The sequence below is a fragment of the Pseudorca crassidens genome, chromosome 17 (assembly GCF_039906515.1).
Source record: "Pseudorca crassidens isolate mPseCra1 chromosome 17, mPseCra1.hap1, whole genome shotgun sequence".
NCBI classification, from domain to species: Eukaryota; Metazoa; Chordata; class Mammalia; order Artiodactyla; family Delphinidae; genus Pseudorca; species Pseudorca crassidens.
Window position 1 is genome coordinate 30,643,363 of NC_090312.1, and position 576,716 is coordinate 31,220,078.

At 37.0% G+C, this 576,716-nt stretch overlaps 2 protein-coding genes across 3 annotated transcripts; both read left to right on the forward strand.

Moving 5' to 3' along the window:
• Nucleotides 1–146,184: 146,184 nt before the first annotated feature.
• LOC137210515 (spliceosome-associated protein CWC15 homolog) lies at nucleotides 146,185–147,407 on the forward strand. Its single transcript, XM_067712406.1, is given in 2 exon segments — nucleotides 146,185–146,558; nucleotides 146,778–147,407. Coding segments are annotated over 2 exon segments (696 nt in total). The 5' UTR covers nucleotides 146,185–146,210; the 3' UTR covers nucleotides 147,126–147,407.
• Nucleotides 147,408–154,993: 7,586 nt separating this feature from the next.
• On the forward strand, nucleotides 154,994–404,941 carry ANGPT1 (angiopoietin 1). Of its 2 annotated transcripts, none has more exons than XM_067711490.1 (9): nucleotides 154,994–155,743; nucleotides 308,464–308,619; nucleotides 319,365–319,486; nucleotides 331,387–331,619; nucleotides 350,074–350,201; nucleotides 358,482–358,583; nucleotides 366,812–366,978; nucleotides 391,124–391,254; nucleotides 402,904–404,941. In XM_067711490.1, exons 1-9 carry the CDS (start codon nucleotides 155,447–155,449, stop codon nucleotides 403,062–403,064), a joined length of 1,497 nt encoding a protein of 498 aa, XP_067567591.1. In that variant the 5' UTR covers nucleotides 154,994–155,446; the 3' UTR covers nucleotides 403,065–404,941. The 2 variants fall into 2 exon arrangements, with proteins under 2 accessions (XP_067567591.1, XP_067567593.1); XM_067711492.1 differs by having other exon boundaries at nucleotides 331,387–331,616.
• Nucleotides 404,942–576,716: the final 171,775 nt, after the last annotated feature.

Consider the following 576,716-nt stretch of genomic DNA (forward strand, 5'->3'; position numbering starts at 1 on the left):
AACAAGTGTGCATTTTCAACCTGTGCAATAAAGGAGGAATTTCTGAAACACAATATTGACATTGTCTCTGGTTATTATGCATAAAAATTCAACTTGTCCCCCACTTATTATATGATTTCAGGCATTATCAGATAAGGAGGCATTTAGATTCCCAGGGCACATCTGTAGAGCTCATTTAGGAGGAGCAAAAGACAAATATGATGGGAAAACTTCTGTCCAAACCCTAAATCCAACAATCTAAACTCAACACTTACTGAAAAGTGCTTCTCTTTTTTTTTTTTTAAGAAGTGAGAAATAAAAACTCTGGCATAGACATGATTAGTCATATCCATTTCTAATGGTTGTACGGCCAACCCTTTTTCCTTAAGTAAATCACTCTGAGTTCTCTGTAAACAATTACAAAGATGCTTATCTTTGGTCAGAGTTTCCCTTCATTGATTCAAATTTTGTCATTGAAATGACCTCCCAGAAACCAGCAGTCTCCTATCATGAGGGTGAGATGTCTTTTATGTTGCTCTTGATCAAACCAAGAGCAAAAGCTTTCCTAAGGCCTTTGGTTACATATTAAGGTAGCATTTTCAGAAGTAAAGCTTTCCTCCTCCCTGTTCATTTCAGCTTTACACATTATAGTTAAATAACAAAATAAGGCTGGCTTAACCAGATAAAAACTGTCACTGGTCCACTAAATGAGCTACAACATTTTACTCTGTACTAAGCAGAAATCTGTTCTTAAAATTGAAGGGCATCAGAGGGCCACATGATTTTTCATGTCTGAAGATTAAGCAAAAACATTAAGCATGTTCTAGAGTAAGCAAGAATACTTTGAATCTAAGGCAAATAAAGGGTAAGTGAAGAGTTGGGCAATGTTTGGGGCAAAACAAAAGGCATTTATTGATATTTCAGTAATTATACAATCTTGTTAATATATTGATTCCTCATTCTAGTGACTGAACTCTTGAGTTGTGTGCTTGTAAGTTACATTTAAAAAGCCAAATCCAATTTGTGTAGTCAGAATGAGAAGTATTTCCTCTATTAGTGACACAGAAATATTGCCAATTAAAAGGGTACACAATAGTGCATCACCAAGTACAAGAAAGTTAGCTCTTTGACTGCATTTCTGATTCCTGCAGAAACAGTTATAATTCATTTGATCAACATACCCTACATCATGTCATTTTACGGAACAAGTTAACCAGATCCTTTAGGCTTCACTTATAATGGAAATTCAATCCCAGAAACAAAACAAATTTATATACTCATAATCACTTTCAAAAAATTGTTATAACAGGAAGATAATGTTAAACAGACTTACATTTATTTCTCTATATACTGATATTTACTTTTTAAAGCTCTCTTGTACCAGCACACAAAAAAAGGCTGTAGAATCATTTCATATGTTAAATAATAATAAAATTCTATCTTAATAAAAAGTTAAGAAAATAAGCTAAAAGCTCTAAATATTTAACAGTTTATAAAGACCTAATTTGTAAGGTCAGACAATAATTGAATCCAAATAGTCGTTATTATAATCATGAACATTTGTCTTGAGCATAAATAGGTCATAAAAATAGGCCATAAATATTGGGCTTCCCTGGTGGCACAGTGGTTGAGAGTCTGCCTGCCGATGCAGGGGACACGAGTTCGTGCCCCAGTCCGCGAAGATACCACATGCCGTGGAGCGGCTGGGCCCGTGAGCCATGGCCGCTGAGCCTGCGCTTCCAGAGCCTGTGCTCCGCGACGGGAGAAGCCACAACTGTGAGAGGCCCGCGTATCGCAAAAAAAAGATAGGTCATAAATATTAAAATGACCTATTAAAAATAGGTCATAAAAATTTCTAGACTAATCTCTTACGTTTTCCTCACAACACATAATCACAACATGAAAACACCTTGCAGAGAAATTTTTAAAACCTCTTTATTACACACACAGAACAAGTTATTGGATGTTAGAGAAAATGTGCAAGTAGTTATTTAAACTGAAAACCATTTCTGTAGACTTGATGATAGGACATGCTGACCAAAAATTTTAATTTGCACCTCTACTATGTACGATAGCTTTTCAAAATCTTTGAGTTGAAGACAAATAGGTGGATATTTTTATTTCAATCTGGGGGCTTTTGAGTGGTATCTCAGGGTCATTTAATACATCAGTAAAATGTTTCATTAGCATATCTGTATCAATGAGTTTTCTTAAAATTATCATGATACCAATGCCTTATCTTTTTGCTGAAAGGCCTTGCAAACCTGGGCTTGGAGCAGTTTTAGCTTGTATCAAACTTACAGTGACTCAGAGCCTGGGTGTAGACATCTTAGGACACGTAGATAGCCAGATTTATCAAGGAGATGACCTTCTGTGATGCACAAGGCCAACCTGTACTTTTAAGGCAGATATTTCATTGTTTTGTTACTTTTGATGCTACGCTATCAATGCTTTTTCAGTTATATAAAATCATCAGCATAAAACATTTCTATGGTACTAACCTCACCTTTATGAGATATATATGAATGCCTACCGTTTGAAAAGAATCTTTAGAACTGTAACCAATATATTTATCATATTCTGTTGAAAACCATTTAAAAAGAACTTTAGTATTTAAAAAGAACTGTAAGTTTTTTAAAATGATCAACATGATCATTTTCTTTTGTACCAATCAATTAATACTTTCTGGGTACTCCTGAGGTTTCTTTAATATTTTTCTTTTGTAACTAAAATATGGAATTTGGAAAATGAAATTACTTGAGACAAGTGCTCTTGAGTTAATTAGTGAGTTGTGAGGGATTAGGAATTGTGGAGAGTGCAAACAGTTTTGGCAAGGGGAATTGTTAAAGCATAGTCCCTAACTAATAAGTAATATTGTAAAAAATATTTAACAACATGGGAAATATTTACAAGATTAAGTGAAAAATGGATATAGAATATGTACAATACAATCTAAAAGCTGGACAAAAATAAGCTAGAATATTAACAATGATGATCTCTAGGTTATGGGAAGGGTGATTTTTATTTTCTCTATACTACATCTCATTTCCATTACCGTGTAGTGATTTAAAATATGGGCTTAGAGTTACGTCTTAGTTCTACCACTTACTTTGATGAGTTAAATAACCTCTTTAAATCTTCTTTTCTTAGCATGTAAAATGGACAGTAATATCTACCTTATAGGGTTGTTGTGATGTCTCAGTGAGATATTCATAGAAATGCTTAATGCTGTGCCTTGCCTATAGTAAGTGCACAGTAAATGCTAACTGGTATTATGTACTTTACTGAAACAGATTATTACAACTACAAAATATTTACCACTTCAAAGCATCCTCAAATACAAAGAATATTTTTAATCTAGGTGATATCTAAATAGTAAAATGACCACTTTAATTCAGGAAAATTATATGTATTTTTAAATTATTCTAAATGAATTTTGCAGACCTATTATACTATTAGTATATACAATACTAATATTGTTTTATGTTAGTATAATAATATACTAATAGTTTATACTATTTCAGAAGCATGTATGTTTGTATGTATGTGTGTTCCTTAATACTAGATATTACATAAAGTTAAAATTACTATCTAAAAATTCCAATTTTTCATTATGATATTACAAACCCAACTCTGTAAAATTTAAAAAGTAGTTATAGAAACATGTAAGTATATAAATCTTTTAAAATTTCCAAAACTTTAGAAAATCTCTATTTAGACATGAAAAACAATTATCTATGTGCTATATCAAAAATCATAAATAATTCATAAAACTAACCATGAATTATTTACGGTCTTACTGAATACTTCTCAGGATAATAAAGGATATATTCTGATAATCTAGCTGAGTGGCCAGAATTTTAGTTTCTGTGTGAGTTGAAAATTTGAAAAGAGAATTTAAGGGACTGAACTTAGCTTTCACATTCTGCAGCCAGAATGCTCAGAAAGTTTATTCTCTTCAAAGTAGACTTAGTTACTTAGCTATTCAGAGTAGATTGGCCCACATGTGGAATGAAATATGAAATTTAAGTTCTCTTCTGCTTTTTGTTGATGGTAGAATGGGGTCTCACAGAATTAGAACCAGAAATGATGTTATAATCAGCATCCAACAATCTATCTATCACCCCTGCCACCCATCATCCATCCATTTATCCATTTTTTCATTCCTTCTCTAAGTATTAGTTGAGCCCCTTTAATGTGACATGCATTTTGCTAATGTGACATGCCCCTTGTTCACAAAGGTGAATAAGAAACTCAAGGTACCTGACCCCAGGGGACTTACTATCTCTCAGAGGAATCATACAATAAACAAATGGACAAAATAAAAGCTAATAAAGAAATTAACAGGGCTTCCCTGGTGGCGCAGTGGTTGAGAGTCCGCCTGCTGATGCAGGGGACACGGGTTCGTGCCCCGGTCTGGGAAGATCCCACATGCCGCGGAGCGGCTGGGCCTGTGAGCCATGGCCGCTGAGCCTGCGCGTCCGGAGCCTGTGCTCCGCAATGGGAGAGGCCACAACAGTGAGAGGCCCGCGTACCGAAAAAAAAAAAAAGAAATTAACAGGGTGATATAAAAAATATATATATATATAATATATATTTGTTTGGGTGGGGGCTAGGATGGAAGATACTTCAGACAGGGTTGTCTGGGAAGCTTCTTTGAGTTGTGACCTGAGGGAGGAGACAAGAGCCAGCCAGAAAGAGCTGGAGGAAGAACCTCCCAGACAGGGAAAACCACAAGGCTTGGAAAGTAATCATGATATAATATTAAGTGGAACAATAATGCTAAACTGATTTATTCATACAATGGGACATGGTCAAAAGAAATATCTTGGATTCACATGCATCAACATGGAGAAATCTCAAAAAAACAGTGAATGGAGAAAGGAAGATGCAAAATCGTGTTCCTCATGATACTATCTATGAAACTGTTAAAAGCACAAAACATGTATTTGTTTATATACCTATATATTATAAAGCTTATATACATAAATGATAGAAATATATACCAATTTCAGGATTTTGCTTACTTCTGCGGGAAAAGAGGGAAAAAATGGAGAGTAGGACTTTAAAATGTTTATTTCTTTAAAAGAAAGAAACTTGAAGCAAAAAAACTAAAGTCAAGGGATGATAACGTGTTGGACTTTTTACTCTTTCCTGTATATTTGAAAATCTTGAGGATTAGAAAGTTTAAAACACAATACAAATTGTATAAATCTAATATTAAAACTAAATTCAAATACTGAGAGTATGATCCTAATGTTCAGAAACTGAAATGAAATATTCTCAAATGTTAATAGTCATTATCTCTGTGTTGTGGGATTGTGAGTGATTTTTGTCTTCCTTATTCTTTGCTCCAAATAGCAGTACACTGCATGGATTAAGAATGTAGGAAAAGGGACTTCCTTGGTGGTGCAGTGGTTAAGAATCCGCCTGCCAATGCAAGGGACATGGGTTCGAGTCCTGGTCCGGGAATATCCCACATGCCAGGGAGCAACTAAGCCCACGCGCCACAACTACTGAGCCTGCGCTCTACAGTCCGCAAGCCACAACTACTGAGCCCACGTGCCACAGCTACTGAAGCCTGCCCACCTAGAGCCCATGCTCCGCAACAAGAGAAGCCACCGCAATGAGAAGCCTGTGCACCACAACAAAGAGTAGCCCCCGCTTGCCACAACTAGAGAAAACCCACGTACAGCAACGAAGACCCAACACAGCCAAAAACAAATAAATAAATAAGTAAATTGAAAAAAAAAAAAGAATGTAGAAAAAGATACTGACCAAGAGAGAAGTGGGTAGTAAGGAGGTGTATTGCGGAGGAAGAACGAACAAGCTATAGCCATTCTGTCGTTTTGGTTTATGGGAAAATGCCTTATAGCCTTACCCTCTAGTATGTTCCATAGTCTTTTTATAAACATGTTTGTTCATTTGTTATTTTTCAACTTTATTGAGGTATAATTCATATAAAACACACTGCATATAGTTAAAGTGTACAGTTTGATACATTTTGAATTATGTATACCCCCCATAAAATCATCACCATAATCGCCTCCTAAACATATACATCAGCCCCAAACATTTCCTGATATCTCTTTGCCATCCCTCTCTCCCGTTTCCTTCTCTTCCCCTCCCCAAAACCACTGATCTTTTTACAGATATATATATAACTATGTGCTCTATTTTTGTCTTGCTTCTTTTACTCAGCATCATTATTTTGAGATTCATCCATGTTATTGAATTTATTAATAGCTCATTACTTTTTATTGATGAATAGTATTCCATTGTGTGGATATACCCCAATTTGTTTATTCATTTAGCTGTTGACAGACATTGTATTGTTTTCAGTTTTTGGCTATTACAAATAAAGCTGCTAATAAACATTTATGTGCAAGTCTTTGTGTGGGCATACTTTTTCTTTTCTCTTGGGTAAATAAAATCTATTTTTTAAATGTCCAAAGTAGAATATCTTCCATCTCACTTGAGATTATCCTGTGACATTTGAGTTTCCATGCTTTACATTACAGCTTTTTAATACCTTGCATTAAATTGGACCTAAATTTCCATGTCCTCAAGTTGATACTTGACAAATATCTCTTGGCTATCATCATGCCTTTGGTCACTACTTTGTTAAACAAACTTCATATTCAAGATTCTTGATTGTTTTCTTGGATGAGTTAGTCGTTTCAGTTTTTTAATCTCATGGTTATTCTGATTGTCTGATACTTATCAAAATAAATAATATTTGTTTTATCACATCGACAAAGCTGATTATAGAACATGCCTTTATATTGGCAGGAGAATGGGCTTGTTAATCCTTTATCCTATAATTAAACTTAGCTCCTACCCCCAATACTGGCAAACTAGTCAATCCTGGGCTTCCCCCATGGGAACAGACTTCCACGTGCACAGATGGAGCAGTACACAAAACACTCTCTCAGCTGCCTGGCACATCTCAGGAGGAATGAGTCCCATGGAGCATGCTGAGGTATGAGGTACATTTTTGAAACTCCCCATTCAAATATTTCATTTCTCCTTCCCCTGGGGGAAGAGTAAGAAGTGGGAGAAGACAGTGTTCCTCTAGGCAGAGTCCTTCAACATAGAAACAGAAGGAATAGGAAATAAATGTCCCTTCTCGCCACAGTAAGAGTTTCCTACAGTTCATGGAGCCCACACCTTTCAGAGTCAGGGAATGATGAATTCTTCTCATATGAAGTGGTTGCATGAGTCTGTGTTCCTCCATACTATGTCCTTTGGAGTCAGGGTCCTGGTTCTTTCTCTTTTTCCCCTCTACTCTAGATAGAATACTCAGCGCCACAGAGCACGGAGTGACTTTAAAGTGATTTTATCCTTGAATAAAGAGGATATGGCAAAGAATGGAGATAGAGGAATTTGTCCTTGGTTGTCCTGCCAGGAGGGAAAGCGCTAATCTTAACAAAACATTCCTCTGCTTTCAAAGCTTTCCCTTGGCACTGGAGGGAACCTTTCACTTACTTTTACATTCATTGAGAACTTCCAAGAAGGAGCATGTTTCTTTTCCCTCTGCACGTGAAGATAGCATTCCTGTTTCATATGACTCTTTTTAAACGGAGACAAGAAGATATAAAGGTTTAAAATCTGCCAATTTCAATGTGTGAAGCTTTCATGAGTTTGCTCTGCTGAAGCAGTTGATATCAATGGATTGCAAGTCCACTCCATTCTGGAGAAAGGATGCTTGTCTGTTAAGAAATTGCTTCTCTGTATTGACCCATCTGACTTCAACTTTATCTTTATCATGTTCCAACACTGATATTCTACAAGGAAGTTTTTAATCCTAAAAAGTGCTTTAATAAGAAACAGGAAAAGAATCAGCGTTTTGACTGAGGGTTACTTAGAATTTTCCCTTGCGAAGCTATCATCTTTAAGTTTGGAAATTTTGGTAGTATCTAACATGAAAGGATAAGTATGTGGACTATTTTTATCCCTTGAAGATCAAATGAGAAAAAGATAAATATTACTGTGATCCATCAATTTGTATCAAATTGAAGAATAGGCATGTGGAGAAGAAGTTAAATTCTAATCCTTGAGTTACAATTACAATCCATTCTACATGTTATGTAGGCAGAGAGAAAACCTGATCATTCTTACTTGAAAAGCACTTTTTCTCCTAATTTTCTTGTATAATGATTGAAATTGTTTTATCTCTGCTAATATCCTGAATTTTATTCAGTAAAGAAATATGATTTTCATGTTCATGATAACCACCATTAGGGACCAAAATAGTGCTACCAGGTTGCTGTAAGTATAAAATGGCTATTATTCTATTTACATCCACCAAAGTATTCCCCATTTTGCTTCGGAGGTAAATAGTCTCAACCCTGGCTCATAACATTCATACAAAAAAAGCTCTGCACTATGTCTCCTAATGTCACATTATGCTTTTGCTAAGGAGGAAAAACCACAACTTGATATATAGTGTTAGTTCGCTCATCAATTAAATAAGCTTCATCTAAAATGCTTCAGTAAGTTCTAATTGCGCATTTATAAAACAGTCTCTGGCAAAAGTGACATTTCAGATGACAGGCATTAATGACTTACTAGGAGTAGAAAAAAAGTATTCTGATCTTTTTCATGATTCAAAAGCAAACAAATCTCAGGTTTTCCCCAGAAAAAGAAATATGATGTGTTTTAATGTTTTCCTGTACTCACTAATTTTTTTTAACTACAGGAAAACATTGATTTGGATAATTCAGTCACTTATGTCATGGGTACTTCCCCAGGCCAATTAAGCCTGGGAATTTAGTTAGGATACAAAGTAATCAGAAGTCTTTTTTTCTGTGGTGGTGTCCCATCTTCTCTAGGGTCTTATTTGCTTCTAGCTACCAGATGATCCTAATTAATCTTGGTTCCCAGCTCATGCCCAGAGAGACCACATGCCACAATCCCAACAACCTCCTAAACCTTGTGGCTATTAAAGAGATTCCCCTGCGTAGTTGGGAGACTTCTTCCTCTTCATTTCTACCACTGGCATTCTTGCTCTTGCCTGATGAGTACTTTTTTTTTTTTCTTCCCATGGAAAAAAATGTACTTTTGAGCAAGGACATAGTAGATCTCTTAAGAGTTTTATTTGAAGTTAGATACTGATTTTAAGATCTGACAACTATATTAAATGAAGATAGATGAGTCACTTGTTAACAGGCATGTCGCAGCCCATGCAAACACATCGGTTGCTATTTGCTGTCCAGATAGATGCAGAGACTGGATGGAAACAAGGTATTTTTGTGAGGCTTGGAATTGCTATGTCTCTGACAAGGTGGAGATATTTTACGTGGTCGGTAATCCTGGATCCAGGTCATTATTTAACAGACATAGTTATGCGGGCAAACAGGAAACATTATTCTACTTTACACTTAAGTGGGTGCAACTAGTTTGAACTAACCTGACAAATAGTTAATATTGGTTTATGTCATGAGAGGAGAAACTTTCACTGATGTTATGTAACAAATTTACTGCGAATGCCCTTCATGAGGGCATAATGACAAAGGGTTGATCACCTCAATGACTCCCCATGAATGTAAACTTCTCTAATTAACTCATCTGTCTTTCAACTATGAACCCTTTAAACATTGTTTTTACTATCTAAATCTTACACTCAGTGCATAATCGATTTTTGTTATGGCAAATTATTTTCACTCAATTTTTAGTCACTTTTTTTCTGCTACTAACAATATATAAAACATTAAGCACACCACTGAAGAAAGTCATACTTCTAAATTGCTCTTTGAAGATTTGCATTGTATTGTTTCCCTTTCTCCTCTCCCTTCACATTCCTTTGTATACCTTATCTAAATATCCTTTTTTAATTGAAGTATAGTTGATGTGAATTATTTTTAATTTAAAAATTTTCTTATTGAAGTATAGTTGGTTAAAGGCTCTTAATTGCACATATAGTCAGCTTTCAGCATCCATGAATCCAAATCCATGGGTTCTACCAACTGTGGATCAAAAATATTACAAATAGGGCTTCCCTGGTGGCGCAGTGGTTGAGAGTCCGCCTGCCGATGCAGGGGACATGGGTTTGTGCCCCGGTCCGGGAAGATCCCACATGCCGTGGAGCGGCTGGGCCCGTGAGCCATGGCTGCTGAGCCTATGCGTCTGGAGCCTGTGCTCCACGACAGGAGAGGCCACAACAGTGAGAGGCCTGCATACCGCAAAAAAAAAAAAAAAAAATATATATATATATATAAAATAAATAAAATTCCAGAAAATTCCAAAAATCAAAACTTGAAATTGCCACACTTAGGCAACCAATTACATAGTATTTACATTGTATTTACGGCTATTTACATAGCATTCACACTGTATTAGCTATTATAAGTAATCCAGAGGTGATTTTAAAGTATACGGGAGGATGTACATAGGCTATACGCAAATACTATGGCCATTTTATATAAAGGACTTGAGCATCCAGGGATTTTGGTATCCGAGGGGGTCCTGGAACCCATCCCCTACAGATACCCAAAAGCAACTACATTTCTTAAAATTTATCGAATGTCAACAGTGCCCTTAAGTATGTCCCCAGCTCTTAGCACTCTGCCTGGCACACAGTTTGTGATCCATAAATATTTGCTTCATTTTATTGAAACATAATCTAAACATGGAATTAAATCCTTTGTAAATAGACAAAAATCAATCTCTTTTAGAAGAACATTCAAATATTTATTTAAATATACTTACTTATTGATAGCACAATTTTGGAAGTAGTTTAAGTAAATATCCCTAAACAAAAATTTAGAGACATTAACCAATTACAGTTATTCTGCCACTTTGCTTTCAATCAATGTACATGCAATACAATTTTAGGATATTCATGCTTAATGAACCTGGCTCACTTGTAGGCACACATTTGCTTAAATGAAACTTATGAGAATGTGGCTAACGTTATTTTATTTGACTTTATTTGAAACTCAGTGTGAATTCTATTTAGTTTAAAGATCAAACATTTGGATGCTCTGATTTTTCTGTCATGTACACATGTCGTTTTTTTATTTGCACATACCATTTTTTTTCTTAGCTAAACCCAGAAATGGAAAAGGCAAAAATACCGTGAGAACAGCGGTTTTCTTGTGGTATTTCCAGCTCACTGGAAGTGGAGTATACTGGAAATCACAGGAGACAGGCTTTTCCCAGGGGGCTCTAAGTCCAGTGACACTAATCCAAGACATTTGGTTTATTTAAAGCAGTCCTTTTAGGCTCATCTATCACTAGTCTCAAGACCCTGAATAAAACCCCTAGCAGTCCAAGAAATTATACACACGCAGCAGTCCAAGCCATTATACACATGCTCTGGCAGTCTTATTCCTCTATGTTACTTGTCCAAATACACAAACATTTTCCTTTCAACAAATATATAATAGATTTTCATAACTCTGAAAGATGGGTCTCCAAGTATGGGTTCTCTTTTCATGTGGAGGTTTGGACCACTTTTTCCAATAGCAGGATGGAAAGCAAACTACCTTTTAAACCATCAATGCTTTCATTTCTTCCTCTTTCAATTTAGTTGTTGTGATATGACACCACCACCACTAACTCTAGGCCAGGACATGCAAAATAATTTGCAACACCAGGGATGTGAACAGTACAACTGGGGTTTCTCAGTCACCAAAATTTCAATTTTTTAAAATAAAGTATGTTTTTCTTTTGGCCAAAGAGAAGCAATTGAAGGACAAAAACATGTAGATAGTAAGAAGGAAATTCAATTTGTTTCAATAAACATTTCCTAAACACCTACTGCGTGGCAGGTTCTGAGGATTCTAAAACGAATAAGACAAAAGTAGGTGACATTTGTGAATGCCGACTGTTTGCCAGGACATCTTCTAAGCCCTATATATAAATTTTTTCCTATAGATGTCTAACAACAACCCTGTAAGGTAAGTACTAGTATTGACCCTATTTTACAGAGAACATAGGGGTGCAGAGAAGTCAGTTAACCTGCTTAAAGTCACACAGGTAAAAAAATGGTAGTGCTGAGATTAAACCCATGTAGACCATTTTTAGAAATTAAGCTTTTAATCATTTAGTCTCAAAATATTGACATTTTAAGGTGAAGGCAGATGTGTAAATTAATTACACAATATAATATGATATGAACAATAATTAAAGTACAATCTAGATATAAAGTAGAAGGGGTGGAGGGTAGAGAAGAGAGTAAGGGAGGCTTCAAAGAAGAAATGATATTTGGGTGGAGATAGAAAAGTGGAAATGGAGTTCACCACATAGAACAGCTTGGGCAGGGTGATAGGATGGAGAAACTTGAGAAGAACAGCACATGAAAAACACAGATGCATGAAATAGTAGGGCTATGTTCTGGAAATCACAAATGATGTGGCATTTCTGAAACATAAGGCATTGATGTGGCAGGAAGTGAGTCTAGAGATACAGGCAAGTGCCAATTCACAGGGGACCTCATATGACATGCTAAGGGGACTATATTTTACCCTGTAAATCAGTATTTCTCAAGGTTCCCTTTTATATACACTTAGAGAGAGAAATAAACTCTGAGGTTGTGGCACTGTAGTCCACGTGATCCAAAGTCCTCAAGTGGGAAAAATTTTTGAAGCCTATGGTTTCGTTTAAAATTTATGCAAATTTGCTTTTGATTATATAATACAGTTGTGCTTATTTTAATATGTAAATTATTGTTTTAAATTATTTCTCACTCAAGAATATCAATGTTTTAGAATGATTTGCATGCTTTATCTATGACAAGGTACCCTGTGGTTGAGAAGTTCAGCTGAAGATGTTGGTGGGGCAAGAGGCAAAGCAATGATATAATCATATTTGCCTCTTTGACAATATTGAGGGGACAGAGAAGGAAGAGGAAAATACTCAGATCAGATTCGAATTGATGAGGGTGAGCCACACCAAGGCAATGACAGTGGTGATGAAGAAGAGAGAAGTGACTTTAGAAACATGTATAAGGACAATTAGTTAGTTATCAAATGGATGTAAGGGATAATGAAGAGGACCAAGATGAGGCTGTGTATCAGTTAATGACAGGGCAATCTCATCAACTGAGATGGAGAATGTAGGAGGAAGGCTTTCCAACAGTTTTTAGGAACTTCATTATATGGAAGTCTCAAGACAGAGACCCTAAATCCATGACAATTAAGAACATGACATTCTTAACCTTTTCACATTGAACAAACTTTCACTATGCTATTTTTTATTTTCTTTTCTAGCTTTTGAAAGTCTTTCCTCCTGGAATTTGAAAATACTATATGTGTACTATAAAAAATATAAAATTCAAAGATGTTATTATCAAAAAAACCAGAAAATAATAAGTCCCGGTGAGAATGTGGAGAAATTGGGACTCCTGTTCATTGTTAGTAGCAATGTAAAATGGTGCAGTCTGCGTGGAAAACAGTACAGAGGATCCTCAAAAAACTAAAAATAGAATTACCATATGGTCCAGAAATTCCACTTCTGGGTATATATCCAAAAGAACTGAAGGCAGAAACTCGAACAGATATTTGTACACTGATGTTCATAGCAGCATCATTCCCAACAGCCAAAAGGTTGAAACAACCCAAGTGTACATCAACAAATGAATGGATAGACAAAATATGGTACATACATACAATGGAATATTATTCCACATTAAAAAGGCTTAAGACTTAAAAAGGTTTAAAAGGTCTCACTTAAAAAGGTTTAAAAAGTGACTGGCTTATTTCATTTTTTAGACATCTGATGTATGAGACTATGATAAAATTTTTAAAAAGTCAATTTTCCTGAAACTGTTTACTAAATGATTGCTTCCCCATTAGTTGATGATGCTTCTGTAGCATGAATCAATTTCATATTTATACAAGGGAATATTTCAGGACCATGGCTTCTTTCATAAGGGCCTGTATGGATGGAGAAGCTATGTAGAGGTAAGAATATTGGCTTTGAGTGAAGTGGCCAGTGTTGAGGGCCAGATCTATACTTTCTAGCTGTGTGGTCTTGGGGAAGCTATTTAATCTTTATTAGCCTTGGCCTTTCTATATAGAAAATAAAAATAACAGTATTAGCCATTTTATGGGATTATTGCCAGGCCCGGAAATGGACGCCTTGCAAAGTACTTTGCATATAGCTAGTGCTTAATCAATGTTAGCTATTATTATTGCACTGCAGTTTGGCAGATATATATATATATATGTCACAAATCTGTCTTGACTCTGCTGTAATATATTTGGTTCCTACAATTTTCAAGCAGTTCATTATAAGGAAGTATCAAGGCTGAAACTGCATGACTGTGTAGTTTGCAGAGCTCTTTTTCATGCATTATTGATTTTCCTTTTGAGCTACACAATAACTCTAATACAAGATGTTTTTCCTCCCCTATGGAGATGTGGAAACTGTTAAAAGTCACAAAAGTTTTAAGGCCAAGACTTCGACTTCAGCTCCAAAGCATCTGACTTCCACATTCAGTGCTTTTTCTGATTTATCATGCTGCCTTCGGGAATAGAATCTCTCATATCATATAGCTGTGTAAACTGTGAACACACAGTCGTTTTATTTAGGAAAGTCTTAAGCATGAAAAGAATCTTTCTGATGCTTGTAGGGCAGTCCACATGTCCATAACTGAAATATCCCTAACACCTAAAGCATGAACAGGAGAGATTAAAGAGACCACTGGAATAATGTATGTAATGCAGCAGGTGCTTGATTTACCCCTGTATAAAATTTCAGGAGGATTAAGGAGTCTTTCTGTGAAAGTGGTGTCAAAACTAATTATAACACCTGACTCAAGACAGACATTCTTCAGACTTCTTTCTATCTGTGGGAGCTTTCTTGGCAGCCTGCTCTCATCACAAAAAGGTGTTGCAAGAGGGAGATTTTCCCTGAGCAGCCAAGTTGTACTGAAATTTCCAGAGGAGGAAAAGTGTGTTTAAAGCTTTCCTTGGTTGTTAAGAAGTAACTGGAACCTTCTTGCTGAATGTAAATTGGCCCTTTCTACTTTTCCTGCCCTGGTTTGTCATGGTAACAACTTTTTACTATAAATTAAATCTTTCAATTGAATCACATATGATAAACAAGTTATTTTATATGTTTACATAATTATTAATCATTTAGAATTGCAGTTACATAAAAAGTGCCACTTCTTGCCTCTATTACCCAGAATTAGCCATTCCTCCCAAAATGTTTTCCATATTTTCAACTTACTGAGGAAATTCAATCACCACATTTAAAATATATTGAGACTAAAAGTTTAAGTCAAAGTCTGTATAATCATAAATTCTCTTTGGAAGCTACAGCATGCAGCTTGGAAATAAGTTTCCATTTATTATGCAGAATTCTGAAAATCCGAATCAATTTCAATTTAGCTCTCAAAGAAACCTAATTTACAGGGAAAGATTAGCTAAATCATCATAACCTGCCACAGAATACGCTGATTTACACAGCCGTGAAATTTGTTTACTACAGTGGACAGCTGTTCTTGTCTGGTTTTGGTTTTGCTTCCTAGCTTGCATTAATTCTTCTTTTGGTACCAGTAACTCTATTACTTTCTGAAAAAGTGCCCCTTATACTACACATGCCTCTCTTAGCATGAACTCCATCTCTGGCTCCAGGCATGAGCATGTTATTCAAGCCCAGTTAGAGCATCTTATTCTCCTTGGCCAGAGTGATTACTTCAAGAATGGTATGTGGCCCAATCAGAGCGGAATGGCATTCAATGAGGATTTTGCTGGGACTTCAGGGACAGAAAGGCACTCTTTTCCACTGGGCTTTCGAAAATGTAGACCTTGAACTGTACACAACCATGTTTGTCAGCAGGAGCAGTCTGAGTGACACCAACATGCAAGAGAGCAGAGCTGAGGACTGGAAAGTAGCGGGGTTCTGGTGACCTCATTTGTAGCCTTGGATCAAGCCGGTACGCAAACTAGCCCTACTCCTAGACGTTAACCTTTTGACTTAATTGCTAAACACATTAATTAAGAGTTATTTCAAAGACCTTACAGTATGAAACATACTACAAATTGGCAAATATAATACAATATGATAAAGATTTGGTCAAAGCAACGTGCTATAGAGGAAATTAGGAGTACCTTGGAAGGGTCAGGCAAGAAATCCAGAAGGAGGAGATCCATTCCAGCTGAGTCCTAAACGAAGAACAGAAAGTAGTGATTAGTTAGGCCGTGGAAGATGGTGAACAGAGGAATGGATAGCCGTGAATGGTCCTGATTAAGAAAATAGCCTGTGCAAAATCCTAGAGAACAGAGTAGTGATGTCAAGTAACATTGAGTAGTTCAGTATGGTAGGATCAAAAATTTGAGAGGAAAAAAAAAAAAAAAAAAAAAAAAATTTGAGAGGAGAAAGAGTTTTGAAGTCATGAAAAATCAAGCTGGTGGAGTAAGCAGGAGCAAGATGAAGGAGATCCTTGTACATTATGTTTCTAAACAGAGATCTTGTGTTTTAGAAATCTGACTCATAGTTGTGTGGAGAAACGGTTTGAGAGGCAACAAAATTGAAGGTCATAAACCTTATAAGGGGAGAGATGGGCTATGTGGTCTTTTATAGTCACGTTGAGAATAAAAAGAATCAGATGGATTTCAAAGAGATTTCGGGTGGATGAAAAATCAGATCTTCTGATTGATTGGATGTGGAAGAAACCTGGGATGTGTTAGAAGTGATTAAAATACGAGATAGAGGTTTGGTAGTTAAATTCTCCTTCCATATTAAGGTTCTGCTCTCTGTGGAAGGACTGCTCCTTCTTTTCTGACTGTTCATAATAAACCAGCCACACAACTGCTCAAGCCTTATCCCATTATTTATCTTTCTGGCCTTCTGAGTGCCTGTATTACTGTTTTGTGGTAGTCACTGTTGGGGAAATAAAGCAATCCTGACCATAGAAGTCCTCTCTGTACCAATATACAAGAGAGAGAACACAATTTATTATTGGAAAGCTATTAACAGATTTATTTGCATTTAAGGTAGGATGAAAGTGACTACAAAGTATGGAGAGAATTCCACACAAATTTACACAGTAAAGCAGAAGAAATAACAAGAAACTTCTCTTATTGCCTCAAGAGACAAATGATGGTACCTGTGATTGTTACCTCCTGAAAGACTCCTGTGTTCATTTTGGAGATGTGTGTTTATAGTTCCAAAGTTCAGAAGGGCTGTGACCTTGCATTGCAGAATCAAAAGACTGGGCCTCTTCTTGGGCCTATTATGTTTTTAAGGCGACACCCTAAGAATGGGAGGGTGGGGAGGCAGCCACTTTCCTTTTCTTTATTAAACAAAGAAAATTTCATCACTTTACTCTTGTATCACCAAGCTCTCTCTGCCTGTTATATCCCAGCTGGTTCAGCCTGCCTCTGTGTTTTTCCCTGAATTTAATACCTGAGATTAACTTTGATATTATATAACCCAAATTTCAGGGTAAAAGACATATGAGACCTTAAGTCCCCGACAAGTTCAGAGAATAACAATGCCCCACTCAAGTGGATAGCTGACTTAGAAATTATTGGAGGTCCTATCATACTTGTTAATTGGGTACCTCCATGTGTTTGTTCCAATGTGTTTCCAATCAAGGGATGACATTCAATTCACCCAGGCAATGGATGCTTGTTTTTCCCTCTCTTCTTTTCCGTTGTCTCCTAGTGTCTTAATAAACTGCTGTAATGGCCATGTCCCAGGGAGAAGAAAGTAGCATGAGACTGAGGAATGTTTACTTTGTTCTCCTCTGGTTCATTTTACAAGTACCTTTCAAGGATGTGTATCAGAAAGGAAGGTAGAGAGGAGTGCATCCTCCTCAGGTACATAGAAATTCTTCCCCAAGTCAACAAACCTTCTCACTACAGTGAAATAAGGCGGCATCAGTGATCTGCCACCTCCAATGTAGATTGGCCTTTGGGTCCCACCTGATGCCTCCTCTTAGAATCCTAATGGGGATTTTGGCTGTTTTGCAGAAGTTTCTCTGCATGATGGCTGTGGTGAGAAGCTAGGCAGCAACTGCTGCTGTCCCTTTGGGATGTTATCCTTGGCCAAATAACCCCTGGTTGGTTCTTGAGAGGAAAAAAATCCTGGCATTGGGTATTGGCAGAGGTGGTCTGTAGTAATGAATTTACAAGTAAGGACTTTTACTAATGATGTAATAGGGAGACTGAGGAAAGGATTTTATTTGACATCACATAAATATCTTCCTAAAATATTTCTTTTAGCATTCTTGCTCTTTCTCCAAAGTCTTTTGCTCATATCTCTCCTTACCTCTCCTTCCATTTCTTTCATCTTCTCTTCCCCACCTCCCTTTTGACAACCCACTTCAGCCTTCTCTCCTTTCTGTTTCCTCTGGATCCTCTATTCTTTCCTTTTCAATTCTATTTATTCCTCTTTTGTCTTCTCCAAAATATATCCTCAACAGTAACATTGCTCAGTGCCACAAAGGATCCACCTTTCTTAGAAGGCTGAAAAGAAAGAATTGTATAAACCTGTGATTTAAGCTTTTCCTATCACTTTAAAAACAAGCTATTCTTGAATCTTACTTTGAGAACCTGTATGAAACTGTTTCTGTCATTATGGAATCAACAAAGACCCAGTAAACTCTAATACCTCTCGTTGGCTTTTTAGAGGGGGGATTGATCATGGAGTGGTATGCTGACCATCTGCAGCTAGCAACTTTTTCAAAGACTGGAATTACCATTGTTAAAATTAAAAGACCTCGACGTTAAAAAAAAGTATTATTGTCTTAAATATTTCAGAACATATGTGTGTGTGTGTGTGTGTGTATATATATATATATATATATAATCATTTAGACTTTAGCCTTGATGAGACATGTAGTAATGAAAAATGAATTGCTTATTTTTTGAATACTAATACTTGTCAATCCTGTAGTGTCCCTTATACAAATATAGCAAAACTTTCTCCTACAAAGTTTTTTGCTATTCATCATGTATTAATCAGGCAGTAGAAGGTACCCATCAATCACAGACTGTACTGGGTTTGACTCTCAGCTTGACTTTATCTCCTAGACTCAGTGTTCTTAACTTTAAAGTGCAAGAAATGATCTTCACAGGACTGTTTATAGGACTGAATTTGTCATGAATATTAATTTCATTTCTTTCTCTGACCTTGATTTGTGTTGTTTGAAAAAAAAAAAGTAGGCATTTGGTTTTCTTTTCCCCAAAATCAATGTAAATATAATATGAAGGTAAACTTACCTCATTAGCTGCTGAAACATTTATGCTATCTAACTTCAGATGTTAGAGCTTTAGTCATTGCTGTTGGAGGAGGCGTTCTTTCTTCATAGTCACACTCTTCTCCATGAAAGTTTGGATCTTTTTAACTTTATTGCAGCCATTCTGCCTAAAATAACACGATTTGTTAATCTTGCTAGCCCCAATTTATTTTATAGCTGTTTGCTTAGAGTGGATTTCATTTATAAACTCTCAAGATGTCAAAGAAATAAGGAAATTTTGGCAGTGTTCTGGATTCATGTTTCAAGTCTCTTCTGAAACTAAATAAATGTTTATTTCTTTTCTTTTTGACTACACCTGTAAACTGAAGGCCTGTGATGATTAACTATGTATCATTTCAGTTTGGATTGCTGATTGTTTTGGTAATTAAACGCAGATGGCAGAAGCTGGAGAAAAAATGTGTAGCAGCTGATTAGTGGAAGTAAATGAATTTGAAGATATTTAACTTCCAGATAATAGATGGGTCAAACACAGTTTATGCTTCACTGTGTGTACTTTTAAAGTAATTCCATACACGATGTTTGATAATGTATCAAGAAGTAGGTGTTTGTTCTTCATCTTCTTTTGCTTTCTGTCTCATGACAGAATGCTCATTTTCCTTGAACAGCTTACATGCCAAACATTAATTTCAGCTCAGCTTGGTTACTTGGGTCACCGGTGGCTTCTTGATAAGGATTTGCTTTGCCTGGGGGATAGCTTGAGGCTAAGCATTATGTGTTGCTCTGATTTTTCTTTATGGAGTTTGTTACTGGTTTTCAAAGCCAGCATTCAACGAAGTTCAGCTACCCTCTAAAGTTCATCTGTCAGCCTAAAACTTTTCATTTTGCTGCTGAAAAAAAGACTTCATCAGGTAAAATTAAGTTGTTCAGCAAGTTAGACATGTTTTAAACATGTTTATGCACTGATCTCCATTCCCTCTCAGATTAATGTTCATTAAAATTCTAATTCAGACTCCCCTGAAACTGTGAAACCAATTTGAATGGTATGGGTGACTCTCTAATTTCAGTAAACCTGTGTAAGGAGTTATTTGCCATGAAGGCTAAAGGATCCAGACCTAAATGTCAACTCACTAAAGCACTGAAAATTTATGTTCAATGAATGAAAGTCACCAGAAATAACCAAGCCTGTTTATAGTTTTCAGTCATTTTCTGAGAAATGTCTGCTGAAGTGGAAAAAGTGAGAGAATCAAAAGATATGCTAGACATTCTCCTTCGGAGGGTAATCTTCCTTTATTCAAGACTTTTATTAATGTTTTAGGAATAGTTCTACTTTTTTTTCTTTGTATATGTTTGCCTTGATAGAAAAGGGAGTACATATAATATCAATTGTTATTTATTATTAAAGATTTCTTAAGAACCAATCTGTATGGGTTGAATTGTTCTTCCCCCCTCCCCCGCCAATGCTGGCTCCCAAAATAGATGTATGTTGAAGTTCTAACCACCAATACCTCAGAATGTGATGTTATTTGGAAATAGAGTCTTTGCAGCATTAACCAAGTTAAGATGAAGTGATTAAGGTGGGCTCTAATCCAATACAACTCGTGTCCTTACAAAAGGGAAATTTGGACAAAGACACAAAGAGAGGGAAGATGATGTGAAGGTAGCCATGTGATGGCAGAGATTGTACTGATGCAACTGCAAGCCAAGGAATGCCAAAGAACTGCCCACTACCAGAAGCTAGGAAGAGGCAAGGAAGGATTCTACCGAGTCTCAGATGGAGCAAAGCTCTACCGACACCTGGATTTGGGCCTTCTAGCCTGTAGATTTGTAAAAGCATACACTTGTGCCTGTTTTAAGCCACCCAGTTTGTGGTACTTTGTTATGATGGCCATAGCAAAATAATACACAATCCATTACCTGTCATGAAAACTTTTCCTTGAGAAAGACATCTGGAAGAATAGATTAATAACAGAGAATCTAATACTCTGTTTTTCATTAATACATAATCTTTCACTCTATTTTTACATGTTTTTAAGTGTGAGATTTCTATTATAATACAAAAGCCACACATGTTCATTAAGGAAAATGTTAAAAACAGAGATAGGTGGTCTGACTGGGTCCTTCCCTGCCCTATAGTGTATTCTCCACAGAGCAGCTAGGGTGAACTAATTAAAATATTGATCTTGCCTCTTCTCTCATTAAAACACTTCACTGACTTTTTCATCTCAGAGCAAATCTATAGAATTTCAGTGACCTATAATCCATATACATCATTATAGCAATGGTTCTCAATAAACTGGGAACATTGGAAAACTGCTGCTGTTTGGGCTCCATCCTAAATTCAAACAGAATCTCTGAGGGTGCAGACTGAGCATGGGTATTTTGAAAACCTCCCTAGGTGATTCTAATGTATTCTAAGATGAAGAACCACTCTGTCACAATTTCTCCTATTCACTCCTGAAACCCCTTCTTTTTGCTCCTGTTATTTCTTTGACCTCATGTCCTACTACCCTCCACCTTTTTTTTTTCACTACACTCTAACCACACTGGCCTCCTTGCTGTACCTTATAACCCTCAAGCATGTTCTCACTTGCTTTGTTCTTCTTTCACTGCCGCCATCAGGTATTCATTCACATGACTGGCTCCTTCACTTCTTTCAGGTCTCTGCTCAAAGGAAACCTTACCAGTGAAGACTTTACTGACCCCTTTAAAAAATACTCTCCACATCCCATCCTCTACTCCTGCACTAGTGTTCCTTTTCCCCTTTGCCTTCTTTACTTTATGTTATTTACCAACCTCTGACACATTATACACTTGTTTACTTTTTAATTGTCTGCCGCATCCAACTCGAAAAAAGCTCCTGGAGGGCAAGAACTTTGTGTTGTTCACTGCCATATCTCCAGCATGAGCGACAAATAGTAGCCACTCAATATATATTTGTTGAGTCAAGAAATGAATTATGATAGGGTTGGTAAATATTTCGAGATGTGAATGAAATCATGTCCTAATGGATTCATGTAAGTTCTTTTTCAACTCCGGAGTTAACTTTGCCTATCAGAACTGTATTAATCATTTTATCAGAATAAAACAAAATAACACAACAAGAGAAATTCATAAACATTTTGAACTATTCTTGGTATCCTCCTGACATTTCTATTTCTACTCTTCATTTTCTTTTCTTGATATTTTAATCTGCTGCTTTTACTCCTACTTTGAAAACCTCTGGATCAGTCTTACCTACATCCTTTATTCATATCTTGAATATTGGCGTTGGCCCTGTTCTCATTACACCCATCCCTGCATGTTCTTTCCTGCTCCCAGTGGTTTCAGTGGTTCTCACTTTGGCTACCCTTTGGAATATCTAGAGAGATTAAAAAAATACAAATGAATAGTTCCCACCTTAGTCCAACTGAATAAGAATCTCTGAGTTGAGACTCAGGCGTTGGTTTAAAAAATTCCTCGGGGGGATTTCCCTGGTGGCACAGTGGTTAAGAATCCGCCTGCCAATGCAGGGGACATGGGCTTGAGCCCTGGTTCGTGAAGATCCCACATGCCATGGAACAACTAAGCCTGTGCGACACAACTACTGAGCCTGCGCTCTGGAGCCCTCAAGCCACAACTACTGAGCCCGCGTGCCAGAACTACTGAAGCCTGTGTGCCTAGAGCCTGTGCTCCACAACAAGAGAAGCTACTGCATTGAGAAGCCCGTGCACTGCAACGAAGAGTAGCCCCCACTCGCCGCAACTAGAGAAAGCCTGCACGCAGTAATGAAGACGAAATGCAGCCAAAAAAAAAAAAAAAAATTCCTTGGGTAATTCTAATGGATAGCCCAAATTTAGAACCACAGATAGATGTTGAAAACTTCTCAGATCACAGTTGGAACTTTCCCTGTGTTTTGGGGGAATAATATAAACAAGATGTAAGGTAACAAGATAGATGATGGATTGTGTAAATAAAAATCAACCAGGGAGAGACTGGAGGAAAGGAAAAGAATCAGCTATTGCAATACTCTAGGCAAGCAATGAGAATGTGAATTTAGGACGTTGGTGATGGGAGAGGAAAGATAGATTAGACAGACACTAGGGAGGATGTATCAGTTATCTATCGTTGCATAACAAACTATCTCCAAATTTAATGGGTTAAAAGACCAACAATTACTGACTTCGCTTATGAATTTGCAATTTGGCTAGACCTTAGTGGGACTGGCCTGACTGCTTCATGCGGTTTCAGCAGGATGGCCTCAAAGGGCCCTGAAGGATGTACTTTTAAGATGGGTTACATGTCTGTGTCAAACTGGTGTTGGCTGTCACTCTGAACCTTAGCAAGGGGCAAGGCTGAGAGTTTTTTTTTTTTTGCGGTACACGGGCCTCTCACGGTTGTGGCTTCTCCCATTGCGGAGCACAGGCTCCGGACGCACAGGCTCAGCGGGCGTGGCTCACGGGCCTGGCCGCTCCACAGCATATGGGATCTTCCCAGACCAGGGCACGAACCCGTGTCCCCTGCATCGGCAGGCGGACGCTCAACCACTGCGCCACCAGGGAAGCCCCTGAGAGCTTTTTAAGAAAAATGTTTGAGGGACTTGCCTGGTGCTCCAGTGGTTAAGACTCCGTACTTCCACTGCAGGTGGTATGGGTTCAATCTCTGGTCGGAGAACTCATATCCCACATGCCCTGGAGTCAAAGAAAAAAAAAACATTTAAAATGTTTTCGTTTTTTTGGCTTCACAAGTCTGACAAGGGCCTGGTGGGGTATACATTTGGAAAGATGCCCCAAACTTGGCTCTGAAGGCTCCTCCCGGGGAAGGCCAGCTCTCAGCTGCCTGCTCCTTCTGGGGTCCAAGCCCCAGGACAGAGAGGTCATCACCTCAGCGCAGGCAAAGTAACAGGGACAGCAGGGCGGCGGCAGGTCCGGTCCTGGCAGCCTGGTTGGGGCACGGCCTGTTCTCAGGGCTCCCTTCCTGCTGTGCTGGGCTTTGCCTCTCGGTCAGCGCTGGCTCTTGCAAGTACAACTGGCACTGGGGGCGTCTTGGAATGTTTCCTCTTTACCCTTTTGCGGCTGTGTGTGCAGCTAGGCCTCGGGAGAGGAGATCCGCTGGGAGAACGGAGGTTTGCGGGCTTCCTGGGTAAGGCTCTGGCTGGCTTCTCCAGGATGACGCCTCCTCCTCAGACTCATGTCAGGTCCAGTTACTCTGGTTGGGGCGGTCGGGGCGGTCGTGCTGCACCGACTGTCTCTCCCGGCGCAGCTCCCTTGCCGCCTCTCTGTCAGCAACGTCACGTACTCCTAACGGCGTTCCTCCGGGGGCTGCTCGGACGCTCGCTGGCAGGCCTTCTTCCGCCACTCTTTCGGCGTATGGGGAGCCCGTCAGGTGTTCCCGCCGCTTCTCGCGGTAACGAGCGGAAGCCTCGGGCCGCTGCCATTTTGTTTCTCCTCTCAGAGGGCCCCGGCGGTGAAGCCACCGCTGCACGACTCCCGCTCGCCTTTGGCGCCCGCAGGGGTCCAGGCTGAGAGATTTGATACCACTTAAGGTGAGTCTGTCCACGAGCCGCTCGGGCTTCATTAACAGCACGGAGGCTGACTTCCAGGAGCAAGCAAGCCAAGAGAACAAAAGGGGACGCGAGTTGCGTTTTCGTGACTGAGTCTGAAAAGTCACAGGGCGTCACCTGTGCTCTTGGTTGAGGCAGTCGCGAAGGCCAACTGCCATTGAAGGGAAGGGAACCTAGACTCCAAATCTTGATAGAGGGACAGGCAAGGTTGTAGAAGAAATATGGGATAGGAGATAGTGCGTTAGGCATTTTAGGAAACGACAGTAAGCCACAATCTTGCGGACTAATTGGAAGGGGACAAAGGGAAAAAGTGAAGATGGAAGGGCAGAAGTCATTTACGCAAAAGCAACTTCGAAGGTATGCTTATTTGGATTATTACGAAAAATAAAATAATATCATTAGCTAAGGATATGGGGAAATAGTTTGTAATATACGTTTCTAAAGGCTAGAGAGTAATTGTTTCATTTGCTTGTTTGAGTACCTAGATTGGACATGGACAAAGCTTTTGAAGGGCGATGGTAGTTTTCTAAACGCTTTTGGAGACCTTTGTTACTTAGGCTGTTTTTACACGTTCATCCTGTTAAGTTATTTGAATGCACACTTCAACTCAAACAACTGGTAAGGTTAGTGAAAAAATCAAATCAAACCAAACCAAACTTAAAACCATTTACTGAAACTTGGGTGACTTTTCTTTTAAAAGGAAAAGGTCATGACTTTTTTCTTTCTTTCTTTCTTTCTTTTTTTTAAATAAAATAGGAAGCCAGTCCTTCCAACTCACTATTATTTTAAGGGATTAATACAGAGAATTTCCTGACTTAACTGTAATCCATCTTCAATTATATGCTTCCAGGGTTGATAATACAGAATGGGCCCAGTGGAATCACATCTTTGTCTTAGGTAAATTTGTCATTGGTTAGAAGGGGCAGCTAGAATCATTTTGAAAAATGACCTTCTTGTGGTAGTCCCAGGGTCAGCTGCAATAAATATTGTGTGGTAACGGTGACTGTGATGAGTGGTATCTAAGAGAACACAGAACAGTGTTTTGGGTTCCTTTTGGCTCTTTTATTCCTGTTGGCAAACGCTCCAGAAGAGAGGTTCACACCCAGCTCTGCCTTGTCCATGTGAGTTTTTGGTTCACATGGTATGTGAAGGCAGAAAAATGAAGGAAAAGGGCATTGAGAAATCTTTTTTAATGGCTTCATTGCAGAGCTAAGTGTACCACACACTTTGGTTGCATTTTTTCCCTAGAATGAACTACTCAAACTGCTGCTTAGGTTTGTTGTTTTGCCAGAGCTCAAACTGTGTGAATCATGTGAAAGGGACATAATTAAATGTATCGGATATTTTAATACTAGGAAAACAGGTGAGTGGCAAAGCATATTAATGCATTTAGCAGAGAGTTATTAAATGCCTCCTATGTGCAAAACACAGTGCTAAATGAAATTAGAACGTTGTTCTGATTTGGATGAGCTTTGGATTCAAGAGTTGATTTTTGTAGCTGTCTTTTTTGTTAGTTCAGTATTTCACTTTTACTCAGCCGAGTTTACAAAGCAGCACATTGCCTACAGTTTGACTCATCAAGTGGCAGATTTTTATTGCTGCTTTCTCTTTTCTCAGTCTTTTCATTGACTGCCTGAATACACATCATAAAATCAGCACCATTGGCTTTGACGACATTTATTATAACAATGCATTTGTGAGAGGAAATGTTATGAGACCTGTGGCTTACAAACTCCTTGATCTATTTACTCCAGATGATTGCATCCTAATCCTTGCAGGGTGGGACAGGCCCTAAAGCTTACAGGGTGGGATGAGAGAAGTTTTAAATTATCAATCACACCTGGAGTGCACTGCTCCCTCTCAGTTATTATGATCCTCATGTTTATTACTTTTGTACCTTGTTCTCGCTCTGCCCAGCAGAAAGTTAAAAGTGTGCCGTGTGTTAGTTCTCTCGGAGGAATGGCCTATAACCACTATAACTTGAAAGGTATATTTTCTAAGTTGCTAAATTTTAATGAATGTGTGTGTGTGTGTGATCTGTCTGTTTTATTCAGATAAAATGTACCAGTCAGTATTTACTAAAGAAAAAGTTGAAGAATACATCTCTCAAAGATGATAGAAGCATAGGAAGAATTTTTCTTAGGTAGTATTCTTACGTTTTGGAAGAAGGCTCAAAATAGTAACATAAATTTTTGACAGAGGAACACCTTCTGTCTGCATGCCAGGCACTGGGTAGTCACTGGAAAACTAAAGATGACCAAGATTTGTCTCATACCCTTGGGGAGGTTGCAGTGAGAGTGAAGAAGAACTTGATTCAGATGTAGAAAAGGCTAATGCACCAGCTCATATGCTGTGGTATTTGGTAATCATAACAAATTTTGATTAATTAGGCAGAAAATATTTTATTTCCAGTTTCATTTCCTATAAAGAAAGAGAAGGTGTGATGGTAAAATGTATTTGCCTGTGGGAAGGATACAGGGAAGATATCCTGGAGAGGCAGATCCTTAAACTGTCTCTTGAAGCATGACTAGGGCTTTTCCAGGCAGGAAGAGCAGGACACTGTGTTCTAGGCAAAGAACAGCAGGGAAAAGGCACCGAGTAAGGAGAAGACACATGTGCAAGCAAAGTGCCAAACCCCAGGAAATTGTAAGAGAATGCTCCACAGGACAGTTGAGGGCAGCCCAGAGAACTTGGATGGTGTGAAACTTGGGGTAGAGGCTGGCAAGGTTTGAGGGTTATTAAGAGCTCTTGAAAAATAAAGAGGGAAAAGATATCAGTAGCTATTCAACAACAATGACAACAGCAACAACAGCATTTCTAAGTCAGACTAGGCAGGGGCAACCTAAAATAAAATCAGAACTTTTTCCCCTCGCCTAAGAGCCCTTGCCTGGTGAGTCTCCACGTATTTTTGTAACCTCATTTCCTGCCCTTCTCCTCCTTACTCACCATGAAGTTTTGTTTTTCACATATACTAAGCCTGATCCCACCTGAAGAACTTTGCTGTAGGTCAGTGGTTCTCAGTCAGGGGTGATTTTGCCCCCCAGAAGACTTTTAGAAATGTCTAGAGACGTTTTGGCTATAAGGACTTGGGGAGGGCTCTTGGCATCCAGCGATAACTGCTAGACATCCTACAGTGCACAGGATGATCCCCCACAATAAAGAATCATCAGTCCCAAAGTGTTAGTGGTGCCAAAGTTGAGAAACTTCTAGGTGTCCCCGTGGCATCAGGGCTCTTCATTTTGTCACATCCCTGTTTTATTGTATTTAAGCAAATTATCACTACTCAGTGATTCTTGTTTATTTGTTTCAATTATTGTGCATATCCTCTATCGGGACATAAGGTAGGGACCTAGAGTATATCCCTAGCTCCTAGAACAGTACCTGGCACACTGTGGGTGCTCAATAAATATTTGTTAAACAAATAAGTGAGTGAGTGGGTTGGCCCTTACCAGCTGTTTGACTTTGGCAAGTTACTTAAATTTTCTAATGTCCTTATATGTAAAATGAATTTTTAAAATATTAATGATTCAAAAGTGTTTGGAGAAGTAATGAGGTAATATATACTAAAGTACCTCACGTAAAGCAGGTGCTTAATAAATATTCTCTACAGCACTTGACAGTGAACCAATTATACAACATTGTAACAATATAACATATTATGATTAATTAGGCAGAAAATATTTTGTTTATTTCAAGTTTCATTTCCTATAAAGAAAGAGAAGGTGTATTGGTTGAATGTATTGACTGGCATCAGATTCCCTGGATTCGAATCCCAGCTACACCATTTACTGCCTGTAGGACCTCGGGCAATTGATTTAATCTCTCTGTGCTTCACTTTCTTCATCTGAATTCTAGGCTAGATGGTGGGAGGGAGGGACACGCAAGAGGAAAGAGATATGGGAACATATGTATATGTATAACTGATTCACTTTGTTATAAAGCAGAAACTAACACACCATTGTAAAGCAATTATACTCCAATAAAGATGTAAAAAAAAAAAAAATAGTGCAACTACCTCACAGCGATTTTAGCTTGGGCTCTCCCAAAATACTGAGTCTTCGAAGAAGGATTGTGTGTGGATGGTTTACTTTGGAAAGTAATTCTAGGGCTTCATTAGATCTAGAATCAGGGAGTGGAAGGGATAAAACAGGCTGGCCCAAGGGGTCATGATTGAGCCAGATCCTGATGTGGAAAATGGTCTGAGAGTCTACTGGGCCCTCCTTGTGAAACTGTAAAAGGTAGCTCAGGGTCATCTCCTTGAGAAAAGGGGGATATTTATCCAATAGCTCCCTGGCACCATTGGTCAGGGTTGCCCTAGTGGATGTAACCTCCTTGTACTTCCAATTTTGTGCAGGTGTCAGTGTAGCTAAGAGAGATGCCCCTGGCATCACACTCCGCAGAGGCACAGAGCTCTAGTAAAAAGCCAGAGACAGGTAATGTGGCTGAGGGGAGGCCAGAGAGGGAAGGTGGGCTGCAAGGATGTAAATGAGCATACAGATATCTAGGGCATCTGGCTGTTGTGATCATTGAAAAATAAGTATAGTATTTACAACAATACCTGCCACACCAGTGGTGCTTTATAAGTATTATATTAGTATTTTGATGATTATTATATATTAAAGTTCCTATTGACCTCCTCTTAAGGGTTGATGATGTTATTGTTTGGTAGAAAGAACACTAGATTGAGAATTGGGAAACTTGGATCCTATCAAGTCTACCTGATAAATCTGTTCTTTCATGTTTTTCAAATATGCTTTGGGTTCCTGCACATTGCAAGGTGCTGAACTTTTGCATTAGACTATAGAAAATGATTAGACATGGTCTGCCCTTGAGGGGCTAGAAATCTGTCAGTGGAGATAAGACAAGTATGTACATAGCTCAAACACAAGTCAGAAAGTAACACCACATGTCACTTATTCTAAAATGTGTATCCCCCGTTCCTGCCTTGAATTTAGTATCTCTGAAATTGAGTGTATTAATAGATGGCATCTTAATTTGATAAAATAAGGTAAGTTTCATTAGAGAGGTACCAACAAAATTCCATGGGAATCAAAAGAAGGAGGTGATTATTTCTAACTGGGGAGTTTAGGGAACTGAGGAAAGATGTAGAAAGTGACAGAAATAGTAGGCATATTAGTCAACATTAGAAAGTGCCTTTTTTTTTTTTCTTTCTAAAATGAGAGGCTTAGGCTAAACTAGGATTTCCTCTGTTAGTAATTTGAAGTCTTACCTGATAGATCTGGAAGCTTGTTGCAGCTGCCACAATCCCTATCCACATGTTCCTCATGAAGAGGTTTATCTGGACTTACAATTAGAAAGAGAGTCATTTGGCTGTGGGACTCCTGTGGGGCTTCTGGGTGCTCCCAGGGACTGTTAAATCCCATCATAGTTATTATCAGGCTATGGCATACCTACCAGTGTCTGTCATCTCCATGAGACTGTAAACTCTGTGGGACAGGGACTGTGTCTTTTGGGTGCAGAGTTTTGTCCACTCACCAAGAACTGTGCTTGGCATGTCAGTAGACCCTCGTAGGCACTAGTTGAATGAATGTCGAAAGGTAATAAATCTCTTACCAGAACCTACTAATACCTTGCTTGGATGCCCAGGTAAACATAAGCACCAGGTGAACTTAGGAAAATGGAAAGGTAGGTAGGTATTTTAGCTACTGTAGTTTGGGGTCTTTAAAACTAGATGATATAATACATTTTTTTCTGCTTTAAGAAATTATTTTTGTTGTTGGTTTTTTACTTGTGACTGACAAGTTCAAACAGACCCTTTTTTTCCTTAGAAAGCATAACTCTAGTTAAGCATTTTAGAGTAACTAAATGGTTAGACTAATTCCAGCCAAACTTGAATGCTCAGCAATGATAGAATTAGTACTAAGTCCAGTGCCAGCCATCTTGGTGACAAAGTAAGGAGAAGTAACTCATGGCTGATTCTTAAAATAATAAGTTTCACAGCTTCCATCTTTGGAAAAAGCCTTATGGATACCTCTGGTTCAGAAACAGTTTGATGAGACAGCGTTAGAGGAGAAAGAAAATGTCACATTTAACTTGTGAAAAATGTTGAGGGATAAACCAGAAAGATTCCCCATTGGTAAAACAAACAAGCAAGAGCTGGTGAACTGGCCCCAAGGAAGCCTGCCAGAGTCAAATTGCCTGAGAGACTTTGTAGACTCTTGTTCATTTCTATTTCATGTCGTTTTCCAATACCTCTATCATCTTTAATCAAGCATAAAATTAAACTGGGAAGCAATATTTTCTGATTTATATTCTATTTTTTCAATCCTCATCAGAGTTTAAAGTTACAGCTTAGCAAATATTCATGTCTGCAAGATAATGTTGTGAACTCTTCTAACCATGAGGAGATTGTACACTTAGGAAGAATGTTTTGAACAAACCAATATTATTACTAATCTAATTTTTAATAAAATATTATCATTTGAATAAAGCAAATAGTTTGAAAATGTTTGGAGCACTTTTGAAAATCTCTGTGGTACCTGTTATACGGAGCTTGCAAATTAGTTGCCCACAGTACAAATTCGGCACCAAAGTGTTTTGTTTATGTAGCAAGGGGTTTTTTTTAATACAAAATTTAAAATTCAGTATATTTTAAATAAAAATTTAAATTTCTGCCCTTTCTTGAAAAAATACAGGAAGTCTGCTAATCTAGGACCTTTTTATCCTGCATTTTTTCATATAGCCAACAAATATTTCCTCAGTGCCTACTATTTGGCAGGCACTAAATGGAATCACCTGGAAGCTTGTGGCAGCCATCTCTTTTAATAGGCAGAGTGATGGTTATGTGTATTCTTCAGTGTGCCACAGTGCAGGCCACTTCAGTGAGGTCTACTCTCAGTAGCTATTTATTTCATTCTTGCACAGTTGATTTTCTCATAATGGAGAAAAAATGTTTGTATTGATACCTGGCAAAGACAGCTGTCCAGTAATTTTTACTCTCTCAGAGTAGCGTTGCCGTTGGAAAATGGGTTTTTAATCAGGTAATACATTTCACAGTCCCCTTTTTATCTAGGTGATATGAAAAATTCTCACCAATGGAATGAGAGTGAAGTAATGGGTTTCATTCTTGAGAGGACTTTTTTTCCCCCCAACAAATTCAAGCTCATTTTATTGAAAATCATTGAGAAGCTAGTGGTAGTAAGGAGGATGAATAAAACACAGGCTCTATCCCTTCTTCCTGTGGAGAACACATTTAAACAACCAGTTTGAAGTGATAGCAGAATGAAACCCAGGTGGATAGATAGGACAACCCCTTCTGCAGACTAGTCAGCCTCCCTCCTTCCCCAGCTGCTCCTCTCATTGTCTCATTGTCTCATGAGCAAAGGTTTGTTTTTTTTTTGTTTATTTGTTTTTTTGAGAAGACTTAAGAAAAAACTTAGGCTTTCTTTACTCTCTTTTCCCCCTTTTAAAGGCTGAATTAGAATATCCGAGATCTTCAGAACCACAAGACGGAAGGAGCTCGGATCCCTGAGTTCCATGTAAAGAAAGTGAACCACTGAGCACCAACACATGCATGGACTGATACATTGTGATATATGATACCAACTAGCATTTACTTAGGTAAGACATCATGTTTTTTACCAAAATTGAGAAAACAAAATATTATTCAAGAGGGTGATATGTTTCAAAAATGGAAGAATTACCTGCTCACATCAGTAATTTACAATACCTACCTGACTCCTGCAGTGCTTTGAGTTTGAGAACCTTTCCCTTGATGAAACTATTCAGATCATTGGTTTCCCTGTAATTTCATCTTGGTCACCTTCTCTGTTACAGAGCAAATTTGATCATAACATTCAGAAAGTTGAAAGCAAAGTCTTAAAATTTTAGACAAAATGAAACGGCTTGAGAAATCATTTTCAAACATTTTGTATTCATTATTTTATCTATGGAATGCTGTAATGTGTAATGAAATTAAGGATTGATAGAATTGAAGGCTTTTTTTGTGTGTGTGTGTGGTACGCGGGCCTCTCACTGCTGTGGCCTCTCCTGTTGCGGAGCACAGGCTCCGGACGCGCAGGCTCAGCGGCCATGGATCACGGGCCTAGCCACTCCGCGGCCTGTGGGATCCTCCTAGACCGGGGCACGAACCCGTGTCCCCTGCATCGGCAGGCGGACTCTCAACCACTGTGCCACCGGGGAAGCCCTGAAGGCATTTTAGAACCATCTAACCTTGCCCTCTATATCCAATGTGTGGATTCTCCTCTCAGTTTGAGTCCCACTTTTTTGTAAGTACTTACAAAAGACAACTTTATCTAAGTTTTTCTTGTTAGAACTTTCTTTATTGTTTTAGATAAAAATCTGTCACCAATACCTACCACTGACTATAAGAAATTCTGTTCTCAAATGTCTATGAAGTCACATAGGATAAGTCTGATTTCTCCTCCATGTGCCCATACTATAGCTCTTTGGTTATTGGAAGATAACTGTTAAATGTCATGTCCACTACCCAATCTTAATTTTTCCAGACCAAAGATTCTGTTTTTTCCATTGTTACTCATATTTATTATGCTATCACAATCCTGGTTGGCTCCTCTAGAAATACTCCGTGAACTTGTAGGTATATTATTAATTATAGCCTATTTTTATTATCATTTTTCATTTGCTTTGGGTTATCCTCATCAGACAGTTGAAACATATTTGAACATGTTGTCAACCATATACCCTATATTATTCTGGTAAGTATAGCCCACTGTTTGCTATTTGTTGTTTGGTAAGTACAGCCCACTGTTTGCTATTAGTTGTTTCAGCCTAATTTATTAATCCTTCATCTGTCAGTTTGAAGTCTTTCTGAAGCTTTCCTACTATTAATACTTAAAAGTTTACAGTTTCTGCAGTTTTGGTCTGAGGAGAAAATTGATTTGATTTCCATGGGAACTTATATGTTTATTCTTTAAGCTTAAACTGAAATTTATAAGAGATTCGGAGGCAACCTCAGATTTAGGATTTTTTTACTGCCATTTTTTGAACAGATAATTATTTTACTATTTCTTTTTCATATTTTAAAATTACCATTAGGTTCCTGCATTTCTAAGTGTAATTTCTTATGGAATTTTTAAGCTTTGTATAGTCTTAACTTTGTTCAATTTGAGGAAAAGACCATTTTGTTTTTCAAAATATCTAATAGGATGCTTCATGGTTGTGATAGTTCACAAAACTTAATGAAATAAAAAAAAAATGAAACTCATTTTATAACTATACAGACTTTCCTAAAAGAGAAACCTCTTGTCTTATCTAGCTCAGACAACTTATTCTAGACTAGTAGACTAATATTGAAGTTTCTTCAAACAAATATAGGTATTGTAGTCCAGTTTAAAACTCTACAGTACATATCAAGCTTCTTTTCCCTTCAAGGGTTTCCCATTCCTTCTTCGTGATTTTAATTTCTTAAGGTGCGAGAAACCTGTATGGTGTTGGTAGGAGGGGGAATGGGGGTCTGTGTATATGTGTATATGATTGCCCATTTGTTAGTACTGGGAGGTAACCCAAATAGTCCAGGAGAGCTTTATGCTGGCTCCAGCTGCTAGTGACCTGAAAGGGTTTGGTGATCAGTTTTTAATGCCCTCATAGCACAGTGACCATAGTGCTGGCTCTATAGTGTGTCATACTGGGTAGTTGGGGTGCTCAGCTGGGCCTCCATGAAATTTCATGGCATAAGTGGTCCTTTGACCTTCACCCAGAGACTCTTCCACACAATTCATGCCAAGGTCCCTCTTGGGGACTTGTGGATTGACTAATGTGCCCAGCTAACATTTGTAGCCTCTTCTAGGTTCACAGAAAATTTAGGATTCTCTTCTGTACCAAATGTAACTTCAGAGAAAACTGAGGTTGGGCCTTGCCCTTTCCACCCTAGATGTGCCTTTGCCCCATCCTTGTGATCTATCCCAGATGAATTTGCAGGTTCTACTGTTAAGCAGCTCCAGGCAAGGAGTGGTTGCTAGTTTTCTAGATTCTAAGCCCTTCCTCCAGTTTCATGGGAGGGATTTTTTTTGTGGTTCTTTCTCTCTCCCAGTAAGCACCCAGGAAACTGCTAAGGTGAATTGCACTATTTCCCCTCCATTTCCTGTTCATTTTTTACAGCTAGAGAAACACACCAACTTTTCAAGTTTGAATATCTTTCCCCAGTCTCAGCCCGATGAGCTGTTTTTCAAGCCAGGTAGTTTATGCCACCCTCATTTATTGGTTGTATGTAGAGGAGATGGAAGGAAGTATGAGGATGTGGTCAATATATGGCACAAGTTGAAGCCACATCTATCAATCAGTTACATGCATTTATGAGACACAAGATGCTACTAAAAAACTGATGGGTCATGATGAAATCAAAGAGGAAATCAGAAAATACCTCAGGACAAATGGCAATGAAAAGAAAATCTTACAAAATCTTTGGGATGCAGCAAAAACAATTCTGAGAGAGAAGTTCATAGTGATACAGGCCTTCCTCAAGAAATAAGAAAAATCTCAAACAACCTAACCTACCACCTAAAAGAATTAGAAAAAGAACAAACAAAACACAAAGTGAGCAGAAGGAAGGAAATAATAAAGACCAGAGAGAAAATAAATAAAATAGAGTTTAAAAAAAACAATAGAAAAGATCAGTAAGACCAAGTGCTGGTTTTTTGAAAGGATGAACAAAATCTGCAAACCTCTAGCCAGGCTCACCAAGAAGAAAAGAGAGAGGTTCCAGATAAACAAAATAATTAAAAAAGGAGAAATAACAACCAATACCACAGAAATACAAAAAATCATAAGAAAATACTATGAACAATTATATGCCAACAAATTGGACAACCTAGAAGAAATGGAGAAGTTTCTAGAAACATACAGCCTGCCAAAATTGAGTCAAGAAGAAACAGATAATTTGAACAGCTGAATCACTAGAAGTGAAAAAGAATTTGTAATAAGAAAAACTTCCTGCAAACAAAAATCCAGGACCAGATAGCTTCACTGAGAAATTCTACCTAACATACAAAGAACGTATACCGATCCTTCTCAAACTCTTCCAAAAGACTGAAGAGGAGAGAACACTCCCAAAGTCATTCTATGAAGCCACCGTCACCCTGATACCAAAACCAAAGACGTTACAAAAAAAGATTATAGACCAGTATCCTTGATGAATATAGATGCAAAAATCTTCAACAAAATACCAGCAAACCGAATCTGACAACACATAAAAAGGATCATACACCATGATCAAGCTGGATTCATTCCATGGATGCAGGATGGTTCAGCATACACAGCTTAATCACTGTGATATACCACATCAAGATGATCATCTCAATAGATGCACAAAAAGCATTTGATAAAATTCAACATCCATTCATGATAAAAACTCTCACTAAAGTGGGTATAGAGGGAATGTATCTCAACATAATAAAAGCCATTTATGACAAACCCCCAGCCAATGTGATACTCAGTAGTGGAAAGCTGAAAGCCTTCCTGCTAAATTCTAGAACAAGACAAGGGTGGCCACTCTCACCACTTCTGTTTAGCATTGGAAGTCCTAGCCACAGCAGTTAGACAAGGAAAAGAAATTAAAGGTATACAAATTGGAAGGGAAAAGTAAAATTGTCATTATATGTAGATGACGTGTAGTCTATATAGAAAACTCTAAAGACTCCACACAAAAATTATTAGAAGTAATAAATGAATTCAGCAAGGTAGCAGGATACAATATTAATACACAGAAATTTGATACATTTCTTTCACTAACAATGAAATATCAGAAAGAGAATGTAAAAAAAAAAAAATCCCATTTAAAATTGCATAAAAAAATACCTAGGAATAAGCCTAACCGAGGAGGTGAAAGACTTACATGTTGAGAACTATAAAACATTGATAAAGGAAACTGAAGATGGTTCAAAGAAATGGAAAGATGTCCCATGCTCTTGGATTGGAAGCATTAATATTATTAAAGTGGCCATACTACCCAAAGCAATCTACAGATTTAAGCGAGTCCTATCATATTACCCATGACATTTTTCATAGAACCAGAACATATAATCCTAAAATTTATATGGAACCAGCAAAGACCCAGAATTTTCAAAGCAATCCTGAGGAAAAAGAACAAAGCTGGAGGCATAAACTTCCCAGGCTTCAGACAGTACTACAAACCTACAGTAATCAACACGGTATTGGCACAAAAACAGACATATAGATCAATGGAACACAATAGAGAGCCACAGAAATAAATCCACACACCTACACGCTCAGTTAATCTTCGATAAAGGAAGCAAAAATATACAATGGAGAAAAGACAGTTTCTTCAGCAAGTGGTATTGGGAAAGCTGGACAACCTCATGTAAATCAGTGAAGTTAGAACACTCCCTTACCCCATATACAAAAATAAACTCAAAATGGTTTAAAGACCTAAATATAAGACATAACAGTATAAAACTAGAAGAGAACATAGGCAAAGCATTCTCTGGCATAAATTGTAGCAGTATTTTCTTAGATCAGTCTCCCAAGGAAAAAAGAAATAAAAGCAAAAATGAACAAGTGGGGCCTAATCAAACTTAAAAGCTTTTGCACAGAGGGCCAGCAGGCACATGAAAAGGTGCTGAACATTGCTAATTATTAGAGTAATGCAAATCTAAACTACAATGAGGTATCACCTCACACCAGTCAGAGTGGCCATCATCAAAAAGTCTGCAAATACATGCCAGAGAAAGTATGGAGAAAAGGGAACCCTCCTAAACTGTTGGTGGGAATGGAAATTGGTGCAGCCACTGTGGAAGACAGTATGGAGGTTCCTTAAAACACTAAAAATAGAGTTACTGTATGATCCAGCAATCCCACTCCTGGGCATATATCTGGAAAAGATGAGAACTCTAATTCTAAAAGATACAAGCACCCCAGTGTTCATGGCAGCACTGTTTACAATGGCCAAGAAATGGAAGCAACCTAAGTGTTAATCCCCAGATGGATACAGAAAATGTGTGTGGGGGGTGTTTACATACACACACACACACACAAAATGGAATGTTACTCAGCCATAAAAAAATAATGGAATACACTGTATTGCCATTTGCAGCAACCTGGATGGACCTAGAGATCATACTGAGTAAGGTTAAGTCAGAGAAAGACAAATATTACATTGTGGAATCTAAAAAATAATACAAATGAATTGATTTACAAAACAGAAACAGACTCACAGACAGAAGACAAACTTAAGATTCCCAAAGGAGATGGTGGGGATAGGGGGGATAAATCAGGAGTATGGGATTAACAGATAAACACCACTGTATATGAATTAGAGAAACAACAGAGGTTTACTGTATAGCACAGGGAACTATATTCACTTTCTTGTAATAGCCTATAATGGAAAAGAATCTGAAAAAAAATGTGTAAGTGAATTACTTTGCTGTATACCTGAAACGAACACGGTATTATAAATCAACTATATACTGCAATAAAAAGAAATAGTTTCTGTGATTCCTATATTCTGTTCATTAGCTTTTGACCTCCTTTTTGCTACACAAATCTAGGCAGCTCTTCTACTCAGTTTACATACTTATTTTAGCAAGGTAGAAAAGATTGTGTAATGGCTACAGTAAAATCATCAACTTGATTTCCTCCATTTGATTCAGGCAGTATTTAGACTTTGCCTGACAGCTGCATTTAGTAAACAGTTTTACATTTTTCAAAAAAATGTTTATTTGAATGGATTGTCATGCCATTTGCCTTAAATTTATTTCTCAATTCAGTCAAAATGTTCAGTTGTAGCTAGCTAGCTAGCTATGTTCCTTCATCCAGGAAAAATGTAGCATATAAAATCACTGGAGTATCCTTAAGTTGACTTACTTCTGTATTTCAACACCATCACCTTCAATTCAATGTGTTTCACTATATATTTTTAGAAAGAATTGAGTCAAAGCCTTCTAATCTAAATGTTTTCTCCGGATATTAAAGAAAAATATTATTTCAAAAATCAAGTGAAACACTTTTATTAAAACCACACTTACATCTGAATTTCCTGAATTTGAAAGTTCATGATGGATTATGCCCTTTTTAGTATGAAAGGAGTTACAATCTAGAGGTGTTTTGGTGTGTCAACTTTGTATACATAATAATTCACAGTCCCAAAACTGGTTTGGTGTAACCCGTCTGCTTTTTTTCACTACTTGTTACTACTTGAATTATTCTAATCCCTGTCATTTATCTACTGATTATATTATTATTTTATGGCATTTATTATGCCAAAGGAATAACAATTAAACATGTCAAATGATTTCCGTGAAGAATATTCTGGCCAGCCCCGAAGAGAACTCATACCATATTAGAATTCGCTCAGTTCCACAAACATGCCAAACTCTTTCATTCTGTGGGGACTTTTGCTACCCCTCTCTTGGGATTGCCTTTCACCAACTCTCTGCCCTGGTGATTCTCTCATATTGTACCAGAAATGTTGGATCAGTCCAAGGCATTCATGATTACTAGGATTAGATTCATCCCATTCGGTATGTAGAGGTTTCATAGTGCTATGATATGAACCATTGGTGTATCCTTTGTCACTTTGTGGCATAAACATCTAGATCAGTTTTATGTAGAGATTTGTTTCATATTTTCTGCTGTTTCTCTGTTCCTCTATCTTGTTTTCTAAAGTGGGAAGCATATTAAATACTCTTCCAGAAGATGAGGCTGATGAGTTCAGTGGGAACATAGACAGCTGAAAAGAAGAGTTGCTCTTTCATATGGTCATTGCCAGGAAAAGCTCCTTAAAACCACTAAAAATAGACTCATCATATATTCCAGTCTGTGGAATAACATCATTTTGTGATCCTGCTAAGATTAGGGAAACAGTGTAGCAGTGATTCCTTTGAAACTATTGACAGAAGAATTTGGCATAGAATATTTAAATTATATCTATGACAAGGCACTTGGTATTCATGCCTAGAATCTGAATGTGAATTGTAAATATAGTTATAATAAAATAGTGTTTACACATTTTACTGTACAACTTTTACTGATAAATAAACTATGGACTTAGTTTTGGAATCAGTTCTTTGGGTCAGGCTATTTATTGCTCATTAACAACAATAAGAGACAAAGTCTTGACTTGGAATATATGTTATTATATGTATGACTATGTTAATCTCTCTTTCTCTTTGTGTTTGTAAATATATATTTAATATCCTTTAAGCAATATTTTTGAATTAGTATTTCGCATGTGTTTTTATATCAGCCTCTTAACTATTTAAAACGCCAATACACTTATCTAGAGTTATATGACAATGTCAATAGTAGGGTAAACAAAGCCATTGCAAGTTCCTAGTGATCTGCACATTACTTTTTTTTATAGTGAATTTTGCATATCTGATATCTCTTCGGCTGTTCCACCAAAATCCTAGTAATTAGACATGAACAAGGCATCTTGTTCATAAAATCACTGGCTTGATTTTATGATGAAAATCAATCAGTGATGAACGTTTGTTCAGTTTCTCTCCTATATAGGGTGATTTCCTTTAGTATATTTTCTAGCGACTCAGGTTATTGCAGCTATATTATTTATTTATTTATTTATTTTTTTGCGGTACGCGAGCCTCTCACTGCTGTGGCCTCTCCCGTCGCGGAGCACAGGCTCCGGACGCGCAGGCCCAGCGACCACGGCTCACGGGCCCAGCCGCTCTGCGGCATGTGGGATTCTCCCGGACCGGGGCATGAACCCGTGTCTCCTGCATTGGCAGGCGGACTCCCAACCACTACGCCACCGGGGAAGCCCGCAGCTATATTATTTAAAGGAGATAGTTGCTACCATCCCCAGAAGAAAATGTTTTCTGATGCAAGGTGTGAAGTAGAAAGATCATATAATTTGAGTTGGAACTTCTGGGTTCCAGTTCCAGCTTAACTGATGATTAGCAGAGTAGTCATTTAATTATCTGTGAAATGAGGATGATAACGGTATTTCACAAATTTGTAGAAGGGGCCAAATGAAATGTTGAATAAGAAAATATTTGGTAAAGTGCTAGGCATAAATTAATGTCATCAGTTATTTGGCTTATATCTTTTCTGTGTCCCATCAAATGGAATTTTATAGAATATTTCGTTAACAAGGGTGATTTTGCTACCAAGGGGGGAAAAATTGGTTCTTATGAGAGGTGAAAAAAATCTCACACTTTTTTTTATGTGTAAAACACATATGTAAATACAGCACATAAATAGATATCCAGTATATCTGTGTTTTTAAAATTTTATGAGGAGTGTAATTAGGGAAAAAAGTGCCTAGGAAGACTCTTTAGGGGGTGATAATACCAAAAAGGGTGAGAAATAGTGTTATACAGCAGGTATAAATCTCAGTCTAGGAATTTGGTGAGGAAGAAACGTAACTTCTTGTTTCTTGTTCTCTGTGAGCAAACTTGTTCTTTGTTTTATGCTCACCTTCTGCCAGGAGGAATAAACGTAATCTGAGAAGTTCAGGGTTTCATTTCCCTCCCTCCTTCCATTCCTGGAATCAAGTCTGTGTGCTGGGGAGCTTATGTAATAACAAGGTTTGGGGACTCTGACTCTGCCTTGAATTCTAAGATCTCTGTGGAGTTAGTTCTCTCTCTCAGCTACTTTTGCACCTCTCTAATGCACAGGTCAAAGCTGGCTGCTTCCTTGCTACTTGAGAACTGCAGAAAACTTGGTAGAGTTCTCTGAGGCCTTCTGCCTAGATCCTCCCTCCAGATATTTCTGCCCTGTTCCCCTTTTTGAACATGAGGAATTCATATATTTTGTCCATGTTTTGGGCTTTATCCAAATACAGAAGCCAAGAATTCCTATATATTTAGATTCCTCAAAACTTCACTGGTTTCTCTGTTAGCACTACCCCACCCCATGTTTCAGCCTAGGGGTAGATGGTAGGGTGGGGTAGGGTATACGCAGTATACATCTCTTTGGAAGAACTGTCTCAAAGCTAGTATCCCTTCCAGGTGTTTTAGAAATGTATTTTGAAGCTTAAAGGAAAAAAAACTTACTTCTTTGTATTAATACCCTTGTTGTAATAACCATATCCTGATGAAATAGCTGCGTTGTGGTATTATTTAATGGGGGGAGGGCCACGATATAAAATGGAAGTGTGTGGCTAATGGCTGTATGCAGGGAACATGTTAGACTTTATTAAAAAATTATTTCAGAATGTTTCTCTCACTCTGTTCATTCATCATATAGCAAATTATTCTTTTTTAAACAACAGTATTGAGATATAATTTATATATATATAAAACTTATCCATTATGTGTATAGTTGAAAAATTTTTAGTAAATTATATTAGAGTTGTGCAACCATTCAGTTTTAGAACATTTTCATCGCTCAATAAATTCTCAAAAGCCTGTTTTAAGTCTATCCTTGTGGGATTTTACTGCTAAATAGTGTTCTGTTTTATGGATATACCACATTTTATTTATCCACTGATCATTTAATAGACATTTGAATTGTTTCCAGCTTTTGGCTATGATCAGTGACTCCTGTGAACATTCACATGGAAGTCTTCATGTGGACATAAATTTTCATTTCTCTTAGGTAGATTTCTAGGAATGGATTTGCGGATTCATATGTTAAGTTTATGGTTAACCTTTCAGAAAATACCAAACTGTTTTCCAAAGAGTGGTACTATTTTACATTCCCACCAGCACATACGAGGGTTCCAGTTTCTTCACATCCTTGTCAACACTTGGTATTGTTTGTCTTTTGATTATAGGCATTTTGGTGTGTCTATTGTCATATGTCATTGTGGTTTTAATTTATGGTTTTAGTTAACAACTAATGATGTTGAACATCTTTCATGTGTTTATTAGCCAGTAATATGTTTTCTTTAGTGGACTAGCTGTTCAAGTCTTTTGCTTATTTTTTAATTTTGTTGTTTGTCTTTTTTTATTATTGAGTTATATGATTCATTATATATTCTGGGTACAAGTCTTTTCTTATTTTTATTTTATTTTTTAATTTTTTGGGGGGTGTACAAGTCTTTTATCAGATATATAATTATCAAATACATTCTCCCTCTCTGTGGTTTGTCTTTTCAGTTTCTTAATAGTGTCTTTATAAGAACGAAAGTTTTTAATTTCAATGCAGTCCAGTTTGTCAGTGATTTTTTTAGTGGCTTGTACATCTGTTGTCCTGTCCAAGAACACTTTCCCTAACCCAAGGTCACAAAGATTTTCTCATATATTTTCTTCTAAGAGTTTTATAGTTTTAGCTCTTATATTTCAGTCTATGGTCCATTTCGATTTAATTTTTGTATATGGTGAGATATAGGGTCTAAATTTTATTTTTTTTTTATTATTTGCAAATGTATTTCCAATTGTCCCGGTACCATTTTTTAAAAAAATTATCCTTTCTCCATTGAATTGACTTTGTGGCACCCTTGTGGAAAACCAATTGACTGTAAATGTAAGGTTTTATTTCTGGAATATCAGTTTTGTTCCATTGATCTATTCTATCTGCCTGTCATTACACCAGTACCACATTATCTTAATTATTATAGCTTTATACTAAGGTTTGAAATCAGGTAATGTAAGTTCTTCAATATTCTTCTTTTTCAAAATTATTTTGGCTATTCCAGGTTCTTTGTATTTCCATATCAATTTTAAAATCAGCTTGTCAATTTCTACAGGAAAGATTGCTGGGATTTTGATAACAATTATGAATCTACAGACAAATTTGGGGAGATTTTCAATCTTAATATTGAGTCTTCCAATACATGAATATTGAAATTGTCTCTTATTATTTTGACTTTCTTAATTTCTCTCTACAGTGTTTTATAGTTCTATATTTACAAAATTTTAATTACTTTTGTTAAGTTTATTTGTAAGTATTTATTCTTTATTGCTACTATTGTATATGAAATTTTTTCTTTTATTTTCATATTGTTCACTGGTCATGTTAATTTTGATTACTCAAGACCCCTGACTCCCATCCTAAAACTCCCTATTAAAGTCTCTGGCTAGTTCACTAGTCTGTTGTTTACCTCATGCAGGACTGTAACCTTAGACTAGCTGAGCTGCTGTCTGTCACTCTTTGCCTCCCACCAGGGTCACCGCTTTAAATGTCAACACCTCATATCAAAGGAACCCATTCTGGGGGAATGGGCAAAGCTAAATGATTGTTTTTGACAGTTTTGTCCAACTATGTAGTTAGTTTTCTGTCAGGCTCAAAGTTGGAAAAAACTTATTTTTCTGTTATTTTTTCTCTACATTTATTTCAGGATTTAAAACGTTGGCTATTTTATACTTAGCAACTCTTACTTTTTGTTGTTGTTTAGAACTTTATATCAGAATCAAGTGGTTATACATATTATTTTTACTAAATAAAACCATTTTAAAAATGTGTTTTATTTCTTATATATGATTTTGGATATTTTGTAGTATTTGAAAGATGAAAATAGTAACTAATGAATAACCAAAAGTAACTACACACCAAAGTCACTCACTATTAATTAGGTGATGTCACTATTATTTAAAAAAATTTTTTTTACTGGGGTTTAGCTGTTTTACAATGTTGTGTTAGTTTCTACTGTAGGTGAAGTCATTATTAATATAGCTTGGGTAGTGTGGCATTTTTCAATGGTTTATTTTTCTTTCCAAAGTTTCAAATTTGCTATTCCACTTCAGTGTTTAAAAAGCTGTCATAATTTCAGTATTTATTCTAAAAATGAGGATTTTCAGGTTCTTAGCTGTATAATTGATTCATTATATGACTGTGTTCCAAAATCTACGTACATGGATACGGATACTAAGCCAGAAATATTTACACAAGTTTTAGTTTACTTCAGTATTTTCATTCATTGAGATTAACAATTTATACTATTGTATAACCTTTAGGCCAAAGTTCTGAATTCTAGGGATCATAATAAATAAAATAATTTGCTTTATTCTTGACTAAATTAAGTACTTTGAATGTAGATATCACATTCTTTTAATAATAATACTCTAATAGTATTCTTCACAATACTTTACATAAATAAATTCAGTGTATGCATTCTCCACCCCACTCAGCCCCCCAATGTGAAAGTATCACATCGCATTATTAAAAAATTCGAAACAAAAGATAAAGTTGAAAGTACCTAGATATTAAGATAAATATATAAAACCAATAGCTTTTCCCCCATCTAATCAAAAGATATTTATTCTCTGTCTACATTGTACAACTAACTAAACTAGATGCTGGTGTGATGGTAAACAATAACAAGCATTATTCCTGTGCTCAAGGATTGTTTCACAGGGAGATAATCAACAAATAATGAACAAATAAATAATTCAAATAATTTGACTACTACAAAAGGAATTATCTGGATGAAGCAACAGAAAATAATGGGAAAATCTACTTTGATAGGATGGTTCAGAGGAAGGGCTTTTGGCTTTTTCTCCCACTGTTTCACTATTTTCTATTTATTTTTTATTATTTAAAGTTTTTATTTGGAATACTTCCAAACTTACAAACATTGCAAAAATAAGTACAAAGAACACATGTATGCACTTTCTCAGATTTGTATATTGCTAATATTTTATAGCATTCTCTTTATCATGTTCTCTAAATCTGTCATCTACACCTATCTATCTATCCATCTGTATCTAACCATCTAGCTCTCTTCATCATTTGTTTTTCTGAGTCATTTAAGGCCCATTTGTCACGGGCCATTTAACCTAAATAGTTTAGTGTGTATTTCTCAAGAAGAATAATATTCTCATATATAACCATAGTACAGTTATCAACTTGAGTAAAGTTAACATTGATGAAACACTTTTATCTAAACTAGTATTTCTATTCCTATTTTGTCAATTGACCTAATACTCTCCTATGTCCTAATACTTTCCCTCTACTTCTAGTAGAGGATCCTGCCTAGGCTCATATAGTATATTTAGTTGTCATGACTCTTTAACGTCTTTTTTTTTTTAAAGTAAATTTATTTATTTATTTTTGGCTGCATTGGGTCTTTGATGCTGTGCGTGGGCTTTCTCTAGTTGTGGCGAGTGGGGACTACTTTTCATTGCAGTGAGCGGGCTTCTCATTGCAGTGGCTTCTCGTTGCAGAGCATGGGCTCTAGGCACACAGACTTCAGTAGTTGTGGCATGAGGACTCTATAGCACAGGCTCAGTAGTTGTGGCTCACGGGCTTAGTTGCTCTGCGGCATGTGGGATCTTCGTGGACCAGGGTTTGAACCCGTGTCCCCTGCATTGGCAGGAGGACTCTTAACCACTGTGCCACCAAGGAAGTCCAGGGAAGTCCTCTCTTAACTTCTTTTAACCTGGAACATTTCCACAGGTTTTTCTTTTCTTTTATGACATTGACATTTTTGAAGACTATATAGTCCCTTTTTTTTTTTAAACAATATTCCTTACTTTGAATTTGTCTGATGTCTCCCCATGATTAGATTCAGATTATGTATTCTCAGTCAGAATATGTCATAGGTGATATTGTATCTTTTACAGGCCATTGCATTTGGAGGCACCCCATGTACATCTGCCCCACATTGGTAATACTGATTTTGATCACTTGTGGAGATAATTTCTCTATTTTGTAATAACTGTTTTCCCTCCTTATAACAAATAAGCAGGGACTACCCTGGGGGTCCAGTGGTTAAGAATCCGCCTTCTAAGGCAGGGGATGCGGGTTTCATCCCTGGTCAGGAAACTAAGATCCCACATGCCGTGGGGCAACTAAGCCTACTGCTCTAGAGCCCACGTGCCACAACTAGAGAGACTGTGTGCTGCAACTACTGAGTCTGCACGCTCTAGAGCCCATGCACCACAAATAGAGAGAAGCCTGCACACCGCAATGAAAGATCCCGCGTGCTGCAACAAAGATCCTGCGTGCCGCAACTAAAACCTGACACAGCCAAATAAATAAAAATAAGTATTAAATCCCCCCCCACAAGACAAATAAGCAGTCCGTAGGAACACATTTTAAGACCATGCAAATATCTTTCTTCTCAGCAAAATATTTTCCTGCATTTAGCCTCCATTAACATTTCTTTCCTGGTTCAGTCTTTACTGAGATAGTTGCAAAATAATGATTTTTTTCCCCTCCACTGCTCCCTCCATATTCTTCAGTCAGTGCTTGTCATTCTCCTATAAGCAAAACCCATCCTCCTCCTCCATTTAATTATTTATCTGATTATTATTGGTGTGGATTTGTCAATTCCTATTTTTCAATGGTTTATAATTCATTACTGAACTTAATATTGGTGCTCAAATTGTCTCAGATTTGGCCAATAGGAACCTCTTTCATCTGGTTCCTGTGTCCTTATAACACACCCATCATTTTTTTTTTTTAACTATTTTCTTACTGTCTGGCAGTACAGCTGTTCCAGACTCATCTAGTTACTACCCTGTTTTGTACCTAAAGTCAGTTCTTTCTCCAGAAACCATGGTCAATAGCCCTTACACAGTGAGAAGCAACCAATTATAAGAAACACGGGCCATTCGACTCTAAGATCAGCATTTAAAATAAAAGTTACATGTAATCAAAATTACCCCCTGAAAATCCCTTAGGAAGACCAACATATCTTCTAAGTGCTAATTAAACCCAGGAAAACAGAGCAAAAAGACAGATTTCATCTTACCAGTTGAAAATTTGTTAAAACTTGAGACATTTATAACAACATGTTATGGTTCTAGATCCAGCAGGCATAGTACAGTAATAGGAAGGGCTAAAACAGAATAAACAGTGATTTTTTTTTAAAAAGGGTTTAAGAATCACTCATTAATTTATTATAGATTATTCATTGAGTAATACGATATTTGACTTTTTCCTCTCATTGAACTGGATTCATTTAAATGTATTAAAGAGTTAATGTTAAAAAGTAAATTTTAAAAAGAAGTTATATATGAACATTTGAACTCAGGATGACCAAGGACTTTTTAAGTGTAAAAGCAAAAGAAAAACATTCAAGTAATATTTATTGAATAGTTATTCATTTCTACAGATGTTTTACCTTTCTCTTGAATTATCTTCCAAAAGCAGATTATGTCACAAACCTTGGAATGAAAGATTCTAATAAAAAAAGAGAAAAGAATTTGTATATATCAGAAATGTCTCCATGAAGCCTGCACTTTCTGAACCTTGTTAGCTTTATATGTTCACTGTCACTTCGGCTCATTTTCCCTCTAGTGCCTAGCACAGTACCTGACACATGGTAGGGCCTGGATAAATATTTTCTGGGTGAATGAATCAACAAGATGAGGGAGTTGAAATAAATGACTTGTAAATGCCCTTCCAGCTGCTGGATTAAAATGAAGGCTTTCTGACTTCAAGCCCAGTATATTTTTTGTGTGTCATCTGAAGGTGACTTCGTTTGTATCTCTGCCCTGATATTGGCTGTGATGAGCATCTGCAAACGCATTTCATTAATTTGGGCCTTCATTTGCTTGTCCTAGCATTAGTTTATATGCACATCCTCTAATGGACAGAATGCCAAAGTAGCCTGAGGACCAGTTTATTATTTCAAAGAAAATGTGATTTTAAGCCTCCTTCAGATTTCTGAATATCTTGTGCACTCACACCCTTGGGGTGACTGAAGTCTGGAGAAAGAAAAAAGATTGGAAATTACTTTGGAACCCTGGGAGCATGAATGTTACCAGTTTCTGTTCTTTAGTAGCTGTTAGTAATGATAATGAAGAAAAAGAATAAGGCTGCCAGCTTGGGCCTGAGGAAATGCACTGGGAAACTCCAGGCTAGCAGTGGCTCCTAAAAAGATGTTAATTTGAAGGAAACTTTATAAAATATCCACAGTGAAAATATTTCACAGTTCTTTTTTGTATATGAACAGATGAATAATTACAATAATAGTTATTGACTACTATTTTTTTTTTAAAATACTAAAAAAAAATACTTTTTTTTTAAAATACTGTTTTGTCAGGTTAGACTAAATGTGAGAGATTCTATCTAGTATTTTTTTTTTGCACACTGCCATATCTGGCTTATATTATTCATGTATAATTTCTGTATTTGAGAAGATACCACAGGACATGTGCATAGGTGTATGATACCTTTCCATTATAAAAGCCTAATGCTGTGAATACTAAAATGTTATTGCCAGTATTATACTATTGAATTTTTACAAAAAAACTGCTGGGAAGGATTGTTGTGCCCCTTTAATAAGTGAGGAACCTGGGTCACACAAAGCTCAGGCAGCTTGTCCAAGGAACACACATCTGTGAAATAGCAAAGCCAGGGGTTATATCCAGATCTGCCTGTCTTTGCAGCATGGGCTGCCCTTGACTTCTCATGGGGTTATGAATTCAGGCTAATTACCCAAATGTATCGAACATGAGTAATTTTTTTTTTTAGGTATAGAAGCCCTCATCCCCACATATTCTCTGTGTGCTTGTTATTGGCCATATAATTATAAATACACACACATCCCTGAGTGGGGAAGAGAAAAGAAAGGAGGAATACTGGCTATAAGACAGTAGGATACCTAAAAAAGATATTTTTAACATGATTACCTGATGTTGCTAGAAGATAGAAACTCATGAGTTATAAAATTGATTTTCAGTTTATTTTATGTTAACTCAGATCTTTCAGCTCCTGGCTTAAAACCTGAAATAGCTTCCGTTGTAGGCAGAATAGTGTCCCTCCTAAGATTCCATATCGTAATCCCTGGATCCTGTGAATATGTTACCTTATTTGGGAAAAGGGACTTTACAGATATGATTAAGTTGAGGATCTTGAGATGGGGAAATTATCCTGGTGGGCCCAATGTAATCACTTTATAAAAGTGAAAGAGGGATATCGAAGAGTCAGAGTGAGAGAGATGTGACATTGTAGCGATGGAATTTCTATAAGGGGTGCACGTGCTAAGAAATATGAATGTGGGCAACCTCTGGAAGCTGGGAAAGAAAAGGAAATGGATTCTCTCCTAGAGTCTCCAGAAGGAACACAGCCCTGATAACAAATTTTGGTCTTCTGAACTCAAGAACTGTAAGATAATTAATTTGTGTTGTTTTAAGTTTGAGATAATTTGTTAAAGCAGCAATAGGAAACTAATACAGCTTCCCACTGCAATTAGGATAAAATCCAAATTCCTCAGCCTTGTCTCTAAGCATCTTTAAGATCAAATCTTGCTCAGATCTCCTACCTTAAATCTGAACTTTGTGCTTTATGCTCTGCTCTCCACCAACACTAAACTGCTCAGAGTTGGCTTGTATAAATTCTTGCTTTCTCTGTCTTCTGGCCTTGCTTTTCTCTGCCTCAGCCTGTACCTTCTTCCCTCTTCTCTCTCACACCATCTCTTACCTACCTCAACCCCAATTCTACCCATACCACTGAAACAGGAGGGAAGTGGGCAGGGGACAACCTTTAAAAGAATGATGTAGCCATAGTACATGACGAAAACTAATGAGAACAAACCAGGTCCAAGATGGTAGAAGATTCGACTTCCAGTAGACCCTGAGCCTCATTATATATGCTCATTGTAATACATTAGCATGCTAAATGACACAGCCACCAGCACTATGACAGTTTTGAGGCTAACTGTAAAAGGCCAAAAAGTGGGCAGTGGCCCAATTCCTGGAAATCTCTGCCCCTTCCCCAAAATAATTAGAATAATCCTCCCACTCATTAGCCTGTGAAATTACCCAGCCCATAAAAACTAACCGCACCATATTTCGAGACCTCTTGCCTCTTACCTTCTGAGATGGCCCACACTGTGTGGAGTGTGTTTCTCTCTAAATCTGATTCTTACCTGTCACTTTGTCTCCGAATTCTTTTGCGACGAAGAAAGAACCTTAAATTCACCGAGAACACCTTAACTAATCAATACTTACATTCAGCTCAGGCATCATTACTGTAGGAAGCCTTCCCAGTATCTTCCTGTCTCTAAATAAGCACTCTCTTTATGCTTATGTGATTTATAAGAAATACATATTTGGTCATTCAGATGACCAAAACATATTTTTCATATATGTTTGGTCTTTGTACTTGGTTTCTGGCTCACAGCTCCTGAAACCCTTCGGATTTCCTGTGCTAAGAGCAATAAAAAATGTGTTTTGTTATGTTAATGAGGTGAGTTTTGGAAAACCCCTAGGTAACTTAAAGGATGGGGACTGGTTGCCTGGAGAACCAACCGTGCCAACCACATAATTAGAGAGTTGGAACTTTTCATTGCCTCCCCACTCCCTAAACACACAACACCTCTGGGAGAGGAGAGGGGCTAGAGATTGAGTTCAGTTGGCAGTGGCCAATGATTTAATCAATCATGCCTCCATAAAAACCCAAAAGGACAGGGTTCTGAGAGTTTCCAGTTTGGTGAACAAGTGGAGATTTGAGGAGATTGGCAAGCTCTGAGAGAGCGTGGAAGCTCTGTCCCCTTTCCTATACCACCCTGCGCATCTCTAACATTTGGCTGTTTCTGAGTTATATCCTTTTTTTTTTTTTTTTGCGGTACGTGGACCTCTCAGTGTTGTGGCCTCTCCCGTTGAGGAGCACAGGCTCCGGACGCGCAGGCTCAGCGGCCATGGCTCACGGGCCTAGCCGCTCCGCGGCGCGTGGGATCTTACCAGACTGGGGCACGAACCCGTGTCCCCTGCATCGGCAGGCGGACTCTCAACCACTGCCACCAGGGAAGCCCCCCTGAGTTATGTCCTTTTATAATAAATTGGTAATCTAGTGAGTAAATGCGTTTCCTGAGTTCTGTGAGCTGCTCTAGCAAATTAATCAAACCTAAGGAAGAGGGTCTTGGAAACCTCTAACTTATAGCCATTGGTCAGAAGTATAGGTAACAACCTGGGCTTGCAACTGGCCTCTAAAATTATGTGTGGGAGGGCAGTCTTGTAGGACTTGAGGGGGAGGAAAAATACTTCCCTCTAACTTTCTAGATTTTTCTGGCTGTTCTAAGAATTAAATTGACATGAGACAAATTAACAAGAGAAAATCAAATTGAATTTTATACATCCTGGAACCCCACCCCACATATAAGAGAGGTTCAAAGACAGAAAGATCAGACCATTCTAAGCTAAGGAATGGTATAGGTTCCTGGGGCTTCCAAGGACTGGAGGGTAATTCCAGGACTATAAGAAGAAGAGCAGATGTTGGGTAATTAGATGTTTGCCCTGCCATATGGATGGGCCACTCAGAAAAAATTTATCTCTGGTAATAACTCTTTTTCTGGGGAAAACCCTCAATTAAATTCTTCTAGGTAGTTAGGGGAGGGGCAAAATTTTCCTCTTCAACTCACAGGGTCTCAGTTGCCTTTAGTTCAAAATAATCCTTATGCAAAAGTGGCACATTTGGGGGTGGCTCATTTTGAACCCCATCAGACTGAACCCTTAACCTGTGAAAGCTAAGCTATCTCAGAGTTCATAATGTCAGAGTTGAGTTGAATTGTAGGACATGCAGTTGGTGTTGGTAGTATTGCTTGGTAGTGGTGGGGAAACCCTTCCCCCCATGAGTTGGAACTGGGATCTGGGCACTTTTACTCCCTTAATTCCACCTCCACCCAGTTGATCTTTATGACAGTATCTATCATACTGCATGAAAAAATCAGTTTATACTTTTCATGGTTTTGTCCCATGGCCCAACACAGTGCTGCTGGTACATAGCCAACGCTCATGAAATGTTTTCTGAATTAATGTGCTCAAGAAGTTTGCAAACTGAAGGTAACCGAGTTATTTGTAAAGAAGGAAAGGCCTTTTTGAAACTAGTCCTGAAAAAAGCAGCTATAAATAAATAAATAGTTTGATTGTTAGCCTGTACACCTATTTGTGTCCTAGCACAACATTTATGCTCTTGATAGACATAATTTTAAGCTCTTATAAAGGGGAAGGTACAACATACCAACTCATAAGATGATCCACATTCTATAACTGTTTATACCTGAACTATGAATATATCACAACTGATGTATCCAGAATTTTCAGTATGTACAAATAACTATAGGACATTTATCACATATAGCTCTAAATATCTTTTAAAAATTCATTTTCATTTTATTGGTATAGACAGAGCTTGGACAGTTCCAGGAAGAAGTGAGAGCCCTTGTCTCTTCACAGTACTAGAGATGACTTCTTAAATAGGCTGGGAAATTAAGGGACCCTTAAGAAAGCTAGAATGCAGTGAAAGAGAGGGTTTCACATAAGGGAAGGGTTAGGATCTGCCGGTGAAGACTTGCCATCATCACACTTGCTACTCCAGAAAAGCCAAGGATAAAAGAAACCACATAGAAATTTAAAAAAATTAGTATTCTGTTTGGACTGTTCAATTATACTAAGCCTATAGTTTCAGCTGGTAAGAACAATTATAATGAACAGATATACCCTGGAATTAGGGACAATTTATTTATCAGCTTTGCTTATCTGAGTCTGAGTTAGGTCCTCCAATGTTTGAAAAGCTTTGATGCCTCAACATGATGTCTGCCAAAGTGGTGTCTATAATGAGCAGCCAAATTCTCCGTATTTCAGGCACTTTCTTTTAAACTGCCTTTGAAAGAGACTGTCAAGTGTTGCATGCTGTATGTCAGTTAACACTTGGGGAGTGAAATTCACAAAGGGCACTTGTTATACCTTCACAACAAGGATATCTTTGCCAACACTTCAGAGCTATTTTAAGTTTTGGAGTTGTAAGTATCTCACTCTTAGAGGTGATAGTAGCTGACCCAGAACGCCTGGGTTTTAAGTGAGTTTGCACTTTCAAGACCTGCTGGCACACGTTGGTGTTTCAACTGCGTTGCATGCCCAAAGAATTGTGCCTTTTACTAATGTGGTTCCCTTCCGTCTGTGAGGTTTAATAATAATGACAATGACAACAAAATAAACAATGATAAATAACATTTATTGATTGCTTAATTACCCAGCCTTGTAAGCATTTATCTCTATGATCTCACTGAATATACATTAGAACCTAGAGGTAGGTATTATTATTACTCCCATTTACAGATGAGAAAGTTGAGGCTCAGAAAGTTTAAGTAAAATGCCTACGGAAATAGAACATAAGTGGTGAAATTGAATTTGCTCCCAGGATCACATGACTTGAGATCCTGGACTTTATATTTCTTTATTCTTAGAATACACAAATGGCAAAGGAAGAAAAAAAAAGTGTGTGTGGTTGGCAAGGTGGGGGTAGATGATAGAAAAAGTACTTTATTTCTCAGTATTCCTTAGTGGTATATTGTGTGTGTATGTGTGTTTACTTGCGTGTTTTTTTGTGTGTGTGTATGTGCATACTGTGTATGTGTGTGTTTTCCTATTGTCCAGTTTTCTTGGGTCCTCAAAAAGGTTGTGAGTACTGATAATGTGTGTTTTGTTCAGGTAACTTGAGGTACTTTTATATTTCTATGTCACTCTTGTAATCCATTTTGTTGCTAATATTTGAAGAAGTCTTAGCTCCTACAGATTGGAGCTGGGAATTTAATAGACAGTTCTTTACCCCACCTTGTTGCAAGTTGACTAGAGACTCACTTTGTACATTAGTGCTTTTGAGAATAATGGAAAAATAACGAAAAATCAAGGATAAAGGCGGGGGGGTCTAAAGACTGGGAAAATAAGCATCAAGCTCATTTTGGAGACAGTTGTGGATTGGCCTACACATTTCCCTCTGCTTTTCATTCATGTCATCGTTAATTGCTCTCTTCATTTGCTAAACAGATGAGTAGCAAGGAAGACAATAGAATTAAACTCCAACGATGAGGTCCCTTTTTCCCAATTCCTCAGAGTTCCTTTCAGAATAGGGACATTTAATGATGGGAGGCCTCTTCTGATTATCTGGAGCCCGAGTATTTCTACCTCAGCAGTCATTGCTTTCAGCAAAAGAAGGAAATATTTGTAAAGCGGTAAAGATCAAGTTAATTGACCACTTTGAAGAGAATTAATCTGCCACAGGAAGAGGGAACACTTCAAATTTAATCTCTTCTGTGAAGAGTTATGCCATGAAGTGCTGGCAAGGCACTGCCTTGCATTATTTGGAAGACACAAACTTTCTGTGCCCTTAGAGCTTAACATTGCCTCTACAGACTCCTTGTATATTCTCTTCAAGTACCTGACTTATCTCTCCCTTGACCTGCTTATCCATGTTATTAGTTTGCAGAACTGCTGTGATGTCTACCCATTCCTCTCTTCTTGGCTTTATGTTGTTAATTAGCTACCTCGTTAATCTTCTTGAGGTACAGATCTGATTAGGATATTTTGCTGCTCAAAAAACTTTAATGACTTACCTTTGTCTAAACAACAAAAGTCTGATTTTTCTGGCTTGACCTTCAGGACTGTCAGTGTACCTATCCAAACATTTTCTCTCTCTCCTCCCCAACTTTTTTGTTTTATTTATTGATTGTTTGTCTCTGTTTCTGTCTGATGAAAATTTGCTTCCCTGCAATGGAGAGTAAGTTCCTCAAGGACAGGATTTTTGCCTCTTTTGTTTACTGCCGTATCTCCAGCACCAACTGGTTCCAGGTAGGCATAGGATAAATTTATGCTGAACTGATTGAATGACTAAATGACCTTTTTTCACATTTCCTTGACCCTGTAACTTTATCTCTGCTCTTCCCCCAAAAAAAGGTTCAGGCTTTGTTCAGAACCTGTTAATAAACTAACAGTCTTGTTAAGCAACATCAGATTAGTCAGGATAAATCTCTCCCCTTTGTGAGTTCCAGCAAGTCTTTATATTCCAGCAGTTCTCGATCACATCATTTTGTCACTTTCATCTTTTAATTGTAATTATCTAGATGTATGTCTTATATATTATATTAAACTTAAAGCTCAGTAGAATAAAAAGCTTAATATATATCTACACATATTTATATACATCTAAATTATTTTTTATCTCCCTGTCTCCTCTCCTGCAGAAGGTTCTAGGATACTGCCTTTCATGTAGACACTCAGAAAAGCACTTGGTTAAGAATTTTATATTATAGTATCACTTATTATTTCATTAAAATAGTAAAATCCTTGCAGTGAAAGATATGTCTTTTAGTGCTCTTTTGTTATATCTCCCAGTCAACTGCAGGTTTAATGAAATAAGATGGGTTTCATTAATAGTCACTGAATTATTTATGTATACTGGTAAAGGACTATTACTCAGCGTATTTGGAAATAAAAATCATTTATATAAACACCCATAGAATGTACAACACCAAAAGTGAACCCTAATATAAACTGTGTACTTTGGGTGATAATGATGTGTCAATGTAGATTCATCAGTTGTAACAACTGTACCACTCTGGTGGGGGATGTTGATAATGTGGGAGTGTGTGCGTGTTGGGGGGCAGAGAGTATATGTCAACTTTCTATACTTTCCCCACAGTTTTGCTGTGAACTTAAAACTGCTCTAAACGTAGATGTAGAGAATGGACTTGAGGACACAGTGGGAGGGTAAGTTGGGATGAAGTGAGAGTAACATTGACATATGTACACTACCAGATGTAAAATGGATAGCTAGTGGGAAGCAGCTGCATAGCACAGGGAGATCAGCTTGGTGCTTTGTGACCACCTAGAGGGGTGGGATAGGGAGGGTGGGAGGGATATGCAAGAGGGAGGAGATATGGGGATATATGTATATGTATAGCTGATTCACTGTGTTATACAGCAGAAACTAACACAAAATTGTAAAGCAGTTATACTCCAATAAAGATGTAAAAAAATACTGCTCTAAAAAATAGTGTATTTAAAAAAACAAAACCAAAATATTCATTTATATACCTTTTCCTTTACTGCTAGAGTATAGGAGTACAGAGATTGACGACACACATACACACTCTTTCATAGGAAATCAATATTTATCATAATAATGGCTAACATTTCTGATGCTTAGGCACATACCAGTCATCTTAAACACTTACATTGTGTGATGAGTAGGTTTTCATTTTTAGATAAAGCTTAGAAAAGCTAAATAACTTGCTCATATCAGCAAGCTATTAGTTGGTGGGTCTGGAACCCAAATTCTGGTAATCTGACGTAGGAGCTGAGCATCGTAAGTACTAGTCTGCTTTCAGCAAGCCATACAAGAAGTTGTCTGGGATTGTGTGCCTCTGCTTTGCCCTCTAACAAAAAAACCTTTCTTTTAACACAAAGCCAAGAGGAGTGGAGGATGAGAAGGTAGTAAAATATATTTTTGCCTTTGGTTTAAACTTCCTATACATTCCAGGCAACAGAACAGAGCAACATTAACACTTACTTGGCTGAGGTTAATCTCATATTTATGTATTTCTGGAGAGGTTACAAAAAGATGTTACAGCACTATCCCAATCTACACAATTTTTTTGTTTTGTTTTGCTGCTTCTCAAGTCTACATATTTAAATATTTTACTGTTTATAGGTACGACCTCTTAGGAAAAAACAAAAAACAAGGATAAATGAAGATCAATTTCCAGCAGGCACATTTATTTAATAAAATAGATGCCTTCTAAGTTATAAGCTCCAATTCCTAAGTTGGTTATTGTTCTCAAAGGCATGCTTCTTCCGGAAGGAACATGTTTTCCTGCAGGCTCCTCTCTTTGTTCCTACCGCACAAGGTAATAATCTATGCAGCGGAATCTTGGCTTTGGTGAGACTTTTCAAGATGTAATCAATTGTAAGCAATTGAAGATTTCTGAAAATGAGATTTTCGTGCAGGCTTTAGTGAGTTAAACTCGGTTTCATGGTCTTGAAAGTAAATTATTGTGAGAGTTTCAATACAAGATTGCCAAAAAGAAACTGTAGAGTTGCCAGTGCCTACGTGGTTACCCCTTTTTTCTATTTTCCTTAACCGCTCCACATGGGAATATAATTATTCCTGCTATTGACATTTTATTACTGCTGGGTTTGAAGATGGATTTTTTTCCACAAAATCTCACTCCTTCAATAGGGACTATATGGATTGCCAACAAGAGGGTTCAGCAGGACCCTGTGAGCTCAGAGACCCATATGCACAGGCACCTGTTTCTCCTGAGATGTTACCAGTATCATTGGTGATGAGGAGCATGCTGCTTCCTAAAAAACCACAAAAGAGATTTTGCTTAGATTCTCTTGTAGGAAAAGAAGTTAGAGATTAGATGTACTGAGATTTTTTCAGCTCTGGGAAATTTATTTGTGTGTGTGTGTGTGTGTATATATATATATATATATATATATCACTGCCTTCTTAAAATATGGCATTGTCTAAATTAAGTCACTCTATTACCCAAGTGCTATCTAGTTTTCAAATCTAAGTGTAAGCAGAGAGGGGTGACAAATAGATTCAAATATCCTCTTAATTTGAGTACAGAGAGTGACAACCAAATGGAGGAAAGACTGAACCTATTGTATGATCCTAAAACTAATCTAAATTCTCCATCTTTTAAATATTTAGTATTTTCAGTGGTGTCCATACCTTCCAGAAATTAAAAAACAAAACCTCAAAACCAAAACAGGACTCTAGTTCTATTTATGGTTGTTCTCACTTCTCCAGAGCCAGAAAACACTAAAAGTATTGCTAAGTCCTACTTCTTTAACACAGTTCCTATAAAATGATAAATATTTAGTTAAACACAAAAGTGCTCATTTAGGTGTTTCAAATATACTGATATTTTGTCAACATAGAAGCCAAAAACTCTAGTTTTCAGTGGTCATAGTTTTAGAAGTCAGCCACACACCAGTAAACATCCATGTAAATTGAGTTTTGCTATTCATATACTAATTTATTTATTTGGTAAAATATATATTCAATGTTTTCTGTATGACAGGTGTTGTGCTTGTTACTGTATCCTGAATAGTGAACAAAGTAGATGTGATCCCTGCCCTCTTGGGACTTATACAGCCAATTGAAGAAAGCATTCTTTAAACAAAAATAAAGAAATGTAATTACACAAGGCTAGAAAATAAATGAGCAAGATTTAAGCACCTGTCATTGTATACAGGTAGATTTAGTAGCATTTCCCCCCTACTCCTTTACTAAAAACAGATATCCATTACCCAGAGTGAACATTTTGTTATGTGGCCCCACAGTATTATAATCATAAGTCATTTTTCTGTCACCTTCATCCTCTCTATAAGCCTCCACAAGTGTTTTGTGTGTTGGCCTTCCCTACTTTCCCAGATGATCAAGGAAATTCTCACTCAAACAACAAGATGTGAATAGTCAAATCAAAATGTGCTTTTGACTGGTCAAGGCTGATGTTTCTTTGACCGGCTGCCCAGTTTTCATGTTGAGTACTACATGTATCTCTGCAAATTGTCCTCCTCTATTCACCTCTTCATGGTCCACTTTGTCACCTGCCATCATCTGCTTTCTTCCCAGAGATTTTCTTCCCATCAGCTTTCCCTGCTAGTCAGTTTTTTTCCTGTTTCTAAACATATATCCCAATGTCTGGCATGATCTTCACACTTTTCCCAGTCACCTTACTCAGTTAAACCTGTCTATTTGGCAGACAAGCACTTTGGAACTTCATATCTACTCTTTCTCATGCCACTGACGTATTCTTTTTTTGGCATACAAATGTCAACAGGTAGGATCAAATGGAAAGAGGCCTGAAAGGTTAATTCTCCCGTATCAGCACCAGTTATAGGAAATGTATTTACAGAGTTACAGCTAAGTGGAGCTCATCGAATGAGCTGTGGTCTGTAACAACTATTAAATGAGAACATTTCTATCACAATGAAGACAAAGTTAGGTTGTTTCAGTGTTATGAGTCACTGGGTGAAGAGCAGAGCAAGTCAAGTCTTTGTCCCCCAATAAGAGCCCTTCAAACATGGGAGACCAACGTTACAGACTGTAAAGGTTTAACCAAAGCATGAGCAGCTGTTGTCAAAAATCAAAGGACAATTTTTTAAACACAGTTATTGGTCTTAATCAAATCCTTATTCAGACATGGCCAATATCAGTCTGTCATGACATATGAAGAAAAATAAACATTATAAATATATAAATGGAATAGCATTGTTCATTTTATTATTCAAGAAATTATATAATCAGTGACTCTGCTTCTAGAATGGAGGCTATGTAATTTTACATTAGGGGATCTTTTTAAAAAAGTTATAAAGGGAAAATGTCACTTGTTAGTCTAAGTTGAAAACAAAACTCTGAATTCTTTTTTTTCAAAATGGCTCCCATTCAAATTTACTCTCTTTGCAGGCCAAATTTTCAATCAGATTAATTTACAATGGGGAGAAGTTCAATTATGCATGAAGAAGATCTTTCTTAATAAAATATAAGAATTTGTTTAGTGATTGATTTACTTAAACTCATCTTCAAAAAATGATTTTAAGTGGCTTATAAAAATACATATAAGTCAAGAAGATAGAAGATAAATGAGAAAAAGATTAAAGAGGGAACAAAAACATTAAAGTAAAGCTGAATCAGGGATAAAGTTAGTGTTCATCATAATGTATAGGGTTGGAGTTTCCTAGTTGCGAAAACTGCATGAGAAGGTAATCCATTCATCTGTCAATGGACATTTAGATTGCTTCTAAGTGTTGGCTATTGGAAATAGTGCTGCTGTGAACATTTGGGTGTCTGTATCTTTTTGAATTAGAGTCTTCTCCAGATATATACCCACGAGTTGGATTGCAGGATCATATGATAACTCTATTTTTAGATTTTTAAGGAACCTCTGTACTGTTCTCCACAGTGGCTGTACCAATTTACATTCCAACCAACATTGTAGGAGGGTTCCTTTGTCTCCACATCTGCTCCAGCGTTTATTATTTGTAGACTTTTTAATGATGGCCAGTCTGACTGGTGTGAGGTGATACCTCACTGTAGTTTTGATTTTCATTTCTCTAATAATTAGTGATATTGAGCATCTTTTCATGTGCCTGTTGGCCATCTGTATATCTTCTTTGGAGAAATGTCGATTTAGGTCTTCTGCCCATTTTTTTATTGGGTTGCTTGATTTTTGATATTGAGCTACATGAGCTGTTTATATATTTTGGAAATTAATCCCCTGTCAGTAACATCATTTGCAAATATTTTCTCCCAGTCCACAGCTTGTCTTTTTGTTTTGTTTATGGTTTCCTTTACTGTGCAAAAGCTTTTAAGTTTAATTAAGTCCTATTTATTTGTATTTCCATTACTCTAGGAGACAGATCCAAAAAAATATTGCTGCGACTTATGTCAAAAAGTGTTCTGCCTATGTTTTCCTCTAGGAGTTTTATAGTATCCAGTCTTACATTTAGGTCTTTAATCCATTTTGAGCTTATTTTTGTGTATGGTGTTAGAGAATGTTTTAATATCATTCTTTTACGTGTAGCTGTCCAGTTTTCCCAACACCACTTATTGAAGAGGCTGTCTTTTCTCCACTGTATATTCTTGCCTCCTTTGTTGTAGTAATTGATTATAAGTGCATGAGTTTATTTCTGGGCTTTCTTTCTTGTTCCATTGATCTATGTGTCTGTCTTTGTGCCAGTACCATACTGTTTTGATTACTATAGCTTTGTAGTATAGTCTGAAGTCAGGGAACCTGATTCTTCCTGCTCTGTTCTTCGTTCTCAAGATTGTTTTGGCTATTTAAGATCTTTTGTGTTTACATACAAATTTTAGAATTTTTTCTAGTTCTGTGAAAAATACCATTGGTAATTTGATAGGATTGCATTGAATCTGTAGATTGCCTATAGTCATTTTAACAATATTGATTCTTTCAATCCAAGAACATGGTACATCTTTTCATCTGTTTGTGTTATATTCGGTTTCTTTCATCAGCATCTTATAATTTTCAGAGTACAGGTGTTTTGCCTCCTTAGGTAGGTTTATTCCTAGGTGTTTTATTCTTTTCAATGTGATGGTAAATGGGATTGTTTCCTTAATTTCTATTTCTGATCTTTTGTCGTTAGTGTATAGAAATGCACCAGATTTCTGTATATTAATTTTGTATCCTGCAACTTTACCAGATTCATTGATGGGCTCTAGTAGTTTTCTGGTAGCATCTTTAGGATTTTCTATGTATAGTGTCATGTCATCTGCAAACAGTAACAGTTTTATTCTTCCTTCCCAAGTTGGATTCCTTTTATTTCTTTTTCTTCTCTGATTGCTGTGGCTAGGACTTCCAAAACTATGTTGGATAAAAGTGGCATAAGTGGGCATCCTTGTCTTGTTTCTGATCTTAGACACAGTCCTCTTAATTTAATGCTCTGTTTCTATTTCTTCAACCTGTGTTTGTTTGTAGCTAATTTTTTACCTAAAATTCAATAAAAACACATCCTTTGAGTAAAGAGAAGAGTCTGCTATAGATAGAAAGAGGGAGAGGCCCACATAAAAATATACTTTCTAAATATTTATTATAGCGCTGCCATTAAGCAAGGCCTTCTCTATTTTAAAATTGCTGTTATTTGTTGGTTGGTTAGTTGGTTTTCAAACAAATTAAAGTCTTCCTGTATATCATTTTTGATTTCTAACTAGTTGACTGTGAACAGTTATTCAGCCTTTTTGATGTACTTTTAGATCTGTATTCAGTCATTGAGCATGTTTTCTCTCCCACTCAGATTCTTATTGACCGTAAATTTAACAAGCCCATATCTTTGCCCCGGTTCAAATGCTTGATACATATACTGAACAAGGTGTATCTGTCAACAGAGTCCAGTGGGCATAGACCTTCCACCAAACTGACATTAATACATTAGCCATGACCCTTTTTAAATGTTTGCATTATTATAGATAATCCTGCCTTTTTGGATAAGATATATTTTATAATGATTCCTATATGTGAGAGAAAGTAGGCAAAACCTTGAAGGAAATTTGAACTAACCCAGTGTCATGGATATCTGTAGTTGTTTTGTTTTGTTTTAACCCCTTCCCACCTTTTCTTGGTAGCCATACCTTGTCTTATTTGAGGAAGTACACTCCATTTCTGAATCCTATGATTCCACTAGAGTCTGTCAAACAGTACTTAGCTTTTTTCTTCTTCCCTATCTGTGTCTTAATCACAGAGGGTGATTAGAAGCTTCCACCAGGATTTTTTTTTTTTTAACAGAAGCTAAAGGAAAGTGCCCCTTTCTTTTGTTGGGTTACATTTAGGCAAATAGAGCCTGAAAGTACCAGGATCTTTTTTGAGCTTCTTCTCAAAAGATTAGTTTGAGAGACAGAAGTTAAAACAGAGAGAGGGGCAATTTAGAGGTCAGTGAAAGTTCAGATGGTTTCTCAATTCCTGTTTCCAGTTTTCCTGCCTTTTCTATTATTTGCCGTCATAACTCAATAGATGAACCTTTTGACCTAAGCTAGTTGAAGATAGGTTTCTGTCACTTGCAACCAAAAGAATACTGACTAGAATTTCCAAGAACATTTCAAATAAACATTTGCATCTGAAGAAATACTTGTTGCATACACATTTTCAGAGCTGAACTTGAAAATCTGCAGTGCATGTAGCTGTATAAATGGTAGGACACTTTGAAGGTCTTTCTGATTCTCACATAAACTACCCATCTGCCTCTAGTGAGCCTTAAGTTCTGAGTGTCTATACAAATCAAGGTTCAGAGAAGCAGAACAACTAGGACGTGCGTGTGTGTGTGTGTGTGTGTGTGTGTGTGTGTGTTAGCCATTTTATTTCAAGGATTTGATCTAATGCAATTGTGGGTAAGTGGCCTCTGTAAAGCTGTTATTTTCACATATGACGATGAAACTTGAAGTCCTAAGGAAAGATAGTTGGAAAGGAGAGGTGGTATAAAGTGAAAGAGAGCAAGATAAAGCTGGAAACCCAAAACACATAGTGAAGGAGAACAAGAATAAGCCCATGAATTTGTACTGAAATCCTTGCCATTTCTTATTGCCTCTCACCTGGATCGTGTGGGTCTCTTACAAAAACTAGTACTCTTTTTTTGGTCATGATTATTCTTTTTTTTTGAATTTTATTTTATTTATTTTTTCATACAGCAGGTTCTTATTAGTTATCCATTTTATACATATTAGTGTATATATATCAATCCCAATCTCCCAATTCATCCCCCCCTGCCACTTTGCCCACTTGGTGTCCATACCTTTGTTCTCTACATCTGTGTCTCTATTTCTGCCCTGCAGACCGGTTCATCTGTACCATTTATCTAGGTTCCACATATATGCGTTAATTCATCTATTCTCCCACCAGACATTTTGCAAGAGATGTTAGTAGAACAAAAGGCAGATTTTAGAGATGTTTTTCTTTGATATGCTGTAAAGGTGAAAAATCTTCAAGACAAGCTGCTATTTTGATATTTGAAAGATATCAGAAAGACTCAGGACCACAGAGATTGTAAAACTGCTAGTTTACCAGAGTATGTTTGTTAGGGGCCCACCTCCCCTCCAGGTAAATTAAATAAGGGAGGCATCTTGACTCCTCTACACCAGGAGGTCAACACCGGGGCTCCTTTAAATAGCAGTTTGCCCACAGCTTCTGGGACATGCAGATGTAGATGAGGTCCACGGTGTTCTTTATTCAGAACAGGTGATAGAGATTCAGAGAGGAGAGGAATTTCAGGTTAGTGTTTGAATTTTGTGTTTGAGAAGAGCAGATAACTAAATGCCGTAAAGTGGCACAGGAAAGTGGCTTGAACTTTAAGAATGTTCCTTTTCCTTTGTTCTCCCACTTCACCCTGCGATTTTCACATTTATATTAATGATCTCCACAATTTGTATTAGGTTATACAATAGAATCTGAATTTCAAATAAATGTCAAAATCAGAAAATAGGCCTATCATCCTTCACAGGCAGTGATGAATAAAATGGGCTTCTGTTTCTGTAGCATTTTGTCATATAAAGCACAGACCTTATTTTTCAAATACCTTGTCACCAAAATAACTAGCACATCTCATTAAAGACTCTCCAGGGTGCTGGGATTGTTGCAGGACGTGGTCATGTGGAAGAGTGAGCAGTGGACTGACTGGTGGTGCCTGGGCCTTGTCTGCCTCCTGCTGGTTCCAGGGATGACCTGTCACCTGGAAGTCTCTCCCCTAGCTGGACCCATGCTTCTCATCCAGAGAGTGAAGATATTAAACCGGCTGATCTTCAGTGTGCTTTCCAGTATTCATTTCTATCAAAGCTACAGTCATCAAAACAGTATGGTATTGGCACAAAGACAGACACATAGATCAATGGAACAGGATAGAAAGCCCAGAAATAAACCCAAGCACTGATGGTCAATTAATCTATGACAAAGGAGGCAAGACTATACAATGGAGGAAAGACAGTCTCTTCAATAAATGGTGCGGGGAAAACTGGACAGCTACATGTAAAAAAATGAAATTAGAACAGTAACACCATAAGCAAAAATAAACTCAAAATGGGTTAAAGACCTAAACGTCGTATCGGACACTATAAAACTCCTAGAGGAAAACATAGGCAGAACACTCTCTGACATGAATCACAGCAATATCTTTTTCGATCCATCTCCCAGAGTAATGGAGATAAAAAACAAAAATAAACAAATGGGACCTAATTAAATGCAAAAGCTTTTGCACAGCAAAGGGAACCATAAACAAAACAAAAAGACAACCCACAGAATGGGAGAAAATATTTGCAAACGATGCGACCGACAAGGGATTAGTCTCCAAAATTTACGAACGGCTCATGTGACTTAATATCATTGAAACAAACAACCCAATCAAAAAATGGGCAGAAGGGCTTCCCTGGTGGCGAAGTGGTTGGGAGTCCGCCTGCCGATGCAGGGGACACGGGTTCGTGCCCCGGTCTGGGAGGATCCCACATGCCGCGGAGCGGCTAGGCCCATGAGCCATGGCCGCTGGGCCTGCGCGTCTGGAGCCTGTGCTCCGCAGCGGGAGAGGCCACAACAGTGAGAGGCCCGCGTACCACAAAATAAAAATAAAAAAATAAATACAAAAAATGGGCAGAAGACCTAAATAGACATTTCTCCAAAGAAGACATACAGCTGGCCAAGAGGCACATGAAAAGATGTTCAACATCAGTAATTATAAAGAGAAATGCAAATCAAAACTACTATGAGATATCACCTCACACCAGTCAGAATGGCTATCATCAAAAAATCCACGAACAGTAAATGCTGGAGAGGGTGTGAAGAGAAGGTAACCGTCCTACACTGTTGGTGGGAATGTAAGTTGGTACAGCCACTGTGGAGAAAACTAAAAATAGAGCTACCATATTATCCTGCATTCCCACTCCTGGGCAAATATCTGGAGAAAAACATGGTCTGAAAAGATACATATACTCAGTGTTCATTGAAGCACTGTTTACAATAGCCAAGACATGGAAGCAACCTAAATGTCCATTGACAGATGAATGGATAAAGAAGATGTGCTACATATATACAATGAAATATTACTCAGCCATTAAAAAGAATGAAATAATGCCATTTGCAGCAACATGGATGGACCTAGAGATTGTCATACTGAGTGAAGAATGGCTGAGTAAAATTTGCAGAGTGGTGCCTTCTATGTATTCTCATAGAAAAACTAATCTCTTAATCATAGAACTAAACCCAAACTCCGTCCTAGGAGTTGAAAGTGCAGAGGATAATACAAAGGAGAACGAGGAAGTACAAACCTCACTACTGCCTCATGTCCATGAGGTGAGGCAGAAGATAAGCAACAATGTGTCTGAACAACAGAATGACCAGTGCTTTACTTCTACCTTCAAAACCTCCCACAAGATCCTCTCTTGTGGACACTGTAATGAAATATGTAGGGAAAGGAATTCTAAGATATATGGATTAGTTAGCTAGGTTGACACATTACAAAGTCACCACAGCATCAAAATTATTGAAATGGTTTGGCATATTCTAAAGAAGTTAAAATGTATGTTGTGTGTGTGTATATTAGGAAGGAAGTGGTGCTGTGAGTCTAGGATAGGGAGAGCAGGAAGTAGGTGTTAATAAAAGAAAAGGCATCTTAATGAAGCAGAGTTATCACTGTATTTCATATTAGAATATCACTTTGCAGAGTGATTCCTTTTTGTATGCATAAATTACTTGATGCTTGGATGAAATATCTAAAAATGTTATAAATACAATGTATTTTTGGAAGAGGATTTCAGGATTTCACCTGAAGAAGTGTATTTCACCTTCTAATAATTATTGGAGTTTCTCATGCTATTCTCTTCTGAATTGTGTATACAGAATTTTATGATCATGGTGTTTTGTTTAATTCAGGGATGGGTACTTTTGGCCACAGTTTGAGTAATTTTTACATCTTAAACCTATTTTAGTTTGTTCTAAGTTGGATAAAACGTGTAGCCTGAAGGGGTTTTCGTTTAACTTACAAGCCATGTGCTTTTGATTCGTTTATACTGAAGTCAATAACATGTTGCAGTGTAAGAATATTCTCTCTCTGTCTTTAAAATAAGGCTTTTTTCTTTAAAAGAGAAAGCTTTGTTTTTCCAAGAGTAAATGAACTTGGAGACCAATGATCTAAACACTGTTTGAAAACTGAACTCCATGAAATTAGGGTAGGCACTTTCCCTATTCGTATTTTTTTCGTGTCAGAGCTGTCAATCTCTATGCTTATTTTTTCAGCTAATTTTATTAACGTCTCATTTTGGTGTGGGATGTCTCCATTCATATACATTTTGTTAAGGACTATCATTATATTATTGTCCTATCAGAATTCTTTTGTTAGATGTGCTACTTACTAAAATTATTATCAAAATTCTTTTATTTTTATTTGCTTTCTAATTCTAGAATACCTCATTATTGCAGAAAGTGCATTTTAAATTCTGTTTTAAAATTATTGATTGATTAAATTGATAGTATTTAAATAATAATATCTAAATTTCTAAATAAATTTTATATAGAATTTTTTCATTGATATTTTTTCAGAAACTTTTTTTTCATACCATTGCTATAATTACAGTGGAAAATTAAAAAGCATCAAATGCTGTTCTTCCTGTTTAGATCCTGAGTTTAAGATTATATTATTATAGTATAAAATTGTCTTGAGGCAAATTGAAACAAAAAAACCCCAAAACAAACTAGAAATATTATAACAAATGACATATTTAACAATATTTAAACATTTTTATTCTTCTTTGACACACACTTATGTATTGTATATGCATATATAGGTATATATATACATATAGGTATATATACAGTGTATATATGCAGGCATACACATATTCTACTTAGTTTTTATACATGTATATGTTAATATATTACATATCTTTTATTTATATATATATATGTCTATATGTGTTATACATATAAATTCTCTAAGAATTATGTATACTTGCTATTAAAAAAAATTAATGCACACACTCAGCTAAACAATTCAAACAGTAAAGAAAAGATATTCTATCTTTCAGCCATCATGTGTTGAAGCAGCACCTTGTTCTATAATATTTTTCCATATACTTATGGGTGTATTTCTGGATTCTTACCTGTTCTACTGATTAGTCTATGTCCCGTACCAAAGTATGTAAAATACTGTAGCTTTATATTAAATGTTATTATCTGGCAGAGTGAGTCCCCCATCGCATATTACTTTTTCAGAATTCCTCACCTAGGCTTAGCATTATAATTATTTTTATATACAATTTAAAATAAACTTGCCATAATTTTAAAAGTTATAGTTTGAGGTTTTATTGATATTAAATTGAATTTATAGATTAATTTAGAAATAATTGACATTGGAATATTGAATCTTATCTCAATATTGAAAAATATTATTATATATCCCCTGCATATTTCTTGTTTATTCCTAGTTATTTTATTTTCTCATTTCTATCTTTAAATATATTTTTCTTCTACTTTATCTTCTGACTTTTTTGGAAATACATACAGTATTTCTCATAAGCTACTTATAATGAATATTCTTATATACATGGTTATGGTGCGAAGGAATAAATGAATTAAAATTTTGACTTTGGTTGTTTTTGTGTATGTCTTTGTTACCACAAAACCTAAAATATATACATATTGCAAACATTCTGAATGTTAACTATTATGTAGATACTTATCAGTTGAATAAATGACTTCTTTTTCAGGTGCTGTTTGGAGAATGTATACTCATTGTTAAAATTACCTCAGTTGGCTAGAGTGGATTACAATATAGATTCTCATTCTAACTTAAGGTGGTGTTTCATTCATTATAAATGCCCTAAGGACTAGAAATTTTGAAAGCTATACTTTTCAGTCATCTTGAAACAAATTTTCTTCTAGGAACCCCTTCAACATCTGTGTTATTTATCTAGATTGGAAAAGAATTACATCATTAAGAATTATACCATGTTATATTGTTGAGGTATTTAAAATTAATAAGGTCAAATGTATGAACAGGAAAAGACAATTAGCACATAGAATTCTATTTACATTGTTACTGTGAACGTTATTCTTTTAAAAAGTATGAGTTATTTATTTGAACTGCACTAGTCTTCTTTCTTCACTGAGAAATGTTTTTCCTTCTCAACTCATGACATATTTATTATATTTTTGTTTCAAAAATTGTATTTAAGAGTTTTATGTACTTCATAGTGAAACCAAGATTTAATTGCGTTTTGTATACTAAGTTTTATTGTAGAAAAATAATTTTGCATAAGTTTCTTCAAAGTGGGTTGCATTAGTCTGTTATCCTTTTGTAGCATTATAATTTACTCCTGTTTGTAAATATGCATCAGAATAAAAATACACGAAAACATATAAACATTTCAAAACCACAAAAATGACTAGCTAAAGATTAGTCGTAAAAGTAGGTCAAGACTTGAGAGGGAAAAGAAAGAGGAGTAAAATATTATAAAATAGACATAGAGTTTTCATATTCTTATGCCTGAGCATATAAGACTAATATGACAGTGTTGATTTAAAATTTTCATTTTGCTCTTTAGAAATGTTTTGGGAATCAGTGGAAAGAAAATCTTTGATGCTATGATACATTAAAGGAAGTAAGGACAAAACAGATTTAACACAGTAGGTAGAGAAATCAGGTAATTTTTAGTTATTTGTTATGCTTTCACATTTATCTTTCATCAACAATTAGAATTGCTTTTTAAAAGCTTAATCACTCAATCTTCAATTTTTCTTTTCCTCCAAGAAAAGAATAATTATTAGGAAGAACAAAAGAGAAGTAATGTCATGTTTTATGCAGCCATTGAATAAAGTGGGAAACTTACCAATAAATAAATCACTCAGGTTGTATTTGAGAACTTGATGGGATTATTGAAGCAGCTATTATTTTGAAAATAAAAGTACAAAACACAGTTTGTCTAATTCAAAGCACATGACAATAGGAAAATAACTATAAAAATTGTGAATATCTAGGTCAATTTAAATTTTGAAAGCTAAATACATATCAATTAGCACAGAACTACCAAGGAAACCTAAGTTAATAGTAACTAGCAATTAAACATCATATGTCTTTTAAACCTTTATTGACAATACAAAAACTACGGATTTAATAACTAACGAGGGCAGAATTTAAACATCAGTCCATGTTGCTTTTGCTTGTTTCTCTGACTTTTTATTGTAAATTTAGCATTTGTTTCTTTATCTGATTATTAATTAAATTATACTGCTATGGAGGATTTAAAGAGGCTCCATGTTTTTCTTCTGTGGTGATCTGCAGTCATCTTCCAAAGTACAGTGGATGATCTCAGTTTTCTTTTTAATAGCGTTAAATTTTAAATAAAAATTCATATGTACTTGGGAACTGGTATAACTGCAAGAGAGGTTCTGCTTGTTTCTCTCTTAAAAAATGCTCTTAGTTATGTGTAGTAATGATTTTTCCAAAATTTAAATGCCAAAAAGTTTTAAGAATAAAACAAAATGGTATCCATAGTCCAACTGTGAATACATAATTGAGACTGTCTTCAAAGACTAAGTCTTTAAATGGGAATCTGCTTTAAGAGAACCAGAAAGAACAGTAAGATGTGATAACAATTTGAATTAAGGAGGCCTGGGTGACAGACTATTAAAGAAAAATGGAAATCTTTCACAAAAACCTAAGCTGAAAGTTTACAAGCTATATTGAAGCTGCTACAATATGTAATACATGCTGAGTGTGTTTATAAATTAATGCTCTGCTAAAATACCTTGCTGTTCACTACATAGTTTGTGCATTTTGTTGTTCTAGTCTTGTAACAAAAGTGTTGCAAAAGGCCTTTGAAATTAGTTTGGATGGGAGATAAAACATGAAGACAGGAAGAGTTAGCAGATACAAATTTACAGTCACAATAAAATGTTTTTATTTACAATTTTTCCGCTATCGTAAGTATAGCTAAAAACTGTGATGTGGAGATCAAGTATAAATCTTAGTCTCATGATTTTCATGTGCTGTCCATGTGCGGTTATGAAGTAAGGCTATAGAAGCTTGAAGCTGTGAGATAAAAATAGTAAAACTCTTTCATTTTACAGATGAGATTCAGGAACTATCAATAACATCATATTTATGTCTGTGAGATAAAGTTGAATTCATGGAGTGAACAGATGATGAGAGAGAAGTACACAGGCATCCTGTGATAAAGAGCTTTGTTTGCTAAACCAAAAGTCTTTCTCTTTGTCCTGTGATAACTTCAGATGATGGGTAGAGAACTCAGGCTACAAGACTAGAGCATCGTGTGCTATGCTCTCAGAACCTCAGATAGGAGGAAATCTTGTTCAGAGAAGAGTTTGTTGTGGGTGGAAGCAAGGATTTTATTAGTTGGATCCACTTAGTGTATATGTGTATCTTTAAAAATAATCTGAGAATACTTTAAAATTTCATACTTTACAAAGAAGAAAAAGGCTTTGACAGTGACAGACCACATTATAGGATGAGAACTATATAGATATATGGAAATGGATTAATGCTATTTAAACTTTTGTATTTTCACAGTTATTTCCTCTTTTACATTGTACTATATTTATTGTGATTTCCTCTTTTATTTTCAGCAGTAATACCAGTTGTTTGTGTCTAACTTATCAACACTTTCAAATAACTATCTTAAGTTTTAACTGATAATCTGTATTTGTAAGTTATTGTTGTTTTTCTCCAGTTATTTCATTTTTTTCATTATTTTTATTATTTTGTTCCTTCTAAATTCTTTGGGTTTACACTGTTCATCTTTTTCTATCTTATTGATTTGAATACTTAGTCCATTTATTTTCAATATTCCTTGTTTTTCAATAAATGTGCAAAGCTAGTTTCCTATAAATACTACCTTACTATATTCTATATTTTTTTACATGTAGTATTTTAATTAAGCTCTAAGTATTCAGTTACAATATTCCCACTAACCAGTGGACTGTTTTGTAGTATGTTTTTGTGTTTTCTAGACATGTGATGTTTTATTTTATATCATTTTATAATTGATTTCTAAGTTGCAACAAGGACCAAAATCATAGTCTTTCTGATGCTGTTTAAAATCTGTTGTGGCTTTCTTCATGCATAGTTTCTGATCAGTTTTTCTTTATAAATTCTACAAGTTTGCTTAAAAATTTGTGTGTTCTGTATTTTTGGGGTTTGGATATGTTCTCTCTATTTATAATATATGTAGATCAGTTATATTATTCAGAACTTCAATATCCTTGTTTATTTTGGCTGCTCAGTTTATTAGTTTTAAAGAGAGATGTGTTACCATCTCAAACTAAAAGTACTGTTCACTTATCTCAGTAATTCACAGTTGCTAGTTGATATATTTCAAGATCATATATTTCATGATGCATAATTATATCATGATTGTTACATCGTCTTGAGCTCTCATCCATTTTATTAGTTTGTAATGTCTCATTTTGTCTCTTACAATTTTTTGCCTTAAATATTTATTTCCCTAATATTAAGATTGCTTCCAAGGCTTTCTTTTGGTTATGCTGACCTGGTATATCTTTTTCATTATTGCATTCAACAAATATTGAATGTCTGCTGTCAGGCACTGTTCTAGGCCCTAGATATAAAGAAAGAAATAGGTGATAATCTTGCTCGTCAGGAGCTTGTATTTTAGTAGGAAAACATATAATAAGAGATTAAGAAAAACTAGAAGTAAAAACATATTGTATGTCAGGTGGTGATAAGTGCTACTGAAAAATAAAGCAGTGGAGGAGAAACAGAATTGCTGGAAGTAAGTTGAAATTTTAGACAGTGTTGTCAGGAAAGGCCTCTGTTTTATTTAGGTACCCAGAATTCCCTGCTGGATGCTGGGCAGCTGCCATCCATACACTCTTTCAAGCATTTATGGATAATAAGAGGAAAGACACATAGGCACCAATGAGGTAGGAAATAGAGGTTATTACTCATTGTAGTAAGCAGCAAAAGGATTCCCAAAAGAGAATTAACTGAAATTCAATTGGGAGTGAAACAAGAAAGGGACACTGGTGGCTTTGGGTTTTTATTGTGGTTAGTGGATGGAGCCAGAATGGGGGCTCAGAGTCTTGTTGCTCAGATGTGGGGCAGAGGAGTAAATGAAAGCTGGGGACTTGAAAGCTGTCAGCAATGATCAGGCATCAGAAATGGGGTCATTGTCTTTATTATAGCCTCATTGGAGGGGGTGCGGTTGAGGAGACACCTATCCTTTAAAATTTTTTATCCTTTTTGTCATGTTACTGGATTGTTTTTAATTCAAGCTGGATATCTATGTCTTGATCACATAAATTTATTCCATTTCCTATCATTATTACTTGTGTCAGATAGGACTTATTTTCATCTATTTAGTATTTTTTGTTTTCTATTGTCACATATTTTTTTCTTCCTTACAATTTTACATTGGATGTAATTTATTTCATATATTCTGGCTGTTATCTCTATTGAAATCTTTTATTAGGATATATTTCCCTTTTTGTCTGAAATTTAACAAACTCTGTGGATTCTGTGTATTCCCCCAAACAAAATGTGTACCACAGCACACTTTTAACTTCTAGTCTCTCCTGCCCTGAATGCATAGTTAACCCAAAACTACCTCCCATGCTGGTATTTGTTGTATCTTATGAAATTTTAGTGCAAATTTATTAAGGATATACATTTTTAAAGATCATCATTTAATTAGAAAAAAGGCCTTATTAAATTCTGCATTCACTTTATTTCCCAGATATCTTCTTCCAAGATTAATCTTTCTGACTCATGTAGTAAAATCCTCCAAGAATTATTTCAGACAACATCCACATATATTAAACTTGACAGAAAGTATTTTTATTTTTCTTGGTATATAAAACTATAGATCATCATGTTTTTTCCTGGCATGCAGTAGATGATAAATAAGTATATATTGACAGTTGAGTAAATGAGTATGAAAGTGTATAAGGAGAATATTTTCATACAAAGCCAGAGAAACTAATGCTTAAAGTGAACGAGAATTACACAAAAAACCCAACATATCCCAGTGCTCTTTTCTTAGTTACATTAAGATCCTTAAATAGGAAAATAGATTTATTGTTCTTCATCCACTACAAGTTTCGCAGAAAAATAAAGTGGTATATTTATTTTTAGGTAAGTGTGGTGTAAATAATCTTTAATAATCCTAAATTTTACTTGTAAAGCTGTGGCATTTTAAAAATTTATTTTCTTTTTAAATAGCAGGGAAGGGATGAGTAGAAAGAGAAAGAATATAAGTGGCCTTTCCTTAAGTACCTTTTAAGATTTAATTAGAATATTTTAGGACTGTAAACTCCATGCAATTTTATGCTGCATTTTACTGCAGTCAGAGGACCTCTCAGATTTAGCAACTCCCTCTCATGTCCTCCCATTGGTCTTTTCTTATTACCTTTTAATCATTTGTTTGTATGTGTGTCTCCCTTATTAGACCACAAACTCTTTGATGAATGTGCCTTTCTCATTTACTCATTCAGCAGTTATTGAATTTTGTCTCTGTGCTAGGCACTGTCTCACGTATATTCAGAGTTCCTAGCCAGCTATGACATTGTACTCAATAAGAGTCTAAACTGAATTAATGAATCTTCTCTGCCACTTGTTTGGAACATTTCATAGCACTTGGATCATACATCTTTATTCATACACCTTTTGCTTAGGAAAAGTTCTGCAAATTTACACTAAAAATCCAAATGCCAATTTATTCCTCTACTTCTTGAAATACCATCTACAGAAATGTCTTTTTATCAGTATTTTCCTTAATAATTTTTTAAAAAAGTTTCATTCCCAAATTGGTGTATAGAGTCAATGCAATCCCAATGAAAAATCAGGGCAAAATTTTGTAACAAATTGATAAACTGATTATAAATTAACATGGAATGCAAAGGATCCAGAAAAGCCAAAGTATTATCAAAAGAGAAGAAAATGGAGGACTCATGCTACCTTGATTTCAAAACATTATGAAATAACAGTAATCAGTGCATCATAATGTTAGAAAAGTAAATCAATGGTACAGAAATAGACTTACACTTATACTGTCAATTGACATTTGACAAAACCTCCAAAACTATTCAATGGGAAAAGAATGTTTATTCTACAGAATAAACTGATACAACTGGTATTTTATATGGAAAAAAATTGACCTTGATTCCTAGTTCAACACAGAAACAAATTTTGAGATGGATCATAGATTTAAACATACAAGCTAAAACTATAAAACTTCTAGAAGAAAACAAGGGAGAATATGATTGTAACCTTGGGGTAGGCAAAGATTTTTTCGGAAAAAGAAAATCTATACATAAAGAATGTTAAGCTGGATTTCATCAGTATCTAAAACTTACACTCATCAAAAGACACTATTAAGAACATGGATAAGCCCCAGGCTGAGAAAAATATTTGTAATGCATAAATCATATTTATATTTTGAATGTATAGGACTTGTATTAAGAATATATAAAGAGCTCCTGGGCTTCCCTGGTGGTGCAGTGGTTGAGAATCTGCCTGCCAGTGCAGGGGACACGGGTTCGAGCCCTGGTCTGGGAAGATCCCACATGCCGCAGAGCAGCTGGGCCCGTGAGCCACAACTACTGAGCCTGCGCCTCTGGATCCTGTGCTCCACAGAGAACAAGAGAGGCAGCGATAGTGAGAGGCCTGCGCACCGTGATGAAGAGTGGCCCTCGCTTGCCACAACTAGAGAAAGCCCTCGCACAGGAATGAAGACCCAACACAGCCATAAATAAATAAATAAATTTAAAAAAATTAAAAAAAAAAAGAATATGTAAAGAGCTCCTGTAAATCAAAAATAAAAATAAAAACAATTCAGTAAAACAATGGAAAAATACTTTAACAAACACTTCACAAAGATATGTAAGCAGCCAAGCATATTAAAAAGTCCTCAACCTCATTAGAAAAGTGAAAATTAATATCATAATGAGATAACAGTTCACATGCACTAGAATTACTAAAATTAAAAATACTAACACCGAATTTTGACAAGAATGTGGAGGAGCCGGAGATCTCACGTATTATTGTTGGAAATGTAAAATGGCCTAAAACATTTTGCAATACTGTCATTTTCTTTTTAAGTCAGACATATGTTGATGGTCTGATTCAGCAGCTGTACTCCCAAATTTCTCAAGATAAAATAAATTTTCTCAAAACAGGCTTGTACAAGGATGTATATAGTAACCTTATTTGTAAGTGGCAAAACCCAAAAACCAACAGGAAAATAAGTAAATAAATTGTGATATTTCATGTAATGGGATATTAAAGAATAATAGGAAAGGAATGAGGGATTAGAATTAAAGAAATAAGGAATGAAATATTAAGGAGCAATAAAAAAGGGACAAACTGCTGATATATACAACAGCATGGATACATCTGAAAAACATTCTGAGCAAAAGAAACCAGACACAAAATAATATCTTCTGTGAATCTATATATATATAGTTCTAGGACCAGCTAAGTCTATCTCTGGTAAAATAAATTAGAATGATGGTGGCCTCTGGGGTTGGTGGTTGGGAGGTGGTTATGTGGCAGGACTGAATAGGAAGGAATATGAGGAAACATTCTAGTATGATGGAAATGAGCTATTGATACATTTGATATGGATATGGGTTACATGAGTGTATGCATATGTCAGCATTTATCCAACATGTAATAGCTGTGCATTTCACTGTATGTGAATTATATTTCAATCTTAAAACAGACATAGGGAATAGCTTACTTAAAAACACTTTGAAAAAAATATGTAAGGTATTAGAAGATTTTTGTTTTGTTTTGTTGATTAGACAGATGAGGTAATAGAGGCATCAACAGTTAAATGACTTGTCCAAGATGACATGATCTCTGTTAGACATTTTTATTACTGTTGCTTATTGCCAGACCCCTGGACAGATTTCTCCTCCAGGGCTTTTGAGCCCTGCAGGGAAGAACTATGCAAGTAGAGAAGAGGAAGTAAAGAGAAGGAGGTTGGCTGTTTTCTTCTATTTAAAGGGAAATAGTAGACATGTAGATCTGATAAAAGGAAAAGTGATTGAGGTAACTTAAGAATTCTGTTTGATTCAAAAGAGATTGATAGCACATGTACCACCCTGGCCTAAACCCTTCAACCAGCAAGCAGAACTTGAAAGAAAATTTTCAAGAGGTTCCTCCAAGGCCGATATATTTTTCTAATGCTATGTCTTATACTCACATTTTGAGATGCATTATTTTGGCAAGATTAAGAAAGAAAACTAATATTAGGAGCTAAAGATGCAGAAAAAGAGAGAAAGGAAACATTCCTTTGCTTAGATTCAAAATGGCCTTCTAGTGGTTACCATCCATCTGAATTGGAATAGATTCTGCTATAGACAAAATGGAGCTACTTGATTGGAGGAGAGCCAGAAAGCCTGCCTGCCCCTCCCAGTGCCTGGCATGCCTATATTAGAGTAACTCTGTAGTGTTGAGAGAGTCATGATATTAAAGGCAGAGACACGATTTATACATACCTTTCCAGCTCTCCTTTTACCCTAGAGCTTTACCTGAGAGACGTTGGTTTATTCTTTGTCCCCTCAGTATTGGCATCTTCGGTCTCCATTCTGATAGGCAACATCAGGTAAGAGGGCATCTAGCAGCAGAGGAAAGGAGAAGAGACAACCTTAAATAATGTCAGAGCTAGGAAATTGTTATTTTTGTAGAGAAAGATGGTAGTAGCTTAGTTAAATTAGAAATATAGTCAGTATATAAAATTTTTATAAAATTATTCAGGTCCTGTACTCACTTATGCAGACCATCATTATTGATATACAGATTAAATAATTGTTTAGAATTCAGGTAAGCATGTTAGCTAGATACCTAACATAGGTCTGAGTCAGAAGATCTGGAAAATAATAAATGAGCTTTAAAACAATTAAACAAAAGGGATATATTTGGTAGTTACTAATTAACAGAAAAATTTTGAAACTGAAGTTATGAAATCCCTAGATTGCTAAGATAAGAATACTTGTGTAATGATACAGCTTTCATAGACTGATACCTCTTTTGATACTAATTTTATTGGCAAATTATGATTTGCAACTGAATGAGCAATGAGGGAAGTGGGGTGAATTATGAAATCATAACCAGCAAAGGTCTATTTTTAAAGATTCAGTTTCAGTCACCCTTTACTGACATGTATAAATGATCCTTGAAAGTGCCTCTTGCCTTTGGTGTGTGTGGCACTGTGCTAAATTAACTGACCCATCTTTGATGAAAAGAGAAGCTTAGTTTTCTATGAATCACACATAGAAAAAATTGTTTTTCTAAAGAAAAATGTGCCAGGAAAACTAACCCTCTGGACTTGAGAATTTAAGCCTCTTTTTTTTTTTTTTTTTTTTTTTGTAGTACACGGGCCTCTCACTGCTGTTGCCTCTCCCGTTGTGGAGCACAGGCCCCATGGCCATGGCTCCACGGGCCTAGCTGCTCCGCAGCATGTGGGATCTTCCGGGACTGGGGCACGAACCCGTGTCCCCTGCATCGGCAGGCGGACTCTCAACCACTGCGCCACCAGGGAAGCCCTAAGCCTCTTTTTGAGTCTCAGATCCCCCCCAACATGATTGATGTACCCAAGCAGGAAAAAATGGTGGGTTACAAATGCAGGTCTATTCTGAGTAGTGCCTGATGTTAAGGAGTTGGTCGTAGTATTTGATCTCATCCTTCTCTCCTCAGTGCCATGTGGACCGGGTGTTTCTTCCTTACGGATATTCTGAAATAAAAAGCAATATTGCCAACTGCCTCTTAATTAAACAAGAAGTGCAGACTTCTAAACAAAGGATAGTCATAGTAAGAAAAATAGAATAAGGTGAGTTCTCAGCTTCTTTTTTGAGATTGTCTGGGTCTCTCTGTGTCATAGCCAAAAACTAACTATCAGAGGCAAATGATATATAGAATTTTATAGACTTGACAGCACTGAATTTTTTGTATGGATCATTTTTATAGTTTTGGCAGGACTGGGCTTGCTGCTATTCGTAGTGACTCCTGGTCACTTATCCCTTGGTTAGTATGGCCATATACTCAACTGCTTCTGTTCTTAGCAGTTAAGGAGGGGATGGGGAGTTCAACTGTTGGTTTAATGGCACTTATTAGGCAAAGTCTTGGAATGGTTTCTTCCTTTACAACCTTAGTTGTCATAACAAGCTAGTATGGGAGATACTGCAATTTGATCTCTGAGGTTCAGATCATAGGAATTGTCCAAAGAATAGAAGATAGAGGAGAAGAGTACATCTCAGTTCTTTATTGTCCTCTGAGATACCTGTTATCTCTGAAGCTGGAAATCAGGATCATATCCCTGGAAACCAAGCCTACTTACTGGGCCAGAGCAAAGGCTAGGCATGTCCATCTACATATTCAGAGTAACAAATGTCAAGCCTTAGTGTGTATGTGATCCATATATGATAATCATTGTAAGGGACTTACAGATCTCTACAAAAACAACCATAGCCAGTTAGAATGTAGACTGTGGTCTGACCATGAGGTTGAAGATCTTAGTACAGTTGGCTCCAGCAATGCTCCGACTTACTCCCTTGTGCTTCCTGCTCTATCTCCTTCAAAGGAGATTTGGCTTTAACATCTATTTATCTTTCTGGTCATTGCAACAGTCCTCTGTTCCCTGGTCAGAAATATATTTTTTAAGGTTTTCCAAGTTATTTATATACTGTAATAAAATATGCACCTTTCATTTAAACAAGTTTTTTTGAAGAGTTAAGAGATTGGACCACATTATCTGAAGGCATTAGTGACATGCTTTGTGTGTTGAGAGTGTTGATGCCTAAGGGAGTGCTCATGCTGGGTAAATTGTTCAGTACTGCAGAATGGTCAGGGAGCCAGTCTCCCTCAGAACAAATCAGGATAACCTTGAGCAAGTTAGTTAAACTTTCTGAGTCTTCATTTTCTTTTTTTTTTTTTTTGCGGTACGCGGGCCTCTCACCGCTGCGGCCCCTCCCATCGCGGAGCACAGGCTCCTGACGCGCAGGCTCAGCGGCCATGGCTCACGGGCCCAGCCACTCTGCTGCACGTGGGATCTTCCCGGACCGGGGCACGAACCCGTGTCCCCTGCATCGGCAGGTGGACTCTCAACCACTGTGCCACCAGGGAAGCCCTAAAAGAGTACTATTAAACTTCTTATTTCTTGTTTCAGTTCTCTCATACAAAAACTATATCCTCAAATATAAAGAAAGACTTAATTATCCTGAAATCAGAGTGCATTTTAGTTTGATTATGGCTTGTCTACATGCAAGATACAAAGTATATAATTGAGACAATCATCTAAATAATTAAGGGCAAATAATAATTTTGTCTTAAATATACAAACAATTATCCAGTTAGGGAAGCACAAAATTAGACAGCCAAATGAGATTCTTAAGTGATATTTTGATGATTTAAGTGTAAATGAATCATAAACATTAGTATTAAATTTCCTCTGAAAGAATTTTGTGTTTAAAATCTATGGAGAAGTATACTTGGCAGAGTATATTTTGAGTTTTGTTAAAACCAAAGGCACATGAAAATGGTTTGAGATAGTTTGCTGAAACAAAATCTCGGTCTCCACATATAGAAAGCGTGCAACTAAAGTAGCTAGCTGGTGGTTTGAAGATACAAATGTATTTGTCAGAAATTCCCTGACCATTACCCAGTCATTTATTCATGATTTAAGTGAATGTTGTTTGAACCCCTACTATGTGTTAGTCATTGTGCGGGGTTCTACATCTATAAAGGAGAACAAGAAAGTCTTGCCTTTCACCTGTTAGGGCTTATAGGTTCTTGAGGAAGTTAATTGGTAATAATGCCACTCCTCAACTCTCTGTAGTGGAGAGGGGACTTCACCTCCACTCCAAGGATAGAAAGTTTAGAAAGATCATCTGATCTTTCTTTCTGTCCTTTCTCTGGAAATCAAGGGACTGCCTCTCTTATGAATTGTATTTTATCTATTGAGAAAATAGATTAGGAGTTGAGGTGTAAGGGAGGAATGGCTTGAAGAAGGAATGGTTACTATTGCCATGTGACTCACTTGCTTCTCTCCTATTAGTAGTTAGGGAAGGAAGGAGAGAACTCAACTCTTGATTCAATGCCCAGTTGTGTGATTTACTAAATAGCATTCGCAACCTAGTTGACTTTTCTGGATGGAGATGTTTGCAAGGATAGTGTCAAGGAAGGGGAAGTTTAGAAGTGATGGATCAGAGAGTAGAGGAGAAAGAAGGAAGCAGTGGCTAATAGAGGAGGACGTATAAAGACCTGTGAGTTGGAGTCTAATGAAATTGAAAAGATCTATGGGAAAGTCAGAAAACTGTGGTCTCAAGAGTAGATAGAGGGCATTTCCAGTTTCAGAAGTGGAGCATTTCTGGGTATGTCCATGAGAAGGATAACAAGTGGAGTAAAGAAGATAAGTTCAAAGATGATTCTGTTTAGGTTTGGATGAATCATGCAGTAGATGATGACATTACTCACAATAGCAGGAAATAAATGGTTTCAACAGGTGCCAAAGATTTTATTGAATCAAGGGAAATGACCAGGAGGATAATAGAAGATAATGTCAGAATTGAGTAAAGAGTGTATAGTCAATTGGGGGGAATACCCTGGTGGTTCAGTGGTTAGGACTCTGCGCTTCCACTGCAGGGGGCATGGGTTCAATCCCTGGTCAGGGAACTAAGATCCTGCATGCCATGCAGCATGGCCAAAAAAAAAAAAAAGAAAAGAAAAAGAATGTATGGTCAATTGGCAAGAGCTTCAAGGGAACAGATGTATTATTTGTTTGTTTGTTTATATGAAGATGAGGGACTCATGAGCTGAAAGTTGTTTGGAAACCCCAAAATATGTGGTGTGTTGGAAAAAGAGATTCTACACTTTGGAAAACAGGGAGAACTTATGGAAAGAGTCGGTGTCCAGTTAAGTCAGTCTGAAAGAAATGATCAATTGGGAACAAGTGGTATAGGGGAATTTGTTTAACTAATAGGCAGAGAAGTCCATGTAATGAATGTAGGGAGTAGTAAGGTCTTTGTGGTTTGGGTCTTGAACTAGACTATTAAGTCCCAAATTTACTTTTACTTTAATATCAGGGGAATAAAATCACTAGAGCTCCTTAGCCTGTAATAACCAACATATTGCCTCAATTTACTTCATTTTATAGGTATAAATCTTGCACGAATATCCTGTTCTCAGTATATCATCTGATTTTCAAATGTCTTGGGTTTACTAAAAGCCTAAGTGCATTTTGCCAAGAAAATATCATGAGATTTTAGGCATGTTTATTTTTAGGAGAAATACAGTCCTTGTGTTTATGATTCATTTACACTTAAATAAAAATATTGCTAAGAGAAATCTGCGGTACATCCAAGTTAGTTCTTGTCATTTATGTATCTTTTTAAAAGAAGTCTTCTCTAAGTTACGTAGCTATGAAGATTAAACCATATCTAATTTGGAAAGTTAAGAGGTATGACTTGTCAGTTTAGGAAGTGACACAACCACATCGAACCTACACCACTAGAAAGGACTTTGGGAATCATTTAATCTCTTTATTATAAAAGAAGAAACTGAGACGCAGTGGGGTCACCTGACATACCTGTAATCACATGCAACTTAGGGAAGAACCAAACCAAATAATTTAGGTGGTTTTAATTAATGTTTCATTTAGAGCACATGAGCACTTAGCATAATAGGTGCCAAATGTTCAATGAACAGATCAGTGTCCCTGGGACACCACCTAGCAGATAAATGTGCTCTAGTTTGCCATTTGGCATATTTATTATCATCAAGTGAGGGGCCTAATGGGCTTTGTACCAAATTGCCTTATCAGGCACAATTACTGGCCTCTAGAAAATGTGAACTCAAAAATAACAAAGTGAATGAAGTGTTCAAATGTTAAAGAGATTTATTAGATTAATATATAAAGATATGTGTCATTTTTTGTGGCTACTAATAGGAGAATGTCTATGAATCAAAATGTATACATTACAATAAATAAGTGAAATACAACTGTTTATTACAAGTTCATGGAAAATGTTTATGGAAGAGAAGGATTTGAAAAGCTTTTTCATTAGGCAGTACTGCTCAAGGAAACATTCTGTGGAATCTTTGAGCAAACTGAAGATCTTAGAGCAAGAGGGAGAATTTAAGGAAGTGGACTTAATGAGGAGGTTTACTGCCAGGAAGCAAAGTATGGTGAAGGACCATAGGGTTACAGTGTGAAAATGAGCTAATGGCAAGAAGAAATGTTTCGGGAACTCTAGAAAAGGATTAGAACTTGAACAGAAAGATTTTAATGGTATGATACAGAGGTTTAGCTGTGTGACCTTGGACAAGTTACTTAATTTTAAATATTGTTTTTTTGAGATAATCTTAAAAATGCAGATAATCATACCTCTTTCAGAAGGATTAAATTAAATAATGTTTACTCACTCTACATACAGATCAAATTGAGCCTGGAGATGAGAAGTGCAATGAGATACTGAATTCTTGTGGGTTCTGTCCTTAGTTAAGAGGTGTTACTACAGTTCCTTTTTAACTGTAGATCTCAATCAGAGAATTTTCATACGTAATCATTTTCCTTAGGCCTTTTCGTTTCTGGGAGCAGTTTTTCTATGTGAACTATATTTCACCTGGAATGTTTTAAGGATAAAGTAAGCAAGAGTTATGCATGATAACCGTATTAGAGTGATCCTGACCACTTCCTTGGTGATACATGCTAGATTAGTAGAGTGTAGGTGAGAATGAGGCTATCCTGATGACCTGTTTCTTCATGTGTGTTGTGCTAGGAAAAGCACTAGACATAGAGTTGGAAGACCTAGGTTTAAAGAAGAAGCCTGCTTCTGCCACTTGCTAGCTGCATGACTTTGAATCTAATATTTCTGAGTCCTCTATAAAATAGAGATAATAATACGAACCACAAGTGTTGTAGAAATTAGATGACATAGTATATTACAAAAAACCTAGCACAATGCCTGACATTCAGCCAAATCTTAACACATATCCCTTTTCTCCCCCTTCATCCTATTGTTTAATTAAAGCAATCCTCAGATTCTTTAAAGAAGAACATATAAAGCCAAAAAAAGGTGGAGAGGGAGAAATACTTTTCTCTTAATCATCTAAGGGAACAGGAAAAGGAAGCTCATCAAAAAACAATTCACGAAGGACTATCAGTTATTCTCATTACATGTTAAAAAATTACAAACATTTTATACTTTGTAAACTTTAAATAATCTAAAGCTGTGTGATGATGGGTGTAACACTTTGGAATAGTACTTAAAATCACATCATAATTGGGTAACAGAGTCAAGTTGAATGTTGGAAAATCAGATTCTCTTCCAGCCCTGTAATTTTGTGAAATGATACCACAGAGAAATGGAAAGAAATGAAATTTATATATGACATGGGCATGGTAATACAGCATAGTGAGTAATCAAGTATCATAACATCATAGAAAGACATTACTGGAATCTTTTAAATTTCTGCAGTGCCTTCTTAACCACCGAGCTGAAAGTGTCTGTCCTGTTGTCTACATTGCTTCCGTCAAATGTGGGGCTGTTTGGAAATCTAGCCTTAGGAGTGCAATCCTTTCAGATGGCTTTGCCATCGTCACTTACTCACCATGTCACTTCCACTAAGTAGGGATTCAGCTCTGCATATAAGCCTGAAACTAAGTTATTGGTTGATTAATTGACAGGTAGCAGGCGAGATTTGTTTTTCAGTTAAGTAAACATCATATGGTTTCTTAGACATATGCATGACAGGATCAAAAACTTTATTTCCAACACTTGGCAAGATGTAATTTACATGTTATCTGGATAATTACAGACGAATGGCCTTTGAAGAATTAGATTGTTTTGGATGATTCAATTCTGAAGTCAAATCTCTAAGAGAACGAACAGTGTGAGGTAGTGAGCTTTTTTTTGCACCCATAAATCCCATTGATTTAATTCGGTGCTCACTGATATGACTCTATCAAAAAGGCAAAATTCAAACAGTATGTATGCTATCTTACGTTCAAATAGAAGTGCTCCTAAACTGAAACTAGCAAATTCATAGAGAATAAGAACATGTCCAATGTTGTGTGTGTATCACATAATTACAAAAAAGAAATTAAAAAATCCCCAGTAGCTAGACTTTGCATTCCTCATAAACACTGGCCTATAAAATCCTTGCGGGAAGGATTTCTGACCCACCTTTTTTTGCATCCATTATGTAGAGTGCAAAAATTTTTATTCTAGTGTCAGATACTGCAACACTGCAGTGAAAATTGTTCTTAAGTAATTTTTCTGTCAAATATTAAGTGAAGTCTCATTTCCTTCTGATCTAACTTTAACTTAAAGTAACACTTAAATGTGGTAGGTATAATAGTCTTTCATTGGCACTTGAGGTCTATACTTTTGCAGTCTCATACAAGATTCACCTTTGTTCTTTGGACATAGTCCCCATTTGAGGATAAAGCTTCATATGTTTTATAATCTGTCTATTGGTAAAGTACAAGCCTCCACTTTTTTATTCAGGTCACATTTTTTAAAAGACATGCTATTTGTTAGATATTCTGCTAGAAATCGGCAGTTCATTGGTGAGCAACCTACCTAAGGCTCTGGCCCTTAAGAGCTTAATAAGTCAGAGGGCAACTAGAAAATCCAGCAGGCTTGGAATTGTCTGAAGAAAGCAGAAATAATAATGGGTGATACTTATCAAAAGCTTCCTATGTAGTAGGCACTATTTTAAGTAATTAACAGTTAACTATTTTCATCCTAACAGTAAGCTTAAGTCAGTGTAATTATTATCTTCATTTTGTCTATGAGGAAGTTGAGTCACAGAGAAGTGAAGTCCCCAGCTAGTAAGTGTTGGTTCTGGGATTTGAATCCTGGAAGCCTGGCTCCAGGGTATGTCATTTTAACAACTCATGACACTGCCTCAGAAAGAGAAAGTGATTTCATGCAGCTTATTTTTCTTATAGCTAAGGTAAGAAAGAAAAGTAGTTGGAGATATGTATATATATATTTGCGTGTGTGTGTGTGTGTGTGTTTGACAAGAGAAATAATATGCTGAGATATTTTTTTCCTGGAACAAATCTTGAGTATGAATTAATAACATGAGGTTTGCCTAAAGCATATTATGTGACACACTGGAGAATGGCTCTAACTTTAATACCATAAGAGATACAGAAATGCTGTTTAACCAAATAGTTCTTATAGTAGCACTTCAAACAAGCAGAGGGCATTGTATTCAGGCACTTTGCTTCCTGAGGCTGCATAATATGAGGATAGTACTGGGACAATCTAGATTATGAGAAAACAAATACATTATTAGACTGTCTCTCTGAAATATCAGGTGTTTTAGGATTGTACAGGTGCTGGATTTCATTCCATTTACAAGCAAACCCTCTCATTAATACCTTAATTATACATATTCTATATTGCTGACTACCACGAGAACCAAGTAAGAGAGAGGCAAAAGGGACCTTCAGTGTGGGAAGTTGAACAGGTAGACTATTACCTCCTGCACAGAAAAAAGGCCAACTCCCTCAAAGATGGGAAATCAGTAGCATCCTTTGCTTCTTTCTACAAGCCTTTGTAGGCCAGGCCTTATGCTAGATGTTGGGTGTACAGAAATAAATATGATACAATTTCAAAAAGCCTCCAATATTAAGGAAAGCCAACAATCATTTTTCTAAAAAGTTTTACATTGTTTCAAACACTTACACTAGTTATTGGTTAAGAACTGAAAGTTCTTACGTCACAGCACGTGACTTTACCCCAGGGTTCCTCAATCTCAGCACTAATGACATTTGGACCGGATAATTCTTCATTGTGGGGGGCTGTCCTGTGCATTATAGGATTTTTAGCAGCATTCCTGGCCTCTACCAATTAGATACCAGTACTACCGCCACCTCCAGTTGTGACAACCAAAAGTGTCTTCAGGTATTACTTGTGGTTGAGAACCACTACTTTAATCTGAAAATATTTTAATTGCAAGATATTGGGCCCCCTAAAATGACAGTTACAATATGCAAATATAGGGAACTAAAACATATAATTTACTGTTTACTATTATTTTAGACCAACCATTTAAAACATTAGCAAATGCTTAATCCAAATATAGAAGCCAGAGTCTTTATTCAGGGTGAAATTTTCTCCTGGGAGTATCATTCCTTTCTCACTAATCATGGTTATTACAAAGACCTGAAAATTCTTAATCCCAACTACTAACGTCCTGAATTATTCTTCTAGCTCCTCAATTCAGATAGATTAGAGGAGGTATAGATGGTGTCACACACCCAATATCTGATTAGACTGAGCTGGGATCACCCATTAAATACATGTTTCTGTTTCCCATAACTGTAAAACATGTGTCCAAAGGTCTAGTAAGATAGCATACCGCTTATAAACTCTTTGTAAAATATAGTAAACACTCAACGAACAATTATTTAATATTTATTTTAATTTAATCATTTACTCCTTGCCTTTTTTCAAAAAAGATATAAGGCAGGTTTCAAAAAACACGTACTATAAACAGATAAAGAAAAGAAATGAGTTATTAGAAAAAGGGAAAGCAGTGCTATGAAAAATGAGTTAAACTGCAGCATGAGGTCAGCATTCAAGTTCATATTCTCTCAGTTGCCAACGAAAGGCAACAAATTTGACTTTTAGCGGACAGAGCAAAGAGGAAACCAAAACCAGTTACATGATTCAGAGTCTCAAAATAAAGACAAATTAGTTGCTCCAGAGAGGTTCAACTATTTCTGTTACTCAGCCAGAGAGAAATTTTACCTGCAGATTCTCCTAAAGGAGGCAAGGTGGTGTCCTGAACCATAGCTTCAACTATATTCACATAATAATAGATATAATAATGAGCTTTAAAAGGCAGTGTCTTATACAGGCTTTCAATGTGAGGTGATGGTGTAATGTCAAAGTTCAGCTTAGTGAAAAATTATCAGTACGGCATTAAAACAATGAGTAGTTAAATTGTTTGGTTTAACAATGCTGGCTTGGATGAAGTTAACTGCAAATAAGTTTGGAGGACTGCAGTACTGACCATCTCAGGAATTCACTATTTTTAATAATTGTTTCAACTGATTTTTGCTAAGTTGTGAGTGGCTATGAGGTAGAAGTTATACTGTCTAAGAAGTACTCGGAATGTAGGTACTTTACGTTACAAGTTATTTTCACATTTATATTCTTTTTTTTTTGCGGTACGCGGGCCTCTCACTGTTGTGGCCTCTCCCGTTGTGGAGCACAGGCTCCGGACGCACAGGCTCAGCGGCCATGGCTCACGGGCCCAGCTGCTCTGCGGCATGTGGGATCCTCCCGGACCGGGGCACAAACCTGTGTCCCCTGCATTGGCAGGCGGACTCTCAACCACTGTGCCACCAGGGAAGCCCCATATTTATATTCTTAACAGTTAGCCACACTGCGAGGACTAATATGCTCCTTCAGAATCTATGACCTACCAAGGCAATGTGCCTGAAAAGAAAGTTACCTCACATCTGCCTAATATTTGGCTAAGGTAGGCCTTTGGAATGGGAAAAGAATTTTCTAAAAAGTATAACCAAAACCCAGAACAACCCCCCCCACCCCCCAAAAAAGAGCTTAAGGCTTTAAAATTTCCATGTCATAAAAATTGGTTACACTAGTTTAAACCTGAACAGTTTTAAAGAAGACATAACTATAAACAACCATTTTTTTCCAAAAAATAATATTGGTAAAGCATCAGCAGAATATGTATCTTTGAGCTATGGATCTTCCTGACATATCTTGCAATGTGAATTTGTGTGGAAGATATAAAACGGCCGCAAATTCTTTGCTACTCTTCCCACTGAAACGTGATGTCAAAGTCCTTCCTCTTGTGTCTAATCAGGTCTTCATGTCTGTTTCGACTGATAGAAGACTTGAGAAGTGACATTCTTAGACACCTGAGGTTAGGTCATAAGAAGTCTTGCAGCTTCCACCTGGGCTCCCTTGGAATGCTCCTTTTGGGATCCCTGAGCTGCCTTATATAAAAACCCTGACTACCGATAGACTCCATGCTGGAGAGGCCATGTCTAAGACTGGCCTCAGCAGACCTTAGCCTTCCAGCCATTTCTCCCAAGGAATCAGACTTGAAAGTGAAGCTGTCATGACTCTTCAGAGTAGCCCAATCTGTCAGTAACATGTGGAAGGGAGAATTATTCAGCCAATCTCTAACCGAATTCATGACTGACAAATGTGAGATATCATGAAATGGTATAGTCAAGCCACTATATTCTGAGGGAGTTAACAATAGATAACAGGAACAACTTATCAACATAAATACAAACAGGATTTGACCAGTCATGTATCTGTAAGCCAGCTGAATTCAAAGAGGTAGCATGTCTACTAAAATTGATAATTTGGGTTTTGACTCATTGATACCCTTTTATTATTGAAGAAGACTAATGTTCCCCTTTGATGGTCCCTTTTGGTTCATAGTCAGGGCTTTGATAAAAGTCCCTTCCTCCCTCCCTCCCTCCCTCCTTTCTTTCTTTCTTTTTTAAAATATTTATTTATTTATTTAATGTATTTTGGATGTGCCGGGTCTTCATTGGAGCACACGAGATCTTCGTTGCAGCGTGCGGGATCCTTAGTTGTGGCATGCGGGCTCTTAGTTGTAGCATGTGGACTCTTAGTTCTGGTGATCCAGTGGGGAAAACTCTGCACTCCCAATATAGGGAGCCCGGGTTGGATCCCTGGTCGTTGAACTAGATCTTGCATGCATGCTGCAACTAAGAGTTCACATGTGCAAATAAGAGTCTGCATGCCGCAACTAAGAAGCCCACGTGTGTCAACTAAGAAGCCTGCATGCCACAACTAGGAGTCTTCCCTTCTTTCTTAATTAATTCTTAATTAAGAATTTCCCTCCAGGGCTTCCCTGGTGGCGCAGTGGTTAAGAATCCACCTGCCAGTGCAGAGGACACAGGTCTGATCCCTGGTCTGGCAAGATCCCACATACCGCAGAGCAACTAAGCCCATGCGGCGCGACTACTGAGCCTGCACTGTAGAGCCCGCAAGCCACAACTACTGATTGCACATGCCCTAACTACTGAAGCCCGTGCACCTAGAGCCCATGCTCCACAACAAAGAGAAGCCACCACAATGAGAAGCCCATGCACCGCAAGGAAGACTAGCCCCCGCTTGCTGCAGCTAGAGAAAGCCCACGTGCAGCAACAGACCCAATGCAACCAAAAATTAATTAATTAAAAAAAAAAGAATTCCCCTCTTTTTCTTCCTTCCTCCCTCCCTCCCTTCCTTCCTTCTTTCCTTCTTCCTTCTTCCTTCCTTTCTTCCTTTTTTGTTAGGTTATGCTTGGAAAAAGAAATTATGCCAAATCTGACTCTTACTATTTGAGGCTTTATAATGAAGATCATGCATATATATGATGGTCAGTTTTACATAAACAAGCCTGAAGGTAGTCTAAATATAAAAATGTTAAAGAATTGAAAAATATTTATTTTTTTGTTGTTGTTTTTTTCTTTTCAACTATTTCTTTTTAAAAATTTTCATTTTTGTATTGCAATATAGTTGATTTACAATGTTGTGTTAGTTTCAGGTGTATAGGAAAGTGATTCAGTTATACATATATCTGTTCTTTTTCAGATTCTTTTCCCACATAGGTTACTACAGAATACTGAGTAGAGTTCCCTGTGCTATACAGTAGGTGCTTGTTGATTATTTTATATATAGTAGTTTGTATATGTTAATCCTAAACTCCTAATTTATCCCTCCCCCCTACCTTTCCCCATTGGTGACCATAGTTTGTTTTCAAAGTCTATAAGTCTGTTTCTGTTTTGTAAATGAGCTCATTTGTATCATTTAAAAAATGATACAAATTTCACATGTAAGTGATATAATACAATATTTGTCTTTCTCTGTGTGACTTACTTCACTTAGTATGATATTCTCTAGGTCCATCCATGTTGCTTCAAAAGGTATTATTTCATTCTTTTTTATGCCTAAGTAATATTCCATTGCATATATGTACCACATCTTTATCCATTCATCTGTTGATGGACATTTAGGTTGCTTCCATATCTTGGCTATTGTAAATAGTGATGCAGTGAACATTGGGGTGCATGTATCATTTCAAATTATGGTTTTCTCTGGATATATGCCCAGGAGTGGGATTTCTGGATGATACGGTAGTTCTATTTTTAGGTTTATAAGAAACCTCCATACTGTTCTTCATAGTGGCTGTACCAGTTTACATTCCCACCAACAGTGTAGCAGGGTTCCCTTTCCTCCACACCCTCTTCAGCATTTATTGTTCGTAGACTTTTTGATGATGACCATTCTGACCAGAGTGAGGTGATACCTCATTGTAGTTTTGATTTGCATTCTCTAATACTTAGCAGTGTTGAGCATCTTTTCATGTGCTTTTTGGCCATCTGTATGTCTTCTTTGGAGAAATGTCTATTTAGGTCTTCTGCCCATTTTTTGATTGGGTTGTTTGGTTTTTTGATATAGAGCTGCATGAGCTGTTTGTATATTCTGGAGATTAATCCCTTGTAGGTCACAGTGTTTGAAAATATTTTCTCCCATTCTGTAGGTTGCATTTCCATTTTGTTTATGGTTTCCTTCGTTGTGCAAAAGCTTTTAATTAGGTCCCATTTGTTTATTTTTTTATTTTCATTACTCTAGAAGGTGGATCCAAAAAGATATTGCTGCGATTTATGTCAGAGAGTGTTCTGCCTGTGTTTTCTTGGAAGGGTTTTATAGTATCTGGTCTTACATTTAAGTTTTTAATCCATTTTGAGTTTATTTTTGTATATGCTATTAGATAATGTTCTAATTTCATTCTTTACATGTAGCTGTCCAGTTTTTCCAGCATCACTTATTGAAAAGCCTATCTTCCCTCCATTGTATGTTCTTGTTTCCTTTGTCATAGATTAACTGACTGTAGGTGTGTGCGTTTATTTCTGGGCTCTCTGTCCTATTCCATTGATCTATAAGTCTGTATTTATGCCAGTACCATACTGTTTTGATTACTGTAGCTTTGTGGTATAGTCTGAAGTCAGGGAGCCTGATTCCTCCAGCTGTGTTCTTCTTTATCAAGATTGTTTTGGCTATTTGGGGTCTTTTGTGTTTCCATACAAATTGTGAGGTTTTTTTGTTCTGTATCTGTAAAGATTTCCATGGTAAAAAAAAAAAAAAAAGATTTCCATGGTAATTTGATAGGGATTGCATTGAACCTGTAGATTGCCTTGGGTAGTATAGTCATTTTGACAATATTGATTCTTTCAATCCAAGAACATGGTAAATCTTTCCATCTGTTTGTGGCATCTTCAATTTCTTTCATCAGCATTTTATACTTTTCAGAGTACAAGTTTTTTGCCTCCTTAGGTAGGTTTATTCCAAGGTATGATTTTTCTTTTTTGATGCGATGGTAAATGATATTGTTTCCTTAATTTCTCTTTCTGACCTTTCGTTGTTAATGTATAGAAATGCAACAGATTTCTGTATATTAATTTTGTATCCTGCAACTTTACCAGATTCATTGATGACCTCTAGTAGCTTTCTGGTAGCATCTTTAGGATTTCCTATGTATAATATCATGTCATCTGCAAACAGTGACTGTTTTACATCTTCTTTTCCAATTTGGATTTCTTTTATTTCTTTTTCTTCTCTGATAGCTGTGGTTAGGACTTCCAAAATTATTTTGAATAAAAGTGGCGAGAGTAGACATCCTTGTCTTGTTTCTGATCTTAGAGGAACAATGGCTTTTCACCAATGAGTATGATATTAGCTGTAGGTTTGTCATATATGGCCTTTATTATGTTGAGGTAGGTTCCCTCTAAGCCCACTTTCTGGAGAGTTTTTATCATAGATGGGTGTTGAATTTTGTCAAAAGTTTTTTCTCCATCCTTTGAGATGATCATATGGTTTTTATTCTTCAACTTGTTAATGTGGTGTATCACATTGATTGATTTTCATATATTGGAGAATTCTTGCACCCCTGGGTTAAATCCCACTTGATCGTGGTGTATGATCCTTTTAATGTATTGTTGGATTTGGTTTGCTAGTATTTGGTTGAGGATTTTTGCATCTATGTTCATCAGTGATATTGGCCTGTAATTTTCTTTTTTCTGATATCTTTGTCTGGTTTTCATATCAGGGCAGTGGTGGCCTCATAGAATGAGTTTGGGAGTGTTCCTTCCTCTGTAATTTTTTGGAATAGTTTCAGAAGGATAGGTGTTAACTCTTCTCTAAATGTTTGATAGAATTTGCCTGTGAAGCCATCTGGTCCTGGAATTTTGTTTGTTGGATGATTTTTTTTTTTTTTTTTTTTTTTTTTGCGGTATGCGGGCTTCCCACTGTTGTGGCTTCTCCCGTTGCGGAGCACAGGCTCCGGATGCGCAGGCTCAGCGGCTATGGCTCCCGGGCCCAGTCGCTCTGCGGCATGTGGGATTTTCCCGGACCGGGGCACGAACCCGTGTCCCCTGCATCGGCAGGCGGACTCTCAACAACTGCGCCACCAGGGAAGCCCTGTTGGATGATTTTTAATCACAGTTTCAATTTCATTACCTGTGATTGGTCTGTTCACATTTTCTATTTCTTACTGGTTCAGTCTTGGAAGGTTATACCTTTCTAAGAATTTGTCCATTTCTTCCAAGTTGTCCATTTTATTGGCATACAGTTGCTTGTAGTAGTCTCTTATGATCCTTTGTATTTCTTTAGTGTCTGTTGTAACTTTTCACTTTTCATTTCTAATTTTATTGATTTGAGCCCTCTCCCTTTTTTTCTTGATGAGGCAGGCTAAAGGTTTATCAATTTTGTTTATCTTTTCAAAGAATCAGGTTTTAGTTTCATGGATCTTTTCCACTATTTTCCTGTCTATATTTCACTTACTTCTGCTCTGATCTTTATGATTTCTTCTACTAGTGTTAGGTTTTATTTGTTCTTCTTTATCTAGTTGCTTTAGCTGTAAGTTTAGGTTGTTTATTTGAGATTTTTCTTATTTCCTGACATAAGGTTTTATTGATATATAATTCCCTCTTAGAACCGCTTTTGCTGTGTCCCATAGGTTTTGGATCATCATGTTTTCATTGTCATTTGTCTCTAGGTATTTTTTTATTTCCTATTTGATTTCTTCAGTGATCCATTGGTTATTTAGTAGCATATTCTTTAGCCTCCACGTGTTTGTGTTTTTTACAGTTTTTTTTTTTCCTGTAGTTGATTTCTGATCTCATCGCATTCTTCAGAAAAGATGCTTGATATGACTTCTGTTTTCTTAATTTTACTAAGGCTTGCTTTGTGGCCCAGCATATGACCTATCCTGGAGAATATTCTTTGTGTACTTGAAAAGAATGTGTTTTCTGCTGTTTTTGGATAGAATGCTCTATAAATATCAATCAAGTCCATCTGATCTAATGTGTCATTTAAGGCCTGTGTCTCCGTATTGATTTTCTGTCTGGATGATCTGTACATTGATGTAAATGGGGTATTAAAGTTCCCCATTATTATTGTGTTACTGTTGATTTCTCCTTTTTTGGCTGTTAGCATTTGCCTTATATATTGCTCCTATGTTGGGTACATATATATTTACAATTGTTATGTCAATGATCAAGGGTTGATCCATTGATCATTATATAGTGTCCTTCTTTGTCTCTTGTAACAGTCTTTATTGTAAAGTCTATTTTGTCTGATATGAGTACTGCTACTTCAGCTTTCTTTTGATTTCCATTTGCATGGAATACCTTTATCTATCCCCTCACTTTCAGTCTGTATCTAGATCTGAAGTAGGTCTCTTGTAGACAGCATACACAGGTCTTGTTTTTGTATCCATTCAGCCAGTCTGTGTCTTGTCTTTTGTTTGGAGCATTTAATCTGTCTACGTTTAAGGGAATTATCAATATGTATGTTCTTATTGCCATTTTGTTAATTGTTTTGGATTTGTTTTCTGGTCTTTTTTCTTCCCTTCCTCTTTTATTCTCTTCTGTTGTGATTTTATGACTATCTATAGTGTTGTGTTTGGATTGCTTTTTTTGTGTGTGTGTGTTTATCTATTGTAATTTTTGGTTTGTGGTTACCATGAGGTTTTGATATACCAGTCAATATATATACAAGATAGTTTTAAGTTGCTGGTCTCTTAATTTCAAATGCGTTTTCAATATTCTGCATTTGTACTATCCTCTTCTCACAATTGCTGGTTTTGAAATCATATGTGTGTGTATGATTTCCTACCTTTACTGTATGTTTGCCTTTACTGGTGAGTTTTCCCATTTGTAATTTTCTTGTTTGTAGCTGTGGCCTTTTCTTTTCCACCTACAGAAGTTCCTTTAGTGTGTGTTCTAAATATGGTTTGGTGTTGCTGAATTCTCTTAGCTTTTGCTTGTGTGTAAAACTTTTGATTTCTCTGTCAAATCTGAATGAGAGCCTTGCTGGATAGAGTATTGTTGGTTGTAGGTTTTTCCTTTCATCACTTTAAAATATAATGACACTCCCTTCTGACCTGCAGAGTTTTTATTGAAGAATCAGCTGATTACCTTATGGGAATTCCCTTGTATGTTATTTTTTGCTTTTCCCTTTTTGCTTTTAATATTTTCTCTTTGCCTTTAATTTTTGTCAGTTTGATTAATATGTATCTCAGTGTATTCCTCCTTCATTACTCTGAATTCTTTTTCTGTAGATTGCCTATCTCCACTTCACTTAGTTGTTCTGGAGTTTTATCTTACTCCTTCATCTGCAACATATTTCTCTGCTGTCTTATTTTGTCTAACCTTCTTTGTTTGTGGTCTCTGTTCCACAGGCTGCAGGGTTATAGTTCCTCTTGATTCTAGTGTCTTCCCCCTGGTGGCTGAGGCTGTCTAGAGGTTTGTGCAGGCTTCCTAGTGGGAGGGACTGGTATCTGCCTACTGGTGTTTGGAGCTGGATCTTGTCCTTCTGGTGGGCAGGGGCACGTCAAGGGGTGTGTTTAGAAGCTGCTCTGGGCTTGGAATACTTTAGTTTGCCTTTGTGCTGATTGATGGGGCTGTGTGTTCCCTCCCTGTTGGTTGTGTGTCTTGAGGCCTCCCAGCACTGGAGCCTACAGGCTGTTGAGTGGCGCCAAGTCTTGGTGTCAAGATGGCAGCCTCCAGGAGAACTCATGTCAATGAGTACTCCCTGCTACCTCCTCCAGCAGAGAACTTGTGCCCACAGTGGGCCATAGCTGCCCGCTATGTCCCTAGGAGACACTGCACGACCAGCAGGTAGGTCTGGCCCAGGCTTCTATGAAGTTACAGCTTTTTCCCTGGGTCCTGATGTGCACGAGACCTTGTGTGTCCCCTATAAGAGTGGAGTTTCTATTTCCCCCAGTCTATGGAGTTACTGCGATGAAGCCCTGCTGGCCTTCAAAGCCAAATGCTCTGGGGGCTCCTCCTTTTGATGCCAGACCCCCAGGCTGGGGAGCCTGACTTGGGGTTCAGAACTCTCACTCCTGTTGGAGCACCTCTATGATATAATTATTTTCTAGTTTGTTGGCTGCCCAGCCTGCAGGAATGGGATCTGATTATGTTGCCAGTGTGCCCCTTCTCCCATCTCATTGTGGCTTCTTTTTGTCTTCAGATGTAGAATATCTTTTTTGGTAGTTTCCAGTCTTTTTTCTGATGGCTGTTCAGCAGTTGGTTGTGATTTTGGTGTTTATGTCAGAGGAGGTGCTCCCAAGTCCTTCTACTCCACCATCTTTTCTCCACCTCTTTCTTATTTTCTATACATTTTTAAAATTTATGGTGGGATTATTTTCATTCCATAAAAGCAGCTGACTGCATTTAGTTTCATGATAAATTCTGTTTCAAAGTGATTGTGAAAATTGGACATAGCGATTATCTGGCTGATATTTTTCTGCATCTTAGCTTTATATGTGTAATTGTGTTTATTTTGATGCTCCAGCTTGCTTTGATAAAAGACTTCTCCAAAAAATAACAGAATTTAAACAGTCTATGTGAACACCTCATATGAAAAAATTAAATGTGATTCTCTTGATTCATGTCTTAAATTGCTTATATTTTAAATTAAAATTTTTTTGATGCCTCTTGAGTCCCACCAACATATTTCAAATTGGTCTTTTCTTGACCCTACTTAATTATAAAAAAATGAGGATAGAATACCAATTTTTGCTGCCCTTTGGATTATGCATATCACTCAACTCTTAAACATTTTATATTTGAGAACTTAGGCTGGAGAATCTGTTCTGTCCTTTTCTTAGTCAGGCTGAATTTTTACTCCTTAAACACATACTACTTAAATTGCTTAAATACAAACTTGGCATGTGAAATTTAATGTAATTTTAAAATAGTTTTTAATGTATGTGTGTTATATGATAACATTACAACTGGCTTTATATTAGAAGTTGAGTCAATTATAAATACTTGAGAATTATAAATCATTCTTTACCATAGCTCATCAAATTAAATTATATCTCTACTGTGAAATAAGCTTACATGAATTAAGTTAGAAATGATATTTTTGGTTTATGGGCAAGCACAATTAAAATTCCTTTCTATTAGTTATTTGTTGTGAGGTGGATGGACCTAGAGTCTGTCATACAGAGTGAAGTAAGTCAGAAAGAGAAAAACAAATACTGTATGCTAACACATATATATGGAATCTAAAAAAAAAAAGGTCATGAAGAACCTAGGGGCAAGTCGGGAATAAAGATGCAGACCTACTAGAGAATGGACTTGAGAAAACGGGGAGTGGGAAGGGTAAGCTGTGACAAAGTGAGAGAGTGGCATGGAGATATATCCACTACCAAATGTAAAATAGATAGCTAGTGGGAAGCAGCCGCATAGCACAGGGAGATCAGCTCCATGCTTTGTGACCACCTAGAGGGGTGGGAGGGAGGGAGACACAAGAGGGAAGAGATATGGGGATATATGTATATGTATAGCTGATTCACTTTGTTATAAAGCAGAAACTAACACACCATTGTAAAGCAATCATACTCCAATAAAGATGTTAAAAAAACATAAACAAAAAAACCTGATACCTAAAAAAAAAATACCTTTGTAAAAGCATGTTTAATTATGCCACTATCTTTCTTCCTTTCTTTATTAGTGACTCCTTTTGAAAGGGAAAAGTCAGACTGCCTGAAGTTTGAAAAAATTTAAAGTAATTCAGTTGGTTTTTGAGATGCAATTCAGTGATTCTTTTAATTGTTTATAAATCCCAAAGTAAACATATATGCACAAATGTTCACGTAACGGAATTGCACTGAGAGTTTGCTCTAAATTTTTCTTGGAATAATTCAGTTGTCTGTAAATGGTTTTATAGGACTAAATATAATCTTTTAAAAATACATCATCAGAGTTTTCAAAAACAGTTACGTGTATGACTGTGCTTTCTTCCACATGTAGAGCAACCTCTTAAAACCATTTGCTTTGACACATTTCTAAATGTTTAAAATTAAAAATATTTCACTCTTGTGAAAATATGTGTTCCCTTTTTGAAAGCTTTGCCAAGATAGCTTAGTCCAGCGTAGTGTAGGGACACAGAGATGAAAGTGTGCCAAAGGTTTAGAGACTATTGGAACCCTGGGGTTTAAATTGGTTTCAATGATACAACCAGTTGATATCAATTGGTAATTATATATTTTTGAAAAATGTCAAAGCAAAACATGTAGATAATTATATATTTTTCTGATCTACTTAAAGTGTAATATTCTAAAAAGTCAAACCTCTCCAATAAAAAATCACTTCATTATAATTACAATGGGGATTAATTTTATGAGTAAAATGATTTGAGCTTAATTAAGACTATACTCTCCTGATAACAGTCACAGAATAAATTTCTTATCTTACTTAACTTGAGAAACTTTTGAGGATTCGTTTTTGTGGTTTTAAAATCTCACGTCTAAGTAGGACATGCCTTCCTTGCTATTAGCTGGGTAAGACAGTAACCTGGATGAAAAGGTAAATGGAATGTTTAATTAGTCTGAAGTTTAGGGCTTAGCCCTGCAAAGAGAGATAGATCTGAGTCTTGGAGCATAGTGATAGGGATTGAAATCAGAAGACTTGATGAGATGGACCAGAAACAACAGGAAAAATAAGGAAATCAGTGACCTAAAAACAGAACTTCAGATACACCAATGGCTAGGGAGTGGACAGCAGATGGACTGTAGCAGGGACAAAGAAGGGTCAGAGAAGAATGAGAAGATGATTAAAAATGTATTACAATTTTTTTCTACTATTTAAGAAATTATTTGCTTTATACAGTTTGCTTTGGTTCATTTGAACTTGAGCAGACTTGGGTGAGTTTATATGAAACTCCTTTCCCTTATCTCTCCTTTTCTTCTCCATCTTCCTATCATATTCTTCCCTTAACCAAATGATTTAGTATACTTTCTTGATTAAGGTGGCAACAATTTTTTACAGAGGGCACTGAGCCCAGGGTTTTTTTACAGAGAGCACTGAGCCTAAGGTTAATGCCAAAGGAGATTCTGATTCTTTGGAATATGCACTGGGAATAATAACAACAATTTGCCCTCAAGGAGATTGTTTTCGCTACTGAAAATAATAGAGAGATTAAGGACAGAGGACCACTGAGAATTCTTTTTTCAGAAAGTAGTTCAATATTATGTTTTATGGGAGAATTTATTTTACAGAGAAACAGATCAGTATAATAGATAAAACACTGGGGTGTAAGTTAGGATTCTTCGTTGTTAGGATTACAAAAATATTAAAGGGCCAAGACTGAGAGTGAGGTAGTGGGGATAGAAAAGAAAAGAGAACCACTTTGTATGAAAACATGGCAGAAATTTTGTAATGCCCTTTGGGGGAGAGAAGGGGGAAAAAGAGCTACTTGAATATTTCAAAATCTATATGCTGTGATAATGCTGATGTGATTATTGACTAGGGACAGAGCAGCAGAAGAAAAAGTCAGTTTTCTAAAAAGGTTTAAGATGGCTTTATAGATGGTTTGTTTGAGCCAATAGTGAGATCTATGATAGAAATTTATTATGTATACCAAGATAGATACACAAGGCAAGCAGTTAGATGAGAGGGTGAAATAAGCGATAGAGATCTGAGGCATACCTGAAGAGAGTCATGATTGAAGACTTTGGCATCAAAAACACCTTCAGAGTTAGAATATCAAAGACCATTTTGGAAGCTAGAAGGAGGAAATGAAAAAAAAAGAAAAGCAGTGTTCATAGAGGTAGAAAGGGAACCAGGATTATATAGCTGGATAAAGAGTTTGTTCATCCTTTTGTACCTATATCTGTTTTCTGACAAAACAGACATGATTTAGAGTTGATGTCTCATTGTTCATTTCACATAGAATACTGAAGTTATTTCAGTTCACCAGAGGACACAGAACACAAATGTAACACCAAGAAAGGAGTGATGATAGATTTGAACATTAATTCCCACATGTCACAAGTAAATTTCCTTTTGAGTCCAAATCATGTTGTCTGGTTACTGGAGAAGATTTACTGGCAGCAGTGTAACCCCCTGGACCTAGATGGGCTCTTTCTCCTCTTGCCTTCTTGATCCCAAACAATGGAACCATCACTAATGATTATCCAAATTAGAAAACAAAGCATCATCTTTGACTTCCTCCTTCCTGCTCTTAATCAGTTCCCAAGTCCTGCTGATTTTGCTTGCCAAATATTTCTCAGATCAGTCAGCCTCTTTCCAGCCCTGCATAGTTCTAGTCCTCATCCTCTATTACCTTAGCTAACGCAGTGGCCTACCACTGGGAACAGTCTGTCAACTAGAGGGTGACTCTGGTCCTTTTTATACTCAAAATTATCCACGGAGTTTCAAGAGTGGTCTATGTAAAACATAAAACTCTCCATTGTTTCTTCTCTTCTTAAATGTTTCTGTGGCTTCTTATTGCCTATAGGATAAAATCCAAATCATTAATATGACATAAAAGATCCTTCATAGTATAACCCCTGCTCAAACACCCCTGGTTCCTTTTCTCCCACTACTCAATGCTTTGCATCTGTGGTCTCAGTAACATAGAAATGCTTGTAGTGCACTCATCAAACCTCACTGCTTCCTGTCTATGTACTTTTAGTTATGCTGTCTCATTTGCCTTGAATGCTTTTCATTATTTTATGCCATCTGTCTTATTCTTCGATACTTAGCTCAGGCATCAATCTCCTTTAATACTTTACTTGCTTTCCTAGTTACCTGTTGCTGTCTAACAGTATTACTACAAATTTAGTGGCTTAAAAGCATACGTCCTTTATTATTATTATTATTATTATTAATAGTTTTTGTGGGTCAAGAATCCAGGCACTGCTGAGTTGAGTCCTTCTTCGGGGTCTCTCATGAGGTTGCAACCAAGGTGTCAACTAGGGCTGAGGTCTCATCTGAACACTCAACTTGGAAAGAATCCATTTCCAAGCTTACATAATTGTTGACAGGGTTCAATTCCTTGAGGCCTGTTGTCTGAGGGCTTTGTCAAAGTATGCAAGCTAAGACTGCAATAGAGAGAGTCTACTAGAGAGATGGAAACCATGATTTTATGAAATACAGTCATGAAAGTGAAGTCCCCTCACTTCTGCCATATTCTGTTGGTTAGAAGCAATTCACAGGTCCCACCCACACTCAGAGCTAGGGGATTACACAAAAATATGAATACCAAAGGTGAGAATAATTGGGGGTTATTTTTTAACTTGTCCACAACAACTGCCCTTCCTACCTGTGTTTCTCCCACATATGGATTAGGGATTACCTTTCTGTGCTTTAAACTCACCCAGTTATTGTATATATAAATCACATTATAATTATACACATTTTTTTCCTGCTAGCATATAAAGTCAGTGAGGGCAGAAATAATCTATCTTTGTCACTTCTGTATATTCATGTAAACTTTTATTGACTGATTGTTCCTGAGGCTATGAATAATTTACCTCTTTCCCCAGTGCTTAGTATGTTGGCTAATACATAGTAGACATTCAAGCAAAGTTTGTCAAATGACTGCTTAGATGAAAAATGCTATTATTGAGATAATTCAGGAGAATTTTATACAGTGAAAAAGAATTTCACTCTTAATTTAACATTCAGAGGCACTCCGTAAAATATCAGTAACCAGGGTTACAAATATCCACACATAAAGATAATTTAACAGACAGCATTATAATGCATGGGCAGAAAGGGATATCCCAAAGAGCAAGAGCTGTTCTGTGAATACCACGTCTCTGCCTTTTCTCATGTAGCTGAAGGTGTTCTGGATTATGGTGAGGAAATTGTACACTTGAAACTTATTGACTTCTCATTGTATGCCAAGGCCCAGCAGCTATGCCTTGTGAAGGAAAAATAAAAACTGTTTGTGCATTCTGCTTTCCATTTCTTCCCAGTCACCTGGCAGATTGCATGGCTGCAGCTGGGGAACTCTCATTTCTGGAGTGGTTATGTTCCGTTGTCCCTGTAAAATGAAGAATATAGTTTCCTGTAGAAACAATAGAATACATTTTGACTGGCTTCTTTGGCCAGCCTATAATAAAGGTCTAACTCATTAAATGACTGAAATATCTTTTTTGCATTCAGAGTTCTAGAATGCAATATGTGGCAAATTTGTTTATACCACTGTATTCTAACTACAGCATAGATTTAAATAGATTTCTGTAGACTAGCCTGAGGGCCCAAGCAGTAATTGTAAACCTCCATCTGAAATATGGTTCTCTGTGATATTCATTAATTAATGAACTAATAAACTTTGCTGAAGACTTTTCTATGTACAGCCAGAACATTACCAAGTATGTGGTTGTCATAGCCCTAAGTAGACGACAGTGCCACAATAAGAAGCATCTGTGTAAAGTGATTATTATTTAATGTAGAACTTGTGTCATAGAGGACATTAGCGTGCAGTGCTCTGGGACACCAAAGAGGGAATTTGCCTCATGGAGAAATTGAACCTGTCTTAAAGAATTAGGGAGAATTTATCCTAAGTAGAAGGGTATAGAGGGCATTCTAAGCCAGAGGAATACCACATGCAAAAGCTGTAAAGTTCCAAAAGGCATGTTGTTATTTAGGAATGACCAGAAGAAATCCAGTGGAGATAGACAATAAGAAATGATGGGAGATGTAGAAAATGTTGTCAGAACCTTGATTGAAAGTTACTGTGATAGAGTTTGAAATGTTTCTAGAAGGGATTCAGTGAAGGTTATGCAGGAGAGTGACTGGATATGATTTGTAGGAGCAGAAATATCCATTAGAAAGCTCACAAAAATGTACAAGTGAGAAATAACGATAGCCTTACTTATGGCAGTGCAGCAGCAGAGTTGCAAAGGAGAATATTCATGCAGGAGACAGTCCTGAAGTAGATGTAACAAACTTTGATGGCCAACTGGGGAGGCAGTGGCAGAGGACAGGATGGCTAATGGTGCTGGAAGAAATGGGGGAAAAATAGTAGAGAATAGTACAGTGATTTGTATTTGAGGAACTTAGGAAATTATTGCTCATGAAATATGGGAGAACGAGTGGATTTGGAGTGATGGATCATGAATAGGTGATGTTTGAAGTGGAATTACAGTTTTAAAACTTAGGAGCCTACATCATTTTCTGAAAATCCCTTCCAAGCATCAGTCTCTCCTTTTACTTGTTTAATATCTTGGGGTCCAATGGAGTGATTGGTTTTCATCTTATTCTCAAATGTACCTTCTAGAGAATAGACAATGATCTCAATTTGAAATCCAAGTCAGGCAGAATGACCATCCCTGCCTTGAGCCCCCACTCTGCTCCATGCAGACAGTTATATTCCACCCATTTGTTTTAATGAAAAGTTGTCAAGACCCATATCTTATATGACATATGATTTTGGCACCTAGAATAAATGGATAAATGAATGAATAAATTGGGTTCTGGTCCAAGATGGAAGTGTAGGAAGACCTTGAACTCATCTCCTCCCAGAGAAACACCAAATCTACACCTACATAAAGAGCAATTCCTCCTGAAAAGTAACTGAAAGCTGATCGAACAACTTCTGCACAAGAAAAGATAGAGGGAGCACATAGAGATGGGTAGGAGACACAGAGATATGGTATCAATGGGAACCCCACCTTTGACACTGCAACCTGCAGGAGGGAGGGATATCACCGAGGGCCCTGCGTGCAGACTCAGCCACCTTGGGAAACAGTGAAAAAACAGTGGTTTTAAAGGGCATCTAGACTATATGTGAAGGAAATCCATTTACTAACCCTAGAGCATCTGCCAAATGGGCAGGGAACTGCTGGAACTCTCTCCAGGGTTGGAGATGCTGCAGTTTTTGCATTCCTCCTCCACCTTGATAGCACCAGTGGGAACACAGTCCAGGCATTCTGGCCAGCTTGTCAAGGCTGCCCCAGAGTGCCCCAGGGCCCTGGCCCACACCAGCTACAGCCATCCCCCAAAGGCATCCCTGGCACAGCATCCCCTGGGTTCCCCTGCCCATCCAAGCTCCAGCTATCTTGCCAAGGCTGACCCATCAGGGCACACACTAGAATCCCAGGCTTACACCTTTTCTAACTCTAGCCATCCCACCAAGGCAGCCCCAATGCAGCATGCCCTGGGACCTCTGCCCTGGTTCACACCCATTCCGTCTCCAGCCAGCCAAATCTGCCCAGAACATGCAGTCTACATGGGGGATGTACCCACACAGTACCATGCCTTCAAGACTGGGAGAGGGAGGTAACTGTTTCACCTAATTCATAGAAACAAACACAGAAAATCAAACAAATTGAGGAGACAGAGGAATATGTTCTAAACAAAAGAGTAAGATAAAACCCCAGAAAAAAACACTAATGAAATGGAGATAAGTAATTTACCTGATAAAGAGTTTAAGATAATATTCATAAAAATGCTCACCAAATTTGGGAGGAGAATGAAGGACAAAGAGTTAGAAAATATAAGAAAGAACCAATCAGAGCTGAAGACTACAATAACTAAAATGAAAAACATGTACTATAGGGAATCAACAGCAGAATAGATGATACAGAAGAATAGATCAGAGATATGGAAGACAATAGTGAAAATCACCCAATCAGAACAGCAAAAAGAAAAGGGAATTTAAAGAAAAAAGAGAATAGTTTAACAAACTTCTGGGACATGAATAAGCATAATATTTGCATTATAGGGGTCCCAAAAGGAGAAGAAAGAGAAAGGGATAGAAAACTTATTTGAAGACCAATGGCTCAAAACTTCCCTAATCTAGGGGAGGAAACAGATATCCAGGTCAAGGAAATTCAGCAAGTCCCAAACAAAATGAACCCAAAGAGATCCACACCAAGACATATAAATAAAATGGCAAAAGTTAAAGAGAGAATTTTAAAGGCAGCAAGAGAAAAGCAAAGAGTCACATACAGGGGAACCCTCATTAGGCTTTCTGCTGATTTTTCAGAAGAATTTTGCAGGCCAGAAGGGAGAGACATGATATATTTAAAGTGCTGAAGGGAAAACACTTACAGTCGAGAATACTCTACCAGGTAAGACTGTCATTAAAAATTGAAGGAGAGGTAAAGCATTTCCCAGGCAAGCAAAAACTGAAGGAGTTCCTCACCACTAAACCAGCCTTACAATAAATGTTTAAGGGCCTTTAAGTGGAAAAGAAAAGGCCATAACTAGAAATAAGAAAATAAATGAAAAAAAGTCTCATTGGTAAAGGCAATTATATAGCAAAGGCAGGGCATCAGCCACACTTAGTATATAAGTTAAAAGACAAAAGTAGTGCAATCAGCTATAACCACAATAAGTAGTTAAGGGATACACAAAATAAAAAGATGTGAAATATGACATCAAAAACATAAACATGGGGGAGGAAGGTAAAAATGAAGTATTTTTAGAATACATTTGAACTTAAGCCACTATTAGCTTAAAGTAACTGCTATATGTATAGGTTGATATTTATGGACCTCATGGTAACCACAAAGTAAACCATACAATAGATAAACAACAAATAACACTAAACAGATTTGTCAAACCACAAGGGAGGGACCATGAAAAAAGAGAGGGCCTAAATAAATAAAGTCAGAAATGAAAGAGAAGTTATAGCCAATAATGCAGAAATACAAAGAATCATAGGAGACTACTATGAACAATTGTATGCTAACAGCTTGAACAACCTAGAAAAAATGGATAAAGTCCTAGAAACATACAATTTTTCAAGACTGAATCAGGAAGAATTAGAAAATCTGAACTAGACTGATTACTGGTAATGAAATTGAAAATGAATCAGTAATCAAAAAAACTCTCAACAAACAAAAGTCTAGGACCAGATGCCTTTCATTGGTGAATTCTACCAAACATTTAAAGAAGAGATGATAATTCTCAAACTATTCCAAAAAAAAGTGAAGATGAAGGAATGCTTCCAGACTCATTCTATGAGGCCAACATTACCCTGATACCAAAGTCAGACAGACACTAAAAAAAAAAAAAATTACAGGCCAATATCCCTGATGAACATAGGTGCAAAGATCCTCAACAAAATATTAGCAAATTGAATTCAACAATACATTAAAAGGATCATACACCATGATCAAGTGTGATTTATCCCAGGAATGCTGGATGGTTCAGTATTCTAAAATGAATGTGATATACTACATTAACACAATGAAGGATAAAAATTATATGATCATCTCAATAGATACAGAAAAAGCATTTAACAAAATTCAATATCCATTCATGAAAAAACTGTGAACAAAGTGGATATAGAGGGAATATTCCACAACATAGTAAAGGACATGTATGACAAACTCACAACTAACTTAATAATCAATGGTGAAAAGCTGAAGGCTTTTCCTCTAAGAGATGAGGAATAAGACGAGGAGGCCCACTCTTGTCAGTTTTATCCGGGTTAGTAATGGAAGTCCTAGCCACAGCAGTCAGACAAGAAAAAGAAATAAAAGTCATCCAAATTGGAAAGGAAGAAGTAAAACTGCCACTATTTGTAGGTGACTTGATACTTTTTATAGAATACCCTCAAGACTCCACCAAAAAACTATTAGAACTAGTAAATGAATTCATAATTAATTGCATAATTAATGTACAGAATCTGTTGCATAATTAATGTACAGAATCTGTTGTATTTCTACATACTAATAACAAACTATCAGGAAGAGAAATACCAAGAAAATAATACCATTTATAATTGTATCAAAAACACCTAGGAATTCATTTAACCAAGGGAGTGAAAGACCTATACTCTGAAAATTGCAAGACATTAATGAAAGAAACTGAAGATGACACAAATAAATGGAAATATATGCAGTGTTCATAGATTGGAAGAATTAATATTGTTAAAATGTTCATACTACCCAAAGCAATCTACAGATTCAATGCAATTTCTATTAAATACCCATGCATTTTGCACAGAACTAGAACAAAGTATCCTAAAATTTGTATGGAACCACAAAAGACCCTGGAAATCCAGAGCAGTCTTGAGGAAGAAGAATGAAGTGGGAGGTATCATGCTCCCTAATTTCAAACTATACTACAGAGCTATAGTATTCACAACAGTATGGTACTGGCACAAAAACAGACACATGATCAGTGGAACAGAATAGAAAGCCCATGAATGAACCCATGCTTACATGATCAATTGAGCTATAAGAAAGGAGGCAAAAATATATAATGGGAAAAAGACAGTCTCTTCAATATATGATGTTGGGAAAATTGTCCAGTTGTATGGTAGGACTACCATACAATTGGACAGCTATATGCAAAAGAATGAAACTAGACCAATTTCTCACACCATATACAAAAATATACTCAATGTGGATTGAGTTAAAGACTTAAATGTAAGGCTTGAAATCATAAACTCCTAGAAGGAAACATGGGCAGTATGCTCTTTGACACTGGTCTTGGCAGTAATCTTTTGGATGTATCTCCCCAGGCAAGGGCAACAAAAGCAAAAATAAACAAATGGAGCTATATCAAACTAAAAAGCTTTTACACAGCAAAAGAAACTTCATCAACAAAATAAAAGGGCATCCTACTGAATTGGAGAAGATGTTTGCAAATTATATCTGATAAGGGGTTAATATCCAAAATATATAAAGAACTCACTCATATAACTCAATATCAAGAAACAAACAAACAACCTGATTAAAAATTGGGCAGAAGACCTGAATAGACATTTTCGAAAGAAGACATACTGATAGCCAGAAGGCACATGAAAAGATGTTCCGTATCACTAATTATCAGGGAAATGCAAATCAAAACCACAATGAGATACCACCTCATACCTTTCAGAATGGCTATAATAAAAAAGACAAGAAATAATAGGTATTGGTGAGGATGTGGAGAAAAGGGAACCCTTGTGCACTGTTGGTGGGAAAATAAATTGGTATAGATCCTATGGAAAATAGTATGGAGGTTTCTCAAAAAATTAAAAATAGGACTACCATACAGTCAAGCAGTTCCACTTCTGGGTATTTTCCAAAAGGAATGGAAATACTAACTTGAAAAAATATATCCACTTGTTCATTGCAGTATTATTTACAGGAGCCAAGATATTGGTGCAACCTAAGTGCTGAGGCATAGATGAATGAAGAAGATGTGCTTATATAAATATACAATGGAATATTATTCAGCTGTCAGAAGAATGAAATCTTGCCATTTGCAACAAAATCGATGGACCTGGGGGTATTATGCTAAGTGAAATAAGTCACATAGAGAAAGATAAATACCTATGATTTCACTCATATGTGAAATCTAAAAAATAAAAACAAATGAACAAACAAAACAGGAACAGGCTCATAGGTATAGAGAACAAACTGGTGGTTGCCAGAGGATGTGTGCGGGGTGGGTGAAATAGTTAAAGGGGTTTAAGGGGTACAGATTTCCAGTTATAAAATAAATAAGTCAATGGGATATAATGTACAGCATGGGGAGTAGAGTCAATAATATTGTAACTTTGTGTGGTGACAGATGGGAACTAGACTTATTGTGGTGATCATTCCATAATGTGTAAAAATATCAAATCACTATGTTGAACACTCAAACTTATATAATATTGTAAGTCATTTATACTTCAATTAAAAAAAGAACAATTATAAACTGCAGGGTTTGCCATCTTCCCTAGGCTTTTAATTCTGTATCAGCCAGGATTCAACTGGAGAAGAAAGAGTAGGAATATAGATTTATTTTATTTATCTATAATACAAATCAAAGGATTAATTACAGGGAATTAGCTTGTGGGACTAGATAAACAGTTCTTGCAGGGCTGTCTTTGTGTCTGGTGCTGGCTTGACATTAACAGGATAGGCAGTCAGAAAGAGACAGTCACCAGCAGACTGGAATCCCATGAGGATGAGCTAGAACCTCATAAGGATAGACCAAAATCCATGTTTGTTCTTGCTGTCTGACAATGGGTAGTCTGCAGTAGCTGAGGCCCTGCCTTACAGAACTAAATACACATACCTGACCCAAGTACTGCTTCATACCAATGAGATCAGTCCCCAGACTGGAAAGTGTATATGCTACAAAATGGCTACTGCCGCTCTTTCTCCTCCCAAATCTCCCCTCTTGGCTTTGAAAGGATTTTTTATCCAATCTGGGCATCCTGTTCTACAATTTTCATTATTTTCACAGAAGCAAGAGAAGAGGCCCCTTGTTCTTCAATCACACTTGGTCAATTTCTAATCTTGGTGGGTAAGCCTCATGAAACAGCTTGTTGGTGAAAGCAACATCATTGTGTCAGTTATGCTCCTGAATATTTATGCTATCCAAACTCCACTGGCTCTTCACTGCTCATTTCCCAATCTTCTATTATTCCATAGTGATGACATACTACTGTGTCTTTCCAAGGCTTTCTCATACTTCTCAAGCTCTCAAATTCAGCCTCAATCTTCTAACTCTCAGACTATAACCTTGTCTCTTCCATCTCAGAGAATATAGGAAATAAAATCATGTGAAATCTCTGAATTTCTTTTCCTTCCTTGTGGCCTCAGAGCAAAAGTATGCTGAATCCTTTCCTATGCAAGTTACTTTTCTAAAACTGGTAATGGGACCTTACTACCTCAGTGATCTCTTCTTCCTTTTGAGTCTTTAATTTCTTCCGCTCCACTAAACTGACAAACATGTTGACATCATCCCTTTCCTTAAAAATGTATCTTGAATCCCACCCCTATTCCCTTTTTTAAACTAGCTTCCACCACAACCACTCTATGAAAAGTCCTAAAACCAAATAACCTCCTAATTGGCAAATCTAGCAGCCTCTTTTTGTTGTCTTCATCCCTGGCCTTTCTGCAACCTGTGGCCAAGTTTCTGTCTTGATACTGTCATCCTGGATCACTCCCTAGTCTCCTTTGCCATCTCCTCCTTCTTTACCCAGCACCTAAATGTAGGCTTCTCTCTAGATTCTCAAGATTCTTTCTTTGGCCTACTTTCTCTAAGCTGATCCTTCTTTGATCCCTTAAGATTTCAAAGGGCTCCCTTATGAGAATGACTAGAATAGTAATGTCCAAGAGAGATAAAATGCATGCCACATATGTGATTTTAATTTTCCTGGAGGCCACCCTACAAAAAGTAAAAGAAAAATTAATTTAACATACTATATTTAATTTGATATATCCATATTAAATATTTTAACATGTAATCAAAATTATTAATGAAATAGTTTACATCCTTTATTTGTACCATGTCTTTCAATATCCAGTGTGTACTTTACACTTAGAGCACATCTCAGTTTGGACTAGTCCCATTTTAAGCACTCAGTAGTCTCATGAGGCTAGTAGGCACTGTCTTGGACATTCCAACTCTGGAATCTACAAGCCTGTCCTGAATTCTGATTACCAGAGCTGGAATCCACCTGCTACTAGGATCTAACATTCATCCTTTTGTATAATCTGTCACTCAAAATGGTAGCAATTATCTGTAAAAACACAAGGCAAAGATTTTACTCCATTGCTCACATATCTTTATGGCTTTCTACTTGCCTAATGAAAGGCAGTATGATAAGCATAAATCTTGGAGTCACAGAAAATTAGATTTGAATCCAAGCTTCACCACTAACTTGCATGTAATTTAGAAGTTACTTAAACTTCATGAGATTGTTTTCTCATTTAACATGGGGAAATAATACTTCCTTCTGGGTTTGTTATAGGAAGATGTTGTTATTATTTCTCACACAGTGCACGACCCAGAGTAATATCATAATAAATGGTAACTAGGCCGTTAACATGACGTTCAAGTTTTTCCAGGCTCTGTTCCTAAATACCTTCCCAGTCTTGTGTCCTGCTCTGAGATCCAGCCCTGTACTCTCATGAATCTATGCATTCATTCCTTCATTCTTCAAAAAACATAGCCACTGTGAGCTAGGTCCCATGACTAAAACTTTCTTTAAGGAGTTCATTTATTCATTCATTTGTTCATTCAAGACAAATTGATTAAACATAGACTTTGTGCTAACTTCTTTTTAGATGCTTGTATAAATTACTGAATAAAACAGACAAAACATTTGCTCTCGGGGAATTTACATTTTATTTGGGAAGACAGAAAACAAAGAGTAAATATAATTAATTAGAAAATGATTTAGTGTGGTAGAAGCCTACAGTGCTGTGAGGAAAAATAAAGTAGAATGGAGTAAGCGAGATCGGAATGGAGAGGATTCTTTCACCCATTGTAAGTCCCTGGATACAACAGTTTCTCTTATGCATCCTCAATAGTGCATAACAAGTGTTTTGAACATAATCACTAAATAGAGAACAACTGAATTCAGTGGGAATGCTTGGGGAAATGAGATCTAATTTCTAACTAAACAGTTGTAAACCTGCACTACATGAACACTTTTTAATTCAAATTGGAGCCCTTTTGGTATTTTGTAGCAGGGTTCTTGGAGCTGGCATTTTAATGGGTACCTTTGTTTCCCCACAATTTTAGTCCTTCAGGTGGGGTATAGCGAAATAAGTATATGAGTGAGGTTACGGATCCTGTGCCAATTGGAACTGAGCACTCATGTAACTATGGATAGTTTTAGCTCCATGTTGCATTATATTAATAAGCATTATGCAAAAAAACATGGTGGGGCTGGTAGTTAGTCCAAAAATTTTGGAGTTTTGGGAGTAAGCAAAGTCGAGCAGCCTTAAATATGTGAATGTATCTTAGACCCTCCAAGAAGACTGTTGCATGTTAACTGTAGAAATCCTGATACATGGAGGAATTAGAGTTCAGGTAAATGCACATTTGGAAATGATATTCTAAAAAACAAATGGTAATGCAGTCAGAAGTGTTTAGACTATAAATAGGATGGTCATATAATTTATCTTCGAAAACAGACATTTTTGAGAATAAAATGTCACTGTTAATAATTATGTCAGGAAAACAGGCATCAACCAGGATTGTCCCCAGTAAATTGGAACATGTGGTCACTGTGTTTATAGTGCATCTTACATTCATATTTTTCCCCAAATACATTTTCCTCTTAGTTTCTCCAGCTCCCTTGGGAGGTGGGTCCAAGGGCAAACCCTGTATGAAAAGAAGTAGTAATAGCTATGCACTCCTTTTGGAGGAATATCTTTTGAAATCTTTAGTAACAAAATGTGCCATAAAAGAGAAAATTAAAACTTTGAGGAAATATGTATTAGCCTTTTCAAGCAAAATAAGGAAATGTATCATCCCTGAAGATATTAATTTAGTGAGACTTTTCAACTTAAGGAATTGTTTTGGTTACCTTTCCAGAGCTATTATAAAATAGGTAATTTTAGCTATATTGATGTATCTGTGGCTATGTTCGATATGGACATACACCACTATCATCAATACCTGTGAAGTAAGGTTTAAACTTTTTAAAAAATATTAATAAGAATGTAAAGTTCATGAAAGAGTAAAATAAATTTTTTTTAATGAATATATCAGCACTCACTTTCATATTTACATTTTGTTCATCTCACTGTAAAAATCTACACTAGGGCTTCCCTGGTGGCTCATTGGTTGAGAGTCCGCCTGCTCATGCAGGGGACACGGTTCGTGCCCCGGTCTGGGAAGATCTCACATGCCACGGAGTGGCTGGGCCGGTGAGCCATGGCCACTGAGCCTGCACGTCCGGAGCCTGTGCTCCGCAACGGGAGAGGCCACAACAGTGAGAGGCTCGCCTACCGCAAAAAAAAAAAAAAATCTACACTAAACTAAGGAACAGATCAAACTCCACTCTTCTGCGTCAAGTTCTATTTCTGTTCTTCATATTAACACACAAAGCCAACCAATAACTTGCCATTCTCAGAGTGGAATTCAGTATTCCTTACACTAATTATAGTCTTCTTTCAGGAAACAATTTTTAAATTCAGCATCTAAATTCAGGATCATTGAGCACTTTAAAAAAAAGAACCTTATTCAGAAGTGCTTCATAGCTAAATGGGGTAATATTTTTATAGAGTTTTGGATAAATGTTTTATGACTCTTGGAAGAGAAAAGTTCTAATTTTATTAAAGAACATTTTGTCCTCACATCTCCTTTCCAAGTTCAATAAATAGAGAAAGCCCCCAGTGTAAAGGCATGAAGTGCCTATGTATTCACCAGAACATAATTATTTTAAGGAGACAGTAATATTTGTAACATTTAAGGAAATTCATTATTAAAGTAAAAACTTCTCTGAGTTGAGTTACAGGATAATCACAATGTAGTTTTTCTGAAACAGCATGAACATCATGATTTGCATTTTCTGTTTCCTTTGACCTGATAGTCTGATTGTCTCTAAATGAGGCAACTGGCCTTGACATGTATAGACAGAGCACATGGTTACCCTGGCAACAGGTACCATGGACCACGTGTGACCCCTCTCCAAAGAAAATCTATGCCTCCTTTTTAAAACATAAAACAAAACAAACAAATCTGCTGTCTCCTACTTAAAACAAAATCACTTTTTTAAAAACACTAACAGAAAAAGATATTCCCAACCAATTTCAGCTTCTTTATTTGGCAGATTGTTTTACTGTGGATTTTGAAGTGGATCATCATCACTTCTTTGTGTTAATTTCATCACTGTGAATAATCCAGTTGATTGGGCAGATATAAAGTACTAAAACCCCTTTCTGGTATTCACAGTCCAAAGATCCAGCAGAGGGAGCCCACACATTATTGTTGTTTTGTAAATGTCAGTCTAAAATGATGATATAATTTTAAATGTTCTAGTATTAAAACTTTTGATACTTTTGGATTCTAGGATATCTACCCAGCTAAGTATAAATACTCTAATGTTATTTTGTTATTGTTGCTGTTTAAATCTACTTAAGTGCCAGTACTTCTTAACTTCTAATGTTTATGTAAGTAAACAATTTTTAGATCTGTTTTATGCACCAATTCATGATTACCCTGTGGGACAGATCTAACCTTTATTTCAGATTTCCCAAAGTTTTTAGCCATATCCACCGCTCCATACACACACATGCCCCAAAATATGTGGCTACAGACAACCGGGGCACACCCATGAAAAATATCATGGAACCGTTTTTTAACTGAGAACAAAAAGCATGAGGAATCCCTAGTTGGTTCCATAAAAAGAACACAGGTGGTTTACATAGCATTGTTTTCATGTCAAGAAAGACGTCTTTGAAAATGACATGTCTTCCATAGGAAGCCATGGGATTACAGGGCCTGCCTTGCTCCCGGAAGACACACAGAAATTCTGGGTGTTGTTCATCAACCAAGGAAAAATTATTTGCCCAATCATTCCTTCAGAGATATTAATTGATTTCCTTCTCTGTTCGAGTTACTGTTTGAAGTGTGGAGAACATAAACATATTAAAAATAGCCACCATTTGTTGTGTTGTTATGATGATATAGATACTACGCTACATCCTCTCTTCTAAGCCTTGCAATAACTAATTTACAGATGAAAAACTACATCTCAGAGAACTTAAATACATTGCCTATGGTCCCAAGGTTGTAAGTACAGAGCTTGAATTTGAATGCAAGTCTATAATTCCCTGAAGTATATACTGGTAACCACTATAAAACATTGCCTTCCTAGACTGAAGAGATTCACAGCCTATCAATTTAACTCTTGCTTCTACTGAAACAAGAATTTCTTGTCCTTAATGCAAAGACTTCTAGAAAGAAAAATAGAAAGTGGATAATATTTGAGTATTTATCATGAGCCAGTTGCCATGCTAGATGCCTTATTTATGTCTCATTTAATCTTTATAGCAACCTTCGTAGGTACATATTATCCGCACTTTACAGGTGAAGAAATGGAGGCCCAGGAGATTATATAATTTACCCAAGATGATACCGTGAACCCTGAATTTGAATCTAGATCATTCTGATTGTAAAATCTTCATTGTCATCCTGCCTGTACTTACACAATTATTTCTTCCAAGCAGTTCCTCAAAAAAAGAAAAAAATGGTTTCTCAAGTAGTTATTTGGAGTTAGCTCATAGTAAGAAGTATTTTTAAGGAAACTTTTTAAGCCTAAACTCAAATATTCATTCACAGTTAAGTTTTTTTGTTGTTGTTGTTGTTGTTGTTTGTTTTTTTTGCGGTACGTGGGCCTCTCACTGTTGTGGCCTCTCCCGTTGTGGAACACAGGCTCCGGACGCGCAGGCTCAGCGGCCATGGCTCACGGGCCCAGCCGCTCCATGGCATGTGGGATCTTCCCAGACCGGGGCACGAACCTGTGTTCCCTGCATCGGCAGGCAGACTCTCAACCACTGCACCACCAGGGAAACCCTCATAGTTAAGTTTTTTGAGGTATATATACATATATATATGCTTACATTAATTTTTAAAAATATGGTTTGTTTTGCATTCATCAGTTGATCTAAACGTTAACTATTAATTGAAACGAAGAATCATAGAGTTTAAAAACTGCATTGGGCTTTAGTACTCATTTAGTCTGATTCTCTTAGTTTATTAGTGAGAAAGCTGAGACCCAGAGAAATTGTGACTTGGTTGGTTTCCTATCATTAATCAGTGACAACACAGAACTACCATTCTAACCCAGGAAAGTACCATTTCCCTACTTTGTTACAAAAAGAATTTAAGATGAATTATATTAGAAACAGATCTAATCCTCGAGTCTTAACCTGGGTCATAACCTGATGTTGAGTTTAGAAAGTTCAAGTCATTTTTATGAGGCCAGTGCTGGATTGTACTCATAGCGTGAAAATAAAAATTAAGGTAAGTTTTATCCAGAGTTAAAAAAGAAAATTGATTCACAGCTCAAAATTTAATAAAATTAGTTTCAAAATTCTTTTAAGATCAGACTAATGAGCCAAAGACAATAAAATTTACAGAGATTTTTATTTGAGTAAAACAGCAAGTTGAGCCAGATAATTAATATTAAAACATTAAGTTCAGAAGACAGTGTGATTATGTCACTGGTTTATAATATTCCACCACTGACTTGAGCTATATATTTATGTATATTGTACATTTTAATTAAGCATTAAATATAGTTTTTTTTGTGACTCCCTTCTGTCATTTGCAAATGGACTGTTTCCACAGGTAAGTTTCAAAGCACACAAAGAGCACATATGCACAAGTGTACACGTGCACACACATAGTTTTTAAAGCAATCCATGACACCTTTGCCATGTGCTTAGAGTCACAGTAGCAAATTTGGTAAGTGAAGACAGGACAGCAGCTAAATGCTGATGAGATCCTGACCCCTGATATCTTGAACAGTTCTGAAAAAGTCAAGTCTCTTCTGGGGTAAAGCCATCTCGTTGGAAAGACAAGTTAGTTTTTAGAGGTCTTGCTTTCATAAAGGTCCTCTAATCCTGTCAATATATTCAGATGTCCATGATATGATCTCATGGACTAGTGATCAAGTGTAAGAAAGTCTGACTGAGCCTTAACTATGTTATTGGTTGAGTATATACCTCATAAACTTTCAGAACTCACCTGTGGCAGAGAAAAATTAGTCAACCACAAAGTAATCATTGTATGCTAGAAGCTATTCAAAAGGAATTGCGGATACAGCATATAGAGTAGCCTACAAGCCATTGGAGGAAATAAGGCCAATGGAAAAATACCCAAGATCGCAGACATTAAAAAAACAAAACAAAACTTAAAAACAATGTTTTAACTGTATTGTCATCCTGCTTTTAGTTATTTTTTATTTGTTCCCCATAGCTTAGTCCCTGATAATTGTAGACTTTCCATAATTGTTGGTTGAATGGATAAAAACTAGCAGCCAATATTTGCTGAGTGCTTTCTGTGTGCCAAACATTATAGTGAGAACTTCTGTCTACATTATCACACTTAAACCACATGGTAATTCTGTGAAGTATAGTTGTGGAAACTGAGACTTCTGTTACATACTCAAGGTCACCCAGTGAGTGAGGAAGTCAGGATTTGAAGCAAGATCTGTTACCCAGGGTGATGCTTTTAATAACTAGGAAATGAGTCCTTAAAGCAGATTAAAGTTGGAGGGTTTCCATCAGGAGCTAAACTGTTGGTGTACTCTCTAGTTCTGTTCACATAAACTTTATTTTTTTTTCAATGGCAGTGATTATAGCATGATCATACTGTTGCTACAATTTTTACTGGCTTATGTAAGATATTTTATTTGGTTTTCTATAAATGCCTCCTTAAGGAACATAGGGACACTGGACTTAAATGTAATTTCAGGTCACTGGTTGACCCAGCTCCAAAAATTCCTGTGAAAATGTTGCTTCCCACGGGTAAAAGATACATTCAGGATATAGGAACTGGTGTACAACATTTTAATTCTTGCTACAAAGCCCAGAGCTTCTGTGCATAAATGGACTTTGGATCATATTATGTTATAGCAACCTATCACCTTGGCACCTGGTTATTACCTTACTGACATTTAAATTCCAGGAGAACTAGAAAAATTACTTTTTTTTTCACTAAATAGTATTTTAAACAAAACTTAACTCCAAAGTGGGATTTGGAGTTCACCTCTGAGCTAATGGAAATGTGAAGAAGGTCTAAGACCAAGGTCAAAGTGGTCAAATAGCTTGGAATTTAGTCTGATATTTTTTCCTTGTTAATTGAAAAAGGGATTATTTTCTCTTGCCAGTGAGTGGCTCTTGGGTTGGGAATATTGTATAACCTAAGAAACCATCTTAATAAATTAGTCAGGAAACACATTGTTCGAACAATCTTATTTTTTGGCCTGTGGGGAGAATATATGGCTAAGTGATCCAGGGGGTAGGGTAGGGCAGGAAATTTACAAGATGAATGTTGGAGAATTGTATTCTTTGTGCATTCAGGATTCATCATAATTTATTGCACTGATGAAATTCCTATAAAACAACTTCTAGTATGTTGGATCTATAGAAGACAATTATCACCATTTTAGAATAGCTTACTACCTCGAAAAATCATTTGTTACACAACTGGATAAATTAGTATTTCTTCCTGATTCTCCTTCCATGATGCCATACAACAAATTGGCTCTGTTTTTTATCTTGAGTTCCATTTTCTCACAGGATACAAGTTGAGACAAAATATGTCCTAACTAACTGGCTATTTCTCTGTAGATAACCTCTTTAATTTGTTATAAATATGACTGAGTATCTTGCTTAGTCCTAGTTAGTCCTTTGAAAATAGCCTGGGTTGAATGTGATTTTCAAGAGACAGTCATTTTGAGATGGAATCTAGAAACAACTAGATTAAGCCACCTCTTTAATCACAGAATCTCCTGTTTGAAAGGTACCTCAAAGGTCACACAGTACAACCACATTAACTATAGTTTACCATTAACTACAATCAGTTAATATTCATCGAATACTTGCCAGTACCTATGCTCCAAAGTTGTTTAATTAAAAAATAAACATTTTAATTTTATGTCCTCTGCTTTTGTTGTCACTGCATAACCCCTGAAACAGTTCCTGCTCAATGCTGTTTGATGCAGCATGACAGTGGTCAGGCAGGGAACATGTCTGTGGAAAGTTTGATGGTAGTCTGGCATTGTGTAACCACTGATAAGCTGTTTTGCCTTGTAACCAAGCAAAGGGGCTTCTCAGGAGACAGGCTGTCTGGATTTAAACATGGCTCTGATGTTTGCTAGCTCTGTGATCTCCAGTGCTATACCAATGTCTCTAAGTCTTAGTGTCCTAATATATCAAAAGGGGTAGCAATGCACTGACCTCACAAGTTTGTTGTAAGGGTCAAATGCAATAATATACATACATGACTTAGCATAGCACCTTACCCATTGTATGTACTCAATTCATGCAACTATGGTTTATAGCATTATTACTGTTACTATCACACTATGGCCTTTGTGACAGCATAGTACCTGCCACATAATAGGTGCTCAGCATATATTTATCAAGTGAGTGAATGAATACATGAAGGAGATATCTTCTTCACTATGAGGTAAGTCAGTTAGCATTAGTGAATAGTCAATGCAAACGTTTGTTTTACGTTACACCTATGGGCACAACCCGTACTCATAAGTAAGTAATAAGGCTGTCAAACTTGGTCAATAATCTCTGCTTACTCTTGGAACTCTAGATCTTGAATACAAGGAAGCTGAGGTTTAAGGGGAAATGTGGCATGAGGTCAATTTACCCAGAAGAAAAGCAGTCGTCTTTGATGTACAGCTAAACATAGGAAGCTTGGCTCAGACCTGCTTCATGGCCCAAACAGGTTTGGTAGGTTTGAAGCAAATAAAATAAAAAAAACAGCTGTTGTTTAAATAAGGTCATGCAAATACATGGATTCACTGTCTTTACATTGATTTTAGTTAGTGTTTATATTTCAAGACCCAAAGTGGTGTTGGCTAATTTCCACAGTAGAAAATTGCCCTGGTGAATATTTTCAAGCAGTTTCTTTTCCTTCCTCATTCTTAGTAAAGAAAAAAATATTTAAATATCTGATATGAATGATTGAAACAAGCAAATACAAATGAGAAGGAAAATTTTATTGCAAATCATCAATAACATTACTAGACAAAATGACATTAATTAAAGAAATAAGATGCATACCATAAAGTTAAAAAAAAAGTTTTTCAAATATATTTTTGAAATATTGAGGGATTATTATATTTCATAAATTCTTTAAAACTTTATGTTATTATCTATTACTTTCATTATGTGTTGGTTTATTTCAATTCAACAACTAGTTTTTGAGCACTTACTCTGTACTAATGATTTGGTCCCTGAGGAGATTGCACAAATGGGGGAAATAAAGCTAGTTTTAGTTAAAAGATGGTAAGTGCTATGATGAGTAGGAGGACATTGTGAGAGAAACCAAACATAGGTTAGAAAGGTCAGAAGAAGTTTCCTAGAGGAGGTGAAACTTGAGACATGTTTTGAAAGATGAGTAGGAGTTAGTCAGAAGGTGGAAGTGGGTGGTGGGTTTAGAATAGGGCATTTCAGGTAATGGGAGCCAAAGACACATGGGAAGGAACATGCTGCTCTTGAGGAACGGCAAGTCATACAGGATTCTCAGGATGTGAAATGTAGGGTGGAGAGGGCAGAAAATAAGACAGGAGTAGTGGACTGGGTCACTCCACTTACTTTACTTCCTTCCTTTATTTCAAATCACAATATGCCAGCATTTTCAAACTGTGTTCCACTGCTTGTTAGTAGCGGTTACTTTGGAAAAAGATCATGAGTCAAATGCTCATGGGATATTCTGGGTTATACAATGTTATGTGTTTCTTTACTTCAGGTCTTTTCAGGACCTTTATTATGTCAGTGGCCTTTATGATGTAATAGAAGGATGTAGTATGCAGCATTTTCTAAACTTACTTGAACACAGATCATCTTGTAGGATTTGTGTTTCATGGAATGCACTTTTGACAACCACTGCTATAGACAATAGGGAGTGTGAAAATAATTTAAAATATGGGAGTATAGCTCATTCTAGTAGCAAAGCAGAAGGAGGATGTGAAAGGGGAAAAATTAGATGCATTCATTATGATGTCACTGTCATAGTCCTGGAGTGGCCCAGAGAGAGATGGGACAGGCCCGACCTTCATCAGTAGACAACAATAATGAAGAGAAGGTGATTGATTGAGAAGCACTTAGGAATCTATGGGAAACACAGGTCTGATGATTGCCTTCTCCTATTTAATTAGGAGGTTAAAATCAGCAGGATTAGGCAATTGATTGCATGTAAAGGGTGAGGAGAGGATGAATGAATCTATAATGACTCAGGTTCCTGATTTGGGAAAGTTGGTGACAAGTGGTACTTTCACTGAGATCTGAAATACTAGCTAGAGGAACAACTTGGAACTAAGAGTAATGGGAAGGAGACCTTTAGACACATTAATGTGCCTAGGGAACAAGTTGAATATTTAAGTGGATGCGGGAGACATGAGTATACAGTGGTAGTGCAGTCCCTGTGAGTGGATAAGGTTACTCATCCAGGGAGGAACATGTACCATTTTACCAGAAAGCAATTTGCAAAAGCTATGCTTTTCAGGGAATTGCTTTCAGAGAATTAGCCACTTAGAAAATTGCCTTTTGGCTAATTATACATTGGCAAATTGTCTATAGGCAAATTGACCTAGAGCCACCAGGAAAACTGTAGAGCATGCAGGGACTTCAGGAAAAAATGAACCTTTGAATTAAGAGACAGCAGAGAAAAAAAAGAAGCTCATAAAAGAGAAATGAAGGGCTATGGAATGCCACCATATTTTCACCGATGTGATAATTGGTACTGCCAAACAAATATTTATGTAAAAATGACTGCCTCAACAGAAGAATTAATACCAAACTGTTTTAAGTTGCAAGCTAGCTGGGAAGTTGTGCTTGTTCTGTAATGTGCTTAAATAAATGGTCCAAGGTCAGGATCAACTGAACTTCTTTATTTCTATCAGGAGTCCACTGTAACCCATGTCACCCATTGCTATTATGTATTTTTAACATAGCTCAAACTAAACCTAGATCTTACTGCCTATAATAGTGATGGCCATACGTAGATAGACACATTACATGCATATAACAGCAGCCAACATGTTTCAAGATGGAAATAATATGACTATTTTATTTTTGAGATCTCTTGTTTAAATAAGAAATGATGATGATTCTTGGATTCTAATTTTGTACTCTTTAGTAAACTCATGGGTTTCTTTAGCAATGGTCAGTTTATCTTTAGAATTAACTCTCATATAGCTTCTGCTGGGCTAAGACCTGTTCCTAGGATATCAGGTTATCACCAAAGAATAAGTGTGTGGCCTTGTGTGGGGGTACTGTGTGGCCAGTAGAATAAGCAGAAGACAGGGTTTCTAGTCTCAAGGTTTGCTTATTAAATTAGTTTTATTTAACGTTATTTTATTGTGATAAGAACACTTAACATGAGATCTACCTTTGTAACAAGTTTTTAAGTGTACGATACAGTATTGTTGATTATAGGGACAATGTTGTCTAGCAGACCTTTAGAACTTATTTATCTTGCATAATTGAGACTTTATGCCTGTTGATTAGAAACTCCCCATTTCCCCTTCCTTGCAGTCCTTGGCAGCTACCATTCTGGTCTCATTCTATGAGTTAGGCTATTTTAGGTTCCATGTAAAAGTGAAATCATGCAGTATTTGTCCTTCCACGACTGGCTTATTTTACTTAGTAAAATGTCTTCACAGTTTGGCCATGTTGGCACATATAACCACACACTGGATTGGTTTTAGTGAAAAGGGGGGAAAGGAGTGTATATTGAGTTACTTTTCAAATGGCTATAAAGCAGGAAGGACAAAATAGATCAGAAATCATAGGACAAAAAGCCAGGCATCAATAGTAGCTAGTCATTCTCTGAATTCCCTAAAGTTTGAGTTTCAATTATTTGGATAAATGATGAGGATCCATTCCTTAAAATGAAGGTCCTGGGTTGCAAGCATCTAAAAAGATAAGACAAATACTTGGAAATCATGTTTGAATGATATTAACATCTATAAATTAAAGAAATAGTTCTAACACTTTACCTAAATCCAGGCAGCCAGACATTGGTGTCCTATACATTTATTTTGAGAGTGTGGGACTATTTCCTCCACATTGTCTATGTTATGCCATTCCAGCCCTGGCGTCTAAGGGCATGCTGTGCCCATCCTCTTATCCATCCAAATTCTATCTGTCTTTTGTCGTTTAGCTGAAAATGTCTTTTCTCCATGAAGATTTTCTTGACTCCTCTTGTTAATATCTCATTGCTGTATCATTGGTTCATTCAAAAATATTTGTTGAGTGTCACATTTTGTGTCAAGGCTCTATTTTTGCACCAGGGTTATAGCAGTGAACAAAACCAAGCCCCCTTTCTCAAGGAACTTATTACATGAACTTACTTGACTAAGAAAATAATCTCTAGATAGATAGATGGAGAGAGAGAGAGAGAGAGAGAGAGAGAAAGATAAATGGATAGATGGATGGAAGGACAGATGGATAAAAAGATGGATAAATAGAGATATAGTTGATAAAGGCTATAAGGAAAAATAATAGGAGATAAATGAATAATAATAGGAGATAAATAAAATGACCGGAGAGTGATCAGCATGTGTGTGGTGGTGGGCTAATAGCCAGGATGTTATTGTTATTAGTGTTAACTGCCATAACTGTAAGCTCCTTAAAGAGAAGCACTCTATTCTACTTCTCTTATCCTCTCATCAGTGCCTGAGCACAGGGCTGGATCTGGGTAATAGGCTTAACAGATATTTGTTTATTGACATAATTTTTCACTTTTAATCCAGATATTTTGGCATCACAGAGGCACAGCTTTAGTTTCCATTGAAATATCAGATTGGTCTAAATAGGCTGGCTTAGAGGTTTGTTTGGTTTCATATTTATATGAAGAGCAATATGCTCTAAATAAATCCAAAGTGATTAAATAACAGTTTTTGGCAGCAGTTTCTCCTTCGTGCTTCTATTTTTTCTTTCTTGGTTTTTTCCCTGATGTCCTCGCATTACTGGGAGATTTCCTAGTGCAATTAGTGTGGCTCTGCCCAGTGACCTTTCACCCTTGCATTGAACAGATGAAAAAGCTAAACCAGAAAGGAAAGGAGGATCACGACAGAGGTTACTGAAGAGCACTCTTTGGGGCTGGGAGGAGTGGGAGTGCATGGGTTACGTTCTCTCATCCATTTATGCCTCACGCCCTTTAGTTCTCAGTAAACCTCTTGCAGAAGGGCACAGACTATGAACAAGAAAAACTTTTGCCCAGGGAGTTATCAGGGGCAGTGCCAGGAAGAAGAAAAACAGAGTGAGAGAGAGGGAGGAGGGACGGGAAAAAAATAAATCTCAGGGGATCAAAAATGAACCAGGCCAAAAGTTTCACCCAGCTCTTGTATCAGACATGGCATCCCCAGATAGAGTTTCTTAAACCCAGTGAACTTTCAGATGGCATTAGAAAGAATTCCATTTGGAGTTTGAGGAGAATTTATAGTATTCTTGGAAAGGGTTTTTAAACATCACTAGTCTGCAAAGAAAAACAACAATCTGATTTTCTCTGTACTGTTTGCATTCCCCCCCCTATTTATTAATGTAGTCTTACTTTATAAAAACAAATGAAAACTGCACTAATTGGGTCTCTGTGAATACAGACCTTCTGCCTGTGCTAATTTCAACCTCACCATGATCCCTGAGAGGGAGACTTCCTGTCACAAAGGAAGAAACCCAAGTTTGAAACAATTAAGAGCCTTCCCCAAAGCACACAGCAGCTAAGTGTCAGAACAGGGATTTGAACCCAGGTCTTTGGGACCACAGTCAGAGTCCATGAATCTTTTATCTCCTTTAACAAGCATCAGATTGTTCAGGTGAGAAATTATAAGTATAGTATAGTACTGATGGCTGAAAACACTTACCATTCTCCCCATATCAGTCATACACACAGACACACACACGCACACACACATTGGATATAGAGGGATGTAAATGGAATAAGAGGTCACATTGCCTTATGTCCTTGCCTAGCACCGTACAGGTCTTTTGCCTTATTTCTTTTTACTGCTCTGACTCCTCTTAGGCCATGGGCAAGTAGGCTGGCTTTTACAGTCACGATTATTTATAGTCATGTTTTATTTGGTTTGCCATGTAGGAAATTATCCTGAAGATCTCCAACTCCCTTAAGGTGTCAAATTACCCTACCATGGGATAGGAAGGTACTTTTAATGAAAATCGGGTAAGACTGTCAAGAAAGGGAAGGGAGAAAAGTTTCTACTAAGTAGACTTCAGAAGTAAAGATTAAAAGTGAAAAGTAAAATTTTCTTTTGGTACTTGGATACTGAAATCCTAATTTGGAGCCTGTCTTTCATGATACAAATTATGAAAGTATAGTCAAAATATTATGGTGGTGTTCAGCTGGCTTCTAGTTGAAAGCCACTGTGACCTGGGGAAAATCATTGAGTTATAGTTTCCTTATCTATACAAAATAAAGGGACTTATTTTAAATCATTCAATGCCAGAATTTTATGATCTTTTAAAATTTCCCATGTTTAAAGTTATGTGTTTTTTGAGCCTCCAAAATGACTCAAGTAATATTCTAAATATTATTTTAGAATATTTTATTTAAGAACTACCTGAATCTTAGGCTAATTGTACAAGGGGCCTTAACCTGTACATTGTGTTCATAATTCACCTAGAATTGCATGGATATAATTATCCTTACTGCCATGGCTATTTGTAGATCCATTTGGGGTTCATAAGCCTCAAGTTTGGAGATTCAGGGCAATAATATTTGCTCTCTTGCTAAGGAGATGTTGGTAACATTATGCAGTCCATCTATGTAGAAAAGCCTCCCTTAGGACCTTTACCTAGTAAAATTGACAGAGCAACCGGTCAGGAAGCCGACAGCCAGGAGTAGCAGACATACAGGAAGTGCAAGGAGAAAACATTCTGCTTCTTCTGGTGAATAAATGCAACAGCCTCAACCAGACCATTGGAACAGCTGTCATGCTGAGGTCATAGCACAAGGTTACAGGACATGCCATCCAGGAGGTGTTACAAGGACAGATAGGTAACACTTCAGCAATGACACAAGATCAGAAAGAAAAGAGATTTTTCAGCTGAGTGGAAGACAGGAGTAAGGAAATATTTATAACAATTTCCGCTGTAATCTAGAAATGTTCTGTGGAAGCCATTGAAACTTTGTAGTGAAACTACAGTAATTCTCTGGGCTCAGTTCTTAGTGGGGACTTTGGGTATGCATGAGAAACAGACATTTTTACCAAACTGAGCTCCAGATAAATAAAATTAATTCAGCAGATGACTGTGCATTTCTGAATTCTCAAGTATTTACTGAACATGGCACCCTTATATTTACATAATGTATTCCACTGGTATTAGCGATGCATGCTGTTTCTTACCATAGTGTATAGCAATCTGGTAAGATGTATATCTGTGCTTTTCCTCTTTTTAATAGAGGATTCATCAAAATAATGTATATATTTCTTTAAATTCTGCTGTTTAGAAATGTGTTTATCCTATGGTTTTTATGATCTTTCCTTTTAGAAGTTAACTTGAATAATTTTGATGTCAGAAACTTTATTTTCTTGATTTGATTTTTTAAAAATTTTATTAACATTCTTTCTCCCTTCTGAGTAACCCCATAACTGGGAAAGATACAGAATAGTGTATGTGTGGGATTTGAGGGGCATTGCCACTTTGCTTATAGTAGGTCTTAGAGTGTCACATGACAGTCATACTTAAAATGAATTAACTTTAAAAAATATTTTTAGAGGGAATTTTGGTAAATTTGGGGTTGTTGTCGTTTGGGAAATCTGATACTCATCAACCAAGGCTGGGGATTACTGTTCTAAAATTGTAATTTTGCTTAACAGTGATCTCAGAAAAGGTCTAAAGTATTTGTAGCTGTCCCAGAGTCTTCCTTTTAAATGAAGAATTGGCCAGAATCGAGAGGTGTGGCTGTAGAGGAAACCCCCACAGGCTGGTGATACTTGGGGGAGGAAAACCGGGAGGCATGGGTCCATCCACTGGGAAATTAGACTGCCCACAAGTGGGAGGGCGGGGAGGGAGTAAGGCTGGCGGGAGTGATGAGATGGGGACACCAAGCCCCCTCACTGCTAACCACAGATAAGGGAGGGGAATGATAGAAATTGCTTTCTTATGTGAAGTGCAGTTCCCTTATGGGAACAGGTGCAGGAGACCTGAAGGAAAAAAATCATACCATTCAGGCTGTGGCAAGATATAATCACAGGGTGTCTGCGCCCTACAAGTTCTGGGCTCTCCCTAGCTTCTTAGGAGGAGTTTTCCCAACTCTACACAAGGGGGACCAATGGAAGCAGGAGAAGCCGCAGCATGTGGGAGGCCAATCTGAGGAGCTGTTCTCATGACTCATTCCTGGCGCATGTACTTGGCTGCCTTCCTCAGCGGTGGGAGCCCAGAAGTAGTAAATTTGGTGGAGGAGGAGACAGCAGAGATGGCAAAAGTAGTAGACAGAAGTAAGAATATGGTGCTATTGTGGATAGCAGTGGATTCTCTGGATGGCAGCAGGACAGGAGGCCAGAGGTCTCCCCACAACCACCTAGCCACCGAGAGAAGAGAGGCAACTTAGTGACACCCCAGAGGGAAGAATTTTGAGGGGCTGTTGTTCCAGTGACTCAGCTGTTTGTCCCTACTCTTTGTTCTATAACTGTATCTAGGCCTGGAGAGAAGCTTTTATGAGTAAGACAGAATTTTAGAAAAATTAATAAAGAATTAATGGAGGGCGGCTTCCCTGGTGGCGCAGTGGTTGAGAGTCTGCCTGCCGATGCAGGGGACACGGGTTTGTGCCCCGGTCCGGGAAGATCCCACATGCCGCAGAGCGGCTGGGTCCGTGAGCTATAGCCACTGAGCCTGTGCGTCCAGAGCCTGTGCTCCGCAGCGGGAGAGGCCACAACAGTGAGAAGCCCGTGTACCGCAAAAAAAAAAAAAAAAAAAGAATTAATGGAGAATAAGAAGAATGAATAAAGAACTTATACTGAATATTAGAGGCTTCTGTGTCCATATACTTGCTTGATTAGATTGTGCCTTGTTTTGTATGTTTGCCAGCAATTCATTTTAAGAAAACTGAAAATAAAAGGTAATATGTCTTCCTTACATACCACTCCATGGTTCAAAAGCATTTTCACATGTTTTACGTCATCTATTAAAAGGAAAAAAATTTGAGATAACCAGGGTTTGTTTTTCCAATTTCATGGACTAAGAAACCAAGCTCAAGTTAAGTTACTGTTCAAGGTTACATAGTCTATAAGTGAATCAGGATTTGACTCCAGTTCTTTGCTTTTATTTTATTATATATTTTTTTGGTTTGGATACTTTATACGTTCATATGATTAAAAAAAATCTAACTGTAACAGCATTAAGAAGTTCCTGTCCAACCCCTGTCCATGTCCACTCTAGTCACCCCTCCTTTTTTTTATTCTTTAAATTATACATATGTATTTTATTTATACTTTGTATTTGATGTATTTCATGATAAACAATTTTTTTTCCATCTTAACCAGTTTTTAAGTGTACAGTTCAGCGGTATCAAATGCGTTCATATTGTTGTTTAAAAATCACCTCTGTTCCTCCCCATAACTGTTTTCATCTTGTGAAACTGAAGCTCTATACCCATTAAACAATAATTCCCCATTATTCCTTGCTCCCAGCCCCTGGTAACCACCAGTCTACTTTCTGTCTTTATGATTTTGACTATTCTAAGTACCTCATATAAGTGGGATCATACAGTATGTGTCTTTTTCTGACTGGCTAATTTCATTTAGCATAATGTCCCCAAGGTTCATCCATGTTGTAATACTGCAGAATCTCCTTCCTTTTTAAGACTGAACAATATTCCATTGCATGTATATCGACATTTTGCTTATCCGTTCATCCACTGATGGACACTTGAGTCACTTCCATGGTTTAGTTATTACAAATAATGCTGCTATTAACATGGGTGTACAAATATCTCTTTGAGATCCACTTTCAATTCTTTGGGGTTATATGCGCAGAAGTGGAATGGCTGGATCATATAGTAATTCTATCTTTAACTACTTGAGGAAACACCATACTGTTTTCCATAGTGACTGTAGCAATTTCCACCAGTAGTACACAAGGGTGTCAATTTCTCCATGTCCTAGCAAACACTAATATTCTATTTTTTTGTTAGTAGCCATCCTAATGGGTGTAAGGTGGTATCTCGTTGCAGTTTTGATTTGGATTTCCCTAATGATTGGTGATGTTGAGCATCTTTTCATGGACTTATTGGCCATTTGTATCTCTTCTTTGAGGAAATATCTATTCAAGTCTTTTATTCATTTTGAATCAGGTTATTTGGTTTTTTGTTAAGTGTTTTATTTAAAATTTAATTTTATTTATTTTTTTATACAGCAGGTTCTTATTAGTCATCAGTTTTATACACATCAGTGTATATATGTCAATCCCAATCGCCCAATTCATCACACTCCCACCCCCCCCCACCGCCGCTTTCCCCCCTTGGTGTCCATACGTTTCTTCTCTACATCTGTTTCTCAATTTCTACCCTGCAAACCAGTTCATCTGTACCATTTTTCTAGGTTCCACATATATGCGTTAATATACGATATTTGTTTTTCTCTTTCTGACTTACTTCACTCTGTGTCACAGTCTCTAGATGCATCCACGTCTCTACAAATGACCCAATTTCATTACTTTTTATGGCTGAGTAGTATTCCATTGTATATATGTACCACATCTTCTTTATCCATTCGTCTGTTGATGGGCATTTAGGTTGCTTCCATGACCTGGCTATTGTAAATAGTGCTGCAATGAACATTGGGGTGTATGTGTCCTTTTGAATTATGGTTTCCTCTGGGTATATGCCCAGTAGTGGGATTGCTGGGTCATGTGGTAATTCTATTTTTAGTTTTTAAAGGAACCTCCATAGTGTTCTCCATAGTGGCTGTATCAATTCACATTCCCGCCAACAGTGCAAGAGGGTTCCTTTTTCTCCACACCCCCTCCAGCATTTGTTGTTTGTAGATTTTCTGATGATGCCCATTCTAACTGGTGTGAGGTGATAACTCATTGTAGTTTTGATTTGCATTTCTCTAATAATTAGTGATGTTGAGCAACTTCTCATGTGCTTCTTGGCCATCTGTATGTGTTCTTTGGAGAAATGTCTGTTTAGGTCTTCTGCCCATTTTTGGATTGGATTGTTTGTTTTTTTAATATTGAGCTGCATGAGCTGTTTATATATTTTGGAGATTAATCCTTTGTCCATTGATTTGTTTGCAAATATTTTCTCCTGTTCTGAGGGTTATCTTTTCGTCTTGTTTGTAGTTTCCTTTGCTTTGCAAAAGCGTTTATGTTACATTAGGTCCCATTTGTTTATTTTTGTTTTTATTTCCATTACTCTAGGAGGTGTATCAAAAAAGATCTTGCTGTGATTTATATCAAAGAGTGTTCTTCCTATGTTTTCCTCTAAGAGTTTTATAGTGTCTGGTCTTACATTTAGGTCTCAAATCCATTTTGAGTTCATTTTTGTGTATGGTGTTAGGGAGTGTTCTAATTTCAATCTTTTACATGTAGCTGTCCAGTTTTCCCAGCATCACTTATTGAAGAGACTGTCTTTTCTCCATTGTATATCCTTGCCTCCTTTGTCATAGATTAGTTGACAATAGGTGTGTGGGTTTATCTCTGGGCTTTCTATCTCGTTCCATTGATCTATATTTTGTGCCAGTACCGTGTTGTCTTGATTACTGTAGCTTTGTAGTATTGTCTGAAGTCAGGAGTCTGATTCGTCCAGCTCCATTTTTTTCCCTCAAGACTGCTTTGGCTATTCGGGGTCTTTTGTGTCTCAACACAAATTTTAAGATTTTTTGTTCTAGTTCTGTAAAAAATGCCCCTGGTAATTTGATAGGGATTGCATTGAATCTGTAGATTGCTTTGGGTAGTATAGTCATTTTCACAATATTGATTCTTCCAATCCAAGAACATGGTATATCTCTCTATCTGTTGGCATCATCTTTAATATCTTTCATCAGTGTCCTGTAGTTTTCTGTGTACAGGTCTTTTGTGTCCCTAGGTAGGTTTATTCCTAGATATTTTATCCTTTTTTTGTAATGGTAAATGGGAGTGTTCCCTTAATTTCTCTTTCAGATTTTTCATCATTAGTATATAGGAATGCAGGAGATTTCTGTGCATTAATTTTGTATCCTGCAACTTTACCAAGTTCATTGATTAGCTCTAGTAGTTTTCTGGTAGCATCTTTAGGATTCTGTCTATGTAGTATCATGTCATCTGCAAACAGTGACAGTTTTACTTCTTTTCCAATTTGGATTCCTTTTATTTCTTTTACTTCTCTGATTGCCGTGGCCTGGACTTCCAAAGCTATGTTGAATAATAGTGGTGAGAGTGGACATCCTTGTCTTGTTTCTGATCTTAGAGGAAATGCTTTCAGTTTTTCACCATTGAGAATGATGTTTGCTGTGGGTTTGTTGTATATGGCCTTCATTATGTTGAGGTAGGTTCCCTCTATGCCCACTTTCTGGAGAGTTTTTATCATCAATGGGTGTTGAATTTTGTCAAAAGCTTTCTCTGCATCTATTGAGATGATCATATGGTTTTTCTTCTTCAATTTGTTAATATGGTGTATCACATTGATTGATTTGCATATATTGAAGAATCCTTGCATCCCTGGGATAAATCCCACTTGATCATGGTGTATGATCCTTTTAATGTGTTGTTGGATTCTGTTTGCTAGTATTTTGTTGAGGATTTTTGCATCTATATTCATGAGAGATATTGGTCTGTAGTTTTCTTTTTTTGTAGTATCTTTGTCTGGTTTTGGTATCAGGGTGATGGTGGCCTCATAGAATGAGTTTGGGAGTTTTCTTTCCTCTGCAAATTTTTGCAGGAGTTTGAGAAGGATGGGTATTAGCTCTTCTTTAAATGTTTTATAGAATTCACCTGTGCAGCCATCTGGTCCTGGACTTTTGTTTGTTGGAAGATTTTTAATCACAGTTTCAATTTCATTACTTGTGATTGGTCTGTTCATATTTTCTGTTTCTTACTGGTTCAGTCTTGGAAGCTTATACATTTCCAGGAATTTGTCCATTTCTTCCAGGTTGTCCATTTTATTGGCATACAGTTGCTTGTAGTAGTCTCTTAGGCTGCTTTGTATTTCTGCAGTGTCTGTTGTAACTTCTCCTTTTCATTTCTAATTTTATTGATTTGAGTCCTCTCCCTCTTTTTCTTGATGAGTCTGGCTAATGGTTTATCAATTTTGTTTATCTTCTCAAAGAACCAGCCTTTAGTTTTATTGATCTTTGCTATTGTTTTCTTTGTTTCTATTTCATTTATTTCTGTTCTGAGTTTTATGATTTCTTTCCTTCTGCTAACTTTGGGTTTTGTTTGTTTTTCATTCTCTAGTTCCTTTAGGTGTAAAGTTAGATTGTTTATTTGAGATTTTTCTTGTTTCTTGAGGTAGGCTTGTATAGCTATAAACTTCCCTCTTAGAACTGCTTTTGCCGTATCCCATAGGTTTTGGATCATCGTGCTTTCATTGTCATTTGTCTGTAGGTCTTATTTGATTTCCTCTTGAATTTCTTCAGTGATCTCTTGGTTATTCAGTAACGTATTGTTTAACCTCCATCTGTTTGTGTTATTTACGTTTTTTTCCCTGTGATTGATTTCTAATCTCATAGTGTTGTGGTCAGAAAAGGTGCTTGATATGATTTCAGTTTTCTTAAATTTAATGAGGCTTGATTTGTGACCCAAGATGTGATCTGTCCTGGAGAATGTTCCATGTGCACTTGAGAAGAAAGTGTTATCTGCTGTTTTTGGATGGCATGTCCTATAAATTTCAGTTAAATCTATCTGGTCTGTTGTGTCATTTAATGCTTGTGTTTCCTTATTAATTTTCTGTTTGGTTGATCTGTCCCTTGGTGTAAGTGAGGTGTTAAAGTCCCCCATTATTAGTGTGTTACTGTTGATTTCTTCTTTTATAGCTGTTAGAAGTTGCCTTATGTATTGAGGTGCTCCTAAGTTGGTTGCTTATGTATTTATAATTGTTATATATTCTTCTTGGATTGATCCCTTGATCATTATGTAGTGTCCTTCCTTGTCTCTCGTAACATTTATTTGAAAGTCTATTTTATCTGACGTGAGTATTGCTACTCAAGCTTTCCTTTGATTTCCATTTTCATGGAATATCTTTTTCCATCCCCTCACTTTCAGTCTGTATGTGTCCCTAGGTCTGAAGTGGGTCTCTTGTAGACAACATATATATGGGTCTTGTTTTTGTATCCATTCAGCAAGCCTGTGTCTGTTGGTTGGAGCATTTAATCCATTCACGTTTAAGGTAATTATCCATATGTATGTTCCTATGACCATTTTCTTAATTGTTTTGGGTTTGTTTTTGTAGGTCCTTTTTTTCTCTTGTGTTTCCTACTTAGAGAAGTTCCTTTAGCATTTGTTGTAGAGCTGGTTTGGTGGTGCTGAATTCTCTTAGCTCTTGCTTGTCTGTAAAACTTTTGATTTCTCCATCGAATCTGAATGAGATCCTTGCTGGACAGAGTCATCTTGGTTGTAGGTTCATCCCTTTCATTACTTTAAGTATACCATGCCAGTCCCTTCTGGCTTGTCGAGTTTCTGCTGAGAAATCAGCTGTTAACCTTATGGGTGTTCCCTTTTATGTTATTTTTTGTTCTTCTCTTGCTGCTTTCAGTAATTTTTCTTTGTCTTTAATTTTTGCCAAGTTGATTACTATGTGTCTCGACATGTTTCTCCTTGGATTTATCCTGTATGGGAGTCTCTGAGTTTCCTGGACTTGGGTGGCTATTTCCTTTCCCATGTTAGGGAAGTTTTCAACTGTAATCTCTTCCAGTATTTTCTCAGGGCCTTTCTCTCTCTCTTCTCCTTCTGGGACCCCTATAATGCGAATGTTGTTGTGTTTAATGTTGTCCCAGAGGTCTCTTGGCCTGTCTTCATTTCTTTTCATTCTTTTTTCTTTATTCTGTTCCACAGCAGTGAATTCCACCATTCTGTCTTCCAGGTCACCTATCCATTCTTCTGCCTCAGTTTTTCTGCTATTGATTCCTTCTAGTGTATTTTTCATTTCAGTTATTGTATTGTTCATCTCTGTTTGTTTGTTTTTTAATTCTTCTAGGTCTTTGTTAAACATTTCTTGCACCTTCTCGATCTTTGCCTCCATTCTTTTTCCGAGGTCCTGGATCATCTTCACTATCATTATTCTGAATTCTTTTTCTAGAAGGTTGCCTATCTGCACTTCATTTAGTTGTTTTTCTGGGGTTTTATCTTGTTCCTTCATCTGGTACATAGCCCTCTCCCTTTTCATCTTGTCTATCCTTCTGTGAATGTGGTTTTTGTTCCACAGGCTGCAGGACTGTAGATCTTCTTGCTTCTGCTGTCTGCCATCTGGTGGATGAGGCTATCTAAGAGGCTTCTTCAAGTTTCCTGAGGGGAGGGACTGGTGGTGGGTAGAGCTAGCTGTTGCTCTCCTGGGCAGAGCTCAGTAAAACTTTAATCCACTTGTCTGCTGATGGGTGGGGCTGGGTCCCCTCCCTGTTGGTTGTTTGACCTGAGGTGACCCAACACTGGAGCCTACTCGGGCTCTTTGGTGGGGCTAATGGCGGACTCTAGGAGGGCTCACACCAAGGCATACTTCCCAGAACTCCTGCTGCCAGTGTCCTTGTCCTCAGGGTGAGACACAGCCACCCCTCGCCTCTGCAGGAGACCCTCCAACACTAGCAGGTAGGTCTGGTTCAGTCTCCTGTGGGGTCATTGCTCCTTCCCCTGGGTCCCGATGCACACACCACTTTGTGTGTGCCCTCCAAGAGTGGAGTCTCTGTTTCCCCCAGTCCGGTCGAAGTCCTGCAATCAAATCCCACTAGCCTTCAAAGTCTGATTCTCTGGGAATTCCTCCTCCCATTGCCTGATCCCCAGTTTGGGAAGCCTGAGGTGTGGCTCAGAACCTTCACTCCAGTGGGTGGACTTCTGTGGTATAAGTGTTCTCCAGTTTGTGAGTCACCCACCCAGCAGTTATGGGATTTGATTTATTGTGATTGTGCCCCTCCTACTGTGGCTTCTCCTGTGTCTTTAGATGTTGGGTATCTTTTTTGGTGAGTTCCAGTGTCTTCTTGTTGATGATTGTTCAGCAGTTAGTTGTGATTCCGGTGCTCTTGCAAGAGGGAATGAGAGCATGTCCTTCTACTGCGCCATCTTGAACCAATCTCCCATCACCTCTCTTTTATAAACAAAGGATACAATACTACATACCGTATTTTATGAGGTGTTTTTTTTTTTTTAATGCAGTTTGTAATATATCCTGGAGCTCTTTTCTTGTCCATACATAGAGAGTTTCCTCCTTGCTTTTTATAGCTGTATAGTACTCTCTTGGGTAGATGTTTTGCACTATATAAATTTGAGTTCGATAACATTTGGGTTTTTTTCTATTACAAACAGGGTTTTAGGGAACAGTTGAAGATACATCTTTTCATACATATGCTTCTGTAGCATAATTCCCTAAAGGAAAATCTTGGGCTATCAAAGGATAAATGCATTTATAATTAAATAAAAATTGCCAGATTTCTCTTCGTGGTAGTTGTATACTATTTTTCACTTTTACCTGTAATATATAAGACTGCATTTCCCCATATACTTACCCACAAAATGGCATTGTATAACTTTTGAATTTATGCCACTATGGTTGTTTAGACTGATGGCTTGATGTAGTCTTAATTTGCATTTTCCTTTTTTTTTGGAAATTTCTTCTTTTTTATTTTAATTTTTAATTGAAGTATAGTTGATTTATAATATTATATTAGTTTCAGGTATACACGTAGTGATTTCAAAATTTTTATAGTTTATACTCCATTTAATGTTATCATAAACTATTGGGTATATTTCCTGTGCTGTACAATATATCCTTGTAGTGTATTTATTTTATACATAGTAGTTTGTACCTCTTAATCCCCTACTCCTAGTTTAGATTTGACATCATGATAACATACAATATTTGTCCCTCTCTGTCTGACTTATTTCACTAAGCATAATACCCTCCAGGTCCATCCATGTTGTTGCAAATGGCAAAAAAATTTTTTATGCCTGAGTAGTATTCCATTTTGTGTGTGTGTGTGTGTGTGTGTGTGTGTGTGTGTCTGTCTGTCTTAATCTATTGATGGACACTTAGTTGCTTCCATATCTTTGCTATTGTAAATAACTCTGCTATGAATTTTGCTGTGCATGTATCTTTTCGAATTAGTGTTCTCATTTTTCTTCAGCTTTATACCCAGAAGTAGAGTTTCTGGGTCAGATGGTAGTTCTATTTTTAGTTTTCTGAGGAACTTCCGTACTGTTTTCCACAGTGCTTGCACCGATTAACAGTCCCACCAACAGTGTACAAGTGTTCCCTTTTGTCCATATCCTCACCAACATCTGTTATTTGTGGTCTTTTTGAAGATAGCCATTCTGACAGGTGTAAGGTGATATCGTCGTTTTCATTTTGTATTTCTCTGATGATTAGTGATGTTGAACATCATTTCATGTACCTGTTGGCCATCTGTGTGTCTTCTTTGGAAATATGTCTATTCAGATCTTCTGCTCATTTTTAGTTGGGTTGGTTTTCTTTTTTTTTTTGACATTGAGTTGTATGAGCTGCTTATATATTTTCCATATTAACCGCTTATTGGTCATATCATTTGAAAATATTTTTCTCTCATTCAGTAGGTTGTCTTATTTTGTTGATGGTTTTCTTTGCTGTGGAAAAGTTTTTAAGTTTAACTAGGTCCCATTTGTTTATTTTTGCTTTTGTTTCCTTTGCCTGAGGAGACAGATCGAAAAAAATATTTCTACAATTTATGTCAAAGAGTGTTCTGTCTATGTTTTCTTCTAGGAGTTTTATCGTTGATGGTCTTTAGTTCATTTTGACTTTATTTTTGTTTATGGTGTGAGAAAACATTCTAATTTCATTCTTTTACATGTAGCTGTCCAGTTTACCAAGCATCATTTATTGAAGAGACTGTCTTTTCCCCATTGTATATTCTTGCCTCCTTCGTAATAGATTAATTGACCATAAGTGTGTGAGTTAATATGTAGGCTCTCTATTCTGTTCCATTGATCTGTGTGTCTGATTTTGTGCCTGAACCATACTGTCTCGATTACTGTAGCTTTGTAGTGTAGTCAGAAGTCTGAGAGCATGATCCCTCCAGCTCTGTTCTTCTTTCTCAAGATTGTTTTGGCATTTGTCTTTTATGCTATGAATTGCAAATAATTTTTTCTCTGTCATATGTCTTTTTATTTTGCTTCTTGTTTTTTTTTTTTAAATTGGTATTCAGACTTTTTATATTTTTTGGTAGTGAAAATGATTAATTAAAATAATTTTTTAAATGATTCTAGATTTTAAATTAGAAAGAGCCTTCTTTAACCTAAGGATATGTTTTCTTCTAATAATTTATTTTTAATGTAAGCTTAAATTGATATGGAGTCTATATTAGTGTATAGTATGAAGTATGAAGCCAACTTTATATTTTTCCAGATGGACACCCAGTTGTTCTAACACCATTTATTTAAAAAAGTTCTTTGCCCACTGATTTGAGATGTCACCTTGCTCATATACTAAATTTGTGTAACTATTTGAGAATATTTTTTGAAACCAGATTTTCTAAAATTTCAGGTTCATCTTTGTTTCCCTTTCATCATGCTTCTCCAGGTAAAATAACCTTTTAGTTATTCATCAGTAGCTTTTTTATGCTGCATTTGAATGAAAGAATTGAGAAGGAGGTGTGATTATTTCCCGTATAAGGAAATAATTTAAGGAAAACCATGTATAAACCCAGAAAAAATAATTCTCCAGATATTATCGCTAGAAAATCCCCAAGCAACAGGATTTTTTTCTTTTTCTTTTTAAAGATGTTGCCAAGTCATTTCATACCACTCAGGAGGTCTTCTCCTACAAGTGGTCAAAGGGGGAAAGCCCACAATACTTAAGGGGAAAAAATGAAACAAAAAACATATATACCTCTCCAAGCATAAACCTCCCACTGCTAGTCACTGCCCCCTTTATTAGGAAACTATGAAGTTTTTACCATAAAAGAGAAAAGTAATTCACTTAAAAAAATCTTATCAAGCCAAGTAAAGGGGTTATACTGCATTCATATGTATATAGTTAGACTTATTTTCTGGCAGCAATACTTAGAGTAAATCTTGCTTATTTGTGCAAGGAGAGTTTAGGATAGTTTATTGGGAAGTACAAAGATATTGTTTCAGTAACTCTACTGGCATAACAAGATATAAAAATAAGACCAAAGCCAATATCTATAAATTCAATGTGTCCAGGTTAGCATGTTTCACACCAGCACTAGTGGAGATCTAAATCTTGTGTCCTCACTTTCCCATAACGTTAGCAGAAAATGCAGTGCAAAACCTTTTTAAATGCTTTATGGGTTCTTCATTCTCCAAGACCAATGTAACTATTTGTAGCAAATCTCCTTGAGAAGGTTATCATCATTTGTTAATTCTAATTCCTCACTTTACAGACTTTCTTAAACCAACTGTGTTTCTGGATCAGCACCGCACATTCCAAGTATTCTGAAACTGCTCTTTTCAAGGGCAGCTATCACCTTCATGTTGCTGAAGCCACGGGTCAATTCTTAGTTCTCATATTACTTGATCTAAATGCTATGTTTGTCATTGATCATCCTCCTCTTTGAAACATACTTCACTTGGTTTCCAAGACATACTTTCCTGTTTTTTTTCTTACTTTACTGGCTACTTTTTCTCTTCAGGTTCTTTTTCTGATTCCTCCTTATATTCCTAATCTTCTGACCCTAGGGCCCTTCAGAGTCCAATCATTAGGCCTTTTCTCTTTCTTATCCACCCTCACTCCCTTGGCGATTGCCTCTACTCTCACAGCTTCTAATACCACCTAACTCTCCCTGATGATATCCAGATTTATATTTCCATTATGGACCATTCCCCTAACTCTATAGTCATATATCCAGCTGCCTACTAGTTGTCTCTTCAATAAATATCTCAAATTTAGCATGTCTGAAACTAAGCTCCTCTTCTCTCTCTTTCCTCAGTCTGTTCATAGTCTTCTCCATCTCAGTTAACAAAACTTAACTTTCCATTTGCTTAGGTCAAAACCTTGAGACATCTCTCACACTCAGCATTAAAGCCACCAGGAAATCCTTTTGGCCTCAGCTTCAAAATATTTACCTGACCACTTCTCATCTCCATAGCTACTGCCCTCATTGAAGCCATCATCTGGATCATTCAAAGAGCCTCCCCACTGAGCTTTAGGCTTTTGTCCTTGCCCTTCCACAGAGCAGCTATCCCTTTACGATGTAAGAGAGATCACATTCCTCTGTTTAAAAATTCACAGTGCTTCCCATCTCAGAATAAAAACTAATATTGTTATACTGGCTACCATGGCCCTTCATAATCTTTTACCTTCACCCCTCCACTCTGACCTCATTTTCTAATACTGTACTTCTCCAGACTCACTGACCTCCCCACTGCTCCTTGATTCATAAGCTCACTGTATTAGTTTTCTATTGCTGCTGTAACAGATTACCACAAACTTAGTGGTTTAAAGTAACACAAATTTTTTATCTTACAGTTTTATAGTTTACAACTTGGACACAGGTCTCACTGGGCTAAAATCAAGATGTTAAGAGATCTGCGTTCTCTTCTGGAGGCTGTAGAGGCAAATCCATTTCCTTTCCTTTTCCAGCTTCTAGAGGTCACCCACATTCATTGGCTTGTGGTACTTTTTGGCCATCTTCAAAGCAAAAAAGATTGCATCTCTCTGATCCTGCTTCCATAGTCACATATCCCCATGACCTTAGCTGGGAAAGGTGCTTTGATTTTAAGGACCCAGTGTGATTAGATTAGGCCCATGTGGATAAGCTCTTCATCTCAAGGTTGGTAACCTTATTAATATCAGCAAAGTCTGTTTTGCCATGTAGAATAACACATTTAAGGTTCCAAGGATTAGGATGTGGATATCTTCGGGGGAGGGGCATTATTTTGCCTAGCATACTCATCTCCTTAAATACTTGCTCGTATATCATCTTTTCAGTGAGGTCTTTCCCCACTATCCTATTTTAAATCCACCACCACTACAGTATTCCCTCTCTTAACTTTTCTGTTTATTTTGTAATAACACTAATCCCCATATAATATACAGTGTGGTATATATTAATAATTTAGTTTGATTTTTTGATCTTCCCTCATCAGAGTATAAGCTGTGTGGTATCATGAAAGTTGGTCTGTTTGTTTTATACTCTACCCACAACATCTAGAGCAGTGCCTATCATACAGTATACTCTCAGTAGATATTTGTTGAATGAATAGGTGAAAGAAAGAGTGGGGATTAAAACACAGGGATCCCACCTTGTTTCTAAGATAGACTTTCCAAATCAAAGGATGAAATATATTTTCATCCAGTATCCTCATGGATTCATCATAGAATTTAAAACTTACTTTTATCCAATGGACTTTACTATGTATTAAGTAATTGCATTTACTGGTTTTTAACATGTGTATAGTGACATAGTGGATCCTCAGCCCTTGAGTGAATAGTGCCTTATTCATAACAGGGAATAGATAACACCTCCCTTGATCTAATTTGATCTATAGTTTATTGATTTCATAACTATCAAGTTGAGGATGATTCCCTCTATTCCTAGTTTTCTGAGAGTTTTTACCATGAATGGGTGTCACATTTTGTCAGATGCTATTTTGTAGCCGTTGATGTGATTGGGTGATTTTTCTTCTTTAGCCTGTTAATATGGTGGATTATATTGATTGATTTTCAAATATGGAACCAGTCTTGTATCTTTGAAATAAACTCTACTTGTTCATAGAGTGTAATTCTTTTTATATGTTCCTGGATTTTATTTTCTAATATTTTTTTGCTCATATATTCATGAAGGATATTTGTCTGGAGTTTTAATTTTTGTACTATCTTTGTCTTGTTTCAGTATCAGAGTAATAGTGGTTTCATGGAATGAGTTGAGAAGTGTCCCTGCTCTTCTGTTTTGTAGAAGAGATTGTGGAGAAGTTCTAGCCAGGGGAATAAGGCAAGAAAGGGAAACAAAAGACATATAAATTAGAAAGGAAGAAATAAACTGCCCCTATTTGCAGATTACATGATGGTCTATGTAAAAAAAATCAAAGGAATCTACGAAAAACTTCTAGAGCTAATAAGTGAGTTCAGGAAGTTAGCAGGATATAAAATAAACATTCAGTAATCAGTTATGTTTCTATATGCTAACAGTGAAGATGTAGAAACCAAAATTAAATAAAAATACCATTTATATTCACTCAAAAAATTAAATAGGTGTAAATTTAATAAAATATGCAGTACTCGTATGCTGAAAACTACAAAACACTGATGAAAGAAATCAAAGATCTAAAATGAGTATAAAGCATAGTAAATATGTCAGTTCTCCCCAGATTAACATGCAGATCCTATAAATATCTCAGCAAGATTTTTTATAGACATAGACAAAGTTATTCTAAAATTATATGGAAAAGCAAAGGAACTAGAATAGCTTATACAGCTTTTAAAAAGAAGAATAAATTGGTAGGAATCACTCCACTTGAGTTCAAGAATGATGGTATACTACAGAAACCAAGACTGTGGTGGTACTGGTGAAAGGAGAGGCACAGAGATCAATTGGATAGAATAAAGAACTTAGAAATATACCCAGACAAATATAGCCAGTTGATTTTTTTTTTCTAAATGTGCAAAAGCAATTCAATGGAAGATGAATAATTTTTTCAATAAATAGTGCTGGAGCAGTTGGATATCCACAAACAAAAATGCTTCAACTTAAACCTTACATGTTATATGAAAATTAACTTAAAATGTTTAGTACATTTAAATGTAAAACTATAAACATTTTGAAGATAACATCAGAAAATCTTTAGTACCTAGGGCTTGGTGAAGATGTCTTAAAGAAGACACCAAAAGTATTATTCATAAAACAGTGATAAATTAGACTTTATCAAAATTAGAACTTTTGCTTTATGAAGACCTTATTAAGAAAATTAAAAAGACAAGCTACAGACTAGGAGAAAATATTTGCAAACCATATATCTGACAGAAGACTCATGTAGAATACATAAGGAACTTTCAAAAATCAATATAAAAAGCAAATAATCCAATTAAAAATGGGCAAAGACATGAAGAGAAATTTCACTGATGAGAGTATATTATGGCAAATGAGTGCATGAAAAGGTATTTAATATCACTAACCATTAGGGAAATACAAATTTAGATAATGATGAGATATTACTCCACACCTCTTAGAACAGCTGAAATAAGGAATAGTAACAATACTAAATCAACATTTGGCAAGGATGTGGAGAAAGTGTATCTCTCATATATTGCTGGTGGGAATATAAAATGGTATAGACACTTGACAACAGTTTGGCAGTTTCTTAAAAAATTCTAAACATATACATTTTCCATACAATCCAGCAATCGTATTCCTGGGCATCTATTAAATATTCATTGGAAATTTATGTTTACACAAAAACCTGTACACAATTGTTCATAGAAGCTTTATTTGTAATAGCCCCAAACTAGAAACAACCAAACTGTCCCTTGATAGGTGATGGTTAAACAAACTGTGGTACATCCATACCGTGGAATGTTACTCAGTAATAATAAGGAATGCACACACACAACTTGGATCTCAAGGACATTACAGTGAATGAAAAAAGTCAGTCTCAAGAGATACATACTACATAATTCCCTTTATATAACATTCTAGAGATGACAGAGTTATAGAGATGGAAAAACGGATTAGTGGCTTCCAGGGGTTAGGGTTGGTGTTGAGGAGGGAATATGAGTACAATTCTAAAGGAATAGCATGAGGGAGATGTTTGTGGTGGTGGAATATTTCTGTTTCTTGATTGTGGTGGTGGTTATATGAGTCTATACATGTAATAAAACAGAAAAAGCCCAGCAAAAACTTGCTTTCAGATAAGTCTATCTCCGGGATGATGGTGTAAATTGAACCATAGAGTTTGTCCCACCTGGAGAAAAGAAATAGGAGCATACCGTGGAGATATTGCAGGTTTGATTCCAGACTACCACAATAAAGTGAATATTGCAGTAAAAAATTGATATAGAACTATACACGCTCATTGTACTAATGTCCAATTCCTGATTATATTAATTATGTAAGATACGACTGGTGGGGAAACTGAATGAAGATTACATGGGTCCTCCCTATACTACCTTTGCAGTTTCCTATTTATAATTATTTCAAAATGAAAGTGAAAAAAAATTGCATGTTTTACTTCCGTGCATCTTATGGTAATCTAAAGAAAACACAGATGCCAAATGTGCTTTTTGGAGAAGTAGTGCCAGTCATTTTAAAAATTATCTTCTATTGAGGTAAAATCACATAACATTAAAATTGACCGTTTTAAAGCATACAACTCAGTGGCTTTTAGTACATTCACAATGTTGTGCGATCATCACCACTATCTAAGTCCAAAACACTTTATCAACCTGCAAGGAGACCTTGTACTTATTAAGCAGTCACTCCCTACTCCCCCTTAACCTGCAATCCCTGGAAAACCACTAACCTACTTACTGTCTGTACTGTGGATTTACCTATTCTGGATGTTTTATATAAGTGGAATCATACCAAATGTGACCTTTTTTGTCTGGCTTCTTAGCATAATGTTTTCAGGTTTCATCCGTGTTGTTGTATGTGTCAGTACTTCATTCTTTTTGTGGCTGAATAACATTCTATTGTAAGGATGTACCACAGTCTGTTTATCTGTTCTTCTGTTGATGGACAGTTAGGTGGTTTCCACCTTTTGGCTATTGTGAATAGTGCTGCTATAGACATGTGGTGGCAGTTTAATACAAGAAAAAAGTTATTTCCAAAGTTCATGGTTTCCTTGTGGAAGGTGTAGAGTCCATGCAGGTTATATATCATGGATTGCGACTAGTAACTCTAAAGCTTTTGTAATTTATTTGGGAAAGATGACTTGTCACTGCGGTTTTCCCATTCATTCATCCCAGGTGAATCAGATATTGGAGTGGTTAGAGATAACAGCACAGGCACTGACTGCTTATTTTGGGAGGAACAAATAAGAACGCTTTATGAGATCAGAGACAAAATGTCATCATAATAGCAATCGTAAATTATTAGATGAAAGTCAACATTGTGCTCATCAAGTGATCGAGACATAAATATTTTATTCCTTAAAGGCTTTATAAAAACATAAATTTAGGAGATAAAGTACTTTAACAACAACAAAACAGTATGAACCATGGAGGTGCTTAATCTCTTGGGTCCAGTTTATTTAATATGTGGTCATCTTTGTGTCCTTAAATGCTTCAGAAATTAGATATATAACACTTTAAAGGCAATAAGGTCACTGTTTTATAATCCTAGAATTCAAGAACTCTCCAGAAATGTTTTTAGGCATATCCAAGTAAGTTTATTCTTTCTCTGTACAGAACAAATCCAGCTCTTTCACAGCCTTTCTTCTTGGTTAGCTCTTTCAATTTTAAGCCATTGGTTTTCAACCACACTGCACATTAGAACCACCTGATAACATTTTCTAAAATACCATTGTCTATGCTGCCGCCCAGATCAACTGAATCAGAATCTCTAGGGACAAGCCCAAGCATCTTATTTATGTAAAGATCTCAAGTGATCCTAAGGTGCTGCCAGAGTAAGGGAGTAGTGCTTTAAACCAGTGGTTCTCAAACTTTATGAGCATCAGAATTACCTACAAGGCTTGTTAAAAAGAAGCGGGGTCCCACACTCAGGTTTCTGATTCAGTAGTTCTGGGTAGGAGCTGACATTTTGCATTATGAACAAGATCCCAGATGGTGCTGATGCTGCCAGCCCAGGATCCAATTTTGAGGATGATGAATTAATCTTGTCCTTTTCACTCAGTGAAGATGAGGACTGGTCAAAGTCCTCCATATAAATACCCTGAAAATGATTCTTTTCCCTTATTTTAGAGAATTTCCTTTAGCATGGTAAGATAATGGGCCCCATAGTCAGAATGCCTGGTTAAAATGCCACTTGTATATAACTTTGGTCAAGTTCCTTATTTTCTAAAGCCCCAGTTTCTTCATCTGTGAAATGGGTATTATATGCTTGTTTTGAGGGTTAAATTTGATAATATATGTAAAATGATTGACATACAGTAAATATATTTGTTAACTTTTCTTGATAGCTTTCATCTTCAACTATTATAACTTTCCTTTGGTCTAATTGGCTATCAAGTTCTGTGCTTCTTATTGGTGTAACAAATAAGGAAATGTATGTTAAAAATCAGGAGGATAGTTAATTTGGGAATTCAACCGAGGTTCTCAGAGAACTGACTGAGAGTTTATATATATGTAATGATTAAAAGCTTCATCTCTGGAGTCAGAGAACCCTGGGTTTGAGTTCTGTCCAAAACTTTTCTGTTTGTTTTCCTCTGAAAAATGATGGTAATAAAAGTTCCCTACATATTGGGTTATTGTGATTGTAACAGAACAGATAATGCAAGTACAATGATTAGCACAGTCCTGGACATATCTTAGGTATTCAATAAATGTTAACTATTATTAAACTGAGGGTAATTGATTCCTAACTGCTCCTTTAAATATTAACTCTCCTTTTTCCTCTTTTGAACTGGTGTGTTTTTATAGCTCTTTGAGGTATGTTAGGAAGGAATGTAAATTCTCCAAGGGGAATGCAACTATTGAAAAGAAATTTGTTTACTATTTCCTCAACACTCTTCTAAATGCAAGACCGAAAAGCAGTGAAGATTTACTTTTCAAACACTGAATAACTTCACTATTATTTCCATTGCCAGAATTAAGAGAAAAGCTGTTGAAACTCCTGGTCAATCATTAGTTTCAATTTCAGGCCTTCAGTTGGGCATTTCTGTCAGTGGACAGCCTTACAAAATAGGGCTGCTGCCAGTTCTCTGCTGTGACTTCCTGGCTGGGATGTAGGGAAGTCCTTCATACGCTCTCTGGCAGTGTAAGTGGAGAAACCTCTATTTCAAAGGCTTTTTTTTTTTTGTATTTTTTATTTGACTACAGAATGGAAATAATCCCCCAAATACTCTGGACATGATGCAAACTGATCTTGAGGGACTGCAATATAGTCTTTTCCATAGATATAGTGACTGGAGGTACTGTTTTATTCATTTTGCAAGAAAGGGTGACTCTGGTGTTGATAGCAGTAAGTCTTGTTTCCCAAAGTGTGGTACAAATTCCACTGGGGATATGAAATATTTGATGCGTGTTGCATGGACAGATGCTTATTTTAATATTTAGTGTTTATTTTAATATACATTAGGAAAAAGCACACATGCTTGTTTTCCCAGATACTCTTGTTTAAGGTAAATCTAAAATACATAGAAAGCTTAAACTTTGAGGTAAGGAAACAGGTAAACAGTAGTATAAGGGGCATGTATGCAGTTTTGATAAATACAGTGAAGGTGAATGTGATACAGATTCAGGAAACATTTTGCAAAACATGCAGGCTGTTTGGTACCTCAGGAGCTAACAGTCCATCTGTATATATCACAAGTAGAAGGAACATTTACCGATAGAGAATGAAATGGCTATGACAATCTTTTCCATTTTTGTATGGTTGTCTTCTATTCTAGCCTTTCTTTCTTTGCCACAATTGTCCCCTTTAAAGATTTTTACTAAAAGTGAGCAGCAGCAGGAAAGCAGACTAAGATGACAACAGCAGCTAGGCCAACTTTTGAACCTGCAAGAGGGGGGAGAGGTAAAGGAGAAGGTGATTTGAGCCAACTCTCAAAGCAATATTCAAGCAGAGACCTACCCTCTCATACAAAGATAAAATATAGACAGACCACTCAGGATGCCCCTGAAGAAGTTCAGAACCGTGACTTCAGGAGAGAGTTGGAAGAGAGAGAGAGAGCTGCTGCAAGAGAAAAAAACAGAGACCGACCAACCCGAGAACATACAACCTCCTCTTCAGTGTCAAAGAAGCCTCGGTTGGACCAGATTCCCGCTGCCAACCTCAATGCAGGCGACCCTCTAACAGATGAGGAAGATGAAGATTTTGAAGAGGGGGGGCTTCCCTGGTGGCGCAGTGGTTGAGAGTCCGCCTGCCGATGCAGGGGACACGGGTTCATGCCCCAGTCTGGGAAGATCCCACATTCCGCGAAGCGGCTGGGCCCGTGAGCCATGACTGCTGAGCCTGCGCGTCCGGAGCCTGTGCTCCGTGATGGGAGAGGCCACAACAGTGAGAGGCCTGCGTACCACAAAAAAAAAAAAAAAAAAGATTTTGAAGAGAAGAGTGATGATGATGATACTGCAGCTCTTCTTGCGGAGCTGGAAAAAATTTAAAAAGAAAGAGCTGAAGAGCAGTCCAGGAAGGAACAAGAACAAAAGGCTGAAGAAGAAAGGATTTGTATGGAAAACATTCTGAGTAGAAACCCTCTCCTTAATCTCACTGGCCCATCCCAGCCTCAGGCCAACTTCAAAGTTAAAAGAAGGTGGGATGATGATGTTGTTTTCAAGAACTGTGCAAAAGGTGTAGATGATCAGAAGAAAGACAAAAGATTTGTAAATGATACGCTGCGATCTGAATTTCACAAAAAGTTCATGGAAAAATATATTAAATAGTACAGTTTTATGTGCTTAATTAAAGGCTGTAAAATGTAAACGATATGACTTTATTTTGGTTTTTTTGTTTTTCTCTTCCCCCCCCATCTAAATTGTGTATAGGCTTCCCTAATTTTAAGTTCCAAAGTATCTTTTCCTTTATTGATTCCTAACTTGATAAGGACTGGGAATTGGTTTCACCAGTTGCCATCTCAGTATTTCCAGTCATACGTTTTTCTTTTGAATATGGGAAAAGGAATCTGCTTGTAATAAATATTTTTAATAATCTGTGTCAAAAAAAAAGATTTTTACTAATTACAAGAGAAAGATAAAGAGGAAAGAACCAACACACATGTTCAGTGAAAAATAAGGTATACATTTTTTAGATTTAATGGGTGCTTCATTTAAGATTACCATTAAAAATGATGTCTTTGCCTATCAATTTATGAAGTAAGAGCCTGGTTAAAGCCATTATATAATATTTTCACATGTTTTATATGCCACTGGAATTTATTTTCTAATTTAATTGCCAAATTCCTAATCTGATTAGATTATTAGGGGAAGCAAAATTAGTATTGGAGAAAAAAATAGATAAAATAAGGTTTTCTTTACTTTTGTGCAAGTCATGCCAGGCTGTATGTTTCATGTAAGATTAATAGAGGAGTGTTTCAGTTCTCTTTCATTTTATCAGAGGCAAACACTTGCTAGTTTATCTTACCATCCCAGGAAACAGAATGGGGTGATATATGCCACAAGTCTAGTCATAAAAGAAGTTCTTGAAAATAAGGTCATCTTGTTGAATTGGCCAGAAATGAGTTGGATAACAAGTCATGCTGATGAAGCCATAAATGGCGTCCACATTGCTACCATGGTTTCCAGAGAATAAAATTCTTATCATGCTACCAAATGTGACTGGTTTATAAGTCTGACCTAATGGTGTCTCTGTGAAGTAGTATATTCTTACTAATTGTTTCCAACTTGTTTCATTCATTCAACAAATATTTATTGAGCACCTATTATGTGTCGGGCACTAACTGTTGCAGCTGTGGGTGATGCAGCAGTGAGAAAAAACATTGAAGTCCTTGCCCTCAAGGAAACCAGAGCTGTTTATGTGAACTACCATTGCAAACATGGTCACCCTCCTATATGAAAATGTGCTTCTTAATTAAATATTCTGATTTTTAAGAGGTTCAGAAGTGATTTTAAACAATTAAAAAGATGAAATGAGGGGATATGAAGTCAGGCCGTAAGATTCAATTAAACAAGTTTAAAAGCAGGACTATTTTTGAACACAAGAAAGAGAACTCACATTTTCAAACAACAAGAACTAACATTTAGAGCACTTGATATGCTCTAGACACTTTGCTCAGTACTTTATATCCATTATCTTATTTAATCTTCACATCTCCCTTATATAAGTGGTACTGTATTATCATCTTCATTTTATGGATCAGCACACTGAGCTTAGACTAATTAAATGTCTTGTCCACTGTAATCCAATCTTGTTTACTAGCATAAACAAGAAATAAACAAAACTAAAGCAATCCGTCTCCTACCTTGACATCTATGGAGCAGTTTATCCAATTTGGCGGGAGGAAACAGAAAAGATTAGATTAACACAGAGTATGAATGCAAGACTAAAAATCAAAGAGTGATAGATTTTAGAAAAATTCAGGGATCTTATTTCCCTGAAATAAGTGATTGATCCTTTTTCTTCCTCTACCTCTGACGAGCAGAGGTTGTCACAACTCTCTAATCACAAATACAAAATAACAAAGTCCTCTATGTTTAAGTCACCGCTCAATGGAGGGAATTTATCAGCTTTGGCTACAAGGATTAGCCACAATCCAAGTGCTGTTGGATATACATGAGTCTTCAAATGGTGATTCCAGCCATTCCTTTCAAATACGTGCTATTTCTTAGTTTCTGAGAACATTTAAAATACGTTTTTTCCTGAACTTGGAAAAGTTAAGACAGAGAGACCTTCATGTTTTTCTCTCATCTAGTATTCAAGACTTCTGTAGGGAAAAAAAGAGAGAGTAAATGCAAAGTGTTTTATATGCTTTTTCCTGTAATAAAATCTCATTTTACTGGATCTTCAATGGAAATCTTTCTCCATTCTGGTATGAGGGGAATTTTGGCATCTGTATTTCTACTTGGTACAGTCTCCAGCTGTTTGTTTACTTTTCTGACTTGGGTACTTGTAGAAGTTATCTCTGTTGTAGAATTAACAAGTAATCTCACTCTGGAAAGTATTTCTGCAGTGTTTCTTGAATGGTTCTTCAACCATGGCAATGTCCATGAGTGGCTAGGAGTGTTAGGTATTATTCCACTGCCACTCCGGGGATTTGCTTTGGAATCCATGGACTCTGAGCCTCTTATGTAGCTCTCCAGAAAGTGAGGTTTGGGGGCTTAGGCAAGATCAGCACAGGAAAACCTCCAAGGGAGAGTGATTCTTCTATGTCTTCAGATCTCATCATCAAGAATGAAAGTGAATGAGTCAGTCAGACAGTCAGCTGGATCACAAATATTTATCAGTTGCCGCCTATGTGCCAGGAAAAGGGTACAGAGTGATCAAAAAGACAGATAAAACCCTAGGGAGGCTCTAAGCTAGTATGAAAGACCAACATGAAATAAATGACTTTGGGTCAATATTAACAGTCTAAGTAAACCAGATGTTAGTCATTTCTGTATATGGAGCAAGGACCAATGATTCTTCTCACTCGCCCTAAAGAAGTCACTTGCCCAAAAGCATATATTTTACTGAAAGTGATGAGAGATTTTTACCTCATAGGAAATGCCGTTTTGCTCCAGATCTCCGTACTTGATATATCTCTCCCAGTTTCTCATAGCCACACAGCCACAAGCTTCCTCTCTCTTTTGACTCTTCTCTAAACCTCTTTGGCTCCAGTCCTCCATTTCCAGATCTCTCCTTGCATCCCTTCTCTCCTTTCTTAGGTAGACAATTAATTCTGTCTCATCTCTTTCCAGCTTGCATAGCTGCAATTAAAAACTGACTTAGCAAGCAGCACACCCACTAATTACCAAGAATTTCTCTCATTAGAAGGCAGGGGAATATTTATATAATAATTTTTATTTCCTCACCTACCTATATGTCTCCACCCACTGCAGTGTCTTCCTCATCCCCACCCACTGCAGTGTTTTCACCCCTTTGCAAAGTCTTCCCAAATGGTTTGAGAGTTCCCAACTGATATTTCACATGTCCCTACAAAGTGCTGTCAATCACCAGGTGATATCCTCCCTCTTTTTCTTTTTCTGTTAGCCCCCTGTGGTTTTTTCATCTGTTGTGGATACTTTTGATGCCTACACAGTCACATGAAGGGCTCTTGGCTCTCCCTCCAGGGTTTTCAGCCAAGTGCCCTCCTTTTAGACATAGCTGCCAGTACCATAGCCCCACTGATATTCTTGAGCCCTAAAAGTGCTAGGGCAGAGCCATAGAATATGGTACTCCTAGAAATAGAATATATTCTAAGAATATATTCATAGGATATGTGCTGAATGACATTGTGTTTAGTATGCAAGGAGGGGGAATGCTTTCCCACTCCTTTCTGCCTTTCCCACCCCTTGCCATCACAGGGGTCATATGAATACTAGAGGAGTATCTGATGGTGTTTTTGAGAAATAAACTCTTATATTGTATAATTTTATTTTAGCACATGATAATCATGATATATAACAGGTGATATGGCACAGGACTGATCATTCAGAACGGACCCAAAATATAACTTGAACAATCAGATTGGATGTTTGTTAGCAGATAGGACAAATATATTGGTGCATCCTAGCTTAATATTAGCTCTGTTTTGGAAGATCGTAACATGAATCCATGAAGGCTGTGGTTGGGAAGAGAAGGAGACCAGTCTTAACTATAGAAGCCATGTTATTCCTGTCTCCTAAATTAAGAAATGTTTTCTCTCTGTTTTCTAGTACTCAGGTATTGTTGGAGGCATTATGGTTCATAGGGATGTGAATATAGGCTCCAGAGTTAGATGGACTGAGGATCAAATTCCTGTTCTGCCTACAAAAAGATCATGGTCTTGGGCAGTTAACCTCTATATGCTATAATTTTCTTATCTGCAAAATGGGAATAAAATGCATAATTATGGGGGTGCTGTAAATATTAAATGAGGAAATTAATTTTTTTTTTCTTTTGCTGTACGCGGGCCTCTCACCGCTGTGGCATCTCCCATTGCGGAGCACAGGCTCCGGACGCGCAGGCCCGGCGGCCACGGCTCACAGGCCCAGCCGCTCCGCGGCACGCGGGATCCTCCCAGACCGGGGCACGAACCCGTGTCCCCTGCATCGGCAGGCGGACTCTCAACCACTGCGCCACCAGGGAAGCCCGAGGAAATTAATTTTTTAAGGGTTAAAAAATGTTATGCATTATTATTGTACCACGTTCTTGTGTCTAACTCATTCTTTAGAATAACTTTGGCTTCATCCTGACTCTAGGCTCATCCAGTCAATGCAACAGATGTGGCCAGTCATGTAGTAGTTAGATACTAAGTAATTAATTAGCTCATTCACTCATTTCTTTTTTTTTTTTTTTTTTTTTCTTTTTTGCCGTACGCGGGCCTCTCACTGTTGTGGCCTCTCCTGTTGCGGAGCACAGGCTCCGGACGCCCAGGCTCAGCAGCCATGGCTTATGGGCCCAGCCTCTCCGCTGCACGTGGGATCTTCCCGGACCGGGGCACGAACCCGTGTCCCCTGCATCGGCAGATGGACTCTCAACCACTGGGCCACCAGTGAAGCCCCCACTCATTTCTTTAATTCTTTCATTCCTTCCACTAAAGGGCATAGTAAGCACTGGAGACCAATGATGAAAATGAGGAGATGACTTTATGAGCTCACAGTTAGAGGGGATACAGACCAAAAAAGAAATAATTAGAAAGCAGTGTGAGAAGTGCCATTATGGAGATAAGAAGAGAAGGTTATTGAAATGCATCAGAGAAAAGCCAATTATTATGCCTGGAGAAATTAAGAAAGCCTCACAAAAGAAGTAGTAAAAACTTGTTCTTAGGACAGATTTAGGGCCATCAATTTCCCATATAAGAGGTCTTCCCTATCCTACTGGAAATTTCTGGATGAGCGTAACATTTCCTGGGACTATTGTAGATATGAGATCAGAATCTTAAAGCATATACCTCCTTATTCCAGAGCTCTGATAATGCAAATAAAATACAAAGATACAAGACTTTCAAGATTAAGCTACCTTAGTATTCAATTGAATAAAATTATTAATTCTTTAGAACATTTTTTAACTTTTTTTGAGGTATGGTAGAGGAATTAAAAAAAATATGGCTTGTTTTTCATGTTACTTCTTAAATTCTAAAGTCTTCTAAATTGCATCATTTCTGAATAATCAGCAACAACAACAAACAGTATTGCTACTGGTTAGGTTTAGTCCCTGAAAGCATATGGTCTTTAAAGTATGTCCTTAGGATCTTCTAATGCACCCAGTGTCTCCTCAGCTGAAGTCCCAAAACACATAAGTCCATTTTGCATGTTCCTGTGTTTTCCAGTTGCTTAAAATTGATCTTGAGATTTTTTTTTTGGATTGACATCAGTACTTCCAGTGTTACGTTTTTTTGTTTCGTTATTTTTCTGGAAAATAAATCTGTCTCTCTTTCTCTTACTGTTTCTCTGTCCCCTCCTTTCTTTTTTTAATTTTTATTTTTACCTTTCTTAGTTGTCTACTTTCCCCTCAGGAAGTTATGCATTCCTTCTTTTCATTTGTTCAGATTGGAAAAGTTTAAATGAACAAGCATATGTAGATACACACAGACACACACACACACACACACACACACACACAAGGAGGAACAGATTTTTTAACAATCGTGGCTGTTACAAAACACAGGCGCACTTAAATAGAGATCTCACTACTGCCTTGTGTGTCTTCTGTCGATTTTTGGCTGTATTTAGTTCTTCATGAAGCACTTACAGGTGTTGGTCTTGGACTCTTTTCTTTCCAGGGATAATTTTTGAAGCAAGCAATGTTGGAAAATGTTCTCAGATAATCTGTACTCTGCCAGTGCACTTTGTCCTTGTGGGCCCTTAAAAAATCAGTTTCATGTGGGTTACCTGTCACTTTGTATGTTTGCTTTTTAGGTACGAAAAAGGATTAAATCACTTTGGTTGTATAAAATGGCTTTTAATCAGTTCTTTTTCTTCTAGGTACAATCACTTAACCTGCTTTAAGACTGTGAATCAGTGCAGCTGGAGCCCTTTTGGAAGCCTTTTGGCTGTTGTTGGGTTAGAAAAATAGAGTTGGAATCAGTTGGCCAGAGTTCACATACTGGCACCATCACTTGCTAGCTATGTGACTTGTGACCGATTAGCCTTTCTTTGATTCAGTTTTCCTATTGATAAAAATAGGGTCAAAGGTAATATCCATGTCTTAGGTTTGTTGGGATAATTAAATGAGATTGTGTGTAAGGAGTGTTTAGCATAGGCCTGGAAAATAGTAAGCTTTTAATAAGTGTCATTCTTATTATTGCATGTGAGTGACATAGCCAACAAGGAGACATGCAACATCAGGAAGAGGCTACAAAGGCAGTTCAAAGACTATCGCTATGTTTGGTATTACTTGCTTCCATATCTGTCAGTTCAGAAATTTGTTATTTGGTGTGGAAAGGACTGATAAGTCTTGGCACAATGTTTTCCCCCAAGTAAATCACATTTTTTTCTGGAATTTGTTTTGCCCTCTCCTCTAACTTCTCTTCACACGCCAGTCTCTAACCCCTACTGCCCTTCATCCACTGCCCTGCCCCTCCATTCCAGGACATGAGAGTCAACATCTGTCGCTTCGTTTTCACACCATGACTGCAGTTGGGAAACTCCGTTCCCCAAAATCCTTCCCAGTTCTTGGTGAAAGCCCCTGGTTATAATTCATGTTTTCCACACACACTTAGTAAAGATTTCAGTGCTGTAAAATTAATTCTATAATTATCACCTGTTCTTTATGTTCAAATGTTTACATGCTACATTTAAGAAATCACCTTCTGATAATTTTTATTTCTTTACTTAATAGAAGCACAGCAATTTCTCCCATACAGCACTTTGCTGCCTCATTAGCACACCTGATATGTTTGTTCTCAGATAGTTTGTCTATACATCCACAGGAGAATTTACGTAGAACTTCCATACCAGCATTAAAGATAGCCATAGCAACACCAAAGAGGGCCTTGTGAAATATATGATTACAATGTACCACGGGAATTAATAATTCTCAGGCCACTGTCTTAAATTGTAACCAGACTGTTTTTGTAAGGAAGTTGCTCAGTTTATGTACACAGAACACGTAGGGCTGCATTCTAATTGGGGGACCAGTTTTATTTAAAATTTATATCTCAGAAAGTACTTAAATTATTCTATTTAATATGCCTATGCTATATTTGAGTGATGTTATGAAATGTTTTGCTAATTTGACCCTTCCTGATAATTTCCTAAAAGTCTAAGTGAATACAATGAAAGAATACCATCTCTAAAAATGGTTTTAATATCTTTTTCCCCAGAGTAATGAATAATTTTTTTTTTAATTAATAATTATAGAAATTTATCATTCACTATAAAAAGTAATTTTACTAGACACTATGTCAGTTTTCTTCTTCGGGTTCCCCAATTAAGTAGAACTTTAAAAACATGCTGTTAGTTTACTAGATTTTAGTAGGTCAGCATGCACACCAAAAGTGTATTAAGGTGGACTGCTCTATTGATTTGCGGTGAATATCCTAAAGGCTCAAGGCAGTTGTCTGCGGAAGGGGCGGGAGGGCCATACATGATCGAGGTCATGCGCATCTAGCCAATTTGTAAGACGATCCAGCCGCTCCAAGCCATCAGCAATTCTTAGCATAGGGGCACACTCATGCATTCTTGTCAAGTCATCTTGTGAAAGGCTGCCTGCTTCCAGCTTGGCTTGGATGTGCAACCTTAATAAAACTCACTGAGGTCTGGGAGAAAATAGCAGATCTGCAGCAGATAGGGTAGAGGAAAGGGTCTAGAATATGTACACGCAGCTGACTCAGGCAGGCTACACGCTGAACGGTTACACTGAGGAAACCATAAATCTCAGCTACTATGCAATAAATATCTCAAGTTTTAACTAAGGAAACTATCTTTACAGTGAAATTAAAAAAATAACATTTTAGAACAAAGCTAACAGATGGCTAGTTTTCTGTGATTCTTCTACAAAAGCTTTCTTTGAGAGGGGAAAAAGTCAAACAAACAAGCAGTTTTACCTGAAATAAAGAACTAGTTTAAAGGTCAGAAGAAAGGAGCAAGTTTTGCGAGAGGCACGGAAAGAGAGTGCTGGCAGTACAATGACAGTTTTCCTTTCCTTTGCTTTCCTCGCTGCTATTCTGACTCACATAGGGTGCAGCAACCAGCGCCGAAGTCCAGAAAACGGTGGGAGAAGATATAATCGGATTCAGCATGGGCAGTGTGCCTACACTTTCATTCTTCCAGAACACGACGGGAACTGTCGTGAGAGTACGACAGACCAGTACAACACAAACGCTCTGCAGAGAGATGCTCCACACGTGGAACAGGATTTCTCTTCCCAGAAACTTCAACATCTGGAGCATGTGATGGAAAATTATACTCAGTGGCTGCAAAAAGTAAGTGATTGCTTTCAGTTTCTAAATGCACGGAGCCTTTTCTGTTCTTGCAGTGCAGCTAACTTAGAGTTCCTTAGGGGAGCATGTGTGTGTTTACCTTTTGCTCCAGGGGGGCAGTGTTTGCAAATGCAAGACGGCGCTTTCCCTGTGACTTCACGGGTGAGCAAACGTTTTTTAGGCTTGTGCAAGCCTCTGAAGGTGTGGTGGCACCCCGTTTTGTATGCCTAATACTGGCACATTTTATCACGTTTCTGGTTTTCCCTTATTTAAAATTTAGCTTAAGTTTTCTATCAAAATCCAACTTAAAAAATTGAATAAGTTAGTGAAAAATAAAGTAATAATGACAATACTAGTTTAGGATCATATCGATTTTACACCAAGAAATTTTCTTCAGCTAGGACAGAAAATCATCACCAGATACTTATTTTTCAACCTCTAGTAAAGTTAATATGAAATGAGAGTAAATACAAAATATGATATTTGATTGGAGAACTTGAATAAGTATATAAAGGTAACAATTTCAGCAAGTAGTAGTATAGTAAAGGACTGATTTCTGTCATATATTTCTTCTGTCCTTGAGAAAAAATCAGGAAGATTTATTTTAATGTGAACTCATCAGGAAGAGGTTGTTTACCCACTATGAAAGGAGAAATTGAGCCAGTGGTGGCTGTTCCCGAAGATATGCACCTGCAGATTTGGGCTGAACACAACATGTAGGCTTTGGTATGTTCCTGAAGTACCTCTTTCCTCAGGACATTGTAGTTAAACACAGTGCAATATGGGAGTCTAAGTATCCAGATAAATGTTTATGTTGAGTATGCATTTAAATCCCAATTTGTAAAAATCAAATTAAACATTTTATTTAGTTATTTCTGTATAAATCATTTAAAAGTTTTTGTTGAAAATATGCCTATAAAGAAATAACATACTTTCTGCAGTTCATTCCCTCTTTACTCTCTGTTTAATTGTGTAACAGGTAAGCAGCAGATAACAAGTGTATTCAAATATATCACTGGAAAGGTGGCAATGTCAATGTCCCATTTGTGGAAAGCTTCTCCCCCAGGGATCTTTGCTAAAAATTCAGTTGGTGTGTATGGGTAGGAACGCAAGGAGTCTAGTCTTCTTTAAGTTAGTCAGAACAAACCCTTTAAGAAGATAAAAGATAGGGAAAGGACAGATGCTCTATTTTGTTCCTGTGTGGTCACGCTCACTTAGATCATCTCCTGCTGAATCATGCCGAGTAATAGTTATTTTACTTTTTGTCCACTAGGGACTGAACTAAGATCACTGTTATTTTATTTGACAAATTAACTAAAACTTAGTAGTTTTAGAGTTTCCAAACCTGGAATTTTAGTTAATCTTTCTATTGTAGATTACAGGTGAAAAAATACATAGGCAAAATAATAGCAAGCAAGGAGAATTCTGCAGTCTTTTGATAATATAGCTTAAATTTCAGGCACTAATTACAGCAGCAGTTTATAATAGAATATATTTTTTTTCCTTTCACAGAACTTATTTCCGTCGTGAACAAGTGAATTTGGTTGAATAGCTTATTACTATTCTCAATATACCGCCCATATAGTTTTTAATGAGAATTTAATCATAAATTAGTCCGAATTCATTGAGGGAGGTGGAGAGGGAAATTTAGTTCCAAATTGTCTTCAATGAGCTATTCTACCAAAAATGTAATATTTTGTTTGCTTAAAATATACAATCAAAATGGTGATTTAAACATAGTAATGCGTATTTTTTTTGTTGCTGTGCAGTTATTAAGCAGTAGCAGGGTAAATACATGATTCTGCTGGTTTAAATCATGCCCAGGCTTCACATGTTAATGTTTGAAATAAATTTGATTTTTGTTTGCATTGTTTTTGGTCAATGATTATGAGATAGTTTTCAGATTATAGCCAGGCATAATTATGAAAATGTTCTTTGGTTATATTGACCCTTGCTAGCATGAATCAAGCCGAATATATGCTGAAAATGTCCCTGTTGGTATGAGTCAGAGCAGTTTGGCTTGACTATTGTCCGTTTAAATTTGCACGTCTTTTGTCATTGTTAATGTGATTGGTTGGAGGATCAAGAAACCAAATAAATGCATTCAGCAAAGAACTTGCTAAAGGCTTTCATAAATTTCCCTTAATTAGAGGTTTTCCATACTTCAAGTTCTAAATTTCATGTAAGGTACTTATTTTGATAATTCAAATGTAAATCTTTGTTATTGTAACCATTTGGTATGCTTAATACTATAATTTGTACTACTTCTATTTTGATTCCCAGTAGTTGTGTTAGGATAAGAAGCAATGCACTGCAGCAACTGAGGCTATCAGTGTAAATGTAAATAATTCATCCATTTATTCAACAAAATAATTAATCAAAGCATATGATTATTATGCAGCTCATATCATCACTATCAGGAATTTTTTTGATGCTGAATGTGTATTATCAATGCTAGAAGCAGATCGATGATAATTTATATTAATCTATTACCTTCCTCGATGTTTGGTAAACTGGGTTCTTTTAAATATTCTTCAGAAAACGCTGACTGTCACTATAAGTCACCTTATGAAACTTATACTCTCCAATCTCATTTCTCAACTTTTCTGGTCTTACAACTGAATAAGATGATAAGCAAGGTGGTCAGCAGGGCATAGGATGTGTTGGTCACTGTAAGTACTGGAACTGTTATGGCACTGGTCTCTTGATGCGATGGATTTAATTCTCGGAGATCAGGTTTCCATGATAACTTGTCGATTAACACCAATGTGAGATAGGTTTATAGCATTATCCTTACTTTTCAGATAGGGAAAAGCAATATACATAATTGTTCAAAAAATCACATTTTTATTGGGTGAAACACCTGGGCTATATGTCTAGGTTTGACTCTCTTCCACCATATAGCTCTTTTCAGAATTATTAGCAAACCATACCCATTACCAGAGAGTGACCAGATCTTGGGATAGTGACAGTAAACACAAAGGCCTTTGTGTCTTCGCCACTTTCTTGTGATTCCTTTCTACCTTTCTATTACACAGAAATGTCTGTTGTTTAATGTCTACTCCACATCCTGTGCTTTTTTTTTTTTTTTTTTTGCGGTATGCGGGACTCTCACTGTTGTGGCCTCTCCCCCTGCGGAGCACAGGCTCCGGACGCGCAAGCTCAGTGGCCATGGGTCACAGGCCCAGCCGCTCCGCGGCATGTGGGATCTTCCTGGACCGGGGCCCGAACCCGTGTCCCCTGCATCGGCAGGCGGACTCTCAACTACTGCGCCACCAGGGAAGCCCCTGTGCTTCTTGAACTATTGTTTTCTTTCTCTCATATACCCAAAGTTCACAAATATGTGTATTTAAAACATTCGGATTTAAAATATTAGAATTTGGGGGAATGCTTAGAAAGTCTGTTTTGCCTTTGCCAAATGGTGTCTTTTCTTTTTTTGGTTGAAAGTATAAATACATTGAGTTAAAAAAAAATATGCCTTGTAACAGAGAACAAGAATCTATCTACTATAAGCATTTCACACTAGCTAAAATTGACAAATTGATTGTTAGTAAGAAATGTAGTTATGAATTACGATCCAGAATATTTTAATAAATGAAATACTTTTAATGAAGTGCTTGGCTAAATTTTTCTATTGACAGCATTTTTTGACTAACAGCATCCTCTACTTGAATATTGTATTCTTTTCTTCAGAGAATTAGTATCTGGCATGCAGTTACCTGAAATATATTAATGATGATGATAATCTTTTTAAAAGCCCTTGTATTACACATATTAACTCATATTAATATCTACTCATAGAAGGTGACTTTCATGAGGCCAGTGATGTGTGTTTGTCCAGTGTCATTTCCCCAGGGCTTAGAGTAGTATATCATCCATAGCAGATAGATAATAAATGTTTGTTGATTGAATAAATGGATGCCTTGTCTGTGTGTTGCAATCTACATTTTATTATGTACTGTTAACATTTTGGATATATACCTTCCTTCCCTAAGTAGATTTTAAGTTGTCTTTTAAGCAAGGACTATGTGGAGGAGGAAAAATAATTTTCTCTCTACCCTTCTGGTTCATGGCTGAGACTTTTCTATAATAAAAAACATGTTAACAAGAGAAAAACAAACAGAAGTTTAATAACATGTATACCTCCTGTATACATGGGAGATGCCCAGGAAAATTGAGTAACTCCCCCAAATGACCCAAGCTTCCACCTTAAATACCGTCTCCAGCTAAAGACAAAAGAAGATGTTGGGTAGGGAGAGCCAGGTTTTCAGGTAAAACATAGTAAACAAGAGTATGGTTGTTATGAAGATTTAAGTCCATGCCTTCTCCATTGATAGTTGCTAGAGGTTTAGTCATCTTCCTCTTGGAGGTACAGAGAGTGAGACACCCTTACAAATGGAGATCTCCCTTATAAATGTAAATTTCTCTTATAGAAGGCTAATTTCGACTTGGTTTTTAGAGCTTTTCCTATGTCTGCTGTTTCTTAAAAGTATCAGCCTGAAATAATCCTTATGCCAAAAATTCATAATTTGGCATGACAAATTCTGCTCCCCTTCAACTACATCATGCAATTATTTTTGTCCTAATATTAATTAAAAAGATATTGAGTCTAGAATATGTGGTATTAATTATCCAAATTGTATTCAGCCAATGGTCTAGGATCTTAAAAACTTCTATGAATTCATTTGTCTTCTTAATTATTCTTTAAGAGTCATGTTGTTGTTGGTTTCTCCATGAAATGTACCCACACTCCACTTATCCTCAAAGGCTGAGTTCTCCAGTGTTATCACATTGCATGTATCATGTTAGCACTGCATTTCCATGTTGTGTGGCTGTTGTCATTTTCATTATTTGTTTTGAGGGCTGTTCACCTACTTAGACTGTGAGTCCGTAGAGCGTAGCAAAAGTCTCTTTATCCATCTTTATATCCCCAAAGATGTTTATTAAGTGTCTGAATAATATCTCTGTTATCATAATATAAAAATAAAAACATCACATGTTCAAGTGTGTGGTGCCATGTATAAAATAAAGCAAGTTAAGGGACCTTGCAACTGCTTTCAGATGTTAAAGTTTGCTTCTAAGTTACTTGAGGGTCATCCTGTGGGATGAAAAAGAATTTTATACTTCCAGACCCATAGGCAAACAGTTACTGCATACAGGAGTGGCATATATTTACATATATTTGTAATAATAATATGTGAACATGTGAATCTAAGTAACTAACACTTACTTCTCATCTGTGCATTGTTTTTGTGGCTGGTGACTGTGCAAAACTAAGCCAGAGAGGATACTCTCTGTTTTATTTGCACATGTGAGGGGATTTCTAGAGTGTGTAAAATGAGCAGACAATTGATCAGTATGTTTTTAAAAATTTGTCACTAAATTTGAAGAAAATATGCATATATGATTTATGCATAGAGATAGAAAAAAATGACAATTGCCAAGAAAGGTTAATAGGAATAATTGTCTTTTAAACTCAGTTGTAGAAATTTCTCCACCAACTTCATTTGAGAGTAACCCCTGATTTTCGAGCTAAGTAGAGCTCTTTAGTTAATGCCTCTGTATTAACTTTTCAATGAATAGTTAGGTTTTATTATTTGCTCGTTATATTGTAGAATTGAAAGATCCAAGAAGGCATAAAGACTTTCTGGGCCCCAGAAGTTGACATTTGGAGCTATAACAACCTTTTGGATTTCTCTGCAGGAAGGAGCAAGCCTTCCCGCAAACTGTCTCCATTGGTGGATGTCAGGTTTTAGGAGCATGGCAAGTAGGTTCTTTTCTATGGGTGATTGCAGCCTTTCTTACTCCTGACTGTGAGCTTTCACATTGAGCTTTCTTTTAGTAGTACTCATTCATATGTAATTATTGGTTCAATAATTTAAAATGAATGAGAATATACCATTCTTTTCCTTAAAATCCCCCTACATTTTTCCATTACATGAGAAAAGGATCCAGATTCTTTACCATGAGGTCCTATATGATCCGCCCCCACACTCCTATCTGGATTCCTCATTTACCACCTTTCCCTCATTCCAGACACTTAAATGACTTTAGCCTTCTTGTTATATCTCCAGCAGACCAGCTCTTTGCTGTCTCAGGGACTTCACATTCTGTTTGCCTAGCTAGGAAAATTCTTGCCCCAGATCTTGGCATGAATGACTTTTTCTCTTCATTCAGGTCTTTGCTCAGAAATCTTCTCAGAAAGTCTTCACTGAGCACCATTATCTACCACTTTCCCCCACTCTGCTACGTGATTTTCTATCATAATATATGTATTATTTCTTCATGGCATTTACCACTGTGACCTTTTATTGTTTGTCATATAATTTATTCCGTCTACCTCTACTAAGAATGTAAACACAACAAGAGGTCCTTGTCCATCTTGTTGCATGCAGTACACCTTACCCCTAGAAGAGTGCATGACACATAGTAGACTTCGGTAAATATTTGCATAATATATTCTCCCAGACCCTGTATGCTATGAGATAGAGACTGTGCCTGTCTCTTTCACTAGTTCTTATTTATTATTTTATGTATTATTTTGATAGCAGATAGCAGATCTACTTTTCTTGCACAATGCCTGGAACGTAGTTGGAAAGAATACTTTCTTTTTAATGACTAGAGGAATGAATGAATTCCATGGGCATATTTTGACTAAAATTAAATATATGTATGAAAATGAGACTTAACTATGTTCTATACATTACCCTACAAGCTATGTAATGGGAGAAATTTTAATTAGTCCTGAGTTTCCATATTCTGTTACAGGGGTCAGCAAACAATGGCCCTTGGGCTAAATTGTGCCTGCTACCTATGTTTGTAAATAAAGGTTTACTGGAATACAACCACACTCATTCCTTGAGTGTTGATGGATACTGTGCATCCATTTGTAAATAAAGTTTTATTGGAACAGAGCCATACCCATTTGCTTATGTATTGTCTATGGCTGCTTTCTTCCTATAAAGGCAGACTTGAGTAGTTGCAACAGAGACCAGAAGGCCCACAGAGCTTAAAACTTGACATCCAACCCTTTACAGAAAAAGTTTGCTGACCCCTGTTCTATATCACAAAATGAATACAGTATTAACATTGAGACCATTGCAAGGTAAATTGTGAGGTTTGCTGTGTGGGAAAAAGATGACCTTCCAAGAAGCCAAATAATCTTCAGGTCCGTGCCAGTTGGCATAGAGCCTGTCTAAGCCATTTCTTGGTGTGGTATTGGGACATGCTGTGAGGTGACATTTTAGAGTACAGGCAGGGAAATTTCATGTCTTTTTTTCCCCCCCTGCCCAACTTGATGTGAACAGAGAAATAGTCCAAAAACAGACACACGTTAAAAAAGAAAAAGCACCTGAATAACAATACAAATCAGCAGCCTCTGGTTAGATGAGTCTGGGTGCCCGGGGGTCCTCTGCTTTATGTGCCTGTTTCATCCTGTTTGTTGTGGCATTAGCAAGAAGGTTGACAAAATATCAGAGGCATTCTGTTTTCATAGAAATGGGACTCTGACTCAGCCTTTTACATTCAGTCTATTTAGAAACCTTTCCTCCTTCTGTCATTTGTTTTAGATATAAATATGACAAGTGTTCCCACTTACGTAGATGATGAGAGGGGAGAAGCAACAAGTGGGATGCTCAGCTACAAAATACGGAGGTTTATCAGCCCCTGTACTATAATTTGCTAATTAAGGAGGTTTTGTTTTCTCATTCTGCATGCCTTGTCTCTGTGTGGAAACATAAACAGCCTTTTCCTGGGCCTTGTCTTCTTCTATTCTTTTTTTAATACCACAAGCTATATTGTGTCATTTGCTTACACGCACAACCCTAATAACATTCTGAGTCAGCCTTGCCTTTTGTTCCAATACAAGATTATCGTTTGTTATGAAGTTGGGAAGTTCCAAACTCCCTTTGGTTCTAGCCCCATGGTCTGAGGGAAGGAGGGCCTCTTAGTGTTTAAATCTCTTTACAAAGTGTACAAAAGATGTGCCCCCTCCCTTATCAATGAGGTTTCTAAAGAATGAAGCACTCTGTGGATCATCTTTTCTTATATTTGGAGGCTCTGTCCCTAAACACTCTTCTCTAATTCTTAAATAGAAATATTGGAAGTGAGAGGTTTTCAGCCTTGTTTAGTCTTTGTTGCCTATCCAAATGATCTGATTTCTTCCTTTAAACAAATGAAAAGGTAATATTTAACCAAGAAAGTGACGAAAAACATATAAAGCCAGATACGACCCTACTGGTAGCTAATAATTTCATCAATAATGTATTTGGGCATATGCAGATTTTTTCTTTTGGCAGTAAGTGCTGGAGAATATAGAGCAAAATAAATGTAGTAAAATATATATACTATATGATTATACAGCTTACTTACTACAGGTCTACATTGGCATGTATTGAAGTTCGTGTTGAACTATTGAAAGTGCATGCAAATTAGCATCAAGCTGTGTCTAAAGTAACTCGGTAGCTGAACTATTAATAAAATGCAAATGAAGTGAGAATATCTTGAATTGTTAGTAATATATACATGGAAGCCATCAAACTCACTGGCATCATATCGGTAAAATTACTGTATATTTCTGTGGAACGGCTGATGATAATTTTGGAAGGTGGTATATTTTAAAGTTTCATTTTATGTGTAGTTTAACTTATTAGGAAGGTGCACACTTTACAGATAGTCTCTATTTTGTTTATGAAAGCTGAATGCGTTGAGTTATAAAACTAGACCTAAAGATTATTGGAGGGTTTCCCTCCTATGCTGTTGGTGGGAATATAAATGGGGGCAGTCACTGTGGAAAACCGTATAGAGGTTCTTCAGAAAACTAAAAGTAGAACTACCATATGATCCAGCAATCCCACTCTTGGGCATATACCTGGACAAAGCTATAATTCAAAAAGGTACATGCACCCCTCTGTTCATAACAGCACTATTCATAATAGCCAAGACATGGAAACAATCTAAATGTCCATTGACAGATGAATGGATAAAGAAGATGTGGTACATATATACAATGGAATACTACCCAGCCATAAAAAAGAACAAAGTAATGCCATTTGCAGCAACATGGATGCAACTGGAGATGATCATACTAAGAGAAATAAGTCAGAAAGAGAAAGATAAATCACATATGATATCACTTATATGTGGAATCTAAAATATGCACAAATGAACCTATATACAAAACAGAAACAGAGTCACAGACATAGAGAACAGACTTGTGATTGCCAAGCGGGGAGGGGAAGGAGAGGGAGGGACTGGGAGTTTGGGGTTAGTAGATGCAAACTATTACATTTAGAATGGATAAACAACAAGGTCCTACTGTATAGCACAGGGAACTATATCCAGTCTCCCAGGATAAACCATAATGAAAAGAATATAAAAAAAAGAATGTATATATGTGTATAACTGAGTCACTTTGGTGTACAGCAGAAATTAGTACAACATTGTAAATCAGCTATACTTCAATTAAAAAAAAAGGTTATTGGAGGGTTTCCATTCCCAGAGAACAAATAAATATTTTATATATTTATTTATTTACTTATTTATGGCCACGTTGGGTCTTTGTTGCTTCACGCGGGCTTTCTCTAGTTGTGGTGAGGGGGGGCTATTCTGTGTTGCGGTGCGCAGGCTTCTCATTGCAGTGGCTTCTCTTGTTGTGGAGCACGGGCTCTAGGCATGCAGGCTTCAGTAGTTGTGGCATGCAGGCTCAGTAGTTGTGGCTCGCGGGCTCTAGAGTGCAGGCTCAGTAGTTCTGGCACACGGGCTTAGTTGCTCCACAGCAGGTGCGATCTTCCTGGACCAGGGCTCAAACCCGTGTCCCCTGCATAAGCAGGCAGATTCTTAACCACTGCACCACCAGAGAAGTCCCAAAATAAATATTTTAAAATCCCAAATTTTAATTCATTTCTAAACCTTTAAAGATAATTCCAAGATTTTATAAAACACTTTAACACTGTTCTTATCTTCACTATTACTATAGTGTTGACTAGATTAAAATGCAGTGGGTATTTACTGCAGCTAAAAATTTGATTTGCTGTACCCAGAAGACCTTACATCTACCTTACCTCAAGTGCACAGACATAAGAGGCGAAAATTGTATCTTTATTACTAATATCACCAGTCTTTTCTTTATTTTCCAATTTTACTCAGTTTTTAAATATCAAGAACAGAGCTATAATAAGCAGTAGGTTTAATATAGTATTAATGAATAATTTATTGAATAAATTGAATATTTAATAACTTTTAAATGTCAGTAATAGAGTGAAAGTTTAATATTTTTAACAAATGAGCTGATGAACTGTAAATATTTCTTAGCAGTGGAACCCAATTTCCAAACAAGTTATTAGGCAGAAGCTTAAAATGTAATCTAAATGCAAATCAAGGGGCTAGAGGAGAACTGGAGTGAGGCCCCACCATGACCCTGTTCCTCAGCCCTTTTCTCAGAGACATCCTTCAAGGAACCTTATGTGTACAAAGAAATATATGTTCAAAATAGCTGCAGTGAAACTTTCAAATAATCAAATATTAGGTCGGTAAAGTTGCCAAAACCAATCTACTGGCAGACAGAAAGAAACATAGCAGTTGAAAATTTGAATATTTATTGGCAGGCTGATGTAAGAATGTCCAAATCTGCCATATACAAAGCAGTTTAAGAAAAAACTGCAGGTTGTTCAAAAAAAATAATAAATGCAGGTTGTTCTAGACTCAGAAGTGTTGAGGCCTACCCATATTTAACATGACCCAAATATGTTAAGATAATAGACAATTCTTGGATAATTAGTGGCAAATTGTTATAACTTATCTGTTTTCTAAATTGTCCAATTTCATGATAGTTTATACTTCTCTGTTTTAAATTTAGGAACATGAATTACATTGATTACTTAATATCTCAAGCTGCAATTTTCACTAAGAACAGAATTCATTGTTAAGGATAGTGAAAGGAAATATGAATTTTAAGTAGGCATTTTAGTATTTTCAAAATTTTCAAAGATTCTTGTTAGATCTACTCAGCTAATCTTTGTTTTTATTTATAGTATGTGACACTTAACAGAATTGCCATTTTCTTTTTCATATATGCTGGCTATTTAGCATTTTTAAAGACACTGTCTGGACTGTGAAAGTTAATTCAGTTAAGAATAGATAAAAATCATTCTTGAATCCACTTTCCCCAAAACACCTAAGCTGCAACATATGACAATACGCTGAAAGAGAACAATCATATGAAGGCAATGCCTTCAATTCCATTAACTCTGTGGCACTTTTTCTCTTTCAGAGATGAATAATGCAGAGCCATTTGATATACTGATGGGGTGAAGGCTCCAAAGTCAGGCCTTATATGAATTTATTTTTTTTTTTTTATTTTTTTAGAAGATGTTGGGGGTAGGAGTTTATTAATTAATTTATTTATTTTTGCTGTGCTGGGTCTTTGTTTCTGTGCGAGGGCCTTCTCTAGTTGTGGCAAGCGGGGGACACTCTTCATTGCGGTGCGCGGGCCTCCCACTATCACGGCCTCTCCTGTTGCGGAGCACAGGCTCCAGACGCGCAGGCCCAGCAGTTGTGGCTCACGGGCCCAGCCGCTCCATGGCATGTGGGATCTTCCCAGACCAGGGCTCGAACCCATGTCCCCTGCATTAGCAGGCAGACTCTCAACCACTGCGCCACCAGGGAAGCTCTATATGAATTTATTATTAACTTGCTTATTATATTAGAAATGAAAGTTCTAATTTTTTTTCTGGCTTCCTAGTGGCCTGCTTTTTCTCAAACACCAGTTTGCCCATTCTGCACTTTGGAGACTTCTGAGGCTTGAAAACCAAAAAAGAGAGATGGTGAGGCAGTCCTCAGCTGGACAGACAGAAGGACTCAGAGGACCTTACTCCAGGCCTGGGTCCTTCTCATTCCTCTTCTTTCCTCTGGTATTGTCTTCATTAAAGTCCTATGTGATGCTCCTTATACTGGCCTTGGAGTGGAAGTGTTAGAAAGAGGATGGACAAGAGGGTGGGCGAATGAACAGGGAGACCAGAGACTGTCCCTTTATTGGTGGCTGGAGGGCGCAGTGAGGGCCCACAGGACTATAGTAGTGTCAAGAAGACTGCTTCATAAGAGATGGCAGTGAGTTCTGCCACGGGATTTTAGGATACAGGCATGAGTCATGGAGCTAAGCACCTGCCATTAACAAAGGATAGGCAGTCAGTTAGCCAGTTATCTAATCAAATATGCACTGTGTACAAGGTGGTCTGCTAGGTACTGGGCGACGGCGATAAATCCACTATAGCCCCTGTGGTTGAGAAACCTAAACCCATTGAAATAGACAGACATGAAAGCAAATGCATTGTTTGTGTCCTCTATTTCCTATGTCAAGTCTAAAGACAGTACCACACAGTGATGAAGTATGTTGTACCTCGAGCCAGACTGCCTGGATGAATCTTGACAGCACCACTTCCTTGCTATGTGACCTTAGGCAAGTTTCATAACTTCTCCGTGCCTCATTTTCATTACTGGTAAAATGAGGTAATAATAGTACGTACATTATAGGATGATTGTTAAGAGTAAGCGTAAGTGGGCTTCCCTGGTGGCGCAGTGGTTGAGAGTCCGCCTGCCGATGCAGGGGACATGGGTTCGTGCCCTGATCTGGGAAGATCCCACATGCCGCGGAGCGGCTGGGCCCGTGAGCCATGGCCGCTGAGCTTGCGCGTCCGGAGCCTGTGCTCCGCAACGGGAGAGGCCACAACAGTAAGAGGCCTGCGTACCACAAAAAAAAAAAAAGTAAGCGTAAGTCACATAAATTACTTTGCATAAGTGCGATTGCATAGTAAGTGTTAAGTAAATATTAGTTATTCCTTGGGGGCAGTTCTGGGTTATAGTAATAGTTAAATGTTGAGAACTTTTACCAGCTATCAGGCCCTTTGGAAGAATTTTAAATGTATTAATTCATTGAATATTTTCGGTAGATAATATTATAATTTTCCCACATAGCAAATGAGAAAGCTGAGGCACAGAGAGGGGCAGTAACTTGCCCAGCATTGTCCAGTGACTCAATGACAGAACCAGTTCCCAATCCCAAGCAGTCTGGCTCTATGACCTGCGCTCTTAACCAACTATGGAATTAGCTACAGCAACTTTTATGATATCTTCTCTTATCAATCTTCAAACCTTAAGTCTATTTAAAATGTTTTTCTGTGGTGGTGTTTGCGTCTAACCCTTAATTCTTTCACACTAAATGAGTTGCCCCTTTCTCAAGTTCTGCTTCAGACAGTCATTTGTCCTCATCCCAATTCTAAAGCTTCGTGGTTAAATTGACTGTGACATGTAGGTTATGCTGCTGATTGAAGCACAATAGCCCAATTCTCTCTGCCCTCCCACAGGTCTGTTAACAGACCAAGGAATCCCACGTCTGCAGTTCCTCCTGCCTGTATCCTTAGAAGCACCATCTCTCGAAGTTACAGAGCTTAATTGAATCTGACTATTTATCTAAAAACTTCTAAAACACAAAGAAAGGCTTGCAATTGCTTTACATGGGGTGAAGCTGCCTATTCTAAATATTGTCCATTCAATTTAATGACCTCCCTCTTGGATTTTTCTGTGGGCAATCCTTCTTGGAAAAGCACATCCTGGAACTTACAATATTATTTGCATGTACTTTCTTTTGTGGGTCATTCAGAGAGTTGTAAATATGAGAAGAAAAGCCTTGTTTTCTCAGGCAACGACCTCTTATCTCACTTCCTATTTTATTTATCATTGTCCCAATTAATTAAAACATTTCTGGTATTTTGGTTCAAGATCAAAACACTGCTACTTGCAAGCAATTGTGATGACTCTTCCTCTCTGTTTCCTGATCTCAGAGGCCTGACCACTCAGATGCCTGGGCTTTGAGGGTTGCTGCCTTCATGACGGGTAAATATCAATTGCATGAGGTAGAAAGGCTCCAAGTTACCCTAACTTCCCTCTGTCCATTGTTCTTCATGGAGTGCAGAAGAGGAGAGACGACAGAATGGGGTGGGGACAAAATAGAATTCAGACATACCTTTTCATCATCTACCTTTGCATAGTGGGACAGATTAAAACACAATAAGAAAACAAAACTCACTATGTATCCCCTTGCTTGACCTGAATTCTCCAAGGAGTGCTAAGGATCACCAGTGTGTGGCATGTCGACATTGTAGGTGCCCCAAAGATACTGGTAGGATATATACAGGAATAAATGCATTCTGTGGTGCTCAAACTATTTGGGGGCAATTTTTTGGTCAGTGAAGTGGTCTGAAGGATTACAGTGCTAATGATGACTAACAAGGACCTTTTCCCAATTCGCAGGAAAGTATTAAGTTAAGGATTACAGCTTTCTCAATTTTAAGATTTTTTTTCTTCATTCTCTCCATATTTTTCACTTTTCGTCTATTGTATCTGATACTTTTCATCTCCTCTCAAACCTAGGGGCAGGATGGGAATAAAGACGCAGACCTACCAGAGAATGGACTTGACACGGGGAGGGGGAAGGGTAAACTGGGACAAAGTGAGAGAGTGGCATGGACATATATACACTACCAAATGTAAAATAGATAGCTAGTGGGAAGCAGCCACATAGCACAGGGAGATAAGCTCGGTGCTTTGTGACCACCTAGAGGGGTGGGATAGGGAGGGTGGGAGGGAAGGAGACGCAAGAGGGAAGAGATATGGGGATATATGTATATGTATAGCGGATTCACTTTGTTATAAAGCAGAAACTAACACACCATTGTAAAGCAATTATACTCCAATAAAGATGTTAAAAAAAAAAAGCTGACAATATAGCAAATACCTATTAATAGAAGTTGGGAAGTGACCTCCCATATTTAGTCATATAGATTGCATTTTATCTCGACACACGATTATGGTGTGATTTATCTCATCCATACAACATAACCACATTTCCTGCCTTTGAAATTGCTATTGCTTTGTGTATGAAATAAATCAATCTATCTGCAAAGAGGGCAATGGATATTGGATGTTCTGTCCCAAAAGCAAGTATGAAAATGACATTCTATTAAGAAAGGTGTTTAGTAACAAATAGGTTGTTAATAAATCTACCTTGGTTAAGTAGTATCAACATCCAAACAGATAAGCACATATATTTTTATAAATAGTAGGTATTATATCTATTTTATCTATTTTATTTATTTTATCTATTTTATAGATAAGCAAGCTGAGGACCAGTGAAATCAAATAATTTTTACAAGGTTACATATTTACTTTGAGATAGATATAGAATTTGAACCCAGGTATTCTGAGTGGTTAACTCTAAAGTTCTTCATTGTTCATGTCTCTTTCACTTCTCCTTCACAAATTAAAACAAATTTTGAATGATGGAGCATGTGGAAGAGGCTTAAATGAATGATACTTTCCTCTAAGTTTTTAGAGACTATATGCAGAATAAATAACCTTCTTTGGAGATCAGAATAATTTGCCATGCATGTATAAAAATTGCTGTAAGAAAGCTACTGTTCTTAGGAGAACTATTTCCTGGAACCACTCCTGACTGGATAAAAATTTTTATTTAATTTTAAAAATATGTCAGAGGCAAAAAATTAATTCCGGTTTTTACATTTTTCCAAGTAAGTGAGCTGCTTACACAAACTGCCTCAGTTGAGGTTACTCTGATATGACCATACAAATAAAGATAATATTTTAAACTAGTTTATCTACATTTTTGCTTATAAACACAACCTAGTGCTAGATTGTGTTTATTTCAGTTAAAGACCAAACAGGGATAAAATATTTTCAATAGAGGAGATTGCTTAATAGTTCAACACTAGTGAATTAGAGTCCTGTTTGTAGTATTTCTGGGAAAATGACCATATGCCATATGTAATTTTAATTCTAAGTTATTTTATTTTAGTTCTCAATTATATACAAGTAATCATCGATCCCAGGTTTATGCTTAGAAAAAGGAACAGAAAATTATTAAACACTCATGAAGGTGAAACACTCATTATCTCTTACTGACAGTCAAGATAAACTAGTGGACTAAAGAGACTTTGGTTCAAATAAATGATTAAAGTTGACAATAGAAGTGGAAATCCCACACTCAGCCCTCAGAAAATCTCTTAACTGAGACTTGAGTACATATTGGAGCTAAGAAGTCTCCATGTCAGAGAGAAAGGGAAACTCTTTATTTTGTGACCATTATGTTTCATAAGCGACTAAAGCTTATGTACTTCGAGTTCACAAATCAAATATGTGCAGTTTTCTGGGGATAAAGGTTACTATGGAAATTAATCATCCTGAGCATAAAATATCCCTATATATTATTCTAGTTTTTAAAAATGTCTTCCACTGTATCTAACTTTGAAAGTCATGACCAAAAATGATATCAAGGCAACTAAAATAATTAAATAAAACTCTATAAGCATACTTTAAAATTGTTTGTTTCAAATAATTTACCAAATATTTTGAGGATTTCTCTTCTGTTCAGATACAAAATATCCCCTGTAGAAAATGAGATTAATATATGCTTAGTCTTTTTCTGATTACTGGGCAATTGAGAAATCAATGGCAAAGAGGTGATTTTCTACCATAAAGACACACCAGTCCTACCTGTCCACTTAGTGGACACTCAGAATCTTTGAGGGAGATGTAGTTGAAAATTTTTTAAATAGTTTTAAAATTTAGAACCAAAAAACTATGCAAAGAAAATGCAACTTTTTAATTTAACAAGGTGGAAGAGTGTAAGTTGAATAGATAGAAAACAGTTCTGGAGGGTAATTGTTGGTTGTATTTTCCAAAGATGGTTATACTATTGTATATATGTATGTGTGTGTATATATATATATATAATATTATGTCATAAACAGTATTATGTCTTACATGACATCATTCCATAAAGAATTCTCTTCCCTTTGAATCTGTCTGAGTCATAAAAGGCAGCTCAGTTTCCATCTTGTTCATTACAGTACTCATGCTTGGAACCCTGAGCTGCCATGTTAGAACTCCAGCTACCTTAAGGCCACCATATCCTAAGGAGGTGAAACCACATGGAAAGGCCACGTGTAGGTACTCTGGTTAGAACGTCCCCATTTTTGAGTCATTCCAACCCAAGCCTTAGCCATGTGAGTAAATGAGACTTCAGATGATTCCAGCCCCCACTCACTCTGTTACCTCCATATGTGGAGTTAAAAGTCCTAGACATCAGGGAATAGGAACAACTCATCCTCTCTGTACCTTGTCTGAAATCCCAACCCGTTAGAGTCTGTGAGCCTAATGAGCATAATTGAATGGTTGTTACAAGCCACTAAATTTGTGGGTGATATATTAGAGAAAGTTAAACATATGTGCAGGGCTTACTATGGTACCCATCACTATGATAATACACTACAGTAATACATTAGACATGAGCTCTGCCTTCCAGAAGCTAGCCTCCCAGTAAGGCTCATGATACGGGTTGAATGTCATAAGTTTTGGTTTTTAAGCCATTACTTTTACTACCTTTCTCTACTCTTGTAAGATAAATATTTCATTTTTACATACATTAAAATTCAATAAATGTAACTTGAAGACTGCGTATATCTTTGTACTCCTTTGAGTAAAATATTGATTAGTAAGGATCTTTTTACCTTCAAAATAGTATTTGTAAAAATCCTCTGGGCCTTTCTAAACTCCAAGTCAACCAGAAGTCCATAATATCAAACTAATGTACTGTATAGTTTATGTGATTCTTAATGCCTACATTGTTTGAAAATTTTCTGATCATTTAAAAATTGTAAACATCTCAGTGAATTTTTGAGAATCAAGGCATGAAGCTATTTTATAACTATATACTACTTAACCTGTCATATTTAGACTGTAAGTTTAAATCCAGATGTTTCTGAAAGCTATTATTGAGCATGGCTGACTGGTGGTCTCCCAAATGTAAAATGAGTTAGCAGCGTTGTTCAATTCCCAGCAGTTTGGAATTTCTGCAATAAAATCCATCCAAGATTTTCCCTTTCTTAACTGATGACCATAGGATCTGGACTTGAATGAAACAGGTATAGGAACATTCTTTAAATACATGAGGTGCTTTGCTTGTTACATTATATATTGGTTCAAACTTAGTGGAAAACAGCATAACAGTAAATACAAAGAACATAACCATTTTTTAAACCCTTTGACTCAGTAATCCTACTTCTGGGAATCATTCCCAAGTAAATAATTGAAAAGAAGGAAAAAACAATATATGAACATGTTCATTGCAGGTATTACAACAGGAATTGGAAACAATAGATATTATTATTATTTGATATTTACTATGATACTTTGCACACATGATCTCTAATATTAAAAAAAATTTGAAAGGTAAGCAATGTTATCCACAGCTTTGAATGAGGAAACCACACACAAGCTCCTACAAGCAGTAAATGGCAGAACCAGCAGACACTCCAGCCCAGGATCATGTGATCAATGACCATGTCGTCAATGACACCATGACTGTAGCTGTTAAAAATCATATTTTGACAAGGGAAAATTCCTACAAAATCTTGAGTGAACAGGTTTATATACCTGAGTAATTATAGCAATAGAAAATAATAGCTAATATTTTGAGCATTTAGTATGTACCAAGCCTAGAACAGACACTGTAAAGGTGTTATTTTATCTCATCCTCTCAACTCTGTACATAGATACTGTTATTGTTCTCATTTTAGAAAAGCTGTACATATATATTAAAGCCCTGACATAGTGTGGGGAGAGTAGGTGGTGGAGAGGTGGTTGTATATTTGTAAGTACATGCATAAGACCACTGCCAGGAGTACCTCCAAAACATTCACAGTGATTCATTTTTAATGAATGGAATGTTGGAATTGGTATTTTTTGCATTTTTTCTTTTATGCCTATTGTATTTATTGTATAATATAAGCATGTGTCATTTTTATAATCAAGGTAATATAAGCTTTTTTTTTTTTTTTAAGAAAAATAGATATATCTAGACTGAAGCCAAACACAAATAAGCAGGAGTGAAATGAACATGATGGGGACTTGACCATGTTAAAATTTCCATCACTTTTCAAAGTGTTCTCAGGGCAAGGTAAATATGGATAGGCCTTTAGAAATAGTAATGGAATCGGCAGGTAAAGGAAACCTAGGAGAAATATTATTTTGGACCACAGTTTTTCCTTCAGTAACCACATTTTACCACCCAAGCACTTACCTTTCGATAAGACCAGTTCTGAAACGATTTTTATCATGAGGTTGTCATTTATTTATTTCATACCAATTTTTCTTTCTTACTTTTTTCTCTACTTTTGTGGATAGGTTGATATTGAAAGCTCTGATTGTGAATTACAGATAGAAATTAGGTTGGGGTAGTCCACGATCCTCAGTTGATTTTATTCTTTTTATTCAAAAGAAGAAATATATTTAAAGAATTTTATTTAAGAATTACAGAAAGGTAAGTTATAAAACAGAAGGTGAATGGGTGACCTAGTTTTGTAGAACATAAAACTAGGATTAAATTCTTCAGGATTTGATGTAGCAAAGACAACAGGAAGGCATATGGGAGAGAGATTAAGGAAGTTATATGTCACAATACATATGAAATTACTTTGCAAGATCTTAATATCTATCCCAGTGCATTTACATTGGGCAACCAGAGCTTTACAAAAGTCAAAACCTGATCATACCATTCTCCTGGTTAAAAGGCACCAATGGCCCCAAAGTACCCTCAGAATGAAGTTCAAACTCCATATCTTACTTAAGCTGCGTCTTGCTCACTGCTCTAGTTTCATCTCTCTCAATCTTCTCCGTGGTTCTCTGTGTTCTAGCCATACCTAAATCTAGCAATTCTATTACAATCATGACTTAGTCTTCTTCCTGAACTTTGTTCATTCTATGCTGCAGTAAATTCCTTGCATCTCTCCTGAATAAATGGGTGGAGAGATGGATGATTCATAAGTAAGTGTGATACAGGTCCTGCTACTCACTAGGCAATGCAATTTGATAGGAAAGGTGACAAGATGATAGAAACGTATGTCAAAATTTGAAGGATATAGACATAAACAGTAGTAATGATGAGAAAATGGTTTTGGTTTCTGCAGTTAGTTGCATTATGAGAGGGGAAATGACTAAAAGCTGGGGTGGTAGGGAGAGTGGCTCTCAGTAATTAGAGGATGGGGAAATCAGCTAGAGAATTAGGTAACAGATGAAATCCTACAGGAAAATCATAATAGCGCTTAGGCAAATAAAAATAAAACAGAAATCTTTATCAAAGATAACACTGATATTTTAGAATGGGGGACATTACAAGAGTGCTTTACTCAGGTAATAAGTATTATTGAAAAAATATAAAATTGTGACTGAAAATTTTTATATTTGTGATATCTGGAGCTGTTAACTTCAGATGACTTTAAGAGTAATTCCCAATATTACATAAGATGAGATTGACTTCATTCCCATCTTTTCAAATGAGAGGAGGAAAGGACAATCCTAAGGTGCTTTAAAATTTCTTAATTCAGATAGAGGTAAAGAGCCCCATTCTGTCTTCCATTCATTGGTATACCCTACACATTTACACGTTATATGGTACAGAATGTATTAGAGAATTGAGTCAAATTACTTATTAAGTCTAAGGCTAAGCCTTACATTGAAGCTTTCAACCACTTAAAAATATACACTTGTACTCTCAGGCAAGATGTATACTGCACTATTCTATTTGTGTTATGTACACACTTGCATAAAGGAATGATTTTGTCCTTGTAAGTCTGTTTGATTCTTGCAAATTAAGTGAATCCCACTGAATAAATTAAGCTCCATGGTTCCATTTTGAAAATAAGGCATCTCCTTGAGGAATCGATCTCCTTGAGGAATCGGTTAGATACCAAGAGCCCTCTCTGTTCAGAGAGGCATTAGGTATGTTAAATGATATTTGCTGATTTATATGTCTCATGTGGTATACTTTTTTCTTTTAAGCAACCTGAGTCTGACTTTGTGTTTTCAGTTGGGTCATCCGTAAACATGTGCATTTTGTAATAAGAAATGTGAAATGCTCTTCAGCATTTACCAGGTAGGTCCTGCCTTATCACTCATTTTGTAACTTTGTATATAGCACAGAGAGATTCCTCGTTAACATTAGGAATATATGTGTGCCCTGATAGTCATGCAAGTTTTAGATACAGTGTTTAAATGGAAATCTGGTTCTGGACATTCCATGTTTGCTGAGGAAGAATAATGGTCTTGTAACATGGAACATGTGGATATTTAAACAAACATATTTATGCCTAGAAATAAGATCTGCTCACTGGGAAATGCACATCTTCTTAAAATATACACTCCTCTTACATTCTCATGACTTGATATATCAAGGAGTCTTATTCATGCAAATGACTATAACCCCTAGAGAACTGGACACCTCAAACCAGGTGACGACCCATTCTAGTGGTAGTGGTGATAGGGAAGCTATTTATGTTCTTTATGATGGAAAATGAATGGGGCAAAATTAGAAATCTCCAATTAGCCCATTCTTCTCTTCTTTAAAAAAAGACAAACCAGAATCTTTGACGTCTTTTCTGCCTTTATTATATATGGAAAGGTGTTATTTCATAATATATAATGACCATCTATATATGTGTATGCACTTGTGTGTATGTACATGCATCTAGTTTAGCTTTCAGTGTGTGATGGACTGCATGTGCGAGTTGGGCAGGCTACTTGACCTCTCTTGAGCTTCAAATTTCCCCCGTCTATGAAATGAGAATAATAATACCTTCCTCATAAGGTTGTTATGGTGATTATGAGAAAAGATTTACTGAGCACCTAATAACAAAGTCTGACACATAGCATTATGTTTAACAGATTACAACTATTTTTAAAAAATTTTTAAACATTTTCTTTACAAACTGTACCCAGCAAAGCTCAGTGTGACTTTCTTAGGGCTGCATGGCTTGTTAGTAAACAGGTGAAGACTGTTTTAAGACTCTCATGTTCAGATCCCAGTGAATAATTCTCTTGTGTAGAAGAATTTAAAATAATTTTTATAGATGCTTCTCCCTCAAGGATGTGGAGCATAACTCTCTGCTTCTCAAGTGTGGGCTGTGCACAGTGTGTTCCTTCTAAAGAGTACAGTATTAAAAGGGGGAAAAGAGAGTAACTTTACAGTGGAGAAACCTGACAGACATTACCTCAGCCAGGTGATGAAAATGAATATCAGCGGTGATAAGTCATGTTGATGGTATGTCTGCTTATCAGTGTTATGATGATAGCACAGAATGGCACTGTCTTCTGAGGTCTTCTCAAAGCCCAGCCTAATCATGACAGAAACATCAGAAAATCTCATTTTAGGGATGGTCAGCAAAATATCTGGCAAGCACTCTTTAAGAATGTCGAGGTCATCAAAAAAAAAACAACAGGAGCCTAAGGAGACATGATGAGTAAATGTCATGTGATATCCTGGATGGGATCCTGGACCAAAAAAAAAGAATATTAGCTAAAACTAAGGAAATCTGAACAAAGTGTGGACTTTAGTTAAAAAAATGAATGGACAAACAAACATAAACAAATCCTAGTGAAAATGTGTACTGTCTTGGATTTGATAGACATGCATGATTATGTTATGCAATGGATTTCTCTAGACTTTAAGAAGACATATCAGGTAATTCTGTTATATGAATAATTCTCTCAACAAGAATCTGAGGACAGTTCTGCTGCACAGTGCCTCCTCCTTACAGAGAGTTATTTGAAAAGCAAAAACCTGCAAAATAATATATCTTAACTTCCCAGATCTGAAGAATCCTTTAAAAGTTTCCTGAAATAAGAGAGAGAAGACTTTTCCTACCTGGTATAAAAACCTGGGACACATCCTAATGTTTATGGGTGATATGATAGTTATATGCAGAAAATATTGTACTTTTGAAAAGCAAAGTCCTATGTGAACATATAGAAATGAATTTGCCAGGCCAGTGAGGATGCATTAAGTGCAACCTGATGTATTTTATTACCTTCCTACAATAAGGCAAATGAAAAAAATTAATAAATTTGCTAATAGCACATACTTAACAAAATGTTACAGCCTCTATGACTGTCTTTCTTCCAGGCTCTTGAGGCTACAGGCTTATACCTTTAGTAAGAAAACCTAGGATATAATTTTTCTTACAGAAAGTATATTCATTTCCTTTTATCTATCATTAGAAAGGCTACGAGTTGTAAAAGAACAAGAAATCAGAGCTCTATCATTTTATTGAAATATTTACTGTAAAACAAAATGTCCAGAAAATGTTGTTATATTATATCAGATCTGTAAAGTATTCTAGTTTGTAAATATGGATATGGTTTTGACTCCTCTTTTATAACAGTTGTATGAGCATTACAGATTCTTGTAATTATAGATTGTACACAGATCAATGGTGAAATATTCCCTGCTCATTTTAGCTTACAGAAAGTGGTTAAAGGCACCACTCAAGCAAGTCGGCAAAATCTGCATCACGTTATTCTTTTGTATGCCTCGTGAAAAGGTATTTTTAAGATGTGGTATGGTGTTATCTATATTGCCTGATGTCAGATCTCATTGCTTGGTAACTCAGACAAACCTGTTGTATGTTAGCTAGGAGTGTATGAAGTATAATTTGAAAAACCAGAAATCTGACTTGACTTTCCAAAATACATTGCAGTGATACAATCACATAAAATAGGGATGGAAAAATCCCTAGACTTTGGCCAATTTAAGGCTGATTTATGGGCTGTGTTTATTGCTCTTATTTTTCAGAGATGACACAATTAATGGCAGTGTTCTCCAACAGTGTGAGAATGGTTTTGCCTTAAATTTTTCTGCAAAGCCATTCTTTGTATATAATAAGGATTGTCCTGGAGTTTGTGCAAATGGTTTATAAAGCCTGTGGTTAATCAAAACTTGTTCCCCATGGTTGCATTTATTAATTTGTTCATTCACTGAATATTTATTGACTGGTGTCACGTGTGCCAGCATTGTGCTGAAACTCTGGGGACAAAGGTGAGCAAAGATAGACATCATACCTACCCTCATAGGGGGTACAGTCTAGTGAGGAAATGGATATTAATCAAATAATTTTAAGTTAATACAGTAACGAAGAGATACAGAAGAGACAAAGACAGTGAGAATATAAAATAAAGGATTGGACTTGGTCAGGATTTGACCTGTTTATCTACTGATGCACTATAGACATTACGAACCTCTATCTTAAAAAAAGAAAAAAGAAAGAAAAGAACTAAATGAATGAGCGCAATTTGTCTATATGACTGTCTCTGCGTTTATATCAGGGAAACCCTAGAGTTTTGTGGTTCTACTCCCTCAAGTAGCAAGTATTTGCTCTGGGTTCTCCCAGTTTCTCTATCGTTGCTCCACGCACACAACTCGTGATTACTATTCACTTTTTTACTACCTGAATTTGACTCTGAAACAACTGACAAAAACAGGGGGGAGAGGAAGGAAACTGGTTGTGTATACAAAGCCCATGTGGGCCAATTCTGGGCAACATTCTCCCCTGAACACCTTGTAATTTGATCTCAGTTGGAAGGTTTCCCACCACTTAACCACAGGACTCATGTAAGATTTGAGGAGTTTACATGTCAAGGAGGATGCAGGTTCAAGAAATGGAATAGGACTCTTATTTTCCAATGCCAAACTTTGGCTGAGAGTTTCTTTCAGTTATGACACTAATAATATTCAGAAGTAGCTTGTTAGAGGATCGTTCCGTTCAGCAGCATCAGCCTTCTGCATATGTCTAGCATGGGCAGTGAGAGATTTTGAGGTAACTGTATTCTGTAACCTGGTATATAAAGACCTTGTTATTAGTCTTGCTACTAATATGATGTATAGGTGATATTCATAAACTTGCTTTTAAAAATAGAAAACCCAAATGAAATGTGACCAGTCACAGAAATAGATTAACGGATATGTCTATACAGATTAACTGAAACAGCTATTTTAATTGAAGAAATCTGTCAGTTCAGCATAAAAACTGGTTTGAGTGACTTTTTCAGTTTGATTTAATTCGATTTGACCTACATAGTGTATAATACTAAGGCAACAAAAGTACCCCATTTCTCAGAATCAGAATCATTAACTTTAATATTGGAAGGAAACCTGAAGGTCAGCTAACCGTACCTCCCATCCAGCACAGAAATGCTTTTTTCTGCAAATTCTATTCCTTACAGTTCCCCTCAGCTTGATCATATGCAGGAAAGGAGAACTTGCTAGTAGGCAGGCAGACAATTCCATTTAATGTAGTTATGAATACTGGGACTTTTTCTTTTTTATCAAGTTGTAGCTTCCATTCATTTCGCTTTGGAAAGAACAAGTCTTTCTCTCTTCTACACAAATGCCTTCAAATATTTAGTATGAAAGTAATCTTAGACAACTTACTATTTCTGAGCATCAGATTCCTCGTCTGAAAAAAGGAGCTAATAATTACCTCCTAGGATTTTTATTTATACAGGAGTCAAAGCAGGCTTGTTTCAAGTGTCTCCAGCACATAGAAAGCCCTACTTGATCAGTGTTGCAGTTGTTATAGTATTGTTGTTGTTGTACTGTTTTTTTTGTTCTTTTGTTTTTTTTTTTTGCGGTACGTGGGCCTCTCACTGTTGTGGCCTCTCCCATTGTGGAGCACAGGCTCCGGACGCGCAGGCTCAGCGGCCATGGCTCACGGGCCCAGCCGCTCCGCGCCACGTGGGATCTTGCCGGACCGGGGCACGAACCCGTGTCCCCTGCATCGGCAGGCGGACTCTCAACCACTGTGCCACCAGGGAAGCCCTGTACTGTTATTTTACCTCCCTAACATTTCTTTTTGCCCAGCTGTGCATTCTTTGCCCTTCATTTGTTCTTAATAGACTTCAGTCTATTTTACCTTCAATTATAGAGCTGAACACAGTACCACACGTGGTCCTAACAGTAAAGAAAACCATGGAACTGTTTTGTTCATTGGTCTGGACATTCTACTTTTATTTCAGCCTAAATATTACTCATTCTTAGTATCTTTATCACACCATTGGATCATACTATCCCCAATAATTCCTCAGATTTCTTTATGCAAACAATTTTATACCTGTCCTTCCTTATATATCCTTTTTTGTTTGTTTGTTTCATTTTAAGCTAAATGTAGGACTTTGAATTTATGTAAATTAAATTGTATTTTTCTTTGGGTGGGCTTTTTATTTCAGACCACTAAGAACTTGAAGAATCTTTAACCTCTTATCCAACAAAATTACATTTTAATCATAACTTTTGATCATCTGCACATTTGACAAGTCTGTGTTCTAAATCTTCAGTCAAGCTGTGATTGTTGACTAAGACATGGGTGAGGATTAGCATTTCAACATTGTGTTTATAATCCAGCAGAGGAAATGAAGTCCTAATTTAGAGTAGTAATTGTGGGGCTGGAGAATAAGGGATTGAATATGGATATGATTCCTCAATTATAATTTTTAACAACCAGTGTTCAGGTAAATGCTTCAATCCTTTGGTTTTCCTTGGTTTTAGAAATGATTCTCTTTTCTTAATTATTTTCTCACTCTCACCTACATAGAATGTATACAACATGTCAGGTCTGGCAGGTTTAGGGTTGTAGCTGAGAGGAGCAATAGATGACAATAACATTTAGTGGAGGAAAACCTTACTTTAGTAAGAAAACCAAAGAGATTATTCTTTTCAGGCATAGAATCCAGCTTGTCAGTCTCCATGGGGCTGGTTGACAGACTCCTGGAGGCATATCACTTTAAAAGGTATTAATATTCTCTGGTGACGGTGGACACTTTTGAGATTCAAGGGTGCTCTGTTAATAATTTCACCAAGTCAATAGACATAAACAAGACTGTAAAGGAAATGCTCATTTTTCTGACTCATATTTTATACTCAGGAAAATGGATATTTAAGTAATTGAATTGCACTTTAGGATTGAGTGAAAATTTAGAAGTCATTTTGTTTACCCTCTTTCTCCATACAGAAGCCGTCTCAGTCAGCATGACCTCTCAAAATCCATGTTATAACACCCCTGGATTGATGATTTTTTAGTGTGCTCAAATGAATGCTCTCAGTGCCAGGAACGGCACTGTCTGGAGGGGTAATGGAAAAGCTCCCAGAGGGTTTAGCAGTTAGCAGCATTAGAAAGTTTTCCTAGATAGAAGCCCTTTTTGGGACTTGTTCTTAGTAATTCACCTCCTAGCAATCTAAAACTTAAATTGGTGTCTACTTGGTAGCTTCCCAACGATTGGAAGACAGTTATGTGGGAAGAGTTAGATGAGTGATGTGACGGCATGAATACCACAATGGACCCTTGCCCAAAATTGCATTTAAAATGCTACCAGTTGGAGAGGCATTTGTGTTTAGGATCAGGTTCCCCTAGAGGAATAATATAGTTATCTGGATTGTTTTTCCCGGCATATCACTGCTATTGGCAACCTCAGTGGATGCTATATTGAATTTATTTCGAAATGGAGATGTATGTGAATGGACAAAGAGCATAAACTTAGATGCCTCAGTCAGTGTGTATTGGAGTAAATTTTTAGTTACTTGCTTACCTTTCGGTGAAATTTTGTTATACTTTTAAAATATTTCATATTGAAATACTTAACTGTGCTGTACCTTGTTCAACAGCTTCTCTTAATTCTTTAATATGAGGTCAAATATTGACTCTTCAGGAAAACTTTCCTGAGGTCTCTATACTGTTTTGCATCCTCCCTTATTTACTGTTCTAGCTCCCTGTGCACTGTGTCTTCCCACCCCTGTTATCATACTTAACTGTGTTTGTTTTCCTGTCTGACTCTCCTCCTGATAATACTAGCACTTATTGAGTACTTACTGTGTTCCAGGTTCTGTCTACAAGGTTTACCTGTATTAACTCAGTTGATCCTCAGAACAAACTTATGAGGGTGCAACTATTATTATTCCCATTTCAAAGGAGAGGAGACTAGAGCACTGAGAGTTAAGGAAATTGTCCAAATTCATAAAGCCTTAAGTCCCAGAGAGTCTGATTCCTGAGCTTGGGCTTCTAAACATTACCTATACTGCTTCTCTAGATCAGCTCCTAGAATTCAGGAGCAGGCTTTTATCTTATTATTGTCAACATCTAGTATACTGCCTAGAACATAGTAGGGACTTGATAAATAGTATTAAATGAATGAATAAATGAATGGCTACATGTTTTCTTCTTATTTTAAGTATTTTGAGTGATAGAAGACAAAAATCATCAAGATTTTAAGACTGTAAAGGACTTTAAATACTTGTCTTATTCAAGTTTGTATTTCGTACCTAGAAAAACCATGATGCATAGGGGTAAGTTCTATGTATAAGATCACCTTCATAGTTTAGCTGACATTTGTTAGCTGACATTTTTTTTAACCTTCTACCATATGCCAGAAATTATTTCAAATGCCTTACATGTATTATCCTATCTAATTCTCATCTGAGTGGATATTCTTATTATCTCCATTTTAGAGATGAGGAAACTGAGGCATAAAGAGGTTGTCCATGTCTCATAGTTAAGTGGCAAAGCAAGGAAAAGCACCCAGGTTGACTGGCTTCAGAATTCATGTTCCTGCCTACCACACTAAATTGGCTCTCATATCTAATCATTGCCAGATCTAGTCCCAAGTGAATGCTAATTTCCAGAGTATCCTGTATCCATATCATGTCCATGTATTTCAGAAAATACACTTATTATAACTTAATCTCAATCTTTACATTGTCTAAATTTTATATTGCACATGTGTCTTATTTGAGCTTTTTAAGTCTCTTGATCTTTAGAATATACTTTGCATGTCTACAAATGTTATTGAGAGAAATGCTTATGTAGCTTTTAAAGCAATCCTTTAATTTATCCTAGAGAACTTTCAGTTTTTTAAAAAGGTCATTTATGAGTACCCTAAAATTGTCAGCAGCTGTACATAGAAGTTGAAATGTGTGTGTGTGTGTGTGTGTGTGTGTGTACACACACACACACACAGGTATTTGAATTTTAGAATTCAGGGAAGATAGGGATCCATCTTACAAGACTGCTAAGGGACTGAGAGGGAAACATAGCTTAATGGTAATTTTTCCTCACTCAGTATATAGCTTTCTTACTCTTTAGGTTTTACTTTGGGGGGAGGATTAGTTGATTGGTTAGTTGGTTGTGTTATGCTTGCGATTAGTTTACAGATTGTAAAAAAATAAAAGTTCATTTAAAAGTTTTTTTACCTTTTACTGGGGTTGTATTAAATGTATAGTTGAACAGCAGCTATAAATTATTTTTGCGGGTCCTCGCTTGTAATTCATAAGCCCTTTACTACAAATGAACCTCCAAACTCAAGAGTCACATTTTATTCCTTTATATGTGGAGCCCCAGGTGTGATAGTCTGGTGATCACCTGTGAGATGAGCCACGTGAGCCAATAACTTCAGCTATAAAGATCTTATGTATATAACCCCTCAATTTCTAAAGTCCCCTTTGCTATCTGCTTTAAAGACTCCCTTCTGTGAGTGTATATTTTTCATACTAACACTATGACCCAGTATTTTTTTGTGTGGCTGAACCAAATTATCTAGTCAATGTTGGCTCTTCTAAGAGAGGCTTAAGGATGTTCACATTGCCTAGAGTCAATCTGTGCTGCTTCAGAGATGGTATTGAGAAGTCCTAATAGAACCAATTTCAGTTTTGGTCTTCAGCTTTTGTCTCTATTTCCTTTCTTTCTTCACAGCATTATTGCCAAGGTCACTGTCATTGTCATTACCATCTAAAAGCATGTACTACTTATTTTCAATTAAACAATAAAGTGCTGATAGTTTACTTAACCCCCAAGAAAATGGAATTAAACATAATCTGCATCATCTGTCCTCTTGAAGGTTTGTTGTCGAAAGCAAAGTTCTCATATGGTCATTATACAGTTAGTGAATAAAACTTTTACCACATAAGTGTTCTTAACTAGCAGTTTGTTTATTAAACTGGCACTTCTTGTATTTGTTTGCTGTGTTCTTCAATAGAAAAAAAATGAATACAAATCATACATCTATTGGTTTGTTTTGAAAATAGAATGGTATCTAAAACATAGAGAAAGCACCATGTATCACCAATATACATTTATGTATGTATTTATTCATTCATTTATTTATGAAAATAGAACTATCTACAGGCAAGATATAATTAGCATCCAGAATTTGTTGACTCCTTACAGCATACATTGGCTACAACATGTATCCCATCTGAATACAGGTTAAAAGTAACTGAATTTTGAAGGGTAGGCTTGGTAACGTTAAATCCATAATAGAGTGGGTTGTTCAAAGATTATTTTAATGTATTGACTCTAAGACACCAGTGATTGTAAGCAGTGTCATTATTTTTGGAAAAAAATACTGACAATTCAACTCTGGCACCATAATTTCTTATCACTTTGATTGTGAGAGGTATACGGACTTGAAGTTAAAATGTGATAGGATTGTATCTCAGGCTGATCAATAGCAATAATTCAGGGATTGAGAAACACAGTCTCTTTCTTTAAGTATCTATTGTGAATACTGACAAGTGTTCTGCTGCTTAGGGTTTCTAAAATTATGGTACCTTTCTCTGAAAATTTAACTTAGGTTTATCCTAGTATAATTAAACATCTGAGTTTCTCAAAGTTTCCCACTGAAATGCTCCTAAGTAGAGAGTATGAAACCCCAAGAGTTTGCAGGTATAGTCTGAAATGATCTAGCCCAACACAAAATTTATAAATATTAGTAAGATAGTAAGAAATGTGCTAAAATATCAATTTTTAAATAGATGATAGTGCTTTTATTTACACATTTTTAAATAAAATTAATTTTCAAAAAGATATTCCATATTCTTCCTGAGGCTTTGTATGTTCTAGGTTTACTGCAATATGCCTCTGAAGTTCAAGTACGCTGGGAGACTCAGGCAACAAGAGGCAATATATAGACTTAGCAAAGGATCTTCATGATTTTTGATTACCCCCCAAAATCTGACAAAAGGCCAAAATACTCATTATAGAGTATTAACATAAATTTTCTGCATTGGACTCCATTCCAGGCAATGCCTTCCTGTGAAGAGTTATGTCTATTAGGATTTAACTGAAAATTATATCTAAATGAGAGAAAAGTGGAATTGCCTTGCTTGATCATAAAAATTTCCTATAATTGAATTGAATGTTAGTTTTCCTCCCTACCCCCATGTGCATTAGTCATGCAGCGAGTTGACTAGCACATAGTGTTCTCTGCATGTCTTTCGTATGTGTGTTGCAGAAATATTTCTTTAGAAAGCCTTTCATTTTCTAGCGAGGATTTAAACTAACACTAGGTAAAAACAGTGGCATAGTTACATCAAGATCTGCAGTTGTTCATTTGTCCAACAGCAGAGAAGTGCTCACTCATCATACACAGATGTTTGAGTCGTAATTTACTTGTTCAGTCTATTTTGTGAGATATTAATCCTATTTCAGTGTTAGTTTTCTTCACAACATCCAAATAGGCAAGCAGTAACCCTTTTTTATGCATCCAAAGACATGTTCTGTACATACATCTCCTGCTTAAATTTTCTCACCCCTGATCCCACCCCCAACCTGATCCCCATTCCTCAACCTTCACATCCCCCCCCCCCAAAAAAAGTTTGGGAATATCTACATGCTGTAGAATATGCTTCTAGATACAGAATTTAAAATAAGCCCTTTACATTCCACCACATGTTGGAATTGTTGAACAAGTCTACTTAGAGGATCACTGGTGTGTTTTATCAAACTCATACTGTGAAAGGCTCAGATGTGTCCTTGTCCCTTGAATGGAAGCATAACACAGAGAGACCTGAATGTCCAAAACGAAGTAGTGAAATTATGGTGATGCTTTCTGCATGTTTTCATAGGGCAGGTCAAATGTGCTGAAAATTACTTTGATTCCATGAAATTTATGACAGAAGTTTTTAGCACTTAACAAACAGTCCTTTGTTCTTAGTTCATTTATTTCTAAAGCAAAGGGCAGAAAATTGAAAATGAGTTTTAGAGTAAATTTGCACCTTCATTCAATTCCCTGTACTGTTTATTTGATGTGTCTTTGGAGTCTGCGTTTTTTTTTTCCTACTACAATGGCATTCTGGAAAGGCAGTTGAGCATGTTTTAAAAGGTCTAAGACTATACACCAGAAATAACTTATTTGTGCAAACTGGTTTGACCATGCAACCAAACAGCCTAAAGCTCATATTAGTTAAAGTGACAGCGATCATCTTTGGGTTATGAATACCGAAGCTGTTGTAAACATTGGTAGTAGGGCACAGTGGGTTTTCTTATTCATGCCCAGTTCCCACATACTATGGGTTGAATTCTAATCAAATTTTCAAATTTTTTGTTCTACTGTCTGAAACATTTTTTACTTAATTAAAATATTTTGTACTGTATTCCCATGTAGTTGCTGGGCACATGGACAGGTTTGCTCTTTGAATATGAAATGAAGCCAAAGATTACTTCATAGGAGATTTAAAAAAAGAGAGTTTGAAAAACCAGGACACAGAGATATACATATCTAGAGCTCTTAGAATAAATGCTAATAATAAATGCTTAGAATAAATGCTCTGATCATTTAAAAAAAATAGAAACTTACTGAAGAGACGGCAAATTTTCTTGGAGTTATGACCACTAGCTTTGAAGTTTGACTATCCTGGGTTTGAACTTGCTAACTATGTGATTTTCTGTTAGTTACTTCACCCTTTGGGCCCTTAATTTTGTCATATGTCATACATAAAAGGAGGATAATAAAATTTATTTCATAGGGTTATTGGGAAGATTAAGCGAGATAATACATGCAAGGCAATTAACATGATGTTCAACCTCCTGGACCCATGTTCAATGTGTTCAATATTTATTTAGTGAGAAGGCAGAGAATCTGAAATTTTATAGAAAAGAATTCACCTTCTTTTTTCAAATTTATAATAAGGGACATATTGCTGCACGAAACATAGCATTTTGATGCATTTGGATTTTTCTTTTAATACTACTTTCTCCTTTGATACAATTAGTTATTTTCACTCACCAGAATAGATATTATATACTAGATATAGTTGCAAAGTCTTGTTCAATATGTTTTAAAATTATTTTTTTTGTTTTAGTTTAGAAAATATTTTATACTTTATGATATTTCTACTTTTTGATTAGAAGCATTTCTAACCTATAATTAGGTCAAAGAACTCAGACTTTCTTTTGACATGGACAATTCTAAGAACTTCTGATGAGTTTAAGTTTATTAAAGTCACAGTGCAAATTCACAAGTCAGATTTTCTATTAGCAGTTTTTCTGTAATACATTGAAACAGACAAATGGCAGTTAATGGAATTGCAAAGATAAATAAACTCATTGTTTATTCTTGTTTACATCCTGCATGTTAGAATTCAACATAAAATATTCAAGTCCAAAAGGCCAGTTAGCAGACCACTGTAATTAATGTCAAACATCAGTCAAATCTTGTTTATCAGTACATACTGGAATTTCAGCTATAGATGGACAAGAACTGTTCTAATCCCAACTTGGCCTTCAGTTGCAGAAATTTGCAAGTAATTATTGGATACAACAGAATGTTGTATTCTTCTATTTTATTTTTTGGTTTCACAATCAGTATGAACATAACTTCATATTAAAACTAGCTTTTATAGATAAAGAAGGAGCTGAAATAGATATAATTACTAATTCACTTCCACCTACAGAGTTATTGTCCTAAAAAAATTCCCGTATTTTTTCCACTCTTTTGTCTGTGTGTGTGTGTGTGTGTGTGTGTGTGTATGTATTTGTAACTTCCTAAATCCTGAACTTCTGGGGAGGCATACTGAATGATTTAAACTTCAGACAATGACGTAGATTACTTTCTTCTGGTAAAGAGACTTATCCTCATATTAAATTGACTAAGACTGTGAGATATAAACAACTCAGCTGGCTGCTTTTAGGTTTAGTGGTAGATCTGGCAGTTATACTTTGCAAGTTATCTCTTGGAAAAGAGAGATTGGGGTTAGCAAAAATCTGTTTATTATTTTAAATTTTGTTTACTGGAACTAATTTGGAGTAGCCTCAATTTTCACCTTAGCAACCACAAAGCAGTCTCATATGGAAATCTGAGTTAATTGATAATCATATTACAGTGTATTCCAGTGATGTTTAATTACCCTTAAAATGGCAGCTTGGTTAGTTGGTTGACTACTCCACACATTAGCATAACTTTGTTGACTATTACTATTATAGTATAGTAAATATTATGGTCATTATCATTATTTCCAAATAAGGATAAGACACATAAGCATGCATGTGACAGTTATATTCTTCTACCATCTCTACATTAGATTTTTGGAAGCATCTTAGGGATTTCAGACTTGTGAATACAAGTCTATGCATTGTTCTGTATGTACATCATTATTGTATAATATACAACCTAATATAGAATATGTATGATAAGTATTATTGAGTAGACTCTGTTATCTGTTGCACTAGTAAAGTTATGATACCAACAATATAGTTGCATTCGTAAAAATGAAATATCATGATACAACTCTATTGAGGAAAAATTATAATTTGAGGCACACCTCCCACTGCCTACAAACCAAAGTAATTTTCATCATAAAAATATTGCTTTATTAAATGCTGTCTTAATCAAACTTCTGAGAAAGTAGGATGTTCAAAATATGTATAATTCAGAGATTTGCTTTTTGTTTTTTACATTTGTATCTCTAGGTTTTGTATTTCCATTTTTTAAAATTAAATGTTATATACACTTTGAGTTTTGTATTTCGGAAAAATTCCATGAAAATGGTAGGCCACATTTAACATTTTTATTTCCAGGCCTTGAGAAAAATTATACAAGCAAGTTTGTTGTGTGTTTCACCTTCTCCTCTGCTCAGTGTTGTGTATAGTGATTTATCTTGTTTGTGGAAACTGCAAACATTTGGGAGCATTTTGGGGAAGATACTGGGTTAGATAGCTAAAAGTTCAAGTTCAGAGATTTAAGTAAATTTGTACTTTGAATCAATATATGACTTTTAGTCATCCATAAATGATTTAAAAGAGAAGTCAAAACACTTAGGACCTTCTCTATAGCTCAGTTTTTAGAACAGGACTTTTGACTTGAGATGCTTTTTATTCAGGCCTTGAACCCAGAATACCACCGAGCATAGAGTTTCTTTTTAAAGAGAAATATGCATGTGGAATGTTGTTGCTACAGAGAAGATTATGCAAACATCTCAACTTTGCTCAAGACATTCAAGTTCACAGAAAACTATTTGTGACTTCAACCGCTACCCCGCTTTCTGTTTTAATGTTGATCAAATGATGTTTGGTTGACCTAATTATAACAGCACGAATAACATTTTTGAACCTAAGATTTTTTTTTTACTTCAGTTCATTTGAAGTAAAGGCATAGTGTACCCCATTTTTAATACAGTGATGCTGCTCTCCCATCAGCTCATGTGCTGATGCACACACCAGGTCTCAGGGGTACTTTCCACATGGTAGGCAGAAAACCAATGAAGATCAACTTTCTGACTTCTTGTTCTTATAAAAACATGCTTTTTATGGCTTCATTCCAATTCCAAAGTCATGAACTTTGGGTCTTTCTAAGGCTGTTTCTATGCTTGAAAATGTTGACAAAAGAAACTAATGAGGAGGGAGGTTCTCCAACCAGATTCTTTCTTGAAGACAAAAGCCTTGATTGAGAGTTTAGTTAGGCCCCACTGCCTCTCTTATTGGAGGTATTTTATTGCAAGTTTGGCCACAAAGGTGGGTAACGGATATTTAACAACAACCATACCCAAATTGGAAACTTTGCCCACAGTGACTCATGAGGACAGGGCAGGAATTACCATAAATGTCTGTTTTCTTATTAATGAAATCTCCTTTTGAAACACTGTGCCCCATTCAAAACATAAGTTGGTTCACCAAGGTGCATGATGCAAACACTTTTGTATTAATTTGACTTTCAATGGAAAGCCAGAGTTAAAACCACTTACGCATCACATTGCTTGGGATTTCGGTGATAGTTATTAATCATAGGATGTGGGAAAACAGGAGATACTTCCTGGAACTGTAAGCAGAGAATTCAGTTAAGACATTTAGCAAGTGACTCGATATGTTAGAGTTTGTCACTTATTAGTTGAATATATGAGACAGCTTCATGTAAAATTAGAAAAATACTGACATGTAAATTTAAACTATAAACTAAAGGAGTATGCTCCAACTTCCAAATGTTATTTATAAGTAAAGGTACAGAAAACAATTTTCTACATTCCTGAACTATTCACATAGAGACAGAGAAAGGACCTGCTCTGCAATGAACTTATTTTGAACCAAAAAAAGTCCTTTGTTAAAGCCATTCTGCTATCTTTCCTAATCATACAATCTTAGTAAAAGGGAGAGAGGCTACACAGTGCCGGTAGCAAGACATCTGGGAGCTATTTTTAGGTTGAGTAAAAGCTTCGGGAGGGAGTATTTTGAGAAGGTGGGTAGAGAGAAAGACATATGGGAGCCAAAGGTCAGTGGAAGGAAGGTCAGGAAGAGTGGAACCTATTTCCAAACCACTTCATTTTACAAGCACAGGCAATGTTTTGGGAAAGTACACCTAGACATTTACACCTCTCAGATGGTCCTCCTATTGTATGTTCTTTGCCTTCTCAACAAAAACACACAAATGTATTTTTACAGACCACTTTAACAGTAGTGTAGATGTATTTGTTTGCTTTAAAGACAGGAAAATAAATATTACGTTGAATTAAAGAGCCAGAAAATTAGGCAAGTGAGATTTGTCGGGGAAACCTGACATTTCCATCCTGAATTTGAGCCCCTCCAGAGTAATAAATTAGATACTCAGGGTTGTACACTATATCTCAATCCATTAGTGTATTGTTTAGGCTGGTTAACAAAATATGTAGTACTTATTTGGAGTAGAAAATGCACTACTTCCAACTTAGAGTGTACTTCTCTAATCTATTCCTATACATGTAGAAAGACATATATAGATATCAGTTTGCTCTAATGACTAAAAAAATAAATAGTTGAAAGTTTATATCAAGGCATTTATAACACTAACAGATACTCAGAAGTGAGGGAAAGCTGGCTCAAAACTTGCTCTAAATGACTTGTCTTGAAATTGATTTCTGTTGTAACAAATAAACAGAATAGTCAGTCTTGTCCAGTGGAAAAGAGGATGTAAATGGTGCTGATAGTGTCTCATAAGCCTAGTCACTCGCCACAAAACTCCTTCTCAACTATTTTATTATTTAGGCTATTTAAGGTCACTCAAGTACATCTATTAAAAAAAATAATAATAAAGGATGGGATTGTAGACCACACTGTATAAGTAACATGTTATGCTCAGTTCTTTGGAATATACCACCAGTGAAGCAAAGAGCAGAAGGGAGATGAAGGGGAGTTGGACTTTAGGCAGTTGTTTTCATTTCAGTTAATGACTCAGAGTTCATCAATGGAAAATTAGAAAGTACACATATAGGCTAAAAGAAATACATCTCATCTGCTATGTTGCAGAGATAAACAGAGACATTTTTCACATCTTTTAAATAAACTTCCTCAGATTCTTTTTCTTTAGAAAAGTATGAATTCCAAAAATAGGGTCATTCTATATATGGTGTTGCAAGATCTGTTTTTTTGTCACAACAGTATGTTGTGTACATCTTTTCATGGCAAGAAATGTACTTTGCCATCTCATTGTAATACCCAGTTAGAATTCAGTTATTTAAATGTACTCCACTTTACCTAATCATTTCCTGTTGAACATATAGATTTCTAACCATTTTTAATATAATAGTATTGCAGTGACCATCTTTATAAATTAATTTCTGTACCTATTCTTAATTATTTTTTGTCAACATTTTTGGAAGTTGAATTTCTGGATCAAAGGTTATATACAGAGATCCAAAGACCTCTTCAGACAATCTGTAGCAAATTAATGAATACTCACGTTAGCATTATGTGAGAGTGACCACTCCTCAAGAAGTAGAAACACACACCATACAGTTTTTCAAGCTTTGGGCACCATTATTTAAAAATGCACTAAGCCTGTGTCCTTCTGGGATATAAAGTAAAGTTACAGTAAATTTCTCCCAATGCAACCAATTCCAGTAAGAGAAAATAAGCTCATAAATTCTGTATCATAATTTATTTAGTAAACATTTTCAAAATGTCTAGTGTATGTTTAGTGAAGATTTGGTGAGTGAAGATTTCCACAAGGAAGGCTAAGAACAGAACCAGTATTTATTGGGTCTGTACTATGTGTCAAATTTATTTAATCTAATTAAATTCTTACAAACACCCAACAAATAAAAAAAATATTCTCTCCATTTCTGAGATGGGAAGCTAAAGCTCTTGGAGTTTGGGGAGTTTATACAGGTTCACAGAGTTAGCCCAAGCTAAGATGGAATGGGAATCCAATCTGTTTAGCTTGATGGTCCATGATCTATCCATAAGACCTTAATTGTGAAGGATAGGAGCAAATTTCATTGCTTATTACATTGTCTTTAGTTTCATTTTTTACTTAAGGGCAAGAAAATTTGGTACACATCTCTATCCATGGGAAATAGTGGAATATATATTATATAAAATATGATGTATTATGGTAGTCATTATGTTGGAATACTTGTTGATTTTGTCTTTCTTAATGTTAATGTCCTATTTTATTCTATTCATTCTAAAAAGAACTTGATGTAGCTAAGGTATACAGACACACACACATACATATATGTATATATGTAAATATGGACATATATACATATTAAGTATAAAATAAAAATTTGGGAATTAGCTAAACAGAAAATAAAGATAGGAAGATAGAATCAGCATGGTAAAATACACACTACTATATAGTCCTTTAAAATTGCTAGTGATGAATCAAAAATTAGACTAAATTTTCTGGCAGTCAAAGATAAGGGGAAGCACACCAGGTATAAGAATTTAGGAATTTAGGAATTCAGGAGAAACACATTTTCCCTGATACTCTCAGGTCATTGATCTAAAATCAAAGATCTTCCTTTCTTGCTTAACAATGGATGGTCATAGGCATAGGGTGAATTCCTCAATAGTATCCCTGTTATGATGAGATTTTCATGTCTATTTCCTCATTAGAATGCCCCAATTAGAACCTCTCACAAATCATTGTTCAGATGATTGATAAAATAACAAGTTCCATGTTTAAAGGAGTCACCCATTTCAGTCACTTTGAGAAAATATGAAATGAATAAATGTTACCATATATAGATCTACTTCTACAGTACTAAGGTATTTACAGTGTTGTTAACAATGAACCAGAATCTTCTATTCATAAAAGCTCTTTCCTCATTATAAAGCTCAATATCTGTTAAAGCTTAACTCTTTTAAGGCCAGGGTATACTTTGAAAGGTATTGTGTCTAATATCATAAGGTTAAAAAAATGTGTGTGTGTACTTGCAAGTGTTAAGTTTTGGGAGAACACTGTCTCATTTTTAATTTCTTTCATACACCTGTACTTTATGTACAGTCAATGCTCAGTTGATATCTACTGTTGGCAATTATTAGTTTGGAAACAGATGGTAGGAAACAGTTAATGCAAATCCTAGAAGTGATTTATTTTTTTTAATTTAAGAAATACACATACAAAGACAGCTTCATTTGCCCTAATTAGAGGTAGGACCATACAAAGTGAGGACAGCAATTACATCTTGTCAGATATTTTTTACCTAAATGAGGCGTGACTTGAAATAAAAGCATCATGGTGCATTTACAGAACATTCTAGCACATATGCAAAAGGAGTCATAAATTTCCTCATCTGTAATATGATACTGACTGCATGGTGTGATTGTGGTGATTAAACAAAGTAAATCAAGGGAAAGCAATTAGCAGAGTGTCTAGCAGAGTTAGTGCTTAATAAATATGATTTATTCTACTGTTATGGGTATTACTATCACTTTAATACATTTCTATAATTTTCTGATTTAAAATAGGAGCACGTATATATCTATTCCATTTTCATATTGGCAACACTCTTGGAAATATTTCATTTGGGTCAAGCAATTTTTCAAGGTTTTTTCTTAAAATAATATTAGACTTTGTTTTGGGTGGTTTCACTTTCTTTTTGGATGCTCTTGGCAATTTCATGTGTGTTTATTATTCTGATCCAAACCTAGGAGGAAAATATCCCACAACACTGCATAATTTACAAGACCACACAGTGATTTATAAGGGTTCCCTCCCCCCTATAGAGCTTTTAATGGGAAAAACTCATCTATATTGCTGTGTCAAGAAATCACCACCTTTATCACATACCACAGACATAAATGAACCATATAAAAGCAAATAATCCTTAACTCCTCTACAGGAAGCTAGAGCAGAATTTGAGCTTTAGCAGATGCTTAGAATGTGTAACTAGTTGTAGAAACCATGAAATGTGGATACTAACAAGTAGTTACAGATAGTTTATCTAGTGCAGTGGATTTTAAATCACTTAAAAAATTGAGATCTTTTTAACAGTATCTAATATACCATATGATTCCTCTAAGAACTCAAGTAATTTTTATTTCTGTAACTTTACTTGGATTTAGATAGGGCACTTTTGCCAAACTCTTTTGTTTAATTTTGTGCTTTTAATCAAAACACTAATGCATTTTCATATTTTAAAGATTCTAACAGTGATTATTGGATTCACTCATAAAGCCTGTATTTTAAAATCAGATATACTTAGCTACTTATAAAATTTGTAAGTGTATCCACATTATAACAAATTAAAACAAGGGAAGCCCAACACAAGGAAAATTATTTCATGGGTAAATTTCATGTAGTCTCTACACATTATTCAGGATATACAAAGAGATACACCTAATGTCACTAGACTTAGGTGAGCTAGTACATGTAGATAACTAAGGAAAGTGCATTGTACAAACTAAGATATCAAATATTGCAACATGGCCCAAATTCAAAACACTTTTTGCCTAATGCAAGAAATCACACAAGAGTTGAAAACATGTTGATTCCAAGCTAAGGTACATCTGGTTACATGATTTGATGCAGAGGTAAAGAAATAGGACTCATTTATACTATGTGACAGGTAAAGTATATCCCCATATGAGTAAATATTGTTCAGGTACCAGTGTCTAAACACTGCTGCTTACTTGTTCTGTCATCTTTGGGCCCCATAGTCCTTTTACCAAGATACACCAATTGATTACATTTTGCTTCATTTGCTTTGTTATTCTATCTATCTGTATACAAACATATACATACATACAGATTTTTGTCCCTGAAGTTTTGGAGGGAAGTTGAAGACATCATATCCCTTTACTTCTAAATATTTCGATGTGTATTTCCTAAGAATAAAGATATTTTTAAACATAATTGCATTACAGTTATCAAAATCAGGATATAAAATATTTACACACTACTCTTATATAATCCAGAGTCCTTGTCCAAATTTCATTAGCTGTCCCAGTGATGTCCTTTATAATTTTTTTCCTGGTCCGGAATGCAATACAGGATCATGTATTGAACTTTCTTTTCAAGTTTTACTTGGCTTCTTGATCTTGACATTTTTTAGGAATTCAGGCCAATGACATTTGATTTGGATTTGTTTTGTTTCTTTTTGAGTTGAATAAGGTTATACATTTTTTTAGAGGAAAATTACTAAAATGATACTCAGTTTTTCTCAGTACTTTATATCAGGTGTCAAAAGATGTTTGCTTGTTCCACTGATGTTAGCTTTGATCTCCTGGTGGTGATCGACAAGGATTCTCCACTGTGAAGTCAAAATTTTCACTTTATAATAAGTAAGTAATTTGTAGGGAGATATTTTGAGAATATTTAAGTATCTGTTTCTCATCACACTTTCTACCACTGCTTTTCTATCTATTGATAATTTTCTAAATCTATTATTACTTCTGCATTTATTGATTGACGTTCTTCTATAAGGAAGACATTTCCCTTCTTCATTTCTTTATTTTTTCATTTGTTTATTTAAACTAGATGGTCTCATGACTTCTTACTGTATTCAATAGATATGATCCATTTTTATAATTATTTTTATTTACACGTGGTCCCAGATTTGGTCAGTAGGATTTCCTTCAAGCTGGCTACTGTGACCTTTTGGGACATCCCCATGGTGCCTTGAGCACTTCCTTACTTTCTGATGTATCAAAATATTCCAGTTTATCTTGTATTTTCCCTGCCTCTGCCCAGGAGTTAGCCATTTATCCAAACAGCTGTGTTTTCTTTTAGGAGAGAATGATTTGTGGAAATCAAGACGTGGGCACTAGTTGTACTTATTGTTACTGATGTAACATTGCTTCTAGGCCCTCTCAGTGAACAGTTAAGAGATCTATCTCTGTCTTATGTTTATATCTTTATTTCTGTATCTACACTGAATCTAGCTGAAAGCATGCATGAATGCACATACGTGTGTGTGTGTGTGTAAACCATTAGTTCACATTTCTGTCTCAAATTCCTTTGTAACATCAGGTGTATTTTCTATATAATCTTCCTTCTTCCCATACATGTAAGTGTCTTCTCCAAAGGAAGACGCTTGATTTTCATTATCCATAATATATTTACTCATTTGCTTATGACTCAGATATAAAAAAAGTTTCAGAATTGATAACTGATACCACTGTAAAAAGCAAACCCACTAACTAGAATTCAGTATTTCCAATATTTGTTTACAGTTTTCCTTTTTGCAGTAAATTTATATAGTGTTACATACATATCTTAAATGCACAATTGATGAATTTTTGTCACATGTGCACGCTCATATAACACATAACCCTGTATGGTACATTTGTATGACCTCAAGTTTCCTCATGCACCATCTTTATCATCCTTGGGATGGAGGATGGACATGTTATTTATTTTGATTTTTAAAATTTAGGTTTATTGAGGCATAATTTACATACAGTAAAACTCATTTAATTGTGCAGTGTGATGATTTTTTTTGTTTTTTTTCCTCTCTTTTTTATTAACGTATAGTTGATTTACAATGTTGTGTTTCAGGTGTACAGCAAAGTGATTCAGTTATACATATACATATATATATTCTTTTTCAGATTCTTTTCCCTTATAGATTATTACAAGATATTGAGTGAGTTCCTTGTGCTATACAGTAGGTCCTTGTTGGTTATCTATTTGATATATAGTAGTGTGTATATCTTAATCCCAAACGCCCCCCTAATTTATCCCTCCCCCCCCTTCCCCTTCGGTAACCATAAGTTTGTTTTCTGTGTCTGCAAGTCTATATCTGTTTTGTAAATAAGTTCATTTGTATCATTTTTTTTTTAGATTCCGCATGTAAACAGTATCATATATTTGTCTTTCTCTGCCTGGCTTACTTCACTTAGTATGATAATCTCTAGGTCCAAATGACTGCAGATGGCATTATTTCATTCTTTCTTATGGCTGAGTAATATTCCATTGTGTGTATGTACCACATCTTCTTTATCCATTCATCTGTCAGTGGACATTTAGGTTGCTTCCATGTCTTGGCTATTGTAAATAGTGCTGTAATGAACATTGGGATGCATGTATCTTTTCAAATTAGAGTTTTCTGCAGATATATGCCCAAGAGTGGAATCACTGGATCATATGGTAACTTTTCGTTTTCTGAGGAACCTCCATACTGTTCTCCAGAGTGACTGCACCCATTTACATTCCCAACAACAGTCAACAGTGTAGGATGGTTCCTTTTTCTCCACACCCTCTGCAACGTTTATCACTTGTAGACTTTTTGATGATGGCCATTATGATCGGTGTGAGGTGATAGCTCATTGTAGTTTTGATGTGCATTTCTCTAATAATTAATGATGCTGAGTACTTTTTCATGTGCCTGTTGGCCATCTGTGTGGATATGCAATTTAAATAGGCTGTCAGGATAGGCCTTATTGAGAAGGTGACATTTAACTTGGAGGAAATAGGGAGTGAGTCATATAGGTAACTAGAAGAGAAATGGTCTAGGCAAAGGGATCAGCATATGCAAAGGCCCTAAGGAAGGAACATGCTTGGTATATTTGAGGAACAACAAGGAGGCTGTAGCAGTGAAAGTAGAGTAAATGAAACAGAATAGTAGGAGAAGGGGATGAGAGATGGAGGGACGGAATGTGTACACATCATGAGGGATCTAATTGGCCACTGTAGGGTATATTAGGCAGCTATTGCTGTAATAGTGATAAGAAACAACCTCAAAACGCAGTATCTCCAGCAACAAGCATGTATTTCTCACTCAGGAGTCAGCAGGTCAGCTGTGACTCTGCTAAGCTTGGCTTGGATTGGCTGGGCTTGGGTCCAGGTTGCAATTTGAGATAAAGTCTGTCCCATATGTCTCCTCATTCTGGGTCTAGTAGCTGTCTGGGCTATATCCTTCTCATAGTGGATGGCATAATGCAAGAGGGATGAGTGAAAACACCAGATGTCTCGTGAAGCTTTGACTCAGAACTGAAGCACTGTCTTTTCTACCTATTTCGTTGGCCAAAAAAGACATTTGTTTGCCTAGGCCCAAAGTCAGTGGCACAGGGATGTGTACTCTGTCTGCTCTTGTGAGGAATACTAAAAATTCACATGGCAAAGCACATGAGTGCATAATTCTATTATAGAAAGGAAATAATGAGTTGGGAATAGTCTAATCTGCCACATAGTCACTTTGCCTATGAACAAAATGGGGAACATTTACAGGATTTCAGGAAATAATCTGGTTTAAACTTCAAAAGTGCCATTCTGATTTCTGTACTGAAAATATACCTTAGGGGACAAGGGAAGATCAAGGAGACTGTGTGGGAATTATCACAGCATTCGGTGAGGGATGCCAGTGTTTCAGACCAGGGTGGTAGCTGTAGAAGTAAAGAGGTCAGATTGTGGATATCTTTCACAACAGTCAACAGGATTTCCTGAGGTATTGGATATGGGACATGAAAAGAAAAAGGAATGAACAATAAGTTTAAATTTTTCAAGCTAAACAGCTAGACTAGACAGATAAAGGGGCATCAGCTGAGATGGGGAAGACTGTGTGTAATGGAAGATTAGGAGCTGAGTTTTCATTATTTTATGTCAGAGTTGCCTACTGTGTATCCAAACAGACAGGTCAGGTATGAAATTGTCAGGTCTGGAGTTCAGAAGAGAGATCTGGTTGAAGAGTTAAATTTGGGAGCCTTCAGCATATTGATGGTATTTAAATCCATGTCCCATATTCTTTGCAGTAGCCACATAACTGGTCTATTTGGTTCTACTCTTCCAATTTTCCAATTCATCTTCCATTCTGCTAGCATTTATATGTTGAAAGAAAAACTCTGATCCGATTACTCTCTGCCTTAAAAACCTAGCCATAGCTTAGAAGAAAATCCAAACTTAATATAGAGCTTCACAATCTGGCCACAATCTATTCTCATTTTACCTAATAAAATTCAATTTATCTTTACAGGCCAGACTCAAATGTCAGCTCTTTTGTTCAATTTTCCTGATGGCCCAGGAAGAATCAATCTTTATTTCCTTATGTTTCCCCAGAACTGTTTGTATACTTTTCCCTGCATTATTCAGTATGGTAGCCACTAGCCACATGTAACTATTGTACACTTGAAATGTGGCTAGTACAAATTGAGATGTGCTGCAAATGTGAAATCAACATCTCATTCAAAGGTTTAGTACAAAAATATATAAAATATACTATCAGTAATTTACACTCTTGTGAAATGGTAATATTCTGGATATATTAGGTTAAATAAATTATTAAAATTAATTTCACTTGTTTAATTTTTACTTTTAAATGTGGCCTCCTAGAAAGTTAAAAACTGCGTATGTGGGTTCTCATTTGTGGCTTGCAGTTGATTTTTATTGGACAGTGCTGCCTTAGAGCATGTATACCGTTGTGTGATTACATCTCTGTTAGTCACGTCATATTTGTTCTTCTGAAAGATTCTGAGTTTTTGAAGAGAGAGATTATGTTTGATTTCTATTTCTAAGACCCAGTAGGATTATGACTAGATGCTTAATAAAAGTTAGTTGAAAGTTGATTGATTTCTGATTGATGCTTGTCTTCACACACTGATCTGTAGACAGATTGCTTATAGCATAAACATAAATAGAATTTGAAAAAGAATCAACCATAGGAGGTCCATAGTATATATTTAAGAAGCCCAAGTACTTTGGCAAAGTCAGTCACAATTTTAGCTAATCACATATTTGTATTACTATTTCAACCTGTTTCCTAAAAGTAGTGCATTTAGGATCAAACTACAAATTAAAATATTGTATTATTTGTGGTAAAGATTAATAGTGTCACATACTTTTATAGCTAAATTCTTCAATTTAATTTTTACAAAGATAGGTTTTTTTTCTGACTTCAAATTTGTAGGTAAATTCTTATTACAATGACTTTTATTTTTAAACATTTACATATTAAGAGAATCATACTCTGTTATTCTTTTTACTCTGTTGTGAAATAAATAAAATATTATAATATATAACTTTGTATAAACTAAAAATTATAAATTTTGAGTGAATCCTCAGGACCTAGGAACATTTTCAAGGGAAAAAATAAGGGTCAATAAGTTTCTTCTCTTCACTTTCATTCTTTCTCTGTCGCCATTGTATCCAAATATATCCATTCTGATTTTGGAAATAAAATTAAAATGAAATATCCACTGAGCAATGAGATTCTGATGAGATCAGGATCCACCAAAATGAATAATCCTGTGAAGAAAACAGTAAAATGCTTCCTGAAGCTCTCTGCCTCTGATATGGTAGGGGATGTGATGTAACTCACATAAGGAGAACACTGTTGTAGAAAAAGCAGAGTTAGAGGGTGCAAATTAGTGTGTATTGTCAGTCCCGTTCAGGGTGAAGTGCATTGATTTGAATGACCGGTACTAGGTGTCTAGACAGAAATACCCCTGCATGGAAGAAGAAGAATATCTCATCAAATAACATGTTAATTTGATGTAAATCTCTCTTTGGCATGCTGAATTTCCCCTTTATGGTTCACTCAGCAGGGTTTTGGTTTGTCATTTGGTCTCAGGAGTGCTCTGCCTTTCAGAAAAGGAGTGGAGGCATTATTTATCTTCCATGATAAATTAATAACCATCATCTGATCTACAAATCATTATCCTATGTGCTTGGTCAGGCTAAATAACTTTTCACTCTTGTAATTGTCGTAAAGTAATAAAACTGATGCCTGCATCTGAGACTAAAGGGAGTCCCTGCTAGAACTCAAATATTTAGGAAACCCTATATGAGCATAGTCCGTCGGTCTGTATGTCTCTTTCTATTTCCTATCAGCTTGACTTAACCAAATTTTAAGGATTCTTCTAGACATTATTGGTGATAGTCTCATAAAATGTTACCTCCATATGCGAAATCTTATGTGCATACAGAGCTATTGCATTTCACTGAGAGCAAGGGGTAAGACCTAATGCTAGAATGTTAACCTCATTTGGGTGCTCAGTAATGTTGTTCAACAAACACTTGGACCAAGTGACAGCAACAGAAGAAGGTTGCTCTGTTAACCTTGACATATAAATGTGTGCTTGAAAAGTGAGTGATTTGCTTTTTCCTCATTACTATGTCTGGCTTCCATGTGAAAGATAAAGATGCTCAAGGTTCAGTTTAATCCTAAAAACCTGTCCTCTTCCCTAGGTATCCTAAGCCAAAATAAGGTGTACTTTCACTACTTTCAATGTTGCTAAATATCTTGATCAACACTTAATAGTTTGAGGTTTGGGGGGTTTTTTTGTTTTTTTTTTTGCGGTACTCGGGCCTCTCACTGCTGTGGCCTCTCCTGTTGCGGAGCACGGGCTCCGGGCGTGCAGGCTCAGCGGCCATGGCTCACGGGCGCAGCCGCTCTGCGGCATGTGGGATCTTCCCGGACCGGGGCACGAACCCGTGTCCCCTGCATCGGCAGGCGGACCCTCAACCACTGCGCCACCAGGGAAGCCCCGAGGTTTGAGGGTTTTATGTTTGGCATTAGGCACTGGAGCCAGTGATTCAGGCGTCACGCACCCGCACATAACCTACAGACGTGTTGAGCCAGCGTCTCTCCTCATGGAGATATTCTGAGAGCAATTTAGACAATTCTGGAAGCACATTGACTGTTCATGGGAACTATTAATTCCATCGCCATCATGCGTAGTAAGTCATACCCAAAAAGTCTGAATCTGTACTTAAAATTTTGAAGACTTTAACCAAAGATCATTTTGTGTTCGTCTGCATGGTAACTTGCATTTTTAACAATAATACTGATGGGCTTCCCTGGTGGCGCAGTGGTTGGGAGTCCGCCTGCCGATGCAGGGGACGCGGGTTCGTGCCCCGGTCCGGGAGGATCCCGCATGCCGCGGAGCGGCTGGGCTCCTGAGCCATGGCCGCTGAGCCTGCGCGTCTGGAGCCTGTGCTCCGCAAGGGGAGAGGCCATAACAGTGAGAGGACCAAGTACCAAAAAAAAAATAATAATAATAATACTGATGACTCTATCTCATTTTATCTTTTCGGTTAGAATAGTGTGCTAATATACTTTCAAAAATCTCTCATTACTCCCACTACATTATAAAGTACATGATGGGTACTTGAGTACTGGGAATCATAATTTTCAGTCCAATGAAAATGTTAAAGATGATTTAGTTCAACCACATTATTTTAGGTGCCCCTAGAAGTTAATTAACTTTCTCAGACATTGATTAATAACTGAGAGCTAGAACCAGAACTGCAACCCAGATCTCCTAAATTCTAGTCCCCATCTTTCCACTGCATAATTTTATCTTAAAAATTTGAATCTAGAAGATGCACTAGAAAAGGGAAAAGATGTTGAGCTAGGTACTGTTGCAGACCTTTGGGATGACTAGGACATTTCCCCTGCCCTCAGAAAGCTTATGGTCTAAAGAGGGAGACAGCTAACTAAATAAATTAAAGCTTTTACATTCTTTAGATATTCTGATAGACGTATATCAAGTAGAAAAAGGGAGCACAAAAAAGAAATTATCTATTATGCTGGTAGGTGATTGGAACATGCTTAATAGAGAATGACTCTTGAGAATTTTGAAAGAAAGACTGGGCTAGGCATTCCACATTAGGGGAAGAATATTTAATTCTGGTTTCTGACGTGAAGACATTGTGCAGATGTTACCAGAAATATGAGTGTAGCTGAAAGAATGTTTTCTTATTTGCCCTATGCAGAAAAAATGTGGCACCTTCTTACAGATGCTTAACAGGCTCGGTTACTAAGACTCATGGGACATAGTGATATTAGGCAAAGTTTCAGCAATACTTCTGTACTGCACGATTGTGTGTGTGAGTGTGTGTGTGTTGTGTGTGTGTGTTGAAATGCAATTACTGCCAACTTTCAAAGCAGTAGGCTGAAACGACTATATTTGAGGATAGGAGAACTAAGGAAACTAGAATATAAGGAGTAATGGTAATCATTTAAAATCCGTAAAGTTTACCCAAGAGTTACCATTATCTTACAGAAGGATATCTTTTCAGAAGAGAAACAGCTCACATTATTTGACAATATTTTAAGGGGTTTGGTTTGCTTATTCTTATATGTTCTTGACAAATACATTACCTGGCAATGAGACATGCAGTGTCAGATATGGCATTTTGTAAAACCTTTAAAATAAACATAAATTAGAATAGGAAGAAAAGTACAACCTGAAAGTAGGTTAGATGGTAACAAAAAAAAATTGAGTGCACTAACACCAGTTTGTTTTTATTGGTCTATACTACCTTTGCCAAAATGTATTATTTTTCTTTTTCCTTTTATATTTTTGCTCATTTATATTGCCAAAGATATTCAATATGAATACATTTTGTGAAATTGCAGTCAGCATCTTTTTATGGAAGATGTGTGTGTGTGTATGTGTGTGTGCACATGTGAAACATGCAAATATTTAAGTACATTTTTAATTCTTGGTTTCTAGATAATACATGATATCTGGTTCTAAAAAGTGATGGGACTCCTCTTTAACCGCAAGGATCTGACTCCTGTTAGGGTTGTGAGTTTGATGAGAGCTAGACCAGGCACTGGACCATGTATGATCTCATTTTGTTATCACAACAGGACTCTGAGGTCATTGTTCTTATTTCAAATTTGACAGATAAAAAAACTGATGCTCAGGGAGGTTAAATTGTGTACAAACAAACTGTATTAGTGATGAAGCAGAGATTCAAATAAAGATCTGTTCAACTCCTGAGTTGACTGTCCATTCTACTATGCTGTACCACATTACAGAAGGTCTCAAGTGAACAGGAGAAAATTCTGTGGAGAAAAACCAAACCAATAGAGCAAGTTGCTTAACACAATTCATAGGAGGAATGACCAGGGTACAAAGAAACTCAGAGGGAACCTGGTAACTTTCTTCAAACGTTGAAAGGATTATCATGTCAAAGAAGCTATTATGATTGATTTGCATAATCCCTAAGGGTAGAATGTGAACCAGTATGCATGTGTAAGTTGCAAGGAAACATCATTTTATGAAAGAAATTTTCCAAAGAGATAAGGACAGACTGCAGTTCCTTCGAAGCTAATCAGTTTTCTGTCATTGGATACATTCAGTCATAGGGTGTGTAACCATTTCATACATAGTCTATTACCAAAAAAAAAAAAAATCAAATGTAAAATTTGTAGTTTGACGAAGTTGGCTTTTTAAAAAATTCTGGCTGCTGTCAGTTGAGTAAACTGTGCACTTAGGATAAGTACCAAGAAAGTGATTGAGTGATTTTCCAGATAAACAACTGAAAGTTGACAGTCTAGATTATAGCCATGCTAGGGTTTCTGCCAGATTTATTATTTTTTTTCCTTTGCTTTTACCCAAGTGTATAAAAGGTGACTTGGAAAGTGTACCTCTTTTTTCTAGTTTTGAGTATTCATATTTTACTTTTCAAGTTAAGCATATAACATGGCTGAAAGCAACTTAAGAAAAATAGTAAACTCATATGTCCTCAAATTGAGGTTTAGAAAACATCCAACTTATATAGTTATATATAGGTTATTCTGACTCCATCTAAAATGAGAAAGTGTTTCTAAATGTGAATGTTTAGATACCATCAGCCTACTGTTTTTAAAGGACATATTAATTTTTGTAGAAAACCTTTGGTTTCCCAGTTATTGTATCATATATGGCTTTGGGTATATATACTTTAACTTAGCACAAGTATGACTAAATTACAATCACAAAAGAATTGACGATTTGTAAATAGTATGCAGGTCAACATAGAATTTTAAACCATCCCATATTTGCACTCATCCATATCTGCATATTTGTACCTATTAAATGAATGAACAAATGGAAACTTATTTACTCAATAAACTTGAGCATTTCACTTCACACCTCTGAGCTTCTGCCTGTCTATAAAAGGAAGGAATTGGATCCGAAATGTCTCAAGTGTTTTCTAGTGTAAATGGGTATGTAAAATTTGGTAATGTAGCAACCCCCAGATAGAATCCAAAAATACTTAAAATAACAATCGTAATTAAAATAGGAAATGTTTTTCATAATCTTGTGGGGTTTGCAACTCATGTCCTCTGTGCAAGTCAGGATGCTTGAGCCCCAAATTTTATTTAACCACCCACCTCTATGCAGACAATTTCCAGATCTTCCTCTTCTGCCGTGACCTTTATATTCCTCCCAGTCACAGAATTCTTTCTGTTTATGAAACATCTTTACTTAGATGTTCTGCCATTACCTAAATCTAAACATGGAAAAAAAAAAGGAATTCATGGTGTCCCCTTAGCCTATCTATTCTGCTTTTCCTGCATCTTCATTTTCAAGCAGGAACTCTGGGCTTTCCCTGCCCAGTCCCAGTCATTCACATCTGTAGGCTGGTCGCAAGTTCTGCTGATTCCTACTCAGTGTTGTTTCATTCCTGTAATTTTGCATTTTCATAGTCTCATTCTTGTCCATGCCCTGTACTTCCAGACTATTTTAGGGTTTCCAAGCAAAACTGCCTGTCTGTATTCTTTCCTTATTTTCATGGATGCTATGAAAAGCTATAGAATCCTTTTATTCAAATGCCTTTTGAGCAGCAAGACAGTTATTTCCTGACTCTAATAATTTAGCAGCTGGTGTTACCTTTAGGGTGGTACTTATTTTTATATGTAAGTTCCAAACATAAATGTTTACTTAGGTAAGTTCTGTCTCTCATACTAAATTAAGAGTTGGTTTAAGATCAGAACTGGGTCCTTCCCTCTCTTCTTCGTTTTTTCTACAGATTTTATTGAATAGCAACTTCTGTAAGACATTCTGCCAAGCACTTCGCAGCTACAAATATGGATGGAACATGGCTTTTATCCTTAGGAAGAGAATTCCCACTTCGTAAAGGAAAGGAAACTAAAATTTGTTGACTACACTTAGGTGCTGAGTTTAGGTCATGACACAAATTATCTCATTTACGTCTTCTTGAAAGCTTTTTTTCAGCTTTATTGATATATAATTGACATGTAACATTGTGCAAGTTTAAGATGTACAACATAATGATTTGATATATGTATATATTGCAAAATGATTACCTCAATAAGGTTAGTTAACACATCCATCACCTCACATAGTTACGGTTTTTTTTTTTTTTGATGGTGAAAACTTTTAAGGTCTACTCTCTTAGCAATTTTCAAATAAATATTATAGTATTATTAACTATACTCTTCTTAAAACTTTGTACAATTAAATTATTATCCTCATTTTGTAGATGAAGACAAGGTTAGAAGAGGTTAAGTGGCTTACCCCAAGGTTTGGTGACTCTGAAGCGCTAGTTCTTAGTTCCATTGGCCTGTACTGGAATCTATATTTAAAGGTTTCTAAATTAATGGCATTAATTCTGGTATTATAAGAGCCTAGCTGTTTTCCAAATGGTTTCTTATAAGTTCAAGTAATTAGTATGCATCTAGACTTTCTTTTTTCTCATAAATAAGTGGCACTAGGGTTACTGACATAAAAAGTTTATTATTTAGATCATAAACACTATTGTAAGCAGTAATCCATGGAATACAAAAGACCCTATGTATGTGAGAAACTCTATAGAATAATAATGTATTATATTTCGATCTCAAAAAATTTCATTTCATTTTTGAATTCATTTAAAAACGTACATTTGTTAGTTAATTAAATATCACATGGTACTTTTTAAAAAGGATGCAGTGTAAAACCATTCTGTCAGGGGAGTCATTTTATTTATTAATCTTGTCCTTCCATAAACCTTGGTAGGGCTATTTTAGGATGCCCATTCTTAAGCCAAATAAGACTCATTTTTTTCCCTCCAAGACTACATACCACATAAAATGGATTTGTGTCTGGCCAGAGTGGTTTTTGTCAATAAATATCAAAGGAACATATCAGATAATTGCTGTGATAGCCATGGCCCAAAATCTCTATCAGGTTGTGATTTAGGTAAAATAGTAAAGATAAACACGTTTTTTTTTTTTTTTTTTTTCCTGCCTGCCAATTCACTGCCTTTCAAGATTACTTTAATAAATAATTACAAAGAGCAAAGTCCCTGACCCTGAACCAAGATGGCGGAGTAGAAGGACGTGCTCTCACTCCCTCTTGTGAGAACACCAGAATCACAGCTAGCTGCTGGACAGTCATCAACAGGAAGACAGTGGAACTCACCAAAAAAGATACCCCACATCCAAAGACAAAGGAGAAGCCAAAATGAGACGGTAGGAGGGGTGCAATCACAGTAAAATCAAATCCCATAACTGCTGGGTGGACGACTCGCAGACTGGAGAACACTTATACCACAGAAGTCCACGCGCTGGAGTGAAGGTTCTGAGCCCCACGTCAGGCTTCCCAAACTGTGGGTCCGGTAACAGGAGGAGGAATTCCTGGAGAATCAGACTTTGAAGGCCAGTGGGATTTGTTTGCAGGACTTCGACAGGACTGGGGGAAACAGAGACTCCACTCTTGGTGGGCACACACAAAGTAGTGTGTGCATTGGGACCCAAGAGAAGGAGCAGTGACCCCATAGGAGACTGAACCAGACCTACCTGTTAGTGTTGGAGGGTCTCCTGCAGAGGCAGGGGTGGCTGTGGCTCAACGTGGGGACAGTGACACTGGGAGCAGAAGTTCTGGGAAGTACTTCTTGGGTTGAGCCCTCCCAGAGTCTGTCATTAGCCCCACCAAAGAGCCCAGGTAGACCCCAGTGTTGGGTTGCCTCAGGCCAAACAACCAACAGGGAGGGAACCCAGCAGTAGTCAAGCGGATTAAAGTTTTACAGAGCTCTGCCCACCAGAGCAAGAGACAGCTCTACCCACCACCAGTCCCTCCTATCAGGAAACTTGCACAAGCCTCTTAAATAGCCTCATCCACCAGAATGTGGAACAACCACCACATTCACAGAAAGATAGACAAGATGAAAACGCAGAGGGCTATGTACCAGATGAAGGAACAAGATAAAACCCCAGAAAAACAACTAAATGAATTGGAGATAGGCAACCTTCCAGAAAAAGAATTCAGAATAATGATAGCAAAGATGATCCAGGACCTCAGAAAAAGAATGGAGGCAAAGATCGAGAAGATGCAAGAAATGTTTAACAAAGACCTAGAAGAATTAAAGAACAAACAAACAATAACAATACAATAACTGAAGTGAAAACTACACTAGAAGGAATCAATAGCAGAATAACTGAGGCAGAAGAACGGATAAGTGACCTGGAAGACAGAATGGTGGAATTCACTGCTGCAGAACAGAATAAAGAAAAAAGAATGAAATGAAGACAGCCTAACAGACCTCTGTGACAACATTAAATGCAACAACGTTCGCATTATAGGGGTCCCAGAAGGAGAAAAGAGAGAGAAAGGACCAGAGAAAATATTTGAAGAGATTATAGTCGAAAACTTCCCTAACATGGAAAAGGAAATAACCACCCAAGTCCAGGAAGCACAGTGAGTCCCATACAGGATAAACCCAAGGAGAAGCACGCCAAGACACATAATAATCAAATTGGCAAAAATTAAAGACAAAGAAAAATTATTGAAAGCAGCAAGGGAAAAATTACAAATAACATACAAGGGAACTCCCATAAGGTTAACAGCTGATTTCTCAGCAAAAACTCTACAAGCTAGAAGGGAGTGGCATGATATACTTAAAGTGATGAAAGGCAAGAGCCTACAACCAAGATTACTCAAGCCAGCCAGGATCTCATTCAGATTCGATGGAGAAATCAAAAGCTTTACAGACAAGCAAAAGCTAAGAGAATTCAGCACCACCAAACCAGCTCTACAACAAATGCTGAAGGAACTTCTCTAAGTGGGAAACACAAGCGAAAAAAAGGATCTACAAAAACAAACCCAAAACAATTAAGAAAATGGTAATAGGAACATACATATCAATCATACATTTAATCAATGGATTAAATGCTCCAACCAAAAGACACAGGCTTGCTGAATGGATACAAAAACAAGACCCATATATATGTTGTCTACAAGAGACCCACTTCAGACCTAGGGACACATACAGACTGAAAGTGAGGGGATGGAAAAAGATATTCCATGAAAATGGAAATCAAAGCTTGAGTAGCAATATTCATGTCAGATAAAATAGCCTTTAAAATAAAGAATGATACAAGAGACAAGGAAGGACACTACATAATGATCAAGGGATCAATCCAAGAAGAATATATAACAATTATAAATATATATGCACCCAACATAGGAGCACCTCAATACATAAGGCAACTGCTGACAGCTATGAAAGAGGAAATCGACAGTAACACAATAATAGTGGGGGACTTTAACACCTCACTTACACCAATGGACAGATCATCCAAAATGAAAATAAATAAGGAAACAGAAGCTTTAAATGACAAAATAGACCAGATATATTTAATTGATATTTATAGGACATTCCATCCCAAAACAGCAGGTTACACTTTCTTCTCAAGTGCGCAGAGAACATTCTCCAGGATAGATCACATCTTGGGTCACAAATCAAGCCTCAGTAAATTTAAGAAAATTGAAATCATATCCAGCATCTTTTCTGACCACAACACTATGAGATTAGAAATGAATTACAGGGTAAAAAACACAAACACATGGAGGCTAAACAATAAGTTACTAAATAACCAAGAGATCACTGAAGAAATTCAAGAGGAAATCAAATAAGACCTACAGACAAATGACAATGAAAACACGATGATCCAAAACCTATGGGTTGCAGCAAAAGCAGTTCTAAGAGGGAAGTTTATAGCTATACAAGCCTACCTCAAGAAACAAGAAAAATCTCAAATAAACGATCTAACCTTGAACCTAAAGGAACTAGAGAATGAAGAACAAACAAAACCCAAAGTTAGCGGAAGGAAAGAAATCATAAAGATCAGAGCAGAAATAAATGAAATAGAAACAAAGAAAACAATAGCAAAGATCAATAAAACTAAAGGCTGGTTCTTTGAGAAGATAAACAAAATTGATAAACCATTAGCCAGAGTCATCACGAAGAAGAGGGAGAGGACTCAAATCAATAAAATTAGAAATGAAAAGAAGTTATAACAGACACCGCAGAAATACAAAGCATCCTAAGAGACTACTACAAGCAACTGTATGCCAATAAAATGGACAACCTGGAAGAAATGGACAAATTCTTAGAAAGGTATAACCTTCCAAGACTGAGCCAGGAAGAAATAGAAAATATGAACAGACCAATCACAGGTAATAAAATTGAAACTGTGATTAAAAATCTTCCAACAAACAAAAGTCCAGGACCAGATGGCTTCACAGGTGAATTCTATCAAACATTTAGAGAAGAGCTAACACTCATCCTTTTCAAACTCTTCCAAAAAATTTCAGTGGAAGGAACACTCCCAAACTCATTCTCTGAGGCCACCATCACCCTGATACCAAAACCAGACAAAGATACTACAAATAAAGAAAATTACAGACCAATATCACTCATGAATATAGATGCAAAAATCCTCAACAAAATACTAGCAATCAGAATCCAACAACACATTAAAAGGATCATACACCATGATCAAGTGGGATTTATGCCAGGGATGAAAGTATTCTTCAGTATACGCAAATCAATCAATGTGATACACCATCTTAACAAACTGAAGAAGAAAAACCATATGATCATCTCAATAAATGCAGAAAAAGCTTTTGACAAAATTCAACACCGATTTATGATAAAAAGTCTCCAGAAAGTGGGCATAGAGGGAACCTACCTCAACATAATAAAGGCCATATACGACAAACCCACAGCAAACATCATTCTCAATGGTGAAATACTGAAAGCATTTCCTCTACGATCAGGAACAAGACAAGGATGTCCACTCTCACCACTATTATTCAACATAGTTTTGGAAGTCCTAGCCCCAGCAGTCAGAGAAGAAAAAGAAATAAAAGGAATACAAATTGCAAAAGAAGAAATAAAACTGTCACTGTTTAAAGATGACATGATACTATATAGACAGAATCCTAAAGATGCCACCAGAAAGCTAGTAGCGCTAATCAATGAATTTGGTAAAGTTTCAGGATATAAAATTAATGCACAGAAATCTCTTGCATTCCTATACACTAATGATGTAAAATCTGAAAGAGAAATTAAGGGAACACACCCATTTACCATTGCAACAAAAAAATAAAATACCTAGGAATAAACCTACCTAGGGAGACAAAAGACCTTTATGTAGAAAACTGTAAGACACTGATGAAAGAAATTAAAGATGATACCAAGAGATGGAGAGATATACCATGTTCTTGGATTGGTAGAATCAATATTGTGAAAATGACTATACTACCCAAAGCAATCTACAGATTCAATGCAATCCCTATCAAATTACCAGGGGCATTTTTTACAGAACTAGAAGAAAAAATCTTAAAATTTGTATGGAGACACAAAAGACCCTGAATAGCCAAAGCAATCTTGAGGGAAAAAAACGGAGCTGGGGAAATCAGACTCCCTGACTTCAGACAATACTACAAAGCTACAGTAATCAAGACAATATGGTACTGGCACAAAAACAGAAACATAGATCAATGGAACAAGATAGAAATCCCAGAGATAAACCCATGCACCTATTGTCAACTAATCTATGACTAAGGAGGCAACGATATACAATGGAGAAAAGACAGTCTCTTCAATAAGTGGTGCTGGGAAAACTGGACCGCTACATTTAAAAGAATGAAATTAGAACACTCCATAACACCATACCCAAAAATTAACTCAAAATGGATCAGAGACCTAAATGTAAGACCGGACACTATAAAACTCTTAGAGGAAAACATAGGAAGAACACTCTTTGACATAAATCACAGCAAGATCTTTTTTGATACACCTCCTAGAGTAATGGAAATAAAAACAAAAATAAACAAATGGGACCTAATGAAACTTAAAAGCTTTCGCAAAGCAAAGGAAACTACAAACAAAATGAAAAGACAACCCTCAGAATGGGAGAAAATATTTGCAAACGAATCAACGGACATAGGATTAATCTCCAAAATATATAAACAGCTCATGCAATTCAATTTTAAAAAAATAAACAACCCAATCCAAAAATGGGCAGAAGACCTAAATAGACATTTCTCCAAAGAAGACATACAGATGGCCAAGAAGCACATGAGAAGTTGCTCAACATCACTAATTATTAGAGAAATGTAAATCAAAACTACAATGAGTTATCACCTCACACCAGTTAGAATGGGCATCATCAGAAAATCTACAAACAACAAATACTGGAGAGGGTGTGGAGAAAAGGGAACCCTCTTGCACTGTTGGTGGGAATGTAAATTGATACAGCCACTATGGAGAACAGTATGGAGTTTCCGTAAAAATCTAAAAATAGAACTACCATACGACCCAGCAATCCCACTACTGGGCATATACCCAGAGAAAACCATAATTCAAATAGACACATGCACCCCAATGTTCATTGCAGCACTATTTACAATAGCCAGGTTATGGCAGCAACCTAAATGCCCATCGACAGATGAATGGATAAAGAAGATGTGGTACATATATATGATGGAATATTTCTCAGCCATAAAAAGGAACGAAATTGGGTCATTTGTTGAGACATGGATGGATCTAGAGACTGTCAATACAGAGTGAAGGCAGTCAGAAAGAGAAAAACAATATCGTATATTAACGCATATATGTGGAACCTAGAAAAATGGTACAGATGAACCGGTTTGCAGGACAGAAATTGAGACGCAGATGTAGAGAACAAGTGTATGGACACCAAGCAGGGAAAGCTGGAGGGGGGTGGGGGTGGTGGCGTGATGAATTGGGCAATTGGAATTGACATGTATATACTGATGTGTATAAAATTGATGACTAATAAGTACCTGCTGTATGAAAAAATAAATACAATAAAATTTAAATATTATAAATAAATAAGTAAATAATTACAGTATAAGATAAAAATTCTTCAGTTTCCTTTTTTAGAGTAAAAACACTGCCTCTCTACTGTGACCATATTTTGTGAGAACATAACATTTTAAAATTTTACATAGAAATTATAAAATTATTTTCAATAAGTATTTTAAATGTACATGGCTGAACAATCTTTATCAGGAAATACCACTGGAAATATTTAAAATGAAATTAAGACAACCATCCCACCAAAGATGAATTAATATAGAGACAATAAAGTAGATGCAGATGATGACAAAGAAGAAAATGAAGAAGGAGGGTGGAGGAAAAGGAGAAGGAGGGGAAAGGAAAAGAATAATAAAGGTAAAATATGGGTTTCCACATAAGTCGTTATTGACAGAGGTTTCTGTGATTCCTTGGCCCTGCCTTGTGAAACACCTGCATTTCCTTCTCTCCTAGGCTTAGATAGGAAACCATTAGACAAATAGGAATTAGATAGGAAACTTAGACAAAACCATTATGGATGGTTAACGTTTTATATACCTATCAAGCTCATAGAGTAACTGAGTTAGGTATGGTTTAAAGGCTAAATTCCATACAATAGTTACCAGCACAGCATTTTTCTGACACCAGAGAGGACTAATCATCTACTTGGAGCAGGTCAGAGCATGCTGCAGAGGAATGCCCTCCAGCAGTTCCCTACATAGTCTCATGTCTGCTAAATAGACTTCAGTCTCCAGTACTATCAGTCATTTGCTTTTCAGAAACACTTAATTCAACTGAAATTTTTTTAGTCCATGATAAAAGGATACCTGCCTGTCCTCTTTGTGTCTGCTCTAGCCCATCTGCCATCATCTACTATGCTTGATGATTTATCTCTTCCATAGCTTGTCAATTAAAAGTTCTTACAAAGACAAAATCTGCGATAATGTTTTTAGCATGTTTAATAGAGTTCAGTTAAGTAAACATCCTCAACCAAAGCAGTAGAAGAGATCTTAAAATAAACAGAGCTACTGTGCCAAGTCCATAATTACTTACATATTTAGCACTCTGCCCATCTTCTAAGCACGGTCATTAAAACCAGATTTGTGTACTTAATATAATTGTCTTGAAACCGTAGCTGTTTAAATACTATAGGCCATCTACATACTTGAATCTTTTTTATTCTTGTATATTTCTTTTTATTGGAGTATAATTACTTTACAATGTGTTAGTTTCTTCTGTACAATGAAGTGAATCAGCTATATGTATACCTATATCCCCTCCCTCTTGGACCTCCCTCTCCCCCCAACGCCCCATCCCACCCATCTAGGTCATCAGAGAGCACCGAGCTGAGCTTCCTGTGCTTTATAGCATGTTTCCGCTAGCTATCTATTTTACACATGGTAGTGTGTATATGTCAATCCTGATCTCCGAATTCAACCCACCCTCCCCTGCCCTCCCTGTGTCCACATGTCCATTCTATGTGTTTATGTCTTCTTATTCCTGCCCTACAAATATGTTCATCTGTACCATTTTTCTAGATTCCACATATATGTGTTAATATATGATATTTGTTTTTTTCTTTCTGGCTTACTTCACTCTGTATGACAGACTCCTTGTAGAGTCTGTGTGGTCCATCCACATCTCTACAAATGACCCAATTTTGTTCCTTTTTATGGCTGAGTAAAATTCCATTGTATATATGTACCACAACTTCTTTATCCATTCATCTGTTGTTGGACATTTAGGTTGTTTCCATGTCCTGGCTATTGTAAATAGTGCTGCATTGAATATTGGGGTCCATGTGTCCTTTTGACTTATGGTTTTCTCAGGGTATATGCCCAGTAGTGGGATTGCTGGGTCATATGGTAGTTCCACTTTTAGTTTTTTAAGGAACCTCCAAACCATTCTCCACAGTGGCTGTATCAATTTACATTCCCACCAGCAGTGCAAGAGGGCTCCCTTTTATCCACACCCTCTCCAGCATTTATTGTTTGTAGATTTTTTGATGATGGCCATTCTGACTGATGTGAGGTGATACCTCATTGTAGTTTTGATTTGCATTTCTCTAATAGTGATGTTGAGCATCTTTTCATGTGCCTCTTGGCCATCTGTATGTCTTCTTTGGAGAAAAAATTTTTTTTAACATCTTTATTGGAGTATAATTGCTTTACAATGGTGTGTTAGTTTCTGCTTTATAACAAAGTGAATCAGCTATACATATACATATATCCCCGTATCCTCTCCCTCTTGCATCTCCCACCCACCCTCCCTATCCCACCCCTCTAGGGGGACACAAAGCACTAAGCTGATCTCCCTGTGCTATGCGGCTGCTTCCCACTAGCTATCTGTTTTACATTTGGTAGTGTATATATGTCCATGCCACTCTCTCACTTCGTCTCAGCTTACCCTTCCCCCTCCCTGTGTCCTCAAGTCCATCCTCTACTTCTGTGTCTTTATTCCTGTCCCGCCCCTAGGTTCTTCAGACCACTGATAGTTCTTAAACACATTAAATTCGAGAAGCACTGGTCTAGAACATACCTGTCTGTAGTAATTTCTCTATAAAGTGTTATTGGATAAATGACTGCAAGTTACATATTACATTTAGCAGATTCAGCAGATATAAAATCTGCTTTCAGCAGATTTAAAATCCTTAATACATGCACATCATAATGTTCTTTATAGTTTTAATGAAGTATAATTTGCATACCATAAAATTCACCCATTTTAAGTGTAAATCCAATGACTTTTATTAAATTTACAGAGTGGTACAACCAGTACTACAATCTAATTTCAGAAATTTCCATGATTGCCAAAAGGTCCCTTGTGCCTATCTGCAGTCATTCTCCATTTCCAGCTCCAATCCCAAACCCAACCACAATAATAAGGTTATTTTAATATCCACCCACCATTCCCTGTTTTAGATAGAGAATAACTAAAGGGAGAACAAATATATCTCTTCCATTCACACTTCAGTAAATAAAAGTGATTCTTGAATGAGTTTTACTGTGGTTTAACTTGGCATTCACCACATCTGAATGGAATTGATAAACAGCTAGGAATTCAAATACGGTTCAAAATGGATGTTTACCACTTTCAGGGAACAAAATATTTTCAAATAGAACTTATTGAGCACACATTTATAAGCAAACGTTATTAGTGTAACAAAAACAGAAGCTATAAGAGTTTAGTCTTTTTCTTTAATACGCTAGTTACAAATCATTGCCATCTAATCAGGGTGTCCTAGGCCAGTTTACAATCTTTAACTTAGGTTGCTATTTGATGTTTTGTATTTCTTTAGAAATTTGTGTTAGCTGAGACTGACCACCTTCGGAAAAGTCTCTTTACTCATTCATGTCTTCTACTGAATTCAGGTCCTTAAGCTCTTTCCCCTGGACTTTCTGAGTAGGCCGGTAAATGATCTCATTGGACCCAAACACTCTGGACTTACCCCTGTATTCTGTTTTCCCAACTCCAAGAGGAGGTATTTCAAAACCTCTGCTTACAAACCTACCATGATTTCAAACTGCCCACAAAATGAAGTCCAAACTCCCTGTCACACATTAGTCCAGCCTATTTTTCCTGTCTCATTGCTTGCCAGTGTTACATTCCCACAGGCCTAGTAGGCATGCTGCACTTATCACTATCTTCAAAACTTGCCAAGCACATCACACATCCTCTGTATCTTTGCTAAGGCTGTTCGCTCCCTGTTGAATGTTATCCCTTTTTCTCCATTCTTCAGCATTGAAATCATATTATTTAGACAACAGCAAATAGTTCTGTGACCCAGTTTTTAATATTCACCCCTTTCCTCAATCAGAATTGACTCTTTCCACTTGTACTCACTTAACATTATATTTTAACTCAAATTTATTATATAGAAAGATGAAGACTATGCCATAGTTAATTATGTTTTCCTTCCACCTTTCACAATATCTAGAATATAATAGGAGCTTAATAAAGAATATATAAATTTATGAATGGCTGAGGGAATCTTTGAAATCTTGCCTTTGAAGATTATTGGACCTGAACTAGTCCTGACATCTGGATGAAACATACACTTACAACTCTCCAGCTGAGAGTACTTTGTGCTTTTTTGTGTATGTCCTAAAACTTCCTGTTTGAGATAAGGGAAAGCATTAACAAGATGGGATTTTTGTAGAATTGGTCCTAGAAGCCTGGTTTATGATGGAAGTTAATATCCTGTTTCATCCATTTAAAATCACAGACTCTAAAGGAATTGAAAGCTCATTTTTTTCAACCCATTAACTTTCCAGATAAGGACAGTATTGCTCAGTGTCTTTATTTGTACAATTTTCTTTTTCACCTTGCATGGTTGAGGTTTGGATTATGTTTTCAATCCTTCATTCAATATCTCTTTACTAATAACCTAATTAAATGCTGTGCCTGGAAATGTCCTTTCTTTGCACAGGATTTTGAAAGCCACAAAACTATTTCATAAGGCAGATCTGGTTTTCTGGGGAAGAACTCACCACTCCAATCCACTTGCAATAGAATGTTCCTTCCTGAACATTTATTTGCCACTTGTTAGCCATTAGGCTCTGTGTATAATGAAAAAGAATTAGGGGGCTCCAAATGAAAGGTCTGAAATTTACTTCTGTCTGTTTTTTCCCTCTGTGCAACAACTTTGTATTTTGGGAATCATAAAAAAGAACACCTCAATTTCACCTACACTTCCACCAATTGGGCAGTAATCTCAGCCACTATTTAAGAAAGTTGAATGCTTAAAAAGTATTTTGAGGAAAAAAACTATTTTACATGAATGTGAAATATGAATGTTTATTAAATTGAGGGTTTTTTGAACAAATAAAGTCATTATTATTTTTATAAAACCTTTGTAAGGCAAGAATTATAAGTTGCAAATTGGAAGGAATGCATATAGAAATAAATGCCTAAGTAAAAAAGTACAGTTAAAGCTGGAGATTCTATAAAGAACATAGACAGTGAGACACAGCAATTCTCATGTTGTCATGATTACGTATTATTTGTTCAAATAAGCCAAGGTATAAACTATATATATCTCCTTTGAAATAAACATCATTAACAGCATTATGAGATATCTAATATGTATTAAACACTTTATTTAAAATCTGGCAGGTGAGTTAAACACTCCTGCAGACTTCCCTTGCTTTCCTTAGAAAACTATATTTCAGAAAATTTAGCAGGAAAGTAAATCTTATCTCACCTGACTTCCCTTATAGCATCATTTTAGAATGGGCATACTCTTAACATAATTTGTTTAAAATAAGGTTTATTTATATCTTTCGACAATGTCCCTGTGGGAAAGTGAAATTGATTTCTATTTTTAAAGGATTTTATAGTTCAGTTATTGTTTTAATTGCGTAACCTTGTTGTAAATATTTTTTTAAAATAAAACCCTTCAGCATCATTACCATTATCACACAGTGGTAAACTTTTCAATTTTAGGATGTTGCTGTAATTCATTGTGTTGTTTGAGAGGTATCAAGGACTTTTCTCATGCCAACACTGATTTGCCAACATGCTCAATTGATTCGTCAGTTTGCTTACATATGTACCAATACAATTACTTTTCTAGATTAAATTAAGATTAAAATATTGGGTGCAAGGAAGCTTATTTTAAGATGTAAATTTATTATAATTGTGTATAATTGTGGAGGGGTATATATGTTTAAAGTAACTTCAATCACTATATCATCCTCAAAGACTGATTTATCAGATGATCTACTCTTTGATTTTTGTAAGTTGTTCCTCAGTGCCTAGCATGATACTCTGAGATAAAAAAGACAACGATTACCCTAAAGAACTGGTAGGGAGGTAGGTGCAGACTTTAAGGGGATTCTTACGAAAGTATATTAGGAGAATTGAAGAGTTAGTAACTGGGAGCTTGAAGAGGGCAGGGAAGACTTCATAGAGATTGCAGATTCTTGCTAAGGGAGAAAGGGGTTGGTAGTTGGGAGAAGGAGGAGGACATTCATGGCAGAGGGCACGTGGCATGTGCAAGGCTCGGAGGCTTGGGAGAACATGCTGTGAGAGGAAAGCTACAGGTACTCGAACACAACCAGAATAAAGCTGGATTCGTCTTGGCCTAATTCCTGGTGTTTCCTCAATCTGTCCTCAGTTACCAAATCTCTTAGAAAATTGAATACCTGGAAAATTCCTTCTCATGTATGCTTTGTGACAGTCTGAGTGTGAGACATATGTAAATGGACAAAGCAACAAGTGAGCTAAACACACACACACACACACACACACACACACACACTCTTTACCTTATTTCTCAGAGGAAAAGAAAGCCTGTGATGTAAGAACTATTACTATATCCATTTTACCAACATGGAAACGGAGGTTTTGAGAAGTTAAACAACACCGAGGTCAGCTATTTAGTACGGAGCTGAGATTTGAACCTAGGAAATTTGACTTAAAAGCCCAAGTTTTCATCTTTCACATACTGCCTCTTCTAAGAACCCATGACACCATGAGGTTTATCAGAGGGAAACACAAGAAGAATAAATGATCTTAGTACACCATATAGTAACAGACTGTATCAGTTTCATGTTGCTGCTTTAGCAAATTACATCAAACATAGGATTTTGGCAGTCTGCTTCCTTTCTGGAGGCCCTGAAGGGAGAATCCATTTTCTTGCCTTTTCAGCTTCTAGAGGCCACCTGCAATCCTTGGCTTGCTGATCACTTCTTTCATCACGCCAGCCTCTTGCTTTCATGGTCACATCTTTTCCTACTGATGTAGAACCTCCTGTCTCCTTCTTCTAAGTCTCCTTTGATTACATTGGAGCAATCCTGATAATCCAGGATAATGACTCTATCCCAAGATCCTTAATTTAATCACATTTGCAAAGTACATTTTACCATGTAAGTTAACATATTCATAGGTCCTGAGGTTTAGAATGTGGGCATATTTGGGGAGGCCATATCACAAAGAGTGATGCAATCTAGGAAAAATTATTTGTTTAAGTTCTAGGTAAGGAAAAGTGGATAGGCATGAACTCTGACCTCAAGGAGCTCAAAGTCTAGTAGGGACTCAGACATGTTAACCAAAAATGAATAAAATGGGGCAAAGTACTACTACAGGGTGCAGAGTGAGTACTTAGCAGTTAGCCTGATGATGGTACAGAGAAAGCAACATAGCATTCTCCTGTATTTGGAATATTATCAGGACTCCATAAGACCACTGTCTCAAATTAAATTTCCATTGAGAAAATAATAAACTTAAGTTTAACTTATTATTATATTTATGACTTTTGTGAAATTCCCAAAACATTAAGTATTATCTTAGAAGTTAAAGTTGCTCTCAAGGATATTTTTTAATATATCCTGAAGTTAAAAATTTTAATTCTAAAAAAAAAAGAAAACAGAAATCCTTTCAGCACATCCTAGAAACATTCCAGAAGATTCTAACCAAGAAGTTGATTCATATGTATGTGTCTAGCTAGCCTATTACTTTAAATAAAAAATAACCCACATGACAAATGGATTTTTCTTCCTCAGAAATGTTTCCCAGTTATTGACCCAGGTATGTTTTTTTAAAGTTATCGCTTTATTGCTTTTACTTTTATGTGAATCATATCAAACCACCGTAATGTCAGAGTGCCCCAAAACATAAGATTTGTGAAGGCCTGCATTTCAAAAATAATATTAGTCTATAGAAAACTCCCTTACACCATGAAACAAGGACTACCCTTTGACCAAGCTCTAGGAATTTCTCCCTCACCAAGACGAAAGCAATCCAAAAACCGACCAGCAGAGTTGATTCTTTTTGCCCTCCTGGAATTCAGCAATAGGCTTTCACACTTTCTTGGAGCTCCCATTGGCTTTGAGGAGAAAAGACAATTAACCCTGACTTAAGAAGCATTTCACTGTAGACTCTTCCTGCTGGGTTAACAAACATGACTAAGAAAGAGAGCTTCTTGGGAGTGCCTCACTCAGTGTCATTATTGATTAGTGATACCCATTCTCTTAGCAAAGCTTTTAGGAACTTAAGATTCAAGGGAGTTTGATAATTAGAAATGAAGTTTTCAATTGCTTTTTTGTACAAATTTGTTAACTGAACTGTTAAGTGATGAGATGCTGAATAGAGAGCCTTCCTGGGACGTCCTGGATTCACTCACCACGGTAACCAGTCACGCCTTATGTGTGGCTCACTGTGCTCCTTTTTGATTTAAATGATTCTTCCCCTACTTCTCTCATGGTCCTGCAAGGGGTGCCATATCATCTCGTAGAAGTTGTAACATACAAGCATCTATTAATGAGAGGGCTGTGTAGCCAGTTGTACTTGACTAACCTGCTTATCCATTCTCTTAAACAGCTCTAATACTACCTCTGGTTTTTTGACTTTGTTTGCTTGGGTTTTTTAATAACTTCAGACTATGTAACAAGACATGCTCCTTATGATTTAAAATGACAAATTCTGTTGTATCAGAATTTTTTCCTAGCATATTTGGAAACTAATTCAAATTTTCAAAGTGCATGAAAGGCAGTTATTGAATGAAGAGCTTTTCCTTTACCTGAGGGTTTAGAGGAAGACACTTAATAATATGAGGAGTGCTTTTTAAAATATCTTTCTCTAGGCTGGGAATTTTACCAACTTGATTAGAGAATGAGCTAAGAGGTCAAAATAACAGGTGTGATTCTTATAAAGTTTAGTTACTACTGGTCCCATGGCTATCACCAGTCACTGTCAAAATGTGTGCCCTTGCTTAAAAAAACACCTGGCAGGTGTCTATGATTGTTCTTGTTTAATCTCAGCACAAGGAAAGCAAAACGAACTACTGCCAACATCACCACAACAAAAAGACCACAAGAGATCTGAACTAGAAACTAGGACATTAAAAAAAGAGTATATGAGGTGACCAAAAAAGAGGGGGTAAAGATGGAACCTTGGGAAAATATGCATTTTCTCTGACACACATGATAATAAGATTGTTTGTTTTCCTTTTGGTTGGTCTTTTAATATAGTGTATTACACTTTGCATAGATCGTAGCACATTAAAAAGCCTCATGGGATTTAATCCTGTTTCTCACGTGGCAGACTGTGGACCTCCTATATCCTTTATAATCTCTCAAAGTGCCCTAGCATGGGCTAGACACACACTAATTGAATTTATGTTTACTGAGATACAGTTAATAGATGGCCACATAAAAGATGATGATCGGGCTTCCCTGGTGGCACAGTGGTTAAGAATCTGCCTGCCAATGCAGGGGACACGGGTTCAAGCCCTGGTCTGGGAAGATCACACATGCTGCGGAGCAACTAAGCCCGTGTGCCACAACTACTGAGCCTGTGCTGTAGAGCCTGCGAGCCACAACTACTGAAGCCCACACGCCTAGAGCCCGTGCTCTAGGGAAGAGCCACCGCAAGAGAAGCCACCGCAATGAGAAGCCTGCGCACCTCAACGAAGAGTAACCCCCGCTCGTCGCAACAAGAGAAAGCCCGCATGCAGCAACGAAGACCCAATGCAGCCAAAACAAACAAACAAATAAATAAAAGATGATGGCCATCTGGGAAGGAAACCTGTATACCATATTTCATTATCTGTAGCTTGTAAGAAAACATTCCTACTCCCTAAACAGCAATTTTAGGTGCTTCATTGTTGGTAGTAAGTGGAGAAAAACCTCATGAAGGGGCAAATGCAAAGTATAGTCCTGCCTGGCCCCTGAAAATTCACCTACTAAACAAGTTGGCTTTCAAAATATGGGTTCTTCAATCTGCAGTTTGGATCCCTTTTCTTTGATCTGTTTGCTGGATATACCCCTTCAAGGAGCCTAGCCTTCTCCAAGTTATGTTATGCCTTGCTTTGTCTCTGTTTTCCCAATTCCAGTATCCTATCTTAGGAGCTGCATTGTCCACATAAATGACTTTGTGGATAATAACTCATTTCCTCTTCCCTTCCTGTTGGGAGAATATGCTGACACTTACCCACAGGAGTTTGCCCTTGCCATAGACCACACCTGGATGCCATACTGAAAGTCTAGAACAAGTAAACATTCATATAGTTTCAAACATACAGTAGTAGAGAGGTCTTCTCTTAGTGATTACAGTTGTTTTAGAGACTCTTACCTGAGCAAAGGAAGAATCAAAGAGTGCAACTTTATGGACCAGGGGATCAGGAAAGATACAGAACACAGGACATTGACTTGGAGGACAGGTCCGGTGTGACCACGTGTCCCGCATAGACAGGAGCATCTTCAGGATGATGTCTACAAGTGAAGGGAGGAAGAAGTGCCTCAACAGATAGCCAGTACAGGATGAAACAGATGAGCAGGTGCTGCAGACATTGGGATCTGCTTCACAAATGGCTCACAGCTGGCTCTCTGATGCCTGAGTTTGGATTACAGTCTGACTGGGCAGGATATCTGGTAGGGTACTTACAGCCTAACAATGGGATGGTACAGGAATCCTTTCAGGATCATACATTCTCCTGATACAGAAATTTCAAAACAAAGTTCACCCCTTGACCTTAAACAAACTGCTTCTCAAATCCCCATTCCTCCGTAACATACACAAAAGTGCCCTTCACAGTTCTAGAGAGCAGAGACCAATCTTTTCTCTTTAGTTTTAACTGTACTATTGACTAAAGCAGGCTGGTCCTAAGTTAACAGAACTCACCAAGCTCACCATGTTCAGGGTTTTATCTAGATCAGGAAAAGGGAATGTATGGGTAGTAGAGTTTAGACCCAGTTTCCTTTTCCATGTTGGAATTCTTATGTGAGTTCTGTGAGAAGTTGAGCTTACTTGTTTTTAATTTTTTTAATTTTCTTAAATATGGGGTATCATTTTTCTCTACTTAAGAAACTTCCTCTGGATTTCTACCCCACTCCATCCAGCACCACCTTGGTGAACTTTTGGTGACATAGTTCCTATATGGAAAAGGGTAGTGTTTGTTACTCTTGTTAAGCTTTGATGTCTTAAGAGTCTTGGTATAAAAGAGAAAAACCTTGTCATTTGTTATTTTCTACTCCTTCTTCCCTCTCCTTTTTGAGTGCTGTGTTTATTTTAAGGACAAGGACAAAAATCCTGAAAATGGAAAGCATATGCATAGAAGCAGGGCTTTGAAGTGTCCTTCCTCCTAGAAGCTCAAAATCCAAGAAATTGAAAAGAAGGAGGAATAGCACAGAAGGGAAGGAAAACCACATACTTAGCAGGCATGTTCTAGGATTATTTGGAGAGAGATTCTCTAACCTGCTACCCCAAGTCACCTTTTCTTCACATTTAAGTAAGGTCAGCTTTCTGTGACATGCAGCTATTTCTTGGGACCATAACATAGTGCAAAGAACTCACACAGTCTTGGGCCCCACATACTTCCTTTTCTTAAGAACACTGATTAATCATCTAGAGAGGGCTCAACCCTCTGAAAAGCTTTTCCAGTACCCAGGGTTGCCCTTTCTCTCTCTTTTGTCCCACTGCCCACTGTACTTTGGACCTATGTGTCGATGGAGGCAGATGTACCTTGAAGCTAGTGAAGCCTGAGCTTCAGGGCCTCTCATTTGCACATGCCTTTCGGTGTCCTAGGAGTTGCTGATTTTTGTAGAGAGTTCTGTGTGGGAAAGGAGGCTAGTTGCAATTAGGAAGCAACCCTATGTAAGCAAAGTGTGGTAAATTACCAAGGACATAACCCTGCAAGGGTCTAGTAACTTGTATTTTTCTCTTTTGTTCAAAATAATCACATTTGTACCTGGTTGTGCATTTTTATTTTTTTATTCTTTTTCTGAGAGGACTCCCAAATAATATAGTCTTCAGGCCCCACAAAACCTGGAGCCACTCTTGATACCTGCATAGTGAGGACGTTCTGTTAAGAACTGGAGAAACTTGACTGGAGAAACTTGAAGCTTGTTCTAAAGGGATACCCAGATTGCTTCCAGGATCAGCAATAGAAACCACCTCTTGGTGCCTCATGGATGAGAGCTTGGGACCCATTTCTTCTCCGTTTGCCTTGGCTTTATTATTCATATAATGGTAAAATAACTGCCTGCAGGCTCCCATTCACATACTTCCAGATCCAAAAGGCAGGAAACCTTGGTTGGGACAATCCCAGGATAGGCCTCTGATAGACTCGGCTTGAGACTGATGCATCCAGGGATTTAGTTTCTGTGGCAGGTAGCCCCCAACAGCCAGATGGAAAGGATAATGGAGATAAAGGATGTAGAGGGGCAGTGTGATGTCATCTATGAAAGCAAGTAAAACATGCTGGGAAGATATCTGCTAAATTATCTCTACTTTAATTGAGTTTCTTTACATATGTGTCTTGTCCATAAAAATATGGGTTCTGTAAAAGGGATAACCTTTTTCATTTCTTTCATTATTCTCAATATCTTCTATAATGTTTTGTCCAAAGTGGTCTGGCTAAACTAATAAATCAGGAAATGAAGAGAAAAAACTCAAGGTAGCATCCTCCTGTAATAGAATTTAGCCATTACATTGTTAACAGAGCCTGAATTCCATACTAGACATCAGATACCAAACAATATTCATATTCCCTTAATGTGATTTCCCAATACATGGAAAATTTAAAAAATGGTCTTTCTAATGTGTCAGAGATACTTTATTTCAATATATGACCAATATGTGAATTGTTTTAGTTTTGTTAAGTTCCTCACAGGGTCCTAAGAAACATTATGTTCCAAATAAAATACTTAATCCCTAGTAGTCATCATTATAGTAATGCATAACCAAGAATGTACACAGAATATTATTTTACTGGATGGTTGTGATGGCTGCCCAATGTTTTCCAGCTGTGCTTTGCATTGAATCCTCCCTAGGCATGCATTATGCTCAGGTCCTGTGCAGCCTCTGGAGGGGAATAATGTGGCCATTACATTCAATTAAAAAATTATTTATTTATTTATTTATTTATTTATTTATTTTTGCAATTGACCAAAGATGGTTTTTAATCAGCTAATCAGATTACTGAGGAAACAGCCTCTTAATTATCCTTCCTGGAACTGTGTTGTTATCAAATATTCATTAATATTATAACTAAAGACTCCTGAGTGCAGCGCCTTAGAAATTACACACGCGTAAGGTTCAGTAATCAAAATTTGACAAACTCTTAAAATTATGTTATTACTTTAGTCAAATTTTACCATTGTCTCCTGACTCTAAAAGGGATTTTTACCATGTAAAATCCCCAAGATATCCATTCAATTTACAGTTGTTCTCTTGGCCCAAATATATACTTCATTCACTTCTAGCATTTTGAAAGGTTAACCATGGTTACAGACAACCATTATTTTGTTGTTTTTCTTTCCGTAGCAGAATCTTATTTTTTTTTTAACTTGAGAAGAGGAAAAGGTACTTAAAACCATTTTTTCTCTATTTCTAACAATTAGATTAGGAACTAAGTAACATACAGTGAAAGAATGATTACAAATATATTATTAACAACTAACGTTTATTAAGCATTTACTATGTGCCAGGTAATGTTCCATGTATGCCTTAGGTTAATCTCCCTGGGAAACAGAGATTTCTGTGTAGTTTTTTGGTGGGGCTGGGTGCTCTCAGGAGCAACACCTGTAAAGGAGAGACAAGCTGGACTGAGCAAAGGGAGAAGTTAAACTGTGATACAATTGAAACAGAGACTTTAGCTGATCCCACAAGAAGCTCTGGAGCTGGAATGGCTTTTTTGGGGACCCAGGTCATCATGTATCAACCAGGCTGTCCAAAGAGGGAGGGGCATAATCTTGGGCAGGACAACTCCCTTCAGCTAAGGACAATTCACAGAAGGGTACAGCTGAGAGGTGCAACACTCCCTGCACCTGGAGGAATGAAGGCACACTTCTTATCCACTATAATGTATTATCTTACTTCAGCAGTGTTAGGGTGATAACTGTTTACCAGTTGGCTCAGAATAGGGGGCAGGCAGAGGCAGCCTTGATTTGTAGTCTGTCACTTTCCATGGTGTAAATACTCCCACCATGGCCAATTTCAAGTTAACAACTTGATAGGGAAGAGAGTTGAGAAGTGGGCACAGTCAGCTCACAGAAGTAGGAGCAGGCTCCAGAACATCCGCTTTATCATCAAGCCTTTGATAAAAATAATATTAATTCCATTTGTGAAATGGGAGAGCATATAAGAAACACATTGCTCAATTCTTCTATGTATACAGCTTGCAGACATCCCTGCAGAAGTATTAACTATAGAATTTTCCACAGTAGCATTTAGACCTGCCTACACATATTCAGTTTCTTAAGTATATGTATTTGAGTAAAACCGTGCTTCTAAGATTTTCCAAGTAACATCTAAATACTGATTTGGTGAGTTACTATAGTTATTTCTTTAGGTTAAGTAAAAAGTTTAAATTAGACTGAGTGCTAAGGAAACTCTAGATGTAAAATTTATGTCAGGAAGTCCAGGCCTTTTTGCATTCCAAGTGTGGTATTTAGAGGTTTCTGAATGTTTGAGACTAAAAGCAAATTAACAGATGCAGGTGATCACATTAAAAACTTTTATAAGAAGCTACTGAAGATGATCTGGATGGGTGAATCAAGATTTCCAGGACCTGACTGAGAACACAAGATCAGTATCAGCTGTGTTCTGATTTTAGCCATAATAGGTTTAATGGGTCCTAGAAATATGTTTATTCTTTTGTACAGGTTATTTTTAAGAAGCTAAAATGAGTTTTTAGGGCAATGAAAATGCTCTTATGATACTATAATGGTAGATACGTGTCATTATACATGTGTCCAAGTTCACAAAATGTACAACTGGAAGAGTGAACCCAAACGTAAAGTATGGTCTTTGGGTGATAATGGTGTGTTAACGCAAGTTCATAAATAGTATTAATAATAAATGTACCACTCTGGTCATAGGTATTGATAATGGGAGAGTCTATGCGTGGGTGGGAGTAGAGAGTATGTGGGAGGTCTTTTACCTTCCTCTCAATTTTGCTGTGAACCTAAGAGTGTTCTATTCTAAAAAATAAAGTCTTTAAAGAAATAAAAGCTAAGGTTATTTTATGAACATTGTGGAACAACTGCAATGTAGTATTAAGAGCCTACGTTTTATAGAAAGAGAGATTCAGGTTGGAATTATAACTGCAAGTCCTTGGGCAAATGCTCAAATCGTCTGATCCCCAGTTTTCTCTTTTGTATAAGAGAAAGTAATGTCTCTTGCAGGTTGTTGACAAGTTTAAATGGGGCATCCAATTGCTTGCCATACAAGTGCACAGTAAATTATAGCAGATATAATTAATGTTAGAAGCTGAGCATTTGGAACTGAATATGGAGTTTTCAGTAGACCAAAATAATTGTTGTATGTTTCTTAGAATTTCCCTTAAAATTGGGATAAATTATTCTCATTTGTAAGTAGAAGGTATTAGTAGACTCAGGGAGTATGTATGGGCTTCTTCCCTATAGAACGAAAGAATGAATTCTGAGGTGTTTAACATGCAACTCATTAAAATTCTAAGCAGTGGTCCACAAATGGAACACAAACAATGAATGGAAGCCAGTACAAATAAGAAATGTCCCAGAAAAAAATCAGGTGGCTGGGATAAAGTATTTGAATTATCCTGCTTATGGACAACATATAGGAAAACTATTTTAATTGGTTTCAAAGCAAACACTCAAATTATAATAGAATGACAAGCTTAACCATTTCTCACTTGCTTTCCTGAAACTAACCTCCTTCCTATTTAAAGTAATCCACTCCCAATATTGTGTTTCATGTGAAACCCCAATCTGCAGATAGACTCCATTCACTGGAAGAACTCATTAACCAAACAATTCAAAGAGCAGCTTTGCTTTTGTACCAGGCCTGATATTGACAGATGCTAACCTTACCAGCAAGACTCCTCTTTTGTATACTTGTGATGGGGAAGGAGGTTTTCTTTCCTTTTGTAGCTCCTGAGAGGATTGACAGGAGACACCGGAAGTCTCATTTTTCTTATCCTTCAACATGGCTTTAGGATACTTGTAAGTGGTACAAAAAAAAAGTAGACTTTACTGTCTTTTTCTTTTCTTTCGCCAGTTTTACTTTGTTTTGACTTGCATCTTAGTCATATTTTATATCTTCACAAAGGCCATGGGCCATTTTTAATAGGCCTGTAGAGAAATGTTATTTAACTTTCTTATATTGGCATGTTTCCATGCAAACTGTGACTAATATTGCTTCCATTGTTATTTGACAAAAGAATAAAAGAGAATTTTTCACTCAAATTGAAAAATGCTGGCAGCTACTAGGTAAGTAAAGGATATACTCTTTGCCTTTCTATGCTTTCTAAGATTCTTGATACGTAATAGAAAATTAAAAAAAATATATCCAGTAATATGTAATATTGTATTGTCCCTGTCAAAATAAAGTAAAATAGTGTCTTGCTATTTTTACAAGAACTAATAAGATTGAAGTGTCAGAATTTATGACTATCTTTAGAAAAATTCCAAATGGAAGAAATATTCTGGTGGAATTTAAAGAATTAAACATTCAAGGATCATTTTTTCACACATGTTCTAATTTATGTGTTAATCAACCAAAACAAGTGTTAGAAGGAGTAGTAATGAATAAATATAATTTCCATATGAGATCAGTTCTTTTAGTGATTGGTACTGTGGGGACTTTGTACATATCTATATGTTTTTACACTGATGGATATATTTTCAGAACTAAAAAGTGTTTGGACAATAAAAACTTTCATTTTTAATTTTTTGAACTACTTGTGTGTTCTTATGTAGTGAAAGGAGATTTCTAAACCAAATATCTAGTGATTCGTTCTCCATGGACCATATATAAATGATGATCTAATTGACATATTAGTAACATTTTAGGGCCAATTCCTAATTCCTCCAGGGTTGACAAGAAGAGTATTATATAACTGAGAGGGTGTGAACCCTGAGGCTGTTCTTCTCCAGTGGTTGGGAATGTATACATCTCTAACAACGTAGTCTACCAAGTTTAGGAATGGAAAAGTCAAGTAAATAAAGGAGACAGTAATGACCAACAGCGAACCTGTGATGTTTGCTTGGATACTAGCAATCATAGTTTTAAATCTTGTTGATTCCTTCTCAGACTAAAACAATGGTATCTTTTATTTATTTATTTTTTTAAAGAACTTATGGGCTGTGTCATTTATAGTTCATGATTAATGCAGTCAGAGATTAAAAATATTTTTTACATTTGAACTACAGCTGAGCCCAAGTGTTTTTCTTTGTTGAACAGAGGCATCATGTCTAATGTTAGCGATCACACTAGCAAGTCCTTCTGTTTTCACTTGTAAATAATTATAGACACAAGCAATTTCATATGGCAAGTTAGATGAACAATTAATTGCTTATCAAATAAACTACTAGGAGTGATGAACAATGATCAGTGTAATTGATCCAATTATGATATGCATTCTGTTAAAGCTTCATGGTTAAGGGCCCTTGGATTCTGAGTCAGATAAACCCAAGTTGAAGTCTTGGCTCCTACCCTTATCCTTTCTAAGCCTAAAATTCCTCTTTATCTGTAAAGTGGGTACATATTAACTCATGGGGTTATTGTGGAGAGTAAATGAAGTCATGAATGTGAAGTGTTTAGCAGTGGTTGACATAGAATAGGGGTGCAATACAGGACATATTTATAATGGCTACTAAGAAACATTATCCTGTAAGACCCTATGAAATTAGTTAAACCTGGATATCTGATCTTTTCCACTCACAAGAAAAGCTTTGAAATAACCCAAAGGTTTGACTGGATTGAAGTTTATCCTCCTGGGTCAATGTGCATGTTTTATTTCCTCCCTCTTTCTCTCTTTACTTGTGTGCATGATAGAATGAGGAGGGGTCGTGATTGATTTTAGACCTAGAAAATATATTACTGATAAATTTATGAATTCTTTCTTTGCTTAGGATATATCTAACTTTCTATGTCAGAAGAGAAATAAAAGATATGTATTTGTACAAATAACTGAATCCATCAAGTAATTCCAGAGGCAAGATATTTTCCCCTTCATTTTGAGAGGACTGTTATCTTCAGGAAGTTTTACAACTTTGTCTGAATAGAAAAAAAAAAAGTATTAATTCAGGAACTCTGAAGGAAGAGCTAGAACTCTGAAGGAAGGGCTTTATGGCTGGTGACAGAGTCCAGTATTTTATCCCTGCCTGGTTTCAGCTGGCTCTCATTATGTGAACAAAGTGCAAGCTTTTAGATTGGATCCAAAGTTCCTGTTTTGTGTGAACCAGATGTTTTGCCTTTTCCTCCCTTGTCATTTACGTATGAACTGCTACTTTACTTATACCTTCAAAAGCCATTAGCCTTTTTAATTTCACTGTCTTCCTTACTGGATTTTTTAAGTAGTTTAGCATACATCAACAAATATTGCACTATATTCGTACAATTTTCTTCAAATAACTAAATAGAGAAGTATAAAAATTGCCAATCCAGTTTAGCTCGACGTCTCATCAAATCTGTTGGTTCATCCTAGGCCAATACCAATGTCAGCTGAATGTCATGTAATTACTAAGCAACTTGGTATCATCACAAACAAGAGAACACAGACACTCATATGCCCACTTTTTCTAAAGTTTTCTCATCAGATTTTTTTTGATGTTGTCTCAAGAAATGCAGTTGTAAAGCTTTTGGCTTGAAAAGCTTATATTATGCTCAGCTAAATAAATTGTCATGGAAGTGATAAAATTGTGGGAGGGGGATTGTCTAGAGAAGATAAAATAAATCACTGTTTTACATCAGATTTGATTTAATAATCTTTGCTGCATATTTTTGTCTTATGTTCTCTGACTTAAAAAAAAGTCTAAACCTTCTTTCTTATTTAAAAAGCAAATATCTGCCTCATACACATCTCACATAAAAAGGAAAGATGTATGAGGGTGCTTCAGTCCCTTGAAGACACTGCAAAGTTGTAATTTTTGGTAAATGATCTGAGGCCATAACATGTTACAGAAGGTAAACATCTACATGCCAATTTGTAGAGACAGAACAAATCTATTTGCCTTGTTTGATGTATTCATTATTTTTACAGGACTCTAGGGAAAATCCTGTCCCCTGAGGCACTCCTTTCCCACTGTAGAATTACATAACTAAAAAATGCTGCTGTTGTTTAAATAGCTTGTGTTTAAGTAGTTTGGGATTGAAACCAACTGATCAAATTCACAGTCACGCAACATTTCTGCCCCATCTCCTAACTTTCCTCTTTTTGTTGAAGAGGGAAAATAGCATGCTTTTCAGATATGTCCTGGTCAGATTTGATTCGCCCAGATGAATTTGCAGCTTTATTATGAGATAAAATTCACTTTTGCTACGAGCAGCCTCCTTTATCTTAGCTGCTCCTAGGATGTTCATGATCTAGTTGAGGGAAATGCAACATTTAAATGTGGACAGTTGCTAAATTCTCTTACCAGGAGTGAAAATAATGGGATGGAAACGATTGATCTGGAGAGGTTTCTTGATTGAAGAGAATTTGAATTAGAATGCTGTGCTTGGAAGCCATCCTTCCAAAAAGAAGAGATTTGGTAAATGCTAATACTGCCCTTTTTAGAGTTCTACATAAATAACCAGGATGTTCCTGGTGTTGTAGCATGTGATAACAATGATATTGGCCTCTAACTAGCCTTTCCATCCATTCTGCCTGACATCCTGATATTGTGTATTTTTCTCCTAAGAGTACAGCTCTATCATGACTTCCTCTTTGCAAAAATCTGTAATGGTTATGGCATGATTCTAAATTAAGTATTATAATATTCCTCACTTCCTCATCAGTGCCCTTCATAATATGGTAACCACTCACCTCTCCATTCTTTCTTCACTTTGCTTCTACTATTACTGTGTGTGCAAAGAAATTGACTAATTACTGTATCTTAAACATAGCCCTCATTTCCCCCATCTCACAATACCTCCAAAGCCCTCTTTTCTGTGTCTACCTACTGTTCAAGATGTTTTTCAAATGCCATCTTCACCTTACATGTTTTCTGATTCCTTCAGACCAATGTGATCTTTCCGTCATTTAGCTTTTTATTTCTCTCATGACATTGGTCATAGGAATCTTGAGTCAGAATTTTGTATTTTTTAGTGAGATTCCTTCTCCTGAACTGTTTATTTAACTCTTAAAATTGGGATTCCTTCTTTCTTTCATATATATATATACGTATATATGTATATATACGTATATATATATTTACTTATTTATCTCAGTGGTTAGTACACAGTTACACATAAGTGTTCAAAAGCTCTATCATGATTACATTGTAAGGGGGAGGCTGCCATGGTCATCTAGTACTGTGTTTATGGAACGTTTGGCTTCAAAGCATGCAAAGGATTTTTGATGTGTTAAAATAGGCTGAATTATTGATGCCACATAACATGGGAGCAGACAAGTTTCTTTTCATTGTTGGTCCAGAAAGCGCTAAGTCATGACCCTTTACTGGATCTCCTTCACCTTATCAGTGATATACTCTATTGCTTCCATTGAGCAAGATTTTAACTTTCTTTAAAGCAAAGCATGAACATTTTCAGACTTAAATTACATCATGTAACAGGACACAGGAGATACTTGATATCCATTTGAGTGAGGTTTTAATGAGTAAAGTAAACCTTTTTTTTGCAATGGGGAATACCTTAATAAACTCACACACTTGGTTCAACATACAGAGCTCTATAATGGGAAACTTGAGTATGGTCTTTAAAAGGTTTCAAGTTCATTTTATAAAATTATCAATGGTTTTCACTTAGGCTGGAATGTCACTGAAAGAAATCTTATTTAACTCTAAACACAAGCCTAGATAATGTTAGAGGTTATTGAGTTCTTTCATTCCAGACTGTTCAGAGTGTATAGTCTTGTGCTAAAGTTTTACTCTCTGAGAAAACTCTTCCACTTAGACATGACCCCTTCTATAGTACATGTCCACACATACTTTACCATATAATCATGGTGAACAGAATCACAGACAAGCAAGTAATTTTAGCACTACTGCTTCTTTTTTTTTTTTTTAACATCTTTATTGGAGTATAATTGCTTTACAATGGTGTGTTAGTTTCTGCTTTATAACAAAGTAAATCAGTTATACATATACATATGACCCCATATCTCTTCCCTCTTGCGTCTCGCTCCCTCCCACCCTCCCTATCCCACCCCTCTAGGTGGTCACAAACCAACGAGCTGATCTCCCTGTGCTATGTGGCTGCTTCCCACTAGCTATCTATTTTACGTTTGGTAGTGTATATATGTCCATGCCACTTTGTCACAGCTTACCCTTCCCCCGGCCCATATCCTTAACTCCATTCTCTAGTAGGTCTGTGTCTTTATTCCCATCTTACCCCAAGGTTCTTCATGACCTTTTTTTTTTTTTTCTTAGATTCCATATATATGTGTTAGCATACGGTATTTTTCTCTTTCAGACTTACTTCATTCTGTATGACAGACTCTGGGTCCATCGACCTCACTACAAATAACTCAATTTCATTTCTTTTATGGCTGAGTAATATTCCATTGTATATATGTGCCACATCTTTATCCATTCATCTGTTGATAGACACTTAGGTTGCTTCCATGTCTTGGCTATTGTAAATAGAGCTGCAATGAACATATTGGTACATGACTCTTTTTGAATTATGGTTTGCTCGAGGTATATGCCCAGTAGTGGGATTGCTGGGTTGTATGGTAGTTCTATTGGTAGTTTTTTATGGACCTCCATACTGTTCTCCATAGTGGCTGTATCAATTTACATTCCCACCAACAGTGCAAGAGTGTTCCCTTTTCTCCACACCCTCTCCAGCATTTATTGTTTCTAGATTTTTTGATGATGGCCATTCTGACTGGTGTGAGATGATATCTCATTGTAGTTTTGATTTGCATTCCTCTAATGATTAATGATGTTGAACATTCTTTCATGTGTTTGTCGGCAATCTGTATATCTTCTTTGGAGAAATGTCTATTTAGGTCTTCTGCCCAATTTTGGATTGGGTTGTTTTTTATTTTGATATTGAGCTGCACAAGCTGCTTGTAAATTCTGGAGGTTAATCCTTTGTCAGTTGCTTCATTTGCAAATATTTTCTCCCATTCTGAGGGTTGTCTTTTGGTCTTGTTTATGGTTTCCTTTGCTGTGCAGAAGATTTTAAGTTTCATTAGGTTCCATTTGTTTATTTTTGTTTTTATTTCCATTTCTCTAGGAGGTGGGTCAAAAAGAATCTTGCTGTGATTTATGTCATAGGGTGTTCTGTCTATGTTTTCCTCTAAGAATTTGATAGTTTCTGGCCTTACATTTATGTCTTTAATCCATTTTGAGCTTATTTTTGTGTATGGTGTTAGGGAGTGTTCTAATCTCATACTTCTACATGTACCTGTCCAGTTTTTCCAGCACCACTTATTGAAGAGGCTGTCTTTTCTCCACTGTATATTCTTGCCTCCTTTATCAAAGATAAGGTGACCATATGTGCGTGGGTTTATCTCTGGGCTTCCTATCCTGTTCCATTGATCTATATTTCTGTTTTTGTGCCAGTACCATACTGTATTGATTACAGTAGCTTTGTAGTATAGTCTGAAGTCAGGGAGCCTGATTCCTCCAGCTCCATTTTTCGTTCCCAAGATGCTTTGGCTATTCGGGGTCTTTTGTGTTTCCATACAAATTGTGCAATTTTTTGTTCTAGTTCTGTGAAAAATGCCAGTGGTAGCTTGATAGGGATTGCACTGAATCTGTAGATTGCTTTGGGTAGTAGAGTCATTTTCACAATGTTGATTCTTCCAATCCAAGAACATGGTATATCTCTCCATCTATTTGTATCATATTTAATTTCTTTCATCAGTGTCTTGTAATTTTCTGCATACAGGTCTTTTGTCTCCTTAGGTAGGTTTATTCCTAGATATTTTATTCTTTTTGTTGCAATGGTAAATGGGAGTGTTTTCTTAATTTCACTTTCAGATTTTTCATCATTAGTGTATAGGACTCTACCAGAACAGTACTAGAGCTAATCAATGAATTTGATAAAGTAGCAGGATACAAAATTAATGGCACAGAAATCTTTTGCATTCCTATACACTAATGATGGAGAGATATACCATGTTCTTGGATTGGAAGAATCAACATTGTGAAAATGACTCTACTACCCAAAGCAATCTACAGATTCAGTGCAATCCCTATCAAGCTACCACTGGCATTTTTCACAGAACTAGAACAAAAAATTGCACAATTTGTATGGAAACACAAAAGACCCCAAATAGCCAAAGCAATCTTGGGAACAAAAAATGGAGCTGGAGGAATCAGGCTCCCTGACTTCAGACTATACTACAAAGCTACTGTAATCAATACAGTATGGTACTAGCACTACTGCTTCTGTACAAGATTTCTTTAAGTTGTGCTGATTTAGGATGATGCAACCCATGTTCCTTATCAGGGCAGTGAAAATTGGATTTGACAACCACCTAGTTCAGCAACCACTCAAAGTTAACAGCAAGCAGTGTATTTTAGGCCTACATCCTATGACTATCTGCTTAGTATGTTCAAAGCAGTTTGTAATACTAATATTGTAACCAGTTTGACGAAATGTAGAGAGAGGCAGCTCTGTAGAAGATGAGCATCATACTCTTCTTTCTTTAAACCTCCTCTCACATCCAGTGGCTATTTATATATTTCTCTTCCTTTAGCAGAGAAATGGGATATCCAAAAAAGTTAAAGATTTAAGTTCATGTTTGTAGTTGTATTATGCTTCATTTGGAATTTAGTGCTCAGACAGACACTTGGAGGTGAGAAGCACTGTACTAGATCTCAGTGGTTGATGTTAAGATGATCTTGTGGTTGCCCAGTTTGGATGAGGCTGCTAGTTTTCTGTTTTCTTCCCCAATACCTACTTTACCTGAATTACAACCTTCTTTTTTTTTTTTTTTTTTTTGCTGGGTCTGTAGCTGCCTCATAAGAAAATACAAAGCAAAACAAAAAATTACATTTTCCAGTCTCTTTTTCAGACAAGTGAAACCAACAGAATTCTGTTGAATGGGATGCTGGCAGAAGCATAATGTAGCAGCTTCTAGGAATTTCCTTTAAAGACTGTAGACGTGTGCTTTCTATTTCTTCTCTTCTGCCTTCATCTTATTCTTGGAATTTTATGTGGTAGCCAGAATTCTAGTTAGGACAATGGAAAAAGAGTTTATTTCCAGGGATGACCAGGAAGAAAACTGGAAACAATCTGGGTTCTTAGGACTTTTTGAGCAGAGCTTTCTTTACAGATCTAAGCAGCTCTGTTCTGGCTTTTATGTGCAAGAGAAATAACCTGTGTTGTTTACGCCCCTGTTATTTTTGGTCTCTGTTACCTTTAGTCATACTGAGGTCCCATAGAACAGTATGGCACTTAGTAGAGAACTAATAATGAATCACAGAATAGAGAAACTTAAAGATGGAAAGGATGTTAGACTTTGTCTATCTGGTTTATTGTTGTATTCCCAGCGCCTAGAACAGTGCCTGGAGCAGTCAGTATAAAGATATTGAATGAAAGAATTTCTGAACAGTCTGCAAACAATAATATTTTTCTCCCCCTCATTCAAGAGTTCTACTTCTTATTTCTGTTTCACATCTTACTTCACTGGCCAAATATCTAAGTGTGGATTTCGGTTTTCACTTTCCTGTTTACAAAATGGGATTTTTATCATATTCATGTTTTGAGGAGTGTTGATACTTGAGCTGAATGTTTCCTAAATGCTGTTTTTCTGTAATTTTTACAAGATTGTTTTAGATTTTTTAAGTTCAAAGTTTACTAAAACCCTGGGATGATCAATACTTCATCTTAGTTGTATCCATTTCTATGTTGAAAATTTTCCATCCTTACAGACCCTGGCCCCATATATACTTTATATATTTAGGGAAGCAAATTGTTCTTGAATCAATAAGAATCAGTTCTGATCGACTCACGTATTATTTATTATTCATAGCCTGAAAAATTTTTAAATAGAAAAGGCAATTGAGAAACATTTTGACACAGAGATTAACAAAGAAAATTATTCAGAGAGGCTGATGGTTCCCTTGGAAAATTGCCTTTAATGCAGATACAAGAAATCCAAGCAAAACAGTGACTTTCCAAAGAAATAATTCATCAGTGAAATCATCTCTATGGTTCATTAATTAATATTATGGTTAATTAATATTAAGATCATTTAATATAATTAATATAATGATTTGTTACAAGATGGTAATAAGACCAATTGAAATATTTAAAGAGGTTTTATTTGCTTGTTTTAATTATATTGAGACTTAATATCCCTAGAGGTATAGAGCAGAGTTAGTAACAGCTTCCCAATTACGAGAATTTAAAGAAGCCATGATCAAGATTATCTCTTAATATAATTATTAATTATGTATATATTTTTGGTACATTATACCTCAAATTAATTTTATGCTCCTTTATAGATTAGTTTATATAATGTATAAAAATTGCAAAGTGGAAAACCATTACAATAATTTCTGAAACTGACTCATAATGTTTTAAAATGTTGATTTTATCATATTTTAGAATTTGTATCCCTTCCCTTATATACCCTAATACATGATTTATTCATGAATTTTTATTATTAACTTATTAGGAGTGGCATCAGAGAGTGAGAGCTTCTGTTACCTAAGAGTTATCAGATAGAATGGTTTAAGATTGATTTCTCTAAAACAGGATTCTTTATACTATTTCCATAAATTTAATGTATTATCATCTATCTTGTCCATATATTATGTAGGTTCATTTAGTACCTTACTACATGTTGTAGCTAACTCTCCTGAAAGGTGTGCTCCCACCAGTATTATTTATAATCAGGTATTTTGTTGCTAGAGTATTGAGATGTTTCTATAGCCGTGAGAGAGAAATCGTGTTTAAAAAATTTACACCAAAATATGTCACAGCCCTGACCTTCTCACTGTCTAATCATAGGAGAGCCTTGGCAAAAAGTTTAGTTAGACTTCTGTAATATTAAAGAAGTGTTGTCTAGTCAGTTGGTTTTTATCTGCTGTTAATCTGCAACACAGATGCCTGAATTCTCAGCCCATTCCAAAGATGATAACTACAGCCTGCCTGTCTGCTGTTTGATTCTTATCAAAAAGTGGATTGAATGAAACAGTGTGAATGGGAAATAATTGTTAGGACACATAGTCCATTCATTCCTTTAGCCAGTCTGCTTTTTAACCTGAATTTTAATCTGCTTTTTAGTCTGAATCGAAATGGACTTCCACAAGCTGTTTACTTGGATTCCATTGTTTTGGGGGCCCCACTTACTTCTTCTCACCAGACCCCAAAGAACTGTCTCCATTGAGTATTCTCCCTTCAGGATCTGTTCAGGGTTCCTGATGTTGCAATTAATTCTGTTAAAGATATTATCATAAACTTTACACCCATGTATCAAGGGCCCTTTGGACGATGAAAGCGTTTCAGGGGCCATAATCTCAACTTCACCACTGTTTTTCCTGAATTTACTTTAACTACCAACCCTGCTGATCTTCCTATGTTCCCTTTCCCAATAATTAGAGTGACTGTACAACTTGCCACGTCAGTCAATCATTAATCGTTACCATTCTACCTACAAGGTATCTCTAAAATCCATCCAACTTTCACAAGCCTCACTGCCATGACTTAGTATTACTAATAATCTTCCTTTCGCCCCAGGCTCCAGTATGGCTCACCAAGGCATCATTACTGATGCTGTCTTTATTTAACAATTTGATATTTTGTTCATCATGGATTTTTAAAAATTATTTTTGGTTTAAAAATATTTTCATTTTAAAACCAACACTAATATTTTAATATCAATTTTATAAATAATATTTAATATTTCATTATATGTTATTTATCTTGGTTCTGGAGTTTGGGGTTAAATTTTGCGCCTGAGGCAAGTACCTCACTCACTTTAGTCCCAGCAGTGTTCCCCAGACCCCCATTTCTTGGCTTTGTTTTCATTTTTACCGGAGTCAGGAACAAAATATCTACAAAGGATTAGAGGATGGGAGGCAGGGAGAGCAGAGAGGGAGCAGGACTTTGCCTTCCAGCCTAAAGCTGTTACAAGGGAGGCAGGGAAGAAGACTTAATACCAAGTCAGATTTAAAATTTTAATAATTACCTTGGACTGGTCACTCAATTTCTGGATTAAGATTATTTGCAGTTTAAAGTAACCATAGGCTGAATTACCTAAGAGCTAATGCCCACAATTGTTTCATCTAAAGCCAAGTAAACTCTCCTCCTTCAACTAAGTAAAGGGAAAGATTGAGACAGAAAAATACCTATGTTCTTAGTTACGTCACAAGCCAGGCTTGTTTTACATATTGGCCATGTCATTTATTTGATTGCCATCTGTTTCTCCTCACTAAGATTTACTTTTAAAATCTAGAATGGTGCCTGACACTTGGTAGAAGCTTAATATTTGGCATGTTTATTCATTTATTCAATAAATATTTGTAAGAATCAACTATGAGCCATCCATTTTTCCATCTGCTAGGAATAGAGAGTGAACAAAGCCAGCAAACCTCAGAGAGACATTCCTGTATTCTTAGGAAGGGCGAGGTTATAATCCTATGGCACCTGATGACACAACAGTCACCATACTTTTCGTAACGACCTCTTTCAATTTTGTCTTCCATAAGTTCCATGAAGGCAGAAAATGGATCTGTCTTGGTCACTACCCTATCTCCAGTACCTAATAAATAGCCTGGCACATTGAATGTGCACGGTGAATATTTAAGTTTATAAGTCAACCACAGTTCTCAGTGTTTTCTCTATGAAGATGTACCCAAGTAATTTCTTTTATATATGCATATCAGAGTCCATCTTGTTTGTTCTGAGGAACTGTTTTGTGAATTTTGTTGGTTGCCTACTCTGAATCCATTATACCTTTGTTTCCTTTTAATAAAACCCTGATTTTGTTCAGGAATCCACCTTCCCTATGTAGCTCCTTAGATTTAAGGGAAGCTCCTGTTACGAGGAATTTGACCTAATTAGTTCTAATGAAAGTATTTATTCCCTCCCCCCCCAGCCCCAGTTTTATTGAGGTATAATGCTAATGAAAGTATTTCTAATCTTCTTGGCTATGATTGGTTTAGGTATGGCCATGCAATTTAGGTCAATTTTATCTGAGATGTTTTCCAAGGGCTTCTGGGGGAATTTTCCTATATGAGAACCTTATCAGTGGTTCTCAGCTGTTGGCAGTTTTGCCTCCCAGGGGACATTTGGCAGTGTCTGGAGACTTTTTTTTTCTTTTTTTTTTTTTTTTTGCGGTATGCGGGCCTCTCACTCTTGTGGCCTCTCCCGTTGCGGAGCACAGCCTCCGGACGCGCAGGCTCAGCGGCCATGGCTCACGGGCCCAGCCGCTCTGCGGCATGTGAGATCTTCCGGGACCGGGGCACGAACCCGTGTCCCCTGCATCGGTAGGCGGACTCTCAACCATTGCGCCACCAGGAAAGCCCTGGAGACATTTTTGATTGTCATAACTTGGGGGATGCTACTGGCATCAAGTGGGTAGAGGCCAAGGATGATACTAAGCATCCTACAAGGCTCAGGACAGCACAATAAAGAATTATTTGGCCGAAACGTTATTAGTGTCAGTAGTGTCGAGGTGGAGAAACCCTGATCCACCATATACAAGGAAGCATGTAGCTTGATGGTTTCCTACCACCAGACAGCCATGGGAAGACTAGCTTTAGGATGAAGCCCAATACCATAGATGTTACAAAGGAGAGAAGGACATGGGTTCTTGATTACATCTCCATGTAGTTGTATCAACTACTCTTAAAGCTGATCTTGGCTTTGGACTTTCAGTCATCTGAGCCAATGTACTTCCTAATTGTTTATGCCAATTTGAGCTGGATTATTTTTTCATAGCCATTAAAATCATCCTAACTTATATAAACTGGTACACACTTCTTTAATAGACAATGGTAATTCAGTTGCTGATTCCATTTTGCTTTGGTTTTCAACCATAAGATTGTTCCAAGCTTAATAACCATAGGATTTTCTTTCACCTGCATTTTCTGTATGGTCTTTTACTTTAGTTTGATTAATATATTTTTGTACTGAAAATGTGTAGTACGTATTTTTTTAAAGTCTGTCAATTTTATTGAATTATATAGGTGAGATAATACATAATAAGGTACTAAAGAGATAATTGTTGAATTAAGAATAAATGTATGCCAAACAATGTGTTTTTTCAATTTTAATATGACATATTTAGTTGGTTTTTATGGTCTTTGAAAATTGTATAGCAGTACTTGAAATAACTTAGAGACAACATGGGAGTCAAAACTCTATCTGTAAGCAGTGTTTTAAGAGATTGAAACCTATAGATTAGCCTCCTTTCTTTTTCTTTTTTTTTCTTTTCTCACAAATGGCATGTCTGGCCATTCTCTTCTTGGGCAAAAACAGATATGTAGAATTATGTCAGTTTTCTTATATCATAAATGTAAAATAGATCTTTAAATATTTGCTGAATAGTTGAATCAACATTTCAGGAATTCGAGCTCTTAACCCTCGTTTAGCAATTTTATATTCTCTAATTATCTTCAGATTCATTGAAACAGTTTTGTTTCTCCCACTATATCTCTAAAATAAGAATAATTATAGAGATCTACAAAAGTATGAGAATTAATAGGCACAAACAACTATATAACATTTTACGAAGCTGAAAAGCTTAATAATACTTTATAAGAGATAAATGATAACTGGGCAAAGTTTTTGAGAAACATAACTACAATTTACTAAAGTCTCATTAAAAAAATCTAAGGTATCACCTTGAATAATATGTAGTTAGTTAAATTATAGTTAAATTTCTTTTGCGCTGCCTATAAATTTGTACTAGCAGGAGAAACTACCACATTTCTTCTTTGTTCATTGTGTCAAATCACTTGTTATTCTATACATAATCTGTATGTATTTTATACATAATCTGAAAGTTACTGTTGTGTATAATTAACATAGCATTAGAAGGTTTTAGTTAATCTCTTTTTCACAGTTTCCTTTTTCTAGCTAATTCTCAGGTTCAAAGAAGTACCTAACCTTTTTAGGACAGATTTTAGGTTTAGGACAGATTCAGCTATCAAAACAGTTAGGGCCCAGTTGCAGAATGAGGGAAAGAGAGGTTCAGAAGTTTTGGATATTCGTATGTCACTTGTGCACTGCAGGGATAAAACGGGTTCTTTTGGCACGTTGCCCTGTGTAGAAGAAAGCAGAGCATGGGAGGGAGAGAATTCCAGAGCCTTAGGACCCTGACCTAGGGACTTTCTCTTCAATTCCTAGACCATCAATCCTGAGATCTGCCAATTGTGGTGAGTCAGTGGTGGGGGAGGAAGTGATGGGGTTAGAGTGTCAAAAGGCTTCTTGGCAGGGTAAGTACTGGAGCCTTGAAGTTGAAGGTAACAGTTTTAAATACTTTCAAAGTTGTTGCAAATGTCAGGAGCCAATGATTTGTGAGCTCTGTCCTTGCTTATGCTTCACCCCTCTAACCTTTGTCCAGGGCTGGCCTGCACAAGTGGTGTAAGCAGCTGCCAGTGAAGTGTGATTTGAAGGGCATCAAGAGGCCCTCTTGGCCCTAATTATTTTCCCCTGGGTTTGTCATAACTTCCCCATTACCTAGCATAGCATCTGGCTCAATAAATCTTAGATGGATGGATAGATGGATGGACAGATGGATGGATAGATGAATGGATAAATGAATGAATTTATTCAGCACATATATGTTTAGTAGTTACTGCGTGCCAGGTACTATGCAAAACCCAGAAGATCTAACATTAAATATGATCAATATGTTTCCACTTTTCATAAGGCCAAAAGTCTAGTTAGACAGAAAGAAGGTAAAATAAATACAACAATTTTAAGTGAGGGTTCTGAAAGTTTAGAAGGAAATAAACAGGGTGCTAAGGGAAATGAACATTAGAAGGCATTTCTGATGTGAAAAATAACCCTGTTTGAAATGCGAAGATATCGGCAGGAAGGAATATTGTAACTCATTGTCCCTGGTTATGTGCTTAGAGTTTGCCCACGAAAGAGTAAAAGTAGAGCACTAAGAGCATCGGGAACTCTTGATGGAGGGAAACCATTTCAAGGAAGGAAAAACTAAGTGCCCAGATTGCTGTCCATGCAGCACTGAGCTGAGTGGAGACTGGAACAGGGAGAGCTTTCACAGACCAGGACAGAGCCTTTGAGCCAGTGCTCAGGTCAGGGGACTGAGAAACCTGGAGGAGGGTGTCCAGAACCAATTGGCCAGAGTCCCACTGGGATGCTGCATCCTGGGAATCCAAGCTGAACAGATGAGCTGCAGTAACAAAATCTGAATTCGAAAAATGGTGAGAACTCCATGAGAGAGTGCTTTTTGGATGGAAAGGTGAGACAGTTTATCAGTGAGAGATAAAAGAATTCTTTTGGGGGCCACTGGTTTTCTCTTAACAGTTAAGAGAAAAACCTGAGGCTATTGAAAGAAACTATTCTTTTGCTCCAGGTTAGAATCTTTCTTACCACTTCTAAAGCCATTTAATCTTTTTATCAGCTGCCTTTGGATTAATTAGAGAGAGGAGCTGCATGAATTATTTTAAAATGACCTTTATCTATGATCATAATTACTTTATCTTTCCCAATTTGAGGAGCAACTACCGGTAGTAGAATAATAAGTGAATGAATGAATAAATGAATGTTGAATGGATGAAGGAATGAATGATGGAGTAAGATTTATTATTCTGCTGTCCATGACAATAGCACAATGTGTGCTCTTGTCAAATCTTTCCCACATTCATCTGACACTGTGCTCCTGGGAAAATACAAAAAATAATCTTACTTCAGATTTCTGATTTTTATACAAAGTGCTGTAAGTTTTATTTTTTTATGTGATTAACCAGGCTTCTAAAGCTCCGTTATGTATTCCCGAAGCACATAAGCACAGACTGACATATAAAAGATGAAAGTTCAGCTTTGGGGGTAAGCCTTAAACTAAATTTGCACTGCTTCCTGGTGTCTACTTCAAAATTCCAAAGATAAGAGTCCCTTTATTTGCAGTCCATTATCACTATTTAAACATCTTTCATTGCTGAAGCTGTACTTTCACAGAGTTGGGTGGGTTGATTTTGAACAGTAGCAGTTCATAAAGACAGCAGAGCCCTCACCTCCCAACCTTGTCTCCTGCTCTGTTTTTCTATTTTCAGCATGAAGGCTCTTTTTAGTATCAGATGGAGGAATACATTTTTCTTTCCAAAAGACATCAAGGGAAATGAAGCAAAACCTCAAAAGCAGTATTCAAACTTGTAAAATTTCCCTCTACAAATCATGATTTCTGCTTTCTAACGATAACAAAAAAGTCTTATTGAACATCAAATACGCCTTGCAAAATGACGTCTTAAGAATATTCAATGTACACGAACTAGAAACATATGGATAAAATAGCAAACATTTAGAAGTTAGGGAATTAAATGGAAAAACACCTCTGAAAGCACATTTTATATTGTCATTGCAAAACCACAATGTTACTAATATTGGGTAAAGCCTAAAAACAGCTGGACTTTGGCTTTCTCTAATTTTATCTGACCTAAATTGCTGTTTTTCTTTTCTTTTTTTTTTTAAAAAAAAAAGACAATAGCATTTCTAAATATTATTCTTACTTTCAGGGCTGTGAGTTCTGGACTATATGGAAATGCTTATTGTATTCACTTTCTCCATGTGCATGAATAAATAAGAGTGAGCCTGCAGCCCACTGCTGAGTTTTCATAATAATGAAGGAACAATGGTCTTTGAAAGTCACAGATAATCCTTAATCCTCATTGCCTTCTTCTGTTTCAACCCAACGTTCCTCTAGAACTACTAGCAAGATGCAAAATTGACTGATGATATTCTGCGTTCCCCTGTCTGACCCTACACACATTCCCCCTCCTATATGTGCCGAGGAGTAGTGAAGTGACCAAAAGGCAGGCAGTAGGAGGGAGTGGAAAGAAAAACAAACCAAGTTATCAACCCCCAGCGGCTGAGTGTTGGCTGTTTTCTATTATTCACTCTTTTGAGCTTTCTCAGATGTGTTTTTTGAGAAGACTTTCATGTTATGTTTTCTTTCCTCTCTTAGAGCTAACCACCTTTTTCCATGCAAGGGGCTGGGGGAGCAGAGCGCTTGAATGAGGTCCAGGTAGGCTGCCAGATTCTCTGGCTGCTCAAACACAATGTTTCCACCCTCTTTTTTCTAAAAACAGGCTTTTAAATTGTGCATGAAGCCTTGTCAGTGATGAGCAGAAATGAAAGTCACAAAGTAGTGGTAGAAATTTACAGGCAGTTCATCAGTCTTTGGTATTTGCATACAGTTCTAAATATGAGGATGTTTATTGAATTACGTATTTTCATATTTTATACATCTACTTTATAAGGAGCAGCCTGCAGTTTATAAAAATGTGATCCCCATTGAGTTGTATTTTGATCTACCCTCTCTATCAGTGTGCTTTTAAATTCTTGTGTCATGAATTAAACATTGGACAGTCTCATTCACTTAAATGAAATCCACCTACCGGGAGCCATATGCATGGTCTGGGTCAAATCTATGGAAGAGACATTGTGGAAAAGAATGCCCTCAGGCCATGTCTTTTCTGTTTCAATTGTCCAAGAGGTAAGAATGAACACCAAAGAGGAAGGAACACATCAATCTGAGTCACCAGTGCTTCAAAAATGCTCATGCTTTCTCAAAAGACCAATACACTGCAGGCTTTCATCAGACATAAACTGACTTAAAAGAGTTTCCCAAAGGGAATAATAGACTTTATGTAAAATTGCTTTTTGTTTGCTGTACAATTTAATGGTACAGGAATTCCTTTGTAAGTAATAAAAATAATTCTAAAATAGTTATTATCATGATCTATGGAGTAACAATTTTGTTCCAGCTTAGCATAATTCTAAGTGCTTTACATAAATTACACAATTTAATTATTTTTAAAAACCCTATAAGATACCTAGTCTTATTATTCATCCATATTATTATAAATGAGGAAAAGGAAGCACAGAGAAGTTAAATATCTTACTGAAGTTAACAAAGCATCATTTGAATTTCCTTTATCTTACTTCAAAACTTAAACATTAGGCTTGAAAAAATATATACTTATACATTTCATTAAGATACTGAAAACTTTCTTGAAGAGCCTACTAATGCTGATGTAGTTTGATTCTAGGACACTCAAAAATGAATTTCATATAATTTTGGCTGTTGATGGTTATTTGAAAATATCATAGTAGAATGCATTTTGGAAGCATGAACATTGCCCATGTATATTTCAAGATTTCTAAACTTAGGCCAATTGTTTGCTATATTTGTTTTCCATTTATATTGTCACATAGTTTTCCTTAAGTTGAATCTGTACCTTATTTATATGGCAGATTTATTAAAGAAGTAAATGATAAAAAATAAAAGAAACCAGAAACAAATGTTAATGTCTTTACTATATAAAGAGATTTTATGAATCAATATGAAAAAACAGACAACTGAATTGAAAAGTAGACAGAGAATATGTCTAGGAAATTCAGTGAAGAATAAATATATTTATATTTAATAAATAGTTAAACACATAAAATGTTCAATATAAATTGTGATTATAGGAATTCTAATTAAACAATAGGATATTTTAATCTATTAAATTATAAAAGATTAAAAACTATGTTTCATACCTATTGTTTGAAGCTTATAGAAATATGAGCACTCTCAAACATCACTAGTGGAAGTATAAATTATTAAAAGTTGCACACACATATGCATAGTTTAAAATATAAGTAAAAATCCCAAGATTTAAAGATGTTTATATACTTTGAGCCAATCATTTTTTTTTTTTTGCGGTACACGGGCCTCTCACTGTTGTGGCCTCTCCGGTTGCGGAGCACAGGCTCCGGGTGCGCAGGCTTAGCAGCCATGGCTCACGGGCCTAGCCTCTCCGCGGCATGTGGGATCTTCCCAGACTGGGGCACGAGCCCATGTCCCCTGCATCGGCAGGTGGACTCTCAACCACTGTGCCACCAGGGAAGCCCGAGCCAATCATTTTAATTATAGTAATTTATGTGAAGGAAATAGAGAGGAATATAAAATTTAACCATAAGGATTTTTAGCAGATCTTATTTTAAATTAAAAAAAATTGAATAGTTTATAAGTTCAGTGCAAAATAAAGGCCTGGCTAATAAATTTGGGATATAGCCATATGGCAGCCATTTGAAGGCCAATTAATGTAAAAACAAATAGTATTTATAAAATACTGTTATGAGACAAAAGATATGAAATAATATGTACAATATGACCTCAATTTTGAAAACAAATGTCTTCTAATAGATATATGTATAATGTGGCTATATTATATACACATATTATATACATTTATAATTGTATATAATGAATATGAAAAAGTTATTATTGAGTATCTAAAGGTGGTAGAATTACAGGTGATGTTTATTCTTTGTATGTTTCTGTATTAAAAATATACTACAGTTAAAGTATATATATGTATATATCTTTTATAATTATAAAAATATAAAGTACCTGAGAGAGCATATTTTTATAAAGTAAAGATGAATATGGCTAATATAATGTGATCAACCCATCGTGTTCTCATGTAATAATAGCCCAGTTTAAATCCAAGCCACAGCTATTAGTATAAATGTTTATTTGTGTAAACACATGAAAGAAGTTCAGCCTCACTGTTAGTACTCACAGTATGAATTAAAACAAATACAACGATATTCCCCACGTCTGTTGATGTTCAGTGCTGCTGAAGATGGAAAGAACAAGCATTTTCAAATCCTGCTGGATGGAGTGTGAAATTGGTACAACAGTTTTTCAGGGTGTTGTGGCCCTGTCTATCAAAATCTTAAATGTATATACATTTAAAGTTAGCAGTTTCACTTCTAAAAATGTATACTACTAAACTATCTGTGGAACTGAACAAAACTTGATGTGTAAAATGTTCACTGCAGCATTTTTTATAAAAGCGAAGTATTGGGGATAGTCTAAATGTCCATCCAAAGAAGAGTGTTTAAATAGATTTAGTAGCTCCTGAAAAAAATTTGAGAGAGATCTGTATGTAATGACATAGAGAGATATACAAGACATACTATTATGTTATAAAAAGCACATGGTACAACAATGTGTACAGTATGATTTAGTTAAGGTTAAAAATATCTGAATATATAGAAAAGATCTGAAGAGATAACTCCTAAATTTAATAGTGGTTATTTCTTTGGAGGGAGACAAGCCAAAGATTATTGGGGGCAATGAAATAGGAATTTCATTTTTTACTTTTATTCTTTGATGGTGTTTGAAGTTCATGCAATGGGAAGTGTTTATATATAACTTATATAATTAAAATGATTTAAAATGTTCAATTAACCAAGAAAAGTTTTAGCCATTTGTTTTAACCAAACACTAAAATACTGGCCAATATCATCATGCTGTTAAAACTGTGAATTACTTTCCCCCAAATAAGAGTATTTTCCTTCTTCTCTTAAACTATTTTAATTTCTGTGGCCAGCATAAAGCTGATCTTGGCAAGAGTGAAAGGCATTCTCATAAGAGAAGAAATCCATACAGCAATGCCTCTAACATATTAAGTTGCAATAGCCCTTTCTTTAAAGATTTTAGTTGTATCATCATCTCTTAACAAAACATTTTTATTTTTCCACGTTTAAAATTCTTCAGTGACCATTTGCTTGATTTCTCTTTTGTCTTTCTTTCATTTCTTCATGACAGTAATGCAAAACAAATTTTGATTAAAATGTCTTGTTCATTTTTTGACTGTTCAACTCTGTGCTTCCAAGCTGAGCCAAAGAACATTAATATTTTGATAGGAAATAATTTTTCTCTTTGAATTATATTGCTTTTCAAAACTGAAAATAGTCTTTTATTATAAAAGCAATTTATGTTAATAATTTATAAAAATACAAAGAAAGTAAAAATACCTCTCTAATCCTATCACAAAGAGATAACCATTGTTAGCTTTTTGGTGTATATCTTTTGTGTACCTCAGATTTCTTATACTTTGATTTTTTTCCTCATGTAAGATACCCCTTACCCATATTATCATTTATGATAGCAGTGCAATATTGTACTATATGGATATTCTATTTTTAGACTTTGAGGTTTCTGGTAGTCCCAACTGGCTGCCCATGCAAGAGCTTCCCCTCTTCCTTTTTGGCAAATCCTCCTTCCCATAATAGCGGCTGAAATGCCAGTTATTCACTTTCTCGATCTTCCTTACAGCTAAGGCATAGAGCATGAGGCCTAAACCTGGTCAGAGAGCCCAAATAAAGTTTCTGGAATAGGTTTTCCTACTAGATAAAAAATTGACATGCTTGGAGAAACTGCCCTCTTCTTGACTTTGGTTGTGATTGTGTGAGGTGTGATGCCTGGAGTTGCAGGAGCTTTCTTGTAACCATGAGGAATGAAGCCTAAGAACAAAATTATGCCAAGGATAATCGGGTATGAAGATTAAGATTCTGAATCTTTGACATTCTTGAGCTGCTGAACAAACTCTGGAACCTCCTTTTCAGGAATTCTTATAGGCTGATAAACTATTGTTTAAGCCACCTTAGTCAAGTATTCTGTTACTTCCAGATAAAAGCAAACCAACTGATAGAGGATTGTTTCCAGTTCTTCATTATTTCAGACAAAGCTGAAATGCTCATTGTTAAATATATAGTTTTGTAAATCTGTCCAAGTGTATTCCTGAGATAAACTCGTCATAGTGGAATTCCTGGCTCGAAGGCTAGGCTCACTTTAAATGTAAATATAAAATAATTTTAAGGTCATTTAAGCCATAATTTATTGCTCTATCCTTTATCCCTTTATTTCCTAGTTGTGGCAGTGGTTTAATTTAGAGAGTAAGATCGTGGACTAAGGAGATACATGGCACTGATCGGGTTCCTGCCTGCATTGCTTACTACAGGGTCGATTTTAGGCATTTGCTTAACTTGTTTCTTCCTTAGTTTGCTCATCTGTAATCTGAGGATAAAAAGTACCTACTTTATTGTGTTTTTTGTGAAGATTAGATTGTTAATACCTGTTAAACTATTAGAACTGTCTAGCTCAGTGTAAGTGTTCTTTGTTCCTCTGTGTAGCCTAACATCTTAACCCAGTAATCGATATATATTAGTTGTTTAATAAATATTTATCGACTTAGTGAAAGTAAAAATAATAAGTCTGTGGTTATTACCTGGACTACTGTTTTCTCATATCTAAGGGTCTCTAGAATCCACTCTGTTTGCTTTTGCCTCTGTTATTTGTCTTTTTTGCTGGATGATAAATTGAGCTAGATGATAGTAGTACAGTTAGATGAAACATCCTTAGGATTGGCATACTGGATTACAAAAAATGAGTTTATTCCACCCAAATACCAAGTTGCTCTTTGAAAATCAACGTTTTGAGGAAGCATTGCATCTTCAGAAGAGAAGGGTTTTTATAGTCTGTGTAGTCCCGTCTATTGGCAATGAAGCAGTTTGCTCCTTAGCATCCCAGATAGATAACCATCCAATGTCTGACTGAATCTTTCCATTATTATTTTAAGATTCTGGAGGAGAAGCAAAATTAGGATATCCTGCAACATAAGCAGGAAAGCAAAACAAGGACATCACATTTCTGGATATTATAGTTTTAAGTGTTAATTATAGATTCCTTTTTTGTTCAGATCTTTCCACACTGATCTTCCAGAGAAATAGAATCTGTAAAATGAACAATGAGAGCATACAAAAACATGACATATTTTATATACATATAAACATATGTGTTAGTTACAGTGTATGTGTACATACAAATCTGAATTCTACAATGAATTTCACCATAGTATGAAGTGCAAATAGAATAATCCTGCATCAAAGGAGTGTTGAACTTAATGGAAGTTTTATGTGAAGTTCAACTATCTTACCCTTTGGCTAATGACTATCAGTCAACCCACTCACCCTCAGTTATGTATTATCCCTTTGAGGATTTAAAAGCAGGTCACTTCAGATCTTTAGTGTATTATCTCATGTCTCTAATCTACTCAACAGTGTATAAGGCTACCAAAATGCAATGACTGTTCCAACCTGTAGAAAAAGTCAAGATTGTTATGGTGGTTCTTTGATAACTCTTGTACTTCAGCGGTTCTGTGAGAGTAGTTTTATTTGGAAAAAGAAAAAAAACAGGAAGAGAAAAGTTTTATCTGAATATTAAACTTTAAAAAATATAAATGATGACAAGAAAAGGAAAAGAAATGCATATTGCACATTTACTCTAATGACAGATGATCAGTTAATATTAATGAATAACCCAGAATGAACTGCTGAACGGTAGAAAAATTGCACACCAACCACAGGGGCTTAAAATTAAGACTGTTTTGGATATATTACCTAGATCTTGGTCCCCCCAAAACAAAGTTTATAGACTGAAAAGACTGTGCCAGTCAGCAAGCTACAAAGTGGTTCTCAGGAGTACCGGAAACACATTCCGTAAAGTAACTTTTTGCAGCAGAATTACAGGTTAGCAACTGGCATTTTATGTTAAAATCAATCATTGGTGTGGGGGTAGGGAGCGTGTCTTCATGTTTCTGAAAAAGATCAGCCGTTTCCTAGCAGGATCTGGTGTAAATCTGTACACTTTCAAGTTACTTTTAAAAGAATTTTTGAGTGAGAAGACCATATTAATAACTGTTCCCTGCTTAGAAAGCTCTGATTTGACCCTTTGTCTTCCTGTGTTTTCTAGTTGACAATTAATGTTTTCTAGATAGCTGTGATTCCTGATGTCTACTGCTGTAAGAAAAAACCCAAAACTTGTATTCATTTATTCATCAACTGTTTATTGAGGACCTACTTCATACTAGGCACTGTTGTAGGCATTTAGAATATAGCAGGGAACAAATTAGACAAAACATCTTGCTCTCATGGAGCATTACCAAAAAAAGTACTGTTGAACTCATCCATTTGGCTGAGGGAACAAGATGTGTTCAGTAATAGTCATGCAGCATCCCTTTGGGATGACGACTTAAATTATGAAATATATTTGAAATGTATTTGTGTAAATAATTTGAAAGGAACAAACTCCCTTCTTTCCCGATCTGATATCCCACAAAAGGAGGTTAGAATATCAATATGCTACCTCAGAAAAGTACTTGGAATAAAGCAGATAAACTATGACTAGTAGATGAACAGTACAGGTATGTGTTTAATAAATATTTACATGTTTTAGAAAAAGTTCCCATCCTTCTAATGGTGTACAGATGGCTCTACTGTGTTTCTGGCAGAGGTGGGAGTCTGGAAGGAGAAGGAAGACCTTCTTCTTGAATTCCTGCTTCTTACGCTGGACTCTCGTCTGATGAGGGGCCAGTATTGTTGTGGCAAGATTTCAGCTACCCTAACATTTTCTAAGCCTTTCTACCCCACAAGTGTGGCACCTGGCTTCTCAGGTTATCAGTGAGACCGCCTCTCAGAGCAATGGTGGTGTTTGCTGGTATGTCTAACCACTGTGTCACCTCTTTCAAGTCATGTCACTTTGCCACGTGGGCTGTCAGGATTCACATTCTTATGATGGTGCAGTGGAAAGGGTCTGGTACTGGAACCCTGAGGAGGGAAACCCTGTGAAGCTAGAGCCGGGCTTAACCATTAACCTGAAGCAGACTTATGGGCCAGCCACACCCTCCTTATCTACAAAGGATCTTGAAAGGCCTTTACTGTTCCATCCCTATGAATTTATGAATCATCTGTATTTGAAATGGTGCACATTTTAATGGGACAAAATTAACAGCCTGAGAAACACAAACAGTTTTCAGTTGGAAGTACATATTTCTCCATTTGAATTGATATCCAAAGCAGCACATAATTTTTGATAGTACGATAAAAATTACGATCACTTGTTTTGATAACTTCTTTGCTTAATGTGTTATAAAACCATTGGAATCAATCCTGTTTTCAGGGAAAAATTTTTAAATGCCAGCTATTGTCCTCTTTTTAACTCTTTCCCTCAAGCCTATCATAGTCCTTGACTTATCCTCACTGACCTTCTAAAAGGCTGGTATTGGTGATGGAGAATGTATAGGTCAGAAAGAAAGTCAGCGACGTGAAGAAAAGCTTCTGGAATAGAAGATGGAATGAAAGCTTCAGCCATGAAGTTTTTCTGCTTCCTCTCTCTCCTGTAATTATTGTTCTGTGCAAATGTTGTTCCCTACTTACAGCCACTAAATGTAACAACATTTACATATTGATATATATTTGTTAAAATATTTAAATTAATCCAAACTGAAATTGACCTGGATATTTTGGAACAACAATGGAGGCTTTGAAAAGTGTGTGTTTTTAACTTGTTTGTGTGTTTTAAATACATATTCTAATTTCCTTTACATTTTATCTGATCTTGTTACTTTCTGATTTGGTTAAATACTACAGCTACAGAAACAACTCTGAAAGAATCTTTCTCATGATTTCCCCAGAACAGCTAGAATTATGGAATACTGAAAATGTCCCAGTCAGTGTCTTCTAAGGTCGTTTCCTAGTGAAATAAAGATTGCTCATCCTCCTAATGGTAATCTCTCCTCTCTTCTTTTTCCCATCCCACCCCTATAGTTGCAGATTTGAAAAAAACAGAACAAGAAACATTGGTTTTTATAGTAATACATAAGTTATATTTAGTTTTCTCTGAAAAGTAAAATAAAATAAAAGCTAGGTACCATTCTGTCCAGAACGGTTTTGATTGAAGACTGCTGTGAGCCCAGAAAATGAATTATATAGACCATCAGTAGACCTTTCATGCTGTGAGTACTGCAAAAAATACAAATTCTTTGACTCTTTGATTCACAGGGCATTTTCACACTTGGTAGGAAATTTACAACTTGTAAAGAATTTTAAACGTGTAGACGATTTACCTTTGCAATCAAGCAAATCTTTGAGTAAAGTCCTGATGTTTCCCTTGAAATAATTGGGCTTAAAAGCAATTTTGAACAATTTAAATTTAAATTATATTTTTAAGGTTTACTCGATGGAAATTCTCAAACATGCAAAATTAGAACACATAGCTTAATGAATCTTCATGTTCAATTGCCCAATTTCAACAACTATTAAAATGAGTTAAATTTAGTTCATAAATTAAATTACAACTGAACAGGGATGCTTTGTAGCACTATGAGTAGGCAATAAAATTACTTACTTGGATAAAATAAGAATATTCCATTACTGTCTCAAATTCAGGTAGTTCATGAGAAAATAAAATGGATTGTTAAAATTGTCACACTTATTAGTATGTTAGGTGGTGTTTTTATGTTCTACATGTCTCATGATCAATTAACAATTGTAAAACTTAAGATCTTCAGTGGAACCAAAGTCCTGACATTAAATGAGAATTAAATTTGTGAAAACTATTTCTATTCTTTTGGGCAAATTAATAGACTATGAGTATTCAGGTAGCTGCATGCTTTAAAAAACATACAAATCCTTCAGGGATACTTAGCGCTTCGATCCCTCCCATAATACCCTCAGAGGCACTGTCAGCATTTGGGAGCAAGCCAGTTCAGGAGAATTCATCTGCCATATGATGAAGGGCAGAGAGTCAGCCAAACCCTGATAATCTGATAATAATTTGATTTAGTTTCATTCCAACTTTGGTATTGGACTCGTAGGAAACCAAAGCCCTTCTGTGCATGGCCAAGTTGGTCTTTTAGGGCATTTGGTGGGTTTGTTGGACAGAATGAAATTGTTTTGACTGCGGAAATGTAACTCTGCTAAGTGGGTTTCCATGTGGCGGTTGAGGATTGACCTCAACAGAAGCCAAAGCAAGATAATGGGACTAGAAGGGGGTAGGGAAAATGGAGGCAGGTGAGAAAATGCTTCCAGTGTGAGTGGTTGGTTCGGAGACCTGACTAGTTCTTTTGATCACCTTTCTCAGTATTCCAAGACCTGACTTTAGGGTGGAAGAAGGTAGTGCTGCCTGATTCTGTAGCATAGCTACCATGATCTGGAAGTTGTAAAAGAAATGGTCTTTGGGAACCATTTTAATGACAAAGTTAAGTTCATGAAACACCTGGTATTTTTGTGAGTTACCACAGATTTGTGACTTGTATAAAAGGAAGTAAAGAGGGAAATATTATTTTAAGGAGAGGGTAACTTTCATGTCACCATAAGAAAAAGGAAATATTTGTATGTGTCAGAAGCATCTGGCTTTATTTTATTTGAGCCTCAAATTTTCCAGTTGGCATTATTTTCATATTGCTTGCCATAGGCCTTTCAGATGTCCCTGGCCCATTGCCCTTCTGGACGTTTTCAGGAAGAGAAACAAATAAATATATGTGCATTTGTATCTAGTATCTAAGAAAGATACATTTGTAGTACTCTCCTGCTAAATAAAACAAAACAAAACAAAACCTGCATATTACTCCTACAAATAAGTAATGTCTTTTCTGAAGAAGAGGAAAGCAAGTGATGAAAATTACTTAATTGAGCTTTTAAGTATCCCTTTTAAGGTAGAGCAACATTGTAGTTCCCAAGGACAGGTCTGTAGTTCCCTGCCCAGTGTTTCTTACTTCTTTCTGTTATTAGCATTTACCCACTTCCCTTAATGACAGTCCTCACTACAGAGTAAAAAGGACAGTTGTTGAACTGTCAGTCAACCACTTCTGCCTCCTTTGAGTTCATCTCAAAATATTTAGAAGGAATTAAAACTGTGAGTGCTACTTTTAGTCAGTGTTTGAAAAAATCTAAAAAGGGCTATTTTTAGTTATATTTGAATTTAATTTTCTTACATATCTCCATTATCTCCCATTTCTAAAGATACTAGTGGCTTCCATATTACAATAATTGCATTATTACTCTGGTTGAAAATCTAGACTTCAGTGTCTATTATTAGAGTTTAATATAAAGGGCAAAATGCAGAGATGAATGAAAATAATTCAGCTAATTGGATGGGATAAACAGGCATACAGAAGATAAACAGATGCCTGTCCTGAATTTCCCAGCATGATATTTAGCCAATCTCTGATCCTCTTGCAATTTGTCAAGGTAGACAGGAGCCTTAGTTATTAACTGATGTTGTCACCTAGTTACCATTACCACTGGTACCACCTAGTTACCAGTTCATTCTATCACTACCTCAGGTATAAATAGATCGCTGTCTTTCTTTCCAACAGTAACTACAGAGACAAGCTTTTCTCTGTACTATTCAGATTCTGAAGTTCTTTCTGTCCCAAATAACCAAATACTTTTATTAACAGCTACAGCACATAAGCTTCCGTTGTGTTACTGGAGAATGAGGTTGCTTACTAAAGAATGAGGAGGAAAAATACTTTGCTATCCTCCTTGAGATCAATTATTTCATCCCCAGTTTCTCGCTCTATGCATACAATGATTAAGAAGCATATCCTGTTTTTTTTTTTTTCTTGGCAACTCTAACAGTTTCCCTGCTACTGAGAAGTGTTGATTCTATATGCCTTTTAATGGTATACACTGATGCAAAGTTAACATGTACATAATTATACATACAATTTTTACTTATTTCCTCATGTATAGTAGTGACAATATATTTTTGTTGTAGAATTATGAAATATCCTGATTTATATAGTTCAGGCCAAAGTGAAATGTTATGAGAGGTATTTACATTTGCCATTTTTATGATTTTCATAAATCAGTGAAACCTTGTAAAGGTGTTTATTGTCATCTTTACATGGCAAAGGTATGGTGGGAAATTATTCACCCATAGAAGATGAAATTATGAAACCAGTGAGTTACACATGGCCTATTGTCTTCCATTGAAAATTCTGAATAAAAATGTGGAAACATGGAATCAAGAAGCATAGAAATGTAAGAAACTTTAAAGGCCATTGAGTCCAGACTGATCCCCCGGCAGGAACTCCTTTAACCATACGCCTGGCAAGAATCTTCAGGTGCTCAATAAAGGAATGGTGAATGAACAAAAGAAAGAAAGCATCTAGGTTCATCTTGAACATTTCTAGGAATTCCTTTCTGAAGGCAGCCCACTCTATTTTGAATAGTTCCAACATTTCGAGTGTTCTTTTCTAAACTACTTGATGGCATTTATTACTTCATTTATTAGTAATATCACCTTGATATTCTTCAATCTATAGAAAGGGATACCCCACTTGAAAGAAATATCAGGGCCACTATGAGAAACTTTATCACCCTTGGAATTTTTTTTTTTTTGCGGTACGCGGGCCTCTCACTGTTGTGGCCTCTCCCGTTGCGGAGCACAGGCTCCGGACGCGCAGGCTGAGCGACCATGGCTCACGGGCCCAGCCGCTCCGCGGCATGTGGGATCTTCCCAGACCGGGGCACGAACCCGTGTCCCCTGCATCGGCAGGCGGACGCTCAACCACTGCGCCACCAGGGAAGCCCCACCCTTGGGATTTTTTAAGGGGAAAAGTTATCCATAGGAAGATCTAGGAAAAGCCATCTTATTGGCAGTGGGTTATTAATATGCCATATTGTTTTAATATGCTGAGTTATCTTGTCCAAATAATGAATATAAAAATTAATGTAGTATAATGTAAATTCAAGTATAGGGAAAGTTTAACAAAATCATCTGAAGACTAGAATGGTACTAGGAATAAAAATCTGTAAATTTATTCTGCAGTTCAGTACAAGTGGCTAAAAGGTATTAGTGATAATCTGTTAATTCAGGATGGCTCCTATCAGTTTACTTCCAGATAGCCTACATTTTCACAAGTGAGAAAAAGCAGGCACATTGTCATGATATCTCTTAAACCTAGTCTCTTCCCCTTCCCTCCTCCTTGTTCTGACTCTGAAAACTAACTCCTCTAGGATAAACCCTGATAACATTAAATCTGGAGCTGCCATCGGGGCTGTTTCAGTAGATTACCAGGATGAGCCTCCTGTCCCTATGTCTGGGACTGAGACTGGTGCTGGCTCTCTGCAGAAGTGCTCATCAATCTTCCCTTGCTTTTGGGATCTGGTTTTTGAGACATGGTCTAGTTGTTAGCTTGTATATTCTAGTAAGAGTCAACTAGAACAGTTTTGTCCTAAAATGCACTGACAAAAGTAGAGAAAGTGGAAACAAAAACACTGTAGCTCCGTAGCTCTGCCAATTTTAACCTCATTCAGCCTCAGTTTCCTTAAGTGGAAAATTAGTGCTTAGATGCTACTGAGGACCAGACCTCCAGCTCTAACCTCTAGCTTTAGGAAAATGTCAGTATCTTTCACAGTGCATAGAATGCTTGTTGGGAATTGTAATAAAATCTGTGACCCTATGTAAGAGAGTGAATTGCTTCCCTAGGATGATTTCTTCATAAGACAGAAAGTCAAAATGCAACAGTGACAGGAGTGCCTACATTTCCCCCTAAAATTCTGCTTTTGTTTTGTTACAGGGGGTTAAAACAAAGTCAAGCTTGGATTCCAGCTCTGTGTATTGCAGGAAGTAGATCAGGTTTTATCCCCAAAATATAGAAAAAATGACATATTAACATTCATATATTTTAAGTCAAATTTATTAAGATATACTTGGTATATAATTAAATTCACACTTTTTTTGATGAGCTCTAACAAATGTATATGGTCATTTAACCACCACCACAGTCAAGATACAGAACATTTCCAGGTTTGAAGAACTACCCCGGTCACCCTTTGCAGTCAGTTCCCTCTCCCCACCCCAAACCCTGGGTAACTTCTGACCTATTTTTACTTAGCCCCTATAGTTTTTGCCTTTTACAGAATGCTCACACTCAGATTAAAAAAATACTTATAGTAAATACTTAGGGGTAAAAAGTTAAGACATCAACAAGCACTGATGGAAGAAGTAATTTCAAAGTTACTTGACTGCTGTGAAAGTTTCAGTTCATAGTTTCTGATTTGAACACTAACATTTTTTCTTCTACACCAGGTGTATCTTGTTCAAACATTCACTGTTTCTCAGTATTAGGTCCTATGTGATGAACAATAAGATGGAAGCTGCCATCATAATTAAAACAATACAGTTTGGCTTAGGAATAGACAAAGGTATCAATGGAATAGAATAAAGAGGCCAGATACAGATCCACGCATATGTGGGAACTCAATATAAGGCAAAGGTAGCATTTTGTTTCTTTGAGAAAAAGATCAGTTATTTAAGTGGTCAGTTTGGCAAAACCAGCTCTTCTTCTGGAAGGGAATAAAATTACCTCATATCACACATGAAAATAATTCCAAATAGATTGAAAAACTTAAATGTAAATAATGCTATTAAAACATTAGAAATTAATTTAAGAGAAGAATTGCAGTAGAGAAGATATTCCTAGGAAAAATAGAAAACCTGAAAAACACAGACATATTTGAGTGGCCAAAGATGATTTAAACTAGGTAAAAAAATAAAGATTGATTTATGACAATGAGTTAATATCTTTCATGTATAAAAATTGTCTGCAAACTGACAAGAAAAAATAATCAGCAGATAAGAATAGCATTATAGCAGTAAATTTATAACCCCAATAGCTGGTAAGTAAGATGTTCATCCTCATTACTAGTCAAAATAAAAATTAAAATGACAAAATATAATTAATATCTTTCATTAGATTGGCAAATTTTAAGGCAGAGTAATACCCAGTGCTTTTGAGGATGTAGGGAAATAGATATTCTAAAATACTGGAGTGGGTGCAAATTATTTCTGTTATTCTGAAAAGAAGTGGCAAGATTGAAATTTTCCTACCATTTTGGGATTCTGTCCTATTGGATTAAAAGTACCAGTACTCATAAAATTATATACAAGCCTATTTAAAATTTTTTTAATTGAAATATAGTTGGCATACAGTATTATGTTAGCTTCAGGTATACCACATAATGATTTGACGTTTGTGTAATTATGAAATAATCATGATAAGCCTAGTAACCATCTGTGCCTATACAAAGTTATTATGATATTATTAACCATATTCCGAATGCTGCATATTACATCCCCATGACTTATTTATTTTATAACTGGAGATTTGTACTTCTTAATTCCCATCACTTATTTTGTGCCCCCTTACACCCCCAGCAACCGCTCATCTGTTCTTTATCTATGAGCCTGTTTTTAGTTTGGTTTGTTTATTTTGTTTTTTAGATTCCACAAATAAGTGCAGTCATACAGTATTTGTCTCTTTCTATCTGATTTATTTCACTTAGCATTAAGACCCTCTAGATCCATCCATGTTGTTGCAAATGGCAAGATTTCTTTTATTAAATAACTGAGTAATATTCCAGTCTGTGTGTACATATATATGTACCACATGTATACATATATACACACCACATCTTCTTTGTCTATTGATGGACACTTAGGTTGCTTTCCATGTCTTGGCTGTTATACATAATGCTTCAATGAACATTGGTGTGCATATATATTTTTGATTAGTGTTTTTATTTTTTTTAGGTAAGTACTCCAAAGTGAAATTACTGGATCATATGGAAATTCTACATTTAATTTTTTGAGGAACCTCCATATTGTTTTCCATAGTGGCTGCACCAATTTACAATCTCACTCACAGTGCACCAGAGTTCCCTTTTCTCCACACCCTTGCCAACACTTTTTATTTGTTGTCTTTTTTGATGATAGCCATTCTGTCAGGTGTGAGGTAATACCTCATTGTGGTTTTGATTTGCATTTCCCTGATGACCAGTGACATTAAGCATCTTTTCATATAACTGCTGGCCATCTGTATGTCTTCTTTGGAAAAATGTCTGTTCAGTCCTCTCCCCATTTTTTAATGGAGTTCTTTGTTTTTTTGATGTTGAATTATATGAGTTCTTTGTATATTTTGGATATTAACCCCTTATCATATGTCATTTGCAAATATCTTCTCCCATTCTGTAGGCTGCCTTTTCATTTTGTTGATAGTTTCTTTTACTGTGCAAAAGCTTTTAAGTTTGATGCCCCATTTGTTTATTTTTGTTTATTTTTTACTATGTTGTTTATTTTTTACTATGTTGCCATTGTCTGAGGAGACAGATCCAAAAAATATTACTAAGACTAATGTCAAAGAGTGCATTGCTTGAGTTTTATGGTGTCAGGTCTTAAATTTAAGTCTTTAGTCCCTTTTGAGTTTATTTTTGTATATGGTGTGAGCAAGTAGTCAGGTATGATTCTTTTGCATGTAGCCATCCAGCTTTCCCAACACTATTTATTGAAAGGGCTGTCTTTTCCCCATTGTATATTGTTGCCTGCTTTTTCATAGATTAATTGACCATATAAGTGTGGGTTTATTTATGGGCTCTCTATTCTGTTTGTTGATCTGTGTGTCTGTTTTTGTGCAAGTACCATACTGTTTTGATTACTGTAGCTCTGTAGGACAGTTTGAAATAGGGGTGTGTGATACCTACTCCTTTGTTCTTTTTTCTAAAGATTGCTTTGGCAAGTCAGTGACTTTTGTGTTTCCATTACAAATATTAGAATTATTTGTTCTAGTTCTGTGAACAATACCTTTGATATTTTGATAGAGGTTGCATTTAATCTGTAGATTGCCTTGGGTAGTATGGTCATTTTAACAATATTAATTCTTCCAGTCCATGAGCACAGTATATCTTTCCATTTGTTTGTGTAGTCTTCCATTACCTTAATCAACGTCTTACAGTTTTTAGAGCACAAGTTTTTTACCACTTTGGTTAGATTTATTCCTAGGCATTTTATTCTTATTGATGACATTGTAAATGGCATTGTTCTCTTAATTTCTCTTTTTGATTGTTATTAGTGTATAGAAGTGCAACAGTTCTGTATATTAATGTTGTACCCTGCAACTTTAATGAATTCAGTTATTAATTCTAATAGTTTTGTAATAGTATCTTTAGGATTTTCTCTATAGAGTATGTCATCTGCAAACAGTGGTAGTTTTACTTCTTCCTATCCAATTGGGCTTACTCTCATTTCTTGTTCTTGTCTGATTGCTGTAGCTAAGACTTTCAAAACTATGTTGGATAAAAGTGGTGAGAGTGGACATCCTTGTCTTGTTTTTGATCTTAGAGGAAATGCTTTCAGCTTTTCACCATTGCATATGATGTTGGCTGTGGGTTTGTCATATATGACCTTTATAATGTTGATATATGTTCCTTCTATACCCACTTTGTTGAGAGTTTTTATCATAAATGGTTGTTGAGTTTTGTCAAAAGCTTTTTTTGCATCTGTTGAGATGATCATATGGTTTTTATTCTTCAACTTGTTAGTGTGTTGTATCATGTTGACTGATTTGCAGATAAATCCCACTTGATCATGGTGTATAATCCTTTTAATGTATTGTTGAATTTGGTTTGCTAATATTTGTTGAGGAATTTTGCATCTATGTTCATCAGGGATATTGACCTATAATGTGTGTGTGTGTGTCTGTGTGTGTGTGTGTGTCTTTGCCTGGTTTTGGTATGAGGGTGATGCTGGCCTCATAGAATGTACCTTCCTCTGCAATTTTTTGAATAGTTTGAGAAGGATAGGTGTTAACTCTTCTTTAAATGTTTCATAGAATTCACCTGTGAAGCTGTCTGATCCTGGACTTTTGTTTATTGTAAGGTCTTTTGTTACTGATTCAATTTCATTACTGATAATTGGTCTGTTCATATTTTCTATTTATTCCTGATTCAGTATTGGGAGATGGACATTTCTAGAAATTTATCCATTTTTTTTCTAAGTTGTCCATTTTATTGGCATATAATTGTTCATAGTAATCTTATGATCCTTTGTATTTCTGTGATTTGGTTGTAATTTCTCTTTCATTTCTGAATTTATTTATTTGCACCCTCTCTCTTTTTTTCTTGATGAGTGTGGCTAAAGGTTTAATTTTGTTTATTTTTTTCAAAGAACCAGCTCTTAGTTTCATTGATTTTTTTTTTCTATCACTTTATTTTTTTATAAATTTATTTATTTTTGGCTGCATTGGATCTTTGTTGCTGTGCATGGGCTTCCTCTAGTTGAGGTGAGCGGAAGCTACTCTTCATTGTGGTGCGCGGGCTTCTCATTGCGGTGGCTTCTCTTGTTGCAGTGCACGGGCTCTAGGTGCACAGGCTTCAGTAGTTGTGACATGCGGGCTCAGTAGTTGTGGCTCATGGGCTCTAGAGCGCAGGCTCAGTAGTTGTGGCACACGGGCTTAGTTGCTCCATGGCATGTGGGATCTTCCTGGACCAGGGATCGAACCTGTGTCCCCTGCATTGACAGGCTGATTCTCAACCAGGGAAGCCCTTCTATTGCTTTTTTAGTCTCTATTTCATTTATTTCTTCTCTGATCTTTATGATTTATTTCCTCCTACTAACTTTGGTTTATATTTGATCTTCTTTTTCTAGTTCCTTTAGATATATGATTAGATCATTTCTTTGAGATTTTTCTTGTTTCCTGAAGTAGGCTGGTCAGTTGCTATAAACTTCCCTCTTAGAACTGCTTTTGCTGTGTCCCATAGATTTTGGAACACTGTGTTTCCATTTTGATTTGTCTCCAGGTTTTTAAAAACTTTTTCGTTGATGTCTTTGTTGACCCATTGGTTGTTTAGTAGCATGGTGTTTAGATTCCGTGTGTTTGTGGGTTTTGCAATTTTTTTCTCATTGTTGATTTCCAGTCTCAGTGTTGGGGTTGGAAAAGATGTTTGATATGATTTCAGTCTTCTTACATTTTTTGAAAGTTGTTTTGTGGCCTAGCGTGTGATGATCCTAGAGAATATTCCATGTGCACTTGAAAAGAATACATACTCTGCCAATTTTGGATGAAATGTTCTGTATACGTATTTATTAATTCTGTCTGGCTAATGTGTCATTTAAGGCCACTGTTTTCTTATTGATTGTCTATCTGAATGATTGGTCCATTGATGTAAGTGAGATGTTATGGTCCATTGATATAAGTGAGGTGTTAAAGTCCCCTACTCTTACTGTATTACTGTCAGTTTTTCCCTTTATATTTGTTAATATTTGATTTAGGTATTTAGATGCTCCTATTTGGATACATATATATTTACAATTGTTATCACTTCTTGTTGGATTGATCCCTTCATCATTATGTAATGTCCTTCTTTGTCTCCTTCTATAGTCTTTGTTTTAAAGTCTATTCTGTCTAACATAAATTTTGCTACCCCAGCTTTCTTTTGATTTCTGTTTGCATGGAATACCTTTTCCCATCCCCTCATTTTCAGTCTGTGTGTATCTGTACATCTGAAGTGAGTCTCTTGTAGGCAGCATATATTTGGATCTTTTTTTGTATCCATTCTGCCACTTCAGGTTTTTTGATTGGAGCAGTTAGTCCATTTATACTTAATATAATTATTAATATTTATGTACTTATCGCCATTTTGTTAATTGTTTTCAGGTTATTATTATAGTTATTTTTGGTTCTGTTCTCTCTTTCCTTGTGATTTGATGGCTATTTTTAATGTTATGTTTGGATTCATTTCTCTTTTGTGTGTGTATATCTATTAGGTTTTGGTTACTATGAAGTTCATATATAACTGTATGTATATTAGCATATATATAACATATATGTATTAAAACAGTCATATACATGTTTAAGTTGATTATCTCTTAATGAACACATTCTAACCACTCTATATTTTTACTCCTCCACCCTGGCAAGTTTAGTGTTTTTGACATCATATTTTTTTGTGTGGTATGCGGGCCTCTTACTGCTGTGGCCTCTCCCGTTGCGGAGCACAGGCTCCGGACGCACAGGCCCAGCAGCCATGGCTCACGGGCCCAGCCGCTCTGTGGCATGTGGGATCCTCCCGGACCGGGGCACGAACCCATGTCCCCTGCATTGACAGGCAGACTCTCAACCACTGCACCACCAGGGAAACCCCTGACATCATATTTTATACATATCTTTGATTTGCTTATCCATTAACTCTTACTGTGGATATAAATGACTTTACTCTTTTTGTCTTTTATACTAGCTTTGTAAATGGTTGATCTGCTACGTTTATTGTATGTTTTCTTTTACCAGTGAGATTTTTCCTTTCATAATTTCCATATTTCTAGTTGTGTGCTTTTCTTTTCTGCTTAGAGAAGTTCGTTTAGGGCTGGTTTAGGGCTCTGAACTCTTTTATTTTTTGCTTGTCTCTAAAACTGTTTACCTCCCCTTTAAATCTGAATGATAACCTTGCTCAGTAAAGTATTCTTGGTTGTAGGTTTTTCCCTTTCATCAGTTTTATTATACCGGGCCACTCCCTTCTGGCTTGTGGAGTTTCTGCTGAAAAGTCAGCTCTTTGTTTTACAGGAGTTTCTTTCCCTTGTACATAACTAGTTGCTTTTCTCTTGTGCTTTTTTTTTTTTTTTTTAATTCTATGTTATGGTACACCGGCCTCTCACTGTTGTGGCCTCTCCCATTGTGGAGCACAGGCTCCGGACGCGCAGGCTCAGCGGCCATGGCTCACAGGCCCAGCAGCTCCGCGGCATGTGGGATCTTCCCAGACCGGGGCACGAACCCGTGTCCCCTGCATCGGCAGGCGGACTCTCAACTACTGCGCCACCAGGGAAGCCCCTCTCTTGTGCTTTTAAGATTCTTCCTTTATCTTTAATTTTTTAAATTTAAAAAAAAATTTTTTTGTGGTACGCAAACCTCTCACTGTTGTGGCCTCTCCCATTGCGGCGCACAGGCTCCGGACGCGCAGGCCCAGCGGCCATGCCTCACGGGCCCAGCAGCTCCACGGCATGTGGGATCCTCCCAGACTGGGGCACGAACCCACGTCCCCTGCATCGGCAGGCGGGCTCCCAACCACTGCGCCACCAGGGAAGCCCTATCTTTAATTTTTGCCGTTTTAATTGTAATGAGTCTTGTTGTGGACCTCTTTGAGTTCATCTTGTTTGGGACTCTCTGCTTCCTGGACTTGGATGTCTGTTTCCTTCCCCAGGTTAGGGAAGTTTTCAGTTATTATTACTTCAAATAAGTTCTCTGCCCCTTTCTCTCTCTTTTGTCCTTCTGGGATCCCTAAAATGTGAATGTTAGCATGCTTGATGTTGTCCCAGAGAACTCTTAAGCTATCCTCATTTCTTAAAATTCTACTTTTCTTTATTCTGTTCAGCTTGGGTGATTTCCACTACTATATCTTCCAGCTTACTGATCCATTCCTCTGAATTGCCTAATCTACTGTTGATTGTTGTGAGTGTACTTTTAATTTCAGTTATTGTATTCTGCAGTTCTGTTTGGTTTTTCTTTATATTTTCTAACTCTTTGTTGAAATTCTGTGTTTATTCATTGTTCTCCCAAGTTTGTTGAGAATGTTTATGATTGTACCTTGAATTCTTTATTGGGCAGATTGCTCATTTCCACTTCATTTAGTTCTTTTTCTGAAGTTTTGTTTTGTTCTATCATTGAGAATGTATTCTTCTGTGTCCTTATTTTGCCCAATTTTCTGTGTTTATTTCTATGTGTTAGGTAGGTCAGTTATATTTCTCAACCTAGGAGAAGCAGCCTTATGTAGGAGATGAACTGTGGGGCCCAGCAGCACACTCCCCTCTGGTTGCCAGAGTGATATGTTTTAGGGGTGCCCCCTATGTGGGTTGCATGTGCCCTTTTGTTGTGGTAGGGCTGACTACTGTGGGCAAACTGGTAGGTGGGGCTGGCCCCGGCCTGGCTGGCTGTGAAGCTGCACCTTGTGCAGTACTGTGAGCCTATCAGAGGACAGGATAGACTTCTCATGTTGTTGGCTGCATGGCCTAGAGAGTTGGGGTGGGGGCACAGATTTTCTGTTGGCCTGATGGAGGGTGGGACTAGGTCCCCACTCAGTTGTCTGTGCAATCTGGGGAAGAAGCTCAGGGCTGGTACTGGCCCACTGGTGAGCAGGCCTGGGTCCCAGGAGCTAATAGGCTAGAGGGAGGATTCCAAAACAGCATTTGCTAGCGTTAGTGTGATCACAGTAGAATGAGCTCTACAAATGGCTGCTGCAAGCATCTCTGTCCTCAGGGGGAGTCCCAGTTGCTTTCTGCCTCTCTGGGAAGCTCTCCAAGATCAGCAGGTTGGCCTGACCAAGGCTCCTTTCAAACTATTGTCTTTGCACTGGAACTTGGAACATGTGAGATTTTGCATGTGCCCTTTAAGAGCAGAATGTGTTTCCTATAGCTTTCTGGTTCTCTCAAGCCCCTCTTTGTTTTCAAGCCAGACATTCTGAGGGCTCATCTTCCTGGTGCAGGACCCCTGAGCTGGAGAACCCAATGTAGAACTTGGATCCCTGACTTCTTGGGAAGGACCTCTACAATTATGATATTACTCCCTTCTGTGGCTTGCCAACCTGGGGGCGTGTGAGTCTTAACTATACTGTTTCTCCTACTCTCCTACCCATTTCATTGTGGTTCCTCTTTATGTCTTTAGTTGTGGAAAATGTTTCCTGCTAGTCTTCAGATTGTTCTCTTAGATAGTTGCTCTGTAAGAGTTTTAATTTTTGTGTGTCCCTGGGAAGAGGTGAGTTCAGGGTCTTTGTACTTTGCCATCTTGGCCACCACCCCCACAAGACTATATTCAAAGATATTTACTGAATTATTGATTAAGGAGAGAAAAGCTGAAGTTCTTAAAAGAGTAAAACAGTTGAATAAATTATGACATATCTGCATTTTGAAATATCATGTAGTTCTTAAAACAATTTAATTATATTTATTGGTTGACTCAGATGGGTATCGGTTTTTTTTTTTTTTTGAGAAAGCATATCACACAATAATGTGTATAGTGTGATCCCACTTTTGTAAAACAGGATCATGTGTTTTAGAACAAATACCTATTCATATATTTATATGTATGAACATAGAGAAAATTGTGCAGTTATGCACACCAGAATGTCAGGCTATTAACCCAAGAGTGTCAGAGTGGAAGAGATTATTATTTTTAGAAAATATATTTTTAGATTATTGCATCATTATAATGAACATATATAAATTTTGCAATTAATCAACAAATAAATGGGAAAATAAAAAGATTGAGCAAGGCTTCCAGGTGAACAGGGGCCAGATGCAATAAACAGACTGTCACATATACCGAGAAACTTGCTACTCTGTGCTCAAGAGACCAAGACAACCTTATGATGGGAGCCAGAGATGTGAAGACACATACAATCTGAAGCCACAATTACAGACAGAAATCTGGGCTGGGGCTTGGGCATCAATATTTGTAAGTTAAATTTATTCATGATTAGTAGTTATTTTTCTAATTAAAAAAATTCATTGCCATGGTACCTGGTAACTGATCTGCAAATTTTAAAATGTGTTGTTTTTAAAGAAAATCTTAAATATAGCAAATATTAAACATTGGGACTCTGAGTCAAAAGGGCTTTTTGTTATGCCCATCTGTTTTAATAGTAGAGGGAGTAAATAGCAGAGGCATCAGAGCACGCCTTTAGAAGGCAGACTTCCTGGATTCAGAACCGAGCTTGGTCTCTTCTAGATCTGTGATCTTGGGCAAATTACCGAACCTCTCTGTGCTTCAGTTCCTGTGTCTGGAAAATGGGCATAATAATTGTGCCCACCTTAGTGGGTTGTTTTAAGAATTATATGAGTTATTATCTGTAAAACACTTACTGACAAACAGAAAATGCTGTGCATGTGTTTAAATAAATGAATAGTAAAGATCTTATTTAATTTTCTGACCATTCTGTACCATTTTCTAAACAATCTTTTGGGAATTTATTCTGGATTCTCTTCAGGATCTTCAAACTACAGATTCTCTGATAATATAATTCCACATCATGATTCTGGTTAGACCCTTCAGACAATGAACAATATCAACCATTTTGTGAGCTTCCTAGGGCTAAGGAACTGTTATCACTAATCTAAGTATATCTGTACTAAGGATAGGACAAGCTGCAGAGCATTCAGTTCACTGTTATGAACCAAACTGAACTGCATAGTCAAACCGTCCTGGTCACAGTAAATTAAGTCCTGCTATCTAACCATAAGCAAGTGTCTGTTCTTGTTTACTCTAGGGTCAGTGTTAGGTTCCAATGCACTCAGTTTCATAAAATTAAAGTCTGTACTTGCAGGCCTCTCTCCAGTAACCATATACATATTATATGGATAAGTTGATAATGAATATGTTTTCTGAGCATGAGATTTAAAATAGGGAACTCTTGAAATCACTGAAGAGTAGATGATGTGGTAAAAATTATTATGGGTAGTTTACCTTATGGTGTGTTTGGCCTGTTGGCCTTAAAGAGAATGCACTTACTGAGAATGCAGTTATTGAGTTTAAAGCCTTTGAAATTTGTAATTTACAACACATTTTGGAAAGGAAGTAGGAACCATGAGATGCTGATTTTGTACTCTCAGAGTGCTTGCTGCAACATGATTTTTTACGGGAAAAACCCCGTTTCAATATTTCTGGCATGTAATAATGTGCAGAAGGGTATTACAGCACCCTTACCACATTGTCTGGGTTGAAATTATTTTTAGATAGAGGGAATAGCCACAACCATTTTCTACAGCTCTGTTGTTTGGATTTACTCTGTGTATTATATGTAGTCCTAATTATATTTTAAATGTTTCTAAAGAGCTACAAAATCCCTCTTCTGCACAGAGGTTTACTTTGGCAGTATGTAATTGTTTTTATTATATGTTATCCTCTGTTTGGCCTTACTGTAAGCTAAAACAGACAAAAGATGTCCAGGAAAAATTAAGCCAGTTTTCAAATCTGGACATGGAAGAGTCCCCAGGAGAGGATTTGCAATGGAACTAACAGAGACTAAGGATCCTCTTTAATTTGCTGTCCTGTCAAGGTTCTGCCACATCCATTATTATGAAGTGTAAATGTTTTACATATCAAATTTACCTCTCTCGGACCCCTGCAGAATTATCCTTTTCTTCAATTCCCAGGCTAACCTGACTTTGGATAACTGAACTCCAACATGTTATGAAATGTTTATTTAGATATTCCAAAAGGAAACCAAGGACTGGATGCGGGGCATTCCGACACAGCATATATAGCCCTTGCTATGTTCAGACAAACCTGTGAGATAGGTAGAAGACGTGTTTTCCCCATTTTATACATGAGAACACTAAAGGTCCCAATGTCACAGTACTAGGTAGTGGCAAAGTCATGATTTGAATCCAGCTCTCCAGGTCCAATAATTCTCCATTTTCTTATCACCACAGTTTTGTTTTAGAAAGTCATATTAATACTGGGTCATCATGACTATAAACTGTATGAAATTTAAATATTAGGTCCATTTGGCCTATCTGAATCCCAAAGGCTGTTTTAATCGTGTGAATGAATATATTCCCACTGTGTGTGCAGTCATTTAGTCATTTATCTGCAAATTAAACAACAGAATAGTACAGCCTCTTCTGAACCAAAGTCTATACTGATCTTTGAAAATGTTCCACCTGGTAATGCTTCACTATTTCACATCACAGAAAATAAAGGACTGTTTTTTTTTTTCTTTGTGCTGGAATTTATACCACATCTACCACAATTTAGTTCATTATTTTAGTTTCTCTCTCTGTAAAATGGAAATAATAGTACCTACCTCATAAAGCTGTGATTATAAACAGAATAATTGTAAGTGCTAAAAACAGTGTCTAGACATTGTAAGAACTCAGTGAATATCCTCCTCCTCTTCTCACTCTTTTGCCCCCTTGCTCTTTGTTCTTATGTTTCCTACCTCTTAGGGTAACATGTTAAAATCTTTACCTTTTCATTTTTCTCTCCTCTTTCTCATAAAAATGTACTCTTTTAATTAATAATTTAATAATTAATATTATTTCTTTATTAAGTTGTGTAGGAACTTTCTAGTTCCTTTCTGGTACTCTAAAGTAGTATTTGTAGTATTAATATAATCCATACAATGCAGAAAGGGTTCTTGGCAGCAGGAAATGCTTCGCACTCTGAGCCAGTCAACTCAGGTGTGCCCCCAACTTTTGCCAAGACCTAGAAGGTTACTGCTTCGGTTTCTTTATAGATTCAAGGATGTCCATTGAAAATTCTGCAATAAAGGAGGCTCACTCTAAAAATATGCCTTATATAAAGTACATCAGGGTGGTATACAAGATAGTGCAGTCAGGCAGTTTTGTTTATTCAAATGACAGTGGACTACGATGCTTTGGGAAGGAAGACTCAGAATAAATTTCTATTTACAAAATGGAACCTGATTCCTTTCGGTTATACTGGTCATTGATCATGATATTTTGTATAATATTTTCTTTTAAGAACCTTTGCCCAAGTTATTGCGATCATCATGCGTTCTTCACAATTATGATTTTCATGCAGTCAATGTTGTTAAAAACCAAGTTATAAAAATACAGATTGATTATTTCATAGAAAACCTTCAATTTGTGACTACAAGTTGAACAAGGCTTTTGAGAAATAATCGGTATATACCACTAGTAAATTGTTGTTCAAGTTATTTATTCTCTTAAATAGTAGATCACAGCCAAGAAATACATAACAGATTCCCAAAATTTAGAAAGGAGTTGGGATCCAGGCATTTTAATAATTTATTTGAAAGGTAGAAATTTCTTTTTTGAGTTATGGGAAAAAGTAGAGTTTCAGTAGTTCCTCATACAGTACAAAGTTTCATCTTAAAAATTAACCTATATAGAGATTACAGTGTTTCTTGGAAGCAAGTCTTTAAATAACACCCACCATCAGGATCTGAAATACTTCAGCTTTTTCTTTTTCTATGTCAGTGGTTTTTTCAAAATTTAATCTTGCCCAAGATCGTGTATAATTGATTACCGATAATATTACAATTCCCCCAAATGATCATCAAGTATAAAAGGTCATTTTAGTGTAAGAACTATCTGTTTGAAAGTTCTTTTGCCCCTATGGTTTTGCAGTGCACAGAGCAAAGTGCTTGCTAGCATTTTGGAGCAGTATTATACGTCAATAATGTCTTAATAATGGGGTCAACAGAGAAGGAATTCATGGTAAGAAGTTAGCAACTCCCAAGCCATTTCAATAATGCAGAGATGGGTACAAACAAAGGAATCTTAACTTAGAGAGTATCTTTAGGTCATTACATCAATGTCACTGATACTCGGCACCTTCAGTCCATAACATGCTCCTTTCTCCGTCTTTAACATTGCTGGAGGCTTAACTCCAAAGTCACCCTCTTTGTGGAGCCTTCCCCAATAACTCATGGTGTCTCTTACCTCATCTGTTCCTTTGAACTGTGCACACATTTCAGTTACGAGTCCTTTTATTTCACATGTCTACCTAGTCCGCTGGGAACCTCATTGAATTCTTAAAGGAACCTCATTCATTGTTTTAACCTAGCATTTAGCCCTGTACCTGGCACACAATTGGTGTTTGGTAAGTGGTTCTAAAATGAAATAATTCCCATTCAAAAACAATATAATAATGTCATGTAGATCTTAGATTACTCCATTTCTACTACATATTAATTCTATAACAGACTACTTCATAGTCTACCAGAAAAAGGCATTCTGCACATGCATATTAACCAGTTTTTGACTTCTAAAACTGTGTTAGTGTATAATGATAGCAATATTTACTGAGACCGTACTATATTCCAGATACTCTTAAGAACACTGTACATGTATTGATCCTCTCCCAAATTTTAAGATATAATTTCTTAATTACAACGTCATTACCTCGCCCAAAGTTATGTGTTTGAGTGAGATTTAACACTAGGCAAGCTGTCTCCAGAGTCATTCTTCTTAACCATTAGTTAAACTGATTTCTAACAAAAATGCTACTGAAATGCTGCCTATTGGATGCTCCACCTAATGGATAACAGCAGCTTGTGAATGACTTTAAATTTCAAGGTAGTATTTCTTCTTGCTACCCCTTTTCCTGTCATAAATTCTCAGTAAAAAAAATAACTAAACATTGAGACTTGCCACTATTTAAGAAAAAATCCCACAAATCTATAGAATGGAACTATGTATTTATCATTCAAGAAATCTCACTATTGTAATGTAAGTAAAAACATTACATAATTTATTTTTCTATTCTTTTTTTAATTTTTTTTTTGTGGTACGTGGGCCTCTCACAGTTGTGGCCAATCCCATTGCGGAGCACAGGCTCTGGACACGCAGGCTCAGCGGCCATGGCTCACGGGCCCAGCCGCTCCGCGGCGTGTGGGATCTTCCCGGACCGGGGCACGAACCCGTGTCCCCTGCATCGGCAGGCGGACTCTCAACCACTGCGCCACCAGGGAGGCCCCTATTTTTCTATTCTTTACAATTAACACAGATAATAAGAAATATATACGTAATATCATTTCTGATTGTGAAGAGTTTCCATAGGCAATGTCCGTGAAGCTCTGCCCTACATTCCTGGGAGTTAGATGTTAACTCTTCCTATTTAAGGCAGAAGGTTATAGAGATCCAGAGAGGTTATTTAGAGATTTTCAACAACAGATGCATATTAGAATCACCTGTCTATCTTAAACAAACAAAAAAACCATGCTGACACCTGGAACTCCACTCATGGCAAATTAATCGGAATCTCCGGACTGGACCATGACAGCAGCATTGTGTAAGCACTCCCCAAGTGATTCTAATGTGCAGTCAGGCTGAGAACCACTGGGTTAAATGAATCACCCAAGACTCACAGCTGAACCTTAAATCCTGGGATTCTGACTGTGCAGGCTGTGGTAGGCATGTTCACTTCCTCAAACACAAACAGCTTTGGGTTTCTTTTTTTAAGGATTACTGACACCCTTAATTACATTGCCACATGTGCAGTGGAAGATTCTTTGCTCATTCTTACGTTTGGATGAGTAATATCAACTATTGATGGCCTAAACTTCTGAAAATCTCATTTAAATTACAGAAAGATGAGGTGCCAAGGGGAGGTTTGTGGGAAGTTTGACACACACACACACGCACCCCAAAATCTCAATCAGCCCCTAGAACTTGCCAACTAAATAGTCTAATGTAAAACAGTGTGCTTACTGGGTAGATGCCCCTTAAAGAGAGTTCTAGCCCCTCTTTCCAAAAGTTTGTAGACCTCTAACCCCAAATATATAAAATTCTGAAGTTTCCTCTCATAGTCTAACACTTTCTCTCAAGGTTTTGATGTTGGAATGTCTCTCTTAGGCATCTCCGCAGGCTGAAAAATTTTCAGGATGTGTGTGGGTTTTAAAGGTCTTGTGAGTTACTAAGTGTCTAATTCTGAACAATTCTAGTTGTGGCAGGTGTCACAATAGCACCTTCACACTCAACAACCAATGAGACTTGAAGTATGACTTGCTGCTGTTAATGTTAGGCTGTGGTGAATCTGGAATTGGGTCTGACAAGAGTGAGTCCTGGATATGGATAAGCTCAGTTGAAGCTATCCTCTGGCACAACTGTGTTTGCTCAGTTCCTAAGGCTGGACTTCAGCTTTCGCTATGACTAGCATGCCGGTTCTCCCCATATCTTGCAGTCTTAGCTGTATACCCACCACTTTCTTGGAGCTCTGCCTAGGATCACTCTCTTCTTTGCTGAACTTTCATAACCAGCCTAATGCTCACTGTGTAACTCTCAAGGTGGCTTACTTACTCCCTAAGTAGGTCTCCTCAGGTTCTGGTTAGCATCTTAACATAAACTAGATCACCACATGATTACCTGAAATATAGCCACTTCTGTAGTTAAACTCTATAGCTAATAGTCTTGTAGTTTTCCCTCCCTGTTCTGGTTATCTACTGGTGCATAATAAACTGCCCTTAAATTCTGTGGCTTAAAATAAATTGTAATTATATCTTATTGTTCTTGGAGGTTAACCTGGGTTCAGCTTAGAGGTTCTTGCTTGGGCTTCTCATATGCATAATACGATAAGATGGCACATGGGGCTGGAGTCATCAAATGGGCCAGACATCCAAGAGGGCCTTCTCAAATGACCGGCAGTTGATGCTGGTTATTGACCTGGCACTCACCTGGGTCTAATGACCAGAGAAGCTACATGTGTCCTCTCCATGTGGCTGGTTTCCCCATGTCCCAAGAGTGAAAGTTCCAAGATACCCAGGTAGAAGCTGCAAGGCTTCTTAAAGTCTGGTTTGGAAATCCCAGAATGCCATTTCTGCCACACTCTATTGGTAAAGCCAGGTCAAAAGGCCATCCCAGATTAAAGGAGAAAGGGAACAGACCTCACCTCTTGATGTTAGGAGTGGCATGCACTTAAAGGGAGAGAAGGGATTAATGGAAACCATCAATGAATGTCTGTCACCCACTCACCATATCCCTTTTTTAATCCCTAAATCATCTCTCTTTAGAATGGTAGCATAGGCCAATGATTCTGGAACTTTTTAATATCAGAGCCCCTTCACAGTCTTAAAATTATTGAGGCCCTTTTATCTGTATGAATTCTATCTATTGATATTTATTATGTTAGAAATTTAAATGGAGACATTTTAAGTATTAATTTATTTAAAAATAACAATGATAAACCTACTACGTGCTAACATAAATAACATTTTAATGAAAAATATATTTTGTAAAACAGAAACTTCTAGTGAGAGAGGAGTGGCATTGTTTTACATTTTTGCAAGTCTTTTTAATTAAAGACAGCTGGCTTCCTGTAGCTCATTCTACACTATGTTGTTTTGGTTTAAGTATATGAAGAAAATATGACCTTATAGAGGTACGTTGGAAAAGAGAGGAGTATTTTAATAACCTCTTCAGATAATTATGAATATTCTTCTTTAATCCTTTTTTATATGCAAGACCTGTGGAAATTTCTTTAGTGTTCATTCAAATGTGGAAACTGAATCCATGTCAACACATTTTTATACTATTATATTAAAATTCATTGGTCTCTCTTGCACTTTGAATAGATCTTTTGTCAATGTGTGATTTTGTAACATTAAGCATTGGTCATTTTAAAGCTATTGGTTCACTGATTTAAACAGATCATTCAAATATATTTTATTATACAATATTTAAAAATCAGCTTTGTAAATATCAACACCTATTGAATCAGAAGATAAATATTGGAAAGATATCTGGATTAAAGTTGTGGACATAAGGTTTTCAGTGTTCTGATTTTCTCTTGAAATCTTGAATTTCATCTTTCACAACAAATATTGTCAAGTTCCTTTCCTTTCACTGGCAGACTTCATTCCTTTTGAGAAAATGGCTGCCAAATACCCAAGTCTGAATAACTATACCTTGTCCTGTGAGTCACTCACTCAGCGCTTGATGATTAGAAAGGCAGATTCAGCCTGAAAGTCACACAATTTATGAGTACTCCTGGAGATAACCAGTGAACTCGAGTATGCAGCATAAGTACTTTATATACAATTCCTTGTATTCACACAGAATATTGAAAAATGTGTACTCAAGAAGTAAGACTTAATAAAATTAATAATCTTTACTGCTTCACTCAATGCACTGTTAAGGGAAACTGGCTTTTCTAAATGCAAGAATGCCATGATGACTGATTTTGATGGGTATCATTGCCTTGATTTGCTGTGAGGCTGCAAACTGCTGTTTTATTCACATGGCTTTTGCACCAAGGCAAATCAACACAATGAAAAGACCGGTAACATCTTAAGATTATTATAAAAATAATTTTGACCTTGTATACCCCTGAAAGTGTCTCAGGGAATCCTCAGAAACCAACAGACAATGTTTTGAGAACCACTGATCTAGTTCAAATCTGAAGGAGCCATATCTCTAATGTCACTAAAATAGAGCTGCCCTATACTGATATGAGGGAAGCTACATCAAAAGTCTTAGCAGTGCTCTGTGGTTAAACAGAGAGGGTTAGACAGTTCCTGCATGGTATGGAATTGAAGCCAAGAATTTCCAAATGACATGGAAAGAATATGTGGAGTGGGGCATACAACGGGAAGAAGTCAGTATGCACCAGTGCCTGCCTCAGTATATTTGCTTCTATTATTTACCTCTCTTTTGAGAAATGAGAAAAAAACGCCCATTGTTTTTCTTTTGTCATTGTTCAGATTGAGATAGAAAGATGCACAGGCAGATTCTTTCGTTGTATTTTAGTGTAGTCTTGTTAGAAAGGGCTCTGAACTAGGAATAATGTAGAGTTATTTCCAGCTTAGCCACTCTTGCTTGGCTTGCCATAAATCACACCATTTCCAAGCCTCATTTCCTACTTTAAAAAATTAAGAGTTTGAGATAGAGGATTTCTTAGTTGCCTCCCAGCTCCAGGTATATCTATATATGATGTGCTGAAGCTGGCTTGAACAGGCTCATGAGAGTCAGTTATGCATATCTTCTCCCAACTCTGTGTTTAGTGACATCAGTTGGTACCTTGAAATCTGCTATGGTGGGAACATTTGTACCATAGTAAGTGGCAAATGCTATAAATAGGGCCATATTTTTTTTTAAACCCAATTTACCAGTACAGCATAGTCTTATCTATTTAATACCCTGTGCTGTGGAGCACATACATTATAACTGGGAACTTTCTATGGTGGTCAACTCATGGAACATCACAGCAGATCTTGTGATGGGTATGGGATTCACACAGGCTTCAGCTTGACTCAGATTACCTTCTTAATTATCATGTGTGGTTTAGCTAAACTAGTCTGTGTTCTTGTAATATACATTGTTGAAAGAAAAGAATAAAAAGTAATAGGGAAGTGAAAGTTCTATAAACATGTCAAAACTCCTTTTAAATTTTCCTTTTTATTTCTTCAGATTTATGACCTATTGATATGTTTCTTCCATTTAATAAAATTTAAAATTAAGTTCCTTTGTTCTGTCTGAAATAATAACTAACCTGCTGCTTCAATTCAGAATCTAGATGCAGAATAAATAATGGAGTCAATAACTTAGAGTAACAGTCCCCGACATAAATCAGGTCTGTGCCTCTTACCAAGACTCCTAAATGTCTACCCTCTATGTCTTAAAAAACTTTTTTTTGACCACGCAGATGTACAGGAAGAATAGAGAAAGAGCAGGAGAAAGTGGTGAAACAGGCAGAGAAGCAGCGTTAGTTTAATAAAATAAGAAAGTTTAGCTAGTTTTAAAAATCAGTGCCCTGTAGAACATATTTTGTCTTTTGGAAAAATACCTTCTCATATCCCATTCCTGTCATGCTCACCATCTCGGTACCCAGTTGTCATAACGTCTCAGTGTGACATGGAAAAAATGTTCCAGTTTGCCTTTGGAAATGTGATTCAATCTTGCTGGCAGGGATTCCTTTGAAAGATCCTTGACCCATTCTCAGGATGCTCTCAGTTTGCCAGAAGCAAGCAACAGAAGGGATGGGGTTTCACAAAGAGAGAATTCAGGGGGCTTCGTGAGTGTAATTCCTCTTCAGGGCTGTCCTCACACTTCTGCCAAGACCCAGCAAGGTGCCTTCATGAGGGCACCTAGTCTTCTCTTTCAAACATATCCAATTACTCCGGCTCCAAGCTATGAAGTAGGGCTTCAGTAAGCATGAAGTGGTTCTTGGGAACCTCTAGAGAAGCAAACATTGACAGGTAATGTCACAGCTGCCTATCACTATCCAACAGGGCTGATCTCTGGGCATGCACAGTGTTGCTTTTAAGTCCTGCTGATTTGGATTCAATTTTTCCCTTTTAGCATTTTGCCTGAAATTTCTGTTTGACTTGGAACTTCCCAACCACCAAATTAAATGAAATGAGCATGATAAAAAAAAAGTTCATTGAAATTTACCACAGCCATTTGAAGAAACTTCCAATAAAACCAGAAAGAGAGCCAATGGCCATCTGCCCAGTGACATAAAACAAAAAGCTGCCCACTAGGAGATGAAATTAAAACACTAAGGAAACCAGGGACAGGAAGAATCCAACTTTCTTCAGTTTCCACTTATCTAAAATTCAGGCCTTCCCAAGAGTTAGCAAAATCCATCTGGAAGAGTCCTCAATACACTTCCCAACAGAGAGGAACTTGCTTTTATTTTGCCAATAACAGAGTATTAAACAAATACACATACTACAATCAAACCAGACCCCATAAACAAACACAAATGAGTGAAGAGTTGGGTCTTGTAAGCCACTCTGTCTCACACAGTGGTTGCCAAAGTGAGTAAAATTCAGTTTTTGGCACTCTGTGGCTCTGCTCCACATTAGTAGAGGAGATAATACATAGATAAGATGGGTGTAGTATGTGGTGAAAGATTTTTCTGTCAGAATAATGGTATATCCATTTTTGAAGTACATTTCCTTTTTCATAAAATGAGAAAGGATTGGCATGGCACCAGATGAGTTGGTTAAAAAAAGTAATCTCCTTAATAAAGGGAGTTACAGTATTAGAGGGTGAACTCACACTGGCTGTATCTCTATCACCTATTTAAAAAACCCATACACTGAATAAATTCTGGAGAGCTAATGTGCAGCAAACAAAACAAACAAAAAATAATCACCTTAAGGAATAAAATAAAAAACAAAAAGGTAACTCCAGTGAAAATGTAATCAAAACAGTTAAAACCACATCTAGTTGTTAGTGTGTGTGTGCGTATGTGTATTCTCTCTCTTTATACATATGTATGTATATATGTGTTTGTATGTATAAGTAAAGTGCTCTGCACGTAGTAAACACTCAGTAAACATTTGAGGACAACTTGCTGATAAATATATCATGTAGCCCTTACATTCTGCCTTTGTAAATATAATCAAAGACTGAACAATTCATTTCCACATGTCGAATTTTAGTCTCTGGTACATGTGTGCAATAAACCTTAGATATATGGCATTCCCTCTCTATATTCAACTTAATTATTGCATTAACATTTTCCTAATAGTTTTTCTTAGCTATTTGTGTTTTCCTTCTCTCTTGAACCACATTTTCAAAAGTAGGATATCCCAGGGCTCTGGTATCTGATGATAAAGCACATTCACTAAAGTTTTTGCAAACAATACTCATAGTTATGTAACGTGTGCATGCTTTCTTAGAGTTTTTGTGTGGAAGAAGTTCTTTCATCATTTGCATCCCTTTGGGATATCTCAAGACCCCAACATCTGGTTAGTGGTTTCTTGAAAAGACACACTTTTTCAGTACAAAATGTTCTTTTTCTTAAAATAACAATAACAACCTAATTTTCATGTTTTAGTAGCTTAAAAGATTGAATAAAATTCATTTTTCCTTAATAAATAGCAGCTTTTATCATATCATACCTGAGTGCACCTGTTCTGAAATAACATGAAACTTTAGTTTCAAAATATATAGCAAGTAAAACATTTGGAAAGTTAATAGCAAAATATGAAAATGTTGGAATACTCAATAAAAGCTAAAGAAATGATTTGGAGGTAGGAGCATGGGTAACATAAAGCGCTTGTGTATGGAAGAGGTAGAATAGGTACAGGTTTAATGTTGATAAACTTGAATTTAAGCCTTAGTTTTATCACTTTGACATTGGATACATTTTTTTAACTCCCCCTGAGACTCAATTTTCTAATCTATAAAATTGGCGGGTTCATACCTTGGACTTTTCATAAATATCATTATTATTATTTTTTTAACAAACAGTGCTTTAAGGCTTACTCGATGCCTGGCACTCTTCTAAGAACTTTCCAAATTGTGATTTATTTAATTTTCATGGCAGCCTTATGGAATAAGCACTTCTACTTCCTCTTTAAAGATAAGGAGACAAAGACATTTAAGCATGGTGATTTTCACCTAGAAACCCTCTGTCAGTGGGTTATTAATTGTATTGATGCTCACGTTTCTGGGCTCCATTGAATAGGGCTCTATCTTTGGGTGTATCTCCAACTTCAATGATTTTGCCTCCAGCTAACAACTGCATAATCAAACCAGATGTTACAATTGGGGAAGATACCCAATTCCATTAACGTTCCTGACAACATACCAAGAAGATGAAGAGAGTTATATAGCAGTCCATAGTACCTTCTCTCTAAACTGGATTTTCCTTTCAGGTTTCTGAATTTCTGGTAGAACTGCACAGAAAGGTTTGATAACTTCTAAAAATTTGATGCCCATGGCGGCGACTAGAGCAGCCCGGCGGGGCCCGGCGACCTCGGCACGGCCTTCGCTTGGGTCCCGCGGCTCGGCCTGCTCCGGACTCGCTCCGGCCCGCCCCTGATGTGATTTTTTTTAATGACAATATCAAAGCTTACTTTGGATGGATGTACATACCCTCTAAGGGTTAATTTAGCAAACATATTAGTTCAGATTTACAAATATTAATCCTTGGGTCATCTTTTCTTCTATGAACTTCACTCATCTGTTTTTATATTCTTGACAAGATTGTGTAATTGAAAGCTTTGGACTTTGAATCAGGATTTTCAGGTTCATATCTTACCTCCACCATTACTTGTTATCTAATATTTGCTTTCACACATACGAGCTTCAGTTTTTTTACTGTGGAAACAGATGGAACAACACTTACATTGCAAGGTGTGTCCTTGCTTATATGGTCAGTGCTCAAAAATGTTACTTTCTTCCCTCACATCTTCCTACTTTCTTCCACTTCTCCAAAGACCAAAATACCTTAAAATAGTCCCATAGAGTAGCAATCTTTAAATTTCTTCTCCAGTGGGTTACTGTCTTTAGAAAGTCCCTAAATAAGATTTAGATAGATTCAATTTCAGTATCTGCAGGTGAAGTGTGGCCTGACTAGCACACAAAACAGATTCATCCAGATGAGATTATGACTAGGAGTCTGTAAATTTCTGGCTATGCTTATGCCAGTGTCATGAGGCATCTGGGAAGGAAATTCTGCCTGTTCACTTTTGAACAAGGCATCAAAAATTTTCCAGTATGTTTTTATTATATAGTTATTTTGGAATAAAAGACAAACAAAAGCTACATTTCAACATTAAAAAGATGTTGATATATACTCAGAATTTTTTGTGTATGCCAAGAGAAATAGAACATTCCCTTGCAAAAGTGTGTATTGAAATGAAATAGAACAAATGGTTCTTTATTTATTTATGTAAGGCGAGACACTGGGTATATTGCATCATTTAAGTTTCGTCCGTACACTTCATTACCTACTAAAAATGAGCCCTGCTTGTAAGTATTTGTATAATCAGTGATGAGCTGTGCTTTGAAATGGAGTGCTGCAGATTAAGCACTGGAAGAAAAAAAAAAAAAAGGAAAATTGTACTTGATCTTTTGGAACATCAGAGAATAATTGCTTCGAAATAGGGAATTTCCTAAACTCCAAGTTCAAAAATCTTAGAAATACTGTATTTCCCCAGTGTACTGACCCACAGATCACATGTTGATAGCTTGGAAATAACGTTTCCAGTTGTTATAACAGATTTTTTTTAATTTTGGAATTTAGGAAGAACCCAGAGTCAGATTTGAAGGCCTTTGTCCTTGGATTTTCTCCTTTTTCAGTGGGATAAAATTCAAATTCCCTTTGGCTTAACGCAAAATACCCACCACAGTTTGTCTGGACCTACCCTTGCTTCTTACTACTTTCCCTTCTAAAACCCCTGCTCTGGCTGGAGTAGAATATACACTGCTCCCTCCCACCTGCCCCGAAATGAAGTATGTATCTTTGTGGCTTCTATGCCTTTGTAAGGGCTGTTCTACTAGCAGTCCCTCTCTATTCCTCCCTAGACTTTCATTAAGTTTGAGTTTAACTTCTACCTTTCCCATGGAAATTTTCATCTCCCCTCTAAATTGCAGCTTTCTTTCCTGCAAAATAAACCCATAGAATTCACATAATGTGTATGGAAATTATTTCTTAAAACTTTGCTAAACTTTACCAGATACATAAATCCTATCATTCCAACCACATGGCATGCAGCTTGGGACAAGAAATATGAATCTGGCTTTTTTTGGTATGCTCGGCATGGTGGTATGAGAAACGTAGGAGCAGAACGGTGAGTGTGGAGGGGGAGCGTTACAGTGCCCCACCTCTTCAGGCTATATGGCGTGTAAGATTTGAGTTTTAGTTTCGGTGGAGCCTTACTACACTTCAGTGCTAGGCTTTATGCTTCAGTACAGTTAATCTGAGAGCTCTGTATTGGAATTTGTCACAAAGCCCCATCTAATTATAATGTGAAACTTAGGTTTCTTTTTTCCACAGTCTCTTGGGTTATATTTTCCTAGGGTACATCAAGGGGACAGGGTTATGACTGGGCAAAAGAAGGATTTAAGCATTTCTTATTCCCCTAGCTAAATACATCTGATACTACCCCCAGTTTCCACCAGAACTTCTAACAGGGAAGAATAGTTATTCCTAGAAACTTTGGGGGAGTGAGTGTAGGATCATGTCAGGCTGGGAAATGCAAGGCAACTATTTGGCCTGTAGCCACGTGCTCCCCTTTTCTCTGATAGTCTTATTAAAAGAGAAAGACTGCATCTGGACTATTAGATGAAAGGCAATTTGGGACCTCAGGTAGTCCAAAAGTGACCACCACTAACCCATATAAGAGTTTTGAGAGAATTAGAAAATGCCCTGGTCCTGCGCTAAGCACTGAGATTTAGGGAGCTAAAAGAGGACTGATTTCAGCATCCACTCACACCTGTGGCTAGATGCTCTTGGGCAGGACAGAGCCTGCATAACTACTTTGGTGACCTTGGGCCAGAATGTACAGAGCATGTAAATATATTGGTTTAATTTGTTTGTCTTTTTTTAAAGTATATTTCCTCATGAGAACTGCCATTGTGTAAAGTATAATTAAATATAAATATTATACTTTCTAATCTTATAATAATTTCCTGATAAATATACCTGATAAAATAGTCTGTAGCTTATATTACAGTCTATTGCAGTTGGCTCGTTTGGTCTCTTGTTTATTTACCACAACTATATTTGATCACTTTTAGGATGGAAATAACCTGATCTTAATCCTTTGAATAAAAAGAGTTTGGCAAACTTCTTTTATAAGCAAATGAAAAGGGTTTTGCAAGGCAGCATATATAAAGAAGAAACATTAATCCTAACCCGTCGCTCTCTTAAATGGGAATTAAGGTCAGCATTCTTAGAACAGCCAACTGAAGTGATGCTAAGTTCAGAAATTCTTTGGAAGTGGAACCAAACAGCTGACTATCACTAGAGAAGAAGCCATTTCAAGAGTTGGATGCTAAACACTGGTGACATCTTTCCAAGTCACTTCTCTTTAACTGGGTCACCTGTCTTTTAAGAGAATAATGAGAGACCATAAAAAAAGAATCATCACTACCCTCATCTATTTAATTATTTATTTATACTCCATTATAAGATAAAGTAAGTCAGATTTTTCCTGAAAGCCTAAGTTGTCCCCTAGGGGAAAGTAAGGCAGACTTACTTTAGAAAAATCTAGTAAGTCTTCAGTCCATCAGAAATTAATTATGCACTAAAAAAGACATTCAAGAGAGCCTCTGGAGACTGTCATACAGAGTGAAGTAAGTCAGAAAGAGAAAAACAAATATCGTATATTAACACATACATGTGGAATCTAGAAAAATGTACAGATGAACCAACCGGTTTGCAAGGCAGAATTAGAGACACAGATGTAGAGAACAAAGGCATGGACATCAAGGGAGGAAAGCAGGGAGGGGAGGGTGGTGGTGATGGTGGTGGTGGTGGCGTGATGAATTGGGAGATTGGGATGACATATATACACTAATATGTATGAAATAGATAACTAATAAGAACCTGCTATATAAAAAAATAAAATTCAAAACAAAATTTAAAAAATGAATAATATCAGCAAAGGCCAAAAAAAAAAAAAAAAAAAGAGAGAGAGCCTCTGGAAAGAAAACCTTCTATAAGGGTAGAACATATCAAACTTTTTTTTTCCCAGACTCGAATTGCAAATGGTATCTTTTTAGAGAAGCATTGCTTCTAGGAATGATCTTTCATGGACATCATTTCACTCGTTAAATCTACATCTCATTTCATCTTCCAACATGACAAACATAATCGTACTCAGACACACCATCACTGCATCTGCTCTCCAACTCCCAGAGTGGTCAATTATCTATTTTTCATGTTCCAGCATATTTCAAAACTCAACTTCTCTATCTTAAATATGATGTTATGACTTACAAGTACATTGGCAAAAAGATAGTTAGTGTTCCTTTAAAATTTTGTATATTTTCTTCAGATTTCTCCAAATGCATTCTCCTTTGCACAAAGCTAAATCTGTTCAGTACTTGACTAAAAATAGTGTTGAAGTTAATTCCCACTTAAGAGGGTAGGGAATTGAGATACTGAAAAGAACAGTTAGGAATTGGAAAAGGATTTACACTTTGTCAAAGAGCCCGTTTTTAGCACCTTATCACAGTAATAACATAAACTCTTTGTAAATTTAGTTTTGACAGCATTGGGATTATCACTTTTTTCTATCTGAGATAAACTTTTAGTCTGTATTCATCATCTGTATAACTATCTCAAACATTTTAGCATGACAATAAGCGAATTCACATTTTAATCACATTTGATAGTTTACAAAGCCTTCACGTTAATTTGGGTTATCCCTATGTTCAAGATGAGGATACTGAGGCAGAGAAATGTAGCTTTACCCTTGGGTCATGTAAATACATGGCTGAGTTCCGGTAGTCAAGCTCATGTCTTCTACTTGGTGCTTCTAGGTGCATATATAACGTATATAACACACAAACCCAGGGAAAATACCTATCACATTCAGTGCTGGTGAGCTGCTAACCAAGAGGAAAGTATTTTTTGTTGTTTCTACCTTACTGAGGAGCAGATGAGGATCAGAGACTTGGGTTCTAGTCTTCAATATGTGATTGAATCTCTATGAGACCTTCTTTCCTCTGGGACATGGTCTTTAAAGACAGGGAATTTCAGGAAATGTCAGCCATGATCCTTTCCAGCCTGCACTTTATGTGAATGTCTGTTTGTGTTTTGTAAATATAGCCAAATTTAAGTTATCTGATAAATAGTAGAGTTAAAATAAAATTAGCAGTTTCAGTCTCTGCCTTTTATTAGAATGCTGGATAAAAATTAGGTAAATCCATTTGGTTCTATGATATGATTGTAATTTTAGGAGAACCAGGAGAGTGGTCACATCCTAAGTAACCCCACAGCCTTTCCTAAAATCATTTTATTACATCCTCTAACTAAACATACACACACATACTTGCTCAAAAATTGTAGCAATTATTTGTATCAGTGGTTCTCCACTAGGCATGATCTTGACTTCCAGTAAACATTTGGCAACATCTGGAAACATTTTTGGTTGTCACAGTGGGGTTGCTATTGGCATCTAGTGGGTGGAGGCCAGTAATGCTGCTAAAAATTCTATAATGCATAAGACACCCTGCCACACACTCACACACAACAAAACACTGTCCTAAATGTCAGTATGCTGAAGTTGAGGAACCCTATTTAAATTTATAAATAATGGAACAACAATCCTAACATCATAAACCAACTGACTTTTTTTTTATAGAAATTTCAGTTTTGGTCCATATGACACAAGTAAGATACATGTACTTTCAATTACGAAACCTTCACTTCAGCTTCTAATGCTCTGCAAGATCCCAAAAGTCAGTATTTAATTTAGTAAACAAGTGTCTTTTAGAAAATCGAAATAGCCGGAAGAGCAGTAAGTTGGGAATCACTCATTCATGCCTTTGTGTGAATTAATGCAACGAGAAGTAATTGTAGGGAAAAGCAGACCTGGGTGAATGCCATGGTAGAAGGGTTTAGGGAGCTGGAAGACAGTATGAGAATCTTGGGCACTCCTTAGGAGAAGGGAGATTCAGGAAGGATGATGGTGATCAGTTTGACTACTTTTCAAATTTCAATGACTAGCCCCACCATAAGCCACAAAGAGTTGCAGAACTCACACGTGTGAGTTTCAATTCTCTTCTCTTTGCTAATTCAGCTTCAAGTGGGAGATGTCAGTGATTTTTAAAATAGCCAATAATTAATTGAGGAGAATAAGAGTAAAGGAGATGTTGATGAATTAATAGATTGGTTGACAAGTTATTATACTAACTGCTTTGGTTTAGGAGTCTCAATGATTCATAAATTGTATACTAGCTTCTTGTCTAGTCTGTGTAGTTTGACCTCAAATTCTAATTTAAAACTATTAGATTTCCTACCGCATTCATGATTTAGTTTGCTTCTGTTTTTCCTTTAGTTTTTCCAATCTGAGTATTCTGTTACCTTTCCATTTTTGCTCTTAAAGGTGCTATGCAACACATACAGACAAAAACGCTATTGAGATAGCAAACTGCAAAGTTTATGCTCTGTTTATATTAATTGTCTCTTGTTGCCTAACAAAATGTGCCAACATTTAGTAGCTTAAAACAGCAAACATTTATCATCTCACATAGCTTCTGAGAGTCAGGGATCTGGGGACAATTTAGCTGGGTGTTCCTGGCTCCAGGTCCTTTGTGAGGTTACAGTCAAGCTGTTGGCCAGGGCTACAATCTCTGAAGACCTGACTGAGCCTGGAGGACCCATTCTGAGCTCATTCACCTGGCTGCTGGCCAGAGGCTTCAGTTCCTCACCATGTGGCCTTCTCTATGAGGCTGCTTATGCCATGGCTTACCCCAGAGTGAGTGGTGAGAGGGAGAGAGAGAGAGAGAGAGAGAGAAAGAGAAGCCATAGTGTCTTTTAACTAGAGCGACCCATCATCTCTTCTGCCCTATTGTCTTAGTCATACAGACAACTCTGGTAGAATGCAGAAGGGGACTAAACAAGAATACGAATTCCAGGAAAAGCTGATTACCATACCGACGTTGTCTTTAAATTTAATAACCAGCGAGAATCCATCCTATTGAAATGTCGATATATAAAACACACAAATAAGCTCTATAATGGGTCACTTAAACTAATGACAGCAAGCTTTGTTGGAAAAAAAAAAGTGTTCTAAGAAGTACTACACTGAGTTTGTAGGACATATAGACAATGACCATAAAAGAACATATGTTAGGTTCTGCTAGTTTCTTTATTGTACAGAAACAGTTTTTGTGCTAATCAAGTCAGAAATATGTCTCATCTGCCCTGAAATATCAACTTTTGGCTTTTTGGTGGTACAGTGAGTGTGATTCTGAGTGAGAGAAAGGATTGACTTCTAAACCCTGATTTTTCCATTTCCTGGCTGCACTATCAGAGCCAAGTTCTAATCTCAGATGCCTCATCTATGAAATAGACATAATAGCGCTCATCTCTAATGGATGTTTTCAGGACTAAATGCTATGATGTGAACAAACTATTCAGCACGTTGCCTCACACATAGCGAGGACATAATAAATAGTGTTTATGAACATCAGCTTCCAATTCAGTGCTTCTTTGAACATCATGACCATTAATACGTTGTAAAACTAAAAAACTGGTTGAGTCAATTCTTTTTGTAAAAATGAAATAAAATTGAACAGTATAGAAAATATCAAAGTCTCCGAGGGTCAGAGACATGGGTTCCAGTTCTTACTGTGTCACTGGAGTAAATATTGTTTATAAAAACTGTTTCTTGTGTGCATGTGCGTGTGGTATTTGTTCCTTGCCCTGATTAAAACTATACCTTTTACTGTGGGTCACAGTCAAAGACATGAAAGAGCCACACTACTCTAGCCTCACTTTATGACATGTGTGATTTCTCCTGAGGAGAACCAACCTTATTCTGTTCTAGTGATTGCGTCTCTCTGAACATTTTGGAAATTGGACTACTTTAATGCCTCTTTGCTAGAGAGTCTCTTCCTGTTTGGAATTACATTTAAAGATGAAATCCTAGTGTGTGTAGTGCCATGACCTTTCCGTATGATACCATTAAATGTGCCCCAGACCACTACGTGGCTCATTTCTTTATGCCCAATGGCACAGTAGTTGTAGATGCATTAATGGTATGCATCACAGGAAGCTCAGAAGTATCAACAGACTTACTCATTTAGAATTTTTTACGTAGCAGGTGTCCACAGGGACTTTTTAGTTGTATGATTAAATAAAGAAGTGCTAAGCCCCTGAGGTTTATGAAATTCTAAACATCAGTCTGTCTCAAAGGAAACATGCTTTTCCTGGAAGAAACTACATTTCAGGCCTTACATTGTCAAGTTTGCCAAATGTCCAGTAGTGAACCATACAAGTAAATGCTGTTTTTATTGTTTTAATATATTTTCTTTGTCTTAAATTTTTATTGATAGTTATCATCAGTGGCTTGTAGTGCTTCGTCTTCAATTTATCAGTCAATTTATCAGAAAACAAAACAAAACTTAAACACTTGCAATACTGTTACTTTCAGATTCCTGTCATCATAAGTAAAGTGATGAATAGTTTCATATTGTGAATAATTTTATACTTTATCTGCTTTTAAGTTAGATGTTCAGCTAGTTGAATTAACTGTAATGTTTAAAAGGTTAAAGAGAAAGACTTTTTTTTCTCTCTCTTTTACAATCTTCCCCCAATTCTGCCCTCTCCTCCCTGGTTCCAGTATTTTTATGAAAGACATCTGGGAACTTTATTCACTGCAATCTTTCACTTTATTCATTGCTGGCCTAACAATTCAGAATCTTATCATCATCAAAATCATAATTGTAGATATTTCTGGGTGAAACTTGCTCAAGGAGAAAGTTTCCTCTGAAGGTTTGAAACAGCTAGCACATGTTGTACGAGAGGTTTCTTTACACCCTGTGGCCATAACGTCTGGAAGAATTAGTGAATATATATAATAAATGGCTTTCTGACATTACATTAAAATACAATAAAATATTATTAACTGTTCCCAGACATTTTGGCCACCCTATGGTACATAGATTCCTGAGATAATGTAAACAGGAAAGATACAATTCTTTAAGAATGAAGATTTGCAGAACCCTTTAGCATTAGGCAGGCAGTAGTATCAGGGATTGACAATATGCTGTAATGAATCTTCTGTCTTTGTATGGCTATGGTTTACAAAATATTTTCACTTTACAAAACTGCTTTGACATAAGTATTATTACATTTACTTTACAGATGAGGAAACCAAGGGTCAGAATAGTGAAGCAACTTCTTCATAGTCATGCTAAGTGCTAAGTGTTAGGAAGCTATATCTCTAAGAACGAATTCCTCATTAATGTTTTTTTTTAACTCTACCACACCATCTCTTACATCCATACCTGCTGAGAAAGTTCAAACCCATTTCTTTTCATTAGAAGTTTATTATTTTATTTTTCAGTGTAGGTCTGTTCATATTTCCTTTTTAATCCTTGAACAATACTATGATGTAGGTACATTATTAATCCCATTTTCTAGATGCAGAAGCTGAGACACAGAGAGGGAAAGCAGTTTGCTCAAAGTCACACAGTTAATCAGTTGACAGTATAAAGCTGTCAGAATCTGAAACTTCCTCTTTTTTCTCATACACTGCTTCTTCTCATATGCTGCTGGCTATAAATCTGAATTTGGTAAGAGAAATAATGCGATGGCTAATTTTAACTGTTAGTTATCTTCTCATTGAAAAAAATACATATAAATAAAGTTACACTAGAGAATTCACACTTCTAATAGATTTCCAAACTACTTTCCCAACTTGTCTCTAGACCAAAGTATAGGTATCTGTCATTTGCATAGCATCTTAGAGCTGATCAAGTATTTTCACACACTATTTCATTGATCATGACAACAAACTTATGAGATACTTAGGGTGGGTATAATTAGCAGGATGATCTTCCTGATGAGAAATATGTATCTCAGAGAAGTAAAAGACTATAACGTTCATATGGCTGATAAGTGAAAAAAAAAAAAAACAAGTCACCCAGGTCTCCTGATGACACATTCTGGGAGCTCTCCATAACACTATGCTAAAGATAGCACAACACCCCACAAGATTCCACCTGCTTTTTCAAGTTCACGAAGACCTTTCTTCCTCTTTGGAAGAAATCAGATAGACCACAGTGAATCTTAACTTCTGATAGGAGAGATCCTTAAAACTGGGCTGATAGGCATGATGTGTATTAGCACGGACTATAGACTCTGGATTTGGACAAGGTGGGGTGAGAATTCTGGTTCTGCTGTAAGCTCTATTTCACTGTTTCTTTGGTGGAAATTACCTATCTTCTTTGACTCTCCATTTTACAGATGAAAGAGTTGTAAGAAAACAAATGTGTGATTTCCTGATATGATTGTGGCTTTGTAGCAAACTTACCTGACTTTTTAATATAACATATCTCATGCTGTGGCATGAAAACCCTTGACTTTAAGAAGTCAAGAATGTAAAAGACCTCAGCGACATCCTGGGATGTGTAATTTTTGGGTTTCATGGTTTCCCGCAGATAATGATGCTGATATAATTTTAATATAAAAAGGCTATTCTAAAAAAAAAAAAAAAGGCCTTTCTAAAACTGTGAATGCTGAGATCAATCAGTCCTGGGTGGGATATCACAGAAGAAAGAGTGATTAAACATATGCTTTTTCCAAATTATATTTGTGCGCAGTCACGTTGAGTTAACTAAGACCTGTCAAAAACTCTTTATTTCTTCTCTATGAGTATATGAAATAAAACTGTCATGGATTTCATAAACTTGAGTTATATATTTCACAGTCCTGTATAGGCTATTTCTATTCTAACCGCTACCACATTATAATGATGTTGTCTGCTTGTATACTTGTCGTTCTCAGTAGACAGGGACTAGGCAATAACTGTATATTTTGCATCTTTATATATTCATGGTACAAGGCCTGTTAACACAGAAAACATAAAAGTGACTCAATAGATATTTACCGAACTGAGTTTATCTCACATAAGAAAGTATGTAACAGGTATATATTTATGTATCTATATGTAATATAAACATACATAATTACACACCCACATCTGCGCATGTTCCTGTTTGTCTTTGTTGATATCTAATCTACTATCTGTAATCTTACACCTGCTTGATTAGACATGGCATTTTTAAGGGGAAACAGTCTTCTACTTTAGCGTATATGTTCTAATTCATTATTCTATACAGATATATGTATCTGCAAAATACAGTAAGTGTATTTAGTTGTAAATACACCTTTACTTTTAAGAAGTAAAATTTTTTTGACCAAAAATTATTTAGTTCAGCAATTTTAATTTAGATATAGTTCAGCAACTTGTAATTTAGTAACCTAGAACACATTTATTTCCAAAAAAGAGGCTTGCTTGAAGATTTTTGATGAAAATTGGTTGGAAAGCTTATTTTAAATCATATTAGAGTACACTCTATGATAATAAGCTTTCAATGAGTATATGAACATTAATTATTCACTTGACATTTGTGTTTATTTGAAGGAGTGATGGTGTAATGAACAAGAGAATAAGCATGGTACTAATCCGTATGCTATATGAAGATGGTATCTCTCTTTTGGTTGAGTAAGTGAAAGAAAACACTAATACTTGTCAGCAAGGATAATTAATGAGGCCATAAAGAGCATATCATCATGGAGCTGAGGAAAGAATGAGTCACCTTGTCATATAAAATAATTACTTTGTGCTTGGTTTAGGAAGGCTTCAAAGTTTAGACAGGTTTAGGAAGGCCTACTACGTATTGATCCAATCATTCTTTCAGTATTCCTAAGCGTGATAGTGGTTAAGTGGATTTTTCATTGTATTTAAAAAGAGAGAACAAGTGAATAAAGAGTTGTTTTTTACCATTGGAAAATGATAGTCAGATGTTAAATACTTTTTCGGTACGTGGGCCTCTCACTGTTGTGGCCTCTCCCGTTGCGGAGCACAGGCTCCGGACGCGCAGCCTCAGCGGCCATGGCTCACGGGCCCAGCCACTCCGCGGCATGTGAGATCCTCCCGGACCGGGGCACGAACCCGTGTCCCCTGCATCAGCAGGTGGACTCTCAACCACTGCGCCACCAGGGAAGCCCCAGATGTTAAGTACTTTTATTATTCCCCTTACCTGACACTGGAAGCAACTCTAATGCCTTTAGGATCAGGGCAGCTTACCTTAATAGCTTAAAGGGAAAGAGAGGTAGGCTAATTGGAAACTGTGAGTTCTGGATAAAGACTTGAAACTATACTTAAAAAATAAAGTGCTAGCCAACGAAAACACTTCAGCTGGACAGATTTGGGCAGGAAATGACCTGATCATGATCCTTGCACTAACCAAGGACCTGAGGCCAACTGAAGCGGAAAGAGAATGGACTTGGGGTATCAACAGACTACCACCTCTAGCATTTGGGCTCTGTGACCCTGATCACATCACTTCATTTCTCAGAAGTTTTCCCATCTCATATTGGTGAGATGGTAACAATATCTATTCCAAAGGGCTGCTGTGAGGAATAATTAAAGCTCATTGACTGACACATAGGAAGTGCTCAATAAATAATGGCTGCTGTTCGAAGATTTCCACAAAACCCTTCCCCTTCAAAGAAACTACCTGTGGTTGTTTCTGCTCTTTTGTTTATTTGTTTTCTTTAGTTCACTTGAAGCCAGGGAATTGGGAATGGGTGGATAGGGGACAGCACTAAAGGAAAAAAACTAATGGAACCAGTGGGGCACATCTGTGGGTACAGATTTGATCTAAGCCACCACTAAGTTGCCACATGTTTATAAGTTTCCCACTGAGTGAATGCATTCTAATATCTTTATGTCTTTACAAATGTCATTCTCTCATTCTTTATGTTTTTTCTGAATATAAAATTAAATTGTTGTTTTCTTAAAGAAAGTGGAAAATATCAAACCATTTCAAGAAGAAAATAAAATTCACCTGTATCCCATCAGCCAGAGATACACATTGTTCATGATTCAGTGCTTCTTTTCTTTTTCCAATGCATACAAATGTGTATCTGAATACACTTACCATAATTGAGAACATACTACATATATCATTTTGTATACTACTTATGTTAAGCAGAAGGGTTTGTTTTTTTAAGCCATGGAGAGCTGGTACTTTTTCATCACTTTATACCTTAAAATATAGGCTAAACAGTTGATTCAATGAAAGGCTCCCTAAGAAGTTGGAAGGGCTGTCATTATAATTTATGTCATGGTTATTTTAAAATCTTAATGTAGTAATGTATGTTTGAGAAGGACTGTAGAATCAAGTTTTAGATCTGGTAACCTGTTTCCTTTTTCCCCTTTCTTTCTCAATCCCCTAACTGCTCTCTCTGGGAAATAACTATTTGCCAAATATAAAAATTATTGGTATGGATTCTTGAGATACAGTCTATAAATGGGGGAAGATTCATCATACAGCTTTCTTTCTGCTCCTTAGAGAAGAAATCCTAGGGGCTTCGGGAGATGCTGAGAAACACTTTGTTCTTTCTTGTGACAGAGCTAGAACTCAGGGTAATGTGTCTATTTAGAGTTTGTACTCCTCTCTTCTGAGTTAGTCAAGCCTTGGGACATGACTGTTCTATTAGCTGTTAAAATTACTAAACCTGACTCCTCCCTGTAATGCATAATAAAACTATACTACTAATATGTCTAAGTCTCAAAAACATAATGTTGATTAAAAAATAGGAGAGTTTAAGGAGCCTAATAATAAGGTAATGTTTTTATAAATCTAGAAAATATACTAGACAGTATATAGCTTATTATTTTAGGTATATACCTATGTTGTATAAGTTCACATCAACTTCAGGATGTGTGTGTGTTTGGAGGGGGTGCTTTTGTTATTGTCCAGATAACATTTTATTTCTTACTAAAAACAAAAAGAAAGAAAATTCAAACCAAATATGTCAAAATATGACATCTGCTAATTTTGTGTGTGTGTGTGTGTGGTACGCGGGCCTCTCACCATTGCGGCCTCTCCCGTTGCGGAGCACAGGCTCCAGGCGCGCAGGCTCAGCGGCCATGGCCCACGGGCCCAGCCGCTCCGCGGCATGTGGGATCCTCCCGGACCGGGGCACGAACCCGTGTCCCCTGCATTGGCAGGCGGACTCTCAACCACTGCGCCACCAGGGAAGCCCCATCTGCTAATTTTTTAATGCTAGCTTTATGGTGTCTATTAACAGTGTATTTCATGATTTAAAAAATATTTCTAAGTTTCCAAGCTTTAGACTTTCCAAAAAGTAGACCAGCCTTCTTTCAGTTAGTGAAATACAAATGGTTTTGAGTGGTCATTGCTTGTTGGGGATGGGATGAAATCAAAAGGAACACTGTGAGGTGGTCTACAGCTCCCAAAACTAGATGAGTGAGTCTTTAAAACAAACTTTTACAGAATTCCTCTGGCAATACATGTGGTAATGGGAGCAGGTATTTTAAACAGTTACTCATGCTCAGTTTCATTCTCTCTTGTGGTGTGAGGTTAATTCTAAGAGAGACTAATTCATTGTAATGGTAATTAGGGCACCCTTCCAATAACACTTGAGATGTAACAAGCATCACTAAGGCACCAAAATGGTCTTTGTGAAAGAAGAAACAATGTCCAGTGTCTGTCATCCTTTGGGCAAAGTGAGGAAAAATGGGGATTTTATTTCATTTATAAGATGTCAGCAATCACTGTCCCTTTCTCATGCTTTGAATAACTATTTCCAGCCTACTAACCTTTCTAGTACTTAGACCAAAGGTAATTTAAATAAAAACTACTTAACAAATATTATTCAGGAAAAATTAGACCTCACACAGAATGCTTTGGAATGTGTATTATACAATGACTTTGACAGTTTTATGACTGTACAAACTTCTTGTACATTCCATTGAGGAATCCCCTATTGTAGGAAAAATACATACATGCACACATGCTCTTACCATTAATTTTGCCACATTTAAGCAGATAAAAGTTAGTTTAAAAACGCCATCATAAACTTAAGAGATATTATAGAAGATAAGGAAGACAAATAGAGCAACTGTATTTCAAAAAAAGAAACAGCATGTGTGGGAAAGTAATAGCCTAAAAAGTCAGAATGTTGAACAGCGGGGTTTCATTGGAATAAGGTTAGATTTTAAGTGCTAATACCTTGCAATTTTATATGAAACACCAGAGTAAAATGATGGCATTTTTCTACCTACTAGTGGTATTCCTGAAAATCTATAAATTCCTTCATTATTAAGGCTTTTGAATTTTTGTTAGTGTGTATCTTATATCATATGCTGAGTACTTAGATTTCATGATCTGTCTTGCAGTGTTTTCATTTAACACAGGAGGTTTCCCTTAAAAAAATGAACATCATAAGTTACTTGTTTGTATCACTGCCGTTTGTCATAGGAGGAAAAAAATGTAGTTTACAGAAGATGTTTCTTAGAATTATTCTGTGGAGTCTCTTTTACCCTATCGGTTGCCCACAACCTACCGTCTGTTGGGGTGGTCTCTAGTTCAGATGTCAGAGCTCTTTCTTTTTAAGTGAACCAGAATGCATTTTATGTAATGTGTGGGGGGTTAAATTTCATTCCAGATAAGAAACTAAAAAGCATTAAAGGAATTTACGTTTGCAGTTTTCTGTTTGAAACAATATGTTCTTTAGTTTAAAAACTATCACTTTCACTGATACAAAAACCATGTATACAAAATTGCTTTGTGGTTCTTCCCTTTTTTCTGTCATCTAAGTGTAAATTCAGAATTTGAGAGAAAGGGTTCTTAGTTGCTTGGCAGATGCTGAAGCTGTCCATGACTGTTTAACAGGCATTATCTATACTGATTAAATCTGACATAAAACATACCTCATCCAGAGGAAAGTGATGCATTAGTTATTTTACTTGAATCTTTAATGAAGTAAACTACAATGAAATGAACAGAACCACAAAGTGTGAAGGTAAAATCTGAAACGTGTAGGTTGAGAGTATAAGAATATATGTGTGTGAGAGCATATGTGTGAAAATAAATACACACAACATATATATATACACACACACAGAAATGCACTTATATGTTTTATTAAAGGGGTAAATTTTATGCTTAGTGTGTTTGAAATTTTAGTTAAGTGCTAAGGAATTATCTGCCTGAGCTTTCTAATGAATCTCACATTAAAAATCTGATAGCATGCCCTTGCCCTGTGTGTGTGGCCTCAGTGGCATGCCCATGCTTCTGACTGATTTATCTCTTGATTTCCTGAACAGTACATTTCAAGAGATGGTCAGGAAAGTCACCTCACCTTACCTAAGCAAGCACAGTTCCTTGCATGCTGTCATAGTTTTTCTGGCTTCCTTCTTTATCCCCGCATCCTCCAGGTTTTCCAGACCACATTTTTGTGCACTAAGGCAGACATAAGAAATTTGTGCCCTCCCTGCCACATTCATTTGGGATTGCTTCTGGGAAGATGTCCTTGATTCCCTCATTTAGAAGAGTCATTCCTTCCTTCATCCTACCCCAGCAGGCAGGAAGGACATTTGTACCTTCATTCCAGCACTTGTATCACACTTACATTATAAACAGTCTTGATCATCAGAGTCAAGTTTTACTCATTCTTTTGCTTTCATTGTATAGTCCAGTGATTAACACATGGCTCCTTTTCAATGTGTTTGCTGGATTTTACTTAATTTAAATAATTACCCATAACAGAGACGATTGAGAAAAGAAAAGTAGGGAAGGTACAGGAAGACAAGATAGGATTATGTGGTCCCATGAGTGAGGATATTTGTCTTCAGACCTATCTACTTTTGCATCATTTACATTGGTCCCATTGACATTCAAAAAGACCTCACTGAAAGTTGCTAATGTGATATTTCATACTTTCAGGAACAAATATAACTAAAAGTGAAAAGTTTCCTTGAGGAGAAAAAATTTGAACTGATATTGAAAATCAGGACCTAACCGAGGAGAAGGGAGGATGAGGTAGAAAAGGAACCTTCCCATCAAAACAAATTATATGCAAAGGCATGGAAGCAAAAGAAAATAATGTATGTTTAGAAAAAGGCAAATAATTTGGTAGGTCTGGAGCATAAGGTACATGTAGGGAGAGGGAAACCAAGTCTGGATCATAAGGATTCTTCATTGCTGATTAAGGAGTTGTGACTTTAGCTGCAGGTGGTGGAAGCTACTGAAAGAGTTTAAGAAGTGGCGTGGCAAGGCCAAATCTGTGTTTTAGATCGATCAAATCCTTTGGTTATGCCACGGATGATAGATTGGAGGAAGCAAGTCTGGATTCTGGAGACCAGTTATTAGGCCATTAACAAATCCAGAAGAAAAATGACAAGAGTCTGCCCTAAGTCAGTGCCAGTGAGGATAAAAAGATATGGCAGAGAGAAGGGGAAGAGGAGAGAGGGATGGACCTAGGCACCCTTCAGGAAACAGAAGCAATGCAATCTGGTGCTGATTAAATACAGAAAATGAAGGTAAGGAATAGTCAAAGATGCTTCCTGTGACTTGGATGAATGGGAAGGTGGTGGTAGTGCCATTCATTGACATAAGAAACATAAGAAGATAGCCAGGTTGTGTTGGAGGAAAGCAAGGAATATATTTTGGGCAGAATGGTGCCTGGAGATTAAGGGAATCAGAGGTTCTAGCTCTTTATCTTAAAACAGATGTGCGTGCTATAGAGATTTGATCCATGACTTTTCTGTTGTGTTCCTGTATCATTGTTTTCTAACTGCCACAAGGATATGTACTATATATTTTATAGACATATCCATCCGTATTTTGATTTTCTATAATAAATAAAAATTAAAATATTGCAGACTCCTGTGCTTTGTAAAGGATGTTTTAAATGAAGTAATTTGAGAGCTTCAAAAGATATTAAAAAGAATCTAAACCAGCCCTTCATTTCTATATGAAGATCTAAAACCCAATTTGCTTAAGTGACTTGTCCAAGTTCACAGAGTAAATCAACAATAGTACCTGGATTAAAACACAGATAACCTGACTCCTGGCTGAGTGTGTTGTTTACATTTCATCTCCCTTTAAAAAATGTAAAGAGAAAAATTAAGCAGACATTTATAAATATTTTTGAAGTTTCGTGACTCTGACTTTTCCTGTGTGTGAAAAGGTGGGATGTAAAAGAGAGGTTCCAGGCTAGTGAGGTGTGTTTTGGTGCAGGAAACATCTCATCTGTTTATGTGAAGAGAGAATGATTTTCCTGGGTCCTGACACAACTATGGGGCACTATATGTGAAATGGCAACTTTCAGCAGCCACAAAAATGTGGTCTTAAAAGAGTCATAACCAAGAAAATGATTGAAGAAGAATTTATTCATATGGGATTTTTCTGGGGTACTGTTGAAGTTAGCTTCTCCATATGCCTCAGCAAGGGTGTTGCTGTTACTCTTTTGGAAGGAATATAACAAACGTCCCCCCAACATTATTAATTTCAGTAGCTGAGAGCTTCTTCTTATCAAAAAGAGATAAGAATATTTACAGGAAGAAATATAGTCAGAGGTAAACTCCAGAGTATTCACCGTCTATTGAAATGACACATCTAATAAGCATTTATTTCCGACAAGGCTCAACCCTTTGTATTGGTAATACCTGGTACCAGACTTAGTGCATAGGATGCGTTCATCACATATTTGCTAGGACTGAAGTGAACTGATGTAGGGTTAATAAGCCTGAACTAATATAGAGTCTGGTCTCAGTGTTTTCCATTTGTGGGGTGATGCATAGGGAGAATAAAATCAGGGGGAGACTGAGGCTCATTGACTAAGGGGCAGCTAGTGGGCATTCGTGCTGGAAAGCAAGGGTAGAGTCCAGAAAGCAAAGTTAAAACCCCCAAAACTGCTAAGCATGAATTAGTATTGTGAAAGGGTAGCCTCAAATCGGGAGCCATCAGAAGTAAAGCAAGTAGCAGGAAACAAGGGATAGGAAAAGAAATGTGGGGTAGGCCAGCAATACCAGCAGCCGTTGTTGTTGACTCAGCCTGCTGATGTTAAGTCTGAGTTTCCCACACACTGAGTGACCACAGCCCGACATCTGACATTAATTAGTTGTTTCACCTTGCTTTCTATAACCTCTCTGAACCTCAGTCACCACGACTATAAAATGAGATTCTTGGAGCTCATGATATTTAATGTCTCTGCCAGCTCACTTATTCTAATGGTTTTCTTTCTTCTGTAAGTAGTATTCTTTCAGATACTGAAGTGAAAAGCGGGATGCATGTCACACATATCAGTACAAAAGCTGTTTCAGATGTCAGCTAAGTAGATTTATTGTCTATAAAGACGATTAATTATACTTCTCCATTTCATAAAAAAAACAGTATACTGGAAATTCTAATAATAGAAATTCTAGCAAATAATATATTTGGCCTCAGCCTTCTTTTTTATAAAACCATAAACCTAGATTCGGTTGCATTTTCAGGATTGCCACGGATTTATGAAACAATGATATTTGATAAAAGCATCAATATTTAAGGCTTTTTTTTTACATTGCTTTACCTTCTTATTGCTTTGCCATATTTACCCTTTTACTTTATTTCATGGTTGTTTTGCCATAACTGAGTAATACCATATGCAGCAACATTCAATGAGAGTCCACTAATCTACAACATATTTTAAGTGAACAATGCCTTTGTCAATTTTTATAGGGCTTAAAATGTTATTTTCTTAAGAATTACATGGGGAAATTCTGTTCTTTGTGCTTTAAGATAAGCTGTCGTTTAAGAGATTTAAGAGATTCCTTGAAGTGACCTCTTGAAGTGAAATGATAGAGAATGCGTTTCACATGCAAGACATAGCATAATCTCACACAGATTTTGGTTCTCATGAACATGAAGTGGCAAGAATTTTGAGGGCCCAGTAAGAGATCTTTCCCAGAACTCTCTTTTGTAGTGGAAAATGATAGCATTAATTCTCTACTCGTCATTGGGCAAAAGACATGGGTGTGCGATTTATGAGTGAACTACAAATGGATGATAATCTTCACTTCTTAAAAATATTTTTTTCTCTATTTAATAATGCTACTTGTCATACAGTGGACTGTACATTTCCTTTCTCACCACCTATAACATTTCCTAGGATATTACAGCCATCAGTCACTGTGAAAATAATTAAATAAAAAAATGAAAAATTATCTGTCTTTGGACAGTTTCACGTCATCCATTCTGTAGCCTTCAATTTATGTATTCCCTGCATGAATATTGTGTGTTTACCAGAATTTGTCTGTGACATTTGTGATAGTGTGCTTGTGCTTGATGGGTGACCATCCTATAAAAGGAGCATATCCTGAGGGGCCATCTAGCTTCTTTCAAAGCAGCGTAACAGCTCTACCGCAACTTATTATGTGATCACAGATGATTTGCTTAACTTCTGGAGCCTGTTTCCTTATCAGTGAAATGAGAAAAAATAATAGAGTGGCTGGATTGTTACAAGTAGTCAGTGAGATATATCTTTGTAAAACCTGGTACATAACCTAGCTTTGGTAGAGGCTTAGCATATTGTCGTTGTTATTACCTTTGTTATATTTAACAGTAGTTTGTAAGAAATAAAATCAGAGGAAGAAGACACACATATTATTATAAACTGCATACTAAGAAAAAAAGGTAGGCGTTGATGAGAGGATTTTTAATGACCCATTGTATTAAAAGTGCTAGCAAAGTGAACTTTCCAGATACCTGATCCTAGACCTCTCACCTCATCTCAAATTAATTTGGCATCTAATGTGGTGAAGCAGAGTGAAGTAATCACCCTCTAATGTTGCATGTTTTTCTAAAAGGAAAAAGTAAATGAATTTTCAATGAGCTGGCTAAAACTGAGATCAGTAGATCAATTTAACCAGTCAATCAAATAGCCAACCAATCCAACAACGAAACAGTTCCCATAACTCTGAGGTTAGTGGAACGTCAGAAGATAGATTTGAGTCCTTTCTTTCATTTCTAACAAGACACCTAAGGCCTCTGAGCCTCAATTTCTTAAACCGTAAATGGAGTCAATACTTCCCTTGTAACGTTGGTATAAGAATCAAGTCAGACAGTGTATGAAAGCTCTTTGTAAACACTAAATCACTTTACAAATGTAACATTATTTCCTTACGTTAAAATCATCGTTTACCATTTATTATGTCCTTTCAAATCACATCCTACATCCTCTTACTAGTTTTTTGGCCAATACTTTATAAAACTCTGGAGTCAGACACTGAGAGTGACAGTATAGTCAAATAATTTTATGATTCAGATTGGGAATCTCCTACTTTATAACCCATTAGCTCTTGTGGTCAGCAAATTCTAAGCTTAAGATTCACATCTTAGATGTTTATAAAACGTTGAACCTTGAAGTAGCCATCATATTCTGTAAACATATTTTGAAACCAGTACAGAATATATGAAGACAATCAAATTTGTTACAAGTCTTTTCTGAACCTGGCTAGTATAGCACATGAAGATGGATTTCACAGTTATACATCTACAGAGGAATGTTTAGAGATTAAGATGAAAGTAGTCCTCCTTATTAATCACACATTGTATATTTGACTTCTGCCTCTCTCCTCAGCCTTTAAATCAACTACATCTGGTTTTTGCTACTTCAGTGTGCCATTACCTTTTGCATTAAAAAGCAGTTACTCTTAGAGCAGCCCCATTTGATTAAAAAATAATTAGCTAGAGTTAGATTCATGTTACTCATCATGGCAGCCCAAATAAGAATTTTAGGATAGGTTGGAGACCTACTTTATTTCTACAACAGGGTCAGCAGAATTGGGAAGCTCTTTGTGATAAATACTGGCATAAAGCAGATATTTTGCTTTGCTGGTGTTAATTTTTACAGTTTTTTTTAAAAAAGCACAATAATACAGAATAGATGAATAGATAGTATCCAACAGAGATAGGACCACAAAGCAGCTGAACGTTGATATAATAGTCACTCTATGCCAGAGGGTGTCCTCCTCTGTGGAGACTGGGGCACGTGATTATTATTACACCAGAGCAAATCAAAGTCTGGGAACTGACTCCACTAACCAACTGAATAAGAAATTGATATGTAATTATCAAGCACATCTGTATTGGAGCTCACTGATTAGTGAGTGAACTTTCTCTCAGGAGAGAAATCTGCATAGGAAACCAAGTTGTTATTTGAAATTTCTTGGTAACCAGGGAATCTGGCATAGAATAATTTGATGGTCTAAATCACTTTTACTCAAGGAAATTGCCATTTTGTGAACAAGGTAAGAAGCTAGGACCAGAATGTAAATTAAAGCATTGGAGCATTACTTTCTTTATATATATACACACACACACACACACACACACACACACACACACACACATGCATATACAAACACACACATACCCCCCCCACACACACACACCAGTGTGCTTAGCAACATAGATAATTTGCATTCTGCTATAATTTTCTTATCTCATAGAAGACTGTTCATAAATAGTTCTGATATAGGCAGTTATTCTGTGGACCACACTTTGAGAAGCATTGCTCTTTGCCTGAATCAGAATTATGCTAGGAAGTTTTAAAAATATATAGTTTCCTAGTACATACCCTTGAAAATTCTGATTCAAAGTTCTGGTGTGTTGCACCTCCATCTGCATTTTTAAAATGCTCCCCATGCAGTTTGGATAAACACACAGGGTTTAGGACCTATGTAATAAAATGCATAGGGTAATTAAGTAGTGTTTAAGATGAAAAGGTTAGAGGTTAAAAACCTGGGTTTTGACACTGGGGGTGCCAAATTCTTGTTTGTTCTTGAGCAAGTTGTGGATTTTCTAAGCCTCGGTAGTCTTACCTATAAACGGCTATAACAATACCTACCATATAAAGTTGTTGTGAGATTTAAGCGCTTTTGTGAAAGGAAAGCACTTAGCTCAGTGCCTGCCACATGGTAGACAGTGGATAAATGTCAGCTGTAAATGGTAGCTATCATCTCCATGATGGAGACTTATCTGCCATTTTTGAGCATATACACATTTATATAAAGCCCCAAATTCCCTGGATAAGCAAGGAACATACTGCTAATGTGTGCCTGTCTGAGGCTTCCTTCGCTAAGCATCCATCAGATTTATCAGTCAAGACTTTTTTGGTTTTGTTAGAAACTAAATCAATGTGATTGACGCAAAAGAAAAAAAAAAGTGGGCTGCTCAAGGGGACATCACAGAATTTATAACTGAATGTCCAAGGGTGGATCTGGCTAAAAACATGACAGGACGGAGGTGCTCTAAAAGTATCCTTCTATCTGTATCACCTGGGCTACGTATCTATCTTTCTGACTTAGCCTCATTCTTAGACTGTCTCTAGTTTTGTGATGGCAAAATGGGGCCTCAACAGTGTCAGGCATATATGTTACCAGCTTACCACAGAGGAAAAGGAAGTTCTTTTGTAGGCTAGTTAGACAAAATTGCATAACTGAGACTTACTGGCCTTGCTCACAGTACCTTTCCATTCTTGAACAATTTATTCTCTCTAAGCAGGAGCAGAGCATTCTGATTGTCAGGCTCAAACATGTACCTTACCCTGAAGTTAGGGTGGGACAGCTCCACCCAAAGCATTTGTTCTGAAGGAGGAAAAGACAATTTCCCAAAAGAAAGTTAAGGGAAGTTACTTAGAAAAGAGGGAACATATGATGCAGAATCTAAAACAATAGATGTCTGTTACTCCAACCCACCCTCCTTTCCTCTACCCTTCCACTGTTGTTAAAATATGTTAGTTCAGTTGGAATAGAGCCAAGATTAAATTTACCCTAGAGACCTTAAGTTTTGTTAAGATAATTTCCAGATATGTGTTCTAATCTATTTTGTATTTGTTTTAGAATAAATTTTTGTGAGTTGAAACTTTCCCCCTACTTCTAATTTGGGAAGGGGACTTGAAAGGTTGAAGGGGAGTTACCTTATATTGACCAAGAACAAAGTCAGAACTTATTAATAACAATATGAGTTTGATTCTGACCTTTCATTTTCTTTAGCTTGGGACAGACTCATGTTTGATAAATAGAAATAAGCAAGAAATGTTGTTAGAAAGTGAACTGCCAAAGTTACAAAGAAGAATTTAGTTTTAAGCTATGTTTATTACATGACAATAGTGTTACTATAGATTATAAAATAGTGGATGTATTTTGGTTCACTAAATCAGTAAAAATCACGTAGCTGTTAATAATTTGGAACCCAGCTTATGAAGCACGACTTGGCAGAACTATCAAGTGGTTAGCAGTGTTGGTATGAAAGTTAAGGACTTCAGCACTCAAATCCAAGTCTGGCTGTTTTTGTGGTGTGTGGCCTTGGACCGGACTTCTCTAGGATGCAGTTTCCCCTTATGTGTAATTGGGTAATAAAATGTAGTCACCACACAGTTGTGGGGGAGAATTAAGTGCACTGACAGGGAAGTGCAGGCTTCTTTCTGTATTTTTCAAGCATATGAAAAATATCCTCAGTTTTATTCTCCCAAGTGCCTAACGGGCTCCCTCATAGTAAGTCACTTAATAATTCTTCTTGCCCCCTATGGTACCATTTATTTTACAATCATAATATTCTCTAAGGTGGCACCATAAAGGACTAAACATTCCCCAAGGCAAGAAGGGCAAATGCTGCTTTATGGACCATATTTTCAGTGCCTTTTTTTGAGCTTGCAAAGGAGCACTGATCATAGTTTTAGCTAGCTCTGAGGCTCTGCAGCTCATTTCATATGCTGTTGCCTATATGTTAAGATTCCCTTAAAGGCTTGTGTTTTGGGTATCTGCCCCCCTCCCACTCCTTGTCCCATTTCCCTAACCCAGCATGGTCTTTTATTTTTCATTACAGAGGAGGCTGAATATTTCTCAGAGATAAGTGTTCAATATGGTATAATGAAAAGACCAGAGAACCAAGATTTAGATTTAAATTGTTGTGCTAACTCTGCTGAATTTTTGCTGGTGACCTTAGGCTCATCGTTGACCTTCTCTAATTCTGTTTCCTCAGCTATAAAATAAAAAGAACAGTGAGGTCATCTGTGCTTAACTCTCTATCTTTGCTCTAAGGGTTAAATGAGAAAGCACTATCCAAGTGTGAATTTTCATTGTGATTGTGTTGATTATATATGTGCATCAGTATATTACGGGTTTGTTAGCAACTGTGTTCCTGTGTGCTCTGCTCCCATTTCCCCAGCTCCCAGAGATGCTGAGGATTCCTGCCAGATGGCTGATTTGCCAGCTGTGTCTTGTTTTATCATTGTAAATATTACATGCTTCAACTGAAAGACTTTGCTTATAATGTAGTATGTTTTGTCCTTTATCTCTTGCAGATTGAGAATTACATTGTGGAAAATATGAAGTCGGAGATGGCTCAGATACAGCAGAATGCAGTTCAGAACCACACAGCCACCATGCTCGAGATAGGGACCAGCCTCCTCTCTCAGACCGCAGAGCAGACCAGAAAGCTGACAGATGTTGAGACCCAGGTACACCCCTGAGCCAGAGTCGTCAAACTCTTAACCCAGATGATTTTTTTTCCTTCAGGTTACTCCATAAACACAGAGCACATTTCAGCACTGGGATTGGGGAAACATACACATTTTTGTTTATTGGTAATAACAACAATGACTGCCTGACATGCTATGCATGTTTCTTTTGATTTCATGAGAGTTGGTATATTTAGCTTTGTATGTGCTTGCAAAAACAGGACTAGGACTGTTTGTATGTGCTTCCAAAAACAGGCAAAGGACTTAATCAGCATTTAAATTTCAAATAAACACTTCAGCTACCAACTGTGATATGATATATGTCAAACAGAATAACCATTTGTGTCAAATTGGTGCCTTTGATGTACATTTTTGACCTGTCCTGTTTTATCTCCAGTAGTACTCTAACAGTAATGGCACCTGCAGAGGTTTTGTGCAGTCAGTGGATAGGAAGGAAAACCCCAAATAAACTGATCTGGAATGTGCAGATTTTATTTTTATTCAGCATGATTTTATAATGAGAAGTCAATTAAAACTCTTCGTGTATATGTATATATACATACATACATATATATATATATATATATATATATATATAAATTACCCTACTCTGGACAATGATATTTTTATGTACAAATCAGTAAAATTCCTTTTAACTATCACTGTCACAAGCCTACCATTACAGTTTAATGAAAATATTATTTTTGATGACTGGAAGATGATCTCTTGGTCCCCTTTTAACCATGGAAATGGTTATTCCTGTTACCATTCTGAAATCCAGAGGATGATTCTGTCTCAATGTAATAGTTGATTTCTGGAATCAAAGGTGAAGTATACTGTTAAAAGATAAACTGAGGCACATTAAAATTTTCAAGAGTTTGAGTGAACATTGATTCAAATTGGGCAGCACCTAACTGAAAGTATTCAGCTCTACTGCAGGAGCTAAGGGAAAAGTTTTAATAGAGAAGATGCAGAAGCAAAGCAAGGAAATTATTTGATTGGCTGTAGCTTAAGCTGTTGCCTTATTTGGGAAAGCCTAGTTGGCTGTTTGTGATTGGTTGTTCTTAAATTTTACTTTCTTAGATTCAAGTGCATTGAGTCTGGCTTAGATTTTGCTTTACTTATGTAGGTTACCAAGACATTAAAGCCATCTCTAATGGCCTTTAATGTTTAACTCTTTTAACAGTATAAATTCAAAAATAATATGCACCCTTATTTCTATTTTGTGTCATTTGTGTTAATGGCATCACATAGATCAAATGTTGATATTTAAAGAGACATAACAATAATAATTTACATGGATAGAGCATTTTATATTATGCAAACCACCTTCCAATGGACAAATGATGTTTGTGAAGACTGTTTAGAACAGAAAGTTTGAATGATTTTCTCACATTGATACAGCTAGTGAATTGAATTTGGTACTCAAAATGATTCATACTCATTTCTTTCTCTGTCCTCCTTGATTAGTAATACTAATAATTATCTAATTGAATAAGAGCTTAAATGTGGATCACATTGGAACAATAAATCACATAGGCTTTGGAAAATAATTTTTGTTGCACACAATTATCAGATAATTAAGGGGGATGAGAAAGGGAAAATTACGTATTATAACTAAAAATTATGAGACTATGTAATCTATTATCATCACACTGAGCAAGCTTGTTGATCTATGAACCAAGCTTGCTCAGTGGTGTGAAGCTTCTTGTGGTATGAATAATGTGTGTCCTCTCTTATTTTTACTAGAACTGAATGCTCACCATCTCCTACAAAGCATTCTATATATTCAAAGACTGAAATACACAATTAATATTACCCTACTTGGTTGAACATTTGAAATTTTTATGCATTTCTTTTATAAGTTTTATGACATACATGGCAGCGTTTTGTTTCATTTTTTTCCATCCCCAAAATTGAGTTGTTTTTATTCTCTTTCCAACTGGGAATTGAAGTTGTCGGGGAAAAAAATCCCATTGTCAGCATACCAGTCTCCAAACTGTTAAGATGCATGCTATGTAAAATTTTAAGAGATAACAACTTGTTCTGCATCCTTAAGGCTAAGAGATGTGTACTTTATGGACAATAGCACAGAAAATTCATAGAAAATAAACCTATTCCCTATATAGAGCAGCTAAAGTTGAATAGTCATTAAAGGCTAATGAAAATTTATTAGATGCTCCAAGAAGAATTTTAATATAGCTGAAACCTGGAAAACATCTCAAAAATCACAAATCCATCAGAACTTGCAATGAGAGGAAGGTGGAGATAGATTGTCTGACAGTGGCTCGGACAAACTAGTTCCTACCTTAAGAGTGAATCCTGGGTGTTCTTTTCATCTTCATTTTAATATCTTCTAATCGTCTCTGCTATTCATAGCTGTGATGCTCCCACCCTTTTTCATGTGAATGTATATCCATGAGGTGCTTATTTGAACCTTTGCAACAGTACATCATCTACTTAGACCTAATCATTCAAGTGCACTCAAGGTCTGATGCAAGGCCAAGTTCACAAAGTGAAACCTGGATTATTCCTTAATCTCAAAATGCTCTAGTCTTTAATAATAAGCATTTATAAACCAATAGATCCTTTAGGGCTATCCAGGCATGCTCCCACGTTTTTCCTCCCATATTCATTCTACTTTGTTTCTCGTTGGTAAGTGCTGCTTTTCCTAAACTGATTTCAGGTCCTCAGTTATTTTAGGAATTCATGCCAATGGTTTTGCAGTATATTTTAGTGCCCTAGCTTTCACATGATGTTGTTATAAAGATAAGTAACTTATTGCTTTCTAGTCCTCTGCTGACCTTCTTGACTTGAATTTAACAAAAGGTGGTAGAGCCTTAGTTTTATTGCAGTGGCACTTGAAAATATTCTTGTGCCCAATAGGCATCATGATCAGAAAAGAGACAGAGAATGAGTATATCTAAGTAACCCTGCTGGTCATGGTGGTGAGATCAGGAACCAGCACTGGGCCTGTTCCTTCCTCCTTAGTTCAGCTTGCAGTGTTTTTCTTACTCTCTTATCAGTTCATACCAATATCTCCTCTCCTTCCAGTTCCTCTTTCCAAGTGTGTAGTATGAAGGGCTTAGTTTCAGACATTATTCATGTCCCTTCCTGTAGTGTGAATCTATTTCTGCCTTCTTCCTCAGGCCAGTTTTGATTAGAGGTACACTAGTAGACAAAAAATGACATTAAAATTTACCTCTAATAATCTGAGCTTGACTCTTTTTTAAGCAATTTTACATTTATTAGCTTTTTAATAATTTTTTAAAAACTTGATGGGGTGTAGGTACTATTATCTTCCCTTGTTTAAAAATGTGAAAACTGAAACTCAGAGAGGTAAAGCAACTTTCCCCAGGCAAAAATACTAGTAAATGTTAGAGGGAAGATTTGAACCCAGGCAGTCTGGCATGAGTCTACATGCTTTACCAGCTCTCTATCTGTACTGCCTCCCTCTTGTGATTCCTTTCTCTCTCAAAGGCTGCAGACACAACTTGGGTCCAAGCACAGGATAAAATGGAAATACGATAAAGCAAATTAATGTGGGCCTAATAGTAGCAACTGAATGTTTTCTATAAATGATGAAGATGCAGCTGCTGCTGAAGGTACCACTAGCTATTGGCATTTTACCATGTGTCTGCACATCATTTCATGTAATCCTAGCATCCATTGTTGTCCTTGCTGTTTGCTGGCTGTGTAACTGTAGGGAAGTTCTATAGACACTGAGCTTACGTTTCCTTCAACTTCCAATGATTTATATGGAGCCATAGTGTTAGAAATAGAATTTAATAAAAATTTTAAAGATATATTCTGAGTACCTCCTTGATGCAAGGTATTTTAATAGGTACTAAATAGAATACAACAATAAGTAAAAGTCTTTATCTTCAGTGAGCTTAATTGAGTTAATGTGACAAAACTTTTCTAAACCATTTCTTTCTTGACTTTCCATCAAGTTAATTAGCTATGGAACCTTTCCCCACAGTTATAACAATGCATCTTTCCAGTCTCCTACTGTGTGTGTGGGGGGGGGGCGGGGTGTAATAGACCAATGGTCCCAGCTGCTGTGCTCTGAAATCCATCACTGTGTTGGTGCAGAGACCACAATTCTCAGGGGCCACTTCCAGCCAATGACACATTGTGGCAGTGATACTTAGACCCATTCCTGGGAGCTGCAGGACTCCACTGACACATGACTTGGCTAAGGGCTCTCCATCAGCCTTGCCAAACTTTCACACAACTTCCCTGCAGGCTAAAACTTCCAGTTAGCCTTACTCCCTTCCCTCTCTTCTTCTTCACTGTGGTTCGATCTACATCCCAGTCAGAAGGTGACCCTAGCCAACTCTGGCTTCTTCCCAATTTTCTCTCACAGGCATGTCCCCTAATAAATTTCCTGCAAGTCTAATTCATCATCTGCTTCTTAGAGGTCACAAACTATCACACCTGTTGTTTGGACTTGACTCATACAATTATAAATTTAAGGCAGTCCAGGAACAATTTAATAAATGAGATTGAATCTCTAGGTGGAAACAGGTTTGAAAGGACAGAAAGGGCACCTCTCAAAGTTGAGCCACTATCTCTTTAACTTGATGAGAGGATAGTTGAATAAATATTTAACTTTGGCCTAATTGAAACAGCAGTAAAATAAATTTGCTAAAGGTCATCCAAGGAAAATACCCTGGTAATCAGTTTTCTCAAAAGGTCTGGAAAAAGTGTTTGATAACCCATTAGGAGAGAGCTCAGTGAACCATGATCCATAGGTCAAGTTCGAAATGCCATCTTTTTTTGTTAATAAAGTTTTATATGTTGTATATGGGTGCTTTCTCAATAAAACAGCAGAATTGAGTAGTTGCACCAGAGCCTGCCAAGACTAAGATATTTACTATATGGCCCTTTACAGAAAAAACTGGCTAACCCCTGCACCAAGAAACAAACTTCTGGAGAGCAAGGATTTTGTCTGTCTTGCTTACTGTTCTATCCTTAGGATTTAAAACAGTACTTGGTACACAGTAGGCTCTCAATAAATACTTATTGAATGATTAAATTCACTGATACTAGTCTCTTAATTTCTGTATATTTCAGTCCAGTGCTCCCAAGCCAAGGGCAATGTCCTAAGGGTTGTGTGTTGATGGTAATATATACCCACGAGTAGTGGATGGGTCAGAATAGGACTTCGAACAGAAGCAGCCTACTGCAAAGATGTTCTGACTGACTGAGAACATTGGATGAATGTATTTTCTCTGTACTCTGAGGAGCATGAGAAATTTGGCCATCTTCCTGCCTCGTAATGCTAGTGTAGCGTTGGGGTGAGTACTGGAGAGAAGTCAGATGCCATCAGCCGCAACAAGCAGAAGATCTGGTGATTGGTGATTGAAAGAAATGATTTTGATAGCAGTTGTTATTGACTGAGGGGAGATACCTTTCTTTTCCAGAGGGAAACTACTTGTGTACAGCTGCCTGAGCCTATGGGAAAGAACTCAGACTAGAGACAGATTACCTGGCTTCCATTATGACTCCACTGTGAATTAGCTCTGTTGGGCAAGTTACTTCTACCCAAAATTTCTGCATCTGTAATACAAGGACTATCTCTACTAAACTCCATAACCCAGTGAGGTTATCATTATATTATAAATACATTATATGTTTATATATAATATAAATTAAAATATACAATATAATTAAAATAATTATATATAGTATTATCTATATATTATTATGACTAAAATTAATAATTCTCCAAGGTTAACTAATTTTCACATTCAAATTTCCTCAATTTTTCTGCCAAAAATTTTATAGACATTTTACTTTTCAAGACTTAATAGTCCCTTTTAATTTTGAGTAATCTTACATTTTTTAAAATTGAGGTATAGTTGATTTACAGTATTATATGTTTCAGATGTACAACATAGTGATTCACAATTTTTAAAGATTATACTCCATTTATAGTTATTATAAAATATTGACTATATTCCCTGTGCTGTACAATATATCCTTGTGATTTGTTTATACATAGTAGTTTGTACCTCTTAATCCCCTACCCCTATCTTGCCTCTCTCCTCACCTTCCCTCTCCCCACTGGTAACCACTAAATTGTTTTCTGTAACTGTGAGTCTGTTTCTTTTTTGTTATATTCACTAGTTTGTTTTATATTTTAGATTCCACATATAAGTGATAACATACAATATTTGTCTTTCTCTGTTTGACTTTCTTGTTTTTCTTGAGGTTTTGCTCTGTATACCGTCCCATATTCTTAAATTGTCTGAATATTTCTTTTACTCTTCCATCCCCTGTACTTTTTTTTTAAACTGGAAATTAAGTCTACAGGCTTAATTAGGTTGAGTTGAACGTGGTGGTGGGAGTACTTTGTAGAATTACTGGTCACGTCCTATTCCATCTCATCAGGAGGCACAAATGCCAGCTTGCCACCCTCTCAGTGACGCTATTTTAACTTGGTTAGGGTAAAAGGCTCCATAGCTCTCCATTCCAATTGTCCATTTTCCCCTTGGAAATTAACAAGAAAACTGTAGGGTGATACTTTGTCACGTTGCCCATCACTGACCAAATAAATTATTTCATTGATTTTGTAAAATGGTGATCTAACTCTCATTCCATGTACATGTACCAGCCTTCATTCTTCTGTAAAAGTCTGATTGCCAGGACATCATACCTTGTGTTATATATATATTTTTGAAAGACAGTTAAAGTAAAAGAAAACACAAACCTACAGCAAGGCTGATTGGAAAGTTAATATGCCAGTGAAAGAAATTTTCTTTTGTGGGAGATTTTCCTTTCAAGGAAGATTAGATGCACTCAAGTATTAAAGGGAAGCTGGATGAAATTATCTAGCTCACTTTCTTTAAAAAAAAATAGTAATTTTTATTTTTAAAATTTTGCTTATTTTTTAAAGAAAGAACTGAAATTTTATAGTCCATAAATCCGCAGTTCCAAGTCTTATATCTTCCTTACTGTGTGGTATATTCTGAAAAATTTAAGCTTTGAAATTGTTTCTTGGGGGCTTGTGTCATATACTCTTCACTTTCCCCTTTGCTTTGCTTTCCTTCTCCTTTCCTTTCCCTTTTTCTCCTTCTCTCTCTATCTCTTTCTTTCTTTTCTTTCTTTCTGGTATATGCTTTTAGAATGTGTTCAGGCTAAAGAAGGAAATGTCTTTTGTCATTTTAATGGAACACTTAGATTATTGCTAAGCAGCAATTTCCATAGACACACGGAAAGAAAGTGGTCAATTTATCATAGTTTCCTGTACAGTTCTCATCAGTTGCCTGCTTTTGAACTTTAGGCCTATTTTAATACCTCAAGGGAGGGAGCTGAAATAAAGCATCTATTGGGTTAAGGCGATGGGGAAAGAAGAGAAGGGGTTGGCTTTTGTGCTCAAAATCAGCCTGAGATGACCTGACACTTAGCCTGGACTTCTGAGATTTGTCGCCCTCTTTCTCCCACATTCAGATGCTGCTTTAGATTTGGGCTGTTATAATTGAAGTCCAGCTTGATATTCACCTGGCCTGCTACCCTCTCTTGTTACCCTCTGAGCGTGACGCAACTTGAAAACCGACTCACTATCCACTGCCTAGCGTATCATCTAACAAATAGCTCTGAGTGCCCCAGGATTCCAGGCCCCATGCTGGGCTCTGGCAGTTTGGAGGGCTCCAGATGGAGTAGTCCTGCCTCTGTGCAGCTGACATCCTCACGGGGCAGAAAGGCAGCATATGAGCATACTGACAGGATGATTTCCAATAGTGATGATTTCATAAAGAAAGTAAAACAAGGCCACCTGATGGAGGATAATGGGGGAGCTCCTCTACAGAGAATAGCCAGGAAGGGCCTCCTTAGGTAAGACATGAATGATGAAAAGAAATCAGCCATGCATCTGGGAAGGGGTGGACATTCCAGGCAGGGGAAACTGCAAAGACCCTGAGATGGAGATGAATTTGGCATGTTGGGGTAGCAGAAAGAAGGCCAATATTATTGGAGCATAATAAACAAGGGGGAGAGTTGAAAGGAAGTGAGATCTGAGAAGTAATCAGGGTCCTGATCACATAGGACCTTGTAGGGCTAGGCCAAGAACTTTGGAATTTGTTCTAATTGTAAAGGGAAGTCACTAGCATATTTAATATAGGAAATGACATCTGATTTGTGTTTTTAAAAAGATCACTCTGGTTGCTGTGTAGCAAGTGGACTTTGTAGGACAAAGTAGAGAAAAGTTAGGAGCTATAGTGTCTCCAGACTTAGATATAGGCAACTTCATCTTCAATTTTGGATGGTTCCATTTTGTTCTCAGTGTTCTCTCATGTTCTTCTCAGACATGGAAAAGAACAATTTTTGTCCTTTGTAAAATAAAAGTTTTGGTATTTGAGAATATCAGGAAGTATGATCAGAGAATACAGTGAATAAAGGAGAAAACAGATTTCATTTAACAGCATATGATATGCTTGATTCAGGGAGACAGTGTACATTGAGGGTCTTCTCTGTGCCAAGCACTGTTCTAAATCTCACTAAAAAATGTAGATGTGTCATCCCCTATTTTATTATTTTATAAATTGCCATTCTAGTTAATGAACAAACAAACAGAAAACTTGCCCAGACAAAAATATGTTTAATAGTTGAAGAAAGTTCTATCTTGTGCATCCTTCATCTTTACATTCTCTGCCATTTTTTTCCTCTGGGCTGCTTTTAACTCTGTCTTCAAATCTCAGGTCCTCTTGCTCCTGTGTTTCCTCAAATGAAACAATTCAGGATGGGAAATACTTTTTTAAAACTCTAGAACACTCCACAAATATGAGTTTTAACTAGTAGTCGTAACTTTTAGACTGGTTTTCAGATCCATATTCATGACAGTTGTATAAATGAATCATAGTAGCTTAAAACTTTCTTAAAGCTAAATGCCCCATCTCAGTATTCTTTTCCCTAACCCCCTGGCCCAACCCCTTCAGCAGGACTGGGGCTAGTCCTGCTGAAGGGGAATGAGAGCAAGTTATGCAAGACTGGATCATATATTTGTAGTAGCATATCCTGTCTTTATTTTAAAATGATATTCTGTTCAACTTGGACTTTTTTACATTAATTTTGATCTTTCAAAATGTTGCATTCAAATATTACTTATCTTGATTATTGAGTTTTTTGACACATCCTTAAATTTTACAACCCAGGCAGTTGCCTCTCTCATCTCACCCTAGTCCCTGTCCTGCTCCCCCTGCAAATACATCCCCTTTCCCCACAATCTCCATTAGCCCAAGCCCAGCCCTGATTGTGTCAGTATATTTTGAAAAGGCTTTTTCTGTGTGCATCTGATATAATTCCAGGTTTAGACCTGCTACAAAGAAGGAGGAAAGTTCTACTGGTGTCATTTTTAGAGGAGGACCCTTTAGATTGATATTGACCCTCCAGAAGGTTTCCCAGGTTCCTTTCAATACATAGTTCTAAAAAAAGGTATGGTGGTTTTAAAAATTCTCAAATGACATAGGGAGCTTTTAAAACTATAATTTTACCTTCTTCCTTGCCCTTTTTACCTCCCTTAAAGAAGAAGGAGAAGGGGACAGGACAAAGGCAGTGGCACAGTTTGAAGGCATCTTCTAGGACTGGAATGTGTGTGATGTTTGCTTGGAGGATGGATAAGTTTGGGTTCATGGCTCAGACTCATGTTATATTAAAGCTTGACTAGGGCTTCCCTGGTGGCGCAGTGGTTGAGGGTCTGCCTGCCGATGCAGGGGACGTGGGTTCGTGCCCCGGTCCGGGAGGATCCCACGTGCCGCAGAGCGGCTGGGCCTGTGAGCCCATGGCCGCTGAGCCTGCGCGTCCGGAGCCTGTGCTCCGCAACGGGAGAGGCCACAGCAGTGAGAGGCCCGCGTACTGCAAAAAAACAAACAAACAAATAAAGCTTGACTAGCAGCATGAGTCTTTGTGATTCAAGATGAGGTGAACATTTACTGTTTCTTGAGGACCCAGCGCAGTGCAGTTGAAAGGATAACTAACAGTCTGTCTTCAGTGCATTCTGGGTTCCTGGTCACTTCATCTCCTCAGATGAAGACCCAGGATGGGTTATTTCTCCCTCTTCTTGGTTTTCTGTGTAAAGCCTTAGAATTAGAGTCACAGTATCTGGGTTTGAAACCCAACTCTTCCCTTGGTTCCTGTATGGTTTCTGGCTTCTCTCTGAACTTCAGTTGCCTCATTTGTAAACTGATCATAACAATTCCTCTTTTCAGTGTGTACCCATGTCCGTGATATGATGACATCTGGAAGGGCTGACATGAACTAACATGATAGGTGTTCAGTAATTGTGATCATGAATCTGTCTAAACTATATCACGAGTTTTTTGCACATTTCTAATTAGTTTTTGCGAGGTGATGGATCAAGGCAGACATGTTTTACATGCCTAGTAGTTATTCTTTGTTACACACAATATCTAAGACCTTGTACTAACATTTATCTTGTACTTGTAAATATCGGAGATAATCTATATAAGACAGTTAGCACAGGGGAACATCCTAGGGTTTGAGGAAATGAAAATTGAAATATGAAAATGGATTTAACAACTCAGTTTTCTCATTCAACTGCAACTTCAATCTTGAACAAATATAATGTTTGAGACATGTAAGGCATTAATTAGTAGAATGTAGACCATTTAATTATTCTAGAAGGAATATTATTTAAAAAGAAAACACAGCTAAATAAAAACCCCCAAATAATTGTTTTGACTCTTTGTAAAGATTGAAATGTTTTTATCTTTTATCTTAAGGTACTAAATCAAACCTCTCGACTTGAAATACAACTGCTGGAGAATTCATTATCAACATACAAGCTAGAGAAACAACTTCTTCAACAGACAAATGAAATCCTAAAGATTCATGAGAAAAACAGGTGAAGATTGTTGTATTCCAAAAATATGTACATTTGTACTTATTTATATCCTCCACCACTCTGCCAACTCTTAAAAAAAGATAGATGTAATTTGCAAAAAGAAAAATACGGAGCCAAATTAATTTTTAATATAAAAAGGAATGAGAGCTTAAGGTGACTACAGCAAGTAGGTCAACAATAAGATTAATACTGTTACTTACACTCTTGAAATATTTCTTTTTATAACTTTTAACACTAATTTATCTAATGTTCAGTTGTTCAAATCTTACCATATCCACAAAAATTAATTGATTCTATGACTAAATTTGGTGACACAAAATATTGACAATTTTCAGCAGAACCAAAAAGTAGGGAAAAGATAGAGCTTCTGAAACTCTGTAACTTGAATTGTCACTCTCCCAGCCCTAAACCTTGTACAGAGCTACCAGGTTTGAATTCAGAGATCTTTCACGGGAGAGAAGCAAATTTTCTTTTCAGAAAATTATTTCCCTATAAAGCTGATTCAAATGTTGTTTCCCCCTTCCATTTAAAGCCATTAACTCTGAACATAGTAAATTTCTTTGGTTAGCTTTATAGATGTGTTTTATAAACTATGAATCATCTCAGGTAAGTGAAAGGGACTTAAAGATCCTGATAGCCAGGATGATATATAGACTACATGATTTTGAAGTCACTGGCATTCATGATGGGCAATTCAGTCAAAGCACTGACCTCTGTAGAACAAATATATTGTATATTAACTGCATTTTCTTCTGGATATTCGGACAGCTTGAAGAAGTTTCAGTTCTTATGCATTATATTGATTTAAAGATCTTTGTGTTGCTACAAACTAATTAAATACCACTGTCTCGGTGGAATCAGAGTTTCCACCATATTCCAAACCAGAAAGGCACCTAAGATCAACTGCTAGTTCTCCTTTTACTGTACAGATGAGGGAACAGACTCAGTGGAAGTGAGTGATCTATCCAAGGTCACACAGCTTGCTGGTGGCACAACTAGGAATGTAATCCAGGTTTCTTTATTCCTAGTCTTTCTCTTTCCACTGTAGCGCATGATCTCTCAGTACTGTCTTCAACCTAGAAGGATTTCCCAACTTTATGCAAAGTGTAGGCCTTAATGACAATGATTATAATTAAACTTTTACATGAAGAAGATAAACCTGACTTTTGGTTTAGAGTCTGAAAGGGGTCAGTCCATGTTTTGTGACTTGTATTTCTAAGTCCTACATTTGTTTATCTTTGTACTATGTCATGGGGTAAACTGTATAACTAAATAACTATAAATAAACTTGACAGGACTTGACTCTGAACTGGTTGCATGATGAAATGTTCTGGAATTGAAAATCCTGTTTAAAAGTACCATTTATCCCACTGCATTTTCACAGTAACCAGACACATACATGTAACAGGTATACTTTACGGCAACTATCCCTTGATTTAGGGGTCCTACCATGCTTTAACTTTGTCGCTAAAAGCAAACCCCATTTATAATCACGTTTCAAGATGCTATTGTGAAAGCTTTGTCTAGGAATGAAGAAGTAAAATAATGACAATTTTAATGTATTCTTAGGTTGTTTTTATAATTCTATAAATAACACACATTTATTGTAGAAAAGTGAGCAGGTATACAAGAAAATTAAAAACCATAATCCCATCACATTGAGAGAGCTTCATGTGTTGCTGTATAAAAAATATAAATATGTTTTCTCAAAAAGTTGTGTCATGCTATACATACTGTTTTGCAGCCTGCTTTCTGTGGAGATAGATACCTTTTTTAATCAGTAAAGATCCCTCTAGTATAATTCTTAATAACTACATGATATTTCATTTTATAGGTGTAACCTAGGGTCGTTTTGATTCATCTCTCACTAAGTGTGTGGCCACATATGATTTCTCTATTAAAAAAGTCATCAGCATGAATTTACACTCTTCAATTCTCCTGTTGCTGCTATGTGTATTATTTTTTGGTGTATGTCTGACACTTTAGCTGGGAGGCCTGAAAGTGCTCACCCTTAACTACAAAAACAAATGCTTTTCTTAAGTGTCACTTGTACTCTGCTCTCTCCGTCTCTTCTTGTCTCTGTCTCTTTCCCTCCTTCCTGCTCATATTCATTCTTTCCTTCTTTTCTTTCTTCTTCCCCCCTTTCTTCTCCTTCCCCCACTCTCCCTCCTCCTCTTTCTTCTTCTTCCTCTCCTCTTCTTCTAAATATACCCTACCTACCCTAATTCCAGATCATGTTGGATTCTTTTGTCTTTCCATTATGATTCTTCATATGGCACCTGGTATCATTTCCTTCTATGGTATTCTCACCATAGAATAATTTTTTTTCAACAGCAACTGCTTAAAAAATGTTCTCTCTGTTCCATCAGTAAAGCTGAGTCAAAGTTTGAGCTCTCAGAAGAGCTGCACTGCGGCTCAAGTGTGCAGGGTTTCTCCATGTGCCAAGACCTCTCAGAGGAATCTGACTCCTGATCCCAAGCACATACATGCCTTCTGCTGATGAGTTTTTCCCTCACTGAATTCTAATTTCTAAGGAAAATTCAGGTTTTCTTATATATACAAATCACACCATTTATTGATAATGATAACTTTTCTCAAGATTATAACAATTTCATTTCCTAGCAGTATAGGTATTTCACAGTGAATTCAGGGATTTAGATTTTAACTTGAAATTCATTTCTGCGTTCATGCTGAAAAAAACCTAGATGCATCTTTTATTCCTACTCTGCACCCCTTAGTTTTTGAGCCTCAAGTATGACATTACCTCACATGTGGTTCCTTGGGGTATTTTTCTATCAAAGTGCTGAATCTCCTGGCATTTCCATATCTCTGTAGTTATCTGTGTCTTCCTATTGACGGGTCCATGTGTATAATGGAGTGTTGGTGCGACATCTCTTCTTAAACCAGGCATATTCTTCCACGAACCATTTAGAAGAAAAGTGTTTTTCTCTATACAAGGCAGAAGTACCCATCTGTGATACACAGCATACTTTCCCTATTATGTTTATTATTATTGTTTATTTTCATATGGGAAATGGAATTGGAGGAACTCTGCCAAGCTCTTTCTAGATCAACAAAGAAACGTGCCCCCCCCATACCATTTAAGTGGATAGAAGGTGAAGGTCAAGCATGAAGCTGTTTATGTAATTTAAAATAGTTTATTGATCATCCATACCTATTCCTTAAATGAATCTTAATCCTCCAAATGCAACAAGAAGCTATTTCTACATTGAGGCATCTATGAAATGTAAGAACAACATGCCATTTGTCGGCCAGGTCTGGTTTGGATCAGCTAATACACTTTGCAAAGGGGATTATCTAAATTACGCTTTGCTTCCTCCCCCGGGAATGTTAGGTGTTGTGTCTGGGTGTGTGACTTACCAGTTTTGAGTATGATGGGGCCTCAGCTGCCAAGTCAGTGAACTGGCCCTTCAGAGGGTCCACCACTTCTTTGGCACCACTTCTTTGGCAGAACACAGAGGAATATTTTATGGACAGGATTATACTACACAATCATGCTGAGAAGTCCTGCTGATTTACATCCTGACAAATTAAATGCATCACTTGTAGGGTTGAAAACAGAATTTTGGCCTCATTAGGTTCACTTCTTTATCCCCTAAAGGGCCAAAGGCACAAAGCAGGAGTAGGATTAACAACACTTGCTCTGCTGTTTGTTTTCCTAACAATCTAGTTGGGGGTGACTCCAAGAAGCTTCCAGTTTGCTTTTTTTAGGATTTCTTTTTATTGGATGCTATCCTAATCTCAAAACTTGGTTTCATTCCTTACCTCAAGGAAATAGCACTTAGAAGTAAGAGATCAGTAACTGGCCCATATAATTGAAATTATACAACCAAGAACTCAAAAAAGGGAAAGCATTAATATTTACCTCACACAGAGGGTTGGTATGACAAAGTGAGACATGTAATTGTCAACTTTTATTGGATTTCTCCAGTATATTTCTGCTCAAAAAAATAGAAAAGAGAGGTAGACAGGGAAGGATGTCATAATGCAGATCCCTTCAGCTGAGCTAAATATGTAACTGGATCTTCTGGTGTCAAGATTTGGTCAGCTGACTAGGTTTCAAGGCACCTGTCCATCTGTGACTTAACCCCAACTTTTTCCAAGGTTGGAGCATAGCCAGGTGAAAAAAATATTCTAGAACAAATTCTTCTGCCTCACCAGGGTACACAGGAAGAGAAATCAACACTCCATGTGTACAAAGATGGAGGCCTTGGGCTTTCTTGATCAAACTTGTGTTGAATATGCAGAATGAAGATTAGGGAAATCTTCAGTTAGACCATTTAGAGTGAAGTGAAACTACACAAATGGTGGTCATTCTGACATAGTTTCAGCAAAATTATCTGCCTAGTTATCTAATATCAGGCAGGCGAACATCTAAGCCAGGTGCTTTACATACACTACTGCTAATCCTCCAGCTAATCCTGCAAACTGTCTATTGTTATTTTCATTTTATATGAAGAAACTCAAGTTCAAAGAGGTCAGGTAACTTGCCCATGACCAAACAGCTGATGTATGGCAAAATTAGCATTCAAGTCCATATGATTCTCTGTCTTAATTATTATAAAAATGTTTTTCCAATATGATGCAGCCTCAGGATTAATTGATGTGGTTGTCAAGTTATCCTCAGCATAATCAAATACAAATTTGGAGAAAGGGATAGGCTAGTTGTTTTTGGCCTACTCCTATACAGATTGTTATTTATTCCTCCTAATACTAGAGTAGGAAATATAAACTATTTATTTTACCTTGGGAATTCACTGAACTTATTTGACAAGCTCCATCTATCTTCTAGCTTAGAGGTTATGGGAAGCTATTAAGTTAATTTTAAGTTGTTGAAGTGTGTATAATTTCAAGATACTAAATTATACCTTGCTAACAAATTTTTGTAATGGAATAGTGAAGTATTGATTTTTAATACTTAATATGCCTAAATAAATGAAAAGTTAAATCACAGTCTTTCTAATCAAAGTTATCCTCCATTTGATAAGTTCTTTACAAAATACTAAAGTAAAATCACAACGTTATCAGTCACTGTTTATGTTGTCAATTCTATCTTCTAAATGTTTTTCCAACCTATCTTTTTCTTTCTATTTACTCTGACTCTGTCTTAGGTCAAAATCCTATTAATTTTTGTCTTAGCCATTGCAGTGACCTCTTTGCATGGCTTACACCTCATGTCTCTCAAACCTATCATCCCAAAGTCTGCTAAAATTCTAAAATTCAAGTCAGATTATTTTTCCCATTTTTTTAGGTCTCCACACACACTAGTTCAGCACAACTGTTAAATCTCTAGATAGCATCTGCCCAACCCTCTTCTCGTTCTCTGTAAGGGACTGAGGAAAGTTCAAGTTCTTTAGCATGGAACATGGTCCATGATCATTATAATCCTAATTTTATAGCCTTACTTTCAGAAGTCTTCTTACATTTTAGAAGTATGGTCTAATAGCTAAGAGCAGGAGCTCTAAGGTCAGACTGCCTGGGTTTGCCTTGATTCTGCTGTAAATAACTCGGCCACATATTACTTGTGTGACATTGAGCAAGTTGTGTAAACTCTGTGCTTTGGTGTTCTCATTCGTAACACAGGGATGATGATGATAGTGGTACATGGAGTTGATGTGAGGATTAACTGAGTTATTGCATATGAAATACTGAGGGCAGTGTTTGAAACACATAATAAGTGTTTAATCATACTAGTTGTTAGTATCACTGAAGACGATGTTTTTTCAGACATGTTTGATGTTTGTCTTGTCTGGAATGCCTTGTAGTCCTTTATTCAACTCACAAACTTCTGTCTCTTCAAAACTCAGTGCAGGTATTACCCCTCCAAGAAACTTTCTGACTCTGCCAAATAGATTTGCTCATTACAACTTATGTGGTAACACTCTACCTTGTTTTTTCCTCCCATTACTTCACTTATCCCATCACATTGTAATGTGTGTGTGTGTGTGTGTGTGTATCTCTACTACTGGGCTGTGACCTTCTGGAACACAGAGACTGTGTTTTATTTATTTCTGTCTTCATGCTCCCAGGCACAGTTCTCTACACATAGTATATAGAGTATTAAATGCTTTTTGAATGTTGACTGATGAACTGGCAAATGAACTGGCAAATATCCCAATAAATGTCATTTATCTATGTACACAGAAACACACATACAATTTAAAAAATATTTTAATGGAAAACAGATCACATAGTTTACATTAAATATTGTAAACATATTCATTGTTCTTAACATAAATAAAATACAGATGGCTTTTATACCACTATTCTGCATCCCCAAAAGCACATTGCATGGCAGCCAAGGTTATCAGTGCACATTTTGAGTTCACTAATTCAACCCAATTTTTTCATCTCTAGACAGCATCTTCTCAGACCATTCTAGACTCATGACTGTTTACCACATCACTCTGATTGATAAAAAAATCAACACAAACTTAACTGATTTAAATTTTAAATTTTATAGAAGTGTATAAATTGAAATTCAGAGTCCCAAATTCCGTATTCCTCCACCGCCTGCAGAGAATCATCATTAACAGATTGGCAGTTCGGTGCCTATTCTTCCAGACTTCTTAATGAATATACTAATTATACATGTGTATATGGAGTGTGCATGTTTATCTGTGTGCTTACAGAGATACACACCCATATACAATTACACATATGCACAAGTACATATTTAAATCATATATGTGTATGTGTATAGATTGTAACTGTTTTTAAGATGCTGGGGTTTTGTACTTTATAACAGTTTATCATAGATACATTACACATGTAGCTATATACACATATAACTCATTCATTGCTCGAGATGCACCAAAATTTACAATTTAGTAGATCTTTTATGTGATTATTTTAAATGTTCAAAGATATTAACAAATTATCTGCAAATTTGACATTCTCCCCAAGTGTGCATGGGCTTTCTGGCTTCCCCAAACCTTGCTAGCCATTTGATTAATCTTGTCTACCCGAGAGGTAATGTTGTGCATCTTTTCCTGGTTATTGACCATTTGCATTCTTCGTCTGTGACTAGCCTATTCATGTATGTTTCTCATTTTTCTATTAGATTGTTTATCTAATATCTTTATTTCCTCATATAAGCTCTTTAATGGATGTTAAAATTTTGTTGTATATGTTGTAAATATTTTCTCTAGTTTGTCATTTATTGTTCAACCTATTTTTTACAGAAGAACTATGATTTTATGTTATGAAGTGTATATATATTTTTTCTTCTTGGTTTCTGGCTTCCACAGTATATTTAGCTTATTCTTATTTACCCCAAACTTTAAAAAATTTATTTGACAATGTTTACTTGTAGTGATCTATGCTTCTGTTCCACATTTGAATTACAGAAATGTTTAACTTCATATTAAATATGAAGTTTGAGAGAAAATTTACTGTGTTCAAGTTAGAAACTTAAAGTATAAATTTAACCTGAACTTACTGTGCCCTTGCTTGAATGGGGGAAAAAGATCATTCTTTAAAACCCATATTTGCAACATGTGTTGACACCATACAGATTAAAAATAATTTAAAAATTGAAACATCTGTAAGGAGATTCAGACAGATGAAAATGAGAAGGTTTCTGTATTTTTTTAACATCTTCCTCCTTGTTTGAGGGCTATACTTATATACATAGAGCTTAGGCAACTGTCACTCCTGTGAATTCAGTTGCTCCTATGTTAAGAACCCTATTGTGGGAAACAATTTGAAAGGGAGAGCTTTTTCTGTGAAAGCTTCAAGATGTGTTCAGTGATTTGAAATATTTCCAGTAAGATATGTTGGAGGAGGCAGACTGAAAATTAGGGGAAAAAGTCAACCAAAAACTTCAAATGGGGCTTTATATATACTCAATTAGAGCCTTTTGCTGAAGTTAAAGGCCTAGATTATTTTGTTTATTTTATTCTTCATTAAAGTGCACCTCTGCCTCAAACTAGAAGTTAAGTGCCAAATTCTATGCATGTCTCTTCTCAAAGTGTTTCTAGAAGGATGAGAAACGTGAAGTATTGAGAATCCTGTGAGAAACTCTCTGTCTTTGGATTTTACGTTCAATTTGAATAGATTTAGGTGCAGAGTGTCATAAATTGTTGTTCCATGGAACACTAATCCTAAAGGATGCATCATGATAAAATTATTTATTTAATTTAGCATTCCCCAAAACTTGACAGTAGAACTCAACAATGGAATGCCTAATAAAAATACACTGAATGCACTCTAGAAAACAGTACACTGGAGTTTGGAATCAACATCCAGGTTTTGGATTATGCATTTAAACCTAAACTAAACTTGCTGCTGAAGGCCATCATAGAGAAAATATGACTACTTTGCCAATTGAATTTAGGACAGTGGAGTTGTCATGTTGTCCTTCAGATCAACCTTTGTATATAGAAGTCTCCGTGCCTAGGTGAGCTGGCCTCTCCCAGCTGACCTGGATAGGGAAAAGTAAGAGAAACAATAAAAGGCCTCAGGACAAAATGGGATATGATCAATATATTGAGTAAGAAAATTAAATTTAATGGCAGAGGAGTTAAGGCAGAGTGATATTTAAGAAAATCTCAATTCAGATTTTTTTTTAAATGGCTCAGCAAAGAAATTTTGTTTTTATATGTGGAGAAGATGGATAGGTTAAAGTATTGTGAAAGACAAGCTCCCAAAAATAACCAGATGGAGAGCAGCAAATACTAAAGAGATGTTAAGTTGATGCCTTGATTCTTGGCAAAATATAAGCGGGTGGAAGTAGATAGAGATTATGTTATACTAAATCAAAGAGATGAGACACTAAAGCTAGTTTTCATAGCACTGGGTTGTCATGGGCAGATTTCTAGTCTAAGTTAGAAGACATGGCTTTTTATTTTGGTTATGACACAGTATGTACACAATTTTATACAAGATATTTAGATTCTTACCTATAAACTGGGGCTTATAACATCTACTCACTCTGTATCACTATATTACTTTAAGAATCAAAGGGGTTTTAAAATGCTACACAACTAAAATGATGTATTACAACAATGTGATTAGTAAGTGAAGATGGTATATGAATATTTTCTGGCAGAAGAGTTTTGGATTCAAGCCAGTTTGGATATAGTGAGGAAGGGCTGACTTCCCAAGTAGATAATAACTAATGGATGAGAAGTATCAAAGAAAAGAGGATAGTATTTTTGGAAGCCAGATATGAAGAGAAGATGGAAGGGAGTGATGAGTGGTATCAAAAAGGTATCAGTTTTGCCTGAAGAAGTCTAAAAAGTTGTCATTAATATAAAGGGTATCTCTAGTAAATAAAGTTAATAGAGAATTACTAGAGTACAAAAGTTATTAAAGAGAATCCAAGTGAAGAAATAAGATGAGAAAATGACTAGAAGAGATAATTAACTGGTAAGACCTGCCATTTGGGAAACAGTGTGACATGTTTCCAATTTGCTTATAGTTTTTAATGCATATTTGTTTTTAATGAAATATTTCATTCCCAATCCAGTGAGATGTCTGATACACAGCAGGCTTCTTACTTCCCTGAGCAGTCCCTTCTTTATTTTACATGAATATCTATTTTAAGATGACAGGCTATGTTGATATCATTTGATAACTGGTAGTCATGGTGCATTAAGGTTGTTTGGTGAATTATGAAAATTAACATTCTTTCCAACATGCTAAGTGTATACTCCTTTTACTTGGGAAATGCAGACCTTTTCTTCCACAAGCCAGTGTTGAGAATTTTTTCCTTTGGTACCAGGACTTCTTTGATCAACTTTCCATTCTCATCTCTTTCCAAAATATCCTGAAAATCAAAACAAAACAGACAAAAAGCTCCTTTATTGACATCTCAGATAGTAGCCATCTTTTAGTATATGTCTTCTTGAACAAAGAATGCATCAAAAGTAGAAAGTGTCAAAACACGTATGCAAAAAAAAAAAAGTGTTATGTATGAAATAGAAGTTTCTTATAGCTGCTTTTTTTCATTTGAGGTTTTTCTCTTTCCTTTTTTTCATTTCATTTCTCTCTAAAAATGAATCCTTAGAGTAAGAATAGTGTCATTTTACATAGTGCTGAGAGCACTGTTGGCACATAGCAACTAATAAATATGAATTATAACTATAGCATGATATTTTCCAAGCCAGAATGTTACCTACTAATTAGTAAAACTGAAAGGCCAGTGCTCATCTTATTTCAGGAACAAAATGGTAATTCAGAATTTTTATCCAGTATTTTATGACTATACATCCAGATGTTGCTCTTTACATTAAATTCTAAGGTTTCTTGGTAGTATACTATAACTCTTGTGAATTTAAAAGAAAAATTTCCCATAAGTTAACTGACTCTATTTTATGGGCATTTAACATCTGATCATTACCCTAGAAAGAGAAACAAAAATTATTAAAAAGTAAACTGAGGAAGAGCTAAGGCATCCGTTGTGGTTAATTCTCAGATCTGAAGGCCAAAAATTAATGGGCACAGAAGACAACCTCCTCTGACATCCATAGCAAGTACACTAATCACTTAAACCAGTGGGTGGGTAAACTTTTTAACCAGTAAAAAGGCTTTTGGTTGTATTTTGTTTAGTTTTGTTTGTTTTTTAACTACTAACTTTTCCAGCAGCAAGTTATTGACACAGAAGAAAACACTATAAGACAATGAATCATGCCTGCTCCTTTAGAGGTACTCTCATCCTACTCTGACTTCCTTGCCTGAATTTTTCATTTCCAAAATACTCTTTAAAAAATATAAATAACCGTCACATTTTCCCCAAATCACTATACATTTTATGATTTAAGTATTAAGTTTAAAACATTCCCTAGTGTCCCCTTTTTGAAAACTTATAGGAATGATTCAGTGCTATATTTCTCCAAGGTAAATTAAGTGCCCAATCTGGTATGTTACATTTGAATAACACCTTGTAAACTAAGGACTGGTTGAACCTTCTGAAAATGGAACTGAGAAAACTGAATAAGGCTTTTCTCTGAGGGATACTAGTATATTATACACTCTATAAAATGTAAACGCTTTTTATTCCCAGTCAGTTGCTAGGATCCAAGAGTGCTTCTGCATTCTCTATCATTTTTAATGTGTAATAAGCAAAGGGAGTATCCTGTGAAGAGTTCTGAGAGAAGGACGGCTCTCAGTTGAAGACTGCATCACTCTGAGCAAAGCTTCCCAAGTTCTTTTGTAAGACCATGCCACCAGCCTAACACGGTCTTCCTTTTCGGAACCAAGTATTCAGTGATGTGGAACTTGCAGTGCCTTTAGGCCTTATCCTAAAGCTTAGATTGAGAGATAAAGTAAGCTAGTGGTTATGATACAGGACCAGATATCAAAAATCCCAAGAAATATAATTCGTTATGACTTTAGATAGCTTACTTTCTGGTCCTGTGATTTCTGCATCAATTTGCTCTTCCTTGACATCACGAAACTATTGTGAAATTTAATCACTGTGAATGTTTTGAGAATCCCAAATGAATGAAGCAAAGTAAATATCTATGTTTTGTTCATACATTTTTCTGAACTGTTGTTTCTATTTCTTATTGTACCCATTTCTTTAATGAAAATTATACTATAATTTCTGCAGACAGGGTCCAAGTCAACTACCCTGGATATAAGATACACCCCAGGAAATAAACATTACTCTAACAATAAGTGATCTAATAATTCTTCATTTCACATGCTGTATATGTCACTCCTCTTTTATATATATATATATATATATTTATATATTTATATAATATTTATATTTACATATATATATTTTTCTGAGTCTCTCACTTAAAAAATATTTCCATGATGAAATACCTGACTAAAGTTTCTCACTTTAAATAAACTCAGGAACTAATTGAATCACAGCTTTTTTTATAGCATTTTTAAAACTAAATTTTATATTCACTTCCTTGTAGTTTATTAGAACATAAAATCTTTGAAATGGAGGGAAAGCACAAGGAAGAATTGGACACCTTAAAGGAAGAAAAAGAGAATCTTCAAGGCTTGGTTACTCGTCAAACATATATAATCCAGGAACTGGAGAAACAATTGAACAGAGCCACCACCAATAACAGTGTCCTTCAGAAGCAGCAGCTGGAGCTGATGGACACAGTGCATAACCTTGTCAACCTCTGCACTAAGGAAGGTGGTAAGAATTTCTTTCTTACTTTGGTATAGTAAATATCTTATTTAATTATGGAGCAAGCAAATATTCAATATAACTTTCTTAGTTGCATCAGTTGCTGTGTAGAAGCAGCAAAAGAACTTTATTCTTAGAAGCATTTCATGAAGTTACACTGACAATTTTCTCATGTTTTTAACTTCAGAGAGAGTATTCATAAGCTTGAATATTGACTTTACAACATCTTTCTAAAAGGACTTTCTAATTTCTTCTTTTTTTTACTGGTCTTTTAGCCTTAGATAAAATCTACTATATTTTCATGGGTAAATATTTGGTATCATGATGTTAGACACTTAACTATACAGGACAGAAATTGGCCAATATTAGAGATTAGTTCAGAGTGCTTAGGAGAGTTTCAGGAGAGTTCCCATTTTAAAACTATTTTTTTTGCAAAGGAGGAGAGGGAAGAGTTGCCTGTAGAGAAAAGGAGATATAGAAGTTCTTAATAACTATTATGAGGAAGAAAGAATATTTGTTACTAAAAGTCTGTATTAAGATTATTTACACAGTCCTGTGTGGAGAAGACCTAACCGGGTGTATGGGCAAATTTATTCTGGGGTGTCTTCATGACCGTGGAAATAACAAATCTTTAATGTCACTAGAATATCTGGAGCCATTTAATCATTGGAAATATTGCAGGCCTGTGTCTCTTTAGAAGACATCCATTCATCTGTCCATGTATCCACCCACCAATTATTGAATAAATGCCTCTGTGTGCACTTGTCCACTTCAAGCAGAACCTCACCTGAGCCTCAGGAGAGCTCTTCAAAGTTTGGAGCTTAAGGTCATCTTCTGTAGTTCTGCTCGCTAATCAGCCTTTCTGTTAGTGAACACAGAACAGTAAATGGTGATGAGTGAAAGAGAACACCACTTACATCTGAAAATCATGGTTGTCATTAAGTTGTGGCTTATGTGATCATTCATGTAATGGTTCAGTGTGCATATGCAATACACATAATTGGCGGCTCCTTTAATTTAATAGTGGACTTGAGCTATCTGAAAAAATACTCAGTTCCATACTCTCGTGAATAGATATGAATATAGAGGATAACTCCATATTAAGTGATCTTGCTTTAAAGACATTTCACATTTCTCTATTACACTCCATTACCTTGAGTTATATCTCCTTTAGATAATCTAAACAAGCCCTTAATATACTTTGTAAAGAATATGTTTTAAACAGTGAGTTCCCAGAGCTCCATTTGGGTGTGCTCAGAAATGTGATTGGGAAAGAAAAAACCTGCTAATCAGTCAGAGCCTGACAAAACTTTGAGTTAGAGTCTACTGAAAGGAAAGCATGGTAGAATTTTGCCAGAGAATTTTAATAGAGCTCATGAGTATTTAGAAATTAAGTATTAATATGAGACATATCTATTCTCATATTGAACTGAATACATTTGGGGAAAGATTGAAAACATATTTTTCTTATCATCCTGAGACTCCTGAGACGTAATGCACATGGAGTTGAGTAATTCTTTTTTTTATGATGTTAGAAATATCAAGCCCTGTTGATTCTCACAGAGCTCATATGTCTGCCTGCTTATCATAATTTCACTTCTTTTCTAAGTATTGTCCAATAAATATGTCTGTAAGCTTTTGGAGGCAGGAGGGTGACTTCAAAATTAAAATTCCTGGCTAGTTTTGGTCTTTGGGTGCAGTGTCAGGCAACCAAACATCTGTTCAATTCAAAAAACATAATTTATTGAACAATTATTATGGCACTCCTGATAGATGCTACCCATAGCGTCCGCTCAGGGTATGAGAAAAGTAACTGTGTCTATTCTATGATATAGCACATCCAAAAAATACTACTACTACTACAGAGTGAGACAGAAATTGTCTAATACTCCAGACCTCTAGACATTTATTTTCTTTTTAATGATAAAATTCTAAAATAAATCCTGCTTTAACTATAGGATTTGTAATCTTAATGTAAGCCTATTGCCCTATTATCCAATGGCTTCTATGCTCTTATAATCATAGATTTTGCTTGCTTCTTATTAATCTTTTTTTTCTTTAATCCCACAGTTAAGTATTCTACTAAGTATTTGGTCATTTAAGAACTCATAAGAGACACAAAAATGGGAAATGTCTCTCACTAAGTTTTCCATAAAGATTTTACTTCTTTGCATATCTTCATTTTCACTGGCACCATAGTCTTCAGTTATGGTGAATTTAAAACTTAAATGAGTGATTTCATAATACTAGATTAAATATCAGTTACTAAAATGAACTTTTATTTCATTCTAATTCTAAAACACATAAGTAAAATCTCTCCCTACTTAAGACCAAAAGTTTATTTATCAAGCAGATTTATTATTTATCAAAGATTATATATAAATGTTCTACTTTTAAATATAAATATATGCAAATAAGCCTAAATCAATACATCACAATAAATGTATCACTTTTCTAAAATGTATATTTCAAAAATGCAAAGAGTAGTCTTCTGAAGGATCTTCCAAAAACATTATGAACTGTGTCATAATCCAAAAGACTAAAAATTTTAATTGACCTTAAGGGTCCTCTCTTTCTAACTTGACTCAGTCAGTCATTTATGGAGACAGCCTGAATGTAATACTACAAAGCAAGAGAAAAATTTCTATTGAGGTTTTTCTGTCATTGGCAACTAATGTAATCTTTATGAAGCTGTCTCATCATTTATAAAAAGTCAGGATAATTATATCTGCTTCACAATGATAGTGAGAGGATTAAATTAGATACTGCATATAAAAACAAAAGAATGTGACACAGTTGATTCATTAAACATTAATTCCTTCCTTTTCCTCCAAGTGACAAGATTAAACTAAACACAAGAAAACTTATGATGTGCTATCTATAAGTAAAATTTCTTTCAAAGAAAATGTCTGGATAAAAGGCTGTAGTTTCTAACTGTTGACAGTCATCTAAGCCCCTTCTTTTTAGCTTCAGTTTTCTAATCTCTAAAATGGAATCATAATACATACCTGATGAGTTTGCAGTAAGAATTAAAAGAGGTTTGTATAAAACATGTAGTATTTTTGTTTAGTTTCACAGAACTTTTCCTACTAAAACATCTAATGTCATGAGATATATTTAATCTAAATACAGTTAATAAACACATTTTCTGAAATAGTTCAACAAACCTTCCTCTTGTTGTTCTGAACAGGCAATAGTGGTACCTTAGGCAAATAGTCATTACAAACTGAATTGCATCTATTTTTGTAAGACTTCTGGGTAGCACATTTATTTTTGCCTAACCTTTGTCTGCAAAAACTTGGTTGCAGTTATTCTTAGAAACATTAACACTAAGGAAATATTGCTCTCAATGTTATCATTGTGTCAGAGCTTAGCTGATTGCTTCATGTTTTTGGCAGTTCACAGTTATTGTGGGAATTAAATAGTTTACATTGATAATGGCATGGAAACAAGGTTTGGAATTCTTTGGGGGAGGATAATCAGGTACTGTGACTGTCAACATTCAGCAGTCATCTCTGTTCAGAGATAATTAAAGCATCATCACGTACCTTGAGCATACATCAGACAAAGTTTGCATTATGTGATCAAGAATGTAATTACTAACAAACCTTAAAAAAAGAAAGATAAAAAGAAAATAGTATTTAGGTTCCATCATAAAATTACATTGGCTGATTGTCTTACTGTCCAAATCAACTTGGAACATACTCCTGCTATACCAAGATATGATTCATAAATTTATCATTCATTAAAAAAATAGTTATACAGCAACTGTTTTGTTTCAGATTCTCTTCTGGTGGTAAGGGTATCCATCCATTTTTATTTAACAAAGATTTGCTGAGTTCCTATAATATGCCAGATACTGTTCAGACAATGAGAAGAGAGAAAAGATGTACTGTCCGTGGCTTCAAGAAAACTGGAATTTGGTGGGGAAAGAGATAGGTAAACAAACAATTATATTCTGTAATTGTTTGCTAGTGGTGAAGCCAGGGTGCCAGGGGACTAGTGAAACACACAGGAGGAATATTAAAATCATGATAGAGACAGAAGGATGAGGGCCGAATCCCGCATCTGCAGAGTCTTCTTAAGGCTCTTGTTGAATACTTGTTATGATGCAGGCATGGCTTAAGCTTTATGTGTATTAACTTAGTTAGTCCTCACAATAACAGTTTGAGGGAACTACTGTGGTTAGCCCCATTTTATAAATTCCACAGGCAGCTTGAGTATTTTCCTAAGGTTACATAGCTAGAAAGGTTGATCCAGGATTAGAATGTAGGCAGGATGGCTCCAATGGGGAGACAGTGGCTAAGTCTTCAAAATGAAGAAAACGGAGGATACTCTAGAGAGCATAAACATGCATATTTGCCAGGAGTCATGAGAATGGGGGTGAGGGGTGTACACCTAAATGCATAACCTAATTCTCAGAATCAAAGGCAGGAGAGCAGTGAAAGGCAAGGTTAGAAAGATCCACAGAGGGAGATCAAAGAGCTGAATTTTTTCCTTGAAAGCAGTGAGGAGTCGTTGTCAGTATATAAGGACAATGGTGACCTTAGCATTTTAGAAAAATCACCCCAGTCACAACGTAGGAACAATGCATCAGAAAGTTGACAAGCCTGGAAACAGAGGGCCCAGGTGGATATTTTGCCATTATTAAAATATTAACAAATACTTAGTATGAGCCAATCTTCTTAGCCCCTTGCATATCATTTAATTATGATAACAACTCTATAAGCTAAGTGCTATTATTAACCTTATGTGACACATAATGAAATTAAGCACGGGAAGGTAAATAACTCCCAAATATTACAGTAGTAGCAAGTGAACAAGCTGAGATTTGAACCCATAGAGTCTGGTTCTTGAGTCTGTACATTATCCACCATACTATGATGGGGAGAAAAGGTAGATTGAAGGTGGTTTTCATCAGATTCTCAAAAGGATCTTCTGGGAGAGAAAATAATGAGGTCAGGATCAAACAAGGGCAAATGGAAAGGCAAGTGAAGGGGAAATTCGTGAATAAAGAAGAATTAGAATCAACAAGAAATAACCACTTATTTAGAAGTAGACTCGAATATATTATAAATTCCAGGTTTCTGGGTTGACTAATTTTGATGATATTTCTTAAAATCAGCAACATGTGAAGAGAAACAGGCTCTGGGGGGAGGATTTAGTTTGAGGCATTGGACTGAGGTGACTATGGGACAGTTAGACTCTGAAAGGTAGGGGAATGGGAGTCAGGAGTTCAGTAGTAAAATCCTGATGAGCATGTAGATTGGTGTGTCCTCAGAGGAGATAATTGGTAAAGCCATGCAGCAAATGAAATCACTGAAAGTGTGTATAAAGCAATGACTCAGCCATTTAGGGGTTAGAAATCCATTCAAGAATCTGATGAAAACTAATCTACCTTTCGTTCCTACTTAGTGCAAATACCCAGGCACAAATCTATGTACAATTTCAGAGAATTTACAGAAATATTTAATATACAGAAATTGCATAATATATTATGAACTAATTTTAACATAATAAGAATGTAAAATCAAAGACAGAAAATTGGGAGTTCTTTAAGGGACTGAAAAAAGGAGACCAAAATAGGGGTTATAGCAGAGAGAAAAGACTGTTATGAAGGGTCTTATTTTAGTGGCAAATAAGCAGAAAGGTCAAATGAAAAAACAGACTGAAGTGAACTTTGGAACTGGGTTGTTACCTTCTATAGGGAGAGTTTGAGTAAACTGTAGAGCTCAATTGCATAGGTTGAAGACTAAAATGAGTAAGATGAAGTAAAAGCAGAAAATGTTGTCTACCCACATCCAAATGTTGAATGTGAAAGGATAGGTATCAGTTCTGGGTAGAGAAGCACAGAGAGTAGAGAGGAATAAAAGAAACTTAAATACCAAGAGGCATGAGCATGTTTATACTTAATATGAAGTATAAAAATTTCAGATCATAAGGAGCTTCTCTTGAGGTTTATTTTAAAAGTTTCTTTCAGATCGTCTGAAAGAGATAATGATTAATACTACAAATTTTTAAGTGATCTCAATTATTTGGTTTAAAGTATCTTTCCCAGAGGCTGATTGCAGTGGTACAGAACGTTTGATCATTATTTTCGGTCTTCTGGCCTTCTGAAAAGGGGAAATGAGGCATTTGCTTCCTTTCCAGTGCTGAGGGGACATTTGGCTCTGTTCTCAGAATAATTCTACCATCTGAAAGGAATTTACCTCCTATGCAGTGTCTACTGAGTTTGTGAAGTAAATCATTCAGTCAAGGGATGAGATAGTTTGAACTCCTGCAAGTCCCTTGAGTTAAGAACGACTCTTAAAAACATCACAGATGATGGGAGGAAATTAAAACTTTTTGAATGTTACTCATATAAACATTGATAAAAATAGAAAATATCATTTTTATTGACTTAGTAAAATACTTGGTTATCGTTGACTACTTGTAATGCACGTTTTAACATTAGGTAGAAAGAGAAAGAAAAATACAGGAAGTCATCTGCTGAACACTACAGTGAGCACTTGTTTCCATTTAATGAGGGAAGTGCTTTATCTTGACAGAAAATTATATGTCAAACATTTACAATTTCCTTAAAATGAACCACACTTCTAGCACTTCCTTTCACAAAACCTAATGGCTTAAGGGGAAAGTGACTATTTATTTTTGGAAATGGTATGTTTCTCCTTTTTGATGGAGCATGTTATCTGCCTTTTGAAAAGCCGTAATTTCCGTAAAAAAAATTGTGTGAATAGCAGATAGCCAAACTAGTGATAACAAAATAAAAAATAATACAGTCCTTGACCTCTCCCATGAACTATTTCTAAACCACATCTTTTGGGGGAGATTTGAAATTTTGTGGTTAATTCTCTTTTGGAATTAGAGTTTCAATTTCAGAAACGAAACTATCTGAAATGGAAAGGGATATCCCCTGATTCCAGCTGGGCCTGGAAGTTACCAGGGTGAAAGGCCATGAAAAAAAGAGTGTTGCCTTGATGTTCTAACATTACTGTGAACAAACCCTGTTCCTTCTTCTCTTGTGCTTTCATGGCCTGGTTCGCTAAAGCAAAGAAGCACAAAATATTTTGAATATAATTTTAACTAAATCATTTCCTAGACTCATCGATACTCAGGTCCAATTCAACGGGTTTTGTTTTCTAAGTCCAGAGACAAAATGGGACAGTGGATACGAGTTTCAGATAAGCTATGGTACTTTGTACTAAGCCAAATAGCACCTATAATTACTCAGAGAGAAAGTAAGGAAAAAACGTTCTATTAACATCATTCAGTATGTGTATAATACAGGAACCATAGAGTGAAACCCTTATGAAATCTCTTATGCTTTAAGAACAGAGGAAAAATAAACCCTGAAAAATGTTGCAACTATATGGTTGGGCTTAAATATATATAAACAAAAGATTGACTTTTAGCTTAAGATTTTTCTAAAAGTCAAATGCTAAGAAGCTTTTAAAACTGATGATTAAAAACATTTGTAGAGGGCTTCCCTGGTGGCACAGTGGTTAAGAATCGCCTGCCAATGCAGGGGACACGGGTTCAAGCCCTGGTCCGGGAAGATCCCACATGCTGCAGAGCAACTAAGCCTGTGCGCCACAACTACTGAAGCCTGCATGTCTACAGCCCTTGCTCCGCAGCAAGAGCAGCCACCACAATGAGAAGCCCGTGAACCGCAACAAAGAGTAGCCCCCGCTGGCCGCAACTAGAGAAAGCCCACGTGCAGCAGCGAAGACCCAATGCAGCCAAAAATTAATTTAAAAAAAATTTTTTTAGCTTCCTATGGGAGCTCATCATTTATTTTCAACTAAAGAATACCAACAATATGACTGCTTCTAAGTACATTGGAATCTCATCCTACTACTGGCTTGGATGTTCACATTCTGAGTGGGACCATCTCTGGTAAGGAATCACACTAATATGTGACCTACCAAGAATAGATAAATAAATCATAAAATTTTTGATGAATTTATGATAAAGTTAAATTATTAAATTTAATACCAATTAAATCAAACCTCTTTTAATTTTATTATATCTTTAAGTGTACTTATAATTAATTTTAGGTGTGAACATTCTGTTTTCACAATCAGTGTGAGTGCCTTTAGAACAGTGAATTTGAACTGTGGGTTTAATTTTAAGTGACAATTTTGTTCGAAAGGAAGGTTTTGCCGGTTGCTTTGGCCCCATGTACACACTCGCAAGTGCACAAATAAACCAAATCTCCACCAAAATTAATCCAGCCCATGTCCCTAGAACTAGGACTTAGATTGAGGTGGTTTCCTCACCAGTGTCTTGGAGCAGCTATGACATATGCCATCAAGAGGGCGGGCATGGTAGCCTAGAAAGAACAGGAAGAAGGACAACTGACTTCTATTCCCAGTGCTGCTGCCACGTTGCTTAACATAAAAGTACTGCACACCTTAGAGTTTGCCTGGTGTCCTAGACAAACTCATGCATTTTATGACTCCTATCAATCATTCCATATCTTCTCTTGATTTTATGTCACTCATAATGACTGAGGAAACCCAAAGATAGAGTAGAATCCCATGTATACCCGCAGGTAGTAAAGTAATATTCGTCAAGTATATCTCACCACAAGAGTAAGAACCAAAGTGACATACCTATGGTGACAGTCAGCCTTTATTTATTTAAAACTTCAAAGTGGCATTTTTTTGGTCAGTTTTCAAAAGCATCTGGCAACTGCTCTCCATGTTTTACAGCATTGCCCAAGGACTTTCATTCCATTTTTAATGGCTTTTGCTGAAATCAATTATTTGTTCACTCAGAGCACAAAAGATGCCCTTTAAGTCTTCCCACATGTGTGAGAAATCATTTATTCAAAATCAGCATATTCCAGTCAGGCTGAAGACATTATATGGAAAATTAAAACACATGAAACACCTGAAATATCTTTGTTAATGAAATGACCTTCTGAACAAATGGCAAGGATCATGTAGCACTCATAACTGCCCATCAGGGTGCCCAAAGGGAAAACACAGAAATGAATTTTATAAAAAGTGAATGATCACTTGATTAAACAAAGATTGTGTGTAAATCCATTTTCAACTTTTAGTAATTTTTTTTCATTCTTAGCTGCTCTAAGTGTAATATGCATTGTATACATTCAGTTACATATGTGAGTCACTTCACATTAGTCGAGTGTTAGAAAATTTATTTAAATGCACTAATCAAACAAAAATAGAAATATGTAGAATTACTTCACGTTTCATTATTCCACACTGAAACAAGTACCATAAAATTAGCAATCCACGTATGACATAGGGTACTATGTATGTCCACATGGATTTAAGTGTTTGTGTACCTTATACGTCTCAGTAGCACAGGGAGATCAGCTCGATGCTTTGTGTCCACCTAGAGGGGTGGGATAGGGAGGGTGGGAGGGAGATGCAAGAGGGAGGGGATATGGGGATGTATGTATACGTATAGCTGATTCACTTTGTGATACAGCAGAAACTAACACACCATTGTAAAGCAATTATACTCCAATAAAGATGTTAAAAAAAAATTCTCTGAACAGTTGATTGCAGGGGTGTAGGGCTTATTTTAAATATGACTCCTTTGTAAGAATCAAAAAATTAAAGAGAGATAAAATTTTTTAAATGTATATATTTACCTACAATTATATGTAATGAGTAATATATTTTCCACATAATGTATCTCTTTAAGTAGTAAAATTTTAAGGAAATTTTAAAATATCATAATGGCAAATTTTCTGCAGTGTTTTCATAAAAGATTTTTCTAATAATTTAATTCATTATCATCAGCATGAATTAATTTATACCATAATGCCATGATGCCTTTCTAGAAGTATATAATTTATCCCTTATGTTATATTTTGCCCAAACTATTATCATTTCTTATTTTTGCCTACTTTAAAAAAATTACTATTTTTTCCTCATACCCACAAAAAAGCTTTTAGTTATCAATTTTCTCATTGTTTTCAGGCCTGATTCTAGAAGATGAGCACAAACACAGACATATGCCCACTCTCATCTCCCCAACCAGCCCTCCTCTAAACTTGTAACTTCTAGCAAATGGTCCATAGGCTGGGGGATCAATAATTAGGCTTCTGAAAATAATATCTAAAACTAATGGGGGTAAATCCTGATCAGCATGACTTTTAGGGTATGGACATTATTGAATCCAATGTGGCTGCTCAGGGACCTCTTACTTCCTAATCCTCTGTTTGCTTTTGAGGTTGTGGGCCATCACTGCTTCATATTTCTGCTAAGAGCTCCCATCTCACAGAAAATTCTGCTGCCTGTTCCTCTCTTCTATCTTCATCTCAACATTTTTCTTCTTTCTTGTCATTTCTGCCTCCTGTCATTTTCCCATACTTCCTGCTTCCAATGAGAAGAGCCTATACCCATTCAAAATTAAGGCCTGTCCTGATTCACCTAAGACCCAAGGGTGGGACCTTTTCAGCTAAGTATTGCTGGGGATTCACTCTGTGACAAATAACATATTAGAGTTCTGTTTGGGTTTGAGGTTACTTTAGAAGCCAGTAAGAAGTAGTTTTGGCTTTACAGTTAAAGACTTCCACTACTTATAAGTTTTGGTGAAGTTAGATAGCATCTCAGAGTTTCAGTTTTCTCATATATAAAATGATATATTGACAAATCCATCTCATAAGATGTTTATGAGTGTTAAATGAAATAAAGCATATAAAACATACTTAGCACAAGAAATTCAGAGTTGAGCACATAATTAGTATTCAGTGAATGCTAGTTGATTTTATTATGATCATGATTATTATATTTCCACCAAGATGATAGTTAAGATTTTACACATTAGCTACAAAATATATACACGTAAAGAATTTAAATTAGAATAAAAACAGTTCTTTTTATAAAAAATTTAATTAAAATAATAATGCAGCAAGTAAACAATGTTCAAGTGTTCCCTTATACCACAGTTAAAAGGAAAAGGAACAGTAGATTTTTAAAAAGGAAGCCTTTAGCTACTTAACCAAAGACTTCAGATTGAAAGTATTTATAAATATGTTTGTTATATTGTGACATAGCAATTTATGTTTTATATATATATATATTAGATTAAAAAATAGGTAATTGCCATTTTTGTAGGTTAAAAACAATCATGCTGAGATATCAACCCACAGATATTTAGGTTCATATACATATATTTTATATGAAATAAAATACCAATTTTGAAAGTTTTAATTTATAAGCTTAAAACTCGTATGTGTTTATATAGCTATACATAGGTGATACGTATTTATGAAATCATCGGTAGGTCTTCCTCACCCACCCACAAAATATTGAAATATTGAATATTGCCTACAAACCTTTAAACGTATTTTCTACACCCTTGAAATGCAAAATATTACCTTCATCTACTTCTAGAAGTCCTTTCAAGTAGATTAGGATACCAGGGAATTTCTTAAATGGCCTTTCCATGAAATACCCACACACCTGGCTGAAGACTAGAGAATCTAAGCAATCAGTTTTTTGCTTGTTTGCACCTTGTCAGATATGCCATTTTACTCATCTGTACGTTCAGTTACCTTCAGTAACCTGTTGTGTGAAAATCACGGGCTAGGGTCAATTCCTAGTACTATGATCTCCTTAATGCTAATGGCCCAAAAAGTACCACAAGAAATATCCTTAAACCAATAACATGATCTGCATACATTCTGATGTTTGCTAAATACTGGAGAGATATGAATGATTATCCACATCTAAGATTTAAAAAGAATAATTGAAGAATTGATCCCTTTATAGCAACTTATTAGGAATTAAGTAGGATCAAGGGCTCCTGGTTTTTATATTGCCTCTGGTAGCAAGGCTAATTGTCTTCTGCATTCTCTACTACGTTTTCTGAGACTCAGAATTACCAATTCCACATTCCAGGAAGTTTTCTCTTGAGGGTTCATCTGAATTGAAGTGACCCTCTGCCTTAGCTTTCATGGTTCTTCCCTCAAGTCAGCCCAGTGGTAGATATGCCATCCGGGTTGGAATTGAGTAGGCAAATGAAGGCAACGGCCAGATAAAGCTAACAGCTGCTGGAGTCAGCGTCTCAGGTTGCTCATTGGCTGAATGTTGGCTGGTGAAAGACAAACATGCACCTGCTTATGTCCCTGTTCTTTCCCTTTAGATCCCAGAAATTTGGTTGTATAGATAAGGGATGAATAATGATTCCTTCCTAAGACTTTCCTAAGATTTATTTGCTGATATTGATGTGGGTAAAGTCTTTGAACTGGCATACCAAGCTCTTAAAATTTAGTTCAGATAGCTTTTTTACATGTTTTATTCATTCAGGTGTTATCTCTTCTGAACAGCCTTCCCCAAGTCTACCTGGTCAGAAATAGAGTGTAGTCTCTGCACCTACTCTCAATGCACTTGATACATATCTCCAAAACAGCAATTGTGTGCATTATCTCTGTTCGGTATTATATTTAAACTGGTACCATTAGACTGAGAAGCTGTTGCTGGCCATCTTGTGACCAGGTAGAGAGTCAGCAACAAGTGAGTCAAGAAAAAGATAAGTAAACCAATTCCTGATCACACTGTTTGAAACCTGATCATGCTTTCCCTAAAGCTCTATCCTAGATTGTTGAATTACATGATTCAATAAATTATCGTTTTGCTTCAGCCAGCTTGAGTTGGGTTTTTCCCTATCATGGAAGATACTAATCATAGATGTAGCTATCATGAGATATTATGGAAGACCTACTAATGGGTCTTTCTCTCATCAGACTGTGATCACATTAAGGACAGGTTGTGGTTTTCTTATGTCTGTATCTCCATTATCTTGAAAAAGTCATGCAAATAGCAGATGTTTAATCAATATTTACTGAAATTGTTAATATAGGATGGGTTAAACTAAGAAGGGACAGGAGGCAGTCTTTTAAATTGAGACAAATTAAAAGTCTCAGTCTATTTGTCTTATATTTAGGCTTTCATTAATTTTTAACGATGACAACTGAGGAAGGATAGTGGGATCAGTAAGAGAAAAAGAGAATATCGGTTTTGGAAGAAAATATTAGGTAAAATAAACAAATGAAAGTTGGGGTTGCATCAGGAACTGCTCAACAAGCAAGTAGAAATGAGGATCTGGAGGTCATGAGAGAAGCAAATACGTGGTGTCAGAAATGCTTGTATCTTAGAAATCTGTGTGAAAATTTGAAGCCGTAGAAATTGGTTTGCAAAAAGAGCAGATGAAAAAGGAATAGAGATCCAAGAATAGAATCTTGGTGAGCATCTATTGGTAGGTGGGGAGAGGAACAGAACGCAATGAAGAGGAAAGAGAAAGGACAATTAGAGAAGTAGAAAAGGGACTAAGAGAGCTCAACACAAAAGGCAAGGGCAAAGATAGGCAAAGACAACTTCTGTAGAGGAAAAAGGTAGAGGAGACTTATTTTAAATGGTTTTGATCGTCATAGTAAAACATAAAACAATGTCATATATAAATAGAGAAGACAGGAGTGAGATTTAATCTTGAAAAAAGTAGAAAGATTTGAAATACACTTTTCAGGAAATGTAATAAAAAGTCTGTTAGAAATGACCAAGGGTTTGACTGAGAAGCATAGAGAACACAGCTCAGTTTAGAAAGTACACATTTGAAGGGCATTAAATAGCCTCACTTTAGTGTTTGCAGTCTAGAAATGGGGGTGAGAATGTGAATAAACGTCCTTCTTTGGGTCAGGATTTACCCATACAAGGGGTTAGTGGATGAAAGGACAGTGGAAGGAGGGCACTAGCAATTCCACCCGAACTGTGCTTAAATGCCTCACTCTCAGGCTGAAGGTAGGAAGAAGGAAAAAGGAGGCTAGGAAGAGGCAGATAGTAATGGTGGGGATCTAGACTCTCAATTAGAAGAAAGACAAACTCATTAAGAATTAAAGAATGGGAAAGGAAAAAATAAGAGCATGTGATCAAAGGCGGAACTTTTAGATGTAAAGATCATTTTTTAAGAATTCATGCTTTTAAACCAGCTTTTAAACCAGTGTATTATTATAAGTTAAACCACTTTTACAGATATAGCTAAAACACCTGTATCAAGTATCAAGATTGCTCCTCCCTGCTCTGTCCAGTTGATGCTTCTTTTATCTTCTTCCATCAGGTTTTCCATGTTTGTCTCTTGTCATTTATCTTATATTCCTCCAGGCATTATCTTCCATCTTGCTGAATCTCAAGACCTTCTACAAAAATTTATCCTGAGTTCTGACACTTGCAATGTTCAGTTAATTCATCTTTGTTCTTGTCTTTCTGTGTTTTAAAATGTTTACTGTATGTCCAGTTTTACAATATCTAACCATAACACTGAATTTCAGAATTCTCCAATATATAACGAAGAAAATAGGCATGAAAATTGAAGCTATGAGATTAAATCTCTACAATCAGCATATGGTATATACATCATATATCATTTCATCTGAAATAATCTTTAATTCTTAATAAATAAAGCTTACAGTATACAGCAAGATTAGATTACCTGGGTTTTTTAGACTTAAACTTAACAATGGTGTGCCTTGATGTAGTCAATGAATGAAATAAGCTAATTATTAGCCCGCTCTGACAAGGAGAGGCCAGCTCAATATAATCCTAAGTGTAACCAGTCAATTGTAACTTCCCTGCATTTCGTCAGCTACAGTATTTATATTTGAGGGTAGAAGACAGCAGCATCCACCACTCCACTGAGTGGGTTGGCTAGCCTTCCACAGCCTGAGTGTCCTTTCCATAAGAAAGAATAAGAATGTAATGTTGCCATTGATGATATCATTATTATCATAACAGCAATAACTACCATTTCTTGGCACTTACTATAATTCAGTCACTCTGCGTTATGTAATTCACATACTTGCCTCAGAGATATGTATAAATTCCCCACTTTATAGATTAAAAAGAGAAAGCAAAACTCTGAAAGTCAATCTACCCTTATAGAAGGGGTCTTCAGACCATAGAATATAATACAAATATTAAAGGTAAGCTCTGAATGAAACTTTTAAATTGCTTTTAAATGCTATATTACTCTAAAATGTAGCCTGGATCAAACTTTCAAGCATAATATTACTAGTTAGTAAGTAATTAAAAACAAGCAGTCTAATCATCTGGAAAGAATGTATTTCAATTTTTCAAAAATATGAAACTATATTTCAAGAAAATGAAACATCTATATCAGATATGTTGCCACAATGACAACGAATCCATAGTATAACCGTAGCACTAACTGTACGTTTTATGGTAGACTCCTCAAACCATTTTTCCAGTTATAAGACTTAACATCCATAGTTTGAACATTTTTATAAATTAGTTTCCAGAAAAATAAGATAATATCCAACTTTTTCCTTTTCTCTGTGTTATTGAAAAAGTGTGTGAAATAGCTTCCCTCTTCCCCAACAACAGTCTTTTCACCCACTTCATCCTGAAGAGGAAAAGAAAAGGGGAAGGGAGGTGGCAGAGAAGTGGGAAGGGAATGCATTCTCCTTACATAACTAAATAAGGGAGGGCAGGAAGTGGTACATTGAACAAGAAAACGTTTTCTCTTTCTTTAGATAAATGATTATCCCCACCTCTCACCCAAAAAAGAAAAATGGGTTTACCGTTGAATTCCTCTTGACCACATCTTCCTGTTTGTTCATCCTCTCAAGGGATTATAAATTTTAGTTAGTATTTCTTTACATCCTTTTTTTTTTTTTTGCATCTGATTTGGTTATTTTCAACAGAAGAGCAAGCATTTAGAATTTAGGAAGGTTTAGTTTTAGAAAAATAATAGTCCATTTAGCTTAAAATAAGTAAGCACAAGTGAAATGCATTGATGTTTTTGAAAACAAGACCTTTGTATAATCCACTGACATGTCCAGTGCCATTAAAAGTAGCTTTTGAGTATATAAATATTCATTTTTAATTGCTATTTGCATACATTCTATGCAATGCTCTTCACCATCATATAATGTTAATCCTCTGATTACTTATTTTGTGTTGATATTGCAATTGTTCTTTTTGTGTGTGTTTTTATTTAAATATTTATTTATTTATTTGGTTGCATCAGGTCTTACTTATAGCAGGTGGCCTGCTTAGTTACGGCTCACCAGCTTCTTAGTTGTGGCACATGGGCTCCTCAGTTCTGGCAGGCAGGCTCCTTAGTTGTGGCATGCAAGTGGGATCTAGTTCCCGGACCAGGGATCGAACCTGGGCCCCCTGCATTGGGAGTGCGCAGTCTTTTTTTTTTTTTTTTTTAACATCTTTATTGGACTGTAATTGCTTTACAATGGTGTGTTAGTTTCTGCTTTATAACAAAGTGAATCAGTTATACATATACAGATGTTCCCATATCTCTTCCCTTTTGCATCTCCCTCGCTCCCACCCTCCCTATCCCACCCCTCTAGGTGGTCACAAACCACCGAGCTGATCTCCCTGTGCTGTGCGGCTGCTTCCCACTAGCTATCTATTTTACGTTTAGTAGCGTATATATGTCCATGCCACTCTCTCACTTTGTCACAGCTTACCCTTCCCCCTCCCCATATCCTCAAGTCCATTCTCTAGTAGGTCTGTGTCTTTATTCCCGTCTAACCCCTAGGTTCTTCATGACCTTTTTATTTTTCTTAGATTCCATATATATATGTTAGCATACGGTATTTGTTTTTCTCTTTCTGACTTACTTCACTCTGTATGACAGACTCTAGGTCCATCCACCTCACTACAAATACCTCAATTTCCTTTCTTTTTATGGCTGAGTAATATTCCATTGTATGTATGTGCCACATCTTCTTTATCCATTCATCCAATGACAGACACTTAGGTAGGGGAGCACGCAGTCTTAACCACTGTGCCACCAGGGAAGTCCCTGATATTGCAATTGTGATGGGTGGTGTTTAGAAGTAGCTTTTAATATAAGTAGGCAAAACCACTAGTGCAAACAGGAGCTATGTAGAGAACCATAATGCTATTAAATGTTATAATTCTATATTTTTGTTATAGCAACATATATGACATGTATATTTCATTTCCTTGAACCATAGTAATTTTTGAAAATTTGAAATATTTATATTGAGATAGTCATTCTTTCTACAAAGATTAGACTGTTAATTTTTAATTACCTATAAATTAGTAACACCATGTGTCAAATATAAATCAGGTTAGTATTTTAGATTGTTAGAACATTTAAAATCATTTTAAAAGCACTGATTCATAGCTTACCTTTGATATTATTATTTTAAAATACCATAGTGACTCAGAGTGATTGAAAGCAGATAATTATTAAGTAACCAGAGACTTTAAGGGCAAGATTATAAAATATTCTTAGGCTAATGAAACAAATTGCTTAAATAACATGTATTTATTAGAAAATACTAAATCATAAATATTTTATAAAGATACCACCCATATCTTTAGCTGAGGACTAGTAAATGAGGCATTTTTGTATTTTGATCTCATTAATAAGAACTTAATGGTGGTTGAAGCTCAATGAATGAAATAAAGTTCCTCTCAGTGGAGACTATATCTCTAATTAAATTTCTTTTTCCACTTGACTTCCAGCTTTTACTGAGCTCTTCCACCTATATAACTTAATTTCAAATCTTATTATATTTTTTTTTTGCGGTACGCGGGCCTCCCATTGTTGTGGCCTCTCCCATTGTGGAGCACAGGCTCCGGACATGCAGGCTCAGCGGCCATGGCTCACAGGCCCAGCCGCTCCGCGGCATGTGGGATCCTCCCAGACCAGGGCACGAACCCATGTCCCCTGCATCGGCAGGCGGACTCTCAACCACTGCGCCACCAGGGAAGCCCAGCCAAATTTTATTAATTTTTCTTCTTCTATTTGTATGTCATCCACCTGATAGTTTAACTTCAGACCATTAAATAAAAAACAAAGTTTACTTCCCTTTTCATTCTAGATAGTTAAATTGGATCAGGGACTTCTTTCTACCTTTTAATTATTTTGAGAGTTTTTAAAAAATAAAAATTTCTAGGAGCTCTTCAATATAAAGCCACAGAAAAACAGTACAACCTTCTTTTAGCATCTTAAACCTCCATATTATGTTTTTATGTTTGAATTTATCTTCACCTCTCCCTCCTCCAAAAATGCTTTAGCATTTTTCAAACTTTCCTATGAAATGTAGGTAAGAACGTTTTAGAAATTTTAGAAACATTGACAAAATTGTTACCAATTGCAGGTATTACATGATCAAATTATTTGTCCCTTGAGTTGATGTTCTGGAAGTGATAGAGAAAAAAACAAGAAATTAAGCAAAATATAAAAAGTATTCAGTTATAAACTGATCACATATTTTTCCTATAGTTTTGTAATTCTGTGAGTCACCTCAAAATCTAGTATTGTTCTTATGATTGATTTTTCAATAAATGCAACATTGACATTTGTTTGGAGGAAATGAAGACTTGCTTACCTATACTTAGAGTCCATTTGGGCACTAATGGTACTGATATTCACATATTGCAATCTTTTTTTTTTTTTTTTTTTGCAGTTTTACTAAAGGGAGGAAAAAAAGAGGAAGAAAAGCCATTTAGAGACTGTGCAGATGTATATCAAGCTGGTTTTAATAAAAGTGGAATCTACACTATTTATATTAATAATATGCCAGAACCCAAAAAGGTAAAACCAGAAGTGTTTGTTTATGAGATGTAAAGCAGATCCTAGTTGAATTGCTGAATAATCAGATTGATTTGTGGGCTTGTTAAACGGAAAATATTTGTGCCTGAGCTCTTTTCTCCCAAAGATACTCTGTTTCCCAGGTCCATAAAAGATGAAAACCCTATTGTACAGACCTCTTCCAACCCTCACATATCCCATCCCTATTTCACACACAGTTTTCCATTTACTCTCTGCTCATTCCTGGAATGTCGCATTGTTCGTAAATGCTTGCCTTGTACAGATTACATGTTGAAGTCACATATACTTCAAGTGCATGGAGATGAGTTAGGAACCATCTTCTAAAGTCCCAAGGACCCAGATGGTACACATCATCTACAGTTCAGATACCGTGGAGAGAGAGCTAGAGACATGTTTCTAGAACCACTCCTCCTATTTGGGTAGAGAAACATATTCGATCTTAACTCATAATCTTGAAAGGATTTGCTTTTCATATTTACCTAAGAGAGTGTGTTGGAGGATAGTTTTCATCAGTATATTGAACAGGATCCAAAGTAAACTCTGAAGTAAGAAAACACTGTCTTGCTGTCACACCTCCTCTATATACACTTTCTCCCTATTTATTCATTAAATCATCCATCCATTCCTTCATTCAATACATATTAAGTGTATGTCATTTATTTGTCAGTAAATGACTAGGGACATAATATAAAACAGTTCCCAGTGTAGTGGTGAAGACAGACAATTACGCAGAAATTATAACATACTGTAGAAGTGTAGTGATAGAGGCTGCTTGAAGCAGGGTTTATGGAGAGCCTTGAAGAAAGCCCTGTTTTTCAACGTATAAAAAACTTTAGCCAGATGCTCAAGACCCCAAGAGGACCACCTGCCCTTGCAGTGCTTTATCCTCAAAAGATGGAACAATTTTTCTCCTTTCATTGCCCCACCTAAATTACCAGTCCTTTGTCCCCATTTCCTCTGGGTACTGTGCAAATGCTCTTGGAAGGCTTTCCCCGATTCCCTCAAGCAACTTTGCATGACTCTCTCACTACCAGAATTCTATGAAGCAAGGATTTTACTTTCACCTTTGATTTCCCAGGACCCAGAATAGTTTCTGGCACATAATAGGTCCTCAGTAAATATGTGCTGAAATGAATGAATAAATAAATGACCTGCTGATGATAATACCAACACTTCTGTGTAGTATATAGTAAGTAAACCTAACTTACTTAGTCATTCTGATTGTTAGTTTCCTTTGATGGGTGAGAGAAATGGATCATGGAGACCAGTTTGCCAGATGTCACAGATGTCACACATATGTCAAGAGGGAGAGTCTGGACTCTACTATCCTCTCTGCTGATTTCAGTGAAAATTAGTGGTTTAAGTTAGCTCAATGATTTTTCCCTTTGCTGGAACAAAATTTTCTTCTGAAAAGAGGTCTTCCATACTGACCTATAACAGGGGGAAGAGATAGAGAAAGTGCAGGGGGTAAAAAAGGTGGCAGGCAGTTATGGACATTGCTACCTGGGTCACCTACCAGAGAAGTTTGGTTTCACTGTATTTCATTTTGGGCTTCTGTGCAAAATTTCACTGAATCGGGTGTTCCATATCTTAAAAAAAAAAAAAAAATGTGAAGGTACAATAGCAAGTTTAGGAGTAAAGAGGAGAGGGTAATTTATTGTAAAAATGAGCTTTTTGAATCCTTTGGATCATATGACAGGAAACCTTCCTACTCTGCTTACTGATATCTTAAAATCATACTTAAGTTTAAATTCAATTCATACATGTGCACAGGCATGTATGCACACCCACACACTGACACACCATACAGATGGCATGTGAAGTGTGTTAGAAACTGTCCTGGGGGAGAGAAGTGGAGCTAACATAAAGACTTTCTGCAATTTACCTGTTTTGCTGCCCAAGACCTGACAGAACCCCTAAATGATTGTCACGTCCCCTCTAACATAATGACTATAAAAATAAAGTTAACTAAAAATATTGTGATCTTCCTTTTAAACTGTTAATAATTATATATGTATGAATATATAAATAAAATAATTTTTAAAGTTTTTAGATTAACTTTTACACTTTTAGAATCTTTTTCAGTCCGTCACCAATACTACCACGTGGCCCTTAGTGAGAGCATTACAAGTAAAGTTTGATCATTCCATTAAATTTAAGTCATGTAAATTCATAACTCTATTCTAGTTCAAAATGCTTTGAGATGCAAATAACGCACAGGCTGTTTGCAGAACCACTGCTTCTGTTAGGGTGGAAGAAAAGTAGCCTAACTCATAATCTTGAATAACTCATAAACTTGAACAATAACTCATAAACTTGAACAATAACTTATAAACTTAAATAAATTTGCTTTTTTAAAAGATTACATGAAAGAGTGGGTTAGAGGATCCAGTTCACTAGTTCAGTGGCTGACTTCTATGTTGGTTTCACAACGATAACATGATTTAAATTTACGCCTCTGCAAAATAATGAATTTTACATATTATAGAGCTTCGGTGTTGTTCTTAAAAAAAATCTAAAACATTAAATCAACAAATGCCAAATACCTGCTAAATTAAACTTACTAGATTTAGTCCCAGGGAAAAATATTACCCCAAACAGATTAGCAATCATATCAATACAGGCCTGTAAGAGGCAAATTTTATCACTATAGAAACAGCCCCATGGCGCTTCAGATGGAAGAAGGATACATTCACGTCATTTGTACTGTCATTAGATTTAGTTTAATTGGAAATAATAGCAGAGCATGGTGAGAGGGGGAGATAACTGACCATAAGGAAGAAAGACTTTGGCCTTCCTCTTGACTTAAGTGTTCATTCCCTTGTTTTTTTCTTTCTCTTTTCTGATCATGATCCTCTCACAAGTAGTAATATTGTTCTGTTCTGGAGATGGATACTTTAGGCTGATGCACCTGCCCTTTCTGGTAGGTAGCAAGTTTTGTTTTAAATCCCTTATTATATTCACATAGCTTAACATTAGGGAGAACAAATATTGTGCGAACTTCCCCAATGTAATTTAGAAACTGATTAATATAATAGTTCAAAAGTACTGTGCATTTACAGTTTGCCAGGTTCTATTCTAAGCACTTTAGATATATATCCTCACTTGTTTACTCCTTTCAATGACTCTATGATATAGGTGCTCCCATTATCCCTGTTTTAGAAAAATAACTTGCCCAAATCACATAGTAAATATTGAACACAAACTTTGTAACAAAGGAATTAACTCTAGACTGTACCATCTTAAGAGGGGACTAAGTAGGATAATTACTTATATTAGTATTGACTGAAGCCGTACCATTCATAATTTTTTATAGGAACCTATGTGAATGACACGGCTAAGAGTTTATTGTCAGAAAATTATGTTCTGATTGTAAGCCATCCCACTTCCTCATTTTCTTTTCTTATTTTGATATAAATAATTGGTATCCTCTCAGTTCTACAAAAAGTGCTTGGAAAATGCATCTTTAGGACCTTCACCCTTCCATGTAGATTATACTTTGGAGCTATAAAGTTTGGTGCTAATCGTGGATATGCTTAACAAAAACTTTGCTCATTTTAATGCTTGCAGAAGTTCTAGCAAGGGTAAGAAACTCAAGGCAAGCCTATATAAAAACAAAACAAAAAGTTCAATTATGTATGATATAAGATATGGATCAATCAATTAAATTGGCCTATTTAGGCAATTAACAAAAACTATTAATAGGAATTATTAATTTTAGGCAGGGTGAGAGTTGCAGGTATACACAATTGTTACACAGTTGTTTTGACTGACATCATTCCTTGCCAAGAAAGACTGTCTGCAAAAGTTAGAAGAGTATTATCTTTTCAAATATGACATGGAAGCCAAAGGCAGTTTTCTAGGACTATTAAAATTTTCAAGCAGATAGAAAATGAGAATTAGATCATTTATATATTTATTTTTTACTCTTTTTCATCATTAATGGCTCGTGGTTATCTTCCTCTCTGAATTCCCTTCAATGCATGTTAGTAGGGAATAGGATTTTTCCTTTTATTTCATGTTTCTAAAACCAAATGTACTATAACCAGCTTAGTTTCATTCACTAAAACAAACCATTAAATCATAACTCTGATTATCGTAAAATATTTAAAAATTTGTTTCTGAATTTATAATTTCCCTAATTCTTGGAAAAGGACTATAACAAATGTATTGAGCCTTTTTTATTTAAGGTTATGGAAAAATAATTAACACTCACAAGGTTAATCATTCCAACTTGCACACGGCATAAAAGCATAAGAACTATGTGAATCAAATTTCCCCTTTTTGTTTGGGTTTAAATCGTTATATTATGTTAAAGGATATTTAATGCTTGAAAGCTTTGACCTTGCCTGGGATAGGAGCCAGTTCAATCTTTTCTCGAATAGAGTTAAGCCCAAGTCATATGATCAATAAATGCAACAGGCGTAGTAAATGTAGTGGGGCCTGTGTCTACAGGAAGGACACTGCCAGATAGCACAAACCATACCATATTGGCGAAGGAACTTTTCAAGTCCTTTCATATCTCAAATCTTTTGTAACCAACCACCTAATTTTTTTAACTTCCTTCATCTGTTAAGCATAGACTTTTTATTTTTCTTCTGACTAGAAATAACATGGTCTTTTGTGTGTGTGTGCTAGCTTGAATCCAGCTTCATATATATATGTACGTATACATATATGTATATATATACATATACATGTACACTAAAAAGCATGCTCAAAGATTGATGTTGCCAGTATTATTAACAAGAAGCTGGTAATTGTAATCATAAGGACAGTTTACTGAACTTCTATATATTTTGGCTTTATATGTTCTATATTATTCATAACAAATTATACATAATAAATTATGTGAAATATATATAATAGCTGTTATTAATATATGAGATATTATATACATAGAGTACATGTGCACAATATAAATACATATTATCTCATCTGTAAAATACATCTAAGAGATTAATGACAAAGCTTAGTATGTGCCAAACACTGTTCTAAAAACTCCATATGCATTGACTCATTTAATCCTTGCAAAAGATCCATGACATAGCTTGAGAGAGCAGAGGTGGAACTTGAACACAGGCAATGTTGCACCTGAGTCCATGCCCCTAACCAATGTGTCATTCAGTTCTATTGTGTCCACATTCCACAAATGGCAGCTGTTATCCTTGCTGTTATTACTGAGTCCTAATAAGAATTGTAGAGCATAAGTCTAACCTCTTAAGTTCTCTGCACTTTAGCTTCCAAAGGCTGTAATCTGCCTGGGTAACTTCTCTCTCCTCTGGGCAACTTTCTCTGTGTCTTTACCTAAGAAGTACTCCAACACATCTTAACATTTTCAAGTCACTAGATACCTTTGTTTAAAAGGAAAGTTGTCTTTTTCTAAAATTAGTGAGTGATTTTAAAACTTTTTAAGTGCATAGAATTTTAATAACATAGATAATAGTAATAAAAAAAACTGTAAAGAACAGTTTTCTCTACACACTCTATATTTATAGATGTAGTTATTCCTTTTCCTGAGTGTGTTAAGTGGACTTTATAGGTTTGCAAACACAGTTTGGCAAACTTTCAGTCAATCAGTGTCCATTAGGAAATCAAAATCTGGAAAAAAATTCTAGAATAACCAGTCAAGGCAGGGTAAAATATAATTAAAAAACAAGTGAAATTAGTTTCCTCTAACAAAATATTTCCTTGACATTTTCACTCACTCTTATCTGTTTTACCAGTAAAGTTCCATTTGGCCACTTGTGTTGAATCGCCAACTATGCCCTCTGTAAACTGTGCCATCTGGATTTTATTCTTACAGAAATCCTTCAGTCTCTCTCTTCAAGGTCACTAATGGCTCCTTCATTTTAAATTTAAGTGTGTATTTTCTTAATCTTTATTTGTCTTGACTTGTCTGGAATATTTGATTAAGTAGATTATTCCCCCAACTCAAAATCCATCCCCAGCTTTCACTGCATTCCATTAATCAAGTTTTCCTATTTTATGTCTTTCCTTATTGCATCTCTAGTGTTTCAACAAATATTCATTTAGTACCTGCTAGGCTACTGTCCCTACTGCTCTAGGCACCAGGGACAGTAGCAAATAAAATGAAGTTCCTGCCTGTCTAAAGGTTATTGGTGTCTTTTATCTCCATCAGTTGTTCACCAAAGCCCATTCTTGGACCCGACCCTCCCCCCACATCTGTTTCCACTTTTTTTTTTTACTTCTTTAAAATTCCATCTTTGTGCTATCAACTACTGCTTTCAAGAAAATTACCCCTAATATAATTTTGAATTAGGTAAACAGGGGGTTCAAATCCTAGATCCAGTACCTGTTATATTAATAATAACCATTGGTAAGTTGCTGAAATACTCAAAGCCTTAGGTTTTTCATCTGCAAAATGGAGATAATAATCATACCTACATCACAGGGTTCTTGTGAGATAAATTAGAAAATGCGTGTAAAGTGTTTAAATTATCTAGCAGTTAAAAAGCATACTATTGTTATGACTATTTCTTTCTTAGTCCCTCATGCTCTTATCCTTATTCTTACCCTTGATCTACCTACAGTTAGATCATCTCTAACTGATCAATAAACTCCCCCTTTTGGATGACTATGCTGTCTGAAACCCTAGGTTTTCAAAACCATGATCATTTTCTTTTCTCACATGTTAGCTCTCTTCCTTAAATTTCTCATTTAGATTACTGACTATTATTCTCAGGTCACTAGAGTTGAAAATTGTGGATTCCCACATCTCTTTAACTCTACAGGGGCACTCAGTGTTTTAACTTCTAGGTGTTTTAAGGAAATTATCCGTATTTCGTTCATCATAATATCGCCAGTTGTAACACAGAATCAATGCCCAAAAATGCTTGTTGGGTGAAAAAAATTGAATTAGAATTAGAATTAAGGAAGACAAAAGACTAGATGGAGGTTATCTTGAGGACAAAGAGCAGGTGCATAGAGGTTAAGGGATTAATAGAGGGAGAAATTTAGGACAGGGAGAGGAATTTCAAATCTGTGATCTTGGAGGTGAGTCAGTTCCTAGTGATAATGAATACATACTGATGGGTGCATGTTCAAATTAGAGGAAGAGCCCTCAGGAGAGCATTTTGCCTATTTTTGTATGCTCACAGTTAAGTATGTACCTCCTAGTTCCTTTTACTCCGAGGAAGTACATGGACAATTTGTCCTTTGAATAACAGTTCTTGTCATTGTTTTCATACCCTTTAGCCATTTGTGCTCCAAATTTAATGCCTCAAGGAAAACACTTGAGGTTTTCCTTTAATCAGGCTCTTTGCCCACACAGCGTGCCTGCTGCTGTTGCCTCATATCTACACCTTTAGCCAGCCTCCAAATTGCTTTAGTAGTCAATTGCCGGGGGAATGATGTTCCCCAAAGCTGAGCCCTTGAATAATCAAGCTGCCACATTTATGCTACATCAATTACAGTGATTGCTCTCCAAAGATAATGCCATTACAGATATGTTTCTCTCCTTGGGTGGACTCTGGGGGAAATGAATCAATTTCTAAATAAATAGTATTATATTTAGAAAAATTGAAATAAGCATAATCTTTGAAAGATTTGGATAACTTTTCCACATGGGAAAGAAATGCTTCTCACAGTCAGAAGGAATACAGTATGTCATGTTCTCTTCTTATTGTTCGTGACAAAAATTCAAGCAAATAATGTGTTCTCCATATGCTGGGGACCAAATTTTGCCTCTAATGTAATACTGAACCATCAAGAATAATTATTGTTGTATATGAGCATGTAGGAGTTAATATACAATGAAATGTGTAATAGCTAAATATAAATGATTTTTTAAATATTATTTTTCCAAAACCTTTATTATTAGTATATTGTGATTTAACAAATTAAAGATAGAAAATTCCAAATCTTATGTTTTAGCAATAAAATGGTCTGTAACTTTGGAAACTTTTAGTAGCATTTTAAAAAATAGAATATACATAATGCCTATTACCATTTAAGACAAACTTTTTAAAAATGATTTTTATAGTCTGTGACTGAGACAATTTTCAGCTGACTGATTTAAACCTTTACAAGTAATTTATCATTTGATGGGATTTAATCAGAAACAACTCAAATACAGGAAGAAATAGCCAATAAAATGTCTAAATTAATATTTTCAACATGGCAGTTTTTATTATTTTTGTCTGTAGGCCTATCCATCCTATTTCTGTCTTGAAACATATCTGATACCTGTTTGTTTAAAATAGACATAATTTTCACTTGACTTTATTTTCCCTTTGTCAGGTATTTTGCAATATGGATCTCAATGGGGGAGGTTGGACTGTAATACAGCATCGTGAAGATGGAAGTCTAGATTTCCAAAGAGGTTGGAAAGAATATAAAATGGTAAGATGGAAGAATTTACATAGTTTTTGATGTTTCATCATGAGATTTTCTTCACTACACAATGTGATAAACTTTTGTACTTCTAGATGTCTTTCAGTTATTTAAAAATTAAAATAACGTTTGTGACATTATTCTCATTAAACACAAAACACTCATAAATCTTTTTCAGTAAATGATTTCCACGTGTGCATCAGAAGGAAAAATATATTACTGAAATTATTCAGTGAACTGTTACATATTGTCTGAATTTGTTCCTGGTTGAATGAGGGTGGAGGAAGCTAGAATTTAGACCCAGGCTGTGTACATGAGCCAGGACAAGGGAAGTGTGCAGGGCTGTGGGCTGTGGTGCAGGACTGGGAGGTACTACCAATGGCTTCACTCACATGGCTGGCAAGTTGTTGCTGGCTATGGACTGAGAACTCCTCGATGTGGTTAAGTTGGGCTTCTCCCAGTACAGTGATCCAGGGTCATCAGACTTACTAAGTGGCAGTTGGCATCCCTCAAGCACAAAAATAGAACCTTCCAGTCCTTTTTAAGATTTATTAGACCCAGAAATGGCATGGTTTCACTTCCACTACATTCTTTTAGTTAAAGTTGATGACAGGGCCAGTCCAGATTCAAAGTGAGACAAGTACACGAGGGTGTGAACTGTGAGGCATGATTCACTGAGGTCTCCAAAATACCAGCAGACATCATCATCATCATCATGATCACCATCATCATATCTAACCCTTTCAGTGTTTAATATGTGTAAGCCTCATACATAAATTCTTACGTAATTTTTATATCAAACCTATTATACAAAATTACCTGTGAGAACATAGGATAAAGGTGATGAGCAAGGGCTCGTTGCCGAGCAAGGGCTCGTTGCCTAAGGTTTGTAGAAGCCAATACTATGGCACAGCCTTTTGAGAAAAGAAAGAGCTTTTATTTCGAGGTCAGCCAGTAAGGAGACAAGAGGCAAGGCTCTTCAAGTCTGTCTCCACAGTCCAGGGATCAGGGTGAAATTTAAAGGATCAGGGGAATCTCAAACATAGAAGCTGATTGGCTAGGCTTGAATCAGTCCATATAAGCTGCTGGAACCCAGAGTTTTCATATTAAAAGATTTCTTGCTCTGTGAAGAGCTCCAGGAGCAACATTTCTATTCTTTGAGTTCTGTAGACTGAAGATTCTTGGTTCTGGGGTCACCCTGGAGACATGGCTTCCTGTCTTACACATGCACTGTTCTAGTCTTTACTCTGCCACTTACAAATGGAGTGATTTTTGGGAAATCACTTAACCCATACCTTAACTTTCTCACTTGTTAAAAGAGTACGTTAATAATAGTACCTCATCTGCCTTGCAGGGATATTGTGAGGATTAGCTATAAGTAAAGCTCTTGGCACATTGAATTGTCAGTAAATAGTAAGTATTATCATGATCCAAGATTAAAACATCGAAGACTGCAAATTTTTTTCTTAACTCTGGCAAAAATATTATTTTGCAAATCACCTTAAATCATGATTATTTTCACCACTAAAATGAGACATGAAGCAGTTATCTGAGAATTAGACTATAAATATAGATTCTGGCAAGTCTGAAATACATTATTATTAATACTAATGGTAAAAGAAAATTTGATATAAAGTTGTCATCACAGTGACTTTCCAAAATGGTGACTTACTAGCTGTAAGCATCTGCTGCCTTGGCAAACTAGGCACGTTAAGTAAGAGAGACTGACGTATGAAGGATGGCATTGATTCATGTCTTATAAGCATTTACCAAATGTATATATTTTAAGCAATTTTTTAAATTATTGGAATGGGACTGAATTATTGTTTATTCACAATAACCAAAAGCCCCAAACTTTTGTGAAGTTTACTCCTCTCCCTTTTTTATTTATTTTTTATTTTTTTCCCCTTTTTTAAAGTAGAAAGACTATCATGTTTTATTCAAACTCGAACAATTTATCCTCTGAGTGTCAATTCTGCATGGTCAGAAATGAGATAAACTCCAAACTTCTGAAACATTTTGGCAAAAATGAGTCTGATGATATCTTTTTGTTTTAATTAAAAGAATTTATTATATGTTATAACTTGGTTAATTTTCACCAAAACACATGGTATAAAGTGTTTCCTCCAGAGCTTTTCTTTCACCTAAAGACAAAATAATGACTCCACAAAGAATGGATATAGACCCCTTATGCCAACGCTTATCAGTCACACCCACTTCTGCTCCCTGAATCAGAACTTGCTGCTAGGGTGTACATCCTTTGGGAAAAAGAACTTCTTGGCGTGTACCACTTCTTCCTCAGTCTTCCCTGATGTTTTATATGCAGTAAGATGCTTCACTTCTTTCTCAGGCACTGAGTATAGAAATAAAGTTTTATCCCTTCTTCTTTTCTGCCTTTCCTCCCTCCTTCCCTTTATTCTGGTTGACATCTATGGGCTGCCTCTTGCTTCATAAGGTCTCCAGAACAATATGTTAAAATTACCAACACATGAAATTACAAATATATAATGGTAATTTTTAAACCTCTCTCAACATGGAAGATTTGCAATTTATTTGATTCTTAACATTGGCTTTAAGCCTACAAAATCTTTTACCTAAGCTTTGTTTTCACTTAAACTTCCTTATGAGGAGATTAAGCAAAACCTGGTTTATGGATTTGTAAAGATGTTTGCTGAGAGGGAAGTCTGGAGTAGGCTTTTTAAATGAGGCACTTAAGGAACTATATTAACTCCTTCGAGCCATAAGGATACCATTTAGTGGCCTCCAGCAATAACACTTACGAGCAGTACTTTTGCATATAAAGCCCAATCAAGCTAGGAGTTCCAAACAGTACCCCAGTGGCCTAACTTTACAGAAGGTAGTGACTAATGCCCTGGAGACAACCTGTCTTTGTATGGAAAACAATTACCCATATAAACAGAGCTTCCTACTGACAAACAAGTATTTCAGGCTGAGCACAATACCTTCTGGGAGTTCTTTGTTTCTGGAAAGAAATTAAGAGCACATTTTCAACTGCATTTTAAACTCTTCACATTAAAAGGAGAAAAATATATAAGAAGTTTAAAATGCTGAAATAAATCATCCTCTGATCTTTCTTGGGCTGTCTCAGCAGTTAGAGGAGATGCACAATTGAATTGTATACTAAGCACCTTTGGAAAGCCACAGCTCAGTAACCCTGAGTTCTTATCTGTTTTCTTTAATGATTTTATGAAAAGAGATGAAATCCATAGGATACATGGACTGTGTCTGTTTTCAATTGTTTCAGCTATAAAAAGTCAGCACTTCCTATGAGCATTATCAGGCAAAAGAAATAAAGTATCAGGGACAATTATTTTATTAACTTGGAAAAATACAAACCAAAACTGAACATTTCTGCAGATTTTGGCAAAAACTAACGAATGTTGGTCTTTCCCCTCTGTGCTTTTTTTTTTTTTTTTTTAGCAAAATGTGGTTTTTAAGGCCAATTTTAAGTCAGTATTAGTTTAAGCTAAATTCCAGGGTCTTTTGCCTTTTATTAAAGAGCTAAAGGAGAATTAAAATTGATTAACAATCTCTCTGAATTATGATATCAAAACCTTTCATACAATTATGATTGACATAACTAAACAGTTTTCATGAAAGGATATGGCATAGCATCCTTGGACTTTATTTATGTAAAAAGGAAGAAATTCTATTTTTATTACTATTGTTTGTTTATTCAATAAGGATTTGCTGCTTTTTCAGTGTCAGCCCTGAATTTTGTATAATATTTTACTTTTATTCTTACGAATGTTGCAAGCTATTTTTTTGGAGTAAAATATAAACCTGTGGTAAGCTGTTATGTGTACAATAATGTGTAAACCTTTTTTTCCTTGTTTGTGCATTGGTCATCTCTGTATTTCAGGCATAAGTATGAATTTTTTCAAGGACAGCCCCATAGTACATAATCAACACTTAACTCCTAATATCTTCAATCTGAAGATGAAGTTTTATCTCTTCCCTTGTACCACTTAGGTAATTTGATCTGGTTAATTTCTTTTTTCTCATTTGCACTTGGAATAGTTATTCTACGTCATAATCCTATGGTTCCCCACCTTTAGTACACAGCACACTCGCCTGGGGAACCTTTTAAATGTACAGATCTCTAAGACCACCCAAGACATACTGAGTCAGAACCTCCATACAGGAACCAAGTCATCTGTATTTTGAAGAAGCTCCACAGCTCTTTCTGATATGCACTGCCAATTGAAAGTAAGTGTCAGAACGATCAGTTTATTAGCATGGGCTTAAGATCTCAAAAATTACCTCTTTTGTAGATCCTAAAACTTTTGAAATGTAGTGAGAAAGAGATTAAAAACTATAGGACCACAGTAGAGTTGAAGAAGACAGCTTCTCTTTAGCATTAGGAAAGCAGAAACAAGAGTAAGAAGATAATCTGTAGACACAAACTATGGTTTGTGTCATAGTTTAGCCCCGGTTGCAACCAGTTGGTTTAAATTTCTTGTTTAATAATTAACTTCTCGGATTAAAATGACAGTACTCATTTGTATAAAACAATATTCAACTTGTCATAAGAATACATTAGTTCCTAGCATCTGAAAGCCATTTAAAGAATTGGTTCATATCGATACCCTTATTAATTCTCAGGCTAAGACAAGACCTGGATTATTTTTGTTCCCTTTCTCGTACAGAGTAGAAAAGAACCTGCTTAACATCATATAGCTTATAGTCTCTTGGGAGACAGGCAAGTAAACAGAAAATTACTATATATTATGATATATTCTCTAATTATAATAAAAACAACTAGATTTTTGTTAAGTGCTTCTCATGCATCAGCACTGAGTTAGATGCTTTAGGTATATTTTCTCACTTTTTTCTCGCAACAGTATATATGGAAATGACATTTTAAATCCTTGTTTTGCATATAAGGAAACGGAGGCTTAAAAGTAACGGCAAATGTGTGGTAGAGCAAGTCTTCAAATTGGAGCAGAGAGAGGGAGTAGAAGTTGTTGAATCAAAGCCAAGTCTTTGTTCCTAGGTGTCAGATTCGTGGCCGGCCTGATAAACTAGCCAGTAGACAGTTTACTAATGTTAGGAACCCATTTCCCCTTCTTTCTTGAATTTTTCATCTTCCTGATGAAATGGTTGTTTCTGCATCACTGCACTCAGCTATTAGAAGGTTTCTTCCCTACACTATCTCTCTAACAGTCATGCTGATTCCTTGTAGCCAATACAGCATATTTAGAAAGTTTTTTGAGAAGGTGCATGAAATAAAATTTTTGTTTATGAAAGCAAATTTCATTGCTTTCTTTTCAGTTGCTTCTTCCTCTATTTTCAGTCAGAAAAAGCAAACTGTTTAGGAAGGGTTGTTAACCTCCGCTTAGAGGGGGGTACAAACCTGCATGCCAAGAGGGGAATGGAGGCTCTTGGAGGAATGATACAAATGCTTCTCCTCTTCTGAGGCTGGCTGGAGATCACTGTACTTTTCACTAAGCTGGAGAGCTTTTATCCTTGCAACACTTTCAACGGCATGGAAATATTTGATCTAAAAGTTAACACTTCATCATTCCCACCCTCCTTATTCACAGTTAGTACAATTACTGAATCTCTTCTAACTGGCTACACAAAAGAGGGAATCAAGTGGCTATAGAGAGAGTTTTGACATGTCTGAGCTGAGAAGAAATGCAAAGAGAATCCAAGCAGTCTTCTTTTTCTTCCCAGTGGCTGCTGCAACTGAGAATGTGCTAATTCTTTGACTTTCAGTCCCCTGTAACTTTCTGCTTTGCTTATTCATTGGAGAAGGTAAGCTTTACTCTTCTCCCTGGTATGAAGCACCAGCTGCCCTAAAAATGTGTAAAATTCTTAGCACATCTTAAATTGCTCTAAGATTTCCTGCCACTGTGGGACTCTTGCGGAGTGTGACTTGAGCATCTTAGGAACAGAGAAGGGAGGCACTGGAGTATGGACTTCATCATCTACCTGTACTCTGAGCTACAGGTAGATAGATGATCTTTGGGGATGCATATAACCACTGCACTTTGGACAAAGGGTGTTCAGTTAATCAAAAACTCAGCTAAATTGGGGAATAACCTTAAAAGTGTACCTCTATATGCTAATACATTTCATTGAAATATAAAAAATATACATTCATTTACCCATGTGTTTATAATGTAGGCTCAAAGCTTGGAATTCTGAGTCAGTGGCTCTTTCATAAAACTTTCCCATAATCAAATGCATCAAATTTCTAGCTTCTGTTTTTTTTAAACTAGAGCAAGTAAGGCATATACAAAGTAATGTACATTAAAAATCCTCTAAAGTTTTATTATTTTCCTCAGTCTTTTAGAGTTGTTGCAACAACATATAGCTCAAAACCGTTTTTTAGTGATTTGCTTTCATTGAGCAAATCTAAATATTTAAATTAGTTTTTATAAAAAACAAAACAGAACAAAAACTCCTCTTTCCCCACTAATATTTAACTTATTTACATAACATTATAAATCTTATCATTACAATAACAGAACTGGCATAAATGAGTTTGAGACCGAATGCAGTTGGCCTTTGGTAAGTCACTCAATTGTCAGACAGTAGTGCACAAATGTATTTAATACTTTCAGTGTACTCTGGGCATCAATATATTTTAAGTAAGGAATGGAGAATAATGATTCATATGTTAAGTTGGTTAAAGGAGAAATCAGTTAAGAACACTTCTACTGTAGTTGTAATTCTGTAAAGTTGATATACATTAAATATGAAAAGAAACAAATATTTTCCAAATTCTATCTTCTGTGTTGAGAAAATAAGGATTGTTGTGATTATTTTAGTACTTCCCTCATACTTCTTCTTAATACAGATAAAATAAAACTTTTGTTAATGAATACCTCAATGAACCAGAATATGTTTCTTTCTGCAACATAAAAGTATATTATGTGATTACTGGACACCTCCAAGTCTTCCAAGCATGAATGTGCACAAGATAAACGGGGAGTTTGTTCAGGTTTAGATTTATGGACTGGCTCTCAGATAGCTTGATTCAAATTGGAGCCAGGGAATATTTTTTTTCAACTAGTGCTCCAGTGATTATGATTCAGTTGGGCACTTTAAGAAACACCCCTGAGACACAACCAAATTACCTACAACAAGAATTATGTATTAAGGTTACTTCTCTGAATGCAATTGCAGGGTGCCATAGCCTTTGTTTTCTTCCTTCCTCCCTTTCTTCCATTTTCTTTGAACTTCAGTGAAACATATGGAGTGCCCAGTGTATGCCAGCATTCTACTAGTCTTTGAGGATTCACAGATACAACACAGTTTCTGTCCTCAAGGAGTTCATAGTCTGGTCAGTAAAACAAACCCATATATCAAGAATTACACTGAACTTCAAGTTTTACCAAGGAACACTTTCCGAGGCAATTGTGAATACCCAAAATCTAGGATGCCAGTAGTTTCCTAGGGTTTTAAATTTTCCTATCACTAACATAGCCAACATTAAGAGTTAGCTTTCTCTTGTGTACTTTCTTTTACTCCACAAAGAAAACTATTTTGAACACACTAACAGTGACTGGGATTGCCCTAAAGAGAACAGTGGAACCATACTGAGATTCTGGGGCGGAGCAGCCAGCTAGGTTCACTCACTAGCTCTTAAGTGTCAAAATCCTAATCTATTGAGGCGAAGTATTTAAATGATTACAGTTCTGGATTTACAGATTTGCTTATTATTACTTAAAAATGAAAATGTTAAAGCTAGGGAAGTTAAGGGTCTAGTAATCTGTTATTATCTACCCATAATTTGACTTGTGAATAATAATAACAAAAATAATAATAATATTGTTAAATAACTTGTCTGATACTATGCTGATGATATTCATTGAAAAATATTTAAACTATGTTGAAAATATTCCGTTAACTAGTATTTTAGAAACGTTTTCAAAAGCAAGCTGTGATTGAGAAGCATTTACTGGTTAAACCCATTAACCAGATTCATTTAATTCGAAAACATCTCATCTACACAGATTTCTATATCAGAATTTACTGTAATAAAGAGTTAGACATGAGCCTCGATGGGGGGAAACATAGCAGAAAAATACTGAGTGAGTAATCGAAGAAAGTGTATAAAAATATGAAAGAACCAAAAAAAAAAGTATGAAAGAACCATCTTTAATTTTAAAGAATGTTTTTTATTGTTTAGAACATAGCTTAATACTAAACATGGAAAGAGCTTCTCCCTGAATTAACAACTGCATCTCTGTCTTCTTTCACAGGGTTTTGGAAATCCCTCTGGTGAATATTGGCTGGGGAATGAGTTTATTTTTGCCATAACCAGTCAGAGGCAGTACACACTAAGAATCGAGTTAATGGACTGGGAAGGAAACCGAGCCTATTCACAATACGACAGATTCCACATAGGAAATGAAAAGCAAAATTACAGGTAGGTCCTTCTTGGGTGTGGTGTTCAACTGCCTCAGGCCTAGTCATCTAAGAGTTTTAATGGAAAAGTGTGAAAAAAAGAAATGATCAAAGTTATCCTTCAAAATGAGAATCAGGCTGTCTAGGCCTATGACAAAGGGATGCAAAAAACCCTGTAAAGACTTCTTCAAAGCTTTAGATTTCAGTTCTCACAGACTGGTTATTTTTTATTTTTTTTAGAATTTTTTTTTTAATTGGAGTAGAATTGCTTTACAATGTATTAGTTTCTGCTGTACAGTGAGGTGAATCAGCTATATGTGTACCTATATCCCCTCCCTCTTGGACCTCCCTCCCATCCACCCCCCCACCCCACCCATCTAGGTCGTCACAGAGCACTGAGGTGAGCTCCCTGTGCTAGCTATTTTACACGTGGTAGTGTATTTATTCACAGACTGATTATTTTGATGTTGGCTTAAATTCTAGAGGATATGGAATTAATTCAAACATGATATTATTGTTGTTATTTTTATTCTTACTGTTATTGTTATGGAGGTGCAGTGAATTTATACATATAAAACTAATGACAGAGAATTGACTCAAACTCAGGGGCTTGAAATAAATACTTTCTTCTATCAAAAGATTTTTTTTACTTATACTTCCCTTATTTACTTTTCTTAAATTATTTTTTACATTATCTTGAAGGTGACAAAAGAGGAGTAAAATTTTATGTTTGAATGATTTACTAAAAAATAAGGTGAGGCATAATTTAGAATTTTTTGGTCAGTAATGTGAGAGACAAAAATAAAGTCCAAGTAATGGCATCAACATACACAACACATCATTGCGGATTAAAAATAGACTATATACTTAATTGTTAACATCTCTGATTTTTTTTTCAATGAGCAGCTTGTACACTAGAAGAAAATGGTTAATCAAGTAATGCAGGGTGGTAAATTCATTTCACAAACACTTATTGTATTACTTCTATGTTCCCGGAACTCTACTAGGCACTGGCAAACTTGCAGTCAGTGATGAGGTCACTAGTCTCCCAGACCTCACAGTTTAGCTTTGTTACAAACTAGGTCACTAAATAACTGGTTGGCCTTCCTTGAGAACAGGAAGTATATTTCAGTTACTTTTATATCAGTACCCATAAATGCAATACTTGGCACATAGCAGGTCCTTAATAATGGTGTGTGACTCAGTTTTGTAAATTAGATAAACAGTAAATTAGGGTTGCAATGATTTTAAACTCTCGATATCATGGCTACTCTACATTGGTCTTGGAAACACGATTGTGTGCATTAAAGGGTTGGCACACTGCTTCAAACAAAATGCAATGACAGCGACCAAGGCCTTATGCTTTTTTTCCAACCTGTGTGGCCATCTCCTCATAGTTCAGCTGTTTCTGCTGCTATTTGTCTTTTTGAAACATGCCATCCTTTAGGAGTTTAAATCTACAATTCTTTTATGAACACATCTCATTTTATTTTAATGGATTATGTGTGGGATTGGATCCTTGGAGACATAATAAGCATTTTCTTAACAAACGGTGATGATGTCACCACAACAGAAGATGAGAAATAGATCTAAAGAGTCGATAGTCTCATGGTGGGGAGAGAGGGTGTGCATATGGCAACTCAAGAAACCAAAGAAGAGACATTTATAAAATTCAATGGACTGTAAGAAGAAATGTTTCCAAGGAGGTCAATATTTTGAGAGTTTTGTAACAAGAAAAACCACTGTAAAACATCAGGGGTACTCTTATGTAAATGTTTTGAGCTGAAACTTGAAACTATATGAAACTTGGCTAATGTCAGACAGCCTGACAATAGGACTAGCAAATAATTAGTCTAGTCTTTTTTCTAGGCTCCTGAAGAATTTGCTTTGGTTGTTTTCCAAAATGTCTCTCAGTTCTTTTGTGTGTGTGTGTGTGTGTGTGTGTGTGTGTGTGTGTGTGTGTGCATGTGTGTGTGTGCGCTTATGAGGCTGGCGTGGTATTAAGGGTGCAAAGAGTGGGTAGGTTTAGGAGGGTCGGAGGCATCTGAAGTAGGCTTCAGGGTACATGGTATGAATGGCATCTGCATGAGGAAGGCACGCTTATCTCCTCTTAAAATGCCCGCTGCCCTCACTGAGCATTTCCTGGTCCTTGAACATCTTTGTAATTCTGATCTTCACCCAAATAATGCAGATCTGTGATCAAAAAGCCAAAGTGAGGTGTACACTCTGAGATCTCCATTTTTCTCTCTTGAGAGAATTGTGAACCTTGAGAATCAGAATTATAGATCCAGAAGGAACTTAATCATTTAATGCCAAACCTCTGGTTTTAAAGAAAAGAAGGCTGAGGTTCAGAAATATGTAATATTTTTGTCCAAGGAGGGAAAAAGACTTAAATATGGGATGTTTGGCTCCTTCCTAGTTAGGTGTGGTTTCCACTCTGTAATGCTACTGTAATAAAGCTGGTGGCTCTGGCCCTCTTTCCTGCCAAGACCCAGCAGAAAATAGATCCGTAATCATCACCTTCTCATGCAGTTAAATATTAAGATTCACACTGGCATCAAATGAGAAATTAAAACTCATTAAAACATAATGCCTGTTCTGGTGAAAGCTTAATCAAAATAAGCACACTATAAACTGGCATTATTCACTCTTTCAAAGAAAATCAAACAGAAGCTTGAAAAGGGAAGCTATACACCCTTGTGACTTCCCTCTCCACCTCTATCTTCACTCACACCCAGCACTGATTCTCCAGGCCCAGTAACACCACAGGTGGCCTCAAGTCAGGACTCCAGGTATCTAGCTTTGCTTTTCTGTGCTTGTTCTCATTTCTCTTCCCTCTGAATTAGGTGCCTCGTTGTGATAAATTATTAAAGGAATTAATGCTAACACTTGTGTAGTATTTTATAATCTATGAAATGATTTTTAATATTGTAATCACTTAATCCTTAAAATGAATTTTGAGCTGGGTATTATTAGACACATTTTAAAGATGAAGAAACTGATGAGGCTTTGGTCAATTGACCTGCTCAAATTCAACTAAATTCCAAATAAAATCAAAACTATGGAATTCGGGCTTCCCTGGTGGCGCAGTGGTTGAGAGTCCGCCTGCCGATGCAGGGGACACAGGTTCGTGCCCCGGTCCGGGAAGATCCCACATGCCACGGAGCGTCTGGGCCCGTGAGCCATGGCCGCTGAGCCTGCGCATCCGGAGCCTGTGCTCCGCAGCGGGAGAGGCCACAACAGTGAGAGGCCCGCGTACCGCAAAAAAACTATGAAATTCATGGTGGGGTTTTTTTCTTCTGTTTTTACATTTTCTATATTTTTCCTCTTACAAATTAAATTCAGAAATTTTTGCATTTTCTTTTTAAAAATATTTTATCTTAATAGAAATTATATTTTGAAAACTCTTGTAATAGTTGTGGCCATAATGTATAAACCAAAAAAATTTTTAAATAGATCTTTCTCATGCTCTAGACACATATTGATTTAGAGTAAATGTTGTGAATAGATTGATGAGCTTACAAATGTACATGTAATACACATATTTTCCTTTTATTCTCCAAGGAAAGTCCAAATGATTTTCTCAGATAGAAAATAAAATCTGTAGAACCCAAGAGAATATAAATAAGAAAAAAACAATAATGTGAGAGTGTTATGATAAACACATCACGTGCAATAACACACAGTCAACATTAAATTACTAAATACTTCCTCTAGAGAGGCAGTATTATCCAGATCCTCGTCATCTAACACCCAGATGGTTATAAAGCCTTCCTGCCTCCAGTCTTGATGCTCTCAGATATACCGTCCACGCTATTATTGAGATGCTTTTTCTGAAACACAATCTGACTTGGGCTCTGCCATCCTTCACATATTTCAACAGTGTTCAAATATCTACAGGTTAAAGTCTGCCACCTAAAACTCTTCCTGTCCTGGTCCTACCTACTTATTCAGCTATTACTATCATATTGTTCCCCCAACCTCACCCAATCAGATACCCCCTTATTGTGATTATGATCCAGAAACTACTTGCAATTTCCCTTTACCACCCACGCCTTTGTTTATGCTGTATCCTTACCCTATACATATAAACCCAACTTTGGATACATCTTCTAAATCTTTAAGATTTTCCTTTATTTCAGGAAGTCTTCCCTGATACCTACTATGGTATATGCTCCGATGTGCTCATCTATATCCTCCCTTCAGAACTGAAGCACTCTTTCTCCCACTTCCTGGGAACATTGCTGGCTAACAGCTTGTAGCCAAGGTCCCCTGCCTGGGTATGCCTATGACTGAAGAAAGTCATCTCATTCAAGGTCACTGCTTCTTCCTACAGACAGATTGCATCCAATGACTGGTCAGTATAGGAGTCTATTAAGGACCACTTGCCCTAATTGAGGACAATTCTGAAGGCTATCCAAGGTCCAGAATTTCACTTGAGATTAGCTGAGATGTTCACTGTGATTGCATGTGAGCCCATGCAGCTTCTCCCTCTGCCACTGGAATCGATCCTAAGATCATTCACCTATAAATATCCCTACACTGATTTCCCAGAGAAATGCATCACCTTCATTCTCAGGTCAATTTGGATGCTTTGTGGTCCCATAGATGCATAACAGTCTGTGAATAACTATCCAGTATCCACATTCTATTATGTCATTAACAAGTATTTATTAAATAACTGTGTGTATGATCTGTCCCACTAATTTCTAAGTTTCTAGAATATGGAAACCATTTTTATCAAAATTCAAGATATATACCTAAGCCAGCCAAATTATTATTATTATTTTTTTTTTGCGGTACGCGGCCCTCTCACTACTGCGGCCCCTCCCGCCGCAGAGCACAGGCTCCGGACGCGCAGGCCCAGCGGCCACGGCTCACGGGCCCAGTCGCCGCACGCGGGATCCTCCCGGACCGGGGCACGAACCCGCGTCCCCCGCATCGGCAGGCGGACTCCCAACCACTGCGCCACCAGGGAAGCCCTAGCCAAATTATTGCTAATAGTTAATAGTTAATATTTGTTGAATACATGCTATGCACCAGACACCTTGTTTTACATAAGAAAATTGAGGTGTGGTATTTTGCATAAGGTCACAAGTACTAATATGAGTAGAAGTCACAATTTGAGCTTTGATCTCTAACTGCCCATCTTTTGGCCATCCCTCAATAAAAGGAAATCCATCAGTTAATTGCTGGAATTAAATATACTCAAAGCACATATTCTAAGAGATAAAATATGTTTCTTCTAACCCCACTTCTGTCTTTAATAATCTGAATGTCTGCAGACACATTATCTTATCTCTCAATTTTCTGTCCTATAAATTAAAGTATTTATAAAGCTCCTTGCAGCTCAAAACTTATTAACTAGAATAAAATTACTTTTATGTATACATGTCTTTTTTATTTTTTTCCCCTTCAGTTCTTTGATAAGTGATTAAATTTTGATCTCCCTAAAAATACTTCAGTAAGATTTTCCATCGGTTTAGCGCTTACAATGACCTTTTTCTTCTCATAAAAACTTTGCTGGTCTTTGCTGGTCCTAATACTTAGAGCTAAAAAACAAATACATAACTGCCACCACATCCAATGCTTAAAAGAAATAAATGTTTAATTGTGGGTTTAGGGAGATGCTGTGATCTACTGGAAAGAGCTCTGGAATAGGAATCAGAAGAAGTCTGGCTTCACTATCCATAAAGCCAGTTTGGTTGTATCAGTCAATGTTCAGTTACGGAAGCAAAGCCATGATGAGTATTATGGAAATAAGGGATTTATTATACAAATTCCACCTTACACAAATGTGAGGTGAGCTGGGAAAGTGAAGGTCTGGAAGATGAAGGTGGATAATCAGAGGAAGGGTCACTAACACATATACATGAACCCCAGTGTGGTAGTGGACAAGCTGAAGCCAGCAGGAAAATTCGAGAAACCAGGCACGTCCAGCTACCAAATCCAGCTACCAGCTTAGATCTCACAGCAGGGGAGATCTAAGAAAAGCCGTAGCTACGTTACCTAGGGTTGTGCAATCAGGCATCTGGTGTTGAGTCTGGACAGATTGCCAGCATGGGGGAGGCAAGCTGGATGCAGAGTGGAAGAGAGCACAAGCTGAGAACTGCTGGGCGCCTCTGACCCTGAACATCACCATACCTAATGATAATCTGAGTTGGACCACTGCTTTACTTCCACCGTTCAAATCTCATACAAAGTCCTCTTGGGGCCAACTCTAACTTGGAACTGTACAAAGAAGGAGAGTCTGAGAAACACAGTTCTCAGATTAACCAACTTGACAGTAGCACAATCTAGCAATACCTTGGGCAAATCACCTAATACTTTTATACCTCAATTTTCACATCTTTAAGTGGGAATAATGTCCACTGTCCTGTAGTTCTCACCATTTTTTATATGGATCCAATCAGAAAGAATATGCAAACATACTTTGTATTGGACAAACTTAAGTGCCATATGACTATGAAAGATATGTTTTATTATTTAATTCGATTTTTATCACACCCAGGAAGTTTATTATTTATTCAATAAAAATTTAGTATGTTTCTATATTGAAATCTAATCCCCCAACCACGGTCCCAAAAATGTCTTTTACTGATTGGTACTTATCTATTTACTTGTTTGGATTCAGGACCCAGCTCAGGCTCACTCATTGCATCTGCGATCTCTTTAGTCACCTTTTACCTAGAGCAGTTACCTACCACACACTTGCCATTAGTATTTTTTTTTTAATGCAGATCAGTTTTCCTCAGAAATGTCTCTTTATTAATTTATCTGATTATTTCTTCCTGATGAGATTCAAATTAAATCTTTTTGACAAGAATGCTAAATAAACGATACTGTGTACTTCCCATTTTATCACATCGGAAGGTACAGAAGGTCATTTTGTCCCATTATTGGTTGGGTTAAGTTTAATCACTTAAAGTTTTGCGGGGTTTTTTACAATGGAATATGTAGTCTCAAAGAAGATTCTTATAAAATGTCATAAGTTATAAAACACATAAAGCTGATCTATGTTGATTGAAGTGGTTGTGGGGACTTGCTACAATATCCCTTTGGCCTCCCCCTTGCTAGTGCCTCAGACATTTGTAGAGTACATTGTATTATATTATCATATCTGTAAAAGTAACGATTTACCAATTGGAGATAAATTTTGCATGTGATTTTATCAAGTGACTTTACATGTTAATTTTTTCCATTCTTGGTTACAGTTTGTTCCCTAAAGTTAACTCCTTTGTCTTTTTGTATTAACTCGATTAATAAATCCTCTATCACAGATAGTATAATGACAAACTTACAGATAGCCCTTCTTTGAACCAATAGAAAATTTGTATTCGCGAAGTCTGAATGATAGTGTTTCACTATTTAATGTACATTTTAGATTATAATTATAATCTTACCATAATATTTATAATGCACAGTTTGGTGATTTTCTTCTCATTTTATTATCTCCGTATTATTTGTTGGGGGTGAATGATACTTTCAGGGTAGAACTATGGCTATGCTAAAGCCTCATTCTGGAAGAGATTCCACATGAAGAGATGAATACGATGTTTAAACAAAATTACCAAAAAAAAAAAAAAATCCTTGAAAATAATTTGGCCATTAAACATCTTTTTGTACAAAGTTTATTTTTGGCCAGGATCTTTATTGGGAAGCAGTTTTATGTAATGGGTAAAATATTGTATTGGGAATCAAGAGACATGAACTCTAGACTTGGATCTGTAGTTACTTTTCTGAATGACCTTGGACGAGTTACTTCACTTTTCCAAGTTTCAGGTCCTCAGAAGTAAAATGAGGATGTAAGGATGAAGTCTTTTTAATTCCAAAATCCTTTTTTTCAATCATTAAAGTATTCCCATGCCATGTGTATATTTCAAGGACAAAACAAATCAGTGTGGATTGAAAAGAATTCTCTTGAGCCTCCCACGTAAATTTAAGCCTTGCATTTTCGTAGGTATTGCAAAACTTGTTTCACTTTTTAGTGAAATGTTTTTCATTTCTCTGATCCTCTGGGCTCCACTGTCCTGGCTGGAACCAGTAGCAGATGTGTTGAAATACTAAGAGGAAATTTATTTCTTACAGCAGTTCTGGACTGATCAAGGTAGGCAAAAAAATATATAGGGAATCTCCTGGCAGTTTCTACCCTCTTGAATTTTTAGCCTAGATATCAAACCTAAGGCTTTAAGTAGTTTTATTTGTATTTTCAAATAATTTCTCCAACTTGGGAGGTGTATTACTTTTATTTAGACTACGATTTTTGTTGTGGTTATACTTCCTAAAACAGAGAAGGAATTTTTGTTTGTTTGTTTGTTTCTTTTGCGGTACGCGGGCCTTTCACCGCTGTGGCCTCTCCCATTGCGGAACACAGGCTCCGGACGCGCAGGCTCAGCAGCCATGGCTCACGGGCCCAGCCACTCCGTGACATGTGGGATCTTCCCGGACCGGGGCACGAACCCATGTCCCCTGCATCAGCAGGCGGACTCTCAAAAACTGCGCCACCAGGGAAGCCCAGAAGGAATTGTTTTATTCAACAAAATTTGTATTTTATACTCCTTGACTGAGATGAAATATTCAAGAGGAAGAAGGCATGGTCCTACAAAGTCACTCTGTACCTTCTTCAGGCCTTATAAAGATCAGGAAATCTCTTGACTTTAATGCAGATTAATGTCAGTCTCTAGAGTCTTAAATTTTTCTAAGACAACAAAAGCAAATGCCTTGGTGCTGCTAGGTCTAAGTATTCCCAGGATTCCAGCTCCAGAATGAGTAATGCTGGGACTCAGACAGCTGCTGTCCTAGAAACTTATAGGTTGGCAGAAATCACTAGAATCAGCTAATGCTGCCTCCAGGAAATAATCTAGGGAGATGTCCTGCGATCCCACTGCTGGGGGTCCTCCTAAATGTTGGCCACCACTGAAAAGATGAAGGCTGTATCTTCAATGAAGAAAATATTGGTTATTTTCTATTCTGTGCTATCCTAGGGTAAAATATCCAGAGATATTTTAGTCATGTACGTGTGTGTTCGTGTGTGTTCACACATGTCTATACTCGTGTGTGATGGGGCTAGGGGAAGGGATAGACAGTAGACAGACAAACAGGCAATTATAATGCCATGAACATAGTGAGTTTGGAGATAAAGACAAGTATGGCATGAATAGGGAGACCTAACCAATTTTAGGGGCTTGGGAAGGCCTCCAAGGGGTAACCTAAGTTGACATAAAAATGACAAATTGGAATTAGCTGAAGAAATAGTTCAAGTTGGAGATCGAAGAGTGAATAGCGTATGTGAAAGCTTGTAAGTGAGACCCAGCATGTCTTGTTAGGCAAACTGCAAGTAGTAAGGTGTTGTTTAAGCACAGAGTGTAAAGGGATAATGATGAAGTGTGATGCTAAGAGCAAAGAGGAGAGCCAGACAACTAGTAATATGTGAGAGACTTAGGACTTAGCCTCTAAGGGCAGCCCATCTGCATAGTCTTTTCTCACATCCCAATCAATTTTTTTTTCACTCAGTGTTTTTATTACTCTGTTCAATAAATATGAGTAACAACAATGTGCAAGACACATGGGTGAGACAAATCCACAAAACTCAACCCGTATCCTTCAAGAGCTTAACATCTTTCCTGACTTGATTTTCTTTATCCTTTAAGTCTTAGCTCAGACTGTAGAGCTCTGCTTTTTATATTGGGTAAGGAGCCCCTTCTGTGTGCTCTCCCTGTGCTCTGTGCCTACCTTTATCAAAGTCCTTATCACACGGGGTTGTAATGGGCTATTCTTTCTTATTAAACTGCCACCTCTAGGAGGGCAGGGACCTCTCCACAATGCTTGGCATACGTCTGGAAAGGAAGCACTTTCTAATAAATATATGAAAGACACATCAACAAAGGTATCTTTTGTGCATTCAGCAAACACAACTGATTACTATATGACAGTTATTGATATAGATGCTAGAAATTCGGAGATCAAGTCAAATTCCTGCCCTCGGAGGTTTATGGAATAGAATGGAAGCATATGGCAGTTTCCATGTAAGGTTTTTAATAAAGTGCTGTGTCCTTTAGTTTCTTGGATTGTTGCTTGGATGAGATTCATTTCCCTGATCTATTCAACTGCAGTCTCTTCTGTTTATTTATTTATTTTTTACCTGTAAAAGTTAGGCAAAAATTTCTATATTGCATCATGCCAAGCAAATGAAATAAAATAAACACAGAGCATACCTTATTCCCTAGGCCAATTAATCCTGGAAAAGGATGCTGTGTTGCTGTCACCAGTAAGTAGTTTGTGGGCTACAAGGACTAGGTACTCTGCCTGCAATTTTGATAGCTGCCACTTGGTGACAGTAAACTTTGATATTTTTAGAACTCGCGGTTAAATAACTGAGAGCTTATCAGAAAGTACAAGATTCAGTTAATTATATTTTTTGAGTAAAAAATTTTTAAATAATGAAAATGACAATATAAAATATTGACTACTAAAATATTGACCACTAAAGAAAAGCGGTGAACTTGGCTGGGGTTGAGGATGGATTGAGGTACATTGGAGGAGACTGAAGGGGACCAGGAAAGGCTTCGTGGAGGAAATTCTTGGTTATTTGTGAAGTATGAGTAAGTTCTCGTGAGGCATATGTGGAGGATGGTGGTAGGAGGGAAGTGTTGAGATTCCAGCCAGAAGGAGCAATGTGGACAAAGACCCAGAGGTGGGAGAGAGCCTGCCTTAGTTAGACAAGAGCAAGTGTCTTGTATGTAGAGGTTCGCTGTGCTACAGAAAACGAAGGCCATATTACATGATAAGGAGTTTGGACTGTGTCTTAAATTAATTGTGGAGAGAAATAAGCACACTGATGATTTTGGTCAACAGAAGAATCTGTTTATGCATGCTGGAGCCTTATTTGCAGAACTTATAGCAACACATGTCCAAGTACAACAAGAGAAAGTATTTCCTCTTTGCAAAAAACCTCAGTGTCTCTCAATGGTTTTCAGCATTCTACTCACCCCTTCCTCTTCCTCTATCTTCCCTTAGGGGATCCTGGAAATAAAGGTTCTTGCTGCTTTTTAAACAGAAATAAAAATGAGAACAGATCTACCTCCCTTGAACTTGTTTACGCACACACACACACAAAAAATTACCAGTTTCAATCGTAAGTTTTACAAGGTCCTGACTTAATTTTTAGTAAAAAAGCAAACCCATAAACTCTCTGAGATGGCTGTCAGCCTGGTCTTTTAGGCACCAGAAGAGGTCTGGTCAGTGAGCCACTCACTCGGAACTGATTCTGTCAGCCACACGTGACGCCAAGGGAACTGAATTAAGTTTAAGGGACTGTGTGTTCTTTACAGGGGTCTTTAGTGCCATGTAATTCATTTGGCACTCATTTTTTTTAATGTATCCTTAGAAAAGGAAGAAATACTAGAAGAACGTTATTTTTATTTAGAACTAAAAACAGAGAATCGCCACAGTGTATATTTCTGAACTTTGAGAAGTATGGTTTCATTGTCACAGCTTTCATGAAAATTGTTTGTTTTTTTTTTTTTAATGTACGGAGTAGAGTGTACTCTTTCAGCACTGTGCAAAAGCACTCAGAGACAACAGAGTGTGAGTTCACTATCTTTTTTTTATGGAGGAAGAATTTATCATGAATTTTGAACAAATGCAATCGTCATATCACTGAGAAAAACTGAGAACTGTATTTTACTGGGGTTTTGAAACGAGTCGCTGTTAACAATGTATCGTGTGTCAAGAGTTTGAGAATACCTGGGTGGTTGATAAACTCATTTTCATCAAAGTTATACATTATATTAATATTTATAAGTCAAGGAAGGGACATTAAAATATATGTTGTCAAAACTTAGATGAAAAATTTGTGTAAAATTTAAACATGTATAATGAAAGCTGATACTATATAAAACAATCATAATAGAATCAGGGAATAAGTGAAACTGGGTTCTCTGAAGTTTCTCATTATTTGGGGCTGAGGTTTTCTATAACTCTGGAAATGTATCTTTCTTAATCACAACACAGATTCCCATGACCCTTGCTATCTCAGGCATTTTTCACACTTGCACATCTTCCACTAAACATGTTCAAAGTTATCTATCAAATTACATATCTACATCAGGGCTTCCGAAGCTTAAGAAGCAAATAAGGTACTCCTTCTTAAATAATGGTTAGATTAATACACTACACAAATTCTGGGGATTCCCCAATGATTCAATTCCATTTGAGAACAAATGATGCCAATTAAGGAAGACAGTGTCATAAAGGAAACTTTCAGGAAGTAAAGATGCAAATTAAAGGATAGGTTGGAACGGGTGATCTTTTCAGGGATTTTTCCAAGTACCAATTATGAGCAAAGAAAGGGAAAAAAAATACACGTGCTGCATATATGGAATCTTAAAAAAACGATACTGATGAACCTAGTGGCAGGGCAGGAATAAAGACGCAGACATAGAGAACAGACTTGAGGACACAGTGGGGGAAGGGGAAACTGGGATGAAGTGAGAGAGTAACATTGACATATGTACACTACCAAATGTAAAATGGATGGCTAGTGGGAAGCAGCCGCATAGCACAGGGAGATCAGCTCGGCGCTTTGTGTCCACCTAGAAGGGTGGGATAGGGAGGGTGGGAGGGAGGCTCAAGAGGGAGAGGATATGGGGATATATGTATCCTTATAGCTGATTCACTTTGTTGTACAACAGAAACCAACACAACATTGTAAAGCAATTATACTCCAATAAAGATATTAAAAAAAAATACATGTGCTGGATTCAGCCAATAAAGCACCCTATTATATGGCAGGAAAATCTTAGGATTCTCAAAAGATTGGAATTTTACTTTATTAAAGAATAAACATTTGAATTAAAGGATTGTTATTCAGGCATCTGGGTTCAAATTAATGTAGACCTTAAATTAGGTAGTCAGTCAGCAAAGGGACTCTGGTTTCTTGTTCTTTGTGCATAGTATTCTGCTTGCTCCATATAAAAATGAGAAAAACTTTCAAAGGAAATGGGGCCTATGGATTTGAGAAAATTGGTCCTTTTCATCTTGAATTTCTCCAGCTTATTGCCTACATACGTGTCTTAATTAGCTCCATGTCTATCTCACTGTTTTCATCACTGTCTGTATGCTTATGTATGTCTATCAATGTCGTATACATTTTGCTTGTTTAATTTAGACTTATTCATATAGCTCATGTTTACCGTGCTTCTGTGTAGTTTATAGTTATTGGTTAGGGAAGTTTGGTTTCTTTGTTTAATTTTTTATTAATATTCATAAGTACTCTACACGTGACAGTCTTTTCAAGGCTTTTATATGTATTACTTCATTTAGTTATCACAACAATATTAGAAGGACATTACTATTATGAGAGTCATTTTACAGATGAGGCAACTGAGGGTCAGAAAGGATAAGAGCTACACTCTAAACCCAGACAATTAAGCTCCAAACTCTGTTCTGTTATACTATCTCCTGAGTTCTATAGACACACATATGCAAATACAATGACACAGTCCTACTCTTTAGAAGTTAATGTTGTATATTTTTTTGTGTGTGTGTGGGAGTGGGGAGATAAAAGGAGGAAAATTTTGGTTGATGACTTTATTGTCAGTTATTTTCTTCATTCATACTTACTTTGTACCAAACCACCTATATCTTCTTTTTTTTTTTTTTTTTTTTTTTGCGATACGCGGGCCTCTCACTGTTGTGGCCTCTCCCGTTGTGGAGCACAGGCTCCAGACGCGAAGGCTCAGCAGCCATGGCTCACGGGCCCAGCTGCTCTGCAGCATGTGGGATCTTCCGGGACTGGGGCACGAACCCGTGTCCCCTGCATTGGCAGGCGGACTCTCAACCACTGCGCCACCAGGGAAGCCCTACCTATATCTTCTTGATCTTTATGTCTCTTTAAGTATCTCTCAATCTCTATCACGTCCTTAATTCTTAATTAGTCAAACTGTATGTTATTAGATCTTTTAATCTTCCTATTTACATCCTCTTTTCTTTTGAAACTTCTTTTGAACTTTTCCTTCTACTTATAGATTCATAATTATGAATGTAGATCATTGTCATACAACTCTCTTGTCGTTGGCATATGTTCGCTCTTTTTTTATAGGTGCACCAACTTTGCTTCATATATTTTCCTATCATTTTCTTACATACTCATTGAAAGGCTATCGCAAATAAGTACGTAATCCGTTCACCTATGGACAATGGAGTAACAGAATATATCTCCAACATACAAAAAATAGTGTGGCACATAATGACAGATTTATTTAATACAGCCTCCTCCAACAGAGATCACAGTCCTAAGATTCAGCATTGGAAAACAAGCCCTCTGTCCTCTAACAAAGAAGATGGAGGCTTTGAAACAGATCTTTAAAATGAATGCCCTGTTTCTGGAGGGAATTATGCAATAGAATGGACTCATGTATAGATATATTGGGTTGGTCATAAGGTTTGTTCATTTTCTTCCATAAGATGGCTCTAGTAGCACTTAGTTGTCTTTGACTTCATTTGAAACAGTCTTGTTAGATTGTATGTGACAGCTGTCATATCAGCGTGCATTTAAAAAAAGACTTATCAAAACTGAATTTTTGTGTAGCCATTTTAATATTGAAGATGAAAAAAAGCAACATTTTTGGCATATTATGCTTTATTATTTCAAGAAAGGTAAAAACGGGGCCAAAACACAAAAAAGATTTGTGCAATGTATGAAGAAGGTGCTATGACTGATTGAACATGTCAAAAGTGGTTTGCAAAGTTTTGTGCTGGAGATTTCTTGCCGGCCGATGCTCCACAGTCGGGTAGACCAGTTGAACTTGACAGTGATCAAATCGAGACATTAATTGAGAACAATCAATGTTATATCATGAGGGAGATAGCCGACATCCTCAAAATATCCAAATCAAGCGTTGAAAATCATTTGCACCAGCTTGGTTATGTTCATCACTTTGCTGTTTGTGTTCCACATAAGTTAAGCAAAAAAAACCTTCTTGACCATATTTCTGCATGCAATTCTCTACTTAAACATAACAAAAGCCCTCCGTTTTTAAAACAAATTGTGATGGGCGATGAAAAGTGGATACTGTACAATAATGTGGAATGGAAGAGATTGTGGGGCAAGTGAAATGAACCACAACCAACCACACCAAAGGCCGGTCTTCATCCAAAGAAGGTGATGTTGTGTATATGGTGGGATTGGAAGGGAGTCCTCTATTATGAGCTCCTTCCGGAAAACCAAGCAATTAATTCCAACAGGTACTGCTCCCAGTTAGACCAACTGAAAGCAGCACTCAATGAAAAGCATCAGGAATTAGTTAACGGAAAACACATAATCTTCCATCAGGATAACACAAGACCGCATATTTCTTTGGTGACCAGGCAAAAACTGTTACAACTTGGCTGGGAAGTTCTGAATCCTTCGCCATATTCACCAGACATTGCACCTTCGGATTTCCATTTTTTTCGGTCTTTAAAAAATTCTCTTAAGGGAAAAAATTTCAGTTCCCTGGAAGACTGTAAGAGGCACCTGGAACAGTTCTTTGCTCAAAAAGATAAAAAGTTTTGGGAAGATGGAATTATGAAGTTGCCTGAAAAATGGCAGAAGGTAGTGGAACAAAAGGGTGAATACGTTGTTCAATAAAGTTCTTGGTGAAAATGAAAAATGTGTCTTTTGTTTTTACTTAAAAACTGAAGTCACTCTTGGGCCAACCCAATAGATCCCTTTGTCAAACTTGATGGTCTCACTTCTCATATTTGCTTTAATAGATCATTCCATGAGCTATTTCTTCAAATGTCTGGTGGCAACCACAAACTCATTCCATCCTTATTAAAAGTGTCCCACTGTATGATTTGAGCAGACCATTAGGTCATTAGTACTGGACAAATTTCAAATCAGGAAAAAAATGCCCATGAGACTTGAATTGTAAAACATAATTGTATTATTGGAGTTAAAATGTTACTACATATAAAGAATCTCTTGAGATGAGTAAAACTTAAATTCTAAACAATTTGAACGCTTATTTCATAACTGACTCAATAAATATTTATTTAATGCCTGTCATGTATATTATACATGGAGTTTACAAAGACGGCTAAGAGATGAAGACTTCTCATCAAACGCTTACAGTCTGATGTGGAAGAAAAGGCACATTTATAAAGAGAAATACTACGATAGGCAAAATGAGATATGCCACAAGAGAAGCAATTTATCTGTGCAATGAAAATTTGTAGAAGAAAGAAGAGAAAAGTCTTCCCACATAATATTTTGTCTTGAAAGATTGTTGATTTTGGACTTGGGAGAAAGGGATCAGTTCAGTAAAGTTCTGGTCATTTATAAGCCCAGGATACACTTGCACAGTCCTGAATTAAAGAGAATAAAATGTTTATCTTGAAGATGTTATTTTGAAAACAATTAGAAAACATTGTTTAACTAGAAATAATTTTACTATATTAGGAAAGGCTAATATAGAGTTCGTCTTCCCTTGTGCTAAGATAAAATTTATATTCTTGCCTTTATCTCAAGGCTTCCAGCCTTAGTAATTCCCACTGTAGAACTCTGTACTTAACAAAAAGGACATTTTATGAAAATAAATAATTTCCAGCTTCAAATGCTAATAGAAAAAAAGGAATAAAAATCTATCTTAAATGCTTGGTATCTAAATAAGTTCATTGTCTGCCTTTTCACTTGACATTCCCAGCACATTCAAATGACTCATGAATCTCCTTTATTTCTTATCTTTTTTGATCTTAGATAACCTCAATTTAATTGTGGCGTGAATTTCACAGCCCTTTTATTGGAAATATCCTCCTCATCCCTTCCCTAAAGTCCATGTCTTCCACAGCCTCCCAAACTAATCTTTTCCACTAAATGTTTTGAGCAGTTTAGCATCTCCTGAATTTTTCCCTTGCCCTTTTTCCTACAATACTAATTATTTGTATACCTCCCTATGACCTCTTCATAACAGCAAACAAATGCCTAATCTTGCTAGAAGTCTACAGTAAGGCAAACACTGTTTTCTCTATATATAGTTTGACAAGAGAAATATTGTCTTTACGTTCAGCAAAAGATGTCACCTATATCATTTAAACTCAGTGCTAAAAGACATGCTGTGATATCACTCTTTGCTGGTGCCCAGCCCTTTTAGTAGGGTGGGGGAAGGGCAGGGAGGATGGTTACTGTAGAGACAGCCCTGGAGCAGCAACCAGAAGACATAACAGTGTTGGGAAACTCCGTCAGATTGAGTCATTGCTACCAGGCTCTGAAAGAGAATCATGGGGGTTATTTTGCATTTTCTTCAAGTGATTGTGAAAAAGACAAACTAGTTCCATATGGTGGCAGGGAGAGAGCTCAGAGCCAAAATAAAAATCTGCTCAGCTTGTCAGTATGTGAGACCTTAAAGTTCAGATATCTAAGAGTCTGTCTACTGTTTAAAAGAGCTGAGGCCAAACTTCAATTTGTCAAACATACAACTCCCACTGCCTTGGATAATGAAAGAGACTCCCCCCACCCCCACCCCGAACACAGTGAAGATGTAAAAATGTGAGAAGTATAGCCATCTCTTAAGTCGACAAAATTAGTGAGAAACTAGATGCCTGGGATTGGGCTGCCTATTTTAAAGAAAATAAAGTTATAGAATCACTTGTATGATACAGAGGTATATTTTGAAACCTACTCTTCCATAATAGAGTGCACTGTTGTCCTACATTCATTAAGAAATGTGATTTAGTCTTTCTAGTTACTGAAGTTTCTGTAAGTGAAAGAAAAGGAGTAACTATATTTTCATCAAGAATGACTAGAAAATCATGACCAGTTTCAGTATGCATGTGTTTCATTTTCCCTTCAGATGCTAATTGAAAAAATTAAAAAGCTGACATTCTTTAAAGTCACTGACGAATTGGTACTCATAATTGTTTCCCCCCCCTTAATTAGGAAAAATGGTTTGAAAAGGATAAATGCCATGATTCTATTTTGTGGCTGCCTTTTTGGTCACAGTTAATGGTATTTTTTGGAGTTTCTGTGCTGTTGTTATTTTGGGGTTGGTTGTTGTTGTTTAGGCATCCTTCATGTTTTTGTTCCTAAGCCAGATACTTTGCTCTGTAATAACATTTGGTTTTTATCTCCCAACACATCATCCTTCATGTAAGCCACATCTACACTGGCTGAACATAAGAAATAAATGTCCAAGATTCTCATGGTGTTATTTTGGGGGAAGCATTCTCTCCAGTGACCCACACTTTAAGTCCTTTTCACTATAGTCATATGCAAAGCTGACTTTGCCCCTTCTGTGTATTGACTTCTCTTTTGTAAAGTGATGTTCCATTATCAGAATAGAGAAAGTCATGGATAGTTAATTATACATATTTTAGAAATTAACCAGAACCATTAATAAAAAGAACCACATAAATATTCTGTTTGAGCCTCAATTCAAATAAGTTTTCTTATCTAATTCGAAAAAATACTTGGCATTAGTGAATGGCCAGCTCTTAGTCTGTCCCTGTCAGATAACCAGCTACAGTTGTTGGCTTTGGGTCAATAATTGCTATTCTGTGCTAGGTAAGAAAGAATGAGCCCCTTAACTGTGCAGAGGACCTATCCTTGACTACACTGTTACTCCCAGAATCCTTGTGGGATTCCACAGAAGCATAATTGGGCTCATCTGTAAATTGCTTAAACTAGTGTTGAGAAAAATTATTTTTAAGAAATGCCATCTCTATTTCCCAGTGGAAGAGAACAACTCTTCCTTAGAAGAGCATAAGCAGCTCCCTGCAACATGTTAAGGATATAAACATAGAAGGGGTGAATACTACTGTATATAAATTACACGTTCTACTCAGTCTTGTATGGTGAAAAAATCCACTGTTCCTCAAAATACTGGTCTCCTCTACTTTTTTTTTTACTGAGATATAATTGACAGATAACATTATATTAGTTTCAGGTGTACAGCATAATGATTTAATATATGCATATATGTATATATTGCAAAATAATCACCACAATAAGTCTAGTTAGCATCCATCACCACACATAGTTAAATTTTTTTTCCTTGAGGTGAAACTTTTCAGATCTATTCTCCTAGCAACTTACCAATATACAACACAGTATTATTAATTATAATCACCATGTTGTACATTGCATTCCCAGGATTTATTTATTTTGTAACTGGAAGTTCGTACCTTTTGACCACCTACACCCATTTTGCCCACCCTTCACTTCTATTTTTATATCATTGCAACCAATATGTTGTGGTATTTACATTGCACTATCTTGGGACTCTCTATGCTTCTGCTTCTTGTTTTCAAGATCCCTAATCTGGGCAGGCCTTTAAGGAAATATTTTACACCTTATTTGGCTTTTATTTTTTTTCAAAATAATTTTAGCTGAAGAATTTACCATAAGCATATTTTCATTTTGAATTTGTTCTCTGATATCAGTTGGGTATGCACACAATACAAATAAGTCATTCAATAAAACATAAGAACTAATAAGAAGACATAAGTTTTCTTCATTTATTCTACTCGCATAATATATCAGACATGTTTTCATATTCTGGAGTCTCTGAGAAAATGAGAACAAAAACAGAACTGGAAAGATCAAGAAGGGTGTATGTGTCTGTGTAATTTTTAATTATTTCAGTTGGTTGACAAGGAAATGGGATGTTGAGTACCTAGCTAAACGAGATGCAAAAACTATCCTTCTGAAAATATGGCCCAGGTATATTTTGGTTATTAGGATTATTGATATTTGGGTCTGATTTTACTTGCTACCTTCAGCCTACTGAAAATTGATTATACCCGTCATTAGTTCACATCCATAATTTCTTTATTCAGTGAATGTTGAGCCTTTCCTCAGTATCAGACGCTGTTTGTTCTAGATTCTGGTGATTCAGAGTTGAGTAAGACACAGCTTATGCCTCAAAGAGCTCACAGTTTATTATGAGAGAAGACAAGTAAAAAGACAACTAACATAAAGCACACTAAGTTTCATCATAAAGGTATCCATGTGATGTTCTTTGAGATCATACTTGAAATGAATCTTAAAGGATGAGTAGGAATTCAGCAGTTAGAAAGGCCTTCCAGGGAAGGGCCTTCCTGGGAAAGGGGACAGAGGAATGAGAATGTGATGCTTTGAGAGAACAAGTGTTTGGTAAGCCTGGATCATTATGTATGTGTGCAGGAAGTAAGAGATGGGAGGTGTGGGGTTGGTGTGGGAGGAAGTAAACAAGGGTTAGATCTTCAGAGTCCTCATAAACCACAATAAGGAACTTGGACTGTATCTTTCATGTGCTGGGAGAACAACTGAGGGCTTTTAACCAGAGCAGAGGAATGACGATGAGAGGCATGTTTTGAATGAGCCACATGCAGAATCGATTTTAGGGGGAAGTGGAAGGAGCTAAGCTCAAGACATTGAGACCAGTTGTGAGACTTTTTTAATACTACAGAGAAGAGCTGCCAGGACTAGACGACTGACCTTCAAGTCTTGATTAAGTGGATCTGGAAAAATATCTCCTTTTACTCACAGACCCTAACATACATTGTTGATCAGTTCTGTACTGGTGAAGGTCAGGACAAAACATTGTAGATGTTTCTTCTACAATTTATTCTAACCCTACCGTACATACTTGCATACATATTTAGAGATATGTAAAGGCACCCTTAAACCTGTGACAATTGATGGTATAGTCATACAATAGCTGCCAGATTATGTTGGAGAAGAATATGTAATGACATGGAAACATAGTCATAAAATCATTTATAAAAACACTGTTAAAAAGCATGTGAAGTATGATTCCATTTCTGTTTATACATGAGAAGAAACTGTTTTAAAGGGTACAAAATTGACATAAGTGATTACTTCTAGAGTGGTAAATGAGATGGGCCTGTGGGCAGAAACTTTACTGGCACTGTTCAAAATGTTTATAGAATATGATCAGGTATTACATGTATACTTAAATATAAATAATATTTTCTATTTGAAGAGGAAAAAAAACAAGGAAAAGACTAAGTGTATATAAACCATAATGTAAAGAGTAGTTATATTTGGAGATGAGATTTGGGTTACTTTTTATTTTCTTTTTGCTTTTCTCTACCTCCTAAATTTATAATTATGCATTCCTGTTGCCTTGGTAACACAAGGAAACCATTGTAAATTATGAAGCTTGAATTATAACCCTCATATAAAAGTATAAACTATATTCAGCACATAGCAGTCACTCAGTTAATATCAACTCAACATTTGTGCTAAATTACCTGCAAAATACAGTGTAGAAAATCACTGTGTCCTGGAAAGTCTATCCCCATTAGTGAGCTTAAAGCTACTGCAGGGAAAATGGTATTGACTTACCTTAAGTCAATAAGAAGGAAAGTCATCACAGTTTATAGAGAATCCAAGAATCAGAGTTGGAATTAGCATCCCTCTTGCAAAAGTGCCTGTGGGCTAAATTTACCCACTCCCAGTGGAGAGGGAGATTTCAGGCCAGCAGAGTCATAGCTACTTAATTTTGAAATCATTCATCTTCCCCCAGACTCTGATTCTGTGTTCACCAAGCAAGCAACTTTCTGATTATAATTTGGCTTTCTATGTGAAACTCCCTCTAAGGAGACCATGAGACTGGGCTCTTTATTTTGACTGTAAATGGAGACCTGACGTAAGTCCCCCTTAGTTTTGCAAGTGTATGTCTGTCTCTGAGAGGCTGAGAAAGTTATCAAATTATAACTGCAGACCAGATCTAGAAGGTGGTGAATTCACCCAGGTAACATGTCCTAGGACTCCCTTTGGTAACCTCTCACCTTACTTTGCCCTGTTGAAACCCACCTCCACATGGGCTGCCTACAACGTAAAATGTGAATTTGCAGTTAGAAATTCTACAGTTTTGCATCACCAGTGACTTTTAGCCTGACTCTCAGAGTTTTAAAATGTAAGCTTGGGGCTTCCCTGGTGGCGCAGTGGTTGAGAGTCCGCCTGCCAATGCAGGGGACACGGGTTCGTGCCCTGGTCTGGGAAGATCCCACATGCCGCAGAGCGGCTAGGCCCATGAGCCATGGCCGCTGAGCCTGCGCGTCCGGAGCCTGTGCTCCGCAACAGGAGAGGCCACAACAGTGAGAGGCCCGCGTACAGCAAAAAAATTTTTAAAATATGTATATATATATAAGCTTGTATTTGATAGTTCATTAGAAGCTTTCTTCAGCCTTCTGTTAACTACAAGTTCTATTAATTATTGAAACCAGTAAAACTTGAGTAGGGTTTAATTGTATATTTTGCTCTGGCTAAAAAAACCTCTGCAGAATATGTGTGAAATATTTTGGCACAATTATACAACAGTACTGTTATTTGCTAAAAACATTATCAACCTCACAAAATAATAATGGGACATATACATATACTTAGGTGCAAACACAAGTCAAATATGTACATATGGAAAATATATATATATATATCTTCAAATATTAATTAATCTTTATTATTTCTGTTTAATAGTAATGTAGAATTTTGTTCAGAGCTGGCCTGGGTCCTAGTAGTGTCTCACTCATACAGAGATTTAATCACCCATTGTCTATACGGTGGATAGGATTCATAAATGAGACTCAGGCACAGAAGTGGTAACACACATGGATTTGAAGGGAATATTGCTAGATAATTTTGATGAATGAGAACCGAGGAGTTTTAGGTGGAGTTAGAGAGAGGGGTAGATCTCAGTCAGAGAAGACTTTGAATATGAAACTGAGGCTACTGACAATCTTAGTTTAGCTATTCTGAGCTCTGACGAGACAGTGAAGGACCTGAGCAAGTTTGCATTTGTTCAGAGTGCCCAGATGGATATGAAAGCAGCATATGGGATCCATAGGGAATGAGCAGACGTTAGGGAACTACATTAGGCAACTATTGTGATTTGTTCACTAGTTTCTGAATTCTAGACCAATATTCTTCAAAATGTTCTCCTTGGACAGTCTGCAAGGAGTAATCTGAGGTACTAGTTGAAAATACAAATTCCTCAGCCTAGTGAATAGGTCTTTTTCACAAATGACCAGATGATTTGATATATGGGCAACTGTTAGAGAGTCCCTGATCTAGGTTAATGTAAATTTTATATAAGAAATGTTTCTAGGGCTTCCCTGGTGGCACAGTGGTTGGGAGTCGGCCTGCCGATGCAGGGAACACGGGTTCGTGCCCCGGTCTGGGAGGATCCCACATGACGCGGAGCGGCTTGGCACGTGAGCCATGGCCACTGAGCCTGCGCGTCCGGAGCCTGTGCTTCTCAACGAGAGAGGCCACAACAGTGAGAGGCCTACGTACCGCAAAAAAAAAAAAAAAAAAAACAGAAATGTTTCTAGAGAGTAAAGCAGGGTCTTTGAAGAATGCCATTTTTGAGGTTAAACAGTTGGGGTTTTGAACTTAGTTTTAGGAATACCACCAGAATGTAGGTCCCTCGAGGGCATGGCTTTCTGTCTGTTTTGTTTGCTGATATATCTTAAGTGCTTAGAACAATTTCTGGTATATAGTATGTGCTTAAGAAATATTTGTTCAGTGAATACATAATGACTAATAAGAGCTTGGATTTTAAAGTCAACCATAGTGAAATTCCAGCTTATTTAGCCTCTCTGAGCCTTGGTATGCAAAATTTTGATATTGATACCTGAATCACGGATTTAATATAAAAATTAAATTAAATAACAGCCGGAAAGCATTTAGCAGAATGCTTGGCACAGAGTAAGTCCTCCTTTAGCACATCATCAATATTCAATATTAACACAGTGATATATGCTATAGTGACACTCTACAGGGCATTTTTTGTTTAGAGATCAACACTTGTAGTAATAAAATAAACCCATTTTCCTTTTGTGGATCCTACATGATCAGAAAACCATATGAGTTTAAGTATGCATAGTAAAATAAACATCAAGCACACAAGCCACAGAGAATTTTACCTATATGTAGTTTGATGTCCTTCCTTCCTTCCTTCCTTCCTTCCTTCTTGCCTTCCTTCCTTCATTCTCTTCCCCCCCAACCCCTTCTCCCTCTTTCTTTCTGTTCAGGGAGCTTTGGTCTTATACCAGTTTGTTGGAAGGGCTGAATTCAGAGAAGGGAGAAACTGATGAACAAGGCGAACATTCAGCAAACCAGTCTTCTGGGTTCTGTTACTCTGTTGAATGGCTTATCTTTCTTTTTTTTTTAACTTCAGGTTGTATTTAAAGGGTCACACTGGGACAGCAGGAAAGCAGAGCAGCCTGATCTTACACGGTGCTGATTTCAGCACTAAAGATGCTGATAATGACAACTGCATGTGCAAATGTGCCCTCATGCTAACAGGAGGTAAGTCCTACGGGGCCTTTCTCTGAGTTATGTCTCATTGGTTTGAGGCTTGAGGTTTCTTATCTATGAGAAAAGACTGTGATCTTCTGGTCAGGAAACTTAAGAGCAAGTCCCTAGAGATCATTTTGTTCTGCCCACTAATTTACCATATGTTCTTGTGCAAGACATTGCTAGCGTATGTAGAAGTTTGCCTCCTCCCCCAGCATTTATGGTGAGGGTGTGCTAAGCTTGGTTCTGAATAAACTCTTGAGCCTCTTAAAGTCCCAGTTGTTCTGCCTTCTAAATACTCATAATGATACCCATAGTGGAATGAACAGCAATTTGAGGATTCAGCATACAGAAAAAACAAAAAGCCAAAATTTCTTACAAAATTCTTTACAACTGTGTAATAGAGTTCATTGACCATTCTGTTGAAATGGAGTAAGAAAAATAAAGAAGTGTAGCTAGATATAAAGTTATACAATTCAGAGTAGCTATACCAGGGCTTTACATTATAAGGTATTGACCTCTGCAAGACATTTGAGCTGGTATAGGAGATACCAGATACCATTAAATAATATTGTATCACTGAGTAAGAAAGTTAATCCTTTTGCACTTTTTAAATACTTTTCTAGGCTCCTGATTGTGTCAAAGAGGAATTCTCAGTTTAGTACTAGCTTATCTATAATACTTCTTTAGCACTTACTCAATAATTACCTTTCTTAGCAAAGAAAGAACAAACTCTTCAGCCTCAGCTGAAGGGCCTTGGTTAGGCAATGACACCTACCTAGAATTAAATAGAATGATTTTGTTTTAATTTTGTTGAGTGTTACGTCTACTTTTATTATAGTAAGTGGTACTGATTTCCTCTTTAAAGGAACGATATAAACTTCATTTTAAAAAGGATTCACAAATATTTGATATTTAACTAATTAATTTAAAGAAAAATATTAAATATTAATAAAAGTTGTAAATGGGCATGGCAAAAACTGTGAATAAGTTGATAAATGACTGATTGAAGTCTAAGAAACACTGAACTAAAACCTGATGGCAAATGATATAGCTCAAAAATGTTACAGGCAAAAAAGGAGTTGGCACCAAATAAAATTATAAAGGAAGCTTTTTCTTCAGTGTTTGTCTTCTTACAGTTTTAGTGTTGTTTCCCTCTCTTAATGGAATAGTAATCATTCCCACCTTCAAATGTTCTAATTCTCTCTCTGTGTTACCCTACAACAAAACATGTTTTCATGCTAATAAGGAAAAAACTCTTTAAATCTAAAATTTTACTTCTCCAAATATGATATTACTATCATTATTATTACATATTATTACCTGTTACTGAATATGTTATACTATCTTCCTTGAATTCCAAACCAACTCTGAGATAAGGAGAAAAACTCAAATCTCCATTTTGTACACAAGGAAAACAAAATTAAGTAGATGTTCACCATTTTATCCTTAACATCTAGCTCAGTAGATTGTGGCACATAGGATCTCAATAAAATATGTGGTGCATGAGTGAATGAATAACCATCCTGGAACCCTTGAAGTCACTTTCAAATTTTGAAACCAATGAAATGAATCATAAGGTTGACATTTTTCTTATCAATTAACAGAGCGTGGAAGAGTATAGAGGGAAAGTTTTGGAGAACTCTTTCCACCTTCATCCCCATTCCCGGTCCCTCCATTACTACCACTACCAAATCACGTTCCATACTGATTCCCATCCACTCCACTTATAGTGACATCTTTTCAACGTGAAACCAGCCCTAGTATTACCAAAGCCAGCCTGTTATGATTCTGCCTCTGTCATATCCTTCTCCTTAAGCTTTAAACATGCCATTTTGGCATCACATTCAACCTCATCCAATAGTTAAAAAGCCTTCTATATGCAATTGTATGGCCCCCTCCCCCAAAGCAGTTGTTAAAACTTAGCATATTTTTTTACATGGTACCCACAGGTTAGGTTTTGAACTTTTTTCCTGAAAGAAAATATTTCTTTTCATTACCTCCATGATCCCATAAATGAAACTGTCAGCAACTTTATATAAAGACAGAAGGACTTTGATTGTCCAGTTTTCTGCCTATTTTAATATAGAAGTACACTTCATTTTATCCATGTCTGTTTTTACAGATAATTTTTCTTACCAAATAAATACAACACATGAAAGACCAACAGTAAAATCTTTCAAATGTTTACTTAGAATAGTGTTCCAATCTGCTCATATTCCTGTCATAATAATGAAAATATAGAGCAAAGCAAAGAGGAAACTGCATCTCTTGGTTGTTGATGAGAAAACTTCATTGCTCAGGTTTGTGATTTTATTTCTGCTTCAAATGATTGAACTTTGTCATGTTCCTTCATCCATAATCATTCTTGGACCTGCTTCTTAGCCACCAATAAACACATATGTTGGGGAGAAAAAATTTCCACTTATTGCTTGGGCTGGAATAGTCTAAGTAAATGTGTTTTTGTAATAAATGCCATTACCCTATCAAATATCCTTTTGAAAGAATCCAGGTCTTGCAAATCTATTCACTCTGCAAAACTAATACATGGAATTTAGATAGCTAAGAACTGGAGAACATAAGGATGAATGTCAATGACAGTCCAGGTAACTTGAGTATTATCTGGAATTTATGTCCTACTTAGCTACTCCCCCCCCCCACCACTATTTATTCTCTGTCATAGTTCCCCTTAGAACCATTTTCTCTGTCTGATTATTTTTCCTCTTTTTTTTAAAATAGTCTCTTTTAAGCAGAGAGATTTCATACTCCTTGAAACTAATAATTCTTAGTTCTCTGTCATCATCAATTAAAGCTTTGTTTTATCTTGTTTATTTATATATTTTCCATTGTTTCTTCTAAAAGGAATTAGGGTAAAGTAAGATTTATTGCCTGCTTAACTGTCCTAAATAGTTTTCTTCAAGTACATGGAGGGATTTTTGTTGGAGAATGTGGTATCATCGTTACCCTTATCTGTCAAAGACTGAAAAACAGGAGATAGGCATAATTGAAAGCAGAAGGTATTTCAGCTAGACATAGGTAGAACATTTTGGCCTTTCTTCCTTCTTTCCTAACATCCTAACTTCTTAACTTCCTTCTATCAACGTAACATTTTTAATGAGTAACTTGTTAAGAGTCAACAACTATGAGAAAAATGAGCAAGACAGAATAGAGCTCGCATCTATTGAGGAAGACCATCAGCAAAAAGCGAACAATAAATAACACAATTTCAAGTCATAACAAGTTCTAGGGACAAAATATAACAGGTGACAGAGTTATTGAAGGAAGGGGAAAGCGACTTCAGATGGAGTGTCCAGGGATCAAAGGCTGGAGTGAGTTGCCAGGAAGGATTGTGCATGTCTAGTTATGAATACCTTAAGAAGAGAATAGAAAGGTATTTATCTGAAAGAGTTTACGTATGCCTATCCCTATAGTTGTGGGTCTAGATAAGATTGTCTCTCACATTTTCTTCTGGTTCTATGATTTTATTATTCCATGTACTCATTGTGGCTACAGTAGAGAAAAACAGGTAACATTATTTTTCAGTGCATGGGTTGTAGTTCATAGTAAATTGTTAGTGGAAAGGAGGTATTATCGGACTTAAAAAGCATATTTGCATCAATAGAAATAGACGCCACAATGTTTTATACCTCCTTCCCCAGAAGGATATGTACTTATTTCTACCTTACCAGAAATTCTTCCATCCAATTTAAATATTGAATAATTTTTGTTTCATTACACATTTCTTATGGGACCAAACCATATATTTCAAGATCGAAATTGCCACACACATTTTCTGTGGAACTGACATCTTAATTAATCATTAGTGATGATTTGTCAGCATACATTTATAAGCCAGAAATATCTGTGTTCTGTGATTCATTGACCTCAAGAAAATTTGTAAGTTTTCTCCTTAAGTTTCCCCCTTTATATAGGATATTATGACAAATCTATATATTTCAGTAGTGGGAGGGATAAATTTAAGAGGTGATTATAGGAAATATTTTCTTAGTCCCACAGGAGAGCCCTTCTTGTGCCCTCCTGAGCCCAAAGAAAGGAATCAGTTTCATTAAAAACCTAATGTTTTCTCTATTATTTAACATTTAGAAAATGAAAATGTAATATCATTCAATTCATGCTTTTGTTTGTATGGATTTGTTGTATATAAACATAAATATGCAGAAAAATCTATGACTCTAAAATTATGAAAATTAAAACCTTTTCTCATTAGATTGTCACAATCAAAACAAACTTCACATTCAAAGAAAACATGGTCTTTCGTACCAATTCAAAATAAATTCTTCTAAAAGTCTGTTAGTAACTACAATTACTAAAGGTTGCCAACCAAAAATTAAAAAAAACCCAACAAAAACAAAACCCCTAACAAAACATGGTATTGTTTTACATTCTTTTCCTTACCTTTTCTTTCAACACAATTTTCTTATTTGGTATATAATATAAAAGCTATGTAAAAATGTGACTTAACCTTCTGCAGAAAGAATCTGTTGTGGTAAAAACTCGTCTCTTTTCCCACGCATAAACTATGTCAGCCAACAGACAAGACTTTGCTAAAGCTAACAAAGGACATTCTCAGTTCAATTCTAAAAGACGGGATAAAGCCATACACATAAGTTCTTAGTACACCCTGGAACTTACCAGATGCTAGCAGTAGAGAGTTGATAAATACTTGCCTTGCCTGCTATATAACCTTGAAGAAGACAAAGAAAATGAAAGAAATTAACAGCCTCTCTAACTGGTTGAAGTGACAAGATCTTTGGGAAAATACAATCATCTTAGAGTTTTTGATAACCCAGGAAGGATCTGCTAACCATTGTCAGAAAACTGGCATTCCCTGGGTTTTAAGGCAAAAATGTTGAGAGAAAAGATCCATATGGATAATTTAAGGTTGACCACAGAAATCTACATTGCATTACTTTATTTCAAAGCAATTTCTTATTTAGTACATAATCTCTAAGCCTATTCCACAAAAACGTACAGTTCTTGAAGACAGGGACATCATGCTCTGCACCACTGTATCTTCAGTGCCTAGCACAGTGCCTGGCACATAGGATGTGCTTGATAAATATTGATTAAATGAATGAATTTGCTATCAGAGACTCTGAAAGGACATTGTAAAATCACAAATGATCCTGGTGAGAAGACATAGAAATAAATCAATGTGAGTATGAATGTGACTTTTTTGTGAACTTAGATTTAAAAGGCCTAAGTATGTATATATGAATTTGCATGCACAAACATGGAACAAAGGGATGAATATTGAAGACTGGGACTGAATTTTAAGAATAACCAAACCCCAGAAGACTAAACTCCAAATTGGAAAACTTTGAGTGTTAGGTTTGTAACTTTCAAATAAATTTGAACAGCCTAAGTGCAAAATTTAGGACTATACTCCTTTTTTGTGGGAGGAAGTTTTCACTTATTGGAAAAAGAACAAATAATATCGGAAAATATCTTTTAAAAGATCAGTTTGGAAAAAGGTGAATCAGAACTGATAGGCCTAGAGCACCAGGCTGCCACCAAAGGTTAATAATTGACAGTGGATGAGAAATAACCAATTTTGTTTATATTTTACTCTAATAATAAATAATACAGTGAATATCTATTGCACTCTTAGTGTGTAACAGTCATTTCTTCATTACCATTGACTTATATTTAATAACTTATATGACACTTCCATAAATCCTTTGAAACAGAGATCTTTGGCAAGAATTGAGATACGGAAGAGTTAGATAAGTTGGCTAAGGTCACAGAATTAATGTCAGAAGTAAGATTTGAACTCGAGCTCCAGATAAGCCATTACCTTATCCACTCCTTCTGCTGCCACTCTTAAAAGGAATGGCATTCAAAGACAAGAATTTAGCTCTGTTCTACTGTTTGCAGCACATTTTCACAAGGATTTCCTCATTTAAACGTGGTTGAACGTAAAATGAAGTTCAAGGGAGGAAAGAGGCAGTAAGAGAATACCTAAAGCATTTAAATGAATTCAAGATTATCAGCCAGGATAAACAACTTTTAATCTATGGAACAAAAAGAAGAGAAAGGAAAAAAAGCCAAGTGCTAGACTCGAAGGGGATGTAGAATGAAATGACAGAAGGAATGCAGACCTCTGGAAAGGTCCTTTGCCTCCCGCACACAAGGACATGCAGCTGCTCCTTGAGGCTAGTTATTGGTAGGGCTGAATTTGTACACGTGAACTCAGTGAGTGATTTTCATGATGATCCCATTGATAACTATGGCATCAATCAGTTTTTTTCAGCCTCATCCTTAGTCACTAGCTAGTCATCCTTTATCGCTATAACTTAGTCATCCTTTATCACTATCAAAGAGGAAAATTCTTATTCTCTGTGCAGGTTCTTTTGCTTATTGCTGATTAGAATGCGTGCATTGAAAATGAGTGAAAGAATTCCATAACCACAGATATATCTTTTTATTTTGCTGTACTTTTTACCTTAGAAAAGAAGTGTTGAGAGACATTTTGTTTAGGATCAGAAGAATTTGAGTTAGGTTTCCTGACTTTCAAATAAATTTGAACTTCCTGAGTACAGAGTTTAGAATCAAGTTCCTGTTTTCTGGGCAAAGTTTCATTTATTGGTGGTAAAATGTGAATTTTCTGCTTCAAAGATAAAAGACTAAAATGATTTTTAAAGGCCTCGGAAGCCCGAGATAGTTATTACAAAACTAAATTTTAATGAGTTAAGTGTAAATGGATTAGAAACATGCATCTCAGATTTCTTATTAAAATATACATGAGGTTACAGGTTATAAAGGAAAATGCTTGGCAAAGTAAATCTCAGCAATTGCCAATCTTAAAACATTTAAGACATTTTATCAGTTGTCCCAACAGCAGACGGAAGCTGCTGCTTTCTTCCATCTTTGCTTGCATCACTGAGTTCTTTTAAGCTTAAAGTGCCTCTTCTAGATTAACTTCTTTAAGATATTGCTCATCTGTTATTCCCAGGCACTTACAGAACAAAGTACAACGTTAATATTTCCCCAGGATTGTATAAGATATATAATTCAGCTATTTGGTATCTTATCAGAGAGGAACTGTAACCCAGGCATACACTCCTCTATATGTTCACAAGGACACCTTCAATCTGTGCAAACTTGCATATGTTCTGAGTACCCATGAGTACATACGATCATTTATGAATGCCTAAGGGTACCTATGAGTAACCAGGAGTCTGCTGTACTTTTTGCCTGCTTTCTATAAATATGCTTTAAAACCACATCTTTTCAGGATTTTGTTTAAAAGACCTGGTCATGCTTAATTTTTTCAATTAGAAAAATTGGAAAGTAGAAAGTGGACAAACTGAAATATTTGATACAAAGATGTTCCTTGTTGTTCCTTGTCAGAGAAAACAGAGAATACTTACTTGCACAGAAATAACTGTTTTTGCGACCTTCAAGTTCAGAGTATTTAATAAAGGACAGTACAACTGAAATTGTCATGAGAAATAATTGCCCTTTCATTTCATTTTCTGCCATCTTAATTCATCATTTTTATTATTGTCTATTGCTCTCTGATAATCCAGAGTGTGCATGGCCCACTGGTCTTAAGATAAAGAGATAAACACCTTGACCTCTTTGATTTCCACATGAAATAAAAACAAATCATTGAAAACAAAACCCATAGTAAGTACTTAAATGCCATGTCTTTACAATGCAAGCATTGAACAACTGTACTCATTTGGGTGCAAATTATTTTTGTATTCCTCTAATTAACCCTACCAAGCAAATAAGGAACTATGTTGGCGCTAATGACCTGGTCTTCATTATTAAATCATTGTGATGCCCCGATAACATCTAATCCTTTTTATTTCTGCTCTAATGTTTCTGCCTGCTTCCTAGATAACTTACAAAAGAGCACTTAGATAGGATTTTATAGGCTTTAATAGTGCACCATCTTACATGATCCTTGCAGCTGTGCTGTGAAAATGGTTGATTAGACATTTATAATCCACATCTTAGGAATGAGGACGTATGTGACTGTGTGACGTTGGAAAAGTTCCTTAAACTACCTGAGCATCAGTGTCTTCGCTTTAGTACTTGCCACACCATGTAGGGCTGTTTGGGTAATAAAATGAGAAAATTCATATAAATATTTTAGCAGAGTCCCTGACACATATTAACTGTTCAGTAAATATCAAATATTATATACACTATTGCCTGAGATCCCTTAGTTATTAATTGGTGAAGTGGGCATCAAAGTCGAGATCTTCTAATTTCTGGTCTGGTACTCTAGGCTCCCCGTTGCCCACAGGAATATTTCTAGAAATACAATAAAAACCTCCATGTTCTTGACCCTCTTTATTTTGCTAGCCCTGAATTCTCCAATCCCTTATCCACTGGCATTCCAGCCAGGCTGCTGGCAGGCACTCTCTCCAGCTCTCCCAGAGTACACAATGTCTTTAGAAATCTCTTTCTGTCCAGTGAACTCACACCCATCCTTCAGCATCCAGCTCAAGTGATGAGTACACCTTATGGACCAACAAACAGGGCATTCCGCCTCTGTTCCTAAGATTTTCTTCATCTCTGTTAAACAGCCATTATCTCATTTTTTAACAGTTTGTTGTTTCTCTCCTATACAAAATTGTGTACTCCTTGAAGTCAGGAATTTTGTTTTACTCAACTCTGACCCCTATGTCTGTCCATTGGTTAATATTTGTTGAATTGATTCTAGCTTCAGTTTTCTCCCCTTCATCATGCTGCCGCATATACTCAGGGTAGCTTTGGCAGACCACACTTACAGAGTGAGGGCTCTAAATAATATTCGATTAAACATTTAACCTGTCAGATCTGGTTCCCCTGGTTAAATATTGGTTCCCATTCCTAGAGAATGTTCCGCTTGTTCACCTGATGATAGACAAGTAGCCTGGATAAACTATAAGTTTTTCCACATTGTTCAACTTTCCACCAAGATTGCCATTTCTCCACCTTCATTCCCTGCAAGTCTCCCCCTTGTTCACTATATACCAACTACACTGATGTTCTTTTAGTCCCTAAACACTAAGCTCCCTTTCTTCCTCATGGCATTGACATGTGCCATGTTCTGCTTAGAAGAGTCTTTCCCCATCTTCACATGACTGTTTCCTCATCCTTCAGGTCTCATTAAATATCAACTTCTTCCATGAACATGAAAAGTCAAGTAAGTCTCCTGTTATGCTCCGTCATAGTTCCTGATTCTAAGTGCCCCCTCCTCCTTCCCCACCTATCGTCCTTCTCCTCCTGCCCCTCCACTTCCCCCTCTACTTCCTCCTCCCCCTCTCCTCTTCTTCTTCCTTTTCTCCATCATCATACTCATGATTTGTAGGCATTTTATTTATTTGCTACTTTTTTTGGTCTGTTTCTCACATTGGGAGTAAGCTCCACGAGGGTAAGGACCACATCTGTCTTGTTGAGTGTTGTATGACAACAATTCATGATAATTACAAACTGAATGAATAAATAAAGAAAAAATGAATACAGTATATTCAGGTGTCTATATATATATTCAGGTGTCTATCAAATATAGTTTTTTTAGTAAACTAGACTAATTCAGACCATAGTGGGTTTATAAGGAGAAAACAGTCAATCTGTCAATAAGCCTGTAGTCCCTTCCAGTCATCTGTCAAGCAAACTCCGTTAGATGCAGCACTAAGTATAGGGAGTATAGACCATGCCTTTTCATTGCTCTTAGGATACTGAACAAAAGACTATGTGATTTGGCCTTCAGACCATCTCAGCTTCAGGCTGCTGTTTCTCTTGTTAACTTTGACCCAGCCACTCTGGTCTTCTTTCAACATCTCCAAAATGCCATTGTTCTTACCATAGACATTACCCCACTTTACTCATTAGAAAATGTACATAAGATAAATTTATCCTATTCCTTCATGTGCCCCTGTTGTTTCTTGTCTCTTTCCTCAGCTCATCAAAAGTTTCCCAATGAATGTATCCTTCAGCCTGTGCCCTTCATTGCCAGGTTTCTGTTCCAACAGACCTCTGCCTTCCCACACTCTTCCAGAACTCTTATGGCTTTCTATAAACCAAACAAAACCACACGCTTTTACCCTGAGTATCCTAATGTAACTTGGAAGATCATTCTATGATTTGTAATAGTTCTCGACAGCAGAGTAACTGTGTTTGCTTTAGAGACCATGGTGGATATTTGAAAGACTATGAAAGGCTCATTAACATGATGGAAGAGTGCCTCAAGAAGGTCATAGAAAAGGAGGAGAAAGTTAAAATACCGAAGCAATTAAGTTGAGTTTCATTTTGTCCTTTGAGAGTCTTATGGGTAAATAAATTCCCTAATATTAGAAAGCCTTTTGTGATATAAATAGCATATTTTTACTAGTTATACTTACCAAAAAATTTTAAAGGAATTAATCTTAAGAAGAAAAAGGTGAAATTTTACAGTTTTCTCCTTCCTTGCCAAATAAGAACTTGCTTGTCCCTCATGTTTTGACTGCATTAATTACTATGTTATTTGCATACAGTTGGTAAAACATTAAATATAGTGTCTTTCCAAATTCATTGACATACCTTACTTTTTCCTAGGATGAATTAGCGATTAATACAGCTTGTTAGGCCTCTAGTATGACTTTATAAACAAACCCAGCTGTATTCATCCTCCAAAATTGAAAAATGAGAACTAGCTTTTCTCCATTTAACTTTTTCTAAAGTTTCTGCAAGATGATGCTCGTGTTACAGTTAAACATCAGCTGTACAGCTTTCTCTTTCTTTAGCTATTAGTCCCTTAGGTATAACTCTGTAATCAAAGGGAGGTCAACTATCCAAATACAAATATGCCAGAATGTCTCTGGCATAAATCTCTCCCTAAAGATTTCAGCGGTGTTACTTCAGAAGAGGGAGAAAAAGTATGATGTTTTATCTAAAAATCTAAGAACTTAATTCATTTAAAAAATAAAGTACTGAGTTATCCTTGCAGAGAGCTATGTGAGCATAGGATCTCTACGTTACTCATCATTTTTCTTTTTACTACGTTAGAAAGAACTTGAACAATCACAGAAAAAAAATACTGCTATATAGGAACTATATGGCTACTATTGCTGAACACTTCCCATAGTGCTATAAGCTACAGAGAGGGCACAGCAATTCAAATTCATAGTCATTTTCTGGTATCCAGTTAATTTCAGAAGCAGCTGAGGGCCAGTTGTTGGCAAAATTATGAAGTAGATGGAGAACATTTCTTTGTATTTAGATACCAGTTGTCTAAGCTTCTGAACTTTATTGCTAATACTTAATTGTTCTGTTCCCAATAACAGGCTTCAGGTAGAATGCCTCTTAAGGGTTTCATTCTACTTGCCCTTTGTATGAATCCAGGCCTGACTGTAGCGTATCTTGAAGCCCAGATGCTTCCCATCATTACATTGCGAATTGAGTCCCAATGGAGTGACACTGAAAGCTGATTTTCATGAAAGCATTCCTCTTTCTGATTGTTTGTACACTGTCTAAATTGGATGCCATTTAAAACAATTTCACTACCAAGAAGATATTTATTGAATACCTCCTTATGATTATTTGCAAATAATCATAAGTATGAATAAGTTTCCCCTCAGTTAATGGCATTAATTTCCAAATGTTCAGTTTACTTATGTAATTGTTCCTTCTTCTCTCTTCCGTTATTAACTAATTTTTCAGGCTGGTGGTTTGATGCTTGTGGCCCATCCAATCTAAATGGAATGTTTTATACAGCGGGGCAGAACCATGGAAAACTGAATGGAATAAAGTGGCATTACTTCAAAGGGCCCAGTTACTCCTTACGTTCCACAACTATGATGATTCGACCTTTGGACTTTTGAAGGCACAATGTCAAAAGCAATTTAAAAGGCCACCAAGAAATCTGGAGAAGCCACCAGATGAGAAACTGCTTGGAAACTTCTGAAGCAAACAATATTGTCTCCCTTCCAGCAGCAAGTAGCAGTTATGTGAAGTCACCAAGGTTCTTGACCGTGAATTTGGAACCTTTTGATTTCACAGAAGCCTCTCCTTGGGGTCACTGTGTTCATATGGCTTGACTACAGAGAATGCCACTCACTGTCATGCTTTAAAAAGGGAAGAAACTGTTCAGCTCGCTGTGCTTCAAACTACTACTGGATCTTATTACAGAACTATAATAACCAGATGATAAATATGGTTTATTTCACGTAAAACCGAAGAAAAAGAAGAAGATGAACAACAACAACAAAAAGAGTATACGTGAAGAATAAAAACAGGCCTGCCATAATCCTTTGGGAAAGATGTGTTGCACCAGTGAAATGGTGTTATTTCTCTGCAAACCTACTAACAATAAGTTTGTACTGTTGCACAATTTTAATAAAAGTTTAGGAAGAACAGCATTATCCTCTGAGTTGGTTAAATGGATTTCAGAAGCCTAATTCCTAAATCATACTTACTAGTTGATTTCAGTTAACCCGTCTTCAAATTTAAATTCCATTTTGGTAAACTATAAAGAATTATAGTGCCTGAAGAATAGCAGTGTGAGGTAGAAAAACACTCCATTTCTCTTTGATTTTTTTGGTACAGTTTTCAGAAAAAATGGACATAATCAAGTATGGACATATAAGGCGAAAAATGATCTCCCCCATGCTACAGTTTTCATTTACTTTAAGAACTGACTGATATATAAATATATTTATAGCCTGAGTAAAGTTTAAAGAATGTGAAATATATCATCAAGCCCTTAAAATAATATACATGCATTTAATATTTCCTTTGATATTATACATGAAAGCAGTATTTTAGAGTGTATTAAGTTGAAATAAAACCAAGTAAACTGGAACAGTTCATTTTACAGTATCTTCTTGCATGTGTACACTTGTGTAACTTTATTATTTTTAAAATCATTACCTTCAATTCTTCACCCTATTTCATGCTAATTTAATTTTTGCTAATTAACTGAAACTTGCTTTCCAGATTCACTCTGTTCCAGTTTCTATAAAAGACATACTCTGAAGTCTATGAAAAATGAAAGAAGAATTATAAATATCATTGTACATAGCCTGTTTATATCCATAGTAAACCTAATAGCTGTTTAATCTGGAATATGCAACATTGTCCACAGTTGATGCAAATAAACACACTTCCAAAAAAATCTACTATACCACTTTATGAAATATATTATTTCTTCATATTTTTCTCCCTTGGACCCTGTTTTCTTAGGCAATTTCTGACGTTAATACATTATCATTAGGGAAGAAAATTGGCAAACTTTGTATTATACATTAAGGAAAACACATGCACAAAAAAGAAAATTAATCATAGTCACTTGACTAAGAAAATTCTAATTACTAGCTGCTATAAATCTCTTAATGAAAATATTCCTATGGGATAATCTATTTTAAGTGAATTTGGGGCACAGATTTTTGTGGGAATTTGAAGTTACTACAATATTTTATCAGGAAGTGCTTTCTGCCTCTAAGTGTCCAAGGTTACAAGAGTGAACAGTTTTTATCAAAACATGAGGTGTACTATGAGATAAGAAAATTGAAATCCATATTGGGCCTCCTTTCTTAAAAAAAATTTTTATCAGGGCAACAATACCAATTTTAGACCTGGTGACTTGATCTGTTGTTCCTTTGTGGCTTTCCTCCATTTGAGAAAATAAAGCTACTCACATTTTTAAGAAATTATTTTTTAAAGTTTACCATCAAGTGTTTATACCTTTTGTGTGTGTGTATGAACCTGTTTTGCCTTACAAGTGATATTCGCAGGTATACCACAGTTTTTCTGTTCTTGGAGACTCCTTCATAGCAGCGTTTAGCCTCTCCCTCAAAAAACCTTCTTGTTTGTTTTCATTTAAGTGAATGAAAGTGAGTGTTTTGTTTTGTGTGTTCCTACAGATTTTTTTTTACCGGTCTTTTGATAAGTAATACTATTTCCCAACTCATAATACAAAAATAAAAGGAAATTATGAAAAAAGAAAGAAAGCATGATATTTACTGTTTTGTTACCTGGGTTTAAAAAATGAAATATTTCCAATTATTTATAATAAAGCAGTATAAAATGTTTTATGACTCCATATTTGCACTGTGTAATGCCTACATGTTTGTGGCCATTTAACATGTATATCCTTTGCATTTAATTATTCAGGATAAGATAATTAGGTTATAAGATTTTGTCTTTAAATTTTTATGTTAATTAATTCATGTAGTTTCTATGCCAATATCTTCACATCAGTCACAGCTTTATTTGATTTAAATAAAATTGAAAGTAACATATTTGTGCAACTCCATCTCATTTTAAATATTTTACAAGTTTTAAAATTAGAGATACATGGAAGTATAGTCTCCATAAGAAAAAAAAAAAACCTACTAAATGAACTAAAGCCTCAATCTTTGAAAAATTTTCAGTCTTGGATGTGATAAGAAAGCTTAACTCCTTTAGAATGTTAGATCAAAGCAACGGTTCTGAATCCCACATCTCTACTGTATGATTGTTATGTCCTGTCAATTATTATTTTTAAAAATTTCTTTTTTTTTTATTGAATGAAAGATTCTTTAAATGCTATAGTGCTTTACAATTTGCAAAAGCTTCATACACATGATTTAATACAATCCCATAATAGCCCTTTTTTTTCCCCTACCCTTATATTGCCTCTGCCCTTTTTCCTCTCCCCACTGGTAACCACTAGTTTGTTCTCTACATCTGTGAGTCTGCTTTTTGTTTTATTCACTAGTTTGTTGTATTTTTTAGATTCTACATGTAATTGATATCATACAGTATTTATGTTTCTCTGATTTATTTCACTTAGCATAATGCCCTACAAGTCCATCCATGTTGCTGCAAATGGCAAAATTTCCTTCTTTTTTATAGATGAATAGTATTCCATCATATATATATATATATATATATATATACCTATCTTCTTTATCCATTCATCTGCTGATGGACACTTAGGTTGCTTCCATACCTTATCAGTTGTAAATAATGCTGCTGTGAACATTGGGGTGCATGTATCTTTTCAAATGAGTATTTTTGGTTTTTTTGGATATATACCCAGGAGTGGAATTGCTGGGCCAGATGGTAGTTCCATTTTTAGTTTTTTTGAGAAGCCTCCATATTGTTTTCCACAGTAGCTGTACCAGTTTACATTCCCACCAACAGTGTACGAAGGTCCCTTTTTCTCCACATCCTGGCCAACATTTGTTATGTGTGTTCTTTTTTTTTCGGTACGCGGGCCTCTCACTGCTGTGGCTTCCCCCGTTGCGGAGCATAGGCTCCGGACGCGCAGGCTCAGCGGCCATGGCTCACGGGCCCAGCCGCTCCGCGGCATGTGGGATCTTCCCAGACCGGGTCACGAACCCGTGGCCCCTGCATCGGCAGGTGGACTCTCAACCACTGTGCCACCAGGGAAGCCCTGTGTGTTCTTTTTGACGATAGCCATTATGACAGGTGTGAGGTGATGTCTCATTGTGGTTTTGATTTGCGTTTCCCTGATGATTAGCAATGTTGAACATCTTTTCATGTGTATGTTGGCCATCTGCATTTCCTCTTTTGAAAAAAGTCTATTCAGTTCTTATGCCCATTTATTAATGGGGTTGTTTTTTTGTTTTTGTTTTTTAATATTTATTTATTTATTTATTTTTGGCTGTGTTGGGTCTTCGTTTCTGTGCGAGGGCTTTCTCTAGTTGCAGCAAGAGGGGGCCACTCTTCATCGCGGTGCGTGGGCCTCTCACTATCGCGGCCTCTCTTGTTGCGGAGCACAGGCTCCAGACGCGCAGGCTCAGTAGTTGTGGCTCACGGGCCTAGTTGCTACGTGGCATGTGGGATCTTCCCAGACCAGGGCTCGAACCCATGTCCCCTGCATTGGCAGGCAGATTCTCAACCACTGCGCCACCAGGGAAGCCCTGTTTTTTTTGTTTTTTGATGTGGAGTTGTATGAGCCATTTATATATGTTGGATATTAACCCCTTATCTGTCATATCATTTGCAAATATTTTCTCCCATTCAGCAGGTTGTCTTTTTATTTTGTCAATGGTTTCCGTTGCTGTGCAAAAGCTTTTAAGTTTAATTAGGTCCCATTTGTTTATTTATGCTTTTATTTCCTTTGCTTTAGGATGTCCTGTCAATTATTAAACGTTGGATTATTATATGACAATTAACAATAAATTCTGGGAACTCAGTGTAGAATAATAGGATGCATTCTGAATATCTGAGTTTGGTATAAAAGGTAAAGAGCATAAAGGGCGGTAACATTATCAGCTCTTGCTGCCACAGAACTGGGACTACCTTACCTAAGTTCCTCTTATGTAAGTTAAGTTTTAAAATACATGTATGCTTCCTACATATGCTGTAAGGAACCAGAAGTGACTTTCGAGAAAGTACTAAAATATTGTAAGTTACAATGGACTTAAAAGAAAATATTACAAGCACACATGAGAATATCTGTGCACTTTAATACAATGCCTAAACATCAAAACAGTGATATAAAACGTTAGAGAAGAAAATTATTAAGGCTCTAAATTAATTGAACGTTTCCATTAGGAGAAAGGTATAACAATAATATTCATAAGGAGTTTCTGGATTGTAGTTACATAGCTCTCCCTTTAGGAAATTATTTTATAGGCTTAATGGACAGAGGGTGAATTATTATTTTTTTAAACATCTTTATTGAAGTATAATTGCTTTACAATGGTGTGTTAGTTTCTGCTTTATAACAAAGTGAATCAGCTATACATATACATATATCTCCATATCTCCTCCCTCTTGCGTCTCCCTCCCACTCTCCCTATCCCACCCCTCTAGGTGGTCACAAAGCACCAAGCTGATCTCCCCGTGCTATGCGGCTGCTTCCCACTAGCTATCTATTTTACATTTGGTATTATATATTAGTCCATGCCACTCTCTCACTTTGTCCCAGCTTACCCTTCCCCCTCCCTGTGTCCTCAAGTCCATTCTCTACATCTGTGTCTTTATTCCTGTCTTGCCCCTAGGTTCTTCATAACTTTTTTTTTTTTAGGTTCCATATATATATGTTCACTTACAGTATTTGTATTTCTCTTTCTGACTTACTTCACTCTGTATGACAGACTCTAGGTCCATCCACCTCACTACAAATAACTTAATTTTGTTTCTTCTTATGGCTAATATTCCATTGTATATATGTGCCACATCTTCTTTATCCATTCATCTGTCAGTGGACACTTAGGTTGCTTCCATGTCCTGGCTATTGTAAATTGTGCTGCAATGAACGTTGTGGTACATGACTCTTTTTGAATTATGGTTTTCTCAGGGTATATGTCCAGTAGTGGGACTGCTGGGTCATATGGGTCATTGCAGTTCTATTTGTAGTTTTTTAAGGAATCTCCATACTGTTCTCCATAGTGGCTGTATCAATTTACATTCCCACCAACAGTGCAAGAGGGTCCCCTTTTCTCCACACCCTCTCCAGCATTTATTGTTTGTAGATTTTTTTATGATGGCCATTCTGACTGGTGTGAGGTGATACCTCATTGTAGTTTTGATTTGCATTTCTCTACTTAGTGATGTTGAGCATCCTTTCATGTGTTTGTTGGCAATCTGTATATCTTCTTTGGAGAAATGTCTATTGAGGTCTTCTGCCCATTTTTGGATTGGGTTGTTTGTTTCATTGATACTGACCTGCATGAGCTGCTTGTAAATTTTGGAGATTAATCCTTTGTCAGTTGCTTCATTTGAAAATATTTTCTCCCATTCTAAGGGTTGTCTTTTCATCTTGTTTATGGTTTCCTTTGCTGTGCAAAAACTTTTAAGTTTCATTACCTCCCATTTGTTTATTTTTGTTTTTATTTCCATGTCTCTAGGAGGTGGGTCAAAAAGGATCTTGCTATGGTTTATGTCATAGAGTGTTCTGCCTGTGTTTTCCTCTCAGAGTTTTATAGTGTCTGGCCTTACATTTAGGTCTTTAATCCATTTTGAGTTTATTTTTGTGTATGGTGTTAGAGAGTGTTCTAATTTCATTCTTTTGCATGTAGCTGACCAGTTTTCCCAGCACCACTTAATGAAGAGGCTGTCTTTTCTCCATTGTATATTCTTGCCTCCTTTATCAAAAATTAGGTGACCATATGTGAGTGGGTTTATCACTGGGCTTTCTATCCTGTTCCACTGATCTATATTTCTGTTTTTGTGCCAGCCCCATACTGTCTTGATTACTGTAGCTTTGTAGTATAGTCTGAAGTCAGGGAGCCTGATTCTTCCAGCTCTGTTTTTCTGTCTCAAGATTGCTTTGGCTATTCGGGGTCTTTTGTGTTTCCATACAAATTGTGAAATTTTTTGTTCTAGTTCTGTGAAAAATGCCATTGGTAGTTTGATAGGGATTGCATTGAATCTGTAGATTGCTTTGGGTAGTAGAGTCATTTTCACAATGTTGATTCTTCCAATCCAAGAACATGGTATATCTCTCCATCTGTTGGTATCATCTTTAATTTCTTTCATCAGTCAATCAATGTGATAGACCATATTAACAAATTGAAGGATAAAAGCCATATGATCATCTCAATAGATGTAGAAAAAGCTTTCGACAAAATTCAACACCCATTTATGATAAAAACACTCCAGAAAGTAGGCATAGAGGGAACTTACCTCAATGTAATAAAGGCCATACATGACAAACCCACAGCCAACATCGTTCTCAGTGGTGAAACACTGAAACCATTTCCACTAAGATCAGGAACAAGACAAGGTTGCCCACTCCCACCACTATTATTCAACATTGTTTTGGAAGTTTTAGCCACAGCAATCAGAGAAGAAAAAGAAATAAAAGGAATCCAAAGCATAAAGAAGAAGTAAATCTGTTACTGTTTACAGATGACATGATACTATACATAGAGAATCCTAAAGATGCTACCAGAAAACTACTAGAGCTAATCAATGAATTTGGTAAAGTAGCAGGATACAAAATTAATGCACTGAAATATCTTGCATTCCTATACACTAATGAAAAATCTGAAAGAGAAATTAAGGAAACACTCCCATTTACCATTGCAACAAAAAGAATAAAATACCTAGAAATAAATCTACCTAAGGAGACAAAAGACCTGTATGCAGAAAACTATAAAACACTGGTGAATTATTTTTTACAAACATAGAAACTACTCAGCATCCAGATGAAGCATTAAGAAGGTAATAGCAATATAGGTGACTAAGGCATAAGGAAACTTAAAATCAGTGAGAAAAATAAGCAAGTTACATTAATGAGCAGTACAACAAAATTGAAATTAATAAAATTAGTATGTTTGTTTAAGCTGCAACAAGAATAAGAGTTGCAACTGAGATAAGAGTGATTATGTGCTGAAGGTTATGTTGTGTATAATAATTGTAAGGAAAACAAATGAACTACTACTCAGTAGTAAATTTTATATGTACATGTTTTTAAAATTTAAAGAAACATGTAGGCTTCCCTCAATTTACACAATACATTTTATAGAAGATGGCCTCTGAGCTTTGTTTTGAAGGTTTATTGGGAGTTTGCAGAGAAACAGAGGAACTGCAAAGGCATAAAGATGTCAGAAAGCATGGAGTTATAGGGAACCCCAAGTTATTTAGTATGAATGGACTGTGAAGTTTATTTGAGAGAGGGGCAGCAGGAGATGAGGCTGGAGATAGGGCTAGATAAAGAGAGAATATAGGTCATATTCCTAAGCTTAGGCATTATTTTGTTGTTAAAGGGAGACAATGAAGGGTTTTGCACACTTTAGAAAGACTATACTTGCTGCAATTAGTCGATGCATTTGAAAGAGGTAAAACTGGAAAAGTCTGGGCTAGTGAGGACACTGTGATACAAGTCTGTTAGAATGAGGACATGATCTATACAGCAGTACAATATGAATGAACTGGATAAGCTGAATTTTGAGTGGTTTTAAGGAAAAATAATCCAAATAATTTAATGATTAGATGGAAGGTGGACAGGGTCAAGGTCATTCCAGATTTTTGTCTTGGTTAATTAGATAGAAGATGGTGCAAGTATCCAAAATAGGGAACACGGGTTTGGGGGAGTGGCTAATGAGTTCAATTTTACATGTTGAGGTAGAGAGTCTAGTGATTCAAGCTTGACAATGGGATATATGAGTCTGAGCTCAAGCAGGACTAAAGTGGAAGATATTGGGCTCTATATTATCTAGGCAGAAATTAAAATTACTAGATGAGATTATTTCACGAGAGTATATAGTGAAATAGATCTCAGTGAAACACTTGATGGAACATAAAAATTTTAAGGAGCAGGTAAACAGAGAGTTCAAAAAGGAGATGATAAATTACAGCTAGACAAGAGAAAAATCATCAGGAGGGAATGGAGTTATGGAAGCCGGTGAGTAGATTGCATCAAGAATCAGGGGTGCCTAACTCAACGTAGAGGGTAGAGGCATTGTGATTGAAAAGTGTCCATTGAATTTGGCATTCAAGGGGCCATTGGTGATTTTTGTAAGGCCAGAATTAGAGGTGTAAGGGTAGACACCAGATAGCAAGAGGGTTATGAATAAATGAGAGGTAAGGACAAGAGGAAAATTAAGAGTTCAGACCCTTCCTATTTAGAATGACTTCTAGGATACCGTTATAGGTGAGGGGCTCATTAGAAATGCAGAATCTCAGACCCCATCCCACTACTTAGAATCTTCATTTTAATATGATCTTCAGGTGACTTGTGGACATTAAAGTTTGAGGAGGCTTGGTTTAGATTAGACTTTCAAAAAGAATGCTGAGAATGGAAGGAGATAGGGAGGGAACTAGAGGGACAGGAATGGTTTTTAGGATGACAGGTGTGTGAATGTACATGAAGGCTAAGGAAAATGAGCCTTTAGATGAACTGAGGTTGAAAGAAGGAACAGAAAGCTCCTTGAGGAACAAGTGTTTTGAGGTTGAGAGCATGGGATATTGGGAGTTTGAACAGGAGGAGAAACATCTCTTCCTCTAGGAGAAGAGGTTAGGAGAGACTGAAATGCTGTAGGAGGGACAGCCACCTAATGGCCTCTGTTTCATAGAGGAAGTGGAAGGGAAGGAAACTTTATGAGAGTGTGGGCAGTTCAATTAAATAGTGTTTGAAAATAGGTTTGGAATAATCACTTAAGGTAATGGGAGAACTAAACGCCCAAAGGAGTCACAACTATACCAAGTGCTTCTAAAGGTTTAATTGAGACTGGAAATCATGAGTGTGAACAGACTAATTTACTTTTCCCAGTGATTTTCATGTGTGTGAAGATAATGAAATAAATAACCTCACCTAAAAGCTCACTCCATCATACCTAGGTCACTTACAGCACCTAGTGCCCACTTCAGCCTACAGCATTTGTGCCTGTGAATGTTCATATCCAGGAAAACCGTCTCCTCTTTGAAGTTCACCCAAATTCCCCTAAACTCAATCACTCACCCTCCTTCTGTGCTCCCATGGCATTTTACTTCTACTTATATGAGAGAATTTTCAGTTTGTCTTGTGTTCCAGTCCACTATGAATATACTTGTTCTCTGTCCAGATAATGAGCATTTTGGGTCGGTGATCAAATTTATTTATTTTTTTTATTACTAGAACCTGACATTGTGTCTAGAACATTCTTGAATCTCAATTAAGTGTCAGATGATTTGCACTTTTTCTGTTCCAGACTGTAACTTGAGTTCTTATTCTGTGTCTTATTTTACTTTGTGTTTCCAGGAGCCAGTATAATATGAAGACAGCTTAGATGGTAAGTAAATTGGGTTGATTGGGTGAGTGGGTGGACGGACGGATAGACCCATGACACATGAATGAAAACTGCAGGAAATCAAAATGATCTATGTCTTTTTTTTTTCCTGAGAGGTTATATTTTAAGAAAAATGCCTTTCTGCTTTCAACAAAAAATTATAAAGACACATTTTTTCCCCAAACATCAAAGAACATCAGATTATTTATATACTAATGAGAATCATGTGGGTTATATTTTTTTCAAAATTAAAGCTTTTTTGTTTAGAGTAAAAGGAACAGCCAGAAACAAGAACTGGATCCTAGCATAACAAAAACATTTGCTTATATTTGAGCTGCCTATGTCCAAACTAGTAATAAACACGAGTCTAGTACTCAGAGAGCAACAACGCTGATCTGAGCCCCACCCCAGGAGGGGACAGCCAGAGTGTGGATGACAGCATTTCTGGTGGCAGTGGAACAGGGAAAAGGAGGCGTGGGAATTTCCATTATTGTACCAAAAAACCCTACAAAGCCTCTGCTGTAGTCTCTTCTGGACTACCAGGTTCCAATATTATTGCTTTTGTGAGGTTGAGAGTAGGAATAAGCCACTTGGAGAGGATGCCTGGTGTGTAGACAGGGATCAGTAAAAGTGCGTTAACTGACAGTCTCTGGGCCTCAAGACTGGGAAGTCTCACAGCAGACACTACTGGTGCCCCGAGGCACTTTCTCTCCATAGGAAAGGCTGTTTACTGGGAAAACTTCCCATCTGTGATTCTCTGTCAAGAGTTATGGGCTTTTGGGGGGGGGGTTGGGGGGGTTTTTTGGTGGAGGGGGGTTGCTCTTGGGTTTTTGTTTGTTCATTTGTTTTGGTTTTGGCTTTGGTTTTGTTTATTCTGACCAGGAAAGCATGCTCAGCTCCCACACAGGGTGACCTAGAAGTGCTGGATGGTTAATGTCTCAATAAACAGTTTACAGCAGATGACAGACTTCTGTAGATGAACACCTCAGCTTCTTTTCCCCTTGATTGAGGTAACTCTGGGATGTATTCTACACTGTATCCCAGATTCCCCAGTAGAAATAAGCTCCAGTTGCTCACATTGGCAACTAGCTTGGTAGCACACTATACGTTGTCTTATTTTCTTACATGTCTTATCTCCAATCCTTTACCAATGTTCCTGGAATCACCTCTCAAATGAACTACTTGCCCTTAACTCCTTTCCTCATGCTCTACTTCTTGCAGAACCCAAATCAAGAGAAGTCTGTATGTATCAGGTGCATTGTTAATTATTGAGAAACAGAGAGGTGCCTTCAATAAGATAAAGGCCAGTTGAATGAGATCAGTCACAGAGGAGCCTCTATGAGGACAGATGGAGCTGGTGGTCTCTCCAAGCGGTCATCTAAATACCAGTAGTGAATTGTATTTTATTTCTGTTACCTTTACGCTTCCCTTTATAATGTTTTGTTAAATGTGCCAGGCTAGCATCAAATATACCATGGATAATTGAGAGAAGGATTTGTGCCCACTCTGCGATAGAGTAGAAGAATTAAAAATGATTATCCCTGAGGCAATTTTGGGGGTGGCCCTGGGGACTGGGAAGTTCTCCAAGGGGAAGGTAAACCCAGAGTGATATGAATTAGAGCAGCTAAGTCATATTGCCCTTCCTCGTGGGAAGATGCTTCTACCACGGTAAACCTGGACTATTTCAGATTAAGGGAATCATCAGATTTCTTTAGGGTGGCCCCCAAATTAAATGCATCTTATACATTCACACAGAACCAAGTCAATGCCCTACTTCTCTATTCTGTACTATTCTTCACCTCTTCTCTATCAACATTCCTCTCACTGCCCCATCTCCATTGCCCTGCTACCTTTCTACTGCTCCAACCTCATTCCTCCCTGATTATATAGACTCAGAACATTTTTAGTCCTATAAATCATATAACTCAGTCTTTCATGTTTTTAAAAGTGATTAAATGCAAACCCAAGCTCGTTTTCCATATTACTATTTCAGTGGGAAACATGTATCTGGCTTAAAACATTTCAGTATGTTTCGTTGTTTTGCAACATGAAAACCTTATTTGTTTTCTCCAAGAAACATTTTATCAAAATATTTATTTCAAACTGTCACGTCCTTTTGTATTATTTTTCTGAGCTTTCTGCTCAGTGTCTCACAAGGTCAAAATCAAGGCTTCAGCAAGCTGTACCCTCACCTGCAGCTCAGGATACATCTAAGCTCACTGTTGGCAGAATGATGTTCTTGAGGTTGTAGAACTGAAGTCTCTTTTTCTTACTGGATGTGAGCTGGTGGCCATACTTGGCCACTCTCAGGACAGATTATCTATATGCGCTTGACCCAATCACATGAGCCCTGTAAATCTGGGTCTAGAGGTCAGAGACAGGAGTGAAATCCATCACATGCACAGCCCTGGGGATTATACTGGGCAAGTAAAACACAGGGTAAAGAATCTTAGAGGCCAGCAAAGAATTTTGCCTATCATGAATGAGAAACAAACGGTATAATAATGCTCTGCTTATCAGGAAATAGATCTAGTGTTTTGCAAATGGTGCATATTCAATAAAACATTGTCATATATATAGTTAATGTCTCAAGAAAGAATCTTCAACAGAGGACAGATATCTGTAGACAAATATCTCAGGTGAATATATTTCAGAAGATCTAGGCCAACAACCTAGCCCTCATATTTACCATGGAAAATTCTCTTACCTTCTCTGAAATTGTTTCCTCAGCTATTAAACATGGATAATAATAATCTTTACTTGCTTTTTTTTCCTTTGCAGTATCATTGTCAGAATCAATGTGATAATTTAAGTATGTATTATAAGTCTCAATTCACAAGGCCAGACAAGCAAGAAATATCAGAATACTTTATATTGTGGTAATGTAATTATATAATATATTATATGTTTTAATCAGCTTAATTTTATCTTCAAATCCCTATCAAATCAGCAAGGAAATCACTTCACTCACTTTGGGGGCTCCCCTACCACAGCATAGTGTGGAGGTCCTAGAGTCTTATGCAGAGTCAAGGTCATGGAGATCACATCTCCAGTCATACTGCACGTTAGTGATCCCATTGTCCCTATGGCAACATTCTTCATCGACCCTGGGATGCTAAAGTGCTGGGAGCTGGACCAGCAATATACTGCAGCCAGACTGTTGTAAATCACATTCCTCAAACACAAAATTCTCCCCCACCCAAGTCCTGCATCTTTTTTTTTTTTTTTTTTTTGCGTTACGCGGGCCTCTCACTCTTGTGTCCTCTCCCGTTGCGGAGCACAGGCTCCGGACGCGCAGGCTCAGCGGCCATGGCTCACGGGCCCAGCTGCTCCGCGGCATGTGGGATCTTCCCAGACCGGGGCACGAACCCGTGTCCCCTGCATTGGCAGGTGGACTCTCAACCACTGTGCCACCAGGGAAGCCCTATTTGTAAGATTTTTAGCAAGTGAAGAAAATGTTTCCAATATTTCTTAAATGTGCAGAGATTAATGTTTCAGAGTAAACACATGCAAAACACTTTCAGAAACAAAATCATTTAACCTGGAAAAACTTCTTAACATTCTTTTTCAAAATGATTTTTCCATAACAAATATTTGTTTGAATATCAATTTTGTTTAGAATAAATACGTGATTTTTAAAAAATCCATTAGTTGTCGTACTAGTGATATCCATTTATCATCAACAAATTTGGAATACTCTTTTATGTAGAAGAATTAAAAAATGGGCAGAGGATCTGAACAAACATTTTTCCAAAGAAGACATACAGATGGCCAACAGACACATGGAAAGATGCTCAACATCCCTAATCATCAGAGAAATGCAAATAAAAACCACAATGAGATATCACCTCACACCTGTCAGAATGGCCATCATCAAAAAGACCACAAATAATAAATGTTGGTGAGGATATGGAGAAAAGGGAACCCTAGTTCACTGTTGGTGGGAATGTAAATTGGTGCAGCCAGTACGGAAAACAGTATGGAGATTCCTCAAGACATTAAAAATAGACCTACCACATGATCCAATAACTCCACTCCTGGGCATATACCTGAAGAAAATGAAAACACATTCGAAAAGATATATGCAGCCCATGTTCATAGCAGCATTCATTTACAATAGCCAAGATATAGAAGCAACTTAAGTGTCATCAGTAGTCAAATGGATAAAGAAGATGTGGCACACATATATATACATATATTTACATGTATATTATATATATAAAATGGAAAATTATATACATTTTATATATATAATGGAATATTACTCAGCCATAAAAAAGAATGAAATTTTGCCGTTTGCAACAACCTGGATGGACCTGAAGCATATTATGCCTAGAGAAAGTTAGACAGAGAAAGACAAATACAGTATGTTGTCACTTATATGTGGAATCTAAAAAATGAAACAAAGGAATGAATATAATAAAACAGAAACTGACTCACAAATGTAAAGAACAAACTAGTGGTTACCAGTGGGGTGAGGGAACGGGTGGGCCAAGATAGGGTAGGGGATAAAGAGGTACAAACTACTATGTAGAAAATAAATTAGCTACAAAGATATAGCACAGGGAATATAGCCAATATTTTATAACTTTAAGTATACTCTATCCAAATATTGGATCACTATGCTGTACACTTAAAGTAATGTAATATTGTAAATCAACTATACTTCAGTAAAAAAAGAAGTGTGTAGATTAGCTTTAAGTCCAACACTTAGAAGTTTCTTTAAAGTATTTTGTGTTTCCAGTTGTAACATATTTATACAGAATATTTTTATGACTACTCCCTATCTCAATAGCCAGAAAGAGAAAAACAACTATCATATATTAACACATATATGTGGAATCCAGAAAAATGGTACAGATGAACCTATGTGTAGGGCAGGAATAGAGACATAGATGTAGAGAACGGACATGTGGACACAGTGGGGGAAGGGGAGGGTGGGACGAATTGGGAGATTAGGTTTGACATAAATACACTACCATGTGTAAAATAGATAGCTAGTGGGAACGTGCTGTATAGCACAGGGAGCTCAGCTCAGTGCTCTGTGATGACCCAGATAGGTGGGATGCAGGGGGCGGAAGGGAGGTCCAAGAGGGAGGGGATATAGGTATACATATAGCTGATTCACTTCATTGTACAGCAGAAACTAACACAATATTGTAAAGGAATTATATTCCAAAAAAAAAAAAAAAACCAAGGCATCTAGAAATAGTAGACTCTTTAAAATACTTCTTTTTTGTTTGTTTTTATTGGAGTAAGATTGCTTTACAATGTTGTGTTAGTTTCTGCTGTACAATGAAGTGAATCAGCTATATGTATACCTATATCCCCTCCCTCTTGGACCTCCCTCCCACCCATCTAGGTCGTCACAGAGCACCGAGCTGAGCCTTCTGTGCTTTATAGCATGTTCCCACTAGCTATCTATTTTAAGCATGGTAGTGTACATATGTCAATCTAATCTCCCAGTTCATTCCCACCCTCCCCTTCCCCTTGTTTTTATACAGAGTATATTCTCTAAGAGTTTATGCAATCTAAGCATTTCTGGATTTACGCACCCTTTTGTCTAAATAGCTTACCTATGAAGAAATCAGGAAATGATGTTCTCTCCTCAACATTTCCCTGGAATCCCTTTGAAAAATTCCAGTGTAAAACAGCTGCTTAATCAGTGGTTACAATTCACGGTTATTTCCACAAAACGTTGTTTTTACTAAGGAAATAATTTTCTGCTAAGAATGCGCCATCTCTGCTACATCTTTCCTTTGGTGGTTTATTAAAAAAAATAGTTCTTTGTGTATTTCATATTGTAGTCTGGTTGTGTGTCTTAGTATTTTATATGTTAGACAAAGGTAGAGATATTTATTTTTATATGTTCTGACGACTTTCCTCAGAATTCCTCATACTAAATGTGAGAGAGTCAAGGCACCAGGGGCCATCTGGATGACAAGTCTTAATTTCTTTGATTGGACATCTTTAGAATTTATATTTTACTGATTAACTTTTTATTACTAAAAAAATTTAAGTTGTATACATAGAAACAGAAACAAATGTTTTAGTGTTTCTCCCTGTGATCAAAGTCCTGTTCTACAGACCCTCTGGTGTAGCAACCCCACTTTGAAACCACTCCTCTCTCTTATAAACTCCTCCTAGGCAGGGACGAAAGTTTTAGTCATTTTGTAAACCTACATCCAAGTTCAGTGTTTGGCACAAGCTAAATAGCTGTTTATGGAACTAAAAAAACCTGAAATATTAGATACTGATTAAGTTATATATACTCTTACTCTTTCAGAAGAGAAAATTTTGCCTGGTTTACTCAATTTATTTTCCAAGGTTCATTTCACTCACCTTTTAATGACACTGATTATAGATATAGCAGTGTTTAACAGTAACAGAAATTTCATTACGGTGAGCTGTATTTTATTAAAGTTCTTAAGAAGAAGCACTCCCCAAATACCTGAAATCTGATTTAGAATGCTACAAATATCTGCTTTATTTAAAAGGGAGACTCTAAGCATTAAAAAAAAATATTGTACTATTTTCAGTGCCTTTTCCTGTATTTAAGGAAGAAGAGTCAAACCACAAAACCATATTGATATGTGTGCTCTCTTAGATATTTAATGACTACCACCAAAACAAATAATATTTCTTTGCTTCCACTTAATAATATTATTAGGTTTAGTCTCTGAAAACATATCTGAAATTTAAGACTTCTCCATTATTAACCAGTGTTTATTGGCCTTAAATAATAGACTTGGAGCTATTAAAAAAAAAAAAAAAAAAGGATAATTTCTACCTTAAGGGTTTAGGCTATGCGACTTAGACCAGGAGCTGAATGGAATTGATTCAAGGTAGAGATCCAATTTTAGCTTCATTTGTAGTTCACAGTCGCAATTATAAGGAGACAATAACCCCTAGGTTATGACACTTGAAATTCCAGATTCCACCCAGTCCATATTTATGGAGCACCCATTGTGTGGAAAATGCTGTAGTGGCACGATGGATAGCAAAGAAACAAAGTAAGCATTTTATTACAAGAAATGAACAATTCAGTTGCGACATCACTGTGTCACACCCTCAATATTATGCTAGTCACTCTGATAGGTAATTGAATGGAATATTAATAACTGAACTAACTCAAGTATTTTTATTTTTCTATGATATTAAGGTCTCATCCCTGATTCTGTCACACCCTAAATGCTGACTGCAACATATTGATGATCCTGACAAAGGTTGTTCATCATTTCCATCCCAGGTCTTTGGAATGCTAAGGCAATTTCCCAGCTTCTATTTGCTTGAAAATTCTTAGTTCCCTTCCATAAAACAGTGAGTGCGAATTAGGGCCTGGTTCCCAGAAAGCAAACTGAAACTCTCAAATAAGGAAGGAGAAAGGAAAGCTCTTCCAACATTTTTAGGAGGGTGCCTCAAAAAAAAAAGCAATAACCAATGATAAGTGAAAGGGCTATCCCCAACTAGAAACTAATATGCATCATTGAGCAGAATATATTACTAGCAAGCATGCCAGGAGTAACTGAAGATCAGGTCTAGAAAGACAAGATTGTGAGGAAACCAGCACCAATTAAATGCACATCCCTAAATGGAAGCAATTACACTAGTGTTGCAAGAAGGCTGAGCATATATCTGGGTAGATGTGTGGAAGCCTATTTGAGGGAGTTTTGATCTGTGGCTTGGGGGAAGGAGGTATCATATTAACATTTTGGTGGAGCTGGGACAAACAGCAGACTACCCAAATTTATTTTTGGAACTCTCACCATAAACAAGGCAGAATAACTACAAAGCCCAGTCCAGGGTGGGGTAGGGGAGGTGTGGCTGGGAGATCCCAGTAATAAGATGGAAAAATAGTTTTAGGAAGTCGTCATGGAAGATAAACAATGAATAACTGGGGACGGTGTTTCCCCTGAAAGCAGAGGACATTCTCATGTCCAAAACCCAGAGAGGAAGTAGTGACTTAGAAAACAAACATTCATTTGATAAGAGACAAAGCTTTCTCTTTGTGCTTGGCCTTAATTTGGAAACATGGAGACATTAGCACACTAACTGGCAGAGTGGAAAGGGAGTTAGAAGTCACCTCCTGCAACATTTATTTGTTTTTTTGTTTGTTTATTAATGAATACAATGAATAGACATTATGTACATACAGCCCTAGACTGGGAACAGTAACATATTCTTTACATCACTGAGGTTATATTTTTCTGGGGGAGACTTCATTGACACATAAATAATGTGACTATATCTGAGATATAGTCTCAGATAATGACGGAGGCTATTAAGAAAATAAAGTAAGGTAGGATGTGAGCATGAAGGGGCAGAGGATAAGGAGGCGGGCCATTTCAGGGAAAGTAGTCAGACAATAAGGAGAAGAGGACTTTAAGGGGACTTTAATGTGAAGAAGTGAACTAGGCAGAGCCTCTGGGGACAGAGTGTTCTAGATGAGGAAACAGCAAATGAAAGGCCCCAGAGGCAGGCATGTGCTTGGTGTCCTTGGGAGAGAAGAGGTCAGCGTGGAGGGAGTCGGGGCTGGGAGTGGCCAAGGTGGCTGCAGAAGTCTGCAGCAGCTGTGTCCTGCAGGTCTTCACAGTGTAGTTTAAGGAACTGGGTTTTTTTCCAGGTGCTGTGGGAAGCAGCAGAGGGTTTTGAGCAGCAAGCAATGTGATCTGATTTAATTCTTAAAGGTTATCTCAATTTATTTTTTTGCTTTGTAATGAGAGCTACAGCTGGATCTCTAATACCCTACATCCCTTTCTTATCACTGATATCACTGCAGCACAGAGCATATGCTAAATATTATCCTAAATATTATTCCAGAAATACATTCTTTTGCAGATTCTTTACTGAGGAAAATTTTAGGGAGATAATGAATAAAAACAATCCTTCAAGATGAATTCCATGAAGAAAAACTTTCAAGGTATAAAATGTTCCCAAAGATAGTAAATTTCTTCTGATGGTAGAAGATCTAGTAACAATGGAGTATACTTTTCTTTTGAAAAAAAAAATTGGCACCAAAAATTCTTAAAAGATGATCAGAATCAAAATAACCCACTGGACCAGAATTCTGGCAAGAGATGGATGTTTCCTGACTCAGAATCTGTTCCTCAGTGTTCTCTCAGTCACTGTTGCCTTCTTTGGCACATTTCCTATTGCACATTTCCTATTGCACTTTTCCTATTGCACATTTCCTATTGCACTTTCGCTATTGTACATTCCCTATTGCACATTTCCTATTGTGAATTTCCTATTGCACTTTTCCTGTTGCGGCCAAGGACACTGCTTATTTGCCCCCAGGTCAGACACGATTATTTGTTTAAAAGGTCCCATTCTACATACTTCTTTCCTTTTCATTCAGGTCAGTCATTTGGTCATGTCTCTATTTGTCCAAACACCTAGTCAATTCTCACTACCAATAAATATAATCTTTTGATCATTTCTGTGCCTATACTAAGAACTATATTCAGGATAGATAGCAAGCTCTGGAAGATAACTTTTTTCACATACAGAGAATGGGTTGAACCCCTCCCACTTAAAGCTGTGTGATGCTGAGCAAATTACCTAACCTGTCTGAACCTCAGTTTCCACATGGGACTAATTCCTACATCATAAGACTACGATTCGGGTTAAGCGGAAAAAATGTACAAACTTATTTTACATTCCAGCACCCTATACGTGGTAGGTATACTAAATGGTAGCTTGTATTATTTAAATGGTTAAAATAACAATTACCAGTGCAGCCTCATATTTTGATTAAAAGGAAGAACACAGTGAATCTGTAACCATTTCTGGTCCCTGAACCACCTAAATAAATTCAGAAACCCACATGCAAGGGCTTATGAGAAAGGTCAAGAACTTATATGAACATGTGGATATTTTTTAACCAAAATTTACATAAATTCACCACAAAATAGCTCAGCTTCCAAATATGTATTTTAAGAATTAAACAAAGAACATGAATAATAAAATAATATGATTCAACATTTATGAAAGAGAACAATCTCTCAAGATGACTTCTCTGTGATGGTTAGTTTTACTTACATTCCTCTGTGGGCACATTTAAGTAAAATCTTACAAAACTCAAGAAATTATTTTTCCAAGGTTGGCACCTAGATTATTTTAAAATGACATTTCTTCTTTTTTGAAAGGGATCACTTATTTTTTTCCAAAGGAGTAAAACAATTCCTTGGCCTTTACCTCTGAACTCTTGCCTTCCCAAAAGACATCTCCAGCAGTCTGCAAACCTCCATATGGAATGATTTAAGTTGACAAAGGACAAAAATACCAATTAACTTTATTTTAATTGACTTAACTGTGTGATGTCTGGAAAAGTTGATGACGCAAAAGAAAATCTGACAAGAATGTTTTCAGATCAGAGGGAAATTGCAAAACTTTTGGCTGTGCACAAAATAGGCAAACTTTGGCAACATCCTGTAATAAACAGCAGGAGAAAATTGTTAAGTATGCAACAATTTATTCAGGACAATTTTTAAAAGGTTTCCATTAGATAAAATGGCCTTTTCATCTTTTCATTTAATCTTGAGTGCCTGTCTGTGTTTAGTATTCTTCACAATGAGCTACTAATTAGAACCAGACCTAGTACAAGCATCTCTGAAATTCTCCCCCATAACTGTTGACCTGTAACATCCTTGTGATTTCTACTGCGGGCCACGATTAGCCAAGCACTTGCCTTTGTAAAACCCTTCCTATATCAGTAGGTTAGGACAGAATTGCAAACTTGACTTTTTCCTTAGCATAGAGTCTCCAAACCAGTCAGTATCACATCCGTCTAACATGTGAAAGTTGAGAATACTGAAAAGCTATTTGGTATAATGGTTCTGAGCTGGACTCCAGCACTGATCTAGATTTCCATTTTAATGACAAATTTTCCACTTATTATCTAGGTGACCTTGAGCCTGACAGTTAACCTTTTCAAACCTCGGTTTCTCACCTGCAAAATGGAATTAACAACATTAATTCCTCTAATTTAGATTTATACCAAGGATAAAAAATAAATCATGTAAAATGTTTAAGCACAGTGAGCATAATTACATTAAGCTTTACAGCCTTATCAGTTTAGAAGAAACAAAAGATGTTTTTGTTTACATACATTGGGTCAGATATATAACCAGATCAAAATTTTTTTGTTACTTTACAGGGTAGTTTAGCTGGAAAAAAAAAATCAATCTCTTCTTGTAAACATTGGTGAGTTTTAACTTACGGAATATATGTGAATTTAGTTTCAGCACTCAAATCAGTCAAAATTGCTGGACCAGTTTTTGTCTGTAAACATTACTTCAGGTAGACTTGATTCTAAAATCACAAAATTTTGTCGTTTATTTGTGAAGCCTAATTCAACCACAGTCAGGGAACGGGGAATTACCAACTATAAAAAAAAATACATTAATTTTTGTTTAGGCTCCTCTTATTATATTTATTTATTCAGACTGGTTTACCCACTTAAAAAATGGTGAAATGGGGCTTCCCTGGTGGCTCAGTGGTTGAGAGTCCGCCTGCCGATGCAGGGGACACGGGTTCGTGCCCCGGTCCAGGAAGATCCCACATGCCGCGGAGCGGCTGGGCCCGTGAGCCATGGCCGCTGGGCCTGCGCGTCCGGAGCCTGTGCTCCGCAGCGGGAGAGGCCACAACAGTGAGAGGCCCGCGTACCACAAAAAAAAAAAAAAAAAAAAAAAAAAAGGTGAAATGATTTGTAAAGGGTTCCCATGTCTTAAGAAATTTATATATATTGAAAGGCATGAAGAAAATAAAACCACACCCCTAAAAATAGGGAAACTCTGGGTTCCTAGGTACAGGTGACCTAAAATGATACACTCACTGTTCTCTAAAAGTCAATCAGGGAATTCCAAAGTACAGTATCTTCACACCAGACTTTCCAAAATAGTTGAATCCAATTAAGATGAGTGAAATAATTCATCTTCATGGAATGTAAAGGGGGAGCAGAAGTGATCCCAAAGGAAAAGCTTAGATGAAGTTTCTGGATGCTCTTCCAGGGACCTTCCTTCAGCAGTATCCATGAGACTTGGAGAGCTTTGGAAAGATACTTCAGAGCTGAAAATGTGCAGTACTAAAGAAGCAATGTTTACCTTTTTGACTCCTTGGTACCTCACAGAAATGTATTCAGATGTAGCATCACTCAAGGGAAAAGCAAACTTAATCACTACAGAAAACTCTTATTTCCTTGCAAGCAGTTTCATTTCTCTCTCTTCAGATGTTGCAAAATTCAGTTTAGATTTTGTATGTAATTAATCTGAACTCTTAACTTGATACCTTGAAGTATGACATGGAAGGAAAGTTTCAAACCGAAGACTTTATCTGGCTTTATAGCAACAATTCTTCTCAATGATGGTCTGCTTTCTGAGACTTATATCTTGAAGTTTATGAATGTCAAGACAAACATGTAAGTCACGAATGCTTTTGTAGCTTGACATAATAAAAGGAGATGCTCAAAAGGTTTGGAAAATGATTAAGGTATGAATTTTACAATTCTGTGATCCCAAGTAATTTTTTTTTGTTTTTTGTGGTTTTTTTGGGTTTTTTTGTTTTTTTTTGCGGTACGCGGACCTCTCACTGCTGTGGCCTCTCCCATTGTGGAGCACAGGCTCCGACGCGCAGGCTCAGCGGCCATGGCTCACGGGCCCAGCCGCTTCGCGGCATGTGGGATCTTCCCGGACCCGGGCATGAACCCGTGTCCCCTGCATTGGTAGGCGGACTCTCAACCACTGCGCCACCAGGGAAGCCCCCCAAGTAATTTTGATGGTACAGGAAAGATGATGGCAGATTTTTTTTATGCACAAGGGACAAATGTGTCAGTATTTTCATGCTTTTAATTTGTCTAAAAGAAATAATATGCTTGGCAGAGTGCTTGATATGTTATACATACATACACAAATTTATATATGACAGAAAGAAATAAAGAAAGGAAGGAATGAAGGAAGGAAAGAAAGGGAGGAAGGGAGGAAGAAAGGAAGGAAGAAGGAAAGGAGAGGAGAGTACAGGAGAGGAGAGGAGAGGAAAGGAAAGGAGAGGAAAGGAAAGGAAAATATGGGTTCAGACCATTTTCCTTTATGCCATGGTTACGAGTTGATAAACCTTCCCTGGAAGGAGGTTTCTGAAAGACATTCCAAACTTTTACCAATGACTGATGATGTTATAGAATTCATGTTTAACCAATTTTCAGATGACACGATGTAAAGGAGGCTATCTAACCCATTGACCATCTGTCAGGTCTCTGCCTCACCACCAAAAAAAAAAAAAAAAGATAAATGGGGTGAGGAGTTGAATTTAATAGGATGTTTTAAAATTATATTTTAAATATAGAAAGGCATAGTCTCTGTATAAAACAATTTTAGAAAAATATCAAACAGGACAGAAAGCTGTAAAGTAAAACTTACAGGATTCTTTCCCCTCCTTCTGGACTCCTACTCACTTCTCAAATATAATCACTCTTCAGTGTTTCTTGACTATCCTTTTAGATATTTTCTATGTGAATATAAATAGAATATATAGATACACGTATATGTATATATGTATGCATATAGACTCATGCACTTAATTCTTGTTAACAGTTGCATAACAATCTATTAATAGTGCCTCTTTAATTTCTTATCGATTGAAATTCAGTTTGTTTATATGAAATGCTGAAAGAAACATCCTGATACACAGATCTTTGTACATTTATGTGAAGTTTCAAAAGTGGACTTATTAGATCAAAGGGTAAAAATACAAGTGAGCTACTAGAAAATCCCTAGAAATACCCAAATTTAAATTCAGCTAAAAAAAAACTCCATGCAAGAAATATAGATCTGAATAAAGTAGTCAAAATACAACACAACACAAAAATAAAATAGAGGTAACGAGACATAGAGGATACAGTGAAATAGTCTAACATATCATATTCGAGAATCAGGAAAAGAAAATTCAGAGAATATGGGAGAAGCAACCATTGCAGATAAAATGGCTGAGAAAGTTACAGAACCGAAAAAGGTATAAATGCTTAGATTCAGGAAAGACAGCAAATCTACAACTAGGGTTAACCTAATAAAACTACAGGACACCAAAAAAAGAAAATTTAAAAGCAAGTAGGGAGAAAAAAAATTGACTAATATAATATGGAAATAAAATTAGTCTGACAGTAAACATCGAAAGAGCAGCACTGAAGGTAATGCTTAGAATTGAAACAAGAGCATAGGCAAAAAGCACAGGAATTTAAGTTGAGAGTAAACTCAGTTTTAGCCAAAATTAAGAAGTGACTTCCAAAATAAACTGACATGAACTTAGACCTTACTGCTAAAAAGATAGGGACTATATTAGAATAAAGGGAAAGGGTTTAGAACTGGTGTACTACATAAACACTGGGAATGTGGGGCTTAGCTCTGTCGGTACCATCTTTGTTTCAAGTGAAGAAACTCAAGGTTCTGTTATTCCAGGAGCAGGTGAAGGTATTGGGGATATTTAACAGAAGTAACAGATAGAGATCATGATAGTTATTTTTAAATAGTTGTCAATTTGAATGGCTGCCACACAGAAGACTGTATGGGGTAGATTTGAACAATCGCTACACAAAATGGTAAGTAAATATACCCTGTACATGGGAACGACATGTGCATTGTCATATTTTGAGGAAAAATGACCTGATTATTAGAACTAAACAGAAATGTTCCAGTGAACTCTTCCAGAAGATAGTGAGATCCCTATTATTGCAGATATTCAAAGGAAAAGCTAGGACACCCTTGGCGAGTAGGCTATAGAGAGAATTTAAGAAGTGTATGAAAAAAAATGAGCTTTAAGTTTTACATTAGTTGGCCTGGAAGGATTTGAGCATCCACTGAGGGTGACTCTCTGGAATAAAAATAGAAATGAGTGGAAACCAGCTTTCATGAAGTCCCATCTTACCCAGCAAAGACCTCTGCCTGGCTACACCATCCAATAATCAAAACTATCAGAAAGCAATTGTTAAATATTGGCCTCTTTTCTAAGCTTAAAAGAAAAAAGGTCCCTCCTATTTATATGGATTTTTAGTTTTAAAATCTGTTAGGTGCATTTACTCAATTTCTTCAGCCCTATGACTAGAGTCAAAGAAAAAAATATCGAAGCTCTAATGGCCAATGACAATATTGGGAGTGCAGATTTCCATATTTTCAATCCGGAACTTTGTGTTCTACAGTATATTATCTCTTTTGATAAAGTTAGATCATTTAGTGGAGCAGAGGAAAGGGCACTTTTTGAACTACTGAATCAAAATTCTATAAAGCAGAGATGGCACTAAACTTAGGAGAGCTGTTGATCTATGGAATCAGCCCTGGATTTTAGTGCTCGCTCTGCCATTTACTAATTTACTAGCTGTGTGACCTTAAGCAAGTTACTTCATCTCTCAAAGCCTCAGTTTTCCTATCTATAAAACAAGGATCATGGTAACTATCTTGCAAGGCTCTTGGGAAGTTTAAACAAGAGGGAAAAATCCTAGCTCAGTTCTAGTACAGAGTTAGTACTTGTCATGTGCTAGTTTTCTTCTCTGCAAATAATTATCGATTTGTTTTTAAACAATGAACAAAATAGTTTCACAAAACTAAGCTGCATGAGGGTAAGAACCAAATCTGGTTGTTTACCATTGCATACTCGGGGCTTAGCACAATGTAGGCCCTCAAAAATAAGCTAATATTATAATTTACCACATATAGATTATATCACTAATTTGAAAAAGATGTTAAGATTTAAATTTCCCTGCCACTTTATGACTTGAATTAGTATGCTAACGCAATGATACTGTCTCAAAATTAGGTTAAAAAAGTAGCACTTTTGTACTTTGAATACTAGGTCTCAACAGAAGCTAAATTTTCTTATCTTCCAGTGCAAGGAGGCCAAATATTCTATAGGACAACTTCTTGGGACAGGCCAAAACCCCAAGGGCCCTAACATCTGACCAACAAAAGCTGCCTTTTAAGTGTGTATTTGTAGATGTCATTTACAAAAACCAACTTCCCATTTCAGCATGAGTCGAGGACCACGTTTTCGACAAAATCCATCTGGTTTATATTTCACTTCAAAATGTAAAACCAGGTGTCTTTCATGTGTGTTTAATTTTAGAGGGAGGGAGTACCACAAGACACGGAATGATGTGAAGTGGTTTAATAACACAGATAAAGGATACTGTATTGCCAAAATACAATCACTTCTTGTTCTTATTGTTGTTGGTATGGACTGAGCTTAAATTTTCTTTCAAATTGTAAGCTTGGGATATCAGACAGTAAGCCTGATTTTAGGCACAAATTGAGCTCACGTACATTCATAGAGGATTCATAGTAGACTGTTTACACTCAATGAGAATTCCTGAAAGTAGACCAGAAAAAAAAAAAAGAGAGAGAGAGAGGGAAGGAGAGAGGGAAAGTGGAGTCAGAGAGAAAGATCCTTCACTATAACATCTTTATCAAACAATTAGTCATCCTTGAGGAATGTGGTTCAGTTTCTTTGATAGCATGAAATTTAAACAAAAGAATAAGTATTACGCTAGTTACAGAAATCAAGCTGTCTTGGGGGAAAACTTTATGATAAATGAAAAGCAATTTCATCCTTTATACAGAGTGCTATAAAATGATTTCCATTGGGAGAATGAGTCCACTTTTAATTAAAATAGAGCACATGCTTTGAGTCCAATACAGTGTTTCCATTCTGTCTCCCCACCCCCGTCATCAGAAAATCACTAATCATATACAGCTCTCCTAGTGTTAACACAGTATATGACATTTTACATGCTAAAGCAAGTACGTACCACCAAGTGACCGCCAAAGAGAGATTTCTTATTTTGTGGAATCACTAACACTCAGAAATATACTTATTTTTTCTTGAAAACGTGAATGAATAATGATATTTCTTGAGTATCCTAAAATAGAAGTTGACATAGACATGACAGAACAGGCATGTATGATCTATGTGGAATTAGGACAATACTAATTAAGCCTATTTTAACTAATTAATAAATTAACTAACATATTTTAAAAAGCTAAAAGTGTGATTTATTATAGGGCAACCAGCTCTGAATCTAAAATTCCCTTTCAAAATTGTCTTGAAACTATATATTCTGCTTTTAAGGGACGAACTTTCAAGAAATACAGTCCTTAGTTGGCAATCACAAATCCTCTCTCTGTGTTTCTTAGCTGAAAGATAACCCTTCCCAGAATGCAAAGACACAAAGGTCAAGTTTACCAAGCACAATGATTCATATCATGTTTTAAACAATACCTCTTTATTATTTTACTGTGTGCTTTGTAAATAATCAATACGAAACCACAAGAAAATATGTTGGTTCAAGATATTTGTGCAGAGAAAGCTCAGATACCTTCGTGCATTGGGTGACATGGTTACCGGATCGGGCCGGGGAGGGGCATGAGAACTCTCTCGAGCTGCCTCTGGGGTGTGTCCATCAGCTTCCACTCGTAGGTTAGAGAGGTGCAGCACCATGTTTCTATGCATTAGTCATAGACCTGGCAGCCTTTCAGGGAGCCCAGCTTTGTGTTCAACTCAACCCTGCAATGCCAGCTCCATGGCTTAGTAAGGATGTGACACTAAGAGATAACTTCACTACTGTGAACTTCAGTAATAAGTACTAAATAAGATAATGCATTACCTGCCCTTAGCTCACTGTCTGGTCCATAGTAGGCAATCATTGTATTAGTCGTAGTACTATTAGTATTATTTTTATTAACCCCCAACCCAAGGTGAAGATTGTTGCTTAATAGGGCCTTATCAGAGTGCACAGGGTCAAGTATAAGCATTGTCAACCAACAAACTCAGACATTTTCAGTCATGTTGAAATTATAGAGTAAAGAAACACACTCCTACAAGCTAATTAAGATTAAGGGTCACATTTCCTCTGAAGAAAAGCAGAAATAAATTGGACTTTTCTGCCTATCCCAGTTTAAAGACTAAAAGCCTTATTAAAAACAGAGTAAGTAATGACTTTTCATTAATTTGATTTATTTAGATGTAAAGAAACTGGAGAAATGCACATCCTGGACTTATTATGTATCACAAACTCCTGAACAGCAGAAAGAATGGAGTAAGTATATAGTCCATACTCCAGAAGCAGGAATCAATGTTTTAAGGGTTGAAACTATTTCACTTAAACCCTAACACATGGAAAGGATTTTTTCCAGATACACAAAATAAAGTTTGATAATGGAAATGCAACACAACCCTAAGGTGAACTTGGTAGGTAAGCCAAGATTCAGGAGGGCAGAGAGTCATTTCCTTATGACTGATTCCTCATCTACCTAAGTCCCTTGGAGATCTGCAGAGCTTGTAGTAGTCAACCAGCAGCAGCTGGGTTGATTAACAAAGACATTCATTGGATAAACATTTATTGAGTCTCTATTATATAGCCAGATGCTATGCCCGACTATAGAGAAACAAAGATGGCTAAGATGCTTCTGCTGCAGCCACCTTAGAATGCTATAGCATCCAGTGGCCCTAGAAACATGCAAACGAGGAGTTACTGTACAGCATGGCCACAAGAGTTCTCAAAGAGCTGCCAGAATGCAAGGTGCCAGGTACACCTAAGGTAGGGGCACCCCAGTCTACCCAATGGAGAAAAAAGATTTTGCTGAGGTTGTAGCACTTGAACCAGTAGATTTGGAATAACTGCCTAGGAGAGTCTTAGGGGCAGCAGTCTGTCACAAGTGGCTGGCTTGAAGTTGTATTTGCATAGCACTTCATAGATTGATAAACTGTCAGGTGTTCACAGAGAGAAAATATGGAAGGGACGTGGCCAATATGCGGGTGGGGCAGTGCCGAAGTCACTCCAACTCTCTCTCCCCTCAAGTAACTTCAGCTGAGTGCTTAAAGATGAATAGAGGTAAGATTGAAATGATAAGCAAGGGCACCCCTGGCAGAAAGGCAAGACAGAAAAAGAAAATTGAGGAAATTACAATAGTTTAATTTAGTGAGAAGTGGGTCTTATGCTGGCAGTACATTAGAATCCCTGGATACGGTTTTTAAAAATACCGGTGTCTAGGTTTCACTCAAACCCTTAGGCTCTGGGCATGGTGTCGTGGCACGGTCTTTGTTAAGAGCTCCCAAGGTGACTCTAATGTACCGTCAGACTTCAAAACTGTTGCTCTAGCGTAGCGCATGTGGAGGTGGGAAAGAGGGGGGCAGAGGTGGCAGAGGGTGATGCTGGAGGTGGGCACTCCGTCAGATTTACAGATGAACATTAGGTCTTGTCATATAAGCAAAGGAAAGAACACGTCAGGAATTTTTTAATGGGGGGTGGTGTGATAGGATGGCTATCTTCTGTCATTTTGGAGGTGGCGCAAAAGTTGAATTATGTGGGAACTGGATAGCAGGAAGGGAGATCAGAGTTCATTGACTCCAGGCAAAGGATGAAACATGTCTGGTACAGGGGAAAAGAAGAAATTAATTTTAGAGATATTTGGGGGTCAGCACCCATGTGCCTTGGAGTGTGAGGGAAAGAGAAAAATCAAGAAAAGAAATTCATTTCAAATTTAGGCAATCTGATAGATGTTTTTTTTAATCACTAAGTCACCACATACGGAACAAAATAAGAGGAACTAGTCTGGAGGTAAAGATGAATGAGGCATTGGAAAATTTGGGTTCAAGGTACACAAGGAATAACCAGATGGTACTTTTCGGAGCATATGTGGATATCTGGGGTGGCACTGAGCAGAAGGATCTGTGTTGGAGATTTGGAGATCTGGATATTTGGACACTGGCAGGATAACGATCATAAGTCTCAGGTGAGGATGCTGTCCCCTGGAGTGAATGTGCTGTGAGGAGAAAAGATGGCAGAGGATAAAGCCATGCAGAAACTTTAAATTCCTGGTTCAATTAAAGAAGACTTGGGGCCATATAATACGTCTATTTAAGCACCTGATTATATAAAATATAATATTAAATAAAATGTTGTTGGTTAAAGAATGAGCATTGAAGCCACTGCAAATTAAAATGAGATCCTTTTTTTTATAAATCTAGTTGATGAACCACCAACACCTCTCCTTTTAAATCAGAACAGCAATTATTTTTCTCTGATAGCACATCTTTTTTAAAAACTTAATTAATTATTATTATTATTTTTTTGGCTGTGTTGGGTCTTCGTTTCTGTGCGAGGACCTTCTCTAGTTGCCACGAGCGGGGGCCACTCTTCATCGCGGTGCGCGGCCCTCTCACTGTCGCGGCCTCGCTTGTTGCGGAGCACAGGCTCCAGATGCGCAGGCTCAGTAGTTGTGGCTCACGGGCCTAGTTGCTCCGCGGCATGTGGGATCTTCCCAGACCAGAGCTCGAACCCGTGTCCCCTGCATTGGCAGGCAGAGTCTCAACCACTGCACCACCAGGGAAGCCCAGCACATCTTTATTTACAGCTGGTGGGCTTGGTAAAACAATTTTAGACAGTGTCTTAAGGGTATGAGTCAAGAATCTAAAAATAAAACACTTTTTTCTTTCCCTCTTTTTCTTCCAATTGTTGAGATAATTGACATACAGCACATACATCATAAAATTTTTACCACAATAAGTTTAGTGAACATCCATCAGTGCATTCAGATAAAAAATAAGAAGAAAAGGAAAAAAAAGTTTCCTTGTGATGAGCTCTTGAGATTTACTCTCTTAATTTTCATATATAACATACAGCAGCGTTAAAATATATTTATCATGTTGTACATTACATCCGTAGTGCTTCTTTATTTTATAACTGGAAGTTTGTACCTTTTGCCCACCTTCGTCTAATACCCCCTCCCTCAGTCCCCCTCCTCTGGTAACCACAAATCTGATCTCTTTGGCTATAAGTTTGTTTGTTTCTTGAAGTATAATTAACCTACAGCACTATGTTAGTCTCAACATAGTGATTTGATATTTCTATACATTTCAGAATGATCACCATGATAATAAGACACTTATTTTGCAACTGGAACTTTGTACCTCTTAATCTCCCTCACCTATTTCTCTCACTTCCCACTCCCCTCCCCTCATTACAGGTAATCCAGCCTAAGGAACAATTATAAAAACACACAAAAACCTTTATTAAAATGATATTTAATTCACAGTAACATTCACTGCATGCAAGATTTTGTTTATAATAGTGAAAAAATCAGAAACAGGACTACCTCTCATTTGTGTGTTGCACAAAAATTGCATATTTTTATATTATAGTAGTTAAGAGAACAGGTTCTGAAATAAGTCTCTGCTGCCTTGTTGGCTGTGTGACTGTGGGAAATCACTAATTTCCCTAATCCTTCTTTACATTACCTATAAAAGAAAGATAGTAATACCTATTTCACAGGCGTGATGTGACAATTAAATGGGGAAAAGATTAAAATTAAAATTTCTAACAGTTATTAAGTGTTTACAATAATCCAGGCATTCTTCCAAGTATTAATATTTTACACATATTTTAAAATTTATTCAATCTTTATGAAACCACAGTAAAACCCCTGTTTTAAAGATTAAGAATCTGATGGGCAGAGGGTTGAACAAGATCACACAGCTGATAAGAGGAGACTATGGCTACTTACCAGGCAGACTCCAAAAGCCTTGCCGTTAACTTCTGGGTGTCTGGTATCTGGAAGGACTCAATAGATACAGATGATTATTACCATTATTATTGATTTAAAAGATCATAAACACGTGAGAAAACAAAGAGTGTTTGTCTTTGGGTGGTAAGCCTATTTTTGTTCTTCTGTTGTTTGGTATTATTTTTTCATTTTTTAAATTATTAACTGCTGACTTTATAGTGCAACAAAATAAGATAAACTTAAAATAATATAAAACAAAACAAGAATTTGAGTTCTGCTTCTGCACTGTCAAAAGTAACTTTACTGAATTGTATGCTTGAGTGGTTCTTCAGTATTCTTAAACATAAAATAGGAATGATATTTAACAATTATTTCCAATATTTTTAACAATGGAATTATTTGAGAATTTTAGACATCTAATATGGTAAACAAACCAACATATAGTTTCTCTGATTGTACAGCAGGGTTGGGTAGGAGGTTTAAAGAGGGGAAACAGGGCTTCCCAGGTGGCTCAGTGGTTGAGAGTCCACCTGCCGATACAGGGGACACGAGTTCGTGCCCCGGTCCGGGAAGATCGCACATGCCGTGGAGCAGTTGGGCCTGTGAGCCATGCCGCTGAGCCTGCGCGTCCAGAGCCTGTGCTCCGCAAGGGGAAAGGCCACAACAGTGAGAGGCCCGCGTACCGCAAAAAAAAAAAAGAGGGGAAACATTGAGTATGGAGATCTGGACTACCATCCCCTCACAACACACACACACACACACACACACACACACGTACTCTGGGGAGGCTTAGTTATGCTGCAGTAGCAAGTAATCTCTAATTTTCAGTCACTTTGGTCAACAAGTGTTTCTTGCTCATTCTATATGTCTGAGTTAGGTGAGTGAGAGTGATGGGATGTGGGAAAAGGGGGGGGTAGATGAAGGTCCTCACAGTCACTCAAGGATCCAATTTAAAGGGGGTTCCTCCACCTCATTACTTTACTTTCAGAAGCTCATGGACTTGATTACAAGGACAGGGAAAGAAAGAGACTGGATAATTTCACAGACTCTTCATTCCTTTCTCCTTTACCAGGAAGTGAAATGTGTCACTTCGGCCCACATTTCACTGGCCAGTACTCATCACATTGCCTAGCCAACAAGTAAAAGGACTGAGAAGTACAGTCTTCCACGTGCCTGGCAGAATAGGAGAAGCAGTTATTGAAGAAGCCCAGCAATGTCCACCACACGCATCAGGGGGGCTGGAAAGGATCCTCAGAGCACAGTTTTAGCACATCACTCAATGAGGTATTTAACCATATCTTTTCCACTCAAAACCTACAAAGACTTTCAATAACTGCCCTTTCTTAACCCTGATATTAAACAAGGGGCATGAATCTATGTTATATTGCCTCATTGACCCTTCCCATCCTTGGATATAAAGATATGTCCATTTCCTTTCTTCATGTGAGCACAACCAATAATATGGTTCTGCACTTTGCTTTTCATTATCATCTTCCATGTGAAAAAATGATTTGATGACAAGAAAGAAAAGTCTGTGTTTAAATAAAATCCAGAAATACTGGATTAAAAAATTAAAACAGTTTATTTATGGCAAAATTACTTGCTTTTAATATGCTAGTATAGTTGGGACTTCCCTCGTGGCGCAGTGGTTGTGAATCTGCCTGCCAATGCAGGGGACACGGTTTCAATCCATGGTCCAGGAAGATCCCACATGCCACGGAGCAACTAAGCCCGTGAACCACAACTACTGAGCCTGTGCTCTAGACCCTGTGAGCCACAACTACTCAGCTGGCGTGACACAGCTACTGAAGCCCACACGCCTAGAGCCTTAGAGCCCATGCTCCGCAACAAGAGAAGCCACCACAATGAGAAGCCCGCGCACCGCAAGGAAGCGCAGCCCCCGCTCGCTGCAACTAGAGAAAGCCTGTGTGCTGCAATGAAGACCCAACGCAGCCCCCCCACCAAAAAATGCTAGTATAGTTATAATTTTCCATGAGGTGGTTATAATATGCAACATTTCCCGGTATCAAAATGCTTTTCTCGTTGAACCGTTATCCAAAAGTCTCAAAACTCATGCTCTCTAGAACACACTTAAGAAAATACCACATATTATAGAAAATACTATCTACAGAACAATCAATGTTATTATGCTCATAGATGTGCTGTGAACCATATTTTGGCTTATCCTATTGTTTCTAACGCCTTCAACAGTCACAGGAACCAAGGCCCCAAATCCCAAATCCCACGTGATACTGGGTGTGAAGTCGCTTAGCAGCAGTGCCCCTGCCATGACTGTAATGGGGCTACATCAAAATCTGTGCACGGTGCTATACAACGGGCGGGCTAGTTTTCAACACTAACTCTAATAAAGAAGTGAGAGGGCTTCCCTGGTGGCGCAGCGATTGAGAGTCGGCCTGCCGATGCAAGGGACACGGGTTTGTGCCCCGGTCTGGGAAGATCCCACATGCTGTGGAGCGGCTGGGCCCATGAGCCATGGCCACTGAGCCTGTGCCTCCGGAGCCTGTGCTCCACAACAGGAGAGGCCACGGCAGTGAGAAGCCCGCGTACGACAAAAAAAAAAAAAAAAAAGAAAAGAAGAGAGAAACCCTTCCCATCTAAGGAGGAGAAAGTAACCATCACCTGTGTCAGTAGAGCACATCCAGCAAAGAGAAGACAAAAAGAACAGAGCATTAAAGCCACAGAGAGCTGCAGATCCAAGCAAACAAACACAGTACCATGCCTGAGATTAACTGGCACAATCCAACATTTTGCAGAACTTTTCAAAGTAGCAGTTTGAATAAACAAATGGATAAAGACTGGAGAACTTTTTTTTTTTTGCGGTACGCGGGCCTGTCACTGTTGTGGCCTCTCTCGTTGCGGAGCACAAGCTCCGGACGCGCAGGCTCAGCGGCCATGGCTCACGGGCCCAGCCGCTCCGTGGCATCTTCCCAGACCGGGGCACGGACCCGTGTCCCCTGCATCGGCAGGCGGACTCTCAACCACTGCACCACCAGGGAAGCCCTGGAGAACTTTTTGCAAGTATATAAGTGAGGCTGAAAATAAAGGGTCCCAAAGAGAGAAGTTACAGTGTTACTCTATAAGATACTATAGATTTTTATCCTATAAGTGAGAATGTCATGTGTTACCAAAAAAAAGGTGTAGCAGAATTCAATAGATTAACACACTTTTGGCTAGAGTCTCTTTCCTTAGACACTGACCCAGGGCTTCTGCTAATTTATTCGTGAGAAAAAGGCAGCAGTTTTATCAGAACCATCTCTGAGACAAAGAAGGAAACATAGCCAGACTACAAAAGTGCCCCATCCTTGACCAGATGCCTTTTTCCATCACGGGTCCTTAGAGAGATACAACTTGACAGTCTAGGCAAAAATACTCTTTGTTACTTGATAGGCCTTAGCCCCGAGTCCCTTTTGGTCTTCTCTGCCACATACTAGGCTGGCTGTTGTGAGAGACATATGTTTTCCTTTTGACACTCTTGCTTGAAGCTTGCCTTAGCAGGCTTGGTTGAACCTTTGTCTCAGATCCAAAGTTAGTCCTTGTAATCTCATCGCTGTAAATGGTAAAAGTCACGGAAAGATGAACCAAAAGGAAAATGAGCATATTTCCCTAAAGCCTAGAAGAGAACTGTCCAAGTTTCCCTACATGCCTTCTTTCTTGTCATGGGCATTATAAGGGTTAGATAGAGGAGTGGGAGGCCCCTTCTGTTAACATGATAACACCATTGTCACTCTCCAGCACTGCAGTCTGATAGGACCCCTGGGGTATGAGTGCATGCCTTCATACAGTGGTTGTATCACATACTGGGCAGCTCTAAGTCCTGTGAGATACAATGGAACAAGTGAATGAGATAAGGCACATCTCCCACTTCTCCTCAGTACTCCCACATATCCTGTGGTCTACCAGTAAGAGAACAGACTATACTTCCATCCAAGCTCCAGGACAGCCTGACATAATGGTACCTGAGCTAGCCTAGTCAATGGTAGACTTCCCAAAGTTGGACCTCAGAATTAGACTGGTTTACCCCCAGTCATAGGCAGTGTTGGACAACCTCAGAACTTCCCTACAACAAAGGCAGAATCTTTTTCTCTAAACTCACCTCTTTCCTGAACCCTTGCTCTCAATAGCCAGGATATTCATAGAGAGAAAAGGGAGCAAAAAGGACAACATTACAGAGAATCAGTCCTTTTTGAAAATTCTATGGATAAGTCATCCTATCTGGCAAGAGGAAGCATCAGTCAGGGAGCAGAGGGAGGATTCAATGCTACACAAATGGAAAGAGAAAGTGGAGGGAAAGGAGGTTGCTTCATCTAACAATTCACCCAGAGTTAAGCCTTAATGATATCTATGCATTTAAGGGCAAATCAAACACAAGTGTTCATTCCCCTCCCCCGCAGTTTGCTACTCACCCCTCCTATTGCCACTTCTAACTGCAATTACCTCTGTATGGAATCTCATTTTATTGCTTTCTTACCTTGTCTGAACCTCTTTTCTTCTTCTTGTCTCATTTATCTCTTGTCACTTCTCTCACAAACCTCCCAAGTAATGCATGAAAGAATGGCATTTATTGACACCACCAGCCAGCAGAAAGATCCTTTCTGAATGGCAACATAATGACAGGCCCTAAAGATTTTCATTGCCATTTAAGGCATCTTCTTCACAGCATAGAAAGGTTCATTTTAGAAGGCTACTTAAAGGCTAGAACTTGTTATAGAAGATTGAGCTTCCTGGAAAGACAATTCTTGGATAACAGAAGTTCCACACTAGAGCCAAGTTTAATATTGATTCTAGTTTATAGTCAATTACACATGTTATCAAGAATCTTCAGAGTGAGCGCTACCAGCATTCTCCAAAAGGTGTAAGTGTCTAAAGGGTTTCTACTACTGTGGCTTATTCGTGATAATATATGGCCAACCACAGTACATATTTGACCTGTCTATTCATTTCTGAATTAGAAAGTGGACCTATATAATTTTCTTTCCAAACCATGTGTATCATAATTTTCATGTGAAATGATTACATTTTTTAAAATACAAATTCTATTTTAAATATGTTAAAAACTACAAAGTTTTTATTATTTCTTAGGATTCCATACATTTGCTCTAAATGCCTATGATTTTCCTCAAATCACCTCTAACAAATTTATGTTTGGAATGCAATGAAATATAGCTACATAGAGGGAAAGAGTGAGAATGATAGTATAGATATAGCTTCAAACAGGAGCACAATTCTCATTTCACAAATGCAGGTATAACAAAATATATGCTGATTCCATGAAGGCAGGAGCCATGTTTGTCTTGCTTGTCTAGGACAGACTCTCCAGTAGATACTCAATAAGTAGTTGTGAATTGTTTAAGCAATTGCCTGGGAAAATAGAGACCTGGAAAACAATTGTTTTTCAGTTCATCTCCACAAAATCTCTACCATCAAAGATAAGCTATGATTAAGAACTTGGAGTGAATCAAACTGCTTTGATTCAAATTCTAACTAACTCCACTATTTAAATAACTATGATCTCAAGGCTTAAATGTACATTCTCTCTGCTTCAGTTTTACTCGCCTTTAAAATGGGAAAAACGATATCACTAATTTACAGAGTTAGAATGAGGATTAGGTGACTTTACATGCTAAAGTATTTACTTAGAAAGCCCTGGGTAAATGTTTACTACTATTACTCCTGTGATGATGTTGACTACTATTTTCTAAGAATTGCAATTTCCTTATTTATGAAACAATATGTATGGATGATGAATAACTTTCAAATACTTTTTAGTACACCTGTTATGATTCCATTAGAGAGGCATACCTCTTGAAGTGATACGGAATAAGGGACTTATTTTTGGTATTACCCCAAAAAAGTGTGATCTGTGAAGACATGTATGGAAGATTGTTGCATCTGTGTCTGGGAGTGGGTCTGAAGTTGCTGTAGGTCAGCAGAATCAGTCTTTCTGGGAAGAAACCCTGAACGTGAAGCAGAGAGAGCATGCACAAACTGAAACTCTCAAGGACAACAGAAAGCCATGAGGTCAAACTGAAATTTACCTCTGTTCCTTACCACCTCCAACCGTGATGATGTGGGTGCCCTGCAAAAGAAGCTAGCACCCTGCACCATTGGAGAGTTCCATCTTGACAAGCTGAGGGCATGGAGAAGCTGAAGGAGCTAGGGGACGATGTGCTGTCTCAAGCAAACAAAGGGATCTGGCAGATCAGTGACAATGTGTAGGAGCTGGCCCTACCCTGAACTTCAGAGCATCAGGATACCTCTCCACTTGACTACCAAATCCAATGCAAACTTCCCTTGTGGCCAAGGCTAACCTGGAATCATATAGGGAAGGGATTTCTGGAAAATGTAGTTCTAGTTAGCCTAAGTTGACACGGTATAAAGCCACTGCATTTAGCAAAAGTAGAACATTAAAAATCTTCATGAAGGGCTTCCCTGGTGGCGCAGTGGTTGAGGGTCCACCTGCCGATGCAGGGGACGCAGGTTTGTGCCCCGGTCCGGGAAGAATCCCATGAATCAAAGTATTTGGAATGGAAAGTTTTTCATAGAACACACACCCAGGATGCACTGAGTATACGTGTATATGTGTGTGCGTGTGTCTACATGTGCATTTTAGTAGCCATCTGGGATTTAGAGGTAACTATTTCTGGGGCCAGCAAACTTTTTCGGTAAGGGCAAGATAATGAATATTTTCAGCTTTGTGGGCCGTAAGATCTGTGTCCCAACTACTCAATCTGCTATTATTGTGCAAAAGCAGCCATAGACTATACATAAATGAATGAGCATGGCTATGTTCCAGGAAAACTTTATTTAAAAACACTAAAATTTAAATTTCAGACAATTTTCATGTGTTATGAAATATTATTCCTTAAAAATTTTTTTCATCCATTAAAATATAAGTATCATCCTTAGATCACAAGATGTACAAACACATCACCAGGCTGGATTTGGCTCATAGGCTACATGAGATAGGCTGACCTATCTCAACAGAAATAACTAGCCAATTAAGAAAACTAAAGTTTTGATGAAAAACAGCAAATATTTATTTAAATTTTCTCATGTAGAAATACATTTAAGAAACTTGAGATTTCTAAAAATCTAATCAATTTTTTGTCATTAAAACACAGTGACTTGGGCTTCCCTGGTGGCGCAGTGGTTGAGAGTCCGCCTACCGATGCAGGGGATGCGGGTTCGTGCCCCGGTCTGGGAGGATCCCACATGCCGCGAAGCGGCTGGGCCCGTGGGCCATGGCCGCTGGGCCTGCGCGTCCGGAGCCTGTGCTCCGCGACGGGAGAGGCCACAGCAGTGAGAGGCCCGCGTACCGCAAAAAAAAAAAAAAAAAAAAAAGACACGGTGACTCAAAACTAAAATCCATTTGGATACTCAAAATAGCAAGGTTTTATTTCCAGTTATACCAAAATGGTACATATGCTCCACGTGCATGTTGTACTGAAAAATCTATTGTTTCATTAAAATAACAAAATAAATGTTTGTATTTTGAGTTTGTTTTTAAATCAATGCTGGCCTTTAGCAAAATTAAGATTACTTCTTGGCTACATAGGAGCATGTCAAGAATAATTAAATAATCTCTGTCACATCATCACAGCTAGTTGTTGAATATCTTGCTTTTTCTATCTTATGGAAAAATGAAAACCTAAGCATTCTGCCAATATGTTTCTTTCCCTAGTGCTTCAAAAGTTTACAAAGCCATCAGTTGCCATAGAAGCAAAAGAATATAAGTTGTAGTACATACAATATGTCCAAACATGGTACGGATTATCAGATCAATCTAGTGTGTAAGAAAGACCTTCACAACCTTCACAGTTGATTATGGGTTTCCTGTCCCAGGGGGGATAAGCTTGGTATTCCATGAGGAAATATCACATTACTGTGTTGATTCCATCGTGTTTATCTTCAGCAAGTGTTCTGGGTAATGTTATCAGAGATAACAATTTTTAAAAAGGAGTTTCAATCTCGTAAGAAAAATTAGACTAAAAGTAAATCAAGGTTTAATTTTCTGTAAAGTGAACCTAGAATAAAATTTAATATATATTTCCAGGAAGAAATAAAACTCTCTCTAAAGTCCATGTTAAATTTCCTTTGTCTTTAGCCATGAATTCTAAAATTTTGTTGATGTTAATTAAATGATGACATTAATAATATACAATGTGAATAAAATAATTCTTCCAAATAATTTAATTATTAGTATAGAAGACCATAGACCAAAAATATTCACATTATTTCATTCTATTTCTCCCAAACTCACGTTGCTTAAGTTACTTTCATTTTTTTTTCCTTAAACTTATATATTTTGGTTCTTTAGTATTTTCTTATTGAAATCTTCCCACATTTATGAGTGAATTGGTTACTATAAATAAGTATTTACTATTACACACCTCTTATTTTAATTGGAAACAAACCATATAAATATTGTTCCTACCAAATAAAAGGAAAAAATGAAAGTTCTTAGGATTTAAAAATAATGCATCAGGAAGTCAGGAATATTCAGAGATTTAAAGTTAAAGAAAGTGAATAAAAGTATATTGACAAATAATAATGGCATTTCAACCCATTCATTGGATTCTTCAACCCATTTATTACAAATGAACTAAAACTAAGGAAATGGTCAATAAAATGCAGTTCTTTTATACTGTTCCAAATTCCTTGTTGTTATCCAAGAAGAGCTATTTGTTTGGAGGAATATATGATAAGTGAAAGTGTATAAGCTTTCACTCTGAATTGTCATGTGCATTCATCAGAAATTCTATAGGAGCAACAAGAAAAGGAGGATGAAAATTATTTTCGAAGAAAATCTGATACCAGCAATGAGAAGTTGCATAATTGCAAGTACAGTCCCCAAATAAATTTTGTTCCTCACCCCTAAGCATAAATATGATGTCTCATTCCTAATCTAAAATTACCTGTCTGTTGCCATCTTTCTTTCTACAAAGTATTATAAAATGACCACTTCTTTTCTCTCCATAGAAAACGTGGTCACCCGTATTAACGTTTCCATTTGAATATGTTTGGTGTATCATCGATCATCTCTGAACTTCAGTCTCTTTATTTGTAGAAGGCACATTGAGCACATCTACATCATCATGCTTGGGGTGAGTCAAGTGAGATTATGTACATGAAAATGCTTTTCAAACTGGAAAACACAGGGTAAATCATCTATTATTTGTGTGATCTGTACATACGACATTGCCACAGCTTCCTTCACTACTCACCTACTCCCCACCACCACTATAATGGCACAGTTGAAATAAGTGAATGATGGGAAAATTCAAGTCCCTTTAATGTATTGCATCATCAACATTCTTTTGTATATATTTTTATCCACTTCGATAAAGCTAATCAGGGGATCTGGGACCATGTCTAGAGGGTAGCAGCAATGGAAAGGCAAAGCAGGCAAGTAGAACCTTGTTGAGCACATATCATAGGCCAGGCATTTTGCTAGACATGTTCACATATTTTTTTTAATCATTAGGGCAACACATAAATAGAATAATATGCCCATTGTAAAGATAGGCGAAGTGATGCTCAAGGTTCAGCGTTCAGGGCACAGGGTACAGTGTTGTGCTATTGGTTCTGCCTCTTCAAGAGACTGGATAAAGAGTTACTTTTTAACTCTTAACGAACACCTACCAAAAAAAGCCCCTCTGTTGATAACTACCCGTCTAAGTGGAGGAATCAGATACGATGCCAAGTGTAGTGAACAAAATCTACCGAACGTCAATTAAACAGGGCTTTTCTGAGGGAGGCTAAAGTAACCCTCGGTGAATGAGTACACAGGTGGTTCAGGGACTGAAAGAAAGGAGCGAGATATCATTTCTAAATAGCCTTCCCCATCACCCAGAAGTTAATTCCTTCCCAAATCATTTTCTTCAGGCAACTCTCACCCGCCCTTAGCCTTACTCATACATACAACAAAAGTTCCCCTTTTTGTTCCATATACTGCAGTCACTTATCTTTCGTCTTCAGTGGAATGAGTTATTTTTCAAAACAACATAGTTACTGTAATAAAATGGCCATGTGATTAGGTTAGCACAGAGCGCTTTTTGTGAAGAATAAACTGACTTTGTTCCTATCTATTATATAGCCAGCATTCATTACCAAAGCCTTAAGTTTACATTTTAGATAATCTAAGCAAAAACTTCAGAAAGGGATTCCTTTATCTATTTTGTCCTTATTTTTAATTGCCCTTATCCCTTTCCAACTGAAAAATGAACAAGCCTCAGTAGGAGAAGGTACTTAACTTTTGCTGATCGTTTTCACTATAGAAAGACTTTGGTTTTTAACAGAGCCCAGGCTTTGAACTCAGCTCTGCAATGGCGACTCAGTAACTCTATGATCTGAGGTAGAAATCTTACATTCAAAAGCCCCAATTTCCTCCTGGGAGTAATAATGACAATCTTGACCAATATCGTTGCTGGGACAAGCACATGGGAAGCATGTGTGAGAAAGTCCTCTTTAAATGGTAAAGACCTTGCTTTTGACATGCTGCTCTGACTTGGTCTCATGTAGCCATTTGCTCACGAAACAAGAAATATTTCTAGAGTGTCTACTATGTGTCAGGTGTTGTGCTAATAACTGCAGTGAATGATAGCATCTATTAACACTTGTACAAAATTGGAAAAAGAGAATGCGATTAGTGTCTTTATATTCTAACACATTTTATAGGGAGAGACAACTGTGAGCTGGAAAATTAGCCAAGGACAAAAAAAGGTGTATTTATATTGATGTACTGAAGAATATGAATATGTGTTATGATATGAAAGGAAATGAAAGTTTTGACAGAGTGAACAGCACAAGATATGTTCCAGGAACACCAGACTTGCTCTGTCGTGCTTACAGTGATACCATACGGAGCCAAATGATATAGAACGTTGACAATCAAGCTAAGGAATATAGATTTTATTTCACTAGGAAATAGTGAGTCTTTGACATTTTTGAGTATAATAATATGATCAGAAGTAAGACTTCCAGAATGGTGGTATGAGGAGCTCAGAGAACGCTTTGCCCAATAAAGAAACTGATTACCTGATGAAAATTATAAATGATAATTTTAAATAACAACCACTTATCTCTGGAAATCTTAAATAGGGAAATATTCATTCAAGGAAATCTATTAACTCTTATTTATTTGTTAAACATCTTTATTGGAGTATAATTGCTTTACAATGGTGCGTTAGTTTCTGCTTTATAACAGAGTGAATCAGTTATGCATGTACACATGTTCCCATATCTCTTCCCTCTTGTATCTCCCTCCCTCCCACCCTCCCTATCTATTAACTCTTAATAAGAACAGTGAGAGCCTGTGGCATCTTAGTTACAATCTGCTACCGCACTTCCCTTGATCAGCGTAACAGAAGCTCTACTCCAGGCAGGAGTGGCCAAGAGATGAGCCTCTTCCCCCACCTCCTCCTCTCGGATGACAATTCCACCCCAGGAGGGGCCGGCTGCCCTCTCCCATTCCCACATCCTGTGTTGCCAAAGCCCTTCCAGGCTAAGAGGACTGGAGCTTGCGTCCGCTGACCAACCTCCACTCATAGGGCAGGGTCCCTACCCCAGATGTGTTAGGCCAAGAAGACAAGGCCTCAACTGCCTCTACATCAGTTCTCTCATAGGGAGTAGGATCCATGCCAGAAGGCTCAGCCTGCAAGAACAGGGGCTACCTCCCCACCCAGTACCCTTTGCTGGAAGAGCAGCATATCTTTATGGAAGAAGCAAGCCTTGTGTCTCCGGCCCCAGCTCCATTGCTCTGGAATCGCAGTTCTGCCCTCAGTTTGTCCAGCCATAAGATCAGAGAGCTCTGAAGTTCTCTGTTTCTCTAAGGAAACAGACTTCATTTGGAACAGAGCATGGGGAAGTCTTTGCCTGAAGGTGTGGCAAACATTGGTGACCTTGATTCTGAGCAGTTGAGAAAAAACTGATAGCTCCATAAAACTAGTCTGAGAGAGAAACAGGGAAAGAGACAGCTAAGAGGAGCCCTGCCAGGGTGAAGCTTGTCTCAAAGTCTGGCAATCCCCTGTCCCTACAAAGGGCTGGACATTAATTGGATTAATTAATTGGATTAATTAACAATTTATGCCCCAGGGCATCCTCAAAAACAATAGAGCGATCAGTTAGCAATTAGCGGAAGCTAACAGATGGAGGTTATGTTGGGGATCCTCAAGACTGCACTCAGTCCCACAATTCACTAGGACAACTCAGAGGACTCAGCATACAGTTGTACTCAGGGCTACAAGTTATTGCAGTGAAAGGTGACAAAGTAAAATCAACAAGGAGAAAACGTGAATGAGGTGTGGTGCAGAGGAGACCAGGTGCAAGCTTCCGAGAGCCTTTCCTAGTGGATCACACAGGATGCATTCATTCCTCTGTCCCCACGTTGTGAGAACACATGTGAAAGTTGTCTAGCAGGGAAGTTCATTAGAGACTGGCTTTTATTGGAGGCTGCTCACCTAGGCACTCTGCCTAGCTTGTATAAAAATTCCAGACTTCCAAACAGAAAGCAGGAGTTAATCGAAACCACATCCTTTGTGCAAACAGTTTAGGCATAGTGAGCCATTCTTATCCTTTCTAGTAATGGTGGGAACCCGCCCTTAACTCCAAGTTCCCCAAGGTGAATTCCATCGCAATAAATCTGTTAAAAATGATGTAATCAAAGTTGAACTTCTGAAAGGTTAATGCAAACTAGTAGTGAACTGTAGGGAGACTAGCATGGAGAAAAACTGAACAGAACAGAGAGGGGGCTTCTGCATTAGTCCAATCAAGAAGTACTAGGGGGGCTTCGCTGGTGGTGCAGTGGTTGAGAGTCCGCCTGCCAATGCAGGGGACACGGGTTCGTGCCCCGGTCCGGGAAGATCCCACATGCCGCGGAGCGGCTGAGCCCATGAGCCATGGCCGCTGAGCCTGTGTGTCCGGAGCCCGTGCTCTGCAACAGGAGAGGCCACAACAGTGAGAGGCTTACGTACTGCAATAAAAAAAAAAAAAAAAAAAAGAAGTACTAGGGAGCTAAAGGGCAGAGGAAGCTAATCATCATTTACTGAGCATTAAGTGTACATACAACATGTTTGATATGGCCCAAGCCCTTATTCACAATCTTCTTTTCCATTACTCTTCTTCTCATACCCTATACTGCAGCTGAACTCAATACCCCCCCAGAACTAACGCTGTAATAGTAGGAATGGTAAAGAAGATCATGATGAAAAATATGCAGTTAGTTTTATTTTTTCCATTTCTAATACATAGATTGTACCTGATTGTTCAACAAGTTAAAAAATCCATCACGAGGTATTAAGATAGGCTAGATTATGCTTCTGCAATAGTGTTCAAACTTTAGCTTGTATAAGAATATCCTGGAGGGATTTTTAACTTATAGATTTCTGGGCCCCAACCTCAGAGATTCTGACTCAGTATTCTGGGGTAGGGCCTGAGAATCTGCATTTCTAATAAGTTCCTTTCTGAAGCTGATGCTCTTTGTCCAGGGGCCACACTTTGAGAGCACTTGTGCTATTTTAACCATATGCCCCCCAATCCCTGTGGTTTACCACAACAAAAGGTCATTTGTCACACATGATACTAGTCCAACACAGGCTGCCTGGGGTGGATGAAAATGCAGGGATTAGGGATGCCTCTGCTTCACAGTCGCTCCACAGTCACAGGCAAAGGCTGGGCTCCACCTCTGTAGCTGCACCATTAGAACCCACCACCTCCTTGATTGTCAAAGCAGGAGAAGAGAGCCATGGAGATCTCACAGCCGCTCTCATGTTTGATCTAGAATTGACACATGTCATGTCTATTCAGGGCCTATTGGCCAGAACTATTCATATGACCCCTGAAGTCTTAAGTCCTTCCAGAATGAGAAGAAAATTGGATATTAGTGAGCTCCAGTTCTCTAAGAATGGAATTAGAGTTAGCTAATTGAACTCAGTGTTTTATGGGACACAGGTGATTTACCTACAGACAAAGTTGCTGACCCTCAACTCTTATAGTGGCTGATTAGAATATAGTTAAAGAAAAACTCTGTACAGTAACTAAAAAAAAAACAACAGTGTGAAACTGGCATAGGGCTAGATATATAGACCAATGGAATATAATAGCAGACCCAGAAGCCCAGAAAAAAACTCTTGCACATTTGGTCAAATGATTTTCCACAAAGGTTGCCAAGACCATTCAACGGGGGAGAGAACAAACAGTCTCTTCAACAAATAGTGCTGGGAAAACTAGAAATCCATGTATAAGAAAAATGAAGTTGGACCCTTACCTTACACCAGATACAAAAACTATCTCAAAATGGATTAAAACCTAAATTTAAGAGTTAAAACTGTAAAACTCTTACGCAGAAATATAACGCAAATCTTTACAACCTTTGAGTTGGCAATTGTTCCTTAAAAATAATGCTAAAAGCACAGGCAACAGAAACAACAAAAATAGATAAATTGGACTTCATTAAAATTTAAAAAAAGCAACTCTTTTACATCAAAAGACACTATCAACAGAGTGAAAAGGCAACCCACACAATGAGAGAAATGTTTGAAAATGTTAAATCTGACAAAGGTTTAATACCCGGAAAATATAAAGAACTCATAACAACTTAACAAGAGAAAGACAAACATCCCAATTAAAAAACATGCAAAGGACTTGAATAGACATTTCTTGAAAGAAGATATATACATGACCAATACGCATTTCAAAAGATCTGAACATTATTAGTCATTAGGGAAGTGCAAATCAAAACCACAGTGAGATACCATTTCACACCTATTAGGATGGCTATAATCAAACAAACAAAACCCAGAAAATAACAAGTGTTGCTGAAACATAGAGAAAGTAGAAACCATGTACATTATTGTTGGGGATGTAAAATAATACAGCTGCTATTGAAAACTGTTGGCCATTCCTCAAAAAGCTCGAAATAGAACTACTATATGACCTAGCAATTCCAAAAGATTGAAAAACAGGGACTCCAGAAGAAACATGTATGTCAATGTTAATTCAGGCATTAAAATTCCTCAAAAAGAGGAAACAACCCAAGGCTCTATCGACAGATAAATGGATAGACAAAATGTGGTGTATACATAGAGTGGAATATTATTCAGTCATAAAAAGGAATAAAGTTCTAACACCTGCTACAGTATGGATGAACTCTGAAAATATTATGCTAAGTGAAATAAGCCAGACACAAAAGGATAAATACTGTGTAATTCCACTTATATGAAATATTTAGGATAGGAAAATTCACAGAGACAGCAAGTAGATTAGTGGTTGCAGAAGGAGTAATAGGGAATTATTGCTTAATGGGTACAGAGTATCTGCTTCAGGTAATGAAAATATTGGAGATGGTGATGGTTGCACACATTGTGAAAATAATTAATGCCACTGAATTGTACACTTAAAATGGTTAAAATGGCATTTTATTATATATATAAATATCAATAAAAAGGAAATACTAATATTATAGTACTTACGTATCATAGTAAAAAAACAGTAATCTCATTTTTAAATGAATATCTAAACCACGTATGCTATAATATATACCAGTACATGGATCATACTATCAAGTAATAGGAGAAATTATATTTCTCTTATTATTAATCCATTATTATTAAAACCATTTATCTTAATCTTATCATTGCTGATATTTAATGATATCATTAAATTATCATTTATCTTCAAGTTTTCTTCTTTCTTTCTTTTTTTTTTTTTGCGGTACGCGGGCCTCTCACTGCTGTAGCCCCTCCCGTTGCGGAGCACAGGCTCCGGACGCACAGGCTCAGCGGCCATGGGTCACGGGTCCAGCCACTCTGCGGCATGTGGGATTCTCCCGGACCGGGGCACGAACCCGCGTCCCCTGAATTGGCAGGCGGACTCTCAACCACTGCGCCACCAGGGAAGCCCCAAAGTTTTTTTCTTTTCTTTTTTTTTTTTGCGGTACGTGGGCCTCTTACTGCTGTGGCCCCTACCGTCGCGGAGCACAGGCTCCGGACGCGCAGGCTCAGCGGCCATGGCTCACGGGCGCAGCCGCTCCGCGGCATGTGGGATCCTCCCGGACCGGGGCACAAACCCGTGTCCCCTGCAACGGCAGGCATACTCTCAACCACTGTGCCACCATGGAAGCCCTAAGTTTTTTTGAGAAATACCAGATGGAGTCAAGTAAAGTGTTTATGAGCACAGACCTTGTAGCTGGATTTCTGTGGACTTGAATCCCAACTCTGCCATTTGTTATTTAAGTGATCTTGGGTAAGTTACTTAATTCTCTGTCTCACTTTCCTCATTTTGAAATACAGCTAATAACAGTACCTACCTCTTACATTTTGGAAAGTAGATAAATTAAAATTTATAAAGCATGTAAAACAGTGCCTATTTTATGGTAAATGCTATGTGTGTTTGTTAAATAAAATAAAATTTCCCAGTACAGTAATTGGTTGATTTAATCTGGAATAGCCTCCAGATTCTCAAAGTAATGCTGATGTAGTGGCTATAGTGGTTGTGTCATATCCCTTTGCTTGAAACAGAAATTTCATGGAGGTTATTACAATTTGACAAGTTTTTGTATGGCAGTGATACAATGTAATTACATTTGGTGGAGAGAATAAAATGATTAAATTATGTCAACCCATCCCTGCATCTGAGATCCAAAGAAAATACAATTTACTCTAGTCCTTCTCACTTAGATAGATGGAAGATGATGCCCAAATCTCTCCCCTCAGGGGGCAGGGAAGGTGAATTGCAGTCCTCCTGAGGGGTTCCGAGGGATGGAGACAGAAGGAGCCTTGACATTGAAAGCCCTGGGTCCACCAGCTACTGCTGAGAGAGATACTAACCTCCAATTAGCCAAATCTACGGGCTGTGGGTGGAGAGGGATGGCCATGGACTGAAGAGCCAGAAAAGTGAACCTGAGAATAACAAGTCAACTGTTAACAGGAAGAGGTCTGGGTCAACTGCCTGTAATTTTATTGTTGTCTAAAACTTGCTTTTATGTGCAAACCACAGTCCGGGAACTAGGAGGCAGATTTGGTCATTTGTTCATTCAACAAGCCTTGAGACATACATTGAATCCTCCTCTGAACACTGCACTACACGTGAAACGAGATGCGGAGCATTCAGACATCAGCGATGTACTGTGGTTAAAAAGGAAAAGAATCTTTGTGACCCCAGGGAGCTCTAACATTATTGCTGTTGTTTTTAAAAGGAAGTGAAAAAGGATACCGAATATTTCTTGCATGATGTCCCAGCAAGGAAATTCTTACACCTAGTTTAAAAAAAAAGAAAGAAAGAAAGAAAAAAAGGAAGATTAAATCAACTTGGGAATAAAGCTCTTTTGACCTAGTGACTTATTGAAGCAGAAATTCGGTTCCCTTGATGGTCGTTGAGATGCCTTGTTTGTTCTCACTTGATCCCTGGTCTCTTTTACCCTGCCCCCAACTCCCATTTGCTTGAAAAGAGTTAAAAGTCGAAGCAGTAAATCAGGAAGTCTCCAAAGCCAGCAGGGTTCAGTTTACAGTACTGCAGGGTTAGGGCTGCGAAGTGGAGTCATCTAATTTCCATTTTCAAAGCTGAACATCTAATGGTGGATTATCATTAATGGGAGACAGCGCAGTGTCAAAGGGCTGTGTCGGGTTCCAGACCTTTTCATGCTTTAAATTCCTATGTTTAATCAAAGGTTAACCAAATCATTGCTGGTAGCAAACTGCGGCTTCAAGGTATGGTGGGTGGCCTGTCTTTGCCACTGAGTCAGCCATTGCTGATAAGAAAAAGAATATTCATATATACACATTCCTGGGTGCTCACCACTTTGCAAAAACTGTAACAACCAGCTCGTGAGAAATTGGGGCTGGAGAGGCTATAATGGCATTTTGTCTTTAATTGGGAACTAATTTGATTATTTGAATATATGATTATTGACTTGTTAACTAAACTCTTTAATTTGTTTGGTCAAACAGAAATGGGCACAACATATTTTTTTAAATTTCTCGCTTCCTTCCCAGACCTTACTTCAGCTGCTTCTCCAAGTCACTGGTAATTCTAAGGAGCTTCCAGTGAAGCTCTTTGCTGGGCCTCTACAGACTTGTGAAATTAGGAGAAAGTTTAAGTCAGTCTCAGCCGATGGCATAGAGGAAACCTGGGCCGGCTTCCTCATTATGGTTCGCTTGGGAAGCAGGGATTTAGGAGTCTGAGTTATTTGAAGTTGCAAGAACTAAAGAAGATGAAATTTTCCAAAATGTATAGCTGGACCCTTTTAATTGTGTATAGGTAAGGAGGCCATAAACAGTGGTTCTCAAGCTTCAAAGTGCTTACCAGTTACTGGGCTGCATCTTAGAAATGTAGATTCCTAGTGTTAAACCCCTGGGGATTATTTAATCCACTCTCTCGTTTTACAGTTGCAGAAATGGGGACACGGGAGTCAGAGAGCCAAGCCATGTGCCCAAGGGCACCAGCCAGTCAGCAGAGGTGGGATTAGATCCGGCATCCCGACTCTCCGATGTGGGTAAGTATTCAGAGTTGAATGCAACAAGATTCCTGTCCTGAACCTAGACAGACACATAAACAGAGCACTCAATTCAACTGTGATAATTGTTGTATCAGCAGGGTAAACAAAGGGCTTTGGGACTAAGGTAACTGCTGGGCAGGGCTGAGGAATGTTGAAGGTGTACTTGAAAGGTAGGGGGGTTACCAAAATAAGCGGGTGCCATCAATGACAACACAAAAGCAAAGGTGCATTAAAGAGTTTGATGTGGGGCTTCCCTGGTGGCGCAGTGGTTGGGAGTCCGCCTGCCGATGCAGGGGACACGGGTTCGTGCCCCGGTCCGGGAAGATCCCACATGCCGCGGAGCGGCTGGGCCTGTGAGCCATGGCTGCTGAGCCTGCGCGTCCAGAGCCTGTGCTCCACAACGGGAGAGGCCACAACAGCGAGAGGCCCGCGTACCGCAAAACAAAAAAGAAAAAAAAGAGTTTGATGTGGTCAGGAGACTCCGAAAATTGTGCCTTGTCCATAATACTCAGTGTCAGGGTTGGACTGTCGGCCAGGCCAGAGGCTGAACACGACTGGGGAAGTGAGTCAGGAACAGACCGTAAAGAGCCTTGTATGATATTCTAAGGAGTCATCACTGCGTCCTGTAGGTGAGTTGTTCTCCCCTTTAGCATGCGTGAGAATCACCTGGATAACTGTGTAAAACACAGATCAACGGGCCCCACCTGCAGTTTCTGGTTAAGCAAGTCTGGGGCGGGGCACAAGGAGAATGTGCATATTTAACAAGTTCCCAGGTGATGCCAATGCCACTGCCCTGCCGCTGTTCAGGGGGTGACACTGCCATCTTCCGCTGTGGGTGTTAGAGAGCCAGAAGCAGTTTAGAGAAATAAAGGACGTGATAGCGTTTAAATTGTAGAAAGAAAATCCAAGGTGGATGGTGAAATTAGGGTGTGCTGGTTGCAGGGAAAAAAGAGGCCATGTTGTCGGTTTATTGCCATTTACCGTGTGCCGCATTCTGTGCCAAGAGCTAAATTGCTATCTTTCATTTAACATATTGAAACTACACAGTTGCCAAGTCTTAAGCATAAGGCTTTGATCGGACTGAATGTTAGAATCACAGCTAATAAATAGCCTTGGAAGGAGAGGAAGAGATACAGGTTGGTGTTCAGTGCTGAGACCAGCTGATGGCTGTTGGTGCAGTGGAATATTTCCACTGGAGTGAATGGACTTTGGGCACAGCTCGCCCTTCATTAGCTGTGGCGTGGGAAGGGACACTCGTCCCCCCTCACCTCTTCTGGGCTCCAGTGGTCCTCTAAGTCAGGAACCCTGGCAGCCTCAATCAGATATCACCCTCCAAATGTAACGGCAATTTACCTGGACCCAACTTAAAATCTGAATTCCTCATCCCAGCTTTCCAAGTTCTCCTTCATCTGGCAAGTGTTAACTCCCACAACCTTTAAACATACACCGTTTATTTGTGAGAGGCCGGTTATCTTACCAGACCTCAAAGATGCCAGTTTTAGTCTAATCTTCATGTCATTTCTCATACTAGTAAAGCCTTTCCCCTTCCCTGTCAAGTCAAATCCTACCCATCCTTCAAAGCCCTGCTGAGCACTCTTCCTTGAGCCCTCCCTATATTTTCTAGCCTGCACTGATCCAGCAAATTACAAAATCCTGTAACCGCAATTGACTTGTAATTCACAATTTAGTCCTTAACGATGCCTATTTCTGGTCCCTGCTTAATGTCTCTTCATCAGTCTTAGTTTCTCAGCCAGACTGCCAACTCTTCAAAGTCATCTTCTGTGCTACCCAGGAAATTTGTCAGGTGCTCTGCACAGAATAGGGGAATTCCATTCTCAAGTGCTGATCTATAATGTCAATCTATAACGTCAGCGAAAGCAAGTGCAGTTGAAACCTGAATCAAACATAGGTTAGAAGTGGCACAATGGGCTTCCCTGGTGGCGCAGTGGTTGAGCGTCCGCCTGCCAATGCAGGGGATGCAGGTTTGTGCCCCGGTCTGGGAAGATCCCACATGCCGCGGAGCAGCTGGGCCCGTGAGCCATGGCCGCTGAGCCTGCGCGTCCGGAGCCTGTGCTCCTCAACGGGAGAGGCCACAACAGTGAGAGGCCCGCGTACCACAAAAAAAAAAAAAGTGGCACAGTAAGATATTGTAGCAAATTACCTAAAAAAAACAAAACAAAACATAGAGCTGCTTGTTCACTGGGCTCCAGCTACACCAACCTTGTCTCGGTATTTCTTATGCTCCAAGCTCTTTCTCCCCTCCAAGCCTCTACATTGTAGTGTCCCCTCTGCATGGTGTTTGCTCCTTCCCCACCCATACCTACTCCTGGGTAATGCTCCCCACAAACTAGATCTGTTTGATGCTCTCATAACATCCTCTATCTTTCCTTTTTGTATCCATCATGGTTTGAAATTACACACGTGTTGGTGTGATTGTTTGATGACTTCTATTAACCCTACTAGGCTGGCAGCATCTTGAAGGCAGGGAGAGGGTTTCAACCCCTTTATATCCTCAGCTCATAGCACAAAGCCTGGGCATATACAGTGTTAAATATGTATTTCTTGAATTTAAAAAATGTGAACAAAAAATTATAAAAATTAAAGTAACTGTGTCTGATGGACATGCCATTCACCCATTCTCACTGTGCTTGGTCTGTGGTAACAACTCCATTTTCTGTAGGCATGTCCCTATTCTTGCAGGCATCTGTCTTCTCTTTGTTTTTGATTTTGTTGTTGTTTACTTTTGCTAGTTTCTAAAATGCAAACACCTAACCATAGGCAGAGGCAGGATTCATATAGATACAGAATCTTGAAGCTCCAGCTCCAGAAACGTGCTCTCTGCGGTCTCACCCCAGCTTTCTCTCCCTGTTTCTGGGACCAGCTCCAACTTGGCTTAACTCCTGGATGACATGACACCCAGACCTTCCCTCCCTGGCAGACTCCTACACTTTTCCAGCTACAGTGGCAGCATGTGGCAGATCATTCCCAGATCTACCTTTCTAAGCCAACCTTCCTACTCCTGTCCAGACCTACACTTATAAGCTTTCAGATGTTTTTGCCCACATATTTCACAGCCTGCAAACCTATCATCATAAAGACAAACATAACACTTGCTTTAGCCCCCAAGACTGTGCTTCTATCTTCTATCTTGCTTGTCTCCATTGGTAATAGGAGGATCACACCTCTGCAATTCTCACAGGAAGCCAAAGTGAGGATCATTGTAAATATTTCTCTTGGTTCACTTTTGTCTTCCCGTATTTGGTCCATAACATTTACAACATATCCGCACTTACTAGAAAAGAAGAAATCCATGCCTTGCTACTCACATGGAGGAATAACGGTAATACTGGCCTCCACTTTCTTTGGTCCATTTAATTTGGATTGACTTTTCTGTTCACACTACATGTGGTTGTCAAAGATTCTAACATGATTAATTCATAGACACACACACACCATTTCTCTACAGAATATTATAAACTCTTAAAAAATGAATGTCTTCAAAGGTGCCGCATGTGTGTCCTTATTTGCACTCTTTGTCTTCCTCCTTCGGACTCCTGCAATCAAGATAGTCACTGGCTTCCCTTCAGCCCTTTTATTCTCTTGAATCACCTCTATACTTTCTTCTGTGACATCCTGAAATCTGGTGCAGTCTTTTTCTTGAGTTAGAAATATTTTAGAACCCCTTGTCCTTCAAAGAAGATCAAGAATTGACTAAAGCAGCCTACTTGCGACACAAGTCTTAAAAGGATAGGGAAGCATATTAATTATTTCCAACTTTCCATTAATTATCAATCTAAATTAACCATCCCTACACTTAGCTGAAATCTTTATTTAGATTCTGACTAAAACAGTCTTTAGATTCTGTGTAGGGGAGAAAAAGAATCATAGACTGAACAGTCTAAAAACTTGGAAAGAAGATCTTGATATAAAGGGAGAATGAATAGTGGCAAAAATAGTTTTCCTTCTGATTTCTTTTTGTGTCCTAGCATCTCTCATTATCTTTGATGCACAATAATATTTGATGCTAAATAAATATTTGTAGAATGAATAAATTAACATGAACACAATACATGAAATATAGCATGCGTTCCTACTGGTTCCAAAGTATGCAGTGTTCTCAGTTCAATATGCTACAGTTTAATTTCTGTGTTTTGAAAACAATCTTGAAGATGCAGCCAAAGAATATCATATAAACTACGTTTTGAAAATCTGGTTGATTTATGTTTCATTTTAGAGGAATGCAGTTTCTAATTTATTTCCCAGAGTCTTGTAAAATGGTGGTATTGATTACAGTGTTTTACTTATACTTAGGAATCTCTCTAAGGTTTAAACTCAGCTTGAAAGCAGGGTCATGAATCTGTTCTTGAGTAAGTGTAAGGCAAAGTCGCTATAATCAGATAACTTTAGTATTCATAGTAAAAAATAAAAGTGACATTGAAGTCATTTTAGGTAGACAATTTGGTGTGGCTCCCCTGAGTCCCCTTAAGTAATTTTACATTCCGAGATCTCCGAAACTTTGATTGATGCATTGATAAATGCTTTCTTCTGTTTTAGATAACAAAGCAACCAATGACTAAAACTAAAGCCAAGTTTTGCCTTTAAAATATCCTCCAGTGAATGTCAAGCTATATCAAAGCCTAATTCACACTGCAGTGCATATCATGAATATTGTGCTGATCATAAATTGTGACTTTAAGTCCAGCTCTTATAATGACAAGTCTGCTTTCAAACAGTTATATTGTGGGTGAGATCTCTCTGAAGACTGACTGCAGAGATTACAAGGTCATCCTTGGCTCCAGTGAATTCCGTAAACTTGTGAATAAGAAGCCCTTATTTTTTCAGGGTTTTAAGCGTCATGATAAGGAATGGAATATGTCAATAACCTGCTCTGTAGGTTTCCTGTCTTAGATGTCTGGATTTGATCACATCTCAGGTAGTAGTTTTGCCTCATAATTACTTAAGGTGAATCATTTGGAAGCGTGGATGGCTACAGTGACTCAGTAACATTTGAAGTTACTTGGAGCTCAAGTGAATTCATTAATTTCAATCTACTGTTTTGATTAATATCAATCCCAGGATAATCAGCCAAAGTTAGTTGATTTGGAGCACTTCCTTGATGATTTGTATTATTATTAAGTTTGATTGTTTGCCTCAAATTGTTCTTTCATAAGTGAGCTTTAACTGATACCGAACATCCGGTCTAATCCAGATTGCAGTAAGGAAATACACGAAAGCTTTCTCTGCATCAGTTCTCTGGTTAAGAAACTAGAGTTTCTCTCTCACTACAGATGCCATTATTCCAAACCCAAGAATAACTGGTTCCACAGCCACTAGAATGATGTCCTCCTTCCCAGCATGTGTGGCTGACTCAGCCTTACCCTTTGGTGCATGTACTTGATTCTTCTTGTCTCTGTGCCTTCTGCCTTCAATGACTTCCCTTTCCCTTCCTCAAAGTAAAAAATCTTTTCTGACAGTTTCAGCTCCAGGGTGCCGATCCCTTTATTTTGAATTTCCTGACCCTTTTAGCTATTTGTATTACTCTTTATTTCATGTGTCAGTGGCCTGTCTCTCATTCTCAAAAAGGCAGAAACAATGTGTTTTTTTGTTTTGTTTTGTTTTTCTTGGTATTTCACCCAGAGCCAACTTCAATACTCAGTATACAGTAGATACTTCAGATTCGGGTGAGTGAAGGGACATCAGTGCAATTTGGGAAAACCTTTCAATAGCGTTGTCTTGCCCCCTCAAAAACTCTTTTTTTTTTTTTTTTTTGTTAACCCCTTCAAACCAACTTTTAGGCTGTTTGAAAACAAACAGTAACATGAATTATTATTATTACATCCTCCTACTCTCCTTTCTGATCATCATTTGCAATAGGAACTATCTGGAAGTATATTACCCAACTGCATGCACTTGGAGAAAAAAAGGAAGAAATTCAGGAAAATAGCTCATTTTCAGGTTAATGATTCAGGATTGGTCTTATGGATTAATGATTATAATTTATTATATAGTTCTGAAATTAAAAGAGATTTTGTTTCTTAGTTAAGACACACAGCCTGAAATAAGTCATTCTATTTATAAAATTGTAAGAGGAAGGAGTTAGGAAATTGTGCCTGCTTGGTGCTTTGTGTTAGATTTTTCTAGCTAAGTCATTTCTGAAATAATCTAAATGTGTAGAAGGCTAGTTACTCTTCTGCAAGTCTGATATTATTGTTTCATAGACCTGGTAGCAAAGCAGAAGCAGGCTGTCGAGTTGAAGTGAAGCTGAAACCAAAGGCTTCCTGCATCACACCTGTTAACCACTGTAATGAAAGGCCAATTTAAACACTGCTGGTTGTCAAAAACTGCCTGTGTTACCACAAATTCACTTATGACTCTCTTGGGAACATCGCTGCTGTGAAATCTATAGAATTAGAAACTGCCCGCAAATTCTACTCAGCAGAGAATGCCAACATTTCACTCAAATTCCACTTGTTTGTCAAATGAGCAGCGGCAGGGAAATTGATGAGGGTACTAATTATTCTTGAAAGAGCCAGAGAGGAGTGGAGAACATTCCAAGACTTCACAATGAAGCAAGGAGCAAAGGAATGAATTTCCCCCAAACTTTAAAAGGCTTCAGATCCACAGACAGCAGGGCTGTGAATTAGAAACAGGTCTCCTCCTCTATTGCCATCCTAACATTTCCCTTGTGGATTAAGGCAGTTGGAGTATAAATTTTTGAAAACTGTGAAATTTTCCCTTCTTTCCAACACTGAATATCTATGCATAATAGGAGGATATAGACCATAACTGCTTTGACTCATCTTTTGTCTTCCTGGGTTTTATGAAAATTAATGTTTCTTTCCCCTAAATACCAAAAAGGAGCACCATGATAGTTCAGACGGTACAGGCTTTCAGAGAAAGGTTCAGCTACTCACTATTTAAACTAACTATGCAAATATGAAATTACTCTGGACTTTAAAAAGGCCAAGTAGGATTTGGTTTTTAACCCGCAGATGTGTCAAAGTTACAAATCAAAAATTTCAAGAAGAGCTAGAGCAAGCTCTTTGACTTACTGCACTAAAACACATTGGCAACTATTTTAAGTTCCATGCAAGGGAAAATAAAATATCCAAATTGTCTTCTGCATGCGTCTTTAGATAATAAAGAAGATACTAGAAAGCAAGGACCTGAGAAAGAGAAATACCTTGGGAGAGTGGTACACATTGCCAGAAGACCTTGGGTTCACTCTGCCCACGTGTATTTGCATTTTTAATTAGACACGAGTAAAGATTTAGAAACTTCCAAGCCTAAAGAAATAAAATTGTATTCTTTGGAAATCAAGTGGCATGACTGGTATTTAAGATGGAAAAGATTTAAAAGTATGCCAAAGAAGAATGAGTCGCTTGATATCCCAAAAACATACCAGTGAGATAGCAAAAAATTTTCAATGAAAATTTACCATTTGCTGAGCACTGCTGTTAGGTCCGACGACAACTTGCGCTTGCCTTCAAATTGCTTATGATTCATTAGTGTTCTAAGAAACACATGGCAGTCTTATGCGAACATGTTTAGTTTAAGATACAGCACAGCATAGAAAGAGATATGTGAAAGTATGAAGTTAGGAAAACCAATTCTCCATGCTGAGATGGTGAAGAAAATTTATGAAAATCAAACATGCACAGTTACTTGCTTTGCCTAATTGTAGAAACATTCCTACTGGCTGAAGTAGGCTTTTCTGCTTTTGAATTGACCCTAAAGTCTTTCATTATTACTTTAATGGGGAACATAAGCAATCCTGAGAAATCTTCCCATTTCTCACCTTCTATGTCGCCTCTTGACAATCACAGCCCTCTCGCAAAGGGTGGTTGATAGCATCAGAACCAGTTTAGCACAGCGGCCATAATTTCTTTCTTTTATCCACTATAAAGTGTTTAAACTACCCCAGGAACTCAGACAGAGCCAGGTATACCCAGATAAAAGGTAAGGCTTGTTTATTAAAAGAAACTACCACGAGGAGTTATGGTTGGATGACCCCATTGGAAGTGAGGAAATGTGATGGAAACACACTCAGCTAGGACAGAAAAGACATGTTCTTCCCAGAGGCTTGCTAAAGCTTGTTCTAGCCAATACGTTTGATCTCAAAGATCTCCCACAACTAGGACTGTGGCTCAATAAAATGGAGTAATACTGTCCTTGCTTTCTGAAAGTAAATACAAACTACAGGTACCATCTGGACATGCAGGTGCAACTGAGAGTCTTGTTCATCCTGTGCCTGTTAAGCCAGGACAGAACATCCTATCCCAGGATGCCCTGACTGCAGCTTCAGAGAGGCGGCCAAAGGCAGGAAACCGTTTCCCAGGCACATGTGTTATTCAAGGGACTTGTAAATGTTCTGGGGTTATTCAATTTTACAACCACCAGGTCTGGATTACAGGAAACTATTCTAAACTAGGGCAGAAAATCTATAACAGAAGCAATCCAGATAGCTTCCAGGATAAGGATAGTGACTCAAATCTTTAAAGAGGTTTTGTCTTTTGGTTTTGTTTTGTTTGTTTACTAGAGAGTGGCTAGATCAGCCAAGCCTAAGTCCATGGAGCAGCAGGGTGAGACCACTATCTCAGGCAGATTATTGATTATTGACATTTAAAAGATCTTACATAATCTTCATTCTGTTGAGAAGCGTACTTGAGAGCTAATTACATGTGTTGGGCTCCTTTTTTTTTCCAGCTGTGTCTAAAGCAGGAAATGATAGGTTGCTCTCTGGCTAAAATAATTGTTAAGCAACTAATTGGGTCAGAAAATTTCTGCCCAGTTTTGTGGGCCCAGAGGACCTTGGATATAAGAAAGACTCAAAATGAGAGTGAAGAGGGAGTGGGAGGGCGCTGTCCTTAGAAGCCTTCCTTTGTGACTTACAGGTTATACATTATCTCTCTTCTGCCATTTAGCTCCTCCCCTCTTGTGTTTTCTTTCCCCTTCTTTGAACTTTGGGCAGTAGTCAAGTCTTCAGGCCACGCTGCCTCTTAGAGGTCCCCAGAGGTACTGGGGAAGCTGTAGGTTGAGACTGCCTACAAGTCACCTCACACATTTGCCACGCCAGCCCACTCTTCTCAAAGCTGCCATGTTCTCAAGTCTTCTATATATAAGGACAATCCCCTTTGTTGGAGGAAGATTTTTCTTACCAGAATTTTGGAAATTCAAAAAGCATTTCTTCATACAAACCACTTCAGAAGGACCCAAGTCATTCACAGCCTGTATATGATTACAAATGAAGTCTCCTCTCAGTAGACAGTAGCAGCTCCAATCCTGCACCAGCAAAGCAATATTAGCACACGCTGTAAGCTTCCCCTTTTCTGAAGATGGCTTAGCACCTTCGCTGTAATGATATGCTCAAAAAATTCTAATAAGCCAAGGAATGAGAGCAAGGGGCTGTTCTCCCTCAAACCATGGGCTTGCTAAGTGTAGCTCTATTGGATTCCTCAAAAGGCTTGTACAGTTTCTCTCCCACATGAGATTAGAATAGACTGACGTATATAATTCTGAGTAATTTGCCAACCCTTCCCCCCTTTTATCATAATGGGGTTATGTTAATCATCATCTTTATCTTCAGGAATCTCATTTTGAGCTCAACAAAGTTGTGAAAATATCAACTGACAGTTCTCCAATTTCTACTCTAACTTCCTTTATCAGTCTTGGATATATAATGTTTGGCTTGATGCCCTGTCCATTATAGCATCTAACACTTGCAGTGTCCCAGCCAAAGCTGTTCACTCAGTCTTACTCTCTGTTTGATATCCAGAGCAACTTAATCCCCACTTTAGGCAAGTCTTACTCCTCTCTGTCCATCACTGATTTTTGGATGGGGAAAGAATGATCATTCTGCAATTTTTCAGTTTCATTGCCCTCATTTCAAAATTATGCTTCTTTCCCCCCTTTCTGAAATCAGTGTTTTCTATCACTATTTATTTATTGTAATAAAAGAAACCTGATAAACTAAAAGTTTGATGGAAAAAATGCATCCTTCAGCATACCAAACCACCAGGTATCTTGAGGTATAAACATATTTATTGTCTTTGGAGCTGTAGGTTTGAGGAAACACAAGTTAAAACAATAATTTTATGTAATTTGGGCTTATCAACTTGACAAAATAAAAAAAGCATAAATTTTTGATGAAAATATAATTGGTGTACCCTTTCTAAGAAAAAGCAGAAAATATGTATGAAACATTTTTAAATGCACATATGTTTTAAGCGCCTTTAAAATTTTTATCCTGAGATTATTATTAAAATCATGGGCAGATGATTGATGAACAAAATGCATTGCTGAACCATTACTCATTTTTATTTTATTTTATTATTAAAAAAAATGTATTGGAGTATAGTTGATTTACAATGTTGTGTTAGTTTCTGCTGTACAGTAAAGTGAATCAGTTTTATATATACACATATATCAACTCTTTTTTAGATTCTTTTCCCATATAGGTCATTACAGAGTATTGAGTAAAGTTCCCTGTGCTATACACTAGGTCCTTATTACTTATCTATTTTATATATAGTAGTGTATATGTCAATCCCAGTCTCCCAATTTATCCCTCCCCCCCTTTCCCCCTGGTAACCATAAGTTTGTTTTCTACATCTGTGGGTCTATTTCTGTTTTGTAAATAGGTTCATTTGTACCAACTTTTTTAGATTCCACATATAAGCGATATATGATATTGCTTATGTCTGGCTTACTTCACTCAGTATGGCAATCTCTAGGTCCATCCATGTTGCTTCAAATGGCATTATTTTGTTCTTGTTTATGGCTGAGTAATATTCCATTGTATATACGTACCACGTCTTCTTTATCCACTCCTCTGTTGATGGGCATTTAGGTTGCTTCCATGTCCTGGCTATTGTAATAATGCTGCAATGAACATTGGGATGCATGTATCTTTTTGAATTATGTTTTTTTTCTGTATATATGCCCAGGAGTGGAATTGCTAGATCATATGGTAGCTTTATTTTTAGTTTTTTAAGGAACCTCCATACTGTTCTCCATAGTGGCTGTACCAATTTACATTCCTACCAACAGTGTAAGAGTGAATCATTACTTGTAATCAAATGTCTTAGAACAGGAGATTGATTAAGTAAACTGGTTATATTTATGGAAGAAAATATGTGAGCACTAAAAATTAGGTTTTAATGTAAAATTCTTATACTTTTAAGTAAAAATTGAGCAGACTATAAAATTTTACATATGGAATGAAGACCTATCTATCTAATCATACATATATTTATACTGAAATGAAAAAATTTGTATCTCTAAAGGGAAAGTTGTTTTTCAAGTGTCAAGTTTTTGAGTTTTGCATACTTCTCTTTTACAATAGGTCAGATTATAGCATAATTCACCTACTTTAAAATATACAGAACAATTGTATAAGCATTTTTAAACATAGATTACAAGTATAAAGAGTCAATCATTTGCAGCTGCAACTTTTAAAAACAAGCCCATCACCTCAGACTTCAAAACAAGGCTAAATGAAGTATGTCATATAATATATTATCATAATATGCTTTTTTGAAAGCAGATTACTGACGTTGGTCTAAAAATAGAAAACTAAAATAAATTGTTCAAAGATGATGTTTTCTATTATTGAGTTATTGGGTATAAAATGTTTTTTTTCTTTTCAAAATACTGTGGCTATAAAGTTTTGCAGAGTGTATATGTGGTAGTTGTCTTTCTACAACTAATTCACATTATCAGCCAGGTCTCTAGGTGTTAACATGTCTTAAAGGCAGACAGACAGAAGTTGCTCTGGGCTAACACTGCTGCTCTATTTAAAGCATATACTAGAAGGCAAGTTGCCAGCCCCCTTCCAACAAAACAAGCATAGTAATAAATAAACAGTGGACCTTCAATGAAAATCTCTTAATTTCAACAGTTATTCAGTGAGCCTCTGTTACATTCCTAACTCTATCTTAATCTTTATATAGATAAGAAGAGATATAAGAATTGTTGCATTCTAAACTCAAGGATTAAAATTTTAACAAAGAATATTAAGGAGTGGCACAAATGAGAACATTAGTAATAATACAAACATATTTGAGCAGGGAGATGGCATAAAAATCACAGACATGAAAAAAAATCAGAGAAATAGTCAAAAATGGTATCGGCAAAAGGGTATTAGAAAAGCTGATTATTGTTGGTGGGATTTGAGTAGACTGCAGGAATCAAACTCAAACATCCACAGGGAAGGTAAGTGTACAAGACAAGGCATTGTAAAGATGTAATGGGCAGGGATGGAGACAATGGGAAAATGGAGCAGGGACAGTCACTGCTCTGCCCCAGCAGGTTGTTGTCAAAAGGTCAGTGAAGATCTGGTGTTGTCAGATCTTGGGTTTTTCAATCTTAGTTGCCTGCCTGTAAACAAAAGGAAGTCATGGCCAAGAGAGTGGTGCCACTTCATTCCCTTTACCCGGTCCTAGCCCACAAATGGGTCAAGTTCCAATCAGAAAAGCAGAGCTCTGGGAGATACAGATATAATTTATTATAGGGATTTGACCTTATGCAATCGTCAGAGCTGGTTACATAGTCTATTTTAAGCTGTTGTTTATTACTTGTGTCTCATACTGGAAGCCGAAGCCTAGAAAACAAGTGGTTGAGAAGGGAGAATGGACATGAGGGGGAAACAAGGAAAAACTAGAACCTGTAACATTGAACTGGAGCCCATGAACAAGAACTGGCCCCTGCAGTGGTCTCTCCCTGTTCCCAAGCTTCACCCTCTCATGATGGAGGAGCCCTGCAGGAGAAACTGTGCTCTGAGCTGCTGCCCCCCTGCCAGCGGCGCCAGCCCTTTAGCAGTAACGTGTGAGCTGCAGCAGCATCTTGGGCTCTCCTCTGACCTCCAAGCATAAAAAGTGAGATGCTGCTGCCTGATTCTCTTCAGCTTCTCTACTCTAGGGACAAATGTGTGTTAGCTTATTGACAAAAGGTGCCAGTGTCTCCTGTGGGACATTCCCATCATCAAAGTTGGAGGCTTGGGAGAGTGGAGAGAACTTGGACAAGATATTAAGCAATTTCAGTTCTGGATCTTGATCTTTGCAGATTAAATGACCGTAGACTAGTCACTTAACTTCTTTGGTGCTCAGTTTTCTCACCAGTAAGATGAGAGAATTAGGGTCAACTCTAAACTGCCAGTCTAAGAAAACCAATGATTATGAAAAGGAAAATAATACGCAAAAATTGTACCAGGGAAGACTTCTCACGGCTTTGTTATGTGATATGTATAGGTGCTAAACAGAGGATCTGAAATTAAGAGCACAGGCAGGCCAATTTAGAGGCAATGGCATGAAATAAGGAGAGACAGAAAGACAGGGATGTGGTAGAAAGAATAGGATGAAAATGTGGGAGACTGGGACTCTTGTCCTGGCTTCCCCTCAGACTCCTTAACCTAAACACAGTCACTTAGCTTATGAGGTTCTCAGTTTTCTCCTCTGTAACATGAAAGCAGGAGGCAGCGGTGCTCATCATGGCTCACAGTGGAATCCCCTCAGGAGCTTTAAAAAAATATTGATGTGCAGGTCCCATCCCCAGAGATCCCGATTTAATTTTTCTGTGACATGACCTGGACATCAGGATTTTTTAAAGCTCCCCAGATTCCAATACGCAGCTAAGCTTGAGAACGCCTTGTTAGAATTTGCTTTAGTAATGGCAGTGTGATTTAAGGGCTGGGGGAAGTGTCTCCCTCCTAACACACACATATGTGTCCATCACAAACCTGTCAGACTGCACGATAGTTCATCCTTAGAGGTTCATCCCACTGGGTATTGAAGCCTCTTCATTACTTATTAAAATTCATACCCTCCTGCTAAATGTGACACCGTGAACTTAACAATAAGTATATCTTACCTAGAATCATAAAAACTAATTTGGAAAGAATCTCAGAGGTTACAAGTTCAAACTGGCAAGTATTTTTACTGTGATTTTTATAGATAAGGAAGCTGAAACTCAGGGATGTCTTTCTCCAGCATTATTCTTTTCCATAGCATTTATTTTGGTGTGGATGTGGGGAGAGGTTTTAATTAATGTCCTTTTTCTTACATAATATTTTTTAAAATAAGAGGTTTTGGACTGTGATTTTGTGACCATGTATCATTTAAAGACCTTGTGCTTTTATGTCAATCTATTTTAGAGTTTAAAATAAATTCTTTTTGGGTGAGAATCCTCATAAATGATGTTTTAGCCATTAATATGCCTCATTTATCTAAATCAGCATTTTCTGCTCTGTTTCATCATCGCCCTCTGATTGCTTCCTATGATTTACCTTTCACTCTTCATACCTCTAATCTTAATCCACAATAACTCTACTCTGTTGGCCAAAGAGAATATATCATTGCCAAATTCAAAAGCAAAAAGAGCTCTCCCTTCCATTAAAAGACATAAACAGCTGTCATATAATGTATACGTCTATTCTCAAAGACATGTTGGACATTTTGCATATCTGGGAATTGTTTGAGGTTCCACTGGGGTGAATGAATTAAACCCTATAAATTTGCAACACATTAAATCAATCAGTCCCTAAAGATAAAGTTCTGGTCTAAGCTTTGCCTACTCTAATTGGAGCACACCCTTTCTCTCCCCTCTAATCCGCGTAGTCCTGTCTGAATCAACCTATCTGAATCAAACCGAGGTATTTTAGGACCAGATGTTGGTGAAATGATTTTGCAAAGGTATGATCTCATCAGGGATTCCATGTTCTAAGAGGCTCATACAAGCAGGAGATTATGACCAATGTATTTGTTACTCTTTGCGACCCAAATTCTAATTGGAATCATACAAATCTTGTCAAAATTCTGTTCCTGGTTTACTTCTCCATTGGGGAAAAAACAATCATTTTTCTTTACAAAACAAACCCTGTAAACCTTTAGATAATTAAAAAACTCCTCATAAGCCTGACGTTTTCCTTCTTTTAATACCTAATCTTTTAATATCTAATCTGAGTATAGAGTTTTAGTATATTATATATTGTTTAAGATATTATTTACATGAGGGACATTGCTGTAATATATTGAGCTGAGAAAATACTTGGTATGATACATATTGCAACCAGAGAGAGAAGGAATCTTTTAAGATTTTTCATAAATGTGATCAAAATTTCTTCATTGACTGGCCTCATGCAATCATTTTTAAAGAACTGAGAGAATATAATTTTTAATGATACCTATCCAGAAAGAACTAAGAAATGCATTACTTTCACTTGGGAAACTTGCTTATGTGATCTGAGGTGCTTTTTTTTAAAGGTTTTATACTGAAGAAGTCCCAGGAATTTTCTTTGGAACTTGGGAATTTATTCACAAATTAATGACTTTGACTACAAATTTCTATTCTTTCCCCTTCATTTTGAATCAAATAATATGCCAAAGATGTTTTAATAAAATTTGTTTTGTGGATCACACAGTTTTAAATTATAATAATCAACATAGAATGATGTGGTAAACGTTCCTGAATTTTAGTCTTTAACTCACCATATAGTTGTTACGTGAAAATTGGCAGTTACCATTTTAAAAAGCTCTAGTATTCTCATTTGTAAAACCTATTGTGTGAGAACGAATGATAATGTACGTAAAATACCTTGAAAAGTGCCTAACAAAATAGAAGCTACTTAAGAGAAAAGAACCCTTTTAAAACAAAACATGTTTATTCATGAGAGACTTGTTATTTAACCAATTACCCCTACCATTAAGGATTCCATCAAGTTTTATCTTCTCCAGAAGGATAGTCCCCCAAATTTGGCAACACCTAGATCTCACCACTTCTTCTTCATACTTAAGGTCTCTTCATACTTTGCTGATTATATTTCATTTATCATTATAAAAATATTTTTCTCTATTTATTTAATATTCTCATAGAATCATGTTATTTAACATTAGAGGAATGTTATAAAATGGTCTATTTCTATAGAGAAAGCTGTATTGTATGTGCATTTGTGCACATTTTGTTATATATTTTATTTATTCAAATATAACAGCTTTATTGACATATCATTGAAATATTATCTAGTTCACCCATTTAAAGCATACAATCCAATAATTTTTAGTATATTCAAAGAATTATGAACCCAGCACTGCAATAAATTTTACAACATTTTCATTATCCTAAAAGGAAACCCAATAGGCATTACCTGTCTTACTCTCCATTTTACCCCAACTTTACCTCCCCAGGTAATTATTAATCTAATTTCTGTTTCAGTAGTTTTGCCTATTCTAGACGTTGCATATAAATGGGATCATATATCATATTAGACAAAGATACACACATATCACATTTTGTTTAGGGTTCATTAGATGATGGTTATTTGGGCTGTTTCTATTTTGGGGTTATTATGAATAATGCTGCTATGGATATTTGTGTAGAAGTTTCTGTGAGGACATATGTTTTCATTTCTCTTAGGTGTTTTCCTAGGAGTGGAATTTCTGGGTGATATGGTAACTCTATGTTTAACCTTTTGAAGAACTACCAGATGGTTTTCCATTATTTTACATTCCCACTAGCAATGGATGAGTGTTCTAACTTCTCCATATCCTCAACATCATATATTATTTTCTGACTTTTTAACTAAATCTATCCTAGTGGGTATGAAGTGGTATCTCATTGAGATTTTGACTGTATCCTGCATTTTCCTGATGAAGAATGATGTTGAATATCTTTTTATGTGCTTATTGGCTATTTGCATTTTTTCTTTGGAGAAATGTGTGTTGAATTCCTTTGTGAATTTTTGACTGGGTTGTATTTTATCATTTAGTTGAGAGAGTTCTTTATGTATTCTAAATACAAATTACCTCTCAATGCAATATTTTCTTGCATCATGTGGGTTGTCTTTTCATATACTTGTTGGTATTCAAAAAACAAAAGATTTCAATTTTGATGAAGTTCAATTTATTTAATTTTTTCCTTTTGTTGCATATACTTTTGGTGTTATATCTAAGAAGGTTTTGCCTAACCCAAATGCCAAAAATTTACTCATATTTAATTCCTTTAATGATATTTTCACAATTTTTTCAGTTATTTCTCAGTGGTTGCTTTAGGACTTGGTATATATACTTAAACTTATCAGAATCTACTTCAGATTTATACTAACTTTATTTAAATTAGATATAGAATTTATTACTCCTATATGACTTTTCCCTCTTCCCCTTTTTGTGCTATTATTCCCATATATCTTACATCTACATATGTTGCAAACCAGCAGCACATTTTTTTTTAATTTATTTATTTGGTTGCGTCGTGCATGCATTGCAGCATGCAGGATCTTTCATTGCAGTGTGTGGGCTTTTCATTGCGGTGCACTGGTTTCTCTCTAGTTGTGGAGCACGGGCTCCAGAGCGCATGGGCTCAGTAGTTGCAGCACATGGGCTCTCTAGTTGTGGTGCCTGGGCTCTAGAGCACACGGGCTTACTTGCCCCACACCATGTTGGATCTTAGTTACCTGACCAGGTATTGAACCTATGTCCCCTGCATTGGAAGGTGGATTCTTAACCACTGAACCACCAGGGAAGTCCCCAGTGATACATTTTTATATTTATTATCTAATGTTATTTTCTGTACTCTAAAGAAACTGAGAGAAGAAAGAAGAGCTAGTATCTATATTCATATAGTTTATTATAGTAATTTTCTTATTTAATATTTCTTGATCTCTTCCTTTCTTTCTTTGGATTCTAGTTACCATCTGGTGTTAGTTCCTTACTCTAATATAGCTTTGTTCCTACCCAATTTCTTGGTGCTGTTATTGTCAAATATATTACATTTACATATATTGTAGGCCAGTAACATAATTTTATACATTTTGTTTTATGTGATTGCTTTTTAGATTAGTTAAAAGAAGAAAGGAGACAATACATAATTTTTACTGTCTTTTATAATTATCTACATAATTACCTTTATTTATTTATTTATTTATTTATTTATTTATTTATTTACTTATGGCTGCATTGGGTCTTCATTGCTGTGCGCAGGCTTTCTCTAGTTGTGGCGAGCATGGGCTATTCTTCACTGCGGTGCATGGACTTCTCATTGCAGTGGCTTCTCTTGTTGTGGAGCATGGGCTCTAGGTACACGGGCTTCAGTAGTTGCAGCACGTGGGCTCAGTAGTTGTGGCTCACGGGCTCTAGAGTACAGGCTCTGTAGTTGTGGCGCACAGACCCAGCTGCTCCACGGCATGTGGGATCTTCCTGGACCAGGGCTCGAACCCGTGTCCCCTGTGGCAGGAGGATTCTTAACCACTGAGCCACCAGGGAAGTCCCCATAATTACATTTATTGGAACTCTATTTTTTTTTTTCCTTCGGGTGGATTACTTACTGTCTGGCATCACTTACTTTTAGCTTGAAGAACTTCCTTTAGTATTTCTTGCAAGGAAGGTCTGTTAGCAATAATTTTTCTAAGTTTTGCTTGTCTTGGAATGTCTTTACTTTGCCCTCACCTTTTAAAGATAGTTTTGCTGAATATAAGATACTTACAGGCTTTTTTTCTTTCAGCAATTTTAATATCATCCTTCTTCTTCGGGCCTCCATTGTTTTTAATGAGAAGTCGTCTGTTAATATTATTGTTTTCTTGTTTATGATGAGTTGTTTTTATTTTAGCTTTCAAGATTTTATCTTTGGCTTTTACTGTTTTCTCTATGATATGTCTGTGTGTGGATCTCTTTCTGTTTATCTTATTAGGAATTCTTTAGATGTGTAGATAAAGTTTTTTTTTTATCATATTTGGGTAATTTTCTTTGACTATTTTTTCTAACCTTTCTCTTTTTCCTCTCCTTTTGACACTCCTGCTACATGTATGTTGGCAAGCTTAGTGATGTATCACATTTCTCTGAGGCTGTGTTCGTTTTTTCTTTGTCATTGTTTTTCCTCTGTTCTTCAGATTGCATAATCTCTATCCATTTATCATCAAGCTTACTGGTTCTTTCTTCTGCCAGTTCAGATCTACTATGAGCCCCTCATGAATTTTTCAACTCCAAAACTTCCATTCATTTTTTAAAGAATTTTTATCTCTTTATTGACATGTTCTATTTCATGAGACATTGTCATATTTTTTCTTTACTTCTTTAATCATGGTTTACTCTAGTTCTTGAACATGTTTATAGTAGCTGTTTTGAAATTTGTTTCTGGTAAGTTTGGCATGCAGGCCTTCTTACATTACCTTCTATTTTTTTGTTTTTTTCCCTGTGTGCGAGAAATGCTTTTCTGTTTCTTTGCACGTTTCATAGTTTTTGTTGAAAACTGGCCATTTTAGAGCATATATTTTAATGGTTCTGGATATGACAACCACCGCATGTCTACCTCTTCCCCTGGGCTTATTATTGTTGTTTGCTTATTTGTTTAGTGGTCTGGCCGGACTCTTTTATGGAGTCTATATCCCTCGCAGTATGAAGTCTCTGATGTTGTTCCTCAGAGGGCATGGCCTTGGGCATGTGCACAGTCCCCCGCTATGACAGTAGATGTAGCCAGGTCTCTCTTTGACTGCTTTTTCCCCATGATCTGTGTTAAACTAGCTGCCTTTTTTTGGTATCACACGCCGTTGTTAGCTTCCAATCATTGCTGTTTTCTGTATTGTTTTCAATAATTCTCTGGATCAGAAACTACTCCACAGCATGATCCATTTAAATTCAGATGTCTTTGAAGAGGTACTTTTTGAAGCCAGGCTTTGAGGTTTGTTCTGGACACCAAGCGTATTCTTAGTTATCTCTTTTTCTGGTTCTCCCTGGTAACTAGCTGGCCTAGGATTTAGTTTGTTGCTCTTATGGAGCTACCAGCCCCCTCTTTATTTCTTATCACTAAAATCTTCATGGTTTTAAAGAGTGCCATTGGACTTAAAACTTCCCCGTGGTCTGTTCTGAACAAAGTTAATTCCATGGGAAAAACACTGGGACTCTTTGTTATTATGTCCTACCTCCCACCCTTGGTCAAAATCTTTGAGATCTGCCTCCAGAACTGGAGTTACAGTTCTGCTTTATGAGCAGATCATTCAGCAGTGGCAGTAGCATCTAGTCTTCTCAACTAGTCAACTCTCTCAGAGTAGAAACTCTGCCAGAAAAGTGAGCTGGGGTGAGGTGGATTAGGGCCCCAGTTCCTGGGCTGCCACACCTAGAGTAGAGCCTCCACCCTATAAGAAGGAACTGGGTGGAGGAAGCCCCCCTGCCCCCAACTTCTTAGCCTTGCTCACCTAAAACATGACCTCTGCAACAGAAAGCTGAGGGGGATGAGAAGCACTAGTATCGTGCACAACTTGGGGAGATACCATAGCCTTCACTGAGAGCTGGGGGGTAGAAAGGGGGGAGCAGGAATCTTGTGTTCTTGGTTATATTGACCCAGAGTAGAGCTTCCATCATGCTGAGCTGGGGGCAGAGGGGGCAGAGAGTAGGTCATGCTCAAGCACCACAGTTTGCCACTGTTCTTACTGAGACTTAAGAGATGTTCTTGAATAAATGTTTGTGTTTTTTAAAAAAATTATTATTAGCTGTATGTCCCTAGGAAAACTTGCAGAGATTTTAAATGGTTGTTCTTTATAATTTTCATTAGTTACGGTTGTTTTGCTGGGGAGCAGGTCTACAGAGCTTCTCACACCATCAGTCTGGAGGTGGATCACCTATTCAACACATTTTCAACTATACAAGGGGAAGGCATGTTCTTCATCCTACCACAAGCAACTATTGCTAACATTTTGCTCTGTTTTCCTCCAGGACATTTTTTTTTTTTTTTTTTTTTTTTGGTGGTACGCGGGCCTCTCACTGTTGTGGCCTCTCCTGTTGCAGAGCACAGGCTCCGGACGCGCAGGCTCAGCGGCCGTGGCTCACGGGCCCAGCCGCTCCGTGGCATGTGGGATCTTCCCGGACCGGGGCGTGAACCCGTGTTCCCTGCATCGGCAGGCGGACTCTCAACCACTGTTGAGAAGGGCCACCAGGGAAGCCCCAGGACATTTTTATAGACTTAATTTCATTCATTTGTCATTCTTTCTATCCATCCTTCTTTCCTTCCTTCCTGTTTTCTTCCTTCTTTCCTTTCTATTTAAATATTGAAAATTCCTGCTCCCCCTATCCCCACCCCGCAGTTCTCAGTTGAAGGCTGTGGTATTCTCCCCAAGTTGGGCAGGACACTAGCTCTTCTCATCACTTTCAGCTTTCTTGTTGCAGAGGCTGTATTCTAGGTGAGTGAAGCTAAGAAGTTGGCAGGGGGGCTTCCTCCACCCAGTCTCCTCTCATGGGGTGGAGGCTCTCCTCCAGGTGTGTCAGGCTAGGAATTGGGGCCCTAATCCACATTAGCATAGCTCACTTTTTTGGCAGTTTCTACTCCGAGAGAGTTGACTACTCTGTGCAGTTTTATATATTTAATATTCTAAGATAATAATTTTATACATTATTTAATATTTTAATATTCTAGATATATATTAGTAATATTATATTTCTGTCATTTATTGAGCATACATTGCTAAGCATTTTATGTATACCATCTCAACATTCATACTTATATGAGATGGAGGTTCTTACCGCCATCTTATCATGTTTTACGGATAATGAAACTAAAATTCACTCAGAGAGAATAGCCATCAAAGCCATAGAACTAGTTAGGGATGGAGCCAGGGCAATCACAGTTCTGTCAGGTTCTAATTAACATGGTTGTGCATAATTTTTTCTGCCTTTATTATTATTTCTTTTTAAAGGTAGATTGCTAGAAGTAAAACTACTAGGCCAAAGGAAATGAATATTTAAATTTTCTTGATAAGAATTGATGAATTGATTCCTAGAAAATTATTTTTTATTAATTATTTTTCTGTGCTGAAGTTAATGGGGACTAGAATATTCCCTTCAGTTTTTCACTAAAAATAGCATTACATTATCATTTTCTTTTATATTCTGTTATTACTGATATTGAAAATGTTTCAGTTCTCTTAGTATAAATTATTTATTTATACATTGAGATTCTTGGAGCTTTTCTTAGTATTTTTATGAGCCCTTTATATAAAATAATATAGATAATAGCTATCAATATTTGCTGCAAGTGCTTTTGCTTAACTTTGTTTTCACTGTTTTATTTTGGCTAAATACATTTTTTATTATCTAAACAATTTATATGTAGTCATATTTCTGGGAAACTCCCTCTCAAGGAGCTATGCTCAAGATTCCAATTCCAGCAGACTGGGCAATAGATCAACTCTCTCTGCATTTTTTTAAACCCAGACACTTTGGGAGTTGTGATATTTTATATTATAGACTTCAGTTTTCCTTCATCTGGGAGGCACATCTTTCAACTTAGTTGTTGCATTAGCTGGGAGATGCTATCCAGGTAATGTAAGCAGAAACACATTTCTCAATTCTAATTCTCTCCCTCACTTACCTGTTTGAATGAGAACACCTCAGTTCATCTTGAGTAAGTTTATGGTAACTAATCTCCTGAATATTCCTTGGTAAGAGGGTAGCTCCATAGGCCTTCTAAAACACGTACTTCACTATCAATTAAGAATCTGAGGGTCTTCCCTGGTGGCGCAGCGGTTGAGAGTCCGCCTGCTGATGCAGGGGACACAGGTTCGTGCCCCGGTCTGGGAAGATCCCACATGCCGCGGAGCGGCTGGGCCCGTGAGCCACGGCCGCTGAGCCTGCGAGTCCGGAGCCTGTGCTCCACAATGGGAGAGGCCACAACAGTGACAGGCCTGCGTATGGCAAAAAAAAAAAAAAGAAAGAAAAAAAAGAATCTTAGTTGTTAAGTCTTTCTCAAACAGCATTCCGCAAGTCAGATGCCTCTTGTACATGTCTCCATCTCTTTCCTTCAAGGGGGCAGCCAGATTTAGTTAGTCCCTAGTGGTCATCTGTTTATACAGCTGAACCTAGGTGTTCTAATGACTGTATGCTCTTGGTAAGCTGTGTAGACAGATAACCATTAATGATTACCACTGCCCCCTCCACCCCAAATTCCAACTAACAAGTACATATTCTGCAACTTACCTGCTTTTTATCATTAATTTGAGGTAAGACTAGTGACAAACATGATTTTATTCTTTCCTTAAACTATCTGGCTGGTTGTGGTACTGATAGAAAATATTGATCAAAATAACTAACAGTCCAGTTCATTTGGGAGAAGAATCAACTTCTATGAGAGAATAGTTTTACTTTTGTGGTATGAAATACTATATAATCATATTAATTTAGTCCAGAAATATGTTGAAATTACGTGTTTTACCACCATTTTCCCTAAATACACATCATGGGCTATAATAACTTGCAGTTTTCCTCTGCCATGAAAGCAAAACTTTCTAACTGAAAACTTTAGAATCATATAACCTATATTTTATTGGCAGGGGCAAGGGGTGTCTTAAATAAGAAAATTCCCAACTGGCATTTTCTCAAGAATGCAAAGAAGGCTCCCTTTTAAGATGTGAAATTATCCTGAACTTCTCTGAAATAGCACAGTCAACTGTGCTGTGAATGTATTTGACCTTATCAGTTTACTGAAATTTAAAGCCATATCTGTATATCTGTATAGATATATATATCTATATATACAGATATATGTCAAGTTTTATTGGGGAAATGATAGTCCAAATCTTCAGATATTTAAAACCTCTTCATATGAAAACAGGAGTAATTGTTATTACTAATTGAAAATGCTCTACCTGTTATTATCAGTTCCTCTATGGGTCTTCCCTTCATAAGCAAAAAGATTGAAGACTAAAAGATAAAAACCATAATAACTAATGTTAAAGTCCCTAGAGGATCAACCTTCAAGATGGCAGAGGAGTGAGACGTGGAGATCACCTTCCTCCCCACAAATACATCAAACATACATCTACATGTGGAACAACTCCTACAGAACACCTATTGAATGCTGACAGAAGACCTCAGAAGACCTCAGACTTCCCAAAAGGCAAGAAACCCCACCACGTACCTGGTTGTGTGGCTGACAGGGTCTTGGTGCTCCAGCCGGTTGTCAAGCCTGAGCCTCTGAAGTGGGAGAGCTGAGTTCAGGACACTGGACCAACAGAGACCTCCCGGCCCAATGTAATATCAATCAGCGAGAGCTCCCCCAGAGATCTCCGCCTCAACGCTAAGACCCAGCTCCATTCAATGACCAGCAAGCTCCAGTGCTGGACACCCCATGCCAAACAACTAGCAAGACAGGAACACAACCGCAGCCATTAGCAGAGAGGCTGCCTAAAGTCATAATAAGTTCACAGACACCCTAAAACACGCCACCGGATGTGGTGCTGCATGCCAAAAAGAAAACATTCCAGCCTCATCCACCAGAACACAGGCACCAGTCCCCTCCACCACAAAGCTTACACAACCCACTGAACCAACCTTATGCACTGGGGGCAGACACCAAAAACAACAGGAACTATGAACTGCAGCCTGCGAAAAGGAGACCCCAAACACAGTAAGATAAGCAAAATGAGAAAACAGAGAAATATGCAGCAGATGAAGGAGCAAAGTAAAAACCCACCAGACCAAACAAATGAAGAGGCAGTCTGCTGAAAAATAATTCAGAGTAATGATAGTAAAGATGATCCAAAATCTTGGACATAGAATGGAGAAAATACAAGAAAGTTTTAACAAGGACCTAGAACTAAAGAGCAAACAAACAATGATGAACAACACAATAAATGAAATTAAAAGTTCTCGAGGAGGAATCAATGGCCGAAGAACAGATAAGTGACCTGGAAGACAAAATAGTGGATATAACTACTACAGAGCAGAATAAAGAAAAAAGAATGAGAAGAATTGAGGAGTCTCAGAGACCTCTAGAACAATATGAAATACACCAACATTCAAATTATAGGGGCCCCAGAAGAAGAAGATAAAGAAAAAGGACTCAGAAAATATTTGAAGAGATAATAGTTGAAAACTTCCCTAATATGGGAAAAGAAATAGTCAATTAAGTCCAGGAAGTACAGAGAGTCCCATACAGGATAAAACCAAGGAGAAACCCACCAAGACACATATGAATCAAACTGTCAAAAATTAAATACAAAGAAAAAGTATTAAAAGCAACAAAGGAAAAACAACAAATAAAATACAATGGAATCCCCATAAGGTTAACAGCTGACCTTTCAGCAGAAACTCTGCAAGCCAGAATGGAGTGGCAGGACATATTTATGATGAAAGGGAAAAACCTACAACCAAAATTACTCTACCCAGCAAAGATCTCATTCAGATGCAGCAGAGAAATTAAAACCTATTCAGACAAGCAAAAGCTAAGAGAATTCAGCACCACTAAACCAGCTTTACAACAAATGCTAAAGGAACTTCTCTAGGCAAGAAACACAAGAGAAGGAAAAGACCTACAAAAACAAACCAAAAATAATTAAGAAAATGGTAATAGGAACATACATATCAATAATTACCTTAAATGTAAATGGATTGAATGCTCCAACTAAAAGACACAGACTGGCTGAATGGATACAAAAACAAGACCCATATATATGCTGTCTACAACAGACCCACTTCAGACCTAGGGACTCATACAGACTGAAAGTGAGGGGATGGAAAAAGATATTCCATGCAAATGGAAATCAAAAGAAAGCTGGAGTAGCAATTCTCATATCAGACAAAATAGACTTTAAAATAAAGACTATTACAAGAGACAAAGAAGGACACTACATAATGATCAAAGGGATCAATCCAAGAAGAAGATAGAACAATTGTAAATATTTATGCACCCAAAAAAGGAGCACCTCAATACATAGGGCAAATGCCAATAGCCGTAAAAGGGGAAATCAACAGTAACGCAATCATAGTAGGGGAATTTAACACCGCACTTTCACCAATGGACAGATCATCCTAAACAAAAATAAATAAGGAAACACAAGCTTTAAATGATACATTAAACAAGACGGACTTAATTGATATTTATAGGACATTCCATCCAAAAACAACAGAATACACTTTCTTCTCAAGTGCTCATGGAATATTCTCCAGGATAGAGCATATCTTGGGTCACAAATCAAGCCATGGTAAATTTAAGAAAATTGAAATCATATCAAGTATCTTTTCTGACCATAATGCTATGAGACTAGATATCAATTACAGGGAAAAAAATGTAAAATATACAAACACATAGAGGCTAAACAATACACTACTAAATAACTAAGAGATCACAAGGAAATCAAAAAATACCTAGAAACAAATGACAATGAAAACACAATGACCCAAAACCTATGGGATGCAGCAAAAGCAGTTCTAAGAGGGAAGTTTATAGCAATACAATCCTACGTCAAGAAGCAAGAAAAATCTCAAATAAACAACCTAACCTTACACCTCAAGCAATTAGAGAAAGAAGAACAAAAAAACCCCAAAGTTAGCAGAAGGAAAGAAATCATAAAGATCAGATCAGAAATAAATGAAAAAGAAATTAAGGAAACGATAGCAAAGATCAATAAAACTAAAAGCTTGTTCTTTGAGAAAATAAACAAAATTGATAAACCATTAGCCAGACTCATCAAGAAAAAAAGGGAGAAGACTCAAATCAATAGAATTAGAAATGAAAAAGGAGAAGAAACAACTGACACTGCAGAAATACAAAAGATCATGAGAGATTACTACAAGCAGCTCTATGCCAATAAAATGGACAACCTGGAAGAAATGGAAAAATTCTTAGAAATGCACAACTTGCCAAGACTGAATCAGGAAGAAATAGAAAATATGAACAGACCAATCACAAGCACTGAAATTGAAACTGTGATTCAAAATCTTCCAAAAAACAAAAGCCCAGGACCAGATGGCTTCACAGGCGAATTCTATCAAACATTTAGAGAAGAGCTAACACCTATCCTTCTCAAACTCTTCCAAAATATAGCAGGGGGAGGAACACTCCCAAACTCATTCTACGAGGCCACCATCACCTTGATACCAAAACCAGACAAGGATGTCACAAAGAAAGAAAACTACAGGCCAATATCACTGATGAACATAGATGCAAAAATCCTCAACAAACTACTAGCAAACAGAATCCAACAGCACATTAAAAGGATCATACACCATGATCAAGTGGGGTTTATTCCAGGAATGTAAGGATTCTTCAATATACGCAAATCAATCAACGTGATACACCATATTAACAAATTGAAGGAGAAAAACCATATGATCATCTCAATAGATGCAGAGAAAGCTTTCGACAAAATTCAACACCCATTTATGATAAAAACACTCCAGAAAGTAGGCATACAGGGAACTTTCCTCAACATAATAAAGGCCATATATGACAAACCCACAGCCAACATCGTCCTCAATTGTGAAAAACTGAAAGCATTTCCACTAAGATCAGGAACAAGACAAGTTTGCCCACTCTCACCACTCCTATTCAACATAGTTTTGGAAGTTTTAGCCACAGCAATCAGAGAAGAATAGGAAATAAAAGGAATCCAAATCGGAAAAGAAGAAGTAAAGCTGTCACTGTTTGCAGATGACATGATACTATACTTAGAGAATCCTAAAGATGCTACCAGAAAACTACTAGAGCTAATAAATGAATTTGGTAAAGTAGCAGGATACAAAATTAATGCACAGAAATCTCTGGCATTCCTATACACTAATGATGAAAAATCTGAAAGTGAAATCAAGAAAACACTCCCATTTACCATTGCAACAAAGAGAATAAAATATCTAGGAATTAACCTACCTAAGGAGACAAAAGACCTGTATGCAGAAAATTATAAGACACTGATGAAAGAAATTAAAGATGACACAAATAGATGGAGAGATATACCATGTTCTTGGATTGGAAGAATCAACATTGTGAAAATAACTCTACTACCCAAAGCAATCTACAGATTCAATGCAATCCCTATCAAACTACCACTGGCATTTTTCACAGAACTAGAACAAAAAATTTCACAATTTGTATGGAAACACAAAAGACCCCGAATAGCCAAAGCAATCTTGAGAACAAAAAACGGAGCTGGAGAAATCAGGCTCCCTGACTTCAGACTATACTACAAAGCTACAGTAATCAAAACAGTATGGTACTGGCACGAAAACAGAAAGATAAATCAATGGAACAGGATAGAAAGCCCAGAGATAAACCCACACACATATGGTCACCTTATCTTTGATAAAGGAGGCAGGAATGTACAGTGGAGAAAGGGCAGCCTCTTCAATAAGTGGTGCTGGGAAAACTGGACAGGTACATGTCAAAGCATGAGATTAGATCACTCCCTAACACCATACACAAAAATAAGCTCAAAATGGATTAAAGACCTAAATGTAAGGCCAGAAACTATAAAACTCTTAGAGGAAAACATAGGCAGAACACTCTATTACGTAAATCACAGCAAGATCCTATTTGACCCACCTCCTAGAGAAATGGAAATAAAAACAAAAATAAGCAAATGGGACCTAATGAAACTTAAAAGCTTTTGCACAGCAGGGAAAACCATAAACAAGACGAAAACACAGCCCTCAGAATGAGAGAAAATATTTGCAAATGAAGCAACAGACAAAGGAATAATTTCCAAAATATACAAGCAGCTTCTGCAGCTCAATATCAAGAAAACAAACAACCCAATCCAAAAATGGGCAGAAAAACTAAATAGACATTTCTCCAAAGAAGATATACAGATTGCCAACAAACACATGAAAGGATGCCCAACATCACTAATCATTAGAGAAATGCAAATCAAAACTACAATTAGGTATCACCTCACACTAGTCAGAATGGCCATCATCAAAAAATCTACAAACAATAAATGCTGGAGAGGGTGTGGAGAAAAGGGAACCCTCTTGCACTGTTGGTGGGAATGTAAATTGATACAGCCACTATGGAGAACAGTATGGAGGTTCCTTTAAAAACTAAAAATAGAACTACCATACGACCCAGCAATCCCACTACTGGGCATATACCCTAAGAAAACCATAATTCAAAAAGAGTCATGGGGCTTCCCTGGTGGCGCAGTGGTTGGGAGTCCACCTGCCAATGCAGGGGACACGGGTTCGTGCCCCGGTCCGGGAAGATCCCACATGCCGTGGAGTGCCTAGGCCTGTGAGCCATGGCCGCTGAGCCTGCGCGTCCGGAGCCTGTGCTCCGCAACGGGAGAGGCCACAACAGTGAGAGGCCCACATACCGCAAAAAAAAAAAAAAAAAAAAAAAGTCATGTACCACAATGTTCATTGCAGCACAATTTACAATAGACAGGACATGGAAGCAACCTAAGTGTCCATCAACAGATGAATGGATAAAGAAGATGTGACACATATATACAATGAAATATTACTCAGCCATAGAAAGGAACGAAATTGAGTTATTTGTAGTGAGGTGGATGGACCTAGAGTCTGTCATACAGAGTGAAGTAAGTCAGAAAGAAAAAAATACCATATGCTAACACATATATGTGAAATTAAAAAAAAGGTTCTGAAGAACCTAGGGGCAGGACAGGAATAAAGATGCAGGCGTAGAGAATGGACTTGAGGACACAGGGAGGGGGAAGGGTAAACTGGGACAAAGTGAGTGAGAGTGGCATGGACATATATACACTACCTAATGTAAAATAGATAGCTAGTGAGAAGCAGCCACATAGCACAGGGAGATCAGCTTGGTGCTTTGTGACTACCTAGAGGGGTGGGATAGGGAGGGTGGGAGGGAGGTGCAAGAGGTAGGAGATATGGGGATATATGTATACATATAGCTGATTCACTTTGTTATACAGCAGAAACTAACGCACCATTGTAAAGCAATTATACTCCAATTAAGATGATAAAAAATAGATGAATAAATAAAGTCCCTAGAAGTATACTGTTACACTTTGAGTAAAGAGAAGGAGGTCACCTACCGATTTTGTTTTAGGTAATTGCTATGGCCGCAGTTAGCAGGAAAACAAATTCTTCAAAAGCAAACTCGCAGTAAAGACATTTTTCCTTCAAGTGAATTGCACAGAATAGGTATTTGTCAAAGGCCTCACCCAGTAGCTCCACAACATGCCAGGCTCTGCCAACACATCCTTGCTAGAGCCATTCTCAGTGGCTCAGAGAAAAAAAAAAATTCTTCTGAGCAAGAATATGAACCAACAGGTCCAACCTAGTGAAGAATGTTTGGTGATACCAACCTTTAAAGGGTTTAATGTTTTTATGAAAGTGGTTTCATAAGCTTTAATATACATTTGTCATACATTTTGCTAGTGATATTTTAAAATAAATAGTCCACCGATTTAGTTTATAAATCCAACTTTTAATAAGACTGAGAAGAAATAAAACCCTTCAAAGGGAAAACATGTCCACCTTTTGTTTTGAATACTCCTAAAAGCATCCTATAGAGAATACCTTTAGCAAGCACACTTGGCCCAAACATCTGTGCTCTATTGTGTTTTCCTGAACAAATCAACCCATTCAGGGACTATAAAACAAGAATTCATATAAAAATGCATGTAAGAAAGACACGTTTCTCTTTTTGAAAGCTCATTCATCCATGCTGAAGCTATTAAAAGAAGGTTCAAGTTAACAATAAAGAACAAGGGGTAATTGTGTGAATATCTGTGGTGGGAAGGTCCAGACGAATGGTCATGGGGTTAGAATGACGGAGACCTGGCGACCAGAGAGACCACAAGGATGTCCTCTGGGGGCTTATTTGAGTATAAATAAAGAGAAGGAGATCTACACAGATGTGCCAAAGATTCATGGTAAACAGCTGGCAGACATTCCAGTTAGTGAGGAGAGCGTGGTGGTGGGGCGTGCGGGGGTTAGGAGAGAAGAGGCCAAGCAGAGCACAGGAGTGGCAGTGGCCAGAGACGAGCAGCACACAGAAGCTGAGGAAGAAGAGCCGTCAGAATCTGGAGTACAGCTACAGTGCGCACCAGGGGCGGTGTGTTCAGGAATAAATCTCTGACACTGAAAAGGCCTTGGTTCTAGAGAGAACGGGGTGATGCAGAGACTCACAAAGCAAGGAGTAAAGCACAGGTGACTCTGCTTCTGCAATCGAAGGACCTTAAAAGGATTGTCAGAAATAGAAGGGGCCACGTCTCCCTAGGCAATCCATGTCAGAGCCTGCATGGAGCAAGGGCAAGCCGTCTTCAAATTACACAGTTGTTCTACTCCCTCCACCCTCCACTCTATCATAAGAAGCCACTGTCACCGATAGGAAAATTTCTTATTGCACACGTGTGTTGGGACAAATAAAAAAGGTGGAATGCTGAAAATCACTGAAATAGGGGCTTGGTCATAAAAAAAAAAAATCAAGCAAGGAGCTCAGTATGGTTCCAGCGTGCAATATTGGAAATACCATTGCATTTAGGTCAATCTTGAGGCTGAGCTGGGAGCACCAGGCAGCTGGATATAACAGGAAGCTCATGCACCTTGGATTCAAGTTGGCCAGGGTTCAGTTCCCAATCTGCGACAGACCCTGGGCACTTTTTTTTTTTTTTCTCTTTGCTGTACGCGGGCCTCTCCCGTTGTGGAGCATGGGCTCCGGACGCGCAGGCTCAGCGGCCATGGCTCACAGGCCCAGCCGCTCCGCGGCATGTGGGATCCTCCCGGAACGGGGCATGAACCCGTGTCCCCTGCATCGGCAGGTGGACTCTCAACCACTGCGCCACCAGGGCAGCCCCCTGGGCACGTTTCTAAGCTCACTGACTCTTATTTTTTACTACTACTTTAGATTCCCACTACCATGTATTTAGAGAAAAGTATATGTCTAGTGGTCTGACATGGAACTCCAGAAGCGCATTTTCAATACTTTAGCTTTTAAGTGGTTTATAACATCCTTCCCATGGCCCCTGCATAATCTGTCCCTTCTCAGCCAGCTGGAAATGTCCCTCCACTCGAATTCTCTGAGGGCGAGGCTCAGGCAGAGGATGCTACAGAGAGAGCAAAAGAAATTGATGAAGAATAAGCTGGGAGCTGGGTGGGAAAGTAATGATCATAAACCTGGGCTCTCGGCAAGTAGGGGAGCAAAGTGCTAGAGGATCTGGGGCCCATGTGGTGTAAACCCCAAAGTGCAGCTGTTCTGAAATGGTCAGGTCACTTCCTTTGTGTTCTTCTCAGGTTCCTGCCACCACTTGCCATCTGTGACAAGGGTCTCTTTATCCCTCTCCTCCTTGGCTCTCTGAAGAATGAACTCTTGTTTCAGACGTTTAAAAATCAGTGTATAATTACAAATCAAGATAAGTGCTGAGTAAGGAAAGAAGAGGTTACAATGAGAGAGTATAATGGGGATCTGATTTAAGTTTGAGGGTTTGAGCTGCGAAGTCGGGGAGCAGAATCAGTAGAAGTTAAATGTGTAAAGAGTAGGAGGAAAGGGGTTTCTAGGCTGAGGGAACAGCAAGATTCTATGTTACCATCAGTCGGATAATAACTCTGGGAAGCAGTGTCCGTGTCTGTCTGTTATCCAGGAACCCGACGGGCTTTAGAGCCAATTGACCTGTGAACGACTTGCTGCTTACAAATTAAAAAAAAAATAGAACTGCCACATTTAAATTCTTAAAGAATGAGACTAAATCAGCAATACTATTTAAATAGTAATTGCATGGATATAGTCATTTCCATTGTGATGCAACATGTTTCTATCACTTTTCCCAGGTCCCAACATAAGGAAAGGAGAGAGAAAAAGGTAAAATGTTCCAAATTGTCTTCCCCCAAGTTCTCCAACCTGCCATTGGTGTTTAAGGAACGTAGGGCCCTCTTAATTCTTCCAGAACAGTGTCATCAATCCCGTGCAGACTGTCTTACGCGTGCTCCATGGATGAGGACTCTCAGCCTCTTCCATCTTCTTCTTCGTTTTCTTCTCCTGGCCAGTGAAGCCTGAAGCAGCAGCTCTCCTGTGTGCGCACCTTCATGCCTGCTGGGGTTGCCAAAGGCTGATGGGCGCCAGAGGAAGGCTGTGCCTGCCTGTGATATCTGTCTGGAGGCCATTAATTTCTTATACTGAGGGCTCTACTGACTGCTCCTGAGTGCTTTCTGTCACTATAGAAGCTTCTGGCACTGTTTCTCATCATTGCAAGAAGCTGTTGAAAGTTACTGGTCTCACTGTTTCAAGGAGGTTACACGGACAAATAAACTGGGTTTTCCTCACTCATTTGCATAGAGCTCCTCACGCGAGGGTAAACTCACAAGTCCTTTGGCTCTCTGGCAGTAAGACAAGCCCAAATGATCAGCCTTAAGTATTATCAATATGCTCTTCCTTTCACCTTTCTGAATATAAGATTCTTCACCCCCTGTTTCCCCAAAGCATCTGTTAGCCTCAGGGGACATTTGTATATTGTGAAGAAAAAGCAAGTTAATACTTGGCCTCTGAAATCAAAATAGACAGACTATGGTTATGAGACTAGAATTTTCAGGTCCCACTGAGCCGTTGCTGTCCTTTTAGGTTATGAAAATACACTCAGGGGACTCACTGTGCTGTGGAGGGTGTTCTCCATCTGGGTCAAGTGAGTGTGAAGCCATGGCCACACTCTTCAGGCCTAGGAACATTGTGGGAAGGAGAAGAGAACAGTGAGAGGATGACAGATAGGTATCTTCTGATGCCCTCTCTGTGGCAAAGAGGAGAGAACATTCCCGAGAGGTGAGGGAAACACTGAAGGCAGAGAAGGGCTCTGCCCGCTCCACACTGTGGGCTGTAGAAAGAGGTCACCTCTGAAACATCACCACACTGGGAGGCAGCCACAGCAACTTGGCAATGTGAGGTGGTCAGGCAAGGGAAGACCTCAAAGGTTCACTCTGTGGGGTCACCCGCTGTTTTGAAGCAACTGAGACTCTAGCTGGGGAGCTTATCACACTGGTTAGATCACATGGGTTACTGAGCAGCCTGCAAGGCTCAAGGCCGACTGAGTTAGACCCTGCAAGGTCTATACACAAGCAGCAGCCAACGTCAGGCTCTGTTGCCAGGGAGGCCTGCTCAGCCCTGACCAGGCTGGCAAAGACCAGCTGGTGAATCTGGCCAGCTGCACACTTCAGCTGCAAATGACAAGAGGACCAGCAGACCAGCTGGATGAGGGACATTGTCCTAGAGCCCATGTGACAGACAGCATGGAGCCCGAGGGCCCGGCCCTTCCCATTAACTTAAGGCTATGTGCTTGGCACCCCTTTCTCCATATGCTCAGACACTAATTTAGGGAGAGAAAGAGTGACAAGAGATAGTATTTGAATGACTATAACACTTAGATGGACTGTTTAGATTAGACTAATATTGATACCATCTGGTTTATTTAGTCTTATTGTTTTTGGAAGATTTTCTTTGAAAGATGGTAAATAGTGTGAGCACCTTAATATCAAAGGTCATGCTTTTTTTCATCTTTGCATCTCTTCTAGTACCTGACCATGATTCTGCAAGTAAAGGAAGCTCAAAAAAACCCCCAAAAATCCCTTATACATGAGTAATGACTAAATAGATATTTTTAAATTTTAATGGTTCACAAAATCCTAGAAAGTAGCTTGCAGTATCTTCAAGTGTATCCCTGTTTCCACACTTCCCTAACTCAGTGCTCCAGAGAGGTAAATCACCTTGAGTGAGAAAAAACCACATCTATAAGACTGGACTTACTTTAAGAATTTTTGTTTCCCAGTCATTTTTGCATTAGGAGGAGGCAGTCACATCTAGTTCGTGAAACCCTGGCTACAAGAGACTTTCAGTCAACACACAAGGGTCCACAGAGGCTGTTCCTTCTAAGAATGATCTCCCAAGGCCCCATTCAGCAATGCATATTGCCCAGCTCCCCTGTGCGGAAGCCAGCGTAAGGCCGCAGACACTAAGGAAACTGCCTCTGCATCCAGTCAGCTGATTCGGCAGGCCAGGAGCCAGCGCACAGAGAAGGTCTGCTTCTGTTTGTTTTCCTCATACCTTTCCTCCTCCCCCAGCAGTAAGCCATGGAAAGTTATGGAAAAGCCTGGGAAGGCTCTCTTTTTCCGCAGACCCACTACTCATGAAGAGCCAAAGTTTCTGCTTAAACTGTCTGGGCAATCGTGATTGTGGCCACGGCACATACTGCAAACACGGACTTCTGTAACCCTCACTCTAAACAGAGTCTGAGGAGAGAGGCCTCAGGGTCTTTACTCACTTTGTTTCAGTTTTGGGCTCCTTCTCACAGCAAAATTAAAATAAAGACAACAGCCATTTTATCATGCATTGCCCTTGTCGCCCAGTAGAATCCTAAGGGACATTCTCCTTCTAGTGTCGTAGAAAGAGCACCAAAATAACACGTTTGTTATCTTAAAAGGACAGACTTAGCTTGTGATTCCAGTACGAATAAAGTCACTGGATTTCCTGCATGACCCGGGCCAAGTCCCTTTACTTCTCTGGGTCTGAATTTCTATTCTGAAAAAAAGAGGAGACTTTGTAGTAATGTTTGAAATTCTGTCATACAGGATAGTTTTTAAATTGTTAACAGGATGTAAATCTTGACACTTTGGCCTGAATTACACTTTTTTTTTTTCCAAGAACATTTTAGTTGATTTTCTAAATTCCATTTCTTGAGTTGATTAGCTTGTATTATTCTATAAATAAAAACTTTCCTTCATAAGCTATTTGGATACCTTAAGATAAAATTTATACAGGAAATACAGGATAAATCTTTCTTTCCCATCATGGTACATTGTCTTATCAAAGCCAAGAGAGCCATGATTTATGCCTGGAGTCATTCATTTGTGAGTTCCTCTGTGGAGGTCTGAGTAGCTGCCTCTTCTAGGTAACTGTGTTTTTATGCTAAAGGAAACTGAATGTACTTTGTTGGTGGTATTAGCTGAAATCAGGTATTTCCTGGAAGCTGACTTGGTCCATTTACTAATTTCTGAATTAAAAAAAAAAGTACTAATAGCTTTATTAATCAAAGGCTCTCATACTGAATCATCTTCATTCCTGGCCTTAAAAATATATTTAAATAACCTAGGTAATTTCAATAAGAGAAATGACACATTTGTTAAAGAAGACATAACAGTATCTTCTTTGTTGAGAAGTGAGATATTGAGATGCCAGCTCAAAAATAGTGACTTTGGTGGTAAGAAATGCCATGCAAAAGAGCTTTGCCATACACGTTCAGAAGTATATGTATAAAGTGATCAAACAAAATTGTACCACAATTTGCACTGAGTGCACAAAATGTATGTCAATTTTTTTGAAAACTGTATAAGTAATAGAGGTAGGACATATTTTTAGATATTTTAACAAAAGCATGCTATTTATATTTTGGAAATACTATCTTCTATATACTCTAGACATACTGCTCTATTAGCAATAACCACTTGGTTTTATTAAGTTCTCAAGAATATATATTGGCAACATTCTACACCTACACTCAGGTTAAACAAGTGCAAATATCTTAACAGATCAATAAAGAACATGACCTGGGCTTCCCTGGTGGCGCAGTGGTTGAGAGTCCGCCTGCCGATGCAGGGGACACGGGTTCATGCCCCGGTCTGGCAAGATCCCACGTGCCGCGGAGCGGGTGGGTCCGTGAGCCATGGCCGCTGAGCCTGTGCATCCGGAGCCTGTGCTCCGCAACGGGAGAGGCCACAACAGTGAGAGGCCCGCGTACAGCAAAAAAAAAAACAAAATAAAAAAGAACATGACCTGTGGAACTATTACTTTTCCAGTTACAGGTGATTATGTTCAGAAAAGAATGCAATAATTCCGTTAATGTTAACTCTACCTAAATGTCCATTTTCCACCTTTGTCCCTTGCCAGAAGCACAAGAATTATTCCAGACCTGAGCTATGCAATAAACGTCTGGGGATAGTTTACTTGCTTGAGCTGTTTCATACTAAGACATAGAACATGTGGTATTCTGCCATCTGGGGTCTTTATATGTAACTTATCCTAGTTCTCCACCAGTTAGTCACATGTTCAGAAATACAATAATGCAAATAATGTCATTTCACCTTTGGCTCAACCTATTATTCAAAGAGTCTAAGGAAGTCAACTAAAGTGTTCATTTGAAGCAGAATTGAAAAAATGGTATGTTGGAAAATAATGCAGAGAGTGCATTTGTATTTTAAGTTTCTAAAACTATTACCAGAATGTTAGGAGTTTACAGCTCGATGGTAATCCTCTGACAAAAACCAAATAGAAGAGGGGAATTTAGGAGTCAAATGATCACATTTTAACATGTAACCAGGGAGGGTGATGAAAGCATATTAAGAATAAAAAAAAAAGCCAAATACTAACAGATGTGGAATATTGTACAAAGAACTAACCCAACAGGCATTCACATAGAAAGGAATCATGGGAATGGAAAGCTAAAAGGAGTTGGCATTTAGAGGTTGTTTTAGTCTGTTTTCAAGTAGACTGAGCTCAGCCAAACTCGCTGAGAAGTTTGCATTGGTGTGCCCGACTTAGATGCCTGGTAAATAAGTCCTGATGGGAGATAAGTGGTCGGCCCAGTGGGTGGAAGTAGGGACTGGAAATAACAGGGGAGACATTCCAAGTACTGGAATATACATCACTGTGTCCATTATATTACACAGTGGACTCTTGAAAATGAGAAGGCTGGTTCTTCTGGATACTTCTCTGTGGGTAGCAGTCCTGAGAACGGACTTTGTTGAGTTTCTCCCCCGACACTCACCCCAGGTCCCTGCTGAGCATGTCTATACATAATCTAACAAGCACATGATTTCCTTGGACTTATAACCTGGTTTTACTGGTCAGTCACCAGAGCTCTCACAAGTTCATCCTCACAAAGAGCCTACCACTGTTCTTCTAGAGTTTGCTATGACCCACAGGGCTCTCAGGTGGCCTGGCCCCAGCCTCACTCACCAGGCTCAGTCACGGGCGCTCTGTGTCATCCTCCAGCTACTGGATTTCTGCCAGTCTCTAAAATATAACAAGCTCTTTCCTGCTCCCTGCCTTTCCCTCTGCCTGCAACGTTTCTTCCCGGGTTCTTTGCACGTTTGAGTTGATCTCATTCTTCAGATCTCAGCTTAAATATAACTCTTCAGAGAAGGTTCTCCTGAACACTAGGTAGAGTGTTTCTACTTTAAGTAGAAAGGAACTGTGTCTGTTAGTATCTATAACAGCAGCCCATTACTCTCCTGATGGTGAATTGGTTTACTTGTTGGCTGTTGGTTTTCCTCACTGAAATGCAAATTGGGCAGGGAAACATTCTGTCTTGTTCATTGCAACATCCCTAATGACTAGTCTAGCTTCTCAAACTCGGCATAATGTCGTTAAATAAGTGAATAAAGAGAAGAATGAAAGGTTTTGTAGTGAAATGGAAAGATAAGAGGAGGTGAGAAACACATGCACACAGTGAAGGAGAGGAGAGAGAGAATACGGAGAAGAGGTGGTGTATTTCCTGTGGGTCATTTAAAACTCCTTCATTTCCCCACAAACCTAACTGACAAGATGAAGGTGTATGTTGTCATATCCTGGAATTCTTTGGGGATATAACTATGGGATTTGACCTTAGAAAGGAAGGGAAAATCAGAGGGGAATATCCAAATTGCCACAAAAACAAAAGTCTTTGAATATTCTATAGGAACTAACTGAGCCTCTAGACTCACTCATAGACTGGTTACCTTAACCATCTACCCTGTTTATAAATTAGGAAATTCCGCTTGAAGATTAAAACTTAAACATCTTAAGCGTATTAACTCAAATGATTAATGAAAATGACAGGCAACAATTGGAACATGGTTTGTTAGAAAAAAAAGAAAAAAGACAGTAAAAAGAATGCTTACTGTAGCCATGTTCTTAAGCCTTTGGGAACAGGATAAAATTAGAGATGTACATGTGAGAAGATGAGTAAAAGTTAGAGCCAGGGCCAAAATGTGGCTGAGGATAACCCTGTGGTGATGTGTACTCAGATCCCCTCAGTTACAGAACACCCACTGCCACCCTGTCGGTTGGTTCAAGAGTTCAGTGACCTTCAGTCGAGCTGTGTTAGTGCAAAGTACCAGTGAGAATGGATGTTTCCACTGCCGCTGCTGACAGAGCAGGTTTTTCCTGATGTCTATTAAGTGGAACTTGAACTGTAAAACAATAGCCACAAGAAGAGAGTAGACAACTTAAGCATTTTCGCATAAGTACAAGGCTTTCATTTGCACTGGCCAAGGGCTCTATGTCAGTCTGCATCGAGCAGCTTGCTGAAAACCACCGAGCTGACAGCTGCTGCTGGCCTAGAGCCCACCGTGGACCTGAGGATAATATTGTTCCCCTGCTTCATGTGGAGCTTAAAATAAAGCTGAATCACCGCTTTGGAGATACAGAATGTGTCAGCCTGGGGAGGGCTGAGGTCACTGCTTGCGATCTTCTTGGGTTGGACGATAATAGAGGCCTTCAGAAGATATGTGAGGGCTTCCCTGGTGGTTCAGTGGTTAAGAATCCACCTGCCAATGCAGGGGACATGGGTTCGAGCCCTGGTCCGGGAAGATCCCACATGTCGTGGAGCAGCTAAGCCCGTGCGCCACAGCTACTGAGCCTGCGCTCTAAAGCCCGTGAGGCACAACTACTGAACCTGCATGCTGCAACTACTGAAGCCCGTGCGCCTAGAGTCTGTGCCCCACAACAAGAGAAGCCACCGCAATGAGAAGCCTGCGCACTGCAACGAAGAGTAGCCCCCGCTCACCTCAACGAGAGAAAGCCTGTGCGCAGCAATGGAGACCCAACGCAGCCAAAAATAAATAAATAAATAAATTTATTTAAAAAAAGAAGATATGTGAACGGAGCCATATACTGTATTACTTCAGTTTACCAATTTGAATTATTTTCCTGTTTTCTATGCAGAAGATGGATAGATGGATTTTCCAAAGTCAGTTTTTCTTCTCCACTGATTTCAGAAAGTTAAGGATGACTTTCCAGACCTTGAAATGTATTTTTAAAATAATTCTTTCTGAAAAGAGCCTAGAGATCTCCTAGACCAGCATATTTGTGGTCCTGAATATCTCGGGGCACACAGGCCTCGAGGATAATTAGCAGGAACCCCTCCATTTCCTTCCCCTATTCCCCAAGGTGGTGGCAGAATTTCAAGAAATAGATTCAACACTTATTTTCACAAATGAATTTTGTCAACCAGAGAAAGATGAGGCCATAGCTTTGTAGAATACCCAAATAACATAATTACAAAGATTTTCTGGGATGTAACTCCCAGAGATTCATCTTCCTTTTTGACAAAGTATTCTTTTTTTTAATGTATGTATGTATGTATTTATTTATTTATAGCTGTGTTGGGTCTTCGTTTCTGTGCGAGGGCTTTCTCTAGTTGTGGCAAGTGGGGGCCACTCTTCATCGCGGTGCGCGGGCCTCTCACTATCGCGGCCTCTCTTGTTGCGGAGCACAGGCTGCAGATGAGCAGGCTCAGTAATTGTGGCTCACGGGCCCAGTTGCTCCGCGGCATGTGGGATCTTCCCAGACCAGGGCTCGAACCCGTGTCCCCTGCATTGGCAGGCAGATTCTGAACCACTGCGCCACCAGGGAAGCCCGACAAAGGATTCTTAAGCACATATGATAATTCACTATATATAAAAACTGTGTGTTATCAGAAACAATTTATGAAGCAGTAGGAGGTTGTATATTGTAGTATATTAAACACTTCTCAAATACATAAACAGCTGGTTGTTTTTTTTTTTTCACATGCAAGTAATTTAAGCTTTTTGTTAGTCATCGCATAAAATTTAGAGGAAAATGGATACCACAGAAGAGACTTGGGAGCACTGGAAGATAATAAAACACCTTATGGATACATCTGAGAGACTGGATGATATTTTAATGATGTATATTTTGTTATAGACTGTTTATTTGAAAATTGACAAGCTACTTCTGTTTTTAACAGAGGGATATAGATGGACCAGAGTGTTCCAACCTCTTTCTATCTTTTTAATCATTCATTTATTAAATATTTGTTGACATCTACTCTACACCAGGCAGTGTGCTAGGGACCAGATGTATAAAAGTCAAGAAGGGACAGACAAAATCCATGCCCTCATGCAACTGGTTATCAGAGGAAGCAGATTAATTTGCATATTTCATTATGTAATTATGGCTGTGAAACTCCCCCCAAAAAGAAATGAGTGGCACTAAAAGAACTTGTTACATGATATCCTGAGGGTTCTCTGATGAGGTAATATTAATCTGAGTTATGAAGGATGAATAGTATTAGATAAAGAAGGAGAGGAAGAACATTTCAGGCAAAGCAACAGCGTGTGCCAAAGACTTGGGGTGGAAGGAAGCTTAGCACATTTAATAACTGAAAGAGATCCAAACGGGCTGGAACATCAAAAGCCAGAAGGAGAGTTATGGGGGATGAAGGTGTTAATGTAAGCAGTCTCTTGATGATTTTTTTCATGTTAAATATTTGGGATTTTATCTTAAAAGTCAATGAGTAGCTTTTGAAGTATTTGATACACTGGAATGCTATGATTAGAAATGCATTTTTAAAAATCCATTCTGTTGCTATTTTTAAAAATGAATTGAAGAAGGAAGCAAGGATGTATGTAGAGAGATGCATTCAGCAGCTATTGCAGAAATTCAGGAGAGAGAGAATACTTGCATGAACTTGAGCGGTAGTAGCAGCAGAAGTGAAAAAAGTACATGGCTCTTTTAAAATGAATATTTGACTTACCTGACACATAGTGGACTTCAATAATATTTGTTGAAAAACTGACTGATTAGTTTTACATTTAGGAAGAGAAAAGAATCAAGGATACTACTTACATTGGTTTAATTGAGAACTTACTATACATAAAGCTGTTCTCTATTCAAAGTGTTGTCCGCAGAACCAGCAGCCTGAGCAACACCTGAGAGCTTGTGAGAAATACAGACTCTCCGGCCCACCCAGATCTACCAAGAACGGGGCTGCTAATGAGATCCCCAGGGGACCTGTATGCACACTGAAGTTTGAAGTTGGAGAAGAAGTGCTCCAAAGTAGGGCAACATTGGGGCTGAGACATACATGATCTTAAGAGAACAGGTTAGATTCAAAACTGAAAGAAGGAAATGCAGGGACATAATTAAATTATCAATAATAAGAACCTATTCAAGATGGGCTTGATTATATAATTAGGTGAACTTCTTATGGAAACTCATCACCAAATAAGCAAATTAAATTTTCAAATTCCGAAATGTGATAAGACAATGATGACTAACAATAAAAATGATAAGTATAATAGAAATAGTACTTATGACAATGACTAAGACTTGTACAGTTACTCAGTTCTTGATTTTATATACTTTTTTCTATTAGAGAAATTCAAGTTAAAGGGAAAACCCTTAAGAGTATGGGGGGAAATGGCATTGTATTTTATGGTGTGTGCAAGAAAATACTGAAATTCTTCTCTACTCCCATGTATTTTGACAGACGTTAATTTAAAAAAAAAAACAAAACTGAGATCAATACTAAAGCTCTGCATAATAACCTCATAAAATCTGTATGTCCTGTGTACAAGAAAAGTCGTATTGCGTTATTTCCATAGGGTAAACATAGAAATACTGGAACATAGAAAAGAACCAGGATTGCTATAGCATTATGAGTCTTGATAGAAACAAAATGCCAAAAATTGTTCTGAGCCACATTCTAACTTGAAGTACCATGCAACCAACTTTACTGTGCTGCTTACCATTATGCGCTAGATCAGTTCCCTATACCCCAAAAGCACAGTGGGCAGGGGAGGGAAGCCACAGTATTTCATGTAGCCTTAATATATTGCCAAAACCAGACAAGGTTTAATTGTGCTCAGTGGCTCCTGAGATTACAGAACATCGTTCTTTTCTCAAGTTGCAGCTGGCAGTGACTTTCCTGTCCTCTCATCTGCTCCCTTGTGTTTATTTTATATTCATGCTCATGACAGCAGAGTTACCGAATCAGCCTGTGCAATCGTGCAATTGTTTTCAGAAAAATGCACATCACAATTATTAGATCAACAATTGAATAATTCAAAGCAGTCACTTAATATTAATGTCATGTGTGCATAACTTGATGAGGGTACAGGGACGGGGAGCAAGAATGTTGCAAGGCCGAAAAATTTGACCTTCAGGAAAGAATGAAAAAGGTAGCTTGTTTGACCTTGGAAACAGGAGGCCGGGGTAGAAATTAGAAGCCTAAGAATACATGAGACCAGCTGTAAAGGGAGAGGGTCTATGACTTGTCAAGAGGGCAGCAGAGGAACGCGGTGGAAATGAACTCTAATGATCATAACAGAAGCTAAGGACAAATCTTCAAGGGATTAGAGGGCCCTAGCAAAGCACTTGATAACACATGGCTTTGGACTCCAATATTCCTGGACTTAAGTCCTGCCACTGCCAGGTTAGAATAAATCTGACCAGAAAACTGTGTTTGGAGGGAGACTGTGGACTACTGTTTTTGTAATGGTTTAGAGAGTGTTAGAGCATAAAAGATGGGGATTAGATTATTTGACTGCTCTTGCAGTGGAAGGTTGGAACACATAATTTTAATCTCTGTTCTTTGTTTTATATTGATTCAATTTCTTGGTAAATTCATTTTTTCTGATTTAGTGTCTTTCTTTCTTTCTTTTTTTTTAGAATACTGTCTCTGAAGTCACACTGTCTGGGTGTGAGTCCTGTGTTTGAATATTTACTCATTATTGATTCTCTTGAAGTCTCTGGTCTCACACTTACAAAAATAGAAATAGTAATAGTATCTACCCTGCATGGTGTTTGAAGGATTAAATTACACCTTTCAGACTGATTGGCACATAGTAAACTCTCAATAAATGTAAGCTACCTTTATGATTATTCCTGACTGGTGTCCAGCACTACTTCAGACCCGTGAAGGATTCAAAGATGAATCAGATAATGGACCTGATGTGTAAGAACTCTTGAAATCAAGTAGGGCAAATAAGACAGGGATTCAAATGAACATAATAAAGAGGAATAAATCTGCCTCAAGAAAGATACAGGTAATAATAGGGGCATTTAAAGAAGAGAACTGACTTTAAAGGAGCGAGGTGGATATGGGGGGAGTTTGTGGAGAAGGTGGTATTAGAACTGAATTTAGAAACATATAAAGAGTATGACCCTCTGGAGATGGGGGCACCTGGAGTTGTGGGAGCTAAGAGGACAGAACACGCCTTCATTTTGCAAGGTTTTCAGATTCTAGTGCTGACTTTGAAGATTTGTTTCAACAGATTTACCCTCTTAAGATACTCTAACGGTCTGCTAAATTTTCAGCAGTCAGTCACACACCGGCCTCAAAAGCAGTGATACATCATTTGTTAAGAAGCAACAACCATTTCAATGAAATATCTCGCATAGCATCAGTACAACCCTCATGAGTTTCCATTGTTATTCCATCATTGAATTTACTTCCATGTTTTATCGTTTAATCATCCACATTGTGCAAGAACAGTAGTTTATTCATGATTGTTAAGAGGAAGAAAAACCTCAGATATTCAAAACACCCTTTTTAGATTCTAACTGGGTACAAAACTCAAAGTGCATCTTTTTGGAACTGATGTCCCATTTCACACTTTGATTCTAATTAAAATGTAGACAATCATGAACAGCAGCAAATTAAAGATGTTAGAAAAGAATGGATTCATTTTCTGAAACATACAGAATTTATTGGGATTAAAATACTAGAGGGAAACATTCTTGACAAAAATATATTCTTGATTTTCCTTCAGGCAGTTAGTTTGGGAACTTTTGCATAACTAGAAGGGACTGACTCCCAGACATAATTTTTTTCTCCCCTGTTGCTTCTACATACAATTTAAAAATATATAATTTATATAAATATAAATCTGTTACATTTGTGCGTTCTAGCAAAAATCCTATTTGTGTAGCATGGGAATGTAAATTCCTAACTCAACCAAGGGGGCTGTAGTTTCTGAAACTTTGCTGATTTTTAGCCAGTCAGAATTAGGTACAGGGAAGGAAGGATGGCATCACTTCACCAACCTGACCTAATCAATTCAGATAGGCTGAGAGAGAAAGAGAAGTAGGTACAGACTGAAGTAGCCCGCCTGGGGAACATTCACATGCTCAGCTGAGGTGTCCTAATGAATCAGATATGCTTCCCTGATCAGCAAACAATTGAACTAAGTTTCTCAGTGAAACTTTAACTTTTGGCCATAAGCAGTGGTGTTCCCCCTTCTTTGGAATGGATTGAAGTTTCTTCTGATTTATGGTATCATAAATTACTCAAAATTAAATCTAATGCATAATCACATTTGCTATGACAAAATCAAATTTACATTCCATATATATATAGTTAGCATATGGTATTTGTTGTTCTGTTTCTGACTTACGTCACTCTGTATGACGGACTTTAGGTCCATCCACCTCACTACAAATAACTTAATTTCATTTCTTTATATGGCTGAGTAATATTCCATTGTATATATGTGCCACGTCTTCTTTATCCATTCATCTGTCGATGGACATCTAGGTTGGTCCCGTGTCCTGGCTATTGTAAATAGAGCTGCAATGAACATTTTGGTACATGACTCCTTTGAATTATGGTTTTCTCAGGGTATATGCCCAGTAGCGGGATTGCTGGGTCATATGATAGTTCTATTTTTGTTTTTTTAAGGAACCTCCATACTGTTTTCCATAGTGGTTGTATCAATTTACATTCCCACCAACAGTGCAGGAGGGTTCCCTTTTCACCACACTCTGAAGTTGGGGTGAAGTGAGAGTAGCATCAACATATATACACTACCGAATGTAAAATAGATAGCTAGTGGGAAGCAGCAGCATAGAACAGGGAGATCAGCTCCGTGCTTTGTGATGACCTAGAGGGGTGAGATAGGGAGGGTGGGAGGGAGGCTCAAGAGGGAGGGGATATGGGGACGTATGTATGCATATAGTTGATTCACTTTGGTGTACAACAGAAACTAACACAGTATTGTGAAGCAGTTATACTCCAATAAAGATCTATTAAAAAAAATCAAATTTGCAATTTCATCAAAATTGATATGAACTGAATCTAATTTAATGCAGAAGAATCCCCTGATTGGGTTATATTTCAATTGATGATATTGTAACACCCTCTCTCCTTCCTATTTGAGACACAATCTCATTTTTCTTTTTTTTTTTAGTAAGAGAAACGGTTCAGAGAATTTCTTAAATTTTCTTTCTTAAAAAGATAATGTGCAGAGTTTTGATGAATATAATGTCTTGGGAAACACATTTTGTTGTAAATATGAAAAAAAAAACCTTACATGGGGCTGGACTGTGTACTGTGGGAAGTGGAGGGTCCTGCCTCATGTGTCTGCCATATGAAGTGATAGTGGACGGCTGTGGTCTCCATACGTACTTATCCACACATTAAAAGTGATAGCCATACTCTGCACTCACATTTTCTAAAGAAAACCACATTGAGAATCATCAGATTGTAGCAGCATTCTGAGGTTTATCTAACTTGGGTGAGGACAAAACTCTTCACTGGGGACTTCATTTTATGAAAATATCAATGAATTCTAATTTCTAGGTCATGAGAAATGCCAAGTACTGAGAAAGGAATGCTTCGCTTGTGTGTGTCAAACAGAAGACACCACAGTATTTTTTTTTTTTCATCGTTACAGGAAGACAGAGAGCACAGTGGAGAGAATGTGAACCTCAGAAACCACTGGGTTTGAACCCCAGCTCTGCTACTTACAAGAATCCTGGTCTTGAGTAAGTTATCTGAGTTCCAGTTTTTTAAACATCTAAGGTAGAAATAATAATGCATATCTTGAACGCTAATTATGCATTATAGGTAAGATTATCTGTGTATCCAAAGTCGTTCTTGACTTTCCAAAGCCATAAGCACTGGGGAGTCTCGTTAATCATAACAATGAAGATTTCAGTGTCTCCTGCCCAGTCCTAGATACGGAGGACTTAAGTTTAGTTTATCCAAGTCTCACCTGGTTACTTCTTGGCATTTCCAGAGAGATCTCCCCAACAATATTTGACACCCAAGTGCTTTCCTCATCAATATCCTCTGAACCTGAAGCCTTTCCCATGTCTATGCTCTTTATGCCCTTCATGAAAAGGCCAGCACATGTGCTAAGAATGTTGGCTTGCGGTGCTGCCCAAATGCAACCCTCTATGGTATTTGAGCCACTGCCTTCCCGTGAATCCTCACTGCACTGAAGCCAGGGTGAAGTCCACTCAGAAGTGAGAAGAGTCTCTCTGTTACTCTGCCTCATTTCACCTGAGCCCCCAAAGCTGCTTGTGCCACCTTGGGTTTCATAGTCACTCACAAAACCAGTTTCTTCACCTTTTGCCTGCAGCGTCTCTCTCCGTGAGGCTCAGAGGGATGCACCCAGGTGATAGAGGCCGGCTGTGTGATCTTGCGCAAGTTACTTAACCTCTCTGTACCTCAATATCTTGCTGTACTAAATAGGTCTTATAATAAGATCTACTTATAGGTTGTTGTCACAACCAAATGCATTAATGTCCAGAAAATGCACATTGTAAGTACTACATACGTGCCAACAGTTATTAGAACTTTTACTGTTCTCAGAATTGTTCGACAGTGTAAGCTCTGGGAATATGAAGAAATTACTGAAAGAGGTTAAATGATGACTCAAGCTATTTAATTGAAATATTAAAAGAAGATGTGATTTATACTGTACCCCAAACTGGTACAGTTATCTCTAATCAGAAGATACAGCTTCAAGAAATAAAGTATTAGGGAACATAGGAGGAAAATTAATTTGTTCTGAAGATGCTTGAAGGAGAAGGGAGGGGATTCATGTTGGAGTTAGTATTTCCAAAAGACTTAGAAAAAATTAGTGTGATTAGAGAGGAGAGATGAGATGGTGAAGCCAGACTGACAGCAAGTCATAACTATAGAAAAGGCATGAAAACCAAGCACTGGAGAATGGTGAGTGGTACATGGAGAGATGCAAGTAAAAGAATAGTGAGAGCCCTAGCTTGAAAAGTCAGCAGGGATTGCAGATGATATCGAATGACATGCCCAAAAGTTTAGATTTATTTTTAAAGAAATGAGGAAACACCCAAAGTTTTTGTAAATAGAGCCCTTGGTCATTTTAATATTTTCAAACAATGCTCACTTTCAGCCATTATGTTTGAAAGCCCTACAATTGCCTTTTAGGTTCTAAATTTACATGGTTATACCCCATTCTGTCAATTATCTTTTTGGTGGTAGTACTTGCCTTATAATTTATAAATATGGCAGCATCTTAGCATAGAAATTTTTTAAAGAGTATGTTTCGTTGCATTTTACCCTTATTAGTTTACAAACATGATTACCCCCCCGAAAGTGCTGACATTAGTGATAGCAAGCAAAGATCTCATAAACTTAATAAACTTGAGCAAAAGATGGGAATCATTAGGCTAAACAGAGAGACTCATTGGACATAAACCTGTTCACTACATGAGTAATTAGGAAAGAAAAGAACAAAGTAAAAGAATATGTATGACGTATAAATTTTTAAAGTCTGTGTCTAAAAGGTGAACTGCAATTAGGAATTTGACATCAATTTTTAGTCTTCCAGAAAGAGAGTTTTTCTTATAATGCATAATTCCATAGTAGCTTGCATATATTTGCCTTTGATAAGTTTTCAGGAATATTATTCTGTAAGAAAACAGGGGACTATCTGAGACTGACAATTTGGATAGCTACATGGGTAGGGGAGGAATCAATTTGGGTACGGGAGGAGCCTTTGTTATAGCCCAAATTAAAGATAATGGAGATCTAAGGCAAAGGCAAAGAAAATGAAAAGAGATTCTATAGTAGCTGCTCAAAGAAAAAGAAAAGGCCAGAAAGAAAAGGAGTTGGGATGATAGATGTGGTCTAACTCTTTCCAAAATTTTTCATGATGTTTGCATAAGCTTGAAACTAATACCAGGTAAGGACAAACAGAAAAGCTCAAACTTGTGTGTATTATGCATATACACAAAAATCCTAAGAAAACATTGGAAAAATCAAAGATAACAGGGCATTAAAAATCATTACCATGTTGGATTTCTCCCAGGAGTGAAAGAATGGCTTCATATTTTTGAAAAATTAATGTGTATCATCATATTATCAACTTTTTAAAAAGAGAGACATCATTATCTCAATTTGTGCGTAAAAGGCCTTTGATTACATTCAGTGCCCATTCAGAATGTTTATAATAAGAATTTTAGCAAAATAAGTATAGAAGAAAACATACTTACCCTGGCAAATCAATCAGGGTCCAATCAGGAGACAGAAACAACACAGGAATTTGAACAGGGAAAGCTTAAAGAATTTTAACTGTAACAAGCTATTGGAATAAGTGAGGGATTGGTTAGTGAAAAGTAAAGAGAACACTAAGGAATATGGCAACAATAAGAGGCAGCACTACCCGTAGAGTTGAGATACAGTGCCCAAGGATGACCCTTCCACTTCTTCCCCTAGCTAAGGTCCTGACTTCCTTAGAGAAAAGGAGGGCAGAGAAGTTACTGTAGTGTCATACCAGTGGAATTTGCTGGAAATATACCCTCTAGAAGTTGCCAAAAACTTTAGAATTTTGGGGAAAGTCATTCATGGGAAGGTACCCTGTTGGAGGAACTGTGCAATGAAACAATACAAGGGGATGCCAGCGGAAGCTGCTAGCCACTAGGTGCTACTGACCTCCATGCACTGTAGGAGGCTAGTGCTGCAGAAGTAGCTTGTGCTGCAGGAGCTGCACATTGGGGAAGCTGCATGTACCACAGGAGCCTGATGTTGGAGAAGCTGCCTGTTCTCTAGATGCCTGGGCTTGGAGAAGCTGTGGTGCTTCAAGAGCCAGATGCTGGAAGAGCTGCCTGTACCTTAGGAGATAGGCACTGGAGAATCCCTGTGAGCTGCAGGAGCGTGTCCAGTGAGCACACGGCAATGCAACCAGGAAGGAGAACGCTTTCCTTCTGCAGCATCTCTCTATTGCCTCTACTGCCTAAGTTTAACGTCATGCCAGCTGTCAAAGGAATAATTTTTAAAGGGCCCATCTCCATTTTCAAAGAGCAGGCAATAAAGTATATACTTGGAGCCAAGAGGAGATAGGTTGATAACTGGAATAATTACTAATGGAAATCTAACAAGAATATACAACTATCGTAATTTATTTTAAAGCATTCACTTTACGGTCAAGACTAGAATAGGGATTCTAGCTATTACTGCTTCTATTCAACATTCAAATGGAAGATCTAGCCAGTAAAAAGGATAGAAAATGAAACAAAATATATTAACATTGTAATCAAGAGAACGAAAATGCTAATATTGGCATGAGAAATATAAAGAGAATATAGTAAGTAATTAGAAAATTAGAATTTATAGGGATTTTAACCTAGGCTGCCAGACTAAGAGCTCATACTTTTAATCACTTTCATATGTTGTCCTTTTAAATAATTTTTAAAGGCAATTGGGGCTTTAAGTATTTGTCTATGGCACGTTTTCAAACTCCATGCTGCTGAGGCTAGAGAAGATACCCTGTGTTCCCCCAAAGACATGGAAATTTGTTAAATCTCCATTAGTATACAAACACGCACACAGACACATATATACAAATACCCGCACACGTACAGATGAATTCAAAAAGGAAAGAACTGGGAAAGCAGATTACATCATCCATGGGGCCGGATTTTCATTTCATCTGGGTATCTGGTGCAGAGCTTATTTTTATGGCTGAAATTCAATATGCAATGTCAACATTCAGTGAGTATTCACTGAGCACACACCATGGGTCAGTCAAACTTTTAAGATGCTCTGAAAACAGCAGTAAAAAGATAGGTGAAATCCGTGCTCTCTTCAACTCACATTCAAATTGGAGAAGTGCTGTGAACTAAGTACAACAGAAGATACACTACAAGAGTGTCTTTGTGAGCTTAGGAAAAGTACTTCTTCTGACAAATCAGCTCAATACATTTTGGACTGCTATCATCAGTCTCATAAGTTTAAGTACTGGTTACAAAGCTAAATATGATAAAGCATCCCTTGCCAAATGCTCCAGCCCATCACTTTCAGGATATAATGCCTCATGGGCTCTTGAATAAGCATACCTCGATTTGAAGTATGGCTTACTACTGATTAGCTGTTCGTAAGACCTGTAAAATGGGGATGATAATAGAAATGACAGTACATACCTCAATACATAACAATGTATAATCTCATAAGGTGGTTATCAGTATTGAATGAAACACTGCATTTAAAGTGCTGAGAATTGTTCCTGAAAGATAGTCAGCATTCAATAATTATTGAAGATAATAATGGTGATTGTTGTTAATTTTCATTAAAAGCCATACAACTTGAACCACAAGAAACCATACAACTTGAATGCTATCAAAAACTTGCAGCCAGTCCAATGACACACCTATCTAAGAGTTACATCCAACTGGGTGAATGAATTTGTTGGTCTTTCTTGGTAGAAGGATTTTTTTCCATTGTTAATCTTTAGAAAGAGGTCACTGTAATATTCCCCAATAGCACCTTAGTGATATCTAGGCAATATTTTATTTTGTTTTTTTTTTTTTTTTGCGGTATGCGGGCCTCTCACTGTTGTGGCCTCTCCCGTCGCGGAGCACAGGCTCCGGACGTGCAGCCTCAGCGGCCATGGCTCAACGGGCCCAGCCGCTCCGCGGCATGTGGGATCTTCCCAGACCGGGGCACGAACCCACGTCCCCTGCATCGGCAGGCGGACTCTCAACCACTGAGCCACCAGGGAAGCCCTAGGCAATATTTTATATGAAATATAGAATCATAGAATTGTGGCAGTGGATCTAGTCATTTTTCCTGTCCAGGAGTTCTTCACCTTCCTAATCCTATCTTGATTTCTGTAAAGGGAGTTATCCTTTCCCCATTGTGTGCAGTCTTGGTGGGAAGTAACTTCTGTTTCCTATTACAGTGTCATGGGGACCAGATAACCCCTCTCCATGGCCCATTGCATGCAGTGGGTGTAGTATGATCTTGGCCAATGAGATGCTCTCTTCCTGGACCTGAGTAAATGATGCAAGGACGTAGTCATGGTCAGAGGTTATTCTTTACAACTGTAGTGGTGACAGGCTTCCTAAATTCCTGCTGTATGTCATTCCATCTGTGAGCCCCGGATGTGATCCAAGTAAACCCCTCTTGCTTAAAATAGCCACAGTATATATTTGTTGCTTACAGTCAAAAACTGAATTTTACAATTGCGCATTGGAAGAGCTCTTGGAAGTTCTATCTTGGGAAGAGATATAAACAAGGTGAGAGTGGTAACCTGGAAAACAAGATTTAGAAAACCTAACCATGTTAATGTACATCCCCCTCACTCTCCCAGAAAGACTGACAATGGATCTGGAGCACATAATTTTATCAACAGAGGCGAGTTCAGATATCAGCTAATGTGGACTGGACTCACACTAGAGAAGGGAAGTCACACTGAACAGAGAAAAGAAAAGTCAATTCTCAAAAAAAAAAAGCGGCTTTTTAAATGCTAAGCAAAGGATATAGGATGTAATAAAGGATTTTTGAGTTTCCAAAGCCTGGCTTTTGATTACCAAAATTAAAATCATTGTGTGTAACCAATAGAGTTGAAAAGAATGCATATAACATAAGAGCCAGTTTTTCTACCCTAAGTTGTTTTAAAAATTCAGGCTGAGGCAGGAGAAGAAGAGCCTGAGAAGGGGGCAGTAGGGACTGGGGTTTGGTAGTTCCTGAAGGAGTGAGTCATGTCCTCTTCTCCTGATCGTCCCCATTCCAAAAGAGGTGTAGTAGGATCAGAGAGCAGATTTTATGTGCCCAGCCTCTGAGCGAGCCTAAGGAGGCAGGAAACCTTCTTGTGATCCTCACACCCAAGGTGATTCACAGAGGAAAAGTAAACACAGGGAAGAGGGGCTGGATGTGCCTACCCCCTCAAGTTTTGATGATATTGGAGAGAGTCAGAAAGTTTCTCTGGTCCTCAGAAGGATGCAGAAGTGCCCCAGAGAGGGTTTTCTAGGATCCAAGAGGATGCAGTGTGTGTGGACCAGTGCCTCCATGTCAGATGGGAACTTGCCTTCTCCACAGATACCAGTGGAGACAGATGCCAAAACACAAAGAAGGATGGAATTGAAATACATTTCAGTGGGCAGAGTAGACGCATGAGGAACTTGGACCACAATCCTGGTGGTCCTCCAAACCCAACCTCATAAAGACATGATGTTATATAAGCCCACTGGCATGAGGATCATTTCAGCTGAAAAGAGAGGAATGAGGTGAACAGGGAAATTGCTAATTTGATTGAGTTTACTTGGCATTGAGAAGATTACATTTTCTGACACCAGGGAAAATAGCAGCTCAAGAGGTAATTTATTTTAAATTGTAAAAAAATAAGAAAAATTGTTTTTGGATGGTCAAATTACAGATCAAAAATATTGTACCTAATAAATGTAACTAAGAGTATATCATTTACTTGGTTAAAACCCTTCAAATATCTGATAGAAATATTTTGTGCTTACCTGTCCAGAATCCATCACTTTTTGTTCTGCTAGGAGCACTTAAATTTTCATTTTGGAAAGCCCTCCAACCCCATTCTCTCCATACTGCTCCTATGAAGCTGACCCCACCCTCTGACACTAGATTATCCTCCCTCATCCTTCTGGCTCTCATCTCTGGGCCTCACATGGCTGGAACCTTCTCATCAAATACGAAATTTTAAAGAGAGCTTTTCTGACCAGTACCTGTTCCCCATCTCCGCACCTCAAATCTTCTAATTTCATCATTTATTTTGAAGTTTATTTTCTTCACAGAAATTTTCAGCGTCTACCATAATCTTTTCTATTTAATTGTTACTTTTTCATTGTCTCCCTTCTCCAACTAGAACGTAAGCTCCATGAGGGCAGGTACCTTATCAATCTTGAGCAACTCATGGCACCTGAGCTTTGGCAGGCACATAATAAATACTGCTGGAACAAATCAATGAATTTCATTTTTCTACTCAGCAATTACATAGTGCTTACTACAGTGTCAGGCACTGTCCTGAAGGTTTTCTAATTACTAACGTTTTTAATTCTCATAACAGTCCTGTGAGGTTAGAATTAGCATTATCTCCATTTGACTGATTATGACTGAGTTACACAGTGGTTAAGCCGTATGCCCAAGTGGGAAAGCTAGATAAGATTCACACCTGGCCGCTGGCTCCTGACTCTTTTCTCTCATCCTCTGTGCCATGTTTCCTAAATGACTTATTGAATGGTTTGATGAACAAGTTGGCTACTAAGAAACTGTTTATCTCTAGTGGGCTGAGAATGCCCACTTCTGATTTTAAAGAGCAGGGACTGACCATGAAATCTGTGGTTCAGCCCAGATATTAGTGCTTAGATGTACAGCCAATGGCTGCAGGAGCTTCCCTCTCACTTATTTCTACTGCACCACGCATGCTTGGAAGAGCTGTTAATTGGCAGTGGTGGGTTATGTGTGCTCATAAAATATTTAACAGCTATTTAATATTGTTATGTAACTTTGGTCAGTGGAAAAATATACCAGTTCGTTCACTCATGGGGAAAGATTGCTAGGGGTCTCCATGAGGAAAGACCTCAGAGGCATATTTTTGCCATTCTTTATAAAGCAGCCATGTCATTTTACAAAGTTTGATCAACCGTTTTATAGTTACTGCTGTTGAATTTTTGTAGTGTACTCCAAATCCTACTCCCCCATTTTCTTTAGTAATTTTACAATCTTTATGGTCTGACACTACTAATCATCTGGAAATAAGATGAATCACAATAGAAAGGATGTTCTTCATTTAATCTTCAAAGCCATTTTTATGTTAGCCAACATTAAAAAGCTGTGGGTATATTCATTTCTTTCCATTGAGAACATTAATCTTCCCTTGTTACAGACAACTTTTTTTTTGTCCTTCTTTGGGTAAAACTTAATCTTACTGAACAAGTTGCAGCTGTTTGTACAAATTCATATTTTTTTATACTGATAGGAAGCAGTCAGACATTTCAACTATTCCGTTTTGTTTAAAAGTAAGTTAACAGTTCAGTTCACTCTTAAGAAGGCACCGATGAAGGAATTGTACAGGAATGTGTTTGTGGCCAACCGAATGTTTGTGATTAAAAATACTTGTGAAAGCAACCCTGCTAGACTTGAGAAGAGTTATATAGTCCTGCAGCCTGGGAGAAATTCATTGAGGGAGAATCCACTAATGCTTGAAGTGGTAGCTTTTGACCTCTGGCACTGGTAAATACCAGCCAAATGATACACAGACTTCGCTTCTAAATGACTAGCTCTTACATAATTTCCTTTCCCTTCGCAATTCCATGAGTCTCCAGTTTTTAGAATTACAGAGATCTGACATAACAAGATACGTTTTGATAACAGGCTCCCTAATCACCCACCAGTCTCTCCTCTTATCTCTATTCCTACCCCAGAATTATATTGATTTTCTGGAAAATTGAAAAGTATTAGGAAAATCAGTATTTTGTACACTTTCTCTGTATCAGATTTCCCACTAGCAAATCATCTAACCTAACCTTATGAATTAGTGGCTAAAACCATATGCCTGAGGTTAAATGGATTAGTTAGCTAAGGGAAGTCTATTAGAAAGTGGCCTCACCACTAAATAGCTGTCTGATTCAGGATGAGTAACAAAAACAAACATCAGTCAGTTTATTCATCTGTACAAAGGGGATAATATTGGCCACTTCATAAAATGTAGGGGCATTAAAGAAAACAATCTATTTTTAATACTGAATATCTAATAATGCAACAAAAAAGCCCAGTAGTTACAGTAAATAGTAAAAGCTTAGCTTATGATCAAACGCGTGTTTGACTCCAGCTACCACCAGCTGGTAAGAGTTCGAATGAATTCAAATTAACTTAAGGAAAGAAATGATTGACTAATAATAATTTAAAATTATACTGGGGAGTCTTATAGAACCCCAGGACAGGAATGCCACTGGGTCTCAAGAAGAATTAGAAGAGGAATTTCACAACCAGCAGGGATTTTTCTCTCAACTATTCACATTTCTGAATATCCACTTGATCCTTCTCTCTTCCTTTCTGGTTTCTTGTTATCTTGACCATATGGTGGAAGTCATGACCATTAACATATTCCAAGGCTTATAAGGTCAGCCATGCAAAAGGGAAAAGTTGCTTATGCCATATTCAGATTTCTGAGGAAAGGCTTCACTAGTCCCCTTTGGCTCATGAGCCCACTACTGCTCTAGTAACTGAGGCCAGGTTGCTCCTTGCTACAATCGTGTTGCTGGATGGGGTTAGTTCTAGGAACAATTTAGTTTCTAGGAAAGGAGTTTCACGTGTGGCCATGTCAATCGCCAGCCTTCTCCAGCTGTCCAACTCTCTTCTTATGTTGGACCATGTGCACTTGAGAGGGAGAGCTTACCTTCTCCCTGAGTCATTTTTTTTTCCTTCCAGTTTTATTGAAATATAATTGACACACAGCACCATATGAGTTTAAGGGGTACAGTATAATGGTTTGATTTACATATATCATGAAGTGATTATCACAGTAAGTTTAGTGAACATCCATCATCTCATATAGGTACAAAATTAAAGAAAAACTTTTTTTTCCTTGTGATAAAAATTCTTGGGATTTACTCTCTTAATTTTCAAATACAACATAAAGCAGGGTTAATTATCATGTTGTACCTTACATCCCTAGTACTTATTTATCTTATAGCTGGAAGTTAGTATTGCTATCTTCTGACTGCCTTCATCCAATCCCCATTCCCCCATCCCTGCCTCTGGTAACCACTAATCTAATCTCTTTCTAATTGTTTGCTTACTTGTTTTTGATGTATAACTGACCTACAACCTATCTTAGTTCCTGTTGCACATCATAGTGATTCGATATTTCTATACATTTCAAAATGATCACCACAATAAGTCTAGTTACACTCTGTCACCATACAAAGATATTACATAATTACTGACTATATTCCTCACACTACATTTCATACCCATGATTCATTTATCTGACAATTGGAAGTTTGTACCTTTTAATCTCCCTCACTTATTCTTTTTTATCCCCACATCCCCCTCTCTTCTGGCAACTACCTGTTTGCTATCTGTATCTAAAACTCTATTTCTGTTTCTTTATGTTTGTTCATTTGTTTTGTTTTTTAGATTCATATAAATGAAATCATACAGTATTTGACTTTCTCTGTCTCACTTATTTCGCTTAGCATAATACCCTTTAGGTCCAACCATGTTGTTGCAAATAGCAATATTTCATTCTTTCTTGTGGCTGATATTCCATTGTTTGTATATACCACATCTTCTTTATCTGTGCATCTATTGATGAACACTTAGGTTGTTTCTGTACCTTGGCTGTTGTAAATAAATAATGGTGCAATGAACATAGAGGTGCATAAATCTTTTCTAATTAGTGTTTCAATTCTCTTTGGTTAAATACCCAGAGTAGAATTGCTGGATCAGATGGTAGTTCTATTTTTAATTTTTGAGGGATCTCCATACTGCTGTCCATAGTTGCTGTACCAATTTACATTTCCAGTAACAGTGCAGTAGGGTTCCCTTTACTCCACATCCTTTCCAATACTTGCCATTTCTTGTCTTTTTGATATGGTGGATTCTGATATGTGTGAGGTTTCTCATTATGGTTTTGATTTGCATTTCCCTGATGATTAGCGTCATTGAGCACCTTTTCATGCTCCTGTTGGCCATCTGTATATCTTCTACGGAAAAATGTCTATTCAGATCCTCTTCCCGTTTGTAATCAGGTTGTTTGTTGTTTTGATTTTGAGTTTTATGAGTTCTTTGTATATTTTGGATACTAATGCCTTGTCAGATATATCATTTGCAAAAAACTTCTCCCAATCAATAGGTGGCCTTTTCATTTTGTTGATAGTTTAATTCACTATGCAAAAGTTTTTTAGTTTTTTGTAGTCCCATTTATTTATTTTTACTTTTGTTTCCTTTGCCTGAGGAGATATATCCAAAAAATAATTTACTAAGACCAATGCCAAAGAGCTTACTGCCTATGTTTCCTTCTAGAAGTTTTATGGATCCAGGTCTTATATTTAAGTCTTTAATTTATTTTTAATTTATTTTTTTTGCATGGTGTGAGAGAGTAATCCAGTTTGATTCTTTTGCATGTAGCTATCCCGTTTTCGCAACACCATTTATTAAAGAGGCTGTATTTTCCCAATGGAATATTCTTGCCTCCTTGTTGTAGATTAATTGCCCATATAAGTGTGGGTTCATTTCTGGGCTCACTATTCTTTTCCATTGATCTGTGTGTTTGTTCTTGTGCCAGTACCATACTGTTTTGACTACTGTAGCTTTGTAGGATAGTTTCAAATCAGAGCATGTGATACCCTCAGCTTTGATCTTCACTCACAAGATTGTTTTGTCTATTCAGAGTCTTTTGTGTTTCCATACAAAGTTTAAATTATTTGTTCTAGTTCCATAAAAAATGCAATTGGTATTTTGATAGAAATTGCATTGAATTTGTAGATTACCTTTGGTAGTATGGTCATTTGAACAGTATTTATTCTTTCAGTCCATGAACATGGTATATTTTTCCATCTGTTTGTGTCATCTTCAATTTCTTTCATCAGTATCTTATAGTTTTCCAAGTACAGGTCTTTTACCTCATTAGTTAGGTTAACTCCTAGGTATTTTTAAATTTTTCATGTATTTATAAATGGGATTGTTTTCTTAACTTTGCTTTCTGATAGTTTGTTGTTAGTGTATAGGAATGCAACAGATCTCTATATTAATTTTGTATCCTGCAACTTTACAAATTTCATTGTTGAGTTCAGAGGGCTCAGAGGGCCTTAAGGCAGCTGGACTGCTGGTGGGTTGAGCCTGGTCCCTGAACTAATAAGCTAGAAGGGCAATTCCAAAGTGGCACTCACCAGCACCAGTGTCCTCATGGTAGAACAAGACTGCCAAAATGGCGACTGCCAGTGTCTATGTCCCCAGGATGAGCTCCAGTTGCCTCCTGCCTCTCTATGAGGTTCTCTAAGATCAGCAGGTGGTTCTGACCCAAGCTTCTTTCAAATTACTGCTTCTGCCGTGCGTCCTGGAATGTGTGAGATTTTGTATGCACCCTGTAGGAGTGGAGTCTCTATTTACCCCCTCGTGTGGGGCTCAGATCCCTTGCCCCTTGGTGAAAAACTTTGCAGTTGTAATTATCCTCCCATTTGTGGGTCACCCACTTAGGGGTATGGGTCTTGACTATACCTTGTCTCTACCCCCTCCTACCCATGTTGTTGTGGTTACTTCTTTACACCTTTAGATATAGAAGATCTTTTCTGCTAGTCTTCTGGTCTTTTATCATCAATATTTGCTCTACAAATAGTTGTAATTTTGGTGTGCCTGTGGGAGGAGGTGGGCTCAGGGCACTCTCCCCTCCCTGCATCATTTCTTGGTGATCCTGGCTGCCAGTGTTGTTGATGTCATTCTACTCCCAGGCATGGAACCCTTCTGCAGTATTTATTTTAGCAGTACAGCAACTGCCATAATGCAATTGTACAGGTTCTCAAAATACTTTTCTTATCCATGTGTCTTTATCTCTCCTCATCCCACTGGATTATAGAATCTCAGTACTTGGAAGTGAACTTAGAAAACAGAAATCATATGCACACATGCACATGCAAACATTTTAAGGATGAGAAAACTGAAGCCCACAAAGGTAAAGTCCTTAAGCAATATCACATAGCAAATTAATAAATCAGGACCAGAAGCCAGGTCTCTGTATATGTAGACCAGTTGTTTTTCCTAAACAATGTTGGATATTTCTTGGTCACCAGTCATTATACATGATCCAATTATTTCTCCACAAGGTGCAGTTGTTTCTTGGTCTGGAGCACTTTTCTCAACATTAAGCATAGCTGCCTTTCTCAACCTACTCTAATTACAACTTTGCTGATTTTATCCATCTTCAGAAAAAGCAGCTTCTGCACAGGATTGTGAACTTTAATTGCTTTTGCCTATGGCCAACAAAGTACACCTGAAAGAGATTTAAATTATAGATTGTAATACTCATTTTATCCATTTTTCTTTCATACATTTCTTGTTATTAGTACATATATTAAGAAGTTAAGTATTCCATTAATGACAGTTTTGAAAGATATTTACAGGTAAGGACAGAAAAAAATGTATAATAATGAAGAGTTTGGACATCATCCTGAGACTTTTTATGAATATGCCTGTTCCTTTGAGGTAATCTGCCTTTTTTGCCCATATCTAGAGGGAAAGGGATCACTGGTTCCTGAAAAAAATAATTGAATACTTCTTAGACAGGGCCTGATGGAAAATTCTTTCATCTACTTTTTGGTGACTCTCCAAATAACCCTAAATATTATGTATTTGAAAAAAATAAGGATTACTCTGTAATTACTGCCTAATGTCAAATATTTCTAAGACTATGTCATGATATACTGAGCTCCATGATTATTTGTGTATATTTTATATATTCTATTGATATAATATCTGTATGCTTTTCTTCCTCTCATATATAGTTTATTTCTACTGGTTTTGGGTTCTCTGAATAGTATTCTAATCTTTTAAAAGTCACCCCTTCTTCACTCTAGTCCATATGGTTCTATAGATGATGTCTCCACCCTTAGATGCAAGAGGTGGCATATAACAAAGATATGGCCCATTAGATCACTGAGGTCACCTGGTCATGGTGGTGAGCTCAGGAATAAGCATGTGTCCCAACCAGAGGCTATGAGACTCCATTTTAAGACATTTATTGGAATCATTGGGTAGAATCTTGAGAAGGTAAATTGTAAGTTGAAGTTGGTGGCAACCATGAGGAAAAGAAAATATTTGAGACTTGAGCCAACACAGAAAGAAGCAAAACTGAAAGATGGATAGAGTAAGTTGGAGTTCAGTTAATATTGTTTGAGCCTCTGGATAGCCATGCATAAAGTTTTATTTTTTTAACTTAAAACAGTTTCAATTATTTTTATCTGTCACTTGCAGTGGGAAGAATCCTGACCAATTCTGTGTAAAAACTTCTTTTATAAATCTATATCTCATATAAGCACTCTCTGCTGTATCCATGCTACTTTCAGAAAAGTGGAACTCATTGAAAAGTGTAATTGGAAACAGTGCGAGATCCCAAAGTGGAGAATGTCATGTTTTCCAAAATGAAGAGAAGACACTGATAATTAATAATAATGGGTTGGTACCAGAATTTGAATTTTTTAAAAAGTAAACTACAGTGATCAAGATGGGATTTAAGCACACCATAATTAATGAAGGTGGAGAGAAAGAAATGCAGTGTAGATGTGGGAGAGGAAAACCATCAGCACTTGGTAATAATAGACATTTACCCTCAGGTTTTTGTGCTTTTGGTGATAGGTAGATGATTCAGTGTGTTGGGAGACTAGGGAGTGGGGGCCATTATGAAAGAAAAGTTCACTGTTCTATCTCTGCTGAGTTTCCTTGACGTGGCCCCAAGACAGCTAGTTTGAGAACTCTGGGAACTGGATCATAGGTAGATGAGTCCACGTGCATGTCCTGTGTGTAAAGAAGGTGGCTTAATGAGTGTAGGAGGAATTGGTTACATCACAGCTTATAGGGATAAAACACAAGGTCCAGGCTGGGGTGGTGGGAGCTCACAGAAATTGTGAGAACTGAATAGAACCTGCCATGGAAAATCTTAAAAGGTAGGAGAGGTAACTGAAGAAGGATGTATATTTTTCTGTTTTACCCATATGATGAGGCTAAGGAAGCTTAGCTAAAAGTAATGTTCCAACTCACAGCCTGTGTTTTTTAAGAGGCTCCTTACGTTATTATATAAATTGAGAGAAAGAAATCAGAATTCTTGAATTTTACTTTAATGTGAATTTAGCCATCGTATCAGTCAACTTTTTTCATAATTCCCTCCTAGTTTGGTTTGTTTGTATTAAAAAATAACGTGGCACTTGCAACAACATGGATGGACCTTGAGGGCATTATGCTAAGTGAAATAAGTCAGATGGAGAGAGACAAATACTATATGGTCTCACTTATGTGTGGAATCTAAAAGAAAATAAACAAAAAATATAATGTGGCAGATTAAAATCCTCAGATATGTGTTCGGTGCAAAATATGATACCAAATAAAACATGGCTGTTGTTTTTTTCTTATAAGATACCACATGGTGACTATAGTTAACAATACCATATTGTATTCTTGGCGTTTCTAAGAGGGTAGATCTTACATGTTGAAAGGAAGGAAGGAAGGAAAGAAGGAAGGAAGAAGGAAGGAAGGGAGGGAGCAAGGGAGGGAGGGAGGAAGGAAGGAAGGAAGGAAGAAAGAAAGAGGGAGGGAAGAAGGAAAGTGGTAAAGATGTGAGGTGATGGTTATGTTAATTAGCTTGATTGTGGTGATAATTTCACAAAGCATACATATATCAAAACATCAAGTTGTACACCTTAAATTAATACCATTCTTATTTGTTCATTATACCTCAGTAAAGCTTAAAAACTGCCATTTCTAAACAACTAGATTGATGGTGAAAAAAATCCTCCTTAAAACAATTAATGTTAATGTTAGTTTAATAATAACTGACAAAACTTTAATATGCTAGTGTCTATTTTTAAATACTTTTACTCTATAATAACTCTGTGCACATTTTACAAAATTGACAAAAGGCCCATAACAAAAAACAGAAATTTCTGATTTTCCAGTCCAAAAACCATTCCCCACAGGAAACAACAATTAATTTTTCAAATTATTTCCTTGAGTATTTACTCTAATTTTTAAAAATATTATACTGTGCTATGTTTCCTTAATTTATTGATTTTATAAATTATCTGTTGATATTTTATGATGCTACATGAGCATTTAGCCTTTCCAGAGTTATCACCCTTTTTTAGTCAAATTGATAAATAGTATTTACATTATTATGATGATTATGTGAATATTGTTCAGTGCCATGTAGTGGCCTACTCTTTATTTTACATTTTCTTATTTTCCTTCAGTTATGATTTTTTTGGGTTTTTTTGTTTGTTTGTTTGCTTTTTTGTTTCACTTATATGGCTGATGGTTACAGTGATAGTCCCAATGAAGCATGCCTCTCCTTTCCATGCCCTTTGCAATGTGACTTGGTTATCTATCTCATTAAAAAGCAGAGTTGGGCTCCCTGGTGGCGCAGTGGTTGAGAGTCCGCCTGCCGATGCAGGGGACACGGGTTCGTGCCCCGGTCCGGGAAGATCCCACATGCCGCGGAGCGGCTGGGCCCGTGAGCCATGGCCACTGAGCCTGCGCATCCGGAGCCTGTGCTCCGCAGCGGGAGAGGCCACAACAGTGAGAGGCCCCCGTACCGCAAAAAAAAAACCCAGAAAAAAAAAAAACCTCTTTAGTGATGCCCAACCACTGATATCATTTTAAAGCTCCCCAGACTATTCTAATGTGATAGATGATCATGGTTAATAACCATTGATCTGGTATAGTAAGGTTATTTTCTAAATTATATTGTATGTATTTATTACCTTGCTCTGTTTTTCTGGACTTCTCCTGGAATCTTCTACCTCCAATCTGCTCTCACCGTGTAGATTTACAGCCCATACTGGGATTTCACGTTGCTACTCTCTTCAGTCACACTGTTTCTTGTATGTCAGCATTTTACCTTAATTGGTTTACCAACTTTTGTGAAGTACATTATTCAATATCTTAGTAATAAAGTATGCATGAGAGATTAAAAAATATGTTTAATGCATCACCTTAGCATAATTTAATTAACTAAACATATACAAATATTAATATTCTTACATAGAGTGCAAGAATCTATCATTTAAAACAAAGAATAAACATGGCATAACATTTAAAAGCAAGCAGGACATCATGCATGGGATTTTGTATGATTCAGGAAATAATTGCAGCAGTTATATTAATAAGATAACTCTAATAACATTTCCAATGATGCCCTCTTTACTTCACAGAGCCATGTGACAATTGGTTGTTTACTAATCCCTTTTCTTACAAAATCTAAAGATACAGATATTTAAGAATAAACATCTGTAAATTTTAGATGATAGGAATAAGCTCTTGTAAATCTGGACTTTTACAAGAGCACATCAACCAATAAGATGACACAGGACAACTGATGGATATGTTATAAACTAAGTGTTCTAATACTCAACGATTGCTAAGTAAAAAAGTACATTTATGTAATATTTATGCTTAAACCATTGGCTTTAAAACTTCTGTACCTACGTACCTAATTCAGAAGGACCAAAAAAGAAAAAAAAAAAAAAAAAAGAGAGAGAAAGAAAAAGTACATACTTGCCTTTCTCTTCACTTCTAAAGGCAAACCTAGTTCTGTTCTTTCTCTAGGATGAGAGAGAAATATACAGGGACACAAATATCCAGAATGAAATCAGAAAATGTAATCTAGCCTTGGCTGTCTACCAGTCTGGAAATCCTTAAGAAATTTGCAACAGGACCAGTCTTGTGACTTGAAGCAAATAGGACCTGTTTTTGAGGTGGGAAGAGTAAAACTTCATTTGCCAAACTATTTCCCCCTCTGTTTGACATCCTGTTAGGATTCTCTACCATGCACTTCCAACAGCCCCCTTTAAAAGAATTCCCTGAGGTCTCATTTTATCCACAAATTCCGCCCTAACAATTCCTGCCCGTCTGCCCCAACTATTTTTAGACAACAGTCATAAAATGAGGAACAAAGTATAAATGACCAGAAGTGTTAAGCACCCTCTCTAAGACTAAAAATATGTTGCTAGTTGACGTTGTAAGGGTCATAGCTTCTCCTTGACCTGTAGCTTTTATGCAGGCTCCACAGTTTACCTAAGTCTATTTTGATCACTCAGACCATATAATCTTCTCATAGAAGAGCATTTTTCCCTTTTATACTTCTAAACTTTATTTTACGTGCTCAGTAGTTTGACTCACTGCCTCTAATAAATTCCAATATTTATTACTATCTTAAAAGTACTCTAGAGAACATTCTGATTAAAGAATCCAACTGTAAAATCATCTTTTATGATCCTGAAGATTTATATTTTGGTAAAGGCATGTATGTTATATATACACACATATATGCATACATATTATATTTGTGTGTGTGTGCATGTGTGTGTGTATGGAAGGGTTACTAACATAATTTCAGTGACATCATTTTAGTGATTCACTAGTCTAGGTAGACCAATTTCCATGCAGATGGAAAAGACCAAAAAAAACAAAAAAGTCATGAATGGAAGTGAATTGTCAGTGGTAGTAATAACAGAAGTGTCCTATTTCACTGTTCCATAATTTTTCTACTTCCTATAACCACCCAGAAGCAACGAAAGCACATTCGTTTGTACTATTTTAGAAACTTCATTGCTTTTCCCTCTTATACTTTTAACAAGAAATACAACATGATTACTTCAAACATATCCACATAATTTAAAACACTAAAATTTTAAAAAATCTGTACTGTAATTTTGATCTCTGCCTCTCCAACCTTGTTCCTTCTTGTAGTATTCATCCTAGATTTATGTTTGAGAATCCAAATAGTCAAGGCTATAGGTTACCTAGGCCTAAACCCATCCACATATCCTGTTACTTTGGTTACTTCCATGATTGGTTTCCAGATGGACACCTCAATGAGAGGTGGCACGAGGCAATGGAATTTTTCTGCAAATGTTATGAAAGAGACTTCTCTTTCCCACTGACATGCAATCTGGGAGCATGTGAGGAGATGATTCATTCCCCTTGCCCCCGCAATGGGAAAATCCTATAGCTTCTGTGGTCATGTTAATGAGCCTCAGAATAAAACAAAAACAGGGACAGGAAGACTGATAGATGAAGAGAAACTGAGTCCTAATAACATTTGAACACCAAATCCATCCATGTTGGCAGCCACCCTTCTCAATGTTTCTGATACTGATACATGAATTTGAACTGGTAAAGTCTCTTTTACTGTTTTCTGTTGCTTACAGTCTGAGGACATAATCCTTGGTTAGAGTAGGCAGTATGTTTTCTGAAGATACTGCTCCCAGGAAATTTCTCAGCAAAATGTTTCCATGGTCAAATACAGTTGGGCAATGCTAAATGTAATACCGTATTTTTCTTCAGGAAAATGGTATTTTAACACCAGTCCCCTCATTAAAACCTGATTCACTTAAAATAAGAATCTTTCATATAGCCTAGAAGATTCTGCATGAATTTACCCTTCACTATTTCTTCTGCTTCTCCATGGGCCTCTTGTCTACTGTATCCTAGCCCCACTGGTCTTTTCTTCCTCCAGTATAGCAGACTCTCTCCTGCCTCAAGGCTTTGCTTTGCTGTTCGTTCCGCCTGGAATGCCCCTTTTTATCTGGCTCATTTCTACCTCTTTTTGCTTCAGCTTAAATCTCACTTCTTCCCAGAGTCTTTTCCTAAATCCTTCCTCCAATTAATTAGTACCTCTTGTTCATTCTTACAGCATCCTATTCCTTCTCTTTATAGCACCATACAATTTAAATATTTATGCAACCTAAATATTTACGTCATTATTTGTTTAATCTCTCCCTTCCCATTACTTCGTAAACCCTGTGAGGATAGAAACCATATCTGATTTGTTGACATTTGTTTGAGCAAAATATGATACTGTTCCTGGCACACAGTAGGGACTGGATAAATATTTATTGCCTGAATGCTGTCTAGAGCCATGAGGCATCTTAACATATCACACAGAATTTCAATAAAGAATCCTGCTTAAATTTGTTTAAACCAGAATTTCCCAAATTTATTTAAAAACTAAACTTTCTGTGAGTGATTAACATGAATGAATATTCCTGGATACTCTTCTATAGCTCACATGTTAAGAAACACATTTTACATTGTTTAGGTCCTTTATCATTTAAATACTCAAGACTAATAAAAGCCTAAGCACATAGTTTTATGAGCATTGGATGGTTCTAAGCTTCAGAGGTTCAGATGAGACATAACAACAAGGATACTTGAGGACATTAACCCCGATCATTTTAGGGAGCATTCTATAACATGCATATGTTACCTTTTTCTATGCTGTTTTTCATGGGGGCCGGATTTTACAGTATTTATCTTAGAAAGCATCAGCATGGAGATCTGTATGATATTAGACTGTAAAGAATTAGTGTATCCTCCCTTAGATAAAGAACACCATCATTGTGCATTGAATTATATTGTTCTAGCTTTTCTTTTTTAGGCATCCCTTAAGTTAGGTAATGACAGTCAAATACATTGTTATAAGGATTAAATACTACCCCAGGGTGTGTTCTAAAGTTCATATGAAAATAGGTTCAAATCTCAATAAGCGGTGATGACTTTAACAATGTCCCTATTTACATTTGAAATGTATATTTTACCAATACGGAAAATTCCATACAAATGTCTTTTTTAAAAAAATCTCTCAAGAACGTTTAAAGCTGGCACTTGCATTGCTTTCCCTACAGAATTTTGAGCTTAACTTTGTACCTGCACTCTGCCAAAAACAGATGAGACAAGTCCAGGAGTATCTCAAATGACCACACGCATCAGCGATCAAATCTTCAAGCTCAGGTCCCTCACTCCAGAGTAGGGGTTAGGAAAGCACTGAAAATGTCCCTTATGCTGAGCAGGTGTAGAGTGAACTATATTATTTGCTCAACCAGCTGGAATCCTGCTCCAAATGCAGATACCTTTCGAAGGCCACCAGCTCCTCACTAAGCACACGCATGCGTGACTTGCTCAAGGAAGGGTTGAGAACATGTCATGGGCTGAACCTGACGCTCTCTTCTGCCCGTCTAGATCTACTTTCCCAACTTCACTGTAAGCCAATGGATTTCAAACCAAGACTTACCAAGAAATGTTACAGTTTTCCACTTATGTTTTGCCCAACACCATCTGTGATGGCTTTTTCAATGTGTTCAAATCCATTTTCAACAGATGTGAAATGTGAGAGGTTTTCTCTCCTTCTTGCACCCACTGGAACACAAAACACATCCATCACCCTTCTGGAACATGCACTTAGAAAATCTGGATGGCAAAAGAGAGCCCCTTTTCACTGCACTGGGGAGCAAGATAGTAGACAGAGGGTCTCTTCGATAAAACAGTGCACAGGTATCCCGCAAGAGACAGACCTTGGCTATGCCAAGATTTGTTTATCTTGTAGAGATATGGCACTGAGATCAGACCAGTGCAAGTTTTTCTAATTGGCTTCTTTCAATTTCCCCAAACCTCCCTGGATTTGAAGCCTTTCTTGTTTCATCCAGAAGAAAAGAAAAATAGTGGGGACTGCATGGCAGGTATCCCCAGTCAAAGGAGAAAGAGAAGGAATAAGACTGTAGGAAGAGGGAGGAGGTGGTGTGTGAAGGTAGACCTAGAAGGCCAGTGGTGAAGCGGTGGGAGAGAGGAACCCTTAAAAGTAATGGGCTCCCAGGGAGCAGGAGAGGGAAAGACTGTGCACAGGGGAGCATGAAATGGGTAGGAAAACTCCTCCATATTGGCTGCCAGGTGAGACACTCCTGGGAACAGACTGTTCTGTGACAAGGATTGTTCAGTACATTTCTATAGATGACTTGTGTGTGATCGACGAGCCAGCACTAATGCATTTTCAGTGATGATTGTACCATCCCTCTTGTCCAATGTTAAGGTCAGAGTAAGGAGGTTTTTGAAAAGGTTAAAAACAAACACCTCATGCAAACTGGCATACGCAGAAATAAATGTATTCAATTGTTGTTTGTAGAATATGCATATGTTTAAGATAAAATTCTAAATCACTTTACACAATATCAAACTTACATATACCAAGGTATATATAGAATTCCAGAAACATATAAGAAGCTCAATGCATGACAGAATTAAATAAAAAGTGGCTGAGATTCCATACACACACACACACATCGTTCCCTTTAATAGTGCTGATTTCACTGATTAAGCTTATTAGTATTTTATATTTGTTCTGATGGTGTTTTGAGTTCCTAAGATAAATGTGATCATTGAAAACAGAGAGTTTTACTATTGGACTCCGATATTAAAGTGAGAACAAAGAATAAAACATTTATATTTCTGGAAGTTCAAGCCAAGTTTTTTAATATATATTAAAGATTCCACTTCTTTGCTTTTCTCTAGGGTCAGTGATGGTCTCACTGGTTGTGGCCAACATGTCTTGAGACATGAGTTGAATATCATTTTACAAGGCTTTAGCTGCAATACAATGAACATGGTCGTTATGTTCATTTGAGAATACAGAACAGATTAAATAATATTTATAAAGCTTCACATTAAGTTTAAGTAAAAGTTGAAATAAAAATATGTCTAGAATAAGGCAGACTGAATTTCTTCTACAAAATCTTTATTCAGGTAATTTTAAAGTATATCAAAAGGGCCAAGGAGTAAATCACCAGAGAATGTCTTAACAACATTGGGAAAAGGATAAGAAATACATATAAGCACAAAACATTCTCAGATGATGAAAACAAAGGAAAAAAGAAGACACAGACATCAAGAAATTCAACTTTCAAGACCTGAAAATACAATCAGCTAAAAAAAATACAAATAGAAAACAGGAAATTTAAAAAATGATAAAATAGTTTTTTAAATGTAGAAGAAACCACCAACAAATGGAAGAGGAGCTTAATTATATTTAAAGTATAGGAATGAAGGTTGAAGCCAGCTAAATAAATGATAAATGCTTCAATAGAGAAATTTTCAAAGAATAATACAAATCTTTGTATTTAAATGTAAAGCAAATTAAGAGAGATGCAGTAAAGAATGAGATAGAAAGTTATGGTAAAATAAGGGTATAAATATACTTATAAAACATCCAATTTATGCTGTTGGGCAGGCTCCAGCGTTAATTTATACACAGATCTTCAGCCTGGGATTCAGGTATGCTTGGGTATGAAGGGAGGGCTTACAGGATGGGTCCACCAGGAGGCTATTTGTCTGATGGAAGAAAGAGGAACCTGGGAAAGATCTCATTCTAAAGAAGAAAAAGACAGGCATTTGAGATTATCGTGTTAACAACACATCAGTCATCTGAGGACCAGGTCTCTCTGAAAAGAGCACGGTGTCTCTTACTTCACATCTGCCATATACGGAGTTCTCCCACCAACCCCCTGCAACTGAAGTGCATCCTGCATTCACCTCCCTGCCCTCTGCCCCTTCCTCTCCATGTGACACAGCCTGCCAAGAAGAAGCAACACCAGGGGCCTGGAGATGAGGGAACCCTGGCATGGCATGAACATCAGAACTGTGTGGTGGGAATATTCAGCAAAGGTACATCCTCTCATGTGGCTTCATAGATGGGTGAGGCCTGGAGGAGGCAGAGAACCTGGCAGAGAAAGTGATACCTGCTACCCATAGAGGAAGTGACTTGTTTGTGGGGAACTCCCAGGGACAGTATAGAGACTTTGAAGGAGAAGCTGGATTTCCATGAAGTTTGTTGGTGGGACTAGAGTCAAAGAAAAAAATGTATGTCACAGAAATGTGTGTCACCAAATTGTAATTCCACCTTGGTCTGAAACTAAAATGGTCTATAGAACTGGGGCCATGCTTCAGATTATAAAAGGCATAGAATGTGCAAATAACACAATCAAAGTGCAGAGAAAAAGAAGTAATGGCATTTAAAATATATGCCAGTTAGTATAGCCAATAAACCCATCTTTTAAGAAAAAGGTCAAAATAAAGGCAACTTCAGGTAAGCAAAACTGAGAGATTTATTACACAAATATCTTCATGAAAGTAACTTCTAAAGGATGTCCTTAAAGACAGAGATCTGAGACATGAGATGAATGGTGAGCTACGAAAATTTTAAGTATATGGAAAAATATAATTTAATAGAAATGTATGAAATTTTAACAGTAATGAATCCCATTGTGGGATTAAAAATTCAAGATTGAACTGAATGAAGCATTATCACTACCTTGATTGGATGACTGGAGTTAAGCGACTTTAAGATGCTTGTATTATTCAGAAGAATAAAGGTATGTATTTGCTTTAGAATTTAATAGGTTACTTTAGTATTTTTAAATGTGTAGTGTTAAAACTTTAAAAATAATTTATATTAAAACTATAAACTGTAGAAAACTATAGAGAAATAGTTTATACCTCCCAAACTATCAGAGAAAATATTCAATGGTGGAAGGAAAAAATATCAATCTAAAAGGGCAAGAAAGAAAAAAAATTAAAGAAGTGGGCAAATAGAAAGTAGAATATAAGGTGTTAGAGGTTAATCCAAATGTATCAGTAATTATAATATATGTAAAAAAATGATTTCTTCTTGAAAATCAATGACTGTTAGAATGAATAATAAAATTTAATTTTGTATTATTTACAGGAAACAAAAGTTGCAATTTAAAAATGAAGAAACATGCTATGTAAATATAATTCAAAACAAGTCTAGTTTAGCTATATTAATAACACAGAAAATGTATTTTAAGGCAAAAAGCAATATTAGTGATAAAGAGGATCATCACATGATAAATTTTTAATTCGTAAGGATGATATAGCAATTCTAAACTTTAATGCACTTATGGTGAGACTTTCAAAATATAAAGAGAAAGTATTGGTATATCTACATAAGAAATTGACAAATCAACTGTGAATATTGAACATTTTAATACTTCTCTCAGTATTGATTTACAAGCAGATAAAAGATACCAATAAGACTATACAAATAACACAATTAACATGATTGAACACAATTAACAAGATTGATTTTATGGACATTTGCAGAACACTGGACCCCATCATTGCAAATACATATTCTTTGCCAGCATAAAGTATGTGTGTGTGTGTGTATATATATATAAAAATTCATAGTGTATAAGCCCATATAGCATCTCAAAACAAATTTCAAACAGCTTTATATACAGACCTTTATCTATCCAAGTTCAGTTTTAGAAATTAAAACCAAGAAAATACACCTTTAAAAAAATCAATATTAATGTGTCAAAGAAGGCATAGTACCCCAAATTTTTAAATACTCAAAACTGGTTATTAGTTCATAATAATAAAGGTGGCATGATTAGAGATGAAACAAAGACATAAAAGATAAGATAATATTACAAACAACTTTTAGGAAAAATATTGAATATTTAGCGGAAATAAATAAATTCCTAGATTTAAAAAACCAAAATTGTACCTGAGTAATCCTACAACAGTGTAATAATTTTGTTTAGTGGTTTAAATTTTTCTTCCAAATACCATTTCATAGCCTTGATATTTTGGTTCACATTACTACCAAACAAACTCCAGAAACATGTCTTTTTTTATTAACAGAGAGGGATCATCTCTTAGACACACAAAAATATTTTTTAAAAAGTATAATAATTAGAAAGGAATAAATAATACTATTATTTTTTGCAGATTCTATGATTATATGCACACACAGAAAACCAAAATTATAAGTGAACAAACTATTATTAGAATTCACTAGAGATTTTAGCAAGGTTTGTATATAATTGATACACAAGAGTCCATTGTATTTCTGTATACTGGAGAGAAAATGTTAGACAAGAAATTAAAAAATAATAATTTGCAATAGCAACTGAAAATATAAAGCACCTAAGAATAAATCTAATAAATGATGTACAAGACTATCTTGGAGAAATTTATCAAACCGTTAAAATAAATATTTTAAGGAAGGTCTATATAATGGAAAGATACAGCATGATCGTGGAATAGAACACAATAGCTTAAAGACATCAATCTGAATTCTATTTAAATATATCTATAAATTGATGTAAAATCCAATTAGAATTCAGTAGGATTTTTTTTATGTTAAATTTATATGAAAGATCAAAGGACCAAGAAGAGATAAACCATTCCTGAAGAGTTAGCTAAAGGGAGCTGACTTACTAGATATCAAAAAATTTTAAAGCTATAGCGAACAAGAATGTGATAGTGGAAGAGCACTGGACAAAATTTTCCAATGAAATCAAATACAGGGCTTGGAAATAACACAAAATCCATGGAAACAGAAGCAGGGCAGAGATGTATTGGAGATAAGTAGGGAAAGGAAGGACTACTACTCAGTAAATGGTATTGAAAAAAATATCTGTGTGGGGAAAAATGGAACCTCACAATATACACAAAAACAATTCCAAAGTGATTAAGGACTTAAATCTCAGAGACAAAACTTTTAGAAAAATATGTAGGAGAAATTTGATAAGCCTATAGTTAGGAAAGAATTTCGTAAACAAGACTCTAAATATGTAAATTACAAAGTACTTCTCCAAGTCTATAAGAAAAAGACAACTCAAAAGAAAAACAAGCAAGGACATAAAGAGACATTTCACTGGAAACATAAGTGACCAATAAAAATCTGAAAAAATTCTCAACTTTGCTAATAATGAAATAACATTTCAAACTAAACTGACGTGCAAAAATGTTAAATGTTAGACCAAGTGTTGATACGATACAATCGTTGATACGATTATATTCCAAAAGGAATTCTCATTCATTATAGGTGAATATATATAGGGTCAACTTCTTTGGAAGACAACTGAACCTCACCTAGTAATGCTGAACTGACTCTACAATAGCTATTTCACTCTTAAGGCATATACCTTAGAGAAACACTTGTACATATTTACACAGAATTAAACAGAACATTGAATGTTCACAAGAGAACCATTCAGATTATTAAAAACACTACTGACAACCCGAAAGTCCATCAAGAGATGAAACAATTTGTAAAGTGGCAATCCAACAATAAAATGTTATACAGACAAGGAAAATGAATTAACCTCACAACAATGTGAGTGAATCACAAAAATAAATGATGAACACCTGTTAGAATGGCCAGAATCCAGAACGCTGACAACACTGAATGCCAGCAAGGATACAGGGGGACAGGAATTCTCATTCCTGTGGGAATGCAAATGGGATAGCTACACTGGAAGACAGTTTGGCAGGTTTTTACAAAACTAAACATATTCTTATCAGACGATCCAGCAGTCACAGTCCTTGGTATTAATAGTTACCCAAAGGAGTTGAAAACTTATGTTCACACAAAAGCGCGCACACAGATATTTATGTCCTTCGGGATGTGAATGGATAAACTGTGGTATATCCTGAAAATAGAATATTATTCAGCACTGAAAGGAAATGAATTATCAAGCCATGAAAAGATATGGAAGAACCTTAAATCCATATTACTAAGTGAAAGAAGCCAATCAGAAAAGTCTCCATAGTGTATGATACCAGCTATATGACATTCTGGAAAAGGCAAAACTGGAGACAGAGAAAAGATCAGTGGTTGCCAGAGGTGGGGGGAGGGAATCTAATCAGTGAACATTTAGAACAAACAAGGATACAAGCATGATTACCACAAAACTGAAAACGATGAACCCCTTAGCTACTCCTACATACATGGGAAAAACCAAACACTGCTTATACTGGAAGAAAATATTTTAGACCACTCAGGTTTCGTTGATATTGCTGGAAAGGGGATATCATTGGAAACCATTATTTTGTTTACGATCTGGTGCACTACAGGCTGCAGTGACGTAAAGAAATGTAAGATAAATGTGTAAATGTAATTCAGTGAAGATAAATATTTTCCACATTGAGTTACGTAACTATTTCAAGTTTTCTTAATCACTAGGTTCTTCATCTTTTAAAGAAAACCACACAAGACAACCTGTATTTGCAAAAATGAAAGTCTATATTGGTCGCTTTGAATTCAGCTGTTCTTGTACAGAGCTAAAATTAACTATGAGCTGAAATTATTAACACATTCTCCAAGAAGCTAACCTTCTTCTAGGAAGACTCTTAATCTCAGAAGAGTAAACCCGTCCTGTTTCTGCTACAACAGCTGTAAACTGTAGCTAGTATTTCCTGTCTTTCTCAAGAAAAGGGTGGTAATTAATTGCTGAGATACTTAAAAAATATATGGTTCTGTGGATTAAAGGACAAGCAAAGTATTGTTATATTTGGGCAGTTTTTCCTCTAATGAACTCTTCAGAATTTTTTGGTTGGTATCATTCCAAAAATTATAAATTAGGAAGAAATGTGTGCTCTCTCCCAAAGGGCAGTTGAACTTTGTTCAGAATGCTTAAGAAAACATCCGATGGGATGTTTGCTGATGGAGCTATGTCAACGCATCTTCAAGATTCCCCTTCTAGAATAGTACAGCCGTTATGAGTCCAAATGCCATGAATATTTTAGCATCACTGAAATCTCATATCCTAGTAGCCACGGTACAGTCCTAACCAGCTACTGCTGGAGGCCTGGACATGGTGTCTATTCAAGAGGAAACTGAAGGTTAAAGGATAATGTAAAATTATAAGAGTTATGGTTAGGCACAGGAACTAAACAAGAGAGACATCAGCAAATGAGAAGTGTGTGTGTGTGTGTGTGTGTGCGCGCGCGCGCGCACGCATGCTCAATTCTCTTCTATTAAGAATCATTTAAACATTGAACAGTTAATAAATAAAACTGTCTAAGAAGATCTTTCCAGACAAGACCTGAGCCATAGAATATTAGGGTATTCGCCGGAAGAGATGAGGTTATTATTTGGCCCAGAGGTTCTGTCCCTTCTTTCTTGTGTCTCATCATCCCCCTCCAGGGTTGAAGCAGCAGGCATTTTTCTGACAGAGGGATTCAGAGACAGGAACAAAGGTCATGAATGTGTGACTCTACAAAGAGAGGAATTCAAAAGGAGATTACTTGGATATTTCTTCTGTGCTTTTGATCTCTTAATCAAATTATATGTAAAAAGTTACATGGCTCAGGCATTCTAAAAGCAGCCTTGATTTATTTTTCTTCATTTAATTCCTTTCAGCAAATACTGTTGAGAGCCCATTTTGAGAGTCTTCAACTGCAGACCAACCACAATCACAGAATATCACCAGGTTTAAATATAAATCTGAAAAATTAAATATAAATCAGAAAAAATAAGATTCATTTATTTGTAAACAGTTATTGATCACCTACTACGTGCTCAGCACTGGGGGATATCGTCGTTACACACATAGAACTTACAATCTATACCCTCATCTAGCATCACACAAATATGTATTTAGTAACTGTAAGTGCTATGCAAGAGAACTGTGGTAAAGTGTATGTAGCAGATAGATCTTGATCCAGACCGGGCATCAGGGAAGACTTTCAAAGGAAGTGATGCTTGAGCTTACATCAAGCATGAAGAGACGTTATTTTGGCAAAGGATTGAAAATAAGGGATGCATAAAGATAGCTCTGGGTATTTTCAAATTTTTCAAACTTCAAAAGCAGTGCAGACTTTATGTTTCTTAGGAGTTTTAAAATATGCTCACCAGAGTCATTTATCCTTACCAACCAAATTAAATGTGCTCTAGGCTGAGAAATACTGAGGGCAGAACCCCTCAGCAGTGACTGCTTCTGGTCTTAACATACCCCTGGGCAGGGTCAGCTGCCAGCTACATGGAGTGTTTGTGGAACTTTGTAAGACCCAGGTGCCCTTAAATAGCCTGACATCTTGTTGTCGTCTCATTCCACATTTCTAATAAAATTCCTGACATTAATTTCATTCCTTTGGATTACACAATGTCAATACAAGTAGGGCACTGTCTCTATAAAGACACATAGACTCGCCATGACTTCTCAAGACCCTGCGTGATCTGGCCCCTTGTCTCCCCCCACTGACCCCCAGCTCACGCTCTTGTTTCCTCTCTCCCGTGCTCAGTACGGCCCAGTCAGACTAGCCTCTTACATAATCTAAATCACCACGGTCCTGCCCACCTCAGAAAGTTCAAAGATTCTCTTCCCTCTCCTGCTGTGCTCTTCATTTTCTTCTTTTGCAGGTCAATTACTACTTTTCATTTGAATCTCAATAAATATCTCAATCACGTTTTCTCAAGAAAGCCTTCCCTGACTTTCTAGGCCAGGCTACTGCTTCACCATACACTGTGTTAACAACCTATGCTTCTGCTTCTTAATATTGATCACAGTTGAAGTTAATTAATAAACTGAATAATTAACTGGTCCTTTGATGCCTATCTTCCTTGATAGTAGACTAAGCTTCAGAGGAACAAGGTTATATATGTTTTCTTCCTGACTCTATTTGCATTAAGTAGAACATAGTAGATATACCATAACAATTCTTTTTTTTTTTTTTTTTTGTGGTACGCGGGCCTCTCACTGTTGTGGCCTCTCCCATTGCGGAGCACAGGCTCCGGACATGCAGGCTCAGCGGCCATGGCTCATGGGCCTAGCCGCTCCACGCATGTGGGATCTTCCTGGACTGGGGCATGAACCCATGTCCCCTGCATCAGCAGGCAGACTCTCAACCACTGCGCCTCCAGGGAAGCCCAACAATTCTTTTTTTAATTGGGGTATACTTGCTTTACAATGTTGTGTTAGTTTCTGCTGTACAACAAAGTGAATCAGCTATGTGTATACATATATCCCCTCCCTCTTGGACCTCCCTCTCACTGCCCCGCATCCCACCCATCTAGGTCACCACAGAGCACCGAGCTGAGCTCCCTGTGCTATAGAGCTGTTTCCCACTAGGTATCTATTTTACACATGGTAGTGTATATATGTCAATCCCAATCTCCCAATTCATCCCACCCCCCCTCCTCCACCAGTGTCTACACATCCATTCTCTATGTCTGCATCTCTATTCCTGCCCTGTAAATAGGTTCATCTGTACCATTTTTCTAGATTCCACATATATGCATTAATATATGATATTTGTTTTTCTCTTTCTGACTTACTTTACTCTGTATGGCAGACTCTAGGTCCAACCATGTCGCTACAAATGACCCAATTTCATTCCTTTTTATGGCTGAGTAATATTCCATTATATATATGTACCACATCTTCTTTATCCATTCATCTGTCAATGGACATTTAGGTTGCTTCCATGTCCTGGCTATTGTAAATTGTGCTGCAATGAACACTGGGGTGCATGTGCCTTTTTGAATTATGGTTTTCTCAGGGTATATGCCCAACAGTGGGATTGCTGGGTCATATGGTAGTTCTAATTTTAGTTTTTTAAGGAACCTCCATACTGTTCTCCATACAGTACAAGAGGGTTCCCTTTTCTCCACACCCTCCCCAGAATTTATTATTCATAGATGTTTTTGATGATGTCCATTCTGACGGGTGTAAGGTGATACCTCACTGTAGTTTTGATCTGCCTTTCTCTAATAATTGGTGATGTTGAGCATCTTTTCATGTGCCTCTTGGCCATCAGTATGTCTTATTTGGAGAAATGTCTATTTAGGTCTTTTGCACATTTGTGGATTGGGTTGTTTGTTTTTCTTTGATATTGAGCTGTATGAGTTGTTTGTATATTTTGGAGATTAATCCCTTGTCAGTTGCTTCATTTGTAAATATTGAATATTTTCTCCCATTCTGAGGGTTGTCTTTCCATCTTGTTTATGGTTTTCTTTGCTGTGCAAAAGCTTTTAAGTTTAATTAGGTCCCACTTATTTATTTTTATTTTCATTACTCTAGGAGGTGGGTCAAAAAAGATCTCGCTGTGATTTATGTCAAAGAGTGTTCTTCCTATGTTTTCCTCTAAGAGTTTTATAGTGTCTGGCCTTACATTTAGGTCTTTAATCCATTTTGAATTTATTTTTGTGTATGGTGTTAAGGAGTGTTCTAATTTCATTATTTTACATGTAGCTGTCCAGTTTTCCCAGCACCACTTATGGAAGAGCCTGTCTTTTCTCCATTGTATATTCTTGCCTTCTTTGTCATAGGTTAGGTGACCATACGTGTGTGGGTTTATCTTTGGGCTTTCTACCCTGTTGCATTGATCTATATTTCTGTTTTTGTGCCAGTACCATACTTCCTTGATTACTGTAGCTTTGTAGGATAATCTGAGTCAGGGAGCCTGATTCCTCCAGCTCCACTTTTCTTTCTCAAGATTGCTTTGGCTATGCGGGGTCTTTTGTGTTTCCATACAAATTGTAAAATTTTTTGTTCTAATTCTATGAAAAATGCCATTGGTAGTTTGATAAGGATTGCATTGAATCTGTAGATTGCTTTGGGTAGTAGAGTCATTTTCACAATATTGATTCTTCCAATCCAAGAACATGGTATATCTCTCCATCTGTGTCATCTTTAATTTCTTTCATCAGTGTCTTACAGTTTTCTGAGTACAGGTCTTTTGCCTCCTTAGGTAGGTTTATTCCTAGGTATTTTATTCTTTTTGATGCAATAGTAAATGAGATTGTTTCCTTAATTCCTCTTTCTGATATTTCATTGTTAGTGTATAGGAATGCAAGAGATTTCTGAGCATTAATTTTGTATCCTGCAACTAAGGAAGAAAAGAAGGGAAGGATGGAGATAGGGAGAGAGAGAATAATACACGTGTGGCCCATGAGGTTTGTCTCCCATCATCTTTCCTTTACCACTCCAAGTGGCTTGGGTAGGAGTGGTTCCACTCCAGGGCATGTGGTCCAAGCCTCTCCAAACCCCTGGTTACCATGATTCATTCAACGATGGGCATGTGGCTCAAAGAGATGGATCAATTGATGTTCTTTCCAATATTTCTTCTCCAATAACATGTAGAAGAGATGCTCTTATTTCTTTTTAAATCACAAGATGAAAGGAAAATGCACATGAAGAGATTTGAAGTCACTTTCACTTGCCAAGTGGAAGAAATCAGCAGCGGGAAAAAATCAGGCCAGAAATCAAAATTTAGCAAATTGAAATGTGGAGACAGAGAATGTGTGAAAACATCGTAAAAGCAAGTGAGGTAGACTTTATAACATCTTTAGGCTTCTCATCCAGCCACACGTGAAGACTTGGCTTCCTACTCACAGAGTTTTCAGTTACACAAATAAATCCACTTGATTTAAATTTAATTTAAGTTAAGTTGGATTTCTGTTACTTTGGGGAAAAACCCCTGACAAATACAGGAGTGACGGGTCTGTTTAAAAACAGTCTAACCCTTCTCTCAATATAAATTAATACTTTGTTCTCACATCTTAAGTGCCTAAAGCAGTGCCCAGCATTTGACAGCAGCCCAATAAATACTGTGACTGGCTGATGAAATAATGAATGACCTAATAGTAACTATGAATATTTTCAAAGGCACAGGCAGAAGAAAGAAGCTGAGGCAGTATAATTTCAACATGAGATACAGAGCTATTGCATGGCAAGTTTGATGTTTAACCTAAGCATTCACAACAGGTGGACTAGGAACCAGTTGTGGGCAAGTACAGGATTGAGATGTAGAAGACCTGGGCTTATATCTCAGCTCTACTGTTTAGCCCCTACTGGACCTGGGGCAAGTTAATCAATTCTCAAATCCTCAGCTTCCTTATTTGCAAACTGCTTATCATAATTTATCATTAGGAGGACTGTAGAATTGTTGCTAAAAGGAAAACATAAAAATCAATAAAATCAATGAAACTGTTAAAAAAAAAAAAAAAAACCTTTGTAAATCCAACCAAGCAGTCCTTAGAGACACACACACACACACACACACACACACACACACACACACACACACACACACACACACACACACACACACACACACACACACCCAGTAGAGTAGGTTATAATTTCAGAAGTAGGTTGCAATTTCAGTTGAACACAAGGCCCCATGGACAGTACTAAAATAAATGACCTAACATTCCCACTGTGATTCCAGAAGGGTCATCTGGAAGCTTTTTACTCCCAGGCCCCATGTTCTAGGTTCTGATTTCTGATTGAGAAGTAACTATGTTGTGGTCCTGAGTTTGTGGATTGTCTGAGATGGTAACTCTCCTTTATTTGGGTCTTTTAAACTCTAGGAACACTTAGAATTAAAAATCAAACTTAATCCTTAGTATTAAAAGGTGATGTTACATTCCAGTCTGCGTTTGCTATTTAAGGTATTTGTATGTTTGAGAGAATCTGACATATCAGTTTTGTAATTATTAATGAAGGTTATTAGGGAATTTAAGTTAGTCAAGAGTATTGGCATGACTAAGAGAATTTTATTTTACTGTTAAGTTTACTGTATCAAACTAATAAGAGCTTTGGCACTTATTATCTGTGTGACTTCTAGCAAGTTACTCAAGACTTCGATACCTCAGTTTCCTGAACTGTAAAATGGAAATCAGAATAGTTAGCTACCTCATGGGACTGATGTGAGGATTAATTGAATGAATATCTGTAAAAAGCTTAGAACATTATCTGGCATAAACACTATATAAATGTTAGCTGTAAGGACTTAGAAAGTTTTTGCAAGTTAAGCTCATAAGTGTATGCTGTCATATATTTTAGCCACTTAAAATCAAATGATTAAACGTATAAATGCAGATAAAATATTTAGAGGAATTTAAATTTTAAATGTAGTTGGTGGTTTAAGGTGATTTGGTGTGTTCAAATTGAGTTAATTGATTGGCATTTTGATTCAGGTGAAAGTGATTTTATTCTCATAGTATTAATCATAGATGTACAGAGACAAGATCAAGAGCTATAGGTTGAATTGAAAAGCTAAGTTTTTAAAATTTTTCAAACTTAACAAATTGAGTATTCACTTAGATCCCAAGTAACTACAAAGAGGCCTTTTTTTTTTTTTTTTTTTTTGCTCACCAAGAGTTGCTGTTTCTGCCCCTAACCCCAAAAGAAAATTAACAAATAACAGTTTCTATTAGTCAGTGTGAAGGTAAAATAGAGTGCTGCCTTTTAACATTTCTCAAACCATCTCCCAATATGTTAGGAAACTATACTGTATGCTCCTCTTAAAGAATCGAGTGCTTGTTAGCATATTGGTAAACATATTTAAATGTATTCATCCTAGTTTCTCAACCTTACTTTCCCGTGAAACATTTTATTTGGGCACGTCTACTATCCATTTAAGACAGCATTTTGTGAACCTTAAGCCCTAGACCAACAGAAAGTTTATAAATCAACAATGTCAGTGGGTCTGAGATGGTAACTCTTCTCTCATCCAGAAGTGAAGAGGGCAGGTTCCTGAGAGCTGAAGGACAGATCTAGGGGGTAGAGAGACAGATCTAGGTGAGTAGAGAGATCTGCAGTTGAAGGAGAAAACCAAGGAGAGGGAAGAGCACTGAGGCACATTTTGTTTATGGACCCCATCTCCGGCCTTGTCCCCCCGAATTTTCCTGTAAACACTCCCATGGACAAGATAACAGACTCATCCCTCTCCAGCCCTTCACCCCAATTTCTGTTGCTCCTGGGGAAAATATCTAAAATATTTTATTCATAGTTTTTTTTAATTAATGGTTTTAATTATGTATCATTTCAGTGGTTGGTGTATGAAACTGGTAAAATCTTTTCCCTGAAGCTCTAAAATCTTTTCCCGGTGCGTGTGAGTCCGGCTATGATGGTGGAATCCGAGGAAGTCTTTCTTGGGCGTCCTCCGTGCTTTTCCGATATTCATTCTTTAGTCCCCAGGACATTCATCTTTCGGAGTTCACTGGCTCCGTCTGCACTTTGTTGAGGCCCCTCATGTGCGTGCTGTTATACTGGGAAGGAATCTAAAGCTCTTTGCTCCTCGGATCCTAAATATGTCCAGGGAAGAGGGGGCATCTTCCCATTCACTTGAAGTCCTCAACCCATCTCCTTTCCAAATGTCTTCCACTTTAACTTTGCCAAACCTGGAAGCTGTCTCTTTCATCTTCCTGTGGCGGCTCCCCCCCTCGCCCAGTCAACCTTTACTATCTTTCGTAAGGAGCCTCCATGATGCATAGCTGTGGGTATGCCATTTTTTGAAGCATTATACTTTACAGAACAATTTTGGCCATAGTCTGTGTTTGCCAAATAAAATTATGCCTCTTTTTTAGTTTGTGAGTATGTGTGTGTTCTTTGAAATCGCACTAACTGATGCTGATTTTGTCTAGTTGAGGTTACCCAGGGGAAATTATGGCCAAAAAAAGGAGGACTGTCCATTCGAAGGATTTTTGATCTATGTCTATCTTTTAAATGATTACTCATGATACTGTGAAAACAAAAATGAGGTATTTTTGAAATACCTCTAACAAAATACCTTTGTTAGAAAATCTGAGAAATAAGAGGCAGTCAAAATATTCATTGGAGAACTACACTTCAGAAATTGAGAATGATGTCATAAAGAATCTGAACAAGACTTCTTGCTTTGAATGTTTATTTGGGGGTCACATTAAAGGATTTGAGAGCAGTCAATGTATGTCTTTCAATGTATAGGCTTGAGGCATGTAAACAACAAAATAAAATATAAGCCCCCTTAAAAATAATGTTGGGCTGCAAGCAATCTAAGAGACAGACTTTTGTGCTAACATCTTCACCTAAATCACACATAGGCAAGGGGGGGCAATATGAACCCCAATGGGGCAAAAGTTGGCTCTTGCAGGGTAAAAGAAAATCTTAGTTGTTACAGTGGTCTGTAGTTGTGTATAAACAGATAGAGTATATCTGTGGTATTGAAATTTCATGGGAAGAAGAGGCAATTAGGAAAAAAAGTCTAAAAAGGCTCTTTGGCAGGGTAGTGGTAATGAAAATAAGGTAGAGAAACACTAATCTAAACTGAGCTTTGTGATGAATTGGTGAAATTATTGAAAGTTCATTTCTCCAACATTTATCAGTTCTTGTTCTGAAGTTTATGCTTCATAAACAGAATCCACTGCCTGTGTGCATCTTATTTCTTTGATATTGAAGACTTGTATCATTTCCCACAGCTGTGAAACTTTTGGTGTTTCTGAGATGGCATGTGGGGAGAGGACTATATATGTAAAATTCAAAATGACATTTTCCAATGGTTCAGTTCACTGAACCAAATTTGACCTTTGTGTTGGCCTAAGAAAACCCTAAATGATGGACTACATTGCCACATGTCACCACTCATAATTTGCAGTACTCATAATTTGTAAGAACTCATAATTTTCATGCCTACTCAATCTTCAAGGTCCAAATCAAGCATCACCCTGGTTTTGAAAGCTAAATAGAGCTTCAAGGTCCAGAGAGTAATTTTTCCTTCTTCTGAGTTGGCAGTATGGAGTACATATGTCAATTATTATGCTAACTATATTGCATTATAATATTTGTTTCTCACTTTCTACATCGAGAGCTCCCGTGGGTGGACAGCAGTGCCTTATCCATCTCTATGTCCCTACACCCTGCATGCTAACCCGTAGATGCCCCGGTGATGGGCTGTGGTGTTGCAGCTCACTTGGAGTGTAACACGCAAAGATACCTGCAGTCCAGTGGAAGTGGCAAGAAGCCATGATCAAGGATTCCCTTTGGGGTTTTTTGCAGAACTTTTACAGGAAAGACCTCTCAATTAAACTGTTTCAGTGTCCAAACTGCAACAATCACAGCACGGTAACATTTACCGGCAAGTGGCATTGCTATTTTTTTCATGCTGTAAATGTTTAGATTCCAATTTGTTTTCTTCCTTATCCATCTCTGCCCCTCTTCCTTCCCCCTTATTTAGGATAATGGCACCACGATTAGCCCAGTTGCTCAAACCACAAACCTGAAAGTCAAACTTGCCTCGTCCCAATCCCCACATACATTAATCTCTTTTCTACCTACTTAATATTTCTTTAATCCTTCCTCAACTTTCACTGTGACAGAAATAGCTTCATAAAACTATGCCCCGGGCTTCCCTGGTGGTGCAGTGGTTGAGACTCCGCCTGCCGATGCAGGGGACACGGGTTCGTGCCCCGGTCCGGGAAGATCCCACATGCCGCGGAGCGGCTGGGCCCGTGAGCCATGGCCGCTGAGCCTGTGCGTCCGGAGCCTGTGCTCCGCAACGGGAGAGGCCACAGCAGTGAGAGGCCCACGTACCGCAAAAAAAAAAAAAAAAAAAGTATGCCCCTTCACTGGTTGAAGTATTAAGTTTGCTGTGCATGCAGGGACATTGTTTATTTCAAGCTATGCAGCAGGAAGGGGTGGTGGCCATTGTAGTGTTGCTGTGCAGTAACGTTTGGAAAGGAGTGGACCATGATTTCAGAATCAAACTGCAGCCATTTTCAGTGCACACAGGAAGGGAGAAGGCAGGATAAGAGCGCATATTAGCTACGCTGCTTTTGTAGTAATAAAGGATTTTGTTTTTTTAATTGAAGACCCAGTCATTGCTTGTCTAGCCCTAAGACTTCTCCATAAAACACTGCTGCCCTTCGTAATTCCATATGAGGAGGGAAAATAGAACAACTATTGTTTACTTAATTATAATACTATTAATACATGGTGATTATTAGTTTTTTATGAAAATACCAAAAAGTACAAGAAAGAAAATTAAAAAATCCAGAGTTGATGATAAAAATGTATGATGATGATAATGTATAACATTATATACACCCATTATGTAATATGACAATGCTCATTATTATATAGTTACCTCTTTTTTTTACATAATGTAGTTTCAAAGTGATCATACTTTCCAAAACTACTTTTTCCATTTTTAAACAATTATAAACATTTCCTAATATCCATATCTGTCACACTAGTTTTTAGTGGCTGCATGGTATCCTCAGCTATGAAATTTATTTAATTTTATTTTGCCTTATTTATTTTTATTAAGGTATAGTTGATTTACAATACTATGGAGTCTATATGAACAATTTTTCATTGTGCAGCATAAAACTTTTCAATTTTTAAATTATACCTAACACTTTGAAGAACTATATGCATAAATCTTAACACACTGTTTTTTCTTCTTCTTATAAAGTCCAGGAAGCCAAACTGCTGAGTCATGAATTGTAGGCATTTTTAAGTCTTTGAATGGATACTGCTGAATTTCCCTTCAGAAGAGTTGCATCAATTCACAGGCGAAATATATTAAAGGCAGTGTTTTAAAACCACAGTGTGACCTACCTTCACAATATGGCACAGATGTGGGCTTCTAGGGCAAACCACAGCAGATTGAATGGCTTGGTATGTGACAATGAGGAAGGTTCTCTTCATGGAAACGTTTGAGGCAAAGTTACAGAGTAGCTAAGAGCAACACCTTGGATTTAGAGTGCAAACCACAAGTATTCACTCCTACCTTGCGTGCTGGTTCCAGTTACATGCTCTTTTTGAAAAATTTTCCCAGCCAGGTTAGCACTGTCATTTTCAGGATCACATGTCAATCCTACAGGACGAAATCAGCAGAGCAGAGAAAGAAATACATAAAAATACACATAGAAAATATCCAATGAGTCTCTCAAATAAGATTCTGAAAGGTAACTTTGCAAAGTATTCCTGTCTGTGTAGATGTTCTCTGCACCTACATGTCAAATAAATTTTAATCTGGCACTGTGGAGAGATCTGGGGATCTAATATTAATCTTGGCAGTCATTTTTCCCCCTCAGAAATGATGAACTAAGAAAGTATAAGCCTTGGACATTATAAAGCCATTTCTTCCCAGTGCTCAGAGCATTTCTGCTAAGTAACAAGCATAATCATTTGTTAATGTTAACTAGGGCCTTCATCTCCATGTAACAGTTTTATCCTGATAGAAACATGTTTTCCAATTGTTGACAATGAGAGACTATCCAAATGGGGAAAATGTCCAAAAGCAGAGACCTGACTTACTGGAGAGTTAAGGTCACCATCAACTTACGGCCCATGGGTCCTTGTGCCAAAGAGGGTATTCTGGTAGAAGATGGGTAATTTGACACCACTGGACCTCAGTCTGTAGGATCCATCAGCCCAGTCATCCTGCACAATTCAATTTATAGACAAAACCCATAAAATTTTGCAGTCAGGAAAGAAACCTTCAAAGAGTTTCATGTCTTCAGAGGATCAATTTTCACAATTAAGCCCCCAATTTAAGGCAGCAGAATATATTTAGTGGGAATGTGGCCTGGTGATTATCTGTACAAAATAAGCAGCTCTCAACACAAAAAGGAACTGTCACGTGCACACTTCTGTTTGTATAAGCAGCCTTCTATTTTGCACTTGAGGCCATATACTGTGCAGACACAGCTCCTTAAAGCTTTCTGGAGCCACTGTGATTTAGCGGGTTGGTATTCACCTAATGTCAGCAATTACAGTCCAACTGCTGACCTAGGGGCAAATTCAAGTTCTTTATTGTCTTAGAGCTAAATATGTGTATCTTAAAAAACAGACTAATTGAAAAATGGATAGGTTTACAGTTACTCAAAAAATCCAGCCTCTGGAATAATAAGTTTTCCTGATTTGATTCTTTTCAAGTCCACAAGTTACATCCAATCCTCAAATGACCTAAATCTATAAACAATTGTCCCTTTACACCCTGCTTCTGAAATACTAAGCTAAGAGTCCCGCTGTGAACACCTAGACAATGCTTAAAGAAAATTTGTTGGTTCAAAACTGTAATAAGAGAATAAACTGTAAAGAGCAGAAATCACCAAGGGTGGATAATTTCAAAGACAGCCATTGAGCAGAAGCGGCCTCCTTCGTGTATGCTGAACAGAGCCTTCCTAAGGCTACCCGGGCCACTGGATTTGTTTTCTCCCTTTATTTTGTCACATCGCTTTGCTTGTCAAAAATCAGGAATCTATTCTGTGAAGCATCTTCATAGTGCAGATAGCCCTGAGAATTTTCTTTCTTTAAAAACCTCCACAGTTCTTCTAGAACCACATAAGATAAAATCCATAAAAATGCATTTTAACCCTTGAGGCCCTTTATAAATAACTTCTACTATTGCCTAGCAAACCTAAGTTGTTCATTAGCTTCTTTCTCATCATGTGAGAAGTCTGTGGTTTACACACAAAACTTTTTTTTAAGTTATCCAGATTTAAACAACTTTATTTCCCTGCTGGAAACTTGGCAACATATATGCCAAGTTTGCATACATAGGATGTATTCTTTAAAAAAATAATCTATGGAAATAATGACTGATTTAAAAGAAGTAATATATCCATTGAAGCTTAGCTTAACAACACTGAAGCAGTGGTGGGTTAAGGGCGGGAGGATGGTGCAGGAATATTGTAAATCTTTTTTAAACAAAATGACTCTACAATAACGGAGACAGTATATTTTCTTAGAAAACAGTTTTATTAAATAGTTTCTTGAAATTCTAGTGACAGATCTGACTGTTCACCAAGTAGATTAAAAAGTGATAAATGAGAAAAAGCAAAGATAATAGCTAACAGAACAGGGCACTAAAATTTATCATCAGCAATAAGTACAGCTCATGAATCAAGATGTTAATACTCTATATCATAGAGAAAAAAATAGTGTGACTTATCTGTTAATTTCTACACAAGGCAAGATAATTTCATGCATCTTCCCAAGTATATTTCTAATATACTTTTCTTCTAAGTAGCTAGAACAAATCATTTGATGAATGGTGGGAGCAATGGGGATTTTTTTTTTCCCCTGGAGTAAAGTAAGGGTCCAAGGGGTAACATGAGAATACCAAGAAAGGAAATAAACTTGTTCTTTATTAATTCAGAAGACAGAAAAGGGCAGAAAGTATAGAAAGACAGATTTCAGATCAACATAATCTAAGAAAGAATACTAAACAGCTAGAGTTGGCTAACAATGAAATTGACTGTTTATGAAGCTGTATGTTTTCTGTCACAGGTGATATTCTGTGGAGTTCTAGCAGAGTCTAGATGACCAGTCTAGACCATTTGGCAAGAAAGTTGTATGAAAGCATCTTGTATTTAACTTTCTGCGTATTTATTGATTGCCTACTAAATACCAAGCATGCTGAATTATTAGTACCATGTGCTACTAGAAAGGCAAATCCATTCTGCATCACCACTTGTCACTGGTAAATACCACATCCTACAGTACTGGGGAAAGTGGTCAAGCTCAGGCTTGACCTCCAATAACCCTAAAACTCTTGCCAATGCTGGGAGTGTTGAGCTACCAATTCGATACAGAGCAGGTCAAGCCCTGCCTTTGGAGCCACAATATGTTATATGTCAAGCAATTGGCAATTTAATAGGCTAACAGTCAATAATCCTCTCAAGACCATGTCCTGTGTCTGGACAGAGCTCTTGGCACCACTGGTGTTGTCTACCACTTCTTTCCCATTCATCCTTGGTGTCACCTGGTTAGAAACCTAAGACCACAGTGACCATATATTTTGCTTGGAACAGTTCTGAGTTATGCCTGTCGTCCCAATGTGATAATTAATAGAGCCCACTTTCACTTTCAAACCCATCCCAGTTTGAATAACAAATTCTCACGTACCTGTGACCCGCTGTGTCCTGGAGTAACTACAGGTAGTCATCACTTTGCCTGGTATGATGTTAATGGAAACTCACGCATGTCAGAACTGTTTGCTGGCTTCGTACAGTGGAACCATACACAACAATGAGCCCATTTTGGAAAGCGCAGGTGTCATTCAGCACAATGCCATGCAAAGTGAGGGCTGCCTGGACTTACTGTGCTTTCTGACAGACTACTTCTAAAGGAATCATATCTGGCCAATTGAGATTACAAGTCTACTCTATCCCTTACTTTAGATGTTGCCCAAATATATGCCTACCAAGGAGACTTTTCTCAGAAGCTAAATATTAGGTCTCACACAACTGTTATTTTGCAATTGACCTAATATCAACAACAACAACAAAAACCCCAGGAGCCTCTGGCCCTGGTCTTCTCTGGATTCTGTGTAGTTAACAATACAGTTTGGTTTACCTGTATTAGAGAATCCTGTGTCTACAAAAAACTGTCCTTCTAGGGTATATTCAAACTCCTCTGGGTAGGCACCTAAGCCAATTCAAACGTCTTGATGCCCATAGGCCATTGTAATGCTGTGTCCCATTAGTCAATGAAGGGTTTACTCCATGTATTCCTGCCCTGGGAAGGATTAGAGTTAGTATGTAATATATTTGGATGCTATTCTAATACACTGTTCAGACTTTGTTGCAGAAATTCTCAATCTACATACAGCTCAGACATCATCAATTTTAAGCTAACCCTAGGCAATATTTCCATCCAAGCAGTAGAGTTCCAGAGCATAGCGTGTCTTAGTCATTCATCAACATCTGCATCTACCCTCTTAGAACAGCAGACTGCTTAGGCTAATATATCTGAAGTTTCTATGGTTTCAGCAAAACACCATATGTTCCAAGTTCCATTTCTCCACCTTTTATGTTCCATTAATGAACTCATTTAATAGGGACCCCCAATAGAAACTTGGGTCTCTTACGATGACCCAAGTACCAACTACATTACAAGAAGTTGGTCCCAAATATGGTAATGCAAGTTCTCAGAGGGTCATTAATTTAATTCATCATGCTACATTCACAATTCAGTCATCCAGTGATGGAGGTTTGGAGCAGATCTGACTAATCCAGAAAATCTTTCTCTTATGGTGTGACATGGCAATCTTTTTGGATCAAGTAGATCTGGGTTTATGTACTTCAGTTTACTTTGTCTAAAGCCCCTTTGCCTAGAAGCAGTTTAATGAGAAATGTACCCAATGACCAAATCTCCTAAAACCCATTTTTCTGAGTGCTTCATCATCTTCTTAGATGTCTTAATTTCTTCTGTCATTCTCACACAGGCTTTTCAAGATTTTTGAAAACTAACTTGCTTACATTTATATCCAACCTAATTTTTTATAAATATTTATATTTTTTACAGGATTTCAAAAGTGAAAGCATTGTTTTGTCCCCTTGTAGGCATCCTTTCTTTTTTTTAACCTTTGGGAACTTAATAATACATTACCTAAACTAAGAAAGAGGATTTGCTCAATTTTTAAATACTTTATTTTACTTATCTTTTTATTGCTTTAATAAATCCTTAAATAATCACCAGAGACTTGTGGAGTTTCCGCCATCCACAGAAATCTACCCCCGAAACTTCCCCACAACAGATTAGCTGAACTTGGAATCACATAGTCTTTATCGGAACACAGTGGTATATCTATTCCAGTTGTGTATAACTGATTCATTTCCAAATTGAGCCAGTATCTGGTCTGATTAGTTGATACTTGTGTTATATTAAACTTCACTATACTTCTCTACTGAGAATATATCATTCTTAAAAATCTTAGCTTCCATGGCCACTGATTCATCCACAACACTATACACCATCACAAAATTGGATGTGAACTGGAAAAATGGCATGCCATGTAGGAAGATTAGAACACACAATCCAATGTACCAACAAGGTAATATAATCAACACAAACCATAGGTAGGTGGACAGGCATGGAATATCAGGAGAGACAGCGATTTTTGGAAACTTCATGTTATAGAGCTAACAGCAAGAACTCAATTTATATGATACTTTTCATTTGTTACATGAATATCTTTGGAAATGATATAATAATCCTGTGAGGTAGATACTTCTATTATCCCAGTTTTACTAATGAAGAAACTGAGATTCAGAGAAGTTAAGGCATTTGCCTATAGATCTGTTTACTGATGTAACTTTTCTCAGCTTTACTCAACCCGCATGACTTCTAGTAATCACCATCACAGCATCTGCCATCCACTGCTTCTGCCACCCAACACACATTGCTCGAGCAGCTGCTTCCTTTTGCTTTTTAAAATGATTTTTCTAAACATCTCTGACTTAGCATCAGTAAGGTTTAGCTCTGACCACATGCTGATCCTTTCTTCTGGAAAGTAGGATAATCTCTTAGCCCATCTTATATCTTTCACTCAGCTCTTAAGAATTTCTCTAACTCTTCACTGAAGTCTGACTCCTTCCATCTTGATTCCTGGCTTTTCTGAAAGGTTTAAAGATCCAAGAACAAGACGGTTGAATAATTAAGGCTTTACTTTAATGAAATGAGCAAAGTGTATTTCAATATCTTAAGGGTACAAACAGAAACTGACCTCATGTTCTCTAATGAAGTGTGTTGGTGTATGTGTGTGTAAATATACACTTACATTTGTATGTGTGTCTATACAAATATAAATATATCTATTTTTAGATAAGAAAACATTTTCAGAAAAATAAAATTTAAGGATCCATTGCTTTCCCATGTGTGGCTTGGGCCTCTGGGGAGAATAGCCATCTCTTTCATTGTTATCCTGGTTTATAGACCGCCTTAGTTAAAGACACTTCTTTCTTTTGGAATTTATTAGTTCATGTGTGTAATCAAATGTCCCAGGGCACATTATAGAATACTATTTTTTCTTAAGAAAAAACTAGAAGCAACTAAAGTAGCACAGTGATGACAATAAAACTCAATCTAGAGTGATCCCCAGTCAATTTAAATAAAACTTCCTGTCCAACAAACTTTCCTCAGGCAAAGGCTTGTCTAAACAGAAGATTTGACCTTTCCTTCTTCCTGTCGACTTTCCACTCACTATGATAGAGTTTAAGACAATTAGACTGACATTATAAATTATGTCCTCTAAGTTGCAGATAAAGCAAAAAAAAAAAAAAAAAAAAAAAAAGCAAAACACATGTACCCGTAAGAGTTCTTTCTGAAGAGAATTGATGGGATATCTCTCTACCCCAATCTAGTGATAACAGTAGGTAAGGCCAGATTAAAGTGTACATAAAATGTGCAACGTAATTGCCTCTATTTTATGGGTCAATGTGATTGAGCCTCAGCCACTCCCCTGTGGAAATGGTGAAAGTCAAGGTGAGACTCCTGTGGACATCTCTATGCCTGCATCTCGGGTGAGGTCTAGACAGCCAGTAGAAAATAAGAATCACTCAGTTTTCAGTCAGTTGTGTTTTCAGCACTACATAAAACTGATTTAACTGATTCTTGCTCAGAGAGTTGGCCAGGACATTTAGCTGATTTACCATGGGCTTTTGATTCTAAAGTGAAGTTTGAAAATCATTATTTAAACATATTAGGAAAAAAGAGAAACAAATGTTTATATAGTTTATTCTTGCTTGGGTAGTGGAGTAGGAATCACTGGCTGACCACGTGCACCCAGCTGAATGTTCGTAGGTACCAGAGAAGAAAAGTGGTATAAAAAAATGACAAAAATGTACCAAGAATGTTGAACACTAAGCATTTCACTTCATCAGAGTCTTTGAAAGCAAAAATATATTCTTGCTTTCTCAATCCTTTAAAAGAATTACAGATTTAAATAAATTAGGTACATTATTCACCAATAGTAATGTAATGACATCTATCAAGAGTAATGATTAACACCTTGTGAAGTATTTCCCAAGCATTCTGAAGAGTAGTCAGTCCTGGCATATAAATATTTTGAAAACATGTTAGGAAAAATTTAGTATTTTTTAAAGGAAAGAGAAATGACACTTTGACATAAGCTCCCGGGCAATTCACATCCTTTTCCTTCTTTTTTTCTTTTTTCAAGTGGTGGATTATATTCTGTGACATGAAATCTCTGTGGCCAAACCAGATTTTTTAATATTACTTATATGTGTGTCCATACAGAATTCTCACATCCTTTTAATCATTTGCTGGACAAATTAAGTATCGAGTACAAATTGATTTACATGAGCGTCATTACAAATTAATAACTTAAACGTTCCTTAGGTTACACACCCTTACCACATATATTTTCCTGAACATGTTACATTTATTATAGTACTTTCACATGTATAATTGTGATTTTAAAGATCAATGCAAGTCCTCAAATTTTCTCTATAACTTTCTATATTAATAATTATTATTATCACGTCCATGCAGCTTTTGTTGTTGTTGTTAACAATCTAATGTGACTTGGGCTCCTCATTGTTTGGGACTGGACAGGTCTAAATATCTGAATATGAATTCTTCCATCTTCAGTGCTCTTACCTTCCAAATCTCTCACCTACGGTTCCCTGTTGGAAGTTTTCTCCTTGTATGTTAAATACAATGCTTCTCTGACTTTTCTGCATAGCCAATCTCATGTAGAATTATAGGAGCTCTCGGGTTGGATTCATGCCGTCATCTGTCTCCTGCATGTGACTACCTCAACAGAGCTGACTCTGAGACAGCTTTGCTAGCATCCTGATGACTGGCTTGTTCCAGAATTTTGTTTTTGGTAACCTCATCCTATTTATGTGAAATTGAGCTGAGAATATAGCTGATGCTGGTAAAATGCTTCAGGGATACTATCCACAAAGAATTTTCCACAGAGAGCCATGTAGCTCTCAAATCTTTTGGACTTTTGTTTTTTTTTTAACATCTTTACTGGCGTATAATTGCTTTACAATGGTGTGTTAGTTTCTGCTGTATAACAAAGTGAATCAGTTATACATATACACGTTCCCATTTCTCTTCCCTCTTGGACTTGGATTTTGATACATCCTTAAGTTACTAATTAAAGGAAGAGTCAAGCAGATATGTGAATGCCTCTTCAATGCATTTGATAAATAATTACTGAGTAAGGATATTGCGCATGGTACAAGGGGGGAAGAACACTTATTGGGTACTAAGTGCTTTACCTGAGTATGACTATTGTCACTACAATCCTGTAAATTAGTTGTTTCATTCATTCTTAGAGATGGGCGAACTGAGCCTGGAAAGGTTATATAATGGCCCTGGCACAGCTAGTAACAGTGGTGTCAAGATTCAATCTTAGAATTGTCTATTTTAAAATCAATGCCTTTTCTGTGCATAGTATTCTGAAGGTTAAAATACACAATGTCAGCCCTAACGGACTCTGAAAACATAGATAGTTAAATAACAGTCCAAAAACTAAACTATAGCACATTAAAAAGGCATAAGATATGCCAAAAAGTATCGTGAGATTAAGTGCAAGAGATTGATATAATGTGATAATTGCTTGGGATTAGAGGTTAGCGTAGTTTGAAATTATCAGAAAGGAGGTGGGAGTTGAATGGGACCTGGAAACAAAGGTGATTGGAAGGGTAACTGGAATGCAAGGTAATACGAATTGAGAAGAGGGACACAAGTTCTAATAAAGGTGTAATTGAGAAAAATGTTATAAAATCAACAATAAGTGTTTCTCCTTTAAGAGACAGCAAACAAGACACACTAGCTGAAGAAATACGTAAAAAAAGAGTAATGTCAGATTCAGTTTCAAAGGTCATGATTTGTTTGGATATGTAAAGCTTTTAAGAGCTAATAATAGTTTGGACACTACTCCTTTAAAAATAAAGTGGTGGTGGGGAACCATTGAAGATCTGTGAGTAAGAAAATGCTGAGAACAAAATTGAAATTAGTCTGGACTGTGTGTAAGATATGACCGAAGGAAAAGAAAACTGGAAGAAGTAAGGGAAATTAGAAAGCTGGGTGATGCTACATATGGTTGTTATGGGTCTGGATATAATGGTAGTAGCAGGTAGTAAAAACAAAAGGCTTAGGGAGCCCATGAAATGCTTTAGACAAGCACTCACTTTGGTTAAGATACATGGCCCATTCTGAAGGGTGAAGTTAAAATAAGCATTTTTATTAGTCTATGTTTTACTTTTTAATTGACTGTTTCACATATATTAACTGTGTATTTCATTAACACACAATGCCATAATCCATTATGTTAACCATGAGCTAATTACAAACTGAAATGTATTTTTAAGGCTTTATTACCCTTTTTTATGTAGTTTTAGCTGTCCTTGAAAAGGGTACTTTTTTTTTAACTGATTTTTTTTTTTGGAAGGAGGACACTAGAATTAAATGACATGTATCAATATTAAATTTGATGAAAAAATACATAGTATCATCAGACTTTAAAAATAAAACTTAATGCACATATTATTCTTATTTTTCCATTGTCACAGATATTTAATTTTCTAAAATATGATTCTATTTTTAAACTTCTAAAATGCCAACTAAATAATGTTGTAACAGAATTTTGGGGATGGAATAATAAGGGGTTCTTTGACTAGCAATGTTAAATTGTGGGTTCCCATTTACTTTACTACCACAAGACAAAGAATATTGATTTTTGAATGTAGTAATGATTCTTATTATCAAGAGAACCTTTCCATATGTAACTCACTTTGTAAAGATATGTTCCTGAGTCTGTTTTGTAAAATGTATTTCACGCTCTTATTTATGAGTTTCTTATCAGAGTGGCACTCACATCTTAAATAAGATTTGTAATTTAAACTTCTCTAATCTAAATGTGACTATGCAGACTTGAGGCTACATGATCAGAAACAGGCAAATGTTTGCTTCCTTAACATTTCATCTAACAGTAATAAGATGTGTGTCAGTTATGAAACTTAGCCAAATTTCTGGGTAATGTTAAGTTTCAATTTATGTAGAGCTACTTCATTAGATAAGCAGACTTCTTAGAAGCCAGACCTCCCAAACCAGCATTTCTAATAAAGAAAAAAGAGCTGTTAATAGTAATTCTCTCGCTGTTAGTGGTAGAATTTTCTGTTTATCTTAGTTTTGTTTTTCTATTTTGAGGGGATCTTTTTCATGACCACCAGGGCTAGAAAATATTTCTTATATTGCAATGGAGATTAAAAAGGATTTTAAAAGTTAAGAAATAAGGAAGATCTTCTAATTTCCCTTCTCCAAAAGGTCTATCATCTTATATATAAGGCTGGGAGTTAAAAAAATATCCTTTCATTTATGAAATAAATATCATTTCATTTATTTTCTTGCCCATTATTATTCTGGATAAGAATGGCCAGTAATAATGTGATGGTGATGATGACGATCATGACGATGATGATGATGGTCTAATAACTAAACTTAAGAATTTATGTAAATGTTTATATATGTGTATGTTTATATATATATGTGTGTGTGTGTGTGTGTGTGTGTGTGTGTATTCGCATATATATAAATTAAAAAGTAGGTATTGTCAGGGAGGTGAGGAGATGAATAATAGTGAAATAATCTACCAATAATAACACTTGAAGTGTGACATTTTGACTGAGGAGTGTGAGGGAGATTAAATCTGTATGTAAAGCAAGAGAAAAACCACTCACCAAGACATAATTTTATGTAAGTGATTTTAGTCCCTCCCATCAATAACTTCTAGAAAGCAGTTTCCTCCTATCATTTTTTTTTATTAATCTTACCTACAGTTTCTGCAATTCTGATGCTTATCTTTACGATGCTCTGTTCTAAAATACAATCATTTTTGGCCCAGATGTTACAGTTGATAAAATTAATTATATCATATTATATTACACTCTAATATATACTGTTAGATGTGAGGGAAGTGCATTCTCAGAGATCCTGGTAAGGAAACTCCCATACATTCTTCCTTCTTCTCCACAAGCTTGATTCCATCAAACATACCCATGGATGTAGAGACAGCTGCCTGAACCTTTTTTTTAAAAGCTGGTTCTGCTGAGGTTCCTACATCTCAACAGACATCTTACTCTCACACTAAAGAAGGGCTTGTGATTCTCCATTCAAAGTCAAATGCTCCTGGAAATACAGAACCCTGACTATTGGAATATCAAGGTACCGAAACATAGAGACCAAAAAAAGCCTGGTGATCTGATAATAAAATTATATTTGACATTGAAAAATATTCTTTTTCCAAATATTGCCTGAAGGAACACTACCTATTTGGTATTCTCAAATTTAAATTTGCCATGTTGAGTATTCCTGAATGACCCCACAGGTACGTGGTATCTGTGTCTGTGTATCTTGGCTGACCCTGAACCTATTACAAAGGATGTATGGTTGCTGTGCAGAGTGAGCGAGTGAGCCTAGCAACTATAAGCACACACATCTTCGTGAGGCTTTGTGTTTGCACACTGAAGTGAGTTATTCATGAATCTGGACACTGGAGAAAGTCCCTATGGAATAATAATCGTCCATTCTACATGCAGTGATGGATATGGCCAAGTTAGAGTGAGGAAATACACTGCAGAATCTTAACAGTCCTCCTTTGAAACACTTTGATCTTGACTCAATATTTACCAACAATATTCTTAAATCAAGAAGTCATTCAGGGCTTCCCTGGTGGTGCAGTTGTTGAGAGTCCGCCTGCTAATGCAGGGGACGCGGGTTCGTGCCCCGGTCCGGGAAAATCCCACGTGCCACAGAGCGGCTGGGCCCGTGGGCCATGGCCAATGAGCCTGCGCATCTGGAGCCTGTGCTTCGCAACAGGAGAGACCACAGCAGTGAGAGGCCCGCGTACCGCAAAAAAAAAAAAAAAAAAAAAGAAGAAGTAATTCAGGGATCCCTTAAATGCAGTATATTATATCAGAATATATTGAAGTTAGAAATCTAATTCACAACAATTTTAAATTAGGGTGCCAGGTGACAAGAAAAAATGATTATGACATTCAATATAGTCTGCCTTTTTATAATAGACAGATGAATTAGCCTAAACTGTATCTCATAACCATTTCAGTTTTCAATGTAAACCACAATTAAAACCCCTAAAGCTTAATCACAACAACAAAAAGCAAATAGTAAAGTCTCTAATTAGGAGCATCCCTTACATCTATTTCATGAAATGTAAATTTACCTGTATATAATATTGTGCTCTGAATTAATTGCTTCAAAGTTTTTCATTTATCTCACTTGCAGATATTACACTTCTTCAGTGGAGGAATTATGTCTTCATTTATTCAACAAACATGTGCATTTCTAATTTTCCCCATGCCAAAATGAACTTCAAATGGAATGAAGTTCAGTAAGTAATGATTAGCTAGGTTTTCCTACATGACATTTTACTAGGCTCAGACAAAACTGTCAAGAATTGACAGGTGTCTTCAAGGCATGGTATCCCACTTAAAGAAATGCATGATTACTCTTAATAATACATTAACAAACCCAAGATAATGTATGTTTTCATTATTCTTCCATGCTAGGGCTATTGCTTCTACTCACCAAATGCAGCTAATTTTTGTAAATATGTGTGTGAGTCATTCTCAGAGTTAGTGAGGACAACTGCTTTTCTTCAGGTTTCTTTCTAAGCCTCACACATTTCATACACAGTTGCCTCTCACAGAAGGAAATTCCACTATGTCGTACAGAGAAAAAAATAACAGTGCCAACTCTCAGTGGCAAACAGTAGAGCATTCAACTAAAAATGCATTGGCCAAAGCTTAAACAATGTGAACAACATAAAAAAACAATAAGATTGTTTTATAGCCCAAAGAATAAAATACATATGCATGAGTCCATACTGATACAAATATATGATGAAACAAACAAACAAACAAATGAACTGGGGAGCAGGGAGAGCTCTTTCTCACAGAGGAACTCTAATTAATAAATGTTGAATGAATGAGGGAAGCAGGAGATCACTACTAGATCACAGTAAGAAGACCACAGTAATAACTTCTACAAGCAAGATTCAGGGATGAAGCCTAAATTAAACAGAAACAGGAAATCTGCATAGCCTCAAAGTACCTCCCTCAACATAATTATTGATGACGGTGGTAGTTTTAACATACAGCCACAAATTCTTTTTTTTTTTTAAATAAATTTATTTATTTATTTTTGGCTGTGTTGGGTCTTCATTGCTGCACGCAGGCTTTCTCTAGTTGCGGTGAGAGGGAGCTACTCTTCGTTGCGGTGCGCGGGCTTCTCATTGCGGTGGCTTCTCTTGTTGTGGAGCACAGGCTCTAGGAGCACGGGCCTCAGTAGTAGTGGCACGTGGGCTCAGTAGTTGTGGCTCGTGGGTTCTAGAGCGCAGGCTCAGTACTTGTGGCGCACAGGCTTAATTGCTCCGCGACGTTTGGGATCTTCGCAGCTCAGGGCTTGAACCTGTGTCCCCTGCATTGGCAGGCAGATTCTTAACCACTGCGCCACCAGGGAAGGCCCGGCCACAAATTCTTTGATGCTCCTCTCTAGGAGGTGAAACTAATTCCCCCTTCCCTTGAGTGTGGTTTGGACTTAGTGATTGGATTTTAAAGAATAGAGTTTGTGAAGGGAAAATTAGTTACAGTAGCAAATCCTTGACCACGTTGACCAAGTGATCAAGGTTAATATCACTCATAATAAAACATTGATAACATGAACCTTCCCAGATGATGATGAGAACACATCTCTATGTTTTCTTCCCCCAAATCCATAACTACAGTCTAATCATGAGAAAACATGGACAGACCCAAACTTAGGGATATATTACAAAACATGTGACCAAAACTCTTCAAAAGTATCAAGGTCATGAAAGAGAAGCCAAGACGGAGGGACTGTCACAGATGGGAGGAGACTAAGGAGATGTGACAACTGACTGCAATGTGATATCCAGGCTTAGACATGGAACAGCAAGAAGACATTAGGGGAAAATGGGGAAATACGAATAAAATCTATAGTTTGGTAATTAGTATTGTACCAACGTTAATATCCTAGTTTTGGTTGTCTTACCAGGCAAGATGTAAGATATTAACCTTAAGGGAATAAGAACTCTCTGGACCATCTTTGCAACTCTTATTAAGACTAAAATTGTTTCAAAATAAAAAGGTTTTAAAAGCTGGAAGAAATCTTCAGTGAAAAATTGATTCAACCTCCTGCCTTCATTTATCTATTTATTCAATCAATTATTGATTCTTAGAATGCAAGAAATTTATGTGTTGTGTTCACCACAGTAACCCCAACATCCCAGTATAATGTGTGACGAGAGGATTTTTTTTTTTTGATAATCGAACTAAAAGAAGATTTAATGATTTGGACTTATCTTTATATCTTAAAAGTAAAATAATGACCATAACAACAATAAAAACATGCCCTGGATATCGAGTGTTCTCATACTCTTTTTTTGAAAGCTATTAAATTCTCATAAGCCACTTCATATCTTCCTAGTTTGGGGGAGGTGAGGTGAGTTTGCTGACAAGGAATCACACTGTGCCTTGTTTCAAGATTCTTTAATCATGAAGCTAGATATCTCCTTCAGAAGATTTAAGGAAAAGCTACAGTGGCCTGGGCGATAGATGATCAGTCCTATGGAAAGTGATCTGGAAATCATTCCGGATCACCAGGAACTAGTTACATGATGTATTCTGTGACCTGGAGGTTTTTGAGTTAACACCCTGCAGGAAGTTGACAGGGCACAGGTTACACTCTGCTTTATCTTCAAAGAGGTTTTAGGAGGAAGGAAAAATTGCAGGGAGATTACAGACACCTCTGGTGAGAATTCTTTCAATGTGAGAGAGTTTCACCCTGCTGTCAGAAAGCTTCATTCCTGACACTTTTCTCTATCTAAACAGAATCATCTTTGGAGTGTAAAAATGACAGGATATGGCTTTTCAGTCACAGAAACGGTAACTATTGGTGAAGCAATTCAACCCCTGTAATCTGACACAACAAGAAACAAAAAAATTCTGATCCACATTCGAAATGTGCTACTTTCGAACAGTACATAAATAATAAATCTGCTTAGCAACTGAATTGGCCAAAATAAATAATATTTTCTTTTCTGCTTCTTACCTCTCCATATATATAACTCTTGCTGAAAACCAAAGAGAACATACCATATGGATTTTTTGTGGGCTAATCTCATAAAATTACAAATAAAACTTTCACAGAATTGTAACATCTGCTTCAGCATTACCCTGGGGAGAAGTCGTCTTCGCAGCATCACATGAGGACATAGAGTTTAATGTCCAAGTTGCTTTCCACATTTGGCATTCACGTCTTTGAGAGGGCTTGCGGAACATCAGCGATACATGCCAGATGAGCAAAACAAGCCTCTGGAGAGAAAAAGGCTTTTGCTTTATGTTACTGATAGTATGATCGAAATTGAAGTACAGTGTTATTAATTTGTTCAGAAGAACCTATGTAAGATTTTTAAATACACGTTTTCTTAAGAAACAAATGGCACGACTGAATGTAGAATGGAATGTCCGAAGAGTTTGACCTTTCCTTTCAAACTGGAACTACTTAAAGGGTGTCATGTTAGAAGTCCACTGATGCATTGGAAATGAGCCTGGGGCCTGCTATGCCTTTCTCTTACCTCCGTAGCTACTTCCCCAAGGACAGATACCTAAATGTTTCTCAAAGGTAACCACGTATTTCCATTCCTACTCCTACCAGCCTGGTCCAGGCCATCACGCTTCTTCTTGTCTCCAGCCTTGCTTAGGTCTATCCAGTGGAGTGCTGGTAAACCAGCTTTCCAAAAAGAACAACAAAACCCAAAACCCTCACTTGTGGTGTTTGCCAATTTCCAACATGTAAATTTTCCCACCATGTTCTACGTCAAACTACCCACAGTTTAACCACCAGTTAACAAAATTCCTGAATATTTAACAACTGGCATTCTTGTGCCCATGTGAGCAGGCTCAAGCCCACCACGGCCTCCATGCATTTTTCCATGCAGCCAGTCATCTGTGGTCTCCTTGCTTACAACCCTCAGTAGCTCCCATTTTCCTGAGCACTAGGGGGCAAACACCTCACTGAATTGACAAGGCCATCCATTGTCTGGCCCATGCCCATCTCTCCAATCTCATTGGATGCCCCTCTTTAATCATACACCAGCCATATTGATTTTTTTTTTTTTTTTAGTTCCTTTAACTTATCTGCCATGATATCTCTGGTCATTGGGCCATCAAATATGGGTTCCTTGCTCTCTTCATCTTGATAATTCCTACTTATCCAGGTATCAGTTTAAACATTTATTGTGCAGGAAAACTAACCAGGTAGGCATTTCTAACATATTCTCCTACAGCTTTTTCCTCACATTGGAAAACTCCTGCAAGTCCATCAGGGTTAAATGTTTCATTATCTTTCTACTCTCAAAACCATAAGCTTTCTGAAGGCAGGAGCCATAGCTCTGAGACCATCCCTTTATTCCCAAGGCCTAGAAAAAGCACCTAGTACCTAACAGGTCCTCAAATACTTGTTAAACAATAAGTAAATGGGGATTTTCATCTCACATAACCTGGCCTTAGGTATAGGTGCATATTTATAAATAAAAGAAATTCATAGTTGTATCCAGAGTTATAACTATTGCCATTTAGAGTCAAGTAATTCCAAAGAAGGAAAGTTCTCTGAATTCTTAAAAGAAAAATATGATTTAAAAAGTAATATATTCTGAAAGCTGAGGTCTTATGAAATCAAAAGGCATGCAGCTTACGGTGATGACTGAGAAATGCCACCCTTGAAGAAGCGTTCTGAGTATAAAACAGAAACACATTCTTTCCTACTCCAGGGCACACACTTCTGAATCTTGATTCAGAGCCTGGAACTCAAAGACAAATTTTTATAAACTTGTCAGAGGTGATATACACTAGATTCTTGCATTAAGAAAGAAGTCAGACAAGGTGATCTTCAAGTCTGCTCCCAATCAAGGTTTCTAAAATTCCATAAAAATATGAGGGGGTGGGTAGTGGTAGAATTATATAGGTTTCTTCTGTGTCAACTTAGGGTTTTTTGTCCTGGTGCCCTGGCAGTGACCTTGGAAGTTATGAGAAAATATTGTTGCAGATAGGGATACATGTGCACTGAGCAGTGCCCAGAAAAAGGCATAGGGTAGCACTGGGAGAATAATTTCGCTATACAAGGCATCGACCTCTTGTCTAATGTTGGTGTTGGAAAAAATTATATTCAGAGATTCGATGGATTAAAGGTGTACGTACAAACAAAACATAAAATGCTTAAGATATTGTGTCTGTGTATTATTAACCCATATAGATTCCTAAATGTGGTTTTCCACATATATCAACCAAAAACATTAGAGCAGTTTATGAAGAATGCCTTGTAAACATTAAAATGTATTTTTGAAAACTTAATTAAAATTGAAACCCCAGGAATAACAAACAGCCCTTCATTCTTTCAGGATATCAGCACTGAATACCTTCTATTAGGAGCCTAAAATTAGCTCTGCAGGTGGTGATGGGGGTGCCCATCTGCATATGACAATCTGTGTCCTCAGAATACTCACAGTATAGTAGAAGAAACAGACATAGTGTAAATACTTGTAATTCTGAGTAATGAGTATTGTCATAAAGCTATGTATGAACTACTATTCAGGAGCACTGGGTAGATGCCATGTGTTCTCTTTTAATTAGTTCCTTAAAAGGCCACAAAATGTTTCCAAATAGATGTTGGGTTGTATTACACATTCATTCTCCCCCCCCAAATTTTAACATACCTGAAACACTGTTACATTACATGTGCATATTGATTTTAAGTTGTAATCACATTTTCAAAAATGTTTAAAAGAGGAAAATACATTTGCATAGAAATAACGAGGTAATAAATTGAAGAAAACTGACAAATGACAGCCAAATCCCTCTTAGGTAGATAATTAAGTTAATGGGGAAACATAATTGCAGGTACATTTGGTGAGTGATATGGATAGGAAGGTACACCCTCCACCAGTGATTGGGTTCTGGCTGGGCAAAATTTGGGGTGGGATGTGGGAATGGGGATAGCACTATACAATTTAAGGAAATACTGAAAAGATTTGGAAGTTTCCAAGGCAAACCCAAGAGTGAGGGAAGCAAAAATGAAAGAAGGAGAGAATAGAGCAAAGTAGGGAAAAACTGTTTGGGAAATACTGTGAATTCTCACCCTTTACATGAGAATCCAGGAAGTTTCATCTTGAATTTTGAAAGAAGGAGGGCACCTTAATGAAATGTAGGATATAAACAGGACTGGGCTCACGGGTATGCAACCTGTGATGTCACCCCATGCTTCGTTTAGTGCTCTGCTGTTGCTGCCTTGCCATTCTCAACCTTTGCGAGTGTATTTTTGAAGGGAAATCCAATGGGACGATGGAACGTGTGTGAGCAGAGGAGACGTGCAATATGCATGTTGCCATTTCTTGCTGCCTCATTTGCATATAGGGAGGGATCTCAATGTCCTGTGAGCATAGAAATCCAGTGGGTCTACCACGCGTAGGACTTCGGCATGTCCTGTCTACTACTGAGTAAGGAGGGACACTAACAGCCCCTAGAAGACTCACTTTCAATTCAAACACAATTTTCAGAAAGTAGGCATTGGCACTCTAAGAAACAGAAATGTCCAAGAAATCCTATCACATACCTTATTTGTGTTGCTTCTCTGTATTAGCTGACCACTTTTTTTTTCTTTTCCAATATGATTTATTACAGGATATTGAATATAGTGCCCTGTATTATACAGTAGGAACTTGTTATTTATCCATTTTATATGTAATAGTTTGCATCTGCTAATCCCAAACTCCCAGTCCATCCCTCCCCCACCTTTTCCCTCCCCCTTGGCAACCACGTGTCTGTTCTCTATGTCTCTGAGTCTGTTTCTGTTTTTTAGGTAAGTTCATTTGTGTCATATTTTAGATTCCATATATAAGTGATATCATATGGTATTTGTCTTTCTCTTTCTGACTTACTTCACTTAGTATCATAATCTCTAGGTCCATCGATGTTGCTGCAAATGGCATTATTTCATTCCTTTTTATGGCTGAGTAATATTCCATTGCATATATGTATACGTCTTCTGTATCTGTTCATCTGTCAGTGGAAACATTTAGATTGTTTCCATGTGTTGGCTATTGTGAATAGTGCTGCTATGAACATAGGGGTGCATGTATCTTTTTGAATTACAGTTTTGTCCGAATATACGCCCAGGAGTGGAATTGCTGGGCAACTCTATTTTTAGTTTTTAAAGGAACCTTCATACTGTTTTCCATAGTGGCTGCACCAATTTACATTCTCACCAATAGTGCAGGAGGGTTCCCTTTTCTCCACACTGTCTCCAGCATCTGGTTTTTGTAGACTTTTTAATGATGGTGATTCTGACCAGTGTGAGGTGGTACTCATTGTAGTTTTGATTTGCATTTGTACAATGCTGTACCTCCATGATTTAGGCCAGTAACAAGCACTTCATGGGAACTCTATCTGTTGAAGAGAGGATTAAACGAACACTGGACAATTTATTAACATGCTGTAGGTGCTGGTGAGTCTCCAAGAAGACTGAGTTCTTGTGTTTTGTGACTTTGGGGAAACAAATTTTTAACCTTCTATACCACTGTAACCAGTCATTTTTCTCTATTCTTTTTGTTGTTGTTAATTTTACTTTTTTTCCCCACCTCAGTTGTACTAAATCCCTTGTCACTGGAGAGTGGTGAGGTGTAGAGCACCACACTGCAGATACTTCAGGGATTCTAGAGGAGCTGTCAGGGGCTTGTATCCAGCAGCTTAGTCAAGCACTTGCCCTGATTAACACCTTTGGGTATTCTCAGCATGTCTATGGTTTTGTTTTTGGTGATAATGTTGACTTTTCTTGGGGTTCTTAATCCAAGTGGCCTCTTCTGCTTCTGAGGTGCATTTGCATATGAGAATTAGTCACTTAGCTTCAATATTAATACTCTTCCTTTAATGCAAGAAAGTCTGATCTCACTCTATAAACTTTAGTCTAGCTATTAATACTAAGGACCTAAAAATTGGAAAATATCAAATATTTTTGTATATATCTTTTCCAACATAAAATTGTCTTTAGAAAATTATAAATGTGTAAAAGGGCTGATTGATATTTTTAATCTATTTAGTCAAAGTAACTTCTTCTGGAAGCCAAACTGTGTATTTTCAGAATTCTTCTAATTGCAAAACAACAGAAACCCATCTCAAACAGTGTAAGAATACAGTGAAGAAACATAAAGATGGCTTCCAGGATATCTGTTTTCAGGGATTCAACTAATACTATAAGATTCTCTCTCTCTCTTTCCTCTTTTTCCTTCTTCAGTCAGTTCTTCTTATGGTACACGAGATAGTTCAAGACAAACCCTGATTCATATAGTGTCAATTTATTGAGACCAGTGGAAAGAGATAGCCTCACTATTATTTATGGTGAAAAGCTAGGGAAGAATTGTCCTGACTGAGATCCCATGCCCATTTCTTAACCAATCTCTTTGGCTAAAGGAAGTAATACTTTGATTGGGGTTTATGACCACCAGGACCACCCCTGTGATAGATGAATGGAGTGACTAGGGTTATCTCAACCACAGAACCATGGGAAAGAGTGCTTCTTATACTGGAAATGTCTGCCATACCACTCAATGTAAGCAATCATAAAGAATTCATTGGACTATTATTTTCAATAACTATTTTAGGAAAGTTTTATGGTTTAGATCTCTAGAAAGAGAGTGGCTTCCAGAAGCCAGGAGGCATAATTTGGCAGCAGAATGGGTACCCAGGGTGTGTTGATGACTGCTGTTTACAACAGGCAATGCTCACTATGCTATGTGACCATGCCTGCCTTCTCTTTAACCTTCAAAACAATCCTTTGAGATATATGTTATTATTCCTCATTTGATGATTAAAAGAGTAAACTGACCTAGGTCACAAGCTTGGTCACCCAAGAATCAAAGCCCGGTTTTGAACCCAGATCTACTTCTGAAAACCATATGCTTTTCAACATATGGTAATGTTCTTACTTGGAGAATGTTGGTGCTTTGACAAAGCAAGCAGAGGTTTTCATTTCGTTTTGCTTTCCCTCTTCCTTTCCTCCAAGAAAAAAAGACATGTCACCTTTTAGATAGGAACTTTGAGAAAGTGATCCGTTATCAGAATCTAGGAACTGGAGGTCATTAGCATTGAAAGCAGTAAGAAGCAGTAAGAAGGCCTTCGGTGAGGCACTTATGATGGAAACTTTTCTTTTCCACTTATATCATAGCATTAAAAGAATGGAGATTTGATGAGATTTTCTACTTCTATATGTAATCAGCAAGTTTATTATTTGTCATGAATTTTATATTAATTAGTTGGTATGGAAAGTCAGACTGTATTATTCATTAATATAACAACCATTTACTGAATTTTTACTCTAAGGTAACATTAAAAAAAGAAACCTAAGGGCATAAAATATCTAATAAAACAGTCAAGATATAAACCAGTTTTAAAGCTAAAGTACAAAAGGAAAGACCAAAATTCAAGATCAACATTCAAAATTCAGCTAAATCAACAAAATCTCACAGGCCACCTCATGTGCTTTGATGGTTCTCATCCTCCTAAATCTAGAGAAAGAATGTGTTACGGCCAAGTTTAGCTCTTGTTCTTCCTCCTACAAAATTACAGTAGACTATGAACTTGTGGTTTTTGTCCAAGTGAAAACTTCCCACGATTATGTTCCTGACATTTTACTATATATAAAAAAAATCTAATTTTGCTGCAGAAAAACAGGATTTCAAAAGTAAACCTGGGAGAGTGAATAGTACAAAATACACAATCTCTCAGTTATTTGCGGTGACCTTTAACGACACTTAGTTGGAGCCACCAAAGAGCAAAGTTCTTCATTTTTAGTTTTTTATTTAAAAAAGGATCTATGTATAAAGATTCAAAAGCCCCAAAGGGAGCTTGACAGAGTTGTTCAATCCAGAATAGAAATCATCAGGATCCACAAATACTTATGCAGAGAAGCCTGAATAGTTACTCAATTTCTACAGGAGTAAGTCCCAAATCTTAGGATGGCACACTGTGTTTCTTCTTTTATTTTTTCAGTTTTTTTAAAAAATTTTTATTGGAGTATAGTTGCTTTACAATGTTGTGTTTCTGCTGTAGAGACTGTCATACAGAGTGAAGTAAGTCAGAAAGAGAAAAACAAATATTGTATAATATTGCTTATATGTGGAATGTAGAAAAATGATACAGATGACCTTATCTGCAGAGCAGAAATAGAGACACAGAAGTATAGAACAAACATATGGATACCAAGAGGGGAAGGGAGGGTGGGATGAACTGGGAGATTGGGATTGACATGTAGGCTCACTGAGTTTCCATATTCAGGTTCCTACTTACCTTTACATCTTATGCAAGTAATAATTTCTCACTTTTTCAGAACCTAAAGGCCTTGTTATTTCTGAATGTCATGCTGCTTTTTGCCTTTACTTACACTTATCCTTTTGGGCAAAAGTCTTTTTTACACTTTTAGAACAAGCAAACTCTAATACATTCTTCAAAATTTAATTCCAACAAAATTCAGGGTACTGTTACCAATGGAAAAAACTTAACCCAAGTGCCTGTTTTCCCAAAGTGTTTTTAAAAATTTGTTTGCATACCTCTATTACAGCTCTTTTATTACATTAATGTATACCAAATTAAATTAAGTATATTTAACTATATTTTACTTAGGGTCATTAGATTGCAAGTTTCTCAAGAGCCCTGTTTTATTCATATTTATTCTCTCAAACCCTAAGAATGCCTTTTTATCACAGCAGGTGCCCAATTAATAGGTGGTTAATTAATTAATTACTTTCTTGAATATCTTAATCTAATATCACATACAAAACACTATTGTAGTCACTCAAGATAAAAAGAGACATAAATAATGCCTCTGACTTCAGGAAATTTGCAATCTGCTTGCAAATGCAAGGTACAGAAAATAATATTAATAATGACAAAAATAATAGAAAGTATTTATATAACACATACCATATGCCAGAGGGTATTCTAAGTGTTTTATGTGTATTAATTCATTTAATCCTCATGATAGCCTCTCAGGTACGGTTAAACCTGTAGAAACTGTTACATCTTAACCACTATAGCTCTGCTTTTATTTCTTTTCTGTATTGAGGCTCCATGTAGAATTTTGTCCACTAGTAAAGTAAAGGTACTTTGAAAAACACTTATATGTGTAAGTAGATCAGATAAAAACAGAAAATAAAGTGGAATGTGCCTTCTGAGACCACATACCTCCCTCTTTCTCCTGTTCCCCATGTTAACACAGACATCCCCACAGCCACTGTCAAGCTCTGGTGTAGTTAAGCTAACTCTTCCCTGGACTAGTTAGGAGATGTTCCCAAACTGTGCCTTTATTGACTGTCTCTGTTCTGGACCTCTCATTCCATCTCCCTGCCCCAGTCAACAGGATGCTCAAATTTGTACTTGATCGCTTCTATTTCTTTTCTACTAACCCTCATTTAACCTTGGATTTGACACTAAGCACATGTTTCCTAAATCAGTTCAGATAAAACTTCTGCTTTGGCCTTGGACATCACACTAGGGCCAGTCCAGATCACCAGTATTCAGCAGAGAATCAGACATCTGCAGGGCTTTGAGTGGACCTATGGCGTTAGCTTTTCATAGAGGTCCCAGCTTCTCTTTTATAAAGATTCTTGTAAGTTTTTAAAATGAACTGGTGGAAGTTTAAAACACTGCTGGATGTTTGGGCTCCCGAGGCTTATCTGCCAGCACCATTGAAACTGAATTTTCTGACATGTCATCTCTTCCAAACTCATGAAAGAAACAAATACATTGTCACACACCTCTTCTATTTCATTATTCTTTTCCATTTTAGTATCTTAAATATAAGGCTGTATTTGTACATCGTATTGGTCTCAACTCCAGGAACCATGAAGCATGGGCTTTAAAATAGAGCCACATAAGTTAAAATACAGCCAGGAAGTAGAAAATCTGATCAACAAGATCTTGAGACCCTTAAATAAGGTTAAAAGACAGTGTCATAATAACATGCCTATGCAGTTATCATAAGTAGCATCATATGTAGATTTTTTAATAACCCTTAACCATATTATATGCTTAAGGTAGACTTAAGAATGCAGATATTCTAGTATTACTGAAATCAGGCTTGTGTCTTGTGGAAACACATTTCCACTAGGCTTGAAAACTGAGCAAGAGACCCAAGTACCGCTAGATGGTAGAGGAGATGCGCTGAACACAAAATGTGTAGAAAGGAGAAAGCTGGGAAAGAGACAAGAGAAAAATCGAGTCAACTTAGCATAAGCATCACATTCTGTGCAGTCAAAGCCAGTTGGCAGTCTGTTGTACTCTAAGGATAGAGTACCTTTTTGAGACAAGAATCGTGTGGTCTCTAAGGCCACAGGTAAGGTGTAAAAACCTCTGTAAGTAATCCCAACATAGGATATCTCTGATATGCATTGGAGAAAGAACTATCAATCACATATGTAGCTTTAAAAAAAAAAAAGGTAAATTAGAGGGAATAATCTCAGAAAGATTATATCTTCCCATACAGAGAACACAAAGAACAACATGCCTAATACCGATTCAATTCTTTTTAGGAAAAATTTGGGAGACTCTTAGTAGGGCTTGGAACTCAGGTATCTAACCATATGTATCGTCTTACAGTTCTTTAAATATGCTTGTTTACTTTCCCCCTTTCTTCCTTCGTCCCTTCATCCCTCTCTTTCACCCTCCCTCCTCTTCTACCTCCTTCAACAAATACTTATTAAATTCACATTCTGGGTTAGGAACTTTGATTGGCAGTTTATGTCTTTATGCACTATTTCCCCAAAAGTAACAGCCCAGCCCACACTCCTTGGTATATATGCTTATACTCAGTTGGTTTTGAAGTCATATAGCCTTGAGTTGAACTGAGTTGAATTGAATTGAATTGTGGAATTGAATTCAGCTGTGAATCCAACTTGGGAAAATTACTTAGTCATTCACCTGCTATACCCTTCTCTGTAACCTGAGAAGGATAGTTACATATCCATCTCCCAGGTGTGGGATACATTTTAAATGAGAGAATCCATGTAAAAAATTTAATATTATACATGACATATAGGAATTGCTCAGTAAGTCTTAGCTATTATTATCATTATTGTTTTTAAGATTCATCATGGCCTCATTTTAAACCTCTATGAACTAGCCCCCAAGACTGAACTAACCTTCTTCCAGGGCCCCACAGCATCCTGTGTGTGGTCAACACAGAGATGTACCACTTAGATCTCCCCACAAAAAGAATTTGCTTCCCAGCTTACAGGGAGTGTGGCCATCAGACAGCCTTCAGCTGACAGCTTCAGGGTCTGCGTCATCCACAGAGAGCGACCTTCCCCAAGGTCATGCCCTTCCTAGGGCACCCCTACATCTGGCCACTGAGCAAAGTAAGAGATTTAAAGATCCAACCTGGCATGGAACAGTTCTGATGGGCTATTAATACTCGTTCCAGAATGTTTTGCTGTGCTGGCCAACACTTTGGCAGACTGACATCAGTTTGGTTTTTCCCCCTGCCCAATTCTGTTTCCTCCCCCATCCTTTCACAGGTGTTCACCCCTAATAACCATCTTGCACCCCAAAGTCCATCTCAGCACCTGCTTTTACAGAGCCTAACCTGAGACCGCATAGTAGCTATGTTCTATTAGTTTACTTCTCTAACTCCCTGATGGACTGTATGATCCTTGAGGACAGAGAATGTTTTATTTAGTTTTGTATCCCCAGCACCTAGCTAGTGGTGATTATATAGGAAACACTCGATTAGGAGTTGTACATTGAATGAATGAAAAAATAACCATGGAGTCAGCTTGAAAGGAAAACTATTCTAATTGTGTTCAGGAAAATTGAATCATCATAAAAATAATTATTCTGTTTCATGTTAACTTAAAATGCTTCCCATGAATGAGGTAGGCATTCTTAATAAACTGCATGTACAAAGGTAAAGGAAGCAAATTTTATCTGTGAACTCAACACTGCTCTGGATAGACTCCTCTTACCCTTTTAACAACTGCAGAAACATTTTTTTTCTTTCCAGTGCTTACTACATATACTTGGAGGAATCAAATAACGAACAATGTGTGGACGACATCTGGTGGCTCCCAGATAATGTTACATCTACCTTGCCTGGAGTCTGAGCCACAGGGCTTGATGATCATATTAGCCTGAACCTTTTCTTACATTGAAATCCTCCCCAAGATTAACATGGTCTGCCAGTGCTGGGAGGATGGGAATTATTAAATTTACCAAAGATGCCAATTGTGATGACCATTAACAGCCCCATTCTTTAAATCTTTTGATTTATATTGTCTTCAGAATTAATAATCATTCATCCAATTAAATGTTCTTGGTCTGGGCCTCTTGCCAATTTTATGTCATAGGAGGTGATAAGACCCATTAGCTATAAGCCTTAAATTAACCAGCATCAGACCCAAGGGAAGTGTGTTGCCCAAATGACCCACCTCCCTTCTAATTCCAAACCTTCATGACTGATGCTGGAAAATATCTTTATTACATTCCTGTTTCTCTGGTCAACAAGACAGACTTAAATGCTACAATGAATAAAGCTTAAGATCTCATGATACTATTTCAACTTTTGTAAAGTTAGATTTTGAAAATGTACATTTTAAAAATCAAATGTTATATAAACTTATACAAACAGAAAACATCTAGAGGTAGGAAGAGTAGAATAAAAATCATAGAATATGTGCTGTTGATGATACTGTTACAATAACACATTCTGGTGACCAACACGTTGACCTGACTAAAAACTACTCTGAGAAAAGGAAGAGCAAATTTTTATGATTTATTAACAGGTAGCAGGACTAAAGGTGAGATTATGTTGATTTGCGTTATTTGGATAATTGACTTTATTTTTATCCTTGATTTTGCATGTATTCTTATAGCTTTTGTTGAAAAAATTTAAATAGCTAATGGACATGTGGCTCATACATCAGGGAAACTAGGAGAAGAATCAAATCAAAATTTCGGAAACATTTGCTAAATAGCTGCAGATTCTTTAGGAAACAAGAGAGACCCAGTAAAGCTAGAGTAATGTTTGGTGCAGTTCACATGGATTTGAGCATATGCTACTTTGTAATGGGCTAAACTGTGGACTTTTCTTTGAACTACAAATCTTCAAAAATAAGAACTGATGAAAAGGGCCAGCAAAGTTAAATCACTATGGAAATCCAGGCAGTTTTACACTCTTCACTTTCAAAGTTGACAAGTGTCTTTGGGTTGAGGTCAACATTGGTATTCCAATAAGAATGTAATCTGCATTCCTTATAAATAAAGCTTAACAAACATTTTTAGAATATTTTATTAATGAAAATTTCAACATAACCTCAATCTTTTGAATTTCCTTCTACTATCAATAAACATGAAGTCTTTTTCTCCAAAAATGATACTGCAAAAGATATCTTTATTGGTTTTCATCTTCGCACATGAATTGGCTAAATTAAAATTACCAGAATCGGGCTTCCCTTGTGGCGCAGTGGTTGAGAGTCCGCCTGCCGACGCAGGGGACATGGGTACATGCCCCGGTCCGGGAAGATCCCACATGCCGCGGAGAGGCTAGGTCCGTGAGCCATGGCCACTGAGCCTGCACGTCTGGAGCCTGTGCTCCGCAATGGGAGAGGCCACAACAGTGAGAGGCCCGCGTACCACAAAAAAAATAAAAATAAAAATAAAATAAAATAAAATTACCAGAATTGATTGAGCGTGGATCTAGAGAAAAGCCAGGAGATTTTCTGGATCAGGTTACCTCAAAGCCTATTTTATTCTACTTGATTTACAGTGACTTGTGTATAATCTCATGACTACAGAGGTGACTATTAAGAGTCTGATTAGTCAAGAGGCGATGGAACAGTTTTTGTGCTTATTGCCTACTTGAACCCATGCTAGAAGTTCAGGGACTAGTAAACTTGTCCAGATATGGGCATACATGTGTTGGTTTTTAATTCCCTTTTTATTTATCATGCTTATTTATTTATCATGCTTAACATTATTAATGTTGAACTTTGAATTTTAAATCTTTTTCAGAAATTACCCTCATTGCTTCCCATTGTAAACACCTGCAGAACTGAAGTAGAATGAATTTGTATTTCATTCTTACATGCCAGAATTTTATCTTATTTAGAAAAATTTTAATAAATGCATAAAAGTGCAGTTTTAAACGTAGCTAATTGATGACCTCATGAAAAATCAAACCCTAATTCTAATTTTACCATCAAAATTATGCAAAATCAGAACTGAAAAAGAAAATATATGGACGATTATTTTTAAAAATAATACATACCAAAAAATCCCCACCTTGTTTCTATTTTTAATATATTGTCATTTTATAAAGTAGGTAAAAGAGATCCAGCACAGAAAATTAGCTAGGGAGAGTCTTGCTCTAAAGAGGAGGAACAAGGGCCTAGGCAGAGTAATCTGGGAGAGTCAAGTGCCAAATGAGAAATGCACCATCGTCTGGGAAACTGTGACAGTATCCACAGGGGGTGGAATCCCCCTGTCAGCTGGGTCTCCCTTAAGGGTCTTTCTCTTCCACCTGTGAAACCACGTGATCTCAGACAAGTTCTTAAATATTTCTGTGCCTTTGTTTTCTGCTCTGTAAAATGGAGGTAAAAAGTCCCAGTGTCTTAGATTATTATATATGGCAGTTCTCATAAGGCATTTAACACTTTGGCCCATAATTGGCACATGAGACCTGGTAGCTGTTATCATTGTGAAAAGGGTTTTGGCAGGTCAAATACTGAACAAAGTAAAAAATAAATAATAATCAGAAAAGACCTTCAGATAATAATTTGAGGTCGAATGAAATGAAATTTAAAGGGAGAGAGAGAGCTTTTACTTTGAAATTAGGGGGAAAATAATTTGTTCTTTTGCAGATTAAATGAACATATATATATCCTTACCCTAATGCTTGGCAAACAACATATAAACACATGCTGTCTATCTTAATAGTGTTATTATTATAGAAGAACAGAAAACTAATAAAGATAAATGGAAAATAGGATGAAGGAAAGGTGTGGGGAGAGAAAAATAAGTACAGAATTAAATCACCTCAGATATCCTAAAATTGGTGCAGATTATATTGATTTTGGAACTGACTGAGTTTTCCAGACACTGCCTGGGTTGATCTCAGGGAAATAGTGTAGGCCCAGGAAGGCAGTTAGGAATTGCACCAAATGCACATGAGTGGTTAGCAGCAGACACAATGCCATATGTTCCCTAAACCCCCATCTTTCTTTCCTCCTGACCACACAGCTAGATCCAATTTCCACCATGTCTGACAGTTAGGTGGGGCAAGGTGACTGAATTATGCCGAATGGGGTGTGGAAGTTTTATTGTACATCATGTACATTGTTTCAGCACTATCTCCTTTGAAAAGAGCAAACTATGCACCCTTTTCTTCTCCTTTCTCTTTCCTCATCTGCTAGCTGTACACAGAGGATTCAGGGGAGGACTCTGGGGCTCAAGGGGATGACAGAATCATCATTTGGAAAGGACTTGGGTCATACAATGACTGTGTGGATCCCAGTCATCCCATATTAAAACCTTCATTTCACTGTGTTATGAGCAAAAAAATAAGCTTTCATTGTGCCAAGAGATTGAGGTTTCATGAATATCAGTAAGCAACCCCTGATGAGAACAATGAATTAATCCCGGGTTTGGCAGACTGTAGGTAATTGATAACTTTGAAATAAGTTTCTAAAGAATAGTGAGAATGAAAGCATGATTGCAATACATCCAAGAGCAAATATAGAGACACAATTGCTTGGGGAGTTTTGCTGTGAAAGCAGAAAAATTATATATTTATATAATATATACACACACATATAGACATACATATGTGTAGAAAAATCAGTAGCCAATTGATACATATATGAAGGGCACAGTAATAATAATAATAAGTCCCCAAAGAAGTCTACATTCCAATCTCCAGAACCTGTGAATATAAGTAACGTGGCAAGGGGGAATTAAGGTTGCAGGTGGAACAAGCTTGCTAATCCGCTGACCTTAAAGTAGGAGATTGCTCAGGTGGGCCCAATGGAAACACACGCACTTTAAATAGGAGAAGAAGGAAGCAGAAGAATCAGAAGCAGATAGCAGGCGTTGTGAGGAGGGCTCAGTTGGCAGTTGCTGGCTTTGGAGGTGGAAGGGGGCCAGTAGCCCAGGAATGGGTCGGCCTGCAGGAGCTGGAAAGGCAAGGCGATAGATCCTCCCCGTGAACCTCCAGAAGGAACACATCCCTGCTGACATCTTGATTTTAGCCCACTGAGATGCCTTTTGGACTCTGACCCCCAAAATGGTAAGATAATAAATTTGTGTTGTTTTAAGTTTGTAGTAATTAGTTACAGTGGCACTAGAAATCTAATACAAGGGGGAAGCTCATTATAACAAGTCAACCAAAAATAACATGTTTAAGAATATACCTTATAAGGAATATGCTGCTCCTATATGAAGAAACTTACAAAATTTTACTGCAGATTACAAGAGAAAATCCAGACAATTGGAGAAACATAAAATGCTTCCAAATAGGAAGGCTAAATACTGTAAAGGTATTCAATGTTCTCAGACTAAAATATAGTTTTAATGCAATTGCACTCATACCCTTCAAGGCCCTAGGTATTGCTCAGGACTGATAAATCCAGCTTGAACTAGATTTTTTAAAGTGTTTTGGAAGAGTAAGTAAACTAGAAAACATTGAAAATATGGTTGCTCTCTGCCTCTCTGCTCTTTTCAGGTTAATTTCATTACTTCCTACAGCTGACTGGTTTCTTTCTACTCTTGGAAGGGGGAGGGGCATGGCTTCCCTGAAACATAGTCATTAAGTTGATTGGTCTAGCCTGAGTCACAGAACTGTCCCTGAATGGTCTGTGTGGTAGGAGGAATGGGCATCATAATCATCCTAGTCTAGGACACTTGCCAGTCCTGTAGCCGGAGAAGGTGGGTCTCTTACCAGAAGGAGAGACACAGACAAGAAGAATAGGTACTCAGCACAGTAACTCTACTTCTAGGAATCTACCATGGAAAATGTTTTTCATCATTGTTTCAATAACTTTTATAAATAATACAATCTAAATCTCCAACAGTAATGTGGTAAATTAAATTATGGTCTATCCACATGATGAAATGCTTTGCAGTCATTAAAACTATTTTCTATGAGTTTTAGGACTGATAGAATTCAAAATTCATAGGGAAAAACTCATAAAATATTAAGTTAACAAAAATGGAATAAAAAGTATGTACATTATGGCCCAATGTTGCAAAAAAAAAGCTATATTTATATAATTCACCAAATACTAACAATATGTATGCCTAGATGGTGAGATTACATTTTTCTTTAGCCTTTTCTGTGTTTTCTAACAAATAGCCTAAAGTAAGTAATTTATACAGCTTATAAGTTGACCTATGAAACTGCTTTTGTAAACTGTACAAATATGCAACTAGGGTAGGCAGACACATCTCTTGCTACTAGTACCCAAGGCCCTAGTCCAGTGGTTCTCAAATTTGACCAGGCATCAGAAGCACCTGGACAGCTTATTAGAACACAGATTGCTGGGCTCCATCCCCAGAATCTCTGATTCACTAGGTCTGTGGTGTGAACTTAGAATTTGCATCCCTAACAAATTCCTGTGTGATGTTGATGTTAATGGTCTGGGGAATCACAGTTTGAGAACCACTGCTCTCATCATGCCTGACTACATGAAGTTCCTTGAACATCCTGTTTATAGGCACTTATGAGCCTTTGTCTAGCTTTTCCTTGTTCAAACGCCAACCCCACCACCACACCTTCTTGCCTGTCTAAATCCTCCCTATTCGAGAATCAGCTTCTGAGAGGTTAATTCCTTAACTTCTTAATCAGGATCAGGTGCTTTCTCATCTGCTCTCAAAGCAAATCTAGAGCTGACTTCTCTCAGCCTCCCCAAGGATCTGCAACTCCCCGGTTGTAACCCCTAACATAGCATTGAGTGAATGAATGAACCTGTTTTTTGATCTACAGTTATGTAAGGTCCTTGTTGCTGTTATTCAATCAGATTGTACAAATCAGTAAAACTGAGGCTCACAGAGATTAGTTTACCTTTTCAAGGTCAACAAGATGGTTAATGGCAGGGTCAAGTCTCAGCTCCAGGTTTCCTTGTTGCAAGTCCCATATTTTCTGTATTCTTCCTTGCTGTTCCCCAATCATAGATGATGTAAGCTATGCTTCTAGAACTTTTATTTTTCCACTATCCATTGCTATGAGATCAACTTGGTTTAAAAAGAATGGGTCTGAAGCCTGCATCTTCACAAAGAGCCACCAGTAGCAGGAAAGGAAGAGACAAAAGGGAAGTTATTCTTTTTTAAAAAAAAAAATACTTCTTTGCCTCTGTTAGCTAAATTAGGTGGGTTTTTTTTTTTTTCCTGGTAACAGGTTTATTAAGAGATAATTTACCTATCACACAATTCGCCCATTTAAGGTGTACAACTCAATGATTTTTCAGTAATTTGGAGTAATTTGTGCAACCTTCATCACAATTTTAGAACATTTTCATTATCCCCCAAAGAAACCCACTGCCTTTAGCTGTCACCCTCCAACCCCATCTCTCTAGCTCTAGGCAACCACTAGTAACTCTCTAGAGATTTGCCTGTTCTGGACACTTCAGGTAAACAGAGTCATGGAATATGTGGTGTTTTGTGACAGGCTTCTTTCACTTGGCATAAGGTGTTCAAGGTGCATCCGTGTTGTAGCATGTATCAGTAATTCATCCCTTTTCATTGTATAAGATACCATATTTCATCTGTTCATCAGGTGATGAACATTTGGGTTGTGTCCACATTTTGACTCTTATGAAAAATGCTGCTATGAATGTCTGTATAAATTTTTGTGTGGGCATATATTTTCATTTCTCTTGGGTATATAACTAAAGAGTACATTTGCTGGGTCATATGGTGACTCTAATCTTTTGAGGAACTGCAAGGCTGTTTTTCAAGGTGGTTTCATCATTTAAATTAGTGTTATTTATTTATTTATTTATTTCTGGCTGTGCTGGGTCCTTGTTTCTTTGCGAGGGCCTTCTCTAGTTGTGGCAAGCGGGGGCCACTCTTCATCGCGGTGCGTGGGCCTCTCACTGCCGCGGCCTCTCTTGTTGCGGAGCACAGGCTCCAGACACGCAGGCTCAGTAGTTGTGGCACACGGGCCCAGTTGCTCCGTGGCATGTGTGATCTTCCCAGACCAGGGCTCGAACCCGTGTCCCCTGCATTGGCAGGCAGATTCTCAACCACTGCGCCACAAGAGAAGCCCTAAATTAGTTTTTTTTTTTTTAAGTGAACTTGTTCAAACATTTAATAAGTTTTATTTGGACTGTGCGAAACCAAAATTAACCAGATACTCACTTTTTGTTCAGTTGTGCATTGTCAAATTAATACAACTGTCAGTCTCCTGGGTCTCTCTAGGGTAGGTCTTCTAAATCATTCCTGCCTCCCTTCTTCTTCATCCTATTTCCTGTGGTCCATCCATCACCTATGGCTGATTTATCATTTCACTCAATGCCTGTCACTAGCCTGACCATTTCTTAAAGCCTGGAATAAGGCCTAATTGAGCAGGTATAATAGTTCATATAAGAAATTGAAACTGCTTTTATATGAGTAATTTCATACAAGAAATTGAAAAAGCCTTAGTGAAAATATGTGAGTTTACTCAACCAGCAGACAATGTTTGACCCTGATTTTTCACTGGTAATCATGTGTAACCTCCTGACGCATTTCTGCTGAATTTATGGAAAGTATCACGCCATTAGAATGTGATTCCCACTGAAAAAAATATTTATGTGTTATCACATAAAGGTTGTTCTTTTATTCATGTTTCAATTAGGCTTTTAGGTCTCTTCTGAAAGAACAGAACTCTGGGATCTTGTATCCTACAGGAGTAACTCATCATTTCTTACCAGAACTGCTGGCCTTGGGCATCATCTGCTGGTTTTATTTGGTTTGGCCAAGAATCTTGCCAAGGTTTCAATCTAGGCCTCTTGTTCTTTGTGAATTCTTGGGAATACTCATGTTCAGTGGGAAGAATGAATTCTCAAGTGGTGTTTTTTTAGACATGGTATGATTCTTTCACAACAAGGGCTTCAGTTTTAAAGATGTGTTTCTTTAGGGCTTCCCTGGTGGCGCAGTGCTTGAGAGTCTGCCTGCCGATGCTGGGGACACGGGTTCGTGCCCTGGTTCGGGAAGATCCCACATGCCGCAGAGCGGCTGGGCCCGTGAGCCATGGCCGCTGGGCCTGCGTGTCCGGAGCCTGTGCTCCGCAGCAGGAAAGGCCACAACAGTGAGAGGCCCGCGTACCGCAAAAAAAAAAAAAAAAAAAAAAAAAAAAAGATGTGTTTCTTTAAAAGAAGCCTTGATAAACGAGTGGGAGTGAGGAGGAGGCTAACTGGACTTTGAAACTGGTGGCTCTGTGTTCTGGAGTAGGGGAGGGAAGGAGAAACATGGAAGTTTTCTGAACTGTTCCAAGTTGTGCCCTTTGCCCTTTATCAGTATCCTTAATTTCTCTCCTTCCCTCCTCCCCCAAGACTTCCCACTAACATATCTTATCAGTTGTGAGTATATAGACAAAGCAATTTCCCCAATAAATGTATATTTATGAATGAATGAATAGAAAATCTAATTTGCAAAATGCTTCAGGTTAGGAAAAAAGTGGGGAGAGCAGCTTATGAACGTATTACACTGAGATTTAAGTTTAGAGTAAATCTAAAATAAGCCATTGAAATTATGATATTCAACTCGTGAGAAGTTGGTAATACTATTTAGGATTTTAATACTTCTCAAAGAAAATAAACATCCTGTGTTTTAGATCACAGGCTTTAGATTCAGATACTTTGGTCTGAGTCCTGATTCTGCAGCCTCCTAGCTATGTGATTATGTAATTATATCTCCTTTATCTAGTTCCCTTGTAAAATTGGCAAAATCGAAATAGCAATAAAACTTATATCTCCAAATAGATTTTTTGCAAGAATCAAACCTGGCTATATAGCCAAAGCTCTTTGCCTGGTACTTAGAAGATAGTACGTACTCAAATGATGCTAATTATAATCTTTATTATTTTATTATTTATTGATTGATTGATTGATTGATTGCGGTATGCGGGTCTCTCACTGTTGTGGCCTCTCCCACTGTGGAGCACAGGCTCCGGACGCACAGGCTCAGCAGCCATGGCTCACGGGCCCAGCCGCTCCGCGGCACGTGGGATCTTCCCGAAGCAGGGCACGAACCCGTGTCCCCAGCATCGGCAGGCAGACTCTCAACCACTGTGCCACCAGGGAAGCCCCTATTGTATTTTTTGTACATCTTTATTGGAGTATAATTGCTTCACACTGCTGTGTTAGTTTCTGTTGTACAACAAAGTGAATCAGCCATATGCATACATATGTCCCCATATCCCCTCCCTCTTGAGCCTCCCTCCCACCCTCCCTATCCCACTCTTCTAGGTGGACACAAAGCACCGAGCTGATCTCCCTGTGCTATGCTGCTGCTTCCCACTAACTATCTATTTTACATCTGGTAGTATAAACATGTCAATGCTACTCTGACTTTGCCCCACTTCCCCCTCTCCCCACCCCGTGTCCTCGAGTCCATTCTCTGTCTGCATCTTTATTCCTGCCCTGCCACTAGGTTCATCAGTACCACTTTTTTTTTTTAATTCCATGTATATGTGTTAGCATACAGTATTTGTTTTTCTCTTTCTGACTTACTTCACTCTGTATGACAGACTCTAGGTCCATCCACCATACTAAAAATAACTCAATTTCGTTTCTTTTTATGGTTGAGTAATATTCCATTGTATATATGTGCCACATCTTCTTTATCTATTCATATGTCGATGGACATTTAGGTTGCTTCCATGTCCTGGCTATTGTAAATAGAGCTGCAATGAACATTGTGGTACATGTCTTTTTTGAATTATGGTTTTCTCAGGGTTTATGCCCAGTAGTGGGATTGCTGAGTCATATGGTAGTTCTATTTTTGATTTTTTAAGGAACCTCCAGACTGTTCTCCATAGTGGCTGTATCAATTTACATTCCTACCAACAATGCAGGAGGGTTCCCTTTTCTCCACACCCTCTCCAGCATTTGTTTTTTCTAGATTTTTTGATAATGGCCATTCTGACAGGTGTGAGGTGATATCTCATTGTAGTTTTTATCTGCATTTCTCTAATAACTAGTGATGTTGAGCATCTTTTCATTATTATTACCATTAAGAAGCTGATAAAATCTTCTCTGAAAGAAATGGCTTCTTTTGAAAGAGTTGTATCAAATACGAACTAATGAACTCTGAAATGTTCTCAATTGAAATAAAAATTCATCAAGGAAAAATTTCAACGGATTTTTGCCTTCAAAACTCTTTTGGTTAAAATAGTTTTCAGAGCAAGTTTTTGTACAGTCCTCCTTCAAAATATTCATCTGCTTTTAAGCAGTAACTACTCCTGGGCTTTGTAGCTAAACTTTTACAGCTGGTGTCCTTCTTTCCAAGTCTCCTTCCTTCACTAACATATCAGTCTTCAGATGGTTTCCTACAAATGGTCCCTTCCCTTTAAACTGTTTCTCTTTCCTTCCTGTCAGAGACAAACATTCTTCCAAGAGCATCAATGGTGGCTAACTCTGACCAACACTACAATCCAATGCTGTCTTTCTTGCTTTTCACACCAATTTTTCTCTTTCACCAGTTCATTTTTTTCTATATCTACCTCTTTTTTTCCTTTTTTATTTTGAAAATTTCAAACTTGCAGAAAAAGTTGCAGGAATACTATACAGTAATGAATACTCACATACTTTTCATTTAGATTCACCAATTGTTAATAATTTGCCACATTTTCCTAATTTCACTCTTTCTACACCCCTCCTCCATACACATACACATTTATGGTGTATGTATATTTTTTCAGAATCATTTGAGGGTTAAATGCAAATATTTTGACATTTTACTCTGACTACTTTGGCATGTATCTCCTGAGAACAATTACACTTGAGAAATTTAACATTGTGTAATTTTATTATCTAATACATAATCCATATTTCAACTTGCCCAATTGCCCAGTAATGTCCTTTGTAGCTCCCCACCTTGCTCTGTGTAGGATCTATCAAGGATCACACGTTGCATTTAGCTGTTATGTCCATTTATCTCTGAAGTGTGTTCACCAAGGATTCCTTTTTTCTTATTTTATACTCTCCCAATAACCTAGTAAATTGATATACCCAGCCCTAATCTCCAGGAGTGGGTTATAGAAGTTGTCTATTGAATGCTTCTTTTATTCCCTAAGTGAATGGAATATCTATCTATCTAGAGGAGAATATCTTTATCTATCTATGATTAGGTTAGAAAGATGGGGGTTAATTTCATTCATCTACTCTCCCTTGATCTCCACATCCAAGTATACACAAATCCTTAAATCTAGAATCCATCTACTTCAATGATTCAATAGCAACATTTTGCAAACTTTGCAAAAGATATCTTTTTTCCATCATAAATCCCATGTTTTGAAACATTTTGATTCCCTAAATGCATTAATTAATAGTGCCTTTTAAATAAAATCTCAGCACAAAGCTAAATGTTTTTATCTTGTGCAAATATCTATAGGATTTTGGAAGTATTGCCAATAGTATTTAGACTTCTTCCAAGGTCACTGGAAAGGATACATGAACCCCCAAATTGATAACTATTATCTTACTAAATTACTTAACCTGCCACATAAATCCCTTGACTCTCTGTCCCTTCGTACTTCTGGCCTAGTTATCTACTGCACCCCCTTACACGATACTCCAGCCGCTTTTACTGTTCCTCAAATTTTTCACACCTCTAGTCTTCTACCATTTTCCTGTCCTGTTCCCAAAGGTCAGAATCCTCTTGTGTTCGTTTTTACCTATCAAGATATAGGTCAATGTCATGTTCTCTGTGAGATCTCCACTCTTCAGCACGATCAACTCTGGTCTTGAATAGTTTCTCAGTATTTTGAAGATACCTCTATCATAGATTTTATCACATTCTGTAATAATTACTCTTCTGTCTCCTTTAAGAGCCTGTAAGCTATTAAAGTACAGAGTCTGTACTTAATCATTAT

What these genes read in the sequence shown, in the direction of transcription:
- ANGPT1 (XM_067711490.1), top strand. Translation starts at nt 155,447, where the DNA reads ATGACAGTTTTCCTTTCCTTTGCTTTCCTCGCTGCTATTCTGACTCAC. An exon ending in TGACAGATGTTGAGACCCAG is followed by an intron (nt 308,620 to 319,364) that starts GTACACCCCTGA and finishes TTTTATCTTAAG; the next exon opens with GTACTAAATCAAACCTCTCG. An exon ending in GTTGGAAAGAATATAAAATG is followed by an intron (nt 358,584 to 366,811) that starts GTAAGATGGAAG and finishes CTTCTTTCACAG; the next exon opens with GGTTTTGGAAATCCCTCTGG.